A 412,500-nucleotide genomic window follows, 5' to 3' on the forward strand; every position below is an offset into this window, starting at 1 on the left:
AACAGTATTAATAAATGTCATAGTTTTATTTTGTATTGTTTTATTCTTTTTCATTTTTTTAACTTTATTTTTTTTTTGGGGATTTTGTATTTTTTTTATTATATTTTTTATTTTATTTTATATTTTACTTTTTTTTTATTTTAAAATAAAAAGTAAACTAAAAAATAAAATAAAAAATAACATAAAATAAAACAGATAAAATAAAAGAAAAATATAAAATAAAACAGATAAAATAAAAGAAAAATATAAAATAAAACATATACAATAAAAGAAATATAAAATAAAATATATTTTACTTTTTATTTTATTTTTTATTTTATCTTTTATTTTATATTTTATTTACCTTTTATTTTTTATTTTATTTTTTGGGGGGGGACAATATTAAAAACAAGAAATTGAAAGTTTCACGCAAGAACCAGGCAAAGTTCAAACTATGTACAACATTTATTTACAGATTCCTAAACAAAAAGTTCTACGAGTCAGTCTCTGGGTCCACTGGTGGCTGTGGAGTGTTGAGCGTGTCAGTCAGAGAGGTAGCCGTGGACGGGGTGGCAACTGGACCTGGACTGTCCAGGGTGCTGAACAAGTCGCTGACACTGGCTGCTGTAGACACTCCGGTGGGGAACACGGTAACGTCCGTGGCGGCACAAGTGACAACCAGGGCTGGAGAGCTGCTGCCTTGGTTGCTCTGGTCCATGGTGTGTCTGGCAGAGCTGATGGCCGTAGAGACGGAGGCATGGGTGGTGGCTGGTGCTGTCAGCGTGTGGAAGACGGGAGAGTTCCTACTCTGTTGCTGGAAGAACCTCTGTGGCTGCTGGAAGGACGAGTGAGGCTGCTGGAAGGACGAGTGAGGCTGCTGGAAGGACGAGTGAGGCTGCTGCTGGTGGTATCTGGCCATCCACTCCCTGGTCTGTGACTGCCAAGGAGTGCCAGTGGGCGGGTTGTCATGCCACTGGCTAGGGTCCGGCTGAAACATGTCGCTCTGGGCTTGCCTGGTGGTTGTGATGCCAGGAGGGGGGGCCGACCGACATGTAGCTGAGAAGGTAGGCAGGTCCTCCTCTTCCTCTTCAGTGTCTTCATCCATCAGCCGCGTGAGGATCATGTTGATACTGGCCCTGGCCTTCTTGAACTTCCGGCTCGACATTGTGAGAAGGCTGTCCCTCACGTAGTTCGCAAAGGTTGACTCAGGGGTCACTGCTGGAGGCTGGAACAAACCCTTGAGTATAGCCTCTGACTCCTTGACCTTCTCCTGCAGGGTAGCCAACACGTCATCCTCAGTGGTGGTATCCTCATCCTGTCCAGATCGTCCGGGCCTCTTGGAACTGCTGCTGCTGGAGGCTGCTGTGGCAGGTGTGGAAGATCTGGAAGGTATGGCAGCACACTCCGTGATAGAAGGTCCAGATACCGGTAAATCCTCCTGGACAGTTGCTGCAGCTGAGGCTCTGCTGGGTAGGATGGGCTTGGCTGGCTCCGGTCTGTGTCGCACTACCTCCTGCAGGAACCTGAAGTTGTTGAGCACCCACTCGTCCCTCTCTGTTCTTCTTGGGGCACCGTCACCGCTCTTATGTTTCAGGAGTCTGGTGTTCTTATCCCGCAGTGACCGGAACCAGCCCTTCAAGTGCTTCACCGTCTTCTGCATCTTCTCTGCCTGGGCCTCCCACAACTTCTTGTTTGTGATCTTGTGGTAAGCCTGGAGCTTAGAGTCCCACAATGTCCGGTTCTCTTGTAACCACTCGACCATGATGGCCTCATCAGATTCAGAGAGGCTGTAATTTATCCTGTCACTCTTCTTCCTCTTGCCTCTGTCCTGTGAGGAGGCTGCTGACAAGCTTCTGGAGGAGGAGGAGGAGCAGCTAGACCCTGGAGACCCTGGAGAGGGTGGAGATGGCGACTGGGACCTGGAGGGGGTGATTGTTGCCCTCTTGTTCTTCGGCTGCTTCTGCTGCTGGCTGCCTGCTGGCTGGCTGTCAGCCTCGCTTTCAACAGGAGGGGGATGGACCTCTGCAGTGATGGAAACAACCTCCTGGCTGGGAGAGGATGCTGCTCGTTGGCCCCTGCTGCTGCCCCGACCTCTGCTGCTGGCCCTCTTGCTCTTGGGAGGCATAGTGACGGTGAACTAAACCCACATTGCAACACTATTATGGCCAGTAGATGGCACTCACGCACCACAAATTACATCCAAGGCTTCTGCCCAGAGAGCAGCTAAGGAAACAGACTAAACTCGAAACAGACGAATTCAAATCACAAAAATTAAATCAAAGTCACAACACTGTCAATGACCGATATGAAACTTTTCCATACCCATGGTCCATGGATGCAAATGAAAGGGAGGACAGCAGAAAGCCTATAAATCCAGTTGACTCCAGCCAAGTTCTGCATTTCATGCAGAGATCTATCATGTTGGGTTTTGGTGTTGTTACTGCCAGGGCTATGTCATTATTCAGTAAGTGAAGGCAAAAAGTATTGAGTGATAATTCTAGGTAACAGGTATACACTGATATAAACAAAACCAAAAACTTCACATAGCCCAAGAAGTCATACACAGTGTATAGATCATACACCATCATGCATAACAGTTTGGACTGGGATCGCTTTGTGTGAGCAGGAGGCATGGCTAATCAGTTCATGTTGGAGAAGCGCAGCATCCTGGAAGGACCTCTTTAGTATAGCATTCAAATAAGACGGGGCAGTTCCTGCTTTTAATGTCTTTAATTATTCAAACTCGTGTACAAAACTTGTTTGCATCATGCATTACATCAGGTTTAATGCATAAAATTTGAAAATGATGCAATAGACTACACATACAACAAACACTTAATGGCCAAATAACATTACTGTACAACAATTATTGAACATTCATTCGATTTGAAATGCCTTTAAATCTCAATTGAAAAACTCTTCTAAAAAGTGATAAGCAGTTATAATGCATGAAAAGTAGACTTGGTACAAACACACACACTCGTAATAAAAAACTTGCCTCAACTGACTTTACAACTAGTAACTACTACTATTTAACATCACTGTCAACAAATCCTGACAACCTTACTTTACCCTGACACACTATTTGTGTTTGAAACAACCAAATGTGTTTTTTCTTTGCTCCTTATAAGAAACAAATTGCTTGGGTCTTCTTGAAAAAGGAGTCAATTGTCCCCTGCCTTTCCCTTTTCTGCATCCTTGTCAATATTGCACGACAAAACAGGACAGCATTAATAGTCCTATGGAAATTAACACAATCTTTTAGGGCATGGCACCTGGGACAACTGTTTGAATGACGGCATCGTAAGCGCTTTGAGAAGGGTCTGTCTGCAGAGCCAGGCACAGTAAGCACCGCATGCGACGTCAAACCTGGAACGGTGAATCAGGAACGGTAAAACTGGTGTTGGCTCTGCAGCTCTGCAGACAGATACTGTATTATTGAGCGCTTTCGGCACGCTACGCAAACTGGCTATTATATTCATGCAACTGCTGATTGGTTGGGTGAGAAACTGTTTTGAGTCCGTTGCATGGCTGTTTTTTGTCTGTTATGGCAATAGTTTACTTCCTTGTTACACATTTTATAGTAGCTGTATAATTTTCATAATGATGTCATTTTAATCTGACAAAAGTGCGGGGGATGAAATTGTGTTTCAACAAAAGTGGGGGGGATGAAACGTACGCATCCCCAGCGGGTGATACACCCCTGTGTATTGCTGCCACACTCAAAAAAAATTGGCTTAGTATCAAGTAATTACGTGAAAACTTTATTGTTATAACAATATCTTATCATGTTTTTACAATATATTTATCATGTAATAACATGATATTATCATGTAATTTCATGATACGAAATTATCACGTTATTTCATGATATTTTCATGTAATAACGTGAAAACACCTTATCAAGAAATAATGTGAAAGCATCATAGGCTAGGCTACTTCCATTAAAAGCAGACGGCCTAGCCTAGCCTAACACCGAGCAAAAACATGGCTGAATCCTGAATGACTCAGTTTTGTATAAATAGGGGACTACATTGGTGGCAAAATGTAGTGTTTTTCCTGCCATGGAAGTGCACTTGTATACCAAGGGGAAAGCAATTTGCATTACAGCCGTGAATGAAACTGAGCCGAGGCGCCATTTTGAATCATCATTCAAAATGGCGCCTCGGCTCAGTTTTCCCTTCCTCCTCAGTATTGCTCGGTGTTAGGCTAGGCTCGGCTGTCTGCTTTTAATGGAAGTAGTCTAACCCTTTCACGTTATTTCTTGATAAGGTGTTTTCACATTATTACATGAAAATATCATGAAATAACGTGATAATTTTGAATCATGAAATTACGTGATATGTTATTACATGATAAATATATTGTAAAAACGTGATAAGATATTGTTATAACAAAGTTTTCACATAATTACTTGATACATATAGGGGGCAAAGCCACTCTATATGTAGTTTTCATTATTTATGGCTCACAGACCCTCTCCCATAGCCAATATCAAGTGCCTGTGATACAGGCCTGTATTGGCTCTAGTTAGGATAGAGAAATATGAAACACTTTGTGGAAAGAGATCAGAGATAGAAAGTTACTGTTAGACCAGGGGTTTTCAAAGTGTGGGAGAGTAAGCCCCCCCCCCCCCCCGAGAGCAAATAAACAACAATGCCCCCCCTTACAATTTTTGTTGTTGCTATACTTAATGTTCCATTCGTATTTTAAAAAAATGGTTGTTGTACACATTTTTTTTCTTTTACACATTTTAAACATCTGTGCTTTTTGAAAACATCTTTTTTTTTACACATTTAAAACATATGAGCTTTATTAAAACATTTTTTTTTACACGTTTTAAACATCTGTGCTTTTTTTTTTAAAACATCTTGTTTTACACGTTTTAAACATCTCATAGCATTGTTAGCTAGCACCTCTTGGCAGACAACACACTGTGGCAGTGGAGCATCTTCAGATCCAGTCCATGAAAATCCAAACTTTAAATAATCGTGGTCATACTTCCTTCTTTTTTTGCTTGGCCCAGACTCTGTCTCCTCACTCACTGTAGCTTTAGGTACTAAAAATCGATCCATTTTGTCTCAGGCAAAGGCTAGCTGAAGTTCGCTAAATGTCCGCAAACTTCTCATTCTCATTATCTCTAGCCACTTTATCCTTCTACAGGGTCGCAGGTAAGCTGGAGCCTATCCCAGCTGACTACGGGCGAAAGGCAGGGTACACCCTGGACAAGTCGCCAGGTCATCACAGGGCTGACACATAGACACAGACAACCATTCACACTCACATTCACACCTATGGTCAATTTAGAGTCACCTAACCTGCATGTCTTTGGACTGTGGGGGAAACCGGAGCACCCAGAGGAAACCCACGCAGACACGGGGAGAACATGCAAACTCCACACAGAAAGGCCCTCGCCGGCCCCGGGGCTCGAACCCAGGACCTTCTTGCTGTGAGGCGACAGCGCTAACCACTACACCACCGTGCCGCCCCTGTCCGCAAACTTATTCTGGTTTATTTTTCCTCACGTTGCGCCCCCTAGGGGAGGCGCGCCCCACACTTTGAAAAGCCCTGTGCTAGACTATTCCAGTGGGAGTTACTACTGTAGGAACAGACCTGATTTTGGGGGGGGGGTGTAAAAATTAAAGTTGTAGAAAACTATTTGTGTGTGAGGGCCGCAGTTCTTAGATATGTACATACATTTTAAGTTTACATAAATATCCTTTTTAATTAATTTTGTATATATGCATCATACATGTGTGTATATATACTACTTGTATGAAAATCTGATGATGTTTTCGGTCATATTTATGCAGAAATGTAGAAAATTCTAAAGGGTTCACAAACTTTCAAGCATCACTGTATGTTTTGATCCAACTGACCACACAGTCAATAGTTCCATTTCACTTGAAATATTAACAACAAACTCTTAGCTATAGCCAGCAAATATATATCTATAAACTAAAGACATAAAGTGTGTAAATTTGGCTCCCCAGCCAGTCGTCAGTCGCAAGGTGCAGGCCTGTATCGTCACTCGGGTGCGGTGAAGCCTTAAAACAATATGGCTGCTTTGCGGCAAAGCCACAAAAGAAAAGAAGTGCACGCATGGCTCGTCCTCCTCACCGTGATGGCGATGCTGTGGAGCGGAGACGTCGTCACTGCTGGTTCCTGGTGCTCACGGAGATCTTGGAACTGCGTAGAGTCTTCTACTCTCAGGCAAAGTCCTCTGAACTCCTCTAGCTTGGTCTCCTCGTTGTGAGCTCTGTCCGAGTTCTCCACATTTACACTGTTATAACACCATAATATCACTGTAGAATGTCTCTCAAACATTCTCACAATATTTCCAACTTCTTCAACTTAAAGAAACAAAATACATCATGTAAATATTAGGACATGTGACCTTGAGCCATGAAATTCAAAATCTATTGCATACAGTGCAATACAAAACTCTGAATAATTTTAACCCTTTTAAATCCTATTTATGAATCAATGTGGCCTATTTTTCAAAGGGCTCCATACTGTAGTAGAGTTGTTATAGCAGCAATAAGACTGATTTCCATTACTTTTCCATTCAGAGATCAAAAATATATATCCGAGTTATGTTAGTAAAGTTATGATACAGTTTTCAAGAATGAACACGAATGAGAGTGATTTTTGTTGTGAAAAGAATGAGACAGTGAGGTAACCCACTATGACTAATGCACCCTGTGTTTATTCCATTAGGAGGTTATTGCTGTGTTAAAGTGCCTTATTCAGTAAAGATGCAGAAACCCATGCTAGTGATGGAAGTGGCAGTGGACTGTTATCGTGCACAATGACACCTACTGCAACAATACGGCATTAATGGGAGATAACCTTCCTACATGCAGTGTATAATTGCTACATAAGGACTAATAGAGTCATAATGTCGGGATGCCATTAAATCTTGGAGGGGAGAGTGTAAGGACAAGAAGAGTTAAACGAGTTAAAAGAAGCTCCGCCCTGTCATATATGGTTTATATAGGGCGGAACTAATGTTTAAGCAGTGTTACAACAGGGATGCTTTATGGCAGCAGACTGGATGTTTTGGCAGCGGATAGAAAACACGTTCATGCTGTGTGTTGTTGCTAATGGTTGCATGTTCGAGCAGACAAATAAAGTGAATATAAAGGAGTAAAGGCCTCTGCATGTTCTTGCGACAAGGCTTTCGCAGATAGCTTTTCGCAGACAGTTTTAATTTATTGTTGAGCGGGGAGAAATAGGCGTGCGCGATGTTATTCACCGGCACAACGCAAGGGGGCGCAAAGTCACTAGGAGTAGTTGGTGGGTGTGGTTAGTGGAGTGTTTATCCTCCGGTTACTTATAATGACTAGAACTTTTTTTTTTATAATGACTAGAACTGGAGTCGTATAGATGTACGTACTTCCTCACTTCCTCAATCAACCGCTCTTCATGCTGCTCCAGCTTCGCTCGTGTTTTTAAAAATGCCGGTCGTGAAAACAAAACAAACCGGGAAAGTAGGGAAGCGGAAGTGCGTGTAGTGGACCAATCAGAGCCCTCTTGTCTGCTGCGCTGTCTGCGAGGCTTCTGCGGTGGTCACAATTTTTGGGAGGTGCACGCAGAACGTCTGCGAAGGTGGGGGGGCTACGCAGACACTGTCTGTGACACCGTCTGCGAGGACTGGGTTGTCAGCATAAATTGGCCTTAAAGGCCTCTGCATGCTCGTGCGTCAAGGCTTTCGCAGATAGCTTTTCGCAGACAGTTGTAATTTATTGTTGAGCGGGGATAATAGGCGTGCGCGATGTTATTCACCGGCACAACGCAAGGGGGCGCGAAGTCGCTAGGAGTAGTTGGTGGGTGTGGTTAGTGGAGTGTTTATCCTCCAGTTACTTAAAATGACTAGAACTTTTTTTTTTTTATAATGACTAGAACTGGAGTCGTATAGATGTCCGTACTTCCTCACTTCCTCAATCAACCGCTCTTCATGCTGCTCCATCTTCGCTCGTGTTTTTAAAAATGCCGGTCGTGAAAACAAACCAAACCGGGAAAGTAGGGAAGCGGAAGTGCATGTACAGCGGATGTAGAGTGGACCAATCAGAGCCCTCTTGTCTGTGGCGCTGTCTGCGAGGCTTCTGCGGTGGTCACAATTTTTGGGAGGTGCGCGCATAGCGTCTGCGAAGGTGGGGGGGCTACGCAGACACTGTCTGCGGCGCCGTCTGCGAGGACTGGGTTGTCAGCATAAATTGGCCTTAAGCCGACCCTCGAGCATTTCACACCCCCGACAGATTTATTTGTTTATTTATTTGATGTAGTCCCTTGTTGTTTAGTGATGATGCTGAGACAGTTGTGTTCTTCCATGTAGTTGTGGCTCACAGGGCGACTGTGCTTTAAACGGAGATGGAATGCGTTGGGAGAGGTTGTTCCTCCGTTACGCCACAAGGGGGAGTATGCGGCTAGGCACATTCATTGTGCAAAGCAAACAAGGTGTAAAAACTTTCCCAGCTCCATCTCGCTTCCTGTGAAGGGGAATAACATCACATCAGGAGCTCCATGTGTTTGAGGAGTTTTATTGAGTTATTTTTTTCTTGTTTCTGATGCTAAGGCTACTGGTTGGTGGTGTTTTATTTGAAATGTGCTGAGAATATCTTTGTGAAGTACCCAGGCAGTCGGATCGGTTTGGTGTGTGTGTGTGTGTGTGTGCTCTCACAGATAAATGTTCTCATCAGTGCTTTACTAGACCGCAATGCAATCAGCACAAAGAGTTTAGTTTTTGAATTCTGTAACCACTTGGTGGAAACTACTTGAATTTGTATGTTTTTTGCACAAATGTAGATAAAAATATCGTGAATAATCACACAAAATCGTCAAGTTTAAAAACTGCACATTAATTAGTTCTCTTATAGTTTATTTTGTGAAGCGCCCTCTTGTGTCTGAGATTGGAAATGTGTAATTTTCTATTTATTTCTGATACTTTGTAGACTTTATATAAAGGAACCTTCTACATGCAAATATAGTATTTATCATTCTGCCTGAACATTTCTGATTATAATTATATACAGTGGAAACTCCATATAATGAAATACCGAATATAACACACTTTTTTCTTCTCCGGTCCCAGTGAAATTAATTTGCTTTGTTTTGTATTGTTTATTGACTGCTGATATAAAAAGATACCTGATATAACAAAGTTCCCTGGTCCCAAGGACCTCAATATAAAGAGTTTCCACTGTATTTATTTATTGATTATAATGGCGATGTTACACTGAAGCACAAGTTGTGGTATTTACTGCTATTGTTAGAAAATACCTTCAAGAGAAACCCATCATCATGACACAAATTTATTTCAAAACAATGTGTGATTTCTTCAAGATAATACAGTATGTAATACAGACAGAAGCTTAAACAAGATCCTGCTGGAATGAGTTTGTTTTTTTACTGAAATGTTCTCATGGTTGCAAAGACAAGAAATAGATCTTTAGGACTGATAAAACAAGGATAATATTGTGGTTTAAAAAGGGGAAAAACATCAAATTACACTTGCTCTTGTGACATACAAGTTGAAAGCTGTTCAGGTTTTTGATGATGAAAAAGTAGATAATCTGATTAAAGGATGAAAAATGCTATGAATAAAAAAATCACTTTGGTATCTCAGTGGAGAGGGAGGGACCTGGAAGTGACACTCATTGACATTTTCAAGCCAAGTCCACTGTCTTCTCAATCCTACTGACTGCAGCTTTAAAGGGTGAGGTTGTGGTGATATTTCTATGGAACTGATGGTTAGTAATCCCTGGTGTGTGGAGGTGAACTTTTTGGTGGATGAGACCCATGAACTCATGTTCTGTCTGGAAAGGGGCGTAGCAGTGCCTTGGGTCTGTGGCCCAAGGTGGGCGGAGCATGGGGAAGGTGCATGAGGGGGTATCTCCCTCCTGTAAGGGGGGTCTGGGCCTCCCCCAGAAAATTTTTAAAAACTGGATGTTGTTTGATGCTCTCTGATGGCATTCCTGTGATGGAATAGGTTTTATTTTGCAGATATAAAAAGGTACACTTTATTATAATTTTCGGCAGCCAGGCCTAAAATCAGTCTGAATGATGTTAACATGCACCACAGGAAAATGTTCCACTGGATTTTCTGATGGCATTTCTGCACTAAAACAGGTCTTAAATCTGGAGTCAATAAAATGGAACACATTCTATATAATAAAATTAGAGTCTACATCTGTAATTTTATTATATCAGACAACCAAAAGAAGCAGAGCCAGGAATGGAGGTTGCCCTGGGGTTCACTGCCTTATGTTTTTTCTGGGGGGAGGGGGGATAGATACATAGATAGATAGATATTCAAGTAAAATAAAATACTTGTCCTTTAAATGCATGGTGTACATTTATAATTATGTCAGTTGGATTCCACTTGATCTTTCAAGTTCAGGAGATTTTTAAAATATAATTTTTAAAAAATTTACTTTTCAAAGTCAGTCTTAAAATTCAACATTTTCTCAAGTTTTTCAGAATAAGTGAAAATCTTTACGAAAAATATAAAAGATGTAAAAAAATTATGTTGGTTTTGCTTTACATTCATATGGCTGATATCCAAAAATTCTCTTTATTTTGAATTTCCAAAAATTCAGACAATATTTTGTTCAAAAAAATTATATAAATTCTAACTTCCTGAGAACTTTTACAAATAAAGGGAAGTTTATGAAGCCAGTTTTGCGTAACATTTTGTTAAATCTGTAAACAGTAAAATCCAACACATTATTTCACCAGTAAACAGATTTAAAATTTCTCCAAAATTCAGGCTCCTGCTTTTCAGTGTAAAGGTGTAGGAAGGGGGTCGACCCAATCTACTGTGCCAGTCAATATGGCATGTGAGCGATAATCAGTTAATTACGCCGTTATGTCTGTTTACTGACCTGCCAACGTCTGTGTGAGTGCCTGCTGACCAACGGCTTTTTCATCATTTTGGTCGTCATTTGGATGCTTTAAAAGCACCTTCTTTCCGTTCTGGCTGTAGGTCTTTTCCTCATTACATAAAAGGCAAATCACAACTCCAGACTTGTCAAGTTTCCGACGCCATGGTTCACGTGGCTGAACATATTTATCAACTTCTTTTACCCATTCGTCCCTCCATTTATTTTTAATGTCCTGGTCCAACTGTTTAATTCTCTCTTTTTTGCACCGATTTCTAAATACTGTGGCATATTTTTAGGAAAATCTGTCCAAGTTACATGACTGAATCCAACGTTAAGGAGACGCATGTTTAGTCTAACATTGGAACCAATCAGAATTTATATGAAGACGTGTTAAAAACCTGAGTATTGCAGAATAATAGTGACAAACACAAACCACTATGGAACAAGACAAGTGACAAAGTATTTACACTTACAATAAATCAAATTACAAAAATGCTGAAAATGAAAGTTTGACAATTTGATTTTGATGGAAATCCATTTTTCCATCCAAGTACTCAACACCCAAGCATTGCGCATGAATTTATTTTCAAAAATTGTTGGCTTTTTTTGCTAAAAAAAAAAAAAAAGTTTAAATACAGAAATTAATTTTATACAAGAGAAAATAAATCAAACTGTATTTATATATTAATTTTGTTAATGTAGAGGAAAAAAAGTTTAGACGAGAACAAAAATGAACAGCTTTAGTCTGACCCTGTAACAAAAAAATAATCTAGTCACAGAGCACATTATTAGGAACACTAATTCATGCTGTTGGTGCCAAATTCTGACCCCACCATCTGTGAGCCTCAGCAGAAATCGAGGTTCATCAGACCAGGCTATGTTTTTTTCACTCTTCACCTGTCCAGTTGTGGTGATCCTGTGCCCACTGCAGCCTCAGCTTTCTGTTCTTGGCTGACAGAAGTGGAACCCGACGTGGTTATCCACCTCAGTGTTCAGTGTGTTGTGCATTTTGAGATGCTTTTCTGCTCACCACAATTGTACAGAGTGGTTATCTGAGTTACTGCAGCCTTTCTGTCAGCTCAAACCAGTCTGGCCGTTCTCCGGTGAACCCCCTCATCGACAAGCCATATCCATCCAGGTGTTCCTAATAAAGTGCTCATTGAGTGTATCTTAAATACCAACCAAAGGACAAAGTGATAAACGTGCCTTAGAGTGAGTCTCCTCGGGGCTTCCTCAGATTAACTCCCCAAATGCCGATCCTGTCAGGTGAGAATCCCACCAATGTCCTGAAACTGTTCCTGTCCATTTCAGCTCCCTCTTCCACTGACTGGGTTCAGCTCGAGTCCCTGTGCTTTTTCACCTGCTCTTTCAGGGTTTTTAAGGGACTGAGGTCCAGGCAGTTTCATGCAGATCACAAGTTGTTCCACATTCAGTGTAGAATTGTGTGCAGTCTGATTCACTGTGCACCATGAACACACACTGACCATGTCTCTAAGTCTCTTTCATTTGTTATAACTAAGTGACTGACATCTTTATTGAATGTGTTGTCTGTTCCCCAACATGGAAACGCAGGAACACCAGAGTCTTCATCACACACACACGTTCACCACCAACTGAAAATGAAAGAAAAACATCTGTATTAATCCCCACACACTGGACTGTGGTACTTCATGACCAACAGCATGTAATCATCTCTGCTCCAAGAGAAACATTATTATCTCCTGTTTATAATTTAATTCAACATTTATTCAGTCTTCTATAATATCTGTGTTCTAACATTGAGCTCCAACAAACGAGAACTTCCACAAGATCTAACAAGAAAGTGAGCAGACATTTCCCATTACATCACTGCTCTTATCCAATCACAGGCTTTGGAGCTTTTTAAACAGTAGCTAACACTGGAGTGGGTTTGATCTCTTGTTCTACATGTAGATTTAAGTGCAGACTTTAAGAAGAAGCCAAGGTGAATTTTACAGGAACGACAGAAGACACGGTGTGGAGGTGGAGAGCAGGAAGGAGTGTCAGAGTGAGTAAAGTGGCTCCTTAAATCACATATTTGTGGCAGTGTGGCATTAAAGATGATCATTTTACTGAGTTTTGAGGAGAGTTGAGAAGAAAATGTGCTGCTGATCAGAAACAGGGAAAAGCTGAGATCATCTTATTCAGACAAAAGCAGCAGGATGAAGTCAGAGACAGCAGGGTGACACAAGGAGACGAGGTGTTCATTTACAATCACTCTCATGCACTCAGACAGGACATTTTGGAGACTCTGACTGACTCCATCTTCTGCTTTCAGATGAATTTTAAATCAATTTTACTGAACAACAAACAGCATTAAAGACAACTGGGAGGAAAAAGTCGGATTAAATAGAACACACTGAAAATTTCTAAAACTGGTTTCATTTCATGGCCTGGTCATGTGACATTTACTGAAATTAAAGTAAAATGATAAAGAAATTAAATTATTCTTTTTCTTTTCAACATTTGCCTAAAAAGGCTATTACTTACTCAAGTGTCTGTAGTTTGAAATTTTTATCATCCTTAAGAGCAGAGAGCAGCTTCTTTCCTGAGTCTCCTATTTTATTCCCAATCAGACCCAGTACTCCCAGGTGTGAGGGGTTTGATCTCAGAGCTGAAGCGAGAGCAGCACAGCCTTCATCTGAGACACCACAACCACACAACCTGCAGAGACACAATGACACACACTTCACTGCCTCAGTTTATGAACATCAAGATTTGCTTTGATGTTTTTGCTTTGCTTTCTAATGAGCTCTTGGAGAAGTCGTTCGCTCAGAGGTTCACACACTTTTTAAACCCCAGAGTGTGAATGTTAAAATGGTTTATTCAGTACTGACAAGAACAAGTGTGACTGTTTTCTTTAGACAGCACGTGTTTGTCTACGATTCTGACTGGGATGAAGATTAGACCATGTTTTATTATTAAAGAAAACCAGGTAATGTCAAAATCTCCAAAAACTTTTTTGCAAACACAAGTAGTGAAATAATTTTTTAAAAATCCCCTGTAATTTATGAAGAAACATTTTGTGGGTCTTAAAAATCGGTGAATTTTTCCAAATATGTGAAAGAATTTTGATTTCAGAAGAGAAAACGTCTGTTCTTCATTACAGTTCTCTCTCTCATGCTGAGATGTTTTTTTTCTTCTGTGTAAAACACACTCGCCCACACGCCATTCCCTCCCAGTGAAGCCGTGTGTCTGGGCGGGGCTCAAAATGATGCGTTAAATCCTGTTGTCCAATGAGCTTTCGTCTTTCTGCCAATTAAAACAGCGAGTACACAAACACCTAACAGACACTAATAGATGCAGAGGCTTCAGTGGGGGTCTGTTAGCTCTGTGTCAGGGGCTTTTCACACAGGCTGCACTGTTCACCACTAAACAGTGTGAGTTTAATGAACAAACAGCGCGATATTGCAGTGAGATACTCTATCAATCTGATTCACTAAAATACTGAACGACACCAAGACTGATGAATAAAATATACACTTTTGGAAAAGTTTCATTGCTGCATTTTAATGAAATGTGAGGGGAAGCTGAGCTTCCAGTGTCGTCTTAAAGCAAAATCACCACTGACAGAGATGGACTGGAGCATTTATTTACCGTTTTAACATTTATCATCATCATGAATTCTTTTTGTTGAAAAATTCAGAATTACACAAGAAGTGTTGTCGTGGCTTTCAGTTTATTGGAAGTTCTTTTCTGCTCCTTTTTAATTTTTATTTAAAATCTTTGTTTATCTATTTATTTTTTCTGCATCAGTTATATGGCATTAACATCTCATTTTAGTTTTTAAACTCTATATTCCTGAGATCATTTCCACCATGTCACTGCTGCTTTAAACCCTGCAGCTCACACAGAGGGCAGTTTGTGTCTCAGGTGCAGTTTGTGTGATTAGTTACAGTGTTGTAGTAAATTTCACAGTGATTTCAGACACACTGCAGTCAGATCAAGTCCCGTTTTGTGCTGCAGCTTCTCACATACGTCCATCTGACCCAAAGACTCTGTGACAAACCATCAGTGTGCAGTGAACAGAAACAATCTTCCTCCTCAGGACATTGATGATGAACCTAAAGCCTCTGCTTCAGTCTCACTATTAGAGAATGTGTCTTACTGAGGAGCAGGTCATGTGACTCTCAGAGAGATGATCTTACCCCAGTGTCTCCAGTTTACAGTGAGGATTCTCCAGTACAGCACAGAGACGCTTCACTCCTGAGTCTCCCAGATTATTATTAGACAGATCCAGGTCTCTCAGGTGTGAGGGGTTTGATCTCAGAGCTGAACTCAGAGCAGCACAGCCTTCATCTGAGACACCACAACCCCACAACCTGCAGAGACACAATGACACACTTCATCAACAGATTTTCATCTTGGTGTAATAGTGGTTGTGAAGATGATGTCTCTCATGTTGGACTGTCTCTATTCTCTTCACCAATTACAAGCTATTATTAATAATGACTCAAACATTCCCACTGTTACTGACATTAAGTTTACTTGAGGTGCAACTGATTCAGCAAAAAGTCAGTAATTTAAAGGTTTTAGTGAAGAGTCAGGTTTTGTAGAATTTATCTCTGCTTGACTGGATTTTTAATGATCACATATTTAATTGTAAAGACATGAAATTATTTCTTTAAAGTAAGTGATTGTGAGGAGAAATGATGACTTCATGACTAATATATCTGTTCTGCATGTTTTACATCCATCCATCCATCCATCAATTTTCTGTAGCTGCTTATCCTGTACAGGGTCACACGCAAGCTGGATCCTATCCCAGCTGACTATGGGTGAGAGGGGTTGGGGGGGGGGGGGGGGGGGGGGGTTCACCCTGGACAAGTCACCAGGTGTTAGGGATTTGCTGGGATTCGAACCTGGTTCATTGGTGTGATAATCCAGCAAACCCCCATTAGGCCACCAGGGGGATGACTCAAATGCAGAGGCATGAGGCAGAAGTAGAAAAAGTATCAAACAACAGTTTATTTACACTATGTACAATATTTACAATCCGATGAAAAAACAAAAAAAAAGAAAATCCAAAAGCTCAGAAGATAACAAAAATAAAAATATCCAAAGGTGCAAAGTCCAAAAACAAAAGGAAAGGCAAAATGCAGAATGCTCAGAAGATCCAAAAACACAGTAAATACTTAGGTCCAAAAGAAAAGCAAAGTGCAAAACAAAGAAGACGGTACAGAGGAAACTGGAGATAAACATAACAGCACAAAGACTCCGTGACAAGAGGACTGAACTCAGGGGGTATAAATACACAAACTAAATTGAACACAGGTGAAAATAATCAGGCCTGAACAGGCAATTAACACAAACACAAAACACAGGAACAGTGGCGGCCTCTAGAGGCCAAAACAAACATGACACGAAAAGGAAATAACAGCGGCCTCTAGAGGCTAAAACAGTCCCAGTCCTAACAGGACCCCCCCCTCTAGGAGCGTCTCCTGACGTTCCCAGGGCGATCCGGATGGGCCGAATGGAAGTCCCGACACAGTTCTTTATCTAGGACATCCCGAGCAGGAACCCAGCAGTGCTCCTCAGGACCATAGCCCTCCCAGTCCACCAGATATTGCAGCCCGCCGCGGACCCGGCGGGAGTCAAGCAGGCGATGCACAGTGAACACAGTCTGACCCTGGAAGATGCGGGGGGGGGGGGTTCCTAGGGGCAGGGGCATACGTAGACGTCAGTACGGGCCGCAACAGGGAAACATGGAAAGTGGGGTTGATCCTCAGAGTCCGGGGCAACTGGAGCCGGTAGGAGACAGGATTCACCCTGCGCACCACCTTGAAGGGGCCAATGTAGCGAGGAGCAAGCTTGCGGTTCTCCACCCACAGCGGAAGGTCCTTGGTGGACAGCCAAACCCGCTGCCCAGGGCGGAAAGCATGTGCAGGTCTTCTATGGTGGTTGGCCTGAGTCTGGTTGGTTCTGGAGGTCTGTATGAGGGTCTTCCTGACCTTGCTCCAGGTCTTGCGACACCGTCTCACATATTGGTTGACCAAGGGCACCCCCGCGTCCTCCTCCTGGTCCGGGAACAGAGGTGGCTGGAACCCGAATTGGCACTGGAATGGCGACAGCTTGGTGGCCGATGACTGCAGGGTGTTGTGGGCGTACTCTGCCCATGACAGCCAGGTGCTCCACGATGTAGGGTTATCCATAGCCAGGCCTCGCAGGGTGGTTTCCAGGTCCTGGTTGAGCCTCTCCGTCTGACCATTGGACTGTGGGTGAAACCCAGAGGAGAGGCTGGCAGTGACTCCGATGACCTTGCAGAACCCGTGCCACACTCGGGAGGAGAACTGGGGCCCTCGGTCTGAGACGATGTCCTGTGGAAGACCAAAGACTCGGAAGACATGATTAAACATAAGTTTCGCTGTTTCAAGAGCAGAGGGGAGTTTGCACAGTGGTATGAAGTGGCAGGCCTTGGAGAATCTGTCAACTATGACCAAAATGACCATGTTACCTTGTGACTCAGGGAGACCCGTGATGAAGTCGACTGCCACGTGGGACCAGGGATGCCGGGGAATGGTCAGAGGATGCAGGAGACCCTGGGGACACTGTCGTGGGTTCTTGGTTCTGGTGCAAACCTCACAGGACAGGACAAATGACCTTACTTCCTTCTCCATGTTAGGCCACCAGAAGCGTCTTTTCAGGAAGTCCAGGGTCCTCTGAGCTCCCGGGTGGGCGGTGAGAGGGGAAGAGTGACCTCACTGGAGAACCTTGGACCGGGCTTGATGTGGGACATACAAGAGGCCCGGTGGCCCCGTCCCAGGACCGGGGTCCTGGCGTTGGGCTCGTCGGACAGCCTCCTCAATACCCCAGCGGACAGGGGCCACAATCCGGGACACAGGGATAATAGGCCCGACTTCATTCTCCCTGTTAGTGGCAGAGAACAGCCTGGACAGTGCGTCAGGTTTGGTGTTCTTGGAGCCGGGGCGGTACGAGAGGGTGAAGTCAAACCGACTGAAAAACAGGGCCCACCTAGCCTGTCGAGGGTTCAGTCTCTTGGCTTGCTGGAGGTACTCCAGGTTCTTGTGGTCAGTCCAAACCAGGAATGGATGGTGCGCTCCCTCCAGCCAGTGCCTCCACTCCTCAAGGGCCAGTTTGACCGCTAGCAGTTCTTGATCCCCCACATCATACCGGGACTCCAAAGGACTCAGGCGGTGGGAGAAGTAAGCGTAGGGGTGCAGCTTTCCTTCCGAACGTTGAGAGAGCACCGCGCCGACACCACTGTCCGAGGCGTCCACCTCCACGATGAATGGTTGGGAGGTGTCCGGGAGGACCAGAATGGGTGCCGTGCAGAAGCGGTCCTTGAGGTCTTTGAACGCCTTTTCCGCCTGAGGAGACCAGACATAAGATCCACCTGTCCCTTTGTTGAGGTCCGACATGGGTGCTGCTACAGAACTGAAGTTCCTGATGAACTTGCGGTAGAAGTTAGCGAATCCTAAGCACCGCTGAACCTCCTTAACGGACTTGGGAGTAGGCCAGTCCCGGACGGCCAGGGTCTTGGCAGGGTCCATTTGGAGTTGGCCTGTCCGTACAATAAATCCCAGAAAGGAGACCTCGGGAACATGAAATTCGCATTTCTGGGCCTTGGCGAACAGATTGTTCTGTAGCAGCCTCTGGAGAACCTGGCGGACATGGTGGCGGTGTTCCTGCACGGTCTTGGAAAAGATAAGGATGTCGTCGAGGTAGACAAAAACGTACAGGTTAATCATGTCCCTTAAGACATCGTTGATTAGGGCCTGAAAAACAGCTGGTGCGTTGGTGAGTCCGAAAGGCATCACCTGGTATTCGTAGTGCCCAGACGGGGTGTTAAAGGCAGTCTTCCACTCGTCTCCCTGTCGGATACGGATGAGGTGGTATGCGTTCCGTAGGTCCAACTTGGTGAAGATGGTGGCGCCTTGGAGCAGGTCGAAAGCAGTGGACATCAGCGGAAGGGGATATCGGTTGCGCACAGTGATCTTGTTCAGGCCCCTGTAGTCAGCACATGGTTGGAGCCCCCCATCCTTCTTGCCGACAAAGAAGAAGCCGGCACCAGCAGGTGAGGTGGAGGGTCGAATTAACCCAGAGACCAGGGCGTCTTTGAGGTATTCCTCCATGACCTTGCGTTCTGGCTGAGAGAGGGAAAACAGTCTGCCATGAGGAGGGGTAGTCCCAGGGAGCAAGTCGATGGCACAGTCGTAGGCCCGGTGCGGAGGAAGAACAGCGGCCCTGCTCTTGCTGAATACCTCCTTGAGATCCCAGTACTCTGTGGGAACTTGAGATAACTCGGTGAGATCAGGGGGCTTGGCAGGAGACACAGGAGAGCTAGAGAGCAGACAAGAGGCATGGCATGCAGGGCCCCATTCCACAACCTGGCTTGTTACCCAGTCTATGCGAGGGTTGTGGCGAGTAAGCCAAGGAAGGCCTAGAATAACTGGGAACTCAGGTGAAGGAATCAGGTGCAGGGATATTTCTTCCTTGTGACCTTGAGACTGGAGGAAGACTGGAGAAGTAACTTGAGTGACTCTTCCATCACCTAACGCTTGGCCATCGAGGGCAGTGGGACTTCAAGAGGTGCAGTCGGAATATTGATGCTTTGGGCAAAGTGAATATCCATAAAGTTCCCAGCCGCCCCTGAGTCTAACAAAGCTTGACAAGAGTGGACAGACTCACCCCAGGAGATGGAGACCGGGATGTAGATTCCTTGGCCAGGGAGTCCGGGAGAGAGGGTAGGCCCCATCACAACCCTCCCTCGGCTGGACGGGGCGGTCCTTTTCCCAAGAGTTCGGGACATGATGCTCGGAAGTGACCAGGCTTGCCACAGTAAATGCAGCACTTGTCCCTCCTTCTGCGCTCCCTCTCAGATGCGGAGAGGCGAGTACGACCCACTTGCATGGGTTCTGGACAGTCACTGAAGGAGGTAGACGGTCTCCAGGTAGAGGTAGGGAGGCTGGGGGGGCTCAAGGCTTGGTGGCGTTCTCTCATCCTGTTGTCCAGACGAATAGCATGTGAGATGAGGGTTTCGAGGTCACTTGGGCATCCAATAGAGGCCAGACCGTCCTTGATGGGGTCAGACAGACCATGGTGGAAGGCTGACACCAGGGCAGTCTCGTTCCATCCACTTACTGCTGCGAGTGTCCGGAACGAGATGGTGTAATCTGCGACGCTTCCTCCTTGCCGGATGGACATGAGCTTTCGGGCTGCGTCGGTACTGATGTCTGCCTGATCGAAGACCCGAAGCATCTCTTCAGAAAACAGCTGGAAATCAAGGCACTCAGGTCCCTGTCTTTGCCAGATAGCAGTATCTCAGGCTCGCGCCTTACCAGCTAAAAAGGTGATCACAAAGGCAATCTTGCGGCGATCCGTAGTGTAGGTGGTAGGCTGAAGCTCAAAGGTGAGTTGACACTGGGTAAGGAACTCTCGGCACTCACTGTGCTTGCCGTCATACCTCTGTGGTGCAGGAAGGCTGGGTTCGCGAGGTGAAGAAGGCAGCATGGCAGGAAGCACAGGAGCAGGAGCTGGATCAGGAGATGCCGGCAGAGATGTCAACTGTGCCAGGGTTTTCCCAATTTGCTGAAGCAGTTCCTTGTGGCGAGCAAGGGCCTCATGTTGGCTGGTGAGCATACGTCCATGAGTGTCCATGGTCGCTCCGAAGCGTGTCAAAGCTGCCGTAATTCCCTGAAGGTTGGCCGGGTAGACAGTTGAAGCAGCCTCTGCTGAGTCGGTCATGACGGAGTCTTTCTGTTAGGGATTTGCTGGGATTTGAACCTGGTTCGCTGGTGTGATAATCCAGCAAACCCCCACTAGGCCACCAGGGGGATGACTCAAATGCAGAGGCGTGAGGTGGAAGTAGAAAAAGTATCAAACAACAGTTTATTTACACTATGTACAATATTTACAATCCGATGAAAAAACAAAAAAAAAGAAAATCCAAAAGCTCAGAAGATAACAAAAATAAAAATATCCAAAGGTGCAAAGTCCAAAAACAAAAGGAAAGGCAAAATGCAGAATGCTCAGAAGATCCAAAAACACAGTAAATACTTAGGTCCAAAAGTAAAGCAAAGTGCAAAACAAAGAAGACGGTACAGAGGAAACTGGAGATAAACATAACAGCACAAAGACTCCGTGACAAGAGTACTGAACTCAGGGGGTATAAATACACAAACTAAATTGAACACAGGTGAAAATAATCAGGCCTAAACAGGCAATTAACACAAACACAAAACACAGGAACAGTGGCGGCCTCTAGAGGCTAAAACAAACATGACACGAAAAGGAAATAACAGCGGCCTCTAGAGGCCAAAACAGTCCCAGTCCTAACACCAGGTAAACACAGGGCTGACACACAGAGACAAATAACCATTCACACGCACATTCACACCTACAGTCAATTTAGAGCGATCAGTCATCCGAAGCTGCATGTCTTTGGACTGTGGGGGAAACCGGAGCACCCGGAGGAAACCCACACAGACACGGGCAGAACATGCAAACTCCACACGGAAAGGCCCTCGTCAGCTGCTGGGCTCAAACCCAGAACCTTCTTACTGTGAGGCGACAGTGGTAACCACTATACCTCAGTGCCGCCCGCATGTTTTACTCATCTCATTATCTCTAGCCGCTTTATCCTGTTCTACAGGGTCGCAGACAAGCTGGAGCCTATCCCAGCTGACTACGGGAGAAAGGTGGGGTACACCCTGGACAAGTCACCAGGTCATCACAGGGCTGACACAGACAACCATTCACACACACATTCACACCTACGGTCAATTTAGAGTCACCAGTTAACTTAACCTGCATGTCTTTGGACTGTGGGGGAAACCGGAGCACCCGGAGGAAACCCACGTGGACACGAGGAGAACATGCATACTCCCCACAGAAAGGCCCTTGCCAGCCACGGGGCTCGAACCTGGACCTTCTTGCTGTGAGGCGACAGCGCTAACCACTACACCACCATACTTCCCCCACGTTTTACTTTTCCAGAAAATTTTAAATAATAAAAAACACTGTATACAACTATTAACTGCTGCTTTAGTGTGTTAATAAAGTCCCATTTTGTGCTGCAGCTTTTCACATACGTCCATCTGACCCAAAGACTCCGAGTGTGCAGTGAAAAGAAACAAATCTTCCTCCTCAGGACACTGATGAACCTAAAACCTCTGCTTCAGTCTCACTATTAGAGAATGTGTCTTACTGAGGAGCAGGTCATGTGACTCTCAGAGAGATGATCTTACCCCAGTTTCTCCAGTTTACAGTGAGGATTCTCCAGTACAGCACAGAGACGCTTCACTCCTGAGTCTCCCAGATTATTATTAGTCAGATCCAGGTTTCTCAGGTGTGAGGGGTTTGATCTCAGAGCTGAACTCAGAGCAGCACAGCCTTCATCTGAGACACCACAACCACACAACCTGCAGAGACACAATGACACACACTTCATCAACAGATTTTCATCTTGGTGTAATAGTGGTTGTGAAGATGTCTCATGTTGGACTGTCTCTATTCTCTTCACCAATCACAAGCTATTATTAATAATGACTCAAACATTCCCACTGTTACTGACATTAAGGCCAAGTTTACATTAGACCATATCTGTCTTGTTTTCTTCGCGGATGCACTGTCCGTTTACATTAAACCGCCTGGAAACGCCGGGAAACGGGAATCCGCCAGCGTCCACGTATTCAATCCAGATCGTGTCAGCTCCGGTGCTGTGTAAACATTGAGATACGCAGATACGCTGTGCTGAGCTCTAGCTGGCGTCGTCATTGGACAACGTCACTGTGACATCCACCTTCCTGAGTCGCTGGCGTTGGTCATGTGACGCGACTGCTGAAAAACGGCGCGGACTTCCGCCTTGTATCACCTTTCATTAAAGAGTATAAAAGTATGAAAATACTGCAAATACTGATGCAAATACTGCCCATTGTGTAGCTATGATTGTCTTTAGGCTTGCCATCCTTCCACTTGCAAGTGGTAAGTGATATGCGCTGGGATCACACACACAGCGGCTCAGTCCCGAATCACAGCTTGTGCACTTCACTCGCGTGCTCTGTGAGCTGCGCAAGGCCGGAGTGCGCACCCTCCAGAGGGCACTCGCTGTTCAGGGTGGAGTGATTTGGAGCGCAGGATGCCTGCGGAGCCGAGCGTATCCGTGTATTGGTGTTGCTGTGTGCACGCGAATCGTGTATTGGCGTTGCTGTGTGCACACTAATCGTTTTAAAAACGTTAATCTGATGATCCGCTGATACGGTCTAATGTAAACATGGGCTAAGTTTACTCGAGGTGCAAATGATTCAGCAAAAAGTCAATAATTTAAAGGTTTAAGTGAAGAGTCAGGTTTTGTTGAATTTATCTCTGCTTGACTGGATTTTTCATGATCACATATTTAATTGGCAAGACACTAATGGTGCTTTTCCACTACCAACGCGGCTGAGTTGGGCTGAGCCGTGCCGTGCTGAGTCGTGCTGAGTCGAGCTGAGCAGGGCTGTTGGGGTTGCATTTCGACTACAACCGTGCTGAACCGTGCTGGCTGGAAGTGGGTGGACACATTGGGTGGAGTTAGCGAAAGTGGGTGGACGTCATGTGATGTCGTTAGGCGGCGCAAACAGTGACATCAGTGACCTTTTAAGCGGTAGTCTCACAACCCGGATAGTAAACAATAAACATGGAGGACATGGAGTCGTTAGTGTTGCTGTTCTTGGTGCTGTGGCTTGTTGTCACCAACAATGCCAACAGATACTGGCAAGAGCGTATAGATGAGACGAGGTGCATAATTTGTCGTAATTCTTCTTCTTCCGGGTTTACAGATGGTGGTTCCCAGCGTGCTCGCGGGGCGTGTGTGGGCATGTGAGGACACTCCTCCTCATCAATCAGTGCACAGGGGAGTGTCTCCTCATGCCCCTAGCCTCACTCAGCTCGGTTTGGCTCAGTTCAGCCCCACTGCAAAATGGTGCGAGGTTTGGGTGCTGAGTAAGGCTGAAGTGAGCCGAGTCGTCCTGCTCTGAGGTAGTCGAAACGCGAACCGTGTTGGGCTGAAGTGAGCTGAAAAAGGGTAGTGGAAAAGGGCCATAACTTATTTCTTTAAAGTAAAAGTGATTCTGAGGAGAAATGATCACTTCATGACTAATATATCTGTTCTGCATATTTTACATCCATCATCTGTAGCCGCTTATCCCGTACAGGGTCACATGCAAGCTGGAGCCTATCCCAGCTGACTATGGGTGAAAGGCAGGGTACACCCTGGACAAGTCACCAGGTCATCACAGGGCTGACACACAGAGACAAACAACCATTCACACTCACATTCACACCTACGGTCAATTTAGAGACACCAATTATCCGAAGCTGCATGTCTTTGGACTGTGGGGGAAACCGGAGCACCCGGAGGAAACCCACACAGACACGGGGAGAACATGCAAACTCGACACAGAAAGGCCCTCACCAGCTGCTGGGCTCAAACCCAGAACCTTCTTACTGTGAGGTGACAGTGCTAACCAGAATCAGAAGCACTTTATTGCCAGGTATGTTATACACACGAGGAATTTGACTCCGGTTCGACTTAGCTTTTATAGTACAGACAGAAAGAAAGTATAGAAAAAACAAACACACACACACACACACACACACACATACACACACACACAGAGAGAGAGTCTCACTGCAGTGAACTCCAGGGGGAGAATCGCGTTTCTACAGCGACGGCCTTGAAGGCAGTGCTGGCTGGGAGAGCCAGGATAAGATTGGAATTTGTTTAGACGTGTCCTTTTTCGCTTAACCCGCTTGTCCATTCTGGCCACCAAAATGATCCATTTCTCTCTGCAAAGCCATCAACTTCTCCATGATGTTATCAATGTTGCGACTCAAGTTATGAACAGCCACAGTTCTGAGTGCCGACAGCTCTGCCCACCGCCTCAATCATGTCGGGCAGTTTTGTGGGGCTTTGAACAGCTGCCCCCGTTATCTGATTTCCTCAATACACCAGGGCAATGCCAAGTCCAATCAGCAAAAATCCTGTGATCATGGTTCCGAATAGGTAAATATCCTCAATGTCCTCCACGGAAAGAATTGCCAAGCACGCCACACGCCACTTCTCCCAGGCATCCATGGTGTATCCGGCTGCAAACATTCTGGCAGGACAGGCAGGTTCCCCCGAACCCCAGACTTCTCGTCGAGAAGATTGTGTCAATTTCATGAAGTGACCAGTTGATCAAATCCATAATTTCGATTCGGAGAACAGTGCAGGAAGGGTCTCTCAGACAAGACGAGTCCGCAGAAGCAAAGCAGGAGAGAGGCTTGTCAGGAAGGGAGAGGCTGAGATATGAGAGATGAGAGGAAAAACACCCACACATTTCGCTCCTATCAGGACCGGAATGTGTAGGCATTAAAAAAAAACCCTCGGCGCAGCATTCCGTGAAGCACGGAGAAGAATTAACACAACAATTACACAAAAACATAGAAAGTACGAGAGAGCAAAGTCCCGTGGCAGCTGTCTGCGGCACCATCTTGGATGGAAGATGATCCACTACACCTCCATGCCTCCCTCATGTTTTACTTTTCCAGAAAATTTTAAATGATAAACAACGCTGTATACAACAGTTAACTGCTGCTTTAGTGAGTTATTAAAGTCTGGTTTTGTGCTGCAGCTTCTCACATACATCCATCTGACCCAAAGACTCTGTGACAAATCATGAGTGTGCAGTGAAAAGAAACAATCTTCCTCCTCAGGACATTGATGATGAACCTAAAGCCTCTGCTTCAGTCTCACTATTAGAGAATGTGTCTTACTGAGGAGCAGGTCATGTGACTCTCAGAGAGATGATCTTACCCCAGTGTCTCCAGTTTACAGTGAGGATTCTCCAGTACAGCACAGAGACGCTTCACTCCTGAGTCTCCCAGATTATTATTAGACAGATCCAGGTCTCTCAGGTGTGAGGGGTTTGATCTCAGAGCTGAACTCAGAGCTGCACAGCCTTCATCTGAGACACCACAACGCCACAACCTGCAGAGACACAATGACACACACTTCATCAACAGATTTTCATCTTGGTGTAATAGTGGTTGTGAAGATGATGTCTCTCATGTTGGACTGTCTCTATTCTCTTGACCAATCACAAGCTATTATTAATAATGACTCAAACATTACCACTGTTACTGACATTAAGTTTACTCGAGGTGCAAATGATTCAGCAAAAAGTTAATAATTTAAAGGTTTAAGTGAAGAGTCAGGTTTTGTAGAATTTATCTCTGCTTGACTGGATTTTTAATGATCACATATTTAATTGGAAAGACGTTTTAATTATTTCTTTAAAGTAAAAGTGATTCTGAGGAGAAATGATCACTTCATGACGAATATATTTGTTCTGCATATTTTACATCCATCCATTATCTGTAGCTGCTTCTCCTGTACAGTGTCACACACAAGCTGGATCCTATCCCAGCTGACTCTGGGTGAGAGGTGGGGTTAAACCTGGACAAGTCGCCAGGTCATCACAGGGCTGACACACAGAGACAAACAACCATTCACATTCACACCTACAGTCAATTTAGAGCGATCAGTCATCCGAAGCTGCATGTCTTTGGACTGTGGGGGAAACCAGAGTACCCGGAGGAAACCCACACAGACACGGGGAGAACATGCAAACTCCACACAGAAAGGCCCTCGCCAGCTGCTGGGCTCAAACCCAGAACCTTCTTACTGTGAGGCGACAGTAGTAACCACTATACCTCAGTGCCGCCCGCATGTTTCACTCATCTCATTATCTCTAGCCGCTTTATCCTTCTACAGGGTCGCAGGCAAGCTGGAGCCTATCCCAGCTGACTACGGGCGAAAGGCGGGGTTCACCCTGGACAAGTCACCAGGTCATCACAGGGCTGACACATAGATACAGACAACCATTCACACTCACATTCACACCTACGGTCAATTTAGAGTCACCAGTTAACCTAACCTGCATGTCTTTGGACTGTGGGGGAAACCGGAGCACCCGGAGGAAACCCACGCGGACACAGGGAGAACATGCAAACTCCGCACAGAAAGGCCCTCGCTGGCCACGGGGCTCGAACCTGGACCTTCTTGCTGTGAGGCAACAGCGCTAACCACTACACCACCGTGCTGCCCGCATGTTTTAATTTTCTAGAAAATTTTAATTCATAAACACTGTAGACAACTATTAACTGCTGCTTTAGTGAGTTATTGTGACTCTCAGAGAGATGATCTTACCTCAGTGTCTCCAGTTTACAGTGAGGATTCTCCAGTACAGCACAGAGACGCTTCACTCCTGAGTCTCCCAGATTATTATCAGACAGATCCAGGTATCTCAGGTGTGAGGGGTTTGATCTCAGAGCTGAACTCAGAGCAGCACAGCCTTCATCTGAGACACCACAACCACACAACCTGCAGAGACACAATGACATGCACTTCATCAACAGAGTTTCATCTTCGTTTAATTCTTACTTTAAAGAGAGTAAAATTAATTTTATTATTCAGAATGTCATGAGGATTTAATATCACCTGTTTATTCTCATTAACAGTGTAATTAATCAGACCCTCCAGGATTTCGCGATGTTGCGATTTGCAACTTCAACGCAAATTCAACCAATCCCCGCAAATTCAGGGCGGTGTTGCAATTATATCCAATCACCGCAACTTTACTGCAAATTTGACCAGTCTTTGGCATCATCTTGAGGTGCCATCGACAAACTACCTTCTGCCTTACTTCCGTGTATACGTTCAAGAGAAGCAGCATGTGCAAGTCAGTGTTTATATAGACTTAAATTCTGTTACTGAAAGTGTGTTATGTTTACAGTGAAGGACTGTGTGCACTTTACATTATTTTTTGACTTAATACAAGAAATTAATGTATGCCAACATTTTTGCCAAAATGATTTTATTTTCCTTTGTTTGGGCAGCTTCAGTATCATACTGAGAGATTCTGTTCAAATTGTTGTTTATTTCCTTCTATGAAGCCTGAGCCATTTATTTTATTAGTTTATAATTCGTTTAATTTAGTCTTCAGGAGAGACTGCCTGCACACAGTACTAGTATCAATAGGTTTTTTTTTCTTACACGAAAGCTGAGGCATTTATATTATATTGTAAGGTAACTTATGGGGCGCCGTTTGTAAAGCATGTCCGTGCTGAAAATTTCAGCAACATTTTGTCACATTTAGCTTAAAACAGTGTTTTAAAAATGGTGTGAATTTTTCAGACTCCCCTTTTTGCACATTTATAACAATATTTGTCATCTTAGAGATATTTTAAATAGTTATATCTAAATGTTAAATGTTACAAATAAATGTTAAATGTTAAACCTAAATGTAAATGTTAAATTTAAATATAAATATAAAAATTAAATCTAAATGTTAAATCTAAATCTATATTTAAATATTAAATCTAAATGTTAAATCTAAATCTATATTTAAATATTAAATCTAAATGTTAAATCTAATTATATCTAAATGTTAAATCTAAATGTTGAATCTAAATGTTTCTGCTGAAACTAAATATTTAGCCAATATGCAAATAATTTAATATGCATAATAACTAATGTGCAAATTCCAGATGACCACAACAACCAGCCACAAGGGGGCACACTATTACCGACTTTGACATGATTTCTCTCTCTCCAGTCTGCTTAGTAGAGCAGATAAGCAGATGAATCGTGCACAAGATGATAAAAGCATGAAACTCAGGGTTTGTTCTTGAGGGCATAACAATTTAAGATCTGGAGGCGCTCTCAGTTTGACCTTGGAGGTCATTTAGAGGCCATCGACCCTTGTTATGTGCAATTTCAATGGACAGGATTAAAAATTGGGGCATTTTATCATACAAGTGTGACAAAAATTGTAATTACATGTGGATTTCCATTTTTCTAGGTCATGAGGGTCCATTTATAGTGATATTACACTTAGAAGTCAAGGTTAAGATGACGGTCACTCAAATATATGATGTTATGTCAATTTCAACAACTTTTATGATTTTGATTTTGTTTTGTTGTTATGATTAATTGTTTAGATTTAATTAAGATTTAAGAACTGAGTGACCTGTCTTTGTCACAGCTGGAACGCTTTGTTGTTCTCATTTATGACAGAACAAGTGCATGTGTAGGTGTCAATGAGGCACGGAAACATCTTTTCACACGAAAGTCAAGGTCGTTGGAAAACATCCCCCCCCCCACACACACACAAGCTGCTTTGAGACAACACATCAAACGAGCCATGTATCAGGCTCATGTATGGAACCTTGCCTTGGTTATTAGGCCCCAGTTGCCAAGTCCTTCAGACTGGGGATGGGTTAACAGTGACGATGGATGGCAGCCACTTTGGACAACACTACCTGAGGCCTCACAGTTGTGCTATGAGCTTTTGCATTGTGGTTGCAAAAAGGGCTGTTGTGGTCATTGCAAATGCAAAAAGGCAGAATTGAAGTGTACTGCCCTTTGTGCATGTTCTGGAGACTGCAATGATTAGAATACTCACATTAGGCCTGTATCACTCATTTGGAAGTCATTTTACAATTACAAAGTATATACTGCTTGGCAATATGCTACAAAATCATAAAAGTTGTTGAAATTGACATAACACATCATATATTTTAGAGTGACCTTCATCTTAACCTTGACTTCTAAGTGTAATATCACTATAAATGGAACCTCATGACCTAGAAAAATGGAAATCCACATGTAAGTACAATTTGTCACACTTGTATGATAAAATGCCCCAATTTTTAATCCTGTCCATTGAAATTGCACATAACAAGGGTCGATGACCTCTAAATGACCTCCAAGGTCAAACTGAGAGCGCCTCCAGATCTTAAATTAATTGTTATGCCCTCAAGAACAAACCCTGAAAGTTTCATGCTTTTATCATCTTGCGCACGATTCATCTGCTTATCTGCTCTACTAGCGGACTGGAGAGAGAGAAGAACTCGTGTCAAAGTCGGTAATAGTGTGCCCCCTTGTGGCTGGTTGTTGTGGTCATCTGGAATTTGCACATTAGTTATTATGCATATTAAATTATTTGCATATTGGCTAAATATTTAGTTTCAGCAAACATTTAGATTTAATATTTAGATTTAACATTTAGATTTAACATTTAGATTTAAATTTAACATATATATTAACATTTAGGTTTAACATTTAACATTTAGATATAACTATTTAAAATATCTCTAAGATGACAAATATTGTTATAAATGTGCAAAAAGGGGAGTCTGAAAAATTCACAGTTTTTAAAACACTGTTTTAAGCTAAATGTGACAAAATGTTGCTGAAATTTTCAGCACGGACATGCTTTACAAACGGCGTCCCATAGTAACTTCATGCTGTGCTGTGAGGTTCTATGCACTTTAACTTTTGAACCAACAGGTGCATTTGGATAAGTAAAGCCCATTTTTCTGCATTTTTGTAGTCCTGGTAATCTTTTATATTGGTAATGTTGTTTATAGGACCATTTCTCAGTGTCTTTTTTTTAATCAATAGTTTTTCAGTAATAACTTAATATTGAACATATCACTCAATTTTAATCACAAAAAGAGAAAATCACCAACAATTCCTCGCAACTTTCACTTCCTCCCGCAATGTAATCGCAACAAAAACCTAAAAAACACTGCAACTTTCATCGCAATTTTTTGGAAAATCCCCTGCAACATCAGACATTTTAGCCCGCAACAATCACAAAAAAGGCCCGCGGAATCCTGGGGGGACTGATTAATAATGATAATACTGAGTGTTATATTTAGTTTCTCTCCTCTGTTGTGTGTGATATTAAACCATCAGCAGCTGAAGCTGAACAGAGAACAGCAGAGAGACCATGAACTTTAATCAGAGAGAGAGAGAGAGAGAGAGAGAGAGAGAGAGAGAGAGACTGAATCTCAGATGGTTCTCTACTAGACTTATAGGGCACTACACAGGGGCAATAAACTTGTTTCTCCAGAGTATACAGAGTGCATTTATAGAACATTATAGATTTATATTATTGTAGAATCAGAGAAGTAAACAATGATTATTCCATATAAATCCTACAAACAGTCAACCACTTGTTCTTGAGACAGCGTGCGAACAAGAATTTCAGAAAAAATGGACAGAAAACCCGAAAACATAACGGTTTCACCTCTCAGTGTCGGAGGAATAAAAATGTCAGTGTAATTTATGACGATGTTTGTTTGTCAAATTAGTTTTTATCCCTCAAAAAAGAGGGAGCACATATAAACAGTGCTGTAATTTCAACACCAGTCACCCAATCTGGATGCAAGTTTCCTCAAAATAAAGCTGAAGGTCTGCACTTTGAGCTCATCTTCATCATTTAATTTCATCAACAATATACTGTGGAGGACAACAACAAATAAAAAAAAACAACGCAATAATTATCTATAGTGACATCATGGCTGGGCGGCACGGTGGTGTAGTGGTTAGTGCTGTCGCCTCACAGCAAGAAGGTCCTGGGTTCGAGCCCTGGGGCCGGCGAGGGCCTTTCTGTGTGGAGTTTGCATGTTCTCCCCGTGTCCGCGTGGGTTTCCTCCGGGTGCTCCGGTTTCCCCCACAGTCCAAAGACATGCAGGTTAGGTTAACTGGTGACTCTAAATTGACCGTAGGTGTGAATGTGAGTGTGAATGGTTGTCTGTGTCTATGTGTCAGCCCTGTGATGACCTGGCGACTTGTCCAGGGTGTACCCCGCCTTTCGCCCGTAGTCAGCTGGGATAGGCTCCAGCTTGCCTGCGACCCTGTAGAAGGATAAAGCGGCTAGAGATAATGAGATGAGATGAGACATCATGGCTGGATTTAGGGGGGGGGGTCCTGGGATGAAGTTGAAAAAATAACTTTGAAACTCTACATTTCACACTATCCATAAAAATTTAATGCAACTAGAAAGAAAAGTTAAAAAATATTAAATGAATTGATCTTTGTAATGTTTTTCTGTTGCACTTGTTTTTACAGTAAAATTTGAGCCACACTGCCTGTTAAAAGCCTTGATATCTCAGAAACTAATGCAGATACAAGCCTAGAATTTAACCATTATTTATTGGGAATGGTGACATTATTCAAAATGTATGAAACAAATCTGAGACGGTCAGTTGGGAACTTTTTTTTCTTCATCTGATGATTATTCATTTTAATTAATTTCTAAAACAAAAAAAATTCAGACATATTGCATTCGGATCAAGTCCCGTTTTGTGCTGCAGCTTCTCACATACGTCCATCTGACCCAAAGACTCCGTGACAAATCATCAGTGTGCAGTGAAAAGAAACAATCTTCCTCCTCAGGACATTGATGATGAACCTAAAACCTCTGCTTCAGTCTCACTATTAGAGAATGTGTCTGACTGAGGAGCAGGTCATGTGACTCTCAGAGAGATGATCTTACCCCAGTGTCTCCAGTTTACAGTGAGGATTCTCCAGTACAGCACAGAGCTCATGAGTCACTCCTGAGTCTCCCAGATTATCAGTCAGATCCAGTTCTCTCAGGTGTGAGGGGTTTGATCTCAGAGCTGAACTCAAAGCAGCACAGCCTTCATCTGAGACACCACAACGCCACAACCTGCAGAGACACAATGACACACACTTCATCAACAGATTTTTATCTTGGTGTAATAGTGGTTGTGAAGATGATGTCTCTCATGTTGGACTGTCTCTATTCTCTTCACCAACCACAAGCTATGATTAATAATGACTCAAACATTACCACTGTTACTGACATTAAGTTTACTCGAGGTGCAAATGTTTCAGCAAAAAGTCAATAATTTAAAGGTTTAAGTAAAGAGTCAGGCTTTGGAGAATTTATCTCTGCTTGTGCTGAGATAAAATACAGAGAGTGTATTAAGAAGGTGGAAAGAGTACTTTGAGGATTTATTAAATAAGGAGAATCCACGAGAGAAAAGGTCAGATTCATTGGAGACAGCATATCAGGAAGCAGAGTTGGTTAGTCAGGATGAGGTGAGGGCAGCCATGAAAAGAATGAAGACTTGGAAAGCAGTCAGACCAGATGGTATCCCGATTGAGGCTTGGAGATATTTGGGTGAGACGGCTGTGGAGTTCCTAACGAGATTGTTAAGATCCTAGAGAATGAGAAAATGCTGAATGAATGGAGAGCGTGTTAGTCCCAATATACAAGCATAAGGGAGATGTACAGAGCTGCAGTAATTACAGAGGGATAAAATTGATGAGCCACACCATGAAGTTATGGGAAAGGGTATTGGAGGCGAGACTGAGAAGAGAGGTAGCAATCTGTGAACAGGAGTACGGGTTTATGCCAAGGAAGAGCACGTCGGATGCAATTTTTGCTTTAAGAATGTTAATGGAGAAGTACAAGGAAGGCCAGAGAAAGCTACATTGTGTGTTTGTAGACCTGGACAAGGCATACGATAGAGTGCCGAGAGATGAGTTATGGTATTGTCTGAGAAAGTGTGGAGTGAATGAGAAATATATTAGAGTGGTGCAAGACATGCATGAGAACAGTGAAACAGCAGTGAGGTGTGCAGTTGGAACGACTGAATGGTTCAAGGTGAAGGTGGGACTCCATCAAGGATCTGCTTTGAGTTATTTCTTGTTTGCCATAGTGATGGATAGCTTGATGGATGAAGTGAGGCAAGAGTCACCATGGAACATGATGTTTGCAGATGATATTGTGATATGTGGTGAAAGTAGAAAGGAGGCTGAGTTGGGTTTGGAGAGATGGAGGTATGCATTGGAATGAAGAGGAATGAAGGTGAGCAGCAGCAAAACAGAATACATGTGCATCAATCAGAATGGGGATGAGAGTGTAGTGAAGATGCAAGGAGTAGACTTAAAGAAAGTTGGTGAATTCAAGTACCTGGGGTCAACTGTGCAGGAAAATGGGGGCTGCGATAGTGAGGTGAGAAAGAGAGCGCAGGCAGGGCGGAGCAGTTGGAGAAGGATTTCGGGAGTCATTTGTGATAGGAAAGTCCCAGCAAAAGTGAAAGGTAAGATGTATAAGACAGTAGTTAGACCAGCTGTGATGTATAGATTGGAGACCGTACCCTTAACAAAGAGACAGGAGGCAAAGTTAGAGGTGGCAGAGTTGAGGATGTTAAGGTTTGCCATGGGAGTGACAAGGTTGGACAGGATAAGGAACGAGCACATCAGAGGGACAGCACATGTGGAGAGCTTGGGAATTAAGCTAAGAGAGAGGAGACTGAGATGGTATGGGCTCATCCTGAGAAGAGATGCAGAGCATGTTAGAAGGAGAATGTTGAGGATGGAGCTGCCAAGCACACAAAAACAAGGAAGGCCAAAGAGGAGATACATGGATGTGGTGAGAGAGGACATTAAAGTGGCACATGTGGTAGAGAAGGATGCGGAAGACAGGGAGCAATGGAGATGAAAGATCTGCTGTGGCGGCCCCTAAAGAAAGAAAGAAAGAAAGAAAGCACAACTTTATTCATCACACACTTGTAAAATTCCTCTCTGCATTTAACCCATCTGAAGCAATGAACACACATATGAGCAGTGGGCAGCCATGCTAACAGTGCCCGGGGAGCAATTGGGAGTTAGGTGCCTCGCTCAAGGGCACCTCAGCCCAAGGCCATCCCATATTAACTTAACCGCATGTTTTTGTACTGTGGGGGAAACCGGAGCACCCGGAGGAAGCCCACACAGATATGGGGAAAACATGCAAACTCCACACAGAAAGGCCCCCGCCTTGGCTCGAACCCAGAACCTTCTTGCTGTGAGGTGACCGTGCTAACCACTTACACCACCATGCTGCCCTAAGCAGAAGCAGCCAAAAGAAGAAGAAGAAGGAGAACATCTGATCACCAAATTGGGAAATAAGAGTCTGATCTAAAATATTAAAAAGAGGAGAAAGGGAAACAGTTTCAAAAGTCAGGTTTAGTTGAAGCAGGCAGAGTCATATTTCTCTGAACAGATCAGACATTTGATTTGTTCTCTAATTAGTGAGCGACTGAAATGATCACAGCCCAGTGGTGAAGGGGTTTTATGGAGATACTCATGATGAGCTCGTTGGCTCACAGTGTGTGCGCGCGCGCGTGTGTTCCCAGGTGCTCCTTATTTGTTCCTGGTGCCAGTGATTTACAGACTGGACATGTTCTTCCCCTTACACTCTGTGTGTTGTCTCTCCCTGTCTGACCTGAAATCAATAAATTACAGAGCTACAGCAGGGAAAAGAACAAAAGCAGCTAGAGATAATGAGATGAGATGTAATAAAAGTAAATAAGAATGGTGTTTCTAATGAGTTCTCAGTGAAAGTTTTTCCACTTGAATAAAACCTTTTGTCAGGTCATAATAACAGGAAAGATTTTTTTTTAAATTATAATTTTTTATTACTGCAAACTCCACACGGTTCTATCGGCCCAGTGTCTGCGTCATTACATTTCACTAATAACACAAATTTAATGTGGAGAAATGAGAGGAAAAAGATTTTCAAACAAAAGACAGTGAAAGTTTTACACAGAAAAAAAAAATCAGCATGTTCATTGGACACTGGAGCCTGTAATAGAGGTGTAATTTGTAAATATTGCAAATAAACTATAAGTAAAAGTTGTGTTTGATTATTTGCATTGAATTTTGGAAATGTATTGTCTGTCTAGTTAGTTGGCTGTCGCTTCCATCTTCAGCTCACAGCTTCGATACTTCTTGGGACAAAATGGCATCAGTCAACACGTAAACGTTTTTCTCCTTCAATGACATCAACTGGTTTCCACATGTTTAATCGCTGCCCGTCAGTATTATTCAATTCTACATGCAACTGTTATCTCCTAATTTATTGACTGCTCTATTCGTATTAACACACTCTGGATCACCTGAAACTCAAAACATCCCAAAACAGGGGTGGACAGGAACGAAGTACATTTACTTGAGTTCTTTACTTAAGGATGTTTTTCATATCTATACTTTACTCGAGTGTTCATTTTTTGGAAAATTATGACTCTTGACTCCAGGACATTTCTCTGAAGGTTTCTGTCACTCGTTACTCTGAAACATATATTTCAAATCAGCGGATGGATTTTCGTTTCTTTTCTAAAATGTGAGGAATCACAGTAAACTCCGCCTACAATCAAGTTCAAAGCGCTTGCTGCATTTTTTGAACAGTTCAGTTTGAACTTGGTGGTGGTGATGATGGTAATGATGACTACAGCAGATAAAAATGATGGCTCCTCACCAGAGCACCCAGGGCCAGATCTGAAGTCCATGTTTGAAATTTTGAAATGAAGAAATATTTGTTTTGTTTTAAATGTTTTGTCTGTTTACCATAAACAAACGTCATCACTGTTACACAAATTTCCTGTCCAACCTGAGAAAGCATGATGAGGGATGTAAACATTAGTTGGCAGGGTGGGGTGTTAAAAAACAAAAACAACAAAGCTGTCCTTTTGTCAATTCAACTGTGTTTCTATCAGCATTTCTACAGGCTTTATCATATTCTACACACTTTATTCTACAGGTTCTACAAGCAAGTCACTGTTGTTTCCATGTCATTTCCGTGATGCATTCTGTAAATGCATCATGGCAACAATCCAACAACGCCTTGATATTAAAAAGTAAGCAAGAAACATTAAATCATTAAAAAGTACTTTTTAAAAACTTAAACTGCACATGAAGGAATTTTTTTTCCAACGTATTTCAATAAACATACTGTTGAAACACACAATTGCCAAGTTTGAGACGACAGGAATGAAAACTGACATTTTTATGAGACAAAGAAGTTTCATGGGTTTACTAAAAAATTGTCAGTTCAGAACTCATGGCCAAAACACATCATACAACACCGCCGTGACGTCACTTTGGTTGCAAACTTACTATCACATATCACATTCCACTACAGTGGACAGTAAACCCAAACAAACAGGATGTTGATATTGTGTCACTGAAGCACCAAATAATGTTAGTTTTATGAACACAACCTTGACCCCGGGTATAAGGACGCATCAGATCCCATCCGATCCGGCTCAGAGAAGAAACTGGGTCAAATTTGCGCAGCGGTATCAACTGGACTTTCACGAACCTCTGAGCAAATACACTGCGCTCTGCTCAGCACATTTCAAAGACAGTTGTTAAAGAAGGTCTTCGATTCCAACCAGAGACTCAGTCACGATAAAACCACCAGAAATCATCAGTGAATGCCAAAAAACACAAGTAAGTTTAGACACCAAAATGTTATATTCTATGTCAACAGCCAGTGAACAATCTGCGTCGCATAATTTATTGTTCTTATTGTTCATTTCATGGACCTCCGTCACAAATAAGACTATTCTTGTAGAGATGGAATAATGAATAAACCTTCAGGCTAAAGGTAAAAAGAAAACCAAATGTAACACCCGTCCCATGTAGCTAATTGGATACATCTAGTGTTGTAGTAATATGGGCGGGGTCCTGGGTACATATATCTGTGGTTTAACATAAAAGGAACAAATGAAAGGAAATGAACTTACCAGTTTTTTAAATGGTTAACTTGATAATGAAATGATTAATTATTTGGCGGTGCCTCCACTTAGCAGAAAAAAATACAATAAGTTTCCACCTATTTTGAATCCCACTAAGAATTATGTTAACTTATTACCCTTTTTACTCAACCACCCCTACAAATATACACGACACACACACCTTAAATCCAAATTGTGAATTTAGTTAACACAAAAGGTAAATAATAACAATTAAAGATAGTACAAAAATGAATAACCTGAATGAATTTACCTTTAGAATTTCTCAGACATTAGTATTCTTGTTAATTTACCACTTTTTTCACCTTTAATCTTACCTAACAGGCCCACACTCACACACACACGCACACACACTCTGCAACAAAATAAAATGTCTCTCTTTTGACAAAAAAAACCAAAAAACAAAAAATAAAACTCGTTGCAGGCCTGAGTCGTTGCTTGGGAGCGTGGAGACCTAAAACAAAATGGCCGCTTCACTTGTACAACGCAAGCAAAAGAAAAATAGCAGTGCACTGATCAATAGTTACTCACAAGTCTTGGAGAGGATAAAGGGCAAAAGAGGGCTGAAACTGGCTAGAAGATGAGCGAGGGGATAACGATGATACCGGGGGTACTGGCAACCCAGTTCACTACGGCAAACTTGGCGCGAAGCACATCTACCCATCCAAAAGAGTCCAAGGATGACTTCCTGGTCCACAGTCTTTGGCAAGCGATATGATGTCTGATACAGCTTGATGAGACTCTGCATCCATCCACATATAAACACCACACACTGCCACCACGTTTCCACTGTCTTCCACAGCTTTATTAACCTCTGACTGAGCCCTGTTATTCACAGTACGGGGTTTCCTCTATATCCTGCCTCTATGCACCTCTTACTGGCCAATTAACGAATAAACAAACAGTGTGATTGAATAAACCCAAGATTGTCAACCTTATTCCCTGCAAGGCTAGGTTGTACCTAACACGCTTTCTATGTGCATATCAAACAAACTTTCTCCAATAACCTGAATTACATCAAACAATATAACAAAGATGAATCAATCTGCCTATAATGAGTTTAATTATTTAACTGCTTTACTGAACTTTTTTTTTTATCAGAGTGACTTTTTAAACATTAAAGCTTATTTAATTATTTACACATTTCTTTGTCTCTGTCTTAACTGAAATCTTTTAAGACCGGGCTACACCAAGTTGAAGTTTCATATCACAGCACTGATGTCTACATAGAGATCAATCTGTCACAGTCACACAAACAACTCTGCAGACGACACACAATTTATGGTTTACTTGAAAGAAAGGAAAAGCAAATCATTTTATTCAAATAACGGAGTTTAAAACTTCAATTTTTTTGAAGAGGGCAGATAGTTTGTGTCTCAGGTGCAGTTTGTGTGATTAGTTACATTGCAGTGGGATCAAGTCCCGTTTTGTGCTGCAGCTTCTCACATACATCCATCTGACCCAAAGACTCTGTGACAAATCATCAGTGTGCAGTGAAAAGAAACAATCTTCCTCCTCAGGACATTGATGATGAACCTAAAACCTCTGCTTCAGTCTCACTATTAGAGAATGTGTCTTACTGAGGAGCAGGTCATGTGACTCTCAGAGAGATGATCTTACCTCAGGCTACATCCACACAACAACGGCAACGAGATGTTATTTAAAAATATATCGCATCCAAATGGGCAACGATCAGTAAAATATCAGGTCCATATGGCAACGCAACGCTTGCTGAAAACGATGCAATACACATGCCACACCTCTAGGGGCGCTGTAAGACGGTCCCTTCGGAGACACCAGAACAATAGAAGAAGTAAGGACGCATGCGCATAAACTATTATGCGTGAGACTTCATATTAGCCACAAAGTCAGGAAAATCTGTTTGTAAAATTACATTATAATGACCAAATACAATGAAAAGTATTTTTCCAGTCTCACCTGTGAAAGGTAATCCCATGTGATCTCGTTTGGACGGCAAACCTGTTGGTACAGTTAAACGCAGCTAATCTTTATTCTCCGCTTTGACCTATCCAATATGGCGGCGAGGATGACGTATGATTCTACGCGGAAGGCGGCGTCTTTAATGGTCCGGAATAAACTGAATACTACACGTTTGTTAGGGTTTTGCTGGGATTCGAACCTGGTTCGTTGGTGTGATGATCCAGCAAACCCCCACTAGGCCACCAGGGGAATGACTCAAATGCAGAGGCGTGAGGCAGAAGTAGAAAAAGTAACAAAAGGTTTATTTATACTATGTACACTATATACAATCCAGGGCAAAACAAAAAAAAACAAAAACAGAGTATAATTCAAAAAGAAAAAGGCAAAAATGCAAAAGCTCAGAAGATCCACAAAACACAGTACAAAGGAAACTGGAGATAAACATAACAGCACAAAGACTCCGTGACAAGAGGACTGAACTCAGGGGTATAAATACACAAACTAATAAAGGACACAGGTGAAGATAATCAGGACAAACAGGCAATTAACAAAAAACACAAAACACAGGAACAGTGGCGGCCTCTAGAGGCCAAAATAAACATGACACGAAAAAGAAATAACAGCGGCCTCTAGAGGCCAAAACAGTCCTAGTCCTAACAGGACCCCCTCCTCTAGGAGCGTCTCCTGACATTCCCAGGGCGATCCGGATGGGCCGAATGGAAGTCCCGACACAGTTCTTTATCTAGGACATCCCGAGCAGGAACCCAGCAGCGCTCCTCAGGACCATAGCCCTCCCAGTCCACCAGATATTGCAAGCCGCCGCGGACCCGGCGGGAGTCAAGCAGGCGATTCACAGTGAACACAGTCTGCCCCTGGAAGATGCGGGGGGGTGGGGGTTCCTAGGGGCAGGGGCATACGTAGACGTCAGTACGGGCCGCAACAGGGAAACATGGAAAGTGGGGTTGATCCTCAGAGTCCGGGGCAACTGGAGCCGGTAGGAGACAGGGTTCACCCTGCGCACCACCTTGAAGGGGCCAATGTAGCGAGGAGCAAGCTTGCGGTTCTCCACCCGCAGCGGAAGGTCCTTAGTGGACAGCCAAACCCGCTGCCCAGGGCGGAAAGTGTGTGCAGGTCTTCTATGGCGGTTGGCCTGAGTCTGGTTGGTTCTGGAGGTCTGTATGAGGGTCTTCCTGACCTTGCTCCAGGTCTTGTGACACCGTCTCACATATTGGTTGACCGAGGGCACCCCCGCGTCCTCCTCCTGGTCCGGGAACAGAGGTGGCTGGAACCCGAATTGGCACTGGAATGGCGACAGCTTGGTGGCCGATGACTGCAGGGTGTTGTGGGCGTACTCTGCCCATGGCAGCCAGGTGCTCCATGATGTCGGGTTATCCATAGCCAGGCCTCGCAGGGTGGTTTCCAGGTCCTGGTTGAGCCTCTCCGTCTGACCATTGGACTGTGGGTGAAACCCAGAGGAGAGGCTGGCAGTGGCTCCGATGACCTTGCAGAACCCGTGCCACACTCGGGAGGAGAACTGGGGCCCTCGGTCTGAGACGATGTCCTGTGGAAGACCAAAGACTCGGAAGACATGATTAAATATAAATTTCGCTGTTTCAAGAGCAGAGGGGAGTTTGCACAGAGGTATGAAGCGGCAGGCCTTGGAGAATCTGTCAACTATGACCAAAATGACCATGTTACCTTGTGACTCAGGGAGACCCGTGATGAAGTCGACTGCCACGTGGGACCAGGGACGCCGGGGAATGGTCAGAGGATGCAGGAGACCCTGGGGATGCTGTCGTGGGTTCTTGGTTCTGGTGCAAACCTCACAGGACAGGACAAATGACCTTACTTCCTGCTCCATGTTAGGCCACCAGAAGCGTCTTTTCAGGAAGTCCAGGGTCCTCCGAGCTCCCGGGTGGGCGGTGAGAGGGGAAGAGTGACCCCACTGGAGAACCTTGGCCCGGGCTTGATGTGGGACGTACAAGAGGCCCGGTGGCCCCGTCTCAGGACCGGGGTCCTGGCGTTGGGCTCGTCGAACAGCCTCCTCAATACCCCAGCGGACAGGGGCCACAATCCGGGACACCGGGATAATAGGCCCGACTTCATTCTCCCTGTTAGTGGCAGAGAACAGCCTGGACAGTGCGTCAGGTTTGGTGTTCTTGGAGCCGGGACGGTACGAGAGGGTGAAGTCAAACCGACTGAAAAACAGGGCCCACCTAGCCTGTCGAGGGTTCAGTCTCTTGGCTTGCTGGAGGTACTCCAGGTTCTTGTGGTCAGTCCAAACCAGGAATGGATGTTGCGCTCCCTCCAGCCAGTGCCTCCACTCCTCAAGGGCCAGTTTGACCGCTAACAGTTCTCGATCCCCCACATCGTACCGGGACTCCGCAGGACTCAGGCGGTGGGAGAAGTAAGCGCAAGGGTGCAGCTTTCCTTCCGAACGTTGAGAGTACCGCGCCGACACCACTGTCCGAGGCGTCCACCTCCACGATGAATGGTTGGGAGGTGTCCGGGAGGACCAGAATGGGTGCCGTGCAGAAGCGGGCCTTGAGGTCTTTGAACGCCTTTTCTGCCTGAGGAGACCAGCCATAAGATCCACCTGTCCCTTTGGTGAGGTCTGACATGGGTGCTGCCACAGAACTGAAGTTCCTGATGAACTTGCGGTAGAAGTTAGCGAATCCTAAGAACCGCTGAACCTCCTTAACGGACTTGGGAGTAGGCCAGTCCCGGACGGCCAGGGTCTTGGCAGGGTCTATTTGGAGTTGGCCTGTCCGTACAATAAATCCCAGAAAGGAGACCACGGGAACATGAAATTCGCATTTCTGGGCCTTGGCGAACAGATTGTTCTGTAGCAGCCTCTGGAGAACCTGGCGGACATGGTGGCGGTGCTCCTGCATGGTCTTGGAAAAGATAAGGATGTCATCGAGGTAGACAAAGACGTACAGGTTAATCATGTCCCTTAAGACGTCGTTGATTAGGGCCTGAAAAACAGCTGGTGCGTTGGTGAGTCCGAAGGGCATCACCTGGTATTCGTAGTGCCCAGACGGGGTGTTAAAGGCAGTCTTCCACTCGTCTCCCTGTCGGATACGGATGAGGTGGTATGCGTTCCGTAGGTCCAACTTGGTGAAGACGGTGGCGCCTTGGAGCAGGTCGAAAGCAGTGGACATCAGCGGAAGGGGATATCGGTTGCGCACAGTGATCTTGTTCAGGCCCCTGTAGTCAATACATGGTCGAAGCCCCCCATCCTTCTTGCCGACAAAGAAGAAGCCGGCACCAGCAGGTGAGGTGGAGGGTCGAATGAACCCAGAGACCAGGGCGTCTTTGAGGTATTCCTCCATAGCCTTGCGTTCTGGCTGAGAGAGGGAAAACAGTCTGCCACGAGGAGGGGTAGTCCCAGGGAGCAAGTCGATGGCACAGTCGTAGGCCCGGTGCGGAGGAAGAACGGCGGCCCTGCTCTTGCTGAAAACTTCCTTGAGATCCCAGTACTCTGTGGGAACTTGAGATAACTCGGTGAGATCAGGGGGCTCGGCAGGAGACACAGGAGAGCTAGAGAGCAGACAAGAGGCATGGCATGCAGGGCCCCATTCCACAACCTGGCTTGTTACCCAGTCTATGCGAGGGTTGTGGCGAATAAGCCAAGGAAGGCCTAGAATAACTGGGAACTCAGGTGAAGGAATCAGGTGCAGGGATATTTCTTCCTTGTGACCTTGAGACTGGAGGAAGACTGGAGAAGTAACTTGGGTGACTCTTCCATCACCTAACGCTTGGCCATCGAGGGCAGACACAGACAGAGGGACTTCAAGAGGTGCAGTAGGTATATTGATGCTTTGGGCGAAGTGAATATCCATAAAGTTCCCAGCCGCCCCTGAGTCTATCAAAGCTTGACAAGAGTGGACAGACTCACCCCAGGAGATGGAGACCGGGATGTAGATTCCTTGACCAGGGAGTCCGGGAGAGAGGGCAGGCCCCGTCACAACCCTCCCTCGGCTGGACGGGGCGGTCCTTTTCCCAAGAGTTCGGGACATGATGCTCGGAAGTGACCAGGCTTGCCACAGTAGATGCAGCACTTGTCCCTCCTTCTGCGCTCCCTCTCAGATGCGGAGAGGCGAGTACGACCCACTTGCATGGGTTCTGGACAGTCACTGAAGGAGGTAGATGGTCTCCAGGTAGAGGTAGGGAGGCTGGGGGGGCTCAAGGCTTGGTGGCGTTCTCTCATCCTGTTGTCCAGACGAATAGCATGTGAGATGAGGGTTTCGAGGTCACTTGGGCATCCAATAGAGGCCAGACCGTCCTTGATGGGGTCAGACAGACCATGGTGGAAGGCTGACACCAGGGCAGTCTCGTTCCATCCACTTACTGCTGCGAGTGTTCGGAACGAGATGGCGTAATCTGCGACGCTTCCTCCTTGCCGGATGGACATGAGCTTTCGGGCTGCGTCGGTACTGATGTCTGCCTGATCGAAGACCCGAAGCATCTCTTCAGAAAACAGCTGGAAATCAAAGCACTCATGTCCCTGTCTTTGCCAGATAGCAGTAGCCCAGGCTCGCGCCTTACCAGCTAATAAGGTGATCACAAAGGCAATCTTGCTGCGATCCGTAGTGTAGGTGGTAGGCTGAAGCTCAAAGGTGAGTTGACACTGGGTAAGGAACTCTCGGCACTCACTGTGCTTGCCGTCATACCTCTGTGGTGCAGGAAGGCTGGGTTCGCGAGGTGAAGGCGGCAGCATGGCAGGAGGCACTGGAGCAGGAGTGGGAGCTGGATCAGGAGCAGGAACTGGATCAGAAGCAGGAGATGCAGGCAGAGATGTCAGCTGTGCCAGGGTTTTCCCAATTTGCTGAAGCAGTTCCTCGTGGCGAGCAAGGGCCTCACGTTGGCTGGTGAGCGTACGTCCATGAGCGTCCATGGTCGCTCCGAAGCGTGTCAAAGCTGCCATAATTCCCTGAAGGTTGGCCGGGTAGACAGTTGAAGCAGCCTCTGCTGAGTCGGTCATGACGGAGTCTTTCTGTTAGGGTTTTGCTGGGATTCGAACCTGGTTTGTTGGTGTGATGATCCAGCAAACCCCCACTAGGCCACCAGGGGAATGACTCAAATGCAGAGGCGTGAGGCGGAAGTAGAAAAAGTAACAAAAGGTTTATTTATACTATGTACACTATATACAATCCAGGGCAAAACAAAAAAAACAAAAACAAAGAGTATAATTCAAAAAGAAAAAGGCAAAAATGCAAAAGCTCAGAAGATCCACAAAACACAGTACAAAGGAAACTGGAGATAAACATAACAGCACAAAGACTCCGTGACAAGAGGACTGAACTCAGGGGTATAAATACACAAACTAATTAAGGACACAGGTGAAGATAATCAGGACAAACAGGCAATTAACAAAAAACACAAAACACAGGAACAGTGGCGGCCTCTAGAGGCCAAAATAAACATGACACGAAAAAGAAATAACAGCGGCCTCTAGAGGCCAAAACAGTCCTAGTCCTAACAACGTTGATGGATTAATTTGTTGTTTCTCACCTGTGAAAGATAATCCCATGTGATCTCGTTTGGACAGTAAACCTGTTGGTACAGTTAAAGGCAGCACATGAATCTTTATTCTCCGCTTTGACCTATCCAATATGGCGGCGAGGATGACGTATGATTCTACGCGGAAGGCGGCGTCTTTAATGGTCCGGAATAAATTGAATGCTACACGTTGATGGATTAATTTGCTCCTCTACGCCCTTTTTGAGGAATGTATTGTCGGACTTAAACCATCATCAGAAGAGGTGAGATCGGTCCTTTTTTTCGCTATTTTTGCTGGCGGGATTGACTCTGCCCTAAGGGCAGAGTCTCTCTCTCTCTCTCTCTCTCTCTCTCTCACTTTGCACCATTACACAATAAATATTCACAGTGAAAATATTTTGTAAGCGCGTTTCATGAACCAAGTTATAGGATTTGTTGACAACTCGCATCGCAATGAGAAGATCATTGGCACTACTGGTGTTAAGAATCAGACCATTTCATAAATGAATATTTTGCTGTAGAGCTGCAGTGTTTGTACAATTGCATGTTTTTGCTTCACTATTACTGTCACTATTCTGCTTCTTGCATTACTACTGTGAACTAACACTGAACATAATAATAACAATAATAATAATATCCAAGCTCGTGTTTCACTCTCACTAGTGCTCTGTAAGGCTTTTTCCTGGTGATATTCGTTACACTTCTACCCGGCGTGAAGCACTCACAGTCATGTGGTTGTGACATCATCGTAAACAAATCCGTTCTACTCATCCAGACGACTTCACAACGGCAACGTTGCCAGATCTTTCCACTCTGGAACCCATTCTCAAAAAGATTGCATTTTGGGCACCCAAAACGCCGGTGCCGTGTGGACGCCAGGCCTAAACGATAAGCAATTGTATCGGAGTCACCTGAATCCGTTGCCGTGTGGACAGGGCCTCAGTGTCTCCAGTTTACAGTGAGGATTCTCCAGTACAGCACAGAGACGCTTCACTCCTGAGTCTCCCAGATTATTATTAGACAGATCCAGTTCTCTCAGGTGTGAGGGGTTTGATCTCAGAGCTGAACTCAGAGCAGCACAGCCTTCATCTGAGACACCACAACCACGCAACCTGCAGAGACACAATGACACACACTTCATCAACAGATTTTCATCTTGGTGTAATAGTGGTTGTGAAGATGATGTCTCTCATGTTGGACTGTCTCTATTCTCTTCACCAATCACAAGCTATTATTAATAATGACTCAAACATTAGCACTGTTATGGTGATGATACACAGGGCAACTTTTTGGGCAATGTTGCCGAGCAATGTTGCTGGGCAATTGCGTTTTGACTCTTTTCTATTGAGATTGGGCAACATTGCTTCTTTCTGAATGGTTTTGATAATCTCTGGCAACTTTTTGAGATAAGCCAATCAGAACGCGAGTATCGAGTCATGTGACCTCCAGTGAGGTTCAGATCAGAAATTTCAAACAAATATGGCGGCTGCTCAGTGTCAGTGGAGTGAAGAGATGGAGAGACTCCTCATCTGTTTTTACGCCGGTAAGTTGTTATTTTAATATTCTATATGGAGGAATTTACCACACCAAAGCTCTAAAAAACAACAGACAGCTTGATTAAATGGTCACAGCAAAAATTAAGACATCGATTTTTTTTTAGCTAACTGTAAACTGCCGTTGCTAACTGTTGTTGCCCTGAAAAGTTGCCCTGTGTCTCACCTAGTTGCCCGTTGCCAGCAACTTTGCTCGGCAACATTGCCCAAAAAGTTGCCCCGTGTATCATCACCATTACTGACATTAAGTTTACTCGAGGTGCAAATGATTCAGCAAAAAGTCAATAATTTAAAGGTTTAAGTGAAGAGTCAGGTTTTGTTGAATTTATCTCTGCTTGACTGGATTTTTACTGCTCAGATATTTAATTATAAAGACACTTAATTATTTCTTAAAGGAAAAGTGATTCTGAGGAGAAATGATCACTTCATGAACAATCTATTTGTTCTGCATGTTTTACATCAATCCATCAATCCGTTATCTGTAGCCGCTTATCCGGTACAGGGTCACATGCAAGCTGGAGCCTATCCTAGCTGACTATGGGTGAGAGGCGGGGTTCACCCTGGACAAGTCGCCAGGTCAGCACAGGGCTGACACACAGAGACAAACAACCATTCACACCTACGGTCAATTTAGAGCCACCAATTATCCGAAGCTGCATGTCTTTGGACTGTGGGGGAAACCGGAGCACCCGGAGGAAACCCACACAGACACGGGGAGAACATGCAAACTACACACAGAAAGGCCCTCGCCGGCTGCTGGGCTCAAACCCAGAACCTTCTTACTGTGAGGCGACAGTGGTAACCACTATACCTCAGTGCTACTCGCATGTTTTACTTTTCTAGAAAATTTTAATTGATAAACAACACTGTATACAACTATTAACTGCTGCTTTAGTGAGTTATTGTGACTCTCAGAGAGATGATCTTACCCCAGTGACTCCAGTTTACAGTGAGGATTCTCCAGTACAGCACAGAGATGCTTCACTCCTGAGTCTCCCGGATTATTATCAGACAGATCCAGGTATCTCAGGTGTGAGGGGTTTGATCTCAGAGCTGAACTCAGAGCAGCACAGCCTTCTTCTGAGACACCACAACCACACAACCTGCAGAGACACAATGACACACACTTCATCAACAGATTTTCATTTTGGTTTAATTCTTACTTTAAAGATGATGAGTGTAAAATTAATTTTATTATTCAGAATGTCATGAGGATTTAATATCACCTGTTTATTCTCATTAACAGTGTAATTAATAATGATAATACTGAGTGTTATATTGAGTTTCTCTCCTCTGTTGTGTGTGATATTAAACCATCAGCAGCTGAAGCTGAACAGAGAACAGCAGAGAGACCATGAACTTTAATCAGAGAGAGAGAGAGAGAGAGACTGAATCTCAGATGGTTCTCTACTAGACTTATAGTGCACTACACAGGGGCAATAAACTTGTTTCTCCAGAGTCTACAGAGTGCATTTATAGAACACTATAGATTTATATTATTGTAGAATCAGAGAGGTAAAAAATGATTATTTCATATAAATCCTACAAACATTCAGCCACTCGTTCTTGAGACAGCGTGCAAACAAGAATTTCAGGAAAAATGGACAGAAAATCCAAAAACATACCAGTTTCATCTCTCAGTGTCGGAGGAATAAAAATGTTAGTGTAATTTATGATGATTTTCGTTTGTCTAATTAGTTTTTCATCCCTCAAAAAAAAGGGACCACATATAAACAATGCTGTAATTTCAACAGCAGTCACCCAATCTGGATGCAAGTTTCCTCAAAATAAAGCTGAAGGTCTGCACTTTGAGCTCATCTTCATTATTTAATTTCATCAACAATATACTGTGGAGGACAACAACAAATAAAAAAAACAACAACAATGCAATAATTATCTATAGCGACGTCACAGCTGGATTTAGGGGGGGTCCTGGGATGAAGTTGAAAAAATAACTTTGAAACTCTATATTTCACACTATCCATAAAAATTTAATGCAACTTGAAAGAAAAGTTAAAAAATAATAATGAATTGATCTTTGTCATGTTTTTCTGTTGCACTTGTTTTTACAGTAAAATTCGAGCCACGCTGGTTGTTAAAAGCCTCGATATCTCAGAAACTAATGCAGATACAAGCCTGGAATTTACACACTATTTATTGGGAATAGTGACTTTATTCAAAAAGTATGAAACAAATCTGAGACGGTCAGTTGGAAAGTTTTTTTTTTTTCATCTGATGATTATTCATTTTAATTAATTTCTAAAACAAAAAAAACATTCAGACACATTGCAGTCGGGTCAAGTCCCGTTTTGTGCTGCAGCTTCTCACATACGTCCGTCTGACCCAAAGACTCTGTGACAAATCATCAGTGTGCAGTGAACAGAAACAATCTTCCTTCTCAGGGACTCAGTCACGATAAAACCACCAGAAATCATCAGTGAACGCTAAAAAACACAAGTAAGTTTAAACACCAAAATGTTATATTTTATGTCAACAGCCAGTGAACAATCTGCGTCACATAATTTATTGTTCTTATTGTTCGTTTCATGGACCTCCGTCACAAATAAGACTATTCTTGTAGAGATGGAATAATTAATAAACCTTCAGGCTAAAGGTAAAAAGAAAACCAAAGGTGAAGTTTCATGTTGTATTTCATGCTGTGATGCCAGTGGTATTGCTCTTTATCATATCACAGCACTGATGTCTACATAGAGATCAATCTGTCACAGTCACACAAACAGCTCTGCAGACGACACACAATTTATGGTTTACTTGAAAGAAAGGAAAAGCAAATCATTTTAAACAAAGAATGGAGTTAAAAACTTCAATTTTTTGAAGAGGGCAGTTAGTTTGTGTCTCAGGTGCAGTTTGTGTGATTAGTTACATTGCAGTCGGATCAAGTCCCGTTTTGTGCTGCAGCTTCTCACATACGTCCATCTGACCCAAAGACTCTGTGACAGATCATCAGTGTGCAGTGAAAAGAAACAATCTTCCTCCTCAGGACATTGATGATGAACCTAAAACCTCTGCTTCAGTCTCACTATTAGAGAATGTGTCTTACTGAGGAGCAGGTCATGTGACTCTCAGAGAGATGATCTTACCCTAGCGTCTCCAGTTTACAGTGAGGATTCTCCAATACAGCACAGAGACGCTTCACTCCTGAGTCTCCCAGATTATTATTAGTCAGATCCAGTTGTCTCAGGTGTGAGGGGTTTGATCTCAGAGCTGAACTCAGAGCAGCACAGCCTTCATCTGAGACACCACAATCACACAACCTGCAGAGACACAATGACACACACTTCATCAACAGATTTTCATCTTGGTGTAATAGTGGTTGTGAAGATGATGTCTCTCATGTTGGACTGTCTCTATTCTCTTCACCAATCACAAGCTATTATTAATAATGACTCAAACATTCCCACTGTTACTGACATTAAAAGGATAGTTCGGGATTTTTGACATGAATCTGTATGGCATCCCCATCAATAGTGTCGTGCAAACACACTGACTTACCCCTGACAGCATCCTGTGAATCCAGTTCTTGTCCAGTTTTGGTCCAGACGAAAGTAGTCCGGCAAGTTTGTTGGGGTCACGAAAGTAAAACGTTTTTCGCCTCAAAACAGTATGTGTTCAAAAGAGTGATATATTTCCATCACAAAACCGTTGCCAAATAAAAAGTCAGACCTCGAAATCGCTTGGCACTATTTTCTCTCCCTTCTCATCACTGCGCGCTGCCGCCAGGAGACAGCCACGGCTGTTTCATTCATTGTTTACTAGTGATGGGAATTTCGGCTCTTTTTCGGGAGCCGGCTCTTTTGGCTCTTCTTACTATAAGGACCCGGCTCTTTCGGCTCCCAAACGACTCCTGAGATTTTATTTTTGATTTAAAGGAGTACGCCACCCCCAGATGAAATTGAGTCAGTCCCTGCAGTCCCTAGAGATGGATGAGTGAGCCAAAGCATTTTGTAGCCGACCCAGCCATTGTCCTGATCTATAAACGCCCAGGTTAGCTTAGCATAGTCACTGTAATCCGGCGTGTCCAGCTAGCATTGTCGTTGCAAAAGTGAATTAAATAACTGAAGATTTTTTATAATTATTTCTTATGACTTGTACATTCACATCGAGTACACATATCAATGCAAATTAACACGAAGGGATTTACTAGACCAATTTATATCTGGAACTATTTTCAGCCACAGCACAGGCAAAGCACCGCTGCAGGTGCAAAGACACCGCGCAGCGCCTGAAAACGGGTGCGCAGCGCCTGAAAACCCATTTTCAGGCGCTGCGCGGTGTCTTTGCGCCTTCCTTTTCTTACCTATTCCTTTAATTGCTGCAATTAACTAGTTAATTCTGATTCTATTTCTCCTCTCAGTTATAATCTGTCCTGCTTTTGAAAAGATCCTCTCTGGGGGGACAGATGCTGCCACTATACACATCCTCCGTGCCATCACGTGTGTAAGCCGTGGATAGAGTACAGCCTTGGTCTCCCACCAGCTTAGTGGGTCTGCGTTTCGCTGTCACCTGGCGGCAGCGCGCAGTGATAAGAAGGGAGAGAAAATAGTGCCAAGCGATTTTGAGGTCTGACTTTTTATTTGGCAACGGTTTTGTGATGCAAATATATCACTCTTTTGAACACATACTGTTTTGAGACAAAAAACGTTTTACTTTCGTGACCCCAACAAACTTGCCGGATTATTTTCGTCTGGACCAAAACTGGACAAGAACTGGACTCACAGGATGTTGTCAGGGGTAAGTCAGTGTGTTTGCACGACACTATTGATGGGGATGCCATACAGATTCATGTCAAAAATCCCGAACTATCCCTTTAAGTTTACTCGAGGTGCAAATGATTCAGCAAAACGTCAATAATTTAAAGTTTTAAGTGAAGAGTCAGGTTTTGTAGAATTTATCTCTGCTTGATTGGATTTTTAATGCTCAGTAGGGATGCAACGGTTTTTTGATTGTATTCGTACCGTTTGGTACGCCCAGCACGGTTCGGTACGCGTAGGCGAACCGCGGTATTTCGGTAAGCGCGACATTAAACTTTAATTTTTAATACAAAGTCATTGCTCATGTATTCTGTGTAGCGTACAATACACAAGAGTGCTTTGGACCCTGGGGAAGCAGTTTCTCCCTTTAAGTCCTGCCCACAAAGAAACAAGAGCCAATCAGATTATCAGAATTTTCCCTTGAGCCTATCAGCACTACGAAACAGACGCCGGGGAAGTAAAAGAGGAATGCGTGTGTTCTAGTAGCACTTAGAATCATGGCGAGTGGACAAGAAGACGAGAGATTAAACTTTGAAGAGGCACCATCTTCGTTCAAATCCACAGTGTGGAGTCATTTTGGCTTCAGTGGTTGGCCACAGTCTGTGATAGTTTCATTTATGTATTTTTTTTTTTTTGTCTTAAGTTGTGTGGGTGACAGTATTCAGGTGACTTTAGTACATTGCTGCCCTTTACTGTATTTTATGTTTATTACCTATTTATGAGGGCAAGTATGATAAGGAACTCCATGTTTATAATAAAACCCCTTTGATTTCATCAATGCCTTTAATTATTTGACATTTTACACTTAATATTGTACCTTGTTTTTCAAATAGAAAAAGCAAAAAAAAAAAAACTACTGCATGTTAGAGCAGAGACAATATTGACATACCGAACCAAAACCGTGGCCCATAAACCGTGAACCGAACCGTGGTCACACTGTACCGTTGCATCCCTAATGCTCACGTATTTAATTATAAAGACACTTAATTATTTCTTAAAGGGAAAGTGATTCTGAGGAGAAATGATCACTTCATGAACAATGTATTTGTTCTGCATGTTTTACATCAATCCATCAATCCGTTATCTGTAGCCGCTTATCCCGTACAGGGTCACATGCAAGCTGGAGCCTATCCTAGCTGACTATGGGCGAGAGGCGGGGTTCACCCTGGACAAGTCGCCAGGTCATCATAGGGCTGACACACAGAGACAAACAACCATTCACACCTACGGTCAATTTAGAGCCATCAAATATCCGAAGCTGCATGTCTTTGGACTGTGGGGGAAACCGGAGCACCCAGAGGAAACCCACACAGACACGGGGAGAACATACAAACTACACACAGAAAGGCCCTCGCCAGCTGCTGGGCTCAAACCCAGAACCTTCTTACTGTGAGGCGACAGTGGTAACCACTATACCTCAGTGCTACTCGCATGTTTTACTTTTCTAGAAAATTTTAATTGATAAACAACACTGTATACAACTATTAACTGCTGCTTTAGTGAGTTATTGTGACTCTCAGAGAGATGATCTTACCCCAGTGCCTCCAGTTTACAGTGAGGATTCTCCAGTACAGCACAGAGACGCTTCATTCCTGAGTCTCTCAGACTATTATCAGTCAGATCCAGTTCTCTCAGGTGTGAGGGGTTTGATCTCAGAGCTGAACTCAGAGCAGCACAGCCTTCATCTGAGACACCACAACGCCGCAACCTGCAGAGACACAATGACACACACTTCATCAACAGATTTTCATCTTGGTTTAATTCTTACTTTAAAGATGATGAGAGTAAAATTCATTTTATTATTCAGAATGTCATGAGGATTTAATATCACCTGTTTATTCTCATTAACAGTGTAATTAATAATGATAATACTGAGTGTTATATTGAGTTTCTCTCCTCTGTTGTGTGTGATATTAAACCATCAGCAGCTGAAGCTGAACAGAGAACAGCAGAGAGACCATGAACTTTAATCAGAGAGAGAGAGAGAGAGAGACTGAATCTCAGATGGTCCTCTACTAGACTTATAGTGCACTACACAGGGGCAATAAACTTGTTTCTCCAGAATCTACAGAGTGCATTTATAGAACACTATAGATTTATATTATTGTAGAATCAGAGAAGTAAACAATGATTATTCCATATAAATCCTACAAACATTCAGCCACTCATTCTTGAGACAGCGTGTGAACAAGAATTTCAGGAAAAATGGACAGAAAACCCAAAAACATAACGGTTTCATCTCTCAGTGTCGGAGGAATAAAAATGTCAGTGAAATTTATGACAATGTTCGTTTGTCTAATTAGTTTTTATCCCTCAAAAAAGAGGGACCACTTATAAACAGTGCTGTAATTTCAACACCAGTCACCCAATCTGGATGCAAGTTTCCTCAAAATAAAGCTGAAGGTCTGCACTTTGAGCTCATCTTCATTATTTAATTTCATCAACAATATACTGTGGAGGAAAACAACAACAAACAATAACAACAACAATTAAAAAATGAATTAATTATCTATAGCCACATCAGGGCTGGATTTAGGGGGGGTTCTGGGACGAAGTTGAAAAAAAAAAAAACTTTGAAACTCTACAATTCACACTAACCGGAAAAATTTCATGGCAAGTGAAAGAAAAGTTGAAAATAATAATGAATTGATCTTTGTAATGTTTTTCTGTTGCCCTTGTTTTTACAGTAAAATTCGAGCCACGCTGCCTGTTAAACGCCTCGATATCTCAGAAACTAATGCAGATACAAGCCTGGAATTCTACACACTATTTATTGGGAATAGTGACTTTATTCAAAAACTATAAAGCAAATCTGATACGGTCAGTTGGCAACATTTTTTTTTTCATCTGATGATTATTAATTTTAATTAATTTCTAAAAAAAATACATAAAAATTCAGACATATTGCAGTCGGATCAAGTCCCGTTTTGTGCTGCAGCTTCTCACATACGTCCATCTGACCCAAAGACTCTGTGACAAATCATCAGTGTGCAGTGAAAAGAAAAATCTTCCTCCTCAGGACATTGATGATGAACCTAAAACCTCTGCTTCAGTCTCACTATTAGAGAATGTGTCTTACTGAGGAGCAGGTCATGTGACTCTCAGAGAGATGATCTTACCCCAGTGTCTCCAGTTTACAGTGAGGATTCTCCAGTACAGCACAGAGACGCTTCACTCCTGAGTCTCCCAGATTATTATAAGACAGATTCAGGTATCTCAGGTGTGAGGGGTTTGATCTCAGAGCTGAACTCAGAGCAGCACAGCCTTCATCTGAGACACCACAACGCCGCAACCTGCAGAGACACAATGACACACACTTCATCAACAGATTTTCATCTTGGTGTAATAGTGGTTGTGAAGATGATGTCTCTCATGTTGGACTGTCTCTATTCTCTTCACCAATCACAAGCTATTATTAATAATGACTCAAACATTACCACTGTTACTGACATTACGTTTACTTGAGGTGCAAATGATTCAGCAAAAAGTCAATAATTTAAAGTTTTAAGTGAAGAGTCAGGTTTTGTAGAATTTATCTCTGCTTGACTGGATTTTTAATGATCACATATTTAATTATAAAGACACTTAATTATTTCTTTAAGGAAAAGTGATTCTGAGGAGAAATGATCACTTCATGAACAATGTATTTGTTCTGCATGTTTTACATTAATCCAGCAATCCGTTATCTGTAGCCGCTCATCCTGTACAGGGTCACACGCAAGCTGGAGCCTATCCTAGCTGACTATGGGTGAGAGGCGGGGTTCACCCTGGACAAGTCGCCAGGTCAGCACAGGGCTGACACACAGAGACAAACAACCATTCACACCTACGGTCAATTTAGAGCCACCAAATATCCGAAGCTGCATGTCTTTGGACTGTGGGGGAAACCGGAGCACCCGGAGGAAACCCACACAGACACGGGGAGAACATGCAAACTACACACAGAAAGGCCCTCGCCAGCTGCTGGGCTCAAACCCAGAACCTTCTTACTGTGAGGCGACAGTGGTAACCACTATACCTCAGTGCTACTCGCATGTTTTACTTTTCTAGAAAATTTTAATTGATAAACAACACTGTATACAACTATTAACTGCTGCTTTAGTGAGTTATTGTGACTCTCAGAGAGATGATCTTACCCCAGTGCCTCCAGTTTACAGTGAGGATTCTCCAGTACAGCACAGAGACGCTTCACTCCTGAGTCTCCCAGGTTATTATCAGTCAGATCCAGGTCTCTCAGGTGTGAGGGTTTTGATCTCAGAGCTGAACTCAGAGCAGCACAGCCTTCATCTGAGACACCACAACGCCGCAACCTGCAGAGACACAATGACACACACTTCATCAACAGATTTCCATCTTGGTTTAATTCTTACTTTAAAGATGAGGAGTGTAAAATTAATTTTATTATTCAGAATGTCATGAGGATTTAATATCACCTGTTTATTCTCATTAACAGTGTTATTAATAATGATAATACTGAGTGTTATATTGAGTTTCTCTCCTCTGTTGTGTGTGATATTAAACCATCAGCAGCTGAAGCTGAACAGAGAACAGCAGAGAGACCATGAACTTTAATCAGAGAGAGAGAGAGAGAGAGAGAGAGACTGAATCTCAGATGCTTCGCTACTAGACTTATAGTGCACTACACAGGGGCAATAAACTTGTTTCTCCAGAGTCTACAGAGTGCATTTATAGAACACTATAGATTTATATTATTGTAGAATCAGAGAAGTAAACAATGATTATTCCATATAATTCCTACAAACATTCAGCCACTCGTTCTTGAGACAGCGTGCGACAAAGAATTTCAGGAAAAATGGACAGAAAACCCAAAAACATAACGGTTTCACCTCTCAGTGTCGGAGGAATAAAAATGTCAGTGAAATTTATGACAATGTTCGTTTGTCTAATTAGTTTTTCATCCCTCAAAAAAGAAGGACCACATATAAACAGTGCTGTAATTTCAACACCAGTCACCCAATCTGGATGCAAGTTTCCTCAAAATAAAGCTGAAGGTCTGCACTTTGAGCTCATCTTCATTATTTAATTTCATCAACAATATACTGTTGGAGGACAACAACAACAGTAAAAAAAATGCATTAATTATCTATAGCCACATCAGGGCTGGATTTAGGGGGGGGTCCTGGGATGAAGTTGAAAAAAAACCAAACTTTGAAACTCTACAATTCACACTAACCTGAAAAATTTCACGGCATGAGAAAGAAAAGTTAAAAATAATAATGAATTGATCTTTGTAATGTTTTATTCTGTTGCACTTGTTTTTACAGTAAAATTCGAGCCACGCTGCCTGTTAAAAGCCTCGATATCTCAGAAACTAATGCAGATACAAGCCTGGAATTCTACACACTATTTATTGGGAATAGTGACTTTATTCAAAAACTATAAAGCAAATCTGATACGGTCAGTTGGCAACATTTTTTTTTTTCATCTGATGATTATTAATTTTAATTAATTTCTAAAAAAATAAATACAAATTCAGACACATTGCAGTCGGATCAAGTCCCGTTTTGTGCTGCAGCTTCTGACATACGTCCATCTGACCCAAAGACTCTGTGACAAAACATCAGTGTGCAGTGAAAAGAAACAATCTTCCTCCTCAGGACATTGATGATGAACCTAAAACCTCTGTTTCAGTCTCACTATTAGAGAATGTGTCTTACTGAGGAGCAGGTCATGTGACTCTCAGAGAGATGATCTTACCACAGTGTCTCCAGTTTACAGTGAGTATTCTCCAGTACAGCACAGAGACGCTTCACTCCTGAGTCTCCCAGATTATTATCAGTCAGATCCAGTTCTCTCAGGTGTGAGGGGTTTGATCTCAGAGCTGAACTCAGAGCAGCACAGCCTTTATCTGAGACACCACAATGCCGCAACCTGCAGAGACACAATGACACACACTTCATCAACAGATTTTTATCTTGGTGTAATAGTGGTTGTCAAGATGATGTCTCTCATGTTGGACTGTCTCTATTCTCTTCACCAATCACAAGCTATTGTTAATAATGACTCAAACATTACCACTGTTACTGACATTAAGGCCAAGTTTACATTAGACCGTATCTGTCTCGTTTTCTTCGCGGATGCACTATCCGTTTACATTAAACCGCCTGGAAACCCCAGGAAACGGGAATCCACCAGGGTCCACATATTCAATCCAGATTGTGTCTGGTCCGGTGCTGTGTAAACATTGAGATACGCGGATATGCTGTGCTGAGCTCTAGCTGGCGTCGTCATTGGACAACGTCACTGTGACGTCCACCTTCCTGATTCGCTGGCGTTGGTCATGTGACGCGACTGCTGAAAAACAGCCCGGACTTCCGCCTTGTATCACCTTTCATTAAAGAGTATAAAAGTATGAAAATACTGCAAATACTGATGCAAATACTGCCCATTGTGTAGTTATGATTGTCTTTAAGCTTGCCATCCTTCCACTTGCAAGTGGTAAGTGATATGCGCTGGGATCACACACACAGCGGCTCAGTCCCGAATCACTGATTGTGCACTATACTTGCGCGCTCTGTGAGCTGCGCAGGGCCGGAGTGCGCACCCTCCAGAGGGCACTCACTGTTCAGGGCGGAGTGATTTGGAGCGCAGGATGCCTGCGGAGCCGAGCGTATCCGTGTATTGGTGTTGCTGTGTGCATGCGAATTGTGTATTGGTGTTGCTGTGTGCACACTAATCATTTTAAAAACGTTAATCTGATGATCCGCTGATACGGTCTAATGTAAACCCCAGCCAAGTTTACTCGAGGTGCAAATGATTCAGCAAAACGTCAATAATTTAAAGGTTTAAGTGAAGAGTCAGGTTTTGTAGGATTTATCTCTGCTTGACTGGATTTTTAATGATCACATATTTAATTGGAAAGACATTTTAATTATTTCTTTAAAGTAAAAGTGATTCTGAGGAGAAATGTTCACTTCATGACGAATATATTTGTTCTGCGTGTTTTACTTTTACAGGAAAGTTTAATTGATGAAAAACACTGTATACAACTATTAACTGCTGCTTTCATGAGTTATTGTGACTCTCAGAGAGATGATCTTACCTCAGTGTCTCCACTTTACAGTGAGGATTCTCCAGTACAGCACAGAGACGCTTCACTCCTGAGTCTTCTAGTTTATTCCCAGACAGATCCAGTGTCTTCACAGTCAGATGCAGTTCTCTCAGACTGGAGGTTTCTGAGTTGAGCACTGAGACCAGAGCTTCAGCGCTGCTCCATTCAATTGTATCACAACTGATCCTGAAGGAAATAAAATAATACATAATAAACTCACACAAATGATCAAACAGGTCCTCAAATCTTTCACTGCACCATTTCATTTTCATAAATGACAAAAGTACAAACTCCGAGTCGACAATACACTGAAATGCTGTAACAGTAATTCACAGTTCGAGCTGTTCGGATTTGAGTTTTCTGCTGCACACGTCATCACTGACACATGGGATAAACACGCATCATCAAATCTGATCACCAAATCGGGAAATAAGAGTCTGATCTAAAATATTTATAAGAGGAGAGAGGAAAAGAGTTTCAAAAGTCAGGTTTAGATGAAGCAGGCAGAGTTCGAGGCAGAGTCATATTTATCTGAACAGATCAGACATTTGATTTGTTCTCTAATTAGTGAGTGACTGAAATGATCACAGCCCAGTGCTGAAGGGGTTTTATGGAGATAGTCATGATGAGATTGCTGACTAAGTGTGTGTGTGTGTGTGTGTGTGTGTGTGTGTGTGTTGCCAGGTGCTCCTTATTTGTTCCTGGTGCCAGTGATTTACAGACTGGACATGTTCTTCCCCTTACACTCTGTGTGTTGTCTCTCCCTGTCTGACCTGAAATCAATAAATCACAGAGCTACAGCAGGGAAAAGAACAAAAGCTCCGAAGGTCAAAAAAGTTAAAATTTACAACAGATGTCAGGATATTAGAAGAACAAAAGAATAATTAGCATGTAATAAATTTATATTATGATGTAATAAAAGTAAATAAGTATGGTGTTTCTAATTAGTTCTCTGTGAAAGTCTGTTTTTCCACTTGAATAAAACCTTTTATCAGGTCATAGTAACAGAAGATTTTAATTATAATTCTGTATTACTGCAAACTCCACATGGTTCTATCGGCCCAGTGTCTGCATCATTACATTTCACTAATAACACAAATTTAATGTGGAAATCTGAAGAAAAAGATTTTCAAACTAAACACAGTGAAAGTTTAGCACAGAAAAAATAAATCTCCATGTTTATTGGACACTGGAGCCTGTAATAGAGGCGTAATTTGTAAATACTGTAAATAAACTATAAGTAAAATTTTGTTTGACTATTTGCATTGATTTTTGGAAATGTGTTGTTTGTAAGTCTAGTTAGTTGGCTGTCGCTTCCATCTTCAGCTCACAGCTTCGATACTTCTTGGGACAATAACATCATTTGACATGTAAACGTTTTCTCCTTCAATGACATCAACTGGTTTCCACATGTTTAATCGCTGCCCTTCAGTATTATTCAATTCTACATGCAACTGTTATCCCCTAATTTATCTCCTGATCTATTTGTATTAACACACTCTGGATCACCTGAAACTCAAAACATCCCAAAACAGGCGTGGACAGGAACGAAGTACATTTACTTGAGTTCTGAACTTAAGGACATTTTTCGTATCTATACTTTACTCGAGTGTTAATTTTTCTGGAAAATTATGACTTTTACTCCACTACATTTGAAGGACAAATATTGGACTCTTGACTCCAGGACATTTCTCTGAAGGTTTTTGTCACTCGTTACCCTGAAACATATCTATCAAATCAACAGATGAATTTTCATTTCTTTTCTAACATGAGAGGCCATATGCTGTGTTCGTGACAGGAGAAAACCAAATCACAGTAAACTCCACCTACGATCAAGTTCAACGTGCTTACTGCATTTTTTTTAACAGTTCACTTTGAACTTGGTGGTGGTGATGATGGTAATGATGACTACAGCAGATAAAAATGATGGTTCCTCACCAGAGCACCCTGGGCCAGATCTGAAGTCCATGTTTGAGATTTGAAATGAAGAAAGATTTGTATTGTTTTAAATGTTTATTCTGTTTACTGCAAAAAAACGTCATCACTGTTACACAAATTTCCCATCCAACCTGAGAAAGCATGATGAGGGATGTAAACATTAGTTGGCAGGGTGGGGGTGTTAAAAAACAAAAACAATAACGCTGTTCTTTTGTCAATTCAATTGTTTTTCTATCAGCATTTCTACAGGCTTTGTATCATATTCTACACACTTTTTATTCTACAGGTTCTACAAGCGAGTCACTGCATTCAGTAGGTTGATTCTGAGGTCATTAGATTCTGTAAATGCATCATGGAAACAATACAAGAACACCTTGACATTAAAATGGAAACAATAAAAACATTCAACCACTAAAAATTACTTCTGAAGACTTAGACCCCGTCCACACGTAGCCGGGTATCTGCTAAATCGAAGATATTTTTCTACGTTTTGGCCTGTCATCCACATGAAAACACATCAAAAAGAATATTTAAAAAAACTCCGGGCAAAGTGAAGATTTTTGAAAACTCCGTGTATGCCTTTTCGTGTGGACAGAGATAACTGGAGTTTTGCGTTTTAGAACGTCACAATCTGCGCCAAAAAATGACAACAAATCTGCCCTGACGTCAAATGTGCGACCTTTGTTTACTGCAGCATCCAGATTAAGCATGGACTTAAGCTAGCCGCACACCACGGCGATCCACGCGGTACCGAACCGACCCATTTCGGAGCCGACTCCCGACAGGGCACGCACATATCCCCCGACTGTTGACGAGTGCAGTCGCGATTGAAGCGACACGTGACAACTTAATAGCTTTGTGATTGGCTATTGGATATAGTTACTGTTAGATCCAACACTTGAAGATGCTGCAGGCTGAATTACAAATGACACAACACGGAATATGTAGCGCACTATCTAGGCTGCATGAGCTATTATTCCCAACCTTAAATAGTGCACTTATATAGGGGAGTTAAAGCGATTTGGAATTCAGCCACACAACTTGAGCAGAGTGGTTTTCCAGCCCACTGGGTCTATGGATAAAGCTTCAGTCTATGGAATTACAGTATATACCTGCATTAGGTGCTACCAACACGTATTTCTCGCGCTAGAAATTGTGTTTAATGATGTCACGTGTTATATGCGAAAGATATGATTGGCTATTGCTAGCGACTCTCGCCGATCAGTCTGGCTCCCGATTAGTTTTTCGAATCGGCTGTGAGATGAGTCGGTACCATCGAAAACTAGTCTTTACGCCTGACTCGCGACTTCAGTTGGCTCGGTACGCTGAAAATCGGCGTAGTGTGTGGCTAGCTAAAGAGTAATGGATCGGAGTAGTGCCTTGAAAGCGTTAATTATTGTGCAGGTGCTATTTACATGTTTAATTTTAGAAGCCCAACTACTGCTCCAAGAGCACAGGCGATGTGATTAGGGGGTAGGATTTGGGGAAATAACGATCTACAGGTTTGGAATGCTTATGAATGTGATTGAAAACGCAGATGTTCGGTTATGTGTGGAAGGGATTTTTTTCGAAGACGAGGTGGTGTGGATAAAACATTTTTATAAACGGGGGGGGGGGGGGGGGGGTGTTCGGTTTTAAAAATACCCGGCTACGTGTGTACATGGCATTCATCTGCACAAGAAGGAAAATTTTTTTGACGTAGTTCAATAAACATTTTGTTGAAACACACAATTGCCAAGGTTGAGATGACAGGAATGAAAATGATGTTTTTATGAGGCAAAGAAGTTTCGTGGGTTTATTAAAAAATTGTCAGTTCAGAACTCGTGGCCAAAACACATCATACAACACCGCCGTGATGTCACGTTGGTTGCAAACTTACTATCACATATCACATTCCACTACAGCGGACAGTAAATCCAAACAAACAGGAGGTTGATATTGTGTCACTGAAGCACCAAATAATGTTAGTTTTATGAACAAAGGACCCACGGTATAGGGACACATCAGATCCCATCCGATCCGGCTCCAAGAAGAAACTGGGTCAGATTTGTGCAGCAGTATCGCTTGGACTTTCACGAACCTCTGAGCAAATACACTGCGCTCTGCTCAGCACATTTCGAAGACAGTTGTTATGAAAGAAGGTATTCGATTCCGACCAGAGACTCTGTCACGATAAAACCACCAGAAATCATCAGTGAACGCCAAAAAACACAAGTAAGTTTAGACACCAAAATGTTATATTTTATGTCAACAGCCAGTGAACAATCTGCGTCGCATAATTTATTGTTCTTATTGTTCGTTTCATGGCCCTCCGTCACAAATAAGACTATTCTTGTAGAGATGGAATAATTAATAAACCTTCAGGCTAAAGGTAAAAAGAAAACCAAAAGTGAAATTTCATGTTGTATTTCATGCTGTGATGCCAGTGGTATTGCTCTTTATCATATCACAGCACTGATGTCTACATAGAGAGAAATCTGTCACAGTCACACAAACAGCTCTGCAGATGACAAACAATTTATGGTTTTGCTTTTCCTTTCTTTCAAGCAATCATTTTATTCAAATAACGGAGTTTAAAACTTAAATTTTTTGAAGAGGGCAGTTAGTTTGTGTCTCAGGTGCAGTTTGTGTGATTAGTTACAGTGTTGTAGTAAATTTCCCAGTGATTTCAGACACACTGCAGTCGGATCAAGTCCCGTTTTGTGCTGCAGCTTCTCAAATACGTCCATCTGACCCAAAGACTCTGTGACAAATCATCAGTGTGCAGTGAACAGAGACAATCTTCCTCCTCAGGACATTGATGATGAACCTAAAACCTCTGCTTCAGTCTCACTATTAGAGAACATGTATTACTGAGGAGCAGGTCATGTGACTTTCAGAGAGATGATCTTACCCCAGTGTCTCCAGTTTACAGTGAGGATTCTCCAGTACAGCACAGAGACGCTTCACTCCTGAGTCTCCCAGATTATTATCAGTCAGATCCAGTTGTCTCAGGTGTGAGGGGTTTGATCTCAGAGCTGAACTCAGAGCAGCACAGCCTTCATCTGAGACACCACAACGCCGCAACCTGCAGAGACACAATGACACACACTTCATCAACAGATTTTCATCTTGGTGTAATAGTGGTTGTGAAGATGATGTCTCTCATGTTGGACTGTCTCTACAGTATTCTCTTCACCAATCTCAAGCTATTATTAATAATGACTCAAACATTACCAGCTGTTACTGACATTAAATTTACTCGAGGTGCAAATGATTCAGCAAAACATCAATAATTTAAAGGTTTAAGTGAAGAGTCAGGTTTTGTAGAATTTCTCTCTGCTTGACTGGATTTTTAATGATCACATATTTAATTGGAAAGACATTTTAATTATTTCTTTAAAGTAAAAGTGATTCTGAGGAAAAATGATCACTTCATGACTAATATATTTGTTCTGCATGTGTTACTTTTACAGAAAATTTTAATTGATAAACACTGTATACAACTATTAACTGCTGCTTTAGTGAGTTATTGTGACTCTCAGAGAGATGATCTTACTTCAGTGTCTCCACTTTACAGTGAGGATTCTCCAGTACAGCACAGAGACGCTTCACTCCTGAGTCTTCTAGTTTATTCCCAGTCAGATCCAGTGTCTTCACAGTCAGATGCAGTTCTCTCAGACTGGAAGTTTCTGAGTTGAGCACTGAGACCAGAGCTTCAGCGCTTCTTCCTTTAATTGCATTACAACTGATACTGAAACAAATAAAATAATGCACAATAAACTCACCAAATGATCAAACAGGTCCTCAAATCTTTCACTGCACCATTTCATTTTCATAATCGGCAAAAGTGCAAACTCCGAGTCGACAACACACTGAAATGCTATAACAGTAATTCACAGTTCGAGCTGTTCGGATTTGAGTTTTCTGCTGCACACGTCATCACTGACACATGGGATAAACACGCAACATCAAATCTGATCACCAAATCGGGAAATAAGAGTCTGATCTAAAATATTTATAAGAGGAGAAAGGAAAAGAGTTTCAAAAGTTAGGTTTAGATGAAGCAGGCAGAGTTCGAGGCAGGGTCATATTTATCTGAACAGATCAGACATTTGATTTGTTCTCTAATTAGTGAGCGACTGAAATGATCACAGCCCAGTGCTGAAGGAGTTTTATGGAGATACTCATGATGTGCTCGTTAGCTAACAGAGTGTGTGTGTGTGTTCCCAGGTGCTCCTTATTTGTTCCTGGTGCCAGTGATTTACAGACTGGACATGTTCTTCCCCTTACACTCTGTGTGTTGTCTCTCCCTGTCTGACCTGAAATCAGTAAATCACAGAGCTACAGCAGGGAAAAGAACAAAAGCTGTGAAGGTCAATGGAAAAAAATAAAAAATTATAAACGATATTAGGATATTAAAACAAAAGAATAATTAATATCTCATCTCATCATCTCTAGCCGCTTTATCCTATTCTACAGGGTCGCAGGCAAGCTGGAGCCTATCCCAGCTGACTACGGGCGAAAGGCGGGGTACACCCTGGACAAGTCGCCAGGTCATCACAGGGCTGACACATAGACTCAGACAACCATTCACACTCACATTCACACCTACGGTCAATTTAGAGTCACCAGTTAACCTAACCTGCATGTCTTTGGATTGTGGGGGAAACCGGAGCACCCGGAGGAAACCCACACGGACACGCGGAGAACACGCAAACTCCACACAGAAAGGCCCTCGCCGGCCACGGGGCTCGAACCCGGACCTTCTTGCTGTGACGCGACAGCACTAACCACTACACCACTGTGCCACCCCATAATTATCATCATGTAATAAATTGATATGATGTAATAAAAGTAAATAAGAATGGTGTTTCCAATGAGTTCTCTGTGAAAGTCTGTTTTTACCATTTGAATAAAAACTTTTATCAGGTCATAACAGGCCTCAACGTTAACTTTGGTCACCTTTTTCCCTGTAGAGCAAATGGCTTCAAAAATTTTTTTGCCCCCCTTGAATTTCCTTTTGCCCTCAAATTTTGCAGTATTTCGGCAAGTTTTCAAGTCCATGGTTCAAGGCAACACTGATATGTTTTATAGGGGTATAATTGAGTTGAGGGGCGGCACGGTGGTGTAGTGGTTAGCGCTGTCGCCTCACAGCAAGAAGGTCCTGGGTTCGAGCCCTGTGGCCGGCAAGGGCCTTTCTGTGCGGAGTTTGCATGTTCTCCGCGTGGGTTTCCTCCGGGTGCTCCGGTTTCCCCCACAGTCCAAAGACATGCAGGTTAGGTTAACTGGTGACTCTAAATTGACCGTAGGTGTGAATGTGAGTGTGAATGGTTGTCTGTGTCTATGTGTCAGCCCTGTGATGACCTGGCGACTTGTCCAGGGTGTACCCCGCCTTTCGCCCGTAGTCAGCCGGGATAGGCTCCAGCTTGCCTGCGACCCTGTAGAAGAATAAAGCGGCTAGAGATAATGAGATGAGATGAGATAATTGAGTTGTTTAAACAAAAGTACATTGAAAAAAACCCACCTTTTTTTTAAATACAACATTTACTTCTGCAATGAAAGATGACAACTCCTGAAAACATGAAGCATATTTCAATATCATATATGTAAGACTTACGCACGGTACGAGCAGGGGTTAAATTGGGCCGGGGCTGTCCGGGGCTGAGCCCCGGCACATAAGCTCGGAGCGGATGGCATATGATCACGCACACATCAAAAGCAACAAACCCTTTTCACGATTTTCAGTTCTGAATAATTAAATATCGTTTTATTAATCAATAAACCCATGACTTTTATGAGATAGATCATAGTTTTCCTGATAACAAGACGACCTGTCAAAGCTATTTAGAACAGAACTTGCGATCAGAGATTCTGGTTTCTGGAACACTGCGTGGGTTGCCAATTCCGCTTTTTATAAGCGACTTTGGGGTTTCTTTTTTTGTGAGCTCGCTTTAAAAAAAAATCAGAAGTCGTGGTTTGCGGGTTTTTGGGCTTGTGTTTCAGTGTTGTGACTTGTTTATAATTTTCTCCGTACACCGTCTCCCCTTTTACCTGCATACGATCCTAATCCATCAGAGGTGCTTGAACGAACTGTCTGTGCATTTGGCGAGTTCAATTTCCATAGTCCTATGTATTCAATTATTTATTTGGCATGTGGTGCTTTTTGTATTGTCTAGAACATACATAAGATGACCATATTATAGCAGCAAAATAGAAGCACAATCATTTGAATGCAGCAAAAGTTTTGCTGCATTCAAATGATTCTGCTTCTATTTTGCTGCTATAATATGCTCATCTTATGTATGTTCTAGACAATACAAAAAGCGCCACATGCCAAATAAATAATTGAATACATAATAATAACAATAATAATAAATGCTTCCAATGTTATAGTGTTGTTTGTATTTGGTTGCATTCACTGCATGAATATATTTGATTGACAATTTGACTGACAGTGTTTTGGCATATTTAACATTTATCCTCCAAAATAAATCAACTGTTTTGGTTTAAGATTGTGCAAGCCTTCAAATTTTCTCACTGAACATTTCTCCTTCACATTTTTCACCTGTAGGCATGTGACAAGATTTAACATGATATTGCTCAACCTACCTCTGTAAAGTCAGCTAACAACTTATTAAAATGCACCAGAATTCAGCAAATAACATGTATGATAATAAAAAACTTCTGGGGGAGGACCCCCAGACCCCCCACTAATCATTTCCTTCAAACCAATGTACAACAACCTGTACAATCTGTTACATTGGCCAACCAATCTACATTCAAACTGCCATAATGTGTAGGGGGGCACTACAAGACACACATAGGCCTACAACACACAGATAAGGTGTATATCTCTGTGCAATATGATATGGTTATCAAATTAGAGGGTTATTTTCCAAAAAGTATATTGGGGCAGGGCGGCGGGGGCAGGGGCGGGTACGAGGCAGAGCCCCCCCACATAACCAATCCCAATTTATCCCCTGGGTACGAGTACAAAATACGTCTTTTTATTGAGAGTTTAGGACACAAAACACTTTGTTTTGCCTCACAATGACTAGCAATATTGCAAAGATGAATTATAAAACTAAAAACATTATAAAACAGGACTCTGTACTGCCATTGCATTTAGGAGGAAATTAAACAACCTGTCCTCCTCATCTACATCAGCTTCCTGTGCAGCCTCTGCAAATTCTGGGCGTCGTTCATGCCGTCCCTCCATCCACCATAGGTGGTCTGCCCTCTCAGCATTAAACACATCAAGATCCAGGCCCTGTAGAGCAGGGGTTCTCAACCTTTTCTGCTTTAAGGCCCACCTATTCATACTTGTACCGAGTCAGGGCCCATTAAAAAAGATCCCCAATTATTTTGGCTCATCTATTCTATTAGAATCTAATAATCTACTGTAAAGTGTATTCATGGGATGCAACATCACTCCCTGTTACAGATGGGAATTTAAATAAATGCAATAAAAACAAATTTTTAGATTGTAGGTATTGTATTTAAAGCTGTACGGATGCAGGTCATTCTCAGTCAGAAGGGGTTAATGATCCAAAAGAGGAGTCTGATCCATTCGCACAAGAACTTATTGCCATGTTTGTGTTCAACAAACAAGCAGGTTATTAAAACCAAGAAGTCCACTCAAAATAAGTGGATACAGAAACCACTCCGAAGGATTTTTCCTATGAAAGAAAAATTTACCAAGTAAATTTGACATTAGTAGAATAAATTTTGATCATATTGTAGCCATAACTAAATACAAAGACAATAGTTATGCATACTATTAATTAACTTAATGTGAAGATGATCAAAAGATTGTGTCTATTTTAGCCTTTTGTATTTGTAATTATTTGTATCTGTACATGCATGACCCCACCAGCTCTGCTGATCAACTGTGTGTTTAAAATAAAGTTATTCATTCATTATGAGGTGGAAAATTATCCATCCGTTGAGTTCCCCGACGTCTCAAACTACCTGGTGCTCAGTGGCAGCTGGTAGTCTTTCAAACAGGGGAGGCTGGTCGGTTACGATATTTCCAGATTTTAAAAGAAAAAAGAAAAAACACATCAATTTTGCCCATACTCTTGCCTCTGATCTGGCTGATTGTTGGCAGGGTCACAAACTATGAAATAACAGGTTCTTTTGGCCCATTAGCCTGCTGTTCAATATACATGATGGTGGTGTTGGGGGGGGGTATATTTTAACATTTTATATTTTAAAATTGTGGCATGTGGCATGTTGTTTAAAAAATTGATCATTATTGAAAGCAGCTCTTTGTCAGGAACCTCAGCAGTAACAGCAGAGTGTTCTGGAATAGGCACAAGCACTGACCTTGGGGAGCCAAACATAGAGCTGGGTGCCACACATTTCATTCAATGACACTTTCCCTATATTTTACTTATTTTGACTGAGAAATGTTTTATTGACAATTTTGATAACCCTTCACTTTTAATCCAGGTCTGTAGTGTGAAATGTTCTCGGCTGTGTTTTTGTTTAAAAATGTTTTCCAAATTGTAGCTGTGTTTAATTCATATCCAGAAAAATATATATTCCAATATACCGTATTGGCTCGAATATAAGACGGTGTTTTTGTTGTAAAAAATAGCTCTTAAAAAGGGGGGTCGTCTTAAATTCGCGGACTAGACAAAATGCCGCCAAAAACGAAAGTGAAAGTGAGGACAGTGAGAGTGAGCAAAGTGAGGCTGAGGATCTCTGTGCTGAGTAGCTGTAATTTAGCAAACTACCCTTTCCATTGTTTCAGTTGTTTATTATTGTAAACCTTAATGTATTGTTTAATGCATTGTTTAAAGCATTTGCACTGTTCTGCAAATTTATTCCATATACCCGTAGGCTATGGGAAGTTAATGCATTGACATTCTGAAGTTTATGAACTTTCAATCTAAACCTGACAAATTTGTTGAATTAATGCAATTTAAATGTTTTAATTTGGCTTGTCTAGTAGCCTGCAGTTTAGCCTCTTTTTTTACTTCTATGAAAAGTGTTTACGGAAATGAGACTGAAATGACCTCTATTTAAATGTGAAAAACAAAAGCCTCTAATTTTAAACAGAATTTTGAAATAAATACACTTTATATGAATGAACATTTGGTCTTCAAAAAACTTTTTCCCCAAAGATGAACTTGGAAAAGGGGGGGGGTCGTCTTACATTCAGGGTCGTCTTATATTCGGGCCAATACGGTAATATACTCATCATAAACATTTTAAATAGATTCTATATTTTTGGTCCATCCATGACATATCACTAAAGTAGCCTATTTACTGTTGTTGATGTGGGTCACTTGCTGTTAGCCAATTCACTTTCTCGTACCAGGAGAGCTGAAAGGAATGAGTATTATTCCCTACCTTTTTCACCAAGTCAATTTGAGGCGTTGGTCTACCCTGCTCTTTAATTTTAATTTTTTCCTGGAAAGGAAGACTGGCAAATGGCTTCGCCAAAATTAAATCAGCAATGCTTGACATCTGTGCGCAGCTTTCTTGCAAGCTGACTAGCCCCCTCAAGTTCAAGTTCAGTCACTCAAATAAATGAAATTTCTGGAACTAAGATAGCAAACTTGACAACACTATATTTACACTTTATTTACAATGAAAATATATACAAACTAAAAAAGCTGGTAGAAACCGTATGTAATGAATGAAATCGAAATGTAAGCTGATCTCTTACAATACACCACAGCACTCGCGAATCCGCATGGGACTGAACTGAAATTCACCGCTGCCTGTCTATATTTGAAACGAGCTGTCAATCAAAGAAAATATCCGGCCGCTTTCACCAATCACCAGTCTCCTCGTGGAAACTGCCATGTCCCTCCCACTGTGAGGCTGGGAGTCCGTGGGCGGGCATTTACGCAGTATTTGTCCAATAACCGTCTTGCATTTTGAGATTGACAAGCGCAGAGCTCCCAAATGCCATTGAAGTGCACTGAGGCTGGGCTGCATCGCGCTGTCACGAGAAGGAAGAACTCACGCACACATTAGGCGAACTGGGGAAAGTTATAACGGAATGATTTCACACTGTAGTTGGGTTGAGCACATATATTTCTATGATTCTGGATCTGAAATAGCAATGTTATAAGGTCGGCTATAACATAAGCCTAGTGCAATTCATCCTACACGATGTTCGTCATTTTTAGAGGAGGCTGAGCCTCCCTCGTTGTCTTAGAGCAATCGCCCGTGCTGGTGCTGCAGACATAGTTCTACATGGACACACAGATTAACACATGGAAGAGCATGGAGGAGAACAACTTTTTATATGTGTCTGGGTTAAAGATCTGGGGATCAGGACACTACAAAATAAATCCTGTACCGTTGTTGCCCAGGTAAGGAGGAGTTTCTGGGCTTTTTGTCCGTGTCTTTCGATGGTTGCTATGACGCTACAGGTTTTGGAATCGGGTGAAAACAAACGACTGCTGCTCGATTCCCAATCCTCCCTGATCTTCTCTTCCAGCAGGCATCACAGATCCTTAGAATTACCCACAAATCAATCTCTCTCTCTGTATACGTGTGCACTCTGTGTGTATTTGACAGGCTGGGGGTGTTCAAAACAAACAAACAACAACAACGAAAACCCTGTCCTTTTGTCGATTCAATTGTGTTTCTATCGGCATTTCTACAGGCTTTATATCATTCTACACACTTTTTATTCTACAGGTTCTACAAGCAAGTCACTGCATTCATTAGGTTGTTTCCGAGTCATTAGATTCTGTAAATGCATTGTGGCAACAATCCAACAACAACTTGAGATTAAAAAGAAAACAAAAACAAATCATGAAAAAGTAATTTTGAAGACTAAAGTGTTTTTAAAAGCAAATCCTCCAGCACTGTAACTCAAGTAAAAATTCGGCTGAACAACTTTCACTTGTATTGGAGTAACATTTGACCAGGAGGATCTTTACTTTCACTCGAGTAATGGAGTTGTGGATTTTGTCCCAAAGTGCAGATTTGTCAAAATGCTTTCAGTTTCTCTCTTTCTAACAGTGGAACAGTAGAACAGTTATATTCAGCTTTACTTACATTGCTTTTCTGGATGCTGCAATCACAGGCATCACCTTCACAAGAATCTCATCTGTTATCTTCTCTGTACTGGTATATTTACTCAGGTCAAACTCCTCCAGCTCCTGTGCTGAAGTCAGTAACACAAACACCAGAGCAGACAATTGTGAAGGAGAGAGTTCACTTTGTTTTCCAGATTTCAGGTAGCGTTGGATTTCCTCCACTAGAGAATCGTCACCCAGTTCATTCAGACAGTGGAACAGATTGATGGATTTTTCCGGAGGAAGGTTTTCACTGATCTTCTCCTTAATGTACTGAACTGTTTTCTTCTTTTCTGTCCTGAAGCTACTTCCTGTCTGTGTTACTAAGGCACGTAAGAGTTTCTGATTGGACTCCAGTGAGAGACCCAGAAGAAAGCGGAGGAACAGATCCAGATGTCCAGTCTGACTTTTTAAGGTCTGATCTACAGCACTCCTGTGGAAATCTAAAATTGTCTGAAAGGACCGAAAATACAAATAACTGGACTCATCCTGATCAAGAACATTTCTCTTTTCCATCATGAAGGTCAGATGCACATACAGAGCTGCGAGATGCTCCTGAACGCTCAGATGAACAAAGCAGTACACTTTACTCTGGTGAAGCCCAAACTCCTCTATGAAGATCTGCGTACACACACCTGAGTACACTGCTGCTTCTGTCACATCAATGCCACACTCTCTCAGGTCTTCTTCATAGAAGATCAGGTTGCCTTTCTTCAACTGCTGAAAAGCCAGTTTTCCAAGTTTGAGAAGCATTTCTTCATCACTCTCCTGCTTCTTTGAGTACTTCCCTCTGATGATGTTTGTCTGAATGATAAGGAAGTGTGTGTACATTTGAGTCAGAGTCTTGGGGATCTCTCCACTCTCTGCTTCACCCAAGATTCTCTCTAGGACAGCGGCAGAAATCCAGCAGAAGACTGGGATGTGGCACATGATGTAGAGGCTTCTTAATGACTTCAGGTGTGTGATGATGTTCTCGGCCAGGCTCTGATCACTGACCCTCTTCCTGAAGTAATCCTCCTTCTGTGGGTCATTGAACCCTCGTACCTCTGTGACTCGATGGACATACTCAGAGGGGATTTGATCAGCTGCTGCTGGTCGGGAGGTGATCCAGATGAGAGCAGAGGGAAGCAGATTCCCTTTGATCAGGTTTATCAGCAGCACATGCACTGATGCTGAGTCAGTTACATCACACACACTCACTGTGTTCTGGAAATCCAGAGGGAAACGACACTCGTCCAATCCATCAAAAATGAACAGAACCTTTTCCAACCTGGACATTTCTCTTTCTTTGTTCTCCTTAAAACAGACATGAAGGAGCTCCATCAGACTCAGTTTTTGGTCCTTCATCACATTCAGCTCTCTGAAAGGAAGTGGAAATATGAGGTGGACGTCCTGATTTGCTTTCCCTTCAGCCCAGTCCACAATGAACTTCTGCACAGAGACTGTTTTTCCGATACCAGCCACTCCCTTTGTCACTACAGTTCTGAGGGGTTCGTCGTCTTCAGATAAGGGCTTAAAGATGTCATTGCATTTGATTGGTGTTTCCTCTGTTGTTTTTCTCCTGGACACTGCCTCGATCTGTCTCACCTCATGTTCTTTATTGACGTCTCCACTGTCTCCCTCTGTGATGTAGAGCTCTGTGTAGATCTCATTCAGGAGCACTCGGTTTTCCTGCTTTATTATCACTCCATTTAAACACTGAAACTTCTTCATCAGATTTAATTGGAACTTTTTCTGGACTTTATTTCCAGCAGCAGATTTTGGGGCGTGTCTGTGTGACAAGGTGAGGTTGGAAGACACAGTGAGACATGGGCTCCAATTATTAGAGTTTACGATCACAGTTTTTCTAACTGGTTTCCACAGATACACTACCATTCAAAAGTTTGGGGTCACTTTGAAATTTCCTTATTTTTGAAAGAAAAGCACTGTTCTTTTCAATGAAGATCACTTTAAACTAATCAGAAATACACTCTATACACTATTCTAGCTGCAAATGTCTGGTTTTTGGTGCAATATCTCCATAGGTGTATAGAGGCCCATTTCCAGCAACTATCACTCCAGTGTTCTAATGGTACAATGTGTTTGCTCATTGCCTCAGAAGGCTAATGGATGATTAGAAAACCCTTGTACAATCATGTTAGCACAGCTGAAAACAGTTTAGCTCTTTAGAGAAGCTATAAAACTGACCTTCCTTTGAGCAGATTGAGTTTCTGGAGCGTCACATTTGTGGGGTCGATTAAATGCTCAAAATGGCCAGAAAAATGTCTTGACTATATTTTCTATTCATTTTACAACTTATGGTGGTAAATAAAAGTGTGACTTTTCATGGAAAACACAAAATTGTCTGGGTGACCCCAAACTTTTGAACGGTAGTGTAGTTCTTTATGATGTTCTCACTGTGCATTTGTTTTATTCTCCTGTATGTTTTCTATAATCTAATCAGTCTCTATGAAATAACAGCAGAGAGGTTTATAATACCAGTGCGTCAGTGTCACGGTCATGGTGTTGGGTTTGATCTTACCCTGTATCTGTGATGAAGATCTTTTCTATTCTGTCTCCTGCCATCTGTAAAACACTGGGAACAAAAATTGTTGCTGTTAAAGACAATAACTTTCATCATTTTAATCCTTCAATCTAAACTTTAGCCATAATTTTACTACAATAATTCTTTAGGAGTGCATTAACATTTAGAGAGCACAGTGCTGAATACAACACGACAAAAATATTGTGGAACTGGAGAAAAAATATCTGCCCGGTTTTAATGTGAGTTTTTCTCATTTTTCATTCCTATATGGTCATTAGGGATGGAACAGAATATCACTCCATCATACAGAATGAACAGATAATGTGTTTTAAATGGATACAAAAGCAGATGTGTATTTTTCAGAAAGCCGGACAGAAATGTTCACAGGTATAAAATCTGCAACTCGATCCAGAATTATACTCCACCCTGGATGATCCACCAGTCCATGATTTTAGGGGCAATTTAGTGATCAGTCGACCTACTGACATGTTTTTGGGAGGTGGGAGTTCAGGTTGAGGAAAATGCTGATTTTCATTATTATTAATAAAATACTGTAATGTCAGTGATGTGATTTATGGTAAATAGTCATTGTGTTCAAATAAAGGGTCTCCATTTTCTATTATATTTTACAGAAACACTAAGACACATTGCTTTTCATGGAGACACGGCCAAGTAACAGTGATCTCAGTGGGGCCGGGATTTTAACCACAATGTTTTATGATCATGATTGTTATTATCATTAGTAGTAGTAGTAATAATTCCATATTGTTTTTTGTTTATATTAGCATTTCTTGCTTGAGCATTTAAAACATTACATGGAAAAGATTTTGACCTTCATAAATGTTTACACTCCTCAAAAGCATTTCCTGAAAGTCTTGCTGAATTACTAAAGACTAAGAAACTATGATATCATAAAAACTGTACAGTAGAATGAGAGACAATAATATATATTAAATCAAATATAGCTGCTAATGACAGTGTAGCACAGCCTTTAATTGTGACTTTAACTTTGAGAATTATGGGATGTTACCTGTGTACAGATGAGGGGTTTCTGTTAAAGCTCAAAGGAAGAATCATAGACTCATCACTCTTCATGAAGACACAGCTGGGTTCCGGTGAGTCTGATTTCTTCATCTGGAGTTTACTGTACAACATTATAGACAGTCCTTTATATTCACCATTTACACTGGTTATTATTAATTGTTACTGGTTATTTTAATTATCTTGTAAGCATTTACTCTGACTTAGTGTCACATCCAGATGCACTTTCTGCCTTATCCTGTATGTGACACTGTGAAACACTGAACTGTGCCATTATTGATCTTAATTACTCTAAAATGTTTCATGAAAGTATTGTAGCCACCACATTAGGACCTAATTAAAGTACCACAAACTAATAAATGCTGATGATAATCTGGACTGGATCAAGGAATGACACAGTCTTTCTCTCTACAGTGACTAACTATGAGAATTATGGGATGTTACCTGTGTACAGATGAGGGGTTTTCACTGTTAAAGCTCAAAGGAAGAATCATAGACTCCTCACTCTTCATGGAGACACAGCTGGGTTCTGGTGAGTCTGATCTTTTCATCTGGAGTTTACTGTACAACATTATAGAGGAGGCATGAGACAGAATTTCATTGTCTCGAATATCACAATACAAAATACTGGGAGAGATTAATTTGCTGCTCATATCATGTATTGCGATATTTCTGTTTAATATTCTTTATGAGCTCTACTACTTTTTACACACTAGGTGGCAGCACCAGAGGTCGTAGCCCACAGAGCACAGAGTTATAGAGTGGAAACCTAACTGCCTCAAAGCATGCTGACTGAACAGTCCAGAAAGTGAAGCTCATCTGAAGGAAGTGTTATGGCACATGGGTCAAACTCCAGGCCCACAGCCTCATTTCATTCGGCCCGCGTGAACTTGGAAACAATAAAACTGAAACAGCCTGTAGAACACGACTGCTTAACATTTTCACACTATCCAGATTTCACAGCAGATCTGCAGCAGAGCCATCTGAAGGTAGTTACAGTAAACCACTGTATATACATATGTGCACTCCAGTTTCTATCACAGCTGGATTGGCCACGGTCTGAAATGCAGGTGAAAATAAACGCCTGGATTTGACACAGGATCTGAGTTTAACACCCCGACTGTATTGATATTGCAGTGGTTTGATTTGCTGGCTTTACAAATCAAAATAAATGTTTTACACTTTAAAATGTAATGTTTTGTGTCAACACCACCTCATCAGTCTGGTCCTGTGAAGCCTGGATTGTGATACGATTCATATCGTGGCTTATTGCCTCATACGACTGCATTTTTACTTTTATAAGAACATAATTTTACTAACAATGAACAGAATCTGGCATTTTTTCAAGTGGTGACTTAACTTTTCATTCTCACTTTAAATTTTTGTTCAGTTTATCGTTCCAGATATATTCACTCCATATTTCAGATATGAACAGTTAATGACTAAAATATTAGAACATGGCAGCTTACCGCTTTTCTGAGGGTGGGGTCACATTATCTGTGTCCAGATCACGGCTCTCCATTTTTGAACATTAGTGTATGAACACACACCTCATGGACTCACTGCTGATTCCTGAAGACACTGATCTCTTGGAGTGAATGAATTACACTCCTAAAAATTAGGAAAAAAACAACAACCAAACATTCTGTTAAAATTGGAGAAAAAAAACCTCACATCTAATGAACTGCACATGTGAAAGACTCCAAAATCAATAAGCAGGAGGATTGACAGTAAGAGTAGTTTTAATGGTTATGCAGAAGACGTGTGTCCCCCTCCAGACAGGAGGTGAGGTGAGCAGTTCAGTAATCAGGGGATTGAGACCTCTGCTGGAAAGGAGGAGAAACAGTTTGAAGTCCAAGCAGGTCAGCTGTGATGCCTTCACTAAAAAAGCTGACCCAGGAGGTGACTAAAATCATCTGTAGTTAATAGAAGGGCTACTTTAAGTCTAATCCTACTTTCTCTTTACCAGCATTAAATGGGTTTTAGTTTGAATAAATTCTGACCAGTTACACTAAACAGAGATGATTTCTGTGAGCCTAAAGTAGGGGTGCGTGATATGACTGTTTTACACCGTGAACGATCCATGATCTGTTTTTACTGAGGGATCACATGAACCGTGATACTAAATATATTGTCAGTTGTGCTCAAAATGCTGAGACATGGCATCTTGTTTTCTGAACCAGACTTTACTCTATTCACTAGTCCAGCTCACAGTCTCCCTGAAAGACACAGGAACAAACCAATAATAATCCAGAGTCAGCAGCTCCTTGGGTTACGTTTCCTCATTTTGTTTCCCATCAGCATGACCAAGAACACAGAGACTCTTTGTTGCAAAGGCAAGAAAGCAGCCTAATATACTTATACAGACTTAAAGGTCCCATGGCATGGTGGTTTGTTGATGCTTTAAACGGGCTCGTGGAGGTTTCCGGATGTTATATCCGCAGCCTTTCTCGAAATGAACCCTCGGCACGTAGATATAGCCTCCTGGTAGAAAGCCCCATTTCAGCGCTTTTCCCAGTGCGTCGTTTTGCTAATGAGAAGCAGGAGGCGGGGAAGGGTAGAGGGTGGGGGCAGGTCTTATCATTAATATTCATGACATGTAAACGTGTTACCTCTGATTTGCTAACAGCACTGTGACGCTACCTCCAGTGGGTCAGAAGAAGCGGATGTGGGTGTCTTACTATGGCGAGAGAGAAGGAACAAACCGCGAAGGGAAAAATACCGCACGCTGACGTCATTAAGGTGTGACGTGAGGAAATAAAATAAATTCAACAAATGTTTGGGTTTTTACTGAACAAACAAACAAATAAAATGAACGAGTGACTTAAAAAAAAAGAATGTGGGTGTCTTTGTAAAAACTGTTTTGATAGGCTATTATAACAGAGCATGCTGCATGCTTTTTGGTTTTGTAGCGCAGAGTACCTGGCTAACTGCAGGAAGCGGTTAGCTGCACAGCTAATGTAGCCATTGCAAGGCTAACGTGGCACCGATTTTAAAACACGGCAAAACATAAGCTCATAAGTTACAGTCAATTTCCAGACTAAACTCAGTTTAACAGAGCATGCTGCATGCTTTTTGGTTTTGTAGCGCAGAGTACCTGGCTAACTGCAGGAAGCGGTTAGCTGCACAGCTAATGTAGCCATTGCAAGGCTAACGTGGCACCGATTTTAAAACACGGCAAAATGACTTAACAGTTATACACTTACTTGTTCGGTGTTTGAGGCTGATGCGGCAGGGATGCTTGGTACGGACCCAGGCTTCAGTGACAGTTGATGTGCAAAACCTGCCCTGTACTGTCCCAAGTTGTGGAAACATTCCTCAGGAAAATGTTTCCGACAAACATACACCGTCTTAGGTAGACTCGACGGCGTATTATTGGAGTAAATAAAATTAAGCCACCGCGTCTTCAGGGGCTCTCCCGTCGGCAGTGAAAACAGACTCCTTTCTGTGTTGTCACATCCATGTACAGTGCAACTTCCATGTTTGGTTGCAACTTTTGAGCTGGGCGGGCAATCCATACAGTGGGTGGGAATCCGGGGGGGGGGGGGGGCATGGGGATCATCTCCCTTGCTGACGTAGGCAAGGGAAGAGTTTATCAACGCGCCATTTTGACGCGCCATTCTCAACATAGTGTAATTGGACATAGTTTGGTTTACACATTATGAAATTTCTAGCCACTGGGGTGACTTAAGAAGGTCAGAGGAACTCATTTTAACATTAAAAAACCTCAGAAAGTGAAAATTTCATGCCATGGGACCTTTAATGCTGGTCCCAAGCCCAGACTGGGGACAGTTGGGTCAAGAAGGGCATCTGGTGTAAAACCGACACCAAATCAAATATGCAGAACAGATCCACTGTAGCAACCCCTAACGAGGAGAAGGAGAAGAAGAAAGCAGCCTAAAGACACTCTTTATGAGAAAAACACTGCTACCAGGACATTACACCTGCATTCAGCCATTAAACAACTTCTAAATATCGCTGATCCTCATGATGACTAACTGAGTCTCAAATAGTTTCACTTCACTCTCTTGGGACAACCGCACTTTCGCCATATACATACAAACAGACATATATATATATATATATATATATATATATATATATATATATATATATATTCATTCTGGTGTTACAGTCGCTAAAGTGCAAACTACCCAAAAATGTGATTTCCAGTTACACTCCCCCAAACTCTCTGAGTGTTTAATAGATGAGAAACTGAAGAGAGAAACTCGAATATAGAACACACAGCCGATAAACAGCAGCTTTACAGGGAAGATGATTTCAGTTCCGCAGTTTTACTGCTGTTTTTACACGAGCTCAGTCAAATACAACCACATTTCTCTCCAACACAGCACACAGTAAAAAAATGGAGTGTCAATATTGCAGTGTAAACCTATTTTCCTCTGGACAGAGTAGTTATAACACTATGCAGAGTAAAATCGTCTAAATGGTAGTGTCAAAAGTGAGAGTTAATTCCCACTTGCACACAACGACAAAATCTACTCTGCAGGGTGATGATCATTGTTAATTTTGACACAAAATAGAGTAAAATTAACTCTAAAAATCTTACACTGGCTATAGAGTAAATTTTACACTGATTTTGAGTGGGACCAAATGTTATCTGACAGAGAGTTAAATTCAACTCTTAAAGAGTAAAATTGACACTATGATTTTTACTGTGCACTTACTTTTACTCAGCACTCCATGCTGGGCTTCATTAATCTCACCGGTTCTGCCTGGAGTTGGAGTTTTTATTATTATTTTCTCCCAACAGCAACATAACGGCGTCTCAGCTGAAAGAGAAACACTTTGACTTCAGGAGAACTGATTCACTCCGAGTGATGTATCGTTCAGGGAATGAATCGACTCTTTGATTCGGCTCTTTGAGATGAATTTTAAATTGAAAAAGCAAACAGTGAAATTGAAATGTTTCCTCGGTCAGGGAGACTCTTGATGTTTTGTTGTTCTGAAGTTACACTGCAAATCCAGTCCACTTTAATTACCAAGAAAAAGTGCTGCCATTAATAATAATCTCTCATGTGAAAAAGAAAAGAAGGCAGCTGAGAAAGATTTCACATTTTATCCTGATTATCACATTATTATTTTTCACAGCTACAATATGACCTCCCTGTATATAACAGCTGTTTCTGATACAGTGACTAAATAGTGTAGTATATTGGGTTTTTTTTCCTCTAAGAATAAAAAAATCCAGAGAATTTAGACACCTGACGCTGACACACACCTGAAAGCAAGAAAAGCAAAGCACACCCAGGTGTTGTTAATTAGAGCTCTTCTAAATACAGGCCATTTATTTCAGTAAACGCTGCACACAGTTGGATGGTAGTGATGGTCAGATGAATCCGAGTCTTCGAATCATGTGTCGAGTCTTAGAGCGCGTGACAAATAAATCACGGTCTCGAGACGAGTTTCCATAAAACCCCGATGAGGAACAAGGCGTCTCCGAACAAGCGCCGCTATATATGGAAGGCCATTGGGACCAAAACTAATGACGCTGTTGTGCTAACTTGTACTTGTTAAGGCGTAATTGCGTTTTAACGTGTAATTACTCGTTAATATTTAATTTAAATGACGTTTTAACGCGGAAACTACGATTTAAAGCGTAAAATACGAGTTAATGCGTCATTTTGTGCTGGTCTATTCTGGGAAACTCAAGACTGGTGCTTCTTGAAACTGTATTCTGTTCTTGTTCGGAAACCTTATTGGACCAGGAAGCTTTAGCGCCACCTACTGGTGCAGCGTTCTTCCTCAAACACACAGAACCAACACACTCGGATTGTAAATTGCTGGATTTCATCTAAAATATAGTTTGAACAATGTCTTTGTAAAGAATGGATAATGAGCATGAATAGGCTATAACTAAGCCTACATATAATAACACAAATAAATGTTTTTTGGGGTTTTTTTTTGAAAATTTGAAAATCACTTGGCGGCACGGTGGTGTAGTGGTTAGCGCTGTCGCCTCACAGCAAGAAGGTCCTGGGTTCGAGCCCCGGGGCCGGCAAGGGCCCTTCTGTGTGGAGTTTGCATGTTCTCCCCGTGTCCGCGTGGGTTTCCTCCGGGTGCTCCGGTTTCCCCCACAGTCCAAAGACATGCAGGATAGGTTAACTGGTGACTCTAAATTGACCGTAGGTGTGAATGTGAGTGTGAATGGTTGTCTGTGTCTATGTGTCAGCCCTGTGATGACCTGGTGACTTGTCCAGGGTGTACCCCGCCTTTCGCCCGTAGTCAGCTGGGATAGGCTCCAGCTTGCCTGCGACCCTGTAGAAGGATAAAGCGGCTAGAGATAATGAGATGAGATGAATGAGATGAAAATCACTTTCCTGCTGCTGTCGCCTTGTGCCTTCAGTAATGGTCCTGGCTTTAATTTCCTCGTGGTTTTAGTCTTATTGTCTTCTGTCATTATTTCACCACCTGCCTGATGACCCTTCAATAGGGTGTGGCATTCTTGTTCATATGTACAGAACCAACAGACCAGACTTGTAAATTGCAGTTTTTAATGTAGCCTAAAATATTTTCAGAACAATGTCTTTTCAAAGCATAAATAGGCTACAACTACATATAATAATTATAGCAGAACTACAAGTCAAGTATAACTGTTCACATCTTGAAAGTCATGATCATTTTCACAATTACAATAGAAATTGTGCATGGTTAACTACATATTTTCCCAGACAGTATTTTCATGTACATGTGTGCTGTAGCATATTTCTAAAACCAAGTATTTTCTACTGACATTAAAAAGTTTTTAAAAAATTACAAATCAATATCCTGTTATGTAACTATTATGCATTAATATTTGCTCAAGAGCCAATTTGATAACACCCTTATACATTGTATGAAGCAGAGACAGCTTTGTGCATCATTGTGCAGTTTTTTTCAAAGTTCAATGTCCTGTAGCCAAGTTGATTCTATGTTTAAGGTCTTTCACACCAAATATATGTTAGGGTATTGCTGGGATTCGAACCTGGTTCGTTGGTGTGATAATCCAGCAAACCCCCACTAGGCCACCAGGGGGATGACTCAAATGCAGAGGCGTGAGGCGGAAGTAGAAAAAGAATCAAAAGGTTTATTTAAACTATATACACTATATACAGGGCAAAACAAAAGACAAAAAAAAAACCAGAGTATAATCCAAAAGAAAAGCAAAGTGCAAAAATTCAAAAGCTAAGAAGATCAAAAAACACAGTACAAAGGAAACTGGAGATAAACATAACAGCACAAAGACTCCGTGACAAGAGGACTGAACTCAGGGGTATAAATAGACAAACTAATTAAGGACACAGGTGAAGATAATTAGGCAATTAACACAAACACAAAACACAGGAACAGTGGCGGCCTCTAGAGGCCAAAATAAACACGACATGAAAAGGAAATAACAGCGGCCTCTAGAGGCCAAAACAGTCCTAGTCCTAACAGGACCCCCCCCTCTAGGAGCGTCTCCTGACGTTCCCAGGGCGATCCGGATGGGCCGAATGGAAGTCCCGACATAGTTCTTTATCAAGGACATCCCGAGCAGGAACCCAGCAGCGCTCCTCAGGACCATAGCCCTCCCAGTCCACCAGATATTGCAACCCGCCGCGGACCCGGCGGGAGTCAAGCAGGCGATTCACAGTGAACACAGTCTGCCCCTGGAAGATGCGGGGGGGTGGGGGGTTCCTAGGGGCAGGGGCATACGTAGACGTCAGTACGGGCCGTAACAGGGAAACATGGAAAGTGGGGTTGATCCTCAGAGTCCGGGGCAACTGGAGCCGGTAGGAGACAGGGTTCACCCTGCGCACCACCTTGAAGGGGCCAATGTAGCGAGGAGCAAGCTTGCGGTTCTCCACCCGCAGTGGAAGGTCCTTAGTGGACAGCCAAACACGCTGCCCAGGGCGGAAAGCGTGTGCAGGTCTTCTATGGCGGTTGGCCTGAGTCTGGTTGGTTCTGGAGGTCTGTATGAGGGTCTTCCTGACCTTGCTCCAGGTCTTGCGACACCGTCTCACATATTGGTTGACCGAGGGCACCCCCGCGTCCTCCTCCTGGTCCGGGAACAGAGGTGGCTGGAACCCGAATTGGCACTGGAATGGCGACAGCTTGGTGGCCGATGACTGCAGGGTGTTGTGGGCGTACTCCGCCCATGGCAGCCAGGTGCTCCACGATGTCGGGTTATCCATAGCCAGGCCTCGCAGGGTGGTTTCCAGGTCCTGGTTGAGCCTCTCCGTCTGACCATTGGACTGTGGGTGAAACCCAGAGGAGAGGCTGGCAGTGGCTCCGATGACCTTGCAGAACCCGTGCCACACTCGGGAGGAGAACTGGGGCCCTCGGTCTGAGACGATGTCCTGTGGAAGACCAAAGACTCGGAAGACATGATTAAACAAAAGTTTCGCAGTTTCAAGAGCAGAGGGGAGTTTGCACAGTGGTATGAAGCGGCAGGCCTTGGAGAATCTGTCAACTAAGACCAAAATGACCGTGTTACCTTGTGACTCAGGGAGACCCGTGATAAAGTCGACTGCCACGTGGGACCAGGGACGCCGGGGAATGGTCAGAGGATGCAGGAGACCCTGGGGACGCTGTCGTGGGTTCTTGGTTCTGGTGCAAACCTCACAGGACAGGACAAATGACCTTACTTCCTTCTCCATGTTAGGCCACCAGAAGCGTCTTTTCAGGAAGTCCAGGGTCCTCCGAGCTCCCGGGTGGGCGGTGAGAGGGGAAGAGTGACCCCACTGGAGAACCTTGGCCCGGGCTTGATGTGGGACGTACAAGAGGCCCGGTGGCCCCGTCCCAGGACCGGGGTCCTGGCGTTGGGCTCGTCGAACAGCCTCCTCAATACCCCAGCGGACAGGGGCCACAATCCGGGACACAGGGATAATAGGCCCGACTTCATTCTCCCTGTTAGTGGCAGAGAACAGTCTGGACAGTGCGTCAGGTTTGGTGTTCTTGGAGCCGGGGCGGTATGAGAGGGTGAAGTCAAACCGACTGAAAAACAGGGCCCACCTAGCCTGTCGAGGGTTCGGTCTCTTGGCTTGCTGGAGGTACTCCAGGTTCTTGTGGTCAGTCCAAACCAGGAATGGATTTTGTGCTCCCTCCAGCCAGTGCCTCCACTCCTCAAGGGCCAGTTTGACCGCTAGCAGTTCTCGATCCCCCACATCGTACCGGGACTCCGCAGGACTCAGGCGGTGGGAGAAGTAAGCGCAGGGGTGCAGCTTTCCTTCCGAACGTTGAGAGAGCACCGCGCCGACACCACTGTCCGAGGCGTCCACCTCCACGATGAATGGTTGGGAGGTGTCCGGGAGAACCAGAATGGGTGCCGTGCAGAAGCGGTCCTTGAGGTCTTTGAACGCCTTTTCTGCCTGAGGAGACCAGCCATAAGATCCACCTGTCCCTTTGGTGAGGTCTGACATGGGTGCTGCCACAGAACTGAAGTTCCTGATGAACTTGCGGTAGAAGTTAGCGAATCCTAAGAACCGCTGAACCTCCTTAACGGACTTGGGAGTAGGCCAATCCCGGACGGCCAGGGTCTTGGCAGGGTCCATTTGGAGTTGGCCTGTCCGTACAATAAATCCCAGAAAGGAGACCTCGGGAACATGAAATTCGCATTTCTGGGCCTTGGCGAACAGATTGTTCTGTAGCAGCCTCTGGAGAACCTGGCGGACATGGTGGCGGTGCTCCTGCACGGTCTTGGAAAAGATAAGGATGTCGTCGAGGTAGACAAAAACGTATAGGTTAATCATGTCCCTTAAGACGTCGTTGATTAGGGCCTGAAAAACAGCTGGTGCGTTGGTGAGTCCGAAGGGCATCACCTGGTATTCGTAGTGCCCAGATGGGGTGTTAAAGGCAGTCTTCCACTCGTCTCCCTGTCGGATACGGATGAGGTGGTATGCGTTCCGTAGGTCCAACTTGGTGAAGACGGTGGCGCCTTGGAGCAGGTCGAAAGCTGTGGACATCAGCGGAAGGGGATATCGGTTGCGCACAGTGATCTTATTCAGGCCCCTGTAATCAATACATGGTCGGAGCCCCCCATCCTTCTTGCCGACAAAGAAGAAGCCGGCTCCAGCAGGTGAAGTGGAGGGTCGAATGAACCCAGGGACCAGGGCATCTTTGAGGTATTCCTCCATGGCCTTGCGTTCTGGCTGAGAGAGTGAAAACAGTCTGCCACGAGGAGGGGTAGTCCCAGGGAGCAAGTCGATGGCACAGTCGTAGGCCCGGTGCGGAGGAAGAACGGCGGCCCTGCTCTTGCTGAATACCTCCTTGAGATCCCAGTACTCTGTGGGAACTTGAGATAACTCGGTGAGATCAGGGGGCTCGGCAGGAGACACAGGAGAGCTAGAGAGCAGACAAGAGGCATGGCATGCAGGGCCCCATTCCACAACCTGGCTTGTTACCCAGTCTATGCGAGGGTTGTGGCGAGTAAGCCAAGGAAGGCCTAGAATAACTGGGAACTCAGGTGAAGGAATCAGGTGCAGGGATATTTCTTCCTTGTGACCTTGAGACTGGAGGAAAACTGGAGAAGTAACTTGGGTGACTCTTCCATCACCTAACGCTTGGCCATCGAGGGCAGACACAGACAGTGGGACTTCAAGAGGTGCAGTCGGAATATTGATGCTTTGGGCGAAGTGAATATCCATAAAGTTCCCAGCCGCCCCTGAGTCTATCAAAGCTTGACAAGAGTGGACAGACTCACCCCAGGAGATGGAGACCGGGATGTAGATTCCTTAGCCAGGGAGTCCGGGAGAGAGGGTAGGCCCCGTCACAACCCTCCCTCGGCTGGACGGGGCGGTCCTTTTCCCAAGAGTTCGGGACATGATGCTCGGAAGTGACCAGGCTTGCCACAGTAGATGCAGCACTTGTCCCTCCTTCTGCGCTCCCTCTCAGATGCGGAGAGGCGAGTATGACCCACTTGCATGGGTTCTGGGCAGTCACTGAAGGAGGTAGACGGTCTCCAGGTAGAGGTAGGGAGGCTGGGGGGGCTCAAGGCTTGGTGGCGTTCTCTCATCCTGTTGTCCAGACGAATAGCATGTGAGATGAGGGTTTTGAGGTCACTTGGGCATCCAGTAGAGGCCAGACCGTCCTTGATGGGGTCAGACAGACCATGGTGGAAGGCTGACACCAGGGCAGTCTCGTTCCATCCACTTACTGCTGCGAGTGTTCGGAACGAGATGGCGTAATCTGCGACGCTTCCTCCTTGCCGGATGGACATGAGCTTTCGGGCTGCGTCGGTACTGATGTCTGCCTGATCGAAGACCCGAAGCATCTCTTCAGAAAACAGCTGGAAATCAAAGCACTCAGGTCCCTGTCTTTGCCAGATAGCAGTAGCCCAGGCTCGCGCCTTACCAGCTAATAAGGTGATCACAAAGGCAATCTTGCGGCGATCCGTGGTGTAGGTGGTAGGCTGAAGCTCAAAGGTGAGTTGACACTGGGTAAGGAACTCTCGGCACTCACTGTGCTTGCCGTCATACCTCTGTGGTGCAGGAAGGCTGGGTTCGCGAGGTGAAGAAGGCAGCATTGCAGGAGGCACTGGAGCAGGAGTGGGAGCTGGATCAGGAGCAGGAACTGGATCAGGAGCAGGAGATGCAGGCAGAGATGTCAGCTGTGCCAGGGTTTTCCCAATTTGCTGAAGCAGTTCCTCGTGGCGAGCGAGGGCCTCACGTTGGCTGGTGAGCGTACGTCCATGAGCGTCCATGGTCGCTCCGAAGCGTGTCAAAGCTGCCATAATTCCCTGAAGGTTGGCCGGGTAGACAGTTGAAGCAGCCTCTGCTGAGTCGGTCATGACGGAGTCTTTCTGTTAGGGTATTGCTGGGATTCGAACCTGGTTCGTTGGTGTGATAATCCAGCAAACCCCCACTAGGCCACCAGGGGGATGACTCAAATGCAGAGGCGTGAGGCGGAAGTAGAAAAAGAATCAAAAGGTTTATTTAAACTATATACACTATATACAGGGCAAAACAAAAGACAAAAAAAAAACCAAAGAGTATAATCCAAAAGAAAAGCAAAGTGCAAAAATTCAAAAGCTAAGAAGATCAAAAAACACAGTACAAAGGAAACTGGAGATAAACATAACAGCACAAAGACTCCGTGACAAGAGGACTGAACTCAGGGGTATAAATAGACAAACTAATTAAGGACACAGGTGAAGATAATTAGGCAATTAACACAAACACAAAACACAGGAACAGTGGCGGCCTCTAGAGGCCAAAATAAACACGACATGAAAAGGAAATAACAGCGGCCTCTAGAGGCCAAAACAGTCCTAGTCCTAACAATATATTTAAAAACAAGTGTTTTCGGGCAAAACAAACCTCACCCGGTGGCACTTATGATGAATATGAAGGAAGATATTGCAAAAAAAAAGGTACCTTATGGGTCTATGTGGCTACTGCTTATAAATAAAATTGTTTTCTGATCCCATGTCCATACAGTAAATATAGCATATATATTTACTCTATGAGGCAGTAGCCACAAAAATGAAGCGTAATCCAAAAATGAACAATTTAAAAATCACAGAAATAAAATATACCAAATGTCTGTACTTTATATTATTCTACTCTTACCTCTTACAGTTTTCGAAACTGAAACCTCCAAACTGAGGCTGACACACATGCTTTCACCATGACCCAAACTCTTATTTCCTGGAAATGGCCCAGCACTTGAGCTCAGTGGAGCGCACTTTCCTAGGGTAATAATCATAAACATCTCTGAAAGCAATTTCTTTAGTCTAGTAAATTGTTTTAGAAGCATTATTTAATACTAATGAGAACATTTTGTTTCACAAGTGTCATGTAAGGACTCTAAATATCTGCCAAAAAGCTAAAAGAAGCCTTACCAAACTTTTATTTGACTTTTCAGAAGGACCAAACAAAAGCCGTGATAATCAAAAGGTAAATGTATTTAAAACAAGAAAATTCTTTTAAGAAAATAAACAATTTTCTTCAAACAATTTTCTTTATGGTTCACCAAAGCTACTGATTCGATATCAAGTAAGTGGTGTTACTTGATATTGAATACTGATTTGATATCAAGTAACATCACTTACTTGATATTGAATCAGTAGCTTTGGTGAACCATGAGGTGAATTTAATTTATTTTTTTATCTATTTATTTTTTTATCTGCTGATTAGGCGGCATGGTGGTGTAGTGGTTAGCACTGTCTCCTCACAGCAAGAAGGTTTGGGGTTCAAGCCCTGTGGCCGGCGAGGGCCTTTCTGTGCAGAGTTTGCATGTTCTCCCTGTGTCCGCGTGGGTTTCCTCCAGGTGCTCCGGTTTCCCCCACAGTCCAAAGACATGCAGGTTAGGTTAACTGGTGACTCTAAATTGACCGTAGGTGTGAGTGTGAATGGTTGTCTGTGTCTATGTGTCAGCCCTGTGATGACCTGGCGACTTGTCCAGGGTATACCCTGCCTTTCGCCCGTAGTCAGCTGGGATAGGCTCCAGCTTGCCTGCGACCCTGTAGAACAGGATAAAGCAGCTAGAGATAATGAGATGAGATGAGCTTACTGCTTTTCTGAGGGTGGGGTCGCATTATCTGTGTCCAGATCACGGCTCTCCATTTTTGAATATGAGCTCATGGACTCACTGCTGATTCCTGAAGACCCTGATCTCTTGGACTGAATGAATTACACTCCTAAAAATCAGGAAAAAACCAAAACCAAACATTTTGTTAAAATTAGAGAAAAAAATCTCACATCTAATGAACTGCACATGTGAAAGACTCCAAACTTAATAAGCAGGAGGATTGACAGTAAGAGTAGTTTTAATGGTTATGCAGAAGACTGTGTATCCCTCTAGACAGGTGGTGATGTGAGCAGTTCAGTAATCAGGGGATTGAGACCTCTGCTGTAAAGGAGGAGAAACAGTTTGAAGTTCAAGCAGGTCAACTGTGACGCCTTCACTAAAAATGCTGAACCAGGAGGCGACTAAAATCACCTGTAGTTAAAGGATATGGGACATGAAACATAATAGCACGCTATATCAGTTTCTTTCCATTAAAAATATGAATTAATTGCATCAACAAATACAAAATCATCTATTAAATTCAGCAAAATCGTTATATTCGTGATGATTATATGTCATTTCTGCTCGACTTCCGATATGCATTTTTTGCAACCGGAAGAGCCGCTGTCACGTGATCATACGTAACAAAAACTTTCGGGCACAGCACAAACGGGTAGATGAATGGAGAAGTGGATGACAAGAAAATTGTTTTTATAGTCTTTAAAGTACATTGGACATCATACATTGGACATCATGGTGTATTGTGCTGCTTATGGTTGCAATAATTACAATGGGAAATGCCCTGGAGTAAGTTTTTTTGCATTCCCCAAGGACCCGAAGCTGAGGAAAATGTGGGCTCACCTGCGCATGCGCAGTAGGCTTCGCGCATGCGCAGTAGGCTTGGTAGGATAACTTTACAGAACACCTGTTGAAAAAAACTTTGCACCTACTGTTTCCCACAAACTGTATTCGGACCATTTCACTGAGGATTCTTTCAACATTAATACTCAGGTACTGAGCGATATTAATTCATGAAACATGAAACAGGAAGCATAAGGATGAGAAAAAAAAAACAGTTCAAATCGGGAAGCCGCGCACACCTGCTCCAGGCTGCACAAATGCGCGCAGCTTCCCGACCCAAACCGCCTCTCTCTCATCCTTACACTTCATGCCTCATGCTCCATGAACCAACATCGCTATTTTTTTTTTTTTTAAATCGGATCTGCGCAATTCAGTCGTGAAAAAGGCGGCATCCGCCGAAAGGCGCGCTGTTTGCATCCCTGCACGGAGGCCAGGGGACAGGGCAGGAATATTTTTGTTGATATGAGTGATCCGGTGCGATTTCGCGACCCCCCTGTTGAAGACCTCTGCGCTAAGCGACTGAAAGCCGAGGTAAGGATTAGTATTATAATTTTGGGTGTATCAATTATTGATTATCATAATTCTGACTTGTTTCGCCATTTTGAATGTTTTCATCTCAGACTCTGGAAGCATTGTATCTCAATCAATCTCGAAAAATATCAGCAAAAAAAATAGCTTGCAACGGACTTTAGCTAGATCTATGATGAACTTTCAATGTATGATACAAAAATAATACTTCTTTCAACAGATCATTAGCCTTTGAGCAGAATTGTTTTTAACTTACCAGGAAGTGTTATCGAGCCGACCGCTTTCAGTTTCATGGGGACTGAATGAACTCTCACTCTCAGAATCATCTGACCCGTCAGAGTAAAGACAAGATCTATGTTCATGTGAATTTCCAGCTATCGGTTCAAATTGATAGGGTCTAACTTCACATCTCTGTGAAACATTGGGAATATCACTGTTGATGGTGTCCATTTCGGTAACCTGTTTACATTAGATTCCCAAGTGCTGGCTCCTTGGAAAGTTTTTGTGACGTCACGGGTCATGTGACCACCTAGCTCATTAACGAATTCTTGTTTTACGCTGATGTATAAAAAAACTTGAATAATGTGATGATTTTCACATTTTTGACGCCCTGCAGTGATTTAGATGGCATTTCTTATGTCCTTTATACATAATTATGCCCAGGTAAAAATCCATGTCCCATATCTTTTAATAGAAGGGCTACTTTAACTCTAATCCTAGTTTCTCTTTACTAGCATTAAATGGGTTTTAGTTTGAATAAATTCTGATCAGTTACACTAAACAGAGATGATTTCTGTGAGCCTAAAGTAGGGGTGTGTGATATGACTGTTTTACACCGTGAATGATCCATGATCTGTTTTTACTGAGGGATCACATGGACCGTGATACTTAATATATTTTGTCAGTTGTGCTGAAAATGCTGAGATGTGGCGTCTTGTTTTCTGAGCCAGACTTTACTCTATTCACTAGTCCAGCTCACAGTCTCCCTGAAAGAAACAGGAACAAACCAATAATAACCCAGAGTCAGTAGCTCATTGGGTTACATTTCCTCATTTTGTTTCCCATCAGCATGGCCAAGAACACAGAGAATCTTTGTTGCAAAGGCAAGAAAGCAGACTAATATACTGTATACAGACTTAATGCTGGTCCCAAGCCCGGATAGACTGGGGACGGCTGGGTCAGGAAGGGCATCTGGTGTAAAACCGACACCAAATCAAATATGCGGAACAGATCCACTGTAGCGACCCCTAACGGGGAGAAGGAGAAGAAGAAAGCAGCCTAAAGACACTCTTTATGAGAAAAACACTGATACCAGGACATTACACCTGCGTTCAGCCATTAAACAACTTCTAAATATTGCTGATCCTCATGATGACTGAGTCTCAAATAATTTTACTTTATTCATATATATATATATATATATATATATATATATATATATATATATATATATATATATATATATATGAATATATATAATTTATATATGATTTAATTATTTATATATGATTATAATTTATATATGAAAATATATATAATTAAAATATTGTTTAAAATCTACATTATACAAGACAGATTACATGATGGGCGGCACAGTGGTGTAGTGGTTAGCGCTGTCGCCTCACAGCAAGAAGGTCCTGGGTTCGAGCCCCGGGGCCGGCGAGGGCCTTTCTGTGTGGAGTTTGCATGTTCTCCCCGTGTCCGCGTGGGTTTCCTCCGGGTGCTCCGGTTTCCCCCACAGTCCAAAGACATGCACGTTAGGTTAACTGGTGACTCTAAATTGACCGTAAGTGTGAATGTGAGTGTGAATGGTTGTCTGTGTCTATGTGTCAGCCCTGTGATGACCTGGCGACTTGTCCAGGGTGTACCCCGCCTTTCGCCCATAGTCAGCTGGGATAGGCTCCAGCTTGCCTGCGACCCTGTAGAAGGATAAAGCGGCTAGAGATAATGAGATGAGATATATATATATATATATATATATATATATGATGAGAAACTGAAGAGAGAAACTCGAATATAGAACACACAGCCGATAAACAGCAGCTTTACAGGGAAGATGATTTCAGTTCCGCAGTTTTACTGCTGTTTTTACACGAGCTCAGTCAAATACAACCACATTTCTCTCCAACACAGCACTTACTTTTACTCAGCACTCCATGCTGGGCTTCATTAATCTCACCGGTTCTGCCTGGGGTTGGAGTTTTTATTATTATTTTCTCCCAACAGCAACATAACGGCGTCTCAGCTGAAAGAGAAACACTTTCACTTCAGGAGAACTGATTCACTCCGAGTGATGTGTCGTTCAGGGAATGAATCGACTATTTGATTCGGCTCTTTGAGATGAATTTTAAATTGAAAAAGCAGTGAAATTGAAATGTTTCCTCGGTCAGGGAACATTTTGTTGTTCTGAAGTTACACTGCAAGTCCAGTCCACTTTAATTACCAAGAAAAAGTGCTGTCATTAATAATAATCTCTCATGTGAAAAAGACAAAAGAAGGCAGCTGAGAAAGATTTCACATTTTATCCTCATCTCATTATCTCTAGCCGCTTTATCCTTCTACAGGGTCGCAGGCAAGCTGGAGCCTATCCCAGCTGACTATGGGCGAAAGGCGGGGTACACCCTGGACAAGTCACCAGGTCATCACAGGGCTGACACACAGACACAGACAACCATTCACACCTACGGTCAATTTAGAGTCACCAGTTAACCTAACCTGCATGTCTTTGGACTGTGGGGGAAACCGGAGCACCCGGAGGAAACCCACGCGGACAACATGCAAACTCCACACAGAAAGGCCCTCCCCGGCCCTCGAACCCAGGACCTTCTTGCTGTGAGGCGACAGCACTAACCACTACACCACCGTGCAGCCACATTTTATCCTGATTATCACATTATTTTTTTCCCAGCTACAATATGACCTCCCTGTATATAACAGCTGTTTCTGATACAGTGACTAAATAGTGTAGTATATTGGGGATTTTTTCCTCTAAGAATAAAAAAAATCCAGAGAATTTAGACACCTGATGCTGACACACACCTGAAAGCAAGAAAAGCAAAGCGCACCCAGGTGTTGTTTATTAGAGCTCTTCTAAATACAGGCCATTTATTTCAGTAAACGCTGCACACAGTTGGATGGTAGTGATGGTCAGATGAATCCGAGTCTTCGAATCATGTGTCGAGTCTTAGAGCGCGTGACAAATAAATCACGGTTTCGAGACGAGTTTCCATAAAACCCCGATGAGGAACAAGGCGTCTCCGAACAAGCGCCGCTATATATGGAAGGCCATTGGGACCAAAACTAATGACGCTGTTGTGCTAACTTGTACTTGTTAACACGTAATTGCGTTTTAACGTGTAATTACACGTTAATATGCAATTTAAATGACGTTTTAACGCGGAAACTACGATTTAAAGCGTAAAATACGAGTTAAAGGGCTGATGACATGTTTTTGACATCTTTGGCGATGTTTTATAACATAAAAAGTAATTCCCGATGATCCATATATTAATTCACGAAGGCGCCTATTTTACAAGTTATGATAAAAAATGCGGCTATTTGGGCAAATTTGACGGGTGCTGCAGCACCCAGGAGACGAATGAGGAGGGGCTATATGACATCAGAGAAAGAATCTTCCTCCTCACTTACCAATTTGTTGTTGATGCGACAGGTGTTCAGTTTGTCATTATTAGTATTATTACAGGGGCGCAGATACGTTTTTTGAACTGGGGGGGACAAAAAACTGGGGGGGGGGGGACAAAGCTGCCAGCAAACCAACCCCAACCCCGATATGCCTGTCAAACTTGTTGTGGGTAACCATAGCAACCAAGCTCGAGCTCACAACCTGTGCAGTCTGCGCAGCTCAACCAACCAAATATCAGTCTTTGTTTTGTTTTATGTGAGTTGTTGCAACTATGTATACACTGCTGTGCACCTCAATAAACCGAATGGTAATTAGTCTTTTGATTTTTCCGTGAGGTTTGCCTTATGCAAAGAAAGACAGCATAGACGTTTTTTCCTCCCTATAAGTGGGGGGGACCGAATATCCGAATATATATATATATATATATATATATATATATATATATATATATATATATATATATATATATATATATATTATGCCTTCGCGTTGTGTTGCCGGCTTTTGCTCCAAAACCCATAAGGATGGGGTAAGTTTATTCAAGTTTCCCAGAGATCCCGAGGTGCATGCGAAGTGGGTGAAGCAAGTCAGGCGCACTCGTGACAAGTGGGAGCCCTCACCAACATCAGTCCTGTGCTCTGAACACTTCGATTTGGATTGTTTTGACACCCTTCCCAGCTTAAAAGAATCTCTTGGGTGTTCAGTTCAGCACAAACGTGTGTTACTACCATCAGCAGTGCCTACAGTCAGTGTTGCCAGATTGGGAGGTTTCCCGCCCAGTTGGGCGGTTTCAAGTTCATTTTGGTGGGTTTTGAACAGTATCTGGCAACACTGCCTACAGTATTCCGGCGAGTCCTCCAAAGGCAGTCCACCTGTCAGAACATGTGTTGTGAAACGACATAAGATAAATGTCCGTAGAGCTATAGATTCTACATGATAATCATAAATGTAATCATAAAGTCGGCATGATATCAGTCATGTATTTGCTTGTGAAAGCTTGCGGCTTTCATGTAACTGCCGCCTAGCAACGAGAGGCAAAGGGTAAAGAGATCACTTACAAGAGGGCTATCATAGATTCTATTCGGAAGAGATCAACACAATTCTAGACTCCCAGAAGAGGAAGAGCTAGCACTAGAGAGTTCACTGGCGTTTTCATGTGCCATTTTCATCGAGTAGAACCATAGTAGAACAGCCAGTGAACCGCAGTGTGTTGTTCCGCTGATGTCACAACATGTCCACGAGCCACAGACCCAGTTTTCTTGCGCTTTGCAATTAAAAGTTGGATATTCGCGTAACAACAGCTTCTTTTCACGTAATTATAACAGAATCTAACATGTTTGCCATGTTGTATAGTTTATTTAAGAAATTGCATAGAGTCATGTTCATGTCATCAGCCCTTTAAGATGGAGCCAGCAGCAAAAAGAAGATATTCACCTGGAGGGAAACATTTTACAACTGGATCAACTAATCAGGTGAAATGTCCCATATTTAGTGTTCTGATGGGTTTTTATATGGAACCGTCAATCCCATTACATCTTCAGTATTTACAGTAGGTTTTTATTCCCAAGAGATAATTAAAAGAAAAGATATTTAAAAGTTTGCTCATCATGTTCACTTTGATGATGATGCTGAAAAGAAGGTTGAAGGCAGACCTGGTGGATGATGAGACTGGACCAAGGTCCACTAAAGTGATGCTGATGCTGTGCTGATTATACTGTGTGTACTGATAATAAATCAGTGAGAAATATATCACTTTGGATCTCTTATGTTTAATCACACATTAATTATTCTTTGCTTATTTTAAAGCATCATAAAGTATAATTTAAAACACGTAACTTTTTGTTACACTCAACATTTAGGCCGAATCCCATTTCACCCCTTGGACCAACCCCTTGGCCCTTCCCCTCCATTTTGCGCGTTCACGTGAAGGGGTAGGGGTATCCCAATCCCAGTTAACGCGGAGGGGTAGGGGAAGGGGTAGGGCTTCTGTACCCCTCCAAACGGAGATTTTCCTGGAGCTGACTCCGAACGAAGGGGTTTGAGTGATTTCCCACAATGCCATGCGGATTTCAGAAAGATGGCGGTTCCCGCGGCGAAAGATTGTCATAAATGTATTTTCTCCATTATTTACGTGTTTTAAGTTGTTATCCAGAGGAAACACGCCGCTTGATTCGCTTTCGAGCTGAGAATGAGCAGCGATTTCTGAAATCCAAGCTGCTGCTAAAAAGCTTTGGGAGTGAGTATTGTTTTCGGTTGCTTGACTGCGTACGTTTTGTTCTGTTAATCTCGCTTTTATTGTTTACATGAGTGTTCTGACACCTCATTCTGTCGGATGTGGTGCACGAAGCGCCAAAGATATCCCATTCAGTGGTGTTAGTTAACAAATCACACCCTGCCAGCAGAGATTTCTGGTTCTGGCTCTGACTGTAGCGGCTGGTCGCATCCAATGACGCATTTGGTCGCGTTTTGCTAACGTAAACGCTGACGGAGGTACGCGATGACGTATGCGATCGTTGAAGGGCTATCCCAATACGTAAGGGTTGAATTTCAAGCCCTATCCCTTGTAGCTCAGTTTCAAGGGGAAGGGCCAAGGGGAAGGCGAAGGGGGAGGGGGAGGGGTAGAAATTAGAATTGGGATTGGGCCTTAGACTTGTTTCATTTCAAACAGCAAAGTATAAATTAAGTTTAATGGTCAAGTGTAACTTTTACACATGAACAACAAGTTAACTTTTATTAATAATATACTCCTATTATAAACAAGGCATGCTTTAAAATATTGTTTAAAATCTACATTATACAAGACAGATTACATGATGGGTGGCACAGTGGTGTAGTGGTTAGTGCTGTCGCCTCACAGCAAGAAGGTCTGGGTTCGAGCCCCGGGGCCGGCAAGGGCCTTTCTGTGTGGAGTTTGCATGTTCTCCCCGTGTCCACGTGGGTTTCCTCCGGGTGCTCCGGTTTCCCCCACAGTTAAAAGACATGCAGGTTAGGTTAACTGGTGACTCTAAATTGACTGTGAGTGTGAATGGTTGTCTGTGTCTATGTGTCAGCCCTGTGATGACCTGGCGACTTGTCCAGGGTGTACCCTGCCCTTCGCCCGTGGTCAGTTGGGATAGGCTCCAGCTTGCCTGCGACCCTGTAGAACAGGATAAAGCGGCTAGAGATAATGAGATGAGATGAGTTTACATGACAAGAAACCACTTTGTTGCCTGAATAAACATAAAATAAACTATTAAATGGTTAATAATTAAATAAATGTGTGAAGGTAATAAATGTATAAAGAAATACATTCACAAGAGGCATAGCTAGGATTTTTCAAAGAGCGTCATACACTGACTGGCAGCCTGAGTACATACCTGCAGGTTTGTTAATGAAAAAATACATTGAATACATTTGAGAAAATAACGCAGCCTTTGCATTATTCTTTCATCTCATGTTGCAAGCTGTTGAGATGTCGGACAATGATTAGGCCAAATCAGCTTATCCGGCAGTGTATGGATAGCGGCTCGACATCTTACCCTCGTCAACTGATGCAGATCTCTCTATTCTTGTTGTCTTACTGCTCATCGGCCAAAATGTTTCTAAGTAAAAGGCATTGTGGATGACGAATGGCAAAGATGTCAACAATCTTGTCAATGTCGATCACTCTGTCATAGTGTATTCTTCCACGTTTTCTTGATGTTGTGTTCTAGAAATGGCACTAAAACTTAGCTTTGAAGCCACAAAATGCAACTTTGATGGAAAAAATATATAATAAATTGCTTACCTCTCTTCACGTCGAAAGAAGGAGGAAAGTTTCACTTGTTTTGACATGGCGAATTATTAACAAGAGGAAATACTTGTAATTCGCAACTAAAAATACTGCAGCTACACTGGCAGCTTGACCATGCTTTCTAGTGCGATCATGTTGCGCTTGCACAGAACTGGGTTTTCATGCCCAAACCACAGAAAGTCCATACAAGGTTATAGAACCCTAATGAGGCTGAGGTGACAATCTAGTTTAAAAAAAAGTTAGAAAAATGACAGTGGCTGCATTTCTAATATTCTTATGTGGCAATTGAAAAAATGTAAGGTCCGAGTGTGAGGTACAAACTGTTGGGGTTCAACCCAGTCAGAGACCCCGATTCCTTCGTGGGCCCCCTCGGATCTGGGATGAATGAACAGGACGATAGAAACAGACAGGGGAACCAGAGAGGTTTCACATGCCAGTTTATTCGCACAGTCACTTCGTCGAAATGAAAACATTGGATTTACAGCCAACTCATTGAGCAGCGCGAGGACAATAAAGTGAGTTTAAAAACAACCTTCTGATCACTGATTTACCGTGTTGGCCTAGTGGTTAGCATGTCCGCCTCTTGATCAGGAGATCACGAGTTCTAACCGCAGTCGGGTCAAACCAAAGATCATCATAAAAATGGCACCTACTGCTGTTGCGTGCTGCAATACAGATGTGAACGGGGAGTCAAACTCTCGTGGTTATCAGAGGACCCGCCCCCCCACTGTAACCCTAACCTCTGGTTAGACAAGAGTGAGCATGTAAACACAAAGGAAACTGGGTGCAACTTGTTCCCGCTGCCAGTGTAACAAGCACATAAAAGTGGTGATAAAAATGACCTGAGGGTCATAATCTGAATTTATACACAAGCAGATTTCCTGCTGAAACAGGAAGTTAGGGTGGGCCGTGAGTGGTTCCATATTAGGATTCAATATTTCTTTTTCCTATTTTCGAATAAACAAGGTGGTCTAGAACCTTTTGACCCCAAACAACCTCAAATGGATGTTTAACGTTTAAGATTTTATCATGTGCGTAGACTTCACATTTATGTAGCTCTGAGTCGTGATATCCATTTCTGTTCCACTGAGTCAAACGCCATCTTCAAGTCCCGTAGAAAATATCGCGATCATGAGGGGAGCCAATCAAACACCACCACGTTGTCATCAAATATTCTGTATTTACTCAAATAAATAAACAATAACATGGCCAGATCACTGAGGGGATTGAACTAGTTTTGTTGGAACTTTATTGATGATGTAACTCTCGAATAATTACTACAAAAACTGTGATTTAACAAATATTCAACTCTTCCGCTTCAGGCAGACAGATGTAGATTTAACTTGTCCGGCCCTAACATTTGGTTGTCCTGGACAGTCGGGCTACTGTTAATGTTGAGCCCTGACCACTGTATATATTCATGGACCTGACTGTACATTTTTAAAGGACACTACATGCTCCAGGTCCAACTGAAGTTCAACTCGGCAACTCGGAAACATAGTTTAGTGCCCCTTTATACCGAGTGTGTACAACAGCAAATGTTTACGCCAACACAAAGTGCGCACACACTTTAAATGACCTGATGGTGTATTTGTTGAAGGTCTTGTGACATGCTAAAGTAAAACTCCACCCTGAAACCTATGCAATAAGTTTACACACACACATACACGTGTGTGACATGTTTAGTAAAGCATTGGTTGATGCTGCATTTTTATGAAGTCATCATTCAGGATGGACTTTTAAAGATGAACAGGATTTTGGCGAAATCCTCATGACTCACCTCCGAGTCAGGTTTCTGCTTCTTGGCCACCACTCCAGTCTTGAGTGCCAGCTTGGCGCCTCCTCTGCGCTTGCCCACCTGGGTTGGGAGGAGAAGACTGAAACCGTTACACGGGCCGACCAGGACACGCCTGTCCTTCAGCAGCATACAGTAGGCGCCATTCACCCGCCCGTCTCAAAAACACCACCATCTTCATGGCAGCAGGGCTCATGGAGCTTAACATCATCATCATCATCTCACACAATCATCCTATCAAGCTCAAGAGGTCTAGATCACACTGCTTGAGATGAAACCTGGAGGAAATCTTACTAAAACTAACAGCTCTCCATCTCCAAAACTCTACTAGGAGATAAAGGATAAAGTTGTGTCTCGCATCACCTTACACATCACCTAGCACTACAGAATTTGATTTAACAAGCTGGTATCATCTCAAAAGCTGCTACGATAAGGTGTGGAAGTTTAGATGTAGATGATTCATGACACACACACTAGCTATGACACCTGATCTGATCTGGCTCGAGTGTGTGTGTCTGAAATGAGACACACTGCTATAAACCCCCTTACAAAGCTGGCCACGCTAACGGGCTTCTTGTCCTCAGTCGCCTGCCCGTTGCCCGCCTCCTCCAGCTCCTTTCTCCGCCGCTCCTCCTCCATCTTCTTCTTGAACAGCTCCATGAAGCTGCCGTCGTTGGCGAAGGCGTTTCCTCCTCCTCCGGCGGCGCTGCTGCTACAGCTGCCCGCTTTGGCCGCTTCGGAGCCGGGGCTGGCGGGGGAAGAGGGCCCGCTGCTCGACTCGCTGCCGCTGCTGCTCTCCCTGCTGCTCACTTTCTCCTCCATGCTGCACTTTTTAGTCTTTTTCTGCTTTTCCCAAAGCGTCTGTTATTATTACTACTACTATCACTACTCGCCGGTTATTTCTTGAATGTCTTTATCAGGTTTAACAAACACACACAAAAAAACCCCCGAAGTCGGCGTCCAAAAAATGTTCAAAAATCCCAAAACTGATTGTTTTTACAAATTTCAACTCCCTAAACCTCTCAAACAACTAAACTACACCAAAAACACAACTTAACTGCTAAATTATTCGCACAACGTTTTAAATCCTAGACGGAAATTTCCAGAAAACTTTGTTTTCGCTTCATTGTCGCTCAGCCGCCATTTTGGATTTTTTCCCCTACTACTTCTTCTCTTTCTGCTTGTTGTTCATTCAGACGCGCCTCAGCGCCACCAACAGGCCATGAGGGTACACTGCAGTGGGTTATAAAATCAGTGAAATTTTAGTTCCCTCTGAAATGTAGTCATTGTGATACACTAATTTTGTGTTTTCCATGAAAAGTCACACTTTTATTTACCACCATAAGTTGTAAAATGAATAGAAAATATAGTCAAGACATTTTTCTGGCCATTTTGAGCATTTAATCGACCCCACAAATGTGATGCTCCAGAAACTCAATCTGCTCAAAGGAAGGTCAGTTTTATAGCTTCTCTAAAGAGCTAAACTGTTTTCAGCTGTGCTAACATGATTGTACAAGGGTTTTCTAATCATCCATTAGCCTTCTGAGGCAATGAGCAAACACATTGTACCATTAGAACACTGGAGTGATAGTTGCTGGAAATGGGCCTCTATACACCTATGGAGATATTGCACCAAAAACCAGATATTTGCAGCTAGAATAGTCATTTACCACATTAGCAATGTATAGAGTATATTTCTGATTAGTTTAAAGTGATCTTCATTGAAAAGAACAGTGCTTTTCTTTCAAAAATAAGGACATTTCAAAGTGACCCCAAACTTTTGAACGGTAGTGTATATCGTTAGCCTAATAGCATAATTGCCTAAGTCATATTTGAATGTGAAAAAAACACAATTTTTATCAAGCACATTGGTATTTTTTATTGATTTTGTAACAGTAAGTTCAACAAGATGTGTGAACAAGTTTGCAAAAAAAAAAGACACATCATCGATTGCATAACAAACTACAAAAGCACTCGGAGAGCGCAGACCTCCGCCAAGAATCCTTTAAAAAAATCTGGGATCCAGAAGGTGATCCGGATCACCGCCAAAATTTAACAGATTGTTACTTGTGCCCAGTCACACCTCTGGAAAAAATTTCAGAGCAATCCGTTGATAACTTTTTCCATAATGTTGCTAACAGACAAACCAACAAACAAACAAACCAAAGCTACCGAAAACATAACCTCCTTGGCGGAGGTAATAAAAGTGACTTAGGCAGAATGTGCCATGAGTTAGACAATTTTTCTCTTACATATAAATACAGGGTCACAGGCAAGCTGGAGCCTATCCCAACTGACTATGGGCGAAAGGCGGGGTGCACCCTGGACAAGTCGCCAGGTCATCACAGGGCTGACACATAGACACAGACAACCATTCACACTTGCATTCACACCTACGGTCAGTTTAGAGTCACCAGTTAACCTAACCTGCATGTCTTTGGACTGTGGGGGAAACCGGAGCACCCGGAGGAAACCCACACGGACACGGGGAGAAGATGCAAACTCTGCACAGAAAGGCCCTCGCTGGCCACGGGGCTCGAACCCGGACCTTCTTGCTGTGAGGCAACAGCGCTAATCACTACATCACCGTGCTGCCGCATTGTTTTACTTGTTTAACCTTAACCAAAGTCCTACTCAGGTGCTGTGTGAACTCGTTTTCACACTGTCTATTGATGAGGGAGGGTGGACCACTCTTGGTAGTACTGATTTCATTGCCTGCAAGTCATTGAATTTCCTGAGAGTAATTGGCAATTGGGCAGGAAAGAGTGGGACCCAGTGGAGCGGTTCTTCGGGGATGCTGAGTCGCTGAGGTAGGTCCTCCCAGTCAGACTCAAAATCCAACTTGTGCCACATTCGACCATCTGCCAAGTACTGGAGAGCCTGAAGGTCATGGACTGTGGGGTCGCCAACTTTTCTGCCTGGTCGAATGTTGGTGACATTGGCCCCAGATAACTTCATGCAGTCATTGCGGTATAGCTGGGTCACCTTGTATGGGGATGGATGCAAACATTTAGGCCCAATCCCAATTCTAATTTCTACCCCTCCCCCTTCCCCTTCGCCTCCCCTTTCCCCTTGGCCCTTCCCCTTGAAACTGAGCTACAAGGGATAGGGCTTGAAATTCAACCCCTACGTATTGGGATAGCCCTTCAACGATCGCATACGTCATCGCGTACCTCCGTCAGCGTTTACGTTAGCAAAACGCGACCAAATGCGTCATTGGCTGCGACCAGCCGCTACAGTCAGAGGCAGAACCAGAAATCTCTGCTGAAATGCCGTCTGCTGCTGTTGTGATCACTGTGTCCTGGGCTATAGGCCTCTTTTTACGGTTGTCTGCAGCTAAACGGAGAAATGCCAGTAGAGGTGTCAGAACACTCATGTAAACAATAAAAGCGAGAATAACAGAACAAAACGTACGCAGCAGCTTTGGATTTCAGAAATCGCTGCTCATTCTCAGCTCGAAAGCGAATCAAGCGGCGTGTTTCCTCTGGATTCCCTAGTTCAAGTACACAGGGATGGGAAGCTGGTTAACGTAACGACACAACAGAAAAGCAGATCCTCTGTTGTTTGTAATTACTTGAGCTAACTGCTAAATAACAACTTTGTTCACAATTTTCATTGCATCAACCGATCACACAACGTTAATGTTATAGTACGTTAACGTTAATAGGCTAGTTAACACTATTGACGTAGTAATAGAATGGTTACGTAAATAATGGAGAAAACATTTATGACAATCTTTCGCCACGGGAACCGCCATCTTTCTGAAATCCGCATGAAATCTCGCTGAAATCCGCATGGCATTGTGGGAAATCACTCAAACCCCTTCGTTCGGAGTCAGCTCCAGGAAAATCTCCGTTTGGAGGGGTACAGAAGCCCTACCCCTTCCCCTACCCCTCCGCGTTAACTGGGATTGGGATACCCCTACCCCTTCACGTGAACGCGCAAAATGGAGGGGAAGGGCCAAGGGGTACGTCCAAGGGGTGAAATGGGATTCGGCCTTTGTATCAAAGATGACAATGTAATCACGTGGAGTGTGAATATCTTTGATGGTACGCCGTTCAATGAGGCTATGCATGGAGTCACACTCCATTTGTGCGTCAAAAATGCCTATGTCAAAGAGATGACTAAGGCAGATAGTGATTTTGGACTCTAAAATGCGTTCTGATAGGCTGAGGACATAGGCAATAAGGCAGGGTGATGCAGCAGTGGTAGGAGAGTAAAGTTAGGCAGATATCACAATTTGGCCAAAAAATGACTTAGGCAATTATGCTATTAGGCTAATGATATGCTTATTTCTGTAATATCCAAAAAAAAAAAAAAAAACCCAGGCCATTGTGTGGATGGGAAGTTATTTAATTTGAGGGGATTCAAGCAAATAACGTGCATGAAATCCCTCGCTTCTTTGCGCAGACAGAGGAAGTCCGTCTGTGTGCGCATGCGCAGGTTTATCTTCTTCTTTTGGGTTTTCCAGCAGCTGGCATCCACAGTGTCGCATTACTGTCATCTACAGGTTTACCTTTGAGCGTGCACTGACAGTTCCGTCATTCTGTCGCTAAATGAACAGCTGATCACACCGAGGTGCTCGCTGAGCGCCGATATTTATTAGTTTGGTCCTGTGTTTCCTTTCCTTCACCTATAACATAATGTCTTTTCTTCTCGCTTTCTTTCCGTTACTGTAGTCTGTCTTTCATGTTTCATTCGCACATTCACATCCTCCATTTTTCTCTCCTGTTTCAAATCTGTATCCCACAATGCCTTGTGTGAAGTGGGAAAACCCACCATGTGATGCATGAATCTTGAATTGGGTCATGGTGAAGCAGGAAAAAATAGTGGAGAATTTAGGGCCATGTGGCCCTCAATTCATTAATTGTTCTATTAAAAAAATAATAATAAAATTGGAAGTCTGGGATTCAAATTCAGTAGCTTTGGGTCACTAAAGAAAAATAATTGGGTGTCGGGGAAAATTCTTTTTATGACCTGCACTTCAAAAATCTGAAAGGTAGTCTACCTTTAAAGATGCAACTTTTTGGCTCTTCAGTCTACCCCCCCCCCCCCCCCCCCCAAAAAAAAAAAACAAAACAAAAAAAACCCCAAAACAGATCAAGATTTGCTCTGTGTGTCTTTAAATTCAAGGTGCACTGTAAAAAGTTTCTGTAGATTTACACCAAGATTCCAACATTAACCACGGGTTATTTTGAATAAACTGGGATTTCGTGTTATCGGTGAGATGAATGGGTTAAATGACGGTCCAGCGCTGTTAATTACCACGCCCATAATGTTTTTTTGAAATACACATTCTTCCTGTTAATCCACGCTTGGGCGAGTCGGGGAGAGGTGGAGTGGAACAGAGTTTACCGCCAAAGAGAGTAACCCTACCAAGATCTTTGTTCCCGCCTCCTGGAAACCTGCCTGCAGTTGGAGTGTGTCAATTGGAGTGAGAAGGTGAATTTTCTGTCTGTTTTTCAGTCTCTCAAAGTTTGAAGCTATCATTTCGTACTCACAATTAATTCACAGTTTAGCCTGGTTCCGGCGAAAGGTCGCATTGCCCAGAACCTGTAGCTGCTAGCTAACTTTTACTTGTTAGTGAAGTAGGCTACTTGCTAGCAAGCCCGGGCTGCCCCGTACTGGCTAGCTAGTGAAGGTTTTGATTTATCTCATCTCATCTCATTATCTCTAGCCGCTCATTTCTAATATTTGTTATACGGTAATCTTTTAAAATCAGTTCTGTGAATGTTGATGTGTATGTATGAAATCGATTCAATTTGTGTTATTTGGTGGTGTTATTCAGAGCAGTGGTGTTATTTAGAGCAGTTCACTTCGTAGGTCAGGACACTTGACTTCGATGCTTCCTTGAGCTCATACGAGCTTGCTGCATGGTACAGCATGTTTTCTTGTAAAATATGTGGGCATCAGTCCACCACAGCCATTCGTTATGTCAACCATACAAAAATCCATGCCAACATACCCAACATACAGCTTCCATGCTGTGCTCCAGACTGTCAACTCAATTTCAAAAGACACTCTGGTCTCAAGACGCATGTCTACAGACACCATAAAGAGTGTGGCTTTGATAACAGATTGGGTTTAGTGGATCTGTCATGCCATATTGATTTGTGCACTGATAAATGCGACTCCCTCAGTGCATTTTATGCTCATCTTAAGGGTCACATCAAAGAGGGACGCAGTATTGTATGCCCTTTTATGGGTTGTGATAGTACTTTTACTGTAGTATCCACATTCACATCGCATCTATCCCAAAAGCATGCAAACTGTACAGAGAAAAACTTTTTGGAATCCATTTCTAGACCTGCAAGTGAATCCATCTCAAATGATGACATTGAATCATGCCATGATCATGATGATCATGACCAAGATATTCCTGATGCTGCAGAGCATCCTGATGTTTCTCCGGACAACATAAATGACTATGTTTTTCAGGAATCTAGCTTTATTTTACTTAAAGCTACAGGCTAAATTGCTCCTCCCAGCTTCCACCATCCAAACAATTGTTGAGGATTTTCAAGCAATTTATGATTTAAGCCAATCCCATTTACTGTTTAAATTAGATGAAATGTTGCGTCCAAAAGGAATGCCAGATGACCACATTAAGACAATTACAGACGACCTGAAAACAGATGATATTTTTCGGAGGCACAACACCACATTGAAAACAGATGTGCGGCGAAAGAGCGTTTTCAAAGCAGAGTTCAATTATGTTGATCCAGTAGCAATTTGTCTGGGAAAAAATGAAGCAGGGAAAGAGAGTTTCGCTCGTTATGTCCCCATTATACAAACAGTGGAGACTTTACTCCAGTCGCCATCTGTTTTTGAACAATATAAACTTGTTCATGCACGGACACAAACTCCAGGCATTTTTAAAGATGTCTGGGATGGAGAGAATGTGACTGAGAGCTCTGATGATAAATCTTCTTTGGGCTTAATCATTTATCAGGATGCATTTGAGGTGGCAAATCCTCTTGGCTCAGGAAAGAAAAAGCACAAAATCCTCTCCTTCTACCTGACCTTGGCAGACCTTTTGCCCCACCATAGATCTAGTGTAGATCAAATGCAGCTTGTCCTTCTGTGTAGCGAGCAGGATTTCAAGTATTTCGGGCAGGATTTGATCCTAGGTCGCCTTATAAATGACTTGAAACATCTTGAGAGCAATGGCATAATGTTACCGGATGGGCAAGTGTGTAAGGCAGTTCTGCAGGCCATTTGTGGTGATAACCTAGGATCACACAACATTGGAGGCTTTGTCGAAAACTTTAGTTCAAGTAATTATCTCTGTAGATATTGTGAACTAGAGAGAAACAGCTTTCTTGCCGACCCTCTCAGCAGTTCTGATAGTCGCACTGTGTCATCATACAGAGGTCACATTCAGCAGCTTCATGGGGGTTTAGCCCAAAGTGGAGGGGTGAAATTTGACTCTGTTTTTAATGGATTGTCATCATTTCATGTAGCACAGCCTGGATTGCCGCCATGCTTGGGGCACGATTTATTTGAAGGTGTTGTTGCCTATGATCTGGCCTTGTACATCCAACATCTGGTGAAAGTGGACCAACAGTTTACTTACCAGGAAATGAACAGAAAGATAAATCAGTTCAAATATTTAGGAAATGATGCAAAGGACACACCTTGCGAAATCAATTCGAGCAGTGAGAAACTGAGCGGCCATGCAGTTCAAAATTGGTGCCTGTTGAGGCTATTGCCAGTGCTAATGGGTGAAAAAATTCAGAGACCCAGTGAGAATGCAACTTGGCAGCTGATCCTACAGCTTCATGAACTGGTGTCTCTTATCTGTGCTCCAGCTATTTCGGAAGAACAGGTAGCTTACCTGAAAGTCATCATCGACGACTATCTGCACTTTCGAAAAGTACAGTACCCAAATAAGCACCTCAGGCCAAAACACCACTTCCTGAGGCACTATCCTGAGCTGATTTTTCGCTTCGGCCCACTCATTCGGTTGTGGACACTAAGATTTGAGAGTAAGCACTCATATTTTAAGCAATGCGCCAGGAAGCTCCACAACTTCAAAAACTTGCCCATGACACTCTCTGAAAGGCACCAGCTTCTTCAAGCGTACTTGCATGCTGGTAGTGTCTTTCCATCAGACATCCATGTAGAGAAGGCTGTTGAGTATTTGCCTACAGAGCTTGATGACCGAGTCAGGGGTTGTGTTTCAGACAAGGGGTTTTCCCCTGGCAACACCATGATTGCACCACAGGCCACAGTGAAGGGCACACAATATTAAAAAAAATATGCTTGTAGTGATGGGAGAGAATGCAGACGGATACACAATGGGTAAAATTGTGGCGCTTGTCATCCACCAAAGCAATTCAGTCTATTTTGTATGTGAAAAATGCATGGCTGTGCCTCTCCATGACATGGGTATCTATGCTTTCAGGTCACTTGGTAGCTACAACTGTGTAAACCAGGAAGACCTCCTGGATTATTATCCATTGCAGCAGTACAAGTTCTCTGGCATGCCTGTAACCGTTTTACACCATGCTTGTCTTCCAGATGTCAGCTGTGGACGAGGTGAGGGAGGTGGTGAGCAGGGCTTTGCCCGATGCAGCGGAAGTGGAGGCCATCATGGTGCGCCTTTTGGAGATGGGGCTGCGGACAAAGCATGATCTTAAATATGTGACTCAGGCGGACCTTGAAGGTCTAATTCCTGTTTTGCAAGTCCGGAGACTCCTGGCTGTTTTCAAAATGGGTATGCATTGTCTTTTACACAATTTAAGTGTACAGTGAAGCTTATGTATAAAGCAGAACATGAATACACCAACAATATCTCTTAAATAATCTGCAAAATCATTTTTGCATAATGGAATTAGCCCTACTGTACAATAGTGTGAAAGCGTTTTAGCACTTATGATATCAACTTAAAGGGGCACAATGGAGGATTACGTAGTTTGTGCGGTGCCCGTGGCATGCCTGTCTCAAAATCTACACCGTAATGAAAAAATGCTGTTTAAATAAGCTCGCTGTGAGAATGTTTTTCATCCGACATTGCCAGCAGTTGATACAAATGTAAATATGTCTGTGGCGGTACGTAAAGTGAATTTTTCGTATGGTAAGTTTTTCCCGCGAAGCTCATTAGGGCATACCAAAAATTACATTCGGGGTTTAATGACAGCGGACCCTGTTTTTTAGCAGAAAATACACAGTCAGGAGGCTGTAAAAGATTTTTACATTGTTCATTAAATAAAGAATTAATTGAGTGTGAGTGCTGGCAAAGTTGAGTGAAGCATGGTGGTTGATGTACATAGATGTACATAGTGTGTGTGTGTATGTATATATATATATATATATATATATATATATATATATATATATATATATATACAATTATTTTGTGTTTCTTTTTAAGGTTATTGCTGTTGACCACAGATTATGTGGATGTGTTCAATCATTTTTGTATTTGTAATATAAAGACAAAGAAAAAAGTACACAAAAAAAGTAGGCCCAATCTGTTCTATTCAACTGTATAATTCATATGTTCTACTTTGTAATTATTACATCTTTCGTTCATATAGTGAAGAAAAGAAAATATGTAGTCCTCCATTGTGTGTGTTGATATTTTAAGTAGGCCCAGTATTTCCATACAACTGTATCATTTATATTTGTGTTTATTACATTGTTCCATCATACAATTAACATATAATCTCATATTTCTCATTTTCAGAATCAGAGGTAGTAACTTTAGACCTCACTGTCCTGCCAGACTTCCCTGTGATGCCACCACTGGTTGCACCGGCAGACTTCTCCCCTACCCACAACAGCCAGGCTTCTCCACAGCCTACAAAAAAACCCTGGGCAGAGGGTTTCCAAGTCCCATGGTCCCATATGCCAGCTGAGATAACCTTCGCTGTTACTTCAGAAAGAAGACCATCACCAGCTGCCCGTCGCCAGTTCGTTCGGATACTGTCCGATGAAATAAGGAAACATCAGCCAAACCCAACTCGTGCTGAATGTCTTACCGTTTGCCGAGGCATAGTGCAGCAATATCCTAAAAGCTTCACCGATGTCCGTGAAAATGGGCACGTGATTGACGGAGGCTACCTGTCCTTGCTAGTGCAAGTGAAGAACCGGATTGACAATCTGAACAGGAACAGCTCCATCCGTCAATACCGTGAAGCCAAGTCTCCAGCAGAAAAACGTGGCCCAAAAGACACATATGGCTGTACACAGTTTCAACCAAGCCTCCCTGAAGGCCAGGCTGAGCAGTCAATGGAGGCCAGTCGTCAACACCTGGAAGACATTTACAGCCAAAGTGGTGCACAAGGTGCTGATAGAGCAGAGGTGAACCAACTGATGGCCACCACATTTTATTTGCAGCGCCGCCATGTAAATGCTATGCCTTCACCAACGATAGCCCATCTGAAAACAAAATGGCCCTATTTGTTTTCTCAAAGTGGGCTTATCGCTCACTTCCAACGACTCACTGATGTGCAAGTTCTCCGTGCCCTTGAAGTAGCCATAGACGATTGTGGGAGCATCATAGTGGACATGTTCAAAGCCAAGCCAACGAATGCAGGTGTGAAGGAGGTCCTAAATACTTATGGTCTCAGTGCCGACCTTCCCTACAAGATCATCAAACTTCTGTTGGCCCATTTCTGTGAAGATGTCTCGGGACTTATTCTTCAAGGAAATGTAAGTCCCTATGCTTTTCCTCTTTAACTCACACACACCTCACTTTTCTTCCCTGTTTCACTTGTTCAGACACATACTGGACACATGCTTAAGCCACAAAACCACCCTTTTTTTAAACAATCATTCATTGAAAAACTAGCATTTTGCACAGACTCATGAAATACAGCCCATTCTGTCCTTGTGTACACACCTTTGCACACCCATCTCATCGTTTAGGCTCTTTCCGTACTTCATTTACTGTACACACACACACACACCTTGTAGACATCCTTTCATATTCATGATGAGTTACTACAGGGTTAAAGTTAGTAAGGTTACAGTCCCGGGAGCTGTGGGGTTAGATGCCTTCCTAAAGGACACTTTTAAGCCATGGAAGAAGGCTTAGATGCAACATCATGATTCATTTTCTAATGCAGTGGTTCTCAACCATTTTTGAACAAACGCCCCCTTGACCTCATCCTAAGCCTGCCATTGCTCCCGTAACATCATAACATCATCAAAGCCCCCCTCCCCCTTTGTATTACAAAAATTAATTAACTGTGCGTTCCCCCTCTCTGTCGTCTCCTTCTCAAGGCCCCCCTAGGGCTCCTTAAAGCCCTCGTTGAGAAATACTATTCTAATGGAAGAAAAGGAAAAATAAGTGTGTATATATATAAAAAAAAAAAAAAACTAATCCTAATGAGCTGACACCTTGCCGTGGTGGATTAGCTTGCGTGTCTCTTTCCATGCCAGTTGAACTTTTTGTTTCACCATTTGTGAATTTCTTTGGCAGAGACCAGACAAAGATCAGCTCTATCATTTTCATGGTGATCGCATTTTCCATGATTTGGAATGATGCATGACATGCGGGGGGGCTGTAGAGCCCCCGTTGAGATAAAAACATTATGCAATTAAGAGTCTAAATAACATCTTATGGTTGTGCAGACATATTGGAAGAATGTTTACTTTTGTAGACATTTTTCAAAGAATATGAATGATAACAAATCCTTTTCTATCACTTATTGTTTTAATGACGCCATTTATACATACCCTGGTGAGTTAGCCTCAGAAAATATAAAATGAAGGTCCTGGAGTGACCATCTCAGTCTCCTGGCTTCAACATCATTGAGCCACTCAGGGGAGACCTCAGACATGAGGTACCAGACAGACATAACATATAACAACAGACATAGACTTGCAAATGTTCAAAGTCATTGTCTCCATTCATTACACACACAGACTGAGGCCACATCCACACGACAACAGCAACGTGATGTTATTTAAAAAATATATCGCCTCCAAATGGGCAACGATCAGTAGAAATCAGGTCCATATGGCAACGCAACGCTTGCTGAAAACGATGCAATACACATGCCACACCTCTAGGGGCGCTTAAAGACGGTCCCTTCGGACACACCAGAACAACCCATACGAAAAAGAACAGTAAAGAACTTATAAGAGTTTACCACTGTCTTAGTAGTAAATCCTTATAAATATAAATAAATATATATGCCATGTATGATTTACTCCTGAAAGTGGCCCATTTTGCATTTTCCTCATGCAAATTTTTTATGAAAATCTAGTATGTATGAAGTGAACATTGTGCATGGTTTTTACAGATAATGTGTATGATGAATTACACTGTCTTTGTATGCTTCATGTAATGTTTGTAGTTTTAAATTATATTTTACAGTTTAAAATGTACATGCCTTTTATATGTAAATCCAACACAAACATATGTGGATTTACATATAAAAGGCATATACATTTTAAACTGTAAAATATAATTTAAAACTACAAACATTACATGAAGCATACAAAGACAGTGTAATTCATCATACACATTATCTGTAAAAACCATGCACAATGTTCACTTCATACATACTAGATTTTCATAAATTTGTATGAGGAAAATGCAAAATGGGCCACTTTCAGGAGTAAATCATACATGGCATATATATTTATTTATAAATCATTATAAGGATTTATCCTTATATTTATAAGGATTTACTACTAAGACAGTGGTAAACTCTTATAAGTTCTTTACTGTTCTTTTTCGTATGGGAATAGAAGTAAGGACGCATGCGCATAAACTATTATGCGCGAGACTTCATATTAGCCACAAAGTCAGGAAAATCTGTTCGTAAAATTACATTATAATGACCAAATACAATGAAAAGTATTTTTCCAGTCTCACCTGTGAAAGGTAATCCCATGTGATCTCATTTGGACGGTAAACCTGTTGGTACAGTTAAACGCAGCTAATCTTTATTCTCCGCTTTGACCTTTCCAATATGGCGGCGAGGATGACGTATGATTCTACGCGGAAGGCGGCGTCTTTAATGGTCCGGAATAAATTGAATACTACACGTTGATGGATTAATTTGCTGTTTCTCACCTGTGAAAGGTAATCCCATGTGATCTCCTTTGGACGGTAAACCTGTTGGTACAGTTAAACGCAGCTAATCTTTATTCTCCGCTTTGACCTTTCCAAAATGGCGACGAGGATGACGTACGCGGAAGGCGGCGTCTTTAATTGTCCGGAATAAATTGAATGATACACGTTGATGGATTAATTTGCTTTTCTACGCCCTTTTTTGAGGAATGTATTGTAGGACTTAAACCATCATCTGAAGAGGTGAGATCGCTCCTTTTTTCCCCTTATTTTTGCTGGCGGGATTGACTCTGCCCTAAGGGCTATTCTCTCTCTCTCTCTCTCTCTCTCTCTCTCTCTCTCACTTTGCACCAGGCATTACACAATAAATATTCACAGTGAAAATATTTTGTAAGCGCGTTTCATGAACCAAGTTATAGGATTTCTTGACAACTCGCATCGCATCGCAATGAGATCATTGGCACTACTGGTGTTAAGAATCAGACCATTTTATAAATGAATATTTTGCTGTAGAGCTGCAGTGTTTGTACAATTGCATGTTTTTGCTTCACTATTACTGTCACTATTCTGCTTCTTGCATTACTACTGTGAACTAACACTGAACATAATAATAATAATATCCAAGCTCGTGTTTCACTCTCACTAGTGCTCTGTAAGGCTTTTTCCTGGTGATATTCATTACACTTCTACCTGGCGTGAAGCACTCACAGTCATGTGGTTGTGACGTCATCGTAAACAAATCCGTTTTACTCATCCAGACGACTTCACAACGGCAACGTTGCCAGATCTTTCCACTCTGGAACCCGTTCTCAAAAAGATTGCGTTTTGGGCACCCAAAACGCCGGTGCCGTGTGGACGCCAGGCCTAAACGATAAGCAATTGTATCGGAGTCACCCGAATCCGCTGCCGTGTGGACAGGGCCTGAGACCACTCACTGAGAACACACACACACACACACACACACACACACACACACACAACCAACCATGAAGACTTGTGTTTTTTTTTTTTTGTTAAGGGATGTGCAACTGTAGCAGATGTCGAATCGTCCAGCCTGCCCGTGACTCCTCGCGTGATATTGCTAGGTAATTTTTTTTTTTTTTTTTAGACATTTTTTCTAGGGGGTGCTACATTTCTCAACAAATGCATTTAGGCTCATCTCTTGGTGTTTTGGCCATTCTGATTCCACCATAAATCCTTGCAAACATGATCAATCCTTGCACAATTCCTATAGAAAGTAATGAAGTTTTGTTCCATTAAAGTTTATTAGGAGGTTTGGTGACAATGAAGAGAAATGAACCTGCATTGCTGTTTACAACTATGTTTTAAATGTATTTTTTTTAACAAATCCGCAAAAGAAATCCACCAATCATCGGTGACATGCATCTACAGGTATACACTAAATTGAATAAGATGAACTCTTTTTTTTTTTTTTTTAGGTGAACCACAAGGCAACCACCAAAGGTGGATGGTAAGCGCCGAGTGCTGTGTGGTCTGTGAGGGGACAAGTATGGGGACATTCCTCACTGGCCTGGGGACGTTGTTTGCAATTTTCTACAATATGAACCTGCAGTATCAGGAAGAGGCAGCTTGCACCCTGGAGTTCATCCAACGGTAATTTCATTTCACATGTTCAACTTGAATTCTATGTTGTTATGTCATTTACCTTGTCCATCAAAACGGGGTTGTGTCAAACCAGTGGATGGCATTTTTTAACCATACTGGACCTCACTTGCTGAAGCTTCAAAAGCCTGCTGTGAGCTTATTGCCTGTAAATGTATAAAAGTCTGTATTAGGCGATGCAAATGCAAAGCAGCATCACTGCATTGCACTGCTTTATGTTTATGTGAGGGAGGTTGCCACAGACTGGAAGGTTTTTGTGCTTCTGGACTGAGATTGGTCGTTGGATTGGAATGGTGGTTGAATTCAATGTGACGTCTTGATGTACTGTACATAGGCTTATGTCATGTTGGGAGTTGAATCTAGTATGAATGTTCAAAGCTCAACTGCTGAAGGGTTGAGCCACTGGTTCTGTGTTCTGTCTGCAGTCCTACATCAACCTCTGAAAAACACCCATGGGACAGTTTGCAGCATTTTCAATGTTTACCTCCGCCAAGGAGGTAATGTTTTTGGGAGGGTCTGTCTGTCCATTAGTTAGCAACATAACTCAAAAAGTTATCGATGAATTTTGATGAAATTCTCAGGGTTTGTTGGAAATGGGAAAAGGAAGAAATGATTAACTTTTGGGGGTGATCCAGAAGAAATCCTGGATTCTAGATCACTTTAAAATTTTCTTTAACATTGTGGTAAATGGGGCCCAAATTTTTGTTCCTCAATATCTCGCTTAATTATTGGCCAAAACTCATGACATTTCTCTCAGTGCCTGACAGTGGGGTCCTCTGTCACATGCCAAAGGCTGATCCACAATATGTAAGGAAATGTTGTGCTTGGCGGAGGTCTGCGCTCTCCGAGTGCTTTTCTAGTTCTTATTGTGAAGTAGACATGTGGCTGAGTCTTTAAAAAAAAAGGTTTTGGCAACACGGGGTGTTTGAGAACCCCCTCTGGTAACTAGACTATATGGCTGATCAAGGTTAAGTAATCTCTAGCTGAACTCCATTGTGCTTAACAGATTCATATCAGATGGTTATCTTCTCAGGTGTCTTGTGGGCATCAATCCCGAAAGGGGGACGAAGGCCAGTGGGAAGAGGAGGAGAAACTCCCCCTCCAAGGTTTCATCCTTGCTGAGGAAGGTGATGGATTACCGCTACGCCCTGGTGTGAAAATGGTAAGTGAAACGTCTTCAGAAGTACAGTTACTACAGTTACAAGTAATCAGTTTTGACTAACATAGCATTATCAGCGAATGTGCTTTTTAGCCTGTATTACTTAGGTGCATAGGTGCATGAACTTTCCATCCACGTTAAATGGAAAGAAGATTACTTCTGTGTGCTTTGTAAAATTTGTACCCTCTGGTGTGAATGTACAGTAAATCATTGGTAATTGATAATGTGTGGCACACAACACATGGATAATTTTGGCACCATTTTCCTGTTAATCAGGCTGTAATTCTCTCCCGATCCCTGCTTGTTTCTCTTTTCTACAGGCTGAATTGACCCATCAACTATCCAACAGGCTGAATTGTCCTGACCAATAGAAGAAAAAATTGTTAATTTCAGAGTGTAATTGTTAATTTCAGAGTGTAAGTGTAAAATTTTAAGTTGAAAATACACTGCAAAAGTTGATTTTACTGTAGGAGTGTAAACAAATAACAAATATGTAAGGGAAGAGTGTTGGTCTGATGTAATATTTATTTTGGTTTCCACTGCTTTATAGTTTCTGTAATCACAATTAGGCTTTCAATAATTCATTTTGTATGTAAGGAATCAATATAACATGAGTTTTTTTTATTTATTTATTTTTTTTTATTATTGAATCGATGAAATATGAAAATGATAATTTTCTAATTATAATTTTATTTGAAATGTAAAGGAGGATGATCCTCCCTTTCCTCAATGGAAGAGCCTCCATGAATTGGTAGTTGTTGAAAATGACTTGAGTAATTGTGATTTTAATGACATATGTATGAATTTATATCTTAATATATGAAATAAAATTATTTTGTGTTTACATAATACTGTTTTGTACTATTATTGTCATGCTTCGTATTTAAACAAAGCACTGTTAAAAAAAACAGGAATCTCCTTGAAACTCTGCTGCAGGTCATTCCTGTTGTTTAACAGTATTATTGTTTTTACACCGTTTAATAACAGGAAGATACTGAAAATCATAACGGGTGATTCCTGTTAGTTTACAGTGAGTTCATGTTGTTATTTTACATGAACTTAGTGTTAAACTAGAGCACCGTTAAATAACAGGAATCTCCTGGAAACTCTGCTGCAGGTCATTCCTGTTGTTTAACAGTATTATTGTTTTTACACCATTTAATAACAGGAAGATACTGAAAATCATAACGGGTGATTCTTGTTAGTTTACAGTGAGTTCATGTTGTTATTTTACATGAACTTAGTGTTAAACTAGAGCACCGTTAAATAACAGGAATCTCCTGGAAACTCTGCTGCCAGGTCATTCCTGTTTTTTAACAGGGTATTTTTTTTACTGTGTGTGTGTGTGTGTGTGTGTGTGTGTGTGTGTGTGTGTGTGTGTGTTCCCATGGACTTGTCATTTCTTTCACCATTTCATATCAAGGAAGTTGCTAAGCTGTGAGCAGAAGAAGGAAGTTACAGCTCACGAGTTACAATCAGAAATAAATTTCAGAAATTAATGTCAATAATCAAACACAACTTTAGATTTACAATTTATCTGAAACATTGCCAAATTATTCCACCACTGCAGGCTCCAATATATTTAGGTTTGAGATGTGAATCATGTTCTTTCCTGATTTATTGATTGGCAGTGGGTTATAAGGTTCCACCACTTTGAGAGATCGACCAATCATAACAAGGAGAAGCCGTGTTTCCAGGCGGAAAAAATGAAAAACACATCGTCTAATCCACAGTGAGATTGTTTTTCTCTGTGAAAACACACTCGCCCACACCCCATTCCCTCCCAGTGAAGCGGTGCGTCTGGGCGGGGCTCAAAATGATGAGATGGACACTTTGGTGAAATAAACAGTGTGAGTTTAATGAACAAACAGCGCGATATTGCAGTGAGATACTCCATCAATCTGATTCACTCAAATACTGAACGACACCAAGACTGATGAATAAAATAGAGACTTTGGGAAACGTTTCATTGCTGCATTTTAATGAAATGTGAGGGGAAGCTGGGCTTCCAGTGTCGTCTTAAAGCAATCACCACTGACAGAGATGGACTGGAACATTATTTACTATTTTAACATTTATTATTATTATTATTATTATTATAAAAATTCTAAATCAACACAAGGATTGTTGCTGTGGCTTTCAGTTTATTGGAAGTTCTTTTCTCCTCTTTTTCAATTTTTATTTAAAAGTCATTTTTAATCTATTTATTTTTTTCTGCATCAGTTCTATGGCATTACCATCTCATTTTAGTTTTTAAACTCTATATTCCTGGGATCATTTCCACCATGTCACTACTGCTTTTAAACCCTGCAGCTCACACAGTTTCTAATGTTTATACTGTTTATTTATACTGTTTATATTGTTTGTCTGAATGTTTAGTCTATGTCTAGTTCCTATCTAGTGTTTATACTGTTTATATTGTTTGTTTTTTTCAATTATTCTATTTTTATTTAATGCATTGCCTGTTTGCACCGTGGGTCAGAGAGGACTGAAATTTCATCTGTACTGTATGTCGAGCATGTATATCATATTTGACAATAAAGTTGACTTGACTTGACTCTTTGTCTGAGGGCAGTTAGTTTGAGTCTCAGGTGCAGTTTGTGGGATTAGTTACAGTGTTGTAGTAAATTTCACAGTGATTTCAGACACATTGCAGTCGGATCAAGTCCCGTATTGTGCTGCAGCTTCTCACATACGTCCATCTGACCCAAAGACTCTGTGACAAATCATCAGTGTGCAGTGAACAGAAACAATCTTCCTCCTCAGGACACTGATGATGAACCTAAAACCTCTGCTTCAGTCTCACTATTAGAGAATGTGTCTTACTGAGGAGCAGGTCATGTGACTCTCAGAGAGATGATCTTACCCCAGTGTCTCCAGTTTACAGTGAGGATTCTCCAGTACAGCACAGAGACGCTTCACTCCTGAGTCTCCAAGATTATAATTGTAGGACACATCCAGGTATCTCAGGTGTGAGGGGTTTGATCTCAGAGCTGAACTCAGAGCAGCACAGCCTTCATCTGAGACACCACAACCACACAACCTGCAGAGACACAATGACACACACTTCATCAACAGATTTTCATCTTGGTTTAATTCTTACTTTAAAGATGAGGAGTGTAAAATTAATTTTATTTTTCAGAATGTCATGAGGATTTAATATCACCTGTTTATTCTCATTAACAGTGTAATTAATAATGATAATACTGAGTGTTATATTGAGTTTCTCTCCTCTGCTGTGTGTGATATTAAACCATCAGCAGCTGAAGCTGAACAGAGAACAGCAGAGAGACCATGAACTTCAATCAGAGAGAGAGAGAGAGAGAGACTGAATCTCAGATGGTTCTCTACTCGACTTATAGTGCACTACACAGGGGCAATAAACTTGTTTCTCCAGAGTCTACAGAGTGCATTTATAGAACACTATAGATTTATATTATTGTAGAATCAGAGAAGTAAACAATGATTATTCCATATAAATCCTACAAACATTCAGCCACTCGTTCTTGAGACAGCGTGCGAACAAGAATTTCAGAAAAAAAAAAATGGACAGAAAAGCTGAAAGCATACCAGTTTCACCTCTCAGTTTCGGAGGAATAAAAATGTCAGTGTAATTTATGATGATGTTCGTATGTCTAATTACTTTTTATCCCTCAAAAAATAGGGACCACATATAAACAGTGCTGTAATTTCAACACCAGTCACCTGTCAGCAGAGGTGGACAAAATACCCAACTTCATGATTGAAGTCAAAGTACAGATCGCACTGGTCAAATGTGACTCTGATACAAGTGAAAGTTGTCCAGTCAAATTTTTACTTCAGTTAAAGTACTGAAGTATTTGCTTTTAAAAATACTGAAGTATTAAAAGTACATTTTCTGTCAATTCATTGTTGTATTATCAAATCAAATCAAGTTTATTTGTACAGCGCTTTTAACAATAAACATTGTCGCAAAGCAGCTTTACAGAATTTGAACGACTTAAAACATGAGCTAATTTTATCCCTAATCAATCCCCAATGAGCAAGCCTGTGGCGACGGTGGCAAGGAAAAACTCCCTCAGACGACATGAGGAAGAAACCTCGAGAGGAACCAGACTCAAAAGGGAACCCATCCTCATTTGGGCAACAACAGACAGCCTGACTATAATATTAACAGTTTTAACAGGTATAACCCTCAACTGTCCTCATGGGGCCGTCCTTCACAGGAGCGGGGCGATAAAACTCCGACCAGACACAGGGCACCAGGATGGATCAAGCAGGTCCGAGGGGCAGAAGAGGCCAGCATCTCAATCCCAGGATCAACATGTAACTCAGAGGGACAGATGGGGGGGGGGGGGGGGGGAGAAAGAAAACACGTTGTTAGGTATGCCCTAAAAATGACAAGTATTAAATCTGTGTGGTAGGCTCGCAGAGACGAGAGTCTTTACATCAGGCATGACGCACAATGGCATGTTAATATGGTAAAAAATATATCATGACCTGCTCTGGCTGGATGCTTGATTGGGTGATGGGAGCACACTCCTCAGCAATGATGAGATGCAGATGGGACCCTTAGGGCTGGCCAAGACAATTCAGTTACATTTCACCGGGTCTGGGACATGCGACAGAATGTCTGACGGCCGATTCCCTGCAGGCTACGATAGCCAGTCGAGGTCCCCACCGTCTCCACCAAAAGATTTCCTGTTGACTCCATGTAACTCAGAGGGACAGATTTGGGGTGGGGGGGGAGAGAAAGAAAACACAGGTGGTTAGGTATGCCTAATGTCACCTGAATAAGTAGGAACAGTATACATATTGCACCGAGTACAAGCAGGGACTCCGGCAACTAACTATGACAGCATAACTAAAAGGAGAGAGCCAGAAGGTAACACAGGCATGAGGGAGCCCCAGGACATAAAGCAGCCAGCCACTGCACCGTCAACAAACTCGAGTGAGCAAGCGAGTGGGGACTGACAGCATCCATACATCCCAGTTTACCAAAACACTCTATGTCTGAGGACCCTCCAGATCTACACCTTTACCTCATAAACACCATTAACAAAAGGCTTGACTAAACAGATATGTTTTCAGCCTAGACTTAAATGCTGAGACTGTGTCTGATTCCCGAACATTACTTGGAAGGCTGTTCCATAACAGTGGGGCTTTGTAAGAAAAGGCTCTGCCCCCTGATGTAGCCTTCACTATACGAGGTACCAGCAGATAGCCTGCACCTTTTGATCTAAGTAGGCGTGGCGGGTCATAGAGGAGCAGAAGTTCACTCAGGTACTGTGGTGCGAGACCATTTAGTGCTTTAAAGGTCAGTAGTAGTATTTTATAATCAATACGAAATTTGATTGGGAGCCAATGCAGTGTGGATAAGACAGGGGTGATGTGGTCATATTTTCTAGTTCTAGTAAGGACTCTTGCTGCGGCATTTTGAACTAACTGGAGCTTGTTTATGCACTTATTGGAACATCCAGACAGTAAGGCATTACAATAATCCAACCTGGAGGTAACGAAAGCATGGACTAGTTTTTCTGCATCATGCAATGACATTAAATTTCTTATCTTTGCAATATTTCTGAGATGAAAGAAAGCTATCCGGGTGATGTTATCAATGTGAGTTTCGAATGAAAGACTGGGGTCAATAATCACTCCGAGGTCTTTTACTGCTGCACGTGAAGAAACAGAAAGGCCATCCAGAGTTACTGTGTAATCAGAAAACTTACTTCTAGCTGTATGTGGTCCTAGCACAAGTACTTCAGTCTTGTCAGAGTTAAGCAGAAGGAAATTTATAAGCATCCAGTGTCTAATGTCCTTAACACATTCCTCAATTTTATTAAGCTGGTGTCTCTCATCAGGTTTTGCAGAGACATACAACTGTGTGTCATCAGCATAACAGTGGAAACTAATACAATGTTTACGAATAATATCGCCCAGAGGTAACATATATAGAGAAAAAAGCAGTGGACCCAAGACAGAACCTTGTGGAACACCAAACTTTACCTCGGTACGTCTAGAAATATCACCATTTATATCGACATACTGATAACGATCAGTTAGATAAGACCTGAGCCAGGAGAGGGCCATTCCCTTAACTCCCACAACATTTTCTAGTCTATCCAGAAGAATGGTATGATCAATGGTATCAAATGCTGCACTAAGGTCAAGCAACACAAGTAGCGAGACACAGCCCTGATCAGACGCCAACAGTAGGTCGTTTACTACTTTAACCAGTGCTGTCTCTGTGCTATGATGAGGTCTAAATTCTGACTGATACATTTCATGGATGTTATTCCTATGTAAATATGAGCATAACTGCTGTGCCACAGCTTTTTTAAGGATCTTGGAGATAAAGGGGAGGTTTGATATTGGCCGATAATTGGACAGCTGACAGGGATCAAGGTCAGGTTTTTTAATCAGGGGTTTGATAACTGCTAGTTTAAAGGATTTGGGTACATAGCCAATCATAAGAGAAGAATTTATTATTTTTAGAAGTGGTTCAATTACTCCAGGCATTATCTGTTTGAATAGATGTGTCGGTAAGGGATCTAGTACGCAAGTTGAGGCTTTTGATGTAGAGATTAATGAGAGTAATTCAGTTTCTTTTAGGGGAGTAAAACATTCTAACTGATGATCTGATACAGTTATATTGTTAACTACAAGGTCACTTTCATTGTCTAACCTTAAATTAGTAGTTTGAATTTTTTGTCGGATATTCTCAATTTTGTCATTAAAAAAATTCATGAAGTCGTTGCTACTACATACTGCAGGTGTGCATGTGTCTATAGTGGACTTATTCCTGGTTAATTTTGCTACAGTATTAAATAGGAATCTAGGATTATTTTTGTTATCTTCTATTAGGGAGGAGAGATATGTTGATCTCGCAGCACTAAGAGCTTTTTTATACTTCAGGAAGCTCTCCTTCCACGCCAATTTGAACACTACCAATTTTGTTTGACGCCATTTACGTTCCAATTTTCGAGTGGTCTGTTTTAATGTGCGAGTGTCATCATTATACCAGGGTGCTAATTTTTTGTCTCTGACCATTTTCCTTTTTAGAGGAGCTACATTATCTAAAGTATGGCGGAATGTTGACTCTAAGCATTCAGTTGCCTGATCAAGTTCTGCAGGGGCTGACAGTGACCCAATCAAAGTTGACAGCTCTGGGAGATCATTTATAAAGCTCTGTGCAGTAGTTGACGTGAAAGTACGTTTAATACAGTAGCGTGGTGAGGTGCATATATTATTACTCAGACATATTTTGAATGAGATGAGACAATGATCTGAGATAACGTCAGACTGTGGAAGTATGACTATATTGTCTACATTTAATCTGAATGTTAGTATTAGATCAAGGGTGTGACCACCATTATGGGTCGGTCCTATGACATTCTGCTTAATCCCGACTGAATCTAAGATGGACACAAACGCTGTTTTTAAAGGGTCTTCTGGGTTATCAAAGTGAATATTAAAATCTCCGACAACTAAAGCTTTGTCTAAGGAAATAACCAAATCTGAGATAAAAATCTGCAAATGTTTTATTGATCTTACCCCAGTGTCTCCAGTTTACAGTGAGGATTCTCCAGTACAGCACAGAGACGCGTCACTCCCGAGTCTCCCAGATTATTATTATTCAGATCCAGTTCTCTCAGGTGTGAGGGGTTTGATCTCAGAGCTGAACTCAGAGCAGCACAGCCTTCATCTGAGACACCACAACCCCACAACCTGCAGAGACACAATGACACACACTTCATCAACAGATTTTCATCTTGGTGTAATAGTGGTTGTGAAGATGATGTCGCTCATGTTGAACTGTCTCTATTCTCTTCACCAATCACAAGCTATTATTAATAATGACTCAAACATTACCACTGTTACTGACATTAAGTTTACTCGAGGTGCAAATGATTCAGCAAAAAGTCAATAATTTAAAGGTTTAAGTGAAGAGTCAGGTTTTGGAGAATTTATCTCTGCTTGACTGGATTTTTAATGATCACATATTTAATTGTAAAGACATTTTAATTAGACCTGGCGACTTGTCCAGGGTGTACCCCGCCTTTCGCCCATAGTCAGCTGGGATAGGCTCCAGCTTGCCTGCGACCCTGTAGAAGGATAAAGCGGCTAGAGATAATGAGATGAGATGAGATGAGATGAGACATTTTAATTATTTCTTTAAAGTAAAAGTGATTCTGAGGAGAAATGATCACTTCATGACTAATATATTTGTTCTGCATGTTTTACATCCATCCATCAAACATTACCACTGTTACTGACATTAAGTTTACTCGAGGTACAAATGATTCAGCAAAAAGTAAATGATTTAAAGTTTTAAGTGAAGAGTCAGTGACCCTGTGTGTGACCCTGTACAGAATAAGCGGCAACAGTCATCTGTAGCCGCTTATCCTGTACAGGGTCATACGCAAGCTGAAGCCTATCCCAGCTGACAATGGGTGAGAGATGGGGTTCACTCTGGATAAGACGCCAGATCATCGCAGGGCTGACACACAGAGACAAACAACCATTTACACTCACGCTCACATCTATGGTCAATTTAGAGTCACTAGTTAGCCGAACCTGCATGTCTTTGGACTGTGGGGGAAACCGGAGCACCTGGAGGAAACCCACACAGACACAGGGAGAACATGCAAACTCCACACAGAAAGGCCCTCGCCAGCCACTGGGCTCAAACCCAGAATCTTTTTGCTGTGAGGCAACAGTGGTAACCACTACACCACCGTGCCACCCGCATGTTTTACTTTTACAGAAAATGTTAATTGATAAATAACACTGTATACAACTATTAACTGCTGCTTTAGTGAGTTATTGTGACTCTCAGAGAGATGATCTTACCCCAGTGACTCCAGTTTACAGTGAGGATTCTCCAGTACAGCACAGAGACGTTTCACTCCCGAGTCTCCCAGATTATTATTAGTCAGATCCAGTTCTCTCAGGTGTGAGGGGTTTGATCTCAGAGCTGAACTCAGAGCAGCACAGCCTTCATCTGAGACACCACAACCACACAACCTGCAGAGACACAATGACACACACTTCATCAACAGATTTCCATCTTGGTGTAATAGTGGTTGTGAAGATGATGTCTCTCATGTTGGACTGTCTCTATTCTCTTCACCAATCACAAGCGATTATTAATAATGACTCAAACATTACCACCGTTACTGACATTAAGTTTACTCGAGGTGCAAATGATTCAGCAAAAAGTCAGTAATTTAAAGGTTTAAGTGAAGAGTCAGGTTTTGCAGAATTTATCTCTGCTTGACTGGATTTTTAATGATCACATATTTAATTTTAAAGTGATTTTAATTATTTCTTTCAAGTAAAAGTGATTCTGAGGAGAAATGATCACTTCATGACAAATATATTTGTTCTGCATGTTTTATTTTTACAGAAAATTTTAATTGATAAACAACACTGTATACAACTATTAACTGCTGCTTTAGTGAGTTATTGTGACTCTCAGAGAGATGATCTTACTTCAGTGTCTCCACTTTACAGTGAGGATTCTCCAGTAGAGCACAGAGACGCTTCACTCCTGAATCTTCCAGTTTATTCCCAGTCAGATCCAGTGTCTTCACAGTCAGATGCAGTTCTCTCAGACTGGAGGCTTCTGAGTTGAGCACTGAGATCAGAGCTTCAGCGCTTCTCCATTTAATTGTATCACAAGTGATTCTGAAGAAAATAAAATACAAAATAAACTCACACAAATGATCAAACAGGTCCTCAAATCTTTCACTGCACCATTTCATTTTCATAAATGACCAAAGTACAAACTCCGAGTCAACAATACACTGAAATGCTGTAACAGTAATTCACAGTTCGAGCTGTTCGGATTTGAGTTTTCTGCTGCACACGTCATCACTGACACATGGGATAAACACGCAACATCAAATCTGATCACCAAATCGGGAAATGAGAGTCTGATCTAAAATATTTATAAGAGGAGAAAGGAAAAGAGTTTCAAAAGTCAGGTTTAGATGAAGCAGGCAGAGTTCGAGGCAGAGTCATATTTATCTGAACAGATCAGACATTTGATTTGTTCTCTAATTAGTGAGCGACTGAAATGATCACAGCCCAGTGCTGAAGGAGTTTTATGGAGATACTCATGATGTGCTCGTTAGCTAACTGTGTGTGTGTGTGTGTGTGTGTGTGTGTGTGTGTGTGTGTGTGTGTGTGTGTGTGTGTGTGTGTGTGTGAGATGCCAGGTGCTCCTTATTTGTTCCTGGTGCCAGTGATTTACAGACTGGACATGTTCTTCCCCTTACACTCTGTGTGTTGTCTCTCCCTGTCTGACCTGAAATCAATAAATCACAGAGCTACAGCAGGGAAAAGAAGAAAAGCTGTGAAGGTCAATGGAAAAAAATTTAAATTTATAAACAATATTAGGATATTAAAACTAAAGAATAATCATCATCATGTAATAAATTGATGTTATGATGTAATAAAAGTAAATAAGAATGGTGTTTCCAATGAGTTCTCTGTGAAAGTCTGTTTTCACCATTTGAATAAAACCTTTTATCAGGTCATAACAGGCCTCAACATTAACTTTGGTCACCTTTTTCTTTGCAGAGCAAATGGCTTAAATGGCTCCTTTTGCCCTCACATTTTGCAGTATTTCGACAAGTTTTCAAGTCCATGGTTCAAGGCAACACTGATATGTTTTCTAGGGGTATAACTGAGTTGTTTAAACAAAAGCACATTTAAAAAAACCCCACCTTTTTTTTAAATACAACATTTACTTCTGCAATGGAAGATGACAACTCCTGAAAACATGAAACATAAATCAATATCATATATGTAAGACTTACGTACGGTACGAGTACATAATACGTCTTCTTTTTGAGAGTTTAGGACACAAAACACTTTGTTTTGCCTCACAATGACTAGCAATATTGCAAAGATGAATTATAAAATTAAAAACATGATAAAAAAGGACTCTGTACTGCCATTGCATTTAGGAGGAAATTAAACAACCTGTCCTCATCTACATCAGCTTCCTGTGCAGCCTCTGCAAATTGCGGGTGCCATTCATGCCGTCCCTCCATCCACCATAGGTGGCCTGCCCTCTCAGCATTAAACGCATCAAGATCCAGGCCCTGTAGAGCAGGGGTTCTCAACCTCTTCTGCTTTAAGGCCCACCTATTCATACTTGTACCAGGTCGGGGCCCATTAAAAAAGATCCCCAATTATTTTGGCTCATCTATTCTATTAGAATCTAATAATCTCCTGTAAACTGTATTCATGGGATGCAACATCACTCCCTGTTACAGATGGGAATTTAAATAAATGCAATAAAAACAAATTTTTAGATTGTAGGTATTGTATTTAAAGCTGTATGGATGCAAGTCATTCTCAGTCAGAAGGGATTAAAAGGGAAATCTGATCCATTCGCACAAGAACTTATTGCCATGTTTGTGTTCAGCAAACAAGCAGGTTATTAAAACCAAGAAGTCCACTCAAAAGAAGTGGATACAGAAACCACTCCGAAGGATTTTTCATATGAAAGAAAAATTTACCACCTAAATTTGACATTAGTAGAATAAATTTTGATCATATTGTAGCCGTAACTAAATACAAAGACAATAGTTATGCATACTATTAATTAACTTAATGTGAAGATAATCAAAAGATTGTGTCTATTTTAGTCTTTTGTATTTGTAATTATTTGTATCTGTACATGCACGACCCCACCAGCTCTGCTAATCAACTTATTGTGTTTAAAATAAAGTTATTCATTCATTATGAGGTGGAAAATTATCCATCCGTTGAGTTCCCCGACATCTCAAACTACCTGGTGCTGCAGACATCGTTCTACACGGAGACACAGATTAAAACATGGAAGAGCATGGAGGAGAACAACTTTTTATATGTGTCTGGGTTAAAGATCTGGGGATCAGGACACTACAAAATAAATCTTGTATTGTTGTTGCCCGGGTAAGGAGGAGTTTCTGGGCTTTTTGTCCGTGTCTTTCGATGGTTGCTATGACGCTACAGGTTTTGGAATCGGGTGAAAACAAATGACTGCTGCTCGATTCCCAATCCTCCCTGATCTTCTCTTCCAGCAGGCATCACAGATCCTTAGAATTACCCACAAATCAATCTCTCTCTCTGTATACGTGTGCACTCTGTGTGTATTTGACAGGCTGGGGTGTTCAAAAAAAACAACCAAACAACAGCAACGAAAACCCTGTCCTTTTGTCAATTCAATTGTGTTTCTATCAGCATTTCTACAGGCTTTGTATCATATTCTACACACTTTTTATTCTACAGGTTCTACAAGTGAGTCACTGCATTCAGCAGGTTGTTTCCGAGTCATTAGATTCTGTAAATGCATCGTGGCAACAATCCAACAACACCTTGATATTAAAAAGGAAACAAAAACAATCATGAAAAAGTATTTTTAAGGCTGAAGTGTTTTTAAAAGCAAATCCTCCAGCACTGTAACAAGTAAAAATTAGACTGAACAACTTTCACTTGTATTGGAATAACATTTGACCAGGAGAATCTTTACTTTCACTCGAGTAATGGAGTTGTGGATTTTGTCCCAAAGTGCATATTTGTCCAAATGCTTTCAGTTTCTCTCTTTCTAACAGTGGAACAGTAATATTCAGCTTTACTTACATTGCTTTTCTGGATGCTGCAATCACAGGCATCACCTTCACAAGAACCCAATCTGGTATCTTCTCTGTACTGGTATATTTACTCAGGTCAAACTCCTCCAGCTCCTGTGCTGAAGTCAGTAACACAAACACCAGAGCAGACCACTGTGAAGGAGAGAGTTCACTTTGTTTTCCAGATTTCAGGTAGCGTTGGATTTCCTCCACTAGAGAATCGTCACCCAGTTCATTCAGACAGTGGAACAGATTGATGGATTTTTCTGCAGGAAGATTTTCACTGATCCTCTCCTTAATGTACTGAACTGTTTTCTTCTTTCCTGTCTTGAAGCTACTTCCTGTCTGTGTTACTAAGGCACGTAAGAGTTCCTGATTGGACTCCAGTGAGAGACCCAGAAGAAAGCGGAGGAACAGATCCAGATGTCCTGTCTGACTTTTTAAGGTCTGATCTACAGCACCCCTGTGTACATCTGAAACTGTCTGAAAGGACCGAAAATACAAATAACTGAACTCATCCTGATCAAGAACATTTCTCTTTTCCTTCATGAAGGTCAGATGCACATATAGAGCTGCGAGATGCTCCTGAACGCTCAGATGAACAAAGCAGTACACTTTACTCTGATGAAGCCCAACCTCCTCTCTGAAGATCTGTGTACACACACCTGAGTACACTGCTGCTTCTCTCACATCAATGCAACACTCTTGCAGATCTTCCTCATAGAACATCAGGTTGCCTTTCTTCAGCTGCTGAAAAGCCAGTTTTCCCAGTTTGAGAAGCATTTCTTCATCACTCTCCTGCTTCTTTGAGTACTTTCCTCTGATGATGTTTGTCTGAATGATGAGGAAGTGTGTGTACATTTGAGTCAGAGTCTTGGGGATCTCTCCACTCTCTGCTTCATCCAACATTCTCTCTAGAACAGCGGCAGAAATCCAGCAGAAGACTGGGATGTGACACATGATGTAGAGGCTTCTTAATGACTTCAGGTGTGAGATGATGTTCTCAGCCAGGCTCTGATCACTGACCCTCTTCCTGAAGTACTCCTCCTTCTGTGGGTCATTGAACCCTCGTACCTCTGTGACTCGATGGACATACTCAGAGGGGATTTGATCAGCTGCTGCTGGTCGGGAGGTGATCCAGATGAGAGCAGAGGGAAGCAGATTCCCTTTGATCAGGTTTATCAGCAGCACATGCACTGATACTGATTCAGTTACATCACACACTCTCACTGTGTTCCGGAAATCCAGAGGGAAACGACACTCGTCCAATCCATCAAAAATGAACAGAACCTTTTCCAACCTGGACATTTCTGTTTCTTTGTGTTCCTTGAAACAGACATGAAGGAGCTCCATCAGACTCAGTTTTTGGTCCTCCATCAGATTCAGCTCTCTGAAAGGAAGTGGAAATATGAGGTGGACATCCTGATTCGCTTTCCCTTCAGCCCAGTCCACAATGAACTTCTGCACAGAGACTGTTTTTCCGATACCAGCCACTCCCTTTGTCACTACAGTTCTGATGGGTTTGTCTTCTTCAGATAAGGGCTTAAAGATGTCATTGCATTTGATTGGTGTTTCCTCTGTTGTTTTTCTCCTGGATGCTGCCTTGATCCGTCTCACCTCATGTTCTTTATTGACGTCTCCACTGTCTCCCTCTGTGATGTAGAGCTCTGTGTAGATCTCATTCAGGAGCACTCGGTTTTCCTGCTTTATTATCACTCCATTTAAACACTGAAACTTCTTCATCAGATTTAATTTGAACTTTTTCTGGACTTCATTTCCAGCAGCAGATTCTGGGGCGTGTCTGTGTGACAGGGTGAAGTAGGAAGACATGGTGAGACATGGGCTCCAATTATTAGAGTTTAAGATCACAGTTTTTCTGACTGGTTTCCACAGATAGTTCTTTATGATGTTCTCAATGTGCATTTGTTTTATTCTCCTGTATGTTTTCTATAATCTAATCAGTCTCTGTGAAATAACAGCAGAGAGGTTTATAATACCAGAGCGTCAGTATCACAGTCATGGTGTTGGGTTTGATCTTACCCTGTATCTGTGAGGAAGATCTTTTCTATTCTGTCTCCTGCGTTCTGTAAAACACTGGGAACAAAATTTGTTGCTGTTAAAGACAATAACTTTCATCATTTTAATCCTACAATCTAAACTTTAGCCCTAATTTTACTACAATAATACAACATGAGAAAAATATTGTGGAACTTGAGAAAAAAAAATCTGTCCCAGTTTTAATTTGAGTTTCTCGTTTTTCCTTCCTATTTGGTCATTAGGGATGGAACAGAATATCACTCCATCATGCAGAATGAACAGATAATGTGTTTTAAATGGATACAAAAGCAGATGTGTATTTTTCAGAAAGTCGGCCAGAAATGTTCACAGGTATAAAATCTGTAACTCGAACCAGAAATATACTCCACCCTGGATGATCCACCAGTCCATCATTTTAGGGGCAATTTAGTGATCAGTCGACCTACTGACATGTTTTTGGGAGGTGGGAGTTCAGGTTGAGGAAAATGCTGATTTTCATTTTTATTAATAAATACTGTAATATCAGTGATGTGATTTATGGTAAATAGTCATTGTGTTCATATAAAGGGTCTCCATTTTCTATTATATTTTACAGAAACACTCAGACACATCGCTTTTCATGGAGACACGGCCAAGTAACAGTGATCTCAATGGGGCCGGGATTTTAACCACAATTTATTATTATTATTATTATTATTATTATTATTATTATTATTATTATTATTAGTCATCGTAATAATTCCATGTTGTTTTTTTGCTTATATGAGCATTTCTTGCTTGAGCATTTAAAACATTACCTGTAAACATTTTGACCTTCATAAATGTTTACACTCCTCAAAAGCATTTCCTGAAAGTTTTGCTGAATTACTAAAGACTAAGAAACTATTATATCATAAAAACTGTACAGTAGAATGAGAGACAATCTAATATATATTCCATCAAAAATATCTGCTAATGACAGTGTAGCACAGCCTTTAACTGTGACTTTAACTTTGAGAATTATGGGATGTTACTTGTGTACAGATGAGGGGTTTCCGCTGTTAAATTCCAAAGGATGAATCATAGACCGATCACTCTTCATGGAGACACAGCTGGGTTCTGGTGAGTCTGATCTCTTCATCTGGAGTTTACTGTACAACATTACAGACAGTCCTTTATATTCACCATTTACACTGGTTATTATTAATTATTACTGGTTATTTTAATTATCTTGTTTGCAATTACTCTGACTTAGTGTCCCATCCAGATGCACTTTCTGCCTTATCCTGTATGTGACACTGTGAAACACTGAACTGTGCCATTATTGATATGAATTACTCTAAAATGTTTAGTGAAAGTATTGTAGCAGCATTAGGACCTAATTAAAGTATCACAAACTGATAAATATCAAAATGCTGATGATGAGCTGGACTGGATAAAGGAATGTGTAACACAGTCTTTCTCTCTACAGTGACTTTAACTATGAGAATTCTGGGATGTTACCTGTGTACAGATGAGGGGTTTCCACTGTTAAAGTCCAAAGGACGAATCATAGACCAATCACTCCTCATGGAGACACAGCTGGGTTCTGGCGAGTCTGAGCTCTTTCTCTGGAGTTCACTGTACAACATAATAGAAGAGACATGAGACAGAATTTCATTGTCTCGAATATCACAAGACAAAACACTGGAAAAGATTAATTTGCTGCTCATATCATGTATTGGGCGGCACGGTGGTGTAGTGGTTAGCGCTGTCGCCTCACAGCAAGAAGGTCCTGGGTTCGAGCCCCGGGGCCGGCGAGGGCCTTTCTGTGTGGAGTTTGCATGTTCTCCCCGTGTCCGCGTGGGTTTCCTCCGGGTGCTCCGGTTTCCCCCACAGTCCAAAGACATGCAGGTTAGGTTAACTGGTGACTCTAAATTGACCGTAGGTGTGAATGTGAGTGTGAATGGTTGTCTGTGTCTATGTGTCAGCCCTGTGATGACCTGGCGACTTGTCCAGGGTGTACCCCGCCTTTCGCCCGTAGTCAGCTGGGATAGGCTCCAGCTTGCCTGCGACCCTGTAGAAGGATAAAGCGGCTAGAGATAATGAATGAATGAATGAATATCATGTATTGTGATATTTCTGTTGAATATTCTTTATGAGCTCTACCTCTTCTTACACACTAGGTGGCAGCACCAGAGGTCGTAGCCCACAGAGCACAGAGTTATAGAGTGGAAACCTAACTGCCTCAAAGCACGCTGACTGAACAGTCCAGAAAGTGAAGCTAATCAGAAGGAAGTGTTGTGGCACATGGGTCAAACTCCAGGCCCACAGCCTCATTTCATTCGGCCCGCGTGAACTTGGAAACAATAAAACTGAAACAGCCTGTAGAACACGACTGCTTAACATTTTCACACTATCCAGAATTCACAGCAGATCTGTAGTGGAGCCATCTGAAGGTAGTTACAGTAAACCGCTGTATATACATACGCGCACTCCAGTTTCTATCACGGCTGGATTGACCACAGTCTGAAATGCAGGTTAAAATAAACGCCTGGATTTGACACAGGATCTGACTTTAACACCCCGACTGTATTGATATTGCAGTGGTTTGATTTGCTGCCTTTACAAATCAAAATAAATGTTTTACACTTTAAAATGTAATGTTTTGTGTCAACACCATCTCATCAGTCTGGTCCTGTGAAGCCTGTATTGAGATATGATTCATACTGTGGCTTTAGTGTATTGTCTCATATGACTGCATTTTTAATTTTATAAAAACATAATTTTACTAGGCGGCACGGTGGTGTAGTGGTTAGCGCTGTCGCCTCACAGCAAGAAGGTCCGGGTTCGATCCCCGTGGCCGGCGAGGGCCTTTCTGTGCGGAGTTTGCATGTTCTCCCCGTGTCCGCGTGGGTTTCCTCCGGGTGCTCCGGTTTCCCCCACAGTCCAAAGACATGCAGGTTAGGTTAACTGGTAACTCTAAATTGACCGTAGGTGTGAATGTGAGTGTGAATGGTTGTCTGTGTCTATGTGTCAGCCCTGTGATGACCTGGCGACTTGTCCAGGGTGTACCCCACCTTTCGCCCGTAGTCAGCTGGGATAGGCTCCAGCTTGCCTGCGACCCTGTAGAAGGATAAAGCGGCTAGAGATAATGAGATGAGATGATAATTTTACTAACAATAAACAGAATCTGACATTTTTTCAAGTGGCGACTTAACTTTTCATTCTCAGTGTAAATTTTGTTGTTTATCTTTTCAGATATACTCACTCCATATTTCACATATGCACAGTTAATGACTAAAATATTAGAATATGACAGTTTACTGCTAGGGCGGCACGGTGGTGTAGTGATTAGCGCTGTCGCCTCACAGCACGAAGGTCCGGGTTTGAGCCCCGTGGCCGGCGAGGGCCTTTCTGTGCGGAGTTTGCATGTTGTCTGCGTGGGTTTCCTCCGGGTGCTCCGGTTTCCCCCACAGTTCAAAGACATGCAGGTTAGGTTAACTGGTGACTCTAAATTGACCATGAGTGTGAATGGTTGTCTGTATCTATGCATCAGCCCTGTGATGACCTGGCGACTTGTCCAGGGTGTACCCCGCCTTTCGCCCGTAGTCAGCTGGGATAGGCTCCAGCTTGCCTGCGACCCTGTAGAACAGGATAAAGCGGCTAGAGATAATGAGATGAGATGAGCTTACTGCTTTTCTGAGGGTGGGGTCGCATTATCTGTGTCCAGATCACGGCTCTCCATTTTTTAATATTAGCTCATGGACTCACTGCTGATTCCTGAAGACACTTATCTCTTGGACTGAATGAATTACACTCCTAAAAATCAGGAAAAAAACAAAACCAAACATTTTGTTAAAATTAGAGAAAAAAATCTCACATCTAATGAACTGCACATGTGAAAGACTCCAAACTTAATAAGCAGGAGGATTGACAGTAAGAGTAGTTTTAATGGTTATGCAGAAGACGTGTGTATCCCTCTAGACAGGTGGTGATGTGAGCAGTTCAGTAATCAGGGGATTGAGACCTCTGCTGGAAAGGAGAAGAAACAGTTTGCAGTCCAAGCAGGTCAACTGTGATGCCTTCACTAAAAATGCTGAACCAGGAGGAGACTAAAATCACCTGTAGTTAATAGAAGGGCTACTTTAACTCTAATCCTACTTTCTCTTTACTAGCATTAAATGGGTTTTAGTTTGAATAAATTCTGATCAGTTACGCTAAACAGAGATGATTTCTGTGAGCCTAAAGTAGGGCTGTGTGATATGACTGTTTTACACCGTGAACGATCCATGATGTGTTTTTACTGAGGGATCACATGGACCGTGATACTAAATATATTGTCAGTTGTGCTGAAAATGCTGAAACATGGCATCTTGTTTTCTGAGCCAGACTTTACTCTATTCACTCGTCCAGCTCACGGTCTCCCTGAAAGACACAGGAACAAACCAATCATAACCCAGAGTCAGCAGCTCCTTGGGTTACGTTTCCTCATTTTGTTTCCCATCAGCATGGCCAAGAACACAGAGAATCTTTGTTGCAAAGGCAAGAAAGCAGCCTAATATACTTATACAGACTTAATGCTGGTCCCAAGCCCGGATAGACTGGGGACGGTTGGGTCAGGAAGGGCATCTGGTGTAAAACCGACACCAAATCAAATATGTGGAACAGATCCACTGTAGCGACCCCTAACGGGGAGAAGGAGAAGAAGAAAGCAGCCTAAAGACACTCTTTATGAGAAAAACACTGATACCAAGACATTACACCTGCATTCAGCCATTAAACAACTTCTAAATATCGCTGATCCTCATGATGACTAACTGAGTCTCAAATACTTTTACTTTATATATATATATATATATATATATATATATATATATATATATATATATATATATATATTACCCCAAACTCTCTGAGTGTTTAATAGATGAGAAACTGAAGAGAGAAACTCGAATATAGAACACACAGCCGATAAACAGCAGCTTTACAGGGAAGATGATTTCAGTTCCGCAGTTTTACTGCTGTTTTTACACGAGCTCAGTCAAATACAACCACATTTCTCTCCAACACATCACTCACTTTTACTCAGCACTCCATGCTGGGCTTCATTAATCTCACCGGTTCTGCCTGGAGTTGGAGTTTCTATTATTATTTTCTCCCAACAGCAACATAACGGCGTCTCAGCTGAAAGAGAAACACTTTGACTTCAGGAGAACTGATTCACTCCGAGTGACGTGTCGTTCAGGGAATGAATCGACTCTTTGATTCGGCTCTTTGAGATGAATTTTAAATTGAAAAAGCAAACAGTGAAATTGAAATGTTTCCTCGGTCAGGGAGACTCTTGATGTTTTGTTGTTCTGAAGTTACACTGCAAGTCCAGTCCACTTTAATTACCAAGAAAAAGTGCTGCCATTAATAATAATCTCTCATGTGAAAAAGACAAAAGAAGGCAGCTGAGAAAGATTTCACATTTTATCCTGATTATCACATTATTATTTTACACAGCTACAATATGACCTCCCTGTATATAACAGCTGTTTCTGATACAGTGACTAAATAGTGTAGTATATTGGTTTTTTTTTCCCCTCTAAGAATAAAAAAATCCAGAGAATTTAGACACCTGACGCTGACACACACCTGAAAGCAAGAAAAGCAAAGCACACCCACGTGTTGTTTATTAGAGCTCTTCTAAATACAGGCCATTTATTTCAGTAAACGCTGCACACAGTTTGATGGTAGTGATTGTCAGATGAATCCGAGTCTTCGAATCATGTGTCGAGTCTTAGAGCGCGTGACAAATGAATCACGGTCTCGAGACGAGTTTCCATAAAACCCCGATGAGGAACAAGGCGTCTCCGAACAAGCGCCGCTATATATGGAAGGCCATTGGGACCAAAACTAATGACGGTGTTGTGCTAACTTGTACTCGTTAACGCGTAATTGCGTTTTAACGCGTAATTACGCGTTAATATGCAATTTAAATGACGTTTTAACGCGGAAACTACGATTTAAAGCGTAAAATATGAGTTAATGCATCATTTTGTGCTGGTCCATTCTGGGAAACTCAAGACTGGCGCTCCAGGAAACTGTATTCTGTTCTTGCTTGGAAACCTTATTGGACCAGGAAGCTTTAGCGCCACCTACTGGTGCGGTGCTCTTCCTCAAACACACAGAACCAACACACTCGGATTGTAAATTGCTGGATTTCATCTAAAATATAGTTTGAACAATGTCTTTTAAAGAATGAATAATGAGCATGAATAGGTTATAACTAAGCCTACATATAATAACACAAATAAATGGGTTTTTTTGTTTGTTTTTTTTGAAAATTTGAAAATCACTCTCGTGCTGCTTTCGCCTTGTGCCTTCAGTAATGGTCCTGGCTTTAATTTCCTCGTGGTTTTAGTCTTATTGTATTCTGTCATTATTTCACCACCTGGCTGATGACCCTTTGAAAGGGTGTGGCATTCTTGTTCATATGTACAGAACCAACAGACCAGACTTGTAAATTGCAGTTTCTAATGTAGCCTAAAATATTTTCAGAACAATGTCTTTTCAAAGCATAAATAGGCTACAACTACATATAGTAATTATAGCAGAACTACAAGTCAAGTATAAATGTTCATGTCCTGGAAGTCATGATCGTTTTCACAATTACAATAGAAATTGTGCATGGTTAACTACATATTTTCCCAGATAGTATTTTCATGTACATGTGTGCTGTAGCATATTTCTAAAGCCAAGTATTTTCTACTGACATTAAAAAGTTTTTAAAAAATTACGAATCAATATCCTGTTATGTCACCCTTATGCATTAATATTTGCTCGAGTGCCAATTTGATAACACCCTTATACATTATATGAAGCAGAGACAGCTTTGTGCATCATTGTGCAGTGTTTTTCAAAGTTCAATGTCCTGCAGCCAAGTTGATTCTATGTTTAAGGTCTTCCACACCAAATATATTTAAAAACAAGTGTTTTCAGGCAAAACAAACCTCACCCGGTGGCACTTATGATGAATATGAAGGAAGATATTGCAAAAAAAAGGTACCTTATGGGTCTATGTGGCTACTGCTTATAAATAAAATTGTTTTCTGATCCCATGTCCGTACAGTAAATATAGCATATATATTTACTCTATGAGGCAGTAGCCACAAAAATGAAGCGTAATCCAAAAATGAACAATTTAAAAATCACAGAAGTAAAATAGACCAAATGTCTGTACTTTATATTATTCTACTCTTACCTCTTACAGTTTTCGAAACTGAAACCTCCAAACTGAGGCTGACACACATGCTTTCACCATGACCCAAACTCTTATTTCCTGGAAATGGCCCAGCACTTGAGCTCAGTGGAGCGCACTTTCCTAGTGTAATAATCATAAACATCTCTGAAAGCAATTTCTTTAGTCTAGTGAATTGTTTTAGAAGCATTATTTAATACTAATGAGAACATTTTGTTTCACACGTGTCGTGTAAGGACTCTAAATATCTGCCAAAAAGCTAAAAAAAGCCTTACCAAACTTTTATTTGACTTTTCAGAAGGACCAAACAAAAGCCGTGATAATCAAAAGGTAAATGTATTTAAAACAAGAAAATTGTTTTAAGAAAATAAACAATTTTCTTCAAACAATTTTCTTTATGGTTCGCCAAAGCTACTGATTCGATATCAAGTAAGTGGTGTTACTTGATATTGAATACTGATTTGATATCAAGTAACACCACTTACTTGATATTGAATCAGTAGCTTTGGTGAACCATGAGGTGAATTTAATTAATTTTTTTATCTGCTGATTAGGCGGCACGGTGGTGTAGTGGTTAGCACTGTCTCCTCACAGCAAGAAGGTTCTGGGTTCAAGCCCTGTGGCCGGCGAGGGCCTTTCTGTGCAGAGTTTGCATGTTCTCCCTGTGTCCGCGTATATTACCCCAAACTCTCTGAGTGTTTAATAGATGAGAAACTGAAGAGAGAAACTCGAATATAGAACACACAGCCGATAAACAGCAGCTTTACAGGGAAGATGATTTCAGTTCCGCAGTTTTACTGCTGTTTTTACACGAGCTCAGTCAAATACAACCACATTTCTCTCCAACACAGCACTTACTTTTACTCAGCACTCCATGCTGGGCTTCATTAATCTCACCGGTTCTGCCTGGAGTTGCAGTTTTTATTATTATTTTCTCCCAACAGCAACATAACGGCGCCTCAGCTGAAAGAGAAACACTTTCACTTCAGGAGAACTGATTCACTCCGAGTGATGTGTCGTTCAGGGAATGAATCGACTCTTTGATTCGGCTCTTTGAGATGAATTTTAAATTGAAAAAGCAAACAGTGAAATTGAAATGTTTACTCGGTCAGGGAGACTCTTGATGTTTTGTTGTTCTGAAGTTACACTGCAAGTCCAGTCCACTTTAATTACCAAGAAAAAGTGCTGTCATTAATAATAATCTCTCATGTGAAAAAGACAAAAGAAGGCAGCTGAGAAAGATTTCACATTTTATCCTGATTATCACATTATTATTTTTCACAGCTACAATATGACCTCCCTGTATATAACAGCTGTTTCTGATACAGTGACTAAATAGTGTAGTATATTGGGGATTTTTTCCTCTAAGAATAAAAAAAATCCAGAGAATTTAGACACCTGACGCTGACACACACCTGAAAGCAAGAAAAGCAAAGCGCACCCAGGTGTTGTTTATTAGAGCTCTTCTTATTTCAGTAAACGCTGCACACAGTTGGATGGTAGTGATGGTCAGATGAATCCGAGTCTTCGAATCATGTGTCGAGTCTTAGAGCGCGTGACAAATAAATCACAGTCTCGAGACGAGTTTCCATAAAACCCCGATGAGGAACAAGGCGTCTCCGAACAAGCGCCGCTATATATGGAAGGCCATTGGGACCAAAACTAATGACGGTGTTGTGCTAACTTGTACTTGTTAACGCGTGTTTTAACGTGTAATTATGCGTTAATATGCAATTTAAATGACGTTTTAATGCGGAAACTACGATTTAAAGCATAAAATACGAGTTAAAGGGCTGATGACACGTTTTTGACATCTTTGGCGATGTTTTATAACATAAAAAGTAATTCCCGATGATCCATATATTAATTCACGAAGGCGCCTATTTTACAAGTTATGATAAAAAATGCGGCTATTTGGGCAAATTTGACGGGCTGCAGCACCCAGGAGACGAATGAGGAGGAGGGGCTATATGATGTCAGCGAAAGAATCTTCCTCCTCACTTACCAATTTGTTGTTGATGCAACAGGTGTTCAGTTTGTCATTTTTAGTATTATTACAGGGGCGCAGATACGTTTTTTGAACTGGGGAGGACAAAAAACTGGGGGGGGGGGGACAAAGCTGCCAGCAAACCAACCCCAACCCCGATATGCCTGTCAAACTTGTGGGTAACCATAGCAACCAAGCTCGAGCTCACAACCTGTGCAGTCTGCGCAGCTCAACCAACCAAATATCAGTCTTTGTTTTGTTTTATGTGAGTTGTTGCAACTATGTATACACTGCTGTGCACCTCAATAAACCGAATGGTAATTAGTCTTTTGATTTTTCCATGAGGTTTGCCTTATGCAAAGAAAGACAGCATAGACATTTTTTCCTCCCTATAAGTGGGGGGGACCGAACGAGGTGAATTTAAATCTGGGTGGGACGAATCCCACCCGTCCCACCCTCTATCTGCGCCCGTGTATTATTATTATACATTATATATTTTATATATATATATATATATATATATATAGATATATATATATATATATATATATATATATATATAGTTATATATAATTATTATGCCTTCGCGTTGTGTTGCCGGCTTTTGCTCCAAAACCCACAAGGATGGGGTAAGTTTATTCAAGTTTCCCAGAGATCCCGAGGTGCATGCGAAGTGGGTGAAGCAAGTCAGGTGCACTCGTGACAAGTGGGAGCCCTCACCAACATCCGTCCTGTGCTCTGAACACTTCGACTTGGATTGTTTTGACACCCTTCCCAGCTTAAAAGAATCTCTTGGGTGTTCAGTTCAGCACAAACGTATGTTACTACCATCAGCAGTGCCTACAGTCAGTGTTGCCAGATTGGGAGGTTTCCCGCCCAGTTGGGCGGTTTCAAGTGCATTTTGGTGGGTTTTGAACAGTATCTGGCAACACTGCCTACAGTATTCCGGCGAGTCCTCCAAAGGCAGTCCTCCTGTCAGAACATGTGTTGTGAAACGCCATAAGATAAATGTACGTAGAGCTATAGATTCTACATGATAATCATAAATGTAATCATAAAGTCAGCGTGATATCAGTCGTGTATTTGCTTGTGAAAGCTTGCAGCTTTCATGTAACTGCCACCTAGCAATGAGAGGCAAAGGGTAAAGAGGGTAGGCTATCATAGATTCTATTCGGAAGAGATCAACACAATTCTAGACTCCCAGAAGAGGAAGAGCTAGCACTAGAGTTTTCACCGGCATTTTCATGTGCCATTTCCATCGAGTAGAACCAGAGTAGAACAGCCAGTGAACCGCAGCGTGTTCTTCCGCTGACGTCACAACATGGCCATGAGCCACAGACCCAGTTTTCTTGCGCTGTGCAATTAAAAGTTGGATATTCGCGTAACAACAGCTTCTTTTCACGTAATTATAACAGAAATCTAACATGTTTGCCATGTTGTATAGTTTATTTAAGAAATTGCATAGAGTCATGTTTGTGTCATCAGCCCTTTAAGATGGAGCCAGCAGCAAAAAGAAGATATTCACCTGGAGGGAAACATTTTACAACTGGATCAACTAATCAGGTGAAATGTCCCATATTTAGTGTTCTGATGGGTTTTTATATGGAACCGTCAATCCCATTACATCTTCAGTATTTACAGTAGGTTTTTATTCCCAAGAGATAATTAAAAGAAAAGATACTTAAAAGTTTGCTCATCATGTTCACTTTGATGATGATGCTGAAAAGAAGGTTGAAGGCAGACCTGGTGGATGATGAGTCTGGACCAAGATCCAGTAAAGTGATGCTGATGCTGTGCTGATTATACTGTGTGTACTGATAATAAATCAGTGAGAAATATATCACTTTGGATCTCTTATGTTTAATCACACATTAATTATTCTTTGCTTATTTTTAAAGCATCATAAAGTATAATTTAAAACATGTAACTTTTTGTTACACTCAACATATTTAGACTTAGACTTGTTTCATTTCAAACAGCAAAGTATAAATTAAGTTTAATGGTCAAGTGTAACTTTTACACATGAACAACAAGTTAACTTTTATTAATAATATACTCCTATTATAAACAAGGCATGCTTTAAAATATTGTTTAAAATCTACATTATACACCACAGATTACATGATGGGCGGCACAGTGGTGTAGTGGTTAGTGCTGTCGCCTCACAGCAAGAAGGTCTGGGTTCGAGCCCCGGGGCCGGCGAGGGCCTTTCTGTGCAGAGTTTGCATGTTCTCCCTGTGTCCACGTGGGTTTCCTCCGGGTGCTCCGGTTTCCCCCACAGTTAAAAGACATGCAGGTTAGGTTAACTGGTGACTGTAAATTGACTGAGTGTGAATGGTTGTCTGTGTCTATGTGTCAGCCCTGTGATGACCTGGCGACTTGTCCAGGGTGTACCCCGCCCTTCGCCCGTGGTCTGCTGGGATAGGCTCCAGCTTGCCTGCAACCCTGTAGAACAGGATAAAGCGGCTAGAGATAATGAGATGAGATGAGTTTACATGACAAGAAACCACTTTGTTGCCTGAATAAACATAAAATAAACTATTAAATGGTTAATAATTAAATAAATATGTGAAGGTAATAAATGTATAAAGAAATACATTCACCAGAGGCATAGCTAGGATTTTTCAAAGAGCGTCATACACTGACTGGCAGCCTGAGTACATACCTGCAGATTTGTTAATGAAAAAATACATTGAATATATTTGAGAAAATAATGCAGCCTTTGCATCATTCTTTCATCTCATGTTGCGAGCTGTTGAGATGTCGGACAATGATTAGGTCAAATCAGCTTTATCTGGCAGTGTATGGATAGTGGCTCGACATCTTACCCTCGTCAACTGATGCAGATCTCTCTATTCTTGTTGTTTTACTGCTCATCGGCCAAAATGTTTCTAAGTAAAAGGCATTGTGGATGACGAATGGCAAAGATGTCAACAATCTTGTCAATGTCGATCACTCTGTCATAGTGTATTCTTCCACATTTTCTTGATGTTGTGTTCTAGAAATGGCACTAAAACTTAGCTTTGAAGCCACAAAATGCAACTTTGATGGAAAAAATATATAATAAATTGCTTACCTCTCTTCACGTCGAAAGAAGGAGGAAAGTTTCGCTTGTTTTGACATGGCGAATTATTAACACAAGGAAATACTCGTAATTCACAACTAAAAATACTGCAGCTACACTGGCAGCTTGACCATGCTTTCTAGTGCGATCGTGTTGTGCTTGCACAGAACTGGGTTTTCATGTCCAAACCACAGAAAGTCCATACAAGGTTATAGAACCCTAATGAGGCTGAGGTGACAATCTAGTTTAAAAAAAAGTTAGAAAAATGACAGTGGCTGCATTTCTAATATTCTTATGTGGCTATTGAAAAATTTAAGGTCCGAGTGTGAGGTACGAACCTTGAAAATTCCTGCCTTGAGGTGACAGTGAACTACTGCATCGTGTTGCCTGTTTTAAGATACACTTTTTAAATAATACACTTAATTTGAAATGACAACAAAGGAGACTTTTGTTTAAGCATGTTTTAATATGTTGAAAAATACACTTATTAAAATGCATTCCTTTACCGCATACTAAAGTGCAATTTAAAATGGATTACTTTGAAATATGAAGGCACTGGATATTGTTGGGCTGTCTTGGCTGACATGTCTCTTCAACATTGCATGGAGGTCGGGGACAGTGCCTCTGGATTGGCAGACTGGGGTGGTGGTCACCCTTTTAAAATGGGGGACCAGAGAGTGTGTTCCAACTATGGAGCACTTGCATGTTTTTTTGTACTGTTATTTCTCCCTACCTCTGTTCAGTCTGTCCGTATACTGTTTGTACTGCCTACATGTTTTTCACCTGTAAAGCGTCTTTGAGTGTCATGAAAAGCGCTATATAAAACCTATGTATTTTTATTATTATTATTACATCCATATTATATACAAAGCATATCTATTTTTTTACCCATGACCACATGGAAAGCAGCGTAGAGAAGACATTACAACCACTTTCTGTTGGTGGTGGTGTAGTCACAAGACTGTAGCTATGAGCTATAAAAACATGGAAACTTACCCTGATGTTCTAGAAGGGTGCAGGCAATCAGTTGCCTGTACAGCAGTACAGCTTCAGCTGTGGTCAGCACCCCACCGATTAACCCACACAACAAGAAGTGCTCTGCAAACTGTAGCACATTGTTTTTAGGTTTTTTTTATTTTAAAAATTAAAAAAAAAACCCATAAAGGACAGTAATATGTGCAGTTATGCATCTCCAAAGCTTCTCAAACAAATGAATACAACAATGATTGTAGTATGGCTGTGAAAATTCTCATCCATCCAGGTGCTCTTAGTCAAAAGAGTTTAGTTGTGGGCAACTAACTAGTTCTTTGTACTATAGAGCACAGCAATACAAAGTGTTGGTGAGAGCGGAGTATGTATGTGTTTTTACATTGTGGGTGTGCTCTCTTTGCCTCCAAATGCCTGCAACTACACTCTTTCGAACCAACAATGATTGTAATTAGTACCTTCAACACCAAAACACCGCAACTGCTGGAGTCCTGTTGGTTGTGGTGTTCTAGAGTTTCCACCCTCCACGGACCGTCGCATATCTCAGCCAGCTTTCGGAAGTTTCTGGTTACAACAAATCCAACCCAGTTTACTATTCATCCATTCACATGTCTCTAATGTTATGCATATGATTACTTCAGAAACATACATACCTCCAGTTACGGAGAACTCGTCTTTCATAAGACTTCTCATTCCCAATGGGATCAATCAAAACCAGGGTCTTGGTGGGGATGCTGACAATCTTAAAAACATGTAATTGAAACTGAATAAAGAACGAAAACAGTAGTTTTCAAAAAATAGTTGTTTCAAATTAATTCTGGGGGAAATGCTTACCACAAGAATCCAGTGGGATGAAAAATGTACAGGGCACAGCCAAATATCCTGAACAGGAAGTTTCATCTGTAGAATGGTTTACAGCTGTTTTGAGTAAGGGCTTGTTTACCATAGTGCCATGATTTGCACAATATGATTTGCACATTGCCTATGCATGAAATCTACAATGCGTGAAATCTACAAATTGCGAGCAGGTCTACAGGCCAGGTCCAGGATTAATTGGTTAGTAACAGTATTCACTTCTTTGGCGAATATGTGTATTTAATGTTCCTGTGAGCTTAAATTTCACATCCACCAAACTTACAGTACATTTCTTACCTTCCTGAGATGTCTGAATCTCCCCGAAAACAAGTCGGTAGACACAACAGCATTCATGAGGTGCAAAGGTGTCTGTTCAAAGCAAATATATAATTATATTTCTGCCATTGCATCACTGAGCAAAGGGTCACTGACTGAGCTTTAGTTATGAACCAATCATGACAGATGCGAACACACATTATGACCACTTAGGGTGGTGCACTTCATGTGGCATCAACATTTACAGTAAAGTGTGTATATATATGTATGATAACAGAATACTCAATTCTTACTTGCCTTGTGTTTTGAGTTGAGGCTGTGTAGGTATGCATCAATCACCTAAAAAATTTGAACAAAGCAATGTTAGTACATTTCAGTACTGTGTAAAGCACTGTTATTGGCAACTAGTACTTAAAGCAAAAACAACTTTTACCTCCTCTGTCAGCCACCCTGTAGGGTTCTGCAGGGATTTGAACGACTCTGTGTACAACTTGTACGGGCCGATCACTGCCTCCACACAACTCTCATCCAACAGTATTTGTGCTATAGGAAAGGTATGATTTAAGTTAGTGACATCAACAGTGTTTTGTATGGACATGGTGAAACACCACTGCGTGGTCCAAAAAGGAACTCAAGGCCAATGGGCCAATACTGAACTCAAGGCCAACGGGCCAAAACTGAATAGGTCATTAACCTTTTAAGGGTATTTTTTTTTAATGAAAAGCATCCTATTGTAGGCCTACCTGTATATCAACTTGAAAGCACATTCTGATGGGGCCCATTTGAATTACCTGTTATAGCCTATCAATGTGGAAGAATATTCTGCATCCTCCTAACATTCACCCTTAAAGGTTAAACATACACCACCTATTACAAGCAAACCTAATATAATGGCCAAACTGGCAACAGATGACCAAACGGTCAAGAACAAATACTTGTTTAGAAGTCCACCTTTCTCATGTGTGCTGAGCGTAGTGGAGGTGGAAGCGGTAGAGATAGTGTGCTGGAGGTGGAGGGTCAATGGCGGTCTCTGCTCTCTTGGCAAATTGAATGACCGATGGTCTTGGTGGTCTTTCTTATGCTTGTCTGTCTGTCTGCACAAAGTCTGTCTTCCCTATCTTTTCTGGCCTCCGATATGGCTTAATATGGTCTGTACTGTACTTTGTGAGGAGCATTTTGCCATTCGATGACAGAGTGACCCGTTTCCCGAAGATATTCTCTATTCTGTATGGGCCTGAGAAGTCTGGCTGGAGTCTTCCACCTTTCCTCCCACGCTTTCTCCCATTCAGTAGCAGAATTTCATCCCCTACCTTGTACTGCATGCCTTTGTACTTCTTTTGTATTTTTTTTGGCATATGCACCTATCTGTTTCTCCTGCTCTCTTTCCATGCTCTCTTTCGCAGACTGATGGATGTGGTGGTGAGCCTGGTCTCTTGAGACATTGAAGTCTGAGTAACCAGACTCCTCGGGCAGTGTGATCATTGAAAGCTATAATTGTCTAACAGTTATAAAATGGAAAAGCTGATGCATGTTGTCACTACTTACATTACTTTCTCTAACTTGAGGGAATATATGAAAGTACATAATTAAAAAAAAAATACTTCAAATTGCATGTGAGGCACAATATAACAGCAACATTTAATTCCATGTTAGTGACGGTATTGTGAAAACTCACCGGCAGCGTGGCAGGAACTTCGGATGGGAAGCGCGCCTCCCTTCCATACATAAGCCTAAATGGGCTGTGCTTTGTTGTTGTGTGCACCTTGGATCTCAAAGAAAACAATGTTGCATCTAAAAAGGTGTCCCAGTTGGTCTGCTGGTCGTTCACAAGTTTTCTCAGGGCTCTAAATGCATCACAATACAGCACAAAATACAGTACATAAGTCGTTTTGAAAGCTGACATAAAGGTGACGGTGACATAAAGAAAGGTGACAGAGAAATGCCATTTTTATACCACATACCTTTTAATGTTGTCATTAGTCTTCTCATCAAGACCATTTGTTTGTGGGTGGTATGCTGCTGTTACTGATCTTTGTATGTTCAGAAGATCACACAGTCTTGTATTCAGCTTTGAAAGACAAACAAAACTAATTAGTGAGTAACTCAGACAAAAATATGCGTGGCAGACTATTTGTTGACACAACATAAGCAGATGGTGCAGATGGGATCGCCAACGATTCATTGTTTGTGAAACAATTCAACTATGTCATAATGTCATAACATAATTGATATGACATTACCGATGGTTTTAATAAACTGATTAAGACTTGGTCATGACCAATTTGGTGACAACAAGCTTATAATAGAGGCTCTGCAAGTGTAAAGATGCCAACTAGCAGAGTTCGGTGGTAGAATGTTCGTAAACCTCCCTCCCGAAGCCTCATAGCCTTGGCAGCGCTGAGCTATGCATCTGTACCTTTAGCTCAGTGGTATCGTACTGTGCCTCACATGCCGAACTGGAGTGTTGACTGCAACCCATCCAACTAGCATAGGATGACCCCGATTACACATGAAAGAGTAAAGTCAATTTCCAAAGACTTACTTCATTTACAAATTCTCTGCCTTGGTCTGACAGGATCCTAGCAGGGCAGCCATGCCGATATATTATTTTGCAGAGGTTCTCTGCAACCTCTACAGCTGACTTAGTCCTCAGTGGGTATGCCTCTACCCACTTCGAAAAATAGTCAGTGGGGGTTAATATATAATGATATCCTGCTGCTGTCTCAGGCAGTGGACCAGTCAGGTCAATGCCCATGAGCTCCCATACAGTAGACACCTGATAATGAAATAAAATAACTGTGGTATGCATTCCTTATTGTAATATGCACATGGACAAATTAATATAGTATATACATTGCCACTTTATTACCTTAATACACTGCAGTGGTGTCACTGCTGCAAGTGGCTTGCCGACTCTTTGACATTGGTCACATTCCTGGGTCTTCAAGACATACAGGACAATTAGTGCTTGCTGCACCCACAGTCCTAATAACTGCATGCCATTTCATTACATACAGTAATACATACCCATTTCTCAATGTCTAGTGACATTCCATGCCAGTAGTACCTGGCACACATGGCCTGTCTTGTTTTGTGCAGACCAGTATGGCCTCCCATTGGGGAGGCATGAAACTCAACAAAGAGGTTCCTCGCCTCCTCCCTCTGTTGCACAGCTCTCCTGTCTCCAAAAAACAGTTCTCCATCTACATTAAAATGATAAGAATTGTAAATACAAGACCTACCCTTAAATTTGTTACTAATGCATTGCACAACATATCACATTTATTAAGATTGTAAGGAAATTACTGACCTCTCAATGTGAATTTGGAGGCATACTGTACCTCCTTAGATTTTGATGTTTTGACTTGTCAAACTCTTTGGGGTATGACCCCGCAGAAAGCAGTTGGTGAATTTGATTATACTTCCTTTCCATACTGTATCTACAAAGACAGTTGTAAATGTAATATGGTATAGTCACAAAAAAGGTGTGTTGGGAGTATGTGTTGGTATATACTGTAGAATTTATAAATATATAGAAATGTAACTCGATACCTGGATATAGAATTTATAAATATACTTATAAATATACTACAAATAGAATAGAATGTAAATAGATAAATAGAATATATAAATGTATAGAAATGTAATTCAACACCTGAAGGGATTATAAATAGAATATATAATATGAAAGGTGTGCTTGTATCAGAATAGAATAAACCTCATGGAATTCATTATAAAACTCTCAAACACACACAAAAAATAATTAAAAAAAATACTGCCATATAACTAATTGTAAATGTGCAAAGTAGGCTACAAAATAATAAAGCATACTGCATATTCTATATTGTATAGAGAAATCTGAACCTGTACCTAGTAGGCTATCTGTGTGACTAATCTTACTGTTCTAGCTAGCTACATAGCTATCTAGGCTAATCTGAGGTATTTTTTTTTTTAATATTACATTCAAATTGTTTGATTTACTCAACCAAATAAGCTATATTCAATAATTACAATGTAGGCATATTTGCAATTCAGAAATGTATAAAATACAGTATTTATAAACAAACGAAACGATGCCCCATCATAACTTTGACTGCACAGTGCCCACTGCGTGACAGAATTAGCAAGTTCTCATACAGACCATTTTATTCTTCAAAACAAGTCATTACAAATTATTTGACTCGGCCAAAGACTCGACCAATATGCACAAAACATAAAAATCGGCAAATGCGTGAAATACTCACCGATTTTCTATCAGCCCAGCTGATCGGTAGGACAAAACTCGGTCCAAATTCCAAGATATGACATCATGTGTTCTGCGCATGCGCAGTAGGCTTCGCGCATGCGCAGTAGGCTTGGTAGGACAAATTCAAGAGGTAGGATAACTTTACAGAACACCGTAATTACTTGAAGTTCCTTTGGTGGGAGGGAGGTCAATTGAATGCAGAACCTCAGGAATATAGAATGACAGTCCACCTTTTTGGTGCTGCCTCCTCACCTGGGTGTGCTAATTATGGACTCTGGTATCTGGCACAACAACATAAGATGGAATATCCTCTAGCATCAGCCTTTATAGAGAACAATTTTTATGTGGATGACGGGTTGATTAGTGTTCCAACAGAGGAAGAGGCTAAAGAATTGATTGTCGGGGCACAGCAACTTTGTAGGAGCGCAGGTTTGTGTTTGCATAAGTTCAATTCAAACCGAAGACAAGTACTTACCTGTGTAGCTGCATCAGAAAGAGCAGAAACTACTGATCCTCTCAGTCTTAATCCAGGTATTATATCAGAAGGACATATACTTGGGATTCAGTGGTCCATGGAAACAGACACATTCACTTTCAGTATGGATGTCAAAGACTGCCCTCCAACTCGCCGTGGTATCCTGTCAGCGGTCGCTTCTCTGTATGACCCACTTGGGTTTGTAGCTCCATTTACCATGAAAGGAAAATGCATCCTGCAGGAGCTATGTCATCGAGGCGTTGGGTGGGATGATCCCATTCCTGTAAGTTTGCAATCACGGTGGGAGGAGTGGAAGAATGGACTAAGAAAGTTGAAGGACATCACTATACCCCGATGTAATGTCTCGCATAACCTTGGGAAAATTGTCAGGATTGAGCTGCACCACTTTGCGGATGCTAGCAGTACAGGATATGTGGCATGTTCCTACCTAAGATACACAGACAACAAGGGAGAGATCCATTGTAGCCTTGTAATGGCAAAGGCAAGAGTCGCCCCAGTGAAAATTTTAAGTATTCCAAGATTGGAGTTGTCAGCGGCTGTTACTGCTGCTAGAATGAGTATCATGTTAAGAACTGAATTGCAAATGAAAATTGATGAAGAATTCTTTTGGACTGACTCTCAGGTGGTGTTGGCGTATATCTCTAATGAAGCACGGCGGTTTCATGTATTTGTGGCTAACCGCGTGCAATTGAAAAGGAGTAGCACAGATCCAAATCAATGGCACTATGTTGATACAACACAAAATCCGGCTGACCTTGCCTCAAGGGGTGTCAGCACAGAGGAAATCATGTCATCTAACTGGCTATGTGGACCCAAATTTTTGTGGGGAAAGGATGTGATGCTACCCCCTAAGGCCTTAATTGAATTGCTTGTCAGAGATCCAGAGGTCAGAGTAGTTCAGGTATTTGCTACTCAAGTTAGTAAAACAAGTGATATCTTAAGACATTTGGATCGGTTTTCCTCCTGGACAAAGCTCATCAAAGTGATTGCAAGGATTAAGAGAATGGGATCCAAAGAAACTCCATCATATGCTGACTGTGTGTTTGTTGAAGAACGGAAGAGAGTTGCAGAGATCGTGATTGAAATGGCCCAACAATAAGCCTTCGCATCAGAGATGAAGGTCCTCCAAACGCGTTGTAATGGCACGAGTCTTCCAAGTTCAAGTTCTCTGTTTTGCCTGGACCCTTTTCTAGAAACAGGTCTACTTCGTGTTGGTGGGAGACTGAAAGAGGCAGCACTGAGTCAAGAGCTAAAGCACCCCATCATTCTCCCAAAGGACAGCCATATTACATTGTTGATAATAGCTTATTATCATACCCAGATCTGCCACCAGGGGCGTAATCAAACATTGATGGAGCTGCGAAATAATGGCTTTTGGGTTCAAGGTGGGAGTAAGACTGTAGCCAACTTTGTTCACAAATGTGTAAAATATCGAAAGCTTAGGTGACCTGTAGAGGAACAAAAGATGGCCGATCTCCCCAAAGAACGCTGCCAAGTTTCAGCCCCCTTTACATTTTGTGGGATGGACTGCTTTGGCCCATTTATAGTTAAAAGGGGTCGAAAGGAGTACAAGCGATATGGGCTCATTCTTACATGTTTGTGTTCACGTGCAGTCCACATTGAAATGTTGGAAGACATGTCTACGGACTGTCTTATCAATGCCCTAAGATGTTTTGTCAGTCTGAGAGGAGCTGTCAGTCAGCTGCATTGTGACCAAGGCACAAATTTTGTTGGCGCTAAAAATGAGCTCAAAGAAGCCCTTAAGCAATGCGATATAAAGGCACTGGAAGTTTTCCTGGCAGATAAGCAATGTGAATTCATATTCAATGCTCCTTCTGCTAGTCATGCAGGGGTCATTTGGGAGCGCCAAATCCGTACAATCCGGAATGTGTTAAATGTTACTGTTGCTCAATGCTCAGGGAGATTAGATGACTCATCTCTCAGAACACTGTTCTATGAAGCAATGGCTATTGTAAAACAGTCGACCTTTAAGTGTTGAGGGAATTAATGATCCCTATTCATTGGAGCCCTTGACTCCAAATCACCTTGTTTTGAAGAAGTCCAAAATTGCCTCGCCACCACCTGGAAAGTTTGTGAGGGAGGACTTGTATGCTGCAAAAAGGTGGCGTAGGGTACAATACCTTGTTGAGCAGTTCTGGAGTAGGTGGAGGAGAGAATATCTCCAGAATGTTTCCTTGAGACAGAAGTGGTATGCACCCTGGAGGAATTTAAGGATAAATGACTTGGTCATTATTAAGGAGGATATGCTCCCTAGGAATGAGTGGCATCTTGGACGTGTGGTTGACGTCACAAAAGGAGCTGATGGGCTGGTTCGTCGTGTCAAGGTGCAAGTTGGAGATCGAAATCTGATAGAGAAAGGACCCTACACGTTTAAAACTTCAATTGTTGAACGGCCTATCCAAAAATTAGTCTTACTACTTGAAGCTTAGTAAACAGTTTCCATCCACACCATATGCATTATACATTTATTTATTTATTTATTTATTTATTTATTTTTCTTGTATGTAAGAATTTAAGATGTGCTCTATGCCTAGAAATCATGGGTGATTTATATTCGTTTGCACTTCATTCACCATAACATGATTTGGTGGGAGTGTAAGTGACCGCTTATGTTCTGCGACCTTTTATTTTGAAATCCCTTGGATGATGCGCATGCGCAGACAACAGCTCTAATATGGTAGACATTTTATGAAAGTAGATTGGCGTTTTTGGTCTGACTTTGAACATGCAGCGCACAGCACATATACATGGCGTGAATTCACCTTTGTCTAAGTTTTAGAAGCGTTTTTTTTTATGCCTCGACAAAGTTGGAATTCTGAGTTGAAGTGTTTACATGTGGCAACACGGAGTGTTAATGGATTGCCGAATGGACTGCTAGTTTGCACCCTTGGAAAGTGGAGCGAGGTATGCAATGTCTGTTTTTTTTTTTTTTTTGTTAAGATAATTAGTGAAATGTGTGAACCATGAGTGTCGCTATTGAGGACACGTGACTATGAATGTTTTGTAATGTATGTAGGCTTTGCTTATTGGTAAACGTAATTATGGTGATGTGAATTGTGAAGGTGTAGGAATTGTGCTTGTACACAGATTCTTTTATTTTTATTACTGGACTAGTCTTCTTGTTTGTGAAATATGTACATTTTGTTATTAAATTTTAGTTTCATGGTGCTGAAGGAACGACGAAATAAATGTGAATGCACCCGTTTCGAGACTCCATCTGCTTTTCCTTCCGAGGGCTGCTACAAATAATGTATCCCAGTTTTTTTACCCTTTGGCTAGAGATTGGTCATGAACAACCAGGAAATTTCAGTGAGTCGGGTTATTTGACTCAAATCACCAATAAGAGCCGACTCTTTTGGCTGTCAAATGATTCATTGTCATTTCTGCCTTAGCCAAAAAGTTTGCGATATTATGTCCCGTGGTTGATCTGCTGTTGTCAGGTTTCAGCTCGAACTGTGTATTGAACACTTACTCTGCTTAGATCGACAACAAGAGAAAGAAAGGAATGAGTCGGATCTCAGCGGTCACTCAAATGATTCGTTTCAAAGAGTCGACTCGTTTGCGACATAAAAATCACATCACACTTACATATTATATTGGCACAGTAAATGCACTGATTAAACATTAATGTGCAACATAATACATACAAAATAGACTACAGATGTGTTTCAGACACTAATCATCAATTCCCTTCTTTCAGGTGGAAGGTAAAAAAGGCTCATGATCATGTGTAGTATAGAGCAGCTCTTGCCTGGTAGAGCTTGTAAACAAAAAGGTAGAAATTTTCAGAGTGTTTGTTCCAGTAACCTAATCAATATAAAATTGATCATACTGACTGTACAGCTGCTGCCAGCACCTTTGATCTAAAGGTGGGGCTATTAAATATTAGATCTCATACATCTAAAGCGCTAATGGTTAATGAACTCATTACTGATCAGGAGTTTAATGTACTTTGTTTAACTGAAACATGGATTAAGCCAAATGAATATATAACATTAAATGAAGCGAGTCCTCCTGGATAAAGTTATATACACCAGCCTCGTCAAACTGGCAGAGGAGGAGGCATTGCGGTTATTTATAATGATTATCTAGGTGTAACACAAAAACCTGGTTTTAAATTTAATACATTTGAAGTTCTTCATACTCAAATAATGTATGTAGCCTCGAAAAATAAGTCTACCCAGTTAATTCCATTGCTTATTATTTACAGGCCCCTGGGGCCATATTCTGAGTTTCTTTCTGAATTTGCAGATTTTATCTCACATCTGCTTATTTCCTTAGACAAAGCTTTAGTTGTCGGAGATTTTAATATTCACTTTGATAACCCAGAAGACCCTTTAAAAACAGTGTTTGTGTCCATCTTAGATTCAGTAGGGATTAATCAGAATGTCATATGACTGACCCATAATGGTGGTCACACCCTTGATCTAATACCAACATTCAGATTAAACGTAGACAATATAGTCATACTTCCACAGTCTGAAGTTCTCAGATCATTATCTCATCTCATTCAAACTATGTCTGAGTAATAATATATGCACCTCACCACGTTACTGTATTAAACGTACATTCACGTCAACTACTGCACAGAGCTTTGTGGATGATCTCCCAGAGTTGTCAACTTTGACTGGGTCACTGTCAGCCCCTGCAGAACTTGATCAGGCAACTGAATGCTTAGAGTCAACATTCCGCCATACCTTAGATAATGTAGCTCCTCTAAAAAGGAAAATGGTCAGAGACAAAAAATTAGCACCCTGGTATAATGATAACACTCGCACATTAAAACAGACCACTCGAAAATTGGAACGTAAATGGCGTCAAACAAAATTGGTAGTGTTCAAATTAGTGTGGAAGGAGAGCTTCCTGAAGTATAGAAAAGCTCTTAGTGCTGCGAGATCAACATACTGTATCTCTCCTCCCTAATAGAAGATAACAAAAATAATCCTAGATTCCTATTTAATACTGTAGCAAAATTAACCAGGAATAAGTCCACTATAGACACATGCACACCTGTAGTATGTAGTAGCAACGACTTCATGAATTTTTTAATGACAATTGAGAATATCCGACAAAAAATTCAAACTACTAATTTAAGGTCAGACAATGAAAGTGACCTTGTAGTTAACTATATAACTGTATCAGATCATCAGTTAGAATGTTTTACTCCCCTTAAAGAAACTGAATTACTTTCATTAATCTCGGCATCAAAAGCCTCAACTTGCATACTAGATCCCTTACCTACATGTCTATTCAAACAGATAATACCTGAAGTAACTGAACCGCTTCTAAAAATAATAAATTCTTCTCTTATGATTGGCTATGTACCCAAATCCTTTAAACTAGCAGTTATCAAACCCCTGATTAAAAAACCTGACCTTGATACCTGTCAGCTGCCCAATTATTGGCCAGTATCAAACCTCCCCTTTATCTCCAAGATCCTTGAAAAAGCTGTGGCACAGCAGTTATGCTTATATTTACATAGGAATAACATCTATGAAATGTATCAGTCAGGATTTAGACCTCATCATAGCACAGAGACAGCACTGGTTAAAGTAGTAAATGACCTACTGTTGGCGTCTGATCAGGGCTGTGTCTTGCTGCTTGTGTTGCTTGACCTTAGTGCAGCATTTGATACCATTTGATCATTCCATTCTTCTGGATAGACTAGAAAATGTTGTGGGAGTTAAGGGAACGGCCCTCTCCTGGCTCAGATCTTATTTAACTGATCGTTATCAGTATGTTGATATAAATGGTGATATTTCTAGATGTACTGAGGTAAAGTTTGGTGTTCCACAAGGTTCTGTCTTGGGTCCACTGCTTTTTTCTCTATATATGTTACCTCTGGGTGATATTGTTCGTAAACGTTGTATTAGTTTCCACTGTTATGCTGATGACACACAGTTGTACGTCTCTGCAAAACCTGATGAGAGACACCAGCTTAATAGAATTGAGGAATGTGTAAAGGACATTAGACACTGGATGCTTATGAATTTCCTTCTGCTTAACTCTGACAAGACTGAAGTACTTGTACTAGGACCACATACAGCTAGAAGTAAGTTTTCTGATTACACAGTGACTCTGGATGGCCTTTCTGTTTCTTCACGTGCAGCAGTAAAAGACCTCGGAGTGATTATTGACCCCAGGCTTTCATTCGAAACTCCCATTAATAACATCACCCAGATAGCTTTCTTTCATCTCAGAAATATTGCAAAGATAAGAAATTTAATGTTATTACATGACGCGGAAAAACTAGTCCATGCTTTCGTTACCTCCAGGTTGGATTATTGTAATGCCTTACTGTCTGGATGTTCCAATAAGTGCATAAACAAGCTCCAGTTAGTTCAAAATGCAGCAGCAAGAGTCCTTACTAGAACTAGAAAATATGACCACATCACGCCTGTCTTATCCACACTGCATTGGCTCCCAATCAAATTTCATATTGATTTATAAAATACTACTATTGACCTTTAAAGCACTGAATGGTCTCGCACCACAGTACCTGAATGAACTTCTGCTCCTCTATGACCCGCCACGCCTACTTGGATCAAAAGGTGCAGGCTATCTGCTGGTACCTCGTATAGTGAAGGCTACATCAGGGGGCAGAGCCTTTTCGTACAAAGCTGCACAGTTATGGAACAGCCTTCCAAGTAATGTTCGGGAATCAGACACAGTCTCAGCATTTAAGTCTAGGCTGAAAACATATCTGTTTAGTCAAGCCTTTTGTTAATGGTGTTTATGAGGTAAAGGTGTAGATCTAGAGGGTCCTCAGACATGGTGTTTTGGTAAACTGGGATGTATGAATGCTGTCAGTCCCCACTCGCTTGCTCACTCGAGTTTGTTGATGGTGTAGTGGCTGGCTGCTTTATGTCCCGGGGCTCCCTCATGCCTGTGTTACCTTCTGGCTCTCCCCATTTAATTATGCTGTCATAGTTAGTTGCCGGAGTCCCTGCTTGTACTCAGTGCAATATGTATACTGTTCCTACTTATTCAGGTGACATTGGGCATACCTAACAACCTGTGTTTCTTTCCCTCCCCTCCCCCCCAAAAAAAAAAAAAAAATCTGTCCCTCTGAGTTACATGGAGTCAACAGGAAATCTTTTGGTGGAGACCTCGACTGGCTATCGTAGCCTGCAGGGAATCGGCCGTCAAATATTCTGTCGCATGTCCCAGACCCGGTGAAATGTAACTGAATTGTCTTGGCCAGCCCTAAGGGTCCCATCTGCATCTCATTATTGCTGAGGAGTGTGCTCCCATCACCCAATCAAGCATCCAGCCAGAGCAGGTCATGATATTTTTTAACCATATTAACATGCCATTGTTGTGTACAGTGGTGTAGTCTACGTGATACGCAGGTATACGCCGTATGCCCACTGGAAAAGCTCAACGATTTCCGTATACTCACTGAAGAGCTCAGTGATTTGCGCATGCGCCTACCGAAAAATATATTCGTTATTTGAACTGGCCAAACCAACGTCAACATTGTCAGATGAATGTTCCACAGTTCCATTCCTAGATGCCTGTGTCCACCAAACGCGCTTTAGCGCTACAAGCGCCTATTCAATTCAAATCCTATGGGCTTCATTTATTAGACGCTGACAGAGCCGACTCAGCACTCAAGGCGTTGCGAGTTGATCCAAGAGCACAGAATTGACCCTTCCGGGAGCTCCGCCCCCCATAGCAACTGTTGCTATGTCAGTCAAGCCAGCCGTCTGTAGACCCCTTCGCAGTAAACGTCATTAATAAGTAAGAGTAAATTGCGCGCGCAACCTCAGCGACGGTAGAGACGAGAAGAAATATTTGGAAGAAATGCCTAGTTGTTGTGTTGTCGGGTGTCAGAATCGTAGCAGTGATGGGGTTAAAATGTTCAGAATTCCAGCAGGATCTCACCCATTCAAAAAAATCGCCGACGTCTATGGCTACAAGCCATCAAACGTGTAGACTGGGATGAAAGCACCATCAAAAATGCGCGGGTTTGCAGCGCCCACTTCATCACAGGTAAGATCAGGCTATTTATTAAATCTTTCTTTTTTATTCTTTCTAGTCTTCGTTTATTGATGTAGCAAATTACTTTGGTAAAGTTTGTCTGATTAGCTGGGTCATAGTTACACAATGTAATGAATATTGTTAGCATGTTAACTTAGCTTTGCATGCAGTTTTGTTTGTAGGAGAGGTCTCGCTTGACTCAAGCAGTCCAGATTTTGTGCCATCATTATTTGTGTATGCCGAAAATCACAATTTTAAAGCAAGGATGGAAAGGGAAAATTGTGTGCCCTCACTCTAAATGCCAACTTACGCTGACTGCTGTAACCTAGCTCCCGCCCTGTTCAGTTTCATTTCTGCTCTCTGCCTCTCGCTTTTTACGCAGCTCTGATTTCTCTTAGCTGCACTCTTTACACTATCATTGTGGATATGTTGGATGATGTAGGCACGAAGTTTTTCGTGGGTGTACACTGAAGTCTTGTCAATAAGGTACGAGTATATATCTGGCCATTGTATACCAGGGAACTTACTAACATCGTCCGTCCACTCTTTAATTAAATGCGGATCCGGTAGGCGATGTCCACTTGTTAGAGTTAACTTATTTATGTAGCATTCTCGATCTTGTAACGACAATTGTTTTGCATAATCTGACGGCTCATAATGCCGGTCTATGGGCAGCGCCATTGTTTGAGTCCAGGCTGCGCGCGCATCCTGGCAACGGTCGGTTTGTTTACAAACATGCGAAGGGGTCTAGTTGCTAAGCAACAGTGCTTATTCAGTCATGACAGACCACGCGGCATTATCTAGCATTCAGTCAAGCTTGCGAAATCATGAAACGAAAACAAACGACACTATTTCAGTGTTTTCAGAAGTGTCCTCAGCCATCACTCTGCAACACAACCAAGGAGGCAATGCAGACCTCAAATGCCAGAATATAAAAACACCTGGAAAGTCCTGTAGACCTTTTTTGCAGGGCTTGTGGACTAACACACTGAAGGGCATTGCGTATTTGTTAATTAAATTAATTTTTTCTTCTTTGAAGCAAACATTTGTTTTAGCACATTTAGGATGTTTTCTTGTTCATTTAAGCTGATGTGCTGAATAGATAAGAAATAAGAAATGCATTTAATATGTTAAAATATATTATTGTGTGATGTGTGTTTAATTTACATGTCAATGTCAAATTTTCTTGATACATGAAAAATAAAAAAAACAATAATGGAAAAGCCCACTTATCTCAAGTTGAACGGTGAATCAAAATTTTATAAATTTTGTACATTTAAACCACATTTGTTTTGCATACAGTAGATCTGTACACAAAACCAGTTTCAAGATGCATATTACTATGCATTAGGCAGTGATGGTGCTCATGAGGTGTTGCTTTCAGGTTATCAGACAGTTACAAGATGGATGAGTACAAGTATAACAGTATAGCCACAACACACACGTGTGTGTGTGTGTGTGTGTATATATATATATATATATATATATATATATATATATATATATATATATATATATATAATAAAATGTGTGTGAGAGTATTTTTTTTTTTCCCGGGGGGGGGGGGGGGTTGCATGGCAAGCACTGAGTATACCCACTGCAAAAAAGTAGACTACACCACTGGTTGTGTATTAAGCCTGATGTCAAGACTCTCGTCTCTGCGAGCCTACCACACAGACTTAATACTCGTGATTTTTAGGGCATACCTAACAACCTGTGTCTCTCTCCCCCCCCCCCCCCCCATCTGTCCTTCTGAGTTACATGTTGGTCCTGGGATTGAGATGCTGGCCTCTTCTGCCCCTCGGACCTGCTTGATCCATCCTGGTGCCCTGTGTCTGGTCGGAGTTTTATTGCATCGCTCCTGTGAAGTACGGCCCCATGAGGACAGTTGAGGGTTATACCTGGAGGATGCTCTGGACTCTTACAGTAATGCTTTTATGGCTGAAGACTACAGTTGACTTGCTAACTTTAGGACTGCAGTTGTCATGAACAGTTTTGCACTCAAGTTTCCATCAATGAAGAGTTTATAACATCAACAAAACTTACTTCACATTAAAACTGTTAATGTTATAGTCATGCTGTCTGTTGTTGCCCAAATGAGGATGGGTTCCCTTTTGAGTCTGGTTCCTCTCGAGGTTTCTTCCTCATGTCGTCTGAGGGAGTTTTTCCTTGCCACCGTCGCCACAGGCTTGCTCATTGGGGATAGATTACGGACAAAATTAGCTCATGTTTTAAGTCGTTCAAATTCTGTAAAGCTGCTTTGCGACAATGTTTACTGTTAAAAGCGCTATACAAATAAACTTGACTTGACTTGTCAGGTACCAGGTTGTGGTCTCAGAGCTGGTTGAGGAAGGTGTGCGGTTCCTCCAAACAAGAGATCTCTGTCTTCTTGCAGTGAAAAAACTTCATCATCTCCTCTTCAGTGAGAAAATCCAGCGGATCCATTGGGTCTCTGTTCATCCGCCTGCTCTCTACTCAAATACATCCATTATTCTAAAGGGACAATAAAACACCAGCTCTGGAAGATGTAAATGTCAGACTCTACCTTCCTGATCCCGAACAGGGCTGAGTGCTTTGGCGTTGATCACTGAAGATTTGTTTTGGTGATATAAATCTGAAATCTCCTCCAATCTCCCGCCTTCCTGGATTTGCTCGCACCGCTCACTTCCACACTCGAAACCCGGAAGTTAGAAATGAAACCGAAAGTACAGAACCTGAGGGTGGGGGATTGAGCAAGTTTGTAAACAGTTGTAGGTTCTTTCACATAAAACAAGGAGAATGAGAAGGGCTCTCGGTAGAGCGCAGACCTCCGCCAAGACACATTCGGATTTGCATCAAAATCTAATCAATTGTTCCTTGGCCCCTGGTCCACCTTTCTTCAAAAGTTCATCAAAATTCATTCACAACTTTTTGAGTTGGGAAAAGACAAAATCTGCATACATATCAGACCCTAGATTTGTCATAAATAGGCAGATGGATGGATATACAGTGGTGCTTGAAAGTTTGTGAACCCTTTAGAATATGTTATATTAATTCACACCAAGCCCTCACATTATCTCACTGTACTGAATATAAAACTGAGCTAAATGTTTTGACATTTTAATAAAAATGCTTTTGGTTTGCAAAAACTGTTGTGTTTCTCCAGATCTTTCATTGTGCATGCATGTGTGGGGCAGCGGGGGCATGGTCAAGCATCGGTCTGTGACAGGAGGGCGGAGTCAGGGAAGGTAAGTGGCAGAATCACTACACCTGTCATTAATTAATGTATTTGTGTGTCTTCCCAGTGACCGCGCCCTATTTAAGGAGAGAGAGCGAGAGCAGAGGGAGCTCTCTCCCCAACCAGATGACTGATGTGTGTGCGTGCATGTGTCTGGGTGTGTGTGAGAGTGCGTATAGGCTGAAAAGCTGAATAAAAGCCAGTTTTGTGAAGTCAGTTCTGGCCTGCCATCCTTCTGTGCTCCACCCACCTACACAAACTGTCACAGTGGTGCTGAAATACGGGACCAAGCACAGAAGAGAACAGCTCCATGGAGTCCTCCACCTTCGCCGACCTGATCCACGCCCTCACCACGCCCCAACAGAGCCAGCACCAGGCACTGCTTGCCCTCCGAAAGGAGCAAGAACAACGGTTCGAGGCCCTGGTGCTGGTGCAACAGGAAGATCGTCGGGCGTTCCGTCACCTCCTCGCGTCGGCAGGGTCCACCATCTCCACCGCCGCGGGCCCTTCCCCCCCTCACCCTTATGAAGATGAGCCCGCAGGACGACCCCGAGGCATTCCTCAAGCTCTTTGAGCAGGTAGCAGAGACCTCAGGGTGGCCGGTGGAACAGCGCGCGGCACGCCTCCTCCCCCTGCTAACGGGAGAGGCGCAGCTGACCACGCTACAGCTCCCCGCCGACCGCCGGCTGGCCTACGCGGACCTTCGCCGGGCCGTCCTCCAGCGTGTGGGACGCACCCCTGAGCAACAACGTCAGCGCTTCCGCACTTTGCATTTGGAGGAAGTCGGCCGGCCGTTCGCGTTTGGCCAGCAACTCCGGGACGTCTGCTGGCAGTGGTTGGGGGCCGACAACTGCGACGCCGAGGGACTCCTCGACCAGGTGGTACTGGGACAGTTCGTCGCGTGCTTACCAGCGGGAACCACAGAGTGGGTCCAGTGCCACCGCCCGGCGTCGCTGGATCAGGCAAATCATTAGTTTTCTTTTGTTTCAGACATGTAAAAGTTTTTACCTTTACCTGACAGGTTTCGATGGTGTAACTTCCGTCTTCATCAGAGGGTCACCCGGATGTTAGTGTGTGACATGCCTTTATAATCAGCGGATTATAAAGGCACGTCACACACCAACATCCGGGTTACCCTCTGATGAAGATGGAAGTTACACCATCGAAACCTGTCAGGTAAAGGTAAAAACTTTTACATGTCTGAAACAAAAGAAAACTAATGGCTGGATCAGGCAATCGAGCTGGCGGAGGACCATTTGGCGGCTGTCCCGACGGCAGGACAGCAGACGACCTCTTCTCTCCTCTCTCTCTCCCCTCCTCCTGTGTCTCCTCCTTGCCCCATTCCCCCACCGTGGGGGCCGGCGCCACCTCAGCCAGCCAGCCGCACCTGCGGTGCCCTCCCATGTCTCCCCTCTGTGTCTGTCTCTTCCCCCCCCCCCTCAGGTGAGTGAGCCCCAGAGCACTAGTGCAGAGAGGAAGCCCGGGCCGGTTTGCTGGCGCTGCGGGGAGCCGGGCCACCTCCAACAGCAGTGCTCGGTAATGGAGGTGGGTGCGGTGGTTCAGATCCCCGACGCGCCAGGAGCCGCCCTCGATCGGGCCGGAGCGTATCGCATACTGGTGAGTATCCAAGGGGATACATATCAGGTGTTGGTGGATTCCGGCTGTAATCAGACCTCAATCCACCAAAGCCTGGTGCAAGATGAGGCATTGGGGGAAGCACAGGGGGTGAAGGTGTTGTGTGTGCACGGGGATGTTCACAGCTACCCTTTGGTGTCGGTCCACATTTTTTTCAGAGGGGAAAAATTTAGAGTAAAGGTGGCGGTTAATCCTCGCCTCACCCACTCTCTAATTTTGGGGATGGATTGGCCGGGATTTCGGGATTTAATGACACATTTAGTGAAGAGTGGGTCCTGCCATCAGTTAACAGGGGGAGGTCCCGGTGTCGTGTTGGCGGGAGCAGCTGTCACAGAGCCTTCTATGTCAGCTCCGCATCAGAGTGAGGAGCCACTGGCTCCTCCTCTCTCTGTTGGAGAATCCCTCGTGGATTTTCCATTAGAGCAGTCGCGAGATGAGACTCTGTGGCATGCGTTTGACCAAGTGAGAGTAATCAATGGTCAAACGCTCCAGCCAAACGCCACCCCATCCTTCCCCTACTTTGTGATTATGAAGGATAGATTATACCGAGTGACGCAGGACACTCAGACTAAAGAGCGAGTCACGCAGCTTTTAATTCTGAAGAGCCGCCGGGAATTGGTATTCCAGCCGGCTCACTTTAATCCCATGGCTGGACACTTGGGGCAGGATAAAACACTAGCCTGAATAATGGCCCGGTTCTATTGTCCAGGGATTCGCGGCGATGTCCGTAGGTGGTGTACGGTGTGCCGCGAATGGCAATTAGTAAATCCAGCAGCCATTCCAAAAGCGCCTTTGCGCCCTCTACCATTAATCGAGACCCCATTCGAAAGAATTGGGATGGATCTCGATGGGCCATTAGATCGGTCAACATGAGAGTACCGCTTTATATTAGTTCTGGTGGACTATGCAACGCGATACCCGGAAGCAGTGCCTCTTCGCAATATCTCAGCACACAGTATTGCGAAGGCACTCTTCCGCGTTATCTCCCGAGTTGGAATCCCAAAAGAGATTCTGACTGACCAAGGCACCTCGTTTATGTCACGTAAACTGAACGAACTGTATGGGTTATTGGGTATTAAGCCGATCCGCACCAGCGTATCACCCACAAATGGACGGTTTAGTTGAACGGTTCAATCGCACCCTCAAGAACATAATTAAAAAATTTGTAAGTGAGGATGCACGTAATTGGGATAAATGGCTCGATCCCTTGCTCTTTGCAGTGCCAGTGGTCCCCCAAGCCTCCACGGGGTTCTCCCTGTTTTAATTGTTCTACGGGCGTAAGCCGCGCAGCATTCTAGATGTGCTGCGGGAAAATTGGGAGGAGGGAACTTCACCAAGTAAAAACGAAATCCAATACGTTATTGACCTGCGCGCAAAACTCCACACACTCGCGCACCTAACTCAGGAGAATTTGCGGCAGGCCCAAGAACGACAGACCCGCCTGTACGATAAGGGTACGCGCCTTAGGGAGTTCCCACTGGGAGATAAAGTTCTCGTACTGTTGCCCACATCGAGCTCCAAATTGGTCGCCAAGTGGCAAGGACCCTTTGAGGTCACACGGCAAGTCGGGGACGTTGACTATGAGGTGAGGCGAACGGATGGGGGTGGGGCGCTACAGATTTACCACCCCAACCTGCTCAAACTCTGGAACGAGGAGGTCCCTGTGGCGTTGGTGTCGGTGGTTCCGGAGAAGGCGGAGCTGGGCCCGGAGGTTCAAAAGGGAACATTGGCATCGCGTACCTCTCCGGTCCCCTGTGGAGACCACCTCTCCCCGACCCAACTCGTGGAGGTTGCCCAGTTGCAGACCGAGTTTTCGGACGTGTTCTCGCCCCTGCGCGGCCGCACCAACCTCATAGAGCACCACATTGAGACGCCCCCAGGGGTGGTAGTGCGTAGCTGCCCTTACAGGTTACCTGAGCACAAGAAAAAAGTGGTTCGGGAAGAACTCGAGGCCATGCTCGAAATGGGCATCGTCGAGGAGTCCCACAGTGACTGGAGCAGCCCAGTGGTCTTGGTACCCAAATTCAACGCGGTGTCTAAATTTGATGCATACCCAATGCCTCGTATTGATGAGTTGCTCAATTGGCTAGGCACGGCTCGTTTTTACTCGACACTGGATTTAACAAAGGGTTATTGGCCGATCCCTTTGACTCCACTATCCCAAGAAAAAACGGCCTTTTCCACACCGTTTGGTTTACACCAATTCGTCACACTTCCTTTTGGGCTGTTTGGGGCGCCCGCTACGTTTCAGTGGCTGATGGACAGGGTCCTCTGCCCCCACGCCACCTATGCAGCCACCTACCTCGATGACATTATTATCTATAGTAATGACTGGCTGAGGCACCTCGAACATCTGAGGGCCGTCCTTAGGTCGCTGAGGCGAGCGGGTCTCACAGCTAACCCGAAGAAGTGTGTGATTGGGTGGGTGGAAGTACGGTATCTTGGCTTCCACTTGGGCAACGGGCAGGTGCGTCCCCAAATTAACAAGACAGCAGCAATTACGGCCTGCCCGAGGCCCAAGACCAAAAAGGGGGTGAGACAGTTCCTGGGGCTGGCTGGCTATTATCGTAGGTTTATACTTAATTATTCGGACGTCACCAGCCCACTGACTGATCTGACTAAAAAGGGGGCACCAGATCCGGTCCAGTGGACGGAGCAATGCCAGCGGCTTTTTCTAAGGTAAAGGCTGCACTGTGTGGGGGGCCACTTTTACACTCCCCTGACTTTTCTCTCCCCTTTATGTTGCAGATGAATGCATCGGACAGAGGGCTGGGGGCCGTTTTGTCCCAGGAGGTGGAGGGGGAGGATCGCCCAGTCTTATACATTAGTCGCAAGCTGTCGGTGCATGAGGGGCACTACAGCATGATTGAGAAGGAGTGCCTGGCGATCAAGTGGGCGGTCCTCACCCTCCGGTACTACCTGCTGGGACGCCCTTTCACCCTCTGTTTGGACCACGCGCCCCTAACTTTTCGCTTCTAACTTTTAATGAACTGCTTGGGCTGCAGTCGTAACGTTACTTATAATAAACAAATAAAACCGGTTGTAACTCAATTTGAGTGAGACGGCACAACTTAAGTAGTATTGTTACCGTGGCCAGTGGTAAATATAAAAGCGTGCTGAGTCTTCTTTCTTGCAAGGCAGACATCTTGATTTTGGATGTTCTGATGAACGGGTGTCTGTTTATGTCTGTATGACACGAATGTCCATCGACGAGAGAGGAAGAATGGAAGGTTTCTGGGTCACTTATAGAGTCATGGAGGACGTGTCGTAGGTGATCCCGCCCAGCCGTGAGGTAGGTCATCGCGGAAGTTAGTTGATGGGATTTGTAGTTCTAGATGGGATGGTGGCTGTCCCTACACCAGGCTACGTTTTTTCACTCTTCACCTGTCCAGTTGTGGTGATCCTGTGCCCACTGCAGCCTTAGCTTTCTGTTCTTGGCTGACAGAAGTGGAACCCGATGTGGTCATCCACCTCAGTGTTCAGTGTGTTGTGCGTTTTGAGATGCTTTTCTGCTCACCACAATTGTACAGAGTGGTTATCTGAGTTACTGTAGCCTTTCTGTCAGCTTAAACCAGTCTGGCCGTTCTCCGGTGAACCCTCTCATCAACAAGGCGGTTTCATCCAGGTGTTCCTAATAAAGTGCTCAGTGAGTGTATATTAAACGCCAACCAAAGGACAAAGTGATAAACGTGCCTTGCAGTGAGTCTCCTCGGGGCTTCCTCAGATTAACTCCTCAAATGCCGATCCTGTCAGGTGAGAATCCCACCAATGTCCTGAAACTGTTCCTGTCCATTTCAGCTCTCTCTTCCACTGACTGGGTTCAGCTCGAGTCCCTGTGCTTTTTCACCTGCTCTTTCAGGGTTTTTAAGGGACTGAGGTCCAGGCAGTTTCATGCTGATCACAAGCTGTTCCACATTCAGTGTAGAATTGTGTGCAGTCTGATTCACTGTGCACCATGAACACACACTGACCACGTCTCCGAGTCTCTTTCATTTGTTAGAACTAAATGACTGACGTGTTTATGAATGTGTTGTCTGTTCCCCAACATGGAAATGCAGGAACACCAGAGTCTTCATCACACACACAGATGTTCATCACCAACTGAAAATAAAAGAAAAACATATGGATTAATCCCCACACACTGGACTGTGCTACTTCATGACCAACAGCATGTAATCATCTCTGCTCCAAGAGAAACATTATCTCCTGTTTTTATAATTTAATTCAACATTTATTCAGTCTTATATAATATCTGTGTTCTAACATTGAGCTCCAACAAACGAGAACTTCCACAAGATCTAACAGGAAAGTGAGCAGACGTTTCCCATCACAACACTGCTCTTATCCAATCATAGGCTTTGGAGCTTTTTAAAAAGTAATTAACACTGCGGTGGGTTTGATCTCTTGTTCTACATGTAGACTAAAGTGCAGACTTTAAGAAGAAGCCAAGGTGAATTTTACAGGAATGACAGAAGACACGGTGTGGAGGCGGAGAGCAGGAAGGAGTGTCAGAGTAAGTAAAGTGGCTCCTTCAATCACATATTTGTGGCAGTGTGGCATTAAAGATGATCATTTTACTGAGTTTTGAGGAGAGTTGAGAAGAAAGTGTGCTGCTGATCAGAAACAGGGAAAAGCCGAGATCATCTTATTCAGACAAAAGCAGCAGGATGAAGTCAGAGACAGCAGGGTGACACAAGGAGATGAGGTGTTCATTTACAATCACTCTCATGCACTCAGACGGGACATTTTGGAGACTCTGACTGTCTCCATCTTCTGCTTTCAGATGAATTTTAAATCAATTTTACGGAACAACAAACAGCATTAAAGACAACTAGGAGGAAAAAGTCAGATTAAATAGAACACAGTGAAATTTTCTAAAACTGGTTTTATTTCATGGCTTGCTCATGTGACATTTACTGAAATTAAAGGAAAATGATAATGAGGTTAAATTATTATTCTTTTTCTTTTCAACATTCACCTAAAAAGGTTATTACTTACCCGAGTTCCTGTAGTTTGTAATGTTCATCATCCTTAAGAGCAGAGAGCAGCTTCTTTCCTGAGTCTCCAATTTTATTCCCAGACAGATCCAGTTGTCTCAGGTGTGAGGGATTTGATCTCAGAGCTGAAGCGAGAGCAGCACAGCCTTCATCTGAGACACCACACTCACACAGCCTGCAGAGACACAATGAGACACACTTCACTGCCTCAGTTTATGAACATCAAGATTTGCTTTGATGTTTTTGCTTTGCTTTCTAATGAGCTCTTAGAGAAGTTGTTCGCTCAGAGGTTCACACACTTTTTAAACCCCAGAGTGTGAATGTTTAAATGGTTTATTCAGGACTGACAAGAACAAGTGTGACTGTTTTCTTTAGACAGAATGTGTTTGTATTCTGACTCGGATGAAGATTAGACCATGTTTTATTCTTTTTTTTTTATCAGGTTCAACAAGAGTCTGGTGTTGCCATCATTAAAGATGAAAAGCGGCTCAAAGATTAAATCAAAATAATACAAAACATAATAGCAAAAAAACAAAAAAAGAATGCGTCACATCACAATCTTGCCTTGAAGTTACATTGAACATTGTCATCTGCATTTCATTACCTCTAAAACAGTAGATATACATGTAGATACAACAAAGTAACATTAAGAAAAGTTTAAGAGGAATCTGTTAACTACAGTTTTAAAAGTGTTCACATTATTTTGCAATGACAGGGAAAACTGAGGCTGGCAGTGAGTTCCACAGCCTGCTTGTCCTTGGTACATATGAAGATCAATGAAGCTGAGTGTTGGATCTTGGCACATTGACGAGATATGGGTGACCACTTGTAGTTGAACAGGTTACTCGTGTTCCAGTAACTTGGGTCGGCAGAATTCCTACAAGTTCCTCAGAGGATTGCAGGAAGATGTGCCGGTAGAAGGTACTGAGACTGGCTACTTTCCTCCTGTGGTCCAAGGGGAAAATGCCAGCCTGTTGTGGGTCCCTAATTTGAAGTTGGCGTACAGCTTTCCTCTGGAGTCTGTCTAGCAGTTTTAGAGCCATTGTGCCAGCACCGCTCCATATTGGGGAAGCATATTCCATGAGGGGACGAATATATGCCTTATATACTGTTATCTGAGCCTGAAGAGGGAGAAGGTCTCTTGTACACCCAAGGATGTATAACCTCCTAGCCATCTTCTTGGTAAGGCTTTTGATGAATGGAGTCCAAGTTAGAGTATTGGTGATGGTGATACCAAGGAGAGTAATACTCTGTGTGGGCTTTAGCTCTTCGTTCATGAAGTAGAGAGAAGGATGGGTCTGTTCTCGTTTCCTACTTATCATCTCCTCAGTTTTACCTGCATTGAATGTTATACACCAGTCAGAGGCCCACTTGTCTATTTTGTCCAGGTCCCATTGTAGGCTCTCAGCACAGGTGTTTCTCAGGCTGGGATTTTTTATAACATGTAGAGTTGAATCATCTGCAAATAGATGAAGGTCATTCTTTAAGTGAGAAGCAAGGTCATCAATAAAAATGAGAAAAAGTAAGGGCCCTAAAACACTGCCTTGGGGAACTCCGGCAGTTATGGGCACTGATGAAGAGGTAAATCTGTCTAGTACAACAGATTGGTGTCTGTCAGCTAGAAAGGATGAAATCCAGCCATACAGGTCACCTTGAATACCAAAGGAGGTCAGCTTGGACAATAGACCGCAGTGCCAAACACGGTCAAAGGCTTTCTTAATGTCCAGGGCAAGAACTCTAATTTCTCTCTGAGAGTCAAGAGCATTGTTCCACCACTGGGTAATATATGAAAGCATGTTGATTGTTGATCTCTTCTCTCGGAAACCATACTGGCTGTCACAGAGAAGCCGGTACATGTCAAGATGTTTACGAATGTGATCACAGATGATACTTTCCATGACTTTGGAAATTATTGGCAGTAATGATATGGGCCTATAGTTGGAGGGATCTTTCTTGTTTCCCTTTTTAGGTACAGCTATCACATGAGCAGCTTTCCAGTCAGAGGGAACTGTCTGTGTGTCAAAAGATATCTGGAATAGCTTGGCAAGAGCTGGGGCAAGTTCGGGGCCACATTTCTTAAGTACTGTTGCCGATATTCCATCTGGGCCATTGGCCTTGGAGGTGCCCAAATTACAAAGTTTCCAGAGAACAGTTTTCAGCCAGAACTTCAGAGAGGAAAGAACTCCACTGGTTTTGGGTGATAAGTTCGGGGGAGTCTTGCCATTGTTGTTGAGGTGAGCATTTGCAGCGAAAGTCTTGTTCAGCAACTCAGCCTTGTCTTTTGCCTCACTGAAAGTTTTACCATCGCTCACTAATGGAGGAACAGAAGACGATTTACTGCTGTCAGTCACTGTTTTGACAAGCGTCCACCATTGCTTATTGTCTGCATGCTTGAGATCCTATTGTAAGTGTTGTGAAAACTGCACACGAGCACGGCGTACAACACGCTGACACACTGCCTTCGACTTAATATACAAAGCCCAGGAGTCCTTTGTTCAGTCATTTTGCCACCTTTTGAATGCATTTTGTTTCCTTTGAACTGCTAATTTGCAATCTTCATTAAACCAGGGTTTATCAGAATACCAATGTTTGGTTGTCTTGGAAGGAATGAACATGTTCATAGCCTCACTAATCTTATCTCTCACACAGGACCACGCTGCATTAGCACTTTGGCCTTTTAAGAGAGAAGTCCAACTAACATTGGCCAAATATGAGCGCATACTGTCCCAATCAGCTTTGTCATAGTACCAGGTCTTACGATTGCCTGGTTTACTCTGTGTTGGAAGTCTGTAGTTTGCCACAGAAGTTACCACACAATGGTCGGAGGACCCAAGAGGTGCACTGATGGTGACAACATGGTTATCTGGAGAATTAGTGAGGAAGAGATCTAATTTGGAGCAGTTTCCATCCTTACCAAGCCTAGTAGGCTCTACAAGGAGTTGATGAAAGTTATTCAAAATGGCAAATTCATATGCACATTCTCCATGCACGTCAGTCCTATTACTGCCTAACCAGTCTTCATGATGGACGTTCAGATCCCCAAGAACAATGATTTCAGATCTTGGGTGGAATTCTTGGATATTGTCAATATTCTCAGATAACACATCATACAAAGAGTCATCATCTGATGGCGGCCGATAGACACAAAACATATAAATCTTACGTCCTGGGAGGAGTAGTTCCAGGCAAACAAATTTATGGTGAAGGTTCTCAAAGTCAGACATTCTTTTAACGGTAAGAGCTTCACTGCAATACACTACTAGCCCGCCCCAACCAGAGTCATTGGGTTTATCCCTTCTGAAAACGGAGTAACCAGGTACCACCAGCATCTCGTCATCAACCTTACTATTCAGAAAAGTTTCTGATACACAATAAATGTGAGGAAGTGTTGAAAGAAGATCATGTTCCAGGTATGTCCAATTGGTGCGTAGACCTCTAACGTTCGTAAATCGTGCAGTGAATTCATTTTGCTTAGGACCTGGGTTTGGGTGAATATCACCACAAATAAGGAACAAAATCATTAAAAGGTAACATAAATTGGATCACAATTCCATAATCTTGGTCAATTCTTGCAGGGGTCGTCACCATTATATCAGTCCATTTCGAGGCTTTTCTTAATTGTAATGTGACAATATAAGATAAGATGACTTGGGGAGTCAACCCAAGCTAAATAATATGACCAGGGGCTATAAGCCACTTGCTCCTAGGACTGAAACAGGGTTTCCCCCTTCACAGCCCCTACGGATACAAGCTAGGGTGTCATCCCCGTAGGGAGCCTGGCCGACCAAGAATTGGCCTCCCCTTACCTGGTTTTCTTAGAGAAAACCAGGTAATGTCAAAGTCTTCAAAATGTTTTTGCAAACACATGTAGTGAAATTATTTTTAAAATCCCGTTATTTATGAAAAAAAACTTTTTGTGGGTCTTAAATTGGTGAATTTTTCCAAGTATGTGAAAGAATTTTAATTTCAGAAGAGAAAACATCTGTTCTTCATTACATCTCTCTCTCTCTCATGCAGAGATGGTTTTTTTCTTGTGTGTAAAACACACCTGAGCTTTCGCCTTTCTGGCCATTAAAACAGCAAGTACACAAACGCCTAACAGACACTAATAGATGCAGAGGCTTCAGTGGGGGTCTGTTAGCTCTGTGTCAGGGGCTTTTCACACAGGCTGCACTGTTCACCACTAAACAGTGCGAGTTTAATGAACAAACAGCGCGATATTGCAGTGAGATACTCCATCAACCTGATTCACTAAAATATTGAACGACACAACGACTGATGAATAAAATAGACACTTTGGGAAACGTTTCATTGCTGCATTTTAATGAAATGTGAGGGGAAGCCAGGCTTCCAGTGTCGTCTTAAAGCAATCACCACTGACAGAGATGGACTGGAACATTATTTACTATTTTAACATTTATCATCATCATTAATTCTTTTTGTTGCAAAAATTCAAAATAACACAAGGATTGTTGTCATGGCTTTCAGTTTATTGGAAGTTCTTTTCTGCCCCTTTCATTTTTATTTAAAATCCTTTTTTATCTATTTATTTTTTCTGCATCAGTTCTATGGCATTATTGTCTCATTTTAGTTTTTAAGCTCTATATTCCTGAGATCATTTCCACCATGTCACTGCTGCTTTAAACCCTGCAGCTCACACAGAGGGCAGTTAGTTTGTGTCTCAGGTGCAGTTTGTGGGATTAGTTACAGTGTTGTAGTAAATTTCACAGTGATTTCAGACACATTGCAGTCGGATCAAGTCCCGTTTTGTGCTGCAGCTTCTCACATACGTCCATCTGACCCAAAGACTCTGTGACAAATCATCAGTGTGCAGTGAACAGAAACAATCTTCCTCCTCAGGACATTGATGATGAACCTAAAACCTCTGCTTCAGTCTCACTATTAGAGAATGTGTTTGACTGAGGAGCAGGTCATGTGACTCTCAGAGATGATCTTACCCCAGTGTTTCCAGTTTACAGTGAGGATTCTCCAGTACAGCACAGAGACGCTTCACTCCTGAGTCTCCCAGATTACTTTGAAACAGATCCAGTTCTCTCAGGTGTGAGGGGTTTGATCTCAGAGCTGAACTCAGAGCAGCACAGCCTTCATCTGAGACACCACAACCCCACAACCTACAAAGACACAATGACACACACTTCACCGCTTCAGTTTATGAACATCAAGATTTGCTTTGTGTGTCTTTAAATTCGAGAGGGGTGTGTGTGTGTTCCCATGGATGTGGCTTTTCTTTCACCATTTCATATCAAGGAAGTAGCTAAGCTGTGAGCAGAAGAAGGAAGTTACAGCTTACGAGTTACAATCAGAAACAAATTTCAGAAATTAATGCAAATAATCAAACAGAACTTTAGATGTACAATTTATCTGAAATATTGCCAAATTATTCCACCACTGCAGGCTCCAATGTGTTTAAGTTTGAGATGTCAATCATGTTCTTTCCTGATTTATTGTTTCACAATTGGTTGCAAGGCTCCGCCCCTTTGAGAGATCGACCAATCATAATAAGGGGAAGCCATGCATCCAGGCAGGAAAAACGAAAAACACATTGTCCAGTTCATGCCAACATTTTTTTTTCTGTGCAAAACACACTTGCCCACACTCCATTCCGTCCCAGTGAAGCGGTGCATCTGGGCAGGGCTCAAAATGACAAGATAGACACTTTGGTGAAATAAACAGTGAACAATGAACAAACAGCGTGATATTGCAGTGAGATACTCCATCAATCTGATTAATTAAAATATTGAACGACACCAAGACTGATGAATAAAATAGACACTTTGGGAAAGGTTTCATTGCTGCATTTTAATGAAATGTGAGGGGAAGCTGGGCTTCCAGTGTCGTCTTAAAGCAATCACCACTGACAGAGATGGACTGGAACATTATTTACTATTTTAACATTTATCATTATCATCATTAATTCTTTTTGTTGCAAAAATTCAAAATAACATAAGGATTGTTGTCATGGCTTTTAGTTTATTGGAAGTTCTTCTCTGCCCCTTTCATTTTTATTTAAAATCCTTTTTTATCTATTTATTTTTTCTGCATCAGTTCTATGGCATTAATGTCTCATTTTAGTTTTTAAACTCTATATTCCTGAGATCATTTCCACCATGTCACTGCTGCTTTAAACCCTGCTTTTTCATTATTTACTATTTTAACATTTATTATTATTATTATTATTATTATTATTATTATTATTATTATTATTATTTCTTCTATTTGAAAAATTCAAAATCACACAAGGATTGTTGTCGGGGCTTTCAGTTTATTGGAAAATCTTTTCTGCTCTTTGCAATTTTTATTTCAAAGTCTTTCTGAAAATTTATTTATTTTTTCTGCATCAGTTCTATGGCATTAAAGTCTCATTTTAGTTTTTAAACTCTATATTCCTGAGATCATTTCCACCATGTCACTGCTGCTTTAAACCTTGCAGCTCACACAGAGGGCAGTTAGTTTGTGTCTCAGGTGCAGTTTGTGTGATTAGTTACAGTGTTGTAGTAAATTTCACAGTGATTTCAGACACATTGCAGTCGGATCAAGTCCCATTTTCTGCTGCAGCTTCTCACATACGTTCATCTGACCCAAAAGCTCTGTGGCAAATCATCAGTGTGCAGTAAACAGAGACAATCTTCCTCCTCAGGACATTGATGATGAACCTAAAACCTCTGCTTCAGTCTCACTATTAGAGAATGTGTCTTACTGAGGAGCAGGTCATGTGACTCTCAGAGAGATGATCTTACCACAGTTTCTCCAGTTTACAGTGAGGATTCTCCAGTACAGCACAGAGACGCTTCACTCCTGAAATTCTGAGATTATTAAAGGACAGATCCAGTTCTCTCAGGTGTGAGGGGTTTGATCTCAGAGCTGAACTCAGAGCAGCACAGCCTTCATCTGAGACACCACAACCACACAACCTGCAGAGACACAATGACACACACTTCATCAACAGATTTTCATCTTGGTGTAATAGTGGTTGTGAAGATGATGTCTCTCATGTTGGACTGTCTCTATTCTCTTCACCAATCACAAGCTATTATTAATAATGACTCAAACATTACCACTGTTACTGATGTTAAGTTTACTCGAGGTGCAAAGGATTCAGCAAAAAGTCAATAATTTAAAGGTTTAAGTGAAGAGTCAGGTTTTGTAGAATTTATCGCTGCTTGCCTGGATTTTTAAAGATCACATATTTAATTGTAAAGACATTTTAATTATTTATTTAAAGTAAAAGTGACTCTGAGGAGAATTGATCACATCATGACTAATATATTTGTTCTGTATGTTTTACTTTTACAGAAAAATTTAATTGATAAACAACACTGTATACAGCTATTAACTGCTGCTTTAGTGAGTTATTGTGACTCTCAGAGAGATGATCTTACCTCAGTGTCTCCACTTTGCAGTGAGGATTCTCCAGTACAGCACAGAGACGCTTCACTCCTGAGTCTTCTAGTTTATTCCCAGACAGATCCAGTGTCTTCACAGTCAGATGCAGTTCTCTCAGACTGGAGGTTTCTGAGTTGAGCACTGAGACCAGAGCTTCAGCACTTCTCCCTTCAATTGCATCACAACTGATTCTGAAGGAAATAAAATAATACATAATAAACTCACACAAATGATCAAACAGGTCCTCAAATCTTTCACTGCACCATTTCATTTTCATAAATGACAAAATACAAACTCCGAGTCGACAATACACTGAAATGCTGTAACAGTAATTCACAGTTCGAGCTGTTCGGATTTGAGTTTTCTGCTGCTCACGTCATCACTGACACATGGGATAAACATGCAACATCAAATCTGATCACCAAATCGGGAAATAAGTGTCTGATCTAAAATATTTATAAGAGGAGAAAGGAAAAGGGCGGCACGGTGGTGTAGTGGTTAGCGCTGTCGCCTCACAGCAAGAAGGTCCGGGTTCGAGCCCCGTGGCCAGCGAGGGCCTTTCTGTGCGGAGTTTGCATGTTCTCCCCGTGTCCGCGTGGGTTTCCTCCGGGTGCTCCGGTTTCCCCCACAATCCAAAGACATGCAGGTTAGGTTAACTGGTGACTCTAAATTGACTGTAGGTGTGAATGTGAGTGTGAATGGTTGTCTGTGTCTATGTGTCAGCCCTGTGATGACCTGGCGACTTGTCCAGGGTGTACCCCACCTTTCGCCCGTAGTCAGCTGGGATAGGCTGACTAGAACAGGATAGAGCGGCTAGAGATAATGAGATGAGATGAGATGAGATGAGGAGAAAGGAAAAGAGTTTCAAAAGTCAGGTTTAGATGAAGCAGGCAGAGTTTGAAGCAGAATCATATTTATCTGAACAGACCAGACATTTGATTTGTTCTCTAATCAGCGACTGAAATGATCACAGCCTGAAGGAGTTTTATGGATATACTCATGATGAGCTCGTTGACTAAGTGAGTTTTGTGTGTGTGTGTGTGTGTGTGTGTGTGTGTGTGTGTGTGTGATGCCAGGTGGTCCTCATTTGTTCCTGGTGCCAGTGATTTACAGACTGGACATGCTTTCCCCTTAAAACCTCAAGAATGGCACAGGAATTGTTTTAAGCATTAACAATAAATCTAATATAGTAATCTTTACGATTAAAGTGATTGATATAGCTTGCGGTCTGAGTGAATTACCTTGACATCTGTGACGTCACAGCAGGAAGTCTATCGGTCTCATCGCCATTTTTGCAATACTAAAATACAGAGCTGACTGGAACTCCGATCCTCCATTTTGAGCTAATTTACTGCCATGTCACGTAGATGTGTTTCTGGCGGGTGCAGCAAAACAGAAGGTGGATTTATGTTGCATTCATGGCCCAAGAATGTTCAAACTGCAAAGATTTGGATGCATTTTACGAGAAATTCACGGAGTGGGCATCTACGAAGTGGTCTCTCTGCACATTTTACTGAAGACTCATACGAAACCTCTGATCTGTTGAGGAGCATTGGCTATAAGCCTGTACTGAAAGAGGGTTCACTACCAACAATTAAGAAAAGGAGACTAAAAGAAAAGGAAAGTAAGTTCAGTTACACCAGTTCTCCCGGAGTGTGAGCCGAGCAGTAATGGTGGAGTACTCAGTATGGAGAATGAGTGGAACAGTTGTCAGATTTCTCCGCTGGATATGCTCTTTTTTCCTTTTCTTTCCTTTGTCTGCTTGGTCTATAGCACTGGTTCCCACTGTGAGGTCACCCACCCAAGGCTGGCTGGCTCAGCAGGGCAGCTCGAAAGCCAACATTCCGGTCGATTTTCATCTCATCTCATCTCATTATCTCTAGCCGCTTTATCCTTCTACAGGGTCGCAGGCAAGCTGGAGCCTATCCCAGCTGACTATGGGCGAAAGGCGGGGTACACCCTGGACAAGTTGCCAGGTCATCACAGGGCTGACACATAGACACAGACAACCATTCACACTCACGGTCAATTTAGAGTCACCAGTTAACCTAACCTGCATGTCTTTGGACTGTGGGGGAAACCGGAGCACCCGGAGGAAACCCACGTGGACACGGGGAGAACATGCAAACTCCGCACAGAAAGGCCCTCGCCGGCCCCGGGGCTCGAACCCAGGACCTTCTTGCTGTGAGGCGACAGCGCTAACCACTACACCACCGTGACGCCCGCGGTCGATTTTTACTCTCAAAAATAATTTTTTTTATTCCCAATTATGCAGCATACAAGAGTCAGGGATGGAGATACTATCCACTCAGAAATGTATTTAAAAAATAAAGGTTCTGCATATCTCCTTTCAGGACATTTTGCGTATCTATACTTTACTCGAGTGTAAATTTTTTTGGAAAATTATGACTAACTCCACTACATTTGAAGGACAAATACTGGACTCTTGACTCCAGAACATTTCTCTGAAGGTTCCTGTGACTCGTTACTCTGAAACATAGCTTTCATATCAGCAAATGAATTTTTGTTCCTTTTCTAAAATGCAAGGCCATACACTGTGTTTGTGACAGGAGAAAACCAATCACAGTAAACTCCTCCTACGATCAAGTTCAAAGTGTTTGCTGCATTTTTTTTGAACAGGGGTGGGTTTCCTGAAAGTGTCTTTAGGCCAAGAGTGCCTTTAATTACCCCTAAGATCCATCATCAAGCTAACATGGTTTTCCTGAACAACATCATAGTCCAAGTAGTCCTTTAGCTTGCTCGGAATTTATGAGAGACCCGGATCACTCGTTCAAAACAAAGAGCGTCTCGCTCACAGCTGAATCCACAGACTGCGCTGCGCCTCTGAGGGACTCTCACAGTCAACGGGGGAAACTGGTGTTGAATCTGCTGCCGGTGTTCAATTATTTTTCGTGTACATTGCAAGTACATCGAGTTCTCATCTCATCTCATTATCTCTAGCCACTTTATCCTGTTCTACAGGGTCGCAGGCAAGCTGGAGCCTATCCCAGCTGACTACGGGCAAAAGGCGGGGTACACCCTGAACAAGTCGCCAGGTCATCACAGGGCTGACACATAGACACAGACAACCATTCACACCTACAGTCAATTTAGAGTCACCAGTTAGCCTAACCTGCATGTCTTTGGGAGAAACCAGAGCACCCAGAGGAAACCCATGCGGACACAGGGAGAACATGCAAACTCCGCACAGAAAGGCCCTCGTCGGCCACGGGACTCGAACCCGGACCTTCCTGCTGTGAGGCGACAGCGCTAACCACTACACCACTGTGCCGCCCCCAATAAAAACATGAAATCTTTAAAAAGTACTTTTGAAGACTTAAATTGCATATGAAGCAAATTTTTTTATGTATTTCAATAAACATGCCCTGGTGAAAATCTTTCAAGGATCTTCAAGGATCTGTAAAGTTCTTCATGAGGGTCGTTGAGGATCTCAACAAAGATCCTTAAAAGATTTTCAAGGATATTTCAGATTATTGCCAAGATCTTCAAGGATCTTCAATTTTCTAAGATCTTTGAAAGATCCTTGTTGAATCCTTGAGGATCTTGCAGGATCCTTGAAAAGATCTTTGCGGGGTTCACGATGAGGATCTTTGTCGGATCCTTAAAAGATCTTTGTCAAATCCCTGAGGATCTTTCCAAATGATTTTACATCTGAAGATATTTCTAAGATCCTTATCTTTAAGGATTTTTGGCAGGTCTTTAACAATCCTCATTTATCCTTAAAAATCCTGTGAAGTTTTTCACCAGGGTACTGTTGAAACACACAATTGGCAAATTTGAGACAAAAGGAATGAAAACTGACATTTTTATGAGGCAAAGAAGTTTCGTGGGTTTACTAAAAATTATCAGTTCAGAACTCACAGCCAAAACACATCATACAACACCGCCGTGACGTCAGGTTGGTTGCAAACTTACTATCACATATCGCATTCCACTATGGCGGACAGTAAACCCAAACAAACAGGAGGTTGATATTGTTTCACTGAAGCACCAAATAATGTTAGTTTTATGAACACAACCTTTACCCCGGGTATAAGGATGCATCAGATCCCATCCGAGTCGGCTCAGAGAAGAAACTGGGTCAAATTTGTGCAGCGGTATCACCTGGACTTTCATGAACCTCTGAGCAAATATACTGTGATCTGCTCAGCACATTTCAAAGACAGCTGTTATGAAAGAATGTATTCGATTCCAACCAGAGACTCCATCACGATAAAACCACCAGAAATCATCAGAGAACAGCAAAAAAAACAAGTAAGTTTATACACCAAAATGTCATATTTTATGTTCACTCTCTGTTGACAATCTGCGTCGCATGTTCTTATTGTTCTTATTGTTTGTTTCATGGACCTCTGTCACAAATAAGACTATTCTTGTAGAGATGGAATAATGAATAAACCTTCAGGCTAAAGGTAAAAAGAAAACCAAAGGTGAAGTTTCATGTTGTATTTCATGCTGTGATGCCAGTGGTATTGCTCTTTATCATATCACAGCACTGATGTCTACATAGAGATCAATCTGTCACAGTCACACAAACAGCTCTGCAGATGACAAACAATTTATGGATTTGCTTTTAATTTCTGCTTTAATATCAACAGATCTTCAATTAAGGTATGTGAATCTTTTCATCATGGCACACCTTCAACCTGTTCAGTGTGCTGAGTGCAGGAGGTTTAGTCATTCTTCCTCTGTCGCTAGCAATAGCTTTATTTGTGATAAGTGCAGATTAGTTACAGTGGTGCTTGAAAGTTTGTGAACCCTTTAGAATTTTCTATATTTCTGCATAAATATGACCTAAAACATCATCAGATTTTCACACAAGTCCTAAAAGTAGATAAAGAGAACCCAGTTCAACAAATGAGACAAAAATATTATACTTGGTCATTTATTTATTGAGGAAAATGATCCAATATTACATATCTGTGAGTGGCAAAAGTATGTGAACCTCTAGGATTAGCAGTTAATTTGAAGGTGAAATTAGAGTCAGGTGTTTTCAATCAATGGAATGACAATCAGGTGTGAGTGAGCACCCTGTTTTATTTAAAGAACAGGGATCTATCAAAGTCTGATCTTCACAGTGCATGTTTATGGAAGTGTATCATGGCACAAACAAAGGAGATTTCTGAGGACCTCAGAAAAAGCATTGTTGATGCTCATCAGGCTGGAAAAGGTTACAGAACCATCTCTAAAGAGTTTGGACTCTACCAATCCACAGTCAGACAAATTGTGTACAAATGGAGGAAAGTCAAGACCATTGTTACCCTCCCCAGGAGTGGTCGACCAACAAAGATCACTCCAAGAGCAAGGCGTGTAATAGTTAGCGAGGTCACAAAGGACCCCAGGGTAACTTCTAAGCAACTGAAGGCCTCTCTCACATTGCCTAATGTTAATGTTCATGAGTCCACCATCAGGAGAACACTGAACAACAATGGTGTGCATGGCAGGGTTGCAAGGAGAAAGCCACTGCTCTCTAAAAAGAACATTGCTGCTCGTCTGCAGTTTGCTAAAGATCACGTGGACAAGCCAGAAGGCTATTGGAAAAATGTTTTGTGGATGGATGAGACCAAAATAAAACTTTTTGGTTTAAATGAGAAGCTTTCTGTTTGGAGAAAGGAAAACACTGCATTCCAGCATAAGAACCTTATCCCATCTGTGAAACATGGTGGTGGTAGTATCATGGTTTGGGCCTGTTTTGCTGCATTTGGGCCAGGACGGCTTGCCATCATTGATGGAACAATGAATTCTGAATTATACCAGCGAATTCTAAAGGAAAATGTCAGGACATCTGTCCATGAACTGAATCTCAAGAGAAGGTGGGTCATGCAGCAAGACAACAACCCTAAGCACACAAGTCGTTCTACCAAAGAATGGTTAAAGAAGAATAAAGTTAATGTTTTGGAATGTCCAAGTCAAAGTCCTGACCTTAATCCAATCAAAATGTTGTGGAAGGACCTGAAGCGAGCAGCTCATGTGAGGAAACCCACCAACATCCCAGAGTTGAAGCTGTTCTGTACGGAGGAACAGGCTAAAATTCCTCCAGGCCGGTGTGCAGGACTGATCAACAGTTACCGGAAATGTTTAGTTGCAGTTATTGCTGCACAAGGGGGTCACACCAGATACTGAAAGCAAAGGTTCACATACTTTTGCCACTCACAGATATGTAACATTGGATCATTTTCCTGAATAAATAAATGACCAAGTATAATATTTTTGTCTCATTTATTTAACAGGGTTCTGTTTATCTACTTTTAGGACTTGTGTGAAAATTTGATGATGTTTTAGGTCATATTTATGTAGAAATATAGAAAAATCTAACGGGTTCACAAACTTTCAAGCACCACTGTAGCTCTCTGACGGAGAAGATTACAGTGCTAGAAGCGCATGTCCAGGCTTTAGAGCAGGCCAGTGAGAATGAGAACAGTGTAGTTTCTGTAGGGCAAAGTCTGGATGCCCTAGGTGGAGTTAGTAATCCCCCAACTCCGGCATTAGAGCCCTTACAGCGGGGCGAATGGGTGACGACTCGGCAGCATAAGCGTAGAGCCAAAGCTACTGCTGAGGTTCGCCCATGGGAGCACCACTCCTCTCCACGTCACGTGTTGAACAGGTTTGCTCTCCTTAGTGATGCACCCGCTGAGAAACCTGAAAGAGCTCTGGTTATAGGGGACTCTATCATATGGCACGTGAAATTAGCTCAGCCTTTAGGGGCACCAGCAGCTTTAGTCAGGTGTATACCGGGAGCCAGGGCGCTGGACATAGCAGGTAATCTTAGGGTCCTTGGCAAGCACAGGTTCTCAAATAGTTATCCATGCAGGAGCTAATGATATACTGTACGCTTTCGTCAGTCTGAGGTTACTAAGAGTAACTTTGTAGAGGTGTTTAAATTAGCGAACGCAATGTCCGATGCTGTAGTATGCTCTGGCCCCATCCCAATGGAGCATGGTGATGTAGCTTACAGCAGGTTATGGTCACTGAACTGCTGGTTGTCCCGGTGGTGCTCTGAAAACAGTGTGGGCTTTATAGATAATTGGGCTAATTTTGAGGGCACTGCTGGCCTGTTAGGGCGGGACGGTATCCATCCCACTCAGGAAGGTGCTGCTCTCATTTCCTGCAGCATAGGTCATAGTCTCAGAACAGGCCTAGTTAATTTCTGACAATCCAGAGCCAAGGCCAGGGAGCAGATGAACAGGCTAAACTGACTGTCTGCTAGCTGCACAGAGTCATCACTCAGAGTCCACTACATCGAGACTGCGTTTGTTCCCCGAGCTCAACAAAAAAGTAGAACTATTCAGAGAGTTTGTTCCAGTAACCTAATCAATATAAAAGTAGATCATTCTGACTGCACAGCCGCTGCCAGCACCTTTGATCTAAAGGTGGGGCTATTATATATTAGATCTCTTACATCTAAAGTGCTAATGGTTAATGAACTCACTACTGATCAAGAGTTTAATGTACTTTGTTGAACTGAAACATAGATTAAACCAAATGAATATATAGCATTAAATGAAGCGAGTCCTCCTGGATACAGTTATATACACCAGCCTCGTCTAACTGGCAGAGGAGGAGGCGTCATGGTTATTTATAATGATTATCTAGGTGTAACACAAAAACCTGGTTATAAATTTAATACATTTGAAGTTCTTCATACTCATCACGGGCGATTGCTCTAAGACAACGAGGGAGGCTCAGCCTCCTCTAAAAATGACGAACATCATGTAGGATGAATTGTGCTAGGCTTATGTTATAGCCGACCAAATAACATTGCTATTTCAGATCCAGAATCATAGAAATATATGTGCTAAACCCAACTACAGTGCGAAATCATTCCGTTATAACTTTCCCCAGTTCACCTAATGTGTGCATGAGTTTTTTCCCCTCGTGACAGCGCGATGCAGCCCAGCCTCAGTGGATTGGGAGCTATGCGCTTGTCAATCTCAAAATGCAAGACGATTATTGGACAAATACTGCGAAAATGCCCACCCACGGAGTCTCACGGACTCCCAGCCTCAATGGACTTCAACGGCATTTGGGAGCTATGCGCTTTTCAATCTCAAAATGCAAGACGGTTATTGGACAAATACTGCAAAAATGCCCGCCTACGGACTCTGAGCCTCACATGGGAGGGACATGGCAGTTTCCGCGAGGAGACTGGTGATTGGTGAAAGCGGCCGGATATTTTCTTTGATTGAAAGCTCGTTTCAACTATAGACAGGCAGCACAGTGTTGCCAGATTGGGCGGTTTTAAGTGCATTTTGGCGGGTTTTGAACATATTTTGGGCTGGATAACGTCAGCAGTATCTGGCAACATCAGTTCAGTCCCATGCGGATTCGCAAGTGCTGTGGTGTATTGTAAGAGATCAGCTTACATTTCGATTTCATTCATTACATACGGTTTCTACCAGCTTTTTTAGTTTGTATATTGTAGCAGCGGGGGCGTGGTCAAGCGCCGGTCTGTGACAGGAGGGCGGAGTCAGGGAAGGTAAGTGGCAGAATCACGACATCTGAGAGCAATTAACCTGTGTTTGTGTGTCTTCCCAGTGACCGCGCCCTATATGAGGAGGGAGAGCGAGAGCGAAAGGAGCTCATCCCTGAACCAGATGCCGGTTGTGTGTATGTCTGTGCGAATAATTATTGTTAAACTGAAAAGTGTGGCAATAAAGCCAAATTATAAAACCTGATCTCTGTCCTGCCGTCCTCTGTGCTCCACCCACACGTAGGGAGTCTTACAGTGGTGCCAAAACCCGGGACAGTGGAGCACCAAACCAGCAGCCCCATGGAATCCTCCCCGTTCACCGATCTGGTCCACGCCCTCACCACGGCTCAGCAAAGCCAGCACCAGGCACTCGTCACGCTCCGAAAGGAGCAGGAGCGGCGCTTTGAAGCCCTGGTGCTGGCCCAGCAGGAAGATCGCGAGGCGTTCCGGCATCTCCTCGCGTCGGCGGGGTCCACCAGCGCTCCGGCCGCGGGCCCGTCTCCCCTCATTGTCACCAAGATGGGCCCGCAGGACGACCCCGAGGCGTTCATCATGTTGTTTGAACAGGTCGCCGAAGCCTCGGGGTGGCCGATGGAGCAGCGCGCGGCGCGCCTCCTCCCACTGCTCACAGGAGAGGCACAGCTGGCCGCGCTACAGCTCCCCGCCGACCGCCGGCTGGCCTACACAGACCTCCGCCGGGCCGTCCTCCAGCGCGTGGGGCGCACACCGGAGCAACAGCACCAGCGCTTCCGCGCGCTGCGACTGGAGGAAGTCGGCCGGCCATTCGCGTTCGGCCAGCAGCTCCGGGACGCCTGCTGGCGGTGGCTGAGGGCCAACAATCACGACGCCGAGGGAATTGTCGACCAGGTGGTACTGGAACAATTCATCGCCCGCTTACCAGCCGGAACCGCGGAGTGGGTCCAGTGCCACCGCCCGGCGTCGCTGGATCAGGCAGTCGAGCTGGCGGAGGATCATCTGGCAGCTGTCCCGGCGGCAGGACAGCAGATGGCATCATCTCTTCTCTCCTCTTCTCTATCTCTCTCTCCCTCCCTCTCCTCCTGTGTCCCGTCCTCGCCCCATTCCCCCACCGCGGAGGCGGGGGCCGGCACCACCCCAGCAGGCCTGCCGCACCCGTGGTGCCCTCCCGTTTCTCCCTTCTGTGTCTGTCTCTCCCCCACCTCAGGTGAGTGAGCCCCAGATCACCGGTGCAGAGGGAAAGCCCAGGCCGGTTTGCTGGTGCTGCGGGGAGCCGGGCCACCTTCATCAGCAGTGCACAGCAATGGAAGTGGGCGTGGTGGTTCAGATCCCCGACGCGCCAGAGGCTGCCCTTGATCGGGCCGGAGCGTATCGCATACCGGTGAGTATCCAAAGGGCTACATATCAGGCGTTGGTGGATTCTGGTTGTAATCAGACCTCAATTCGCCAAAGCCTGGTTCAAAACAAGGCATTGGGGGGAGCACAAGGGGTGAAGGTGTTGTGTGTGCACGGGGATATTCACAGCTACCCTTTGGTGTCGGTCCACATTATTTTCAGAGGGGAAAAATTTACAGTGAAGGCGGCAGTTAATCCTCGCCTTACCCACTCGTTAATTTTGGGGACTGATTGGCCGGGATTTCGGGGTTTAATGACGCGCCTAGAAGAGAGTGGGTCCTGCCATTTGACGGGGGAGGTCCCGGTGTCGCTTTGGCGGGAGCAGCTGTCACAGAGCTGTCTTCGTCATCTCCGCGTCAGAGTGAGGAGCCGCCGGCTCCTCCTCTCTCTATTGGGGAATCCCTCGCGGATTTCCCATTAGAGCAGTCGCGAGACGAGACTCTGCGGCATGCGTTTGACCAAGTGAGAGTAATCGATGGTCAAACGCTCCAGCCGAACGCCACCCCATCCTTCCCCTACTTCACGATTATGAAGGAGAGATTATACCGAGTGACACAGGACACTCAAACTAAAGAGCGAGTCACGCAGCTTTTAATTCCGAAAAGCTGCCGGGAATTGGTATTCCAGGCAGCTCACTTTAATCCCATGGCTGGACACTTGGGGCAGGATAAAACACTAGCCCGAATAATGGCCCGATTCTATTGGCCGGGGATTCGCGGCGATGTCCGTAGGTGGTGTACGGCATGCCGCGAATGCCAGTTAGTAAACCCAGCGGCCATTCCAAAAGCACCTTTGCGCCCTCTACCGTTAATCGAGACCCCGTTTGAGAGAATTGGGATGGATCTCGTTGGGCCATTAGATCGGTCAGCACGAGGGTACCGCTTTATATTAGTTCTGGTGGACTATGCAACGCGATACCCGGAAGCCGTGCCTCTGCGCAATATCTCAGCACGCAGTATTGCAGAGGCACTCTTCCGCGTCATCTCCCGAGTTGGAATCCCGAAAGAGATTCTGACTGATCAAGGCACTACGTTTATGTCACGAACACTGCGCGAACTGTATGGGTTATTGGGGATTAAGCCGATCTGCACCAGCATGTATCACCCTCAAACGGACGGTTTAGTAGAACAATTCAACCGCACACTCAAAAATATTATTAAGAAATTCGTAAGTGAGGATGCACAAAATTGGGATAAGTGGCTCGAACCCTTGCTGTTCTCAGTGTGAGAGGTCCCCCAAGCCTCCACGGGGTTCTCCCTGTTCGAATTATTATATGGGCATAAGCCGCGCGGCATTCTGGACATGCTGCGGGAAAATTGGGAGGAGGGACCTTCACAAAGTAAGAATGAAATTCAGTACGTTATGGACCTGCGCGCAAAACTCCACACGCTCACCCACCTAACTCAGGAGAATTTGCGGCAGGCCCAGGAACGGCAAGCCCGCCTGTACAACAAGGGTATGCGCCTTAGAGAGTTCACTCCAGGAGATAAGGTACTCGTACTGTTGCCCACGTCGAGCTCCAAATTGATCGCCAAGTGGCAAGGACCCTTTGAGGTCACACGGCGAGTCGGGGATGTCGACTATGAAGTGAGGCGAACAGACAGGGGTGGGGCGCTACAGATTTACCACCTCAATCTGCTTAAACTCTGGAACGAGGAGGTCCCCGTGGCGTTGGTGTCGGTAGTTCCGGAGAAGGCGGAGCTGGGGCCGGAGGTTCAAAAAGGAACATTGGCATCAAGTACCTCTCCGGTCCCCTGTGGAGACCACCTCTCCCCGACCCAACTCACGGAGGTCGCCCAGTTGCAGACCGAGTTTTCGGATGTGTTCTCGCCCCTGCCCGGTTGCACTAACCTCATAGAGCACCACATAGAGACGCCCCCGGGGGTGGTAGTGCGTAGCCGCCCTTACAGGCTACCCGAACACAAAAAAAAGGTGGTTCGGGAAGAACTTCAGACCATGCTCGAAATGGGCATCGTCGAGGAGTCCCACAGTGACTGGAGCAGCCCGGTGGTCTTGGTACCCAAGGCCGACGGGTCGGTCCGGTTCTGTGTGGACTATAGGAAAGTCAACGCGGTGTCTAAATTCGACGCGTACCCAATGCCTCGTATTGATGAGTTGCTCGATCGACTCGGCACTGCTCGCTTTTATTTGACACTGGATTTGACGAAGGGATATTGGCAGATCCCCTTGACTCCACTATCCCGAGAAAAAACGGCCTTTTCCACACCGTTTGGTTTACACCAATTCGTCACCCTTCCGTTTGGGCTGTTTGGGGCGCCCGCGACGTTTCAGCGGCTGATGGACAGAGTCCTCCGCCCTCACGCCACGTATGCGGCAGCGTATTTAGATGACAATCATCTATAGCAATGACTGGCAGCGGCACCTCGAACATCTGAGGGCCGTCCTTAGGTCGCTGAGGCGAGCAGGGCTCACAGCCAACCCAAAGAAGTGTGCGATTGGGTGGGTGGAAGTACGGTACCTGGGCTTCCACTTGGGCAATGGGCAGGTGCGTCCCCAAATTAATAAGACGGCAGCAATTGCGGCCTGCCTGAGGCCCAAGACCAAAAAGGGGGTGAGACAGTTCTTGGGGCTGGCTGGCTATTATCGTAGGTTTATACCTAATTATTCGGATGTCACCAGCCCGCTGACTGATCTCACTAAAAAGGGGGCACCAGATCCGGTCCAGTGGACGGAGCAGTGCCAGCGGGCTTTCTGAGAGGTAAAGGCTGCACTGTGTGGGGGGCCACTTCTACACTTCCCTGACTTTTCTCTCCCCTTTATGTTGCAGACCGATGCGTCGGACAGAGGGCTGGGGGCGGTTTTGTCCCAGGAGGTGGAGGGGGAGGACCGCCCTGTCCTGTATATCAGCAGGAAGCTGTCGGTGCGTGAGGGGTGCTACAGCACCATAGAGAAAGAGTGTCTGGGCATCAAGTGGGCGGTTCTCGCCCTCCGGTACTACCTGCTGGGGCGCCCTTTCACCCTCTGTTCAGACCACGTGCCCCTCCAGTGGCTCCACCGCATGAAAGATGCCAACGCGCGGATCACCCGTTGGTATCTGGCGCTCCAACCCTTTAATTTCAAGGTGGTCCACAGGCCGGGGGCGCAGATGGTCGTGACGGACTTCCTCTCCCATCGGGGGGGGGGGGGGGGGGAGTCGGCTGCAGGCCGGATGGCCACCCGGCCTGAGTCGGGCGGTGGGGGTATGTGTCAGCGGGGGCGTGGTCAAGTGCCGGTCTGTGACAGGAGGGCGGAGTCAGGGAAGGTAAGTGGCAGAATCACGACACCTGAGAGCAATTAACCTGTGTTTGTGTGTCTTCCCAGTGACCGCGCCCTATATGAGGAGGGAGAGCCAGAGTGAAAGGAGCTCATCCCTGAACCAGATGCCGGTTGTGTGTGTGTCTGTGCAAATAATTATTGTTAAACTGAAAAGTGTGGCAATAAAGCCAAATTATAAAACCTGATCTCTGTCCTGCCATCCTCTGTGCTCCACCCACATGTAGGGAGTCTTACATATATATTTTCATTGTAAATAAAGTGTAAATATAGTGTCAAGTTTGCTATCTTAGTTCCAGAAATTTTGTTTATTTGAGTGACTGAACTTGAACTTGAGGGGGCTAGTCAGCTAGCAAGAAAGCTGCGCACAGATGCCAAGCATTGCTGATTTAATTTTGGCGAAGCCATTTGCCAGTCTTCCTTTCGAGGAAAAAATTAAAATTAAAGAGCAGGGTAGACCAACGCCTCAAATTGACTTGGTGAAAAAGGTAGGGAATAATACTCGTTCCTTTCAGCTCTCCTGGTACAAGAAAGTGAATTGGCTAACAGCAAGTGACCCACATCAACAACAGTAAATAGGCTACTTTAGTAATATGTCATGGATGGACCAAAAATATAGAATCTATTTAAAATGTTTATGCTGAGTATATTATATTGGAATATATGTTTTTCTGGATATGAATTAAACACAGCTACAATTTGGAAAACATTTTTAAACAAAAACACAGCCGAGGTCAATTTTTAAACAACATGCCACAATTTTAAAATATAAAATGTTAAAATATACCCCCCCAACACCACCATCATCATGTATATTGGACAGTAGGCTAATGGGCCAAAAGAACCTGTTATTTCACAGTTTGTGACCCTGCCAACAATCAGCCAGATCAGAGGCAAGAGTATGGGCAAAATTGATGTGTTTTTTCTTTTAAAACCTGGAAATATCGTAACCGACCAGCCTCCCCTGTTTGAAAGACTACCAGCCGCCACTGATACGCATATAATGTATGTAGCCTCGAAAAATAAGTCTACCCAGTTAATTCCATTACTTATTATTTACAGGCCCCTGGGGCCATATTCTGAGTTTCTTTCTGAATTTGCAGATTTTATCTCAGATCTGGTTATTTCCTTAGACAAAGCTTTAGTTGTTGGAGATTTTAATATTCACTTCAATAACCCAGAAGACCCTTTGAAAACAGTGTTTGTGTCCATTTTAGATTCAGTAGGGATTAATCAGAATGTCATAGGACCGACCCATAATGGTGGTCACACCCTCGATTTAATACTAACATTCAGGTTAAACGTAGAAAATATAGTCATACTTCCACAGTCTGAAGTTATCTCAGATCATTATCTCATCTCATTCAAAATATGTCTGAGTAATAATATATGCACCTCACCATGCTACTGTATTAAACGTACATTCACATCAACTACTGCACAGAGCTTTATAAATGATCTCCCAGAGTTATCAACTTTGGTTAGGTCACTGTCAGCCCCTGCAGAACTTGATCAGGCAAATGAATGCTTAGAGTCAACATTCCACCATACCTTAGATAATGTAGCTCCTCTTAAAGGATATGGGACATGAAACATAAAAGCATGCTATATCAGTTTCTTTCCATTAAAAATATGAATTAATTGCATCAACAAATACAAAATCATCTATTAAATTCAGCAAAATTGTTATATTCGTGATGATTATATGGCATTTCTGCTCGACTTCCGATATGCATTTTTTGCAACCGGAAGAGCCGCTGTCACGTGATCATACGTAACAAAAACTTTCGGGCACAGCACAAGCGGGTAGATGAATGGAGAAGTGGATGACAAGAAAATTGTTTTTATAGTCTTTAAAGTACATTGGACATCATACATTGGACATCATGGTGTATTGTGCTGCTTATGGTTGCAATAATTCCAATGGGAAATGCCCTGGAGTAAGTTTTTTTGCATTCCCCAAGGACCCGAAGCTGAGGAAAGTGTGGGCTCACCTGCGCATGCGCAGTAGGCTTCGCGCATGCGCAGTAGGCTTGGTGGGACAAATCCAAGAGGTAGGATAACTTTACAGAACACCTGTTGAAAAAACTTTGCATCTACTGTTTCCCACAAACTGTGTTCAGACCATTTCACTGAGGATTCTTTCAACATTAATACTCAGGTACTGAGCTATATTAATTCATGAAACATGAAACAGGAAGTATAAGGATGAGAAAAAAAAACAGTTTAAATCGGGAAGCTGCGCACATTTGCGCCAGGCTGCACAAATGTGCGCAGCTTCCCGATTTAAACTGTTTTTTTCTCATCCTTATACTTCATGTTTCATGAATTAATATCGCTAGTTTTTTTAATCGGATCTGCGTGATTCAGCCGTGAAAAAGGCAGCATCCGCCGAAAGGCACGCTGTTTGGATCCCTGCACGGAGGCCAGGGGACAGGGCAGGAATATTTTTGTTTATATGAGTGATCCGGTGCGATTTCGCGACCCCCCTGTTGAAGACCTCTGCGCTAAGCGACTGAAAGCTGAGGTAAGGATTAGTATTATAATTTTGGGTGTATCAATTATTGATTATCATAATTCTGACTCGTTTCGCCATTTTGAATGTTTTCATCTCGGACTCTGGAAGCATTGTATCTCAATCAATCTCGAAAAATATCAGCAAAAAAAAAACTAGCTTGCAACGGACTTTAGCTAGATCTATGATGAACTTTCAATGTATGATACAAAAATAATACTTATTTCAACAGATCATTAGCCTTTGAGCAGAATTGTTTTTAACTTACCAGGATGTGTTATCGAGCCGACCACTTTCAGTTTCATGAGGGCTGAATGAACTCTCACTCTCAGAATCATCTGACCCGTCAGAGTAAAGACAAGATCTATGTTCATGTGAATTTCCAGCTATCGGTTTGAATTGATAGGGTCTAACTTCACATCTCTGTGAAATATCGGGAATATCACTGTCGATGGTGTCCATTTCGGTAACCTGTTTACATTAGATTCCCAAGCGCTGGCTCCTTGGAAAGTTTTTGTTACGTCACGGGTCATGTGACCACCTAGCTCATTAACGAATCCTTGTTTTACGCTGATGTATAAAAAAACTTGAATAATGTGATGATTTTCACATTTTTGACGCCCTGCAGTGATTTAGATGGCATTTCTTATGTCCTTTATACATAATTATGCCCAGGTAAAAATCCATGTCCCATATCCTTTAAAAGGAAAATGGTCAGAGACAAAAAATTAGCACCCTGGTATAATGATGACACTCGCACATTAAAACAGACCACTCGAAAATTGGAATGTAAATGGCATCAAACAAAATTGGTAGTGTTCAAATTAGCATGGAAGGAGAGCTTCCTGAAGTATAGAAAAGCTCTTAGTGCTGCTAGATCAACATATTTCTCCTCCCTAATAGAAGATAACAAAAATAATCCTAGATTCCTATTTAATACTGGAGCAAAATTAACCAGGAATAAGTCCACTATAGACACATGCACATCTGTAGTACAACCCCGATTCCAAAAAAGTTGGGACAAAGTACAAATTGTAAATAAAAATGGAATGCAATAATTTACAAATCTCAAAAACTGATATTGTATTCACAATAGAACATAGACAACATATCAAATGTCGAAAGTGAGACATTTTGAAATTTTATGCCAAATATTGGCTCATTTGAAATTTCATGACAGCAACACATCTCAAAAAAGTTGGGACAGGGGCAATAAGAGGCTGGGAAAGTTAAAGGTACAAAAAAGGAACAGCTGGAGGACCAAATTGCAACTCATTAGGTCAATTGGCAATAGGTCATTAACATGACTGGGTATAAAAAGAGCATCTTGGAGTGGCAGCGGCTCTCAGAAGTAAAGATGGGAAGAGGATCACCAATCCCCCTAATTCTGCGCCAACAAATAGTGGAGCAATATCAGAAAGGAGTTCGACAGTGTAAAATTGCAAAGAGTTTGAACATATCATCATCTACAGTGCATAATATCATCAAAAGATTCAGAGAATCTGGAAGAATCTCTGTGCGTAAGGTCAAGGCCGGAAAACCATACCGGGTGACCGTGATCTTCGGGCCCTTAGACGGCACTGCATCACATACAGGCATACTTCTGTATTGGAAATCACAAAATGGGCTCAGGAATATTTCCAGAGAACGTTATCTGTGAACACAATTCACCGTGCCATCCGCCGTTGCCAGCTAAAACTCTATAGTTCAAAGAAGAAGCCGTATCTAAACATGATCCAGATGCGCAGACGTCTTCTCTGGGCCAAGGCTCATTTAAAATGGACTGTGGCAAAGTGGAAAACTGTTCTGTGGTCAGACGAATCAAAATTTGAAGTTCTTTATGGAAATCAGGGACGCCGTGTCATTCGGACTAAAGAGGAGAAGGACGACCCAAGTTGTTATCAGCGCTCAGTTCAGAAGCCTGCATCTCTGATGGTATGGGGTTGCATTAGTGCATGTGGCATGGGCAGCTTACGCATCTGGAAAGACACCATCAATGCTGAAAGGTATATCCAGGTTCTAGAGCAATTATGCTCCCATCCAGACGACGTCTCTTTCAGGGAAGACCTTGCATTTTCCAACATGACAATGCCAAACCACATACTGCATCAATTACAGCATCATGGCTGCGTAGAAGAAGGGTCTGGGTACTGAACTGGCCAGCCTGCAGTCCAGATGTTTCACTCATAGAAAACATTTGGCGCATCATAAAACGGAAGATACGACAAAAAAGACCCAAGACAGTTGAGCAACTAGAATCCTACATTAGACAAGAATGGGTTAACATTCCTATCCCTAAACTTGAGCAACTTGTCTCCTCAGTCCCCAGACGGTTACAGACTGTTGTAAAGAGAAAAGGGGATGTCTCACAGTGGTAAACATGGCCTTGTCCCAACTTTTTTGAGATGTGTTGCTGTCATGAAATTTAAAATCACCTAATTTTTCTCTTTAAATGATACATTTTCTCAGTTTAAACATTTGATATGTCATCTATGTTCTATTCTGAATAAAATATGGAATTTTGAAATTTCCACATCATTGCATTCCATTTTTATTTAAAATTTGTACTTTGTCCCAACTTTTTTGGAATTGGGGTTGTATGTAGTAGTAACGATTTCATGAATTTTTTTTAATGACAAAATTGAAAATATCCGACAAAAAATTCAAACTACTAATTTAAGGTCAGACAATGTAAGTGACTCTGTAGTTAACAATATAACTGTATCAGATCAGCAATTAGAATGTTTTACTCCCCTAAAAGAAACTGAATTACTTTCATTAATCTCGGCATCAAAAGCCTTAACTTGTGTACTAGATCCCTTACCTACAAGTCTATTCAAACAGATAATACCTGAAGTAATTGAACCGCTTCTAAAAATAATAAATTCTTCTCTTACGATTGGCTATGTACCCAAATCCTTTAAACTAGCAGTTATCAAACCCCTGATTAAAAAACCTGACCTTGATCACTGTCAGCTGTCCAATTATTGGCCAATATCAAACCTCCCCTTTATCTCCAAGATCCTTGAAAAAGCTGTGGCACAGCATTTATGCTCATATTTACATAGGGATAACATCCATGAAATGTATCAGTCAGGATTTAGACCTAATCATAGCACAGAGACAGCTTTGGTTAAAGTAGTAAACGACCTTCTGTTGGCGTCTGATCAGGGCTGTGTCTCACTACTTGTGTTGCTTTACCTTAGTGCAGCATTTGATACCATTGATCATTCCATTCTTCTGAATAGGCTAGAAAATGTTGTGGGAGTTAAGGGAACGGCCCTCTCCTGGCTCAGCTCTTATTTAACTGATCGCTATCAGTATGTTGATATAAATGGTGATATTTCTAGACGTACTGAGGTAAAGTTTAATGTTCCACAAGGTTCTGTCTTGGGTCCACTGCTTTTTTCTTTAGACATGTTACCTCTGGGTGATATTATTCATAAACATTGTATTAGTTTCCACTGTTATGCTGATGACACACAGTTGTATGTTTCTGCAAAACCTGATGAGAGACACCAGCTTAATAGAATTGAGGAATGTGTAAAGGACATTAGACACTGGATGCTTATGAATTTCCTTCTGCTTAACTCTGACAAGACTGAAGTACTTGTACTAGGACCACATGCAACTAGAAGTAAGTTTTCTGATTACACAGTAACTCTGGATGGCCTTTCTGTTTCTTCACATGCAGCAGTAAAAGACCTCGGAGTGATTATTGACCCCAGGCTTTCATTTGAAACTCACATTGATAACATCACCCGGATAGCTTTCTTTCATCTCAGAAATATTGCTAAGCTAAAAAATTTAATGTTACTACATGATGTGGAAAAACTAGTTGATGCTTTTGTTACCTCCAGGTTGGATTATTGTAATGCCTTACTGTCTGGATGTTCCAATAAGTGCATTAACAAGCTCCAGTTAGTTCAAAATGCAGCAGCAAGAGTCCTTACTAGAACTAGAAAATATGACCACATCACCCCTGTCTTATCCACACTGCATTGGCTCCCAATCAAATTTCATATTGATGATAAAGTACTACTATTGGCCTTTAAAGCACTGAATGGTCTTGCACCACAGAACCTGAGTGAACTTCTGCTCCTCTATGACCCACCACGCCTACTTATATCAAAAGGTGCAGGCTATCTCCTGGTACCTCATATAGTGAAGGTTATGGTACATCAGGGGACAGAGCCTTTTCTTACAAAGCCCCACAGTTATGGAACAGCTTTCCAAGTAGTGTTCGGGAATCAGACAGTCTCGGTGTTTAAGTCTAGGCTGAAAACATATCTGTTTAGTCAAGCCTTTTGTTAATGGTGTTTATGAGGTAAAGGTGTAGATCTGGAGGGTCCTCAGACATAGTGTTTTTTGGTAAACTGGGATGTATGGATGCTGTCAGTCCACACTCGCTTGCTCACTTGAGTTTGTTGACGGTGTAGTGGCTGGCTGCTTTATGTCCCGGGGCTCCCTCATGCCTGTGCTACCTTCTGGCTCTCCCCATTTAGTTATGCTGTCATAGTTAGTTGCCGGAGTCCCTGCTTGTACTCAGTGCAATATGTATACTGTTCCTACTTATTCAGGTGACATTGGGCATACCTAACAACCTGTGATTTCTCTCCCCCCAAATCTGTCCCTCTGAGTTACATGTCGGTCCTGTGATCGAGATGCTGACCTCTTCTGCTCCTCAGACCTGCCTGATCCATCCTGGTGCCCTGTGTCTGGTTGGAGTCTCATCGCATCGCTCCTGTGGAGGGTGACCCCATGTGGACAGTTGGGGGTCACGCCTGGAGGATGCACTGGACTCTTGCAGTGGTGCTTTTGTGGCTGGGACTGCAGTTGACTTGCTGACTTTTGGACTGCACTTGACTTGCTGACTTTAGGACTGCAGTTGACTTGCTGACTTTGGGACTATGGTTGTCGTGAAAGGTTTTGCACTCGGGTTTCCATTGGTGGGGGGGGTTTATAGCATCAACGAAGCTGACTTTATGTTAGGGCTGTTAATGTTAGTCATGTTGTCTGTTGTTGCCCAGATGGGGATGGGTTCCCTTTTGAGTCTGGTTCCTCTCAAGGTTCCTTCCTCATGTCGTCTGAGGGAGTTTTTCCTTGCCACGGTCGCCACAGGCGTGCTCATTGGGGATAGATTAGGGATAAAATTAGCTCATATTTTAAGTCGTTCAAATTCTGTAAAGCTGCTTTGCGACAATGTTTATTGTTAAAAGCGCTACACAAACTTGACTTGACTTTCTTTCAAGCAATAATTTTATTCAAATAATGGAGTTTAAAACTTCAATTTTTGGAAAAATGCAGTTAGTTTGTGTCTCAGGTGCAGTTTGTGTGATTAGTTACAGTGTTGTAGTAAATTTCACAGTGATTTCAGACACATTGCAGTTGGATCAAGTCCTGTTTTGTGCTGCAGCTTATCACATACGTCCATCTGACCCAAAGACTCTGTGACAAATCATCAGTGTGCAGTGAAAAGAAACAATCTTCCTCCTCAGGACATTGATGATGAACCTAAAACCTCTGCTTCAGTCTCACTATTAGAGAATGTGTCTTACTGAGGAGCAGGTCATGTGACTCTCAGAGAGATGATCTTACCTCAGTGTCTCAAGTTTACAGTGAGGATTCTCCAGTACAGCACAGAGACGCTTCACTCCTGAGTCTCCCAGATTATTATCAGACAGATCCAGGTCTCTCAGGTGTGAGGGGTTTGATCTCAGAGCTGAACTCAGAGCAGCACAGCCTTTATCTGAGACACCACAACCACACAACCTGCAGAGACACAATGACACACACTTCATCAACAGATTTTCATCTTGGTGTCATAGTGGTTGTGAAGATGATGTCTCTCATGTTGGACTGTCTCTATTCTCTTCACCAATCACAAGCTATTATTAATAATGACTTAAACATTACCACTGTTACTGACATTAAGTTTACTTGAGGTGCAAATGATTCAGCAAAAAGTCAATAATTTAAAGGTTGAAGTGAAGAGTCAGGTTTTGTAGAATTTATCTCTGCTTGACTGGATTTTTAATGATCACATATTTAATTGAGCCCCTAAGAACCAGGGCAGGCCATCCCACATTTTTTTTTATTTTGAGAAATTTCAATAAAGTTTACGTTTTGTTGCATCTCTGAAGTACAGAATTTAACAAAAACTAGAATAGAAAGACAGCACTAGTAAAGGTAAAATTTTTATAAATTACATTTATATGCCCCACCTCATAGACCCTCTAACTCTTTTTTTTTTTTTTTCGAAAATGTGGGATGGCCCACCCTGGTTCTTAAGGGCTCAACTGTAAAGACATTTTAATTATTTATTTAAAGTAAAAGTCATTCTGAGGAGAAATGATCACTTCATGACTAATATATTTGTTCTGTATGTTTTACTTTTACAGAAATTTTTAATTGATAAACAACACTGTATACAACTATTAACTGCTGCTTTAGTGAGTTATTGTGACTCTCAGAGAGATGATCTTACCTCAGTGTCTCCACTTTACCATGAGGATTCTGCAGTACAGCACAGAGACGCTTCACTCCTGAGTCTTCGAGTTTATTCCCAGTCAGATCCAGTGTCTTCAAAGTCAGACGCAGTTCTCTCAGACTGGAGGTTTCTGAGTTGAGCACTGAGACCAGAGTTTCAGCACTTCTCCCTTTAATTGTATCACAACTGATCCTGAAGAAAATAAAATAATACATAATAAACTCACACAAATGATCAAACAGGTCCTCAAATCTTTCACTGTACCATTTCATTTTCATAAATGACAAAAGTACAAACGCCGAGTCGACAATACACTGAAATGCTGTAACAGTAATTCACAGTTCGAGCTGTTCGGATTTGAGTTTTCTGCTGCACACGTCATCACTGACACATGGGATAAACACGCAACATCAAATCTGATCACCAAATCGGGAAATAAGAGTCTGATCTAAAATATTGATAAGAGGAGAAAGGAAAAGAGTTTCAAAAGTCAGGTTTAGATGAAGCAGGCAGACTTCGAGGCAGAGTCATATTTATCTGAACAGATCAGACATTTGATTTGTTCTCTAATTAGTGAACAGCGACTGAAATGATCACAGCCCAGTGCTGAAGGAGTTTTATGGAGATACTCATGATGAGCTCTTTAGCTAACAGTGTGTGTGTGTGTGTGTGTGTGTGTGTGTGTGTGTGGGTGTGTGTTCCCAGGGGCTCCTTATTTGTTCCTCGTGTCAGTGATTTACAGACTGGACATGTTCTTCCCCTTACACTCTGTGTGTTGTCTCTCCCTGTCTGACCTGAAATCAATAAATCACAGAGCTACAGCAGGGAAAAGAACAAAAGCTGTGAAGGTCAAAAAAGTTAAAATTTATAAAAGATATCAGGATATTAGAAGAACAAAAGAATAATTAGCATGTAATAAACTGATAAAATAAAAATAAAAGTAAATAAGAATGGTGTTTCTAATGAGTTCTCTGTGAAAGTCTGTTTTTCCACTTGAATAAAACCTTTTATCAGATCATAATAACAGTAAAGATTTTAATTATAATTCTGTATTACTGCAAACTCCACATGGTTCTATCGGCCCAGTGTCTGCATCATTACATTTCAGCTGTTACCAAATTTAATGTGGAGAAATGTGAAGAAAAGATTTTTAAACACGGTGAAGGATTTGCACAGAAAAAAAAACTCCATGTTCATTGGATACTGGAGCCTGTAATAGAGGTGTAATTTGTAAATATTGTAAATAAACTATAAGTAAAAGTTGTGTTTGATTATTTGCATTGATTTTTGGAAATGTGTTGTTTGTAAGTCGAGTTAGTTGGCTGTTGCTTCCATCTTCAGCTCACAGCTTCGATACTTCTTGGGACAAAATGACATAATTTGACACGTAAACGTTTTTCTCCTTCACTGACATCAACTGGTTTCCACATGTTTAATCGCTGCCCTTCAGTATTATTCAATTCTACATGCAACTGTTATTCCCTAATTTATCGACTAATCTATTTGTATTAACACACTCTATATCACCTGAAACACAAAACATCCCAAAACAGGGGTGGACAGGAACGAAGTACATTTACTGGAGTTCTGAACTTAAGGACATTTTTCATATCTATACTTTACTCGAGTGTTAATTTTTTTGAAGATTATGACTTTTACTCCACTACATTTGAAGGACAAATATTGGATGTTATGTCAAAGACACTCCCAGTTACACAGTAATGACATCGGATTCTGACATCAGCCATCTCAGTAACCAAATTTTAGTTTTGTTTTTCTTAACCAACACAATCTTTTGTGTATATCTTATAACATAGGTCTTCGTTTTCCTTGTTAAATGTATACTTACATGGTACTTGGTTAATTAATTGTAACTGATTGAACCAAATGATAAGACATAACTTGGTTTAAAATTTGGTCTCCCAGTGAAGCTGGTTTGGAATTGACTAGGAGACCAAATCTGGCCACTGGGAGACCATTTGGTCTCCCATTTGGTCTCCCAGTAACTATGTTAAAAAATGCTCTGGTTCCTCACCAGAGCACCCAGGGCCACATCTGAAGTCCATGTTTGAGATTTTTGAAATGAAAAAAGATTTGTATTGTTTTAAACGTTTGCTCTGTTTACTGCAAACAAACGTCATCACTGAAACACAAATTTCCCATCCAACCTGAGAAAGCATGGTGAGAGATGTAAACATTAGTTGGCAGGGTGGGGTGTTAAAAAATGAAAACAACAACGCTGTCCTTTTGTCGATTCAACTGTGTTTCTATCAGCATTTCTACAGGCTTTGTATCATTTTCTACACACTTTATATTCTACAAGTTCTACCACCAAGTCACTGCATTAGGTAAGTTGTTTCAGAGTCATTAGATTCAGTAAATGCATCATGGCAACAATACAACAACACCGTGACATTAAAAAGGAAACAATAAAAACATTAAATCATTAAAAAGTACTTTTGAAGACTTAAACTGCACATGAAGCATTTTTTTATGTATTTCAATAAACATACTGTTGAAACACACAATGACCATGTTTGAGATGACAGGAATGAAAACTGACGTTTTGATGAGGCAAAGAAGTTTAGTGGGTGAAGTAAAAAATTGTCAGTTCAGAACTCACAGCCAAAACACATTATACATGCCGCCGTGATGTCACGTTGGTTGCAAACTTACTGTCACATATCACATCCCACTGCGGCGGACAGTAAACCCAAACAAACAGGAGGTTGATATTGTGTCACTGAAGAACCAAATAATGTTAGTTTTATGAACACAACCTTCACCCCGGGTATAAGGACACATCAGATCCCATCCGATCCGGCTCCGAGAAGAAACTGGGTCAAATTTGTGCAGCGGTATAACCTGGACTTTTATAAAGCTCTGAGCAAATGTACTGTGCTCTGCTCAGGACATTTCAAAGACAGTTGTTATGAAAGAAGGTATTCGATTCCAACCAGAGACTCCGTCACGATAAAACCACCAGAATTCATCAGTGAACGCCAAAAAACACAAGTAAGTTTTCACCAAAATGCTATATTTTATGCCAACAGCGAGTGAACAATCTGCGTTGCATGATTTATTGTTCTTATTGTTTGTTTCATGGACCTCCATCACAAATAAGTGTCATGCTCTGCCCCAGACATCCACTCTGGAGATTATGGATCTCTCATGCCAGCGCCGATCCGGATCCGGGAAAAGAATTCCCTCTCACCCGTATTCACGTCCTGGTTTTCACTGCTGTGTATAAATAAGCCATTTTCAGACTCAGACTTTGCCAGAATGTCTAGTTTCCTTCTTTAGCTGTTTCTGTGCCTCTCTTACTGTTCATGGTTATTCTCTCTAGTGACTTTTTCTTGTTCATGGTTTTTGCACTAGCACTTTTCTTGTTCATGTTTTTTTGCACCAGTGTTTTTGTCTTTGCCTGTCTCATGTTTTTGTCAAGTTGTTTATCTTATTTTGTCCTGAATATTTTTGCCATTTGTTGTTTTGTTCTGTTTGTTTACCTTTTTGCCATGCCCTTTTTTCCCTGAATTAAATCATATTATTTATTGGATTACTGTCTGTCTTCTGCTTGTGGATCCTAACTTCACCATACCTCCACCCACCCTAACAGTACATTCTGGCCAACATGGATCCAGCAGAACTCGCCCACCTGAGAACAGCCATCCAGCAGCAGGGGACTCTCCTCGGGACCCACCAACAAGACCTACAACAAATTACCCAGAACCTCGCCACCCTGTCCAACGCACTCAGCCTTCTCACCATGCAGATGCAGCACTGTCAAGCCATGCCTACCCCTACCCAGCCGTCTCCTACTTTAACTCCTGCCACTGCCTTTCTCCACAAACTGAGACTTCCAGTGCCTCAGCCCTACAATGGAGAACCAGGTACTTGCAGGTTGTTTTTGTCTCAATGTTCGTTGACCCTAGAGCTGCAACCTCTGGCCTTCCCCACAGAACACTCCCGGGTAGCATATACAATAACGATCCTCATTGGCAAGGCCAGAGAGTGGGGAATAGCAGTCTGGGATGCCAATGCATCCTTTTGTTCCAGTTTCAAGGATTTCTCTGATGAGATGAGGTGAACTTTCGACCGTTCTCTGTCTGGCCGTGAGGCAGCCAGAGAGCTCATGGAGCTGCGGCAGGGGTCCCGGTCTACCTCAGATTATGCCATTGATTTCCGGACATTGGCGGCTTCATGCGGTTGGAACGAGAATGCCCAGATCGACGCATTCCTACACGGCTTGTCCGATGCCATCAAGGATGAACTGATATCGTGGGAACTGTCATCAGACCTCTGCAGCCTCATGGACCTTGCCAACCACATCGATGCTCAGATCCAGCAATGGAGGAGAGAGAAGAACTGCCCCAGACTCACCCCCTCTCCACCTCCCGCCGCGTCCGTCGAACCCATGCAGGTAGACCGGGTTCAAGTGTCAGCAGAGGAATGACACTGCTGGCAGAGCACAGGGGCCTGCTTCTACTGCGGTCAGCTGGGACACATCTGCCGAGCCTGCCCGCTAAAAGGACGAGCCTACCAGTGAATCAAGGGGCCCTGGTGGGCAACAGTCGGAACCAGTCCCCTGCTAATCATCCATTACTTCCTGTCATCATTATCCGTGACAACCAGCATCGCCATCTCCAGACCCTTGTCGGCTCAGGGGTGGACAGGAACCTGATCTGCTCTGCGACTGCCAAGCATCAGGGAATCCCGCTACTTGCTCTTGACATCCCTCTCACTGTCCTGACACTCAATGTCACCGGCTTGACTAGCATCACCCACCTTACCACCCCGCTCACCCTAAAGATTTCAGGTAACCACTCAGAAACCATCCAACTTCACGTCATGAACAACCCCCACGTATCCATCGTCCTAGGATTACCATGGTTAATGCAGCACAATCCCCACCTTGACTGGACTAATAACACCATCCTAGGCTAGAGTTCTTCCTGTCTGGCCTCCTGTCTGAACTCTGCTCTGCCTCCCGCCAAACCACCACAGCCCTCAGCCAGCGAATTTCCCGACCTCTCTCACGTGCCTCTGGAATATCTGGACCTTAAGCTAGTTTTCAGCAAGAACCAAGCAGTGTCCCTCCCTCCTCACAGACCCTACAACTGTGGTATTGACCTCCTGCCCAGGACAGCACCACCCAAGGGACGCCTCTTCTCTCTTTCTCCTGCCAAAAGACAAGCCATGGAAAAGTACATCACTGAATCACTGGCAGCTGGGATCATCCACCCTTTCTCCTCCCCAGCAGGGGTGGGGTTCTTCATCGAAAAGAAGGACAAGTCGCTCCGCCCCTGCATTGACTATTGGGGTCTCAACACCATCACGGTCGAGAATCGCTACCCACTACCGCTGATGACCACGGCCTTTGAACTATTCCAGGGAGCCAAGGTATTCACCAAGCTAGATCTATGCAATGCATACCATCTCGGCAGGATCAGGGAGGGGGATGAGTGGAAGACAGCCTTTAACGCCACCACTGGTCACTATGAGTACCTCATGGTCCCTTTCGGCCTGACCAACGCGCCTGCAGTCTTCCAGGCACTCGTTAACGACGTCTTAAGGGACTTCCTAAACATCTTCATTTTCGTATGTAGTGAAAGTTCATTATGTCTTCCTATTGAACCTATTCTTTAAATTTGTTTCTTAAGACAAGGATTTTTTTAAGATGTTACCTTGACAGTTTCAGCGATAAACTTCCGCCTTCTTCAAAACAGTCACGAGATGTCGAGTGGTGATGTGCCTTATCAGCTGATGTTACTCTAAGGACTCTGGTGACTTTTTTGAAGAAGGCGGAAGTTTATCGCCAAAACTGTCAAGGTAACATCTTAAAAAAATCCTTGTCTTAAGAAACGAATTTAAAGAATATCTTCATTTTCATGTACCTGGATGACATCCTGATCTTCTCCTGCTCCCTGGAGGAACATCGGGGTCACGTCCGGCAGGTCCTCCAGTGCCTGCTAGAGAACAAGTTGTTCGTCAAAGCAGAAAAGAGCGAATTTCACCAGAGCTCTGTCTCATTTCTGGGATTCATCATTTCCCTGGCAAGGATCCAGATGGACCCCCTCAAGCTCGAGGCAGTTGCCGATTGGCCCACACCATCTTCGAGATGAGATCACCAGTGCTTCCTAGGATTCGCCAACTTCTACAGGTGCTTCATTCACAACTTCAGCACAGTGGCTGGACCTCTCTCAGCCCTGACCTCGACCAAGACCCAATTAAAGTGGGGGGAGGAAGCAGAGAAAGCCTTTTCTATGCTCATAACACTCTTCCTTCATCTGGCACAGGTCTCTCACCCTTCCAGTGCTCCCTAGGTTACCAACCACCACTCCTCCCCAACCAAGAGGAGGGGGTTGCCGTACCCTCTGCCCAGCTCTTCATACACTGCTGCAGGAGGACGTGGGCATTGGCCCGGAGAAAACTCATTTGCTCCGCCCTAGCATCCAAGAAGCAGGCCGACAAAAGCTGCTCTAAGGCGCCCACTTACTGGGTGGGGCAAAGAGTCATGCTCTCCACATGCCATCTGCCACTCAGAACCATCTCCTGCAAGCTGGCTCCCAGGTACCTAGGACCCTTCCTCATCAAAAAGGTAATCAACCCATGTTCTGTCAGACCGGCACTACCACTCACCATGCGACGCATCCACCCCACATTCCACGTGTCACAGCTTAAACCTCTGGTCTCTAGTTCACCTTAACAGGAAGACTATTCTTGTAGAGTTGGAATAATGAATAAACCTTCAGGCTAAAGGTAAAAAGAAAACCAAAGGTGAAGTTTCATGTTGTATTTCATGCTGTGATGCCAGTGGTATTGCTTTTTATCATATCACAGCACTGATGTCTACATAGAGATCAATCTGTCACAGTCATACAAACAGCTCTGCAGATGACACACAATTTATGGTTTTGCTTTTCTTTTCTTTCAAGGAATCATTTTATTCCAATAACAGAGTTTAAAACTTCAATTTTTTTGAAGAGGGCAGTTACAGTGGGGCAAAAAAGTATTTAGTCAGCCACCAATTGTGCAAGTTGTCCCACTTAAAAAGATGAGAGAAGCCTGTAATTTTCATCATAGGTACACTTCAACTATGTGAGACAGAATGGGGGAAAATAATCCAGGAAATCACATTGTAGGATTTTTAATGAATTAATTGGTAAATTCCTTGGTAAAATAAGTATTTGGTCACCTACAAACAAGCAAGATTTCTGGCTCTCACAGACCTGTAACTTCTTCCTTAAGAGGCTCCTCTGTCCTCCACTCGTTACCTGTATTAATGGCACCTGTTTGAACTCGTTATCAGTATAAAAGACACCTGTCCACAACCTCAAACAGTCACACTCCAAACTCCACTATGGACAAGACCAAAGAGCTGTCAAAGGACACCAGAAACAAAATTGTAGACCTGCACCAGGCTGGGAAGACTGAATCTGCAATAGGTAAGCAGCTTGGTGTGAAGAAATCAACTGTGGGAGCAATTATTAGAAAATGGAAGACATACAAGACCACTGACAATCTCCCTCGATCTGGGGCTCCATGCAAGATCTCACCCCATGGGGTCAAAATGATCACAAGAACAGTGAGCAAAAATCCCAGAACCACATGGGGGGACCTAGTGAATGACCTGCAGAGAGCTGGGACCAAAGTAACAAAGGCTACCATCAGTAAAACACTACGCCGCCAGGGACTCAAATCCTGCAGTGCCAGACGTGTCCCCCTGCTTAAGCCAGTACATGTCCAGGCCTGTCTGAAGTTTGCTAGAGAGCATTTGGATGATCCAGAAGAGGATTGGGAGAATGTCATATGGTCAGATGAAACCAAAATAGAACTTTTTGGTAAAAACTCAACTTGTCGTGTTTGGAGAAGAAAGAATGCTGAGTTGCATCCAAAGAACACCATACCTACTGTGAAGCATGGGGGTGGAAACATCATGCTTTGGGGCTGTTTTTCTGCAAAGGGACCAGGACGACTGATCCATGTAAAGGAAAGAATGAATGGGGCCATTTATCATGAGATTTTGAGTGAAAACCTCCTTCCATCAGCAAGGGCATTGTAGATGAAACGTGGCTGGGTCTTTCAGCATAACAATGATCCCAAACACACCGCAACGAAGGAGTGGCTTCGTAAGAAGCATTTCAAGGTCCTGGAGTGGCCTAGCCAGTCTCCAGATCTCAACCCCATAGAAAATCTTTGGAGGGAGTTGAAAATCCATGTTGCCCAGCAACAGCCCCAAAACATCACTGCTCTAGAGGAGATCTGCATGGAGGAATGGGCCAAAATACCAGCAACAGTGTGTGAAAACCTTGTGAAGACTTACAGAAAACATTTGACCTCTGTCATTGCCAACAAAGGGTATATAACAAAGTATTGGGATGAACTTTTGTTATTGACCAAATACTTATTTTCCACCATAATTTGCAAATAAATTCTTTAAAAATCAGACAATGTGATTTTCTGGATTTTTTTTTTTCACATTTTGTCTCTCATAGTTGAGGTATACCTATGATGAAAATTACAGGTCTCTCTCATCTTTTTAAGTGGGATAACTTGCACAATTGGTGACTGACTAAATACTTTTTTGCTCTACTGTAGGTTGTGTCTCAGGTGCAGTTTGTGTGATTAGTTACAGTGTTGTAGTAAATTTCACAGTGATTTCAGACACATTGCAGTCGGATCAAGTCCCGTTTTGTGCTGAAGCTTCTCACATGCATCCATCTGACCCAAAGACTCTATGACAAATCATCAGTGTGCAGTGAAAAGAAACAATCTTCCTCCTCAGGACATTGATGATGAACCTAAAACCTCTGCTTCAGTCTCACTATTAGAGAATGTGTCTTACTGAGGAGCAGGTCATGTGACTCTCAGAGAGATGATCTTACCACAGTTTCTCCAGTTTACAGTGAGGATTCTCCAGTACAGCACAGAGACACTTCACTCCTGAGTCTCCCAGATTATTATTAGTCAGATCCAGGTCTCTCAGGTGTGAGGGGTTTGATCGCAGAGCTGAACTCAGAGCAGCACAGCCTTCATCTGAGACACCACAACGCCGCAACCTGTAGAGACACAATGACACACACTTCATCAACAGATTTTCATCTTGGTGTAATAGTGGTTGTGAAGATGATGTCTCTCATGTTGGACTGTCTCTATTCTCTTCACCAATCACAAGCTATTATTAATGACTCAAACATTCCCACTGTTACTGACATTAAGTTTACTCGAGGTGCAAATGATTCAACAAAAAGTCAATAATTTAAAGGTTGAAGTGAAGAGTCAGGTTTTGTAGAATTTATCTCTGCTTGACTGGATTTTTAATGATCACATATTTAATTGTAAAGACATTTTAATTATTTCTTTAAAGTAAAAGTGATTCTGAGGAGAAATGATCACTTCATGACTAATATATTTGTTCTGCATGTTTTACTTTAACAGAGAATTTTAATTGATAAACAACACTGTATACAACTATTAACTGCTGCTTTAGTGAGTTATTGTGACTCTCAGAGAGATGATCTTACACCAGTGTCTCCACTTTACAGTGAGGATTCTCCAGTACAGCACAAAGATGCCTCACTCCTGAGTCTTCTAGTTTATTCTGAGACAGATCCAGTGTCTTCACAGTCAGATGCAGTTCTCTCAGACTGGAGGTTTCTGAGTTGAGCACTGAGACCAGAGCTTCAGCACTTCTTCCTTTAATTGCATCACAACTGATCCTGAAGGAAATAAAATAATACATAATAAACTCACACAAATGATCAAACAGGTCCTCAAATCTTTCACTGCACCATTTCATTTTCATAAACGATAAAAGTACAAAGTCCGATTCGACAATACACTGAAATGCTGTAACAGTAATTCACAGTTCGAGCTGTTCAGATTTGAGTTTTCTGCTGCACACGTCATCACTGACACATGGGATAAACACACAACATCAAATCTGATCACCAAATCGGGAAATAAGAGTCTGATCTAAAATATTTATAAGAGGAGAAAGGAAAAGAGTTCCAAAAGTCAGGTTTAGATGAACCAGGCAGAGTTATATTTATCTGAACAGGTCAGACATTTGATTTGTTCTCAAATTAGTGAGTGACTGAAATGATCACAGCCCAGTGCTGAAGGAGATGAGCTCGTTGGCCAACAGAGTGTGTGTGTGTGTGTGTGTGTGTGTGTGTGTGTGTGTGTGTGTGTGTGAGAGAGAGAGTGTGTGTGTTGCCAGGTGCTCCTTATTTGTTGCTGGTGCCAGTGATTTATGTACAGACTGGACATGTTCTTCCCCTTACACTCTGTGTGTTGTCTCTCCCTGTCTGACCTGAAATCAATAAATCACAGAGCTACAGCAGGGAAAAGAACAAAAGCTGTGAAGGTCAACGGAAAAAAAATTTTAATTTATAAATGATATCGGGCGGCACGGTGGTGTAGTGGTTAGCACTGTCGCCTCACAGCAAGAAGGTCCGGGTTCGAGCCCCGTGGCCGGCGAGGGCCTTTCTGTGTGGAGTTTGCATGCTGTCCGCGTGGGTCCCCTCCGGGTGCTCTGGTAAAAACCGGCACAGTCCAAAGACATGCAGTTTAGGTTAACAGGTGACTCTAAATTGACTGTAGGTGTGAGTGTGAATGGTTGTCTGTGTCTGTGTGTCAGCCCTGCAATGACCTGGCGACTTGTCCAGGGTGTACCCCGCCTTTCGCCAGTAGTCAGCTGGGATAGGCTGCAGCTTGCCTGCAACCCTGTAGAACAGGATAAAGCGGCTAGACATAATGAGATGAGATAAATGATATCAGGATATTAAAACAAACGAATAATTATCATGTAATAAATTTATATTATGATGTAATAAAAGTAAATAAGAATGGTGTTTCTAATGAGTTCTCTGTGAAAGTCTGTTTTCACCACTTGAATAAAACCTTTTATCAGGTCATAACAGGCCTCAACATTAACTTTTGTCACCTTTTTCCCTGCAGGGCAAATGGCCTCAAAAGTTTTGTCCTCTTTGAATTTCCTTTTGCCCTAAAATTTTGTGGTATTTTTGCAAGTTTTCCAGTTCACGGTTCAAGGCAACACTGAAATGTTTTCTTGGGGTATAATTGAGTTATTTAGACAAAAGTACATTTAAAAAATTATTTTTAAAAAACATTTATTTCTGCAACAGAAGAACAAGTCCTGAAAACATGAAACATGAATAAATATCATACATGTAAGACTTACATATGGTATAAGTACATAATACATCTTTTTATATTGAGTTTAGGACACAAAACACTTTGTTTTGCCTAACAATGACTCGCAATATTACAAAGATGAATTATAAAACTAAAAACATTATAAAACAGGAGTCTGTACTGCACTACTGTCTCATCATTCAACCTGCCATTGCATTCAGGAGGAAATTAAACAACCTGTCCTCCTCATCTACATCAGCTTCCTGTGCAGCCTCTGCAAATTGTGGGCACCATTCACGCCGTCCCTCCGTCCACCATAGGTGGACTGCCCACTCAGCATTAAGTGCATCAAGATCCAGGCCCTGTAAAGCAGGGGTTCTCAACCTTTCCTGCTTTAAGGCCCACCTATTCATACTTGTACCGAGTCGGGGCCCATTAAAAAAGATCCCCAATTATTTTGGCTCATCTATTCTATTAGAATCTAATAATCTACTGTAAAGTGTATTCAGGGGATGCAACATCACTCCGTGTTACAGATGGGAATTTAAATAAATGCAATAAAAACAAATTTTTAGATTGTAGGTATTGTATTTAAAGCTGTATGGATGCAGGTCATTCTCAGTCAGAAGGGGTTAATGATCCAAAAGTGGAGTCTGATCCATTCGCACAAGAACTCATTGCCATATATTCAGCAAACAAGCAGGTTATTAAAACCAAGAAGTCCACTCAAAAGAAGTGGATATAGAAACCACTCAGAAGGATTTCTCCTATGAAAGAAAAATTACCACCTAAATTTGATGAGTAGAATAAATTTTGATCATACTGTAGCCATAACTAAATACAAAGACAACAGTTATGCATCCTGTTACTTAACTTAATGTGAAGATAATCAACAGATTTTAAGCTTTTTTTAAAGATTGAGTCTATTTTAGTCTTTTGTATTTGTAATTATTTGTATCTGTACATGCACGACCCCACCAGCTCTGCTGATCAACTTATTGTGTTTAAATAAAGTTATTCATTCATTATGAGGTGGAAAATTATCCATCCGTTGAGTTCCCCGATGTCTCAAACTACCTGGTGCTGCAGACATCGTTCTACACAGACACACAGATTAAAACCTGGGAGAGCAGGGAGGAGAACATCTTTTTATATGTGTCTGTGTTAAAGATCTGGGGAACACTACAAGATAAATCCTGTATCGTTCTTGCCTGGGTAAGGAGGAGTTTCTGGGCTTTTTGTCTGTATCTTTGCGATGGTTGCTATGACGCTACAAGTTTTGCTATCAGGTGAAAACAAAAGACTGCTGCTTGATTCCCAATCCTCCCTGATCTTCTCTTCCAGCAGGCATCACAGATCCATAGAATTACCCACAAATCTCTCTCTCTCTCTCTCTCTCTGTATACGCGCGCCCTCTGTGTATTTGACAGAGTGGGGGTGTTTAAAAAAAAAACATGTAGTGCCCTGCTGCAAATGATGTTTTGTTTGTTTGGACATGTGTTTGGTTGGCAAATGTGTGGTGTATCTTGAAATGTTGTTTGTTGGATTGCTGCTGTTGTGAGGTGGGTTTGCACTGATGTGGCAAGGTCTGTGTTTGGTGCTTTATTTGGGAGGGTGCTGAAATATCCCATGTTTTGATGGTCTTTGAATGTCTCATGTTGTTTCCTCTGTTTATTTGGATAATCAGGTGTCAATCTGTTATTAGTCAATTAATGCCAGTCAGAGATGAGCGTCAACTACCTACTGGACTCGGAGAGGGCATGGGACTAAAAAGGAAAGAGACGAGGCTCAGGCTATTAATGGGAGAAAAACGAAGGAAAAGAATAGCGACACAACATAAAGAGCTAGTTGTAAGCCATTTGAAACTGTTTAAAGTTGCTGTTGTTATTGAAACTAAAAACCAGAGGTTTTATATGTGTGTTACCTGGTACAAAACCAGCTAGTGGCCTAGTGGTAGCGTGTCCGCCTCTCGATCAGGAGATCGTGAGTTCTATTCACGGTCAGGTCATACCAAAGACCATCATAAAAATGGTACCTACTACCATCTGGCAAGGCACACTGCAATACAGATGCGAGTGGGAAGTTAAACTCTCGTGGTTACCAGAGGACTGGCCCCCCACTGTAACCTTAGCTATGTAATAGGCGAGAGGCTGAAGGGCTACAGAAACGGAGATTGGCGCCGCCCAATGCGCCATATGGTGTGGGAAAGGACTTGAACTTTTTTTAACTACCTGGTACAAAATGTAAGAGTGAGCCGTGTTTGAAGCTGTTTCAGCCGGAAATTATACTAAACTTTTGCGACACCACTTTCATTTGTGTATTAGTGCTAGTTAGTCTTGTTTTCACTAGCTGGGAGAAGAAGGAGACTGTGTGTGTGTGTGTGTGTGTGTGTGTGTGTGTGTGTGTGTGTGAGAGAGAGACACATTTTGCACCAGGTTTTCTGAGTGAGTATGGACGTTATATGTGAACTGGTGACAATATGAACATTTATGGGAACGAATAGTGGGTTTATTAGTGTTGTCAATTTCTGCATAGTGTGCCTCAAAGCTTACATGCCTGCCTGCCATCCCGCTGCCGCGGAGGCTGCTGCTGTAGAGGGTGCTCAGGACTTCGCGCTACCACTAGGGAACCTACTGTTGCACATGGACCTGTCTTCAGGACTGGTTTCTCCATCTCATCTCACTTGTCTTCGCTGAACAGAGGGTTTGAGGAAAACTGCTGCTAACTATTTCTGAATTTCCAAGGATCAGTGAGTACTAAGAAAATACTTTTCATGAGGATTCAAATGAGCTCCAACATGCGCGCTAACGACATGGTACCAAAACTGAGTTTTACAAACCCCCGGGTTTTATTTTATTGATTTCAAGGGTCACCAGGACATTTTAAAGGGGTGATTGCCTGTTTGTGTGTTTTAATAAATATTTCACGTTGTTGCAATGTATATCTGCAGTTGCACTGTTTTATTTATGTCTGATAAATGTGGTTATGGTTGGGCTATGGTGTGTTGAAAGGTATGCATGGGAGGTTGTAAGCTCACAGTGACAGTATAGCTATAAAATCAGCTAACTAGGCCTCTCGGAACCCTAGTCAGAGTCATGTGCTCTAGTTAAAGTAGATACATCCCAAATTTAATATTTTAGTAGACTCCCTCCAATTCGCCTCCCATACTTAAGGGGTTATCAGGTGTAAACGGGTATGCCATGACAATTCTGTAATATATTAGAGTTGAGTGGGAGGGCTACAGACAAAGAAAAAACTGTCCTTTTGTCGATTTTGTGTTTCTATCGGCATTTCTACAGGCTTTGTATCATATTCTACACACTTTTTATTCTACAGGTTCTGCAAGTGAATCACTGAATTCAGTAGGTCATTTCCGAGTCATTAGACTCTGTAAATGCATCGTGGCAACAATACAACAGCACATTGACATTAAAAAGAAAATTAAAAAAACATGAAAGTTGTGGCAGCGGGGGCGTGGCCAAGCGCCGGTCTGTGACAGGAGGGTGGAGCCGGGGAAGGTGAGTGGCAGAATCGCTACACCTGACTGTAATTAACCTGTGTTTGTGTGTGTTTTCCCAGTAACCGCTCTCTATTTAAGGAGGCAGAGAGAGAGGAGAGGGAGCGCAACCCGGGATGAGAACGCAGAGTGTGTGTGTGTGTGTGTGTTTGTGCGTTACGCCGCATATTAGAAACGGGCGATTTAAACTGAAAAGTTGTGAAATGAAAGCCCTCTGTGTATCTAAAGCGTTGTCCTGCCGTCCTCTGTGCTCCACCCACACTCGATACGCGCTACAGTGGTGCCAAAACCCGGGATTAAGGTGGAGCACCAACGCAGCAGCCCCATGGAATCCTCCCCGTTCACGGACTTGGTCCACGCCCTCGCCACGGCTCAGCAGAGCCAGCACCAGGCACTCGTCACGCTCCGAAAGGAGCAGGAGCGCCGCTTCGAAGCCCTGGTGCTGGCCCAGCAGGAAGATCGAGAGGCGTTCCGGCGTCTCCTTGCGTCGGCGGGGTCCACCAGCGCCCCGGCCGCGGGCCCGTCTCCCCTCACCTTGACCAAGATGGGCCCGCAGGATGACCCCGAGGCTTTCATCACATTATTCGAGCAGGTCACCGAAGCCTCGGGGTGGCCGATGGAGCAGCGCGTGGCACGCCTCCTCCCCCTCCTCACGGGAGAGGCGCAGCTGACCGCACTACAGCTCCCCGCCGACCGCAGGCTGGCCTACGCCAACCTTCGCCAGGCTGTCCTCCAGCGCGTGGGGCGCACGCCGGAGCAGCAGCGCCAGCGCTTCCGCGCACTGCGGATGGAGGAAGTCGGCAGCCCGTTCGCGTTCAGCCAGCAGCTCCGGGACGCCTGCTGGCGGTGGCTGAGGGCCGAAGATCGCGACGCTGAGGGGATCATCGACCAGGTGGCGCTGGAACAGTTCATCGCCCGCTTACCAGCGGGAGCCGCGGAGTGGGTCCAGTGCCACCGCCCGGTGTCGCTGGATCAGGCCATGGGACTGGCGGAGGATTATCTGGCGGCTGTTCCGGCGGCAGGACAGCGGACGACATCATCTTCTCTCTCCTCTTCTCTTTCTCCCCCCCCTCCCGTGTCCCGTCCTCGCCCCATTCCCCCACCGCGGAGGCGGGGGCCGGCTCCACCCCAGCCGGCCCGCCGCACCCGTGGTGCCCTCCCGTTTCTCCCTTCTGTGTCTGTCTCTCCCCCCCCTCAGGTGAGTGAGCCCCAGAACACAGCTGCAGAGGGAAGGCCCGGGCCGGTTTGCTGGTGCTGCGGGGAACCGGGCCACCTGCAGCAACAGTGTGCAGCGATGGAAGTGGGGGCGGTGGTGTGGATCCCCGACGCGCCAGAGGCTGCCCTCGATCGGGCCGGAGCGTATCACATACCGGTAAGTGTACAAGGGGCTACATATCAGGCGTTGGTGGATTTGGGTTGCAATCAGACCTCGATCCGCCAAAGCCTGGTGCAAGACGAGGCATTGGGGGGAGCACAAGGGGTGAAGGTGTTGTGTGTGCATGGGGATATTCACAGCTACCCGTTGGTGTCGGTCCACATATATTTCAGAGGGGAAAAATTGATAGTGAAGGCGGCGGTTAATCCTCACCTTACCCACTCTTTGATCTTGGGGACTGATTGGCCGGGATTTCGGGGTTTAATGGCATGCCTAGTAAAGAGTGGGTCCTGCCGGTTAACAGGGGAAGGTCCCGGTGTCGCTTTGGCTGGAGCTGCGGTCGCAGAGCCGTCTACGTCATCTCCGCGACAGAGTGAGGAGCCACCGGCCCCTCCTCTTTCTATTGGGGAAGCCCTCGCGGATTTCCCACTGGAACAATCGTGAGACGAGACTCTGCGACACGCGTTTGACCAAGTGAGAGTAATCGATGGTCAGACGCTCCAGCTGAACACCACCCTGTCCTTCCCCTATTTTTCCATTTTGAAGGATAGGTTATACCGAGTGACGCAGGACACTCAGACGAAAGAGCGAGTCACCCAATTGTTAATTCCAAAGAGCCGCCGGGAATTGGTATTTCAGGCGGCTCACTTTAATCCCATGGCTGGACACCTCGGGCAGGATAAGACACTCACCTGGATAATGGCCCAATTATATTGGCCGGGGATTTGCGGCGACGTCCGTAAGTGGTGTACGGCGTGCCGCGAATGCCAGTTAGTAAACCCAGTGCCATTCCAAAAGCGCCCTTGCACCCCTTACCATTAATCGAGACCCCGTTCGAAAGAATTGGGATGGATCTCGTCAGGCCATTAGATCGGTCAACACGAGGGTACCGCTTTATATTGGTTCTGGTGGACTATGTAACGCGATACCCAGAAGCGGTGCCTCTTCGCAATATCTCAGCACGCAGTATTGCAGAGGCCCTCTTCCACGTCATCTCCCGGGTTGGAATCCCGAAAGAGATTCTGACTGACCAAGGCACCTCGTTTATGTCACGAACACTGAGCGAACTGTATGGGCTACTGGGTATTAAGCTGATCCGCACCAGCGTTTATCACCCACAGACGGACGGTCTAGTTGAACAGTTCAATCGCACCCTCAAGAATATTATCAAAAAATTCGTAAGTGAGGACGCACGTAACTGGGATAAGTGGCTCGAACCCTTGTTGTTTGCAGTGCGAGAGGTCCCCCAAGCCTCCACGGGGTTCTCCCCATTTGAACTATTATATGGGCGTAAGCGGCGCGGCATCTTAGATGTACTGTGGGAAAATTGGGAAGAGGGACCTTCACAGAGCAAGAACGAAATTCAGTACGTTATGGACCTGTGCGCAAAACTCCACACGCTCACCCACCTAACTCAGGAGAATTTGCGGCAGGCCCAGGAACGGCAAGCCCGCCTGTACAACAAGGGCACGCGCCTTAGAGAGTTCACTCCGGGAGATAAGGTACTTGTCCTGTTGCCCACATCGAGCTCCAAATTAATCGCCAAGTGGCAAGGACCCTTTGAGGTCACACGGCGAGTTGGGGACGTCGACTATGAGGTTAGGCAAACGGACAGGGAGGGGGCACTACAGATCTACCACCTCAATCTGCTGAAACTCTGGAACCAGGAGGTCCCCGTGGCGTTGGTGTCGGTAGTTCCGGAGAAGGCGGAGCTGGGGCCGGAGGTCCAAAAAGGGTCATTGGCATCACGTACCTCTCCGGTCCCCTGTGGAGACCACCTCTCCCCAACCCAACTCACGGAGGTCGCCCAGTTGCAGGCCGAGTTTTCGGATGTGTTCTCGCCCCTGCCCGGTCGCAGTAACCTCATAGAACACCACATAGAGACGCCCCCGGGGGTGGTAGTGCGTAGCCGTCCTTATAGATTACCCGAACACAAAAAAAAGGTGGTTCGGGAAGAACTTCAGGCCATGCTCGAAATGGGCATCGTCAAGGAGTCCCACAGCGACTGGAGCAGCCCGGTGGTCTTGGTTCCCAAGGCCGACGGCTCGGTCCGGTTCTGTGTGGACTATAGAAAAGTCAACGTGGTGTCTAAATTTGATGCGTACCCAATGCCTCGTATTGATGAGCTGCTCGATTGACTAGGCACGGCTCACTTTTACTAGACACTGGATTTGACGAAGGGATATTGGCAGATCCCCTTGACTCCATTATCCCGGGAAAAAACTGCCTTTTCCACACCGTTTGGCTTACACCAGTTCGTCACACTTCCGTTTGGGCTGTTTGGGGCGCCCGCTACGTTTCAGCGGCTGATGGACCGGGTCCTCCGGCCCCACGCCACCTATGCGGCCGCTTACCTAGATGATATCATAATTTATAGTAATGATTGGCAGCGGCACCTACAACACCTGAGGGCCGTCCTTAGGTTGCTGAGGCGGGCGGGACTCACTGCCAACCCGAAGAAGTGTGCGATTGGGCGGGTGGAAGTACGGTATTTGGGCTTCCACTTGGGCAACGGGCAGGTGCATCCCCAAATTAATAAGACAGCAGCGATTGCGGCCTGCCTGAGGCCCAAGACCAAAAAGGGGGTGAGACAGTTCCTGGGGCTGGCTGGCTACTATCGTAGGTTTATACCTAATTATTTGGATGTCACCAGCCTGCTGACTGACCTCACTAAAAAGGGGGCGCCAGATCCGATCCAGTGGACGGAGCAGTGCCAGCGGGCTTTCTCTGAGGTAAAGGCTGCACTGTGTGGGGGGCCACTCTTACACTCCCCTGACTTCTCTCTCCCTTTTTTGTTGCAGACTGAGGCGTCGGACAGAGGGCTGGGGGCCGTTTTGTCCCAGCAGGTGGAGGGGGAGGACCGCCCAGTCCTATACATCAGCCGGAAGCTGTCAGTGCGTGAGGGGCGCTACAGCACAATTGAGAAGGAGTGCCTGGCGATCAAGTGGGCGGTCCTTGCCCTCCATTACTACCTGCTGGGGCGCTCTTTCACCCTCTGTTCGGACCACGCGCCCCTCCAGTGGCTCCACTGCATGAAGGATGCCAACGCGCGGATCACCCGTTGGTATCTGGCACTCCAACCCTTCAACTTCAAGGTGGCCCACAGGCCGGGGGCGCAGATGGTCGTGGCGGACTTCCTCTCCCGTCAAGGGGGGGGGGGGGGAGTCGGCTGTGGGCCGGATGGGCGCCCGGCCCGAGTCGGGCGGTGGGGGTATGTGGCAGCGGGGGCGTGGCCAAGCGCCGGTCTGTGACAGGAGGGTGGAGCCGGGGAAGGTGAGTGGCAGAATTGCTACACCTGACTGTAATTAACCTGTGTTTGTGTGTGTTTTCCCAGTAACCGCTCCCTATTTAAGGAGGCAGAGAGAGAGGAGAGGGCGCGCAACCCGGGATGAGAACGCAGTGTGTGTGTGTGTGTTTGTGCGTTACGCCGCATATTAGAAACGGGCGATTTAAATTGAAAAGTTGTGAAATAAAAGCCCTCTGTGTATCTAAAGCATTGTCCTGCCGTCCTCTGTGCTCCACCCACACTCGATACGCGCTACAAAAGTATTTTAGAAGGCTGAAGTATTTTTAAAAGCAAATCCTCCAGCACTGTAACTCAAAAAATTCTACGGAACAACTTTCACTTGTATTGGAGTAACATTTGACCAGGAGGATCTTTACTTTCACTCGAATAATGGAGTTGTGGATTTTGTCCCAAAGTGCAGATTTGTCCAAGTGCTTTCAGTTTCTCTCTTTCTAACAGTGGAACAGTAGAACAGGTATATTCAGCTTTACTTACATTGCTTTTCTGGATGCTGCAATCACAGGCATCACCCTCACAAGAACCTCATCTGTTATCTTCTCTGTACTGGTATATTTACTCAGGTCAAACTCCTCCAGCTCCTGTGCTGAAGTCAGTAACACAAACACCAGAGCAGACCACTGTGAAGGAGAGAGTCCACTTTGTTTTCCAGATCTCAGATAGTGTTGGATTTCCTCCACTAGAGAATTGTCACCCAGTTCATTCAGACAGTGGAACAGATTGATGGATTTTTCTGCAGGAAGATTTTGACTGATCTTCTCCTTAATGTACTGAACTGTTTCCTCTTTGCTCTGGGAGCAACTTCCTGTCTGTGTTACTGAGGCACGTAAGAGTTTCTGATTGGACTTCAGTGAGAGACCCAGAAGAAAGCGGAGGAACAGATCCAGATGTCCAGTCTGACTTTTTAAGGTCTGATCTATAGCACTCCTGTGTACATCTGAAATTGTCTTAAAGGACCAAAAATACAAATAACTGAACTCATCCTGATCAAGAACATTTCTCTTTTCCTTCATGAAAGTCAGATGAACATACAGAGCTGCGAGATGCTCCTGAACACTCAAATGAACAAAGCAGTACACTTTACTCTGGTGAAGCCCAACCTCCTCTCTGAAGATCTGTGTACACACACCTGAGTACACTGCTGCTTCTCTCACATCAATGCCACACTCTCTCAGGTCTTCCTCATAGAAGATCAGGTTGCCTTTCTCCAGCTGCTGAAAAGCCAGTTTTCCCAGTTTGAGAAGCATTTTTTTATCACGCTTCTGCTTCTTTGAGTACTTTCCTCTGATGATGTTTGTCTGAATGATGAGGAAGTGTGTGTACATTTGAGTCAGAGTCTTGGGGATCTCTCCACTCTCTGCTTCACCCAACATTTTCTCTAGAACAGCGGCTGAAATCCAGCAGAAGACTGGGATGTGGCACATGATGTAGAGGCTTCTTAATGACTTCAGGTGTGTGATGATGTTCTCGGCCAGGCTCTGATCACTGACCCTCTTCCTGAAGTACTCCTCCTTCTGAGGGTCATTGAACCCTCATACTTCTGTGACTCGGTGGACATACTCAGAGGGGATTTGATCAGCTGCTGCTGGTCGGGAGGTGATCCAGATGAGAGCAGAGGGAAGCAGATTCCCTTTGATCAGGTTTATCAGCAGCACATGCACTGATGCTGATTCAGTTACATCACACACACTCACTGTGTTCTGGAAATCCAGAGGGAAACGACACTCGTCCAATCCATCAAAAATGAACAGAACCTTTCTTAACCTGGACATTTCTGTTTCTTTAGTTTCCTTAAAACAGACATGAAGGAGCTCCATCAGACTCACTTTATGGTCCTTCATCAAATTCAGCTCTCTAAAAGGAAGTGGAAATATGAGGTGGACATCCTGATTTGCTTTCCCTTCAGCACAGTCCACAATGAACTTCTGCACAGAGACTGTTTTTCCGATACCAGCCACTCCCTTTGTCATTACAGTTCTGATGGGTTCTTCTTCTTCAGATAAGGGCTTAAAGATGTCGTTGCATTTGATTGGTGTTTCCTCTGTTTTCCTCCTGCACACTGCCTCGATCCGTCTCACCTCATGTTCTTTATTGACATCTCCACTGTCTCCCTCTGTGATGTAGAGCTCTGTGTAGATCTCATTCAGGAGCACACGGTTTTCCTGCTTTATTATCACTTCATTTAAACACTGAAACTTCTTCATCAGATTTAATTTGAACTTCTTCTGGACTTCATTTCCAGCAGAAGATTCTGGGGCGTGTCTGTGTGACAGGGTGAAGTAGGAAGACATGGTGAGACATGGGCTAAAATTATTAGAGTTTAAGATCACAGTTTTTCTGACTGGTTTCCACAGATAGTTCTTTATGATGTTCTCACTGTGCATTTGTTTTATTTTCCTGTATGTTTTCTATAATCTAATCAGTCTCTATGAAATAACAGCAGAGAGGTTTATAATACCAGTGCATCAGTGTCACAGTCATGGTGTTGGGTTTGAGCTTACCCTGTTTCTCTGATGATCTTTTCTCTTCCATCTTCTGCCTTCTGTAAAATACTGGGAACAAAAATAGTCGCTGTTAAAGACACTAACTTTCATCCCTTTCATACTGTAGTCTTAGCTTTAGCCTGAATTTTACTGCAATAAATGTGACAAGTGCATTATTATTTAGAGAACACAGTATCATGGGGGATTGAGCAGGGAATTTTTTTTCTCCAGTCCTCTCCTAAATTATAGGTTGTATTCAGTCATGTGACTTTTGTTTGTGAGTGTACTTGCGGTGAATGAAGTGGTGGTCAGACAAACCAAACTAGTCTGGCTGCCATCATGCGAAGAGCTAATGAAACCGTCTCCGACTATTTTTGCAGTTTCGAGTCTAATGCATAGTCAAGATACCTTCAGAAAGTTGCACTTTGCAAGTTGCAAAGATCTGGGGATCAGGACACTACAAGATAAATCCTGTATCATTTATGCCTGGGTAAGTAGCATTTTGGGGCTTTTTGTACACGTCTTCACAATGGTTACTAGAACTCCACAAGTTTCAGTATCAAGTGTTAACAAACCACAGCTGCTCAATTCTCAATCCTCTCTGCTCTTCTCTTCCAGGTAAATCATTCACACAGATCCACAGAATCCCCTTTAAAGATCTGGGTATTACACATATTATATACGCATTAGTTAACAATATGGCAACCACAATCAAACAGTAAAGAAAAACACATCTGAGGACTGAAGCATCTCCTGAACTTCAAAACATCATGAAATAATGGAAAATGGCAAGAAAAGTGATTTGCAAATCCAAATGAAATACATCAGAGGAATTTACAAACCCTTCATGAAGTGATCACTGCAAACTTGAGCTTTCTTCAACTCTGCTCCCTTTGATCACAGTGAAAGGTTCAAGAGCCACCTTTGTCGGCTTTGTCATTGTCTTTTGGTCTTTCACCCTTTATCATTTCATGGGGAACCTGGAAGAAACTTTTATTAATTTCATGGCTTGTCTGATTCGAACAGCCCAAAACAGCACAAGCAAAGGGGTTTTTAATGACTATCAAGGCACCCCAGCAACAGTAACGCTTTGTGAACAGTGAGATTAGCTGACCACCACTTCACATTTTGCATATCTAATGAGGCCGATGTGATGTCGGATGCAACTCAGCAACTGGAACAGGAAGCCCAGCTCTTTCCTTTTTGATTTACACTGAAGACATTTGGGTTCAAGATCAAAAGATGAATATGAGATAATGGATCATAATTTCAGCTGTTTCAGTTCTTTTTGCTTGGATTAGCATTTCTTGCTTTAAATCACTGGGAACAAAAATTGTTGCTGTTAAAGACAAAAACTTGCATCACTTTAATACTACAATCTAAACTTTATCCCTAATTTTACTACAATAATTCTTTATGAGTGCATTAACATTTAGAGAGCACAGTGCTGAATACAACTTGACAAAAATATTGTGGACCTGGAGAAAAAATATCTGTCCCGGTTTTAATGTGAGTTTTTCTCGTTTTTCCTTCCTATATGGTCATTCGGGATGGAACAGAATATCACTCCATCATGCAGAATGAACAGATATGTTTTAAATGGATACAACAGCAGATGTGTATTTTTCAGAAGGCCAGCAAGAAATGTTCACAGGTATAAAATCTGTAACTGGATCCAGAATTATACTCCACCCTGGATGATCCACTAGTCCATCATTTTAGGGGCATTTTAGTGATCAGTCGACTTACTGACGTTTTTGGGAGGTGGGAGTTCAGGTTGAGGAAAATGCTGATTTTCATTATGATTAATAAATACTGTAATGTCAGTGATGTGATTTATGGTCAATAGTCATTGTGTTCATATAAAGGGTCTCCATTTTCTATTATATTTTACAGAAACACTCAGACACATCGCTTTTCATGGAGACACGGCCAAGTAACAGTGATCTCAGTGGGGCCGGGATTTTCACCACAATTTATTATTATTATTATTATTATTATTATTATTATTATTATTATTATTAATCGTAATAATTCCATGTTGTTTTTTGCTTATATGAGCATTTCTTGCTTGAGCATTTAAAACATTACCTGTAAACATTTTGACCTTCATAAATGTTTAAACTCCTCAAAAGCATTTCCTGAAAGTCTTGCTGAATTACTAAAGACTAAGAAACTATTAGATCATAAACTGTACAGTAGAATGGGAGACACTATAATATATATTAAATCAAAAATAGCTGCTAATGACAGTGTAGCACAGCCTTTAACTGTGACTTTAACTATGAGAATTATGGGATGTTACCTGTGAACAGGTGAGGGGTTTCCACTGTTAAAGGACCAAGGAAGACCCATAGACCAATCATTCTTCATGGAGACACAGCTGGGTTCTGGTGAGTCTGATTTCTTCATGTGAAGCTTACTGTACAACATTATAGACAGTCCTTTATATTCACCATTTACACTGGTTATTATTAATTATTACTGGTTGTTTTAATTATCTCATTAGCAATTACTCTGACTTAGTGTCACATCCAGATGCACTTTCTGCCTTATCCTGTATGTGACACTGTGAAACACTGAACTGTGCAGTTACTGATCTTAGTTACTCTAAAATGTTTCATGAAAGTATTGTAGCAGCATTAGGACCTAATTAAAGTATCACAAACTGATAAATACCAAAATGCTGATGATAATCTGGACTGGATAAAGGAATGTGTAACATGGTCTTTCTCTCTACAGTGATTTTAACTATGAGAATTAAGGGATGTTACCTGTGGATAGATGAAGGGTTTTCCTTGTTAAAGGGCCAAGGACAACCCATAGATGCATCACTCTTTATGGAGACACAGCTGGGTTCTGGTGAGTCTGATTTCTTCATCTGGAGTTTACTGTACAACATTATAGACAGTCCTTTATACACACCATTTACACTGGTTATTATTAATTATTACTGGTTGTTTTAATGATCTTGTTTGCAATTACTCTGACTTAGTGTCACATCCAGATGCACTTTCTGCCTTATCCTGTATGCGACACTGTGAAACACTGAACTGTGCAGTTATTGATCTTAGTTACTCTAAAATGTTTCGTGAAAGTATTGTAGCAGCATTAGGACCTAATTAAAGTATCACAAACTGATAAATATCAAAATGCTGATGATAATCTGGAGTGGATAAAGGAATGTGTAACACGGTCTTTCTCTCTACAGTGACTTTAACTGTGAGAATTATGGGATGTTACCTGTGGACAGATGAGGGGTTTCCACTGTTAAAGTCCAAAGGAAGAATCATAGACCAATCACTCTTCATGGAGACACAGCTGGGTTCTGGTGAGTCTGATCTCTTTCTCTGGAGTTTACTGTACAACATTATAGAGGAGGCATGAGACAGAATTTCATCATCTCAAATATCACAATACAAAATACTGGGAGAGACGAATTTGCTGCTCATATTGTGTATTGTGATATTTCTGTTTAATATTCTTTATGAGCTCTACCTCTTCTTACACACTAGGTGGGAGCAACAGAGGTCGTAGCCCACAGAGCACAGAGTTAGAGAGTGGAAACTTAACTGCCTCAAAGCACGCTGACTGAACAGTCCAGAAAGTGAAGCTCATCAGAAGGAAGTGTTGTGGCACATGGGTCAAACTCCAGGTTCACAGCCTTGTTTCATTCGGCCCGCGTGAACTTGGAAACAATAAAACTGAAACAGCCTGTAGAACATGACTGCTTAACATTTTCACACTATCCAGAATTCACAGCAGATCTGTAGTGGAGCCATCTGAAGGTAGTTACAGTAAACTGCTGTATATACATACGCGCACTCCAGTTTCTATCACGGCTGGATTGACCACGGTCTGAAATTCAGGTTAAAATAAACGCCTGGATTTGACACAGGATCTGAGTTTAACACCCCGACTGTATTGATATTGCAGTGATTTGATTTGCTGCCATTACAAATCAAAATAAATGTTTTACACTTTAAAATGTAATGTTTTGTGTCAACATCATCTCATCAGTCTGGTCCTGTGAAGCCTGTATTGAGATATGATTCATATCGTGGCTTTCACGTATTGTCTCATACAACTGCATTTTTTATTTTATCAGAACATAATTTTACAAACAATGAACAGAATCTGGCATTTTTCAAGTATTGACTTAACTTTTCATTCTCAGTATAGATTTTTGTTAAGTTCATCTTTTCATATATACTCACTCCATATTTCAGCTATGAAGAGGCCGAGTGAAATGTATTCCCTTCCTCCTTGGATAATAATAGTACAAGTCCCGACAATGAAAACTTATAATTGAAACCCATGCCATAAATGTGGGGCGTAAATATTGAGTTTACATTTCCCACCAAGGGAATCCAGTGTCACCATGATAAGCTGACTAAACAAAACAGCAATAAAGGAGGAGAGGGGCGACAGCCCGAGGAAAGCCCCCACAGGAGCGGACATCATTTGCAGCATAGGCTACCCAACTCAGTACAAGAACAAAACACTTACAGTGTGTGCAGTAGGCTTCGTGCGCATTGTTCTGCACCTCTCGGAGGAAGGGGTAGGTGCCCTGTAAATCTTTGGAAAAGGTACATTTTCTTTCTGGCATAATTGCTGCGGCATTACTGCTGCTGGCTGCTAGACAAAGAACATTCGCGCCAGTTAATGTTTATTTTATTGTTGCATGGCAACACGTTCTGTTGTCTGGAATAATGTGGCTAAATAAACACCCATGCCACAGGGCCAGGGGGCAGTAACCAGGAAAGTTTGCGATTCCTGTCAATTCATCAAAATAGTAAATGCAGACATTTCTCCGCTAATGATTCCCACGCTGCTCAGTCGCAAACATCATGAGTGGCGAAAACCGGGACATATCCGTGTCCCGACAGACTTTTGTCGGGACTCGGGACACACAACCCCAAATCGGGACTGTCCCGGTAAAACCGGGACGTCTGGTCACCCTAGGTGTCACCTGCAGAGCCAAGGAAGAGAACACAGAAAAGCAAACAGAGACACAAGCAACAAGAGCAAAAGCACAGTTCATAGGATGAGGATGACTGGAGAGGAATTACAGGATTGCAAGCAGAAGACAGGGAACAGGGTGAACGACATCTGTGGACAGAGTCACCAGAGGTCGATCTAGAAAATGGAGCAGAGGATTTCAACGATGAGGACAACACAGAACACCAGGTGGATCAACAGGAAGAGGATACGGAGACACGAGAGAATGACACTGACACACAAGATGCTGAGTGTGATCACCAGACTGAAACCTCATGCAGTGACCAAGAAGATGCTGACCAGTCACCTGTCGGAGAGGGAAAAGAAAGTCCTTTGAAAATGAGAAAACAAAAATGAAGGTTTACTTACCATAAGTTAGGGCTGCCTACTATGGCACATGAATAAGTAACATGGATGAGCAGATTCATAAGCTAAGTACGTTTAGCGCCCCTTTGCTGTACAGGCATTAATAAGGAGGGAAAGTAATTTCATCGCCCCCTACTGGATGCGTTCCAACCTCAATGGCAAAATGAATGGGAATATCTTTTCAAAAAATTACATTTCGGGTTACACTTCAAAGTTAAGACAATGGCTTCCATATGTTGTGCATGTCGGGCAGCTCTATCGATCCTGGTGATCATACTTTATTTTTTCCACCGATTTGAATTGTTTTGAATGTTTTTTTTTAATAAGCTGATCAAAGACTACACGGACCCGACGTCGCGTATGTGACGTCACCGCAAGTCTAGCGCCTTTCCAAATCTTTTTTTTTTTTTACTTTTTTAAATTTATTTATGCAATAACAGTAATTACAACAATGACACGGACACAAATAACTAGGCATAGACAAACAGACTGCAACAAGACAGCAACAAAAGAAAAACAAATAATAATATAAGGGAAAAAATAAATAGAATAAATTAAAGACAATAAGTAATACATATCACATTATATAATACTACACAATACAATGAGAGGAAGGGGACAAGCATTCTTTCCAGACTGTGTGAAGGACACATAAAAGTCTGTCATTCTTTTGATTGTCTTTAACCACTCGAAGAGAACTGAGGAGCAAGTCTATTTCTGCCTTGAAGGCACAGAAGGAAGGTCGTACCTTTTGCCATTTTTGTTTATGAAGAATAAACTTAGAATGCAAAATAAAGAAGTTTACAACATATTCCAATGAGCTATTATTGGGGTTTTCATAATAAAACAAAAAATATTTTATAGTAAAGGAGTAGGAAGAGTCAAAGAGATTCCTGTTTAAGTTATTGATAACAGTGTGGTCTCCTGACAGTCAAAAAAGAGGTGTTGCAATGTTTCATCCTCATCACCACAAAATGAACAAATAGCAGGGCTGATATCTGCATATTTAGCTATGCTAACATTTACTGGATATATCTTATGAAGAATTCTGAAGCGAACTTCCTTAATTTTATTTGTGATACAGTATTTACTAGGTAAAAGCCAAGCTTTATGCCAGTTAATGTCCTGAACCACAGATTGCCAATAGAATTTGCCCCTTGGTGTAATTCTATTTTTAACCTGAAGGACCTTGCGAATATGTTTATTACCAAACTTTCTGTCCATTATATCTATCCCATTCAAAATGAGCTTTTGTATTATACAGTTAGGTCCATATATATTTGGACACGGACACAAATTTTGTTTTTTTACCTGTTTACTGAAACATATTCAAGTTATAGTTATATAATGGACATGGAGATAAAGTCCAGACTTTCAGCTTTCATTTGAGGGTATCCACATTAAAATTGGATGAAGGGTTTAGGAGTTTCAGCTCCTTAACTTGTGCCACCCTGTTTTTAAAGGGACCAAAAGTAATTGGACAATTGACTCAAAGGCTATTTCATGGGCAGTTGTGGACAATTCCTTCGTTAGGTCATTCTCAATTAAGCAGATAAAAGGCCTGGAGTTGATTTGAGGTGTGGTGCTTGTATTTGGAAGATTTTGCTGTGAAGAAAACATGCAGTCAGAGGAGCTCTCCATGCAGGTGAAACAAGCCATCCTTAAAGGTGGAGTACGAGATTTTTTTGAGGAGTATTTTTTACCATATTGCTTGAAAAGCTCCTCACACCCATGTTGCAAGCAGTACAATAGAAGGTTTGACCCAAAAACGAAATATTTTAATCCAGTCTACAGTGTAAAATAAAGGAAAAACGCCATCCAATCATATCAAGGTACCACCTCAAAATGATTGGATACTGACACGTCAATCAGACTGAAGCCCGCGACCAGCCCGCCCTTCTGTGTGTGTGAGTGAGAGAGCAAGCAGAGAGAGCCAGAAGTAGGTCCCTCCAAACAACGGGGATTTACATGAAAACGGAAGGAGATATTCACAAAATTCTTTCACAGTGAGTGCCACAAGGATCTCCTGAACACACTGATGTAAGTTTTTTGTCTGTAGTGTAAAAAATGAGGTCACTAGAGCGAGTTAAAAATGAGTGACACTTCTGCCAAGTTTTATAATGGAAGTCAATGGGGCTGGGCAGCTGTGCTCTCTTCACTTTCAGACTTCTCATTCAAAAACTGCAAGTCCTATTGTGTAGGTAGACACATTGTGTGAATCAGGACAAGTGTGGCTACTACTTTTGAGAAAATTGTGTCTGGAGTGAAAATTGGGGCTGAAAACACAGTTTAAATGAGAAAGTTTGAGATTTTTCCAAGTTCTCTACACTCTAACTTAACGAGACGCTTCACACAATGTGTCTACCTACACAATAGGACTTGCAGTAGGAGCTTGGCGAGGGGGGGCTTGTTTCTTTTCAAAATATGGCTTTCGGGAACCATTATTCCAAAATCTAGTATCCCACCTTTAAGCTGCGAAAACAGGAAAAAAAAAACATCCGAGAAATTGCTACAATATTAGGAGTGGCAAAATCTACAGTTTGGTACATCCTGAGAAAGAAAGAAAGCACTGCTGAACTCATCAATGCAAAAAGACCTGGATGCCCACAGAAGACAACAGTAGTGGATGATCACAGAATAATTTCCATGGTGAAGAGAAACCCCTTCACAACAGCCAACCAAGTGAACAACACACTCCAGGAGGTAGGCGTATCAATATCCAAATCTACCATAAAGAGAAGACTGTGTGAAAGTAAATACAGAGGGTTCACTGCACGGTGCAAGCCACTCATAAGCCTCAAGAATAAAAAGGCTAGATTGGACTTTGCTAAAAAAACATCTAAAAAAGCCAGCACAGTTCTGGAAGAACATTCTTTGGACAGATGAAACCAAGATCAACCTCTACCAGAATGATGGAAAGAAAAAAGTATGGCAAAGGCATGGTACAGCTCATGATCCAAAGCATACCACATCATCTGTAAAACACGGCAGAGGCAGTGTGATGGCTTGGGCATGCATGGCTACCAGTGGCACTGGGTCACTAGTGTTTATTGATGATGTGACACAGGACAGAAGCAGCCGGATGAATTCTGAGGTATTCAGAGACATACTGTGTGCTCAAATCCAGCCAAATTCATTGGTCGGCGTTTTATAATACAGATGGACAATGACCCAAAACATAAAGCCAAAGCAACCCAGGAGTTTATTAAAGCAAAGAAGTGGAATATTCTTGAATGGCCAAGTCAGTCACCTGATCTCAACCCAATTGAGCATGCATTTCACTTGTTAGACTAAACTTCAGACAGAAAGGCCCACAAACAAACAGCAACTGAAAACCGCTGCAGTAAAGGCCTGGCAGAGCATTAAAAAGGAGGAAACACAGCATCTGGTGATGTCCATGCATTCAAGACTTCAGGCAGTCATTGCCAACAAAGGGTTTTCAACCAAGTATTAGAAATTAACATTTTATTTACAATTATTAAATTTGTCCAATTACTTTTGAGCCCCTGAAATGAAGGGACTGTGTTTAAAAAATGCTTTAGTTCCTCACATTTTTATGCAATCATTTTGTTCAACCCACTGAATTAAAGCTGAAAGTCTGAACTTCAACTGCATCTGAATTGTTTTGTTCACAATTCATTGTGGTAATGTACAGAACCAAAATTAGAAAAATGTTGTCTCTGTCCAAATATTTATGGACCTAACTGTATCATCTTCTCCAAAAGATATATGATTTTTTATCAGTTGGATTAATCCTTTCGGAATAGCCTTTATAAGTGAGCTAAATTCCCTAAACGGGACAGGGAAGTTATGACGTGACAGAAATTGTTCATAAGTCAAAACTGCACCAGATCTGACAAATAAAGAGAACACTGCAAATACCATGATCATACCATTTAGAGAAAAATATGGATTTGTTTTTAATTATAATATCAGGATTGTTCCAGATAAGTGTTTTATGAGGTGAAAAATTGTGGCTGTAACACAGTTTCCAGGCCAAAAGACATTGCTGGTGAAATTTAGATAGCTTGAGGGGTAGTTTGGAGGGAAGATAATTACATTTTAAAATAAAAGGCCACCAGTTTGGTTAAATGTGTAACTTGGAATGAAAAACCATAGAGTTGGAATTTAACAGACATCTCCTGATCCAGCCAACTCTAAATGAGTTAACAGTATCTGTGAAATCCAAAAAATCTAAACCTACCTGGGCTTTGTAATCTGAAAGTACCTCTTTCTTAAGTTTATGGGGTTTATTTTTCCAGACAAAGTCAAGAAAGATTTTATTAATCTCTTTTAGTTTTATCATTAATAAATGATGAGAGGGCAGGATACACAAAATGTGACAGTCCATCTGCCTTAGTTAAGAGAGTTCTGCCAAATATACTCCGATCTCTCTGTAACCAAGAGTTAAAGATACTTTTTGATTTTACCATTTTAGCCATGAAATTTAATTTTTGCCTCTCTATTATAGTCTTAGTTATATAAATTCCTAAGTATTTAATAGTGTGTTTCACTGGGATATTGTTTATGACTGTATCATTACATGAATGTAAGGGTAAGATTTCACATTTAGAAACATTCAAATTGAGACCTGAGGCCTTGGAGAACTGTTCAACCAATGTTAAGGCAACAGATAGTTGATTTTTATCCTGTAAAAACAACAGAGGTGGAAAAACTGGATTGACAAAGTAAAAGTCCTGCTTAGGTTTTCCTTCTGCCTGTGCTCTCAACACAGGTGATTTCACCAATTAGCTCATCAACCTGGCTTAGGGGATGTGGTAATTAGGATCAGCTGGTTCATTGAATTGGCTGGAGCAAAAATGTGGCAGGGTTTTTACTTTCTGCACCCGGGTTTTTCCACCTCTGAAAAACAATATAGCATCGTCTGCCAATTGTGAAATTTTAATTTCTCTATCAAAAATATTTATGCCTCTTAAATTAAAATCACTAATTACACTCAATGATAATTCCGTGACCAACAGAAATAAGAAGGGGGAAATTGGGCATCCCTGCCTGATTCCAAGATTGACCTCAAATCTGTGGGTTGTGTTTTGGTTAATTATTACGGAACTATTTCTATCTTGGTAAAGCATCTCAATAACCTTAATGAAAGGATCACCAAAACCAAATAACCTGAGAGTTTCCAAAAGAAATGCGTGTTCAATAGTATCAAAGGCCTTGTAAAAATCTAAGAAAAGTCTAAGAGCTTGTGAAGGCACAGCATCGGCATAGTCTAGCAAATCAAGCACCAGTCTTACATTATTTGCTATATGTCGGTTTTTCATAAAACCAGATTGAGTTTCTGATATGATATCATAGAGACCTGTTTTGAGTTTATTTGCGTAAACTAAAGCTAATATTTTATAGTCAATCGTAAATAATGAGATTGGGTGCCAATTGTCAATACGTAACGAATCTTTACCCGGTTGAGGTATAAGTGAGATTATTCCTTGTTTCATAGTAGTCGTCATCTACCTTTTGTTCTAGACGTTCATTATACCGTACATACAAAGTAGGGGACCCTGAATATATTCCCAAAAATGTTAATAGAATTCAGTTGAAAGCCCATCAATACCAGGAGACTTTCCTTTTTTCATAGAATTAAGGGTTTTCTTTACTTCAGCAACAGTTATATTTGTATCACAAACTTCTTTGTAAGCATTATTGATAACAGGGATATTGTTTATCTTTTCAATGAATCTGCTACAGTTGCTCGAGTTAAATTTGGAAGAATACAAATTTTTATAAAAGGTTTCAACAAAACTTGAGATTGAAGAAGGATCATTTGATATGGTGCCATTGATATTGAGAGGTGTCAAGGCTTTTCTTTGTCCATTTCTTTTCTCTAGAGAAAAAAATAACTAGAATTCTTCTCGCCCTCCTCAAGCCATTTGGCCCTTGATCTAATAAAGGCCCCCTTTGCCAAGTCTATGTAAAAATTGTCAAGTTGCAAGCTAAGATTTTCCTTTTCTATTTTTTCTTCTTCTGTAACATTTTCCCTAGACAGTTCATCTATTCTATTGAGTAAGTTTGCTTCAAATTGACATTTAGAGGCTTTGATCATTTTGGATCTCTTGATAGCAATATGTCTTGCCTTGTACTTGAAAAACTCCCATTTTTGTTTACACCCCTCACTTAGGTCATGGAATATCTCAGATATTAGGTGTTTAATACTATTGTTAAATGTTTCATCTTTTAAAGTTATTTATTTTCCAATAACCTCGTAATTGTGGATAATCCTGTTGACCTAATTTAATAGTCATCAATTTGTGATCAGACAGTGGTGCAAAAGAATGTGAGATGTCTTTAACAAAGTTTATGGCTGATTGGGAAACTAGAAAAAGATCAATTCTCGATTTAAGTGTTGAGTTTTTGTTTGACCAGGTGAAGTCCAATGAATCAGGATTAAAGAATCGCCAAGTGTCTACTAAGGAGAAATCAGAACATAAAGCTAAAATCAAATTATTTATAAGAGGACCTTGACTTGATTTGGGGGGGAATCTGTCAACACTAGGGTCCACACATTCATTAAAGTCACCGCCAAAGATAATATATGAATCAACATATTTTCCAAGTAGTAATTTGGCACTATTCAATATTTGATTAAATAACGTTTTGTTAGACGAGTGTAAATTATAGCCATATATATTGCATAAAATAAAAAGGCCATTTTCTTGTTTAACAACAATCATCACCCATCTACCTTCAGGAGATTTCACTGTCTCTAATACTTCCCCTTTAAATCTATGTACAAGTATAGCAACCCCTGCTGAATTATTGCACCCATGATTATAATATACAGTACTCCCCCACTGAGATCTCCATAATTTAACATCCAGCTCAGTTGAGTGAGTTTCTTGGAGCAAAACCATGTCTACCTCGCTTCTTTACAAAATAAAAATAAAGCTTTCCTCTTCACATTATCACGCATTCCTCTCACATTTAAAGACAAAATAGACAAAGACTTAAAAACATAATCTATAAAGAAAACAATTAACACTTAACCAGAACTTGCAAAGAAATTTGCTACAAACTCACCTACCAAGGAGAGGTGGATGACAACTTAGCAACTTTTAGGCCAACAGTGTGAAAATATACAGGACCTCTATTTAAAAACACAGAGGAACGCAAGTTACCCTTATAAACCTAGGCTAAATATAAAGTCAGATGAAAATACTCTTATCTTTAAACACTTGTTGTGTCACCTACTTATAAAATTCCCTTTAGAGTTCAGTGAAAAAAAGACATAGGCCTATGAAAAAATTAGGCTATTCAAAAGGGATGCTGTCCGAACTGAATATGGGCATTACCCTTTAAATCTCTTAAATTCAGTCAGTCAATGTAGTTAATGAGAAGAAAAACATGTTTAAAAAAAACTGAGAAAGGGAAAAAAAAGTGTATAGGCTATAGATTTTTTGAGTCAGCTTTGGAGCCCATTGATTCCTTATGAGAGAGAAAAAGAAACTAAATAAAAATAATCACAGCTGAGCTACATAGCTTATATGGAAACAAGACTCAGGTTGGCATGTAAAAATATTATTTTTTTTCTCTTTTTTTCTTCTTTTCTTTCCTCCCTTTTCCTTTTTTTCTTTTTTCCTTTTTCCTTCTCCCCTTCTTCCTTCCCCCTTCTTTGCCTTCTTTATTAGGCTAGACATCTGGGAAGTTGTACTTCTTCCCATCGATGAGGGCAAATGATCTCTTGAAAGATGCTTTCTTGCCCTCTTCATGAGCCTTCTTAACCAAGGGCCAAAGCTTTTCCCTCGCTGCTCTGTCCTCTACAGAAAGGGGCTCCGTGATAGACAGCTGTTTAGATTGAAGATATTTAGATTTCCTCGCAGCATTCCAGACTGCGTCTCAAACTCGGCGAACTGTGAAGAGGATGATTATGGATCGATTCTTCCTTTCTTGCTTTGGTCCGAGACGGTGGACAATGTTGACTCCTGCTTGTAAATGATCACACACGTCCAGTGCCACCTGCTGAAGGATGTCTATAATAGAGGTCTGCGCGGGTCGGATTTTTCAGTCCTGCTCCCGCCCGCGCCCTCATTGTGCGGTCCCACTCCTGCCCGCGCCCGCAAAGAATTGATTTTCAGTCCCGCTCCCGCCTGCCATATTTTGTCCCGCTCCCGCCCGCAAATCCCGCATGATGCAGATGTTCACGTTATTTCTCACGAAAGTTCTTGTCTTGACACAGCGTGATGGTGCCCCGCCCCCTACTTTGAGTGGATTTGAGCATAAATATCTACAGCTCACGTTCACGTTTATTATTTACCTTGTTTCTGAATTCAGCATGTAGTGTCTCTAATAATAATAATAATCATAATAATAATAATAATAATAATAATAATAATAATTAGTGCTGTCAAGCGATTAAAATATTTAATCGCGAATCGCACATTTTTGTCACATGAGAAACCATTGTAATTCTCTGATCAGCATAAAAAAAGTGAATGGGCTTGCTTTGTACCAATGCTTTTTTTTTTATTGCAAAGCAGAGCTAGCAAGAGAACCATGAGTGAAGTGATTTACTGCTTGAGTTAGTCTACAACTCTAATCAGAGAGACACGTTACACAGTGACGGTAGGCTTGACATGCTTGATTATAATATAAAGTACATTATTATATTAACTTTAAGTTGTTCGTTGATAAATATTGCATTGAATCTGATCTTTACTGTTTCCGCTCACTTAACATTTTGTACTTTTACACTTTCTGCCTGTTGATGCGTCACGCTGCCCAATCAGAGGCGGCCAAATTTGCATATTACAGGAAGGATTTCTGGGATAGCATTGAGTTTACAGATGCTGTCTTCTTAAAACTGAATAAATATTTAAAAAGAGCCAAATGAGTCAGTCTTTTGAATGGCTCTTTTCAAAGAACGGATCACAAAGATGCGGATCCCATCAAAGAGCCATAAATCCCATCTCTACTAGTTTCAAAAGCTTATGAAAAACCTACATCATGTCACAGAGCGTTAATCTCGCGATAAAAATTATCGCCGTTAAAATTGAGTCAAGTTAACGCGATAATAATGCGACATTTTTTACAGCACTAATAATAATAAAAGACAGGCGAGCACGTAATTCCAAGTGGAAATTTGGTATATTGTTCAGCCATACAAAACATTAGGCTAACCCAGTTTACATTTGTTAAGCATTTCTAACTAGAATATCCTATAAAATACCCTATAAGCATAGCATATATAAATGTTATAACAAAACACAGTCCTAGCCTACAAAAAAAAAAAAAAGGACAGTATAGGCTACTGTAGCCATTATAGGGCTATGGTTGCACATTTCTAAACCTATTTGGGCTTGAGCCTCCGTGCAAGTGTTAAACTCAATATAACATAGCTGACCTTGTTTGAATATGAATAAGAAAAACGAGAAAATCAAATGCAGGTAAACGAAACAACTAAGCCTATTGCTTAGGCTATCGGGTTCTTTGAACAGCTATGGAGAAACAGCAAATTGTTCACTGTTGAGGGCTTCAACATACTGCACCTTTCCTCCAGTATGCGACCACATATGCTGAACGCGCGCTCGGATGGTGCGCTGGAACCTGGAATGGCCAGTACATGCCGTGCCAGTTTGGCAAGTGTGGGAAAGTCATAGCAGTGATTTTTCCACCACAGCAGTATATCTTTAGATTGGTGTGATTCGGATCCAATGAGTTTCACTTTCAGATAATCATCAATCTCTGAGTTTAAAGACTTCGATTCAGTACCCTTAGCACCGACATCCTCCCATTCCTCAAACTCACGAAAAATGACCTTTTTAGGTGGAGGTGGCTCCACGCTTTCATCAGTTTGGACATCAAACCCCAACTCCTCGGTCATCTCTTTCACAGCTTCCATCACGTATTGTCTTTCATTTGCATTGATCATCCTAAGATTTCAGGACTCTTGACTTTTTAACGGTAAATGTACCTCTTTTTAAAGCTGCACTTACTTTTGAAGCACTGTGAGATTCAGTAAAGGAGCTCTGCTCTTCTGCCATGATTGGAGATCTCAAACACAGAAGAGGAAAGGAATCGAGAAACGAACGAGAGTTATTTATCCTCTCCTGGATCAGAATCAGAATTCTGATGACCAGCTCATCTAAGGCGTCATTGAGGCATCATGTTAGTGTGGGTCACTGGAGGCTGGGTGTGAACGGCAAGTCATTAGAGTGATCAAAGGATTTCCCGTTAGGGTGATCAATGGCAAATTTAAGATGCCATTCCTCACTCAATCTGGCAATCTGACTCTCTCTGCAAATTTAGGCATCTTAAAATGTTTTTATTAATGCCAAATAAAATATCCAGCACAAATTATATATGATAGACATAAATTAATAATTTATAAATTTTATTTCAAACACGTTTTTAGTTAGCGGGACTGCAGCTTATCACCGCTCCCGCCGCATATGTGCGCTCCCGCCCGCAATGAGCTTTCAAAATTTGTCCCGCGCCGCACTGCTTTGCGGCGGGTCCCGCGAGTCTCCCGCGGGACTCCCGCGGGAGTGCAGGGCTCTAGTCTATAACTCTCCTTCTCACGTTCTCACCGTCAGACTCCTTTAGACCATGAAGTTTCAAAAACCATTTCCAGCCATAACGGCGGGATTCATCCAGTGCAGTTTTTAAGTTGCAATTTTCCATTTTCAAAGCATGAACCTCTTTGTCCATTCGATGCAGTTCTCTCTTATTGTCTGCCACATCTACCATGAGTTGTTTCACCATAACAGAGAGGCTTTCTATTTCTCTTGAGGTATCATGAGTCGTTTGTTCAATTGTGGAAATCTTTTGAAACGTTGCATTGTGCTTAACAGACAGTTCACAGATAGCAGCTAAAATGTCCATATTACTTTCAGTGTTAATGTTAATCGTAGCCGGCATTTCTGTTTCCACGCACTTTTCTTAGATGCGGGTTTCACAGGAGTATCTGGCTCGGTAGCTACAGTAGAGTTACGGTCAAATGAAGGACTTGAGTCGAACCAAGTTTTACCATCTTCCTCACCCGAATCCAATGGAGAATGCACAGCCCTGGAGCTAGCTGAGTTCACTAACGTAACGTCCATGTCTTGCAGCATCTTCTTCTTAGATTTTCCTTGACCTTGGTTTTTATTTTTTCTTCCCATACACTCAACTATTTTTTGAATGCTACATTACACACTTTGTTACTTAAAGTGGTTAAACTAGTTGCCAGTCCACTTCACTTGAAAATGTTGACAAGCGTGAAATCACATGTCTATCCAAGACGACGCCATCTTGGCCCCCCTCACCTTTCCAAATCTGTAGCAGGTCGAACTTGAACTTGAGGGGGCTAATCAGCTAGCAAGAAAGCTGTGCACGGATGCCAAGCATTGCTGATTTAATTTTGGCGAAGCCATTTGCCAGTCTTCCTTTCGAGGAAAAAATTTAAAGAGCAGGGTAGACCAACGCCTCAAAGTGACCACAATATGAGCGACTCTGACTAGACAGTTTGGTTGTAGTCCATTTCTGACAGGTTAGGCGCAATTTCGATCTTTTAAAAGACAGTGAAATTTCACCTGATACTTTCACAGTTAGTAGATAATCCCAACATATACAACATATTTTTTGGGGGTGTACAAGTTCCACATCATAACTTTGTGGGATTTTTTTAAAAATCGGGTCTATGGGATTTTCAATAGTATGGCTCTCTGCTTAGGAACACTACCACAAGGATCGCTGTGTTTCACTTTCCCTCCCTATAGGAGTGGCTATCCTGAGTTCTTTAGAGTTGTATCTCTACCTTTAATGTATGTTGTAATTTGTCGTCTGTTTTTAGCAAGACCACTTGAACTAATGAGCATTAAATCGTCTTTAAAGAAATGTCTTTTGACTTAAGGGCAATTTATGCTGACAACCCAGTCCTCGCAGATGGCGTCGCAGATGGCATCTGCGAAGCCCCCCCCCTTCGCAGACGCTCTGCGCGCACCTCCCAAAAATTGTGACCACCGCAGACAGCCTCGCAGACAGCGTCGCAGACAAGAGGGCTCTGATTGGTCCACTCTACATCCGCTGTACATGCACTTCCGTACTTTCCCGGTTTCCATCTTCGTGCTGCGAAGATGGAGCAGCACGAAGAGCGGTTGATCGAGGAAGTGAGGAAGTACGTACATCTATACGACTCCAGTTCTAGTCATTATAAGTAACTGGAGGATAAAACACTCCACTAACCACACCCACCAACTACTCCTAGCGATTTCGCGACTTCGCGCCCCCTTGTGTTGTGGCGGTGAATAACATCGCGCACGCCTATTACTCCCCGCTCAACGATAAATTACAACTGTCTGCGAAAAGCTATCTGCGAAAGCCTTGTCGCAAGAGCATGCAGAGCCCCTTACCTTTAAATGTTAAGTACCATATAACCTCCTACAATGTTTGTTTACCTTTAGGTGATAGCCCAAGCTAAATGTCAAGGATTCAATGCAAATAACCATTCAGAGACAACAGAAGGATTATAAAAAATATAGTAACTATTTACTAGAAAAAGGTTTAAATATGCACACGTTAAGTTGGATTTGTAAACAAAATAGATTTAGCTTGTTCTCAACTCACTCAATACAGTGGTGCTTGAAAGTTTGTGAACCCTTTAGAATTTTCTATATTTCTGCATAAATATGACCTAAAACATCAGATTTTCACACAAGTCCTAAAAGTAGATAAAGAGAACCCAGTTAAACAAGTGAGACAAAAATATTATACTTGGTCATTTATTTCATCTCATCTCATTATCTCTAGCCGCTTTATCCTGTTCTACAGGGTCGCAGGCAAGCTGGAGCCTATCCCAGCTGACTATGGGCGAAAGGCGGGGTACACCCTGGACAAGTCGCCAGGTCATCACAGGGTTAACACAGACACAGACAACCATTCACACTCACATTCACACCTACGGTCAATTTAGAGTCACCAGTTAGCCTAACCTGCATGTCTTTGGACTGTGGGGGAAACCGGAGCACCCGGAGGAAACCCACGTGGACACGGGGAGAACATGCAAACTCCGCACAGAAAGGCCCTCGCCGGCCCCGGGGCTCGAACCCAGACCTTCTTGCTGTGAGGCGACAGCGCTAACCACTACACCACCGTGCCGCCCGGGTCATTTATTTATTGAGGAAAATCATCCAATATTACATATCTGTGAGTGGCAAAAGTATGTGAACCTTTGCTTTCAGTATCTGGTGTGACACCCTTGTGCAGCAATAACTGCAACTAAATGTTTCCAGTAACTGTTGATCAGTCCTGCACACGGGCTTGGAGGAATTTTAGCCCGTTCCTCTGTACAGAACAGCTTCAACTCTGGGATGTTGGTGGGTTTCCTCACATGAACTGCTCGCTTCAGGTCCTTCCACAACACGGGCGATTGCTCTAAGACAACGAGGGAGGCTCAGCCTCCTCTAACAATGACGAACATCGTGTAGGATGAATTGCGCTAGGCTTATGTTATAGCCGACCTTATAACATTGCTATTTCAGATCCAGAATCATAGAAATATGTGTTCAACCCAACTACAGTGCGAAACCATTCCGTTATAACTTTCACCAGTTCGCCTAATGTATGCGTGAGTTTTTTCCCCCTCGTGACAGCGCGATGCAGCCCAGCCTCAGTGGACTTCAATGGCATTTGGGAGCTATGTGCTTGTCAATCTCAAAATACAAGACGGTTATTGGACAAATACTGCGAAAATGCCCGCCCGCGGAGTCTCATGGACTCCCAGCCTCAGTGGACTTCAACGGCATTTGGAAGCTATGCGCTTGTCAATCTCAAAATGAAAGACAGTTATTGGACAAATACTGCGAAAATGCCCGCCCACGGACTCCCAGCCTCACAGTGGGAGGGACATGGCAGTTTCCGCGAGGAGACTGCTGATTGGTGAAAGTGGCCAGATATTTTCTTTGATTGACAGCTCGTTTCAACTACAGACAGGCAGCGGTGAATTTCAGTTCAGGCCCATGCGGAATCGCAAGTGCTGTGGTGTATTGTAAGAGATCAGCTTACATTTTGAGTTCATTCATTACATACGGTTTCTACCAGCTTTTTTAGTTTGTATATATTTTCATTGTAAATAAAGTGTAAATATAGTGTCGTCAAGTTTGCTATCTTAGTTCCAGAAATTTCATTTGAGTGACTGAACTTGAACTTGAGGGGGTTAGTCAGCTAGCAAGAAAGCTGTGCACGGATGCCAAGCATTGCTGATTTAATTTTGGCGAAGCCATTTGCCAGTCTTCCTTTCGAGGAAAAAATTTAAATTAAAGAGCAGGGTAGACCAACGCCTCAAAGTGACTTGGTGAAAAAGGTAGGGAATAATACTCGTTCCTTTCAGCTCTCCTGGTACAAGAAAGTGAATTGGCTAACAGCAAGTGACCCACATCAACAACAGTAAATAGGCTACTTTAGTAATATGTCATGGATGGACCAAAAATATAGAATCTATTTAAAATGTTTATGCTGAGTATATTTTATTGGAATATATTTTTCTGGATATGAATTAAAACACAGCTACAATTTGGAAAACATTTTTAAACAAAAACACAGCCGAGAACATTTCACACTACAGACCTGGATTAAAAGTGAAGGGTTATCAAAATTGTCAATAAAACATTTCAGTCAAAATAAGTAAAATATAGGGAAAGTGTCATTGAATGAAATGTGTGGCACCCAGCTCTATGTTTGGCTCCCCAAGGTTAGTGCTTGTGCCTATTCCAGAACACTCTGCTGTTACTGCTGAGGTTCCTGACAAAGAGCTGCTTTCAATAATGATCAATTTTTAAACAACATGCCACAATTTTAAAATATAAAATGTTAAAATATACACCCCCACCCCCCAACACCACCATCATGTATATTGGACAGTAGGCTAATGGGCCAAAAGAACCTGTTATTTCAGTTTGTGACCCTGCCAACAATCAGCCAGATCGGAGGCAAGAGTCTGGCCAAAATTGATGTGTTTTTTTCTTTTAAAATCTGGAAATATCGTAACCGACCAGCCTCCCCTGTTTGAAAGACTACCAGCCGCCACTGTTCCACAACATTTCGATTGGATTAAGGTCAGGATTTTGACTTGGCCATTCCAAAACATTAACTTTATTCTTCTTTAACCATTCTTTGGTAGAACGTCTTGTGTGCTTGGGGTCGTTGTCTTGTTGCATGACCCACTATCTCTTTAGATTCAGTTCATGGACAGATGTCCTGACATTTTCCTTTAGAATTCGCTGGTATAATTCAGAATTCATTGTTCCATCAATGATGGCAAACAGTCCTGGCCCAGATGCAGCAAAATAGGCCCAAACCATGATACTACCACCACCATGTTTCACAGATGGGATAAGGTTCTTATGCTGGAATGCAGTGTTTTCCTTTCTCTGAACATAATGCTTCTCATTTAAACCAAAAAGTTCCATTTTGGTCTCATCCATCCACAAAACATTTTTCCAATCGCCTTCTGGCTTGTCCACATGATCTTTAGCAAACTGCAGACGAGCAGCAATGTTCTTTTTGGAGAGCAGTGGCATTTTCCTTGCAACCTTGCCATGCACACTGTTGCTCAGTGTTCTCCTGATGGTGGACTCATGAACATTAGCCAACGTAAGAGAGGCCTTCAGTTGCTTAGAAGTTACCCTGGGGTCCTTTGTGACCTCGCCGCCTATTACACACCTTGCTCTTGGAGTGATCTTTGTTGGTCGACCACTCCTGTGGAGGGTAACAATAGTCTTGAATTTCCTCCATTTGTACACAATCTGTCTGACTGTGGATTGGTGGAGTCCAAACTCTTTAGAGATGGTTTTGTAACCTTTTCCAGCCTGATGAGCATCAACACTTTTTTTTTTGAGGTCCTCAGAAATCAGAAATTTTCTTTCTGATTTCTGAGGACTGCAAAGCTGTTGGCACTCAGACTGTGGCTATTCAGAACCTGAACCACAATATGGTTGTTATCTTGGAGAAGCTTTCGGCTTTGCAAGGAATAAGTTTTTCGGAGACAAATTTGAACAGAATGGACAGATATGGACGAGCGGTGTGGACGTGCAAAGACTGCGTCTGGAAAGACCAAACAATGTATATCTTATCGACATTCGGCTCCCTGAGACAGCACCAGCTTATTATTATTATTATTATTAATAATAATAAATTTCATAAAATCTGTTTGTGAAAAGACAAAAGAAAGCGGCTGAGAAAGATTTCACATTTTATCCTGATTATCACATTATTACATATTATTATTCACCATCCTGACATGCCATCTCGGTGAGTACTTCCACACTGAGGCCCTGGCAAAATGCAGCCTCATTCCCCCCACCCCCACAGCCAACATTCAGAACTTGAGGGTATATTCCACCGCTCATCTCCCTCCTTGTTTAGCTGCCAGTAGCTGTTCTCCGATCTCCTTTCCCTCAGGGGCATTGTTGAACACTCTACTGATCATTGTGATGAAGTGGTTGCAGGAAGAGATCGATTCACCGCCTCTCTCCCATACAGCTGTAGACCACTTGAGGGCATTCAGTGAGCAAACCCAGGAACTGGGTGATTATGGACTGGTTGGAGGTGCCCTCCTGATCGGCCATATGGAGGAAGCACTGAAGTAGAAATCCTCTACACTAGAAGGATCTCCTGTGAACTTGTCAGGCTGCGGCATGAGAGGAACAACTTGTGCCACTGGAGTTGGGGGTGCTGTACGGTAGGTGTGACATCCTGGGTCAAGATTTGGACAACGGCTTCAGTGAGTTGCTGGACCTGGGTCTCAACCACTTGGATCCTCTGTTGTTACTCACCAGTGACCTTGACTACATCTCAGTCATCACATGTTTGCCCTGTACCATTACCTTGTACAGACATTTAGCGGTTGCAGGTTACAGACTTTTAACTCAATACTGGACCAATTTCTGTCATTTTTGTCCTGAGTAAATACTTGGGTACAAAGAGATGGGGAAATAGGTCCCTGGTTTTTAAAAAATGCTGGATTTCCTCCTCAAATAAACATTTTTTTTAAACAGAAAACTCCACCATATCAACAATTCTGGACTTTTTTTTTTTTAAATTGTTGACGTGGAGGATCGTCCATATGAAGGAGCTGTTACTATAGAAACGATAATGTATTTGAACGAGCTCATTAACACAAACCTGCACTAGTTAAAATTAATCAACACCTTCTGACCAATCAGAGTGAAGAACTTAGCAGCACTGTGGTGCAATGCTCTATAAATGTCTCTTTTATTGTTTCAGGAAGGAATCTGATGAAGAGTCATTAACGACACACAATTGAGATGTGTTCTGTTTTATGGAACCGTCTGTCCATCACATTTTTATTGCAGGACAAAAACGCTGAATATTAATGTGGTGTACAACCTGAGTGTCGACCCATCACCCCCTCCCTCATTCATAACACACAACAAAATAAACACAAATAGAATCAACACACCTCAGTATGGAACAAGTGTCCAGTGTAAAAACACACACAAACAATACATTCATGTTGTACAGCAGTGTTTCACTAAAAGATCTTACAGCTCCGAAATGTACACACACCCTAGTGAACAGAAGCTAACGGGTCACTGAGTCACTCATTCAGCTCGAGCCACATTGTTTTTTCTCCTTCGAGCACTTTGGAGCCAGAAAACAACTATTTAGTGTTAAAGGTAGACTGCCTTTCAGAATTTTCAGGTTTAGGGTCATAAAAAGAATGTTCCCTGACACCCAATTATTTTTGTTTAGTGGACTGAAAAATGACTTAATTTGAATCACAGACTTCCAATTTTATTAGTTTTTTAATAGAACAATTAATGAACTTAGGGCCACGTGACACTAAATTCTCTGCTATTTTTTCCTGCTTCACCATGACCCGATTCACAATACTACATCATGCATCACATGGTGGGCTTTCCTCGTTTGCACAAGGCATTGTGGGATACAAATTTGAAACGGGAGAAAAATAGAGGATGCGAATGAAACATGAAAGACCGACTACAGTAACAAAGTGAAAAGAAAAGACGTTATGTTGTGAAGGAAAGGAAATGCAGGACCAAACTAATAAATATCGGTGGTCAGCGAGCACCTCGGTGTGATCAGCTGTTTGTTTAGCGACAGAATGATGGAACTGTCAGTGCATGGTCAAAGGTAAACCTGTAGATGGCAGTAATGCAACACTGTGGATGCCAGCTGCTGTAAAACCCAAAAGATGATGATGACACCAAAAGGTAAACCTGTGCATGCACACACCGGACTTCCTCTGTTTGCTTGACTGTGCAAAGCGAGCGATTTCATGCACATGATTTGCTCGGGAATCCCCTCAAATTAAATAACTTCCCAGCCACAGAATGGCCTGATATTTTGAGAGATATTACAGAAATAAATATATATTGCAATGACCACATTTCAGAGGGAAGTAAATTTTACTGATTTTATGAAATCAAAAGGCCACCTACTTTTAAATCTAAACACCCTTACAGAAAAACCACATGAACTTCACATGTAATTTTTCACATATGATCACGTGAAATACATGGGAAATTCATGTGTTTATTTCTGTAAGGGCATGTATTCTACATGTGGTAACATGTTTTCCACATGTGTTCTACATGGTATCAGATTTTGTAATGTATTCCACATGTGGTAACATATGGTAACGTGAAATTCATGTGTTTTTTCTGTAAGGGCAGTAGTGTCAACATGATGTACCTTCATTCACAGCTTTAAAAAGAAAAAAGGGGGGGGAAGCATCATACTGTGGTACTCATCACTCAAAACAACAACAAAAAATCCATCGTAGCTTGTCTGAGCTAAAAAGTCACTCAGCTGAGAGATATGTGAAGAAAAAAAAAATCTGCTTCCTCTTTGCTTTTAGGGTGGAATGTTCAATCCACTATAGCAGGGGTCACCAAACTACGGCCCGCGGGCCGACTCCGGCCCGCCACCCCCCTTTGACCGGCCCCCCAGCCCCTCGCCACTTGAACTGGCCCTATGAGGCGATCCCAAAAGTGGTTATGGCCTATTTTTTTTTAAATTGCTTTTTGGCAAATAATAACAGGTCTGCATCTTGTATTTTGTTGATTTTATCAATTAAAATGGATATTTAGTTATAAAATGAACTATTCATATTTTCGTCATATGCTCGCGATCAAGCAGTGACAGGCAGCGCATGCGCAGAGAACTGTCAGTGTTCAGGACAGCAAAATGGCTAGCGGTCAGCGAAAAGCTGACAGAGAGTGCAGAGTTTTTAAAGAACAGTGGACCACCGATTATTTTTTCGTTCAGTGTAAGGACCGTGCAGTTTGTCTTGTATGTAAAGAAAGTGTGTCGGTTTTCAAAGAACATAATCTGCGTCGTCACTACGAAACCCGCCACAAAGAGTATGCTAGTTTGCGAGGGCAAACAAGAGAAGACAGGATTCAGAGGATGAAATGCGGACTGGCTGCACAACAGAATGGATTCCTTCGCCCAACCCAGATCAACCAGGCTGCTGTCCGAGCTAGCTATAAGGCAGCTCACCTGCTAGCTACCCATGGAAAGCCGTTTACTGATGGGGACTTTGTTAAAGTATGCATGCTTGCTGTGGCCGAGGAGGTGTGTCCCGACAAGGAGTACAAATCAACAAGTACAAATCCAGCTCACCTACATATACTACTGATTTTGATTCCCATTATTCTGTATTATGCTTTAGTTTTGACCTGTAAATGGCCTACTGCTCATTTCATTTTCACCTTGACCTAAAAAATGTTTACTGAACATGCTCAAATGGATAGGCATAAGAGCTGGCTAGTTGATCTATTGCTCATATTATAATTTCACTGTTTTTTAAAAAATTTATTTATTTTCTAGGCCTATTTATTTGACCTTTATTAAGTGCTGCACACAATTATTAATATTATTAATAATATCAACAGGCCTACCTACAATTTATAATTTTCCACTCACCTTTGCTAGTGTCAATCACCTCAACTAGGCAGATGTTTCTTACCTTGACAGCTTTGATGTTATTTTTATTAGAAAATAAATAAATGGAATATCTGTGGTATTTCAAATTAAAACAAAGTGTGAAGACTCAATTACTACTTTGGCAAACCACTAGTAAATATAAACAAATATGTGCCAGGAATCAAGTGTTGATATAGTAGTGTGGATAGTGTTGATATAGTAGTGTGGGTATAGTAGTGGGGATATAGTCGTGTTGATATAGGAGTGGGGATATAGGAGTGGGAATGGCTGTGCCAGGCTAGTAATCTCTACTACACAATGAGGCCTGCTGGTGGTCATAGAATTGTATGACCCAGACAAATATGTTATATAGCTGACCTGACCCCGGCCCCCATCACAGTCAGGAACGACAATGTGGCCCCCAGAGAAAAAAGTTTGGTGACTCCTGCACTATAGTGTGTTCTGGTGTCACCTGCAGAGCCAAGGAAGAGAACACAGAAAAGCAAGCAGAGACACAAGCATCAAGAGCAAGAGCACAGTTCAGAGGATGAGGATGACTGGAGAGGAATTACAGGATTGCAAGCAGAAGACAGGGAACAGGGTGAATGAGATCTGTGTACAGAGGCACCAGAGGTCGATCTAGAAAATGGAGCAGAGGATTTCAACGATGAGGACAAAACAGAACACCAGGTGGATCAACAGGAAGAGGATACGGAGACATGAGAGAACGACACTGACACAAGATGCTGAGTGTGATCACCAGACTGAAACCCCATGCAGTGACCAAGAGGATGCTGACCAGTCACCTGTCCGAGAGGGAAAAGAAAAATCCTTTGAGAATGAGAAAACAAAAATGAAGGTTTACTTACCATAAGTTAGGGCTGCCTACTATGGCACATGAATAAGTAACATGGATGAGCAGATTCATAAGCTAAGTATTGTAGCGCCCCTTTGCTGTACAGGTATTAATAGGGGTGGCTATCCTGAGTTAATGTATGTTGTACTTTGTCGTCTGTTTTTAGCAAGACTACTTGAACTAATGAGCATTTTGATTTACCTTTAAATGTTAAGTACCATATAACCTCCTACAATGTTTGTCTACCTTTAAGTGATAGCCCAAGCTAAACGTCAAGGATTCAATGCAAATAACCATTCAGAGACAACAGAAACTCAATACAGTGGTGCTTGAAAGTTTGTGAACCCTTTAGAATTTTCTATATTTCTGCATAAATATGATGTAAAACATCATCAGATGGGCGGCACTGTGGTGTAGGGGTTAGCGCTGTCGCCTCACAGCAAGAAGGTCTGGGTTCGAGCCCCGTGGCCGGCGAGGGCCTTTCTGTGCGGAGTTTGAATGTTCTCCCCGTGTCCGCGTGGGTTTCCTCCGGGTGCTCCGGTTTCCCCCACAGCCCAAAGACATGCAGGTTAGGTTAACTGGTGACTCTAAATTGACCGTAGGTGTGAATGAGAGTGTGAATGGTTGTCTGTGTCTATGTGTCAGCCCTGTGATGACCTGGCGACTTGTCCAGGGTGTACCCCGCCTTTCGCCCGTAGTCAGCTGGGATAGGCTCCAGCTTGCCTGCGACCCTGTAGAAGGATAAAGCAGCTAGAGATAATGAGATGAGATCTACTTGACTGATACGATTGTGCTACATGATGTAAGTAGTGTATGCTTAAATCAAAGGGATGACACTGATTCCCTATTAGGTTTCAGCAGCTGATACCAGCAAAAAAAAAAAAAAAAAAAAAATCAGGATCAGATCTCAGAGAAAATAAAGAACAGATTGGTTCTGATCCTGTAACAACAAAAAGTTCTAATTTACAGTCACAGAGCACATTATTAGGAACACTAATTCATGCTGCTGGTGCCAAATTCTGATGCCACCATCTGTGAGCCTCAGTAGAAATCGAGGTTCATCAGACCAGGCTATGTTTTTTCACTCTTCACCTGTCCAGTTGTGGTGATCCTGTGCCCACTGCAGCCTCAGCTTTCTGTTCTTGGCTGACAGAAGTGGAACCTGACGTGGTCATCCACCTCAGTATTCAGTGTGTTGTGCATTTTGAGATGCTTTTCTGCTCACCACAATTGTACAGAGTGGTTATCTGAGTTACTGTAGCCTTTGTCAGCTCAAACCAGTCTGGCCGTTCTCCGGTGAACCCTCTCAACAAGGCGGTTTCATCCAGGTGTTCCTAATAAAGTGCTCAGTGAGTGTATATGAAATAACCAAAGGTCAAAGTGATAAATGTGCCTTGTAGTGAGTCTCCTTGGGGCCCTCAGATTAACTCCCCCAATGCCGATTCTGCCAGAGGAGAATCCCACCAATGTCCTGAAACTGGGTTCAGCTCGAGTCCCTGTGCCTTTTCACCTGCTCTTTCAGGGTTTTTAAGGGACTGAGGTCCAGGCAGTTTCATGCAGATCACAAGTTGTTCCACATTCAGCGTAGAATTGTGTGCAGTCTGATTCACTGTGCACCATGCACACACACTGACCACGTCTCCGAGTCTCTTTCATTTGTTAGAACTAAATGACTGACGTGTTTATGAATGTTGTCTGTTCCCCAACATGGAAATGCAGGAACACCGGAGTCATCACAACCTGAAAATAAAAGAAAAACATCTGGATTAATCCCCACACACTGGACTGCGGTACTTCAAGACCAACAGCATGGAATCATCTCTGCTCCAAGAGAAACATTATTATCTCCTGTTTATAATTTAATTAAACATTTATTGAGTCTTGTATAATATCTCTGTTCTAACATTGACCTCCAACAAACGAGAACTTCCACAAGATCTAACAGGAAAGTGAGCAGACATTTCCCATCACATCACTGCTCTTATCCAATCACAGGCTTTGGAGCTTTTTAAACAGTAACTAACACTGCGGTGGGTTTGATCTCTTGTTCTACATGTAGATTTAAGTGCAGACTTTAAGAAGAAGCCGAGGTGAATTTTACAGGAACGACAGAAGACACGGTGTGGAGGTGGAGAGCAGGAAGGAGTGTCAGAGTGAGTCAAGTGGCTCCTTAAATCACATATTTGTGGCAGTGTAGCATTAAAGATGATCATTTTACTGAGTTTTGAGGAGAGTTGAGAAGTGTGCTGCTGATCAGAAACAGGGAAAAGCCGAGATCATCTTATTCAGACAAAAGCAGCAGGATGAAGTCAGAGACAGCAGGGTGTCACAAGGAGACAAGGTGCTCATTTACAATCACTCATGCACTCAGACAGGACATTTTGGAGACTCTGACTGACTCCATCTTCTGCTTTCAGATGAATTTTAAATGAATTTTACTGAACTACAAACAGCATTAAAGACAACTGGGAGGAAAAATCGGATTAAATAGAACACAGTGAAAATTTCTAAAACTGGTTTCATTTAATGGCCTGGTCATGTGACATTTACTGAAATTAAAGAAAAATGATAATGAGGTTAAATCCCCCCCCCAAAAAAAAAAAAAAAATGCCTCAAAAGGTTATTACTTACCCGAGTTCCTGTAGATTGTAATGTTTATCATCCTTAATAGCAGAGAGCAGCTTCTTTCCTGAGTCTCCAATTTCATTCCCAGACAGACTCAGTACTCTCAGGTGTGAGGGGTTTGATCTCAGAGCTGAACTCAGAGCAGCACAGCCTTCATCTGAGACACCACAATCACACAACCTGCAGAGACACAATGAGACACACTTTACTGCCTCAGTTTATGAACATCAAGATTTGCTTTGTGTGTCTTTAAATAAGAGGTGTGTGTGTGTGTGTGTGTCTGTTCCTATGGATTTATAATTTTTTTCAACATTTTGTATCAAGGAAGTAGCTAAGCTGTGAGCAGAAGGAGGAAGTTACAGATCACAAGTTACAAATCAGAAACAAATTTTAGAAATTAATGCAAATAATCAAACAGAACTTTAGATTTACAATTTATCTGAAATATTGCCAAATTATTCCACCACTGCAGGCTCCAATATGTTTAGGTCCGAGATGTCAATCATGTTCTGTCCCAGTTTACTGATTGGTAATTGGTTACAAGGATCCACCCCTTTGAGAGATCGACCAATCATAATAAGGACAAGGTGTGCATCCAGGCAGGAAAACCAAAACCACATTTTGGTTCTACAGTGAGATTTTTTTTTAAATGTGAAAACATACATGCCCACACTCCATTCCCTCCCAGTGAAGCGGTGCGTCTGGGCGGGGCTCAAAATGACGAGATAGACACTTCGGTGAAATAAACAGTTCGAGTTTAATGAACAAACAGCGCGATATTGCAGTGAGATACTCCATCAATCTGATTCACTAAAATATTGAACACCAAGACTGATGAATAAAACAGACGCTTTGGGAAACGTTTCATTGCTGCATTTTAATGAAATGTGAGGGGAAGCCAGGCTTCCAGTGTCATCTTAAAGCAATCACCACTGACAGAGATGGACTGGAACATTATTTACGATTTTAACATTTATTATTATTATTATTATTATTATTATTATTATTTCTATTTGAAAAATTCAAAAATCAACAAAATGATTGTTGCCATGGGTTTCACTTCATTGGAAGTTCTTTCCTGCTTTTCAATTAAGTCATTTTTTATCTATTTAATTTTTTCTGCATCAGTTCTATGGCATTAACGTCTCATTTTAGTTTTTAAACTCTATATTCCTGAGATCATTTCCACCATGTCACTGCTGCTTTTAAACCCTACAGCTCACACAGAGGGCAGTTAGTTTGAGTCTCAGGTGCAGTTTGTGGGATTAGTTACAGTGTTGTAGTAAATTTCACAGTGACTTCAGACACATTGCAGTCGGATCAAGTCCCGTTTTGTGCTGCAGCTTCTCACATACGTCCATCTGACCCAAAGACTCAGTGACAAAATCATCAGTGTGCAGTGAAAAGAAACAATCTTCCTCCTCAGGACATTGATGATGAACCTAAAACCTCTGCTTCAGTCTCACTATTAGAGAATGTGTCTTACTGAGGAGCAGGTCATGTGACTCTCAGAGAGATGATCTTACCACAGTTTCTCCAGTTTACAGTGAGGATTCTCCAGTACAGCACAGAGACGCTTCACTCCTGAGTCTCCCAGATTATTATCAGTCAGATTCAGGTCTCTCAGGTGTGAGGGGTTTGATCTCAGAGCTGAACTCAGAGCAGCACAGCCTTCATCTGAGACACCACAACCACACAACCTGCAGAGACACAATGACACACACTTCATCAACAGATTTTCATCTTGGTGTAATAGTGGTTGTGAAGATGATGTCTCATGTTGGACTGTCTCTATTCTCTTCACCAATCACAAGCTATTATTAATAATGACTCAAACATTACCACTGTTACTGACCTCAAGTTTACTCGAGGTGCAAATGATTCAGCAAAAAGTCAATAAATTCTACAAAACCTGGCCCTTCACTTGAACCTTTATCTCTGCTTGACTGTATTTTTCATGCTCACATGACTGTATGCTCACATGACTGTAAATGTCTGGGGACTGAGGAGACAAGTTGCTCAAGTTTAGGGATAGGAATGTTAACCCATTCTTGTCTAATGTAGGATTCTAGTTGCTCAACTGTGTTACGGCATGGCTCGTAAACTCGCCACAGCATAAAAAGGGAGACCACACAAAAGGTTACGGATTGAATTGTAAACTTTTACTTATAATTACCAGTTTTCCAAATGTCTAGGGTAAACATATGTGGTGCAAAGTATGGCGTGGACTGTGTGGATGAGTGAAGGTGTATGTCAGTTATGTGGTCAATGTAGAGGCAAAAAAAAGAAGGGGAAGAAAGTAAGAGAGAGTGCAGATAAAATGACTGTGCGTCTACACACACAGCCAGTAGGTGCCTCCTGAGGAAGAGCAAAGCTCCATCTTATGTTCCAGGTACGCCACCCAGGTGTAACGAATGATGTTAATTATCCCGCCTGACACCAGCCTTGCCCGTGCACTGGCGAGCTGATGCCAGGAGGGGGCTCAGGACGTAACAACTGTCTTAGGTCTTTTTTGTCGTATCTTCTGTTTTATGATGCGCCAAATGTTTTCTATGGGTGAAAGATCTGGACTGCAGGCTGGTCAGTTCAGTATCCGGACCCTTCTTCTACACAGCCATGATGCTGTAATTGATGCAGTATGTGGTTTGGCATGGTCACGTTGGAAAATGCAAGGCCTTCCCTGAAAGAGACGTCGTCTGGATGGGAGCATATGTTGCTCTAGAACCTGGATATACCTTTCAACATTGATGGTGTCTTTCCAGATGTGCAAGCTGCCCTTGCCACACGCACTAATGCAACCCCATACCATCAGAGATGCAGGCTTCTGAACTGGGCGCTGATAACTTGGGTCGTCCTTCTCCTCTTTAGTCCGAATGACACGGCGTCCCTGATTTCCATAAAGAACTTCAAATTTTGATTCGTCTGACCACAGAACAGTTTTACACTTTGCCACAGTCCATTTTAAATGAGCCTTGGCCCAGAGAAGACATCTGCATTTCTGGATCATGTTTAGATATGGCTTCTTCTTTGAACTATAGAGTTTTAGCTGGCAATGGCGAATGGCACGGTGAATTGTGTTCACAGACAATGTTCTCTGGAAATATTCCTGAGCCCATTTTATGATTTCCAATACAGAAGCATGCCTGTATGTGATGCAGTGCCGTCTAAGGGCCCGAAGATCACGGGCACCCAGTATGGTTTTCCAGCCTTGACCCTTGCGTACAGAGATTCTTCCAGATTCTCTGAATCTTTTGATATTATGCACTGTAGATGATATGTTCAAACTCTTTGCAATTATACACTGTCGAACTCCTTTCTGATATTGCACCACTATTTGTCAGCGCAGAATTAGGAGGATTGGTGATCCTCTTCCATCTTTACTTCTGAGAGCCGCTGCCACTCCAAGATGCTCTTTTTATACCCAGTCATGTTAATGACCTATTGCCAATTGACCTAATGAGTTGCAATTTGGTCCTCCAGCTGTTCCTTTTTTGTACCTTTAACTTTTCCAGCCTCTTATTGCCCCTGTCCCAACTTTTTTGAGATGTGTTGCTGTCATGAAATTTCAAATGAGCCAATATTTGGCATGAAATTTCAAAATGTCTCACTTTCGACATTTGATATGTTGTCTATGTTCTATTGTGAATACAATATCAGTTTTTGAGATTTGTAAATTATTGCATTCCGTTTTTATTTACAATTTGTACTTTGTTCCAACTTTTTTGGAATCGGGGTTAAGTATACCCTTACATTTATCACACTTCAATGTTCATCAAATTAGAATCAGATGTTCCAGATTAGGTGCCATTGAGTTAAACCTCCTGCAGGTGAAGGTGCAGGTGGAACTCGTCTTACTTAAACCTGACATTCTAGGTCTGGTGTTCTCTTTGCTTTTGATGTGTGTGGTGTCATCATGCCAAGATCTAAAGAGCTCTCTAAGGACCTCTAAATAAATAAATAAATAAATAAATAGGTTGTGGATGCCAATGAATGACAAGGGATTTATAAAAAGATCTCTAAATTATTAGAGAGAAATCATTCCACTGTTAGGAAAATCATCTGCAAGTGGCACAGATTTCATACAGCTGCCAATTTGTCCAGGACCTGGCCACCTCAGCAAATTCAGCCCAAGAGCAGACCGTTTGATGCTAAGAGAGTCTCCAAGAACCCCAAAATTTAATCACTGGATCTGTAACTTTTGCAATTGTTGGTGTGAAAGTGCCTACATCTGCAATCAGAAAGAGATTGGACAAAAAATTGACCTGCATGGAAGGCATGCCAGGAAAAATGCTTTGCTGTCCAAAGGGATAGTTAAAGCAAGACTACAGTTTCCCAATGAACATGTATGCAAAGACCAGGCCTTTTGGAATAACGTGCTCTGGACAGATGAATCAAATGTGTGGTGCAGATCAAAGAAAGCTTCTCAGGAGAACAACCTCACACCAACTGTGAAGCACAGTAGTGGAAATGTTATGGTTTGAGGTTGCTTTCCTGCCTCAGGGACTAGGAAGCTTGCATTCATCGACTCAACCATGAATTCTGAATCGTATCAAAGAGTGCTTGAAGATAAAGTGAGGCCATCTGTTCAAAAGTTAAAAGTTGAACCAGAGGTGGATCTTTCAACAAGATAATGACCCTCGGCACACAAGCAAATCCACCAAGAAACGGCTCAAAGAAGAAATGGGTTATGGAATAGCCAAATCAAAGCCCAGATTTGAACCCCACTGAAATGTTGTGGGAAGATTTGAAAAATGGCAGAACATGCAAGAAACCCTCAAACATCTTGCAACTGAAGGAATTTTGCATGAAAGAGTGGTCAAAAATTTCAGCAAGCCAACGTCAGAGACTGGAGGACAATTATATAAAAACACATCCAAGAGGTTTTTTCTGTTAAACGGGGCAATACTAACTTCTGAAGGCAAGGGCATACTTACTTTCTCCACAGAAGAATATTACATCTATTGATATTTTTGTTGAATAAATGATTGAAGGAGTGAACTTTCCTTGTTGTTTTGTTCAAGTATATTATCTTTATCTGGAGGCACTGCGTCAAAAGGCTGAAATGTTTGCTTGTTTAAATATTTTGAGAGAAGTCTACAATATCCATGGGATGTACTTATTTTTTCTTATGACCACATTTAGTTAGGAATACATTTCCTTAATTCCAGAGAGTGAAAGTCATTCTGAGGAGAAATGATCAGTGAATAACTAATATTTGTTCTGCATGTTGCACTTTTACAGAAAATTTTAATTGAAAACACTGTATATAACTCTTAACTGCTGCTTTCAGTGAGTTATTGTAACTCTGAGAGATGATCTTACCCCAGTGTCTCCAGTTTACAGTGAAGATTCTCCAGTACAGCACAGAGACGCTTCACTCCTGAGTCTCCCAGATTATTATAGGACAGATTCAGTTCTCTCAGGTGTGAGGGGTTTGATCTCAGAGCTGAACTCAGAGCAGCACAGCCTTCATCTGAGACACCACAACCCCACAACCTGCAGAGACACAATGACGCACACTTCATCAACATGTAACTAGAAAGAAAAGTTAAAAATAACAAATTGATCTTTGTAATGTTTTTCTGTTGCACTTGCTTTTACAGTAAAATTCGAGCCACGCTGCCTGTTAAAAGCCTCAATATCTCAGAAACTAATGCAGATACAAGCCTGGAATTTTACACACTTTATTGGGAATAGTGACTTTATTCAAAAAGTATGAAGCAAATCTGAGATGGTCAGTTGGGAACTTTTTTTTTATGCTGGTCATAATTCAATTTTCATTAATTTCTAAAATAAAGTAAGAAATTTCAGACACATTGCAGTCGGCTCAAGTCCTGTTTTGTGCTGCAGCTTCTCACATACGTCCATCTGACCCAAAGACTCTGTGACAAATCATAAGTGTGCAGTGAAAAGAAACAATCTTCCTCCTCAGGACATTGATGATGAACCTAAAACCTCTGCTTCAGTCTCACTATTAGTGTCTTACTGAGGAGCAGGTCATGTGACTCTCAGAGAGATGATCTTACCTCAGTGTCTCCAGTTTACAGTGAGGATTCTCCAGTCCAGCACAGAGACGCTTCACTCCTGAGTCTCCCAGATTATTCTTTGACAGATTCAGGTATCTCAGGTGTGAGGGGTTTGATCTCAGAGCTGAACTCAGAGCAGCACAGCCTTCATCTGAGACACCACAATCACACAACCTGCAGAGACACAATGACACACACTTCATCAACAGATTTTCATCTTGGTGTAATAGTGGTTGTGAAGATGATGTCTCTCATGTTGGACTGTCTCTATTCTCTTCACCAATCACAAGCTATTATTAATAATGACTCAAACATTACCACAGGTGTAAATGATTCAGCAAAAAGTCAATAATTTAAAGGTTTAAGTGAAAAGTCAGGTTTTGCAGAATTTATCTCTGCTTGACTGGATTTTTAATGATCACATTTAATTGTAAAGACATTTCTTTTTTTAAAAGTGATTCTGAGGAGAAATGATCACTTCATGACGAATATATTTGTTCTGCATGTTTTACAGAAAATTTTAATTGATAAACAACACTGTATACAACTATTAACTGCTGCTTTAGTGAGTTATTGTGACTCTCAGAGAGATGATCTTACCTCAGTTTCTCCACTTTACAGTGAGGATTCTCCAGTACAGCACAGAGACGCTTCACTCCTGAGTCTTCTAGTTTATTCCGAGACAGATCCAGTGTCTTCACAGTCAGATGCAGTTCTCTCAGACTGGAGGTTTCTGAGTTGAGCACTGAGACCAGAGCTTCAGCGCTTCTCCCTTTAATCGTATCACAACTGATCCTGAAGGAAATAAAATACAAAATAGACTCACACAAATGATCAAACAGGTCCTCAAATCTTTCACTGCACCATTTCATTTTCATAAATGACCAAAGTACAAACTCCGAGTTGACAATACACTGAAATGCTGTAACAGTAATTCACAGTTCGAGCTGTTCGGATTTGAGTTTTCTGCTGCGCACGTCATCACTGACAATTGAGATAAACACGCAACATCAAATCTGATCACCAAATTGGGAAATAAGAGTCTGATATAAAATATTTATAAGAGGAGAAAGGAAAAGGAGTTTAAAAAGTCAGGCTTAGATGAAGCAGGCAGAGTTCGAAGCAGAGTCATATTTATCTGAACAGATCAAACATTTGATTTGTTCTCTAATTAGTGAGCGACTGAAATGATCACAGCCCAGTGCTGAAGGAGTTTTATGGAGATACTCATGATGAGCTCGTTGGCTAACAGTGTGTGTGTGTGTGTGATGCCAGGTGCTCCTTATTTGTTCCTGGTGCCAGTGATCTACAGACTGGACATATTCTTCCCCTTACACTCTGTGTGTTGTCTCTCCCTGTCTGACATGAAATCAATAAAATCACTGAGCTACAGCAGGGAAAAGAACAAAAGCTGTGAAGGACAAAAAAGTTAAAAAAAGATGTCAGGATAGAAGAACAAAAGAATAATTAGCATGTAATAAATTGATATGATGTAATAAAAGTAAATAAGAATGGTGTTTCGAATAAATTCTGTGAAAGTCTGTTTTTCCACTTGAATAAAACCTTTTATCAGGTCATAATAACAGTAAAGATTTTAATTATAATTCTGTATTACTGCAAACTCCACATGGTTCTATCGGCCCAGTGTCTGCATCGTTTCATTTCACTAATAACACAAATTTAATGTACAAAGATGTGAAGAAAAAGATTTTCAAACCAAAACTCAGTGAAGGTTTTACACAGGAAAAAAAAAACAAAAAAAAACAAACACACCTCAGTGTTTATTGGAAATTGGAGCCTACAATTGAGCTGTAATTTGTAAACATTGGAAATAAACTATAAGTATAAAATTGTGATTATTTGCTTCATTTTTGGAAATTTCTTGTTTGTAAGTGTTGTTAATTGGCTGCCATGTGAACTTCTCATCTCATCATCTCTAGCCGTTTTATCCTGTTCTACAGGGTCGCAGGCAAGCTGGAGCCTATCCCAGCTGACTACGGGCGAAAGGCGGGGTACACCCTGGACAAGTCATCACAGGGCTGACACAGACAACCATTCACACTCACATTCACACCTACGGTCAATTTAGAGTCACCAGTTAACCTAACATGCATGTCTTTGGACTGTGGGGGAAACCGGAGCACCTGGAGGAAACCCACACGGACACGGGGAGAACATGCAAACTCCACACAGAAAGGCCCTCGCCGGCCCCGGGGCTCGAACCTGGACCTTCTTGCTGTGAGGCAACAGCGCTAACCACTACACCACCGTGTCGCCCGCCATATGAACTTTTTCTCCTTAAATGACCAACTGGTCTCCACATGTTTAATAGCAGCCCTTCAGTATTATTCAATTCTACATGCAACTGTTATCCCCTAATTTCTACAGGCTTTGTATCATATTCCAAACGTTTTTTGTTCTACAAGCAAGTCACTGCATTCAATAGGTTGTTTCCAAGTCATTAGATTCTGTAAATGCATTGTGGCAACAATCCAACAATGCCTTGACATGAGAAAACAAGAAAACATCTCATCTCATTATCTCTAGCCGCTTTATCCTGTTCTACAGGGTCGCAGGCAAGCTGGAGCCTATCCCAGTTGATTACGGGGGAAAGGCAGGGTACACCCTGGACAACTCGCCAAGTACTTAAGTATTTTTACAAGCAAATCCTCCAGCACTGTAACTCAAGTAAAAATTTGATTGAACAACTTTCACTTGTATTGGAGTAACATTTGACCAGGAGGATCTTTACTTTCACTCGAGTAATGGAGTTGTGGATTTTGTCCCAAAGTACAGATTTGTCCAAGTGCTTTCAGTTTCTCTCTTTCTAACAGTGGAACAGTAGAACAGTTATATTCAGCTTTACTTACATTGCTTTTCTGGATGCTGCAATCACAGGCATCACCTTCACAATAACCTCATCTGTTATCTTCTCTGTACTGGTATATTTACTCAGGTCAAACTCCTCCAGCTCCTGTGCTGAAGTCAGTAACACAAACACCAGAGCAGACCACTGTGAACGAGAGAGTTTACTTTGTTTTCCAGATTTCAGGTAGTGTTGGATTTCCTCCACTAGAGAATCGTCACCCAGTTCATTCAGACAGTGGAACAGATTGATGGATTTTTCTGCAGGAAGATTTTGACTGATCATCTTCTTAATGTACTGAACTGTTTCCTCTTTGCTCTGGGAGCTACTTCCTGTCTGTGTTACTAAGGCATTTAAGAGTTTCTGATTGGACTCCAGTGAGAGACCCAGAAGAAAGCGGAGGAACAGATCAAGATGTCCAGTCTGACTTTTTAAGGTCTGATCTACAGCACTCCTGTGTACATCTGAAATTGTCTTGGACCGTCTCTGATCAAGAACATTTCTCTTTTCCGTCATGAAGGTCAGATGCACATACAGAGCTGCAAGATGCTCCTGAACACTCAGATGAACAAAGCAGTACACTTTACTCTGGTGAAGCCCAACCTCCTCTCTGAAGATCTGCGTACACACACCGGAGTACACTGCTGCTTCTCTCACATCAATGCCACACTCTCTCAGGTCTTCCTCATAGAAGATCAGGTTGCCTTTCTCCAGCTGCTCAAAAGCCAGTTTTCCCAGTTTAAGAAGCATTTCTTCATCACTCTCCTGCTTCTTTGAGTACTTTCCTCTGATGTTTGTCTGAATGATGAGGAAGTGTGTGTACATTTGAGTCAGAGTCTTGGGGATCTCTCCACTCTCTGCTTCACCCAACATTCTCTCTAGAACAGCGGCTGAAATCCAGCAGAAGACTGGGATGTGACACATGATGTAGAGACTTCTTAATGACTTCAGGTGTGTGATGATGTTCTCGGCCAGGCTCTGATCATTGATCCTCTTCCTGAAGTACTCCTCCTTCTGTGGGTCATTGAACCCTCGTACCTCTGTGACTCGATGGACGTACTCAGAGGGGATTTGATCAGCTGCTGCTGGTCGGGAGGTGATCCAGATGAGAGCAGAGGGAAGCAGATTCCCTTTGATCAGGTTTATCAGCAGCACACGCACTGATGCTGATTCAGTTACATCACACACACTCACTGTGTTCTGGAAATCCAGAGGGAAACGACACTCATCCAATCCATCAAAAATGAACAGAACCTTTTCCAACCTGGACATTTCTGTTTTTTTGGTTTCCTTAAAGCAGACATGAAGGAGCTCCATCAGACTCAGTTTTTGGTCCTTCATCAGATTCAGCTCTCTGAAAGGAAGTGGAAATATGAGGGGGACGTCCTGATTTGCTTTCCCTTCAGCCCAGTCCACAATGAACCTCTGCACAGAGACTGTTTTTCCGATACCAGCCACTCCCTTTGTCATTACAGTTCTGATGGGTTCATCTTCTTCAGATAAGGGCTTAAAGATGTCGTTGTATTTGATCGGTGTTTCCTCGTTTTTTCTCCTGGACGCTGCCTCGATCCGTCTCACCTCATGTTCTTTATTGACGTCTCCACTGTCTCCCTCTGTGATGTAGAGCTCTGTGTAGATCTCATTCAGGAGCACACGGTTTTCCTGCTTTATCATCACTTCATTTAAACACTGAAACTTCTTCATCAGATTTAATTTGAACTTTTTCTGGTCTTCATTTCCAGCAGCAGATTCTGGGGCGTGTCTGTGTGACAGGGTGAAGTAGGAAGACATGGTGAGACATGAGTTTAAGATCACAGTTTTTCTGATTGGTTTCCACAAACAGTTCTTTATGATGTTCTCACCGTGCATTGGTTTTATTATCCTATACGTTTTCTATAATCTAATCAGTCTCTATGAAATAACAGCAGAGAGATTTATAATACCCGTGCGTCAGTGTCACAGTCTTGGGTTTGATCTTACCCTGTATCTGTGATGGTCTTTTTTCTTCCGTCTCCTGCCTTCTGTAAAATACTGGGTACAAAAAAAAAAAAGTTGCTGTTATAGACAATAACTTTCATCCCTTTAATCCTACAATCTAAACTTTAGCCCTAATTTTAATACAATAATTCTTTGAGAGTGCATTAACATTTAGAGAGCACAGTGCTGAATACAACATGACAAAAATATTGTCGAACTGGAGAAAAAAAAAATCTCTGTCCCGGTTTTAATGTGAGTTTTTCTTGATTTTCCTTCCTATATGGTCATTAGGGATGGAACAGAATATCACTCCATCATGCAGAATGAACAGATAATGTTTAAAATGGATACAAAAGCAGATGTGTATTTTTCAGAAAGCTGGCCAGAAATGTTCAGAGGTATAAAATCTGTAACTGGATCCAGAATTATACTCCACCCTGGATGATCCACCAGTCCATCATTTTAGGGGCAATTTAGTGATCAGTCGACCTACTGACATGTTTTTGGGAGGTGGGAGTTCAGGTTGAGGAAAATGCTGATTTTCATTATGATTAATAAATACTGTAATGTCAGTGATGTGATTTATGGTCAATAGTCATTGTGTTCATATAAAGGGTCTCCATTTTCTATTATATTTTACAGAAACACTCAGACACATCGCTTTTCATGGAGACACGGCCAAGTAACGGTGATCTCAATGGGGCCGGGATTTTAATACAAAACAACAATGTTGCGTGTTTAATGAAAAAGTGTTGAATCTTTGTGTTTGTTTCCTAAGTTTTATAGCGTAATTTTTCATTCCTATAACAACTCAATGTGCATGATTATTATTATTAGTCATAACCGTTGTTAGTAGTAGTGGGTATAATTCCATGTTTTTATGCATATATTAGCATTTCTTGCTTTAGTATAGGGCTGCGTACCTAAACGTAACATCAGGTACAGGTACAGAGGTTTAGGTCCAGGTCCGGACCTGTACCTGAACAATTTGACAAATTCTTCTGAACTTCTTCAATAATGACAAACATTAATAAACTGTTGACAACTTGTCAGTATCTTTATTCAAAGAAAACCGAACATAACTAGGTTTCCTACCTCACTTCTCAGTCACCCTCTCAGTCTCACACTATAGTTAACTTGGGACAAAAAGTCCTAAGTTGTCTCACAGCGATAAGTGACTACACTAGAATACTACAGACTACACGCAATCCGCAGCCTTTAACTTACCCGTACGCGGCAAAATCACACAAAGCAGCAAAGACTGCCAATGCCAGCAAAGGAAAAATGTCTGACCTGATTGAGTCTTTTTGACCAATTAGAACGCTGGATCAGCCAGGCTCTCGCAATGTCTCGTGAGACTGTGGCGAGAGGATCTCAAATCAAAGATGGCTCCGATTTCAAGTTTCAGCGCGGCATTTTACGTCTTTTCCAGTGCTAAATTTTCGTCTTTGTGGTAGGATTTACGCATCTTCAGTCACAAAATAAGCAGATACTTGGTGTAAATTTATATCGGTACAGTACCGGTACTTCATGATCCGGTATTTTGGACCTGTACCGAATCGATTTTCATGGTACAGTACCGGTACACAGTACCGGTACGCAGCCCTACTTTAGTAGTAATATTTTATGATGTAATATGTAATCTCGTTACGTAGTTTTTTTGTTTGTTTTATCTTATATAAAACGTTACTTTGCACTGACTTAATTTTAGAATCAGTGATGAAAACTTGATTCTCTTTTATTAAATTTTATCCTGTAATTTTTATTTCAAGGTCAAGGCTTTGTCATTTCACCCATATACACTGGGTACAGTACACACTTAAAATGAAACACCTTTCCAGGACCATGGTGCTACATTAAAAGTAGACTCCCTTTCAGATTTCTCAAATTTAGGCCATAAAAAGAATTTCCCCCCAACACCTAATTATTTTTTTTTAGTGGACTGAAAGCGACTGAATTCGAATCACAGACTTCTGATTTTATTACTTTTTTTTTCCCTAAAAGAACAATTCATTAATTTAGAGCCCCATGGCCCTAAATTCTCCACCATTTTTTTCATGCCTCACCATGACCTAAACCAAGATACGACGTCATGCCTGATGTGGAAGGGTTTCCCCATTTGCAATGCATTGTGGGATACAAATTTGCAACCTGAGAGAACAATGGAGCACGCGAGTGTGCGCATGAAACAGGGAAGACTGACTACAGTAACGGAAAGTGAGAAGAAAAGACTCTGTATTGCGAAGGAAAGGAAACGCAGGACCAAACTAATGAATATCAGCGATCGGATACACACACACACACACACAAAATTAATTAAATATATATCACTCCTTCAATCAAATTTGACTTTTTTTCTCTCCTCGGGTTCACATCTGAAACGGGTGGGTTATACAGGAAATTCACGAGGTTATACTGAAGTCGAGTTTAGGAAAGTCTATTAGTGGCATTACAAAGATAGTTTTGGGAATACGAACGCTCCTCTATGACTTCTGATCACTACGTTTGGCAAAAACTTGAGCAAACACAAAAATCAAAAAGATGAATGTAACAGGCAGGCGGGATCAATGTCACTTTCGTTTTTATTTTTTTAAACTGTCACTTAACACAACACGTTTTTCTGCAGTTTCTCAAAATTAAAAAAAAAAAAAAAAAAGAAAAAAAAAAAAAAGTGTACCACTGTACCGACATGATTTTAGCCAGGGGAAGAGATCCTCTCACTACACACACCAGCCTCACGCTCTATTCACAAACCGGTGCTTGACCACGCCCTCGCTGCCACAGCGAAAAAAGAACCGTATACAGTCTTCCTTAACAAAATGAACTGCACAGTATGATGGCGAATCGAGAGGTTGTTCACCAGTTGTGCAAGATAGGTGTATAGTCCAATTACACACATTTTTCACTCAGGAGTCTTCACCATCGCAATGATAAAAAAATGCTAATGCACAGGAACAATATTTACATTGTGATCATCAATACATAATTTTCATTATGACTAATGAATATTGGCTAGAATACGCTCAATGAAAAATGGACTTCAAGATGAGTGACCAGGCTCAGGTTTGCCTCAAAAAGATACATATTTGGACTAATTGCAGCGTATTCTTCCCTAATTACAATATTTATGATAGGGAGAAACAGACTAACCGGCATTTGATGTGTAGAATCCATTGGCTTGCCGTGTGAATGTTATAATTAGCTCCTCGTCTCGCAGCAAAATGATGTAACTGGGTCAGTGCCCAGTCAATGAAAACTTGCAAATGCGCACACTGGACTTCCTCTCTCTGCTTGACTGTGCACCACACGTGATTTCATGCGCATTATTTGCTCGGGAATCCCCTCAAAATAAATAACTTCCCAGCCACAGAATGGCCTGTTTTTGTTTTTTTTTGAGATATTACAGAAATAAACATGCATCACAATGACCAAATTTCAGCGGGAACTAAATTTCACCGATTTTATGAAATCGAAAGGGTGTCTTGCTTTAAACATCACAGGACTACAAATACAACAAAGTGCAAACAAGGACATTGCAAAAATGACAACTAGCATAGACCACAGTATACTGCCAACCAGTAGTTGTTACTGTGTGGAAAGTTGAGCGTGCATATTGAGGTAGTATATGTAAAAAGGAATAAATAAATGTAAACATTTGTTAACATTTTGTGTGTGAGAAGCATTGTAAACATAGTAAAACTGATGGTGCATTATGGTTCACTGTGCACAGTCTGCAGTGGGAGTGGTGTGATCAACAATCCGTGTGCATCAGTCCAGTCCCTCAGAGTTGAGGAGTCTGATGGCATGTGGAAAAACTGTTAAAAAGCCCGGCTGTGAAGGCCAGAATGCTTCAGTACCTTTTTCCAGATGGCAAGAGGGTGAAGAGACTGTGTGAGGGGTCATCCACAATGCTGGTAGCTTTCTGGATACAGTGTGTGATGTAAATGTCCTTGATGGAGAGAAGAGACACTCCAATGATCTTCTCAACTGTCCTCACTATCTGCTGTAGGGTCTTGCAATCCAAGACGGTACAATTCCCAAACCAGACTGATGCAGCTGCTCAGAATGCTTTCAATAGTCCCTCTGTAGAATATTGTGTGGCTGGGTGATGGGAGATGGGTTTTCCCTCAGCCTTCACAGGAAGTACAGATGTTGCTGGGGCTTTCTTGGCTATGGAGCTGGTGTTGAGGGAGTAGGTGAGGTTCTCTGCCAGATGAACAAGAAATTTGGTGCTCTTGATATTCTCCATGAGTGAGCCATCGATGTACAGTGGAGAGTGGTCACTCCGTGCTCTTCTGAAGTCAACAACCATCTCTTTTGTTTTGCCCACGTTCAGAGACAGGTTGTTGACTCTGCACCAGTCCGACAGCCATTGTACCTCCTTTCTGTCTGCTGACTCATCGTTCTTACTGATGAGACCCACCACAGTCATGTCATCAATAAACTTGATGTGATTTGAATTGTGAATTGCTACACAGTTGTGATTCAGTGGAGTGAACAGCAGTGGACTAAGCACACAGCCCTGGGGGGCCCCAGTGCTCCGTTTGGTGGTGCTGGATGCTCTGCTCCCAATCTGGACTGACGGAGGCCTTTCAGTCAGGAAATCCAGGATCCAGTTCCAGAGGGAGGTCTTCAGGCCCAGCAGGCTAAGCTTTCCCATTCGCTGCTGAGGAATGATTGTGTTGAATGCTGAACTTAAGTCTGAACAGCATTCAAACGCATGTGTCCTTTTTGTCCAGGTGGCTAAGGACCAGATTAAGAGTGGTGGCTATGGCATCATCTGTTGACCGGTTATGGCAATATATGAACTTCAGGGGGTCCAGGGAGAGAAGCAGCAGGGTCTTTATGTGCCTCATGACGAGCCTCTCGAAGTGCTTCATAATGATGGGTGTGAGTGCAACGGGACAGGAATTGAGCCAGGACACTGAAGACTTCTTCAGCACAGGGGACAATGGTAGTGGTCTTGAAGCACTTTGGAATGATAGTATTGCTCAGGGAGACACTGAAGATGTCAGTGAGAACATCTGCCAGCTGGTTTGCACATCCTCTGACCACTTTACCGGGATACTGTCTGGTCCAACAGCTGTCTGTGGGTTGACTCTGCATAGAGTTTTCACATCGGCTGTGGTCAGACACAGCACCTGGTCGTTGGGAGGAGGGATGGTCATCCTTGTTGTCATGCTGTTCTGCACCTTAAACCGTGTGTAGAAGCTGTTCAGCACATCTGAAAGGGAGGGATCATTGTCACAGGCAGGTGGTTGGGTCCTTGTAGTTTGCGATGGCCTAGATGCCCTGCCACATGCACCGTGCGTCACTGCTGTCCTGAAAGTAGCTGTGGATTCTCTGGGCATTCGCACGCTTTGCTGCTCTGATGGCCTGAGACAATTTAGCCCTCGTTACTCTTTGGGCCGCCCTGTCACCTGCTCTGAAGGCAGCATCTCACGTCTTCAGGAGTGTGCGCACCTCCACAGTAATCCATGGCTTCTGGTTGGGGCGAGCGATGATGAGCTTGGAGACCGTAACATCAATACACTTGCTGATGTAGCTGGTCACTGATGCTGTGTACTCCTCCAAGTTGGTGCAGTCACCATTGGTTGCAGCCTCCCTAAACTTGTCCCAGTCAATTCTCTCAAAACAGTCCTGGACAGCAGAAATAGCTCCTTCTGGCCAGGTTTTCACCTGCCTTAGAACTGCTTTGGAGTGTCTGACGAGCAGTCTGTATACTGGAATTGGCATATCAGATATGTGGTCCTAGTAGCCAAGGTAGGGGCAGAGCTCCACTAGGTACATGCCAGGAATGTTTGCGTAAACAAGATCCAGTGCGCTTGCCCCTCTCATTGCCAAGTCCACATACTGATGGAATTTCAGAAGCACTGACCTGAGATTTGCATGGTTAAAATCTCCGGTGACAAACAGTCCACCTGGGTGTGTGTACTACAGTTCGCTGATAGCACCGTTCAATACACGAAGTGATTCCTTAGCATTAGCTCTGGGGGGAATGTAAACTCTGATTATGAATACTGAAGTGAATATTCGTGGTAAATAAAACAGTCTACATCTAACAGTCACAAACTCCACTAACGATGAGCAATAACCAGAGACTAGCACCGAATTCCTGTACCATTCTGTGTTGATGTATATACACAAGCCACCTCCGCGAGTCTTACCGCACAGAGCTGCATCTCTGTTGGCTCGGAACAAAGCTAACTCATCCAGCTGAATGGCGGTGTTCAATTCAACTGCAATGCAATTCATTTCAAGTGCAATCAGTAATAATAATAATAATAATAATAATAATAATAATAAATTATTATTATTATTATTACTATTATTATGTCGTTGTAGTAGCAGTAATAGTAGTAGTATCATTCCATACTGTTTTTTGCTTATATAATTAGCATTTAAGACACTATCTGTAAGACGTTTTGACCTTCATAAATGTTTACGCTCCTTCCTCAAAAGCATTGACTGAAAATATTATTGTAAGAAAAAAAAAAAGAAAGCACAACTTTATTCATCACACACTTGTGAAATTTCCTCTCTGCATTAAACCCATCTGAAGCAGTGAACACACACATGCGCAATGAGCACACACACATACCCAGAGCAGTGGGCAGCCATGCTAACAGCACCCAGGGAGCAGTTGGGAGTTCAGTGCCTCGCTCAAGGGCACCTCAGCCCAAGGCTGTCCCATATTAACCTAACCTGCATGTCTTTGGATTGTGGGGGAAACCAGAGCACCCAAAAACCCACACAGCCACGGGAAGAACATGCAAACTCCACACAGAAAGGCCCTTGCCAGCCGCTGGGTTCGAACCCAGAACCTTCTTGCTGTGAGGCAACCGTGCTAACCACTACACCACCGTGCCACCCAGAAAGTGAGCATCACTAAAGACTAAGAATCTATTATATCATAAAAACTGTACAGTAGAATGATAGACACTAATATATTACATCAAAACAGCTGCTAATGACAATGTAGCACAGCCTTTAACTGTGACTAACTATGAGAATTATGGGATGTTACCTGTGTACAGATGAGGAGTCTCTATTTTTCAAGTTCAAAGGGCGATCCATAGACGCATCACTCTTCATGGAGACACAGCTGGGTTCTGGTGAGTCCGATTTCTTCATCTGGAGTTTACTGTACAACATTATAGACAGTCCTTTATATACACCATTTAGATGGGTTATTATTAATTATTACTGCTTATTTTAATTACTTTGTTTGCCATTACTATTAGTTTTATTGCCACATCCAGATGCACTTTCTGCCTTATCCTGTATGTGACACTGTGAAACACTGAACTGTGCCATTATTGATCTTAATTACTCTAAAATGTTTAGCGAAAGTATTGTAGCAGCATTAGGACCTAATTAAAGTATCACAAACTGATAAATATCAAAATGCTGATGATGATCTGGACTGGATAAAGGAATGTGTAAACACAGTCTTTCTCTACAGTGACTAACTATGAGAATTATGGGATGTTACCTGTGGACAGATGAGGAGTCTCTATTTTTCAAGTTCAATGGACGATCCATAGACGCATCACTCTTCATGGAGACACAGCTGGGTTCTGGTGAGTCTGATCTCTTTCTCTGGAGTTTACTGTACAACATTATAGAGGAGGCATGAGACAGAATTTCATTTTCTCAAATATATCACAACACAAAATACTGGGAGAGACGAATTTGCTGCTTATATCATGTATTGTGATATTTCTGTTTAATATTCTTTGAGAGCTCTACCTCTTCTTATGTACTAAATGGCAGCACCAGAGGTCATAGCCCACAGAGCTATAGAGTGGAAACCTAACTGCCTTAAAGCATGCTTTTCAGATCTTTTCATATACCGTATCTCTCTCTCACACACACACACACACACACACACAATTTCAGATATGAAAATGATCAAAATATTAGAACATGGCAGCTTACTGCTTTTCTGAGGGTGGGGTCACATTATCTGTGTCCAGATCACGGCTCTCCATTTTTGAATATTAGTGTATGGACACACAGCTCGAACTCACTGCTGACTCCTGAAGACGCTGAGCCCTTGGATTGAATGAATTAAACTCCTAAGAATCAGGAAAAAAAAAAGGTGCTGGTAAAATTGGAGAATTTTTTTTTTCACATCTAATGAACTGCACATGTGAAGGGAGAATAAACAGTTTGAAGTCCAAGCAGGTCAGCTGTGACGCCTTCACTAAAAAAGCTGAACCAGGAGGTGACTAAAAATCATCTGTAGTTAATAGAAGGGCTACTTTAAGTTGAATATTACTTTCTCTTTACCAGCATTACCAGCATGGGTTTTAGTTTGAATAAATTCTGATCCAGAAGTCAGTCAGTTTGAAGTCAGTTGCACTAAACAGAGATGATTTCTGTGAACCTAAAGTAGGGGTGTGTGATATGAATGTTTTACACCATGAACGATCCATGATCTGTGTTTACTGAGGGATCACATGGACTGTGATACAGAAGGCCCTCCTTCTGAGAAAACACTGATCACTAATGCCAGGACATTACACCTACATTCACCCATTAAGCAATTTCCAAATATCGCTGATCCTCATGATTAGACCCCGAAGCCACCGCCAGGCGCCGCTAAAACCGCCATTTAGAATTTGAGCCGCCGCCAGCCAATAATTTTGTAAGCCAATTTGAGCCGCTATCTAATAAAATTTGGCTGAGCCACTAAGAATTGTGTACATCAAATAATGGGTTTATCCACATCATGAGCTACAAGAAAAGTGACACAAACATGATCAACTGTACACACTAGTAGTAACACAATAGAGACGTATAGGCATACACTGTAGAGATTTAGAACTGATATCACAGCACAGAGAGCCACCATAAGCTTGCCGTTGTGACTACCTGTCTGGCTTCCCGCCCCTCACACCGTTACCACGATACACTGGGGAACCCGGGAACCCACCCAGAGCATCAATCGACTCCGATATCGACGAGATGGCTGCATTCTTTGCCGCTGCTGAGGGAAAGTGTAAAGGTATTTTTTTTGTTTGTTTGTTTGTTTCACATACTTCGAGATTGATAAAAAAAAAAAAAAAAAGTACTCCACCACTCTACTTTCATCATAGTAAGATAGCTGCCAGTCCTTCACTGGTCATTGCTAGTGAGAGTAGATAGCTAGATGCCTTCCTCGAACAATCCAGATTAGCTTATTATTAGCATTGAACTACAATCTTGCTAGATTTATATTTACAATGAAGTAAGAGACCAGGGGACCTGTGGTAAATATGATTTCACGTTAAATGACCCGTGTGTGTGTGTGTGTGTGTATATGAGAGAGAGAGATAATAATAATACATCTAAGTACTTATAATAAATAAATGTAATAAATAAATAACTTATAATCAATAAATGCTATCATAATTACACCATTTGTTGTAGTACAATCAGTTTTTTAACCAAACTGTGTTGTGGAAATAGCCTATGTATCTGTGTAACCAGTACACTGCATCTTATAATCAATTGAACGTAGACCATAGGCGTGAAGAAACAGTATCAGCCATTTGTAGCCATAAACATTTTGGTGGCTGCAGCAGCCATTAAGGTTTTGGCTGAGTCAGCTAGCCAGCCAATAATTTCATCAGCCAGCCATTATCCTGAAAACAAACGGCTTCGGGGTCTACTCATGATGACAGAGTCTCAAATATTTTTTTGTTTGTTTTCTTGGGACAGCTGCACTTTAGCAACTTTTAGTACATACACACATACATATACACACTCCGCCATATTTTTGACAAGATCTCGTGAGGGTATCGTTCTGATCTAAGGAGAGCATGTGAGAAAACTACAAAATCACATTAAATGGCTTCAAATCCACTGATCTCTACGTAAAATATCTGGATAGTTCATTGGCTAGTCAGAGTGAAGCGATCTGGTTGCCATATTACCGCGCACATCGGATTGGTCTGGTCATATCTCTGCCTATGAAGCTAGACAAAACTGGACATCTGATTGTTGGGGGGGGGGGACACAAACTGGACGTTATCCATCCATGCGTGCGTGTGCGTACACGATTACATATAATCAATCATTAATCATAATAAAATGAAACAAGTGCTCAATTCATTACAATTTATTGCAATATTTCCAAAACATTAAAAAATTTGACATTTCAAGAAAACCTAAATAACATCAGGCAATATCTATTTATAAATGATATCAAACAAAATAAGATTAATATATACTAAGTTACTTTAAAAACGCACAATGGAATTCAACACGATATCACTTTAGATCCATGCATATATTTGAAATTTATGATATTGTATGTAATGCACACACATCTTGAAACATCGATAAAGGACATTTATTGTCAAACTCAATAATTAATTCACAATAAAAAAATTCAAAGTGACAGTTGGTCCATGTTCGGACCGTCATGCTGGAGATTCTGGGTCTGTGTCGTCCAGGGGTCTCAGCAGCAGTGACTGAGGGTGTCAGGAATCTGTCACGGAGGTGAGCTAGCCTGATGTGCTGATCCTGAACTGGCGTCGTGACTCGAGGCTGACCAGGGCGTGGACGATCCCTGGTGCTCCCTGTCTGTCTGTAACGCTGACTCAAACGGGAAATGGTCGAATGATGAACACCGAAGTGCCGGGCGACCTCTGTCTGTGTACTTCCGGCACGCAACATCCCAATGGCCTGTTCACGTTGATTTTGGCTTAGGCGTGGCATCTTCAATAATGACAATTTTCCCATCATTTCCCCCGGGTATTTATAGGCAAGATTGTGTGTGTACAGTGTATGCAAAATTTGTTTGAAAATTAAAGCCTGTCCATGTCATTGACTACCCGAGTCATATTGTACGTTATTGAGTACAACTCCCTTAAATTCTGATTTGAGCACAGATTTGGAACTTATTCGGGCGGAACGAAGTTATTTTTCCATTGTGATATATTTCTTTTCTTCTTGAGAGAAACTCAGCACAAATTCAGCAAGTTTTATCAATGTGCGTTTTTAAAGTTACTTAGTGTAATAATTCAGTAGGATAAAAAGCCAATGTATATTACAGTAAATGAGGTGTGAGATTAGTGTGAGCACTGAGGAATAATCTATAAGTTATTGAAATCTATCAGGATTGATTCATGTGTGATGTGAATTATGTGACCAATAAATACTGTTAAGACATGACTGTGAGAATGAAGTTAAAATGGAAAAGAACATGAGAAAATAATCCTGTTTCAACAACTGTCCTAAAGCAGAAAGGAAGAAGAAATATATGAAAGAGAAAGATACACTGTAATAGAGAAAAACTGAAATAATCTCCGGGAAAATAATTATAATTGTGAGAGCTGTTAAAAAATGATCAGAGTGTGAACTGGAAAAGGGAAAAAACAATAACAATGAAGGGGAGCGATATAAAGTTGTATCAGGAATGTGGGTAAAGTTGAGAAAATAAGAGGCGGTAATGAAAGGGAAGAAAAAGTCAGGAAACACTTTTATTGGGGCAAATTTGATCGTATAAGAAAAGTTTAACATAAACCGAATGCACGCGATGGGTGTGGTCAAACAGCCACTTCACTCATCTCTACAGCGGGGGTTGAACAAAGAACCCTCCGGATATTTTACACAGAGATGGGTGGGTTCAAATCGCAGGGTTTTTTCCCCTTTTAAAAAAAGTAGTTTCCGGTGTTACAGTCGTTAAATTGAAAACTATCCCCAAAAAATGTGATTTCCAGTTAAATTCCCCCAAACTGAGTGTTTAATAGATGAGAAACTGAAGAGAGAAACTTGAATATAGAACACACAGCTAATAAACAGCAGCTTTACAGGGAAGATGATTTCAGTTCTGCAGTTTTACTGCTGTTTTTACACGAGCTCAGTCAAATACAAACCACATTTCTCTCCAACACAGCACTTACTTTTACTCAGCACTCCATGCTGGGCTTCATTAATCTCACCGGTTCTTCTTCTTCTTCTGTCGATTTATTGGCGGTTAACAATCGATGTGTATTACCGCCATCTACCGGGCTGAGGCGTGATCTCAAGGGATATTAATCGTTGCAAATGCCTGCATGAGAATAAATCAAAACTGAGCCTGCAGTCAGACCTTGAGCAGGTCACGTCCTGATAGAATGTTCAAAAAGATATCAATATTTTGTCTCGAGCAGTGTGTCATCACAACAGTACAGTACACAGTGAGACACAAGGTCACAGAAGAATTCTAACCTTCTAGCTGAAATAGTAAAATAAAACGGAGTAGAACATTAACAATATTAAGAGATGTATGCTTGAGTTAATCCTTGCTCTTCTTGACGTGTATTGGTGCTCAGAGGGCGGACATGCCCTATCAGCCCTCGTCCCACCTCACCGGAGCTTAGAGAAACTCCGGCCAAATTGTCTAGAATTTGTGTAGAGGATAACCAAACAAAAATCTTCCCGTAAACCAATTACGAGGATAACCAAACAAAAATCTTCCCGTAAACCAATTATGAGGATAACCAGACAAAATCTTCCCGTAAACCAATTACGAGGATCTTCCCGTGAAACCCTTCATGGGGATAAACAAAAACAAGTCATTGCAGACTGATTATAAAAAAAAAACTAAATTCTATTTGCTAGTTGAGTGTCCTTTAAATACTGTGTTAGAGCTGTTACTGCCAATTGTGTGAATGGCTGACTTAATAAATTGTCTATAGTTACAGATTTTCTTAATGTTCTCCCCATTTTCTCTCTCTCTCACTGGAATACTGAGTACAGTGTATAAGAACATGCTCAACCTTTTCTACTTCTCCACAGTGTGCACAGGCCCCAGAATGACGTTTCCCTATTGTATACAACCCACTATTTAGGCCCTGTCCACACGGCAACGGATTCAGGTGAATCTGATAAAATTGTTTATCGTTTCGGCCTGGCGTCCACACGGCACCGGCATTTTGGGTGCCCCAAAACAAAATCTTTTGAGAATGGGTTCCAGAGTGGAAAGATCTGGCAACGGCGCCGTTGCGAAGTCGTCTGGATGAGTAGAACGGATTTGTTTAATCCTAGCTGCCGGACAATTCTGTACGGTCCCTTCCATCTTGGAGCCAACTTGGCAGAAAAGTGACGTGCTGCAGAAGATTGAGGGTGGTTTCGAACCCAGACTCGATCCTTCGGTTTGTAAGTAACGTCTCTCCTGTGTTTATTGTAATTTCTGAGTTGTCTTTGTTTTGCTTTCTGACTGCTTTTCTCAATTTTCTGTTGTAGGTCTTTGAGGTGATTTACATCATCATAACAAGAGTCATCTGGGGACAAATCTGTGCCAGACAGTACTTTATCCATCGGACTCTGCAGTTTTCTTCCGGGCTGTAGTTCTGCCGGAGTGAGGCCAGTGGTCTCATGGACCGAGGAATTAAGGGCAAAGCGGAACTCCGGAAGGCAATGATCCCACTTTTTATGATTCTCAGCTATAAAAGACGAAATCATTGCCTTAAGGTTCCTATTCACTCTTTCGGTCATGTTCGTCTGTGGATGATAAGCAGTGGTGAGCTTAGGTGTGACTGCCCAGTTCTGACACAATTCCTGAAATAGTGCAGAAACAAACTGGGATCCTCTGTCTGACAGCAGGAAATCCGGTACTCCCCATCTAGTAAGCATTTCTTTACGGAAAAGCTTTGCTATAGTCTGTGCTGTGGCTGATCGGATTGGGAAGAGTTCCACCCACCGGGTGTAGTAGTCCACAAACACCAGCAGATACTCATTCCTCTCAGTGCTGCAAGGAAAAGGCCCCATGATGTCCACACCTAGCATCTCATTTGGTCGCTTCACTTCAATCTGCTGAAGCTTGCCAGAGGGCTTTCTATTGTCAGACTTAACTGTTTGACAGGTCAGGCAGCTGGCAACACGTTTTTTTTAGGTCTGACCACATACCTGGCCAACAGGCGACATCATACAATCTTTTGTATGTTTTATAGATCCCTAGGTGACCACTCAGAGGGCTGGCATGGTATGCTTGGAACAAGGTATCTATGAGTGACTCAGGTATGTATACACGATGATGTATTTTACCATCTTTTGTGTAGATTTTCCGGTATACCTTGTCCTCAGAGACAGTGAATTTATCCAAATGCTGCTCATCTCCTTCAGCCAATGCTTTGAAGACTGTTGTAACTGTTGGATCTTTGTGCTGTTCTTCCCAGAGAACATCGGCAGACAATAGGAAATGGTCAGGCTCAGTTTGCACTGTGGCTAGACAACCAGCAGAAGGCGGAACGCGGGACAGGGCGTCAGGGACCACATTGAGTTTTCCCTTCCTGTATTCAACAATAAAGTCAAACTTCTGCAGTCTGAGCGCCCACCGCAGCAGCCGACTAGAGGTCTTGGTGGATGAAAGGACCCATTGCAGAGCAGCATGGTCAGTGACAATTGTGAAGATCTTTGGCTCAAGATAATATTGCCATCTCTCAAGTGCCCAAAGTACTGTCAAGCACTCTTTTTCTGTCACTGAGTAGTTTTTCTCTGCTTTGCTCAAAGTTCTGCTTGCATAAGCAATTACTTGTTCCGAGTCAGGTGTAGTCTTCTGGGTTAGAACAGCACCCAATCCAGTCTCACTTGCATCAGCGTAGACCACAAAGTGTAAGTCAGGGTTTGGGTGGCCCAACACAGGTGGAGATGTTAGACATGTTTTTAAGTGGTCAAAGGACTGCTGACATTCTGCCGTCCACACAAAACTTTGTCCCTTCCTTTTCAGGTTGTTCAAGGGTTCAGCAATCTGTGAGAATCCTTTGACAAAACGGTGGTACCACCCAGACAGTCCAAGAAACCGTTGAACATCCTTGAGGTTTTGTGGGACCGGGTAAGAAAGGATGGCAGACACCTTATCCGGATCAGCTGTGACACCAGCAACACTCACAGTATGGCCAAGGAACTTGACCTCCTTCAAACAGAAGCAGCTCTTCTTTAAGTTAAGGGTCAGTCCTGCACAGCGAAGGCAGTTAAACACTTCTTGCAGGTGGACAAAATGTTGAGACTCAGAGGCAGAGTAACAAATTATGTCATCAAGGTATACTAGACAGCATTTTCCACATAGATTTTTCAAGACAGCCTCCATCAAACACTGAAAAGTGGCAGAAGCGTTCTTAAGGCCGAAAGGCATGACGTTAAAATGGTAAAGGCCTGATGTTGTGATGAAAGCAGTCTTTGCTTTGCTGTCAGGGCTCATAGCAACCTGCCAGTAGCTGCTATTTAGATCAATGGTGGAAAAGATGGTTGAGCCTGCCAGAGATTCGAGGATTTCCGAGATGTTCGGCAATGGAAAGACATCATTTTCTGTCAAGGCATTAAGTTTCCTGTAGTCAATACAGAATCTATGCCCTCCATCTTTTTTAGGCACCAGTACCACGGGAGAAGACCAGCCGGAGTGAGATGGTTCGATGATGCCAGCCGACAACATCTCCTGAATGTGGTCCTTCACGATGGCCTGTTTTACTGGTGACATCCGGTAGGGTCTCTGTTTGACTGGTATATTTGTGATAGTGTAAATTTGGTGTTGCAACACCTCGGTTTTCCCAACGTTGTGGGTACAAACTTGGGGATTGCCTTGCAGAAGTTCCCGTAACTGAAGTTTCCCAAAATCGTGTACTTCAGCATTAGAGACAGCTTGGTCAATGTATTCTTGTACATTCAGACATTCTGGCTCCAAAGAAAACAGAGGTGGTGGGATGGAACTAAGGAGCAAGAGTTGATCAGGGTAGCGGGCTTTGACATTCTTCTTGTGCAGCTCTTGCCATGTAGATACCGATGCATTACCGGGCTGGAAGTGGAAGAAAACGGAAGGATTTGTCTTGAAGGTGTAAGAGTTGTCAGTGACATTTAATTCTATTTGACTGTGGAAAATGAAGTCAAGCCCCAACACAATACCGTATGCCAGTGCTTCAGATGGGAGCACAGCTACTGGCAAGTCAGTTGTGGTTCCATGCAGAGTGATACTGAGATCAGTCCAGCCAAGTGGTGTTGCAGCTTCCCCATTAGCCAAATACAGTGGGCCTTGTGTCCATGCTTTGAGGTCTGTGGAATGTAGCAAGTCTGACCAGAGGTATTCATGAATCAATGTGTAACTGGCACCCGTGTCTAAAATTGCTTTCCCATACCAGAACCCAATGTTTATAGGCACAATTAGTTGTTGTGGAACAAGTGGGAATGGTGGATCTGTGGCAGCAGCAGGAGTGGAGGTGAGTGCCTTTTGAGTCTTCTTAGCCGTAATAGCAGATAATATGTTAGTTGAAGTTCCACCCTGTTTCTGATTAGGCTTATGTTTAGTTTGTTGACGTGAGCCAGTAGGGGGCACAGAAGAGTTGTGTCGTGGACAGGAACCAGGACTGTGAGAACCTTGGCATCGCCAACACAAAAGAGGTGGTCGCGCCACCTGCTGCACAGGGGTTGAAAATTTCAGTGGTTGATTATTTTTCTTTTGTATGGCCTGCTCTTGTTCCAACTGCAGCTCATGGTCCCTCTCAAATTGGTGGCCCAGACGCACAAGCTCATCCACATCATTCACACGTCCACAGAGTTGGCTGGCAAGGTAAGGCTTTATATTTTTCAGTATAAGCTTCACAATGTCAGTCAGTGAGTTGTGGGTTCCATCTAGTACACAGTGCCCTATAAGAATAAGCAAAATCTCTGATTGGTTCTTTATCCTGTTGTTTCTTGGTGCGTACTCTCCACAGATGTGCGGTCAGGGTAGGCAGGGTAGGCACTGCCTACCTTAGGTAAATTTCATTAAAATAAAAACCAACACGTGTTTTTAAAAAATATATTGTTGAGAGTTCACATTCACCTCCAAAACATTGAGTTGGAACAAATGAGCTGTTAAAAGTACATTTACGTCTCCGAAGACCGATCAAAAACCCAAGTTATCGCACGACGCAAAGCACCCAGGCTTTGGCAGGTTGTCGCGGGAACGCGCAATCCTCCGCTCGCATTTCGAAGACCAGGGTAGGCTCCCTTTGGGTCTGCCTGTCTTGACTTCAATGCTGCCAATATAGGGGGGTTGCGCATGCGTATTATGTATCACATAGACAGTCTATGGGGAGCAAAAGCTCAGCTTTTGCCGCAGCGGGAATATGCGAGCCAATCACAGCGGTCAAAATGAAAAATTGTTACATTGCACATGAAGTGCCTACTGCCCCACACACTGTATTTTGAGCACGTTAGCGAAAACTTCACAGGTGAATATGTCTACAATTGCACACAAAGTGTTTCAACAAACTTGATTACCAGCAGAAGTTGCTTACAATCAATCGAGGTAGGCCAACACCCCCTCTTAACGATTTCCATCAGCGAAAGGGGCAATAAATTGTACGTACATTCCAGCCGGAATGGTACAACAGAAAAGAGTGGCTTTGCGGGTGTGAAGTTAGCAAGTGTCTGTTCTGCTTCCCCTGTCTGCTGTTCTCCAAACAGCGTGACAATGTGTGGGTATGTGCCGGCTACACTGATTTAAACAACCTGCCCACTGCATTGGCCAAACATGAAAGATCAAATGTACACATCCAAAATCAAATAGCATTGAAAACATTTGGGAAGGGGACTCCAATAAATTTAGCTTTGGACAAGGCCAGTCGACTGCAAATTTCCGTGCATAATACAAAAGTTCGCGAAAACCGTGAGATACTAAAGGATTTGATTTGTGCCACTTGCTACCTTGCCAGGCAGGAGCTAGCATTTAGGGGGAGGGATGAAACCACTGATTCAGCTAACAGGGGGAATTATGTGAAGTTGTTAAACGCATTTGCGGAGAAAGATGAGCGTCTGAAGATGCATAATCTGACATCTTAGTTCTTTTGTGAAAGGTGTTGAACAGATAGTGGCTCATTACCATAGCGCCATCTAGCGGCTGTCTTTGAAAATAACGATTTGATTTGCTTTGATTTTTTTCCATCATTATTTTGAGTATAGGCCTACTATCTATCTATCTATCTATCTATCTATCTATCTATCTAATCACAGCATGAAAAAGTGCACAGCATGTGTCACTGCCTACCCTGCCATAGGGCTCACCGCACGCCACTGGTACTCTCTCTGCTAGTTCATCCTGGTAATCTTCTGCAAGGAAAGCAGACAAGAAGGAGGATTTAAACTCTTCCCATGTGGCAACTTTGGTGCGGGTGATTTCCCACCAATCTCTGGCCGTGCCATGTAAAATGGTGCGAAAGGTGGCAAGAATGTCACCATCAGTCAGAGGATGCAAAGCAATGAAATCTTGGCACTTGGACAGGTAAAGGACAGGATCAGGATCATCTCCTGGTCTTCCATATGTAGGGAAAACTTTCATCAGTTTGATGTGGTCTATTCTTGATTGCATGCTAGGAGCTACCACGGGAGCAGAGTGAGGAGTAGTATGTGGGGAAGATGAATGTCTGACTAGTAGAGGGGAAGGCTGAGAGTCAGGAGGAGTCCTGCTTTGCAATTCCCCTATCGCCCTCCTGGTGTCTCTGAAGGTAGTGTCCACTTTATCACAAAGAGTGTCAACTTTAGCCGTCAAGGTTTTTACTAAAGACATACACTCAGTCAGTTGGTCTCCTTGAGTCACCATCCTTGTCTGCATATCTGCTATGACAGATTGTGATGATTTAAAGTCATTTTGGAGCTCAATCTGCAGTTATTCTAGATTAAAAGTGAGCTCAGCAGATGTGGTAACTCTGATTTTCTCACATTCATCTGTGGCAATTTTCCTCATAGCCTTTACAATAGAATCAAGCTCCTTCTCCATTGTTTCCCTTGAGGCCAGTACAGCAGCTGTGAGGTGAACAAAGTGATCTTGCGTTTGTGTAGTATGTGCTTCCAATTTTGACTCCATATGAAATCTGTGTCTTTGTATTGTTCTTCCCATATCTTTCAAGTCCTTCTGATGTTGCCTCATATATTGATTCAGGTTTTCCCATCCATCATGGGCACGTTCTGCCAAATGTCCAAACTCCTGTCCTGGTGTGGGGAGTGTTCTGGGAAGGTCCAATTGCAGGGGAAAGTCTGCCTCAGATATTGGACTTGCCATGGACATGTTGGATGTTGTAAATGTGGTTTGTGTTATAGCTCCCTCTTCAGCATGGGAGTACACAGGGACATTACCGGGTTGAGGTGAGGTTACTGAAGAAGTGATCAAGTGAGACACAGACATTTCAGCGATTGTTTGTTTGAGAAGGGAAAATGTAGGGACTGTTATGTGTTGAGAGGTGACAGGTGTAGCAATGTCAGGAGGGTTGAGTATGATGTTGGTGGGTGACTCAGTGGGGAAAAAAAACATGATAATGCACACACAAAATGTATAACAATGTTGGCAATAAATATGTACAATGTTCAATGCAGGTCAGCAGCAGAAAACACAGCAGCAATGGATATCACAGCAGCAAATTGAAAAACATGGCAGTGATGGAAGACACGGCAGCAATGGAAAGAAAAAAAGTCACTCTCAGTTCAATGTGTCTCAATGTGATTCACACAGTAAATTCAATGCAATGTCAAACCAACAGTGTGTGTTTTTTTTTCTTTATAGTCTTTCAAAGTCCAACACAGCACTACAAAGAGTTCAATTCAAGTCAGCACGGCAACTGATCAGTCCAACAAGCAAAGCACAACGCAGCAATAATGTCCATCAAAGTCACAGCAAGAAGTGCAAATCACACTATAAATGGTTCAAAAAACACAGCAAATATTTCCAATTTTTGTGCTAATGTCACTCCATATTAAACTCAATGCAGCAGTTATTCTCAAAAAGCAGGTAAATAAGCAGCCAATTATTTCTCAGTCAGTTCTAGGGCCTGGAAAGATAACATCACAAGCCAGGCCCCACGTTGGGCGCCATTTCTGTAACGGTGTTTGGTTTTGGAACTGCAAGTTAAAATTAATGAAATAATATTTAACCAAACACCGTCAGAAAAAAAATCAGTGTCGTGATCTTGTGAAGGAAAAATCCAAACGCAGTTCCTTATGTTCAGTTAGTTTCATTCAAAAAGCTCAATAACAAAAGTATCCAATAAAGAAGCATCCAACATAAAATTATCTTCTCTAAACGAAGCACAATGCACACAACTCAAAACTCCGGAACAAAAGGTTCCATCGGAAGCAAAAGTCAATTCAGTTCAGTTCACGTTCCCCAAAATAAGAAAAGAAGGTAGTAGTGTAGTGCGTGTAGTGTGTTGGTATATCGGATGCTTATGGACTTGTAGGTGTTGAATCTGATGAATCAACGGCAGGGTTTAGTTATCGTTGATGTTTGGAGGGACAGAAATCAGAGCAGATGAACAAATAAATGGGCTCAGCTAGTTTTCTTAACTCACAACTCTTCAGACTCTTTGATTCTGGATCCATCCAGGTCTGGTGACAATAGATCCACTCGTCAAGGAAGAGGTTGCACAGGCCAGCAGCATTCGATCGCGGCAGTAAGCCATAGGCGACAGCGGGATTCCAAGTGCAAGTTGTGGTTTTTACGTTCCAAGGGTTTACTTTTGGTTCACTTGCTCAATGTAATACCGTAATCTGTGAATGTGTGTGTGTATGCGTGTCTGTGTCTGCTCTGCTTGCTAGTAAGTGAGGACTGCTGTTTAACACAAAAACATGAGTTCCGCTGAGTGTCAATTGCACGTCAGCTGCGCTTAATTAGGCTCTGACACTGAGCGCAACTCAGCGCAGGAGAGAGGGGGAAGGAGACGGACCGTCACATTACAGATCATGCACAGACTTATCCATTATACCCACAGTTTTTTGCCAAGTCTCACACAGGTTTCTTTCAAGTCTACTGTTGGGCCAATAAATCATAAATAAAACAGCTCAGATTTGTTTGTTTAAGTCGTTTGCCACTCCACTTTATTCTCGTGGGTTCACATACCGCTGCCGTTATTTCCTCCTAATCACGAGTTTGTTGGTCTTCCAATATGGCGCAGGGTCTGTTTACTTCCGGTTTCGGGTGACGTCAGTCAGTACGTTTACATGCACATCCAAATCGAGCTGCTGTCGGTAATCGAGCAAAGGGTCCCAGCAGGGGTGCCAGAGAAATCCAATCCTCCATGCATACTGTGAAATCGAGCTATTGAGTGAGGTGCATTGTGCACCCGAGCCACAGGTGGCGCTACACGCCCCATTGTGTTGGTACACTTCCGGTTGTCATCATGAAGAGCTATTCAAGAGTATAAACAAAGGGACTACAGGTGGAAATTAGCATGTATTGCTATAACCTGGTACGGACATCTGTCCTTACCACAAGGATAATGTTTAATTTGTACACTGTCCCTTTTAAAAATAAAATAAACTCTAAGAAGTGTGTTTGTAGTTTGTATGTACGAACAGAAGTGTTCCTAATAAAGTGGGCGGCTAAGGTGAAGTGTCATGCCGACCGAGGCTGCTTTTTTTTTTTTTCCGACCGAGGCTGTTGTGTTTCCCGCTTGTGGTCTCGTCACTCGTCACTCCCAGAAGGGGCAGTGCTGAAGTAAGTAGCTCGACTACGTAGCTCGATAGGGTTTACATGCACTAAGTAGCTCGGCAAAAATCGCATAATCTAGGTCATGTAGCTCGATTACGAGAAATCAAGTTCGGTTCAATTTCAGCCGAGCTAAGGTGTTTACATGCCATTTAGAACTTCGATTTCAGACGAGCAATGGCAGAAATTCGATTTTCTCTATGTGCATGTAAACGCACTGAGTGAAATCTCTCTGTAGGCATCATTTCTGCTGAAAAAATTGACAAGTGATCTGACATCCTTTTCCCAATACTTATATTGTAGCTGGGGATGAATACTGCTGCTCCTGTCTTACCAGTTTCGTCTTTAGAAGCATCTGTGTCGTGTCATCACACATTCCTTCTAAATACTACTGTACATTCTGGTTTGCAATCTCCTTAGTTTTCAAATTTACAATAGGGAAGTAAAATAACCAAGGGGGAATGATTGACCTTGTAATTGTTTTGCAAAGAGGAATGTCACTGATCCCCAATTGATCTGCCTGCTGATTACCATCCCACCCAAAACTGCGTACGGGTCGACCATACTCCCAGCATTCCCTTAGTACCTGTTTGGTTGGGTGATTGTCTTCATGACCCTGTAGGTTTAGCCAGTATGATACTGATCATTTCAGTCGCCTGAGGTCCAGTGGCATCTCCCTTACTTCCACCTGAAGTGCTGGGACTGGAGAGGTCTTTGGCTTGTATCTTGTTTAGATCTAACAAGGAAGTATTGGCTAATGAATTATATGCTATACATCCATAATCCAACACTGGTCGGATTAGGGCACTATAAATTACTTTCAAGGAAGTGCTTGATGCCCCCCAGTCATTTCCTGCTACGCATTTCAGAATATTAACTCACCGGTTCTGCCTGGAGTTGGAGTTTTTATTATTATTTTCTCCCAACAGCAAGAAAATGGCGTCGAGGCTGAAAGAGAAACACTTTCACTTCCGGAAAACAGACTCACTCCGATGATGTGTCGTTCAGGGAATGAATCGACTCTTTCAAATTATTTCGTGATGGTCAGACGAAACCGAGTCTTCGAATCATGTGCCAAATGAATCCTATATATATAACCTAACCTGCATGTCTTTGAACTGTGGGGGAAACCCACAGGGAGAACATGCAAACTCCACACAGAAAGGCCCTCGCTGGCCACGGGGCTCGAACCCGGACTTTCTTGCTGTGAGGTGATGACAGCGCTAACCACTACACCACCGGATATGCCAAATGAATCCCCGCTTCGAATCGTGGCTTAAGTTGCATACAACCACGTGACCGATGACGAACGAGGCCTCGCCACTGAGCTCTGTGTAAAATATCCGGAGAGCTCATTGTCCAATCCGCGCTGTAGACACGAGTGACGCCATCTGGCCGCCATCTTACCACTCACATCGCGTGTATTTTGTTAGTGTTAAACTTTTCTTATCCGATCAAATTTGCCCCAAGAAAAGTATCTCCTGACTTTTTCCCCTTTCATTACTTCCTCTTATTTTCTCCACTTTACCCACATTCCTTACATATCTTTATTCCGCTCCCCTTCACTGTTATTGTTTTCTTTATTTTCCAGTCTCTGATAATTTTTTGATCAGCTTTTTTATTGCTATTATTATTTTTACAGATATCTCAGTTTTTCTTTGTACAGTAAATCATATATTGGCCGCCATCTGGGAAATCAGTCATTGACCGAAAAATATGACCAACTCTGATTGACTTGCACTCAATTTAAACTAGAATCATGTCGTTAAAACAGACAATCATGCCCATTTTGTCAATTTGTGGAAATGTGTGTGACGTGTAGATGATCTACATTGTCAGTTGTGCTTAGCCTTCGGTAAATGAAAATAACTACTGACCAAACTAGAACAATGACATCTCTCCTTTTATTTACATCCCTCACTGCCATTTCTGCATAAGGCTATGGTCCTTCTTTCATTTAGGCTCCTGAGGCTAATTTACTCCATTGAAGGGGAAGAAAGGGCAATATATACGGTTGCTGATGTGACAAAGTAACGTATTCTTAAGTATTCTATCAAATTTATGTACTAGAAAACAACGAAATATCTTGGTAATTGTAAATATAATAGTCGGTACGCTAAACCGCACAAGAGTCACCATTTTTAAAAGACCGTGACGTCAGCCCTACCCACTGCACTAGGAGAGAAGCATGTAATCATGGCGTCGGGTGTTTTTCAGCAGAAACGAGTGAAAAGACACGTCTGGAGGATCGTTATGCTTTCCATCGGTTCTGTTATTACACCCGAAAGCAACACACTGTGGCATTGTGTAGCCGATCACTTACAATTCATCCTACTTTCTGATTCACACGTGCTATTCCCAACCTCAATGAGCCAACACAACCGGGCACATACATACGTCATGAGTGTTACACAGAGAAAATGAACGTGCATTCTGATTAGATAAAATTAATATCATGGTGGGCTGTTCAAACTGTGGAAATAGTTTGCTCGAGCTACTTTCAAAACACTATAACTTTCCAACCTTAGTACAAAAAACTTTTCTAAGTCTTGAATAAGGTTCGTCAATGTGTGTTTTATTGTTATATTTACTCTATATATTGCCCTTTCTTCCCCTTTAATTTTTCTTTTTGAATTTGGGGCCGTTGAGCTTGAGCTACATTCAATATCAAACAAACACATCTTGATTTTGGCTTTGATCTAGTCTGGGACATTTCCATCGAAAATCTGACCCAGTCACAGTGTTCATCCCAGATATTAAGGTCAGATTTTCAATAAAATCAGACAAGACAATGAGACAGATTTTCTGCTATTTTTTTCTTTTCCTCTTGCAAACCATCATAAAATGCTATAAGAGGTCCATGCACTGCGCACACACGTAAAAATGATCACACAATATCAATACTCAAGTGAAATGCCCGTCCAAAACCTTTGACCTGATACTTTGTACAGTTCACTGTTGCACATGCAGGCATTTTTCTTGTAATTTTTCTCACCAACTACATAAATAACTTGTTCAGTTTTGTGTAGCTTCCAGTAGTCTAAATGACCGTTCCACTTCGTGATGTGAGTGGTAAGATGGCGGCCAGATGGCTTCACTCTGACGAGCCTATCAGCTCTCCAGACTTTTACATAGAGCTCAGTGGTGTAAACTGGCGCGCTCTAAACTGACACTGACATTTCTTATTCTCCAACTATAAAACTGGATGTAAGATCAACTAAATATAATAAATCTGTATTTAAACGGCACTTTGGTCTCATTTCTTTGTATAAAAACAACTATTGTGGCACAATCTGTTTCTGGGCGTTTTTCACAGGGATTGTTGCTCATTTCTGTATTTAAATCTATTGTAGAGTTTGTAATGTTAGAGCAGAGTAAAGTCATGATGTTATTTGTGAGAGCCTTAAGATGGAGCCAGCAGCAAAAGGAAGATATTCACCTGTAGGGAAACATTTTACAACTGGTTCAACTAATCAGGTGAAATGTCCTGTATTTCGTGTTCTGATGGGTTTTTATATGGAACCATCAATCCCATTACACTGTAAGCCCGGATTTTGTTTGAATATAAACTGTTTAATAGTGATTAATTATTATTTCGTGTTTTGTATAAACAGTGTCTCATTACTAGAACCAAATAAGTTGTTTGTAATACTTTTCAACATTGTGCAGTGCAATAATCATGATTAGCAAAGATAACTGAACATTATGTTTCTGTCAGAGGGGGTGAAGCGCTTTTCAAAACTCAACGTATCTGGAGTCCTGTATTTTCAACCCCACTGTGAGGAGTTTGCCCGGACGAGTATTTGAAGAAAGCTGGTGAATGTTAAAGTTGAAATCTTACTGGATTGACCCATAAGACCAGTCCAGATAATGATTTAGCTAAATGTTAATGTCAACTAAGAAGAAGGTTAATGTCGGTTCAGTGTTTACAAAAACGCGCTTGTTTGCATGTGCTTGTGGCTAATGCTAACCACAAGCTGGTGGGCTAACGTGGTTAACCCGTGTTTGGTATCAAACAGAGGTGATTCTTGCATTCATATCAATATTGTTAACGTAACAAACTTTTTAAAGGACGCGACCATTGGCAGGGCTATCATGGTAATATGAGTCGGGTGTTAACACGGTGATTCGGAATTCGCCGATTACGTTTGTCCATCATTGTTTTGTGCTATTTTTAGACCCGTTCATTAGCAGAGGTTTGTTAGTCAGGTTAACATTACTGCAGCTAACAGTTTAAATTTGGGGAGAATTTAATAGTGACACTGAGACATATTCTCTGTTAAAAAGCCTAAAGTGTCCTTGCTGGATTCTTAACAAATGTGGCTCAGAAAGGAGTCTAAATTAGGCTTAAATGGTCACATTTCCCCTTTTTTTTTGTGGATACACTAATGGCCCTTTTCCACTACCCTTTTTCAGCTCACTTCAGCTCGCTTCAGCCCGACACGGCTCGCGTTTTGACTACCAAAAAACAGCACGACTCAGCTCGCTTCAGCCCTGCTTAGCCCCTAAAACTCGCACTGTTTTGGAGTGGGGCTGAAGCGAGCCAAAGCGAGCCGAGTGAGGCTGGGGGCGTGAGCAAACACTCCCCTGTGCACTGATTGGTGAGGAGGAGTGTCCTCACATGCCCACACACGCCCTGCGAGCACGCTGGGATCTGTAAACACCGTAAACCCGGAAGAAGAATTACAAATTACGAGAATTATGAAGCCTTATGTGCCTCGCCTCATCTATATGCTCTTGCCAGTATCTGTTGGTGTTGTCGGTGACAACAAGCCACAGCACCAAGACCAGCAACACTAACGACTCCATGTCCTCCATGTTTATTGTTTACTATCCGGGTCGTGAGACTACCGCTTAAAAGCTCACTGATGTCACTGTTTGCGCCGCTTAACGACATCACATGACGTCCACCCACTTTCGCTAACTCCACCCAATGTGTCCACCCACTTCCAGCCAGCACGGTTCAGCGCGGTTGTAGTCGAAATGCAACTCCAACAGCCCCGCTCAGCTCGACTCAGCTCGACTCAGCACGGCACGGCTCAGCCGCGTTTGTAGTGGAAAAGTGGCAGATACTATTTCTTGATAATGCGCTGCACTTATTACATAAAGATCTATATACAATTGGCAATGGCTCAGCAACCAATTGTTCTTGAGGACATACATATTTCTAATGAGCTAATTATTGTTTTTATTCCCAAGATGTTGGCACACCGGAGTTTGCATGTTCTCCCCATGTCTGCGTGGGTTTCCTCCGGGTGCTCCAGTTTCCCCCACAGTCCAAAGACATGCAGGTTAGGTTAACTGATGACTCTAAATTGACCGTAGGTGTGAATGTGAGTGTGAATGGTTGTCTGTGTCTATGTTGGGGTTTACATTAGACCGTATCAGCAGATCATCAGATTAACGTTTTTAAAACGATTAGTGTGCACACAGCAACGCCAATACACGATTCACGTGCACATAGCAACGCCAATACACGGATACGCTCGGCTCCGCAGGCATCCTGCGCTCCAAATCACTCCGCCCTGAACAGCGAGTGCCCTCTGGAGGGTGCGCACTCCGGCCCTGCGCAGCTCACAGAGCGCGCGAGTGGAGCGCACAAGCAGTGATTTGGGACTGAGCCGCTGTGTGTGTGATCTCAGTGCATGTCGGGCATGCACGTCACTTACCACTTGCAAGTGGAAGGATGGCAAGCCTAAAGACAATCATAACTACACAATGGGCAGTATTTGCATCAGTATTTGCAGTATTTTCATACTTTTATACTCTTTAATGAAAGGTGATACAAGGCGGAAGTCCGCGCCGTTTTTCAGCAGTCGCGTCACATGACCAACGCCAGCGAATCAGGAAGGTGGATGTCACAGTGACGTTGTCCAATGACGACGCCAGCTAGAGCTCAGCACAGCGTATCCGCGTATTCTCAATGTTAACACAGTACCGGACCAGACATGATCTGGATTGAATACGTGGACCCTGGCGGATTCCCGTTTCCCGGCGTTTCCAGGCGTTTTAATGTAAATGGACAGTGCATCCGCAAAGAAAATGAGACAGATACGGTCTAATGTAAACTTGGCCTATGTGTCAGCCCTGTGATGACCTGGCGACTTGTCCAGGGTGTACCCCGCCTTTCGCCCGTAGTCAGCTGGGATAGGCTCCAGCTTGCCTGCGACCCTGTAGAACAGGATAAAACGGCTACAGATAATGAGATGAGATGAGATGTTGGCACACCAGAAGATGACCTTGAGGGTCATTCTCACAGAGTCAGATATAAGAAAGGTCATCCTGAATACAAGGCCTGCTATAGTGGAGGATTTGATTAATCAGCTTACAGCAACACTGGGACTTAATTACAACTTATCTCTTCAGTACAGAGATCCAGAACTCAATTATGAACTAGGCAATCTGACAGATATTAAAGAGCTTCAGGAAAAGACAACAGTCAAAGTCATCCCTGTACTTGATCTGGTACCTGTCTCAACATCTGATGAAATCCAGAGTGACACACTCATAGCCCTTTTCCACCAAATCAGTTCCAGGGCTGGTTCAGGGCCAGTGCTTAGTTTGGAACCAGGTTTTCTGTTTCCACTGACAAAAAACTGGTTCTGGGCCAGAAAAACTGGTTCCAGGGTAGCACCAGCTCTTTGCTGGGCTAGAGGAAAGAACTGCTTACGTCAGCAGGGGGGCGGAGTTGTTAAGACCAACAACAATAGCAAGACATGGGAGGGCACCATTTAAGCAATGAGATATCATGGATGCAGTAAAGCAGCAGTCATCCATTATTGTGGTTGTTGCTGCTGCTTCTTCTCCGTGCTGTTGTTGCTTCAATGTTCACGCCAAAGTTTATGCAAATGCAGCGACGTAACTGATGTATACAGTGATGTAATGACGTGGCTCCCTTTAGCACCCCAAGCTATGGAAAAGCAAACTGGTTCTCAGCTGGTTCGCAAGTTGAATGAGTTGTGAACCAGCGCCAGCCCTGGAACTGATTTGGTGGAGGAAGAAGCTCAGTTCAGCAGACACAGAAATCCTCCCAACATCATCCCAGGATCGACAGAAACTGTGGCCAGAATTCTTTGATATTCCAAACTTTTCTGTTGACGTAGAGTACAGACTTAGGCAAGCAAATCTGCTGTATCTTCGTGATGGCACACACCTGAAAGTATCAAAGGACCTGAAACACGAGGTCTTTGAGAGACTGGCCGAGAGCATGTATAGCTACACAGCATATCCAAATAATGCTCAGTTCGAAAGTGTAGCACTAGCACTGATAACCAAACATCCCTGTCTCCAGGAACAAGGCTCATCCAATCGCTGTAGTGGTTGGAAAAATAGCCTGAAATACAAAATGGTTAATTATAGAACAAAATGCAGAAGATCAGGATGCCTTGATGTTGCAGTAAATGCAGGAAAATGTGGAGGGCAAGCAGCAGAAGGAGAACCAGCAAACAAGAATATTAAGAAGGTGAAGAAAGGTGAACTGAACTACTTGCTGAACTTTCCAGAGGGATTTGATCTGACAGCCCTTGAAGATGCCCACAAAGATTTGGTTGATGAAATGCAGAAGAGAACACCAAATAGGCAGCTTGTGAAACAAAAGATGGACTTGATGTTTGCACTGAGAAGAAAACAGGTGGTGGAGTCTGAACCTGCCATAAGCCAGATGGTGGAATATTGCCCTGCTTTTTTCACCGAAGATCAGGTATATTCAAGTGTGTGTGTGAGATGCATATGATACAGGTATTTATGCTGGAGCTTCCAGCCATTGTATTCTTTTTCTTAAAGTGTAATACTGGAGTATTCTCAATGTCTTTCAGGTGTTCATGAAGTTCAAGAGAATTGTGGGCAAAGACCTGAAGCAAGAATTCTATGAGAGCATCGATAGGCACAGTCCTCATCTTCTCAAGATATTTTGATCAAAGAGAGGGAATTTTGGGCAGTTGTTGTCACAGCTTTCACAACAAACTAAAGTTTGTGTATATACATTATGCACATCCTTTATTTTTCACAACTTGACATGTCTCATAAAGTGCTGTTGTATTAGATCGGATATACAATCAAATTTAAAATTGCTCTGAGCTTTCAGCATTAACTTACCAGTTGTTTAATTTGAGTTGTCATCTTACTCCCCAAAAGATTTCAGAGCCAACTGATATTCAGACACTGGTGCTGAGAGGGCTTCCTATTATCCTTGGTGACAAGCCAGCAGACTTCTACAGATCAGTCTTTGTAAGTTACTCTTTACCTTCTCATATGGTATCTGAAGGGACCATGATGACATAATCTTGAATTTTCAGCAGTATGTTGTTGTTACTGTCTGTGATAAACCATGTGAGCACAGTATTACTTACACAAAAAAAAAAAAAAGAGCCTGACAGATTATAATAGGGGAGAGTGGGGTAAGATGAGCCACTTTTTTACATTTTTCATCATAACTACATGTTAAAGCCATTTTTGCTTCCAGTCTACACACCATACCAAATTTCAAAGTGTACTGTTACTATCTGAGCAAAACATAATTGATAAGCTCTTATGGTTAGAGTGATATTACCTCTTGAAAAAAAAATGTCAAGTGGCTCAACTTACCCCATGCACGGGGTAAGATGAGCCACTGTGTGGGGTAAATTGAGCCAACACAAAACATGTTAGGTTAACAAAGTAAACAACTTTTATTATTAGAAATACAATCAATGAATCAAGTCAAGTCAATCAAGTGGGGGATAGGGCCGTTGCATAGAGAAAGGGAGATGAAGAGAGAGGTGATAGAACGAGATGGGATAGGGAGGGATAGATAGATGGATAGAGAGAGAGATATGCGTAGATAGATAGAAAGAGGGATGGTTAGAGAGGGAATGAGAGATATACTATATTATAGAAATTACTAAAACAGTAGAACAGTGCCAAAAAAATCTTATTTCTTTCAGTAGGTTAAAACATTGCTAAAACATGCAGCAATCATTCCATCAATCATTCAATCATTTCATCATTATTCAATGTTCCAAGCGTTCAAATGGCAAGGGAACACCATTTGCCTCTCCCTCCGTGCTGTCCCCCCAACAGTAAAGGGGCGGGGCAATTTTTTCACAATATCCTGTCTTGACAGGACAGCCTCATCTTTCTCTTTGAAGACAAAGGTTGGCTTTCTTGCAGAGCCATGGCATGACCGGCTTCTTTTGAGAAATCTTGCCTCTATTTCGAAGACATCCAATTTGATTATCTGGCCAATGAAGAAATGCACTTTCTTCTTCCCCGTGTATTTTGCCACAACATAATCCCCCACATCTAACAACTGGTCTTCCTCATCTGATGTCATATATATATATATATATATATATATATATATATATATATATATATATATATATATATATATATGTTGTTGTCATATATGACCAGTAAATGTGAAAACTTAAGTGTCATCCATATTGGGTAAGCTCAGCCACCAATGGGGTAAGTTGAGCCAGTGGCTCAACTTGCCCCACATCTAATGGCTCATCTTACCCCATGGCCACCATTTTGTAGAAAAATGCTAATAAAGGGGATTAGGCTAATCAAAATTATTTTTATTAGCATTCATATCATAGCTTAGAAAGCCACTAACTTAACCCTAATGTGTCTAAATATTATTCTACTTTTGTCTTCTCTAAATCATCTTCACTGTGGACAAACATGGAATTGACTTAGAAAGCACAAAAACACATTTTTATAAATATGTCCCTCACTTAGTTTGACATGTGGTGCTCCTCTCCACAAGTGTAAGTAAATGGTCCTGGCCCCCTTTGAATGTGGTCACATGGTCACATTTGTTTACTGTTTCTTAGAAACAGGGGGTGGCTCATCTTACCCCCTGGCTCATCTTACCCCGCTCTCCCCTACACATACGGTATGCTGCTGTATGATGGTTAGCTGTTTCAGCTCATGGCAATAGCATGCTCTGACCCTAATGATTTTTCTTATTCATTGAATTTCATTGTGAGGTGTGAATCACACATATTCATATCGTGATGCCCTTCCCTTTATCAGTCAGTACTATTAGCAACACCTCTTTCCAACTTCTTTGGGTGATCTGTTTGTCTAATCCCCTCTAGCAGTGACTCTCCCATGAATAGGCTACATTGCAAAATATTATTGATGGTTATTTAATGAGAAATTAATGATTGTGCTCGTATGTTGATATTGTTTATTAAGGACTCTGATGAAGATGCCTCACTTCACCACATTGACATTGGGATCCTCCTGGTTGAGCCCGAAGGTGCTGCACCCTCATCTTCCCTGCATCTCAATCCAGCCTCATTGATGATCATCGTTGAGGGAGAAATTGTGACTGACAACCTTCAAGACCTGCCAAAAGCGATGTGCATTCTGTTTGGATTTTCATATGCACTGCATCTAAACTACCCCATGTCAATGAAGCTCACATTCCAGTTCATCCAACAGGTTCTTCTCATGTTGGGTCACAGTGAACTGAAACCAAGGTTACAAACATTGAAAAACCAGCTTGAAATGTAAAGAAATGCTGTGTCAAGTCTACTGTGAACAGCCATTACTTAATATTTTTCAACTGCTTCTCATGTGGCCAAAGTCAAGGTGTGAATGTAGGTCCTTATATAGTTCAGTGTTCTTTAAGAAGGCCAATGTAAGGTGCTGCCATACAATTTTCACTGTGCCTCTTGCAAATATGCATATATTTAGATACCAATATGTTTATTTTTAAGAGGGCTTTTGTAAAGTACAATAAAAAAAATGTGCAAGCACAGTATGTTCTGTATGTATGTCAGTATTTAATGTTAAGGTCTTAACAGAGAGAAGTCAGCACATTGAGTAGTGTATACTAAAACAAATGCACCTGTGACTCCTCTTCAGCTACTACCAGTGATATTCTCTGTTCTATAGTTCTGCTTGGTCACATAGGGTTAGGGTTAGATGCAGGACTGCATAATGTTATTTAAACCCAAATTAACAGTTCATGTGACCCCCAGTGAAGTTTGAGAGGCTTGTTTTAATGCCTGTCTGGATGTGTCCAGTTTTCAGGATATAGCAGATATTTAAATGCTGTGTTCATTTTTCTTCTCCAGTCAAATGGAAAAGTGAAACTGAAATTGTTGCCATGCATTTTTAAGGAATGATTTTATTTGTCTTTTGACTGACAGGGTTTGTGCAATACTGCAAGACTGCAGAATGTTATCTTGCACTGTTTTGTAAAAAAATAAATGTTTTTTCTCTGAACATTTAAACATATTTACTTTCTTCCCTTCAATACAATTTTGTTTAAAGTATTTATAACAAAAACAAAATGGTATAATTACATTTGAAGAAACCACATTATTTATATTAACAAATAAATTTAAGTAGTGATAAATATAATGTTTATATATATTTAGCTTAAGATAGTTATTTCAAACAACTTGGAGGTGCAAAGAAAATTAGGTAAGTGAACTAATGATTTTTTAGTAAAGACTAATGATCGTCTATGTCAATACAACTTAACCTGTTTAGTTTCATTCATCTCATCTCATTATCTCTAGCCACTTTATCCTTCTACAGGGTCGCAGGCAAGCTGGAGCCTATCCCAGCTGACTACGGGCGAAAGGCGGGGTACACCCTGGACAAGTCGCCAGGTCATCACAGGGCTGACACATAGACACAGACAACCATTCACACTCACATTCACACCTACGGTCAATTTAGAGTCACCAGTTAACCTAACCTGCATGTCTTTGGACTGTGGGGGAAACCGGAGCACCCGGAGGAAACCCACGCGGACACGGGGAGAACATGCAAACTCCGCACAGAAAGGCCCTCGCCGGCCCCGGGGCTCAAACCCAGACCTTCTTGCTGTGAGGTGACAGCGCTAACCACTACACCACCGTGCCACCCTGTTTAGTTTCAGCATGTGTAAAAACTAAAGTGGTTAAGGGGAACGGGTTTCCACACAAATTTCTATGAAGCAAATGTCCTGAAGTTTTCCTTTAGAATTTACTGGTATAATTCAGAATTTAATTGTTCCATCAATGAAGGCAAGCTGTCCTGGCCCAGATGCAGCAAAACAGACCCAAACCATGATACTACCACCACCATGTTTCACAGATGGGATAAGGTTCTTATGCTGGAATGCAGTGTTTTCCTTTCTCCAAACATAACGCTTCTCATTTAAACCAAAAAGTTCTATTTTGGTCTCATCCATCCACAAAACATTTTTCCAATAGCCTTCTGGCTTGTCCATGTGATCTTTAGCAAACTGCAGATGAGCAGAAATAAGACTGATTTCCATTATTTTTCCATTCAGAGATCAAAAATATATATCCGAGTTATGTTAGTAAACTTATGATACAGTTTTCAAGAATGAACCCAATTGAGAGTGATTTTTGTTGTGAAAAGAATGAGACAGTGAGGTAACCCACTATGACTAATGCACCCTGTGTTTATTCCATTAGGAGGTTATTGCTGTGTTAAAGTGCCTTATTCAGTAAAGATGCAGAAACCCATACTAGTGATGGAAGTAGCAGTGGACTGTTATTGTGCACAGTGACACCTACTGCAACAATACAGCATTAATGGGAGATACAGGTCATATGTTTTACTGTGGGAAACAGCAATGCGTCTTCATGGACCCTCTGGAACTCCGACTTAGTTATAACCTTCCTACATGCAGTGTATAATTGCTACATAAGGACTAATAGTCATAATGTCGGGATGCCATTAAATCTTGGAGGGCAGAGTGTGAGGACAAGAAGAGTTCAAAGAGTTAAAAGAAGCACCGCCCTGTCATATATGGTTTATATAGGGCGGAACTAATGTTCAAGCAGTGTTACAACAGGGACGCTTTATGGCAGCGGACTGGATGTTTTGGATGCGGATAGAAAACACGTTCATGCTGTGTGTTGTTGCTAATGGTTGCATGTTCGAGCAGACAAAGACCCCGTCCACACGTAGCCGGGTATCTGCTAAATCGAAGATATTTTTCTACGTTTTGGCCTGTCATCCACATGAAAACACATCAAAAACGAATATTTAAAAAAACTCCGGGCAAAGTGAAGATTTTTGAAAACTCCTTGTATGCCTTTTCGTGTAGACAGAGATAACGTGAATATAAAGGAGGAAGCCGACCCTCGAGCATTTCACACCCCCGACAGATTTATTTGTTTATTTATTTGATGTAGTTCCTTGTTGTTTAGTGATGATGCTGAGACAGTTGTGCTCTTCCATGTAGTTGTGTCTCACAGGGCGATCTGTGCTCCTGTGCTTTAAACGGAGATGGAATGCGTTGGGAGAGGTTGTTCCTCCGTTACGCCACAAGGGGGAGTATGCGGCTAGGCACATTCATTGTGATGTGGTGCGCCGAGCAAGACAAGGCTATATAAAACGTGTGGTGTAACACTGTGTGGCAGATGCTACTAGGGTAGTCCGACTACGCCACTCCTAGGTGGACACTAGGGGAACTCCAATTACCATTACACTCATACCAGGACACAGGCTTGGGTACTGAGATGACAGAGACTTGTTTCCATACACAAAGAGAAATTTTATTAATACAAAAGCACGACAATAAATGTAAAAAGCTGACGTCAGACTGATTTAAAACACACCACAAATAAAATCACTGCAAAGCTTTTCAGTTGGCCATGGTCACACAATAAGTCACAATTCATACACACCCGCATTTAGGGTGGAAAAAACAAACACAGTAAAGGACTTGTTAATTCACATCAGAACAGAGGCAGAAGAGCAGGTGTATGGATCTTTTAAGTAGACTGGGCGTTGGTAACACACATAAGCACTTGCACATAAACTCATTCAGACAAAACGAGACAGGCACGCGCGCACACACAGGAGCAACTGAGGCACACCGGTGGGCGTCCAGCCGCCCCTCAATATGGATGCCAAGAATCCACCCCAGGCACACGTGCGCAGAACCACACTCACCTCACACAACACGGCAATTGGTCAGTCACACAGTGAGAACAATCACTACACACAGAAGAGGACCCACCACCTAAAGGACGCTGTCCCCACCACCGGCGCTCTGCTCCTGCGTATACAACAAAGACAAAAACGCACAGTTATGGGCCTCACACACCCACACACACTCGCCCATACACACACACACACACACACACACAGACCCTGAGGTCACAAAACAAAATAACAAAAAAAAAAGAATAAACAGCAACACGAGACTCCACGGCAATAAGCCTCCTCTCTATGATGCAACCCAAAAATAACAAAATGACACGACCAAACAATAAAACAAACAAAAAACAAACAATGAGCAAGATGCTCTTGGCCCTGGCACTCAGCCAAGAGCTGTACTCCACAGTCACTTTACACACGCGTGCACGTGCTCATTCACACAAAGTCTGAGAGCAGAGAATTCGAGCTGCAATGGCCAATGGTCCACGGTATTAGAGAGCAGAGACGTCGACACGTCAATGCAGTCATAAACAACAGGCAAGACAAAGCAGCAGTTGTTCTAGCCGGCAAAGTCACTTCCTTGTGAGATGGTATCTAAGAAACGACACACACAGAAGTACGCTTAATAAACAGCCAGCCCAGTAACTTCACTGCGCAACTCTAATTAAAACAACCTACCTGAGTGACACTAGTTAATGCACGGAGCTCGTAGCAAGGTGCAGCATGCAAATCAAGTAACGATGCGATAATGCTGAAACACAACAGTGGGCTTACTAAACAGCTGGCCTGATAACCCCATAACGCGACTCAATTGGAACCAACATACCTGAGCAACAACTTGTGGACACAAGGAGCCCATGGCAAGATGTAGCAGATGAGCCGAACGCTGGTGCATTAACCAGCGTAATCTGATGGGAGATGTAGTAGCCGCAGTGCAGCAAGGAATTCCGTGACATAACCGGCGACCAGGTGAACCCAACGACACAAGCCTCTGATGCTACGCACTGAATTAGGGCCGTGTACAAACTATAATATCTTACTGGTGATGCGATTGGCCGCCAAGGGAAGGCACAGAGCCAACCAGGAATTAGGCGATTGACTGTCAGAGCAATGCAGAGAGCCAACCAAAACCAAAGCAGAAAAGTTTGGGGGGGCCAATCATGATCAGCATGATCAAAGTAGCGAGAGAGAGAGAGAGAGAGAGAGAGAGAACCAACGGATGTAAGGTAACCAAACTATATTCACCCAGTCCATCCTGCCACAACTGCATTCTATCTGTATTTGGCAGAGTTTGAGTTGACAAAAAGCGCATCAGTAAACACACAGTCAAAAGCCACACTGAGTTTGGACTCTTCTTAATTAACGTGTGCAACACAAAGACACCGAGCTGTGTTCACTCTCACAGTGTCCCGGTCAAACTCTCTCAATAACAGCATCACATTCAACTCAAGTAAAGACACTTCATCACCGGATACACAGTTTTACCTTTGAGAAGGTGATAAAGGGAGATTGGGTTCAAAAAGAAAAGAGAAATAGTGTTAATAATCATCACAACAACAACAATAAAGACCACAACATTCCCCCTTTCCTCACTCACATCACTCACAAAGTAGTGGATGAATGTCCAAAGAAAGATCGACTTGTGGTAATGGGGGACTTCAATGCCCGAACTGGTACAAATCGTCAACACATGTCCAGTGGAAAGTTTGGTGTTGGAGTAGGTAATGACCATGGGCAATTGCTTCTCGACTAGCTCAGTGACAACAAATTAATTGCTGTGAACACCTCATCTCATCTCATTATCTCTAGCCACTTTATCCTGTTCTACAGGGTCGCAGGCAAGCTGGAGCCTATCCCAGCTGACTACGGGTGAAAGGCGGGGTACACCCTGGACAAGTCGCCAGGTCATCACAGGGCTGACACATAGACACAGACAACCATTCACACTCACATTCACACCTACGGTCAATTTAGAGTCACCAGTTAACCTAACCTGCATGTCTTTGGACTGTGGGGGAAACCGGAGCACCCGGAGGAAACCCACGCGGACACGGGGAGAACATGCAAACTCCACACAGAAAGGCCCTCGCCAGCCACGGGGCTCGAACCCGGACCTTCTTGCTGTGAGGCGACAGCGCTAACCACTACACCACCGTGCCGCCCCGCTGTGAACACCTGTTTTAAACATAGAAAGACCCAGCTGTACACATGGTGCTCCCCTAGAGGTCAATGGAAGAACCAAATTGACTTCATTGCCATCAGGCTATGTGACAGAAGAGAATGCAAAGGTAGCCGGTAGTGCTGACTGTGGTTCAGACCACCAATTAGTTGGGATGAAATTGAAGGGTCACAGTTGGAACAAGAAAAAGCTGCTTACCAAGAAACCCAAACTAAATCTGGCACAGTTGAAAGACCCAGCCACGGCAGCTGCATTCGAATCCAGTGTCAAAGATCATCTAAAAGGCAAGGGCATCATATGGCCAGTATTGGCAGATGTACTAACCTTAGCAACAAAAGAACATTGTCTTGTTCTAAGAAAGACTGAGAAGCCATGGATAGATGACCCAGAATGCCAAGATTTGATTCACCAAAGACGTCAAGCCAAGATAAACAACATTCAGGATGCAGAATATACTGTAAGAGTCTCTGTAAATCTGTTAAAACTGCATGCCTTAAGGCAAAACGGAAGTGGCTGGCTGGTCTAAGTGCTGAGGCAGATCAATCATATAGGTCTGGTAATACCAAACATACCTACCAGCTGATAAGGCAGATTAGTGGGCAGAGATCCCCTCAGGCAGGCATTGGTATCAAGGATAAGAATGGTGAAATGCTTTGTGAAGCTGATACCATCAAAGCCAGGTGGACAGAGCACGGCATTCAACTCTTCAGCTCAGACTCCCCATGGTACCCTCCTGATGAACATCCACCAGAGCTACTGGAACCTGAAGTCCTACCAAGCGAAATTAGAGCAGCCATAAAGAGATTAAAGGTTGGTAAAGCTGCTGGCCAGGATGGAATCTATGGAGAAATGATAAAGGCAGGAGGAGACACTGTAGTGCTAGCTATGAAAACAATAATTAACATCTGGAAGACTGGTGATTGGCCAAGTGATTGGACACAATCCGAAATCATTGCCTTACCAAAAGTACCTGGAATGCAGGACTGCTCCAAACATCGAACCATCAGTCTGTTGTGCCATGCATCTAAAGTGTTGCTGGAAGTTATACAGAGCAGGTTAGCACACTCTGTAATGCCTCAGATCGCTGAGGAGCAGTTTGGTTTTGTTGCCGGTAAAGGGACAACTGATGCAATTCTTACCATACGTAGCATCATTGAGAAAACAATGAAAAGGCAAGATCAAGCGCTATGGCTTATGTCTGTTGACTATAGCAAGCCATTTGACACAGTCAATCATGCAGTCTTGTGGAAAACTCTCATGGATTTTGGCACACCTAAACATCTAGTTTGGCTTTTGGAGAGACTATACTCAAAAGCTACTGGAGTCATCCGAGTAGCAGACAGCCACACAGACCAGTTTCCATTTGAACAAGGAGTACGACAAGGCTGTATTGTGTCTCCCTTGCTTTTCAATGCCTGTGGTGAAGCCATCATGCGACAGGTGAGACACTGGATGAAAGATCGGGTAGCATTGTTGGTGGAAGAGCAATATGGAATATACATTATGCTGATGACACTACACTGCTTGCACACTCAAAGATAGAACTGGAGAAGCAAGCAGCTGAATTGGAGAAATGCAGCCACACCTTTGGTCTCCATATAAACTCAGCCAAAACTCATGTTATGGTCCATGGAAGTAAAGAACAAATCTTCCTTGGTGGAAATGTAATCAACCAGGTAGGTAGCTTCAAATACATTGGCTCAATGGTAAGGATTGACGGAGATTCAACACCAGAGATTTGTGCTAGGTTAGCAATTGCAAGAGATGCCACCAGCCAGCTAATTGGATTGTGGAAGGCAAAAGAGATCAGCCTGAAACTGAAGAAACAATTGGTGAAATCTCTGGTTTGGAGTATAGCCCTCTATGGTGCAGAAAGTTGGACATTAAAGCAGAGTGATACGAAGAAGATAGAGTCATTTGAGCTGTGGGTATGGCGTAGAATGCTGCAGGTCAGTTGGAAAGATAGAAAGACCAATGCATGGATTCGCCAAAGGGTAGGAGTTTCAGAGGGAGATGGTCTGCTTGCCCAATTGAAGAAGAGGAAGTTGTCTATGTATGGACATTGGAAACGACATTCAGATAGTCTAATTCAGGTGACAGTAGAAGGTGAAGTAGAAGGAAAGGCCTGGCCAGGACGAAGGAAAACAAGATGGATTGATAACATCAGGATGTGGACTGATGGTGGAATGGCCGTGGCCAGAGAAAAGGCATGCAAGAGAACGCCGACGGTTCTATGAGGACTATGGCAATGCAGCAGCAGCACTCATATCCGGCTTTAAGATGAGGCGGAGGAGCTCTGTATTCTCCACACGGCAAAAAAGGTTCAACATGAACAAAAAGGAGATGTTTACTTTGTAAATTCACCACAACGCAAAGTAAACAAGGTGTAAAAACTCCCAGCTCCATCTCGTTTCCCGTGAAGGTGAATAACATCACATCAGGAGCTCCATGTGTTTGAGGAGTTTTATTGATTTATTTTTTCTTGTTTCTGATGCTAAGGCTACTGGTTGGTGTTGTTTTATTTGAAATTTGCTGAAAACATCTTTGTGAAGTGCCCAGGCAGTCGTATCGGTTTGGTGTGTGTGTGCTATCACAGATAAATGTTCTCATCAGTGCTTTACTAGACCGCAATGCAATCAGCAGAAAGAGTTTAGTTTTTGAATTCTGCAACCATTTGGTGGAAACTACTTGAATTTGTATGTTTTTTTTTTTTGCACAAATGCAGATAAAAATATTGTGAATAATCACACAAAATCATCAAGTTTAAAAACTGCACATTAATTAGTTCTCTTATAGTTTATTTTGGGGTGGCATGGTGGTGTAGTGGTTAGCGCTGTAGCCTCACAGCAAGAAGGTCCGGGTTCAAGCCCTGTGGCTGGCAAAGGCCTTTCTGTGCGGAGTTTGCATGTTCACCCCGTGTCCGCATGGGTTTCCTCCGGGTGCTCCGGTTTCCCCCACAGTCCAAAGACATGCAGGTTAGGTTAACTGGTGACTCTAAATTGACCGTAGGTGTGAATGTGAGTGTGAATGGTTGTCTGTGTCTATGTGTCAGCCCTGTGATGACATGGCGACTTGTCCAGGGTGTACCCTGCCTGTTGCCCGTAGTCAGCTGGGATAGGCTCCAGCTTGCCTGCGACCCTGTAGAACAGGATAAAGTGGCTAGAGATAATGAGATGAGATGAGATAGTTTATTTTGTGAAGTGCCCTCTTGTGTCTGAAATTGGAAATGTGTAATTTTCTATTTATTTCTGATGCTTTGTAGACTTTATATAAAGGAACATTCTACATGCAAATATAGTATTTATCATTCTGCCTGAAAATTTCTGTACATGAGTATATAAAGTGGAAACTTGATATAATGAAATACCGAATATAACACACTTTTTTCAGCGTTCCCAGTGAAATCAGTTTGCTTTGTTTTGTATTGTTTATTGACTGCTGATATAAAAAAAAAAAATCTGATATTACAAACAAAGTTCCCTGGTCCCAAGGACCTCGATATAAAGAGTTTCCACTGTATTTATTTATTGATTATAATGGCAATGTTACACTGAAGCATAAGTTGTGGTATTTACTGCTATTGTTAGAAAATACCTTCAAGAGAAACTCTTCATCATGACACAAATTTATTTCAAAACAATGTGTGATTTCTTCAAGATAATACAGTATGTAATACAGACAGAAGCTTAAACAAGATCCTGATGGAATGAGTTTGTTTCATTATTGAAATGTTCTCATGGTTGCAAAGACAAAAAATAGATCTTTAGGACTGAGGAAACAAGGATAATATTGCGGTTAAAAAAAAGGAAAACATCAAATTACACTTGTGACATACAAGTTGAAAGCTGTTTAGGTTTTTGATGATAAAGTAGATAATCTGAAAAATGCTATGAATAAAAAAAATCACTTTGGTATCACAGTGGAGAGGGAGTGGGAGGAAGTTACACTCATTGCCATTTTCAAGCCAAATCCACTGTCTTCTCAATCCTACTGACTGTAGCTTTAAAGGGTGAGGTTGTGGTGATATTTGTATGGAACTGATGGTTAGTAATCCCTGGTGTGTGGAGGTGAACTTTTTGGTGGATGAGACCCATGAACTCATGTTCTGTCTGGAAAGGGTCATAGCAGTGCCTTGGGTCTGTGGCCAAAGGTGGGCAGAGTGTGGGGAAGGGGCATATTCCTGTGATGGAATAGGCTTTATTTTGCAGATATAAAAAGGTACACTTTGTTATAATTTTCAGCAGCCAGGCCTAAAATCTGTCTGCATGACATGCACCACAGGAAAATATTCCACTGGATTTTCTGATGGCATTTCTGCACTAAAACAGGTCTTATATCTGGAGTCAATAAAATGGAACACATTAATTTTACTATAGAGTGTCTACATCTGTAACTTTATTATACCAGACAACCAAAAAAAATCAGAGCCAGGGTTGGAGGTTGCCCTGGGGTTCACTGCCTTACACTTTTTTCTGAGAAGGGAGGAAAAATTATATAGTCATGAAAAATAAAAAACTAGTACTTTAAATGTATGGTGTAGGTGCAATTTGTAATTAAGTGATCAATCTCATTAAATCAGTCTCATTAAATACCATTAATTTTGGTGCTTAATAATAAATTACCAAAAAGCTAAATTATGGTATATTCCAAATTATTATGATCACTTACCGTATTACATAACTCATATGCACCTTGGAATTCTTTGAGATTGGATGACTTCGAAAATATTGGTACAACAACAGACACAGTTTAACAGAATAATTGTGTTTATTATAACAATGATAAAAATTGAATAATAGCAGTTGAATACATTATATACAAATATGATATGGTCAAATACTTGGTGAGCGTGCGTGTGTGTGTGGCCTTGTGGCCTAAACAAAAGACAAGCATGGGATGCTAGCTAAGGTGTGTGTGTGTGTGTGTGTGTGAGGCCTTGTGGCCTACACAAAAGACTAGCATGGGATGCTAGCTAAGGTGTGTGTGTGTGAGGCCTTGTGGCCTAAACAAAGGACTAGCATGGGATGCTAGCTAAGGTGTGTGTGTGTGTGTGAGGCCTTGTGGCCTACACAAAAGACTAGCGTGGGATGCTAGCTAAGGTGTGTGTGTGTGAGGCCTTGTGGCCTAAACAAAAGACTAGCGTGGGATGCTAGCTAAGGTGTGTTTGTAAGGCCTGTGGCCTAAACAAAAGAATAAACTCTGGGTGAGTGTGACCACGTGGTGGGAACAAAAAAATTAGCTCTGCTTTGCTAGCTACACTAGCTTATAACATTACTAAATCCACTGAAAACTTGATGAGGTCAAAATATGTGTAATCATGAGATTAAAGGTGTTAGAAAGGATAGCAAGAGCATGTAAAAGCCTATCTATTAACAATTGAGAGATCAACACAAATAGAACAATAATCAATTCAACACCCTAAGTGTTTACAGTGTACACAATTAAACCGTTCCTGAGTTTAAATTCACACTACTTCATAAAGCTAATTCCTAAGACTAGTTTGCCCAAAATGCCAGTCTTACTTCAGTATTTTGCTCCTGTGTAGGAATACAGAGAAGCTACGAAGAGGCTGAAGTTCACAGGAGCTCGTGGAGACTTCTGTAGAAAGCAGAGAATTCTTGGTCCAATGCTTCGTCGTTCGTAAAGAAGGTCTCTGATCAAACAATGTGCACAGTACTTTTAGTTAGAAGGAATCCGATCACTTCTAACTTTAAATTAACTGCTCTGGGCTGCAGTCGTAACGTTACCTTAATAATAAAAACATAAAAAACGGTTGTAACTCAATGAGTGAAATAGCACGATTTCAGTAGTTTTACTGTGGCCAATGGTAAACAGAAAAAAACGCGCTGAATCTTTCTTCTTGCAAGAAAGAAGTCGTGGTTTCGGACGGTCCGATGAGAGAGTGCCTCTTTATGTCTGTTCCCGCGTGGTTGCAGAGCCAAAGAGATAGAACGGAAGTTGACTCAGTAACTTATGTCTTCAGGGAGGATGTGACATTGGTGATCCCACCCAGGCGTGACGTGGGTCATCGTGGAAGTTGGTTGATGGGATTTGTAGTTCTTAGACGGACTGTGGTTGAGTCACTTATGGGCTCATGGAGGAAGTGACGTAGGTGATCCCGCCCAGGCGTGACGTAGGTCAACGTGGAAGTTGGTTGATGGGATCTGTAGTTCTTAGGCGGGACTGTGGCGCTGTTCTACCTACAATGGTGTACATTTATAATTATGTCAGCTGGGTTCCACTTGATCTTGCAAGTTCAGGAGATTTTTAAAATATAATTTTAATCAAATGTAGTTTTCAAAAGTAAATCTTAAAATTCAACATTTTCTCAAGTTTTTCAGAATAAGTGAAAATCTTTACTAAAAATATAAAAGATTAAAAAAAATGTTGGTTTTGGTTTACATTCATACAACCTTTAATACAATTTTATACAAAAATTCTCTTTATTTTAAATTTCCCAAAATTCAGACAAGGTTTCATAAAAAAAAAAAAATCAAACTCCCACTTCATTAGAACTATTACAAACAAAGGGAAGTTTATGAAGCCAGTTTTATGTAACATTTTGTTAAATCTGTAAACAGTAAAATCCAACACATTATTTCACCAGTAAACAGATTTAAAATTTCTCCAAAATTCAGGCTCCTGCTTTTCAGTGTAAGGGTGTAGGAAGGGCATCGACCCAATCTACTGTGCCAGTCAATATGGTGTGTGAGTGATAATCGGTTAATTACTCAGTTATGTCTGTTTACTGACCTGCCAACGTCTGTGTGAGTGCCTACTGACCAACAGCTTTTTCATCATTCTGGTCGTCTTTGGAAGCTTTAAAAGCACCTTCTTTCCGTTCTGGCTGTAGGTGTCAGGTTCTGTGGACTTTTCAGCCTGCTGTTCATCTACTTGGCCACTAGATGCCACTATTCAGCATTATATTTTCTTTTGTTTTTCTTGGGTTACACTTGTCTTCATGCTATTGGCTAAGCGAATCATTGATGGCCTACAGTGGATTGGCTGACCACATCAAGGATGGGCTATCTTCATGGGAGGAGGCTGAAGACCTCGAGTTGTTGATCTCTCAAGTCATCCGGCTGGACAATCGGCTGCAGGAACGAAACAAAGCCCCGAAAAGCTCCGTTTACCAAGCAGTTCCAGTCCGTAGCAGTCCAGCAGTCGACTCCTCTGACGGAAGACCGGAGCCCAGGCAGCTGGGGGGAACTCGACTGTCTCAGGCAGAACGTGATAGGCGAATGAGGGAGCGTTGCTGCATTTACTGCGGAAAGCCTGGACATTTTCATAGCACCTGCCCAGAACTCCTGGGAAAAGGCCAAACCCCGTCCAGCCCCAGGAGATCTGTGACGGGGGTGACATCGTCTCCTGATCTCCCATTCACTGGCTTCTTTGTTCCTGTAACTCTCTCCTGGGATCACCAGCGGCACTCTCTCCAGCCCTTCATTGACTCTGGTGCTGCCGGCAATTTCATGGACCTCTCTCTAGCACAATGTCTGGGGATTTCCACATCTGGCCTTGACCCCCCTCTGTCAGTGACTGCCTTAGATGGACGACCTTTGGGTGGGGGTCTTGTAGATCTAATGACCTCTACCATTCATGTACGGATCGACAGTCACCAGGAGGAACTGTCATTCCATGTAATCCAGTCTCCAGAATTTCCCATAGTCCTTGGATTCCCCTGGCTGACTCGCCACAACCCTCATCTAGACTGGGGCTCACGCACGATCCTCCAGTGGGGCCCTACCTGCCATGCCAGCTGTCTTGTCTCAAGTACCTGTCCCGAGTTTCTCAAGCCTCCCAAGTTGTCCCAAGCCCCTCCCGAGTTGTCCCGAGTGCCTCCCGAGTATCATGACTTGAGAGAAGTGTTCTGCAAAGGAAAAGCAGCGGCCCTACCACCTCACAGACCCTATGATTGTGCCATTGACCTGCTGCCCGGCACCTGTCCACCTAGGGGTTGTATCTTCTCACTCTCTGCGTCAGAATGCCTAGCCATGGAACAGTATATCAAGGAGTCACTGTCCTCAGGCTTCATTCAACCCTCCTCTTCTCCAGCCGGAGCTGGCTTCTTCTTTGTGGGCAAGAAGGATGGAGGCTTGAGGCCTTGCATCAATTACAGAGGACTCAACAAGATTACTATCCGTAACCGTTACCCCCTGCCACTAATGTCATCAGTTTTCGAACTCCTGCAAAACGACACCATCTTCACCAAATTGGACCTTCGCAACGCCTACCATCTGGTCCGAATTCGTGAAGGAGATGAGTGGAAGACTGCATTTAACACCCCAACTGGCCACTATGAATACCAGGTCATGCCCTTTGGGCTCACAAACGCCCCTGCTGTGTTCCAGGCCCTTATAAACGATGTCCTTCATGACATGCTGAACAGATTTGTTTTTGTTTATTTAGATGATATTTTGATTTTTTCTAAGACCCCCTCCGAGCACATCCAGCAGGTCCGACAGGTTCTCAGTCGCCTCCTCAAGAACAACCTTTTTGTTAAAACTGAGAAATGTGAATTTCATGTTCCCAAGGTGTCCTTTCTTGGCTATGTCATCCCTGAGGGGAGGATTCTCATGGACCCTAAGAAGGTGAAAGCAGTACAGGATTGGCCGGTTCCCAACACAATCAAGGAGACGCAGAGATTCTTGGGCTTTGCAAATTTCTACCGGAGGTTCATCCGTAACTTCAGCTCCATTGCTGCCCCCATCTCTGCGCTCACTCGAAAATGCCACTCCCTCTTCTCATGGACTCCGGAGGCTGGCCAGGCATTCAGGGCTCTCAAACAGCACTTCACCTCCACTCCTGTTCCCAATGGTGTTTTCGTTAATGATGACGATGATGAAATGATTTCGTTAACGCACCTTTTTTCATAACTAAAACGAGACAGCGACGAGCTAAACATAACTCTTTGATCACGAAAATATGACGAGACGTATCTGTTGTTTTCGTTGATGAGACAAGACGAAAATGTTAGTGGGTTGGCTATAGGACTATCAAAATGCATGGCATTTCCTCCAACGGTGCATGCAACCTGTCTGACAAATGCTGAAAATATCAGCAATGCACTGCATCCTGTCCTTGTTTGGTCATGCCCACCACCAGGCATGTCCAGGCACAGTGCACACCGGGGCAGCCACACAGTTCATGGACCATCAGCAATGCCAGCACAAGGGCTTGGTGGGCAGAAAAGATGTAATGATTTATGGACATACTTTACACATAATCCAGCAGAAAATAAAACGGAATGCCTTGTAGTGGGAGACAGAGGTACACGCTGTGGCTATAAACTACGTGGCAAGAATACGACCGACCTCAAGAGCCATCTAAAGGCTCATCATGCTGCTATTTCTGCAACGGTAAGTTAACGTTACAAGAAGTCCTGTTAACAGATCATGTATACGTTTGCTAGCTTTGGTTAATGTCACTCAACAATCGGGCTGTGATGAATTTCCTATGAAGTTTTCCAAAACACCGTGACCTGGCGAAAATGAATGGGACCGCTAGCTTCATGCTAAAGTTGGCTTGGTTAAGCTAACTTAAATTCAATTAACATGTCATGAGTAAAACTTGTCCTGCAGGGATTTTTGGTGGGACAGCAACTGAATGCTTTGTCATATATTGACCCATATTTGAGTTACTGTGAATCATATGGGGGGAAATGTAGCTTATCAGACCTGTTGCTGTGCCTGAATATGTCTAAATGAGCAGCAGCACACCTGGCTACTATGTTAGCAGCATGTTTAGCCATCATATTTACATTAACGGACAGCGTGGTCATCTTTTAGTTGTGTGTTCATCATGACATGTTTGTGCTCTATCAGCACATTGCGACATGTTAAACGGAGGCAGAAACACGAGTCTGTGAACAATGGAGTATACACACTAGCAGACATCCCAACCTGCAGAAACTCATTTCAGGGAGGTGTCGTGACGCATGACGTTTTTCCCCCATCAGCGGGGGGGTGTCACAACACCTCCCTGAAATGAGTGGTTTACAGACATACAAAATCAGGATGCTCTTTGTCTAGCATGCGCTACATGAACAGGCACACACGCAGTCTCTCTCGCTCTCCCTCACGCACTCAGTCATATGCGCGATGCAGACATTAATGTTTTGCGTGCACGCTCTTGCTCGTTTGCTCTAGATTCCGGGAGATATTATCCAATTTGCGGGCATCAGGGAGCCGCTATCAATATGCGGGAGACTCCCGGAACTTCCGGGAGACTTGGGATGTCTGCAATAGACAGCGTTTATGTAGAGAGCATGCACACTAGACAGCGTTTATGTAGACAGCATGCACACTAGACAGCGTTTATGTCGACAGCATGCACACTAGACAGCGTTTATGTAGAGAGCATTCACACTAGACAGCGTTTATGTAGAGAGCATGCACACAAGACAGCATTTATGTAGCAAGCATGCACACTAGACCGCGTTTATGTAGAGAGCTAGACAGCATTTATGTAGAGAGCTAGACAGCATTTATGTAGAGAGCATGCACACTAGACAGCGTTTATGTAGCGAGCATGCACACTAGACAGTGTTTATGTAGAGAGCATGCACACTAGACAGCATTTATGTAGACAGCATGCACCCTAGACAGCGTTTATGTAGAGAGCATGCACACTAGACAGCGTTTATGTAGAGAGTATGTTATGCACAACCTGTCAACCTCAGTTACAATTTCCTATCTCTGTATTGGCCTAATTTAATGTTTTAAAGTAATTATTTTTTTGACTAAAATGAATGATTAAAACTAGACCAAAACCATCAAGGATAGAATTGACTAAAATGTGACTAAAACTAATAAGCATTTTGTCCAAAAGACTAAGACTAAAACTAAATAAAAAATGGCTGCCAAAACCAACACTGGTTCCCAAACATGGAAATGCAGGAACACCAGAGTCTTCATCACACACACAGATGTTCATCAAAACCTGAAAATAAAAGAAAAACATCTGGAGTAATCCCCATTCACTGGACTGTGGTACTTCATGACCAACAGCATATAATCATCTCTGCTCCAAGAGAAACATTATTATCTCCTGTTTATAATTTAATTCAACATTTATTCAGTCTTATATAATATCTTGTATTATATCTTATATAATATCATTGACCTCCAACAAACGAGAACTTCCACAAGATCTAACAGGAAAGTGAGCAGACATTTCCCATCACATCACTGCTCTTATCCAATCACAGGCTTTGGAGCTTTTTAAACAGTAACTAACACTGCAGTGGGTTTGATCTCGTGTTCTACATGTAGATTTAAGTGCAGACTTTAAGAAGAAGCCGAGGTGAATTTTGCAGGAATGACAGAAGACACGGTGTGGAGGTGGAGAGCAGGAAGGAGTGTCAGAGTGAGTCAAGTGGCTCCTTAAATCACATATTTGTGGCAGTGTGGCATTAAAGATGATCATTTTACTGAGTTTTGAGGAGAGTTGAGAAGAAAGTGTGCTGCTGATCAGAAACAGGGAAAAGCCGAGATCATCTTATTCAGACAAAAGCAGCAGGATGAAGTCAGAGACAGCAGGGTGTCACAAGGAGACGAGGTGTTCATTTACAATCACTCTCATGCACTCAGATGGGACATTTTAGAAACTCTGACTCCATCTTCTGCTTTCAGATGAATTTTAAATGAATTTTACTGAACAACAAACAGCATTAAAGACAACTGGGAGGAAAAAGTCGGATTAAATAGAACACAGTGAAAATTTCTAAAACTGGTTTCATTTCATGGCCTGGTCATGTGACAATTACTGAAATTAAAGAAAAATGACAAAGAAATTAAATTATTATTCTCCCCCCAACATTCACCTCAAAATGTTATTACTTACAGGAATTCCTGTTGTTAATAATGTTTATCATCCTTAAGAGCAGAAAGCAGCTTCACTCTTGCGTCTCCTATTTCATTCCCATACAGACCCAGTTCTCTCAGGTGTGAGGGATTTGATCTCAGAGCTGAACTCAGAGCAGCACAGCCTTCCTCTGAGACACCACAATACCACAACCTGCAGAGACACAATGACACACACTTCACTGCCTCAGTTTATTAACATCAATATTTGCTTTGTTCATCTTTAAAGGCTCACTCACAACCCGCTGTAAGTGTTTTGGACACTCGTGGGTCGCAGGGTTTGGTAGCTCGCAGCCGTGCCACAGGGTCGTGGTGAACCCGGGGGAAAATTTGGGGGAGGAGTATGGGAAAAGTACAGGTTGCATGGCTGACTTCAAGGCGTGGGGAAAAATTGTGCCGTTAGCCCATGGAAAGCGCATGTCTGACGCGGGTGATCAGTGCGTGATCAGTGAGCGTGGAGTGTGTGAGACTTGCTTTTTACCAGTTTCCTGTGCTACGAGTTTGGGCTGCACTTGTGAAGTGTGTGTGACACATGTGATTAGCATGTTATAATCACTCATAACTTGCGTGTGATGCAAGCCAGGAGTGGGTATAAAACCAGCGTGTCTGTCGCATTCTGCATCTGTCTTTCGACTGAAGAACATTGGATATTTTGTGGGAAAATTTTAAAAATATTCAGTTTATAGCTTAGAAAATGGGATCCAAGAAGAAATGAGCAAAAGTGAAGTAACCCAGCCTGAAACAGCAGAGGGGGAAGAGGAGGAAGAATTTGATGATGATGGTAGCAACACCGGTGAGCCCTGCATGGACAGGGAGAAGTTTGCCTTCAAGCTGGCAGAAGGCACAGCACCCTGCCAGAGGGATTTTCACAGGTAAATACACATGCTTTAAACATTCATTTCAGTATCTATATGCTTATGTAATTAATATTATATATGCTGATTTTCATGTCTGTTTCAGCTAACGACACCCAGAAGTGAGGACATTACAATCCCATCATCACTGTCAGGCCACTGTGCCATGCTCAGTGATGGACAAGAACATCCCGACACCCCGTCCCACTACTCAGCAGGAGTAGGAGCAGGACAGCAGTTCGGAGTCAAAGTGTGTTTCAGTGCTCAAACTGTTGGGCTATTTAGTTGGGATTTTTTACATTATAATAAAATGTGTGATTCCCTTATACTCATGTTTTGTTATTTGACGTTTGCATAGTAAATTAACATATACTCAAATAAAAACAGCAAATGAGGTGGTCTTCTTCCCTTCTACAATGCTACACACTACTTGATCGGTTCCTTCGTTCCTCCTCAATATGCATACACAGAGTCTTGCCCCGCGGGTCACCTGTGGGTCACGCGCGCTGCGTGCACACCACACATAGGGGTAAGAAAGTGAGATGTACTTCTGTCTTGTGGGCCGCACAAATAGCAAGTGTGGAATACTTGTGTAGTATTTCTGAGGCACGTCACTCGTACAATGACCACATGTCAGTCGTGCGTCTTACTGTCATCGCAAAAAGCCTCTACTAGCCGCGCTGCTGACTTTGTTCAGGCGTACAAAAGGAGTACGGGTCCTGTATGTCGTGTATGCGTTCTTGATTTGTTGCAAGACCCGTAGAATTTGCATGTGCAGGACCAAAAGTCTCCATGGCCAGTCTGCGACCTTCTACTGCACTGAACACACGCAAGTGTCATGCAAGTCTCAAGAACGGTTTAGCCAAATTTTATTTTACTGTAGACCACCCGTAGTAGTACGTACGACGGGTTGTGAGTGAGACTTAAATTGGAGGGGTGCGCGCGCGTGTGTGTGTCTGTGTGTTTTTTCCATGGATTTATCATTTCTTTCACCATTTCATATCAAGGAAGTAGCTAAACTGTGAGCAGAAGAAGGAAGTTACAGCTCACAAGTTACAATCAGAAACAAATTTCAGAAATTATTGCAAATAATCAAACAGAACTTTAGATTTACAATTTATCTGAAATATTGCCAAATTATTCCACCACTGTAGGCTCCAATATGTTCAGGTTTGAGAGGTCAATCATGTTCTGTCCCAGTTTACTGATTGGCAATTGGTTACAAGGCTCCACCCCTTTAAGAGATCGACCAATCATAATAAGGAGAAGGTGTGCATCCATGCAGGAAACACAAAATCACATTGTCCAATCCACGGTGACATTTTTTTTTCCCCTGTGTAAAACACACTCGCCCACACTCCATTCCCTCCCAGTGAAGCGGTGCATCTGGGTGGGGCTCAAAATGACGAGATAGACACTTGGGCGAAATAAACAAACAGTTTGAGTTTAATGAACAAACAGCGCGATATTGCAGTGAGATACTCCATCAATCTGATTCACTAAAATATTGAATGACACCAAGACTGATGAATAAAATAGACGCTTTGGGAAACGTTTCATTGCTGCATTTTAATGAAATGTGAGGGGAAGCCGGGCTTCCAGTGCCGTCTTAAAGCAATCACCACTGACAGAGATGGACTGGAAGATTATTTACTATTTTAACATAATAATAATAATAATAATAATAATAATAATAATAATAATAAATCTCTATTTGAAAAAAATTGAAAATCAACAAAAGGAATGCTGTAATTGGTTTCAGTTTATTGGAAGGTCTTTTCTGCTCCTTTTTATTTCATAGAATTTTTAGAATGGTTTTTTGAACTGCATCAATTCTATGGCATTAACTTCTCATTTTAGTTTTTAAATTCTGTGTGTAATCTATTAGTGTGATTAGTTACAGTGTTGTAGTAAATTTCACAGTGAGTTCAGACACATTGTAGTCGGATCAAGTCCCGTTTTGTGCTGCAGCTTCTCACATACGTCCATCTGACCCAAAGACTCAGTGACAAATCATCAGTGTGCAGTGAAAAGAAACAATCTTCCTCCTCAGGACATTGATGATGAACCTAAAACCTCTGCTTCAGTCTCACTATTAGAGAATGTGTCTTACTGAGGAGCAGGTCATGTGACTCTCAGAGAGATGATCTTACCCCAGTGTCTCCAGTTTACAGTGAGGATTCTCCAGTACAGCACAGAGACGCTTCACTCCTGAGTCTCCCACATTATTATTAGACAGATTCAGTTCTCTCAGGTGTGAGGGGTTTGATCTCAGAGCTGAACTCAGAGCAGCACAGCCTTCATCTGAGACACCACAACCACACAACCTGCAGAGACACAATGACACACACTTCATCAACAGATTTTCATCTTGGTTTAATTCTTACTTTAAAGATGATGAGTGTAAAATTAATTGTATTATTCAGAATGTCATGAGGATTTAACATCACCTGTTTATTCTCATTAACAGTGTAATTAATAATGATAATACTGAGTGTTATATTTAGTTTCTCTCCTCTGTTGTGTGTGATATCAAACCATCAGCAGCTGAAGCTGAACAGAGAACAGCAGAGAGACCATGAAACAGGGCTCGACATTAACTTTTAAACCCACTTGCCCTGGGGGGCGAGTGGGGGTAAATTTCCACTTGCCCCCTAATATTATCACTTTCCTCCTATTTTGCGAGTACTACTATTTTTTTTTTTTTTTTGCTGTTTAGGAAAACCATAGAATAGCTGTGACTTGCAACATAAAATGATCACACACTGAGGTGAAGTAATTGATTATAATAAAATATGTTATTGATTCTAATAATATGGATTTTTTTGTTAGCCTGGCAAGCCAGACTAAATGTGAATATTTAGTCTGGCCTCGATCCGTAGACATTTCCGAAGGGGGTGGGAGGAACAACCCGCTGTCTTTCAAACTGTCTCTGTGTTTATAGGCCAACGCTCTGACCAATCAGCGCAACAGTGACTGTGACGTAGTCAGAGTGACAGAAAGCAGTGGGGGAGACCTTGAAATAAATAATTTTTCAAAATGCTTATTAATTAATAAACAGGTTCTAGATATTAAGAAGTTTGGAGATAATGACCACAAGTTTGGAGTCTGTACCACATAACTCTTATTTTTTTTCAAGTGTTTTTCAAGGGTTTGCTTAAACTGTTTTTGAGAGTTTTTATTTAGTGGTGTTTGGTGAAATAATTTCCCTTAAATTTAAAGTAACGGGAAAATAAAAAACAATCAAAAAGTAATGTTTCAAAGCTGTTTATTAATTCTTCGTACTGCACAAACTAGCCCCATCCTTTTGGCTACCAGCGGAGCCAGCTGGTAGATCAGACTTTTGCCATAGCCGGTCGGCAAAACAGCGAAAACGTCCTTGTTGAAAAGGAATGAGCGGAGAGCCTCTTCCTGCTCATGTTTCAATGAAAACTCCAAGTCTAATTCTTCTAAAACTGATTCCAAAGCGGAGTCAAATGAGCGCTGTTCACTAGCCATAGCCATCTTTCCTGTTGTGCTTTCTCCAGCGTCGCGCAGCTTTGTCGTCACTCCTGCAAAAGCCCGCTGTAACAACCGTGGCAGGTCTGCCAATTGGTAACCTGGTGTACCTGATTACCTAATTACATCTCTGCCTTGTGGCAGGCATTTTATTGTGTTTCAGGTGTGCCTGATTGGGAGGAGCTATAAAAAAACCCCAGAACATTCCAGGAGGGTTGCTCTCCTCCTTGGGTTTTTGGATTAATTTGCGTGACACTGGGACTGACCACACTACACTCCATTATTACTGATTTGCACTACACTTATTTATCATTATTTAATCCTTTATTATAATAAATTATATCATTATTTGCAAACCTGTGTGGTCTCCCAGTTTATGTTGCCTTGCTGGAGCCGGCGTTGCAACATAAACTGGGAGACCACACAGGTTTGCAAATAATGATATAATTTATTATAATAAAGGATTAAATAATGATGCAATAATGCAACACTGCCCAAAGAATTCAAACAAAAACCTTGCGTTGTGATTGGCGGGCACGATTTGATGCCCGGGGTGTTTTTGTTTATATGGTGCGAGGCTAGACCCACTTGCTAGGCAAAAATGTTTTTGGCTGCTAGGCGGGTGGGTCTAGTTTACTAGGCTATTTTTTTGTTATATCATCCACCTCTAGGTTTAAAAAATACCCGCACTGTGTCATGACAGACAGGATAACAGAGTTTAAAATTATTGTTTAGTGTGTAGGTTGTAGATGTTTTATACAGACCTGGCAACCTGTAACTGAATCAGTGCAGCAAACTCATGACCAGCCTGTTTTTTTTTTGTAAATAAACCTATAGGTGGATGATATACATACATGCATACATACATCTCATCTCATTATCTCTAGCTGCTTTATCCTGTTCTACAGGGTCGCAGGCAAGCTGGAGCCTATCCCAGCTGACTATGGGCAAAAGGTGGGGTACACCCTGGACAAGTTGCCAGGTCATCACAGGGCTGACACATAGACACAGACAATCATTCACACCTATGGTCAATTTAGAGTCACCAGTTAACCTAACCTGCATGTCTTTGGACTGTGGGGGAAACCGGAGCACCCGGAGGAAACCCACATGGACACGGGGAGAACATGCAAACTCTGCACAGAAAGGCCCTCGCCGGCCACGGGGCTCGAACCCGGACCTTCTTGCTGTGAGGCAACAGCGCTAACCACTACACCACCGTGCCGCCCACATAAATAAATAAATAAAATAATATCTAAATATTTTGCACAGGACTGTGTTCCTCTGATAACAGAAACAAAGCTCCAGCTCTCTGCTCTTAATCTGTTCTGTTCTTTCAGGATTTATCGCTCATGTCGCTCCTTGTTGAGTTTTTTATGCCTGAGTTGTTTGAACCCAATCTGTGTTTTCTGTGTTGAATAAGGAAGCGGCTTCACCTGGAAGAGAATCAAACACTTTCATGAAGGCGCTAACTCGAATGCGAGCAGAAAAAAAGAGAGATTCTTAAGCAAACTCTTCCATCCTCACTTCAACTTTGTTTTTTTAAAATACATTTTAAATACAATCGTGAATTTCTCTGGAGTTTTCAGGCTGAGCTCCTCTCCTCGTATTCTTTAACCACTCATTTCCTCGTTGTTCTTGAAGCATTTGCTTCTATTTGTTAACATTTTTCTTGATAGCACGGAGACGGTAATGCCTTTTACCTATTTCTCTGTTTGAAGAAGCAAAAACAGCACAAAAATTAACCATATTGAAGACAGATTAAGCTGCTTACATGAAAGACGGTGTCAGTCTGACCCCAGCTGTACTGTAATTATCATGTGATGCGTGACATCATGCACAAGGGGTCTGCAAACAGTACGCGTACCATACTACACCAGCAGGGGGGATATAAAATAACTTTCAAAACAGTAAATGAAACCGAGACTAAGAAAACAGCCAAGACATGATGGTGGATATGTAGTGAGGGACACTTTTAGGAACTGAAATAAAAGATCAAAAAGACTAATTTTAGTGGTGCAAGTTCGTAATATATGCTCATTCAAACTTGCCCGGCCGGGCATGTCGGGAACATATCCCACTTGCCCAAATGCATGTTTCACTTGCCCCGGGCAATCGGGCAGTCTTTAATGTTGAGCCCTGTGAACTTTAATTAGAGAGAAACAGACAGACAGAGAGAGAGAGAGACTGAATCTCAGATGGTTCTCTACTAGACTTATAGTGCACTACACAGGGGCAATAAACTTGTTTCTCCAGAGTCTACAGAGTGCATTTATAGAACACTATAGATTTATATTATATTAGATAAAACTTTATTGATCTAATCTAATTTTATTCTACAATAATTCTATTATTGTAGAATCAGAGAATTAAACAATGATTATTCCATATAAATCCTACAAACATTCAGCCACTCATTCTTGAGACAGCGTGCGAACAAGAATTTCAGAAAAAATGGACAGAAAACCTGAAAACATACCGGTTTCACCTCTCAGTGTCGGAGGCATAAAAATGTCAGTGTAATTTATGATGTTTGTCTAATTACTTTTTCATCCCTCAAAAAAGAGGGACCACATATAAACAGTGCTGTAATTTCAACATCAGTCACCTGTCAGCAGAGGTGGACAAAATACCCAACTTCATTACTGAAGTCAAAGTACAGATCCCACTGGTCAAATGTGACTCTGATACAATTGAAAGTTGGCCAGTCAAATTTTTACTTGAGTTAAAGTACTTAAGTATTTGCTTTTAAAAATACTTAAGTATTAAAAGTACATTTTCTGTCAACACATTGTTGTATTATTGCCACAACACTTACAAAACCTAATGCCTCTGAAGTAACCAACTGGATTTACTGACTAACTTGTAGAACCTGTCGAATAAACACCTGGTAGAACGTTACAAAATGAAACAACTTAAAACCAAGCAGAATCATCAATAAGATGCTCGCTAGTTTCACTCTTTGGCTACTGGTAAAAAAAAATGTGACGAGTCATGGAATCCACGGACACATGTCGGCCGAAATGAATCCAAGAAAATTGCAAAAGAAGCTTTTTTTTCGGAAAAAAAAGCTTCTTTTGCAATTTTCTCGGATTCGTTTCGGTCGACATGTGTCCGTGGATTCCATGACTCGTCACATATGTATTAGCTATAGTAATTATGGAAGGTCACAAAAGCTACAATGTTAAAGGACTTCAGATAAGTTAACGTTATTCATGTAAGCGTAATTCCATTTTTACATGCTAACTAACAGTGTGCAAGTTAACGAGCTGTGTGTTAACATTAGCCGTGGACAAGGCTACGGCAACCTGGTGGGCAAATCCATAGAAAATCATTTGACTAACCAGACTGCATAGCTATTACAACGTTATCACTGCTCTAAAAGCACAGACAACTTCATTACAAGCTTTCTCTTGGAATAAAATGTTTACATACATTTACATATGCTTATGCAGGTTGGACAGTGAGTTTTTGGAGGCCATAATGTGGTTTGTTTTAGGCAAGCAAAGCAAACATTTAACACAAAATGAATCTTTATTCCTTTCCCCAGAGCATTCCCCAGAAGAATCATCTCCTTCCATTCTGCCATCAACTGATCATGTTCAAATAACACTGAGGAGAAATTACTGAACTTGATTTTATAGTCTATGGATGTGACGTGACCTTAGTGATTACTGACAGGCTGTCTCAGTGTCACCTGCAAAAAAACCAATCACGGTTTAGAAAAGAAAAGAAAAAAACATCCACTTTCAAAAGCTGCTTCATAGTAATGAGTAACGAGGACCGTGATAGAAATGTAGTGGAGTTAAAAGTACGATATGTGACCCCTCACCGAATCCAGGGACACATGTCGGCCGAAACGAATCCGAGATAATCGCAAAAGAAGCATTTTTTTTTTGAAATTTGTGATTTTTATTTTTTTCCATCATGTGCAAGTTGAGATCTTGAAGAATGCAATCAGTATTTCAGATAATAGATTGTTTTGTTGGAAAAGCATACATTTTTTGTTGCAAATTGTCTCGTTTTTGTCAGGACTGTAGCCTGCTGGGGGGTGTGGGTAAATTACCATATGGGCCATTCACATGATGATTTAAGTCATTTTTTTTTTCCACGAATCAGCTGTATGATCCGAGTTGAGCGCATGGCTACTTAACTGCATACAGGCGTGTGATTTCACTATGGAATGAGTTACTAAACAGAGCGCAGAGGAGGTGACACACCGCGAAGCAAACAGACACATGGTATTTACATCGGAGATCACCATTTCTAGCAAAAAAAAACCGCAACCTCGTTTTCCAGATTGAATGGAATACTTGAATGATTGGATGATACACGGACCGTTCTAGGATTACATTCTATCAGAGGCATTGGTGTGTGCAAGGCGACGTTTCTCTTTCTGATGGGGTAAGTTTATTAATCTAAGGCTGTGTGGTTATTTTTGCATGTAACGGAGAGTGTTGTGGTTTGGTTAAGCCTAGGTCACAACCAGACATACGATTTTTTGGCCGTTTGATTTTTGGCGTTTCCCAAATCGCTGCGGTTTTTTTTGTTCGTGGAGAAAGACGCGCGTTGGCCGTAAGTTTGTCTTGCAACCTGAAAAAAACGTAAGCGCCCGTAGAGTTTGTTTGACATGACAAAGAACCTCTGCGGCCAGTCTGCAGCTCGAAAATCAGCACATCACACACGTGCTCTCGTGCTTTTCACACGCGCGCTCTCGTGCGTTTCATGCGCGCTCTCCGTGTGTTTCTTGCGTTTTTTGCATGTAGACCGGCTGTAGGAGCACATACGGCTGGTTGTGACCGAGGCTTTACATGAAACTAGTGTTGTGTTAGTTGTGTCATCATCGTGCTATCTTTCTTTCTTACGGTGTGAGTAATTTTTCAACCACAAAGCGTTAAAGTATACTTTAGGACTTATTTTTGTACTTCATAATTGTTTTGGGCATACTTTGCATGGAAGGAAAATTGACGTGGTGATCTTTGTTTACATGAAAGTAGTATCGTGCTAGCTCGTAGGGGGTAGGGCTTTCCTTAATGTCATGCAGATGAGCACCATTATGTGCCCGCCCTACACCCAGAGTAGCTGAGATGGAAAACTTTGAGGGCGATTTTCTCCCTTTTCTGTTTTAAGAAGTATACACTTTCAAAAGGCCACACATTCTTCAAATATTGTCAGATCTCCACATGGAAGGCATCATTGGAAAGCTTAGAAACTGTACTTTCTGAATCTGTCAATAACTCAAAATGCCCCCGGGCCGACATGTGTCCCTGGATTCTGTGATCTGCCACATATTCGTTTTTCCAAATGTAGTGAAATTAAAAGTCATAAGTTTAAAAAAAAAAAACACTCAAGTAAAGTACAGATATTCAAAAAGTGTACTTAAAGTACAGTACTCAAGTAAATGTACTTGGTTACTGTCCACCTCTGCCTGTGAGTAATGTGATAGAGCGCGCCACTTCATCAGACTACAAACATGGCCGATCTGAACTACAACACCCAAGAACCACAGCACCCTCTATTGCCTGTCTATTAATTACACCTGTCACGCATTTCCTGGTTAATCAGCCTATGCTATATAAACACCTCTCCCACACACACTCCATGTGAAGTATCGGTCAGTGTCTTACCCATCATACCAAACCTTGTTATTCTGCCTGCCTTATCGTGTTCTCGACCCTTGTTATTGTCTCGTTACTCTTTAGTCTAGCCCTTATTACCCTGCCTGTCCCTCAACTTTGATCTTGCATTTGTTGCCAGTCTGCATTCCCTGCGCTCCCCCGCACATACATCCATAAGTGCCTGCCATCCTGATATCACCCAATCTGGATGCAAGTTTCCTCAAAATAAAGTTGAAGGTCTGCACTTTGAAATCTTAATGATTTAATTTCATCAACAATATACTGTGGAGGACAAAAGAACGAAACAAACAAACAAAAAAAACCCCACAATTTTTTATATGCACATCCAGGCTGAACTTAGGGGGGAATCCTGGGTTCAATGTTTTAAAAATAAATAAATAAATAAATAAATAAATAAATTAAAAATATATATTCATGCACTTAGAAAAGTTAAAAATAATAATGAATGGACCTCTGGAATGTGTTAGGGTTTTGCTGGGATTCGAACCTGGTTCGTTGGTGTGATAATCCAGCAAACCCCCACTAGGCCACCAGGGGGATGACTCAAATGCAGAGGCGTGAGGCGGAAGTAGAAAAAGAATCAAAAGGTTTATTTAAACTATATACACTATATACAGGGCAAAACAAAAGACAAAAAAAAAAACCAAAGAGTATAATCCAAAAGAAAAGCAAAGTGCAAAAATTCAAAAGCTAAGAAGATCAAAAAACACAGTACAAAGGAAACTGGAGATAAACATAACAGCACAAAGACTCCGTGACAAGAGGACTGAACTCAGGGGTATAAATAGACAAACTAATTAAGGACACAGGTGAAGATAATTAGGCAATTAACACAAACACAAAACACAGGAACAGTGGCGGCCTCTAGAGGCCAAAATAAACACGACATGAAAAGGAAATAACAGCGGCCTCTAGAGGCCAAAACAGTCCTAGTCCTAACAGGACCCCCCCCTCTAGGAGCGTCTCCTGACGTTCCCAGGGCGATCCGGATGGGCCGAATGGAAGTCCCGACATAGTTCTTTATCAAGGACATCCCGAGCAGGAACCCAGCAGCGCTCCTCAGGACCATAGCCCTCCCAGTCCACCAGATATTGCAACCCGCCGCGGACCCGGCGGGAGTCAAGCAGGCGATTCACAGTGAACACAGTCTGCCCCTGGAAGATGCGGGGGGGTGGGGGGTTCCTAGGGGCAGGGGCATACGTAGACGTCAGTACGGGCCGTAACAGGGAAACATGGAAAGTGGGGTTGATCCTCAGAGTCCGGGGCAACTGGAGCCGGTAGGAGACAGGGTTCACCCTGCGCACCACCTTGAAGGGGCCAATGTAGCGAGGAGCAAGCTTGCGGTTCTCCACCCGCAGTGGAAGGTCCTTAGTGGACAGCCAAACACGCTGCCCAGGGCGGAAAGCGTGTGCAGGTCTTCTATGGCGGTTGGCCTGAGTCTGGTTGGTTCTGGAGGTCTGTATGAGGGTCTTCCTGACCTTGCTCCAGGTCTTGCGACACCGTCTCACATATTGGTTGACCGAGGGCACCCCCGCGTCCTCCTCCTGGTCCGGGAACAGAGGTGGCTGGAACCCGAATTGGCACTGGAATGGCGACAGCTTGGTGGCCGATGACTGCAGGGTGTTGTGGGCGTACTCCGCCCATGGCAGCCAGGTGCTCCACGATGTCGGGTTATCCATAGCCAGGCCTCGCAGGGTGGTTTCCAGGTCCTGGTTGAGCCTCTCCGTCTGACCATTGGACTGTGGGTGAAACCCAGAGGAGAGGCTGGCAGTGGCTCCGATGACCTTGCAGAACCCGTGCCACACTCGGGAGGAGAACTGGGGCCCTCGGTCTGAGACGATGTCCTGTGGAAGACCAAAGACTCGGAAGACATGATTAAACAAAAGTTTCGCAGTTTCAAGAGCAGAGGGGAGTTTGCACAGTGGTATGAAGCGGCAGGCCTTGGAGAATCTGTCAACTAAGACCAAAATGACCGTGTTACCTTGTGACTCAGGGAGACCCGTGATAAAGTCGACTGCCACGTGGGACCAGGGACGCCGGGGAATGGTCAGAGGATGCAGGAGACCCTGGGGACGCTGTCGTGGGTTCTTGGTTCTGGTGCAAACCTCACAGGACAGGACAAATGACCTTACTTCCTTCTCCATGTTAGGCCACCAGAAGCGTCTTTTCAGGAAGTCCAGGGTCCTCCGAGCTCCCGGGTGGGCGGTGAGAGGGGAAGAGTGACCCCACTGGAGAACCTTGGCCCGGGCTTGATGTGGGACGTACAAGAGGCCTGGTGGCCCCGTCCCAGGACCGGGGTCCTGGCGTTGGGCTCGTCGGACAGCCTCCTCAATACCCCAGCGGACAGGGGCCACAATCCGGGACACAGGGATAATAGGCCCGACTTCATTCTCCCTGTTAGTGGCAGAGAACAGTCTGGACAGTGCGTCAGGTTTGGTGTTCTTGGAGCCGGGGCGGTATGAGAGGGTGAAGTCAAACCGACTGAAAAACAGGGCCCACCTAGCCTGTCGAGGGTTCAGTCTCTTGGCTTGCTGGAGGTACTCCAGGTTCTTGTGGTCAGTCCAAACCAGGAATGGATGTTGTGCTCCCTCCAGCCAGTGCCTCCACTCCTCAAGGGCCAGTTTGACCGCTAGCAGTTCTCGATCCCCCACATCGTACCGGGACTCAGCAGGACTCAGGCGGTGGGAGAAGTAAGCGCAGGGGTGCAGCTTTCCTTCCGAACGTTGAGAGAGCACCGCGCCGACACCACTGTCCGAGGCGTCCACCTCCACGATGAATGGTTGGGAGGTGTCCGGGAGAACCAGAATGGGTGCCGTGCAGAAGCGGTCCTTGAGGTCTTTGAACGCCTTTTCTGCCTGAGGAGACCAGCCATAAGATCCACCTGTCCCTTTGGTGAGGTCAGACATGGGTGCTGCCACAGAACTGAAGTTCCTGATGAACTTGCGGTAGAAGTTAGCGAATCCTAAGAACCGCTGAACCTCCTTAACGGACTTGGGAGTAGGCCAATCCCGGACGGCCAGGGTCTTGGCAGGGTCCATTTGGAGTTGGCCTGTCCGTACAATAAATCCCAGAAAGGAGACCTCGGGAACATGAAATTCGCATTTCTGGGCCTTGGCGAACAGATTGTTCTGTAGCAGCCTCTGGAGAACCTGGCGGACATGGTGGCGGTGCTCCTGCACGGTCTTGGAAAAGATAAGGATGTCGTCGAGGTAGACAAAAACGTATAGGTTAATCATGTCCCTTAAGACGTCGTTGATTAGGGCCTGAAAAACAGCTGGTGCGTTGGTGAGTCCGAAGGGCATCACCTGGTATTCGTAGTGCCCAGACGGGGTGTTAAAGGCAGTCTTCCACTCGTCTCCCTGTCGGATACGGATGAGGTGGTATGCGTTCCGTAGGTCCAACTTGGTGAAGACGGTGGCGCCTTGGAGCAGGTCGAAAGCTGTGGACATCAGCGGAAGGGGATATCGGTTGCGCACAGTGATCTTATTCAGGCCCCTGTAATCAATACATGGTCGGAGCCCCCCATCCTTCTTGCCGACAAAGAAGAAGCCGGCTCCAGCAGGTGAAGTGGAGGGTCGAATAAACCCAGAGACCAGGGCATCTTTGAGGTATTCCTCCATGGCCTTGCGTTCTGGCTGAGAGAGTGAAAACAGTCTGCCACGAGGAGGGGTAGTCCCAGGGAGCAAGTCGATGGCACAGTCGTAGGCCCGGTGCGGAGGAAGAACGGCGGCCCTGCTCTTGCTGAATACCTCCTTGAGATCCCAGTACTCTGTGGGAACTTGAGATAACTCGGTGAGATCAGGGGGCTCGGCAGGAGACACAGGAGAGCTAGAGAGCAGACAAGAGGCATGGCATGCAGGGCCCCATTCCACAACCTGGCTTGTTACCCAGTCTATGCGAGGGTTGTGGCGAGTAAGCCAAGGAAGGCCTAGAATAACAGGGAACTCAGGTGAAGGAATCAGGTGCAGGGATATTTCTTCCTTGTGACCTTGAGACTGGAGGAAAACTGGAGAAGTAACTTGGGTGACTCTTCCATCACCTAACGCTTGGCCATCGAGGGCAGACACAGACAGTGGGACTTCAAGAGGTGCAGTCGGAATATTGATGCTTTGGGCGAAGTGAATATCCATAAAGTTCCCAGCCGCCCCTGAGTCTATCAAAGCTTGACAAGAGTGGACAGACTCACCCCAGGAGATGGAGACCGGGATGTAGATTCCTTGGCCAGGGAGTCCGGGAGAGAGGGTAGGCCCCGTCACAACCCTCCCTCGGCTGGACGGGGCGGTCCTTTTCCCAAGAGTTCGGGACATGATGCTCGGAAGTGACCAGGCTTGCCACAGTAGATGCAGCACTTGTCCCTCCTTCTGCGCTCCCTCTCAGATGCGGAGAGGCGAGTACGACCCACTTGCATGGGTTCTGGACAGTCACTGAAGGAGGTAGACGGTCTCCAGGTAGAGGTAGGGAGGCTGGGGGGGCTCAAGGCTTGGTGGCGTTCTCTCATCCTGTTGTCCAGACGAATAGCATGTGAGATGAGGGTTTCGAGGTCACTTGGGCATCCAATAGAGGCCAGACCGTCCTTGATGGGGTCAGACAGACCATGGTGGAAGGCTGACACCAGGGCAGTCTCGTTCCATCCACTTACTGCTGCGAGTGTTCGGAACGAGATGGCGTAATCTGCGACGCTTCCTCCTTGCCGGATGGACATGAGCTTTCGGGCTGCGTCGGTACTGATGTCTGCCTGATCGAAGACCCGAAGCATCTCTTCAGAAAACAGCTGGAAATCAAAGCACTCAGGTCCCTGTCTTTGCCAGATAGCAGTAGCCCAGGCTCGCGCCTTACCAGCTAATAAGGTGATCACAAAGGCAATCTTGCGGCGATCCGTAGTGTAGGTGGTAGGCTGAAGCTCAAAGGTGAGTTGACACTGGGTAAGGAACTCTCGGCACTCACTGTGCTTGCCGTCATACCTCTGTGGTGCAGGAAGGCTGGGTTCGCGAGGTGAAGAAGGCAGCATTGCAGGAGGCACTGGAGCAGGAGCAGGAACTGGATCAGGAGCAGGAGATGCAGGCAGAGATGTCAGCTGTGCCAGGGTTTTCCCAATTTGCTGAAGCAGTTCCTCGTGGCGAGCGAGGGCCTCACGTTGGCTGGTGAGCGTACGTCCATGAGCGTCCATGGTCACTCCGAAGCGTGTCAAAGCTGCCATAATTCCCTGAAGGTTGGCCGGGTAGACAGTTGAAGCAGCCTCTGCTGAGTCGGTCATGACGGAGTCTTTCTGTTAGGGTTTTGCTGGGATTCGAACCTGGTTCGTTGGTGTGATAATCCAGCAAACCCCCACTAGGCCACCAGGGGGATGACTCAAATGCAGAGGCGTGAGGCGGAAGTAGAAAAAGAATCAAAAGGTTTATTTAAACTATATACACTATATACAGGGCAAAACAAAAGACAAAAAAAAAAAACCAAAGAGTATAATCCAAAAGAAAAGCAAAGTGCAAAAATTCAAAAGCTAAGAAGATCAAAAAACACAGTACAAAGGAAACTGGAGATAAACATAACAGCACAAAGACTCCGTGACAAGAGGACTGAACTCAGGGGTATAAATAGACAAACTAATTAAGGACACAGGTGAAGATAATTAGGCAATTAACACAAACACAAAACACAGGAACAGTGGCGGCCTCTAGAGGCCAAAATAAACACGACATGAAAAGGAAATAACAGCGGCCTCTAGAGGCCAAAACAGTCCTAGTCCTAACAGAATGTTTTTCTGTAGCACTAGTTTTTACAGTAAAATTGGAGCCACACTGCCTGTTAAAAGTCTTGATATCTCAGAAACTAATGCAGATACAAGCCTGGAATTCTACACAATATTTATTGGGAACAGTGACTTTATTCAAAAAGTATGAAGCAAATCTGAGATGGTCAGTTGGGAACTTGTTTTAATCTGGTGATTATTTTAGAAATTAATGAAATTGAATTAAATAATAAATTTCAGACACATTGCAGTCGGATCAAGTCCCGTTTTGTGCTGCAGCTTCTCACATACGTCCATCTGACCCAAAGACTCTGTGACAAATCATCAGTGTGCAGTGAAAAGAAACAATCTTCCTCCTCAGGACATTGATGATGAACCTAAAACCTCTGCTTCAGTCTCACTATTAGAGAATGTGTCTTACTGAGGAGCAGGTCATGTGACTCTCAGAGAGATGATCTTACCCCAGTGTCTCCAGTTTACAGTGAGGATTCTCCAGTACAGCACAGAGACGCTTCACTCCTGAGTCTCCCAGATTATTATCAGACAGATTCAGTTCTCTCAGATATGAGGAGTTTGATCTCAGAGCTGAACTCAGAGCAGCACAGCCTTCATCTGAGACACCACAACCCCACAACCTGCAGAGACACAATGACACACACTTCATCAACAGATTTTCATCTTGGTGTAATTCTTACTTTAAAGATGAGGAGTGTAAAATTAATTGTATTATTCAGAATGTCATGAGGATTTAATATCACCTGTTTATTCTCATTAACAGTGTAATTAATAATGATAATACTGAGTGTTATATTGAGTTTCTCTCCTCTGTTGTGTGTGATATTAAACCATCAGCAGCTGAAGCTGAACAGAGAACAGCAGAGAGACCATGAACTTTAATCAGAGAGAGAGAGAGAGAGAGAGACTGAATCTCAGATGGTTCTCTACTAGACTTATAGTGCACTACACAGGGACAATAAACTTGTTTCTCCAGAGTCTACAGAGTGCATTTATAGAACACTATAGATTTATATTATTGTAGAATCAGAGAAGTAAACAATGATTATTCCATATAAATCCTACAAACATTCAGCCACTCATTCTTGACACAGTGTGCGAACAAGAGTTTCAGAAAAAATGGACAGAAAACCTGAAAACATACCAGTTTCACCTCTCAGTGTCGGAGGAATAAAATTGTCAGTGAAATGTATGATGTTTGTTTGTCTAATTACTTTTTATCCCTCAAAAAAGAGGGACCACATATAAACAGTGCTGTAATTTCAACACCAGTCACCCAATCTGGATGCAAGTTTCCTCAAAATAAAGCTGAAGGTCTGCACTTTCAGCTCATCTTCATTATTTAATTTCATCAACAATATAATGTGGAGGACACACACACACACAAAAAAAATACCAAACAATTATTTATATCCGCATCAGGGCAGGATTTAGGGGGTCCTGGCTTGAACTTTTTTTTTTTTTTTTGGGGGGGGGCACAGTGAAACTCTACATTCCACACTATCCCTGAAAATTTCATGCAACTAGAAAGAAATGTAAAAAATGAATTAATGAATGGACCTCTAGAATGTTTTTCTGTTGTACTTGTTTTTACAGTAAAATTCGAGCCACGCTGCCTGTTAAAAGCCTCAATATCTCAGAAACTAATGCAGATGCAAGCCTGGAATTTTACACACTATTTATTGGGAATACTGACTTTATTCAAAAAGTATGAAGCAAATCTGAGAATGTGTCTTACTGAGGAGCAGGTCATGTGACTCTCAGAGAGATGATCTTACCCCAGTGTCTCCAGTTTACAGTGAGGATTCTCCAGTACAGCACAGAGACGCTTCACTCCTGAGTCTCCCAGATTATTATTGTTCAGATTCAGTTCTCTCAGGTGTGAGGGGTTTGATCTCAGAGCTGAACTCAGAGCAGCACAGCCTTCATCTGAGACACCACAACCACACAACCTGCAGAGACACAATGACACACACTTCATCAACAGACTTTCATCTTGGTGTAATAGTGGTTGTGAAGATGATGTCTCTCATGTTGGACTGTCTCTATTCTCTTCACCAATCACAAGCTATTATTAATAATGACTCAAACATTACCACTGTTACTGACATTAAGTTTACTCGAGGTGCAAATGATTCAGCAAAAAGTCAATAATTTAAAGGTTTAAGTGAAGAGTCAGGTTTTGGAGAATTTACTGTATCTCTGCTTGACTGGATTTTTAATGATCACATATTTAATTGTAAAAATTTTTTAATTATTTCTTGAAAGTAAAAGTGATTCTGAGGAGAAATTATCACTTCATGACTAATATATTTGTTCTGCATGTTTTACTTTTACAGAAAATTTTAATTGATAAACAACACTGTATACAACTATTAACTGCTGCTTTAGTGAGTTATTGTGACTCTCAGAGAGATGATCTTACCTGAGTTTCTCCACTTTACAGTGAGGATTCTCCAGTACAGCACAGAGACGCTTCACTCCTAAGTCTTCTAGTTTATTCCCAGTCAGATCCAGTGTCTTCACAGTCAGATGCAGTTCTCTCAGACTGGAGGTTTCTGAGTTGAGCACTGAGACCAGAGCTTCAGCGCTTCTCCATTTAATTGAATCACAACTGATCCTGAAGGAAATAAAATAATACATAATAAACTCACACAAATGATCAAAGAGGTCCTCAAAGCTTTCACCGCACCATTTCATTTTCATAAATGACAAAAGTACAAACTCCGAGTCGACAATACACTGAAATGCTGTAACAGTAATTCACAGTTCGAGCTGTTCGGATTTGAGTTTTCTGCTGCACACGTCATCACTGACACATGGGATAAACACGCAACATCAAATCTGATCACCAAATCGGGAAATAAGAGTCTGATCTAAAATATTTATAAGAGGAGAAAGGAAAATAGTTTCAAAAGTCAGGTTTAGATGAAGCAGACAGAGTCATATTTATCTGAACAGATCAGACATTTGATTTGTTCTCTAATTAGTGAGCGACTGAAATGATCACAGCCCAGTGCTGAAGGAGTTTTATGGAGAGACTCATGATGAGCTCGTTGGCCAACAGTGTGTGTACACACACACACACACACACACACACACACACACACACACACACACGTGTGTGTTGCCAGGTGCTCCTTATTTGTTCCTGGTGCCAGTGATTTACAGACTGGACATGTTCTTCCCCTTACACTCTGTGTGTTGTCTCTCCCTGTCTGACCTGAAATCAATAAATCACAGAGCTACAGCAGGGAAATTCTAAAGCAGTATTATTCAATTCTACACACAACTTTTATCCCCTAATTTCTACAGGCTTTGTATCATATTCTACACACATTTTATTCTCCAGGTTCTACAAGCAAGTCACTGCATTCAGTAGGTTGTTTCCAAGTCATTGGATTCTGTAAATGCATCATAGCAACAATCCAACAACGCCTTGATATTAAAAAGGAAACAAAAACAATCATGAAAAAGTATTTTTGAATACTTCAGTATTTTTAAAAGCAAATCCTCCAGTACTGTAACTCAAGTAAAAATTTGACTGAACAGCTTTCACTTGTATCGGAGTAACATTTGACTAAGAGGATCTTTACTTTTAGGGCGGCACAGTGGTGTAGTGGTTATTGTTGTCGCCTCACAGCAAAAGGGTCCGGGTTCGATATCCATGGCCGGCGGGGGCCTTTCTGTGCAGAGTTTGCATGTTGTCCGCGTGGGTTTCCTCCGGGTGCTCCAGTTTCCCCCACAGTCCATAGACATGCAGGTTAGGTGACTCTAAATCTGGCCTCGCCAACATGGTGCCCGTGGGCACCAGGTAGCCCGCCGGGAGCCTGGGAGGCGCCCGCGATGGATGTTCTAAAAATAGCCAGTGACTACTGCACTGTTCAAATCATATTTGGTAATCTTTTAAAAAAATATTATTTTCATTGTTTTCATGTTTTAAGATGCCTTGAAATTTAATCCAGAAGTATTTTCTAAAAATCCCCCTAATATTTTTTACAGTAAAATAGATGCCTACACTCTAAAAAATAATGGCCAGTACTGGTTCTTCAGGGCGATGCCATAGAAGAACCTTTTTCAGGGCTTCAAAGAAACGTTCATGCAACAGTTCTTTAAAGAACCATTTAAACCATTTGTTTGAGCAGTGAAGGCAGATTTGTGTAAACATAGCCTATGTGCATTGACCAGCAAATGGTAAGAGAATGCCAGGCTCTGAAGAACCATTTCCAATGTGAAGAACCTTTCGCAAAATGTAATGGTTCATCACAGAGTTTTGACTCTCCATGGAACCATCCAGAGATTTGAAGAACCACTGAAGCACCTTTAGAGTGTAATGTAGATAATTTTCTTTGCCAGGTCAAAGTTTAGCCCACTATGCCAGCATGCCAACTCCCCTTTGCATTCAGTCCTCAGTCATTAGCCCGCCAATCGATAGCGATCAACACAGTGCGATAAGTAAAGGCAGTTTTGTAAAAGTGTTTAAACGTGATGTCGGAGAGCAAGAAAAAGAAGACCTATCACTTTCAGGATGAATGGGAGAAAGAGTTCTTCTTTACTCAAGTTGGTGAACGTTGTGTGTGTGTCTGATCTGTGGAGCAGCCGTAGCCTTGGCTAAGAGATACAATGTGGAGAGATATTTTTCTACATGCCACAGAACGTTTGATGCTAACTACCCTCCAGGCAGCGCATTATGTGCTCAAAAGACTCGTGACCTCAAGGCAGCTTTGGGTAAACAACAGTCTTTTTTCACCAAGCTGGCAAAGCAATCAAAAGCGGCTACAGAAGCTTCCTTCAGAGCAGCACACTACCTGGCTAAGCACAAAAAGACATTTTCGGATGGAGAGGTGGTCAAAGGGGTGATGTCAGTGGTTGCAGACACTTTGTTTCAAGATCACAAGAATGGGAAGGAAATCCTCACTGCCATCGCAGATGTTCAGCTAAGTGCCAAAACCATCGCCAGGAGAGTATCAGTAATGTCCACTAATTTGGTGGAACAGCTGAATGGTGACATGAGTACATGCAGGTACTTTAGCATCCAGTGTGACGAGTCAGTGGATAAAACCAGCACAGCGCAGCTGATGGTCTTCGTCAGAATGGTGTTCAGTGATTTCACTGTGAAGGAGGAGATGCTTACTTTGCTGCCCCGAAAACCACAACAAGGGCTGTTGACATCTATGAGGCCATAAAGCACTATTTTACAGAGAAAAACATCCCACTTCAAAAGTTGGTATCAGTAACTACTAACGGAGTGATGACCGGCCATCATTCTGGTCTTATTGCGCGCTGCAGAAGTGATCCAGGTTTTCCCCGTTTCCTCAGTTACCACTGTATCATCCATCAGCAGGCAATTTGTGCCAAAGTGATGGGTTTTGATCACGTCATGACTCCGGTAGTGAAGATTGTCAACAGTATCCGTGCGAATGCCACACAACACCGGGCATTCAAACTTCTTCTGGAAGAGCTGTCAACTGAGTACGGTGACCTCTTGCTTCACACAGTGATACGATGGTTCAGCAGGGGTCGAGTTCTACAGGGCTTTTTATCACTTCTGGATGAAATCAAAGAGTTCATGGAATCCAGAGGGCGGGACACTACTTTGCTCCGGGACACTGAGTGGGTGCTTGATCTTGCTCGCGTTTCGACTATCCAAAAACAGCACGACTCAGCTCGCTTCAGCCCTGCTTAGCCCCCAAAACTCGCATGGTTTTGGAGTGGGGCTGAAGCGAGCCAAACCGAGCTGAGTGAGGCTAGGGGCGTGAGGAGACACTCCCCTGCGCGCTGATTGGTGAGGAGGAGTGTCCTCACATGCCCACACACGCCCCGCGAGCACGCTGGGATCTGTAAACACCGTAAACCCGGAAGAAGAATAATTACGAATTACGAGAATTATGAAGCCTTATGCGCCTCGCCTCATCTATACGCTCTTGCCAGTATCTGTTGGCGTTGTCGGTGACAACAAGCCACAGCACCAAGACCAGCAACACTAACGACTCCATGTTTATTGTTTACTCTCCGGGTTGTGAGACTACCGCTTAAAAGCTCACTGATGTCACTGTTTGCGCCACCTAACGACATCACCTGACGTCCACCCACTTTCGCTAACTCCACCCAATGTGTCCACCCACTTCCAGCCAGCACGGTTCAGCGCGGTTGTAGTCGAAATGCAACTCCAACAGCCCCACTCGGCTCGACTCAGCCCGACTCAGCACCGCACAGCTCAGCCGCGTTGGTAGTGGAAAAGCGGCATAAGGAATTGATTTTGAATAGTTTTAACTTTCACAGAACTGTTGTGTGTTGAAAAGGGAAAATTATAACCTTTTATTATTGTGCTTTTGGCATTTCCAGACCTGTTTTTATGTAACAGCTGTTAACTGCAGTGAGAATATCAGAATGTTTTTTTGTGTGTGTATAATTCTAAAAGAGGGCAAATGTACTTTCCCAACACGAGATTACAACAAAATGTGTTCATTATCATCATAATTAACTTATTAGCATTAGCTAATAAGAGTTAGCATAATTAAACTTTGTAATTTGCAAAAAAGTTGGTACGTAATTCCTAAACATGATATGATGAGATTATGATTATTCATAATTAAAATGTTCATGTTAAAATGTCAGTTTCTATTCCTTGATTGTTGTTAATTAAAAGCACATAATTCTACATAGTCTTATTTTAAAGGGATGTTAAGTCTTTTATTTTAAGTAAATTATTTTGAATGACTAGCCCTCCATATAGTTTCTCATCCTTCTGGTAGCCCTCAATCCAAGAAAAGTTGGAGACCCCTGCTCTAAATTGACCGTAGGTGTGAGTGTGAATGGTTGTGTGTCTCTGTGTGTCAGCCCTGTGATGACCTGGCGACTTGTCCAGGGTGTACCCCACCTTTCGCCCGTAGTCAGTTGGGATAGGCTCCAGCTTGCCTGTGACCCTGTAGAACAGGATAAAGCGGCAAGAGATAATGAGATGAGATGAGATCTTTACTTTTACTCGAGTAATGGAGTTGTGGATTTTGTCCCAAAGTGCAGATTTGTCCAAGTTCTTTCAGTTTCTCTCTTTCTAACAGTGGAACAGTAGAACAGTTATATTCAGCTTTACTTACATTGCTTTTCTGGATGCTGCAATCACCGGCATCACCCTCACAAGAACCCAATCTTTTATCTTCTCTGTACTGGTATATTTACTCAGGTCAAACTCCTCCAGCTCCTGTGCTGAAGTCAATAACACAAACACCAGAGCAGACCACTGTGAAGGAGAGAGTTCACTTTGTTTTCCAGATTTCAGGTAGTGTTGGATTTCCTCCACTAGAGAATCGTCACCCAGTTCATTCAGACAGTGGAACAGATTGATGGATTTTTCTGCAGGAAGATTTTCATTGATCATCATCTTAATGTACTGAACTGTTTCCTCTTTGCTCTGGGAGCTACTTCCTGTCTGTGTTACTAAGGCATGTAAGAGTTTCTGATTGGACTCCAGTGAGAGACCCAGAAGAAAGCGGAGGAACAGATCCAGATGTCCAGTCCGACTTTTTAAGGTCTGATCTACAGCACTCCTGTGTACATCTGAAATTTTCTTAAAGGACTGACTCTGAACAAGAACATTTCTCTTTTCCTTCATGAAGGTCAGATGCACATACAGAGCTGCGAGATGCTCCTGAACGCTCAGATGAACAAAGCAGTACACTTTACTCTGGTGAAGCCCAACCTCCTCTCTAAAGATCTGTGTACACACACCTGAGTACACTGCTGCTTCTCTCACATCAACGCCACACTCTCTCAGGTCTTCCTCATAGAAGATCAGGTTGCCTTTCTCCAGCTGCTGAAAAGCCAGTTTTCCCAGTTTGAGAAGCATTTCTTCATCACTCTCCTGCTTCTTTGAGTACTTTCCTCTGATGATGTTTGTCTGAATGATGAGGAAGTGTGTGTACATTTGAGTCAGAGTCTTGGGGATCTCTCCACTCTCTGCTTCACCCAACATTCTCTCTAGAACAGCAGCTGAAATCCAGCAGAAGACTGGGATGTGACACATGATGTAGAGACTTCTTAATGACTTCAGGTGTGTGATGATGTTCTCGGCCAGGCTCTGATCACTGACCCTCTTCCTGAAGTACTCCTCCTTCTGTGGGTCATTGAACCCTTGTACCTCTGTGACTCGATGGACATACTCAGAGGGGATTTGATCAGCTGCTGCTGGTCGGGAGGTGATCCAAATGAGAGCAGAGGGAAGCAGATTCCCTTTGATCAGGTTTATCAGCAGCACACACACTGATGCTGATTCAGTTACATCACACACACTCACTGTGTTCTGGAAATCCAGAGGGAAACGACACTCGTCCAATCCATCAAAAATGAACAGAACCTTTTCCAACCTGGACATTTCTGTTTCTTTGGTTTCCTTGAAACAGATATGAAGGAGCTCCATCAGACTCAGGTTTTGGTCCTTCATCAGATTCAGCTCTCTGAAAGGAAGTGGAAATATGATGGGGACGTCCTGATTTGCTTTCCCTTCAGCCCAGTCCACAATGAACTTCTGGACAGAGACTGTTTTTCCGATACCAGCCACTCCCTTTGTCACTACAGTTCTGATTGGTTTGTCTTCTTCAGATAAGGGCTTAAAAATGTCATTGCATTTGATTGGTGTTTTTCTCCTGGACACTGCCTCGATCCGTCTCACCTCATGTTCTTTATTGACATCTCCACTGTCTCCCTCTGTGATGTAGAGCTCTGTGTAGATCTCATTCAGGAGCACTCGGTTTTCCTGCTTTATTATCACTCCATTTAAACACTGAAACTTCTTCATCAGATTTAATTTGAACTTTTTCTGGACTTCATTTCCAGGAGCAGATTCTGGGGCGTGTCTGTGTGACGGTGAAATAAGACAACATGGTGAGACATGGGCTCCAATTATTAGAGTTTAACATCACAGTTTTTCTGACGCTTCCACAGATAGTTCTTTATGACGTTCTCACTGTGCATTTGTTTTATTCCCCTGTATGTTTTCTATAATCTAATCAGTCTCTATGAAATAACAGCAGAGAGGTTTATAATACCAGTGCGCCAGTGTCACAGTCATGGTGTTGGGTTTGATCTTACCTTGTATCTGTGATGAAGAGCTTTTCTATTCCATCTTCTGCATTCTGTAAAACACTGGGAACAAAAATTGTTGCTGTTAAAAGACAATAACTTTCATCACTTTAATCTGACAATCTAAACTTTAGGCCCAATTTTACTACAATAATTCTTTATAAGTGCATTAACATTTAGAGAGCACAGTGCTGAATACAACATGACAAAAAAATTTTGGAACTGGAGAAAAAAAATATCTGTCCCAGTTTTAATTTGCATTTTTCTAGATTTTCCTTCCTATATGGTCATTAGGGATGGAACAGAATATCACTCCATCATGCAGAATGAACAGATAATGTGTTTTAAATGGATACAAAAGCAGATATATATTTTTCAGAAAGCCGGCCAGAAATGTTCACAGGTATAAAATCTGTAACTGGATCCAGAACAAGGGCGATTTCTCAGAGACAACAAGGGAAGCCGAACTTCCCCTAAAATTCTCTCCCCAAACTGCGGCATCTACGATGTTGAATTCTCATTAAAATAATAACTTGCATAACATAATATATGCCCAAGATTGTATTTACGTTTATAACTATCCCTATGTCATCCTGTAACTTATTTGAGTGATGTCTGACGAACTTGCAGTTCGCTACGAGAATCACCTTTGCTGCCAGGCTGTAACCTTTCTTATTTCAATGGGCTCTATGGACCGGCAGCAGTGTTGCCAGATTGGGCGGTTTTAAGTGCATTTTGGCAGATTTGAACATATTTTGGGATGGAAAACGTCAGCAGTATCTGGCAACACTGACCGGCAGCCGGGTATCCGTTGCAGTCTATGAGACGGCTCTGAACAGCCAATTTCGGCTAGTTGTTATTGGTTAACATCGACAATATCGTCACTTCCGGGGAAGCCGGGTATCTTTGGCGGTAAATGAGACATGGGCGATCCAAGAAGCCGGGCTGATGAAGGATTATTGTAGGTGGTGTTTGAAAGACATGAGGAGGGGCGGTCGCTGTACTTCGGCATCGGCGAGGAACACGGAAGCATGATCAGTCAGTCCCTAGCGGATGTTGAGAAAGTGTAGTCGTGTGCCAAAGTGCTGTCCGAATTTCTTTTCATATAAACGTTTTTTCTCATTGATGTCTCTGTACATTACTCTGTAAATAAATGTAAATATTACTCGTTGTGCTCCGTTAACTTTCATCCATTCTATCAGTTTGATCATTCGTGAATTCACTCGTTTATTTCATTTGTAGTTCAATCAACGTGGTTGTAGGCTAGCTTGAGCCTTATTGGGATCTGCAGTGCTAGCTGCTAACAGCTGGTATCTATCTGCTATAATGGCAAATGTCATGGACATGCTTTTGTCAAAATGTTTTGACACTCTGCCATATGAGGAGAAAGTGAGAATTAAAGAGCAAGGCAGACCAAAGCCCAAGCTTAATCTCATTCAAAAATCAGCAGGCCATAACAGGTCTTTTCAGGTGTCTTGGTATGAAAATGTGAACTGGTTGACTGGGTCTCCTGTGACTAATACAATGTACTGTTGGCCATGTCTTTTGATGAAGCCCTCTCAGGGAAATTTAGTTTGGTCAAAAGATGGGTTTGGGGACTTGGTGAATTTCAAAAGGGCTTGCAAAAGGCATGAAATGAGCAATGAGCATGTCACTTCATGTGCAAGACTTAGCTGTCTGGGGAGGGTCAGGGTGGAACATGCCATCGATGAAGGTGCTCGTATACAGTGTGCAAGGCATAATGAAATAGTCACTCAAAACAGGGCCTTCCTGAAACATTTGATAGATGTTACCTCGTTGCTTGGCCGTCAGGAACTGTCATTCAGGGGGCACAATGAGAGTCATGAATCAGACAACAAGGGGAATTACAGAGAATTTACTGAAACATTAGCAAAATATGACTCTGTCCTAGCCACACGTTTTCAGTCATCAGCTGTGTTTACTGGTATGTCTCACACCATTCAAAATGACCTGATCAATGCACTTGCTGCCACTGTTTCTGACGAGATAACCAGTGAAGTGCAGGCTGCTCCCTTTTTTGCTTGGCAGGTGGATGAGACCACAGACATATCCTGTCATGCCCAAATGTCTGTCATTGTTCACTATGTGGATAGGGCAGGTGCAATCCAGGAGCGTTTTATTGGATTTTTTGATGTATCAGAAGGCCGCGATGCTCAGTCTGTGTTTGAGGTTTTGCAGCAGAATATGCATGCTTACAATTTTGAGGAAAAACTTGTGGCACAAACATATGATGGGGCTGCAGTTATGGCATCGTCTCTCAATGGCCTGCAAGCCAGAGTCAGGGCAGTAGCTCCTAGTGCCATGTTTGTGCATTGTTATGCACATAGACTGAACTTGGTGTTGTCCCAGGGTGCTAAATGCATACCTCAAGCAAGAGTGTTTTTTGCAACGTTGTCTGGATTTGTGACATTCTTTGCGAAATCAACTAAAAGAACATCTTTTCTGGAATCTGCAGAATGTTCAAGCTGCCCCGAAATGCACCTACTAGGTGGAATTTTAGTTCCCGCATAGTGGGCACTGTGCTTGAAAATTATTATGCTTTGATCAGGATTTTTGACAGCTTAATTGCTGATAAAAGCATGGATGATGATACAGTTCACTGTGCCAAGGGGTATGTGATGAGGATGGAGGACTTTGAGTTTGCCTTCCTGCTGCAGTCCTACTATGACATCTTTTGTGAGACAGATGTTATGTTTGACATTGTGCAAGCCAAGGCCATGGATGTCCTTTTCTGCAAAAAGAGAGTAGAAGCCCTGCTTTCTTTTGCAGTGGAGAAAAGGTCAGAGGAGGCTTTTCAAGCTGTGTATGTCAAAGCTGCAAATATGACAACAGACCCTCGAGATGTGCCCTTGAGAAAGCGCCGCTCCACGTTGTCAGATCCACAGGAGCATTACAGAAATTTGTATATGGCCATCTTTGATAACATAACTGAACAGATTTCTCGTCGTTTTGCAAACCTGGAAAGTCTGCGCTTCCTTGAACTGGTTAACCCAGGAAGGTTTGATGAAATGAAGCTGGTGTTTCCAGAGGAAGCATTCCAGAGTGTTGAGAAAATGTATGGTCATTTTTTTTTATTTAGGGAGACTACGGTCTGAGCTGCAGGTTTGGTACAAAAACACTGACTTGCAGGGCACTCTGGGCAAGCTGAGTGATTCTCTGTTGTTTTTCAAAGACATGGAGCTGGACAGTTCAATGCCCCAGCTATACAAGCTGCTGTCTTTAGTTGCAACTATTGGCGCCACATCAGCTGGAGTAGAGCGTAGCTTCTCTTGTTTAAAAAGAGTGAAGCCTTTCACTCGAAATACAATGGGCCAACACCGTTTAAGTAGTCTTGCTCTGCTGGCCATTGAGAAGAAATTGGTGAAGTCTCTGGAAAGCACAACCAGCTGGTATGACAGGGTCACAGGCCATTTTCTGGAAAAGGAGCGGAGGGCAGAATTTGTGTATAAATAGTGTGCATCATATAAAGTTCATGAATCTGAAGTGTGTATATTGTTCAGTAATGTTAAGAGAATGGTGGGCTCTGTGTTATAGGTTATACCTGGGTATAATATTCAAGGTTCTGTGTGTTGCATAGCCTAACTGGTTATGAATTTCCAGACTGTGTTGCAGAAGATGTTCAAGGATGTGTTGCACAGCTGGGTGTTGTGTTAAAGACTCTGTGTTGCATATCAGGGTATGATGTTCAAGGCTCTTCGTTGAATAGCCAGTGATTTTTGGATGTTTGATATTTTTGATTAAGGATATGAGGCACTAGCCTGGCAAGCCAGACTATAACATGAAATGTACAAGCAAAAATACTTTCTGACACTAGGTGGGGTTGTCTAGTTCACTATGCTAATGGGGCACACCTTTCTATACTTTGATATCCGGCCTAGAGTTTTTACGATGAATGCGTAAAATGGGCTTCCCCTGTTTTAAAAACCAGCAGCCGCCACTGATCCAGAATTATACTCCACCCTGGATGATCCACCAGTCCATCATTTTAGGGGCAATTTAGTGATCAGTCGACCTACTGACATGTTTTTGGGAGGTGGGAGTTCAGGTTGAGGAAAATGCTGATTTTCATTATGATTAATAAATACTGTAATGTCAGTGATGTGATTTATGGTAAATAGTTACTGTGTTCATATAAAGGGTCTCCATTTTCTATTATATTTTACAGAAACACTCAGACACATCACTTTTCATGGAGACACGGCCAAGTAACAGTGATCTCAGTGATGCTGGGGTTTTAATACAAAACAATAATGTTGTTACTTTGCATGCTGAATGAAAAAGTGATGAATACTTGTATTTGTTTCATGAACTTTTATAGTGTAATTTTTGTTTCCTATTAGACCATCTCAATGTTTATTAATTGTTTATTATTATTCATTATATGTTTATAGTCAGTGTTTATTATTATTATTATTATTATTATTATTATCTCATCTCATTATCTCCAGCCGCTTTATCCTGCTCTACAGGGTCGCAGGCAAGCTGGAGCCTATCCCAGCTGACTATGGGCGAAAGGTGGGGTACACCCTGGACAAGTCACCAGGTCATCACAGGGCTGACACATAGACACAGACAACCATTCACACTCACATTCACATCTACGGTCAATTTAGAGTCACCAGTTAACCTAACCTGCATGTCTTTGGACTGTGGGGGAAACCGGAGCACCCGGAGGAAACCCACGCGGACACGGGGAGAACATGCAAACTCCGCACAGAAAGGCCCTCGCCGGCCACGGGGCTCGAACCCGGACCTTCTTGCTGTGAGGTGACAGCGCTAACCACTACACCACCCTGCCGCCCCTATTATTATTATTATTATTAGTCGTAGTAGTAGAGGTCATAAGTAGCATTCCATTTTCTTTTTTTTTTTTGCTGATGTTAGCATTTCTTGATATTGCATTTAAGACATTAAATGTAAAATATTTTGACCTTAAAGTGCCATTCCACCATTGGATGTATTCTTTGGCATAAAATACAATATATTTTATGACAACATGACTAGACAGAGAAATCTTTTAGCTTCAAAATGATATATCAAACACAATTTTTTGACAACGACAAGTATATTAATTTTGCGACCAAAGTCACCTACCCTTTTAATTTCCACGCGGTAGTGAAACGTGATGTCATCGGCAGGTTCCCCTTCTTGTGTACCACGTGTCGGTCTAGTTTTAGACCAGGAAACCCCCAAAATGAGAGAGTCATTTCTCCTCGTATATGGGGGCCAAAAAAAATACCGAAAAATTCTGAGTTAATCTTTCAGTTAGCTAGATTTATTGGTATTAGCTAGATTTATTGGTATTATTTTTATCGCGTTCTATCCGCCATTGCTGATAATGTGTGCCACGTCACACATCACGTGGTACACAAGAAGGGGAACCTGCCGATGACATCACGTGCGGAAATTAAAAGGGTAGGTAACTTTGGTCGCAAAATTAATATACTTGTCGTTGTCAAAAATTTATGTTTGATATATCATTTTGAAGCTAAAAGATTTCTCTATCTAGTGATACCGTTTATATATGTGTCAAAATATATTGTATTTTATGCCAAAGAATACATCCAATGGTGGAATGGCACTTTAATCCATGTTTGCACTTCTCAAAAGCATTTACTGAAAGTCTTGCTGAATCACTAATGACAAACTATTATATCATAAAAAACAAGACAGAAGAATGACAGAAATCTCATCTCATCTCATTATCTCTAGCCGCTTTATCCTGTTCTACAGGGTCGCAGGCAAGCTGCAGCCTATCCCAGCTGACTACGGGCGAAAGGCGGGGTACACCCTGGACAAGTCGCCAGGTCATCACAGGGCTGACACATAGAGACAGACAACCATTCACACTCACATTCACACCTACGCTCAATTTAGAGTCACCAGTTAACCTAACCTGCATGTCTTTGGACTGTGGGGGAAACCGGAGCACCCGGAGGAAACCCACGCGGACACGGGGAGAACATGCAAACTCCGCACAGAAAGGCCCTCGCTGGCCACGGGGCTCGAACCCGGACCTTCTTGCTGTGAGGCGACAGCGCTAACCACTACACCACCATGCCGCTCCATTATTATTATTATTATTAGTAGTAGTAGTAGTAGTAGTCTTAGTAGTAGCGGTCATAAGTAGCATTCCATTTTCTTTTTTTTTTTGCTGATGTTAGCATTTCTTGATATTGCATTTAAGACATTAAATGTAAAATATTTTGACCTTAATCCATGTTTGCACTCCTCAAAAGCATTTACCGAAAGTCTTGCTGAATCACTAATGACAAACTATTATATCATAAAAACAAGACAGAAGAATGACAGAAATTATATATTAAATCAAAAATAGCTGCTAATGACAGTGGAGCACAGCCTTTAACTGTGACTTTAACAATAAGAATTATGGGATGTTACCTGTGTATAGATGAGGGGTTTCCACTGTTAAAGACCACATGAGGACATTCCATAGACCCATCACTCTTCATGGAGACACAGCTGGGTTCTGGTGAGTCTGATCTCTTCATCTGGAGTTTACTGTATAACATTATAGACAGTCCTTTATATACACCATTTACACTGGTTATTATTAATTATTACTGGTTATTTTAATTATCTTGTTTGCAATTACTCTGACTTAGTGTCACATCCAGATGCACTTTCTGCCTTATCCTGTATGTGACACTGTGAAACACTGAACTGTGCAGTTATTGATATTAATTATGCTAAACTGTTTCGTGAAAGTATTGTAGCAGCATTAAGACCTAATTAAAGTCTCACAAACTGATAAATATCAAAATGCTGATGATGATCTGGACTGGATAAAGGAATGTGTAACACAGTCTTTCTCTCTACAGTGACTTTAACTATGAGAATTATGGGATGTTACCTGTGGACAGATGAGGGGTTCCCCTTTTTAAGGTCGAAAGGAGGATCCATAGACTCCTCACTCTTCATGGAGACACAGCTGGGTTCTGGCGAGTCTGATCTCTTCATCTGGAGTTTACTGTACAACATTATAGAGGAGACATGAGACAGAATTTCATTGTCTCGAATATCACAATACAAAATACTGGGAGAGATGAATTTGCTGCTCATATCATGAATTGTGATATTTCTGTTCAATATTCTTTATGAGCTCTACCTCTTCTTACATACTAGGTGGCAGCACCAGAGGTCATAGCCCACAGAGCACAGAGTTATAGAGTGGAAACCTAACTGCCTCAAAGCACGCTGACTGAACAGTCCAGAAAGTGAAGTTCATCAGAAGGAAGTGTTGTGGCACATGGGTCAAACTCCAGGTTCACAGCCTCATTTCATTCGGCCCGCGTGAACTTGGAAACAATAAAACTGAAACAGCCTGTAACAGTCAGGGCTCGACATTAACCCAAGGACATGGCGATCTATTTGCCCAGTATGCAACAAAGCCCGAGGTCTAGTTGGACCAATAATTTGTTGTTTTTAATTTTGTGTCATGTTTACGTTTTTTTTAATTGTCTACCGTCTTTTTCATGTTAGGGGCCACAGTAATTGGCATTTGCTGTTGTGGCTGTCCTGCCTATTATATTTTTTTCATATATTTTATATATTTTTTTAATTAATTAATTAATTAATTAATTAATTAATTAATTAAGTATTTTTTTTTTTTTTTCGAAGCATCTCACTTGACATATTGTTTTGATGAATCACCGGATATTTCTATTCGGAAAGAGCGATGTGCGCATGCACAATATTCCACTTGTGAAACCGGCCAATACCGCTTGGCCAATCGGGTCAGAACACGCAGAACTCAAGGGTTGATAGATGAAGATGAATAGAAACTTTATTTGTATCCATTCATCTGTGAGTCAATAGAGGTGTGGAGGTTTTCATAACAAGATATATTATCTTGTGATTTGATAACTAGATTTCAGTGTATAATAATCAGTGATTTACAGTATTAATCAGTCAATTTTGTTATCATCAGTTGTTTGCCTCCGCCAAGGAGGTTATGTTTTCGGTAGCATTGGTTTGTTGGTTTGTCTGTTAGCAACATTATGGAAAAAGTTACGAACGGATTGCTCTGAATTTTTTTCCAGAGGTGTAACTGGGCACAAGTAACAATCCATTAAATTTTGGCGGGGATCCGGATCACCTTCTGGATCCAGGATTTTTTTAAAGGATTCTTTATCATTGCGAGATGAGCTGCTTGGCAGAGGCCTGTGCTCTCCGAGTGCTTTTCTAGTTTTATTTGTAGCATTGTTGTTATTTGTTTCTCTTGTCCAAACTAGTGATATCTCATTAAGTCATAAATTTTATGATAATGTTACTTTTTGTGATATTTGTTACTGAACTGCAGAGTACTGATCTGTGTAAATATAATGGTTAGTGTTTCTGGATCTCATAGTAGGCTATAGTTATTTTGTTCTTAAAATGTTATGTTCATAATTTCTGGAATATATTGCTTCTGAACTTCAGCATAATAATTGTTGAATTATGGTATCAATCAGTCTGTTTTACTATATTTTTTAACTTTTGCCTCAATATATCAAGTATTGATTACTTTTGATTCCTAGATATTGTGCATATGTTGTGAATTCGGAAACAAATGCAGTAAAGATTGTTGGGTTACAAATAGTTTATTTGTGGGGGGGTTTCTCAAATATTTCTTTGGACAAGTCAACTTTACATTCGGACAAGTAAATTTCCTTTCAACTTGCCCAACAGGACAAGTGGTCTCAAAAGTTAATGTAGAGCCCTGCCTGTACAACACGACTGCTTAACATTTTCACACTATCCAGAATTCACAGCAGATCTGTAGTGGAGCCATCTGAAGGTACAGTGGTGCTTGAAAGTTTGTGAACCCTTTAGAATATTCTATATTTCTGCATAAATATGACCTAAAACATCAGCAGATTTTCACACAAGTCCTAAAAGTAGATAAAGAGAACCCGGTTAAACAAATGAGACAAAAATATTATACTTGGTCATTTATTTATTGAGGAAAACGATCCAATATTACATATCTGGGAGTGGCAAAAGTAGGTGAACCTTTGCTTTCAGTATCTAGTGTGACCCCCTTGTGCAGCGATAACTGCAACTAAACATTTCCAGTAACTGTTGATCAGTCCTGCACACTGGTTTGGAGGAATTTTAGCCCATTCCTTCATACAGAACAGCTTCAACTCTGGGATGTTGGTGGGTTTCCTCACATGAACTGCTTGCTTTAAGTCCTTCCACAACATTTCGATTGGATTAAGGTCAGGACTTTGACTTGGCCATTCCAAAACATTAACTTTATTCTTCTTTAACCATTCTTTGGTAGAACGACTTGTGTGCTTAGGGTTGTTGTCTTGCTGCATGACCCACCTTCTCTTGAGATTCAGTTCATGGACAGATGTCCTGACATTTTCCTTTAGAATTCGCTGGTATAATTCAGAATTCATTGTTCCATCAACGATGGCAAGCCATCCTGGCCCAGATGCAGCAAAACAGGCCCAAACTATGAGACTACCACCACCATGTTTCACAGATTGGATAAGGTTCTCATGCTGGAATGCAGTGTTTTCCTTTCTCCAAACATAACATTTCTTATTTAAACCAAAAAGTTATATTTTGGTCTCATCCTTGTCCACATGATCTTTAGCAAACTGCAGATGAGCAGGAAAGGTCTTTTTGGAGAGCAGTGTCTTTCTCCTTGTAACCCTGCCATGCACACCACTGTTGTTTGGTGTTCTCCTGATGGTGGACTCATGAACATTAATATTAGCCAATGTGAGAGTGGCCTCCAGTTGCTTAGAAGTTACCCTGGGGCCCTTTGCGACCTCGCCGACTATTACACGCCTTGCTCTTGGTGTGATCTTTGTTGGTTGACCACTCCTGGGGAGGGTAACAATGGCCTTGAATTTCTTTCATTTGTTCACAATCTGTCCAACTGTGGATTGGTGGAGTCCAAACTCTTTAGAGACGGTTTTGTAACCTTTTCCAGCCTGATGAGCATCACCAGTGCTTTTTTTTTTTTTGTGGTCCTCAGAAATCTCCTTTGTCTGTGCACTTCCACAAGCATGTCTTGTGAAGATCAGACTTTGATAGATCCCTGTTAAAACAGGGTGCCCACTCACACCTGATTGTCATCCCATTGACTGAAAACACCCGACACGCACTCCAGTTTATATCACGGCTGGATTGACCACAGTCTGAAATGCAAGTTAAAATAAACACCTGGATTTGACACAGGATCTGAGTTTAACACCCCAACTGTATTGATATTGCAGTGGTTTGATTTGCTGCCTTTACAAATCAAAATAAATGTTTTACACTTTAAAATGTCATGTTTTGTGTCAACACCATCTCATCAGTCTGGTCCTGTGAAGCCTGTACTGGGATATGATTCATATCGTGGCTTTAGTGTATTGTGTTATACGACTGCATTTTTAATTTTATAAGAACATAATTTTACTAACAATGAACAGAATCTGGCATTTTTTCAAGTGGTGACTTAACTTTTCATTCTCAGTATAAATTTTTGTTAAGTTTATCTTCTCAGATATACTCACTCCATATTTCAGATATGAACAGTTAATGACTAAAATGTTAGAACATGGCAACTTACTGCTCTTCTGAGGGTGGGGTCACATTATCTGTGTCCAGATAATGGCTCTCCATTTTTGAATATTAGTGTATGGACACACAGCTCATGGACTCACTGCTGACTCCTGAAGACGCTGAGCCCTTGGATTGAATGAATTTCACTCCTAAAAATTAGGAAAATTAAAAAAAAAGCACATCCAAACATTCTGTTAAAATTGGAGAAAAAAAATCTTTCACATCAAATGAACTGCACATGTGAAAGACTCCAAACTTAAGAAGCTGGAGAATTCAGAGTAAGAGTAGTTTTAGTGGTTATACAGTACAGCAGCATCATGTCCCATCAGATGTAGAAGACAAGTCTCTCTCTCTCTCTCTCTCTCTGTGTGTGTGTGTGTGTGTGTGTGTGTGTGTGTGTCAGTCAGTCTGTCTGTCTGTCTAGACAGGAGGTGATGTGAGCAGTTCAGTAATCAGGGGATTGAGACTTCTGCTGGAAAGGAGGAGACACAGTTTGAAGTCCAAGCAGGTCAACTGTGACGCCTTCACTAAAAAAGCTGAACCAGGAGGTGAATAAAATAATCTGCAGTTAATAGAAGGGCTACTTTAAGTCTAATCCTACTTTCTCTTTACCAGCATTAAATGGGTTTTAGTTTGAATAAATTCTGATCCAGTAGTCAGTCAGTCTGAAGTCAGTTGCACTAAACAGAGATGATTTCTGTGAGCCTAAAGTAGGGGTGTATTATATGACTGTTTTACACCGTGAACGATCCATGATCTGTTTTTACTGAGGGATCACATGGACCGTGATACTAAATATATTTTGTCAGTTGTACTGAAAATGCTGAGACATGGCATCTTGTTTTCTGAGCCAGACTTTACTCTATTCACTAGTCCAGCTCACGGTCTCCCTGAAAGAGGAGAAAAGTAGGAGTAAAAAATTCCACATCAGTTAAAGGTTCTGACTGCAAAGTTGAATTCTGGATAAAACATTCTATTTCTATTGCTGTTGGAGTTTTGAGATGTTTCACTGCTGTGCGCATCCTGTGTGTACACATTTTGCAGAGATAAAAAGCGTCCCGCATTTTATGATTCTGGAGATCGCCAAAGCAAGTGAGCAACAATATCACATGACCACCGTGGGGCGTGTCTGACCTACTTTTTACCAAAACAAGTCATAATGGGCAAAGATGGCAAACTCAGCTCTCCCGCTAGTGGAAAAGAAAAGGAAAGCCTGCCGAATGAGTGCAACTGCAAGATAGAGCAAGGTTAGAGGACATCATTTTTCTGGACAGATAACTAAATCATTCTAGCTAGCGCTTAGCTATCTTAGCCTTAGAATGCATGGGCTCGACTCCATGGTAGTGAGGATGGAGTTACACCCCTAATGTTTTGACTTTACAAAAAAAAGAAAGAGAATACAGGAGCAGAACAGAGAAAATATCTCATCTCATTATCTCTAGCCGCTTTATCCTTCTACAGGGTCGCAGGAGCCTATCCCAGCTGACTACGGGCGAAAGGCGGGGTACACCCTGGACAAGTCGCCAGGTCATCACAGGGCTGACAGATAGACACAGACAACCATTCACACCTACGGTCACTTTAGAGTCACCAGTCAACCTAACCTGCATGTCTTTGGACTGTGGGGGAAACCGAAGCACCCGGAGGAAACCCACACGAATACGGGGAGAACATGCAAACTCCACACAGAAAGGCCCTCGCCGGCCACGGGGCTCGAACCCGGACCTTCTTGCTGTGAGGCGACAGCGCTAACCACTACACCACCGTGCCGCCCCCAGAGAAAATATATATTCATCTTTTGTCTTGCAGATCTAGTTCAGTTCAATGCTTTGCTAAGATGCAAACATCTGTGGCCCACGAAGAGTTAACTATAAAAAAAAAAAACACTCCTCCTGTAAACAGTGAAACCCTCCGGTGTGACTGCACAGTCGGGAATGCAGGGCGCCATGTCTCTGTGAACGCCAAAGCACAGCAGTTTCTGATGTCCCTCTGGTGTTTAATCTGTGCACGCAGCTCGTCCAGTCTGCTTTCCAAAAGACTGAACATTAGCGAGCAGGATGATGGGCAGAGGAGACTTCCTGATTCTCTGTCATGAGCAGGACAGAACTCCAGCACGTTTCCCTTTCCTTCTTTTCCTCCGGTGTTGCGTGAGTAAACAAAAGACCCAGGGGAGTACAGCGTCCACGATATCAAAAGTTGGTTTAAAGTCTGAAAAGGCTGACGATTGCAACTCCACGAGAGTTTATCGGTCACACTGAACGCATGATATCACTGGATGTGCAAAAAGAACCAGTCATAAAAACTAAAACACTAATTTGCTGAGATGTCTCTGAGCTTTCATTGGTGTGACCATCTTACAGCGCAACCAAGAAATAATTCATGAATGTCAACCACAAATTACATACCTGCGACTCAAAACTCTCCGAGGTCGTCGTCTTCTTCTTCTTTAAGGTTTTACGGCAGGTGGTATCCACAATGCTGCATTACAGCCATCTCCAGGGATTTTTCCACATCATCGTCACTTCGTTTTAAAGCAGTCTTTTCAGTCCAGTTGTTCATATAAACATAAACAACCATTTCCTCCCCTTAGCAGTGCCTCCATACTTTAATATACTTTTAATACTGTCCTCTACCTGTCTGATTTTCTGTAGCTCTGTCATCATTTCTTGCCTCTAAATCCTAAATTTCTTGCATGATATAAAGATATGCTCAACTGTCTCAGCTTCGTGGAACTGATCACAGAAACCCATTGGATGTTTTCCCATGATGTTAAAAGTACTGTGAAGATTGTTGTGTTCAAGCCTCAGCCTGCTTATTATTATTTGTTCTTTCTGGTTTGATCCCCTGCTTCTCAACATGCCTACTTTGTTTTGGATTGAGTGCAAATGTCTTCCTTTTTTCCCATTATCCTACAACTGTTGCCACTCTTGATTTGCCTTTCTCCACACTATGCTTTTCCCTCTGATTTTGAGAATTTGATGGTCACTTTAACAGTTCCGTTTTTGACTGCTTCTTTTGTGAATTTGTCCACTCTCTCGTTCCCCTGGATGCCTGAATGTGCTGGAACCCAAATGAATGTGATATTTTTCCCCTGATTAACCATTCTTGAATTGGTAAACAAGATTTCATAAAACAGATCTTGATGATTTCTAGCTGAAGCTGTCTTCATGCTTGTAAGTGCTGACACGGAATCATTACAGATTAATATATTTCTGCAGTTTATCTGTTCAGTCCATTCTAATGCCAACATTATGGTAAACAATTTCACCGTACATACATGCAAACCATCAGAAGTTCTCAGACTAATTTCCACCTGGTAACTGGGCACAGCAACTGCAGAACCTGTGGCATCTGCTTGCAAATCCTTTGCTCCATCTGTAAAGATCTGAATACTGTCTTTATACATACAGTCCCTATAACTAATGTTCACTGTTTAGATCTGCATTCCTATCAGTGAGTGTAATCCTGAGTAACTCCATGTCCACACAGGTTTTCTAAAACCCAGACAGGTCGAACCGGTCACACCACAGTTCAGCAAAACTATTTGTCATGAGAAAAAAAACAACCTTCAGCACCTCAATGATCAAATCTCTTCCGCATGATACTGTTCTTGTGAGACATAGGAAAATTCCATACACTAATATATAATATATATATATATATATATATATATATATATATATATATAATACATAAAATTTCAGATGCCTTTGCAGTCAGTACATTTAAATGGAAATGCTGGAATTTACACAACACACACAGTGAAAACAACATGTGTCTGAAAAACATGCAGAGGGAAGAAAGCAGCCTAAAGACACTCTTTTTTTTTCAGCCTAAAGACACTCCTGATGAGAAAACACTGGTCACTGATGCCAGGACATTGCACCTGTATTTAGCCATTAAACACCTTCTCAGGTGATTTCAGTTCTGCTGACGGGACACAGTTTTACTGCTGTTTTTACATGAGCTCAGTCAAATACAACCACATTTCTCTCCAGCACATCACTTACTTTTACTCAACACTCCATGTTGTGTTTCATTAATGTCACCATTTCTGCCTGGGGTTGGAGTTCTTCTTTCTTTCCCCCAACAGCAACAAAACAGCGTTTCAGCTATAAGAGAAACACTTTGACTTCAGGAGAACTGATTCACTCCGAGTGATGTGTCGTTCAGGGAATGAATCGACTCTTTGATTCGGCTCTTTGAGATCTCATCTCATTATCTCTAGCCGCTTTATCCTGTTCTACAGGGTCGCAGGCAAGCTGGAGCCTATCCCAGCTGACTACGGGCGAAAGGCGGGGTACACCCTGGACAAGTCGCCAGGTCACCACAGGGCTGACACATAGACACAGACAACCATTCACACTCACATTCACACCTACGGTCAATAGAGTCACCAGTTAACCTAACCTGCATGTCTTTGGACTGTGGAGAAACCGGAGCACCCGGAGGAAACCCACACGGACACGGGGAGAACATGCAAACTCCGCACAGAAAGGCCCTCGCCGGCCATGGGGCTCGAACCCGGACCTTCTTGCTGTGAGGCGACAGCGCTAACCACTACGCTTAAAAGACTTACATTTTAAATTGAAAAAGCAAACACTGAAATTGAAATGTTTACTCGTTCAGGGAGACTCTTGACATTTTGTTGTTCTGAAGTTACACTGCAAGTCCAGTCCACTTTATTTACCAAGAAATAGAATAAAAATGCGGTCATTAATAATAACAATCTCACATAAAATCTGTTTGTGAAAAGACAAAAGAAAGCAACTGAGAAAGATTTCACATTTTATCCTGATTATTACATTATCACGTCATATCAGAATCAGAAGCACTTTATTGCCAGGTATGTTACACACACAAGGAATTTGACTCCGGTTCGACTTAGCTTTCATAGTACATGGCATCATCCTGACATGCCATCTTGGTGAGTACTTCCACACTGAGGCCCTGGCAAAATGCAGCCTCATTCCCCCCACCCCCACAGCCAACATTCAGAACTTGAGGGTATATTCCACCGCTCGTCTCCCTCCTTGTTTAGCTGCCAGTAGCTGTTCTCCGATCTCCTTTCCCTCAGGGGCATTGTCAAACACTCTACTGAACATTGTGATGAAGTGGTTGCAGGAAGAGATTGATTCGCTGCCTCTCTCCCATACAGCTGTAGATCACTTGAGGGCTTTGCCATTGAGCAAACCCAGGACCTGGGTGATTATGGACTGGTTGGAGGTGCCCTCCTGATCGGCCATATAGATGAAGCACTGAAGTAGAAATCCTCTACACTGGAAGGGTCTCCTGTGAACTTGTCAGGCTGCGGAATGAGGGGAACAACTTATGCCACTGGAGTTGGGGATGCTGTAGGTGTGACATGCTGAGTCGAGATTTGGACAAGGGGTTCAGTGAGCTGCTGGACCTGGGCCTCAACCAGTTGGATCCCCTGTTGTTACTCGCCAATGAAATTACCTTGTTAAATAATTATCAGTCCCGCAAACACATCAGTCCCGCAGGCTCTTCTGTCCAGTTTCACAAGCACATTGCTTCCTCCTTCTCACTAAACACAACTGTAGCTGTAGTAATACCATTAATATGATCTATTACTCAATTCCTTTATATAAGACATTGAAATATATGAAATATACTAATCCTATACAATAAAATATGATTGCATATATTTATTACATTTCTAAGTTATATTCAGAATATAGATATTTAGAATATATTTCCAGATGTATCTTTCTATAACCCTGGTTTGATGAACTGCTGTGCTCCAGCCTCTGGACTTTCTGGATGATTGTGTGATTATTCATTTGACCAGCAGGTGTCTCTAGTGAGCAAGTGAAGCCTCGAGAAATGAAGCACTTCTCAACACAACTGGCTGCAGGGGCGGACTGGGGCAAAAAAGTGGCCCGGGAATTTAGTACCTGACTGGCCCACTCAGGGGCCAGAGCGGCGGATGATGGCGGTGGATGCTGGAGGCAGATGCTGGAGGTGGATGATAGTGGTGAATGCTGGAGGTGGATGATGGTGGAGGATGATGGAGGTGGATGATGGCGGCGGATGCTGGAGGTGAATGATGAGGCCAGTGATGAACAAACTGCTATCTGTAGCCTTAGCAAATGCCATACAAAGGAAGCAGAAGGGTGCTTGTCTGTCTTCAGTGTATGAAAGCCATTTCCTATTTGTACCATCTTTGCAAGAAAAAGCTCTCTGCACTATAGCCTTCTCTGCCTTCTGCTGGGGATGATGACTCAAGAAATAATCTAAGTCCTCTGGTTTTGGCCTTGTAAAAAAATCACCTTTTGAAGAGAGAGCACTGACTTCCTGGGCTTGGCTTTCTCTAGCAGTAGCTGGATCATCTTCAGTCTAAATAAGAGATTAGTACCGTTAGTATTGTTTTAGTAAACCATTAAACCAAACTATCAGTAAAATATATATATTTTTTGATAATAGGGCTAAGATGGTTTAAAAAAATGTTATGTTAGTATACTAGGCCTAGCAGTACTATTGGTAGCAGAATCCTTAGACAGTAATAGACTTATTACAACTAGATAGTAGCTACAGAAAGTTGAGAAATACAGCCCATATTTTTCATTTGACTAAAAATACAGCTAGTCAGTAAAACATTATCAACTTTACCATCATGTCACTGGTGCTGGGCTCTGGCAACTGCTGTGCAGGTGCACCCTCACCATTGCTATGATTATCTTCACTCTAGATAAGAGAGTAGTATTATTTATGTTAGTAAAGCAAACAACACTATCAGTGAAATATTAAAATAGTAGAATTTAAGAGTTGTACACTATTATGGTGTTAAGCATCACACACATTTTGATGATTGTTTTATTCATTACTCTAGATGATTTTTCTTAAATATGTGTATGTACATGCCTTTACCTCGACGAGTGTGTACAGGCTGCTCTCCTCCCTGACACTTTCCCTCTGTTGGAATGGTGGCTCAGCCTGGCAGGAGATATGAGTAGAGGCATTTGGTTGAAGTTTTGGGGAATTCCCGGATGAAAAGGTGACAAAAAGCTGCATTAAAATAAACAATATAGGTATGGAATATTGTGGTTTAACTGATAAGTAAACACAGGCAAAAATGTAATGTACTATATGTGGTTGATTCTCAAGTACACAGTGGTCTCTAAACCAGGTTTAGTAAAAGGCTGTGATGGTCTTGTCTGAATGCTTCAAAAAGATGAGGTTTTAATTCATCCAAAACCCTGCAAGTGTTGTGAAAAGAGAACATGTTGAATAGTATACACCAACAGCACGCATCATCTGAGTCACCATTAAGTTGATTTTTTGTAAGCTGCATGTGAGTGAACATATTATTCTGTAGCCCTATTAACAAATGCATATTATTCTGTAGCCCATATTCAGTAAATGCACTTGAAATGTCAAAATTTACTTAAATGTATTGAAGAACATTCTCCTACATCATGTTGTTTAATATTTGTTTCAAACAGGAATTTTACTGTTTTTCAGGTTTAACTTTCATTTAAGTTAAAAAGAAAAATGTCAAACACATTAGCCTACTGTGCCTCAGATATGCACAATTACATGTTCTTAATACTGAAAAAGTACAGCTTAAGTTTTACAAAATGCAAATAATAGGCTAGACTTTAAGAAAAATACAGTAGTACACATTTCCTCTGCACATAGACTGTCTCAATTTACATATTATCCAACAATACCCACACAAAAGAATAAAACTGACATTCATTTTAATGTTGATAAATTAGCAAAGTAATTAAGACAGCAGAGCAGCATGTAGCTCACTCGCTTTAAGTGAAATACAAAAGAGATAATGTTAGATCAGATGCTCAGCTATTTTATTAGATGCTTAGCCATGATGTCAATGTTGGCTGATGCCACTGAGCACCGTCTAGCCCTAGTCCATACACACAGACGCGCAGCTTGTGAACAGGCAAGGCAGGCAACTGCTTGGGGCCCCCTGGCCCAGGGGCCCCCCGAGAGTCAGGGCCCGAGGGCTTATTTATTTTGTTTTTTATTGTTTTTATTGTTTTTATTGTTCTTTACCATTGTATTTTCACATTTGGAATTTAAGGGCCCGTTTACACGAGGACGCTGTCGGGTAAAAACGACTAAATATTTTATCGGAAGTGCCTTTCGTCTACACGGGGATGGCGTTTTCGAGGCTGAAAAACGGAAAAAATTGAAAACGCCTTCCAGAGTGGATAAGTTAAAAACAGCTCCCATTGCATATCCGTCTAAACTACCCAATACGCGAAACTCTGCTCGGATCTGCTCACGTCGGGTACCCGTTTACGTCATAGTAAGAGCATGTGTGGCAGCGGGGGTGTGGTCAAGCGCCGGTCTGTGACAGGAGGGTGGAGTCAGGGAAGGTAAGTGGCAGAATCACTACACCTGATGTCAATTAACCTGTGTTTGTGTGTCTTCCCAGTGACCGCGCCCTATTTAAAGAGGGAGAGCAGAGAAACTCATCCCCAAGCTAGATGCCGGTTGCGTGTGTCTCTGTTGGTTTAAAAATATTGTTAGACTGAAAAGTGTGGCAATAAAGCCTATTTGTAAACCTGATCTCTGTCCTGCTGTCCTCTGTGCTCCACCCACTCATATAGAACGGCTACAGCATGTCTGATTACATCGATCCAACGGACCTTCAAGCTGCTCTGGCAACCTCACGAGTAGCCATAGGCAGAGTAGTCAAAGGTTTCGCGGTGCAGATGTGCAGATCAGACAAGACGGAAGACGTTGCGCATGCATGCAGACATAGTGGAGGTCTTTCACAGCACCACTAAGCCGCCTGGCATGCACATCCAATTGAATTCCACACATTTATGTGTCACCGTATAGACGCAGATTTCCTCCTTGAAAACGGTCGTGTAGACGCGGAAAAAAGTGAGAACGAAAACGGACTTTTGCATTTTTGTTTCAGACCGTCCCCGTGTAAAGTGGGCCTAAAAACTTTGGTTTCATACATTTTTCGTTGGTGTCAGATTATTTATAACATATTGGTCAGACCCTCCAGGATTTCACGATGTTGTGATTTGCAACTTCAATGCAAATTCAACCAATGCCCGCGAATTCAGGGCAGTGTTGCAATTATATCCAATCACCGCAACTTTCCCGCAAATTTGACCAATCGTTGGCGTCGTCTTGAGGTGACGTCGACAAACTACCTTCTGCCTTACTTCCGTGTATACGTTCAAGAGAAGCAGCATGTGCGCAGTGTTGCCAGATTGGGCAGTTTAAGTGCATTTTGGCAGGTTTTGAACATATTTTGGGCTGGAAAAAGTCAGCAGTATCTGGCAACACTGCATGTGCAAGTCAGTGTTTATATAGAGAGCGTGCACATGACGTCACGAGGTCACGTGATATTTGTTTATCTGCCATCTTGGACGCCATGGCCGCGCATAGAACTTAGATGAACCCATTCTAATTATCAAGTGTGTGGGAGTAGATCTTTCGAGAATGGTTATATCTTGTTCAGCATTTGGTTGTACCAATAGACAGGGCCAAAAGGAGGGCCTGTCATTTTATAGATTCCCCCCAGACGAGGAGAGACGCTGTTTTTAGTCACTGCACACTTTATTGGACCATTGGGGTCTTTTCAAAATACTAGTTAGAACTTGCTGTATAATTGTAGTATACTGCACCACCTATCACCAAGTTGTGATCAAAAAAATATAACTGGTTTTCACATGGACGTGTAATATTAATGTTCTTAATAAAATATGTATACAAATGCATAACTTGTTTATAAAGTTCTTCCTATCAGATTGTAGCCTGGCAAGCCAGACTAAATGTGAATATTTAGTCTGGCCTCGATCCGTAGACATTTCCGAAGCGGGTAGGAGGAACAACCCGCTGTCTTTCAAACTGTCTCTGTGCGTATAGGCCAACGCTCTGACCAATCAGTGCAACAGTGACTGTGACATAGTCAGAGCAACAGAAAGCAGTGGGGGAGGCCTTGAAATAAATAATTTTTCAAAATGCGTATTAATTAATAAACAGGTTCTAGATATTAAGAAGTTTGGAGATAATGACCACAAGTTTGGAGTCTGAACCACATACACATTTTTTCCAAGTGTTTTTCAAGGGTTTGCTTAAACTGTTTTTGAGAGTTTTTATTTAGTGGTGTTTGGTGAAATAATTTCCCTTAAACTTAAAATAACGGGAAAATAAGAAACAATCAAAAAGTAATGTTTCAAAACTGTTTATTAATTCTTCATACTGCACAAACTAGCCCATCCTTTTGGCTACCAGCGGAGCCAGCTGGTAGATCAGACTTTTGCCATAGCCAGTCGGCAAAACAGCGAAACGTCCTTCTTGAAAAGGAATGAGCGGAGAGCCTCTTCCTGCTCATGTTTCAATGAAAACTCCAAGTCTAATTCTTCTAAAACTGATTCCAAAGCGGAGTCAAATGCGCGCTATTCACTAGCCCGTAGCCATCTTCCCTGTTGCGCTTTCTCCAGCGTCGTGCAGCTTTGTCGTCACTCCTGCAAAAGCCCGCCCAAAGAATTCAAACAAAAACCTTGCGTTGAGATTGGCGGGCACGATTTGATGCCCGGGGTGTTTTTGTTTATATGGTGCGAGGCTAGACCCATTCGCTAGGCAAAAAATATTTTTGGCCGCTAGGCGGGTGGGTCTAGTTTACTAGGCTAATCAGATTGTGTAAAGTACTGAAAAAGAATATGTATGTTATTTTAGGCACATAGAGGTGCAAGAAAATATATTTTTTAATTTGTTTGAATATAGAAGCTGGACATATCTGTGACCCCTATACATTTATATCTGACATTGAATAATAATTCTGCACAGATAAAGATAGCGGTGATTTGTGATATTTTTTTTCAGACAAAAACATACATATTTACAACCCTGTCATTATCTGGAACTGAGTTTAGATTTCGAACATTCTTACGATAAAACGTCCTGCATAGTCTCTTTATGATAAACGTCTTAATGCCACTTACCCATGAGGTTATCAAGTAGACATTCTTCTTTGGAACCTTCCAGAGGTATAGTTGGGATACCCATCCTGCAACAAAATATTTATAAGCTTCCAGGCTCTTGTAAGCTTTGAGAGCTTTGCCAGTGTAACATGATTCACGATTAATAAGAAAATTGTAAATGTCGTGGTAGGCCAGATGGGGCAAATCGCTGGCACCGCAGCTCCGAATTTCCCTGAACAAGGATTGCAGCAAGTTGTACGGATCTGCAATCCCCAACCTGGAACACTTTTCCACGTAACGCTGCCTCACGTCACCTTCAAGATGCTGAACAAACTTAGACAAGTTATCGCGCGATGTAGATGGGGTATTTTCCGAATTTTCTTGGGAATTACTCCCTGGATCCATTACGCTTGCGCAAGGTAAACAATCCTGAAGCCGTCCAATATGGTGGAGTAAACACGGACAGGTCACGTGACTGCACATCCTTTACAGGCTTAAATTCTGTTACTGAAAGTGTGTTATGTTTACAGTGAAGGACTGTGTGCACTTTACATTATTTTTTTTACTTAATACAAGAAATAAATGGATGCCAACATTTTTACCAAAATGGTATTTTATTTTCCATTGTTTAGGCAGCTTCAGCATCATACTGTGAGATTCTGTTCAAATTGTTTTTTTCTTCTATGAAGCCTGAGCCATTTATTTTATTAGTTTATAATTATTGTTTAATTTGGTCTTCAGGAGAGACTGCCTGCACACAGTACTAGTATTAATAGTTTTTTTTCTTACATGAAAGCTGAGGCATTTATATTATATTTTAAGGTAACTTCATGTTGTGCTGTGAGGTTCTATGCACTTTAACTTTTGAACCAACAGGTGCATTTGGATAAGTAAAGCCTATTTTTCTGCATTTTTGTAGTCCTGGTAATCTTTTATATTGGTAAAGATGTTTATAGGACCATTTCTCAGTGTCTTTGTTTTTTTAATCAATAGTTTTTCAGTAATAAACATATCACTCAATTTTAATCACAAAAAGAGAAAATCGCAACAATTTCTCGCAACTTTCACTTCCTCCTGCAATGTAATAGCAACAAAAACCTAAAAAACACCAAAACTTTCATCGCAATTTTTTGGAAAAAAACCCCGCAACATCAGACATTTTAGCCTGCAACAATCACAAAAAAGGCCTGCGGAATCCTGGGGGACTGATTGGTGATGAACACTGGTCAGAAGGGCCCCCTGGAAATTTTTGCTTGGGGCCACAACAGACTCTAGAATCGCCTCTGCATACACAATAATGATGTTTTTACAGCCAAACTAGCCTAAATGCATTGTGCTAAAAGTTAGAAAGCTAGCTAAATAATGTTATAACATTCCAGCCGCCCACCTGAGTCGCATCCCCCTCCGGGTCATGTTGTCCTCCAGATGGCGCTGACGCAAGAGCTGCAGGTGCCACTGAGGATGGTGCAGATGATGCAGCAGCAGAAAATATATTTGTCAGTTTCTGACACTTGGCCGCATCTGCTTGTAGTGCGTGCCTTTTCTTTTCTCTTAATTTTTGTCCTCCTCCCTTGCGTTTCTTCTCCATTTTTGCACGGCTGATTAATTGATTGACAGATGAAGAGGGAGAAGGGGGCCGGACCGAAACCCTCGGCTCGGCTGTGATTGGCCAACAGCCCCACGACTGACGCCCATGTAAGCCAATGCTGATTATCCAGACACTAGAGAAACTGTTAACATTGCTTATCATATTAAAGGCCAGCGCAACTGTATTTTTTTTCTCTGCCAGCCCACTGGGAAAACTCCTGCTACTCCCGATGGCCAGTCTGCCCCTCACTGTAAAAAATGTAACTTGCAAAATTGTTGAGTGAAAAAAGGATTCAAAGTTGAATGAACAAAGTTCCCTTCTAATTGTTCAAGTAACTAAAAATAAATAGTTGAGACGCCTTTCCTTCGCCACAAGTTCATAGGAATTGGAAAATTAAGTTAAGTGAACTTATATTCAAGTGCTGATTGACACCCCTTAACCGATGCCACTGCGCATGCGCACTTCACAAGTTCGAAAGTTTCAACGGTCGGGTGGAGTGAGAAGTCCGTGGAAACTGACACTAGATGTTGTATAGAGGATGTGCAGTCACGTGACCCGCATGTGTGTACTCTGCCCACTCCAGCATATTGGACGGCATCAGGATTGTTTACCTTGCACGAGCGTAATGGATCCAGGCAGTAATCCCCAAGAAAATTTGGAAAATACCCCATCTACATCGCGTGATTACTTGTCTAAATTTGTTCAGCATCTTGAAGGTGACATGAGGCAGCGTTACGTGGAAAAGTGTTCCAGGTTGGGGATTGCAGATCTGTACAACTTGCCGCAATCCTTGTTCAGGGAAATTCGGAGCTGCGGTGTCGTCGATTTGCCCGATCTGGCCTACCACGACATTTACAATTTTCTCGTTAATCGTGAATCGTGTTACACTGGCAAAGCCGTCAAAGCTTACAAGAGCCTGAAAGCTTATAAATATTTTGTTGCAGGATGGGTATCTCAACTATACCTCTGGAAGTTCCCGAAGAAGAATGTCTACTTGATAACCTCACGGGTAAGTGGCATTAAGACGTTTATCATAAAGAGACTATGCAGGACGTTTTATCTTAAGAATGTTCGAAATTTAAACTCAGTTCCAGATAATGACAGGGTTGTAAATATGTATGTTTTTGTCTGAAAAACAGTAAATCAGAAAGCTGCGCACGTTTGCGCAGCTTCCGCGAAAACGTGGGCAGCTTTCTGATTTACTCATTTTCTTCTCATACTGCCTATTTTTCATGGACTGTAAGGCATTTGCTTATTTAGTAATTTTAATACAGAATTTACTTTGATGAAATTATTCAGACACTCCAACGCCCCCCGTAAAAAAAAAAAAAATCGGGTCTGCGCGATTCAGCCGTGAAAAAGGTGCATCCGCCATTTGCATCCCTGTTTAAACTCATAGGTTAACCGACTTTAACTGGTTAATGAGGCTCGGTGGTCGGTCAAGATTTTTTTTTTTAGTTTTCGCCATGCCTACTATGGGTTGGCCTTTCAAAGGCATATATGAGCCAAAAAGATTTGTGTAATAATAGGCAAAGTGAAGTAGAACTTAAGTGTTGAGAGGTTTGTGTTAACTAAAAAACGTAATGCACACTAAATCATTGTAAAAAAAAAAATAGTCAAGCCAACTTAAAAATGTAATGCAACCTGCTGCCAAAGGATTTTGAGTAAACTCAACTTAGAACCATGATGTGCCAACTTGCTCTTCTAAGTTAATTGGCATTATTATTTCAATTTATTTCAACTAAACTTGCTAAATAAAGTAAGGTCAACATAAAATACTCATCTGTGTCGACTTAAAAGAGCAAGTCAGCACAACTATTTGGCCCGGAGTTGAGTTTACACAAAATCCTTTGGCAGCAGGTTGCGTTACATTTTTAAGTTGGCTTGACTAATTTTATTTTTACAGTGCTGAGAATCATAATGTCGGGATGCCATTAAATCTTGGAGGGGAGAGTGTAAGGACAAGAAGAGTTCAAAGAAGCTACACCCGACATATATATATATATATATATATATATATATATATATATATATATATATATATATAATCTCATTTCATTATCTCTAGCCGCTTTATCCTTCTACAGGGTTGCAGGCAAGCTGGAGCCTATCCCAGCTGACTACGGGCGAAAGGCGGGGTACACCCTGGACAAGTCACCAGGTCATCACAGGGCTGACACATAGACACAGACAACCATTCACACTCACACCTACGGTCAATTTAGAGTCACCAGTTAACCTAACCTGCATGTTTTGGGGGGAAACCGGAGCACCCGGAGGAAACCCATGCTTATAGTTTTTGTGAAGTGCCCTCTTGTGTCTGAAATTGGAAATCCGTAATTTTCTATTTATTTCTGATGCGTTGTAGACTTGATATAAAGGAACCTTCTACATGAAAATATAGTCTTTATCATTCTGCCTGAACATTTCTGTACATGATTATATACAGTGGAAACTCCATATGATGAAATACCGAATATAACACTTTTTTTCTCCTCTGGTCCCAGTGAAATCAATTTCCTTTGTTTTGTATTGTTTATTGACTGCTGATATACAAAAATACCTGATATAACAAAGTCCCCTGTTCCCAAGGACCCCGATATAAAGAGTTTCCACTGTATTTATTTATTGATTATAATGGCGATGTTACACTGAAGCACAAGTTGTGGTATATACTGCTATTGTTAGAAAATACCTTCAAGAGAAACTCATCATGATACACATTTATTTCAAAACAATGTGTGATTTCTTCAAGATAATACAGTATGTAATACAGACAGAAGCTTAAACAAGATCCTGCTGGAATGAGTTTGGCTCATGGTTGCAAAGACAAGAAGTAGATCTTTAGGACTGAGAAAACAAGGATAATATTGTGGTTAAAAAATGGGAAAAACATCAAATTACACTTGCTCTTGTGACATACAAGTTGAAAGCTGTTTAGGTTTTTGATGATAAAAAAGTAGATAATCTGATTACAGGATGAAAAATGCTATGAATAAAAAAAAAAATCAGTTTGGTATCACAGTGGAGAGGGAAGGACCTGGAAGTTAAATTCATTGCCATTTTCCAGCCAAGTCCACTGTCTTCTCAATCCTACTGACTGCAGCTTTAAAGGGTGAGGTTGTGGTGATATTTGTATGGAACTGATGGTTAGTAATCCCTGGTGTGTGGAGGTGAACTTTTTGGTGGATGAGACCCATGAACTCATGTTCTGTCTGGAAAGGGGTGAAGCAGTGCCTTGGGTCTGTGGGCGGAGTGTGGGGCAGGGGCGTGAGGGGGTGTCTCCCTCCTGTTAGGGGGGTCTGGGCCTCCCCCAGAAAATTTTAAAAAACTGGATGTTCTTCGATGCTCTCTGATGGCATTCCTGTGATGAAACAGGTTTTATTTTGCAGATATAAAAAGGTACACTTTGTTCTAATTTTCAGCAGCCAGGCCTAAAATCAGTCTGAATGATGTTAACATGCACCACAGGAAAATGTTCCACTGGATTTTCTGATGGCATTTCTGCACTAAAACAGGTCTTAAATCTGGAGTCAATAAAATGGAACACATTAATTTTATTACATAGTGTCTACATCTGTAATTTTATTACAACAGACAACCAAAAATAGCAGAGCCAGGGTTGGAGGTTGCCCTGGGATTCACTGCCTTACACTTTTTTCTGGAATGAAATATATATCTCCACTGTATATATGCGGAGTTTGCATGTTCTCCCCACGTCTTTCCTCCAGGTGCTCCGGTTTCCCCCACAGTCCAAAGACATGCAGGTTAGGTTAACTGGTGACTCTAAATTGACTGTAGGTGTGAATGTGAGTGTGAATGGTTGTCTGTGTCAGCCCTGTGATGACCTGTTGACTTGTCTAGGGTGTACCCTGCCTTTCACCCGTAATCAGACGGGATAGGCTCCAGCTTGCCTGTGACCCTGTAGAACAGGATAAAGCGGCGAGAGATAATGAGATGAGATGAATCATGAAACACAAAACTCATAGTTTAAATGCATGATGTACATTTATAATTATGCCAACTGGGTTCCACTTTATCATTTAGATTAGATAAAACTTTATTGATCTCTTCGAGGCGGCACGGTGGTGTAGTGGTTAGCGCTGTCGCCTCACAGCAAGAAGGTCCTGGGTTCGAGCCCCGGGGCCGGCGAGGGCCTTTCTGTGTGGAGTTTGCATGTTCTCCCCGTGGGTTTCTTCCGGGTGCTCCGGTTTCCCCCACAGTCCAAAGACATGCAGGTTAGGTTAACTGGTGACTCTAAATTGACCGTAGGTGTGAATGTGAGTGTGAATGGTTGTCTGTGTCTATGTGTCAGCCCTGTGATGACCTGGCGACTTGTCCAGGGTGTACCCCGCCTTTCGCCCGTAGTCAGCTGGGATAGGCTCCAGCTTGCCTGCGACCCTGTAGAAGGATAAAGCGGCTAGAGATAATGAGATGATCTCTTCGAGAGGGTTCCCTCAGGGAAATTAAGATTCCATCAGCATCATTACAGATAAACAGAGAAAAGAAATAGAGAAAACTTCTAGATAAATTAAAATAAATTTACATTTTATCTTGCAAGCTTAGGAGATTTTTAAAATGTAATTTTAATAAAATGTACTTTTCAAAGTAAATCTTAAAATGAAAAATTCACAAGTTTTTCCAAAATAAGTGAAAATCTTTACTAAAAATATAAAAGATTTAAAAATTGTTGGTTTTGGTTTTCATTCATATGGCTGAAATGCAAAAATCTTTCATTTTCCAAAATTCAGACAATTTCATTTAAAAAAAAATTATATAAATTTGAACTTCATTAGAACAATTACAAATAAAGATAAGTTTATGAAGCCAGTTTTATGTAACATTTTGTTAAATCTGTAAACAGTACAATTTTATACAACAAAAATAATCACACCGTTTATATCAATTTCTTTAAAATCTATTTGACTGATACGATTGTGCTACAAGATGTACAGTAAGTAGTGTTTGCTTCAGTAAAAGGGATGGTGCTGATCCCATATTTGATCAGCTAATACCAACAAAAATAAATCAATCAGTAAATAAATACAAAAATAGAGTCAGATATCAGAGAAAATAAAGAACAGCTTTGGTCTGACCCTATAACAAAAAGTTCTAATCTACAGTCACAGAGCACATCATTAGGAACACTAATTCATGCTGTTGGCGCCAAATTCTGACCCCACCATCTGTGAGCCTCAGCAGAAATCGAGGTTCATCAGACCAGGCTACGTTTTTTAACTCTTCACCTGTCCAGTTGTGGTGATCCTGTGCCCACTGCAGCCTCAGCTTTCTGTTCTTGGCTGACAGAAGTGGAACCTGACGTGGTCATCCACCTCAGTGTTCAGTGTGTTGTGCATTTTGAGATGCTTTTCTGCTCACCACAATTGTACAGAGTGGTTATCTGAGTTACTGTAGCCTTTCTGTCAGCTCAAACCAGTCTGGCCATTCTCCAGTGAACCCCCTCATCAACAAGGCGGTTCCATCCAGGTGTTCCTAATAAAGTGCTCAGGGAGTGGATATTAAATACCAACCAAAGGACAAAGTGATAAATGTGCCTTGTCGTGAGTCCCCTCGGGGCTTCCTCAGATTAACTCCCCAAATGCCGATCCTGTCAGGTGAGAATCCCACCAATGTTCTGAAACTGTTCCTGTCCATTTCAGCTCCCTCTTCCACTGACTGGGTTCAGCTCGAGTCCCTGTGCTTTTTCACCTGCTCTTTCAGGGTTTTTAAGGGACTGAGGTCCAGGCAGTTTCATGCAGATCACAAGTTGTTCCATATTCAGTGTAGAATTGTGTGCAGTCTGATTCACTGTGCACCATGAACACACACTGACCACGTCTCCGAGTCTCTTTCATTTGTTAGAACTAAATGACTGACGTGTTTATGAATGTGTTGTCTGTTCCCCAACACAGAAATGCAGCAACACCAGTCTTCATCACACACACAGATGTTCATCACACCCTGAAAATAAAAGAAAAACATCTGGATTAATTCCCACACACTGGACTGTGGTACTTCATGACCAACAGCATGTAATCATCTCTGCTCCAAGAGAAACATTATTATCTCCTGTTTATAATTTACCGTATTTTCTGGACTATAAGCCGCTACTTTTTTCCTAGGTTTTGAACCATGCGGCTTATACAAAGATGCGGCTATTCTGTGGATTTTTCTTCCACCGCTAGGGGCGCTCTAACCGGAAGTAGAATCAAAAATAAGATAGACGAAAAATCAATGCAAAGAATAATTAGCAGATCTTTAGCAGATAGAACACGCACGACAAATTACTAACTGGTAATTAGTTTCAAATCCAGCGAAGATGATTAAAGTGACTTGTGGTTTCAAACACAGGAGAAATGAAGGTAAATAAATACCGGTTATTTTCTCTTGGTTCTGTTCCGTTTTAATCAGCAAAGTTGCTGCCGTGTTAAAAGGCACTGTTCGGAAAGAATCTGTTCAGGTACACACATGTACATTTACAGTACAAAATCGTTCTGTACATGCAGTAAATATCTCATTTTTCAACATAGATATCTGCGGCTTATAGCCCGGTGCGGCTTGTATATCTTTTTTTTATTTTTATTTTTTAAATAGAGCGGATGTGGCTTACCGTAAAATACCAAATAACAGCCCGGGCGATTATTTGTCTCAATCACGTAAGAGACCCGGCGCGTATTAGAGACTAGGCGGCTATTTGGAACAGGCGATTAATTCCTTCTTCACAAATACCTTCCCCAAAATCTACCTCAAAACGGGGAAAAAATCATTCTCAGATAGGCCTACTTTTAACCAGTATAACTTACAGTTTGTTTAGAGTTAGATTACAGATAGCACGGTGCCGACTTCGGGGAATTTTGAAGACGCAGAATGCATCTTCGCATGGCACAGTCGGGGTGGATAAAGGATAAATCACACACCTTTTCCTGTTAATGACTAGTTAAGCGCATGCTTTACAAAATAATCAAGAAACCACACCATTGTCTGTGCGCAGCACTGTGATTTAATTACTCTGCAAAGTTATGGTCACTTGCTATCACCCTCACCCATGCAGCCTCCACCCTTTGCGCTTCGCGATGTCTGTCAATCTGAAATTGCATGGAGGGCGCGACGTTGAAGCAACATAATTAGGGTGCGAAGTGTCAAACCAAAGGGTTTTTTCTTATGCTGAAAAATAAGTGACCTGCAGTGGCTACATACTGTCATCTTGCATTCTCACGTTTCTCTCCAAGACGTCTCCCTATTTGGCCGATATGAGCCTATTCCCCGAGTGAGTTGGTACGGTGGCTCGACCCCGTAGAAAACTTAAAGTTCGGATGAAAGTTAGTTGAATAGGTTACTGACTTGTAGGCCTACATGTTGCCTGCCTGACGCGTGCTTCTGCCCAACTTGCACGACAGATTACTTGTTGAAAAGGCCCCTTGGATTAGATTGGCCGCGAGCAGACTGAAATGCATGTTAGAACGCTCTCACCTTTTTTGTAAAGCGTCTTCCAGATCCGAATGGGTAAGGGCAAGTGAAATGGTATAAGGTCTTTAATAAAACTCAGTGTGTGCTTTGACGCATGCATTCGGCAATTTAGGTCGTTTAACAGAAGCAGCAGTCCAACCTTGGAAACCCGCAGTCCTCAATGTCACCACACACGCTGGCTTTCGTTGGGTATACCCAAAGGGGTGGCTAAGACATCTGTCAAAAGTTACGGAGTTGCATTCCTCAAGAAATATTACGGTAGACCAAGATTATAACATTGAAATGGCATGTTTATTATCACGTAACAAAATGTTGTAAACAGTATTATAGAAATAATTTCATTCATTCATTCATTCATTCATTCATTCATTCATTCATATTGTTTCGGTAGAAAACTATGCAATGCAAAATCGTTTAAACACCAGAAAACCAGAAAAGTGCTGGGCCTCAAGATTCTAGATAGAACGTTCGGACGCTTTTTTTTTTTTTTTTAGACCCCGGCGAGTATTCGGAACCGGCCTTTATTTGTCACAACACACGCGTACACCCGGCCGTTAAAGGGAACTCGGCGGTTAATTGGAACTCGGCTATTATTTGGTATTTTACGGTATATACAGGTGCGCTCTATAGTCCAGAAAATACGGTAATTCAACATTTATTCAGTCTTATATAATGTCTGTGTTCTAACATTGAGCTCCAACAAACGAGAACTTCCACAAGATCTAACAGGAAAGTGAGCAGACGTTTCCCATCACATCACTGCTCTTATCCAATCACAGGCTTTGGAGCTTTTTAAACAGTAACTAACACTGCGGTGGGTTTGATCTCTTGTTCTACATGTAGATTTAAGTGCAGACTTTAAGAAAAAGCCGAGGTGAATTTTACAGGAACGACAGAAGACACGGTGTGGAGGTGGAGAGCAGGAAGGAGTGTCAGAGTGAGTAAAGTGGCTCCTTAAATCACATATTTGTGGCCGTGTGGCATTAAAGATGATCATTTTACTGAGTTTTGGGGAGAGTTGAGAAGAAAGTGTGCTGCTGATCAGAAACAGGGAAAAGCCGAGATCATCTTATTCAGACAAAAGCAGCAGGATGAAGTCAGAGACAGCAGGGTGTCACAAGGAGACGAGGTGTTCATTTACAATCACTCTCATGCACTCAGACGGGACATTCTGGAGACTCTGACTGACTCCATCTTCTGTTTTCTGATGAATTTTAAATTAATTTTACTGAACAACAAACAGCATTAAAGACAACTGGGAGGGGAAAAAGTCAGATTAAATAGAACACAGTGAAAATTTCTAAAACTGGTTTTATTTCATGGCTTGGTCATGTGACATTTACTGAAATTAAAGAAAAATGATGAGGTTAAATTCTTTTCCCCCCCAACATTCGCCTAAAAAGTTTATTACTTACCAGAGTGTCTGTAGGTTGTAATGTTTATCATCCTTAAGAGCAGAGAGCAGCTTCTTTCCCGAGTCTCCTATTTTATTCCCAATCAGACCCAGTACTCTCAGGTGTGAGGGGTTTGATCTCAGAGCTGAAGCGAGAGCAGCGCAGCCTTTATCTGAGACACCACAACCCCACAACCTGCAGAGACACAATGACACACACTTCACTGCCTCAGTTTATGAACATCAAGATTTGCTTTGATGTTTTTGCTTTGCTTTCTAATGAGCTCTTGGAGAAGTCGTTCGCTCAGAGGTTCACAAACTTTTTAAACCCCAGAGTGTGAATGTTTAAATGGTTTATTCAGGACTGACAAGAACAAGTGTGACTGTTTTCTTTAGACAGAATGTGTTTTTCTACGATTCTGACTCGGATGAAGATTAGACCATGTTTTATTATTAAAGAAAACCAGGTAATGTCAAAGTCTTCAAAAACTTTTTTGCAAACACAAGTAGTGAAATAATTTTAAAAATCCTCTGTTATTTATGAAGAAACTTTTTGTGGGTCTTAAATTGGCGAATTTTTCCAAGATTGTAAAAGAAATTTAATTTCAGAAGAGAAAACGTTTATTCTTCATTACAGTTCCCTCTCTCTCCTTCTCTCTCCCTCTCATGCTGAGATTTTTTTTCCCCTGTGAAAACACACTTGCCCACTCTCCATTCCCTCCCAGTGAAGCGGTGCGTCTGGGCGGGGCTCAAAATGATGAGATAGACACTTTGGTGAAATAAACAGTGCGAGTTTAATGAACAAACAGCGCGATATTGCAGTGAGATACTCCATCAATCTGATTCAAATATTGAACGACACCAAGACTGATAAATAAAATAGACACTTTGGGAAACGTTTCATTGCTGCATTTTAATGAAATGTGAGGGGAAGCCGGGCTTCCAGTGTCGTCTTAAAGCAATCACCACTGACAGAGATGGACTGGAACATTATTTACCATTTTAACATTTATCATCATCATCATCATCATCATCATCAAATCTTTTTGTTGAAAAATTCAAAATAACACAAGGATTGTTGTTGTGGCTTTCAGTTTATTGTAAGTTCTTAAGTCTTTTTTAAATCCATTAATTTTTTCTGCATCAGTTCTATGGCATTAACATCTCATTTTAGTTTTTAAACTCTATATGTCTTACTGAGGAGCAGGTCATGTGACTCTCAGAGAGATGATCTTACCTCAGTATCTCCAGTTTACAGTGAGGATTCTCCAGTACAGCACAGAGACGCTTCACTCCTGAGTCTCCCAGATTATTATCAGTCAGATTCAGGTCTCTCAGGTGTGAGGGGTTTGATCTCAGAGCTGAACTCAGAGCAGCACAGCCTTCATCTGAGACACCACACTTACACAACCTGCAGAGACACAATGACGCACACTTCATCAACAGATTTTCATCTTGGTGTAATTCTTACTTTAAAGATGATGAGTGTAAAATTAATTTTATTATTCAGAATGTCATGAGGATTTAATATCACCTGTTTCTCATTAACAGTGTAATTAATAATGATAATACTGAGTGTTATATTGAGTTTCTCTCCTCTGTTGTGTGTGATATTAAACAATCAGCAGCTGAAGCTGAACAGAGAACAGCAGAGAGACCATGAACTTTAATCAGAGAGAGAGAGAGAGAGAGAGAGAGAATGAATCTCAGATGGTTCTCTACTAGACTTATAGTGCACTACACAGGGGCAATAAACTTGTTTCTACAGAATCTACAGAGTGCATTTATAGAACACTATAGATTTATATTATTGTAGAATCAGAGAAGTAAACAATGATTATTCCATATAAATCCTACAAACATTCAGCCACTCGTTCTTGAGACAGCGTGCAAACAAAAATTTCAGAAAAAATGGACAGAAAACCCGAAAACACACCAGTTTCACCTTGCAGTGTCGGAGGAATAAAAATATGTCAGTGTAATTTATGACGATGTTCATTTGTCTAATTACTTTTTATCCACATATAAACAGTGCTGTAATTTCAACACCAGTCACCCAATCTGGATGCAAGTTTCCTCAAAATAAAGCTGAAGGTCTGCACCTTAAGCTCATCTTCATCATTTAACTTCATCAACAATATACTGTGGAGGACAACAATAACAACAATTAAAAAAAAACACAATAATTATCTATATCCAGGTCAGGGCTGGACTGAGGGGTGTCCTGGGATGAAGTTGAAAAAAAAAAAACTTTGAAACTATACATTCCACACTATCCATAACAATTTCATGCAACCAGAAAGAAAAGTTAAAAATAATAATGAATTGATCTTTGTAATGTTTTTCTGTTGCACTTGTTTTTACAGTAAAATTCGAGCCACGCGGCCTGTTAAAAGCCTCGATATCTCAGAAACTAATGCAGATACAAGCCTGGAATTTTACACATTATTTATTGGGAATAGTGACTTTATTCAAAAAGTTTGAAACAAACCTGAGATGGTCAGTTGGCAAAATTTTTTTCATCTGATGATTCATTTTAATTAATTTCTAAAAAAAAATTAATACACACTGCAGTCGGATCAAGTCCCGTTTTGTGCTGCAGCTTCTCACATACGTCCATCTGACCCAAAGACTCCTTGACAAATCATCAGTGTGCAGTGAAAAGAAACAGTCTTCCTCCTCAGGACATTGATGATGAACCTAAAACTTCTGCTTCAGTCTCACTATTAGAGAATGTGTCTTACTGAGGAGCAGGTCATGTGATTCTCAGATCTTACCCCAGTGTCTCCAGTTTACAGTGAGGATTCTCCAGTACAGCACAGAGACGCTTCACTCCTGAGTCTCCCAGATTATTATCAGTCAGATCCAGGTCTCTCAGGTATGAGGGGTTTGATCTCAGAGCTGAACTCAGAGCAGCACAGCCTTCATCTGAGACACCACAACGCCGCAACCTGCAGAGACACAATGACACACACTTCATCAACAGATTTTCATCTTGGTGTAATAGTGGTTGGGAAGATGATGTCTCATGTTGGACTGTCTCTATTCTCTTCACCAATCACAAGCGATTATTAATAATGACTCAAACATTACCACTGTTACTGACATTAAGTTTACTCGAGGTGCAAATGATTCAGCAAAAAGTCAATAATTTAAAGGTTTAAGTGAAGAGTCAGGTTTTGTAGGATTTATCTCTGCATCACTGGATTTTTAATGAACACATATTTAATTGTAAAGACATTTAATTATTTCTTTAAAGTAAATATGATTCTGAGGAGAAATGATCACTTCATGACTAATATATTTGTTCTGCATATTTTACTTCTACAGAAATTTTTAATTGATAACACTGTATACAACTATTAACTGCTGCTTTAGTGAGTTATTGTGACTCTCAGAGAGATGATCTTACTTCAGTGTCTCCACTTTACAGTGAGGATTCTCCAGTAGAGCACAGAGACGCTTCACTCCTGAGTCTTCTAGTTTATTCCCAGACAGATCCAGTGTCTTCACAGTCAGATGCAGTTCTCTCAGACTGGAGGTTTCTGAGTTGTACACTGAGACCAGAGCTTCAGCGCTTCTCCCTTTAATTGTATCACAACTGATCCTGAAGGAAATAAAATAATGCATAATAAACTCACGCAAATGATCAAACAGGTCCTCAAATCTTTCACTGCACCATTTCATTTTCATAAATGACAAAAGTACAAACTCCGAGTCGACAACACACTGAAATGCTGGAACAGTAATTCACAGTTCAAGGTGTTTGGATTTGAGTTTTCTGCCGCACGTGTCATCACTGACACATGGGATACAAGTACATACATGTTTTACATCCATCCATCCATCATCTGTAGCCGCTTATCCTGTACAGGGTCACACGCAAGCTGGATCCTATCCCAGCTGACTATGGGTGAGAGGCGCAGTACACCCTGGACAAGTCACCAGGTCATCACAGGGCTGACACACAGAGACAAACAACCATTCACACTCACATTCACACCTACGGTCAATTTAGAGACACCAATTATCCGAAGCTGCATGTCTTTGGACTGTGGGGGAAAACGGAGCACCCGGAGGAAACCCACACAGACACGGGGAGAAAATGCAAACTCCACACAGAAAGGCCCTTGTAGGCCACGGGGCTCGAACACAGGACCTTCTTACTGTGTGGCGACAGTGCTAACCACTACACCACTCTGCTGCCTGCATGCTTTATTTTACAGAAAATTTTAATTGATAAACAACACTGTATACAGCTATTAACTGCTGCTTTAATGAGTTACTGTGACTCTCAGAGAGATGATCTTACCCCATTCTCTCCAGTTTACAGTGAGTATTCTCCAGTACAGCACAGAGACCCTTCACTCCTGAGTCTCCCAGATTATTATCAGTCAGATCCAGGTCTCTCAGGTGTGAGGGGTTTGATCTCAGAGCTGAACTCAGAGCAGCACAGCCTTCATCTGAGACACCACAACCACACAACCTGCAGAGACACAATGACACACACTTCATCAACAGATTTTCATCTTGGTGTAATAGTGGTTGTGAAGATGATGTCTATCATGTTGGACTGTCTCTATTCTCTTCACCAATCACAAGCTATTATTAATAATGACTCAAACATTACCACAGGTGTAAATGATTCAGCAAAAAGTCAATAATTTAAAGGTTTAAGTGAAAAGTCAGGTTTTGTAGAATTTATCTCTGCTTGACTGGATTTTTAATTATCACATATTTAATTGTAAATACATTTTAATTATTTCTTTAAAGTAAAAGTGATTCTGAGGAGAAATGATCACTTCATGACTAATATATTTGTTCTGCATGTTTTACAGAAACATTTAATCAATAAACAACACTGTATACAACTATTAACTGCTGCTTTAGTGAGTTATTGTGACTCTCAGAGAGATGATCTTACCTCAGTGTCTCCACTTTACAGTGAGGATTCTCCAGTACAGCACAGAGACGCTTCACTCCTGAGTCTTCTAGTTTATTCCCAGACAGATCCAGTGTCTTCACAGTCAGATGCAGTTCTCTCAGACTGGAGGTTTCTGAGTTGAGCACTGAGACCAGAGCTTCAGCGCTGCTCCCTTTAATTGTATCACAGCCGATTCTGAAGGAAATAAAATAATGTATAATAAACTCACACAAATGATCAAACAGGTCCTCAAATCTTTCACTGCACTATTTCATTTTCATAAATGACAAAAGTACAAACTCCGAGTCGACAACACACTGAAATGCTGTAACAGTAATTCACAGTTCGAGCTGTTCGGATTTGAGTTTTCTGCTGCACACATCATCACTGACACATGGGATAAACACGCAACATCAAATCTGATCACCAAATCGGGAAATAAGAGTCTGATCTAAAATATTTATAAGAGGAGAAAGGAAAAGAGTTTCAAAAGTCAGGTTTAGATGAAGCAGGCAAAGTTCGAGGCAGAGTCATATTTATCTGAACAGATCAGACATTTGATTTGTTCTCTAATTAGTGAGCGACTGAAATGATCACAGCCCAGTGCTGAAGGAGTTTTATGGAGATACTCATGATGAGTTCATGAGCTAACTGTGTGTGTGTGTGTGTGTGTGAGTGCGCGCATGCGCATGTGTCTGCGATGCCAGACTGCTCCTTATCTGTTCCTGGTGCCAGTGATTTACAGACTGGACATGTTCTTCCCCTTACACTCTGTGTGTTGTCTCTCCCTCTCTACCTGAAATCAGTAAAATCACAGAGCTACAGCAGGGAAAAGAACAAAAGCTGTGAAGGTCAATGTAAAAAAATTAAAATTTATAAACGATATTAGGATATTAAAACAAAAGAATAATCATCATCATCATGTAATAAATTGATATTATGATGTAATAAAAGTAAATAAGAATGGTGTTTCCAATGAGTTCTCTGTGAAAGTCTGTTTTCACCACTTGAATCAAACCTTTTATCAGGTCATAACAGGCCTCAACATTAACTTTGGTCACCTTTTTCCCTGCAGAACAAATGGCTTAAAAAATGTTTTTGCCCCCCTTGAATTTTCTTTTGCCCTCAAATTTTGCAGTATTCCGGCAAGTTTTCAAGTCCACTGTTCAAGGCAACACTGATATGTTTTCTAGGGGTATAACTGAGTTGTTTAAACAAAAGTACATTTAAAAAAACAAAACAAAAAAAAACACCTTTTTTTTAAATACAACATTTACTTCTGCAATGGAAGATGACAACTCCTGAAAACACGAAACATAAATCAATATCATATATGTAAGACTTACGTACGGTACGAGTACATAATACGTCTTTTTTTTGAGAGTTTAGGACACAAAACACACTTTGTTTTGCCTCACAATGACTAGCAATATTGCAAAGATGAATTATAAAACTAAAAACATTATAAAACAGGACTCTGTACTGCCATTGCATTTCGGAGGAAATTAAACAACCTGTCCTCCTCATCTACAATCAGCTTCCTGTGCAGCCTCTGCAAATTGCGGGCACTGTTCATGCCGTCCCTCCGTCCACCATAGGTGGCCTGCCCTCTCAGCATTAAATGCATCAAGATCCAGGCCCTGTAGAGCAGGGGTTCTCAACCTTTTCTGCTTTAAGACCCACCGAGTCATACTTGTACCAGGTTGGGGCCCATTAAAAAAGATCCCCAATTATTTTGGCTCATCTATTCGATTAGAATCTAATAATCTACTGTAAAGTGTATTCATGGGATGCAACATCACTCCCTGTTACAGATGGGAATTTAAATAAATGCAATAAAAACTAATTTTTAGATTGTAGGTATTGTATTTAAAGCTGTATGGATGCAGGTCATTCTCAGTCAGAATGGGTTAATGATCCAAAAGTGGAGTCTGATCCATTCGCACAAGAACTTATTGCCATGTTTGTGTTCAGCAAACAAGCAGGTTATTAAAACCAAGAAGTCCACTCAAAAGAAGTGGATACAGAAACCACTCAGAAGGATTTTTCCACCTAATTTAGCACCTAAATTTGACATTAGTAGAATAAATTTTGATCATATTGTAGCCATAACTAAATACAAAGACAATAGTTATGCACACTATTAATTAACTTAATGTGAAGATAATCAAAAGATTGTGTCTATTTTAGTCTTTTGTATTTGTAATTATTTGTATCTGTACATGCATGACCCCACCAGCTCTGCTAATCAACTTAGTGTGTTTAAAATAAAGTTATTCATTCATTATGAGGTGGAAAATTATCCATCTGTTGAGTTTCCAGACGTCTCAAACTACCTGGTGCTGCAGACATCGTTCTACAGGGACACACAGATTAAAACATGGAAGAGCAGGGAGGAGAACATCTTTTTATATATGTGTCTGTGTTAAAGATCTGGGGGACACTACAAGATAAATCCTGTATCGTTCTTGCCCGGGTAAGGAGGAGTTTCTGGGCTTTTTGTCCGTGTCTTTCGATGGTTGCTATGATGCTACAAGTTTTGGAATCGGGCGAAAACAAACGACTGCTGCTCAATTCCCAAACCTCCCTGATCTTCTCTTCCAACAGGCATCACAGATCCTTAGAATTACCCACAAATCAATCTCTCTCTCTGTATACGTGTGCACTCTGTGTGTATTTGACAGGGTGGGGGTGTTAAAAAAAACAAACAAACAAAAACAACAACGACGAAAACCCTGTCCTTTTGTCAATTCAATTGTTTCTCTCTCGGCATTTCTACAGGCTTTGTATCATATTCTACACATTTTTTATTCTACAGGTTCTACAAGCGAGTCACTGCATTCAGTAGGTCGTGTCCGAGTCATTAGATTCTGTAAATGCATCGTGGCAACAATCCAACAACACCTTGATATTAAAAAGGAAACAAAAACAATCATGAAAAAGTATTTTTGAAGGCTGAAGTACTTTTAAAAGCAAATCCTCCAGCACTGTAACTCAAGTAAAAATTAGACTGATCAGCTTTCACTTGTATTGGAGTAACATTTGACCAGGAGGATCTTTACTTTCACTCGAGTAATGGAGTTGTGGATTTTGTCCCAAAGTGCAGATTTGTCAAAGTGCTTTCAGTTTCTCTCTTTCTAACAGTGCAACAGTAGAACAGTAATATTCAGCTTTACTTACATTGCTTTTCTGGATGCTGCAATTACAGGCATCACCTTCACAAGAACCCAATCTGTTATCTTCTCTGTACTGATATATTTACTCAGGTCAAACTCCTCCAGCTCCTGTGCTGAAGTCAGTAACACAAACACCAGAGCAGACCACTGTGAAGGAGAGAGTTCACTTTGTTTTCCAGATTTCAAGTAGCGTTGGATTTCATCCACGAGAGAATCGTCACCCAGTTCATTCAGACAGTGGAACAGATTGATGGATTTTTCTGGAGGAAGATTTTCACTGATCTTCTCCTTAATGTACTGAACTGTTTTCCTCTTTCCTGTCCAGGAGCTACTTCCTGTCTGTGTTACTAAGGCACGTAAGAGTTTCTGATTGGACTCCAGTGAGAGACCCAGAAGAAAGCGGAGGAACAGATCCAGATGTCCAGTCTGACTTTTTAAGGTCTGATCTACAGCACCCCTGTGTAAATCTGAAACTGTCTGAAAGGACCGAAAATACAAATGACTGAACTCATCCTGATCAAGAACATTTCTCTTTTCCTTCGTGAAGGTCAGATGAACATACAGAGCTGCGAGATGCTCCTGAACACTCAGATGAACAAAGCAGTACACTTTACTCTGGTGAAGCCCAACCTCCTCTCTGAAGATCTGCGTACACACACCTGAGTACACTGCTGCTTCTGTCACATCAATGCCACACTCTCTCAGGTCTTCCTCATAGAAGATCAGGTTGCCTTTCTTCAGCTGCTGAAAAGCCAGTTTTCCCAGTTTGAGAAGCATTTCTTCATCACTCTCCTGCTTCTTTGAGTACTTTCCTCTGATGATGTTTGTCTGAATGATGAGGAAGTGTGTGTACATTTGAGTCAGAGTCTTGGGGATCTCTCCACTGTCTGCTTCACCCAACATTCTCTCGAGAACAGCAGCTGAAATCCAGCAGAAGACTGGGATGTGGCACATGATGTAGAGGCTTCTTAATGACTTCAGGTGTGTGATGATGTTCTCAGCCAGGCTCTGATCACTGACCCTCTTCCTGAAGTACTCCTCCTTCTGTGGGTCATTGAACCCTCGTACCTCTGTGACTCGATGGACGTACTCAGAGGGGATTTGATCAGCTGCTGCTGGTCGGGAGGTGATCCAGACGAGAGCAGCGGGAAGCAGATTCCCTTTGATCAGGTTTATCAGCAGCACATGCACTGATGCTGATTCAGTTACATCACACACACTCACTGTGTTCTGGAAATCCAGAGGGAAACGACACTCGTCCAATCCATCAAAAATGAACAGAACCTTTTCCAACCTGGACATTTCTGTTTCTTTGGTTTCCTTGAAACAGACATGAAGGAGCTCCATCAGACTCAGTTTTTGGTCCTCCATCAGATTCAGCTCTCTGAAAGGAAGTGGAAATATGAGGTGGACGTCCTGATTTGCTTTCCCTTCAGCCCAGTCCACAATGAACTTCTGCACAGAGACTGTTTTTCCGATACCAGCCACTCCCTTGGTCACTACAGTTCTGATGGGTTCGTCTTCTTCAGATAAGGGCTTAAAGATGTCGTTGCATTTGATTGGTGTTTCCTCTGTTGTTTTTCTCCTGGACACTGCCTCGATCTGTCTCACCTCATGTTCTTTATTGACGTCTCCACTGTCTCCCTCTGTGATGTAGAGCTCTGTGTAGATCTCATTCAGGAGCGCTCGGTTTTCCTGCTTTATCATCACTCCATTTAAACACTGAAACTTCTTCATCAGATTTAATTTGAACTTTTTCTGGACTTCATTTCCAGCAGCAGATTCTGGGGCGTGTCTGTGTGACAGGGTGAAGTAGGAAGACACGGTGAGACATGGGCTCCAATTATTAGAGTTTAAGATCACAGTGTTTCTTTTTTTTCACTTTTTTTTAAATTTATTTATTTACTTACTTATACAAAGAACATGAGATCATCATGGGTGTTACAATTAATTTGAGTAAAACAAAGATTATGTTATTTGGAAAATATAAGTCGAACCCTCAAGTTGAATTGAAAATTGACAACATAACCATAGAAAGAGTGTATGAAATAAAATTTCTGGGTGTGATTGTTGATCATAAAGTCTGCTGGAAACCGCATATTAATCATGTTAAAGCAAAAATAGCAAAGATTACTGCAATTTTGGGGAAATCAAGACACATTCTGGACTATAAATCACTACATACTCTGTATAATGCACTCATACTTCCATATTTGAGCTACTGTGTGGAGATATGGGGTAATACCTACAAATCTAACCTGCAGCCGTTATGCACATTACAAAAAAGAGCAATAAGAATTGTCAATAATACGGGATATCTTGAGCATACAAACGCATTATTCGTAAAAGCACACACTCTGAAATTCACTGATCTGGTTAAACACAAGACTGCACAAATTATGTATAAAGCAAGACATAACCTTCTTCCGGGTGAGGTACAAAATACGTTTATGGAAAGGCAGGGTGGGTATAACCTGAGAGGGGAAATGAATTTTAAGAGAGTAAATGTTAGAACAACTATGAAAAGTATGTGCATAACAGTCTGTGGGGTGAAATTGTGGAATGGTCTGGATAATGAGCTCAAAAATAGCACCAACATAAAACTGTTTAAAAAATTATATAAAAACATGTTAATAAAAAATATATGAGAATGAGGACAGGCAGACTATATAGGTGATGATGAAATTGAGAGCAAGTCTGTGACTGGTCTTCTTGTATTTAGTGTATAGTTATAGGTATGTGTATATGTATGTACTGTATATATGTATTGTATGTGTGTATATATGCATAACATAAGTATCTGTATATATGATTTGATTTGGTCGATATTATACCATGTCGGTATGTTTTGATATGTTGGTATGTTTTCTTTTTTGTTTATTGCTTTTGTTTTCTTTTGTATATATAGTTTATTATGGTGGAAAGTGACATTTGATTAGCGGTGGTATAGAGGGTTAGGATTGGATAAGTTATTACTTCTTCCTAATCCTTTCTGAACATTATGTTATTGCCTTGTGGCTACGCTATTCTGTTTGTTTATGATGATGTTTTGATTATTGTATTTTTTTATTTAAATTTTTATTTTTATATCTTTCTTCTTTATTGTTCAGAATAAAGTAATCAATCAATCAATCAATCAATCAATCAATCAAAAACAAAATATTACTTAACATGTACATCATGGTATAATGTCATACTTTTCAAGGTGCATACACAATCCATTTTTCCCATCATTCTGTACATTTCTCCAACTGAGGTCTTAAAACAAAGGTAAGTCTCTCCATACAGTAAATTTCTTTAATGATCCTGCACCACTGGTCCAATGTTGGAGGATCAAGTTGCAACCATTTTCTGGTTATAGTTTTCCTACTACTTGCCAAAAGGATCTTCAATAGGTATTTATCCTTCTGTAAAACTGTTTCTGGTATTTTACCTAGATATAAGGTAACAAAAGAGAAGTCTAAATCCACCTCTATTTTATTTATCTCCAGTATGAGTTCCCTCCAGTATGACTGGATTTTCGGACAGGCCCAAAAAACATGGAAATGATTAGCCATAGAGGTTCCACACTGTCTCCAACAGAAGCCTCTGCTCTGTGTGCCTGTTTGCAGTGCTGTTAATTTAGGAGTTATAAAAAATCTCACTATATTCTTCCAGCAGAACTCTCTCAACGATCTCGAGTTTGCGGTGGTCGCTTGTGTCTCACATATTTCCATCCAGGTCTCTTCTGATATTTGTATTTCTGACTCCCTCTCCCATTTTTGTTTAATGGATATCGTAGAGTGTTTTTTAGAGGCTTGTATACTTCCATATATTCTTGAGACCAACTTTTTATTGTCTTTTTTTTTTGGTATGCATCATGAAATATAGAAATCAGACTGTATTCCCTCTCCTCTTTGATTTGTAATTTTTTATTATAATAGTCTCTGACTTGCAGATACCTATGGAAGGCCTGCTTTTCCAGTCCAAATGTATCTGAAATTAATTCATATCTCTGAAATTTACTGTTTGAGGTGAGGGAACAAAAAGAAGCGATACCTCTCCCAACCCACTGTTTAATGCCCCCGTCCAATCTAGCAGGTTCAAATTCTGGATCATATGCTACCCAATTCAAGACCCTAGCCTGTTTCTCTATTTGTAACTTCCTCAAAACCTTAAACCATAGCTTAAGAGTAAATAAAAAGTCCATTGATTCAAGCTATTGTAATGTTTTTCAGCTTGGCTTTTATTTCCTATTATAGATTGTATTGGAATTTTTATCTGCTTAATTTCCAAGTATTTCCATTTGGATTCATAATTTGGAGCACACCAGTATACCAAGGGTTTCAATTGCGCAGCGTAATAATAATCCTGTAAGCATGGTAAAGCTTTTCCTCCCTTCTCTTTTTTCAGCTGCAGTGTCTTGAACTGAACCCTAGGTCTTCTACTTTTCCAAACAAACCTTGAGATCCAGGCATTTCACTCATCAAATTGTTTTTGAGGTATCTCCAAAGGCAATGACTGGAAGAGATGAAGAAGCCATGGCAACACATTCATTTTAATTATTTCTATTCTATTACTCATATCTAGTGGGAGGAGGGACCATCTAGAGATGTCCGATTTGATCTCTTTATTTATGAGGCCATAGTTGTTTTCAAAAAGTTTTGACATATCTTTAATAAGGTTTATTCCTAAATATTTTAATTTGGGCGAGTCCCATTTGAAATTGTATTTCCCTTTTGTATCTGGGTGAGGAGTATAATTAAATGTGAGGGTTTGCGTTTTTTGAATATTTAGCTTATATCCAGAATATGAATTATATTTATTTAGCAGGGACATCAATTTAGGGATGCTTGAGTCTGGGCTCATAATAAAAAGCAGAACATCATCTGCAAACATACACGTTTTATGTTCTTCTCCTCTAATTGTAATCCCCTTTATCTCGGAGTCCTCTCTAATTGCTTGAGCCAAGGGTTCAATAAATAATGCAAACAGGGTCAGACTCAGGGGACAACCCTGGCGTGTCCCTCTTCCTAAATAAATAGCTTGCGACAGGTGTCCATTAATTCTAATCCTGGCTGTTGGGGAGAAGTATAACGCTCTAATACATTTAATAAAGCCATCTTTGAAGCCGAATCTTGCATGTACCCTGCATAGAAACTCCCATCCCACAGAGTCAAATGCCTTTTCGGCGTCTAGGCTGACCAACATTGCACTGATGTTTTCTAATGTAATATGACTCATCACTTGCAATGTTCTCCTTAAATTATCCTGTGTCTGTCTATTTAACACAAAGCCTGTTTGATCTAAATCTACCAGCTCCGGAACAATAGTTTCCAGTCTCTTAGATAGAATTGAAGCGAATCATTTATAGTCTACATTCAAGACTGATATTGGTCTGTATGAGCGGCATTCTTTTTTATCTTTTCCTTCTTTTGGGATGATAGAGATAACTGCTTTCTTCCATGAATGGGGGGCTTCCCCTGTTCTCAGAGTATGGTTAAAACAGTTAAGCAGCACAGGTGTAATTTGAAGTTTAAATGTTTTATACCATTCAGACGGATATCCGTCTGAGCCCGGAGCCTTATTTGCTTACAATCTTGAGATGGCCTTATTCAGTTCTTCTGCTATCTCAGCAATAATTTCTTTATTCTGTTGTTCTCCTATCGATGGTAGGTCTCATGAACTTAGGAAAGTCTCTATTGTTGTGATATCTGCCATGGTCGGTTGGGTATACAGGTCTTTATAATATAGTTCAAAGGCATGTTGGATATCCTCTGATTTACTGCATACCTTTTGTGTCTTGGGGTTCCTAATCTTATAAATCATATTCTTTTCCCGTTGTTTTTGTATCCTCCAGGAAAGTAGTTTCATCGCCCTAGACCCCATCTCATAATACCTTTGTTTGGTAAATTTGAGTTATTTTTCAATTTCCTCATCATATATACCATTTATATCTTGTTTAATTTTGTTTATTCTATTTAGTACCTGAGGATCTTTTTGTTCAGTGTGTCTAATTTCTTATGATTTCATTTCCTCTTGTAGTTCAATAAGTCTTCTCTGTTTTTCCAAGAGGCTGTGAGGGCAATAATTTTACCTCAAACGACTGCCTTCGCTGCGTCCCATAAAGTATTTGGAGACACCCCTCCATTATCATTATTTTGTAAATATGTTTCAAATTCCTGTTGAATCTGTTTCTGTACTGCTTTGTCATTTAAGATGCTCGTATTAAGTCTCCAAAGTGCATTTTTCCGTTGATTAGTTAGTTGCAGGGTTAGGTACACCACTGAGTGGTCAGATACATCGCTGATCCCTATCTTATAGTCCCTGACTCTGTTCCAGTCTGATTTAGACATAAATAAGTAATCAATTCATGAATATACAGAGTGGCATGGGGAATAATAGGTGAATTGTTTTTCTCCTGGATGAGATTCTCTCCACACATCAATCAAACCCAGCTCTGCAAGCATACGCTGAACTAAAATGGCAGTTGGACTTTTCTTTTGCCTCTGATGAGATGTATCTAATTTAGGCTGAAGTTGAACATTAAGATCACCACCAAAAATTAGAATTCCTTGTGTTTCAGAAACTATCAATTCAAATAATTTCTTGAAAAACATTTTTTTGCTCCCCGGAGGGGCATAGACATTAAGTAAGGTTACTTCTTCATTGTCTAATTTGCCCTTTACTAAAACAAATCTCCCTTCCTTATCTTTCATTTCCGACATAAATTCAAAATTTACTGCATTAGGGATCAGTATAGACCCTTTTCAGTCACGTGACCTTTGTAAACGCGACCACCATTTTGGACATGTAGCGGACTTCGGCTCGAATTGGTTTGAATGCGAGGAAGGCGACAAACGGAGAACATACAAGAAAAAGGAGCGAGATGCAGAAAATACCTTCGCTATCCAGCGACGTAGGGCATTTACAGGGCGAGCAGAGGGAGAAATAACAACAGTAACGACACATTAGCAACGCCGTACAGAAATAACGGTTTATGGCACAGACCCTTTCGGTTCTCGCTCATCTAGCTGCTACAATGACTGCTTAGACTGCAACAATAATACCTAACACACATTTAAGTATCCGTCGTAAAGACGTGAAACTCGTCGAGTGACGAGTGTGTTCATTGATAAGCTAACACAATCTAAAAGTAGACATACCATCACACTGCCCTGGCGCTGTGTACAGTTTACCTTCTACGGTTTGTGCACTCACTAGTTGCCATTACTTTCTCCAACCGTTGTGACAGATTACAGGGAACGGCCTGGATTTAAGAGACAAATACATGTTCCTCTTATTTTGAACACTTATTTGTAGGCAGTGCTTAATTTGTAAAGTGGGAGGTCCCGGAGCGCAGAGGATGAGCGGCTCCGGTGCAGGAAAAAAGAGGAGAGGGGAGGGGGGCGCTGCGCTGCGCTTCTGGGCATGTTTTGTAATAACACTGCAAATTAAGTTCATCTGCAGATATTTTGTGGATGTCGTTTCATGAGAGAAATCACCAACAAGACAGATATCAAAATCAGACATTAACACTAAATAAACTTGCATTTTTTATTTAATTATTATTATTATTTGTTACATAGTCAAAAGAGGTGTCGGATCACCGGATCCAGTGTAAATAGCTGCCGGAGCCAACGCCCGAGGTTCCGGAGCGCGCTCCGGCTTGCTCCCCTCAAATTAAGCGCTGTTTGTAGGACACTGCCTCTGATCTGTCCTACAGTCTACCAACAGCAAAGGAACACAACGCTAGCTAATGTCATTAGCTAATAGCTACTACAGAAGAACAGAGGTTACAATGGGTTATTTTAGCCTATTTGGTTACACACTCGCCGCCACAGAATGTTAACAGCAACGTAATGCCTTTTCTGGCTAATTTTATTCGTCACTTCAGTGCCACCGGAAGTCTGAGATGATCATAGCGTTTCTGACTGGTTTCCACAGATAGTTCTTTATGATGTTCTCACTGTGGATTTGTTTTATTCTCCTTTATGTTTTCTATAGGGCGGCACGGTGGTGTAGTGGTTAGCGCTGTCGCCTCACAGCAAGACGGTCCGGGTTCAAGCCCTGTGGCCGGCGAGGGCCTTTCTGTGCGGAGTTTGCATGTTCTCCCCGTGTCCGCGTGGGTTTCCTCCGGGTGCTCCGGTTTCCCCCACAGTCCAAAGACATGCAGGTTAGGTTAACTGGTGACTCTAAATTGACCATAGGTGTGAATGTGAGTGTGAATGGTTGTCTGTGTCTATGTGTCAGCCCTGTGATGATCTGGCGACTTGTCCAGGGTGTACCCCGCCTTTCGCCCGTAGTCAGCTGGGATAGGCTCCAGCTTGCCTGCGACCCTGTAGAACAGGATAAAGCGGCTAGAGATAATGAGATGAGATGTTTTCTATAATCTAATCAGTCTCTATGAAATAACAGCAGAGAGGTTTATAATACCAGTGCGTCAGTGTCACAGTCATGGTGTTGGGTTTGATCTTACCCTGTATCTGTGATGAAGATCTTTTCTCTTCTGTCTCCTGCCTTCTGTAAAACACTGGGAACAAAAAACTGTTGCTATTAAAGACAATAATTTTCATCACTTTTATCTGACAATCTAAACTTTAGCCCTAATTCTTCAATAATTCTTTATGAGTGCATTAACATTTAGAGAGCACAGTGCTGAATACAACACGACAAAAATATTGTGGAACTGGAGAAAAAAAATCTCTGCCCTGGGTTTAATTGGAGTTTTTCTCGTTTTTTCTTCCTATATGCTCATTTGGGATGAAACAGAATATCACTCCATCATGTAGAATGAACAGATAATGGGTTTTAAATGGATACAAAAGCAGATGTGCATTTTTCAGAAAGTCGGCCAGAAATGTTCACAGGTATAAAATCTGTAACTCGATCCAGAATTATACTCCACCCTGGATGATCCACCAGTCCATCATTTTAGGGGCAATTTAGTGATCAGTCGACCTACTGACATGTTTTTGGGAGGTGGGAGTTCAGGTTGAGGAAAATGCTGATTTTCATTATTATTAATAAATACTGTAATGTCAGTGATGTGATTTATGGTAAATAGTTACTGTGTTCATATAAAGGGTCTCCATTTTCTATTATATTTTACAGAAACACTTGGACACATCGCTTTTCATGGAGACACGGCCAAGTAACAGTGATCTCAATGGGGCCGGTATTTTAACTGCAATGTTTTATTATTATTATTATTATTATTATTATTATTAGTAGTAGTAGTAATAATTCCATGCTGTTTTTTGCTTATATTAGCATTTCTTGCTTCAGCATTTAAGACATTACCTGTATTACAATAAATACTGTAATGTCAATAAACTGCACAGTTCAGTGACATTTTAACCTCCAGAAATGTTTACACTCCTCAAAAGCATTTCCTGAAAATCTTGCTGAATTACTAAAGACTAAGAAACTATTATATCATAAAAACTGTACACTAAAATGATAGGAACCATAATATATCGCATTATCTCTAGCCGCTTTATCCTGTTCTACAGGGTCGCAGGCAAGCTGGAGCCTATCCCAGCTGACTATGGGCGAAAGGCGGGGTACACCCTGGACAAGTCGCCAGGTCATCACAGGGCTGACACATAGACACAGACAACCATTCACACTCACATTCACACCTACGGTCAATTTAGAGTCATCAGTTAACCTAACCTGCATGTCTTTGGACTGTGGGGGAAACCGGAGCACCCGGAGGAAACCCACGCGGACACGGGGAGAACATGCAAACTCCGCACAGAAAGGCCCTCGTCGGCCACGGGGCTCGAACCCGGACCTTCTTGCTGTGAGGCGACAACGCTAACCACTACACCATATTAAATCAAAAATAGCTGCTAATAACAGCGTAGCACAGCCTTAAACTGTGACTTTAACTATGAGAATTATGGGATGTTATCTGTGTACAGATGAGGAATTTTTAAATTTCCAAGGAAGATCCATCGACTCATCACTCTTCATGGAGACACAGCTGGATTCTTGTGAGCCTGATCTATTCATCTGGAGTTTACTGTACATTATAGACACTCCTTTATATACACTATTTACACTGGTTATTATTAATTATTACTGTTTATTTTAATTATTTTGTTTGCAAATACTCTGACTTAGTGTCACATCCAGATGCCAGGGATGAGCATGAAAAATATTTAAAAAGTCTGAAAAAAGCCGGGGGTTTGGGGGCTGCAAGCACCCAGTGGGGCCCAGGGGCAGAGCCCCAGTGGGCGGGAGCTAATGATTTTTGGCTATTTCTTTACCCCAAAACCATCAATTTTATCAGCAAAAAGTTGCAATTTATTTGGAAATAAATTCCCCGTCTTGGAGGACTACCAGGTGAAAGTGGTTAATATGGTACAAGAGACTTGTTTTTAATCAATTCACATTTGATGATTTAAAAAAAAATCAATGCACCTTTTAATATAAACGAGCTCTACAGTATTATATTTCTTCATTTTTGCTATTCATGTCTTTGAATACTTTAATCCTTTAAAATGAAGTGCAAACCAGAAAAAAGTTCTATCATATAATTATCTTAAAGTGCACCTGACAGCAAAAAACATGTTAATTTGTTAATTTCAGCCATATTGAGTTGAATAAAATAACAGTTCTATTTCATTTCTCCTGACCGCCAGAGGCGGTGCTTAAAGCACCTGGATGTTCATCACATGCTCATGCAGTTCGAGTGTATATACCAACAAAGTCGCTTGCGACAGGGGTGACGTATGCCACTGCACCGGTACTTAAGGTACATTCACCCCGGAAGCGTTCTCTTGCATCTTCTCGTGCAAAGCAGGTTTGTTTCGAGCTGTATTATTTTTGCTAAGAGCAATCGCCTGGAGTCTTGCAAACCCTTAACGGGTTGGAGCTGCGTTTTTCTCGCCCTCTTAAGACTGCGATTTGCCATTTGATTAAGTGAATTGTCTAGAATAAACAGCGGTCATGTTTATGTGTTGATTGTCTCAAAGCTTTAAGTAAAGTATTTTCAGCTAAGCCGTTTATGAGTGAGTTCGCTCGGACTTCGGCAGCCAGCAACTTCTAATTATAAGTTTCAGTTTCACCGCGATCATATGAGTGTTTTCTCGCCTTGTAGCGATCTAATAAGTATTGTTTTGTTGCAAGTGTGATACTTATTTGGTGTTTTTGTGCGCTTCTGATTCGCGCTGTAGCTTGTTTACTTCAGCTTTGATTGCTGATTACCTGAACGCGGTTGGGTGAGTGTGTTTGCTCCTGACTCCGCCGCGGATATTTCATTTTGTTTGCTTGGCTCTGTATTGGTACTTCGACACTGCTTGTTTACCGTCACCTAATCCATATTTAGGTAAGTAGAATAAACAGCGGTCATGTTTATGTGTTGATTGTCTCAAAGCTTTAAGGTAAGTAAAGTATTTTCAACTAAGCCAGTTATGAGTGAGTTCGCTCTGACTTCGGCAGCCAGCAATTTCTAATTATAAGTTTCAGTTTCACCATGATCATATGGGTGTTTTCTCGCCTTGTAGCGATCTAATAAGTATCGTTTTGTTGCAAGTGTGATACTTATTTGGTGTTTTTGTGTGCTTTTGATTCGCGCTGTAGCTTGTTTATTTCAGCTTTGATTGCTGATTACCTGAATGCGGTTGGGTGAGTGTGTTCTCTCCTGACTCCGCCGCAGATATTTCGTTTTGTTTGCTTGGTGCAATGCTAGGCTTGCTCAGCTGGAAAGCAGTTTGGGCTCTCGACTGCCCCCAGCACCGAGCGACTGCGCTCTGTCTCCTAAGTCTAGGAAGTGCCCTAAGCAGCCGTCACGTGAGGCTCCCTGTAGGCCCAAGTACCAGAAGGTGGACCCCTTGGCGCAACGAGTGGACACCTTGGCTTCAGAGTTCACTGAGATTAAGGCTTTGCTCTATAACCTACAACCGCCTGAGGCACGGCCTGCTGATGCTCGCCACTGCTGCTTCATTTACTCCTCCTGAGCCACAGCCTCCGGTGCTGTCCCCGGCCGCGGAGCTTCAAGAGGAGGATGTGCTTTCCACTATGGTCAAGCCCGCGATAAAAGTGCCGCTAGCCCGCCTGGGGTTGGACACAGCGCCATCTGAAGTACGGATGCAGAGTGCCTTTTTTAGACAGGCCTCCCCCTCTGCTGTTTTCACTGTTCCACCTTCAGCCCCCTTTATTGAGGAGCTGCAGAGATGCTGGGCGGACCCCAGGCGTTTCTCCCACCTTCCTAGTGACTGCCGGGCGCTGGCTAGCATGCAGGATGCTTCCAGTCATGGTCTGGTCAGCATGCCAACAATTGAACTGGCCCTTGCTGCCCTGATCCTTTCGTCGGACGAGGCGTTGAGACCCAACGCTCGCTGTCCACGGCCACAGTGTTGTTTGACCGATGACTTCATCGGGAAGAGCTATGATGCTGCAGCACAGGCTGCACGCATAGGCAATTCATTATCTCACCTGATCCTGGCCCAATCTCAGGCCCTTCAGTCTTCTGGAGCAGACCCATCACTGCAAAGCCTAAGTGAGGCCTCGCTGCAGGCATTTGCTTTCATGTCCAGGGAGCTGGGCAGACTAATGTCGTCTTTAACCCTCGCCAGGTGTCAGGTATGGTTGGCTCAGTCACCACTCTCAGAGCCCTGCAGGAAGGCCCTCCGCACTCTCCCAGTTGTTCCGGGACAGCTCTTTGGTGCCGCTGCACAACAGGCTTTGGAGCGCACCCTTCAGGTGACTCAGGCCAGGCAGCAGTTTGCCAGCCTGAGGCGTGTGTCCACGCAGGCGCAAAGACCGCCTTCGACACCTGCTACGCCAGGAGGTCTTGGCCCTCCTGGAAAAGGGTGCCATCGAGCCATTAGGTCCACCTTCACAAAACAGTGGGTTTTTATTCCACCTATTTCATCATTCCAAAAAAAGGGGGTGGGCTTCGCCCCATACTGGATCTGAGACATTTGAACGACCACCTCAAGGTCTTCGAATTCCATATGCTGCGCACATCCGACGTCTTAAACAGCGTCAGATGGGACGATTGGTTCACAACCATCGATCTGGAGGATGCATACTTCCACGTTCCCATCGCTCCTCATCACAGGCAGTTCCTCCGCTTCGCCTTCGAAGGGAGGGCTTACCAGTTCCGAGTATTACCGTTCGGAATTTCCCTAGCACCCAGAATCTCTACGAGATTCGTTGCGGTAGCACTGTCCCTACTTCAGAGCAGGGGAATGCGTATCCTCCCCTACCTGGACAACTGGTTGATTTGTTCTCAGTCAAGGGTAGACGCGCTCAGTGACTCAGCCATGCTGGTTTCTCACATCACCAAGCTTGGGCTCAGGGTGACCCACACCAAGAGCTCCCTCACACCCAGCCAGAAGACTGTGTTTCTTGGCCTTCAGCTGGACTCTCAGCTGTTGAGGGCAACCCTGTCTCAGCGACGGGTGAGTGATATTGTCCGACTGTTACATCACTTCAGGAAGGGACAAACCCTGACCTTCAGGACTTTCCAGACACTGCTAGGTATGCTCACCACAGCCTCGTCGGTAGTTCCTTTGGGCCTCCTCACACTCAGGCCTCTACAGATCTGGATGAACAGCCTTGGTCCACATCCACAACATCACAGGCACAGGTCAGTCAGAATCACTGCCAGTTGCTCCTCATGTCTACATCCATGGAGAGAGCGCTCTTTTCTAACGCGGGGGGTCCCCATGGGGTCCATACCCTCTTGCAGAGAAGTAGTCGCCACCGATGCATCGCTGATCGGCTGGGGCGCAGTGTGGCAGTGCAGGACTGCCCAGGGTGTATGGGCCCCACAACAGCAGGGACAACACATCAATGTGTTAGAGCTGCGGGCCGTCTTCCTCGCCTTGAAACATTTCCTTCCAGTTTTAGCGGGTCGGCATGTCCTTATAAGGACCGACAATACATCTGTGGTCTATCATATGTGGTCTACCAGGGCAGCACCAGGTCACTACCTTCCCTGAAGCTCACTTGGCACCGGCTGACATGGGCTTACCCTCGTCTGTTGAGCCGGAGGGCAATGCATTTACCAGGAGTGAGGAACACTGCTGTGGATCTTCTGTCGCGACAGAACCCCGACCCGGGGGAGTGGAAGCTGCACCCGGAAGTGGTGCAGAGCATTTGGCTGCGATACGGCAGGGCAGAGGTGGACCTTTTTGCCTCTCAGGCCACGACACATTGTCCCCTGTGGTTTGCACTGAAAGAAATGTCGAGCCCCTTGGGCCAAGACGCACTGGCACACAAGTGGCCAAAGCAGCTCCTGTATGCTTTCCCACCACTCCCGCTAATTCTGCCCACTCTCGAGAGGACCCTCAAGGAGGGTCACAGGGTGCTGTTGGTAGCCCCCAATTGGCCGGGGAGAGTCTGGTTCCCTACCCTGTACGGGCTGCTGCACGGGGAGCCTTGGTGTCTCCCTGCACGGATGGACCTCCTCTCACAGATTGGGGGGGGGGGGGGTCAAATTTGGCATCCGAACCCAGCACGGTTGTAGCTGTGGGTGTGGCCTCTGAAGGGCCTGACCCACTGCTAGCAGAATGTGAGCCGACCGTTGTGCGGACCATCCGGTGCTCCCACACACCTTCCACCAATGCGCTCTATGCCAATAGGTGGAAGCTCTTTGTGAGTTGGTGCCAAGCACGCCATCAGGAACCGACTTGTTGCCCGATACCGGTGGTTCTCAGCTTTTTACAGTCTCGTCTGGACGAGGGCCTTGCACCCTCCACCATCAAGGTGTATGTAGCGGCTATATCCGCAATGCACAACAGGGCGGACGGGCTGACTGTGGGATCCCACACACTGGTGAGCCGCTTTCTTAAAGGTGCTCAGCGCATAAGACCCCCTCAACGCAGTCCAAGACCAACTTGGGACTTGCCTCTGGTTTTAAATGCACTGTGTAAACTTCCATTTCAACCCCTACAGGGGAAGGAGCTCAACTGGCTATCTTTAAAGACAGCATTCCTTTTAGCTATGGCGTCGGCTAAGAGAGCGGGTGAACTACATGCCCTGTCTATCGGCCGGGAGTGCTTACGATGGAGCCCCGATGGAACGGGTGTAACATTGTGGCCAAATCCTTCGTTTCTGCCCAAGAACTTCTCCTCTTCGTACACCAATCAGCCCCTCAGCCTGGAAGCCTTCAGACCACCGCCTGAGGAGAATGAGCAGGGCCAAGGCCACGTCCTTCTTTGCCCAGTTCAAGCACCGAGGGCATACATTGAAGCGACTGCTGCATTTCGGCAGTCGGATGCACTGTTTGTGGGTCACACTGGACATAGGCGCGGCCACGCGTTGTCCAAACAGAGACTGTCGAACTGGATCATGGAGGCCATTAGCCATGCCTACACTAACAGCAGCCTCCCGGTCCCTCCCCACATCCGAGGCCACTCCACTCGGAGTGTGGCTGCATCATGGGTGGCTCTACGTGGAATTCCACTCTCTGATATCTGTGCTGCTGCCTCATGGATCTCAACTTGCACGTTTGCAAGGTTTTATAGGGTTAATGTGGCCATGCACAATCCACTGGCCACAGCCACCCTTTTCAGCCGTTCGTAGGGTAAGTAGGTCTTCCTCGTGACCCTGTTGGTATTAGTCATCCAGGTGCTTTAAGCACCGCCTCTGGCGGTCAGGAGAAATGAAATAGAATGATGGTTACGTATGTAACTGCGGTTCTGTGAATTTCGGATGACCGCCAGAGCTTGGCTGTCACTCGGAAGGCTGACGAGAAGACTGCCAAGAGAATGCTTCCGGGGTGAACGTACCTTAAGTACCGGTGCAGTGGCATACGTCACTCCTGTCGCAAGCGACTTTGTTGGTATATACACTCGAACTGCATGAGCATGTGATGAACATCCAGGTGCTTTAAAACCCTTTGGTGACTGACCCCTTGAAAATGGTTCCTCCAGGAACCATGACGTTTCAGTTGTCAAGACAACAGAAAAACTAAAATACAAATACAAATACAAGAGCATTTTGTTTTGTGCACAAGAGCATTGTGACGTATCTTTCTGTTTTTGTATTTTAGTTTTTCCGTTGTCTTGACAACTGAAACGTCATCGTTCCTGGAGGAACCATTTTCAAGGGGTCAGTCACCATTAAAGGAACAGTCCACTGTACTTCCATAATGAAATATGCTCTTATCTGAATTGAGACGAGCTGCTCCGTACCTCTCCGAGCTTTGCGCGACCTCCCAGTCAGTCAGACGCAGTCAGACGCGCTGTCACTCCTGTTAGCAATGTAGCTAGGCTCAGTATGGCCAATGGTATTTTTTGGGGCTGTAGTTAGATGCGACCAAACTCTTCCGCATTTTTCCTGTTTACATTAGGTTTATATGACCAGTGATATGAAACAAGTTCAGTTACACAAATTGAAACGTAGCGATTTTCTATGCTATGGAAAGTCCGCACTATAATGACAGGCGTACTAACACCTTCTGCGCGCTTCGACAGCGCATTGATACGGAGCTCAGATATCAATGCGCTGCCGAAGTGCGCAGAAGGTGTTAGTACGCCTGCCATTATAGTGCAGACTTTCCATAGCATAGAAAATCGCTGCGATTCAATTTGTGTAACTGAACTTGTTTCATATCACTGGTCATATAAACCTATGTAAACAGGAAAAACGAGGAAGAGTTTGGTCGCATCTAACTACAGCCCCAAAAAATACCATTGGCCATACTGAGCCTAGCTACATTGCTAACAGGAGTGACAGCGCGTCTGACTGCGTCTGACTGACTGGGAGGTCGCGCAAAGCTCGGAGAGGTACGGAGCAGCTCGTCTCAATTCAGATAAGAGCATATTTCATTATGGAATTACGGTGGACTGTTCCTTTAAGCACCGCCTCTGGCGGTCATCCGAAATTCACAGAACCGCGGTTACATACGTAACCATCGATTTACTTCACACATCGCATGACAGAATAGTAAGAAACATCGTTTTGAATGGCCCGCCACGCAGATAAATCGATGTCATGGTGAGCCAACCCACAGCCGGGGAAGAAGGCGGATATGACGTCACATGCAGAACCGTTGACAGACATTTTCTCAGCTTCTCGTTGTTCACCAGTCTTTTGCAAGTGAATATTTTTGTGTCTGACTCGTGGATTTTGGTGAATATGCCTGCTCGTTGTGTGGCTGGGTTTTGCTCCAACCCCAGGGAAGCCGGGTATAGTTTTCACATGACGTCACAGAGTCGGGGATTCCCTGGTGGCGGCCATCTTGGGGGCCAAGCTTACCGTACGGGTCACTGAGCACACATTGTAACGCGCGAGTTACATTTATTTATATCTCATCTCATCTCATTATCTCTAGCCGCTTTATCCTTCTACAGGGTCGCAGGCAAGCTGGAGCCTATCCCAGCTGACTACGGGCGAAAGGCGGGGTACACCCTGGACAAGTCGCCAGGTCATCACAGTGCCGACACAGACACAGACAACCATTCACACTCACATTCACACCTACGGTCAATTTAGAGTCACCAGTTAACCTAACCTGCATGTCTTTGGACTGTGGGGGAAACCGGAGCACCCGGAGGAAACCCACGCGGACACGGGGAGAACATGCAAACTCCACACAGAAAGGCCCTCGCCGGCCCCGGGGCTTGAACCCAGGACCTTCTTGCTGTGAGGCGACAGCGCTAACCACTACACCACCGTGCCGCCCATTTATTTATATATTATTTACATTACTACTATTTAAAGCTAGCAATGGTGCACACCTGTTGTATTCACGGCTGTCGTAATAGGTCAAATGATGAAGTCAAGCGGAGCTTTTATGGAATTCCCACTATACGGGAGCACGAAGGCGAGCAAACAAAGAAACTCAGCATACAAAGGAGAAATCTATGGCTTGCGAGAATCAACCGCAAGGATTTTCAGCTTTCCAAACACAGCAGAGTCTGCTCCGATCATTTTATAGGTGGTAAGTTGTTTAAATAAACAATCAATTGTGTAACAAGCCTACATACCAGTTAATTATATTACAAAGTTTATACTGACATGGTACTGTAATACCACTAATGGATGTAAAATGTGTCTTAAATCAACTCGATATTATACACACACATATTTATATGCAGTGTTGAGAGCTCTAAAATTCCAATGTTTACATACCTTGGCTGTAATTAGGACACGGCTCTCACTGGTTTTTATATGGCGGACTTCGCGGACCCAGCCACAGACAAAATAATTGTATGACTCCAGCGACTCGTATGCTTTGAGGTCGTCAAGTGTGTAGGCGCTTTTAGTATTTACGAAATAGTTCACAATATCAGGGTACGATATGGATGGCAGCCCTGCATAGTCACTGGAAAATGCTTCTTTGTCCACTTCGTAAGGGTCAATTCCCCCAATCAAGGCCAGTTCGGCTGCATACCGTTGTCGTGAGATGTCGTCCAACGTATCCATATACTTCCGTTTGCTTGATTTTGCCGACATTGTTCTTTATTCTAGAAAATTGACTATATAACTTAATAAATTCGTCCGAGATAACGTAGCCGGTAGTGGCGATGGTCCATTTTGTTTGTCCCCCAAGATGGGGGCTGGGAAGGGCGTTCCCCGGGATGCCGTGACGTCAGTGAAAACTATCTATAGTCTGTGTATCTTTCCCAAGGATCCCATCAGACGCGAAGAGTGGGCAAAACAAGTGCGCCGGACACTGGAACTGTTTGTGTAAGTATCAATATTTATAACAACAAAATGATATTTCCATTTGAAAACAGACCGTATCTTGGGAGGAAATTATGTCAAGATAGCTTTGTGTATAAAATCAGTCGATCATCTAAAATTTCCATCACCGACGATATTAGTGTAAAGTAGGAATTTCATGAACATGACCAATTGAATGAAGTCAGAGGTTATATTTACATGTAGTATACAGAGCCTTTGGTCACGAAAAAATAATCAAAGATACTCCAAAATTATTATAATATAGTAATCCTGTTATATCATCACAAATTACAGATTGAATGAAGTATGAGGTTTTATTTACATGTAGTGTACAGAGCCTTTGGTCATGAAAATATAATGAAAGATACTCCAAAATATTTATTATATGTAGTAATCCTGTTATATTGTCACAAATTACAGATTGAATGAAGTCTGAGGTATTATTCACATGTATTCTGTGTCCGAGTCGGAAATCTCGCCTTCTGCAGTTCAGTAAAGTTGGAAAGCTATTGGCAGATTCGAACTTCCGGGATCAATAACTCTTAAGTGAAACGTTGTTAAAACACAAAACACGCATATTTTCAACAGTAGTAAGATAGACAATGAGCTACAACCTAACTTTCATCAAAACGAGCCATCCTCGGAGCCACACCAACAACATTAGTGTTTACATGCAGCCGGAATGTGAGAGCAGCGCGCAGGGACCGTCTACAAAGTGCAACACCGAAAAGAGACATTACAAAAAAATATTCAATAACTTCACTATGATACGATTGATATGATTGGTTCATGGTAGTGGCAATTAGGCAGCTGGGCCATAGAAGGTTCACGCTGCATGCTGCACACTACACGCTACACGCGTGTAAAGAAAAGTGGACAAACGTAGCATGACTTGCTCTGGGCCATAGAACGGCGTTCACGTTGCACGCTGCACACTTCACGCGTGAAGCGTGAAATGAACATGCACACTTTTTTCTAGGCGTGAAGATGGAAATTCCAGTCAATGCATGCGGTCACCGCCGCGCCAGCCAATCAGAACGGGTCTAGGGAGATAACTTTATGCTTTCAGGGGAAAACTTCAGAAAAAATATAATTGAATGGTATAATTGAAAAATAGTTCTTCATCGGGATTGTCAAGCAGATTATAGAATGTTCGGTGAAATTCACCACGGGTTTCTCTCAGAAGGAAGTGTTCTCGGCTCCAAATTCTGTTCCTTTTTCTCTTCCTCTGTCTCAGTAAAAGCAGAATGAGGCAATCGTCGTCATCCGAAGAGTCCATATTGTTGGTTACTCGGTCAAAGTAGAACAGACGCAACACGTGAACATCCAAGCATGAAGTTTAATGGCCCAGGGTCCGGTTCTTCACGTGAACGTGTAGCATGCAGCGTGCAGCGTGAACCTTCTATGGCCCAGCTGCCTTAGGCAACCACACCATTCTCACATGTAACAAAATTGAAATACCCCAAATTATACTAAAGCCATCTCTCACAAACTAATTGTTGTAGTACCAAGGAGGTAACAGGAGTGGTTGACCTGAGGTTTATGATACTACACTATAATTGAATATAATTCCGAATAAAATTTCCCCCAAACTATGAAAAATGCCTTTCTTTCAAACCAAGTGTTGTAGTGTAATCTGTAGGAGGACAATAAAGTGTTTAGTGAGTTTGGTGACACTACACTGTATCATAGTGAAGTTATTGAATATTTTTTGTAATGTCTCTTTTCGGTGTTGCACTTTTGTAGACGGTCCCTGCGCGCTGCTCTCACAGCCAGCTGTCTTACTACGGTTGAAAATATGCATGTTTTGTGTTTTAACGACGTTTCACTTAAGAGTGATCCCGGAATTTCGAATCTGCCAATATCTTTCCAACTTTACTGAACTGCCTTCTGCAGGCAAATCGTCCAGATACGGCTCAAAACGATACGGCAAAATGCCACCCACTGCTTCGTCTTCATGTAATCCGACATGTCCAGTGTCAAACTCAAAAAGGGCCTCAGTTTCTGAAGACTGGTCAGAAAATCGCTCTGTTTCGTCGGCCATAGCTGCATAGAAGGCCGAGCAGTCGTTCTGCATGTGATGTCACGGCAAATATGGCGGCCATTGACAGCGGCTTGGTGCTTGGCCAGATTGACGCAGCTGCGCACAAAGAGTTTCGTTCTGTTGGTGGTTAGTTCTATCATGAAAGTGATCAGTGGTGTTTGTAATTTTATTACAGAAACCTATTTTAGAGCATAATTTTGCTGTCAGGTGCACTTTAAGCTTTCTTCTGATGTTATCATGGTAGCAGGAGGTCTTGCATATTAAGCAGGCAACATTCAACATCACTTGTCACTTCCCTTTCAACTGTTAGGTGTACTAACTAGGTTTTATCTGGACAGGATGTTGTGTAATGTAATACATATACCATGTGGTCAATTTGAAGATCAAGATGGTGATTTTGAATTAAAGAACAGACATGTACAATTGGCATTACATATTGGAATTTTTTTAAAAATCTATAAGTTCATCTCGGCCTAAAAAAATGTGGGCAGACGCTCCCGCGCGGCACATGCCAGCAATCCCCCCCCCCCCCCCCCCCCCCGTCCCTCTATGAAATGAGCAATAAGTAGGAGAGTTATACACGGTATCATACCTAAAATTTTATCAGAAATCTAGATATGATACTATGATTCTCCCCAACATGCTACATTAGATAAGCTAACCCCATTTATAAAAGATATACACTTATATATCACATACACACACATATATATGTATGTGTGTACGGTACACACACACCATGACATTGATTCGTGCGATATACATTATAAATATAATGAATCATTGAACAGGCAAAATAATTTTTGACCTACCTTTGTGTTTTTTGGTGTATATGTGAAGTTCAATAGTTCTTGCCCCTCTACTAGCGTAGTTTATCATGTCAGAACACAATGAGCAAAGTACTTTTCCTGGGACATCTATTTTCCGTATGTGATCACCGAGCTTCGTTGTGACAGTCTGCTTGTCGATCTCGACACTCAGTGTTCTTTCTAACCAAGCCCATCAAAAACAGCTCTTTATTCCTGCACCTTTATCAATCTCCCTCGCTCGAGCCTCTTCTTTCTTATCTAGGACTTTTGCCATTGTCAATATGCTAAAATATCCCGCCTGAATACGTGTCTTTCCGATGTTACCAATGCGTATCGTCAAACAGTGTGTACGGTCGGTGAACAGCGATTGCAAGCCACGTGTGGAGAGCATGCATACTTATGTTTATACACTGCACACGATGGGATTTCCCAAAAATTCTACCGCAAATAAGTCGAACATTGTCACAAAAGGGAATGTTAATTACGACATGTCAAAAAACTTGAGTGTGTTAACCTGGAGCCCACCAAGAATCAAGACGTTATAAGGCAACCACAGATCATTAACCATTACCCCCCCCCCCCCCCCCCCAAAAAAAAAAAATTTCTCAACGGATTTACACCGATCTCAAAAATGATCATTTTGGTCTGAAAAAGTCAGAAGTCCGCCAATCGGCGGAAAATTCTCATCCCTGAGATGCACTTTCTGCCTTATCCTGTATGTGACACTGTGAAACACTGAACTGTGCAGTTATTGATCTTACTCTAAAATGTTTAGTGAACGTATTGTAGCAGCATTAAGACCTAATTAAAGTATCACAAACTGATAAATATCAAAGTGCTGATGGTGATCTGGACTGGATAAAGGAATGTGTAACACATTTCTCTCTGCTGTGACTTTAACTATGAAAATTATGGGATGTTACCTGTGGACAGATGAGGGGTTTCCCTTGTTAAACCACAAAGGATGATCCATAGACCCATCACTCTTCTTGGAGACACAGCTGGGTTCTGGTGAGTCTGATCTCTTTCTCTGGAGTTTACTGTACAACATTATAGAGGAGGCATGAGACAGAATTTCATTGTCTCAAATATCACAATACAAAATACTGGGAGAGATGAACTTGCTGCTCATATCATGTATTGCGATATTTCTGTTGAATATTCTTTATGAGCTCTATCTCTTCTTACACACTAGGTGGCAGCACCAGAGGTCATAGCCCACAGAGCACAGAGTTATAGAGTGGAAACCTAACTGCCTCAAAGCACGCTGACTGAACAGTCCAGAAAGTGAAGCTCATCAGAAGGAAGTGTTATGGCATATGGGTCAAACTCCAGGCCCACAGCCTCGTTTCATTTGGCCCATGTGAACTTGGAAACAATAAAACTGAAACAGCCTGTAGAACACGACTGCTTAAAGGAGAACTGAAGGCAAAGTTTTTATCATCAAAATTCTATTTCTCATTTTATTAAATATAGGAATGCATTTTTTATAGCTATTTTGTCACTGCTATAGCAAGTTATGAGTGTTTGAAATGTCTGTGAAGATTCTCAATCATCCAGGTCATAGTAAACTGTGGGTGGTAGAAAAAGGCCACTGGACTTGCTTGAAGATTCTTGAAAACGTTTCACCTCTCGTCCAAAAGACAGAACTGAGGAAGCCTTTTGGACGAGAGGTGAAACGTTTTCAAGAATCTTCAAGCAAGTCCAGTGGCCCTTTTCTACCACCCACAGAGTGTTTGAAATATGCTCTGTAATATATCAGTCCATATGTCAAAGCAATGGCCATAAATGAGATTCGTTGTGTGAGACATCGTAGGACGGAAGTAAAACATATGGTGGAAATCAAAGTGTCTAACCCTGTGTCCGAAATCGCTCACTCGTTCACTACTCCCTATATAGGGAATTACGACTACAAAATGGTGTCCCCACTACATAGTGCCCTATATAGTGAGTAGGGAGCGATTTTGGACATAGAGCAACATCTGCCAACGTTATCAAAAGGCATGTGCGCCCTCTTTCGAATGCTGATGTAATCAAGTCGGAAGCTTTGTTTGTTTTGATAGCAATCAGGAAAGTTTGAAAAAAAAGTAGTCAGTAATCGTCATTTAAACTAAATTTTGTGCAATATTTCGTTTGGAAAACAGTTTTCAAAATGGCGGCACTAACACCTGACTGACACTTCACATTTCGAAGTCTTGCACAAGTCTTGTGAGGATCGCACGGATCAAACAAACTAAACTCAATATGGCTAAAAACCGAAAAGGCCGATAAGTATATTTAATTGCAATTAGTTGCCAATACAAGTCACGATATAAGGTTACTAAAACCGAAAACGTAACTGAATAACATGTTAATTAAGAAATAAAGCAAGTTTAAAAATGACTTCAGTTCTCCTTTAACATTTTCACACTATCCAGAATTCACAGCAGATCTGTAGTGGAGCCATCTGAAGGTAGTTACAGTAAACCGCTGTATATACATACGTGCACTCCAGTTTCTATCACGGCTAGATTGACCACAGTCTGAAATGCAGGTTAAAATAAACGCCTGGATTTGACACAGGATCTGAGTTTAACACCCCGACTGTGTTGATATTGCAGTGGTTTGATTTGCTGCCTTTACAAATCAAAATAAATGTTTTACACTTTAAAATGTAAATGTTTTGTGTCGGCACCGTCTCATCAGTCTGGTCCTGTGAAGCCTGGATTGGGATATGATTCGTATCGTGGCTTTAGTGTATTGTCTCATACGACTGCATTTTTAATTTTATAAGAACATAATTTTACTAACATTGAACAGAATCTGGCATTTTTTTCAAGTGGTGACTTAAATTTATACTGAGAATGAAAAGTTTTGTTCAGTTTATCTTTTCAGATATACTCACTCATATATGAACAGTTAATGACAAATACTAGAACATGGCAGCTTACCGCTTTTCTGAGGGTGGGGTCACATTATCTGTGTCCATATCACTGCTCTCCATTTTTGAATATTAGTGTATGGACACACAGCTCATGGACTCACTGCTGATTCCTGAAGACGATGATTTCTTGGATTGAATGAATTACACTCCTAAAAATCAGAAAAAAAACTCAAAACATTCTGTTGAAACTGGAGAAGAAAAAAAAATCCACATCTAATGAACTGCACATGTGAAAGACTCCAAAAGTACTAAGCATAAGGATTCCCAGTAAGAGTAGTTTTAATGGTTATGCAGAAGACATGTGTGTCCCTCCAGACAGGAGGTGAGATGACCAGTTCAGTAAATCAGGGGATTGAAACCTCTGTTGGAAAGGAGGAGACACAGTTTGAAGTCCAAGCAGGTCAGCTGTGACACCATCACTAAAAAAGCTGAACCAGGAGGCGACTAAAATCTCATCTCATTATCTCTAGCCGCTTTATCCTGTTCTACAGGGTCGCAGGCAAGCTGGAGCCTATCCCAGCTGACTACGGGCGAAAGGCGGGGTACACCCTGGACAAGTCGCCAGGTCATCACAGGGCTGACACATAGACACAGACAACCATTCACACTCACATTCACACCTACGGTCAATTTAGAGTCACCAGTTAACCTAACCTGCATGTCTTTGGACTGTGGGGGAAACCGGAGCACCTGGAGGAAACCCATGCGGACACGGGGAGAACATGCAAACTCCACACAGAAAGGCCCTTGCCGGCCACGGGGCTCGAAACCGGACCTTCTTGCTGTGAGGCGACAGCGCTAACCACTACACCACCGTGCCGCCGCAACTAAAATCATCTGTAGTTAATAGAAGGGCTACTTTAAGTCTAATACTACTTTCTCTTTACCAGCATTAAATGGGTTTTAGTTTGAATAAATTCTGATCCAGAAGTCAGTCAGTCTGAAGTCAGTTGCACTAAACAGAAATTATTTCTGTGAGCCTAAAGTAGGGCTGTGTGATATGACTGTTTTACAGCGTGAACGGTCCATGATCTGCTTTTACTGTGAGGGATCACATGGACTGTGATACTAAATATATTTTGTCAGTTGTGCCGAAAATGCTGAGACATGGCATCTTGTTTTCTGAACCAGAATTTACTCTATTCACTAGTCCAGCTCACGGTCTCCCTGAAAGACACAGGAACAAACCAATAATAACCCAGAGTCAGCAGCTCCTTGGGTTATATTTCCTCATTTTGTTTCCCATCAGCATGGCCAAGAACACAGAGAATCTTTGTTGCAAAGGCAAGAAAGTAGCCTAATATACTTGTACAGACTTAATGCTGGTCCCAAGCCCTGATAGACTGGGGACGGTCGGGTCAGGAAGGGCATCTGGTGTAAAACCGACATCAAATGAAATATGCGGAACAGATCCACTGTAGTGACCCCTAATGGGGAGAAGAAGAAGAAAGCAGCCTAAAGACACTCTTTATGGGAAAAACACTGATACCAGGACATTACACCTGCATTCAGCCATTAAACAACTTCTAAATATCGCTGATCCTCATGATGACTGAGTCTCAAATAGTTTCACTTTACTCTCTTGGCACAACCGCACTTTTTTATTTATATATATATATTTTTTTCATTCCGGTGTTACAGTCGCTAAAGTGCAAACTACCCAAAAATGTGTTTTCCAGTTAAATTCCCCCAAACTCTGAGTGTTTAATAGATGAGAAACTGAAGAGAGAAACTCGAATATAGAACACACAGCCGATAAACACCAGCTTTACAGGGAAGATGATTTCAGTTCCGCAGTTTTACTGCTGTTTTTACACGAGCTCAGTCAAATACAACCACATTTCTCTCCAACACATCACCTACTTTTACTCAGCACTCCATGCTGGGTTTCATTAATCTCACCGTTTCTGCTTGGAGTTGGAGTTTTTATTATTATTTTCTCCCAAAAGCAACATAATGGCATCTCAGCTGAAAGAGAAACACTGACTTCAGGAGAACTGATTCACTCCGAGTGATGTGTCGTTCACCAAAGACTCAAAATGGTGCCCCCCGTGGCGAACGTGTTTGTGACGCGCTCCCGACACCGATTGTCTTTATTGTTTATTTTAGTAATTTTGATTGTGACAAATGCTCAGTGCTTGTACAGTAGGATCACCTACAGCAAAGACACACTTCTGAACATTGGTAAAATTCACCACGGGCCCAGTCCAGTCCTTCTGGACTGTAGCTTTCTTCTCGTCGCTGACACCGACTGAAGCTACACCGACACCATCCGGCAGGCCGCATCATTGCCAGACTCGAGTAGGCGAAACGGCCAATGATCCACACACCCAAAACGGAGGCTCGGTAAGAGAGGCGGGCTACATGCTAGGCTAAAGGCTAGAGCTACAAGACCACCACTACCTAGCCTTCTGCTAGCTAATGTTCACTCGCTCGAGAATAAGATGGATGAGCTGAGAACCAGGATAACATCTCAACGTGAGATCAGAGTGTAGTGCCCTGATTTTTACGGAAACCTGGACTACTGCAAGCCTGCCAGATGCGGCCATTGAACTACAGATGCACTCCATGCACCGCGGAGACCGCACATCTGCTTCCGGTAAAAACAAAGGTGGCGGTGTGTGTGTTTATGTTAACAACAGATGGTGTACAGATGTACAGGTGGTTGAAAAACACTGTTGTGTGGACATTGAAGTGCTGATGGTGAAGTGCAGACCCTTTTATCTACCGAGGGAGTTCAGTGCTGTGTTTATGCTGGCTATTTACATCCCGCCGTGGGCCAACTGCACTACAGCACTAGGACTACTACATGACATCATCAGCAAATACGAGACCACACACCCAGATGCTGTGTTCGTGGCTGGGGATTTTAATCATTGCAACCTCAGGACTGTGCTACCAAAGTACCATCAACACGTGAGCTTTCCGACAAGGGACAACAACATCCTGGACCATGTCTACAGCAACATGAGAAATGGCTACAAGGCTGTGCCCCGCCCCCACTTTGGACAGTCTGACCACATCTCTGTGTTCCTCTACCCAGCTTACAAGGCCCTTCTCAAACAAGCCCCCCCAGTGAGTAAAACTGTTAAAGTTTGGAATGAAGAGACTGATCTGGTGCTCCAGGACTGCTTCAGTTCTACAAACTGGGATGTGTTTAAGACTGCTGCTTTGAGAGAAGACTGTTCTGTGGATTTAGAGGAATATGCATCTGTGGTCACCAGCTACATCAGTACGTGTATTAATGACATTGTCCCCACCAAGCGCTGCAAAATATATCCTAACTCAAAACCTTGGATTAACAGTGAAGTATGCTCCATGCTACATGCACGCTCCACCGCTTTTGCCTCTGGCGATGCAGATGGATATAAAAAGGCCAGATATGACCTATGCAGATCCATCAGAGAAGCCAAGAGGCAGTACAGACTGAAGCTGGAAGGATATTACAACACCTCAGACTCCAGATGCATGTGGCAGGGCCTGCAACACATCACCAATTTTCAGCAGAAGAACAGCAGGGTCGCAGCCAACCACAACACATCACCAGATGAGCTGAATGAATTCTATTCTCGCTTCGACACCCTCAACACCAACCAACACAGAAGGATTCTACCAACAGAGGCAGCACAGAGCTCTTCACCTATTGTGACCATCACCGAGGTGAGCAAGGTCTTCAGGAGGACTAACCCCCGAAAGGCAGCCAGCCCTGACAACATCCCTGGCCGTGCTTTGAGGGCCTGCTCCACACAGTTAGCAGAGGTCTTCACAGATATTTTCAAACTGTCCCTCTCCATGTCTTCTGTGCCCACATGCTTCAAGACCACCACCATAGTGCCCCCCCGAAGAAAAACAATATAACATGCCTGAATGACTATCACCCAATTGCACTCACTTCAGTTGTAATGAAGTGTTTTGAGAGGATAGTCATGTCATACATCAAAAAGGGCATCCCAGACACAATAGACCCCCTTCAATTTGCATATCGTCAGAACCGTTCAACTGATGATGCCGTCAATGCAGCCATCCACACAGCCTTGTCGCACCTGGAACACAGGGACACCCATGTTCGAATGCTGTTTGTGGACTACAGTTCAGCCTTCAACACTGTCATCCCCAGCAGACTGACAGAGAAGCTCTCCACCCTTGGACTGACATCCTCCCTCTGCTACTGGGTCCTGGACTTTCTCACAAACAGACCCCAGGCTGTCAGAGTCGGTACCAGAACATTCAGCACCAAGACAGTGAGCACAGGGACCCCCCCCCCCCCAAGGCTGTGTGCTCAGTCCACTCCTGTACACCCTCTTCACCTACGACTGCACCCCCACCCAGAGCAACACTTCCACCATCAAGTTCACTGACGACACCACTGTCATTGGGCTGATCACCGGCGGAGATGAGAGAGCCTACAGGGAGGAGGTGGCTCAGCTGGTCTCCTGATGCCAGGAAAATAACCTCTCCTTGAATGCTGAGAAGACCAAGGAGATGATTATTGACCCGAGGAAGAGGAGGAGAGACCAGCAAGCCTCGCTGCACATCAACGGGACACAGGTGGAGAGGGTGAAAACATTTAAATTCCTCATAACTCACATCAGTGAGGATCTCACCTGGACACACAACACACAGCAGACCATCAAGAAGGCTCAACAGAGACTCTTCTTCCTGAGGAAGCTGAGGAAATTTGGACTGTCCACCAAACTCCTCAGCAACTTCTACAGGTGCACAGTGGAGAGTGTCCTGACAAATTCCATCACTGTGTGGTACGGGAACTGCACAACTCAGGACAGAAAGGCTCTCCAGCGTGTCATTAAAATGGCACAGTTCATTTGTGGAGCTGTCCTCCCCCCACTATAGGACATTTACAACACCCGAGTCACAAAAAGGGCACAGAGCATCATCAGGGACCAAACACACCCACAACACAGACTATTCACCCTCCTACCATCTGGCAGACACTACAGGAGTGTGAAAGCAAGGACTACTAGACTGACAAACAGTTTTTATCCCCAGGCCATCAGGCTTTTGAACCACGGATTATAATCACCATCTACCTCTATATTTCCATCAGGCTTTTGAACCACAGATTATAATCACCATCTACCTCTATATTTCCATCAGGCTTTGAACCATGGATTATATTATCAATTTTGCACAAGACAGTGTACAGTATATCTACCTCTATGTTTGCACGTTGTTTGTTTGCCTCTCCTTTTTTTTTTTAGACATTGCACAGTATATCTACCTCTATGTTTGCACATTGTTTGTTTGCCTCTCCTTTTTTTAATGTTTCTTCATTTTTCATTCTACTTTTATATTTTGCATTCCATATGCACTTTATATTTTATATTTCATATATATAATTTCTTTTTATATTGGTAAGCATAGTTTGGTTGGGCAGTTGCAAAATAAGAATTTCATTACCCAATAATAAACCGCTGTGTCTGTTTATTGTGTATATGACAAACATCTTGAATCAGGGAATGAATCGACTCTTTGATGCAGCTCTTTTAGTTGATTTAGTGATGGTCTGATGAATCCGAGTCTTCAAATCATGTGTCGAGTCTGAGAGCGCGCGCCAAATGAATCCCCACATCGAGGCGAGTATCAAGTTGCATAAAACCACGTGACCGCAAACAACCAATGCCTCACGGATCAAGAATGACGCCATTGGTTTATCTCGGTTTTTCTGCCACCGTAAGGTGCAGGAGGCATTATGTTTTCGGGTTGTCCGTCTGTCCGTGCGTCTGTCCCGAAACCTTGTGAACGCGATATCTCAAAAGCTAATGAAAGGAATTTCACCAAACTTTAACCATTTGTGCGCTTTGGGACAAACATGAACTGCTTAGATTTTGAGATCAAAAGGTCTAAGGTCAAGGTCGTTGTGAGCTCAAATGTCTGTCCGAAAACCTTGTGAACACAATATCTCCAAAGCTAATACAAGTAATTTCACCAGGTCAAGATTACTGTGAGGTCAAATGTCCACCCCCAAATCACAACTTAATAAGGTGTGTAGTCTACCGGGCAGAGGCATCCCCATTGATGCCATTGGCGTCAAGTTCTATCTAGTTTTAATCTTTATTGAAAATAACAGCAACAAAATACAAATACAGTCATTAATACACACACAAACAACAAACCAAGAGCCAGGGGGAGTTTTTAAGTAAAGACATTAAATAATGAGCACAAATGAAAAGTTTGAGCAGCTTTCTTGTTTTTAGAGTCAGAGATGATGTTTATACACTGTTCAGTTTCCTTTTCGAAGGCTATAAATGAAGGTTTTGAACGATTAAACCTGGCTTTATGAATATGATACTTTCCTAAAATTATCAACAAATTCATTATATACACAACTCTGTTTTTTGCTTTTGTTGTTATGGAAACCAAACAGTACATATTTCCAACACAGAAAAATCAGAGTCCAGCTTGGCTGTACCGGGTTATTTCTGTCCAGAATGGGATGGTAAAGGGACATTGCCAGAACAGGTGCATTATTGTTTCCGGGTCCGTCTCACGCAATGAACAGTCCACACAAATGTCTCTCTTAAACTTAAGCAGTGAATGCTTGGCAGGAGAGTATCTATGAATCAGTTTGAAAGACACACTTCCTTACAAACAAAGTAAGGGAGATCTCTATGGGAGGTTCCACACACTGCTCCAGTTCAGGTCACCAACAAGACCAGTCCAGTACTGAACCACAGAGGGGATAGCGGTGATATCTGCCTGGAATAATGCATGAATATTGCGATTATTGTTCAGTCTTATATACATGAGTACACTCATATATGACATATGAGATGTGTATCACCTCTGTGCAGGCGTCTTGCTCCTTACATTCAGCCACTCCATACAGACACAGGTTCCAGTGTCGCGAGTAGTTCTCCAGAAGAGTCACCTTTTTCTTTGTCTCACAGGCTCAAGCATCAACTTGTATCATCTTCCCCTTTACCTCCCGAATCTCAGCATAGGCGAAATCAACTGTTTTTTTATGCCCCTCTATCTTTATTGCATTGTCAGATATCAGCTTCTCCATATTTTTTTCCAGACTTTCAAGTCTGGTGTTTAAGACATCTGAGATTTTCTGCACTATGCCCCCACTATCCATATCCAGGGAGCGCTGCGATTTCAGCTTCTTTGCCACAGGGGGTTTGGATGGCATTATGGCTGGTGTAATTGGAAGAGGGGGAAACTGAGTCCACAAAGGAAATCACAGGTGTACCGTATCTGCCATGCAGTCGTCATGTAGGTTGTGCACAAGTGGAATCTCCCTCACTATCGGTGCCTCCATGCTGCCATTGTGACGCACTAGCTTAGCAATGTCATTAGCTGAAACTTGTTTTCTCAATGTGTGTTGTTATATGGCAACATTTCTTCATGATATAAAGTCACTGCCAAGTTAATACAATGTACTCACCACTGCTCTAGGGCGCCTTGAGTAATATGAAGTATAATAACCATGCTTCACTTTATTGTAAGTTTGACAGTGCTCAGCTCCTGAACAAACATGCACTCACGCTGCCATCTTGGCTCCGCCCCTCCGATATTTTTTCCTGCTTCACCAGTTCACAATACCATATCACACCTCACATAGTGGGCTTTCCCCGTTCACACAAGGCATTGTGGGATACAAATTTGAAACAGGAGAGAAAAATGGAGGATGCAAATGAAACGTGAAAGACCAACTACAGTTACGGAAAGCAAGAAGAAAAGATGTTATGTTGCGAAGGAAAGGAAACACAGGACCAAACTAATATCTGTCATGGTCCTACCTGTGGGCTTCTCTCTTCAGGTAACATCTCCACTCAGCATTACCGGCCACGCCTGCACTCACTTCCTCTTATTAACTTCCAGTGGCTGTCATTGGCTGTTGCCGATCACCTGCTTCCCCCCTGTGTGTATTTAAGCTGCAGTCCTCCCAAGCTTCTGTGTCAGATCGTCTGCAACTTCCAGCGTGATAACCTGCTCTGTGTTCCTACTACTCTGACTCCTGACAATATTCTGTTCCGTCTGACTCTGTCTGCTCTCCAGCCCAGGTAACCTGATCTGCCTTCTGTCCTGTTGACTCTGCTTCTTGCCTGCCTCTCCTGTACCTTCGCCTGATCTCCAGCCTGCCCAGCCCTGCTGCTCGCCTGCCTCTCCATCAGCCCGGTGTGAGCAGCCCTGCCTGGAGCCCTACTCTCCAGCCCCGGTAACCTGACTCTGCATTTCTGTCCCCTATCTTGCTATCTGATCTGTGACTCTGTGTTCCAGCCTGCTCCCTAACTCCAGCCTGCTGAGGGACTACTGCTGGGAGACTGCCTGAAACCCAAGTGCTGTCAGCCTACAACCACACCTCTCTAACAACGCCTGATCCTGTCTGATCTCAGAAGCTAAGCAGGGTCGGGTCGGGTCGGGTCTGGTCAGTACGTGGATGGGAAACTTCAGACGTCACCACCACGCTCCTGCCAGCCATCCCTGCCTCTCAGTCCTCCTGCCACTGAACTTCACACACATTCTCCCAACTCCCTTTTCCCCTGTTATTAATAAACTGTGGTTTGAGTGCATTTGATCTCCTCTCCTGTCTGGTCCCTGACAAATATCGCTGGTCAGCGAGCACCTCGGTGTGATCAGCTGTTCATTTAGTGACAGAATGATGGAACTGTCAGTGCACGGTCAAAAGTAAGCCTGGAGATGGCAGTAATGCAACACTGGATGCCAGCTGCTGTAAAACCCAAAAGAAGATGACTTCCCCATACACTGATTTCCCATCTTACTTTCCAGAAAACTGGCAAAGAGCAGACAAAACAAGTTCTTCAAATCACAACAGGGAATCAATAAATATCATCAGAGCAGACTTGACCTCACTCTTGGCATTACAGTAAGGCAGGCCTACTGGGTTTGAATTAAATGATAGCTAACATTAAGCTAGTTGATACATCTAACATTGACTAGCCAGCTAACTGCACTAACATTTCCATTGGGACAAAAAAAACTGTCCTGTGGGGAAATTTTGACTGACTTTCCACTTCTTTGTAAAGAATTTCCTTATGTCCATTGTGTCTGGGGAGGGAGCAAATACTGCAAATAATCCATCATCAACCAAGAATACCCCATTAGGCTAAGCTTATTTCATTGTTTAGTTGAGCATTAACATGGCCTAGGGTTAATTTTGAGGGCATAGAACAAAAGAAGGTTTTAGCAAAAGCTAGTCTTTGTGAGGTGGCGATGGGGATGACATCACCTCCTCCACTTTCAAGCAGCTGCACCAACATTTCTCTGCTCGCGCTGAGATTCACTCGCGTGCAGTGAGTTGTTGTAGGGAACGCCCGGAAAACCCGGAGTGGATTTTCAGTGGTCTGTGTATTCTCTTATCAATTAAGTGGGATGGATTCTTTCACGAAGCAATAGAAACGGCGCTGGGTGAACTAATATTTTATGTTAAATGGGGGGGGGGGGGTCCAAACGAAGAATTATGAAATGCTCACATTCAATGGTGGCGACGCCCATGGTTACAAGGAATAATGAATTCCCACCAACAACTTTGATCAGCATTGGAAAGATTCATCATACTTTACAGAAAACAACTCCTCAAACAAATTTCTTAGCAGTGTGAGAGAAAGTAGCAGGAAATACATTGCAGTTCTTCCAAAGAGTTAACCAATAATCTATTTCTCTTGTTTTCCCTTTCCTTCCATTTTCTCACATCCAGCCTCATTGTTTCTGGAGCTTCTGTTGGTCTTTGTTTTAGTTTAATCTAATATTTAATGCTTAATTAAATATAAGGGTTACATACAATATATACACTTTATTAAATAGAGCTGATCAGACTTCGTACTAGTGCTTTTACAATACAGTCATTTTGTTTTAAATGCATATGTAGCCAAAAGGAGTGTGTGTGGGGGGGGATTGTAATATTCTGACTACGCCACTAGGGAATTTACCTAGACCAGTATCACCTTAACAGGTGTCTCAGTTATTACCCATAGACTATTCTATAGCACACAGGTTTGTTGTACCCACAAGACAAGAAACGTGTTTCCCATCTCGTCTTGTCTTCTTCCGCTTATCCGGGGCCGGGTTGCGGAGGCAGCAGTCTAAGCATGGAAGCCCAAACTTCCCTTTCCCCAGACACCTCGGCCAGCTCCTCGGGAAGAACACCGAGGCGTTCCCAGGCCAGCCGAGAGACATAGTCCCTCCAGCGTGTCCTGGGTCTTCCCCGGGGCCTCTTCCCGGGGGGACATGCCTGGAACACCTCCCCAGGGAGGCGTCCAGGAAACGTGTTTCCATCCATGAAATTCAGTTTATTGAAAAAGTAAAAAAATATATATTTATGAAACACAAACTCAGCACTCACAACCACACAATTGTATGTACCACCTCAAATGAAGAGGGAAGAAGAAAAGAAAAAAAAGAAATGTCTAGGCTGGGGGCTTACCCACGAAAAGGGCAAGTCTTTGGCCTAGGAAAAATCCCAGGAATAAAACACCCACTCACACGTGAACACACCCACAGCAAAAAAAATATATCCAACTTAATGACACATAACCACAGCACACTAAAAAGGAAATTAATATAACTGGAGGTGGACACAATTAACAAACACACCCAAAAACACATACACATCTACTCAACAAAATTAGTATAACTCAAACAAAATTAAACTAAATTGACACAAAATTAATTCAAACAAAGCAACCCAAAACAAAAACAAACAACTAATGAAAAGTGTATACTGGTGATCCATGGTAGTTGTCAGAAATCCTCCCACCAGTACACAAAGGAAAAGAAAACACACAAAACAATTAGCCCACACAAAGTAGGCCAATGGAAAACAAAATATAACAAAGATAAATTACAAATAGAGACACTCTCTCACAGACAATCACACACAAGGCGAACAGAACAGCAACGCCACACAATTGCAGCTGACATACAGCAAAAACTCTGTTCGCCGTCAGACCAATCATACAAAATCAGGCCCAAGCAAAACAGAAGGCACCCCAATGAATGTTGTGTATGCCCACAATTCCTAAAATGCATCATAAAATATCACGTTAATAAAAAAATAAGTGAAACAACAAATTCATTCCAATGCTCTATCAAGCTACATACCGGGAGAGCAGTATCAAGTTGCTTGCGATGCCGAATTCCACAGGTTCAGTCACAATTCTTTAATACTGCAGAAAGTTTCTCGGTTACAATAAACATGGAACAAGCTGCCAACATAAATAAACTGAACGGGAACCTACCGGTACAGGATATACAGACTCAAACGTGCAGCAAAGTATTAGCGTAGCTCACCAACGGAAGCTGCAGAAAGTAAAACATTACCCACAATGCGAGGAATAAGCCACGACAAACAATCCACATCAAACAAACAGGAAATCTTACCGACGATCAGGCAGCAACGGGTATACGGGGAGCCAAGGCAGTACCAGGAAACGAAGGCGTTTTTTTCCTGGGCCAGATCTCCATATCCTTATACACAAGCTCCCAGCATACCCATTGGCCCATGATCGCCATTACCAGGAGCTCCGCCCATTCATCCACTACACATAGTGACATGTGTGAGTTGTTTTGGAGGACAGCGTGTACTGGCTTAGTGTGTTCACCAGGTTTCCAAATATGTCTCTGTGTGTGTGTGTGTCACAGATAAGGACGTGGACTTTGCCCATGATGGTGAGGCTATAAACAGCCACTGATTAGCAAAGAGAGAAATACGGCATTCACAGAATAAGGCAGGCAGATTGATCTGTGTTTGATCACTGAGTAAACAAAGTGCGCACGAGCATCAGTCTTTTTATTCTGGACACACACACATACATACATATATACTAGTGCATCTCAAAAAATTAGAATATTGTGAAAAAGTTCAATATTTTCCATCAGTTATTTAAGAAAGTGAAAATGTTATATATTATAGACTCATTACACATAAACTAAAATGTTTCAAGCATTTTTCTATTTTAATGTTAATCAGTATGGCATACAGTACAAAAACATTGAAAAACCATCTCAAAATATTAGATTATTTCATTTCGAGTTTGAGTAAAACAGTATGAACACAGTGTATCTCTCGGTCTAGTTCAGTACACATAACCACAATCATGGGGAAGACTGCTGACTTGACTGTTGTCCAGAAGATGATCACTGATGCGGGGGCCTTTCACCCGTAGTCAGCTGGGATAGGCTCCAGCTTGCCTGTGACCCTGTAGAACAGGATAAAGCGGCGAGAGATAATGAGATTTTATATATATATATATGTGTGTCTGTGTGTGTAATCATTATGAAAATGATTAGAATATATATATATATATATATATATATATATATATATATATATATATATATATATATATATATATTCTAATCATTTTCATTAGTTTAAATATATATATGGCCTATTGTGCAGTGAGAAAGAGTGTGACGTTCATTCTGATCAGACTAGGAAATAGACAGGAAACAGTCATAACATAAATATGTTTTTTATGGCTTTCTCATAACACAAGTGTGTGAACCTACATAGCTCAGATGACAGAAATGGATATTATCATGTCACACTATGCACTCTCTGTGTAAGAAGCTCCTCCCATGATCATCATGCTGTCTATTTACTCTTAACTCAAATACAGTCAATCAGCCAAGACATGCTTGGTGTCCCACAATTGCACTTAAAGGGTACCTGCAGCTAAAAATAAACATAGGCTAGAAATGTTACACATTTTGCACAAATGCATTTTGACCACCTTGTATTGTAACACTGTGTCACATAAAGCAGTGCTTTAATATTCTTTTGTATTCCCACTCACTTATGTTCCACTTCAGGGTGCAGCCATATTGCCATCTTGTGGGTGGTGTCAAAGGTCAGCATGATGTAGAATCGTTGATAGGTTTCCTGTATCTTGATTGGCTCATTGCTCTTGACAGTGTGCTGTAGCTGAATGTACAAAACATTGCTGAACTAGATAGAACTCGACGCCAACAGCGTCGATGGGGATGCCTCCACCTGGTAGACTACATGCCTTATTAAGTTGTGATTTGGGGATGGACATTTGACCTCCCAGTAATCTTGACCTGGTGAAATTACTTGTATTAGCCTTTGAGATATCGCGTTCACAAGGTTTCGGGACGGACGCACGCGGACAGACATTTGACCTCACAGTGACCTTGACCTTAGACCTTTTGATCTCAAAATATATTCAGTTTATCTTTGTCCCCAAATGCATAAATGGTGAAAGTTTGGTGAAATTCCTTTCATCTGTCTTGGAGATAGTGTTCACAATGTTTTGGGACAGACATTTGACCTCACAGCGACCTTGACCTTAGACCTTTTGATCTCAAAATCTAATCAGTTCATGTTTGTCCCAAAGCGCACAAATGGTGAAAGTTTGGTGAAATTCCTTTCATTAGCCTTTGAGATATCGCGTTCACAAGGGTTCAGGATGGACGCATGCGGACAGACATTTCACCTCACAGTGACCTTGACCTTAAACCTTTTGATCTCAAAATCTAATCAGTTTATCTTTGTCCCTAAATGCACAAATGGTAAAAGTTTGGTGAAATTCCTTTTGATTTGCCTTGGAGATATTGTGTTCACAAGGTTCTCGTACAGACGTTTGACCTCACAGTGACCTTGACCTTAGACCTTTTGATCTCAAAATCTAATGAATTTACCTTTGTCCCGAAATGCACAAATGGTGAAAGTTTGGTGAAATTCTTTTCATCTGCCTTGGAGATATTGTGTTCACAATGTTTGCGGACAGACATTTTGACCTCACAGTGACCTTGACCTTAGACCTTTTGATCTCACAATCTAATCAGTTAATGTTTGTCCCAAACTGCACAAATGGTGAAAGTTTGGTGAAATTCCTTTCATTAACCTTTGAGATATCACATTCACAAGGTTTCGGGATGGACGTACAGATGGATGCACGGACGGACGCACGGACAGATGGACAACCCAAAAACATAATGCCTCCTGCACCTTACGGTGGCAGAGGCATAAAAACACTTTTATAGCACTATAGAATAGCTGCAAGTGGAATTACTTTCAGCGCTCATACATTGCAATTGTGTTGCGCTTTAGTTGCAGTCAGATGTAGCTCTTTCATAACAGTAAATATAGCACTTCTATCGTGTTTCTATTGCGCTTACATAGCTATTTTATAACACTTATATCTCACTTATGTAGTGCTTATATACTATTGTATATGGTATTTGTACACTGAAAAAAAATCCTTTGGATTTACTTGATTTTAATGTGTACATCGGTCCCACATGGTCAGAATGTGGATGACTGACATAATTCATTGAGAAAAAGAAGGAAATTATTACTTGTTAAACCAAAATAAATCATGTTAAAGTATTTAAAAGTGGTGGAGAAGTCCTGCCTCAAGTGGAGGAGTTTAAGTATCTCGGGATCTTGTTCACGAGTGAGGGAAGGATAGAGCATGAGATTGACAGGCGGATCAGTGCAGCCTCCGCAGTGATGCGGTCGCTTTACCGGTCCGTCGTGGTGAAGAAGGAGCTGAGCCAAAAGGCGAAGCTCTCGATTTACTGGTCGATCTACATTCCGACTCTCACCTATGGTCATGAGCTTTGGGTAATGACCGAAAGAACAAGATTGCGGATACAAGCGGCCAAAATGAGTTTCCTTCGCAGGGTGGCTGGGCGCTCCCTTAGAGATAGGGTGAGAAGCACAGTCACTCGGGAGGAGCTCGGAGTAGAGCCGCTGCTCCTCCACATCGAGAGGAATCAGCTGAGGTGGCTCGGGCATCTCTTTCGGATGCCTCCTGGACGCCTCCCTGGGGAGGTGTTCCAGGCATGTCCCCCCGGGAGGAGGCCCCGGGGAAGACCCAGGACACACTGGAGGGACTATGTCTCTCGGCTGGCCTGGGAACGCCTCGGTGTTCTTCCCGAGGAGCTGGCTGAGGTTTCTGGGGAAAGGGAAGTTTGGGCTTCCATGCTCAGACTGCTGCCTCCGCAACCCGGCCCCGGATAAAGCGGATGAAGACGAGACGAGACGAGAGTATTTAAAAGAATCAAGTTGATTTAATATTTCTTTTTAAAAGCTATAGACCCCTTCGCATGTTTGTAAACAAACCAACCGTTGCCAGGATGCGTGCGCAGCCTGGACTCAGAAACAATGGCGCTGCCCATAGACCAGCATTATGAGCTGTCAGATTATGCAAAACAATTGTCGTTACAAGATCGAGAATGCTACATAAATAAGTTAACTCTAGCAAGTGGACATCGCCTACCGGATCCATATTTAATTAAAGAGTGGACGGACGATGTTAGTAAGTTTTCCTCTGATACCTGAAGGCAGTCATACTATTTACAAAAAATGTCAAACTCAAAAAAAAAAAAACTATTTACAAAAGTAGCCTGCCATCAACATTCTGGTTACAGCGAGACTACAACTTGATTAACAATGGGACATTCATATTCATTTTGTTTTAATCAAATTATGCCAGTGATGTGATGGCAATGTGGCTTTAGCTACAACAGCAAATACCAACACTAAACAGCAATTTGCAGGAGGTAATGGCATGAAAGGAATGATAGTGTAAAGAGTGCAGCTAAGAGAAATCAGAGCTGCGTAAAAAGCGAGAGGCAGAGACTAGAAATGAAACTGAACGGAGCGGGAGCTAGGTTAGAGCAGTCAACGTAAGTTGGCATTTAGAGTGAGGGCACACAATTTTACCTTTCCATCCTTGCTTTAAAATTGTGATTTTCAGCATACACAAATAATGATGGCACAAAATCTGGACTGCTTGAGTCAAGCGAGACCTCTCCTACAAACAAAATTGCATGCAAAGCTAAGTTAACATGCTAACAGTATTCATTACATTGTGTAACTATGACCCAGCTAATCAGACAAACGTTACCAAAGTATTTTACTACATCAATAAATGAAGACTAGAAAGAATAAAAAAGAAAGATTTAATAAATAGCCTGATCTTACCTGTGATGAAGTGGGTGCTGCAAACCCGCGCATTTTTGATAGTGCTTTCATCCCAGTCTACACGTTTGATGGCTTGTAGCCATAGATGTCGGTGATTTTTTTGGAATGGGTGAGATCCTGCTGGAATTCTGTACATTTTAACCCCATCACTGCTATGATTCTGACACCCGACAACACAACAACTGAGTCTTTTTTGAGTCCAGGCTGCGCGCAATTTCCTCTTACGTATGAATGACGTTTACTGCGAAGGGGTCTATTGCAATACCAAATGATTGAGTAATGTTAAAGTGATTTCATTATGTTCATGATACCAGATTTTTAAATGTAACTTTAATTTTATTTATTAATGCTATTATTTAAAGGTATTATGTCACTTAAAAGTAATTTTATTATGTCCTTACAACCCAAGTTAGTTCTCTAAATTTAACTTGATTTGTTAAAGCCAGCCAAATGCACTGTAGACATCAGTTTTGTTTTTAAGTGTGTGCAAATACAAAATCAAATGTAAAAAACTGATTGCATTGACAAAAAACAAAGATTCAGAGTTCTGTATTCAACCCTGACTGTATTGATCCTTAAAACTTTGCAGATTACACACTTTTCCTGAACAGAAGGACTCTGTGTAACAGTGTGCATTTTGTATAGACTACATTTACTCTAGTATTTTTAATTACACAAAGATGTTTTTATTTTAACACACAGTATTGTCT

At 42.4% G+C, this 412,500-nt stretch overlaps 5 protein-coding genes across 9 annotated transcripts; all 5 read right to left on the reverse strand.

Annotated features, from left to right (window-relative positions):
* Positions 1 to 25,607: 25,607 nt before the first annotated feature.
* LOC132870659 (protein NLRC5-like) lies at positions 25,608 to 279,771 on the reverse strand. Its single transcript, XM_060904411.1, has 28 exons — positions 279,468 to 279,771; positions 279,172 to 279,321; positions 265,103 to 265,242; positions 264,657 to 264,773; positions 264,189 to 264,305; positions 257,165 to 257,215; positions 255,189 to 256,946; positions 252,919 to 253,113; positions 252,319 to 252,492; positions 251,615 to 251,788; positions 247,819 to 247,992; positions 205,225 to 205,419; positions 204,586 to 204,759; positions 194,809 to 194,982; positions 173,557 to 173,751; positions 172,915 to 173,088; positions 58,100 to 58,294; positions 56,755 to 56,928; positions 55,173 to 55,346; positions 54,156 to 54,329; positions 52,571 to 52,744; positions 49,366 to 49,539; positions 47,194 to 47,367; positions 45,623 to 45,823; positions 44,724 to 44,765; positions 32,213 to 32,386; positions 27,073 to 27,246; positions 25,608 to 25,851 (listed from the first exon to the last, which is right to left on the reverse strand). The coding sequence occupies exons 3-28, from the start codon at positions 265,153 to 265,155 to the stop codon at positions 25,674 to 25,676; spliced, it is 5,733 nt and encodes a 1,910-aa protein (XP_060760394.1). The 5' UTR covers positions 265,156 to 265,242; positions 279,172 to 279,321; positions 279,468 to 279,771; the 3' UTR covers positions 25,608 to 25,673.
* On the reverse strand, positions 98,547 to 99,878 carry LOC132870374 (telomerase RNA component interacting RNase-like). Its single transcript, XM_060904015.1, has 2 exons — positions 99,278 to 99,878; positions 98,547 to 98,791 (listed from the first exon to the last, which is right to left on the reverse strand). The coding sequence occupies exons 1-2, from the start codon at positions 99,548 to 99,550 to the stop codon at positions 98,660 to 98,662; spliced, it is 405 nt and encodes a 134-aa protein (XP_060759998.1). The 5' UTR covers positions 99,551 to 99,878; the 3' UTR covers positions 98,547 to 98,659.
* On the reverse strand, positions 116,420 to 143,608 carry LOC132870664 (NACHT, LRR and PYD domains-containing protein 3-like). 3 transcript variants are annotated; one of them, XM_060904420.1, is made up of 14 exons: positions 143,583 to 143,608; positions 143,265 to 143,330; positions 143,084 to 143,172; positions 142,889 to 142,994; positions 142,440 to 142,548; positions 132,842 to 132,968; positions 130,671 to 130,787; positions 130,202 to 130,318; positions 129,192 to 129,245; positions 127,162 to 128,952; positions 124,018 to 124,212; positions 123,376 to 123,549; positions 122,077 to 122,250; positions 116,420 to 117,586 (listed from the first exon to the last, which is right to left on the reverse strand). In XM_060904420.1, the coding sequence occupies exons 6-14, from the start codon at positions 132,892 to 132,894 to the stop codon at positions 117,406 to 117,408; spliced, it is 2,856 nt and encodes a 951-aa protein (XP_060760403.1). In that variant the 5' UTR covers positions 132,895 to 132,968; positions 142,440 to 142,548; positions 142,889 to 142,994; positions 143,084 to 143,172; positions 143,265 to 143,330; positions 143,583 to 143,608; the 3' UTR covers positions 116,420 to 117,405. The 3 variants fall into 3 exon arrangements, with proteins under 3 accessions (XP_060760403.1, XP_060760401.1, XP_060760404.1); XM_060904418.1 differs by lacking the exons at positions 142,440 to 142,548; positions 142,889 to 142,994; positions 143,084 to 143,172; positions 143,265 to 143,330; positions 143,583 to 143,608 and adding an exon at positions 134,229 to 134,352; XM_060904421.1 differs by lacking the exons at positions 122,077 to 122,250; positions 142,440 to 142,548; positions 142,889 to 142,994; ... (1 more) ...; positions 143,265 to 143,330; positions 143,583 to 143,608 and adding an exon at positions 134,229 to 134,352.
* Positions 279,772 to 299,420: 19,649 nt separating the features above from the next.
* LOC132870660 (NACHT, LRR and PYD domains-containing protein 3-like) lies at positions 299,421 to 346,117 on the reverse strand. Of its 3 annotated transcripts, XR_009651165.1 has the most exons (14): positions 345,967 to 346,117; positions 341,964 to 342,105; positions 338,262 to 338,378; positions 337,790 to 337,909; positions 334,706 to 334,801; positions 331,376 to 331,429; positions 329,386 to 331,140; positions 324,714 to 324,908; positions 324,067 to 324,240; positions 322,735 to 322,908; positions 309,544 to 309,717; positions 306,517 to 306,690; positions 301,426 to 305,613; positions 299,421 to 300,872 (listed from the first exon to the last, which is right to left on the reverse strand). XR_009651165.1 is itself a non-coding variant. In XM_060904413.1 (13 exons), exons 2-12 carry the CDS (start codon positions 342,014 to 342,016, stop codon positions 306,531 to 306,533), a joined length of 3,072 nt encoding a protein of 1,023 aa, XP_060760396.1. In that variant the 5' UTR covers positions 342,017 to 342,105; positions 345,967 to 346,117; the 3' UTR covers positions 299,421 to 300,872; positions 306,517 to 306,530. The 3 variants fall into 3 exon arrangements, 2 of the variants coding, with proteins under 2 accessions (XP_060760396.1, XP_060760395.1); XM_060904413.1 differs by lacking the exon at positions 301,426 to 305,613; XM_060904412.1 differs by having other exon boundaries at positions 299,421 to 305,613.
* A 14,291-nt stretch (positions 346,118 to 360,408) lies between these two features.
* On the reverse strand, positions 360,409 to 395,933 carry LOC132870661 (NACHT, LRR and PYD domains-containing protein 12-like). Its single transcript, XM_060904414.1, has 12 exons — positions 395,858 to 395,933; positions 393,851 to 393,967; positions 381,348 to 381,450; positions 379,900 to 379,967; positions 371,446 to 373,236; positions 368,266 to 368,460; positions 367,654 to 367,827; positions 366,754 to 366,948; positions 366,119 to 366,292; positions 364,579 to 364,752; positions 363,364 to 363,537; positions 360,409 to 360,442 (listed from the first exon to the last, which is right to left on the reverse strand). Exons 1-12 carry the CDS (start codon positions 395,908 to 395,910, stop codon positions 360,436 to 360,438), a joined length of 3,225 nt encoding a protein of 1,074 aa, XP_060760397.1. The 5' UTR covers positions 395,911 to 395,933; the 3' UTR covers positions 360,409 to 360,435.
* Positions 395,934 to 412,500: the final 16,567 nt, after the last annotated feature.

This window comes from Neoarius graeffei, chromosome 22 (assembly GCF_027579695.1).
Source record: "Neoarius graeffei isolate fNeoGra1 chromosome 22, fNeoGra1.pri, whole genome shotgun sequence".
Taxonomy (NCBI): Eukaryota; Metazoa; Chordata; class Actinopteri; order Siluriformes; family Ariidae; genus Neoarius; species Neoarius graeffei.

Excerpts from the sequence above, each read along its gene's own strand:
- LOC132870660 (XM_060904413.1), bottom strand. The coding sequence starts at position 342,016 with ATGGAGAGCCATTATCTGGACACAGATAATGTGACCCCACCCTCAGAA. Across the intron at positions 334,802-337,789 it reads AACCCCTCATCTATACACAG|AAAATGGCCTGTGACCCTGT; the intron begins GTAACATCCCAT and ends CTCCTTTTCCAG. Across the intron at positions 322,909-324,066 it reads TGTAAACTGGAGACACTGGG|GTTGTGGGGTTGTGGTGTCT; the intron begins GTAAGATCATCT and ends GTGTCTCTGCAG.
- LOC132870659 (XM_060904411.1), bottom strand. The coding sequence starts at position 265,155 with ATGGAGAGCCGTGATCTGGACACAGATAATGTGACCCCACCCTCAGAA. Across the intron at positions 252,493-252,918 it reads TGTAAAGTGGAGAAACTGAG|GTTGTGTGATTGTGGTGTCT; the intron begins GTAAGATCATCT and ends GTGTCTCTGCAG. Across the intron at positions 173,752-194,808 it reads TGTAAACTTGAGACACTGAG|AATCAGTTGTGATGCAATTG; the intron begins GTAAGATCATCT and ends TATTTCCTTCAG.
- LOC132870661 (XM_060904414.1), bottom strand. The coding sequence starts at position 395,910 with ATGGAGAGCAGTGATATGGACACAGATAATGTGACCCCACCCTCAGAA. Across the intron at positions 368,461-371,445 it reads GCAGCATCCAGAAAAGCAAT|AATCGGCTGTGATACAATTA; the intron begins GTAAGTAAAGCT and ends TATTTCCTTCAG. Across the intron at positions 366,949-367,653 it reads TGTAAACTGGAGAGAATGGG|GATCAGTTGTGATACAATTA; the intron begins GTAAGATCATCT and ends TATTTCCTTCAG.
- LOC132870374 (XM_060904015.1), bottom strand. The coding sequence starts at position 99,550 with ATGGAGGAGAAAGTGAGCAGCAGGGAGAGCAGCAGCGGCAGCGAGTCG. Across the intron at positions 98,792-99,277 it reads CCGTTAGCGTGGCCAGCTTT|GTGGGCAAGCGCAGAGGAGG; the intron begins GTAAGGGGGTTT and ends CTCCCAACCCAG.
- LOC132870664 (XM_060904420.1), bottom strand. The coding sequence starts at position 132,894 with ATGGAGAGCCGTGATCTGGACACAGATAATGCGACCCCACCCTCAGAA. Across the intron at positions 130,788-132,841 it reads ACCCCACCCTCAGAAAAGCA|TGAACTCCAGAGAAAGAGCT; the intron begins GTAAGCTCATCT and ends TATGTTGTACAG. Across the intron at positions 128,953-129,191 it reads ATCTTCCTCACAGATACAGG|ACACGCCCCAGAATCTGCTG; the intron begins GTAAGATCAAAC and ends CCTGTCACACAG.